At 43.8% G+C, this 576716-nt stretch overlaps 2 protein-coding genes, 1 long non-coding RNA gene and 2 other non-coding genes across 5 annotated transcripts; 2 read left to right on the top strand and 3 right to left on the bottom strand.

The window, feature by feature from the left end:
* Positions 1 to 487: 487 nt before the first annotated feature.
* LOC126162985 (ankyrin repeat and SAM domain-containing protein 4B) lies at positions 488 to 321843 on the bottom strand. The gene is made up of 9 exons (XM_049919841.1): positions 321644 to 321843; positions 219575 to 219718; positions 79671 to 79892; positions 52337 to 52516; positions 42238 to 42547; positions 17178 to 17274; positions 11461 to 11632; positions 9873 to 10039; positions 488 to 1183 (listed from the first exon to the last, which is right to left on the bottom strand). The coding sequence occupies exons 1-9, from the start codon at positions 321664 to 321666 to the stop codon at positions 933 to 935; spliced, it is 1566 nt and encodes a 521-aa protein (XP_049775798.1). The 5' UTR covers positions 321667 to 321843; the 3' UTR covers positions 488 to 932.
* Trnar-gcg (transfer RNA arginine (anticodon GCG)) lies at positions 45122 to 45196 on the top strand. The gene has a single exon. It is a non-coding gene; the product is annotated as a tRNA-Arg (tRNA).
* Positions 321844 to 442458: 120615 nt separating the features above from the next.
* On the top strand, positions 442459 to 443972 carry LOC126162990 (uncharacterized). Its single transcript, XR_007535143.1, has 2 exons — positions 442459 to 443335; positions 443565 to 443972. It is a non-coding gene; the product is annotated as an uncharacterized LOC126162990 (long non-coding RNA).
* Positions 443973 to 444249: 277 nt separating this feature from the next.
* LOC126162987 (translation initiation factor IF-2-like) lies at positions 444250 to 485814 on the bottom strand. Its single transcript, XM_049919844.1, has 5 exons — positions 485741 to 485814; positions 465086 to 465253; positions 462197 to 462379; positions 450442 to 450642; positions 444250 to 444612 (listed from the first exon to the last, which is right to left on the bottom strand). The coding sequence occupies exons 1-5, from the start codon at positions 485750 to 485752 to the stop codon at positions 444385 to 444387; spliced, it is 792 nt and encodes a 263-aa protein (XP_049775801.1). The 5' UTR covers positions 485753 to 485814; the 3' UTR covers positions 444250 to 444384.
* Positions 485815 to 518504: 32690 nt separating this feature from the next.
* Positions 518505 to 518579, bottom strand: Trnat-ugu (transfer RNA threonine (anticodon UGU)). The gene has a single exon. It is a non-coding gene; the product is annotated as a tRNA-Thr (tRNA).
* Positions 518580 to 576716: the final 58137 nt, after the last annotated feature.

Genomic DNA, 576716 nt, shown 5'->3' on the forward strand with positions numbered 1-576716 from the left:
CACACCTGCCTACCATATATAATGCCATTAGCTTTCTGCTTTTATTACCTCCTACATGATATTTTTTAAGTAATCTCCATCTTGCTTGTTACCATGTCTTCAACCATTAAGCACTCATCTGGTGCAGTCACCAATAATCAGTCTCATCCACTCATTTCATTTGGTAAGTCTCCCCTGACGTAGTGTTTTAGGCGACTTTTCACTAACTCTCCCCATTTCCTAAATCTTACCAGTCCTTTCCTTCATCCCTCTTCCTTCTGCTTTAACCCTTGTACCAGAAGAAGGACTGTGGCTCAGAAAGCTTGCATATTTCCTAAACCAATATGTGTGTTTTCTCCTGCTGCCGCTTGGTGAGTAAGTTTTTTTTGTGCAATTATTTTTATTGATAAACTATTGATTTGATACCCTCTGAAATCTATGTGCTTCCGCATCTAAAGAAAATTGTGGTTGGTAAGAGTGTCTAAACAGTACCATTGATGGACTTATACATTAGCATTTATTTTCACAAATATTTGGGTTTACAGCCATATCAAAATATTAGGCTAACAAATGCCTTTTGAAATTAGCTTATTTTATATACATATATTTTTATTTAAAAGAATACTGAGATAAACTGACAGTATTGCTGCTTCTTTTCTAACATTAGCTGGTGGCATTTGTTTCAACTGAAAAACCACCTATTTGACTCTGATCTCCAGTCTTTATATACATACAGTTAAATTTGTACATTTAGCATATTTGTATTTCTTCATATTTTTTCAATTAAGCGGTAATAATTTATGGATGTCACACACTGCTTAAATGACACTGAAATGATACTATGTTAAACGTAACTGTTTGATGTGAAATGCATATAAAATATATTCATTTTTGTGTACTCTCCCTGGTGAAGTATATAGTAGTGATATAATTTTCTCTGTTTGGACACTTATTTAAAATTTGCTATCAGACACTTCTCCTGGACTTTCTAATGCCTCTCTTCGTTTCTGTATGGCTTTTGTCAGTTTCTTTATGGGACCCATTTTAAGACCTAGTTTTTCAAAGTCATTTGCATCCAATAACATTAAAGCTTCTAGGTCTATCTTCTCCTCAACAAACAGGCTAGTATACTCAGCCAAGCCTGCTGATACTAGAAATAGGTGCAAAGATGTCCATCGTGAGTCTGTTGCTTCATCATCTTCATCTGAAAAAAATGCACATTATTATTTTAAAGAAAATAGCATATAATGTCACTGTACGAAGAATCTTTTCATTCTGAAATATCTAGAATAATTTGCTTGATTTCATTAATAAGAATCATATAATTAACTGAATATTACACTTTCATAGATAACACAGTAAAAAAAGTTTTAGCATTTATTACCACAAAATATAATCAGGCACAATACAGAAGCATACAACCTACATCTGTGCAGTGACAGATTAGTTCATTTATAAATAAATAAACACAATACAACCAGTTGTTAACATAACAAATAATAGTCTCTGTGCACCTGACGACACAAGGGACCAATAACACCTCTTTAAGCCAGAAGCCCTAAATTCTGTTAACATCTTCAGGAAAATATGTAAATGGTTGGTGTGTAAACCTAAAATATAAAGCCCTCAAAACAAATACACAATACAGGTGCACAGGACTATAAGTACGCTACATTGTTTCCTAAAGTATTTCATTTTACTAGTCTACCTAAATGCATTTGCTATCAAAGTGATAATTTTAAAACATTTCTAGAGATTTTAGAATTGTTGCTCTCCCAGGAGCAATTCTGTTAAGCTAAAAACAAGAACTGTCATTTGACAATAGATCAAAGCTCTGACATGTGTCACAATTGAAGTTTAGTGACTCATAATGGTTTTATTTATTTATAGTTTAAATATACAGGCACAGAAACCAATAAAATGTGTTTATATGTGACGATGAGAAGAAACTTTTTTTCATTTACTGTGAATGCAAAGACTTCTCTGGCTGTTAACAGTCTCTCTCTAGGAAAATGAGCAACAGATAGTATTGTTTGTGCTTGTGATGTCTTTTTCATAAATGATCATAAACAGTTGGATAATATGACAACCTTCCTGCAATGTACAGGATTTAAATTGTAGTAGTTCAAAAGAAAAATGCCTTTTGCATGCTGCACATTAAGTTTTTTTAATTAACTTGTGCACCCAGATTCGTTTCGCCTTAGTTACAAGGCATCTTCAGCACATACACGTTTATTTGCATATACAGGCTATAATTTTAAAACATTGAAGTTTCATAAGGAAATGGAAAAATACTTGTGGAGCCACATCTAATTCATTATTTGTATGTCAAGTAGCTTTCTCTCATGTAGCAAGCATTGCGGTCTGTAAGTACTGTTCCATTTTATTATGAATCTTCAATGAACAGTTTTAAATCTATAACCTGTATGTTCAAATGAAAAAAAATGTATAATATTTCAGGACACTCACTGAAGATGCCTTTAACTGAGGTGAAACATATCTGCGTGCATGAGTTAAATAAATAAATAAAAAAAGACTTAATATGCAGCATGCAAAAGTCATTTTTCTTTTGAACTGCTACAATTTATATACAGCTGCTGCAAAAATGGTCACCACAAGAAACTTGTTACAGAGGATGTAGTACTGTCAAGTCTACAAGTACTGACTCCCAGTAATAATCGTTGGATAATTTGACACTCTTCCTGCAATATAAAGGATTTATTACCATGGTGTCTACAAGTACTCACTCCCAGCAGAACCACAGAGTTATCCTCGGGAACTAAATGGGAAAATAGATACAACTGCATTTGTATGGTTGTGCACGTACAGTGTATATGAGAGAGAGAGAGAGAGAGAGAGAGAGAGAGAGAGAGAGAGAGTGAGAGAGAGAGAGAGAGAGAGAGAGAGAGAAGTAGTTCAGAACCTAATTAAGTTTCTGTGCTGCTAGCTGGCTCTGTGCTATGCATTGGTTAGTAATAAGGCTGTGGTGACCTTTCGTCAGTTTTGTTTATTTGGGTGTGACTGTTACTATAGTAACCTCAGCTCGAATGTTACTGCATTATAAGCCAACAAGATATTATTGTCACAAACTTTTCAGCTGCCAGTAGCAGCTATTTGCAGATAATACTTTTAAAACAGTTTCACTCAAATATTTATTTTTAAATGCCCATGAACAGGAAATGTGCAGCAGAATCTAATTACTGATAAGCTTCTGAAATCTGCTGCTTTGACCGATATTTGGATTTATTATGAACTAGAACAAACATGTGCAAACAGTTCATGGTTGAGCAAATGAGAGACTTCAATGGGTTAGAAGTTTTCTCAGGAGTGTAGTGCATTAGCCATGGAGACTGCATATAGGACTCTTGAGTAACGTATTCTTTACTGTTGCTCCAGTGTAGGATCCTACAGGATTTCCAGTAGGCTTACTGCCAAAAAGAAAATCTTGAAAGAATGCAAGAAATGCAGCTGAGTGTTAGTCAGTTTAGCACACATGCAAACTGAGCTTAGATACTCTAAGTTCTTAAAGAAAAAAAACAGTTTGGAGTTATATTACATTAGGAATAAGACTGCAAACAATTTTCCAATTTTTCCTTATGTCTGTACACTTTTAAATGAAATAGCGAAAGATGGCGACTAATAATGAGATGAATAACAGGGTGACAATTATAGAACTACATGAAAAATAAAATAAAATAAAATAAAACATAAATTAGTTACAAACCATGGCCTGCACACACTTTATTCAACATGTAAACATAACTACAGATATTCGGGTTTAGGTTATGACATGTTCAATATGCCTGCTATCATTGGCGATGATGTGGTGCAGATCCATTGAAGTGTCAGAACATCGATGCTGTCTATGACCTCCTGAATGGCTGTCTTCAGTTCAGCAGTGGTTTTGGGTTATTGCTGTACACCTTGTCTTTAATATAACACCACAAAAAAGAGCTGCATGTGTTCACATCTAGAGAATATGGCAGCCAGTTGAGGCCCATGCCAGTGGCCTCTGGGTACCCTATAGCCAGAATGTGGGTCCTGAACTGCTTCTCCAGGACATCAAACACTATCCTGTTGTGATGGAATCGAGCTCCATCATGCACGAACCACATCTTGTCAAATTAGGGTCACTTTGGATAAGGGGAATGAAATCAGCTTCCAAAATCTTCACATACTATTCGGAAGTCATTGTGCCCTCAAGGAATATTGTACCAATTATTCCATGACTGGACATAACACACCACACGGAAACCTATTCTGGGTGATGAGACTTCTCAGTTGCGAAATGCAGATTCTCAGGCCCCCAAATGCGCCAATTTTGCGTATTGACAAACCCACCAACATGAAAATGGCTGACAACAACAAGGCACAAGCACATACTAATTCCCATCATGTCCCACAGCCAACCATGCAGTTTGAACATCCTAAAGCAAACTGTTCAGAAGTTATGATGATTTATTTCATATATTTCAATAATTGCCACCCTGTACTTTCTACTGTGCAGTGTAAAGTGGCATGGTATATATACACTGGTCAGCCAGAAGATTATGACCACCTCTGTTCTGGTAATGAACGCAGTTTGGTACAAAACATGTAACTAATGCATGGGGTATAGTGGAGTCACTCATTTCACTCTAGGTGTGACAGTGGGGGATACTGCCATTATTAGAATTTAATGCACTTAAAGAAATGGTGAAACTGCTAATAAGTAGTGATGAAGGGGGAAGAGGAAGTAAAATATCAATGTCTCATTGAAGGAAATGGACATAAGGTACTTATTTGCCATTTGAAACAGAATAGGCAGTAATCAGACTTCCAATGGGGTGTGGAATACAATTCTGGGGGAGACAGAGCACATTGCTGCAAATAGGGCTCAGCAGTAGACAAGCAATCCATGTTCTGTATGTTCTACAGTATTAATTAATTTTGATAATGGGTTTTCAGCTTGCATGGCCACCATCAGACTTAAACTGACTATCATCAATTAAGGTGCAACCATATTCGTAAAAAAAGCACTGAAGAAGATGTTGTACTTTGAACGTGAGATACAACCATATAATAAATATCATCTTTGATGGCGTAGTGGTAATGTAATTAAAAATGTTAAACAATAAATAAATATAAAGGGAACAAACCAGAGAAAGATTAAGTGAAATCTCAAGAAGGAAGAAAAAGACAGTGCCTGTATAACAGTTTAAATTAAATTAAATAAACAATCATGATGAATTAATTTGAATACAAGACAAGAGCACTGAACTAGCTCAAAGTGGCATTATATAAGTTGTTGTTGTTGTTGTCTTCAGTCCTGAGACTGGTTTGGTGCAGCTCTCCACATCCTGTGCAAGCTTCTTCATCTCCCAATACTTACTGCAACCTACATCCTTCTGAATCTGCTTAGTGTATTCATCTCTTGGTCTCCCCTACGATTTTTACCCTCCACACTGCCCTCCAATGCTAAATTTGTGATCCCTTGATGCCTCAGAACATGTCCTACCAACCGGTCCCTTCTTCTTGTCAAGTTGTGCCACAAACTCCACTTCTCCCCAATTCTATTCAATACCTCATCATTAGTTATGTGATCTACCCATCTAATCTTCAGCATTCTTCTGTAGCACCACATTTCGAAAGCTTCTATTCTCTTCTTGTCCAAACTATTTATCGTCCATGTTTCACATCCATACATGGCTACACTCCATACAAATACTCTCAGAAACGACTTCCTGACACTTAAACAAATACTCGATGTTAACAAATTTCTCTTCTTCAGAAACGCTTTCCTTGCCATTGCCAGTCTACATTTTATATCCTCTCTACTTCGACCATCATCAGTTATTTTGCTCCCCAAATACCAAAACTCCTTTACTACTTTTAGTGTCTCATTTCCTAATCTAATTCCCTCAGCATCACCCGACTTAATTCGACTACATTCCATTATCCTCGTTTTGCTTTTGTTGATGTTCATCTTATATCCTCCTTTCAAGACACTGTCCATTCCGTTCAACTGCTCTTCCAAGTCCTTTGCTGTCTCTGACAGAATTACAATGTCATCAGCGAACCTCAATGTTTTTATTTCTTCTCCATGGGTTTTAATACCTACTCCGAATTTTTCTTTTGTTTCCTTTACTGCTTGCTCAATATAGGGATTGAATAACATCAGGGACAGGCTACAACCCTGTCTCACTCCCTTCCCAACCGATGCTTCCCTTACGTGCCCCTCAACTCTTATAACTGCCATCTGGTTTCTGTACAAATTGTAAATAGCCTTTCGCTCCCTGTATTTTATCCCAGCCACCTTTATAATTTGAAAGAGAGTATTCCAGTCAACATTGTCAAAAGCTTTCTCTTAGTCTGAAAATGCTAAAAATGTTGGTTTGCCTTTCCTGAATCTATTTTCCACGATAAGTTGTAGGGTCAGTATTGCCTCACGTGTTCCAACATTTCTGCGGAATCCAAACTGATCTTCCCCAAGGTCAGCTTCCACCAGTTTTTCCATTCGTCTGTAAAGAATTTGCCTTAGTATTTTACAGCTGTGACTTATTAAACTGATAGTTCAGTAATTTTCACATCTGTCAACACCTGCTTTCTTTGGGATTGGAATTATTATATTGTTCTTGAAGTCTGAGGGTATTTCACCTGTCTCATACATCTTGCTCACCAGGTGGTAGAGTTTTGTCAGGACTGGCTCTCCCAAGGCCGTCAGTAGTTCCAATGGAATGTTGTCTACTCCCGCGGCCTTGTTTCAACTCAGGTCTTTCAGTGCTCTGTCAAACTCTTCAAGCAGTATCGTATCTCCCATTTCACCTTCATCTACATCCTCTTCCATTTCTATAATATTGTCCTCTAGTACACCGCCCTTGTATAGACCCTCTATGTACTCCTTCCACCTTTCTGCTTTCCCTTCTTTGCTTAGAACTGGGTTTCCGTCTGAGCTCTTGATATTCATACAAGTGATTCTCTTTTCTCCAAAGGTCTCTTTAATTTTCCTGTAGACAGTATCTATCTTACCCCTAGTGAGATAAGCCTCTACATCCTTACATATGTCCTGTAGCCATCCCTGCTTAGCCATTTTACACTTCCTATTGATCTCATTTTTGAGACGTCTGTATTCCTTTTTGCCTGCTTCATTTACTGCGTTTTTATATTTTCTCCTTTCATCAATTAAATTCAATATTTCTTCTGTTACCCAAGGATTTCTACGAGCCCTCGTCTTTTTACCTACTTGATCCTCTGCTGCCTTCACTACTTCATTCCTCTACTGTATTTTCCCCCATTCCTGTCAATTGTTCCCTTATGCTCTCCCTGAAACTCTGTACAACCTCTGGTTCTTTCAGTTTGTCCAGTTCCCATCTCCTTAAATTCCCACCTTTTTGCAGTTTCTTCAGTTATAATATACAATTCATAACCAATAGATTGTGGTCAGAGTCCACATTTGCCCCTGGAAATGTCTTACAATTTAAAACCTGGTTCCTAAATCTCTGTCTTACCACTATATAATCTATCTGATACCTTCTAGTATCTCCAGGATTCTTCCATGTATACAACCTTCTTTTATAAGTAAGGCAGAATAATTTCTCTTAAAGTAGTGGAGATGTACATATTATAAAACAACAGAATAAATGTAGTACATAAATAATAAAAAAAACGAAATAAATACATGGAAAAATGGAGGAAAAGAAAGGAACAGAGAGTGTGGATACATTGGAAAACTGTGAGAAGTAAGTGAAATTTAGAAAAGGCGAAGTATTCAGCTGTGTTTGGTCATTTAATATTAAATCAGGACTGTATGGCAGATGCCTGTTGATTTCAGGGATTCCAACTGTTTAATTTTTTGGCCTTTGTTTGCTAAATGGAGGGCATGGGACAGTGCCTGGAACTGTCCCCCTCACTCAATACCTTCTGTAGAACACACACAATATTGTGCTTTTAATTTATAATTATGAAGTTGAAACTGTAATTATGAAGTTGTTCCGCTGAGAAGCAATGGAAGAATTAGTTAATGTAGTCTGTGTTCAGTTCTTGACCCACTGATATTACATATTATGATCATAGTGGTCATGGAACGAAAATAAGTTGTCCGATATGCTGAATTGTGTCCCTGCTTTGTTACATCATTTAATATGTCATGAAACATCATTTTACTGGAGATTGCCAGCTCATCACCCGCATTCTGGGCAATACACTTGCTGGCAGCAGCGTTATTAATATGGGGTTGTATTGTGTATCAAACCAGGGAGCTAGAAATGGCAGAGAAGCTTCATCCTGTTGTAGCCTCCAGTGGTTCATAACCCCACAACAGGTCACAGCAGTCCACCCACCCCGCCACTGCCCCACACCAAACCCAGGGTTATAGTGTGGTTCAGCCCCCAGTGGATCCTGCCCCCCCCCCCCACCCCCAAGAATGTCTCATACCAAACTAGTGTAACACCAAATGTTTGCGTGGTAAGATAATTATGGTGTACACGTATGTGGAGACAGTGTTTAAGCAGCAGTCACCTACATAGTGTAACTGAGGCAGAATAAGGGGAACCAGCCTGCATTTGCTGAGGCAGATGGAAAACCACCTTAAAAACCATCCACAGCTGGCTGGCACACCAGACCTTGACACTAATCTGCCGGGCAGATTCGTACCAGAGACTGGCACGCCTTCCCGCTTGGTAAGCAGTGGTTAGCGGGGCAGGCTTTGTAAGGGAGTACTTGGATGTGCAGTTCTTGCAGAAGGCAACACAGAAGCTGAGGAGTATGTCAAAATTGCTGAATGAATTTTCACTCTGCAGTGGAGTGTGTGCTGATTTAAAACTTCTGGTATATTAAAACAAGTGTGCAGGATTGGGCAAATGCTCTAGCAACTGAGCTAACCCAGCATGACTCATGACCTAACCTTACAGCTTAACTTCTGCCTGTACCTCTTTCCAAATGGAACACAAGTTCTCCTGAAAAATTGTTACAAATGGCATGCACTCTTTCAGGTTTGTTTTTTCCCAAAAGTTTATGCTGTCTTCCAGTTGAACAATTGTACCGTATAGCCAGAATCCTACTGTAATTGTTTGAGGAGCATGATGAGGAACTACAGTTGATGTCTTGGCCTGCAAATTCATTCCAAATGAACACTAAAAACATGTTTGGGATGTCTCTAAGTACCAGTTTAAAGTTCACAAATCATGACATCTTAATCTACAGGAACTGTGTGGCCTGTGTGCTGACATTTGGTGTCATCTACATCTGAGAACTTAGCAAGAAGTTTTAAAAGTCCATGCTATGTTATGTTCAAAATGTTGTACATGCTAAAAGTAAATAAACATCCTATTAAGTGGGTAGAAATGATGTTCCAGTTGACCAGTGAATATATATTTAAATGTAGATTCCATCTCTAATGTAAATATTATTTTGTCAGGGGCAGAAACCTGCTATTAGTCAAATGTCCTAACAGAATTTTAATATAATTTCCTTAACTTTTTCACAACATATACACTGTTGTTGCAAGAGGCCAATAAAGAAAGTGGCAACATGGTTATCTTCAGCCAGATTACTTTGTTTCATACTTGATATTAATCTCATCCAACTTGAGTGTTTTTTTGAAATTAGTTGATATGCACACTCCACTGAAATCTGCTCTATCTATGAGGTCTGTACTCCTCTGTGAAATGACCTCTTTAGGACTAGTAGCAGCTGGTTTAAATCACCCCCTAGTGGTTTGGAAAAGACTATTATTAAGAAGCCAAATCTCTTAAGTATTAGCCATTCCAATAGCTACGAGTCTCACTGTGAAATGTTCCACATGAAATTAACTATCTTTCCAGTGGAAAATGTTAAGCCACAAATTATTTTATTTTTTTCATGAAGTATAAGTGCATGTTATTATTGGATGACAATGAATATTGTAACATATTCACCTGAACTGAGGTCATCATCATCCCAAGGCAGGCCATTATTTCGTCTGAGACTGCCTGCACTGCCAATACTGGAAGTATCATCAGCAACACCTCTTTCACTTGGTCCCACTGCACTGTCCTGGTCTTCTTGTGTTGGCAGAGCAGTCAGTACTGCTGTTATATTGTTCCTGTTCACAAGCAAGAGCATGCTTTGAAACATACTGGGAAGGAGACAAATATTTAATATAAAGAGACAGTTAAAAACTATATGCATAACATCATGTGCAACAGGAAAAATAGTGCATAATAAATGGGCACTACAAACCTGTGAAGAAATTTTTGTTGTAGTCCTGAGGTGATACACAAGGGCTACAGCATATACTTCACATTATCAGTACTGGTTTCAATGGGATTTTAAATTTAGAAACAAAATTTCATCCTTGAAAACTACTGCAAGAATATTTTCATGGCAAATGAGATTCTTTGAGAGAAGGCAAGATGTATTTTGAAGTTACTAATAACAAATATAGCTAAGCAGGACATGTTTACTGAGTTTAGGTGGAATTACTGTACTGTAACAAACTTAGTTATCATCTATAAAAATGAAAATTATCAATTGTTGACAATATAATGTAAATGAATAGATTCAAAAATCTACTCACAAAGTGGTGGCATGAGAACGCTGACAAAATTGTTTAACTTTTATAAGCTTTCAGAGCCAGTGGCTCATTCCTTTGGCAGAAGAAATGTGATGGAACAGGACAAGAGAGTTTTTGGGAAAGGGGTACAGTTCAGAAAAATCTCATCCCATCCAGTAAGTCTCTCCTGACCCGGGGTTCTGGGTGACTTCTCTGAACTGTACCCATTTCCCTAAACCTCTACAGTCCTCTTCCTTCACTGCTCTTCCTTCCCCTTCAACTCTTCTTTCATAACAAGGAGCCACTGGCTCCAAAAGCTTGTAAAAGTTAGATCTTTTTGTATGTACGTTCTCTTGCCACCACTTGGTGAGTTGATTTTTTATCTATCTTTTTTATCTATCCATTTACTCTCTGTGACTTGCTTGATGACCTAAGTAATAAAGAATAAGTTCTATGTTTGTCACTTATATGCCTAAAAGCCAACTGTTTGACAGATTTCTTTGTGTATAACATAGAAACAAATGTGTTTAATTTAACATTAATGTTTTTATGTCTCATAACTACATTGCAGATTGTTTGCTGCTTGTAAAACATTGCTTAATCTGATCTCTCAGGTTTTCTTGGCTTGCGTGATTAATGGTGAGCTTTTGGGAAACCAGCTGAGCTTTTGTTTTCAATTTTTTTTGTTGCAATATTTTGACAACTGACCCAGTCATCTTCTTTACATGCTGTGAGTTGTGCTGTGGAAATTCAGGCAGCTAGTACACATAACAGCACAACTCACAAGCACAACTCACAACATGTCTCGAAGACAACTAGATCAGTCATCAAAATATTGTGGGGAAAAAGAAAATGGAAACAACTCAGGTGAACACCTGGAAGTTCCCCATTAATTACTTAATATATTATGGCATATTAACTAATTTTACTACATGGTAATCTGCTATAAATGTCGACTCCTAAGAACGTACCTGAATGCTACACTTCCAAAACCTGGTCTGTCAAAGATACTAGCTGGTTCTTGCAGAAGAACTTCATCTCCAAAACCACTGTCTGTGTTATGGAGGAGATCTGGTTCTGACATACAACGACTGAGGTCACCACTAGTATCAAAGACGACATCTTGAAGTCTGCCGCGTTTTCCTGTACAAAAATTTAGCTAATAAATACTTTGAATATTATTTATAACAATTCCAAATTTCTGTTGAGAAGAAATGTGATTACAAAACAGTAAAAAATTGTAAATTATTATATACAAACTAAAATGCAAAAGCCTTGAAACAGAAAAAATCCCTTGTAACAGTTAAATTCCAGTAATGTAATTCTTGATACTCCAGGAGATTTTCTACGAATTACAAATGACTGTACATGTAATCTGGGAATCGTTATAGAAAGTCATTGTGAATGCCAAAATTGTGGTGGTCTAACTTTACTCTCCCTTTTGAAGAATGGATTCATTATTTCTATTGTTAAGAAGAAACAACTTTAATCTACATTTGAAAACACTTCTGCTGTCTCTCAGACACTTTATCTCAATAGCTCAATTATCAAAGACTTTTATACCAAAGTATTGCACTCATATCTGTCTCAAAATTAGATTCACTAGAAGGAATTGCAGATCATTTTTCCTTCTTGTATTATATTGGTGAATATCACTATTACCCACAAATACAACAAATTTCATGAGTAAATGAATGTATTGTCAGACTGTGGTTAATGTTCACAATTGTTTAAACAGGTGCCTGTAAGATGTACAAGTGTGTACTCTAAATGTATAGTTCTAACACCTGTCTTTTGTGCAATTAATACTTTTTGCCTAAGTGAGGAGTTACCCAGAATTTTATCATGTACCCAACATCAGTGGATGAAAATATGCGAAATGTCTTAACTTACTTATTGGTATGTCTCTAAAGTTGATGAACTTATGTGAAAGATAAAGCAGGCAAATAGCATGCAAACAGTGCATCAGAAGCAATGAGATTAATATTAAGTTAATAATTCATTCAAGGAAGTTAGACAGGCCTAGATCATCAGCTGAGCTCAACGAATATACTTATTACCAAAGAATGTATTTGAAAGAAAGAAAAGAGGCTAAATTTATGAGAAAAATAAAACAACAGTAAATTGAAAGTAAAGACTGGGAATGCTATAACACATCTGAGATAATTTTGTTGCTAAGGAGGCAAGACCTCATAACTTATTTGAAGTACTGGTAAAAGAAGGTATTCTGCAGTGGCATGTGATTGACTTTTCTCTTTGCAATGGCTGTAAACGAATATCTTAATCAACACACGGGAAAGATGCTACTTTTGGAAAAAAAGAAAGAAAAAAAGACTGCTGCTGTTGTTGTTATAAGCCCTCTATGGGAACTTGATGGAGGAAAATGTCTACATGTACTATGTAAGTGTAGATACTAAAATCAGTATGATACTGGTAAGGAATTCTGATCACAGATCTCAGATAAATTGTATTTATGGCTAATGATATGAAGGAGCAAATTACATAAAGAGGGATGAAGGTAGAAATTAATAGAAATTTTTTATTAAATCATTGCTAGGACAGCAGATATCTCATAGTACATACATACAGGGAAACTGGTGTAAAAATGGAGGGAAGAGAAGGGGATAAGAACTAAGCAGCAAGACAAAAGATCTAAGTATGTGATCTAGAGAAATGAAACTTTTTCATATTAGTCATTGCTGATATTTCCAAATATAGATGTTAGCAATTACATTGGTCCATGCATGATGGTGCATGGTATCCATAGGTTACAAAAATTCATTGACAAAAACCTGATTGTTCAAGGGATCATATCTCTAAATCTGTTGATCATAGGGATAAGGGGTCAAGTGTTTTGGATAGCCCTTGGCCTAGCAACATTTGTACACCTATTGGAAGAATGGCATACTGTAGCTACCCTACAGAACAGGATCATAGTTTAAATATTGCACATTCTCTCGAGCTCAGGCAAATTGAGCAAATCAGTTGGTTCTTTTGCATTTGGTGTGGTCTACGGTGGATTTCTGATGGCTCATAAAAGCACCATTTGTTCATGAGTGGTCCCTGAGAAAACCCCAAAACACCATGATTTTTGGGTGCCCAAAGTACCAGTTGTGGCTATAATTTCTATCTATGGAAAACTTGAAATTTTTACCATATGTTCTTAAGATGGTGTTCTCAGAGAACCTTAAAGCTTTTTTCAATGTCATTATCCACTACTGAGATACAAAGGTTCAAAGTTACTGCACATAATATCCATTCTGAGGTGTAAATCTAGTTTCAAATGATGTAGTGAAAACATGAAAAGGGCTGTTGGGTCATCACAATGGTTCTGAGGTCACCAAACTATCTTTTTAATCGGCGTTTTTTCACCAATAAAACTTTATGATGTATTGTCTTCATATAATGGACACTTCACATCTATAGAAATACATATGTCCAAAGTGCTACTGCAGTGAGAAAAAATGGGCTAAAAAGGATCTTAACATGCCTGAAAGGAACTTAAAATTACTGGCATCCTTTGATGGTGGAAGAGAAGGGAGACAGTGCCAATGGGAGAGATAGAGAGAGAGGAGACAGTGTTGGTGAGGGAGAGAAAATGACAGGTAAAGAGAAAGAGATATATATGAAGGCAATTGCAGAGGGAGTCAAAGAGTGGGTAGATATTGATGGTCAATCAGAGACAGTAATAGTAAAAGAGAAAGAGTGACGGAGGCAGAGAGAAGCAGTTGGAGCAAAAGGGATAGGAGACAGTGGAAATTAGAAATACAGATGAATGGGAAGCATACACACACTTGGGGGATCTGGACCCTCCCAGACTGGCAAACTTTAAAAAATAGCTGTAATGAGGGTGCATCCTGGACCAAAGTTTTAAACATAGGGGTATAAGAGAAAATTTGGGCCTTCCCAGAATTTTTTTGCTGCTGAGGTATAGGTGGAGACAAAGGCAGTGGGAAAGAAAGACAAAAGGAAACAGGGTACCGTAGGTGATAGAGGAGAGAGTGATGTAATGTAAACAAATGGGAGAAAAAGGAGACACTGGGATATATATATATATATATATATATATATATATATATATATATATATATATATATATATATATATATATATATATATATATATATATAGTTATAATAGAAGGAAATGTCTGCTTGTGTCTGTATATGTGTGGATGGATATGTGTGTGTGTGCGAGTGTATACCCGTCCTTTTTTCCCCCTAAGGTAAGTCTTTCTGCTCCCGGGACTGGAATGACTCCTTACCCTCTCCCTTAAAACCCACATCCTTTCGTCTTTCCCTCTCCTTCCCTCTTTCCTGATGAGGCAACAGTTTGTTGCGAAAGCTTGAATTTTGTGTGTATGTTTGTGTTAGTTTGTGTGTCTGTCGACCTGCCAGCACTTTCGTTTGGTAAGTCACATCATCTTTGTTTTTAGGTATATATATATATATATATATATATATATATATATAAAAAGAAAGATGATGAGACTTACCAAACAAAAGCGCTGGCAGGTCGATAGACACACAAACAAACACAAACATACACACAAAATTCTAGCTTTCGCAACCAACGGTTGCCTCGTCAGGAAAGAGGGAAGGAGAGGGAAAGACAAAAGGATTTGGGTTTTAAGGGAGAGGGTAAGGAGTCATTCCAATCCCGGGAGCGGAAAGACTTACCTTAGGGGGAAAAAAGGACAGGTATACACTCGCACATCTTTCTTTTTAGATATATTTTTCCCACGTGGAATGTTTCCCTCTATTATATATATATATATATATATATATATATATATATATATATGTTTCCCTCTAGGGAAACATTCCACGTGGGAAAAATATATTTAAAAAGAAAGACGATGAGACTTACCAAACAAAAGCGCTGGCAGGTCGATAGACACACAAACAAACACAAACATACACACAAAATTCTAGCTTTCGCAACCAACAGTTGCCTCGTCAGGAAAGAGGGAAGGAGAGGGAAAGACAAAAGGATATGGGTTTTAAGGGAGAGGGTAAGGAGTCATTCCAATCCCGGGAGCGGAGCGGAAAGACTTACCTTAGGGGGAAAAAAGGACAGGTATACACTCGCACACACACACATATCCATCCGCATATACACAGACACAAGCAGACATTTGTAAACATTTGTAAAGGCAAAGAGGCATTTGCCTTTACAAATGTCTGCTTGTGTCTGTGTATATGCGGATGGATATGTGTGTGTGTGTGCGAGTGTATACCTGTCCTTTTTTCCCCCTAAGGTAAGTCTTTCCGCTCCCGGGATTGGAATGACTCCTTACCCTCTCCCTTAAAACCCATATCCTTTTGTCTTTCCCTCTCCTTCCCTCTTTCCTGACGAGGCAACCGTTGGTTGCGAAAGCTAGAATTTTGTGTGTATGTTTGTGTTTGTTTGTGTGTCTATCGACCTGCCAGCACTTTTGTTTGGTAAGTCTCATCGTCTTTCTTTTTATATATATATATGGGTAAAAGGATTGGGAATGTTCTGTGTTAATATGTTTGGATGCCAGATGTGGAATGAGGATTGAGGCAGCTGGTTCCCCACTTTTCTGTCAGAGTCTTTTAAAGAGGAATGTATTTACCTTTTCTATGCTCCAACGGGAGCATTTTTCCAATGGTTATATTTTTTATTTATTTATTTACACATCTAGTTCCATACGACCAAATTGAGGTGCACAACTCCAAGGTCATGGAACTTGTCAGTACATGAAATTACAATGTAAAAGTAATAACAGATAAAATAAAATGTTTATGGACCCAAAAAAAGTCAAGCCATAATTGTAAGTAAACAAAACATAGAAATCAGTTTAATTTTCCAAGAAACTCTTCAACAGAGTAGAAGGATTGACCCACGAGGAAACACTTCAGTTTTGATTTGAAAGTGCATGGATTACTGCTAAGATTTTTGAATTCTTGTGGTAGCTTATTGCTACACTAGTCTCTTCTCATATTGTTGAATGATCCTCACTTCTCATCAAGCTACATTTTTACCTACTACCCCAACTTTTCTGCACTTTTTGCTTCATTTCAGCTTCCATTAAGCTATACATGTACATGCACACTCCACAAACCACTGCATGATGGACAGTACCTTGTACTGACATCAGCAATGCCCTGCCCTATTCCCATTGCACATTTAGGGAGGGAAAATAAACCATCTGTGTGCCTCTGTATGCATCCTAATATTTCTTACCTCTCCAAAAAGGAACTTACATTTCCCTATAACCCTTTCATTGTTGTTCAAAGGTAAGGGAAGAATATTTTAGTACAGTACCTCATTATCACTAAAAGCACTGAAAGTGGAACACTGTTTTAGTTGAGCAAGAACAGAGAATGGAATTTGCTGCTCTTTTGTGATGGAATTGTCACACATTCATTTAAAATTGTTCGGGGATATCACAGGAAACCTAATTCAAACTGGTCAAATAAGGTTTTGTTGCTCAGTGTGTACTTTATGGCTTGTTAGCCTTGAGTAGTTCTCCTGTTTGGCAGTCACATACTTTTCATCCAACTTAATGTAGTGTGTAGGTTTCATCTTTGATGTTTGTGCCATAGATTACCAGTGAATACTTCAGCATTTCATAGGTCTGATCAGCAGTGAACTGGTATTTTATCTATAGCTTAGTATGTGAAAACTAAAACCACATCTCTTGTAGTTTCATTTACTTTACCTGTTGCTGGAGACTCAAAGGATCCTGTGTATATAATCTGTGAGTCTCTTCTGAGGCCAGTTAAACTCCTTATTGACTGTTTACCATCGGCTTCAATCTATAAAAGAACAACTGAATTAAATTCACTCAAAATAAATGAATGTAATCAACAGCATTGAAAATTAATGACAGGCTGGGAGGTGTGCGTAGATAGCTTGATCTCATTTATTGAGACAACTGCTTGCAATGATGAAGGTACAGGTGGGGGCACAGCACATTATTTTGAAAAGAACTCATCTGTAACTATAATTTAAGACAAATAATACAAAGGAGATATCAGAACTTTAATAACTAGTTATGACTTTTTATGTTTACATATCAGCTGAAATGTTAAGTCTGCTTCTGCTACCATCATCCTAACAAAACTGTGTGCTGATGTTCATGGAACTGAAGATGTTTTAGGTTGGTGACATTTGTTGATGCACTTCTAATGTGTTCTCACATTTTGCTTGGAAAATTAAAAAAACAAATTGACCAACAAACCAAATGCTGAGCTGCATGTAAATCACTGTACATTGCTTGAAGACTGACAGCACAACCACAAAATGCAACGCATAAAAATTGCTTAAAACATAGTGGCTGTTAAAAGTTCTGTTATTTTCTGTCATTAGCAAGTGTTAAGTGTATCTATTGGTACTTATGACACACATCTTATGAGCAACTTATTGAAACCAATGTAAGAATGTTTGATCTTGCTTTTGGATATGATTGTATGTAGGAAGAATTACAAACAGTGTGTATTGAAAGGAAAAAACCAAATATTAAATGACATTTGTTCTCTGATGGATGGTTAATACTGATGCAATCATGAGAACCCAGTTACAGCTTTTATGATCACACCAGGTGTTGATCCAAGAAGGCATCCTGACACATCCTCTACCCATCCCTTAAAAAAAAAAAAATGCTTTTCAAATTGTGGGTTTATCTGAACTGCAGTTTTTTGGAAGTGGTGTTAGACTCACGTACTAACCACTGATCTAATAAATTATTCTTATTATATGAAGGCATTTTAAATATTTTATTGTTTTATTACTAAAATCCTAGACAACTGTGACACATTAAAAGTCAGAGTGACAGTGAGTTTTATTTATTGGTGGGTTGAAGACAGTAACAAACTGTGACAGAACCTCCTCTACCCTACCCCCTGCCAGAACTGAACCCTGGATCCACACCTGATGCTACCGTTGTCAGTGTGACACAGTTTCTAGTTGTGTAAGCACCATCCTGTCAGTCTATCCAGATAAATATCTTAAAATTACCTGGAGCTTGCAGCTTTGTCAAGTGGTAAAAAACCACATGACAATGGCCAAGGAGCACTTGGCTGAAAGCTTGTGGGTTTTAACCATTTGCTGCAGCTGGAAGCTCAAAAGAATTTTAAAATGTTGTTTGTATGTGTCATCATGAAACCATGTACTCATGTACGAGGCTTTCATATTTATTTATTTCAGTTTTTATTGTTAATAAACATTATAATTAATGTGCAACAAATATATGGCTGTCACTTATTTTGGAGTGTCTAGAATAGATTAATCGACTTTATAATGATTTGAATGAAAATACTTGCCTCAGTTTTGTATTTTGCTGACCGTTTTCAGAAGATTTATTGGTGATAACTGAGGTGTATCCCATATCCTTAGGGCTGAAATTATGCAGACTGTAGAGCGTTCTAAAGTATGGAATTTAAGAAAAGGAAGCAATGATCAGAAGCTAATATTTCAAGCAGTATGGTGTTTTCAGTGAGGAATTTGTGTGAGACACTCTTTATGTTTCATAACAAACAACAGATTAGCTGGAGCATTTGATACCGCTTGGCCAACTTACAACCAGACTGTCACATTACACCCTGACCTATACCTTGGGCTATGCTGGTGATCAGTATGTCAAGACATCTAAGATTTTGTAATCACTTTTGTTGGCTTCACCATCTCACAATCAAAATTATTACCCTCCAGCCTAACCAATACTTTGTGCTGTGCTACAAATCAGTCTCTCACCATAGCTTAAATTCCAGAAACTAAGATGGAAGCACAAATATATTGTCAGTGTTCTGTTGTCTTCCTGTTTGCACATGTACGACTTCACATGGCGCATCATTACATTGTGGGAAAAACTGCACATCTGGCATCGTTAAGTTCAGTTGGTCCAAAACAACTGCCTGCTGCGTTGATGTTGGTAGCATCATATTGAAGAAAATATTCTGTCACCTGTGATTTAATTGCTAGTTAAGTTTCTGGACTGGTTGTTGAAGATGAAGCATTACTTGTTACATTAATTCCTAAGTTGCATTTAATGCATGATGCAGCAAGTAATCTAGGCATTGCAGCCTTTGTTGGAAAATGATGTGTCTCTCCCCCCACCCTTCCCCCCCACCACCACACACACAAACAAAGTACTTTCCCAATAACTCTTGAAGAACTGGAACTGTTGCCCAGAATGTAGCATGGATGAGCACAGAAAAGTTTGGCAACAGATTTATTTCAACTGGACTAAATAGTTTGCCTTGTAGCCTTGGACACAAACTTACAAGGAACTGGGCCATTCATGGCACAGAGAACTGGCTAAAGTTCTCAGCAGAAAAGTTTGAGGAAATGGTGTTGGATTGCGTGAGAGAAGATTCATCAATATGGATCCGTTGACTTGGTGGTCATCCCTTTCAATAGTTAAGTTGGTAAGATATAGCATAAGTTGTTTATGTCAATAAACAACTGAATATTCATTGATGATCATAAGTTCCTTCTCTCAAGGAACCCATCTTACAGTCCTTTATGATCTACACAGGTTTGACCCTGAAGGTCAGGCATACACTTTGTGCACTCCAAATTGAGCAAGGTGAAATGGTGCCAAGACACTGGACTCGTATTCAGGTGTGTGACAACATGAATTTCTGACCAACCAACTACATTGCTGTTCCTGATTGCTGTTTTCCTAGATTTCCCTGCATCACTTAAGTTGAATGCTGGGTTGGTTGCAAGGAAAAGGCCGTTTTCCTTTGGCAATATGAGTCTGTGCTCTGTCTCTTAATGACCTCATCACTGCTGATGAGATTTTGAATTCTATTCAACTGAAACAGTCTCCAAGCTAATAATTCCATATTCACACTATTGGAAATAACCATTACTGCTTTGATGAGCATAAGGCTGAAAAAAATATTTCTTTCTTGGTATTCAGAATAATCGCATTTGATCGTTACCTATCCCTTGTAACCTCTGTTGGAAAATGAATGACACTCTCCTCCCCTCATGGCACACCTCTCCCCAACCCCACCCCCCACCCTTCAACTTTCTCCAGCAACTTCCAAGGAAATGGGTCTCTCTGTGTCAAGTGATTCCACTGACCATCTATGAGCAGCTTTCTGCATTGTTTGAAGATAGTCTTGATAACAGTAAAGGAGTAGAGGAAGGAAGGAAGATTAGAGTTTAACTTCCTGTCGACAACAAGGTCAGGAGAGATGAACCACAAGCTTGTGTTAAGGAAGGTTGGGGAAGAAAATCAACCATGCCCTTTCAATGGAGCATCACGGCATTTGCCTTAAGTGACTTAGGAAAACTATTGAAATCCTAAATCTGGATGGTCAGAAGAGGATATTGATAATAGTAAAGCTTTGTATCAACATTGGTACAACGCTGGAGCTCAGTGTATTTCAGCACAGTAAAAAACTAATAGTACTACTACGAGGTGCATTCAAGTTCTAAGGCGTCCGATTTTTTTCTAATTAACTACTCACCCGAAATCGATGAAACTGGCGTTACTTCTCGACGTAATCGCCCTGCAGACGTACACATTTTTCACAACGTTGACGCCATGATTCCATGGCAGCGGTGAAAGCTTCTTTAGGAGTCTCTTTTGACCACTGGAAAATCGCTGAGGCAATAGCAGCATGGCTGGTGAATGTGCGGCCACGGAGAGTGTCTTTCATTGTTGGAAAAAGCCAAAAGTCACTAGGAGCCAGGTCAGGTGAGTAGGGAGCATGAGGAATCACTTCAAAGTTGTTATCACGAAGAAACTGTTGCATAACGTTAGCTTGATGTGCAGGTGCGTTGTCTTGGCGAAACAGCACACGTGCAGCCCTTCCCGGACGTTTTTGTTGTAGTGCAGGAAGGAATTTGTTCTTCAAAACATTTTCGTAGGATGCACCTGTTACCATAGTGCCCTTTGGAACGCAATGGGTAAGGATTACGCCCTCGCTGTCCCAGAACACGGACACCATCATTTTTTCAGCACTGGCGGTCACCCGAAATTTTTTTGGTGGCGGTGAATCTGTGTGCTTTCATTGAGCTGACTGGCGCTTTGTTTCTGGATTGAAAAATGGCATCCACATCTCATCTATTGTCACAACCGACGAAAAGAAAGTCCCATTCATGCTGTCGTTGCGCGTCAACATTGCTTGGCAACATGCCACACGGGCAGCCGTGTGGTCGTCCGTCAGCATTCGTGGCACCCACCTGGATGACACTTTTCGCATTTTCAGGTCGTCATGCAGGATTGTGTGCACAGAACCCACAGAAATGCCAACTCTGGAGGCGATCTGTTCAACAGTCATTCGGCGATCCCCCAAAACAATTCTCTCCAGTTTCTCAATCATGTGGTCAGACCAGCTTGTGCGAGCCCGAGGTTGTTTTTTTTTGTTGTCACACAATGTTCTGCCTTCATTAAACTGTTGCACCCACGAACGCACTTTCGACACATCCATAACTCCATCACCACGTGTCTCCTTCAACTGTCGATGAATTTCAATTGGTTTCACACCACGCAAATTCAGAAAACGAATGATTGCATGCTGTTAAAGTAAGGAAAACGTCGCCATTTTAAGTATTTAAAACAGTTCTCATTCTCGCCGCTGGCGGTAAAATTCCATCTGCCGTACGGTGCTGTCATCTCTGTGACGTATTGACAATGAACGCGGCCTCATTTTAAAACAATGCGCACGTTTCTATCTCTTTCCAGTCCGGAGAAAAAAAATTGGAGGCCTTAGAACTTGAATGAACCTCGTACAACCATAAAAAAGGTAAAAAAAAGAGACGTTGTGTGGCAGTGGGGCACAATTTGTAAATGCTCGATTACAAATTCAGAGGTCCAGTGTTGGGTCCCGAATCATTCTTAGAGATTTGTCGTTCAGCATTCTTGGAAAAATTCCTTTTGTCTGTATTTTGGTGCTTCGTTGGCATTGTATAAAGTCACACTTGTCGTTGCAGCACGAATACAGGTGCTCTTGGCGATGTATGGCTTGTGTCTCAAATTACACAATGTTCAGCTCTGTGGATTTAATAGGAAATGTTTATTGGCAACCAGGATTAATTCTTTTCTCTGTTCTACTATACACTGAGGCGACAAAAGTCATGGGTTACCTCCTAACATCGTGGCGGACCTCATTTTGCCTGGCATAGTGTAGCAACTAGAAGTTGCATGGACTCAACAAGTCGTTGGAAGTGCCCTGCAAAAATATTGAGCCATGCTGCCTCTACAGCCGTCCGTAATTGGGAACGTGTTGCCAGTGCAAGGTTTTGTGCACAAACTGACCTCTCGATTATGTCCCACAAATGTTCGGTGCCCAAATCATTCGCTCGAATTGTCCAGAATGTTCTTCAAACCAGTCGCAAGGAACTGTGACCTGGTGACATGGCGCATTATCAGCCATAAAAATTCCATCGTTGTTTCGGTACATGACATCCACGAAGGGCTGCAAATCGTCTCCAACTAGCCAGACATCCAAATGGCCCAGTTCACACTATTAAATACAGCCCACACCATTATGAAGGTACCACCAGCTCGTACAATGATTTGTTGAAAACTTGGGTCCATGGCTCCGTGGGGTCTGCGCCACACTTGAACCCTCCCATCAGCTCTTACCAACTGAAATGAGGACTCATCTGACCAGACCACGGTTTTCCAGTCGTCTAGGGTCCAACCAATATGGTCACGAGTCCAACGGAGGCGCTGCAGGTGATGTAGTGCTGTTAGCAAAGGCACTCGCGTCGATCGTCTGCTACCATAGCCTATTATTAACTCCAGATTTCGTCACACTACCTTAACCGATACGTCCGTTGTACGTCCCACATTGATTTATGCGGTTATTTCACGTACTGCTGCTTGTTTGCTAGTACTGCCATCTCTATGCAAACGCTGCTGTTATCGGTCGTCAAGTGAAATCTATTGGGCACTGCGTTGTCCGTGGTGAGATGTAATGCCCGAAATTTGGGTCGCGGAATACTGAATTCCCTAACGGTTTTCGAAACGGAATGTCCCATGCGTCTAGCTCCGACTACCATCCCGCGTTCAAAGTCAGTTAATTCCCATCATGCGGCTATAATCACGTCGCAAACCTTTTCACATGAATCACTTGAGTACAAATGACAGCCTCTCCAATGCACTGCCCTTTTATACCTTGCGCATGCGATACTACTGCAATCTGTACAGGGTTATTACAAATGACTGAAGCGATTTCACAGCTCCACAATAACTTTATTATTTGAGATATTTTCACAATGCTTTGCACACAAATACAAAAACTCAAAAAGTTTTTTTAGGCATTCACAAATGTTCGACATGTGCCCCTTTAGTGATTCGGCAGACATAAAGCCGATAATCAAATTCCTCCCACACTCGGCGCAGCATATCCCCATCAATGAGTTCGAAAGCATCGTTGATACGAGCTCGCAGTTCTGGCGCGTTTCTTGGTAGAGGAGGTTTAAACACTGAATCTTTCACATAATCCCACAGAAAGAAATCGCATGGGGTTAAGTCGGGAGAGCGTGGAGGCCATGACATGAATTGCTGATCATGATCTCCACCACGACCGATCCATCGGTTTTCCAATCTCCTGTTTAAGAAATGCCGAACATCATGATGGAAGTGCGGTGGAGCACCATCCTGTTGAAAGATGAAGTCGGCGCTGTCGGTCTCCAGTTGTGGAATGAGTCAATTTTCCAGCATGTCCAGATACACGTGGCCTGTAACGTTTTTTTCGCAGAAGAAAAAGGGGCCGTAAACTTTAAACCGTGAGATTGCACAAAACACGTTAACTTTTGGTGAATTGCGAATTAGCTGCACGAATGCGTGAGGATTCTCTACCGCCCAGATTCGCACATTGTGTCTGTTCACTTCACCATTAAGAAAAAAATGTTGCTTCATCACTGAAAACAAGTTTCGCACTGAACGCATCCTCTTCCATGAGCTGTTGCAACCGCGCCGAAAATTCAAAGTGTTTGACTCTGTCATCGGGTGTCAGGGCTTGTAGCAATTGTAAACGGTAAGGCTTCTGCTTTAGCCTTTTCCGTAAGATTTTCCAAACCGTCGGCTGTGGTACGTTTAGCTCCCTGCTTGCTTTATTCGTCGACTTCCGCGGGCTACGCGTGAAACTTGCCCGCACGCGTTCAACTGTTTCTTCGCTCACTGCAGGCCGACCCGTTGATTTCCCCTTACAGAGGCATCCAGAAGCTTTAAACTGCGCATACCATCGCCGAATGGAGTTAGCAGTTCGTGGATCTTTGTTGAACTTCGTCCTGAAGTGTCGTTGCACTGTTATGACTGACTGATGTGAGTGCATTTCAAGCACGACATACGCTTTCTCGGCTCCTGTCGCCATTTTGTCTCACTGCGCTCTCGAGCGCTCTGGCGGCAGAAACCTGAAGTGCGGCTTCAGCCGAACAAAACTTTATGAGTTTTTCTACGTATCTGTAGTGTGTCGTGACCATATGTCAATGAATGGAGCTACAGTAAATTTATGAAATCGCTTCAATCATTTGTAATAGCCCTGTACAAGTGCATATTGCTATGCCATGACTTTTGTCACCTAAGTGTAAATACGGCTACGTAACGGCCGCAGGTCTATCTTTACTTCTCACTACTCCCAAAACGATAATCAAAGCTCTGTAGCAATCCAACCACTTTCAGAAAGATTCCCAGACCTAACCATTGGACACCACCTTCAACTAGCTCCTAACAACGTTGAAGATAATCTCTACATAACAAAATAAGATACACACTAACGTCAATAAGGTAAAGATTCGCACAAGAACATCGCTTTTCAATTTCCACGGAAACAAATGTTACTTGTTGGCTTCAATTAAACCTTGCCAAGTGCGTCTCGTTCACTAAAACATCACCACTGAGTAATTAGGTCTGTGATCTGATATAAGGGCTCTGCAGACCAGACGTGAGCACTCTCAGTTTAAGGCAACATTCGCCTAGGAAAGTGCAGACTTTGTGGTACTGCAAAAATAACTCGACTGAACACTCTCCGTCACCAGCTTCCGGCTTCCGAAGGACACTTTAAAAAAGTACCTCCGCTCCTGAGGGCTCATGACATGAAGGCTGTTGATTGACTACCAAATTCGTGAGGTCCAGACAACTCCACAAAATTATTTAATATTCTCGCCTTCCTACTGATGTGAATCAGGAGCGGAATGTAGGCATTTTTATCGTCCATTTCCTGCTCCCACTTACGGAACTTCAGTAAGTTTCTGAATTCTGTCCGGCCTTTCGGAAGCTGCTATGCTGTTGGAAAATACCAATTGGGAAATTACGTGCCCCTGAGATCAACCAGACTGCCACTCACTCACGAGGATTATAGAAATTTTGCCCCACCCTCTTCAGGTCGAACAAAAACTCCCTTTCCTCCTGCAAAAGGGAACTAGCCCTTGCTACCACGATGGGTAACAGAAATATCACACAGGCTTGGCCAAGAAATTGAAGTATCTGATGAAAAGTGCCTGGACACCCCTACGTAATATGGAAGTGACCATTAGATAACATGAACGGTGGACCCGCCAGTATAAAAAGGAAGCGGGGAGTATTGTGCCGTCAGTAGAGAAGCGGTAGTGTGGACACGTAAAAAAAGCTGGTACTCTGTCTGCCGACTCGTCATACTGTCCAGCAACACAGTTATACTGGATGGTTATAAACTCTAAAATAAAAAGAGAACGACACACCTCGAAGGAATTATACGAATGGGACGGAAATCTGTAGTTGCAGTGCTTCTTTTCTATATATATATATATATATATATATATATATATATATATATATATTAAAAGATTGAGGGTACTCCGACCTTGGATATAATCCAGTGAAAACTACTTATAACTGAAACATGGGATACCACGAGTCTGCTTTTAGCCATGACGTCATCAACATGTCGAACTAAAAAAAAAATAAAAATAAAAAAAAAATAAATCAGACTCTTCAGTTGACTTCAGCTCAAATAAAACAGGCGATACCGAGAAACACCCAAACATACAAGAGAATGTAGTATCGAACACATCAGTTTACATCACCTCAAATGAAGCATGCGATTCCCATCAACCCTTGAACAATAAAAGAAAATGGTATCGTACAATTCAATTGACGTATAATACACCTCAAATGAAACCTAAGTCCAATCAACCCTCCGACATACAACACAATACAAGGAAATATTACCGAACACATATTTTAACCTATAAAACACCACTAAAATACACAATACAACAAAAACCATCCACACCTTCAGCCGACAACAAAAATCTTTGGTAACCTTGTTTGGCTCTCGAAATGACATAGATGATGGGTGGTATCCAGTACTTCAACGTACCTAATTTTTAATACAGCTGAAAATTTATCTAACTTTAAAACTACAGTGTAACTTACATTAATAGCATTACAACAGTTTCCAAACTGACTTTAGTTCATGGCTGCTTCTTACTTTACTCTTGCTATCAGTAGCAAGATGTCTGCTCGGCGTCTGAACGTGCGCATATGCGTTTAGCACTACCATCGCCCATTATTAGCGGGCGAGGGCACTACATACTTGTCGAACTGGCTGCCAGCGATTCAGTTGTCGAGAACGCTTGCCGCAGCTTCGAAATGTCAATGACATCGCTTTTCCCACCAAAATCTGCACTGGTATCATTCGTATCGCAATTACCAACACGAAAAAATGAAATAAAAAATTTACGTCCATGAAATAAATCTTTGGCACTCTTCCAAGTTCTCGACATCGTAAAAATATTACTTTGTCGACAAAAAAGTTTAAGGGTACGCATCCCCCAGCGTTCCCCCAGAAAAACAGCACCGGGTAGGTGAAATGTACATGTACAAAGAAACAAATGATTATACAATTTAAAACTGGAAGATTTATTCAAGAAAAAGAGCTTCACAAATTTAGCAAGTCAATAAAGCGTTTGTCCACCTCTGACCCTAATGCGAGCAGTTATTCAGCTTGGCACTGGTTGATTGAGCTGTTGGATGTCCTTCTGAGGCATATCGAGCCCAGTTATTTCCAATTGGCGCGTTAGATCGTCAAATTCCCGAGATGTTTGGAGGGCCCTGCCCATAATGCTACACTCCTGGAAATGGAAAAAAGAACACATTGACACCGGTGTGTCAGACCCACCATACTTGCTCCGGACACTGCGAGAGGGCTGTACAAGCAATGATCACACGCACGGCACAGCGGACACACCAGGAACCGCGGTGTTGGCCGTCGAATGGCGCTAGCTGCGCAGCATTTGTGCACCGCCGCCGTCAGTGTCAGCCAGTTTGCCGTGGCATACGGAGCTCCATCGCAGTCTTTAACACTGGTAGCATGCCGCGACAGCGTGGACGTGAACCGTATGTGCAGTTGACGGACTTTGAGCGAGGGCGTATAGTGGGCATGCGGGAGGCCGGGTGGACGTACCGCCGAATTGCTCAACACGTGGGGCGTGAGGTCTCCACAGTACATCGATGTTGTCGCCAGTGGTCGGCGGAAGGTGCACGTGCCCGTCGACCTGGGACCGGACCGCAGCGACGCGCGGATGCACGCCAAGACCGTAGGATCCTACGCAGTGCCGTAGGGGACCGCACCACCACTTCCCAGCAAATTAGGGACACTGTTGCTCCTGGGGTATCGGCGAGGACCATTCGCAACCGTCTCCATGAAGCTGGGCTACGGTCCCGCACACCGTTAGGCCGTCTTCCGCTCACGCCCCAACATCGTGTAGCCCGCCTCCAGTGGTGTCGCGACAGGCGTGAATGGAGGGACGAATGGAGACGTGTCGTCTTCAGCGATGAGAGTCGCTTCTGCCTTGGTGCCAATGATGATCGTATGCGTGTTTGGCGCCGTGCAGGTGAGCGCCACAATCAGGACTGCATACGACCGAGGCACACAGGGCCAACACCCGGCATCATGGTGTGGGGAGCGATCTCCTACACTGACGGTACACCACTGGTGATCGTCGAGGGGACACTGAATAGTGCACGGTTCATCCAAACCGTCATCGAACCCATCGTTCTACCATTCCTAGACCGGCAAGGGAACTTGCTGTTCCAACAGGACAATGCACGTCCGCATGTATCCCGTGCCACCCAACGTGCTCTAGAAGGTGTAAGTCAACTACCCTGGCCAGCAAGATCTCCGGATCTGTCCCCCATTGAGCATGTTTGGGACTGGATGAAGCGTCGTCTCACGCGGTCTGCACGTCCAGCACGAACGCTGGTCCAACTGAGGCGCCAGGTGGAAATGGCATGGCAAGCCGTTCCACAGGACTACATCCAGCATCTCTACGATCGTCTCCATGGGAGAATAGCAGCCTGCATTGCTGCGAAAGGTGGATATACACTGTACTAGTGCCGACATTGTGCATGCTCTGTTGCCTGTGTCTATGTGCCTGTGGTTCTGTCAGTGTGATCATGTGATGTATCTGATCGCAGGAATGTGTCAATAAAGTTTCCCCTTCCTGGGACAATGAATTCACGGTGTTCTTATTTCAATTTCCAGGAGTGTATAAATGTTCTCAGTTGGGGAGAGATCCGCTGACCTTACTGGCCAAGGTAGGGTTTGACAAGCACGAAGACAGTCAGTAGAGATTCTGGCTGTTGTGTGGGTGGAAATTATCTCGCTGAAATATAAGCCCAGGATGGTTTGCCACGAATGGTAACAAAGTGGAACGTAGAATATCGCTGGTGTACCGCTGTGCTGTAAGGCTGTCAAGGATGACAGCCAATGGGATCCTGTTATGAAATCAAATGGCAGCCCAGACCATCAGTCTTGGCGATATGGCTGGTGACAGTCAGGTTGGTGTCCTGTCGCTGTCTGGGGCGGGTCCAGACACGTCTTTACATGAAACGTATTCGCAGTTGCGAATATGGATTACCATCAGCTGTGTAATGGAATGACAATAATGAAAGTTTGTGCCGGACCGGGACTCGAACCCGGGTTTCCTGCTTTTTGCGAGCGTTCGCCTTACCACTGGGCTATCCGCGAACGACTCACGGCCAGACTGAAACTTCCATATGTCGTCAGCCATGCGTCTGCAGCCTGTATTCGTACATCCATTATGTATGTTCCCGTACAGGGGAGCCATTTTACTTGAAAGTCGCTCGCCCGGCAGATAAATACGATATTGCAGTGCCTGTATTAATTCGAATTACAATGTAAAGTTCCTTCAGATATGCATATAAAGTGTGGTCCATTGATCGTGACCGGCCCAAATATCTCACGAAATAAGCGTCAAACGAAAAAGCTACAAAGAACGAAACTGGTCTAGCTTGAAGGGGTAAACCAGATGGCACTATGGCTGGCCCGCTAGATGGCGCTGCCATAGGTCAAACGGATATCAACTGCGTTTTTTTTAAAAATAGGAACTCCCATTTTTTTATTACATATTCGTGTAGTACGTAAAAAAATATGAATGTTTTAGTTGGACCACTTCTTCGCTTTGTGATAGATGGCGCTGTAATAGACACAAACATATGGCTCACAATTTTAGACGAACAACTGGTAACAGGTAGGTTTCTTAAATTAAAATACAGAACGTAGGTACGTTTAAACATTTTATTTCGGTTGTTCCAATGTGATACATGTACCTATGTGAACTTATCATTTCTGAGAACACATGCTGTTACAGCGTGATTACCTGTAAATACCACATTAACGCAATAAATGCTCAAAATGATGTCCGTCAACTCCAATGCATTTGGCAAAACGTGTAACGACATTCCTCTCAACAGCGGGTAGTTCGCTTTCCGTAATGTTCGCACATGCATTGACAATGCGCTGACGCATGTTGTCAGGTGTTGTCGGTCGACCACGATAGCAAATATCCTTCAACTTTCCCCACAGAAAGAAATCCGGGAACGCCAGATCCGGTGAACGTGCTTCGACGACCAATCCACCTGTCATGAAATATGATATTCAATACCGCTTCAACCGCACGCGAGCTGTGTGCCGGACATCCATCATGTTAGAAGTACACCGCCATTCTGTCATGCAGTGAAACATCTTGTAGTAACATCGGTAGAACATTATGTAGGAAAACAGCACACATTTCACCATTCAGACTGCCATCGATAAAATTGGGGGCAATTATCCTTCCTCCCATAATGCCGCCAAGGTCGCTGATGTTCCACTTGTCGCAGCCTCGTGGATTTTCCGTTGCCCAATAGTGCATATTATACCGATTTACGATGCCGCTGTTGGTGAATAACGCTTCGTCGCTAAATAGAACGCGTGCAAAAAAATCTGTCATCGTCCCGTAATTTCTCTTGTGCCCAGTGGCAGGACTGTACACGACGTTCAAAGTCGTCGCCATGCAATTTCTGGTGCATAGAAATATGGTACTGGTGCAATCGATGTTGATGTAGTATTCTCAACACCGACGTTTTTAAGATTCCCGATTCTCGCGCAATTTGTCTGCTGCTGATGTGCGGATTAGCCGCGACAGCAGCTAAAACACCTACTTGGGCATCATCATTTGTTGCAGGTCGTAGCTGACGTTTCACATGTGGCTGAACACTTCCTATTTCCTTAAATAACGTAACTATCCGGCGAACGGTCCGGACACTTGGATGATGTCGTCCAGAACACCGAGCAGCATACATATCACACGCCATCAACACGATATCGACCTTTTCCGCAATTGGTAAACGGACCATTTTAACATGGGTAATGTATCACGAAGCAAATACCGTCCGCACTGACTAAATGTTACGTGGTTATACGTACTTATACGTTTGTGACTATTACAGCGCCATCTGTCACAAAGCGAAAAAAGTGGTCCAATTAAAAAATTCATATTTCTTTACCGTACTACACGAATATGTAATAAAAAAATGGGGGTTCCTATTTTAAAAAACGCAGTTTATATCCGTTAGACATATGGCAGCGCCATCTAGCGGGCCAACCATAGCGCCATCTGGTTTCCCCCTTCAAGCTAGACGAGTTTCGTTCTTTGTAGTTTTTTCGTTTGACGCTTATTTCGTGAGATATTTGGACCGGTCACTATCAATGGACCACCCTGTATATCCGAGGGCCTATACAGCTGATGGTAGTCCGCATTCGCAACTCCAAATAAATTTCAGTGTATTTCATAAAGCGTATAGTCACTGCAGAGCATATCTGAAGGAACTTCACATCGTAATTCGGATTAATGCAAGCACTATAATATCGTAGGCACATCTTTGGCCTGGAATGTCATTGACTGTCGTAGAATTGTCTTCAGCAGTGAGTCCCACTTTGAAGTGAGTCCCGATGACCAGCGAAGACGTGTCTGGAGATGCCCCGGACAGTATTGGGATACCAACTAGACTGTCGCTCACCATACGGCTGGACATCCACGAGTGACGGTATGGGGTGCATGTTTTTTTTTTTTTTTTTTTTTTTTTTTTTTTTTTTTTTATAGCAGGACGCGTTTGGTTGACATCCGTGGCACCCTTACAGCACACCGATATTCTACGCCCTGTTTTGTTGCCCTTCATGACAAACCACCCTCGGTTGACATTTCAGCAAGATAAAGCCTGCCCGCACACAGCGAGAGTTTCTGTTGCTTGTCTTGGTGCATGTCAAACCCTACCTTGTCCATCAAAGTCCCCGGATCTCTCCCCGATTGAGAACGCTTGGAGCACGATAGGCAGAGCCCTCCAACAACGCTTTACTGCTTTGCTCAATTTGTGAAGCTCTTTTTCTTGAATAAATCTTCCAAGTTTTCTGAAATTGTCATCATTTACCTGTACATGTACATCACGCCTACCGATTGTCGTCCCATTCGGAAGTTTCCTTCTAATTTCGTTGTGGTGTATACTTTTTTTTTTTTTGGCTTAGAGTGTATTTTCATATTTGTCCTTCCGGCCAATCGGAATCAGAAGCGAAGTATGGGCCTTTTCATTTTCCGTTTTCTGCTTCTGGTTACTGCGTTGCTGTAAGGTGCTGCGTCCTGCACAGCCTCTCAGAAGTTTCTTGTCATGGGTGTTGGATAACACTGACCGTCATGGGGAAATTACTTGCCTCTTGAGATCAGCCTGGTTGGCTCTGAATGACATCCCCTAAGGAGGATTTTGGAAATTTTGGTCCATCACTTCAGGCCGAACGCCGGCCGGTGTGGCCGTGCGGTTCTAAGCGCGTCAGTTTGGAACCGCGTGACCGCTACGGTCGCAGGTTCGAATCCTGCCTCGGGCAAGGATGTGTGTGATGTCCTTAGGTTAGTTAGGTTTAAGTAGTTCTAAGTTCTAGGGGACTGATGACCTCAGTAGTTAAGTCCCATAGTGCTCAGAGCCATTTGAACCATTTTTTTTTCAGGCCGAACGAAAACTCCGTTTCGTCCTTCAGAAGGAAACTAGCCCTTGTGCCCATGCCAGGGAACAGTAACAGCGCAGAGGCTTGACCAGGAAATTGGATCAAAAGTAACCGGACACCCGTATGTATTGTGAAATTGACCATTAGATATCACGAGCGGCGGATCTGCCAGCATAAAAGGAGGCTGGGAGTATTGTGTGGTCTGTAGAGAAGCAATAGTGTGGGAACATAAAGAAGGCTGGTACTCTGCACGGCGACACGTCGCACTGTCCAGCGTAGTTATTTGCGCCTGTGGGTGCACACGGAGAATGCTGGTCAACCCACTAGTTGAGGTGCCACACGCCACTTGCTGTGGCCCTCACAGCAAGTGGCGTGTGGCACACACTGCAGCTGCTCTGCAGTCTTTCTCAGACGATGTTACGGAAACTATTCAGTAAAAAAAATAATAAAATTAAAAAAAATCTTTAGAGCTTCGTTTGTCAGCTTCACGGTGAAGTGCTTGGTCATTCCGGTAATGATCATAATTATTATGATATTTCGCATTTAAGCGATGGACTGCATGAAATTCGAAGATAGGACTGGCTATGGGTTTATGTCTACATCTACATCTACAGCTATAGTCTCCAAACCACCGTGAGGTGCGAGGCAGAGGGTACGTCACATCGTACCAGTTATTAAGGTTTCTTCCCGTTCCATTCACATATGGAGTGCGCGAAGAATGATTGAATGCCTCTGTGCGTGCAGTAATTATTCTAATCGTAGCCTCACTATCCGTATGTGAGCTATACGGAGGGGAATGTAGTGTATTCCTAGATTTACCATTTAAGGCCGGTTCTTGAAACTTTGTTAATAGACTTGATCGGGATAGTTTACGCCTATCTTCAAGAGTCTTCCGTTTTAGTTCCTTCAGTATGTCTGTGACACACTCCCACGGATCAAACGAACATGTGACTATTCGCACTGCCCTTCTCTGCATACGGTCAATATCTGCTGTTACTCCTACGAGGGCTATTCGGAAAGTAAGGTCCGATCGGTCGCGAAATGGAAACCACAGCGAAAATAAAAAATGTTTTACTTGCAACAGTTAGCTACACCTTCCAGCTACTTCTCTATATAGTCGCCGCTCCGACTTTGATATAGATCGTAGCGTTGTACCAACCTTCTAATACCCTCATAATAGAAGGCAGCCACCTGATCGCTCCGCGAATTTTCTACGTTAGTCTACAGCTACAGCTGTGCCAAAATGTTGTCTCCACAGACAGCGATTCATAGGAGCATAGATGAAACTAAGGAGGAGCCAATTAAGGGATGCATTGTGGGTGGTCAAACACTTCCCACAGAAAATACTGCAGGAGAATCTGCACTGCCCCTGCAGGGAGCAGCCGAGAATTGTCATGAAAAGCGAAACGCTTAACAATTGTGTTATGTGGGCTGCATGACATCAGGCGAAATCTCTCACCGGGCCGTCATACTTGGCGCGAGAGACTGCTTTCTAGGCATGTTTTCGTGCTCACTGTGCACTCAGAACTGGAAAGAGCAATGTGACACGATGAGTGGGCATACTAGGAGACACTACCCAACACATCTATGCAAAACTTCATCGGATTTTCGCTGTGGTTTCCATTTTGGGTCCTATCGGACCTTACCTTCTGAATAGCCCTCTTATTTGGTACAGGTCTCGCATACGTGAGCAATATTCTAGAATTTTTGTGTATTTTATGTATATTAGGTATACATCACTGCATACGAAATGTAGCCAACATACTGAATTCTTCTTTACACTGTCTGCAATCTGGAGAAAATGGATTGCAAATAGCAGTTTCACTCGCACACACTAATAATACAGCGAGAATGAAATATTCATAACATCCATTGCTTCTTCCAACAGCTCAAGATATCGAACCGAATTTTTATCAAATGATAGCACGCAACGATGAGAGTACCTTGCCACAGGGTTAACTTGCAAAACTGACTTATCACCTGTGATAAATTTTTCAGTGGAATAATATGATATTTTAAATGTTATCGATATCTGGTGAAATGAAAATCATTGTAGCTTTGCAACAGCGTAAGTACAGAAAAATACGTGTTTATTTTTGTAACGAGAATGTACTTTCTCGTAACCTTTTGATGTGATTTGTCCTCAGTTCCTCGTATACTACACCATTGCCTTAGAATTTTGTGGGGGCTACAACTGCAAAGCATGTTAGTAAAGTGACGTAGCTGTATTTTAGCAACAGAAACAAATTTTAACATGTCAAGCAGAGAATGTTGATGTTACTCAAAATTCGCGACTGTTGATGCTTCTCTGAAAAAAAAAAAGAAAGGTTATCGTCAGGTGAAAATAAATCGCTGCTTTTGTTGTATATTCAGCGGAATCCTGTGAATCCTGTAGCCCAGTGTGCTTTTAATAATGAACAGCTCGTTCTGAAACTTAATGAAGTTTTTCTTTGTACACCTGAATGGTCTGAGAAACTAATAGATGACGCTGTGTAAAATGCCCAGGTACTTTTGATTATGCAGAGTGAAAGTTATTTAAACCCACAAAATATGGGAGATTGCACACCAAACAAATATTTTTCTCTAATGCCAGATTTTTCTGTAAGGATTTTTAAAATTGGCAGAGAGTTTTTCGAAACAAAATTAAACTAAGAAACCCTGGGATGTTGCATGAGAGAATGAATACACCTTCTCTAATGTGTTTTTGTGTGAGGACAAAAAGTAACGCAAACAAGATTCAATTCTTTGTTACTAAGACAAAACACAATTACTTCAGTTACAGCAGAGGTTCAAACGTGTCTCCAGTGCCTTGTGAAGAGAGGTTACACAGATGGGTCATGTTTTGTCTAACATGGTCAAAGACTGCAGGAATGTGCTTAATTCCTACTACTGCTGCTGATACTATTCAGGCAAACAGAATCTCTTCTGATTCAACAGGGGTTACTTAAATAAAGTTGCACCTTTCCCCTCACCCAAAAAAAATCCAGAGGGGTAAATCAGGGAATTGAGTAGGCCATCGTACAGGACCACCACTGCCAGTTCACTTTTCTAGAAATCGTCGGTTCAAGAATCGACACACAGCATGACTGAAAAGTGCCGGCGCCCCGTCATGCTGGAACCACATGCACTGTCTCTTAGCGAGTGGCACGTCACCCGACAACTCTGGCAATGGTATGGCCAGGAAATACAAGGTGCATTCAAGTTCTAAGGCCTCCGATTTTTTTCTCCGGACTGGAAAGAGATAGAAACATGCGCATTGTTTTAAAATGAGGCCGCGTTTATTGTCAATACGTCACAGAGATGGCAGCACCGTACAGCAGATGGAACTTTACCGCCAGCGGAGAGAATGAGAACTGTTTTAAATACCTAAAATGGCGACGGTTTCCTTACTTGAACAGCGTGCAATCATTCGTTTTCTGAATTTGCGTGGTGTGAAACCAACTGAAATTCATCGACAGTTGAAGGAGACATGTGGTGATGGAGTTATGGATGTGTCGAAAGTGCGTTCGTGGGTGCGACAGTTTAATGAAGGCAGAACATTGTGTGACAACAAACCGAAACAACCTCGGGCTCGCACAAGCCGGTGTGACGACATGATCGAGAAACTGGAGAGAATTGTTTTGGGGGATCGCCGAATGACTGTTGAACAGATCGCCTCCAGAGTTGGCATTTCTGTGGGTTCTGTGCACACAATCCTGCATGACGACCTGAAAATGCGAAAAGTGTCATCCAGGTGGGTGCCACGAATGCTGACGGACGACCAAACGGCTGCCCGTGTGGCATGTTGCCGAGCAATGTTGACGCGCAACGACAGCATGAATGGGACTTTCTTTTCGTCGGTTGTGACAATAGATGAGACGTGGATGCCATTTTTCAATCCAGAAACAAAGCGCCAGTCAGCTCAATGGAAGCACACAGATTCACCGCCACAAAAAAAATTTCGGGTAACCGCCAGTGCTGAAAAAATGATGGTGTCCGTGTTCTGGGACAGTGAGGGCGTAATCCTTACCTATTGCGTTCCAAAGGGCACTAGGGTAACAGGTGCATCCTACGAAAACGTTTTGAAGAACAAATTCCTTCCTGCACTGCAACAAAAACGTCCGGGAAGGGCTGCGCGTGTGCTGTTTCACCAAGACAACGCACCCGCACATCGAGCTAACGTTACGCAACAGTTTCTTCGTGATAACAACTTTGAAGTGATTCCTCATGCACCCTACTCACCTGACCTGGCTCCTAGTGACTTTTGGCTTTTTCCAACAATGAAAGCCACTCTCCGTGGCCGCACATTCACCAGCCGTGCTGCTATTGCCTCAGCGATTTTCCAGTGGTCAAAACAGACTCCTAAAGAAGCCTCCACCGCTGCCATGGAATCATGGCGCCAACGTTGTGAAAAATGTGTACGTCTGCAGGGCGATTACGTCGAGAAGTAACGCCAGTTTCATCGATTTCGGGTGAGTAGTTAATTAGAAAAAAAAATCGGAGGCCTTAGAACTTGAATGCACCTCGTAGTAATAATGCCTGTCTTTTAATGGAGATATGGCCCAATTAACCGGTCACCAACAACAACTGCACACACTGACGCAGAACCGCAAATGATGAGCGCGAGTAAGTGTGGCCTGTGGATTAACCTCGCTCAAAACATACCAATCGTGCATGTTGAAGACTCCGTTACGCTCGAATGTTGCTTCATCTGTAAACAGCACGAAGGATGGAAATACAGGATGCATTTGATACTGTTCTAGATACCACTACGAAAACTGTGCTCTGAGTGAATGGTCATCTGGTTCTAGGTTGTGCACATGCTGTAACTGAAATGGATGAAGGACGTTTCTTACATTCGTCTGATTCGTCCTCATGTTATGCGCAGTTGCACGAGTGATGAGAGCGATTACACTCTCTACTGGATTAAAAACTTCTCAAAGGCATTTGTGACATTAGTTAAAAATACACTCCTGGAAATTGAAATAAGAACACCGTGAATTCATTGTCCCAGGAAGGGGAAACTTTATTGACACATTCCTGGGGTCAGATACATCACATGATCACACTGACAGAACCACAGGCACATAGACACAGGCAACAGAGCATGCACAATGTCGGCACTAGTACAGTGTATATCCACCTTTCGCAGCAATGCAGGCTGCTATTCTCCCATGGAGACGATCGTAGAGATGCTGGATGTAGTCCTGTGGAACGGTTTGCCATGCCATTTCCACCTGGCGCCTCAGATGGACCAGCGTTCGTGCTGGACGTGCAGACCGCGTGAGACGACGCTTCATTCAGTCCCAAACATGCTCAATGGGGGACAGATCCGGAGATCTTGCTGGCCAGGGTAGTTGACTTACACCTTCTAGAGCACGTTGGGTGGCACGGGATACATGCGGACGTGCATTGTCCTGTTGGAACAGCAAGTTCCCTTGCCGGTCTAGGAATGGTAGAACGATGGGTTCGATGACGGTTTGGATGTACCGTGCACTATTCAGTGTCCCCTCGACGATCACCAGTGGTGTACGGCCAGTGTAGGAGATCGCTCCCCACACCATGATGCCGGGTGTTGGCCCTGTGTGCCTCGGTCGTATGCAGTCCTGATTGTGGCGCTCACCTGCACGGCGCCAAACACGCATACGACCATCATTGGCACCAAGGCAGAAGCGAGTCTCATCGCTGAAGACGACACGTCTCCATTCGTCCCTCCATTCACGCCTGTCGCGACACCACTGGAGGCGGGCTGCACGATGTTGGGGCGTGAGAGGAAGACGGCCTAACGGTGTGCGGGACCGTAGCCCAGCTTCATGGAGACGGTTGCGAATGGTCCTCGCCGATACCCCAGGAGCAACAGTGTCCCTAATTTGCTGGGAAGTGGCGGTGCGGTCCCCTACGGCACTGCGTAGGATCCTACGGTCTTGGCGTGCATCCGTGCGTCGCTGCGGTCCGGTCCCAGGTCGACGGGCACGTGCACCTTCCGCCAACCACTGGCGACAACATCGATGTACTGTGGAGACCTCACGCCCCACGTGTTGAGCAATTCGGCGGTACGTCCACCCGGCCTCCCGCATGCCCACTATACGCCCTCGCTCAAAGTCCGTCAACTGCACATACGGTTCACGCCCACGCTGCCGCGGCATGCTACCAGTGTTAAAGACTGCGATGGAGCTCCGTATGCCACGGCAAACTGGCTGACACTGACGGCGGCGGTGCACAAATGCTGCGCAGCTAGCGCCATTCGACGGCCAACACCGCGGTTCCTGGTGTGTCCGCTGTGCCGTGCGTGTGATCATTGCTTGTACAGCCCTCTCGCAGTGTCCGGAGCAAGTATGGTGGGTCTGACACACCGGTGTCAATGTGTTCTTTTTTCCATTTCCAGGAGTGTATGTCCGAAAGAACAGACACCATTTTTGAACCAGCAGTCACTATGAATTAAGACAGAAATGAATTACAGACATTGGCTGCGAGGCTGCATTGATGTAAATCAACGGGAAAAGTTGAAAATTTGTACCGGACTGGGATTCGAACCCGGGTCTCCTGCTTACTAGGCAGTTGCTCAGATCATTAAGTCATACGGACACTGGTCATTACAGCTGCACAGACTCCCCTGACATGTCTCCCATCAGACCCAAATTCCCAACTTATCCACACAGTACAAATGTGGTGCCCTTGGCCATTATCCTCGTTACTCGGGACATTTCGCCGATGCCCGTAAGAGTTCGAGCCTGGTGTGCATTTGCGTTGAAGACATCATTGGCAGTCTTCGCATATATGGTGTCTGTTCTTTTGGGCCGGCCGCTGTGATCGAGCGGTTCCCGACTCTTCAGTCCGGAACCGCACTGCTGCTACGGTCGCAGGTTCGAATCCTGCCTCGGGCATGGATGTGTGTGTTGTCCTTACGTTAGTTACGTTTAAGCAATTCTAAGTCTAGGGGACTAATGACCTCAGATGTTAAGTCCCATAGAGCTTAGAGCCATTTGAACCATTTGTTCTTTTGCACATGCGTGAAAGAACAAACACCACTTCGATCCAGCAATCACTATAAATTAAGAAACAAATGAACTACAGACGTTGGCTGAGAGTGGGCGTTGATGTGAATCAATGGAAAAAATTGAAAATTTTTGTAAGACTGAGGTTCGAACGCAGTTCTCCTGCTTACTAGGCAGTTGCTCTGACCACCTAGCCATCCATATACAGTAGTCAGTTAACTAATACATGAACTACAGGCATTGGCTGCGAATGGGCGTTGATGTAAATCAATGGGAAAATTTGAAAATTTGTGCCAAACTGTGGTTCGAACCCGAATCTCCTACTTACTAGGTTGTTGCTCTGACCACTAAGCCATCTGGATGCAGTGGTCATTGCAGCTTCATGGACTAGACGAGCACGCCTCCCATCAGACCCAAATACCCAACTTTGCACAACGGGCACTACATTTGTAGTGTGTGGATAAGTTGAGAATTGGGGTCTGACTGGGGTAGTCTGAGGGTGGTCCGTGCAGCTACAATGATGGCTTAGTGGTCAGAGCAACGGCCTCCTAAGCAGACGATCCAGGTTCGAATCTTGGTCCAGCATACATTTTCAATTTTTCCCTTTGATTTACATCAAAGCCCACTTGCAGCCAATGTCCGTAATTTCTCCGTGTCTTAGAGAAAATGTTTGTTGTGGTTCGCTGTGTAGCCTCCCAGAGTCTGTCAGTTTAACTGTATATTGGATATGTTACATCTTTTAAGCTCTGCCTACTCGTTGGAGGATGTGTAACGCCGGAAATGTATATCCTCCTATTTCCATCCATTGTACTATAATTTTTTTCTCCTTGCTTTGTTACCTCAAGATATGACATTTCTGTCTCTTTATATATTGTAATTGTTTTACTATTTATATATATATATATATTTATGCATTTATGTCGATGTATAATTGGTTTGTTTCGTAAAGATTATTTGTATTTTTACGCTGGGTCTTGCCTAGGGAAAACTGCTATCGAACGATTACATCGATAGGTCGTGTGAAGAATCAAAGTGTGTAGGATCTTTGGTAGTGTTAACTCTCTCGCGTGGAGCGTGGGCAGAGCAGAGAGAGTCTGGCTGGAGTAGCGAGTGGAGCAGGTGTGTTGTGTGAAGCTCCCGCGAGTTGCCGCGCTTTCGGGGTTTGGCGGCATGTAATTGCGCTCGACTTGCGATGATAGTTTCTGACATGGTGTCGCGGACGAAGCATTAGCTGGCGCACATCAAGAGCCCGTTTCGTCTGGTGACCGTGTCGAGAAGAAGGCGCGCCAACATCCAGCTTCTGCAACAGCGACGGCCGACAATGAGTGACTGTCGCCACCTCCTCGATCGACGGCTTCAAACCTTCAATCAACCAACAAGGAAGACTGGAAGCACGTAAAGTTTTAGAACTGTACGGAAGACCTCAGCTTTTCAAACTTTTAAAATTGTTGCATCAGAAAATTACACCTACTTAGCGTGAACCTTTGTTGCTCATTGTCCCAATTGCATTACCAAGCAGGGTCCCTTCCTTTTCCGAAATGAGCCCGAGTGTCGTTGAAATTCAAACGCCAGCATCATTTTATTTCACTGCTTTAATTTCAAAGTTCAGTTAAGGTATTCATAGCTGGCTACAATATTTAGATTGCACAAGCACAAATTAAGAGTGCGAGTTTTGTTACCGTATTTTAGCTTGCCTGTGACTGCAGCTCAGCTTGGTACGTACTAAATTTTACTATTGTTAATTGTTCAGAATCATTTAATTCAAGTTCAAAGTTAAATCTCTTATTTCTAAATTGCGTAGATTCAAGTAGCTTTTGAAATGATTGTTGAAGTAGTCCAAGACTAACCGTATTTTACTGAATTTCGATGGGCTTCAGAAAGAAAGCTCACTATTAACTTCAGTCACTAAATTAACTTTCGATTTTCCGGTTTTATTAATTCTTTTGCTAAATTAAGTCAGAGTGTAGCGAAATTTATTACTTCTGACAAACTTTCAGTTTTCACACTGCAACTGTCAACCTTCAGTTGCCACACTTCTAGTGCTAATTATATGTGTAATAACCTTTCTTTTTCAGTTACTATAGTAATTGTCCTCAGGACTGGCGACCGTAATTTCCCCCAAATCTCAAATATCTAATTACCGCTAGTTAATTGTTAACGTAACGGCCGCACATTTACTTTCTTTATTAACTTTACCCCTTTTCTAAATTAATTTCCACCAGTTTCATTTGCAATTTTCCTTTCATTTAGATGTAACCCTTTCCTTCCACTTTACCGACAGATTAACTTCGGTGACGATTGCTTTTCCCAAATTTGCATTAGGTACACGCGGTTTAATTTTTCACAGTCATTAAGGTCGATAAGTGAGGGGGAGGTTACAGATGAAAGGGGCATACGACATCAAACAGGATCGTGCCAATCGTCACTTTGACGAAAGCTTTACTTTGCTACGCACAGAGGTGTTTTGGACGTCACGTCAGATTCGCGTTCGCATTATGCTGTGCTGTGCGAGCGTGCTGACCTCCCGGATCTTGAAGTCGTCGTTGGGCGGCTGTGGCGGCGCAGCGTTGAGCGCGGTGGTGCTCTTGGCCCTCTGGCGCACCAGATGCGCGACTCCGCGGGTGCCGCCCGAGGTGCCTTTGAAGCCTGCCTTGCGCCGCAGCCCGTTGCGGCCGCCCCCGCTGCCGATACTGCCGCCGGAGATGTCGCCGCCGCCCCCGCCCGACACCAGGTCCGAGAACGTCGGGTTGACCGGCGGCGCCGTCGGCTGTTTCAGGCTGTTGCTGCGGCCCCTCCTCAGACCCTTCAGCACCTCCAGCACCGTCGAGGGCCTGAAACCACGAGATTGTGCTCTCTGAACAACACAGCCAGGGTGCTACACAGTATCATGTAAACAATAGCTCTAAACATAGAGACATACACACATCAAAAAAGTTTTGCATCACCTCGGTTCCGAGAGTTCCGGAACCTGTACAGAAAATTGGAATAGAGACCAACATACCCACCGTGGTACAACAACAAAGTTAGGAAATTACTGCGAAAGCAAAGAGAGCTTCACTCCAAATTTAAACGCAGCCAAAACCTCTCAGACAAACAGAAGCTAAACGATGTCAAAGTTAGCGTAAGGAGGGCTATGCGTGAAGCGTTTAGTGAATTCGAAAGTAAAATACTAGGTACCGACTTGACAGAAAATCCTAGGAAGTTCTGGTCTTACGTTAAATCAGTAAGTGGCTCGAAACAGCATGTCCAGACACTCCGGGATGATGATGGCATTGAAACAGAGGATGACACGCGTAAAGCTGAAATACTAAACACCTTTTTCCAAAGCTGTTTCACAGAAGGAGACCGCACTGCAGTTCTTTCTCTAAATCCTCGCACAAACGAGAAAATGGCTGACATCGAAATAAGTGTCCAAGGAATAGAAAAGCAACTGGAATCACTCAACAGAGGAAAGTCCACTGGACCTGACGGGATACCAATTCGATTCTACACAGAGTACGCGAAAGAACTTGCCCCCTTCTAACAGCCGTGTACCGCAAGTCTCTAGAGGAACGGAAGGTTCCAAATGATTGGAAAAGAGCACAGGTAGTCCCAGTCTTCAAGAAGGGTCGTCGAGCAGGTGCGCAAAACTATAGACCTATATCTCTGACGTCGATCTGTTGTAGAATTTTAGAACATGTTTTTTGCTCGAGTATCATGTCGTTTTTGGAAACTCAGAATCTACTATGTAGGAATCAACATGGATTCCGGAAACAGCGATCGTGTGAGACCCAACTCGCTCTATTTGTTCATGAGACCCAGAAAATATTAGATACAGGCTCCCAGGTAGATGCTATTTTTCTTGACTTCGGGAAGGCGTTCGATACAGTTCCGCACTGTCGCCTGATAAACAAAGTAAGAGCCTACGGAATATCAGACCAGCTGTGCGGCTGGATTGAAGAGTTTTTAGCAAACAGAACACAGCATGTTGTTATCAACGGAGAGACGTCTACAGACGTTAAAGTAACCTCTGGCGTGCCACAGGGGAGTGTTATGGGACCATTGCTTTTCACAATATATATAAATGACCTAGTAGATAGTGTCGGAAGTTCCATGCGGCTTTTCGCGGATGATGCTGTAGTATACAGAGAAGTTGCAGCATTAGAAAATTGTAGCGAAATGCAGGAAGATCTGCAGCGGATAGGCACTTGGTGCAGGGAGTGGCAACTGACCCTTAATATAGACAAATGTAATGTATTGAGAATACATAGAAAGAAGGATCCTTTATTGTATGACTATATGATAGCGGAACAAACACTGGTAGCAGTTACTTCTGTAAAATATCTGGGAGTATGCGTGCGGAATGATTTGACGTGGAATGATCATATAAAATTAATTGTTGGTGAGGCGGGTACCAGGTTGAGATTCATTGGGAGAGTCCTTAGAAAATGTAGTCCATCAACAAAGGAGGTGGCTTACAAAACACTCGTTCGACCTATACTTGAGTATTGCTCATCAGTGTGGGATCCGCACCAGATCGGGTTGACGGAGGAGATAGAGAAGATCCAAAGAAGAGCGGCGCGCTTCGTCACAGGGTTATTTGGTAACCGTGATAGCGTTACGGAGATGTTTAGCAAACTCAAGTGGCAGACTCTGCAAGAGAGGCGCTCTGCATCGCGGTGTAGCTTGCTCGCCAGGTTTCGAAAGGGTGCGTTTCTGGATGAGGTATCGAATATATTGCTTCCCCCTACTTATACCTCCCGAGGAGATCACGAATGTAAAATTAGAGAGATTAGAGCGCGCACAGAGGCTTTCAGACAGTCGTTCTTCCCGCGAACCATACGCGACTGGAACAGGAAAGGGAGGTAATGACAGTGGCACGTAAAGTGCCCTCCGCCACACACCGTTGGGTGGCTTGCGGAGTATAAATGTAGATGTAGATAAACATCATTTCCGCCCTTTTTATTGCTCATGTAAACCACACATTGCATGTTGTCCCACCATACAGCGAGATCTTCAGAGGTGTTCGTCCAGATTGCTGTACACACTGCTACCTCTAATACCCAGTACCACGTCCTCTTGCATTGATGCATGCCTGTAATCGGCGTGGCATACTATCCAAAAGTTCATCAAGGGACTGTTGGTCCAGATTTGCCCACTTCTCAACGGCAGTTCGGCGTAGACGCCCAGAGTTGTTGGTGGGTCAAGTCGTACATAAACAGCCCTTTTAAATCTATCCCAGGCATGAAACTTCCTGGCAGATTAAAACTGTGTGCCGGACCGAGACTCGAACTCGGGACCTTTGCCTTTCGCGGGCAAGCGCTCTACCAACTGAGCAACCCAAGCACGACTCACGCCCCGTCCGTTTGGAAGGTAGGAGACGAGATACAGGCAGAAGTAAAGCTGTGAGGACGGGGCGTGAGTCGTGCTTGGGTAGCTCAGTTGGTAGAGCACTTGCCCGCGAAAAGCAAAGGTCCCGAGTTCGAGTCTCGGTCCGGCAAACAGTTTTAATCTGCCAGGAAGTTTCCCATCAGCGCACACTCCGCTCCAGAGTGAAAATCTCATTCCGGAAACATCCCCCAGGCTGTGGCTAAGCCATGTCTCCGCAATATCCTTTCTTTCAGGAGTGCTAGTTATGCAGGGTTCGCAGGAGAGCTTCTGTAAAGTTTGGAAGATAGGAGACGAGATACTGGCAGAAGTAAAGGTGTGAGGACGGGGCGTGAGTCGTGCTTGGGTAGCTCAGTTGGTAGAGCACTTGCCCGCGAAAGGCAAAGGTCCCGAGTTCGAGTCTCGGTCCGTCACACAGTTTTAATCTGCCTGGAAGTTTCATATCAGCGCACACTCCGCTGCAGAGTGAAAATCTCATTCTGGAAACATCCCCCAGGCTGTGGGTAAGCCATGTCTCCGCAATATCCTTTCTTTCAGGAGTGCTAGTTATGCAGGGTTCGCAGGAGAGCTTCTGTAAAGTCTGGAAGATAGGAGACGAGATACTGGCAGAAGTAAAGGTGTGAGGACGGGGCGTGAGTCGTGCTTGGGTAGCTCAGTTGGTAGAGCACTTGCCCGCGAAAGGCAAAGGTCCCGAGTTCGAGTCTCGGTCCAGCACACAGTTTTAATCTGCCAGGAAGTTTCATATCAGCGCACACTCCGCTGCAGAGTGAAAATCTCATTCTGTACTCCAGGCATGTTCGACAGGGCTCATTCCTGGAGAACATGCTGGTCGTTATCCTGAAGGAAGTCATTCACAAGATGTGCATGATGGGGGCGCGAATTGTCGTCCTTGAAGACGCATGCCTCAACAATATGCTGCCGATATGGTTGCACTATCGATAGGAGGATGACATTCACTTATCGTGCAGCCGTTACGGCGCCTTCCATGAACACCAGCGGCGTACGTCGTCCCGACACCACCCCAAAACAGCAGGGAACCTCAACCTTGCTGCACCCTTTGGACAGTGTGTCTAAGGCGTTCAGCCTGATCGGGTTGCCTCCAAACACGTCTCCAACAATTGTATGGTTGAAGGCAAATGCGACACTCATTGGTGATGAGAACGTGATGCCAATCCTGAGCGGTCCATTTGGCATGTCTTTGGGCTCATCGTACGGATGAGCCCACGGTGTCGTGGTTGCAAAGCTGGACCTCGCCATAGACGTCGAGAGTGAAGATGCGCATCATGCAACCTTTTGTCACTGTTTGGGTCGTGACACGACGTCCTGTGGCTGTACAAAAAGCATTATTCAACATGGTGGCGTTGCTGTCAGGGTTCCTCCGAGCCAAAATCCGTAGCTAGCGGTCATCCACTGCAGTAGTAACCCTTGTGCAGCCTGGGCGAGGCATGTCATCGACAGTTCCTGTCACTCTGTATTTCCTCCATGTCCGAACGACATCGCTTTGGTTCACTCCCAGACGCCTGGACACTTTCCTTGTTGACAGCACTTCCTGGCCCGAAGTAACAATGCGGACGCGATCGAACCACGGTATTGACCGTCTAGGCATGGTTGAACTACAGACAACACGAACCATGTACCTCCTTCCTGGTGGAATGACTGGTACTGATCGGCTGTCGGACCCCCTCCGTGTAACAGGCGCTGCTCATGCATGGTTGTTTACATCTTTGGGCGCGTTTAGTGACATCTCTGAACAGTCAAAGGGACTGTGTCTGTGATACAATATCTACAGCCTGTGGTGTCACCGCCAGACACCACACTTGCTAGGTGGTAGCCTTTATTTAAATCGGCCGCGGTCCGTTAGTACACGTCGGACCCGCGTGTCGCCACTGTCAGTGATGGCAGACCGAGCGCCGCCACACGGCAGGTCTAGAGAGACTTCCTAGCACTCGCCCCAGTTGTACAGCCGACTTTGCTAGCGAAGCTACACTGACAAATACGCTCTCATTTGCCGGGATGATAGTTAGCATAGCCTTCAGCTACGTCAATTGCTACGACCTAGCAAGGCGCCATTACCAGTGTATATTGAGATTGCACTTATGTATCATCAAGAGCGATGTACACCAATTATGGATTAAAGTTAAGTATTCCAGAAGCTATGTACTATTTTTGGCTACTATAATTCCTTGTCATTTTCCAGACCTCACGCCAGCCTGCGTGAGCTTTAACGCGTTCATTTCGGCCTCCTCTAGCTATACGGTGTTGGCTCTTCTGCCAACACATCACAGTCAACGTCTATCTTCAGGAGTTCTGGGACCTGGGGTGATGCAAAACTTTTGTTGATGTATGTATGTTCTTCCACTGTCTTTGATGGAGGGGTAATAACTTTTACTGATCTCCATGTCGACACTGTGTCGCACCAGACGTCATCGCACTGTCTTGTTTTTATTCTTGTCTTGTTAGAGAGACGCCCAGTTCCTGATTCAAGAATCGTGACTACGATTTTGTACAGCCGAAGGGACGCGATAATTATCGTCTACGGGATAGTCATGTTGGGCCATTGCGAACGCACATGGGGCTGAGTGTAGCGTTGCTAATCCCACAGATTCCATTTTTGGGATAGAAAAGAAGGGCGATTAGAGTTTTACGTACCGTCAAAGACCATATCATCAGTGATGGAGCCCAAGCTCGGCTCAGAAAAGGACGGAGCAGAAAATTGGCTTATCGAGGGAACCATTTCAACATTTGCCTGGAGCAGTTTAGGGAAATCTTGGGAAATTGAAATCTGGATGGCCAGGCAGGGATTTGAACTATCGTCCTTCCCAATGCGAGACATTGTGCTAACCATTACACCGCCTCGCTCTGTTTCATATTCACATGACAGTCTTGGGATCCCAAACAAACACGAGCAGGAATACCGCAGAACCGCAAACTGCAGACTCGACAGGCCATGTTAGTAGTGCCGATGAATTCCACCACATGCTGGTAGATAATCGACCTTCTGACAGGACGTATAGTACGATCTTCTCCCAAAAGAACAAAAGTTCAGTACGATTTTTGTATGAAATTCCACCCGCCCAATGTTTCCTGATATGCAGAATGTACGCGGCGTTACTCCCACCTACACTACTGGCCATTAAAATTGCTACATCAAGAAGAAATGCACATGATAAACGGGTATTCATTGGACAAATATATTATACTAGAACTGACATGTGACTACATTTTCACGCAATTTTGGTGCATAGATCCTGAGAAATCAGTACCCAGAACAACACCTCTGGCCGTAATAACGGCCTGATACGCCTGGGCATCGAGTCAAAGAGAGCTTGGATGGCGTGTACCCATGCAGCTTCAACACGATACCACAGTTCATCAAGAGTAGTGACTGGCGTATTGCGACGAATCAGTTGCTCGGACACCATTGACCAGACGTTTTCAATTGGTGAGAGATCGGGAGAATGTGCTGGCCAGGGCAGCAGTCGAACATTTTCTGTATCCAGGCAGGCCCGTACAGGGCCTGCAACATGCGGTCGTGCATTATCCTGCTGAAATGTAGGGTTTCGCAGGGATCGAATGAAGTGTAGAGCCACGGGTCGTAACACATCTGAAATGTAACGTCCACTGTTCAAAGTGCCGTCAGTGCGAACAAGAGGTGACCGAGACGTGTAACCAGTGGCACTCCATACCATCACGCCGGGTGATACGCCAGTATGGCGATGAGGAATACACGCTTCCAATGTGCGTTCACTGCGATGTCACCAAACACGGATACGACCATCATGATGCTATAAACAGAACCTGGATTCATCCGAAAAAATGACGTTTTGCCATTCGTGCACCCAGGTTCGTCGTTGAGTACACCATCGCAGGAGCTCCTGTCTGTGATGCAGCGTCAAGGGTAACCGCAGCCACGGTCTCCGAGCTGATAGTCCATGCTGCTACAAACGTCGTCGAACTGTTCGTGTAGATGGTTGTCGTCTTGCAAAAGTCCCCATCTGTTGACTCAGGGATCGAGACGTGGCTGCACGATCCGTTACAGCCATGCAGATAAGATGCCTGTCATCTCGACTGCTAGTGATACGAGGCCGTTGGGATCCAGCACGGTGTTCCGTATCACCCTCCTGAACCCACCGATTCCATATTCTGCTAACAGTTATTGGATCTCGACCAACGCGAGCAGCAATGTCGCGATACGATAAATCGCAATCACGATAGGCTACAATCCGACCTTTATCAAAGACGGAAACGTGATGGTACGCATTTCTCCTCCTTACACGAGGCATTATAACAATGTTTCACGAGGCATTATAACAATGTTTCACTAGGGAACTCCGGTCAATTGCTGTTTGTGTATGAGAAATCGGTTGGAAACTTTCCTCATGTCAGCACGTTGTAGGTGCCGCCACCGGCGCCAACCTTGTGTGAATGCTCTGAAAAGCTCATCATTTGCATGTCACAGCATCTTCTTCCTGTTGGTTAAATTTCGCGTCTGTAGCACGTCATCTTCGTGGTGTAGCAATTTTAATGGCCAGAAGTGTACTTTCGTGTCACCCCTCTGAAATCTTACTCATTTGTGTATCCATACATCTAGTACAACCAATGCCAATCTCACTTCACAGTGTTGCAATTTTAATGGCCACTGTTGTACAATGGTACGATGGTTTTAATTTAAACGGTTATAACATCCCTCCTGAATTACTACCGTGTCCACGGCACTGGCCTCTTTTGTGCTGGTACTGCATGTGGGAGTCGCAGCTGGATCTTAACGGGTCGGAAAATGTCGGAAAGTTCCTTAAATTACGCTGACCTAGTGCCTTCACTTGTTAGTAACAACATGACAATACATAATTTTTCTTACGTTTTAAACGTTACTGTCAGATTATTTTCATTAGTACTTTCTAATGACTACAATGATGAGAGACCTCCTGTACTTGTACAGATAGATATTTGACGCTTTATTTAAAAATAATAAGTAATGAGGTTATAAGTTTTGGTGGGCATGCTTCACCTCGGCAGCCAATGAGCACCAACCACACAAACCAGCATGGATTCCGAAAACATCGATAATGTGAAACTCATCTCACACTTTCCTCACGTGACATCCTGAAAGCCATGGATCAAGGCAGCCAGGTAGATGCAGTGTTTCTGGATTTCCAAAAAGCATTTGCCCTAGGACCACACCTGTACATATTATTGGACAGATGATTGTATGGAATACCAAGCGAAATTTATGATTGGACTGAGGATTTTTTGGTAGGGAGGACGCAACGAGTTATCTAGGATGGAGAGCCATAGACAGATGTAGAACTAACTTCAGAGGTGCCCCAGGGAAGCAGACAATTCAGTTGTCTGTGATGAAGTATCGTCCGGAAAAACCCTCACAACTATTCATCTGGTTCTTGATACTGTTTCAAAGTGGTGCAAAGATTGGAAACTTGCTATAAATATTCAGCAATGTAAAATGATAATCTTCACAAAACGAAAATACTTAGCATCCTATGACTAAAATATCGAGTCCCGATTGGAGTCAGTCAATGCACATAAATACCTGGGTGTAGTAATTTGTAGCGTTATGAAATGCAACGAACACATAGGCTCAGTTACAGGTAAAGTGGCTAGCAGATTTCGGTTCATTGATAGAATACTAGGGAAATGCAATCATTCTACAAAGGAGACTTCTTATGTGACACTTGTGAGACCCATCCTAGAATACATCTCAAGTGTGTGGGACCCACAACAAACAGGACTAACAGACTAACAGGGGATATTGGATCTACACAGAGAAGTGCAGCACAAATTTTTATAGGTTTGTTTGATCTACAGGAGAATGTCATGGTTTCAAATGGCTCTGAGCACCATGGGACGTAATAGCTGAGGTCATCAGTCCCGTAGAACTTAGAACTACTTAAACCTAACTCACATAAGGACATCACACACATCCATGTCCGAGGTAGGATACGAACCTGCGACCGTAGCGGTCGCGCGGTTCCAGACTGAAGCGCCTAGAACCGCTCGGCCAGGAGAATGTCATGGGGATGCCAAACATCAGAAATGGCAGATGCTTGAAGATACATGCAAACCGTGCCATTTAAATCTACTTACAAAGCTTAAAAGACCCAGCTTTAAGTGCTGAATCTAGGAATATAGTACAATCACCTACGTATCACACTTGTAGGGGTTGCAAAGATAAGATTAGAGCAGGGATTCCCAAACTTTTCCTCTAATGGAACACTTTGAGAATACTGGTAGTTTGATGGAACAACCTGTTTATTTTGAAGGTTAATAGAATTAATAATATTTTTAAAAATTAAAAAAAACTGGTTTCATTCAGTCATTAATTTAATTTTAAATCATAAATAATAACACAGAAAGAAAGCCATGTTATTAATAGTTTCTCACAGAGCACCTTTTTGCTTCCCGTGGGACACCAGTGTTCCACAGAACTCAGTTTGGGAAACCTAGGAGTAGACTACTTCCAGCACATACAGAGGCGTTTAAATAATCATTATCCCTGTGCTCTGCACGTGAATTGGACGGGAAGAAGCCTTAATAACTGGTAGAATGTAAGTACACACTGCTATGCTCTTCAATGTAGTTTGCAGAGTGTGGATGTACATTATCACTCCACAAGTACCACATCAGCTAAATAGTGGCACCTATGAATCTATGGTGCCTTATGCAAATGACGTAAGCTGTGTTCCCTGTGCAGCATAGACCAGTCAGTACTTTATAATGACAGCTGCCTGCTGCTGTACATAATTAACTAACTCTAAAGTAATGATAGCTACTAGAGCGAGGAATGTTACAATGGAAGTTCGTAATGTGGTCAGCAGTTGGTGTATTGGACAGGGTGGGGATGTGTCCATTGTTGGGACTCCCTGTACAGGTGAAGGCTTCACGCAGCTACTGAAGTGAGGTGGGAATATCTCCATTGTTGGCACTCCCAGAGACAGTGGGAGCTTTGTGCAGCTACAGCAATGAAGTGGGAAGGTCTCCACCGTTGGCACCACTTGTGGCAATGGGGGCTTCTGTGTGACATTGGGTTCAGCAGTGAGGTGGGGATGTCTCCTTTGTTGGCACTTCCTGTGATAATGGGAGCTTTGTAGAGCTACAGCAGTGAGGTGGGAATGTCTTCATTGTTGGTGCTCATTGTGGGGGCTTCACACAGCTATAGCAGTGAGGTGGGAATGTGTCCATTGTTGGCACTCGCATGAGACAGTGGGGGGTTTGCGAAGCGGCAGTGGTGAGCTCACCTGTGTGGCATATTTGACACGATGGGGACGCCGTTCTCTTGCATGCGCTTCCTCTCTTTGGCGAGGCGCTGCTGCTCCTTCTCAGCCTGCTTGCGGGTTTTCTCCTGCAGCTTCGTGTAGCTGCGGGCCAGCTTGTCCGCTGCCTTCTGGGCCTTCTTCTTCTTCGTCTCCACCAATTTCCTGAACACAAACAAATTCATTATTGTACACAAACAATGCACCACTTAATAAAACTCGAGAGACATTCTTCAAAACACAGTTCATGCAGGGGGTGTACAAAAATATGGAAACACCAAAAACACAACACATTATCATGCCTAATAAGGTGTAGGAAGATTGTTGGCATTCAAAACAGTTTCCAGGCACCTCGAAACAGATAAATACAGGTCCTGAATGGTTTTCAAGAGACTCTTACACAGTTTTTCCTGCAAAACAGTGGCAAGTTAAGGTGACGATGATCGAAGTGGATAGCGATCAGGCACCGTTCTCTCCAAACCACAACAGCCCAATAATATTGAGATATAGCGACTGTGGTGCCCAATGGAGATGCGAAACTTCATCCTTTGTCTCACAAAACCGGCCCTGGGCGATGCGAGCTGTATGAACATGACCCCTTTCGTCATGCAACACAGCATCGCCATTAGGGAGCAAATACTACAAATATTGCACCATGGGATGGACCTGCTCAGCCAAAACAGTCACTTAATCCTTGGAAATAATGTGACCTTGGAACGTAACCGTGGTGGTTATGAAATACTATGATCTGGCTGCCCAAATCATCGCCGAAGCGTCCCCATGATTCACTCCTGGGACGTAAACTCGGCCAGAAGTTGGAAACAGTGTGAAACAAGACTCATCCGACCAAATGGCTTTCACCCATTGCTCCAAAGTTCAAGTTTTACTGGACTGGACGGGTATTTGGATCACAGGTAAGTGGTCTTGGAATTCAAGCTCCCCCTGCAGTTCCCTACTTATAGTGCTCCTTTGTTATGGTTTTGAATGGGTTAGTGAGTGCGACATTCAGTTCTTCAGTAACTTTGGCAGCTGTTGACATCATATTTTTCAAAAATGGTTCAAATGGCTCTGAGCACTATGGGACTTAACATCTGAGGTCATCAGTCCCCTAGAACTTAGAACTACTTAAACCTAACTAACCTAAGGATATCACACACACCCATGCCCGAGGCAGGATTCGAACCTGCGATCGTAGCGGTCGCGCGGTTCCAGACTGTAGCGCCTAGAATCGCTCGGCCACCCCGGCCGGCCCCGAGGCAGGATTCGAACCTGCGACCATAGCAGCAGCGCGGTTCTGGACAGAAGCGCTTAGAGCCGCTCGGCCACAACGGCCGGCCTCATATTTTTCGTCACAATCCCCTTCAATAACCGTTTGTCACGGTCACTCAACACACACTTTTGTCCACTTTGTGACTTAGCGGATGATGTTTGTCCGCTTTTCCTGTATGCAGTATAAATCATCGTAATGGTGCCTCTTAAAACACCAAATACTTAGGCTCCCGTGGTTACAGAAGCACCCACCATACCAGTACCAACAATTTGTCTTCGTTCGAAGTCACTTAGCTATGACGTCATGCACTCACAACTACACAGAACAATTCTTGCAACATATTGGGGCACAGGTGTCGATGGTCCTCAAATACAACAGCGCAACCTGCAGGCTTCGCTCGCATCTGCATTTACACTCCTGGAAATGGAAAAAAGTACACATTGACACCGGTGTGTCAGACCCACCATACTTGCTCCGGACACTGCGAGAGGGCTGTACAAGCAATGATCACACGCACGGCACAGCGGACACACCAGGAACCGCGGTGTTGGCCGTCGAATGGCGCTAGCTGCGCAGCATTTATGCACCGCCGCCGTCAGTGTCAGCCAGTTTGCCGTGGCATACGGAGCTCCATCGCAATCTTTAACACTGGTAGCATGCCGCGACAGCGTGGACGTGAACCGTATGTGCAGTTGACGGACTTTGAGCGAGGGCGTATAGTGGGCATGCGGGAGGCCGGGTGGACGTACCGCCGAATTGCTCAACACGTGGGGCGTGAGGTCTCCACAGTACATCGATGTTGTCGCCAGTGGTCGGCGGAAGGTGCACGTGTCCGTCGACCTGGGACCGGACCGCAGCGACGCACGGATGCACGCCAAGACCGTAGGATCCTACGCAGTGCCGTAGGGGACCGCACCGCCACTTCCCAGCAAATTAGGGACACTGTTGCTCCTGGGGTATCGGCGAGGACCATTCGCAACCGTCTCCATGAAGCTGGGCTACGGTCCCGCACACCGTTAGGCTGTCTTCCGCTCACGCCCCAACATCGTGCAGCCCGCCTCCAGTGGTGTCGCGACAGGCGTGAATGGAGGGACGAATGGAGACGTGTCGTCTTCAGCGATGAGAGTCGCTTCTGCCTTGGTGCCAATGATGGTCGTATGCGTGTTTGGCGCCGTGCAGGTGAGCGCCACAATCAGGACTGCATACGACCGAGGCACACAGGGCCAACACCCGGCATCATGGTGTGGGGAGCGATCTCCTATACTGGCCGTACACCACTGGTGATCGTCGAGGGGACACTGAATAGTGCACGGTACATCCAAACCGTCATCGAACCCATCGTTCTACCATTCCTAGACCGGCAAGGGAACTTGCTGTTCCAACAGGACAATGCACGTCCGCATGTATCCCGTGCCACCCAACGTGCTCTAGAAGGTGTAAGTCAACTACCCTTGCCAGCAAGATCTCCGGATCTGTCGCCCATTGAGCATGTTTGGGACTGGATGAAGCGTCGTCTCACGCGGTCTGCACGTCCAGCACGAACGCTGGTCCAACTGAGGCGCCAGGTGGAAATAGCATGGCAAGCCGTTCCACAGGACTACATCCAGCATCTCTACGATCGTCTCCATGGGAGAATAGCAGCCTGCATTGCTGCGAAAGGTGGATATACACTGTACTAGTGCCGACATTGTGCATGCTCTGTTGCCTGTGTCTATGTGCCTGTGGTTCTGTCAGTGTGATCATGTGATGTATCTGACCCCAGGAATGTGTCAATAAAGTTTCCCCTTCCTGGGACAATGAATTCACGGTGTTCTTATTTCAATTTCCAGGAGTGTATGTTCACTCATGTATTTCTCGCGATGTATCTGTACTTTTGTACAACCCCTGTAGGTGTTCTGTTAAGAAGCGTTCAACAGTGTACGATAGTGCAAGATGTTCGAGATTCTCAAGGAAATAGATGTAAGGTTTAGAGAAAGATGGGTAAAATACGACATGTACAAGAACGAAGAGGGGAAAAGTACGAATGGAAGACCAAGAAAGAAGAGCATTTGACTCAGTACGACACCTATGTTTATTGTTATTAAATGTCATGTGCTACTTTTGCTGCAGTATTAAGACATTTTTGAAGACTATTAATCTTCCCTCCCGTGATCAAAATGGATTCTGAAAATGAAAATCTTTAGAAAATCAATTCGCTGTGCTTGTCCATGAGATACTAAAGAAAGCAGATACGGCGCCCTTCATTTCGGAAATTCATTAGGTATAATTCCGTATTGATGCTTAGCGAGCAGAACGCTAGATTACGGAAACTCGAACCAGCTTTTGACTAAGTATATGTTGTTGTGGTCATCAATCTGAAGAATGGTCTGATGCAAATCTCCATGTTGTACAAGCCTAATCTTTTTCTTCTTTTTCTTTAGCATTTGTCCCACTTGGTGACATGGTCCTATGAGTGGATTCACCGTCTCCATTTTGTTCGATCTTGGACCACATCTGGATGAATATTTACAGCCTTCAGATCGTTGTGCAAAGTGTTGGCCCATCGCTGTCTAGGTTGCCCCTTAGGTCTCTTTCCCGTGACATCCATTGTGCATGCCGCCTTTGTAATGGAATCGCCCTCTGCGCGTCAAAGCTGATAGTCCTAACTTCTCGAGGATCTGATATCATGACTCGGTCGTTCCATTCTTGTGTTAGATGCTGGAGATCAAACTTGTTCTCTGCAGCCTGCATGACATCTTCGGCATACAGAAGTGTCCATGGTAGCGGCATGTGCAGGTCTGATGTGACGGTATTCAACACAACAATAAACAGCAGTGGTGATAAGAGAAGCCTTGGTGGACTCCGACTGTGACTCGAAACTCATTTGACGCTCCTGCAGCTGCTTGGATATAGCTCCTGGGTTCTACGTAGAAACGTCATACTCAGTTAACAAGGTACTCTGGTGAACATAGTCTCGAAGCGCCAGCCAGATTGGGTCATTTGGTAGCTGATCGAAAGCCTTTTCGATGTCTAGAAAAGCAGGATGCAGAGGATTGTTCTTTTGGCGGTATTTTTCAACCAGCAGCAGAGCAGCATGGATTGCACCAGTTGTGCCACGATTTTTCACAAATCCGCCTTGGTTTCATGTGATTTGAGCTTCCTCGCGAGTCCTTTTGTCGAGGATGTGTTCACCGATCGGACGTAAATAGAATACTCAGCAGGGCTTCCTGTCTTTTTGAACATTGGTGAAGTGATGCTTCACTGCCAGTCTGTTGATATTCTACCTTCTCTAATGATCTAATTGAAAATACGTGTTAGCCAACCTGCCGTTTTCCACTGTTCGAAAAACCATCACTCTGCTGGGAGGTCATTGGGGTCAGTGACTTTCCCCTCTCTTCATTTCTTTATTCGGAGATGATGGGGCTTTTTGTGCAAGCCTCATCATCTTCTAATAACTATCTCAATCTACTCCTATGTAAGTAGGCTGTTTATGTTTTCTTATTGGCAACGTTACGTAGCGCTCTGTATGAAAATCACTGGCTGTGCTGTGTGCAGTCTGTGGCTAGTTTGCATTGTTGTCTGCCATTGTAGTGTTGGGCAGCTGGATGTGAACAGCGCGTAGCGTTGCGCAGTTGGAGGTGAGCCGCCAGCAGTGGTGGATGTGGGGAGAGAGATGGCGGAGTTTCGAAGTTTGTAATACTGGATATCATATATTATGACTATTAAGGTAAATACATTGTTTGTTCTCTATTAAAATCTTTCATTTGCTAACTATCCCTATCAGTAGTTAGTGCCTTCAGTAGTTTGAATCTTTTATTTAGCTGGCAGTAGTGGAGCTCGCTGTATTGCAGTAGTTCCAGTAATGAAGATTTTTGTGAGGTAAGTGATTTGTGAAAGGTATAGGTTAATGTTAGTCAGGGCCATTCTTTTGTAGGGATTTTGATAGTCAGATAGCGTTGCGCTAAATAATATTGTATGTCAGTTTAAGCACAGTCGTGTATAAATTTTTCTAAGGGGACGTTACACCTATTTGAACTTGCTTATTATATGTATCCCTTACTCTCTTTAAAAATTCCCGTCTCAAAATTTGTCCTCGTTTTCCTTTACTGCTTGCTCAGTGTACAGACTGAATAACATTAGGGATAGACTACAACTTGCCTTACTCCCTTCTCGATCACTGTTTCCCTTTGATGTTCTTTGACTGTCATAACTGCAGTTTTGTTTCCGCACATACTATAAATAACCGTTCACTCCCTTTATTTTATCCCAGATACTATCAATATATACACACTGGTATGCAAGACTTAAGGATGATGATTGTGGGGCGCTCAACTGCGCGGTTATCAGCGTCTGTACAAATTCCCAACTTTTGCTCAGTCCAATCTCGTCACTTGCATGAAGGATGATGAAATGAAGAGGACAACACAAACACCCAGTCATTTCGAGGCAGGTGAAAATCCCTACAGCCGCCGGGAATCGAATCCGGGACCCCGTGCTCGGGAAGCGAGAACGCGACCGCGAGACCACGAGCTGCGGACACTTAAGGGCGAAAGTAACTTTCACATGATGTCTCACTGCAACTAACAACAAAGCTCGGTTTCACTCGGACCATGCATAGAAAGAACTGGTACAGCATAGCGCAGAAGATAACTGAAAGAAATGCGCAATGAGACGAACAGAAATGACATTATTATTTAAAGACAATAATTTCACTGAAGTCACCGTGATTCATAGTGGTCCCCTGTGTCATTACAAAAGGCGGGAAACGGTTCTGAATAGGGTGCGTGGTCACCAAATACGGCAATGGATGTTCTGCAACCTGCTCCCATGCTGGCCACATGGTTGATAAGGAGTCCTTATGATAGGGCGTTCAATACCTCCAATAGCGCGACTGACAATTTCTGGATGGTCGCTGGTGCATGTGGACTTACTGCATTACGTTTCTCCAACGTAAGTCGGGGGAACTGCGAGATCAGTCCGTTCGCCGATTATCCTCTAGTTCCAAGTGCTCCACCACCTGCGCTGTCAGATGCGGTGGCGCATTGTCGTCCACAAAAACATGCACACATGGAAGGAGTACAGCGTCACAATACCGTTGACCAGTGAGTGTGCCGTGTTCAAAGATTTGGAGGTCAGTACGCCAACGCAACAATATGCTTCACCACACCGAAACAACTGTACCAGCAGGACGATCGTGTTCGACAGTGGTGGATGTACTCTCATATGGTGGGAGGTGAGAACACTTAAGGGGCTCCGAAAAGGCTCAAAATCATGAAAAGTTCAATTTTTACTTTTTTGCGTTTTCTGAATCTGCAGACTATTACCTTTTAATAGATATATAATTTATTCAATTCCGAAGACTACAACTATTTTTAAATTTTTTTTGAAATGTGTTCTACATGGGCATGACCCACTGTGGCGCTGTTAAACTGCTGTCAAATGGTGTTATTATTAACGTCCGTGTTCATCAGGTACATTTTAGTGATGTGAGATAAAGTATGTGTTGTGGCTAACCTGTGATGGTTCAATATATATCGCTGGTGTGATTGTCGATTGTTTCATGTTTATTTACTCTGTCGTTATCTCGAAAATATTCGTAATTAATTCTGTTTCTTGAGTCTCTGTTTCGTTGAAGTATAATAATGAGTAAAAGTAAAGTTATTAGAAATCCTCTGAAGGCTTTTAAGAAAAGGAGAAACGTTGGAAAGCCAAAGGTATGTGTTATTATGGGAATGAAGATAGGTTCTAACATGGTACGAGCGATGCTTGCTTTAGACAAGGAACGCCTTCGGGCTGCAGACAGGGCTGTAAAGAGTCTAGAAATACAAGCAAGAGTAAACAGGAGGAGGAACAAGAGGAAGCTGGAGGAGGAGTTTGCAGAGAATGAAGATAATCCATCCTATGGACCTGGAATGCACTAAAAAGTTAATCCAATCTTTGTCGCTCGATTCCCAAAACTTTTATTTTCTCATACTAACTAATTACATGTTTTCTAAGGATCTTCCAAACATATTTGTTTCAAACTTTCAGTAAATGTTACACAGTGCCTTCTGCATAATTTAACACAGCCTTTTTCCAAAAAACTGTATATTTTTGAATATATAAATAAAAAATTGCAAAAAAATGTGAATTTTCATTACAATTGAAAAAAAATCATCTTTAATAACTGAACTAAAATTTTGTAAAATCCCTGTGTTAAGTTGTAGCCCATATTCCAATAAATAATCTGTAAAAAGTTCAACTTCCTACCTCAAATACTTTGTGAGGAAAGATGTAATTTATAAGCGTTATTTTAACATTGCAAGTATAGGGCGTTCCGGAGCCCCTTAATGCACTCGGGAACACTGTCGAACATGTTCGGTTTCTTGGTCCAAGTGTGACGGTGTGGACAGGCACAATGCTGCATGGGCGGACCGACCGCCAAATCTTTCAACAAGGTACACTACTGGTCAACGTTATTGAGACACTATTCCTTCCCAACGTGCGTTTTTCTGGGGTGCACTCGGTCCTGAGTTCAAATTTATGGATGACGAGGCGCGATCGCATCCAACAGCGCTGGTGAAGGAACTCTTGGAACGAGAGGATATTCGGCGAATGGATTGGCCTTTCCGTTTCCCAGACTTAAATCACATCCAGCGCGTGTGGGATGCGCTGGGGATAATTATGGCGGCACGTCCACATGCTCCAACGGCCATCCAGCAGTTGTTGTCCGCGCTGGTGCAAGAATGGGACGTACTACCGCAAGAGCCCTTATCAACCCTGTGGCCAGCATCGTAGCACATTGCAGAGCGTGCATCGCCGTCTGTGGTGATCACCCTATTATGAACCATTTCCCGCCATTTGTGATGTCCAGGGCACCATCATGAATCGCGATGGCATCAGTGCAGTTATTATCTTTGAATGAAAGTGCCATTTCTGTTTGTCTCATTGCGTATTCCATTCAGTTACCTTCTGCACTGTATTTTACTGTACTGTACAAGTTCTTTCTAAAAGTATACAGGGTGGTCCATTGATAGCGACCAGGCCAAATATCTCACGAAATAAGCACCAAACGAAAAATACTACAAAGAACGAAACTCGTCTAGCTTGAAGGAGGAAGCCAGATGGCGCTATGGTTGGCCCGCTAGATGGCGTTGCCATAGGTGAAACGGATATCAACTGCGTTTTTTAAAATAGGAACCCCCATTTTTTATTACATATTCGTGTAGCACGTAAAGAAATATGAATGTTTTAGTTGGACCACTTTTTTCGTTTTGTGATAGATGGAGCTGTAATAGACACAAACGTATAAGTACGTGGTATCACGTAACATTCCGCCAGTGCGGACGGTATTTGCTTCGTGATACATTACCCGTGTTAAAATGGACCGTTTACCAATTGCGGAAAAGGTCGATATAGTGTTGATGTAAGACTATTGTGATCAAAATGCCCAACGGGGGTGTGCTATGTATACTGCTCGGTATCCTGGACGACATCTTCCAAGTGTCCGGACCGTTCGCCTGATAGTTACGTTATTTAATGAAACGGGAAGTGTTCAGCCACATGTGAAGCGTCAACCACGACCTGCAACAAATGATGATGCCCAAGTAGGTGTTTAACCTCCTGTCGCGGCTAATCCGCACATCAGTAGTAGACAAATTGCGCGAGAATCGGGAATCTCAAAAACGTCGGTGTCGAGAATGCTACATCAACATCGACTGCACCCGTACCATATTTCTATGAACCAGGAATTGCATGGCGACGACTTTGAACGTCGTGTACAGTTCTGCCACTGGGCACTAGAGAAATTACGGGACGATGACAGATATTTTGCACGCACTCTATTTAGCGACTAAGCGTCATTCACCAACAACGGTAACGTAAACCGGCATAATATGCAGTATTGGGCAACAGAAAATCCACGATGGTTGCGACAAGTGGAACGTCAGCGACCTTGGCGGGTTAATGTATGACAGAATGGCGATGTACTTCCGACGTGTTGGATGTCCGGCACATAGCTCGCGTGCGGTTGAAGCGGTACTGAATAGCATATTTCCTGACAGGTGGATTGGTCGTCGAAGCACCATACAATGGCCCGAACGTTCACCGGATCTGACGTCCCCGGATTTCTTTCTGTGGGGAAAGTTGAAGGATATTTGCTATCGTGATCCACCCACAACGCCTGACGACATGCGTCAGCGCATTGTCAATGCATGTGCGAACGTTAGGGAGGGTGAACTACTCGCTGTTGAAAGGAATGTCGTTACATGTTTTTCCAAATGCATTGAGGTTGACGGACATCATTTTGAGCATTTACTGCATTAATGTGGTATCTACAGGTAATCACGCTGTAACAGCATGCATTCTCAGAAATAATAAGTTCACAAAGGTACATGTATCACATTGAAACAACCGAAATAAAATGTTCAAACGTGCCTACGTTCTGTATTTTAATTTTAAAAACCTACCTGTTACCAACTGTTCCTCTAAAATTGTGAGCCACATGTTTGTGTCTATTACAGCGCCAACTATCCCAAAGCGAAAAAAGTAGTCCCACTAAAACATTAATATTTCTTTACGTACTACACGAACATGTAAAAAAAATGGAGGTTGCTATTAAAAAAAATAACGCAGTTGATATCCGTTTGACCTATGGCAGCACCATCTAGCGGGCCAACCATACCGCCATCTGGATTCCCCCTTCAAGCTAGACAAGTTTCGTTCTTTGTAGTTTTTTCGTTTGACGCTTATTTCGTGAGATATTTGGCCCGGTCACGATCAGAGGACCACCCTATATACAGGGAATACGCAAAATAATGCCGAGGCAGGATTCGAACCTGCGACTGTAGCGGTCGCGCGGTTCCAGACTGAAGCGCCTAGAACCGTTCGGCCACCAAAGACCGGCAGACCTGCATGATACTGTGTTGCTATCCACTACACTACTCCCACACACCTCTCTCAAATCGTTGGAAACTACCTTTGGGTTCTTCCCACGAAGGGATTCGATTTTGATCTAGAAACGCTTGTCACTACTTGTAATCCGATCTACCTCGGTTTCAGATTCCATTTTAAACTGAGGTGACAAAAGGATTGGGATAGCTCTCAATACCGTGTCCGACGTCCTTTTTTCCGGCTTAGCGCAACAGTTCTACGTGGCATGTACTCAACAAGTCGATGGAAGTCCCCTACAGAAATACTGAACCATGCCGCCTCTGCAGCAGTCCATAATTGCGAGAGTGTTGCCGGTGCAGGCTTTTGTGCACGAACTGACCTCTCGATTGTGTTCCGTAAATGTTCGATAGTATCCAAGTTTAGCAAAGGCACTCGCGTCGGTCGTCCGCTGCCACAGCGTACTAACGCCAAATTTCGCCGCACTGTTCTAAGGGAGACGTTCGGCGTACGACCCACATTGATTTCTAAGGTTATTTCACGCAGTGTTGCTTGTCTGTTAGCACTGACATCTCTACGCAAACGCCGCTGCTCTCGGTCGTTACGTGAAGGCCACCGCATTGTCCGTGGAGAGAGGTAATGTCTGAAATGTGGTATTCTGTGCTCACTCTTGACATTGTGGATTTCGGAATACTGAACTCCCAAACGGTATCCGAAATGGAATGTCCCATGCATCTGTCTCCAACTACCATCCCGCGTTGGAAGTCTGTTATTCCTGACGTGCAGCCGTAATCACCTTTTCACCTGAATCACCTCAGTACAAACGACAGCTTCTCCAACGCGCCGCCCTTTTTATACTTTGTGTACGCTATACGACGACGTCTGTATCGCTATCACATGACCGTTTGTATCCTCAGTGTAAATGCGTTGAGCAGTACGGCGCGTAATTTGTCTCGCCCGTTGCACATCGCCGAAAGTACGTGAAGTGTGATTTCGAGCGAAGCCACAGAAGGTCCGAGGCGCGGACGAAACGAACGTTTCAGTGTGTCTCGATAATGCCGAATATATATACGATACAAACTGTAGTCGATATTTTCACAGCCCTACTCAAGAGGCTGTTTTTGCAAAGACCCTCAGCCGTTAGTAGGCACACTGTCCAGTCCAGAGTTCCAGAGAAAGACGCGCAACAAACAAGCACGAAGTGAGCGCGCACACCGCCGGAAAAAGGACCTCGCGAGATTAATTAAAGCAGGAGTCGAGAGCGGAGTGCGTAGACCAGGGGCGGGCAGGAATCCTGCACGTGTGCGGTGCACTTGCACGCGTGCAGTTAACAGGTGTTCTGCGTGCACACAGGGGCAAGCTGGCCACCCGCTTACCTCCACTCCCCACCATACCTTCTGTCCATTCCTTCCTCTGTAATGCGTTTTGTTTTTCTAGCTTGCTTTATTGAATGATGGAATAAGGTTAGCAGGAGTGCTTGAAATAAATCATGGTTTGAAAGAGTACCTATTTACTACGATACGTTTTATTTAATTATCACAGGTGGAATTTACAATACGTTTAATATCTGGAACAAAATTTCTGCATACAGACAAATGCAAACAGTTACGTAAATTTTCATCACTTATGTTTGCTCTTAACCGAGGCTTATTAATTCAGCAAATGGTTTTCCAGCTCTCACTATATTAAGCGCAATTTTAAAGCTTGCACGTACCGCTGAGCTATTATTGTTGTGGTCCTGAAAAATTGCAAACAGTGCTCCATAAAATGTTAAATCAGTTAGATGAGAGACATGACGAGAGAAAGTCGCAGATCTCTCGTGACAACGGCAACTAGGACAGATGCATCTAATATCGTCAGGTCGCTCTTCTTAAGCTCAGTCAGTTTCCCCATCCGCTCGGAATCCGTCAATAAACTGTACTCGTCCTTGTGAAATTTATTATAATGGCCTTCAGTACTAAACTTCCGCTGACCAGCGAGAATACTGCCACATATTAAACATTTCTAATTTTCACGTCTTTGCACAAAGAAGAAATGATTCTCCCATTACTTTTTAAAAGATAGCAAATCTCCACGTCTCCTTTTCCTTGATTCACTGTGCATTTTCCTGTTCTTGAAATACAACGTTCACTACGTAGTGGTCGCTTCGCATCAACGTCCGCGGCTTAAGCCTTGTACTACACTGCCGCAACCTGCCGGCTGTCGCCACTGCCCCATTCGACGATTGCACGCGAGCAGCACACGTGCAGCGCTGTGCGCTCACGAGCCGCGTGCAACGTTTGCCCGCCCCTGGCGTAGACTAAACACAATTTGTGGCGCGCGAGGCGCAAACGACGGAAAACGCAAACGAGCTGCCCGCGCCCACCCCCACACGGAGATGCTGGAGAAACGCTCCCATCGCAGCTCCACTGTGCGCCGCACTCGCTTTCCCCGTCGGGCGCACGCGGTGGGACGGCCAAAGCCGCGCGCCAAGCCGATAGAGTTGTTTGTTTCTTCAGCATATTAATTTTTTTCTGGTCATCCTTGTTCCTTGACTTCCGTATGGCATTCGATGCAGTTCCGCCCTGCCGCCTAATGAGCAATATTCGAGCGAAGGGGCTATCAGATCAACTGTGTTATTGTGCTGTAGAGGTTCTAGCAAACAGAACACAGCATGTCAGTGAAGAGCCAAAGAAACTGGTGCAATTGCCTAATGTAGTGTAGAGCCCCCGCGAGCGCGCGCAAGTGCCGCGGCACGACGCGGCATGGACCACCACCACCTAAAGAGAAGGCCGCGGCGCGCTCTTGTGACGTCACGCAAAGCGGGCCAGGGTTGGCTTGGCGCTACGCTTAAAGAAACGAGACGCACGGCCTGCAAATCTTTGTCAAACGGTTTTACAGAACCTATTCCGTAAAAAATAATTAATTTCTGAAATGCTTTTAGCTTTATATGGCAGCTTCATGATGAATTGCCAATCATTTCGATAATGGTCATAACAATTGTGGTATTTCACAGATAAGTATCAAATTTGAGAACGTTGCCATCAAAAATAGGGGTCGCTATGAATTTGTGTTTGATGCATATTACGCATTCTATTGCTGAGTATGAAATACAGATGAGGATTTGAAATTTTCGTAAAACTTTGGATCAATATCTGCTTCCAATCTCGAAAAAATTGAGCATCTGCAGTAACTTCACTTCCGATCGCAACGCGCGGGAATGAAATATTCATAACGCCTGTCATATCTCGTAAACCGCTGGAGATAACGAAACGAGATCTTGGCAAATGATACTACGCAAAGAGGAGAGTACTTTGCCGAATGGTTAAAATAAGTAACTTTATCAATCGCGATATAGCAGAAACTATAGTTTATAATTCTTTTTTACCGGTAATGTAATTGCATAAGACTTATCAATAGCCAGTGAAAACGTACGAGTGCGGGATGTAAATAATATTGCGATATACATGATAAAACAAGGTACATTTGTGGAAAATGCAATGTGATAAAGTACATTCTTTCTGCACCAGACAACTATTATTTACACTCACTTGAAAAATTCTGCACTAATACAGTGTATAATATTAAATTCCTCTGCCTTTAGTATCCTAAATAAATATTGTGTAGCTGTTTATAGAGCTCCCTCAGGAAAGCTGAGTACATTCCCCAAGCAAACAATCACTTTTAACTCACCTCACAAAAACAATTATGCGTTGTTATTGTAATGTAAATTTTCTTTCCTGTAAAAATATGGCAGATTTTGAGCATAAGTCAACAGTGAAAATCTACAAACCTTCAGCAGACATTTGCAACAGTTGGAATGAGACAATGTGTCAAGCTAAAAACGTCAATAATAAATTTAACCTATTTCTAGATTAATTTGTTCCATTGTTTGACACATCGAAAAATAAAACAGATATGCTTCATACAGAGAGATCGCTTTTTAAATATGAAAACAGCAGTTTCAACATTCGTTAGCACTCATGCTAACTAATGCTAGAGTGAAAAACAACACCCACTCACAAATACAGAATAAAACGTATCGGTAATGCGTAACAAAATACGAACTGCAGAGAAATTTAAACACGAATAAAAAGTAACACGAACCACAAATTTATATTTCGTTTTCAAAATCAAAATAAAGCCACTTGATAACGAATACTAGGCCTATTTACTGCGAACTTTTGCTCACAATTTTAGTCAAATGTATCCAAAATGCAAAATATTCCACCAGAAAAAAATAATAATTGTACTAGGTATATAGTTTTTACATACCTTCGTGTGCTCAGTGGGTTGGAAATTGACCCGATGAATCGCTGAAAGACATTTCCAATGCAGATTCGCATCTTTCGGAAAGGAAAACAACATTACTTTCAGTCGAGTTCCGTAATTCCCACGACACCTTGGCACACAGCAGTTGTGAACCATGTTTACAGTAGCTTCACTACACGCAAACACTGTAATCGCTAGTTTTAAGCACGAATATAGCACTCGATCCAACAAACGTGTAGATAAACAAACGCTTCGAAACACAACATGGTAGCCCGCTTGGAGTGACGTCACGACCTGCTATGAATTTCGCGCCGCGGCCTTGTCTCTAGGTGGTGGTGCATGGACTCGACTAATGTCTGAAGTAGTAGTGCTGGAGGGAACTGACACCTTAAATCCTGCAGGCCTGTCCATAAATCCGTAAGAGTACCAGATTTCTTCTGAACAGCACGTTGCAAGGCATCCCAGATGTGCTCAATAATGTTCATGTCTGGGGAGTTTGGTGGCCAGCGGAAGTGTTTAAACTGAGACAAGTGTTCCCGGAGCCACTCTGTAGCAATTCTGGACGTGTGGGGTGTCGCATTGTCCTGCTTGAATTGCCCAAATCCGTCGGAATGCATACTGAACATGAATGGATGCAGGTGATCAGGCAAGTTGCTTATGTACGTATCACCTGTCAGAGTCGTATCTAGACGTATCACGGGTCCCATATCACTCCAACTGCACATGCCCAACACCATTACAGAGCTTTCACCAGCTTGAATAGTCCTGTCATGCAGGGTCCATGGATTCATGAGGTTGTCTCCATATCCGTACATGTCCATCCGCTCGGTACCATTTGAAACGAGACTCGTCCGACCAGGAAACATGTTTCCAGTCATCAACAGTCCAATGTAGTTGTTGACAAGCCCAGGAGAGGTGTAAAACTATGTGTCTTGCCGTCATCAAGGGTACGCGAGTGGGTCTTCGGCTCCGAAAGCCCACATCGATGATGTTCCGTTGAATGGTTCGCACGCTGACCCTTGTTGATGGCCCAGCATTGAAATTTGCAGCAATTTTCGGAAGGGTTTAACTTCTGTCACGCTGAACGATTCTCTTCAGCCGTTGTTGGTCCCGTTCTTGCAGGATCTTTTTCCGGCCGCAGCGATGTCGGAGATTTGATGTTTTATCGCTTTCCTGATATTCACAGTTCACTAGCGAAATGATCGTAAGGGAAAAATCCCCACTTCATCGCTACCTCGGAGGTGCAGTGTCCCATCGCTCGTGAGCCGACTATAACACCGCGCTCAAACTCACTTAAATCTTGATAACCTGCCATTGTAGCAGCAGTAACAGATCTAACAACTGCGCCAGACATTTGTCTTATATAGACGTTGCCGACCGCAGCTCCGTATCCTGCCTGTTTGCATTTCTCTGTATTTGAATATGCATGCCTCGGGCATGGATGTATGTGGTGTCCTTAGGTTAGTTAGGTTTAAGTAGTTCTAAGTTCTAGGAGACTGATGACCTCAGATGTTAAGTCCCACAGTGCTCTGGGCCATTTGAACCATTTTTTTTGAACATCAACTAGAAACCTAAACATTCTCCTCCACTGACAAATACCGACGCTTTCCCCACGAAGGGTGGTAGATGCATTCACCACTCTCAAATCGTGCAGTGTCCATCATAACATCAAGTCCGATGCGAGAACTATACTCTGCATGAAAATCTTTTCTTCGTTGCGTGCCCCTGTACCATCGCAGCATACGCCACGTGGGGAAACGCATAGTTTGTGCTTCTCACGAGAAAAAATTATTACGGTGGTGAAAGGATGTTGATACAACTGGATTAAGGTAATTAGTGATAGGAAAATTTCGATGAATCAGGATAAGTCTCTCAATGTTCTTACATGGAAATCGAAACCTGTCTTCAGGCTTCTCACTTTGCGTATATGGACACTGCGCCAAATTTTCACTGCATTATGAAATGGCAAATCGTTGATGAAGATGTGCTTAGGAAAGACGAAACTTCTAGGTACCATCAGATCGTTTTGGAAGTCCGTCAGGTCGAACCCTCATGTCCTAGTCGGTCTTGATGCGACTAATAATGCTATAGTCTTCAAATGAAGGTTAGAGTTTAACTTTCTGTCGACGTCACGGTCATTAGAGCAGAAAAACAGCTCAGTCGCTCTAAATCAATGAAATCATCCGTGGCCTTACTAAAGGAACCATACACGCATTCGCCACAAGATAATTTTGGATTACCACAGGAAACCTAAAACGATCATCATCTCCTCTTTGGCAGTTGCGCGCATTTGCGAAAGCTAGTGCTCGAAGCGCTGTAGGCTTTTGTGACGTACGCGATCCGGCTACGCGACTTAATTGCTGCGATTTCGGTAGAGAATCTCTTAATCGGCGAAACCTGATCTGCACTACTATATTAGTGAACTGTTTTCGTCGACGCTCCCCAAGCTCGCTTCGATCCTACTGACCACTAACTCGCACCAGTATAATTGCATTCAGATCAAGTGCAAGATCAGACGACTGGACTAGAAGCATACACCTCCGACAGTCTCCGGTTAGATTATAGTGGCACTTTCAAATGTCCTCAACAAATTCGGTAAATCAAAGGTGTCGGGGTGGATTTTCGAAAATATTAGGGTCAGGAAGTCATACCAAAATAGAACACTTCGACTGTTACAGAAAGAATATTGTTTACTCGTTTTCCCACGTTAATAACCTGTGCCAAATCCGTTGCTCCCAGCAGCGCCTCTTCCATCGAACTACACTCCTGGAAATTGAAATAAGAACACCGTGAATTCATTGTCCCAGGAAGGGGAAACTTTATTGACACATTCCTGGGGTCAGATACATCACATGATCACACTGACAGAACCACAGGCACATAGACACAGGCAACAGAGCATGCACAATGTCGGCACTAGTACAGTGTATATCCACCTTTCGCAGCAATGCAGGCTGCTATTCTCCCATGGAGACGATCGTAGAGATGCTGGATGTAGTCCTGTGGAACGGCTTGCCATGCCATTTCCACCTCGCGCCTCAGTTGGACCAGCGTTCGTGCTGGACGTGCAGACCGCGTGAGACGACGCTTCATCCAGTCCCAAACATGCTCAATGGGGGACAGATCCGGAGATCTTGCTGGCCAGGGTAGTTGACTTACTCCTTCTAGAGCACGTTGGGTGGCACGGGATACATGCGGACGTGCATTGTCCTGTTGGAACAGCAAGTTCCCTTGCCGGTCTAGGAATGGTAGAACGATGGGTTCGATGACGGTTTGGATGTACCGTGCACTATTCAGTGTCCCCTCGACGATCACCAGTGGTGTACGGCCAGTGTAGGAGATCGCTCCCCACACCATGATGCCGGGTGTTGGCCCTGTGTGCCTCGGTCGTATGCAGTCCTGATTGTGGCGCTCACCTGCACGGCGCCAAACACGCATACGACCATCATTGGCACCAAGGCAGAAGCGACTCTCATCGCTGCAGACGACACGTCTCCATTCGTCCCTCCATTCACGCCTGTCGCGACACCACTGGAGGCGGGCTGCACGATGTTGGGGCGTGAGCGGAAGACGGCCTAACGGTGTGCGGGACCGCAGCCCAGCTTCATGGAGACGGTCCTCGCCGATACCCCAGGAGCAACAGTGTCCCTAATTTGCTGGGAAGTGGCGGTGCGGTCCCCTACGGCACTGCGTAGGATCCTACGGTCTTGGCGTGCATCCGTGCGTCGCTGCGGTCCGGTCTCAGGTCGACGGGCACGTGCACCTTCCGCCGACCACTGGCGACAACATCGATGTACTGTGGAGACCTCACGCCCCACGTGTTGAGCAATTCGGCGGTACGTCCACCCGGCCTCCCGCATGCCCACTATACGCCCTCGCTCAAAGTCCGTCAACTGCACATACGGTTCACGTCCACGCTGTCGCGGCATGCTACCAGTGTTAAAGACTGCGATGGAGCTCCGTATGCCACGGCAAACTGGCTGACACTGACGGCGGCGGTGCACAAATGCTGCGCAGCTAGCGCCATTCGACGGCCAACACCGCGGTTCCTGGTGTGTCCGCTGTGCCGTGCGTGTGATCATTGCTTGTACAGCCCTCTCGCAGTGTCCGGAGCAAGTATGGTGGGTCTGACACACCGGTGTCAATGTGTTCTTTTTTCCATTTCCAGGAGTGTATAAAAAAGGGGAAACATAATGGAAGAGACCAGACAAAAAGGGGGCGACTGTAAAATGGAGATAAAAACCTTAAAAAAGTATTGTGCACAAAAAACCTCACACTGGGACAATTAAAAGAACATAAGGCGAAGTCACAACCAGTCCCTACCAACTTGGAAAAGGTAAACTTCAAACTTAAGTGTGACTGGGCGGGTAGAAATTTTGACCCTATTCCTCGTGAATGCTAGCCCAACATATCAACGAGTTTGACATCTCTTTCTTCGGTACCCGGTTTCTGCCGAATATAAAAACATACATACATATACACAGGATGAACGTTAATAAAACGTACAAACTGCAGGGACGGATTGCTGACTGAAAATGGAGGAAAGAAAGGTCTCGTGAACATGTGTCCGGAAATGCATCATCGTCGCGGTAGATAGCGCTGACGTATGACTGTTCCCCTGACCACGTGCCGTCTGTTCCTTGTGTGTTGCAGGCTGTGTGATTGACACAGTGTAGTGTAAGCAGCGGAATGGTCCGATATCGATATTCATGTCGGGAACAAGCCGAGATGTTGTTTGTGTTCGGCCAAGCAGATGGAAACGGTCGAGAGGCGACACGGCTATACCAAAACAACTACATCACAGGCACCAACCAATCACAGAACATTTCAAGCCCTTTATGGGCTTTTGTGTAATGATGTTTCCTTTCAGACAGACCGTGTACACCAGATTTGGAGGACCGGGTTTTACTGAATACTGAGGCGAACCTTAGTACAAGCTCCAGGCATGTGCCTCGCCAGTATGGTGTAAGCCAATGTACGATAATTTGTATCCTGCATGACAACTGCTAGTATCCCTATCACCACAGATGCCGCTCTGAATATCTGTTGTGACGTAGGTGCGATGCAGCTCTGTAATGTGTTCCGGGACGATTTGCTGTCGTCACACGTACACCATCCATTTCAGCATACACGTTCTTCTTTCTTCTTCTTCTTCTTTTGCTTGTGCCTTTTTCCTGCAATGACGCAGGGTCGGCGAGGTTAGTCGGATTTGGCAAGATTAATGGAAAGGGTGGCCGGATGTCCTTCCTGCCGCCACCCCTTACCCCCGGGACGGAATTAGTGTACCACAACTGTCTGTGACTAGTGTAATCCATGGAATAGTGCGAATGTGTTCAGATGTCTGCGAGCAGTGTAACTGAGGCGGAACATGAGGACCAGCCCGGTATTCTCCTAGAGGGATGCGGAAAACCGCCTAAAAACCACATCCAGGCTGGCCGGCACACCGGCCTCCGTCGTTAAGCCGGGGTCGGCGCGCCTTCCCGAGTCCAGGAAGCAGTGCATTAGCGCTCTCGGCTAACCTGGCTCCGCATACACGTTCATAGGACCATTTTCCCTCGATTTCCAGTCAGGAATCCGGCCCTAAAGTTTTTCGCTTTCATTAATGTTACCCTGTGTACTTGAATGTCCTGATTACTGTTGTGGTTTACAATCTGATGACTGGTATGAAGCAGCTCTCACTGATAGTCTGTCCTGTGCAAGCATCTTCATCCTCGAATAACTACCGCAACCTACAGCCATTTGATACCACTTGTATTCATGCCCTGTACAGTTTTTACCTCAAACACTTTACCATTATCATATTGAAGACTTCCTGAGCCATCAGGATTTTTCTTATCAACCGATTCATTCTTATGGTCAATTTCTTTTCTCCCCAATTCCATTCTGTTATATCCTAGCCAGTAATGCCAACCGAGCCCGCTGCCAAAAGGTTGGCAGCATCAAAGTCCGGACGCCGTCCGCAGCAGCGCCAGCGAGACAGGAAATCGCCGCAAGTCTGCGCGCGCCACCGCTGGCTTCTGGCTTCTTAAGCGCTGGAGTCGCGAGCGCTAGGACAGTTCTGTATTCGCCGCTCAGTTGTATACTCGCCACCGAGTTGTGTACTTGCTAGTCAGTTGTGTGTTCATCGCAGCAGAGTTGTTGTTTGTCGTCAGCCGACGCTGACCTAGCCGCTCCGACTCGAACTAGACAGATTTCTGTAGACACGGAGTTCACTACTGTGTTTCTGTATCTTCGTTAATAAAGATAAGTACCGACTTTTATTTAATCAGAGTGTTTGGGTTTTCATCTTTCTGTTCACTGTTCCAGCGGACCGGTCGGCCCGCTATTAAAAGTGTGGCGGTGACTTCGTAAGCCGTTTCTACAGCGAAGTGTTTGTCGCTACGAACGCCGCCACAAAACATTCAGTACCACTTCATTAGTTATTCGACCTACCCGTCTAATTTTCAACATTTTCCTTAACTCCACGTATCAAAAGCTTCTGTTCTTTTCTTGTCTGAAGTGCTTATCGTCCAGACAAATACCTTCGGGAAATACTACCTAACACTTAAACTTGTCTTAGATGTTAACAAATCCTCTTTTTCAGAAACGCTTTTCTTGCTATAACCAGTCTGCATTTTATACCTTTTTGCGTCGGCCATCACAAGTTATTTTGCTGGCCACATAACAGTACTCCACTACATTTAATGCCTCATTTCCTAATCTAATTCCCTCAGCAGTACCCGATTTAATTCGACTACTTTCCATTACTCTTGTGTAGTAAGCAGTAAACATTCTCTGCTACTGACCTTCTACGTTCTTTGCTATCTCTGACAGAAGTACTATGTCAATGAGCAAACTCCCTTTACTTTGATTCTCTTTCCAAATTTCTCCTTTGCTCCCCTTACTGCTTGCTCAATGTGTAGACTGAATAACATCGGGGATGGGTTACAGCCCTGTCCTACTCCCTTCTCAACCACTGCTTTCAAGTCCTTACACTCTTACAACTGCAGTCTGTCTCATGTGCAAGTCCTAAATAACCTCTCGCTCCCTGTATCTTATCCTTGCTATATTCAGAGTGTATTCGATTCAACATTGTCAAAATGACCTGTAACATGCACTTAGAGCGTCACAAGATGTTAAGATATATTCATTTTCCACTACAGACAATGAATCTCAAGTGAAACATACAACTTGTATTCGAGCAGAGTTGCTTTCGCTGGAAAAGCATTGAAAAATTTTAGAATTGGAGCTTTCTTTATTTAATCAAGTTTTGAAACTGTTACACAACGTCTTCAAAATGTCTTCCGCCGTGATAGCACAAGACACTACTTGAACCGTCTGTTGGTTGCGGATGTTATGTTCCAAGACGCTGTTAGCACTATTCAGGAAGAGTAAGCTGCACGCTAAGAACGGCACTTCATTTCACTCATTTCAGAAATCACACCTAACCATACAATAAAACACAATACAGCAGAAGTGCTGAGCGCACTTATTCATGCGGTACCCCTCCGCGACTGAGAAGGAGCAGCGATAAGCGCAATGGATTCGCAGTCGGGAGGACGACGGTTCAAATCTGCTCCGGCCATTTAGATTTTGGTTTTCCGTGATTTCGCTAAATCGCTCCAGGCAATGGCTTCCTTGAAAGGGCACGGGTTATTTCCTTACCCATCCTTGGCACAATCGTAACTTGTGCTCAGTCTCTAATGACGTCGATGTCGACGGGTCTCTTCCTTCCTTCCTTCCTTTCATGAGTGATACATCATTGCAAGACTCGGAATGACAATATTAACACACAATCCCTGCAACCGACACAGTTGCTCAATAAGTGAAATCCCACGTTGTCATAACAAATAATGAAGGAAATAAAGTCGTATGGCACTGTTGGCTGGAGACAACGAAGGGCAAGCTAAATCGCCTAACTGGATAATTTTTTGTCTCCTTAGCGCACAATGGCACCTTCCGCTCGCGAAGTGTGAGAGTTGTGTGTTTAAGTGTATCTAGGAGGTGCGGCTAGAAAAAAACCGGACTGATGCTAGAAAAAACATTTATTTACAATTATTTACAATTTCATGTTATCTCCTTCAATGTACTCTCCTCCTTGGTCTCTACACCGCTCCATACGAATTTTCCAGTGTTCATAGCAATGCTGCAGATCATTTTCGGTAAGTCCATACATTACTTCTGTCGCTTTTTCTTTTACTGCTTCAACAGTCTCAAATCTAGTTCCTTTCAAAGCTGACTTGACTTTAGGGAAAAGAAAAAAGTCACAGGGGGCCAAATCAGGTGAGTAGGGTGGATGATCTAAGATGGGAATGTTGTGTTTTGCCAAAAACGTCTTCACTGACAACGCACTGTGAGCTGGGGCATTGTCTTGGTGAAGGATCCATGACTTTTTTCTCCACAAATCGTTCCGTTTTCTCCGTACTCGCTCACGTAGGGTAGCCAGGACGCTAATGTAGTAATGCTGATTCACTGTTTGTCCCTCTGGTACCCAATCAATGTTCACAATCCCTTTGATGTCAAAAAAAAAAACAATCATCATTGCCTTGAATTTCGATTTTGACATTCGTGCTTTTTTTTGTCGTGGAGAACCAGGAGTTTTCCAATGCATCGATTGGCGTTTAGTTTCGGGATCGTAAGTAAAAAACCGCGATTCATTACAAACGTTTCACTTGCAGATTTTCCTAGTTTGAAACAAAATTTGATGTTAACACGCTGTTCTTTCTGTACACTCAACATTTTCCGACGCACAGACAAAACGTCAACTACTTAAAACAGACGCCACGGGCAGACTGAGTGCAGGAGGCAGATGAAACGCGAGCAGTAGGCGGAGCGAGAGTCACGTGACAGGCCACGCGACTTTCAGCCTTATTGCAATCGTTTTATTGTTTCACCAGTACTAGTCCGGTTTTTTTTCTAGCCACACCTCGTTGTAAGTGTAGGTGCCTCTAATGGTGTGTGTGTGTGTGTGTGTGTGTGTGTGTGTGTGTGTTGGATGAGGGTGAGAGAAGCGAGAGGGTGCCCGCATGTGTAACGTCTCTCTTTTACATAATCACAAAACCTGGTGTTTTCACACCACGCCCTCCACAGCCTGCTTGCTCAGGACGAATAATCCTATCGTTTTTCACAGGCACAGCTGAGGGCATAGCCTCACAAAAACATTTTTTTCAGGGGTTCTTAACCTATGGCAAGCTCAGACGAAGCACACTGACAACGAAATATCGGTGAGCCCAGCATTTCAGCAAATCTGACTGGCAACGCCAGGTTGCGCTTACACAGCCTACCCACCCGACTACGAGAAAGAAAGTTGAACACACATACACATACACAACGGCAAACAAAACATTCGCAGCATTCTACAGTGCCGATTTTATGGTGAAATTGACCTCTCTGATGACGACCTTTGTTTGTTACAGGAACGATGACGCTGTAACTGATCCAGGAAACATTGTCAGTCGCCACCAACTACCCAATGGTAACATACCTTTAACATCTATTCATGAAACTGTGGCAGCTGGCAAAACAAATTCGCCAGTAGCCGTACAAACCGTGCAGACCGTGACAGGGTTTTCTTTTTTTTTCGACGCCGCTTGTCGTGGCACTTTCATCCCTCTGTCGTATAACTGCTATTCTTCAACCACTTTTTGTCTGTAATATCATGTATGGGGCGATCTTAGTGGATGATCGCATCTAGATCTACAGACAACATGAGAATCTCCCGTCCTCTGACTCCTCGGCAGAAATACAAATCCTTTCATAGAGGTGACAGCAGAACATTTTTTGATGGTCACCGTGCAAGTGCGGGCACGAGTGGCCACAGTGCTTCTTAGCCAATCGGAAACAGCTGCATGATCCAGGCATTTTCATTAGCTATTTCGTGCCCTCGCTGATACCTCTTCAGTATGGTGCTGCTTCCTCCAGGACTTTCAGAAGTTTCTTTCCAACGAATGTTGGAAAACGGTAAAATATTGGGCCAAGGTAAATACAATTACTATTAAAACAGACGAGAGCGTTGATGTTTACCCGTTGCCGCCCGGGTTTGAGAGACAGGCTTAATCTTCACTATCAGGAAATTCTATGGAGCAATCAGGTCAAGCACCTGCTGCTCTCATCTGTTGCTTTCCCCTCTTTGGGAAAGTGTGAGGGGGAGTCTGTAGCCTTTCGGCTTTTACTCCCCTGTGAACGTGTGTGTGTGATTTTTCTATAGTTTTTGGTGTCTGTGATTTGTGATGATTGTTGTGAGTGTGTCTGGTAATTGCCTGAGGTAGGCGAGAAGTTTAGTGTTATATGGGAAGGAACAGGATGATGGATTGGGTGTTGGGATTTTCTCTTCGTCTTAGTCGTCGAAGATCGTCATAGGGCGCTTGTGCTTATCGCGGGACATGTCATACCGACCTAGGGAGTGGATGAGTGCGTTTCCGGATCTGGAAGAACCCTCATAGAAGGCCCTTGCCAGATCCTGGAAACGCTCTTTCAGGAGTGGGATTTCGGCTGCGGCGTGCAGGTCATCTGTGGGGAATCCAAGGGGTAGACGCAGTGCCCTTCTGAGGGCGCGGTTCTGCAGCCTCTGGAGTTTGTCCAGGTGCTGCTTCGCCGCGTATCCCCAGACAGGGCACGCATACTCCATTACTGGCCGGATCAGGGCCTGGTATACATTTACTGCTACTGGGCAGGGAAGGGAGCTGGTTGTGTTCAGGATAGGGTATAGGAGGGACATTCTGGCGCAGACCTTCCTGTGGACCTCGTCTATGTGGGGTTTCCACGTAAGACGAGAGTCCAAGGTTACGCCAAGGTACTTGGCGGTTCTGCGCCAGGGGAGTTGGTTTCCGTTTAGGTAAAGATGGAGGGGGGGGGGGGGCGTCAGGCACCTTGGAGCCACATTCAAGATACTTTTCAAACTGTGTGTAGAGGTTGGCGAATGAGTTGTAAAACTCATCCTCCAACTATACAGTCTACTGGCCAGCTAGTAGATGAGGGTCAATACGAAGGCCTTTACCCCCCCCCCCCCCCGCAGCTGTTTTATATGGTTGTTCCATGTGGAGGACAACCAGACCCTCTAATTTGAAAACCATCCAGACTTGGCAAAATCGGTATCGTCGACTCATTATTGCGGCACCAAAGTGGGCAAGAATAGGCGAACTTCATGGAGACCTTAAAAAACCACCCAGTAAAACATCATCCGACGCAAATACCAGCTCATGGAAAAAGTAGACGCCCTGTGACCCACATCGCGTCATCTAGAACATGTTGGATCAATAGCTCCTGTGCGTTGGCACCGGGTCCAGGTGCCTCGAGCGACCATCGGAGTCCCACAGTGGCTATCCATCTGAACTTTCACGTACAAAATTGTAAGGATCAAAGGACACAAGGCCCAGTGCCCTTATCAAGATCGCATTTAAGATAAAGTTACATCTTGGCCGTCCACAAAAAGAAGGATGTTGGGACACACCTGTCTTTATTGGAAAATTATTCGGCCCTCGTCAACAAAGCATGCCCAGACCATCAGCCATTTAGGAGGACTCCTGACCACAAAATATTACTGCAGAAGTTGGAACATTATGGAGTAAGGGGAGTAGCTTACAACTGGTTCGCCTCTTACTTTAAGAACAGAAAGCAGAAGGTAATTCTCCGCAATATTGAGAGTGGTAATGATGTTCAGTCCCAATGGGGCACTGTTAAATGGGGCGTTCCCCAAGGATCGGTGCTGGGGCCATTGCTGTTTCTTATTTATATAAATGATATGCCTTCTAGTATTACAGGTGATTCAAAAATATTTCTGTTTGCTGATGACACCAGCTTGGTAGTGAAGGATCTTGTGTGTAATATTGAAACATTATCAAATAATGTAGTTCATGAAATAAGTTCGTGGCTTGTGTGGAAAATAATTTGATGCTAAATCACAGTAAGACTCAGTTTTTACAGTTTCTAACTCACAATTCAACGAGAACTGATATTTTAATCAGACAGAATGGGCGTGTTATAAGCGAGACGGAACAGTTCAAGTTCCTAGGCGTACGGATAGATAGTAAGCTGTTGTGGAAAGCCCATGTTCAGGATCTTGTTCAGAAACTAAATGCCGCTTTATTTACCATTAGAACAGTATCTGAAATAAGTGACATTTCAACACGAAAAGTAGTCTACTTCGCATATTTTCATACGCTTATGTCATATGGTATTATTTTTTGGGGTAATTCTTCTGATTCAAAAAGGGTATTTTTGGCTCAAAAACGGGCTGTTCGAGCTATGTGTGGTGTAAGTTCTAGAACCTCTTGTCGACCCCTATTCAATAGTCTGGAAATTCTGACATTGCCCTCACAGTATATATTTTCTTTAATGTCGTTTGCTGTTAGCAATATTAGCTTATTCCCAAGAGTTAGCAGCTTTCACTCAGTTAATACTAGGCAGAAATCAAATCTGCATGTGGAATGCAGTTCCTTGACTCTTGTGCAGAAAGGAGTGCAGTATTCTGCTGCATCCATTTTCAATAAGCTACCACAAGAACTCAAAAATCTTAGCAGTAGCCCAAACGCTTTTAAGTCTAAACTGAAGAGTTTCCTCATGGCTCACTCCTTCTATTCTGTTGAGGAACTCCTCGAAGAGCTAAAAAATTAAGCACATTCCAGTGTTACATTCTTGATTTTCTTTATTTAAACTAATGACGTGTCGCCTGAATATGTTTCTTATATTTCATTTTATCTGTTTCTACAATCGTGTTATAATTTCATGTATTGACTCGTTCCATGACCATGGAGACTTCTCCTTAATGTGGTCCCACGGAACAATAAATAAATAAATAAACTAGCCCATGATCCCTAAGATAGATAAAGCCCCCTTCCCCTGACAACCGGAAGTTGGCCCCGATATCCAAACAGCGTACAGGAACAGCATACAGGCACAGCCGGGAAATGATATGTTACAGGATGACCGAGTAGAATTCTTCAGTGGGTCGGTCAGGTGGCTGGTTAGACTCACGTGTTGGACTCCTCCTCCTTGGCCGTGGCACTGTCCAGCAACCGCACGATGTCGTCGCGGTTGTTCATGGCGGCCAGCTCCATTGGCGTGTGGAAGTCGATGTCCATGGCCCAGAGGTTGGCGCCCCAGTTGATGAGGAAGGTGACGCACGCCTTGTGGCCGCGCGCGGCCGCGAAGTGCAGCGCCGTGTTGCCGAAGTTGTCGCAGCGGTCCACGTCGCCCCTGACAACAGGTAAACAACTCATCAGCGTCCGACTCGAAAGGATCGTCCGGAGGACGGAGGCAGCGGAGGAAATCCGGCGCTGGGACTGCAAAGCATTTGGTTGCTCTGAAAATATCTTTGGGTCGCCACCGCTAGATTTGTTTTCCATTCTCGCTGGAGTCTACAGACCTTATCTGAAGCAAGGCATCCGCAGGGGACGACATTCCCTCAAAAGTATTGAAATCCTTGGGAGGAAATACTGTGCCAACTGGTACACAAGATACATGGCACAGACGAAATAGACTTAGAATTTAGTAATCCCATTTCCACTAAAGGCAAGAGCTGAGAAGTGTGAACACTGCGAAATCATCAATTTAATAAATCATGACTGCAAAATACCACAGCGATTAATTACAGATCAGTGGAAAAACTGGTAGGAGCCGACCTCGGGGGAAGGTCAGTTTGGGTTTTGGAGAAATGTAGGAACACATGAGGCAATACTGACCTTTCGAATTATCTTGGAACGACAAATGTTAATTTACAGCAGTTACAGACTTATAGAAACATGTCGACAATGTTTACTGCAATGCACTCTTTGCAATTCTCAAGGTAGCAGGGAAAAAAATACGGAGACTAAATTTTAAATACAATTTGTAAATGAACCAATCTGCACGCGTAAGAGCTGATGGACATAATGGGAAGGTAGTGATTGAGAAGCATAGTAGCATATATTCCACATTGTTCAGTCTGTATAAGGGACAAACAGTAAAGAAAACCACGAAGGAATTTGGAAAGGGAATTACAGTTCAGGGAGAAGATATAAAACATTTTTCTGATTTGCCAATGACACTGTAATTTTGTTAGACACGACAAGGAACTTCAAAAAGCAGTTGAAAATGAGATATAAGATGAATATCAACAAAACCAAAACAAGGGCGTTGGAATCTAATCGAATTAAATCAGGCGATGTTCTGGCAATTGGTAAGGAAATGAGACGCTAAAATTAGTCGATGTGTTTTGGTGTTTGGAGAGCAAAGTAACTGACGGTGGTCGAAGCAGAGTAAAATGTACACTAGGAATAGTTGGAAACTTGTTTCTGGAAAGTAGAAATTTGTTGACTTCTAATCTGATCATAGGTCTCATATAAAGAAAACTAATGTCTGCATAAAGATTTCAAATTTCCCTCACTGAGAAGGTTGTAAGACCTTGCGATTAGCAGGACCAGTATTGGTAAAATTGAAGCCTTATCAAATTATACTTTAATCTGTAATAACTTCATAGTAGTTTTGTATAAAGCAATGAATACCACATTGTCCAGTGATGTAAATCATTTATTGTCTAACATCTAAGTATACTTCTGGTCCACTGTGCGACACTGAAGAATACAGATGCACAATTAATCAAGGGATCCCAGGAACTTCAGACAAACCTAACATCTGCACAGAACTTAGCAAGAGGCCGACACTGGACAAAACATGCGGAGCCCGTATGTGAATACGTTCAATTTGACGCTAGTGTGGCCTATTCTGGTCGGGCGTTCGGATCCACAGCATGTCGGATTGACGGAAAATAATGAAGCAGTTCAGAGGCGGGCTGATAGATTTGTTACTGGTAGGTTCGGACAACACGCAAGTACACTCGTGGAAATGGAAAAAAGAACACATTGACACCGGTGTGTCAGACCCACCATACTTGCTCCGGACACTGCGAGAGGGCTGTACAAGCAATGATCACACGCACGGCACAGCGGACACACCAGGAACCGCGGTGTTGGCCGTCGAATGGCGCTAGCTGCGCAGCATTTGTGCACCGCCGCCGTCAGTGTCAGCCAGTTTGCCGTGGCTTACGGAGCTCCATCGCAGTCTTTAACACTGGTAGCATGCCGCGACAGCGTGGACGTGAACCGTATGTGCAGTTGACGGACTTTGAGCGAGGGCGTATAGTGGGCATGCGGGAGGCCGGGTGGACGTACCGCCGAATTGCTCAACACGTGGGGAATGAGGTCTCCACAGTACATCGATGTTGTCGCCAGTGGTCGGCGGAAGGTGCACGTGCCCGTCGACCTGGGACCGGACCGCAGCGACGCACGGATGCACGCCAAGACCGTAGGATCCTACGCAGTGCCGTAGGGGACCGCACCGCCACTTCCCAGCAAATTAGGGACACTGTTGCTCCTGGGGTATCGGCGAGGACCATTCGCAACCGTCTCCATGAAGCTGGGCTACGGTCCCGCACACCGTTAGGCCGTCTTCCGCTCACGCCCCAACATCGTGCAGCCCGCCTCCAGTGGTGTCGCGACAGGCGTGAAAGGAGGGACGAATGGAGACGTGTCGTCTTCAGCGATGAGAGTCGCTTCTGCCTTGGTGCCAATGATGGTCGTATGCGTGTTTGGCGCCGTGCAGGTGAGCGCCACAATCAGGACTGCATACGACCGAGGCACACAGGGCCAACACCCGGCATCATGGTGTGGGGAGCGATCTCCTACACTGGCCGTACACCACTGGTGATCGTCGAGGGGACAGTGAATAGTGCACGGTACATCCAAACCGTCATCGAACCCATCGTTCTACCATTCCTAGACCGGCAAGGGAACTTGCTGTTCCAACAGGACAATGCACGTCCGCATGTATCCCGTGCCACCCAACGTGCTCTAGAAGGTGTAAGTCAACTACCCTGGCCAGCAAGATCTCCGGATCTGTCCCCCATTGAGCATGTTTGGGACTGGATGAAGCGTCGTCTCACGCGGTCTGCACGTCCAGCACGAACGCTGGTCCAACTGAGGCGCCAGGTGGAAATGGCATGGCAAGCCGTTCCACAGGACTACATCCAGCATCTCTACGATCGTCTCCATGGGAGAATAGCAGCCCGCATTGCTGCGAAAGGTGGATATACACTGTACTAGTGCCGACATTGTGCATGCTCTGTTGCCTGTGTCTATGTGCCTGTGGTTCTGTCAGTGTGATCATGTAATGTATCTGACCCCAGGAATGTGTCAATAAAGTTTCCCCTTCCTGGGACAATGAATTCACGGTGTTCTTATTTCAATTTCCAGAAGTGTGTTTCGGCGATGCTTCGGGAAATTAAATAGCTGTACCTGGAGGGAAGGCACGTTCTTTTCGAGGAACACTATGGAGAACATTTTGAGAACCGGTATCTGAAGCTGGCTGCAGAACTATTCTATTGCCGCCAACAATCATTTCGCGTAAGGACCACAAAGATAAGATATGAGAAATTGGGGCCATGTGGAGGCATTAGACAATCTTTTCCCCAGCTCCATTGTGAGTGGAACAGGAAAGAAAATGACTAATAGTGGTACAGGGTACCGTCCGGCTTGCGGAGTATTTACAGGGTGACAATTATTGAACCATATGAAAAAAAACGTAAATTAGTTACAAAATATTGCGTTCACACCCTTTATTCGGCTTGTAAACGTCACTACAGATATTCGGATTTAGGTTATGACATGTTCGATATGTCTGCCATCATTGGCGATGACCGTGCGAGGTAGCGCAGTGGTTAGTGTAGTGGACTGACAAGACAGCCAGTCCACGGTGACGGGTAATCGAAAGGCACGCGTTTACACACGTCGGCTGGCGTTAGGTCTGAAACAGGATACGTAATGAATGCTATAAAGAAAAGTACGTAGCTGCTGGAATACTTAACTTTAATCCATCATTTGTATACAGCATTCTTGATGATACAAGTGAGACTCTCTCTAGAAATGGTTAATGGCGCCTTGCTAGGTCGTAGCCATGGACTTAGCTGAAGGCTATTCTAACTATCTCTCGGCAAATGAGAGAAAGGCTTCGTCAGTGTAGTCGCTAGCAAAGTCGTCGTACAACTGGGGCGAGTGGTAGTAAGTCTCTCTAGACCTGCCGTGTGATGGCGCTCGGTCTGCAATTACTGACAGTGGCGACACGCGGGTCCGACATGTACTAATGGACCGCGGCCGATTTAAAGCTACCACCTAGCAAGTGTGGTGTCTGGCGGTGACACCACAGTTAGCACACTGGACTCGCATTCGGGAGGACGACGGTTCAGTCCCGCGTCCGGCCATCCTGATTTAGGTTTTCCGTGATTTCCCTAAATCGCTCCAGGCAAATGCCGGGATGATTCCTTTGAAAGGGCACGGTCGACTTCTCTCCCCGTCCTTACCTAATCCGATGAGACCGATGACCTCGCTGTCTGGTCTCCTCCCCCACAACAACTTAACAGTTGGCGATGATGTAACGCTGACGAATAGCGAAATTCTGCGTGACGCGCTGAAGTGTCGCAACATCGATGCTGTCGATGACCTCCTGAATGGCTGTTTTCAGCTCAGCAATGGTTTTGGGACTATTTCTGTACACCTTGTCTTTAATATAGCACCGCAAAAAGGAGTCGCATGTGTTCAGATCTGGAGAATATGGCAGTCAACCTAGGTCCAAGGCCTCTGGGTACCACGGAGCCAGCATGCGGTCCCCAAAGTGCTCCTCTAGGACATAAAACACTTTCCTGCTTCGATGGGGTCGAGCTTCGTCTAAGATGAACCCCATCTTGTCGCACTTTGGATAATGGGGATCAAATCATCTTTTAAAAACGTCACGTCCCGTTCGGTAGTCACCGTCAATCAAGGAATATCGTACCGATTATTCCGTGACTGGACATTGCTCCTCTTAAAATGTTCTTTATTGGTAGCCAAGTCCGCAGCTCGTGGTCGTGCGGTAGCGTTCTCGCTTCCCACGCCGGGTTCCCGGGTTCGATTCCCGGCGGGGTCAGGGATTTTCTCTACCTCGTGATGACTGGGTGTTGTGTGCTGTCCTTAGGTTAGTTAGGTTTAAGTAGTTCTAAGTTCTAGGGGACTGATGACCATAGATGTTAAGTCCCATAGTGCTCAGAGCGAACAGGTAGCCAAAATTTTTAACGTTGCTGGAAAACTATTTAAAATACATGTTCTTGAAAAATGAACATCTTCTACCACGCATATAGACGAGTTAAAGTATTTATGAAGAACTTATTTCTAGTACTGTTTCCATGAACCGGACTGTTAGTTTGAAAGCGAGAAGGCAGTAACTAGTATATCCAACTCATTAATCGGGGTTCTGTGGGACATTCTTGAATGCAGTCCAAAAATATTCATATTATACGCTTTTGGATCCGTAAAACTTCAGCTTGGGCTGATGAGCTACAGCAAAATACGACACCGCATAACGTTGTGGAGTTACAATAAGCACAGTGTGTCTGTTTTTATTTTTATTTTTGTATCAATTATATCCGACAATATTTGTTCTACACACTAGAATTTGGTTCAGCATTTCCGTAGTAACGGTATAGGCTACTCATCATCATCATCATCATCATCATCATCATCATCATCATCGTTTTCCAACTCCAATTTCCCGGGTGTGGTGTACAAGCGCTCGCCATCTCGTTCTGTCTTAAGGGGCTCCGGAACGGCTCAAAATCATGAAAAGTTCAATTTTTACTTTCTTTGCGTTTTCTGAATCTGCAGACTATTACCTTTTAATAGATATATAATTTATTCAATTCCGAAGACTACAACTATTTTTAAATTTTTTTTAAATGTATTCTACATGGGCGTGACCCACTGTGGCGCTGTTAAACTGCTGTCAAATGGTGTTATTATTAACGTCCGTGTTCATCAGGTACATTTTAGTGATGTGAGATAAAGTATGTGTTGTGGCTAACCTGTGATGGTTCAATATATATCGCTGGTGTGATTGTCGATTGTTTCATGTTTATTTACTCTGTCGTTATCTCGAAAATATTCGTAATTAATTCTGTTTCTTGAGTCTCTGTTTTGTTGAAGTATAATAATGAGTAAAAGTAAAGTTGCTGTTGCGACTTTCAATGATGGCAACATTGTAAGGTGCAAGGTATTTAGAAATATGGGAATGAAGATAGGTTCTAACATGGTACGGGCGATGCTTGCTTTAGTCAAGGAACGCCTTCGGGCTCCAGACAGGGCTGTAAAGAGTCTAGAAATACAAGCAAGAGTAAACAGGAGGAGGAACAAGAGGAAGCTGGAGGAGGAGTTTGCAGAGGATGAAGATAATCCATCCTATGGACCTGGAATGCCCTAAAAAGTTAATCCAATCTTTGTCGCTCGATTCCCAAAACTTTTATTTTCTCATACTAATTACATGTTTTCTAAGGATCTTCCAAACATATTTGTTTAAAACTTTCAGTAAATGTTACACAGTACCTTCTGCATAATTTAACACAGCCTTTTTCCAAAAAACTGTATATTTTTGAATATATAAATAAAAAATTGCAAGAAAATGTTGTGAATTTTCATTACAATTGAAAAAAAAATCATCTTCAATAACTGAACTAAAATTTTGTAAAATCCCTGTGTTAAGTTGTAGCCCATATTCCAATAAATAATCTGTAAAAAGTTCAACTTCCTACCTCAAATACTTTGTGAGGAAAGATGTAATTTATAAGCGTTATTTTAACATTGCAAGTATAGGGCGTTCCGGAGCCCCTTAATACATCTTCTGTTCCAGGACAGCTTCCCGTTTGTGTCCTTTCTCCTCCACATCTGACCTTACAGTCTCTATCCAGCATTTTCTTGGTCTTCCCCGTGGTCTTCTTCCTACGATGCTCAGGTTGAAATCCTTTTGGCAGGTCTCTGGCTGTTCATTCTCATTACGTGCCCATACCACTGAAGCCCGAGTGTCTTTATGACACTGGTTAACAGGAACCTCAATACCAGCTACTTTTCTGTTCACCTCATTCCTGGTTTTGTCCTTTCTAGTTGTTTGATTCATAGTTCTAATGAATGTCATTTCCGTTGCCTGAATTCTGCTGAGGTCTTTGTTTAGTAGGGTACAGGTTCCTAAACCATGTGTTAAGATTGGCACAAAATAGGTGTGGTACATTGTCGCTTTTGCTTTTCGTGGCATTTTACCATCCCAGAGATTTCTGATTTGACTGTAAAAATTGGATGCTTTCTGCGTCCCGCTGAGTATTTCCTGCTTAAAGGTGTTATCTTTCGAGATCATGCTTCCTATACTCCATTCACGGAAACAAGAGACGTACTGTAAACACGGCAAGGCGCATGAGCACAGCGCTGCCGTCGAGGGGTGTACAAGGCAGGGGCGTCAGAAATTAAAAAATGGAAGTTGTGTTTTTTATAATTTGGCACCTGAACATGATAAAGAGATCCGAGAACTACCTTCCGGCACGTTTACTTACATTACATTAAAATTTATTGTCACTCAAAAAGAGAAATATTTAAGCTTTCAGGAAAAGTTGTTTTTTCGCGTTACTCTATATTTATCACGCCATATCTCCTAAACTGTGTGTCACACAGCAAAATAATTTTATAATTGCCTTCAGTACTATATGCCGATGACGTCTGCAAATTTTCTGCTCAATAGAGTCAGTAATAGTGAAGCAATGAATTAAAATCTCACGTCTGATATAGAACTGTTACCAAATCATCGTCCGAAATATAGTAAGCGACAAACTTTTTCCCTTTACATTCTTTTGTGGGGCTGTAAGCGAGAAAAGTTTCAGAAAGGTTTGAATTTAATTTTGTAGTTTGTTCTAATGCGATGGGTGGAACCGTTTGTCCTTTACGAGCGATGCATTGTGCGGTTCGCAGGCGCGGCGCTCAGTCAGTGTGGCCGCCTCAGTTGCAGGTGTGAGCTCGTTAGTGGGTGTTGTACAGCAGGTATTTCACGATATCTTAAGTTCATCTGTAAAGACGCTTGAAGGACTAGTTGTTGATTATTAGAGTAAGTATATGTGTTTGTAGTCACGCTGAGCATTCACTGTTTATGTGCACATCCAATAGCATCACATGGTTTCTTATTTTATATATTCACTTATTTCATTAGCATCACATACGGCTGTCCTCATTATGTCATCCACGGATTCAGCGAGCGAGGTCGACGTATCAGTTCTGAGTCTTAATGTGTATAAAACGGAACTTTTACATGCAGAGCAGTCGATGAGTGACATTGTTTCGAAAACAGCTGCAGCTACAGGTGTGGGACGTTCTTCAGTGCATCGTGTGATAAGTGAGTACAAGGCCACACACTCTTTGAAGTCTCCCAAGAAGACTGCTGCCTTGCCGTCACCACGCTGCAGTGTGTGGTTGTGGGAACTTACTGAACTCAGTTTAACATTATTTTAACATTGTTGTTAAATGTATTTCGTACATTGTTGCCTAGGTTTATCACAGTCCGCTGTGACAGCTCGGCAGCCAGCCGAACGCCGCCAGCTGCAAAGCGTGCGCCAAGGATTTTCCACACCCCTACGTATCACGTGAACACCGAATGCCTTCTCTGGGAACGAGCGTAGTCGCTCACGTGACACTTTTTATGTTTCGTCCCAGCTCTCGGTGAATAGACTGTAGCTACTTGAAATGTGAAACAGATTCTACTCTGACTCCTCAAATATATTTCAGGGTGTTCATTGCCTGTTGATGGTCATTTCTACTGTCTTTGTTTTACTTATTTTTAGTCCGAAATTTCTGAATGTGTTGTTCCAGTCATTAAGTTTCTTCTGTGCTTCAGCTTCTGTCTCTCTCCATACTATCAAATCATCAGCAAAAACCAGGGCATTCGGTTCGTTGTCGCCCTTGATTGTGGCATCACACACAACCATCAACCTGGCGCAAGGGAGATAGGGCACCTTCCCTCACCTTCCCTATCAACTGCTCGAGTAATTCTTGCCTGGCGCATCCACGCTGCGGGAGTGGGAATCCTCCACTTCAGTAGGCCAGTGTGAAAGGATGGCTACGTTCAGGCAGGGACCCAGCTCCACGGGGTACAACGTGGAGCCCCTGACCAGGGTTACGGACGAAGACCTAAACGACACTTTCGGCAGAAACGGAGACCTTCGGAATGGCGGAGATGCCGGATCAGGCAACCCATCCTCCCTGGGGATAATTAGAAGAGGACACCACTGCCTTATGGAGAAGAGGGATCTTCAAAGGCTAAGGGAGTAAACCCTAACCTGTGATAGGCCTAGCAAGTCAGCAGCTGAGCAAATATATACTGCTTTCAAACCTAAACCTATATGCTACTCCCAAACGAATTTATTGTCAAGTTCTACGCCTAAGAATTTGGCTTTTAATTTTATTACTAAAATGGACGTACGTTTAAAACAGACAACCTATCGTGCATCCGGATTTAGGCCCCTGAACTCCAGCTAACAAGGAAGTAACACAACCTTAAGATGAAACACTTAGTGACCCTTAAAAAAAATTAGCCGCTACATAGACCAGGTCCGCCTACGGAGCAACTGAGTTCCGGATTTGGGCATCTCCTGCTTGACGCATCATAATATACCGTGTTGATCGTCACGTTTGACTGGTTTCGACACGCTGCCATATGCTAGTTCAACAGCGGCGAACCTCATATCTTGGCAGATAATTTGCTCCGCTTTGACAAAAAGAGCGTTATTAACAGACATCCCGATATCTTATCTCGAAAAATGATAACGGCGTCATGCTTTAGCATACTGTAAGTCTAGCGCCCCAGTGCTGCCGTTAGTTAAAACCTTAAACGAGCATAATTAATTCAACTAAATATTCTCTTGGCTTGAAGCGAAATTAAACATTAGGTGACCGATAATCCAGGAAGTTTGCTTGCAATTTATTTCTGGGAGATACATTTAAATAACGGAGCGAGGTAAGTCTTTTGTGTCTGTCTCTGCATCTACATTCTATACTCTGCAAACCACTGTGAAGTGAATGGCAGAGGTTACGTCCCACTGTACCAGTTACTAGTGTTTCTTACCGTTCCTTTTGTCTTTGGAGAGCGTGAAGAACGATTGTTTAAACGCCTTCGTGCACGCTGTAATTAATCTCGTCCTCACTATCGCTACGGGAGGGATATGTAGGGGGTTGTAGTAAATCCCCAGAGTCATCATTTAAAGCCAGTTCTTAAAACTTTGTAAGTAGGTTTTCTCGGAACAGTTTACGACTACGTTCAAGAGCTACAAGTTAAGATTCTTAAGCCCCTCTGTAACACTCCCTCATGGCTCAAACGAACCTGTGACCATTCTGCTTGCCCTTCTCTGGAAAAGTTCAGTATCCCCTGCTAGCACTATTTGTTATGGGTCCCATATTGTAGGATGGCTCGCACGAGTGATTTGTAAGAAATCCCCTTTGTTAACGGATTGCTTTTCCCCAGTATACTACCAATAATTGTATTCACTCTACGAGTAAGTCTATGTAATCATGCTACGTATTACACCCAGGTATTTCTATGAATTATCCGGTTACAGCTGTGATTCTTTGATATTTCAGTGATAGGACAGCTTGTTTCCTTCCTTTTGTGACATGCACAACTATACATTTCTGAACATTTAAGGCCAGTTGCCAATCTCTGTACCACTTTGAAATCTTATCAAGATCTGACTGATCTGACGATCGCTGAGTCAACAACAGATGCGATCATACGACGAATATTCACAGAAGAATATCTGACTAATAGGTCCAGTCCCGTTAATCTTCATTAGTCCTTATATAGAATACACGTTACATCCAACTTTTATCTTTTTTCCAGATCAATGAATAAACTAAACTCAGTGTGCCTGATTGTGATGTTACTTTCCATCATCTGTTTTCTGTGCATCATTTGTTTCTATTTCTGCAAGACCACGGTAGGTGGCAGCATCTGCATGAAGAAAGCTGTTAATCGCAGTGTCATGTCTTCGAGAAATAAAGGAAATTACTGTTTATTTTTAGTAATTTTGAACGATAATGCGCTTTTAGTATGCCCTACACTATCGAATAAGCGATAAACAATCACTTTCATCACAGCTTTCACCATCAGTTTTGTCACGACAATATAACGATATATACTTTTCGATGTAGTCCTCACTGTTATCTGCATTCGGCAACGACCTTCACTTTCGTACACCAGAGCAAACATTTTCATAATTTTTAGGTGTCTGATATTGAGTTTACTGACTACTTCAGTTATTTTCTAACACAAGTAGTATTCACTCTGAAGGTGTTTTAAGATTTTGCCGAGTCACACCAATTTTTGAAATTAGTATTTTAGTCTTATTTTGTCCCTGAACAATGCATTTACCACTAATATAATCTTTTCATTCATAAAATCTAAGCTCAGTTTCATACTAGATGGCGAATGTTTAAGAACCGAAAGTGACATCGGGTGTGTCCCATGCAAGCGTAGTAAGACCTCTAATGTTTTCAGTGTACCAAAAAAAGAAATTATCAGATAAGGTTAACAATACCAACATATTGTTCGCTGCCACTGTCGGTGTCTGTGGGAAAGTATTGTAGTTGGACGACCATACGGAAGTGCAGAAACACTTGGATAAAATTTCTGCTTGATGTGTTGAACGGAAGCTCTGTTATAACATGGATAAATGCAACATAATACCCAAAAAATGGGAAAACACTACATGGTAACCGAGTTCAGTAGTAGTAGCAAACCTTTGGAGTGTGTTTATAAATAATCTTAAATACCAAGTGTCTCACGTAAGGTCGTCAGGTGCATTTTCTCACGTGTTTCCACAGATATTTGCAATTTTTCTTCCAATGTGTATCTGGAGTCAGCCCAAACAAATGATGCTCATCAAATCTTTCGTGAGAGGCCCAGCGTCGGCTTGGTTCAAATGGCTCTGAGCACTATGGGACTTAACATCGGAGGTCATCAGTCCCCTAGTACTTAGAACTACTTAAACCTATCTAACCTAAGGACATCACACACATCCATGTCCGAGGCAGGATTCGAACCTGCGACCGTAGCAGTCGCGCGGTTCCGGACTGAAGCGCCTAGAACCGCTCGGCCACCGCGGCCGTCGCGTCGGCTTGTTTCCCGTTACAAACGAAAGAAATTTGCAGCATCACCGGGAGCACGGTATTGGAAGGTCAAAAACGAGGCAATTAAGCGACCGCGTCGTTCCGAAAGGACTCAGCCCAGAGTTTGCGTTAATATCTTCAAGGAAAACAGGGAAATCTTGAAACTGGATGACCAGTCAGAGATTTAAATCCTGCTGCTGCAGAATGCAGGTCCATTGCTTTAATAACTGCACCAATGTGTTGTTTGGGTAACATTTGAAAGCAGATGTGGATCTTAAGTTTGGGTGACTTCATGGTGCTATCGAAAACAAAAATTAGACTTCCTTCCAGCATTCTATTTCCAGGACGGTAATGGTTACAGAACTATAAAATCGTAGACACAACAGTAAATCACACAAGTATTCATCACAATCACACGGCACTGATACACGCTTGACACATTACTCCGAGCCCGCGAGAGGAGTCGTAACTCACTACTCCCGAATAACCCGTGGACACGCAAGGTAACGGGTTACAGCGTTCGACTTCGAAATAATGTCTAGGCATCGTCTGTTAGCTGAGGAAGGAACTGCGGTTCGCTTCCCACAGAGTTATTCTTCTATAAAAGTCATTGACAGCGGCGTGAAGTGACGAAGCATGTACTGAGCACGAACAAATGACAAACAGTCACCTCCGGTCGTATTCATGACTCCGTAACTTTTTGTCTCGTCACGAGTCCGGCGTGTAGTTACAAAGGGGGCGGAAGAAATAGATTCTACACGTTCACGCTGAGGACGTACAGCGAAATGAAGAGATGTGACGCTTGTTTTGCACTCTGCATGAACGCCAATTTTCTTTGATTAAACTCTCAAATCCTCTGTCTTACATGTTGCAGAAAAATGGTTCAAATGGCCCTGAGCACTATGGGACTCAACTGCTGAGGTCGTTAGTCCCCTAGAACTTAGAACTAGTTAAACCTAACTAACCTAAGGACATCACAAACATCCATGCCCGAGGCAGGATTCGAACCTGCGACCGTAGCGGTCTTGCGGTTCCAGACTGCAGCGCCTTTAACCGCACGGCCACTTCGGCCGGCTTACATGTTGCATTTTTGGTCATCTACAGGAAGGTACTTTTCCTTATATTTAATGGTAGCGTATAGATTCACACAACGAAAAGAGGTACATACTACGCCTGTCGACTGAGTAGTTCGTATTTCTGTCTGGGACAAATTGTGCCAGAAACAACTACGAAGCAGTTCCAATTCCCAGGTTCAGGCCACGGTTTTAGGAAGATTGTCTTTGCTTGTACGGAAAATGTTGCAATTGGAAATCCCTACCCAGGTATTTTCTAATGGAGATCTGTCAGCCTCGCAGCTCTTACACACCATTCTAAGTACTGAATAGCGTACCGATTTTATCGGACTTCTGTCAGAGGACATTGTCAACTCGTCTAGTTCGTCCTCGGCTAAAACCAAGCTACCACGGACCGAGATGTCCGTCACGCTATGACCACAGCCTGACTATGGAGGCATAGATTCGTGCGCTTTGCCGGAGACGAGCAGCTGCGATGTACGTTTAACACCCCAGTCTGCCTTCGGCAGCGGAGCAGCTCGGACTTGTTTACGTTCGCGGAAGAAGCGATGTTTACACCGTCGTTACTCGCGTGTGTTACTGTCTGAATCGAACGCAATGGCGCACAATTTTCGAAAACCCACGATACAGTTCACGTTCTGTAACGAGTATGCAAGACGAAGGCTTTCGAAATCGAACGTTTCTTGAGGGACGAAGTGCATCTTAATTACACGGAGATTATTGGAACTGACTTATCAATCGCGAGCAGCACTCCTTACGTAAAGATGATTGACGACGCAGGCATGTGATAGAATTATTGAAGCCGCCAAACGAGAATTCGAGTTCTGGCACTCCGATGGTCATATTGGCGAAGTTTTAGTAGTTCATTCTGGCCTGGGCGTGCGTACGATCTGAATCTTCGAACTGCCTTTCGAGGTACCCGAATCATTGGTCACTGAATCACTCCAGCCATACGGCAGAGTTATCAGTCGTACGTCCGAACGTTGGGCAAGTTTTAGCACGTATCCAGTGCTCAGTGGTGTCCGACAGGTGCGGATTGCCCTCACGAAACATGTGCCATCGTACATAAACATCGGTGGCTGTAGAACTATTGTCAGCTATGATGGACAGCCCCGGACATGAGCCGGGTGTGGTGGTGAAGGACATCTTCGATCTGCGTGTATGCAGAGGCGACTTGTGCAACTCCCCAGCGGAGACTTCCAGAATCCGGCTACACCAACGTCACTGCCGCTCACTTACGAGCTTCGCGGGGAGGTGACGCCGAGGTCGGAGCGCACTATCGAACCAACGCCGCCGTTGATTGAGGCGTCTTATGGCCCCACTGAAGAAGGAATGGCTCCAACCAACCTTCAATCCCAGACACTTCAGGTGGTGGAGAAAGAGGATGATAGCATCACGCAAGGCATGAAAGCTGAAGTGGAACTGCCCCAGGGCGTTGTGGCAGTGGCGAGACAACAGGGGATACAAGATTCGCTGACACCAGAGGCCGAGGTTAGGGCCCGCAAACAACGCTCGCCGAAGCGCCGCAAGAAGCGCCGACTAAACTCTGCGGAGGCGCTCCCTTCTCTTCTTGGGAGTCCAGATGAGTCTAACACTGTGGACCTGTCTGACTTGGAACCACAAGCTTCGGATGTCGCTGACCATATGAATTCGGACAGTGAAAAGATGTCATGTCGTTCAGACGATGCATCCGTTCAGGGACCCGACACCCATTCTGCGGCCGAGTCTAAAGCTGCGAAAGATCCACAGATGCCACACATCAGCACAGCACAGGGCAGTTTGGAGCACCCCAATAATATCAGCTGGGACGCGCAGGACGAAGAAATCACCGATACGGACCCTTCCATTGGTGGGGACTCGCATCCGCATTTCAAGAAACCTAATGCCGCAGGGAGACGTCCGTCGGGCGACCCTCTGCAGATGTGCAAAGGAACTATCGATACGGTGAATTTTCGTCATTTTAACATTACGCGGAGATGACAGCTACTCGAACCTAGGCATACAGAATAGGGACAGTGAATGTAAATACCATTAGATCGCCCATGAAACAGCAGTTGTTTAGGGACATGATATACGCGTCGGATGTGGATATACTGATGGTGCAGGAACTGTACATTCCTGAGTTTCAGGAAATACATGGATACATCTCCTACACCTCGCCTCACTCAGACAACGACAGCGGAACGGCGATATTGGTCCGGAACTGGATTCCGGTTCGCGACCTGGCTTATCTGCCTTCGGCACGAGGACTGGCAATAACTGTTAATGGAATTCGTCTTCTCAATGTTTATGCCCCTTCCGGCACATACAACAGACGGCCGCGTGCGAGATATTATTCGGAAGAGATTGTGCCCTTATTTATCGGCAGATTCGATCATTTTATTATAAGTGGTGACTTCAATTGTGTTTTAGCCAAAAAAGACCAGACTCCACATTACAATACCTGTCGTGAACCGCAAGTGCTATTCCTGGACCTGGAGTTATGCGACACCTGAGACAGGATTCATAGGAACCGTGAGGGATACACTTTTTTTACCAGTCACTCGGCGAGAAGACTTATCGAATATATGTTTCGGTTGGCCTGTGGGATAATGTGGTCGACGCGGAACGATGACCTGCGGCATTTACTGATCATCTGGCTTATATTTGTAGCACAAAACTCCTTCGGCAAAGTGTGTGGCGAAGCCGCGGGGCATGGAATCTCAATTCGTCACTTTTTACGGACCCCGAATGTCGTCAGAGAGTCGAGGAGGTATGGGTCACATGTCAACGCCGTCTACCAACATATGCCTCAGTGCTTCAATGGTGGCTCGAATATACTAAGTCAGCAATAAGAAGAGCTCTCATACAGTATGTTCGGGATAAGACGAGATGGCAAACAGACACTCTTGATTATTATTACGCCATGCTTCGTGAGCTGTCTTTCCAGGTGCCGTCTGCAGAACCTCATGCAGAAGTTCATCGTGTCAAGGCACAAATCCTACCGATCACGCGACGACGACAGGATGGCATTCCGATACGCGTAAGATGTCTCGACACCATCACTGGGGAACGTACCTCGATGCACCATGAGTCGCGGGAACAAAAACGTTACCGCCGGACATCGGTCACAGTACTCCACGGTTTAGATGGCTATCAACCGACGACACAACAGGACATTGCCAATGAATTTTTGGAGCATTTCCGCCACCTATATGCCAGAACACCGACGGACCGACTAGTGGGGGAAGACATATTGCAACCTCTGCAAACGACATTGACAGAGACGGAGAAGGCAGCACTTACGGAGCCACTCACAGAAGACGATATAAAGGTGGAACTCAAAAAAGGAGCAGTCCATAAATCACCGGGCCCAGATGGGATTACGTTAGAGTTTTATCGAGAATTCACGGACGTGATGACGCCACAGTGGGTGTCGATGTACAATGAGACGATGCGTCCTGACATGCGCCTACCGTCGGATTTTGTGACGGGCTTTCTTTTTCCCATCCCGAAGATGGCGGGGAGTCGCAGTGTTAATCAATATCGGCCTCTCACTATGCTAAACACCGACTATAAAATCTTTGCACGACTACTAGCGTCTCGTCTCAAACTGGCGATATTCAGGACAATATCCCCTGATCAGGCTTGCCTAGGGGTGCGAAGCAACATCTCCTCGGCGTTAAGTGAATACCGTGACGTTACCGCCCTTGCGGAAACGTGTAGGATGCGAGCAGCGATGATATCTGTGGACTTCGATTGTGCGTTCGACAGGACAAACCATGACTTCTTGGCGTTAATCATTAGCCGAATGGCGGTTCCACCTGTTTTCATCTTCGTAGTTATGAGGCTAATACGAGGGGCTACGCTTCCCGAGCACGGGGTCCCGGGTTCGATTCCCGGCGGGGTCAAGGATTTTCACCTGCCTCGAGATGACTGGGTGTTTGTGTTGTCCTCATCATTTCATCCTCATCCAGGAAAGTGGCGAAACTGGACTGAACAAAGATTGGGTAATTGTACGGGCGCTGATAACCCCGCAGTTGAGCGCCCCACAAACCAAACATCATCATCATCATCATCATCACGAGGGGCTATATCGACGGTGATTGTAAGCGGTCGGGAAGCGGGCCCGTTTCGACAAAGGTGCCCACTCTCCATGATCCTACTTGCGATAGCACTCGAGCCGGACGACCTGATCCTTCTTGTCAGATCAGGACATGAAGTGCGTCAGGCTGTAGAACATCTATACTCTTACGGGATAGCGGCAGGCAGTGTCGTTAACATGACGAAATCCTACATCATGCACACTAGACGAGGTCTGAAAGACGTACCGGGACCGTTTCAGACGGTGGAATCGCTGAGATATCTGGGGATCACATTTACCCGTTCACTATGGCGGTCAGCGGCGGCGAGTTCTCGGCGGCTTCTGCAGAATGTTTGTCTGACGATACGCAACAACTCACTGAAAGCCTTTGACTTGATCCAACATGTGGCTTACACCAACGTTCACACAGCGTCAAGACTGCCCCATTTCGTGCAGATCCTACCAATACCAAAGTACTGGGATGTTATTTAAGATCAAATAATACACGTTAACCCTACGGATCCGGAACGGTGGCCTCAACCTCCCAAACGTGCGAAAGAAAGCTTTGGCGCTTTACATGCGAGCGATGATACGAAATTGGCAACAACGAAAGCATACCATAACACCAGCTCTGATAGAAGTACTTGTTCCGCCTTCACTTGAACCCCCGATAGCGGTGAGCAGCATTTCGCCTTCTCTTGCGCACATTGCCTCGTTTCGTGTTGATTATACACTCCTGGAAATTGAAATAAGAACACCGTGAATTCATTGTCCCAGGAAGGGGAAACTTTATTGACACATTCCTGGGGTCAGATACATCACATGATCACACTGACAGAACCACAGGCACATAGACACAGGCAACAGAGCATGCACAATGTCGGCACTAGTACAGTGTATATCCACCTTTCGCAGCAATGCAGGCTGCTATTCTCCCATGGAGACGATCGTAGAGATGCTGGATGTAGTCCTGTGGAACGGCTTGCCATGCCATTTCCACCTGGCGCCTCAGTTGGACCAGCGTTCGTGCTGGACGTGCAGACCGCGTGAGACGACGCTTCATCCAGTCCCAAACATGCTCAATGGGGGACAGATCCGGAGATCTTGCTGGCCAGGGTAGTTGACTTACACCTTCTAGAGCACGTTGGGTGGCACGGGATACATGCGGACGTGCATTGTCCTGTTGGAACAGCAAGTTCCCTTGCCGGTCTAGGAATGGTAGAACGATGGGTTCGATGACGGTTTGGATGTACCGTGCACTATTCAGTGTCCCCTCGACGATCACCAGTGGTGTACGGCCAGTGTAGGAGATCGCTCCCCACATCATGATGCCGGGTGTTGGCCCTGTGTGCCTCGGTCGTATGCAGTCCTGATTGTGGCGCTCACCTGCACGGCGCCAAACACGCATACGACCATCATTGGCACCAAGGCAGAAGCGACTCTCATCGCTGAAGACGACACGTCTCCATTCGTCCCTCCATTCACGCCTGTCGCGACACCACTGGAGGCGGGCTGCACGATGTTGGGGCGTGAGCGGAAGACGGCCTAACGGTGTGCGGGACCGTAGCCCAGCTTCATGGAGACGGTTGCGAATGGTCCTCGCCGATACCCCAGGAGCAACAGTGTCCCTAATTTGCTGGGAAGTGGCGGTGCGGTCCCCTACGGCACTGCGTAGGATCCTACGGTCTTGGCGTGCATCCGTGCGTCGCTGCGGTCCGGTCCCAGGTCGACGGGCACGTGCACCTTCCGCCGACCACTGGCGACAACATCGATGTACTGTGGAGACCTCACGCCCCACGTGTTGAGCAATTCGGCGGTACGTCCACCCGGCCTCCCGCATGCCCACTATACACCCTCGCTCAAAATCCGTCAACTGCACATACGGTTCACGTCCACGCTGTCGCGGCATGCTACCAGTGTTAAAGACTGCGATGGAGTTCCGTCTGCCACGGCAAACTGGCTGACACTGACGGCGGCGGTGCACAAATGCTGCGCAGCTAGCGCCATTCGACGGCCAACACCGCGGTTCCTGGTGTGTCCGCTGTGCCGTGCGTGTGATCATTGCTTGTACAGCCCTCTCGCAGTGTCCGGAGCAAGTATGGTGGGTCTGACACACCGGTGTCAATGTGTTCTTTTTTCCATTTCCAGGAGTGTAGTTATGTTCGTCTGAAAGTACCTTCGGCGAGAATACCCACGACTAGGGAGATCTATCGGTGCTTGATGGGTCACCATGGCCGCAACATAATGGAATTCAAATACCTAACGAGAACTTGGAAGCACATTTGGTGTGCAGTGCATACTCCGTTACTGTCAACAGCAGCGAGATCGATGTGGTATATTGTTATAAACCGTAAACTTGTGACCAGGAGTCGATTACATACAATTCATATGGTCAATTCTCCTCTTTGCACAAACTGTGGACCGTTAGCAACGGAAGAACATGGTTTAGTGTGTGGCGCAGCGAGGGACGTCTGGATGCCGACGCGTCGAATACCGGCCTTCCTTCGGCGCACTAACTACACAGAAATCACATCGGATGTACTTTTTCTACCGGACAAGGCTTTTTTTACCCAAACAAGAGACGTATGCGGTCAATCGGATCGCTGGACATGCGACAAAATATTTGTTTTCGTGCGATATTAAGTCAGTGATGGATTATTGGATATAGTTACAAGAAAAACACGAGCTCATACGGAGTCATACGAAATACAGGACTTACTTTTCCAATTTTTAACGAATTGTTTTTCACAACCTGCCCGACACCTGGGGTGTCCCAGAAATGAGAAGACTCCTGCAGCAAAACGACTGTAGACGGTACTTCACGGTTCAAATATATTGACATATTGCACACTGAGAAGACAACTGGCCCCCACCTGCTGGTTGGTTGGTTGGTTTGGGGAAGGAGGCCAGACAGCGTGGTCATCGGTCTCATCGGATTAGGGAAGGATTGGGAAGGAAGTCGGCCGTGCCCTTTCAGAGGAACCATCCCGGCATTTGCCTGGAGTAATTTAGGGAAATCACGGAAAACCTAAATCAGGATGGCCGGACGCGGGATTGAACCGTCGTCCTCCCGAGTGCGAGTCCAGTGTCTAACCACTGCGCCACCCCGCTCGGTCCACCTGCTGGCCCAGAACTGACTGGATTATGTTAAACTGTCAATGGCAGGTAATGGTGAAGATTATATGGCTGGATGCCAGATTCATGATGCGACACCGCGTGCTGCAGGGATTGTGATGCAAATGATAACTTCGTTTTCACTCCCGCCTGTGACTAAAAAATGGTTCAAATGGCTCTCAGCACTATGGGACTTAGCATCTTAGGTCATCAGTCCCCTAGAACTTAGAACTACTTAAACCTAACTAACCTAAGGACATCACACACATCCATGCCCGAGGCAGGATTCGAACCTGCGACCGTAGCGGTCCCGCGGTTCCGGACTGCAGCGCCAGAGCCGCACAGCCACCGCGGCCGGCCCTGTGACTAAGATTGTCATTTGCTTTCTTGATGTAAAAAGAAAAAGGCGGCCTTTACGTTGATTTTATGGTTTCAAAATTGTTTTTGCTGTCTCGATACTTTTCTTATCCATACGACAGCACAATTATACGAATAAAGATTGTTTGTTTACCCTGCCTTCCTGTTCCACGAAAAAAAGGCTCGCTCGGGTAAAAAAAACACGCGGAAGGTCCCCAGTTCGGAAAGATAAAAAAATAAAAAAAACACCCCGTATTTTTCATCCCGCTTCTCCGTTTTCCGCACGTCATTTTAAGCGTCTTAACTGCCTGAAGAAACTCGTATCTCTAAATCTTTTGTTTACCCCCATAAATAACACTTACTATACGTGTATATGCTGTACATTAAGTCCTTATAGCGTTAATTTAGTATTAGTTTAGTATGTGTGGATCGGATAAGTCAACAAGGAAGCATGTGTTCTTTGGAGTCAACCAGTGACCATTGCTTTTCTGACTCAATAACTGATATTTCATCTATGCTTCGTTCTTGTAACTACCACTTACATGCTGAAGACATCTAGTTTTATTTAAGCGCCAGCCCAAAGAACGTCGCTGTTGCCATATCGGGTATGAATGAGGACCTTCGTTCATTATCACAATATTCTCAAAACCTCGAACACAAAATAAATCCTAAGAAGTTACAGGTCATCTTCATGTCATGTCGAGAGAAGTCAGCGGATGTTATCGTGAAACGGTTCGTCCAATAGAATTGTATTTTTAAACGGGCGTTGTTGCGTTACGTGATGCAAATTTGATTGTGAGACAAGATGAATTTCTAATGTTATAGTTTGGTAATGTAATTAACCATGAAAAACTGGGAACTGATGCCTTTTGAAAAAACACATATAAAAGATACTGAAATCGCACATTCCTTTTTATTCACATTAACATTTTCTTGATTGCATACAATATAATACGTACAGTTCTACACTTCACAATGCTAATGCATCATTATATTACAATATTCAGTTTTGACACTCTAGCTGAATTTTGGGGAATTTCCCAAACTTGGGTGGAAACAACAGAAATCTGCTGGGAGTTTGATCTTTACTGTGAGATGAGTACTTGTCGGTGTACTCTGGTGGTATTGGCTTAGAAGCAGCCATTGTATTACAAATAATCCCTGAACACTAATGCCAACGTCCAATGTTACGCATGTTTAACTGCCTAGATAACAATATACACTACTGGTGATGCTATCTAGGACTGGCAGTAGAAAGTATTAAATAATATGCAGCATTGTCAGAGCTGCTTTATTTTCGAAGGGACGTGAGTCTAATAACCGATGTCTCTTTACTTTTAAAAGCGGCTGAGTCACTGAGTGATGCCCCTACAAAAACAACATTGTTTTTCCGAATCCTATAGAATGTACACTAACTGACAGACTGATGTCCCTTTAATGAAAGTTTGAGACGTTGCAACTGTAGTATCTGAAGCAATAGCAAACTCAAAATCACCGAATTAAGGACTGATGCCCTTTTAAAAATACACGGTTCATATACTTCTTTACAGTACCCAACTAACGCGTCAAAAACGTAAAGATTTCGACACAATCTTGGACAGGCATCCACATTGGGAAGAACAAACTGTTGTGGCATTGCATCCAAAAATTTAGAAAAATCTTTTCACCTCAAATGAAAAATTGCTCCAATCTTTCGACGTCCCAAATCTTTTCTACCGCGGTGTGGTCCAATATGGCACAAACGGCGCAATCTTCTGACGATTCGAGCTAGTTACGAATGGTTACTTAATATATATGTTTGTGTAACATTCATTTGTTTGGTCACTTCAATCCTCCTTATGCCAAGTTATACGGTGTATGTGACCAGATAGATGGCGTGATTTTCACACGCTCTTTACGTCGTCAGTTTGTTACTCACACGTGTCCTCATTACCTCTCATCACACATCAGGTATCTATCATCATTCCATAATTGCAGTACCAGCTCGAGTAAGTTCAGCATGTTAGCTGTACCTTTATATGACACTAAATCTTTCTCCATTCCCTTCTCCGTTATAATCACACGACTTTTGAACAAGCCAGTTGTTTTTTCAACAAACTTTCAAAATTCACACAACAGAACTCTTTTCCATTATCTGTTATTACTGTTTTGATTAACCTTTCTTGCTGATTCTCCTCCATTTTCGGAAATTACTGAAATTTTTCTGAAGTCTCATTCTTTGTCTTAAGAAAATACACAAATCCCATTCGGGTGTAATCATTTTTCAAAATGAGAAAATACTTTGCACCACCTAATGACATAATTTTCATTGGTCCACACAGGTCTGCATGAACTTCTTCACGTGGTTTAGAGACTCCACTGCCTCCAAGTGGAAAAGGATACCTTGTTTGTTTGCTTTCATTGCATACTACCCAGTTTTGCTTGCTTATGTTATTGTCTTCACATACCATTTCTTCTACAGAACCATTTTTCATTTTAATAAGATCCTTTGCATTTAAGTGACCTAATCAGATGCTGTAATCATTCCCAAAAAATAACTTCTTCTGTCAATGTTTAGCTTGTACACACCATTAATCACATCTGCAGTTGCGACTAGTTCATTAAGCTTGTTATAAATATTGCTCTGATCACTATTAAATTCAACAAAACTTCCTTGTTCAATCAACATGCTTTACAGAAAAAAGTTTTAGTTAGTTCTAGAGCACACACAAAATTTTTACAGTAATATCAAAACAGTTCTTTCCGACTAGTATTGCTAAATCAACTTCTCCAGAGCACAATAATGGGCTTTCTGTCTGATTTGCAACCATCATTTTATGTATGTTAACATCATTTACTTTGTTTTTCATCCATTCTTCATTTGCTGTGGGCTGCACTCTAGCACCTGAATCAACATACCAGTCACGTCTGTCAAACGAGCCACTTATGAACACTGCACTGCAAACATTTGAAGTTGTATCATTGTCACTGTTATGGCACTTACGTTCAAAATGTCCTGGTTTCTTGCATTTATAGCGAGCAACGTCCTTCCTGTTTTGGTTACCTACTGTATTTCCATTTCAGTGAGAAAACTGCCTGGGTGAGATTAAGATATGTGAACACAAAATAAGCAGTCTTGCATATGCGGATGACTTAGTTGTGATGGCAGATTCGATTGAAAGTTTGCAAAGTAATATTTCAGAGCTAGATCAGAAATGTAAGGACTATGGTATCAAGATTAGCATCTCCAAAACGAAAGTAATGTCAGTGGGAAAGAAATATGAACGGATTGAGTGCCAAATAGGAGGAACAAAATTAGAACAGGTGGACGGTTTCAAGTACTTAGGATGCATATTCTCACAGGATGGCAACATAGTGAAAGAACTGGAAGCGAGGTGTAGCAAAGCTAATGCAGTGAGCGCTCAACTACGATCTACTCTCTTCTGCAAGAAGGAAGTCAGCACCAAGACTAAGTTATCTGTGCACCGTTCAATCTTTCGACCAACTTTGTTGTATGGGAGCGAAAGCTGGGTGGATTCAGGTTACCTTATCAACAAGGTTGAGGTTACGGATATGAAAGTAGCTAGGATGATTGCAGGTACTAGTAGATGGGAACAAATGGCAGGAGGGTGTCCACAATGAGGAAATCAAAGAAAAACTGGGAATTAACTCTATAGATGTAGCAGTCAGGGCGAACAGGCTTAGATGATGGGGTCATGTTACACGCATGGGAGAAGCAAGGTTACCCAAGAGACTCATGGATTCAGCAGTAGAGGGTAGGAGGAGTCGGGGCAGACCGAGGAGAAGGTACCTGGATTCGGTTAAGAATGATTTTGAAGTAATAGGTATAACATCAGAAGAGGCACCAATGTTAGCACTGAATAGGGGATCATGGAGGAACTGTATAGTGGGGGTTATGCTCCAGACTGAACGCTGAAAGGCATAATCAGTCTTAAATGATGATGATGAGAAAACTTTGGTTTGCTTTGCCAACTTTTGGCCCTAAAAACACCACCAGTCGTGGTGACCTCTTGTACCATGTCAAGAAGCTTACTTTTGATTGCGTTCGTTGTGACTGGAGTTCCTGAACGCTCAGTTGCCATTATCACCGGAGAATATTTTTCTGGAAATCCTACGAGCAATAACTAACCAATCCATTTATCATTAATAGCAAAACATGTTCCACTTAATTTCTGACCATTATCTACTATCTGGTTCACATAGCTCGTCAGTGAATCACATTTTTCTAGATGTGTTGACATTAGTGTTCTCAATAAATTTATTCTTCTCGCAAAACCAGAGTCGACAAACATTGATTTCAATTTCTTCAAAAATGGTTCAAATGGCTCTGAGCACTATGCGACTTAACTTCTGGGGTCATCAGTCGCCTAGAACGTAGAACTAATTAAACCTAACTAATCTAAGGACATCACACACATCCATGCCCGAGGCAGGATTCGAACCTGCGACCTTAGCCGTCGCTCGGTTCCAGACTGTAGCGCCTAGAACCGCACGGCCACTCCGGCCGGCTCAATTTCTTCCACAAGTCCACTCTTGTTTTTGCTTCTCTTACGTGCACATATAAAAATGGATCAATCGTAAGAATTATCTTCGCTTTGGCCTTCGAATCTTTCGATGAAATTACTTCTGAGACGCATTTCGCTATTCCTTCGTGAATAAGCACATTTTCGATAGCGAACGCCCGATCTCCGTAGTTCTCATGTCCTTTCAGCTTCGGCACATTAATTAGATAATTCGTCGACTCGAACAATTCTTCTTTGTGAAAAGAAACACACACTGGACTTTGAATCACGAGACATGGGTTTTTGATCAGCGATTCCTGATACTGTTAACGATCGGATATCTATATACCTGGGCCCATAACCTGTTGAAGTTCCGTGGATATTGAGAACATGATAAAGATGTACACTTTCGGTGATTTATTATAATATTTCACATTGGCACACTTTACGACATGTTAGCACAAGCACAATCAATATGAATAAACCGGAACAGAACAGAACAGCGTGTAGGAACAAAGATGTAAAAACAGTCAAAAGTAATACACACATAGCTTACCACATATCAATATCATTTAAATGGATTTGACCAGCTTAAAGATGGAGGAGCGGCCTGAAGACCGTACTTATGCTAGACGAAATAATTAAATAAATTTTGTGCATCGTATTCTGACGTGACATCACGAATTTTTCTCAGTTTCACGCAGAGAAGGACCAGGAAGTAAATAAACGCCACTGCCTGCTTTGTTGTTAGCCTGTCCGTGCGTCAGGTCGCATCCATAAATCGCGTCGCCTTAACACTTGTTGTGCCAGCGAAAGCCTACGCTTGCGCGGCGTTAGTAAACAAACACCGGCAGAACGCGGCACAGTCAGCAAACTGCATCCCCCCCTTCTCACAGCACGGCTCCCAAGCAAACAGCGCTCAGCCATGCAGCCACGCCAGGGTCGCGGCTAGAAATGCTGACGTGGGAACCGAGGATCTCCATAGCGTGCTATGTCGTAATCACACAGGTCTACAAATTTACTCATTGAAAAACCTTTTTAGTCTTTTTAGGTGAGTTTTGGGGGCAGCATTAGGCATCGATTGACTAGAACAGGGGAAAGGGATACAGTAGAAGATGAATGGGTAGTTCTGAAAGATGAAATAGTGTAATCAGCAGAGGATCAAATAAGTAAAAAAGGCAAATCCAAACACAAATCCTTGGATATCACACAAAACATTGCATTTAACTAATGAAAGGAGAATATGTAAAAATGCAGCAAATGTAGCAAGCGAAAGGGAATTCAAACGTCTAAAAAATGAAATTGGCAAGAAGTGCAAAACGGCTAAGAAGAAATGACTAGAGGAAAAATGTAAGGATTTAGAATCACATTTCCCCAGGGGGAAGACAGCGGCCGCCTACAGAAAAATTAAAGAGACCTTCAGAGAAAAGAGAAGAAGCTGTATGAATATCAAGAGCGCAGATGTAAAACCAGTCCTAAACAAAGAAGGAAAAGCTGGAAGGTGAAGGAGTATACACAGCGTCTGTACAAGGGAGATGAACTGGTAGGCAATGTTATAGAATGGGAAGAGGAAGTAGATGAGGATGAGATGGGAGATGTAACACTGCGAGAAGAGTTTGACAGAGCGCTGAAAGACCGAATTCGAAACAAGGCCACAGGAGTAGACGACATTCTGTCAGAACTACTGATAGCCTTGTGAGAGCCAGCCACGATAAAATTGTTCCATCTCGTGAGCAAGCTGTATGAGACAGGCGAAACACCCTCACTCAGACTTCAAGGAGAATGCAATTCCAAGGAAAACATGTGCTGGCAGGTGTGAATATTACCGAACTATCTGTTTAATAAGTCAGGGTTGCAAAATATTAACACGAATTTTTTACAGAAGAATGAAAAACTCGTAGAAGGCGACCTCGTGGAAGATCAGTTTTGATACCAGTGAAATGTAGGAACATGGGAGTCATCACTGATCCTACGACTTCTCTTAGAAGATAGGTTAAGCAAAGGGAGACCTACATTTATAGCATTTACAGACTTAGATGCGACTAGATCACATTAATGCTTATTCCATAGATCATGAATACGACACTTCATAACGATGTGGAATGTGTCAGTTTAACAAAAGGTTTCTCCACATGCCACAATTAAAGTTTTTTCCTTTTTTTTTTAGTTTTATGTTCACTAATTTATATCTAAAAATTCATCTGTTGAGTAGAAATAGTTCTCATTCGTAAATTCTTTTAGTTTGTTTTTAAATGTTGGTTAGATATCTGTCATACTTTTGATGCTATTTGGTAAGTGACCAAAAATTTTTGTCACAACATAGTTCACCACTTTCTGTGCCAAAGTTAAATTAGTGAAGATCAGTCTTTCTCCTAGTGTTGTAGATACGCACATTGCCATTTCTTTTGAATTGAGATGAGTTATTAATAACAAATTTCATAAGTGAGTATATGTATTGCGAAGCTACTGTGAATATCCCTAGTTTCTTAAATAAATGTCTGCAAGGTGATCTTTGCGGGGCTCCAGCTACTATTCTGATTACAAGCTTTCGTGCAATGAATACTTTTATACGTTAATGATGAATTACCCAACAATATGATGTCATACGAAAGCAGTGAACGAAAATAGTTATAGTAAACTAATTTACTTATATGTTTATCGCCAAAGTCTGCAATAACCCTATAGCCTAAGCAATTGAACTCATACGTTGCAGCAGATCATCAATATGTTTTTTTTCCAGTTAAATCTCTCACCAATGCACATTCACAAAAATTTGGAATATTCTGTCTTAGGCCGGCCGAAGTGGCCGTGCGGTTAAAGGCGCTGCAGTCTGGAACCGCAAGACCTCTACGGTCGCAGGTTCGAATCCTGCCTCGGGCATGGATGTTTGTGATGTCCTTAGGTTAGTTAGGTTAAACTAGTTCTAAGTTCTAGGGGACTAATGACCTCAGCAGTTGAGTCCCATAGTGCACAGCATCCAGCAATAGACAGCCGTCACGCTGACGTCCCATCGGCCGTGGTCCCTCCGTTCCATTTCTTTAATCTCTTGAGGGAACCTTTCTCCCTGTTCCTCACTCACAGCACCAAGATTTTCTGGAAAACAGCTGACATTGAAATCCAGGAAGTGCAGCTTCAAGCTCTTTGAGGCAACCAATACCTTGGAGTTATCCAGCATGTTTCTTACTACATTCTTGTAATTAGGATCTTCGTAGCTGACCAGATACTTTTTGACAACTTCTGTAATGGACATCAATCTGCTCTTTCAGTGCCTATCATTCTGTCTTCATATGTTTGGTCTTTCATTAGTTTCCAAATGTCGGTGCCGACAAAAAACTCCTACTTCCAAGCTGGTCTCTACTAACCAAGGGAACGTGTTTGCCACATTCTTGAAAGTGTCACCATCTTTTGGTAGGGCTTTGTTTTATAATTTCAAGTTTTATATGAAGTGGAGGCTGGTGAATTTTTTTGGGTCTACCTAAAAATCGAATATATACATTTTTCCCTCCGTAGTTTGGCGTTTTACTTGGTCAGATTTTCAGAGTCCAGCGGTCGTCTTTTGCGTGACTATCCGTTAGAGAGGTAGATGTGTTGTAACTATGAAATAAAACAACTTTTTTGTTGCAGACTAGATAGCAAAATATCACAAAACAATACTAGCATTTTTGTAACGCTACATTTTGCATAGCTTACAGAAATATTCCATTTTTGTCAAAGCTACATCTGAATGAACATTTTAAGCACTTCACCTGCAATTTGCAGCCAGAAAATGATTTAGTTAAAAAAATTCACTTCTCCACCACAGTTACCGATATACGAACGGGTATCAGAATAACGGAAGGATAAAGACTGGATGGCCTACAGGATACTGAGCACCTTAATGAAGGCTGCCTGCAAATGCAGTCGAAAACTCTGTATTTTTATCGCATATGGCGTGACCACAAAACCCGAAAAATTTTGTTGAAAAAAAAATCTCCAAGAATGGTACCCTGCTGATGAGCGATATTGGATCAGGGGAGCTCTTTAACGGCTTCTCGTAGAGTTCATGTCCTACACATCGCCGTCGTCATCACCGCGAGAGGAGTTGCTACACGTTACAAGGTCACTGTCTAATTCATTTGCTCACGAATGTTTATCTGTAGCGGAAGAAAATCCCACAGGTTTACAACCACTTCGCTTGCTTAAAACAGACATATACTGGTGCTGACGTTGTGCTAGATAACGGAAGCGAGACTTAAGAAAAGCCAAGACACGCTCATAGGATTTGTCGGAAGAGGAAAAATATTCCATAGTGTAAAGTGGTGCAAGATGGACGAAACTCTCAGAAAAATAGGTGTAACCTATTGGGAAAGAAGGATAATAAAAAATATGTACGGGGACCAAAAGGGAGCAAGGAGGATGGAATGTTGTTGTTGTTGTGGTCTTCAGTCCTGAGACTGGTTTGATGCAGCTCTCCATGCTACTCTATCCTGTGCAAGCTTCTTCATCTCCCAGTACCTAATGCAACCTACATCCTTCTGAATCTGCTTAGTGTATTCATCTCTTGGTCTCCCCCTACGATTTTTACCCTCCACGCTGCCCTCCAATACTAAATTGGTGATCCCTTGACGCCTCAGAACATGTCCTATCAACCGATCCCTTCTTCTGGTCAAGTTGTGCCACAAACTTCTCTTCTCCCCAATCCTATTCAATACTTCCTCATTAGTTATGTGATCTACCCATCTAATCTTCAGCATTCTTCTGTAGCACCACATTTCGAAAGCTTGAATGCTCGGATTAAAAATAGTGTAAAGAAGGGATGCAGTCTTTCGACCCTACTGTTCGATCCATACATCGGATAAGCAATTACGGAAATGAAAGAAAAGCTCAAGAATGGGAGTAAATTCAGTCTGAAGCGATATAAATAATAAGACTCACTGACGACACTGCTATTATCAGAAAGACATAAACTTAAAAGCACATAAACTACATGTGCTGCAACCACACGCAGACGCAGATCGTTTCTGCTCCTTCTATTAGAGATATGGTGGTGATGCCTATTCAAAGCGTGATGACCCTATGTTCCAGAGGGGTCTGAAGATGGTGAATGGTGTCACCGAATTCGGTTACCATTTAAAAAGAATAATATACATGGCTGATGTGTTATTGTTGCTACACATAAAAACTTTCAGGTTTGCCGCTCTCGTTGCAGTACTGTAAGGGACGACAAAGGTCTTGGAATATAGGTTGAACTGAATAAATAGTGTCTTGAAATGAGGTTGTAAGATGAATATCAAGAAAAGTAAAACGAGTTTAATGAAATGCAGTAAACCTGAGTCAGGTGATGTTGAGGGAATTAGATTAGGAAACGAGATAGTACAAGTAGTAGATGAGCTTTGAGATCTGGGCAGCAAAATAATTGATGATGGCCAAAGTAGAAAGGAAATTAAATGCAGACTGGCAATAGCAAGAAAAGCATTTCGGAAGAAGAGAAATTTATCAACATCGAGTACAAATTTGTATTGTGCGGAAGTGAAACGTTGACGATAAATGCCCCAGACAAGAAGAGAGGCTTTTGAAATGTCTTGCTACCGAAGAATTATGAGAATTACACAGGTAGATCGAAATACTAATCAGGAGGTAGGAAACTGAATTGGGGAGAAGAGAAATTTATGACGCAGCCTGACGTAAATAGGTGAGCGGTTGACAGGGCACACCTTGAGGCATCAAGGAATTGCCAGTATGGTAATGAAAGGGAGTGTGAAGGGAAAGATTGTAGAGGGAGGCCAAAGGTCGAATACAGTAAACAGGTTCACCCAGGTATTGGTCGCAGTGGTTAGGGAGAGATGAAGAGACTCGTACAAGACAGACTATCCTGGAGAGGCATCAAACCAATCTTCGGACTGAAGACAACAACAACATTTTGTACTAGCTTGAAGCTACAAAAGGAACATCCTTGGTACGATGATACGTGAAAAAAAAAAAACCATTGCATGGCATGTTAGTAAATGGTGTCCCTCTATAAATTACTTGAATATCTTCATCTTGTCTAGGAGATGATATGATTCACAGAATGAAAATCCATACGTAAACCATTAAAAATTCGACTACAACAACACAATTAAATGGAAAAATAACAAAACATTCCTCATCGCCGTGTAAGTAGTTTCCCCAGGGGGCAGTCGTTTGAAACCAAAGTTGCGAATGGTCAACAAATTTGTAATTATAGGCATCAGCATGGCAGCCTTTGAAATTCCTAATTGCATTACATGTTGTTTTGCTTGTCTACTTAAATCTGATGACTGGAAAGTTTGGTGTTATTAATATTTCCAACGCACAACTTTTTTTATTACGCGAAGTTTTAGTTTGCCACCAACACTCTTGGTTATATATGATGAGAAATTAACATATAAAACATTAAAAATGCAGAATCCTTAATAGTAGGAGAATAAAGGATAAAGACGATTGAGTATGCGAGATAATTAATTGGCATTAGCAAAATCGAAGGAGGAACTGCAATTCAAGATGGAGAGAGCTGTAAAAGTGGGTAAAGTGTTATGAAATGAAGATAAATGTGAGAAAAAAACAATATGATAACAAGAAACAAACATGAACGTTTCATCAAAGTATAACCGGAAGGAAAACTCTTGGAACAAATAAAATATTTAGGTACATAATAATTTTGATGACAGCATACGGAAGCTGTGCTGAAGAAATAAGAAACAGAATATCTGCAATTAAAGAGAAGGTAAATGGTAAAATGAAACGTTTGTCGACAGCTGAGGAAATCGAATAGAACCCACTAAAAAAAGTGTTCTATCGGAAATGTATTTTTATTTAGCAATGAATGATGAGGAGCTGAAAAGAACAAAAGAAAAGTACTTAGGAAGTTTCAAAATTTGTTTAGAGAGAAAAATACCTAAAAAGAAATGGATTTATACAATGAGGAGTGGAGAAATTCTTCAAAACATAACACATGAAAGAAAACTATAGAAATGTAAAAAATATAGAAACATGTTGGCTGTGACAAACATTGCGAAGAAATTGTATGCTTTGAAGAGTCGTCGAAGGAAAGATTGTAATGAAGTGAGCGAGAGCGATGAAGAGGCCTTGGATTGCTGTATGAGATAAAAAAGACCAAAGTTACCAGCAGATTAAAAGAACAGCAGAGGTCAGAAGAATGGAGACAGCGTTCAGTCACACCTGTCGTAAGACAGATATATGAAAGAAGTGACATTTATTTTTGTTTGCCTCCCAATGCTCACTTATATGAGTACCGTTACGTCAGGGAGTGCATTAACATTCCTGATGATATCAGCGGATGGCGACTTTGCGCTGCCGTAGATCGTTTCTGTTAAAGCACTGGTTGACAGATAAAACCCCAACGTCACTTTACTGGTTAACCGCCAAATGGAAAACAGCGCCCGTTTAGTATTACCACCGGGTATCAAAGTAGCTACGCAATAACCTCTGAATATGGTGTGTGAAAAATTGTGCATTATATCTGAAAGCTCAATAAATATTACTTCGCGACTCGAGAGATGACGGAATTCTGTTCTCTACCAACGAAATAAGAGTAGAACACAGAGACTGCGATTCAGGAGAGATGAAATCAGGAACACTACGATAAAGCGGCGGTGAACATTCATAGAGAGACAATGCACTGGGGATTGGCAGATGACACAGCAGCATTAGCAGAATGTGAGCAATCAGCTGAAAGACGTGAGAGTCATGACGCAGACAATGCAAAAGTAAACACAGCATAAGGCCAAACGAAGTCAAAAGGAAAACCAAACCTTAAGCCGTGAGTGAAACTGGTGTTGTGTTCAGTGGGAAACCTTCAAATTTATTTACGTGTTAGGAAGCAAGACACATATGACGGCAGGAGGAAGAGGGCCATTGTAATAAGCAGAATTAAATAACCAGAGGAAACATTTACTAGTAGATTAGCTACAGGCCGGTCGGTGTGGCCGTGCGGTTCTAGGCGCTTCAGTTTGGAACCGCGTGACCGCTACGGTCGCAGGTTCGAATCCTGCCTCGGGAATGGATGTGTGTGATGTCCTTAGGTTAGTTAGGTTTAAGTAGTTCTAAGTTCTAGGGAACTAATGACCACAGATGTTAAGTCCCATAGTGCTCAGAGCCATTTGAACCATTAGCTACAACGGGGTAACTACTGAAGACACTTGTACAGAGCGTGCTGTTGTTTAAGAGTGCGACCTGGGCTCAGTCATGACCGGAGAGGAGTAGAATAACAGCCTTCGGAACCAAACGCTGTCGTCGAATGCTGAAGACATCTTGTATCGAAAGTACCAAATGATAGTGTGCTGCGATGTATGCGAATGAAACCAGATCTGTGGAATACAATATGAAGCAGGCGAGTAACTCGGGTCTGATTCCAAGGCATGAAAGTATGGGGAAAAAAATACTGGAAGTTACAGTAGAGGTAAAGAACAGCAGAGTAAGACCCATTTAGCGATACATTTGATATGAAAATAGAAGTAATAAACTTCAGAACGCCACGATCGCCTTAGCAGAGCATTTATTTAGATTATCGGTTTCGACAAACTATGTTGCCATCTTTGGATCGTGAAAGAGATTCTTTGAAGTGTAGTGTATAAGATCCGAAGACGACAACATAGTTTGCCGAAAACAGTAATCTGAATAAATGCTCTACTAAAGCGATAGTAGCATTTTCAAATTTATTACTTCTGTTTTCATACCAATCTAGATCGCCACCAAAGTGGAATAATTTCAAGCATATACGAGGGTCGTTCAATAAGTAATGCCCCACATTTTTCTCAGAATATATTTCTTGTTAAGAGTCAGAATTTGGTGACAATATACATCAACATGTCTTGTTCATGTCCTATTTTTCTACGTAGTCTCCATCACGTTCTATGGCCGTACAGCAGCGTTGTGGAGGAGCATACATTCCCTGCTGGTAAAAGCTCTTGTTCTGTAGGCGTAGCCATGTTTTCTCTGCATGAGTGACACTCTCGTCATCTTCAAAGTGTGTTCCCTGTAGAGAATCTTTAAGTGGCCCAAAGAGATTGAAGTCCAAGGGTGCCAGGTCTGTACTGTAGGGTGGATGAGGCAATGTTGTCCAACTCAATTTCGCGATGTGTTTCCGGGTTTCCAGACTTGTGTGTGGGCGTGGATTATCATGTTGGAGCAAGATTTCTGCTGGATTCTAGAACGAGAAACGAGATTCGAAGGCAAAGTATAGCATTTGTTATCCACGCAATACCAGTGTGTGGCGTGCAGTCAGCTCACAGAGCAGACTGCAGGCGCGCGTAATATTGGCGATCTTAACAGCTGCGTGCATCTTCTCTCGTAGCAAGACTGGATTCTCTGGACTCTGGACTCTAAACACAACTGTCTCCAAACTAATGAAGACCAATGCGTTTTAAGCGAAGATGGTGACATCTCACGTGAGAGTTCTTAGAAGCAGTTTCAAAATCAGACTGCAACAATGAGAAACTGTTTGACAGTGGGGTCTGAAAGGCCAGCAAAAAGTTCCTCCTGCAGCCGACTTTACCTGGGAGGGTGGGCTGAACCCTCCTGCGACTTTTTGGGCGGTATTGCGCCGCAGGGGGAGACTCCTTGGCTCTTAAGCCTGGTTTCCACAGGCAATAAAAGTTACGCCACTTGGCCGACACTTGACCGGCGTTACCGAAGTTGGGTTCGAAAGACCCAAATTGCTGTGGCACCTCTCCTGTGACTCTTAGCCGTGCCACAAAAGTTAAATTAAAGTCCTTTTAACTTTGTGACGCCACTTTCCTTCCCGCCCACCACTGATTACCTTCTTTCGGCAGCCAAGTCGTAACTGAATTCCGAAGCACCATCGCAACGTTTTGGTTTCCGTGTCAACAGTTTTCCCGTGTGTGTTTCTTACTACTTAAAACCGTCAAAAAACGTGGTTGTTGGCAACAACTATACTGTCTAATGAACTATACGAAGAGCGACCTTGTTTAGGAAAGACGAAAACAAATGCTACAAATATAGAATGCTTGGGAATTGCTTGAAATTGTAGATCGTGTATGGGAACACATCCCCCATTGTGATTTATTTATTGCAAAACCTAAAATAAGCATTTGCAATCCCTATATTAGTGACATGAAAAAGCTTTAAAATCTTCCAAGAACAGTGCGTCTTCGTGTTCATCTGGCATCCAAAAAGATTATTTTTGAAAGTAAGTAACAAATGTATAATCATAAAGAAAATAAATTACAGTAATAAACTTGTCACTTTCTTTTATATACCTTTTAAAAATTTCCTGCGCTTCATTTAATTTACAAGTGATATAGATTGTGAAAGTTGGATGAAAATAATTTTATTACTGCACTATGTCAATGCAAAAAAAAAAAAAAAAAAAAAAAAGTTCAAATGGCTCTGAGCACTATGGGACTTAACATCAGAGGTCATCAGACCCCTAGAACTTAGAACTACTTAAACCTAAGTAACTTAAGGACATCACACACATCCATGCCCGAGGCAGGATTCGAACCTACGACCGTAGCGGTCGCGCGGTTCCAGACTGAAGCGCCTAGAACCGCTCGGCCGTCAATGCAAAACAAATGATTATTTTATGCAGTATGATAAGCGTACAGCAATAATGAAAGCAAAATGATGTGACATAAGACCTCGTTTAATCTGGTGAGAATTAACAGCATAATGTGTCTGTTTTTTTTGTAAATGATATGTGGCCAGATCGACGACAATATGGTGTGTACTTTTAACAGGGATGTAACATCACCTTTCTACATTCTAGATTGCTGGTGGCTAAATGTTTTGCCCATGGTATTATCAGCACAAAATGGCGCATTTATGTGGTGAAAGTATATGAGATTTCTGTTATCTGACAGATGGATAAAATCTGTATGTGAGTAAGCAAGCATTATTCAGTAATTAGAAAGGTGATTTGTAATTTAACAGCAGTTTACGTAATTCCTCAAATGGTGAATTGTAATGAAATTCCAGTCAGTATATTCAGATTCTGACAATTTCAATGCTCTTAAACACTTACCCAGAAGATTTGAGAAAGGAAGTAACAAGGTTTCTGGTAGCAGTGTAATTTCAGCTCGAGTGTAGCTTTTGGTAGAGGAAGATAAATATCCGATCGCCAACTATATTACAGTGTTTTCTCGTGTCCTTGCAGAAAGCATAATTCCAAAGTTCGGTGTAGAGTAGTTTTAATATTTCGTCTTGTTTAAGTAATGTCGGGTGCAGCACTGAATATATTAGCTTGCTACTGAGCCGTCAGGGTTCAGGATCCAACACATCACACGAGAAAGTCGCCATTGTACATTTGGGAACGCGGTATAGATATCGGAGATTTGAGAGACGGTGGCCAGACTTCAAATATCGAAGTGTCACTTGTAGCTTCACGTAAGCTGTTACAGCATCTCCAATGTCAGTAGAGGATTTTTTAACAGAGCTCGATACGCAGCTCAACAAGTGGCCAAGACTGATTTTATTGTCCGAAAATGGTCTCTAATGGATTTCCGTTTACAAGTGTTACTTCGCTTGTAACTGTGTTTGACCCCCTGTGTTATTTCTGGGCATGACACACTCCCGGTTCCAAAATTTATGTTTTCTCTTCTTCGTATTGGATTCTTGGCTCAATTCTAATACCATGACCTGAATGACGGCACCAGTGTCTGTCCGAGAACTCTCTGTTGACGCCATATAGAAAATAGCACTGCAAGAATTTTGACAGAAGCGTGTGGGAACAGCAGCGCACGGCACCACTGCCGTGTCAGCCGTCTTGGCAGTTCCTGTGGCGTCACTTTAATAGTACGTGGAAACCCCGCTTTATGATGGCCATTCTGCAGCGGCGCCATTGAGTCATCGCCGTTCATGACAGCATGTCTGCGAATTTGAACAAAATGCATCTTTTCCTCAACGGCTTACTTCGTCTTGGGACTTTCTTGAACAATATGATTGGTGGGTATTAAAATTACTTTGACCTTACCTTCGTTGGACCTGCATCTAAGCAATGCATTGAACGGATCAAGAATACTGAGAAAATTTGGTATTATAGTCGAAATTTGCATATTAATTTTTCTGGTATTAAATATTCATGCATTCGACCTGTGATAGCTGTCACATTTGTAATTTCCCCATATGTATGAATCTGTGGTTGGAATTAATATTAATCGAAAAAATAGGAACAATTCTTTTTAAGAAGTGCAGGAAAAATCTAGGAAAAATCTCAGACACGGGAGAGACATTGGTGCAAGCTTTGACGACACAAACAACACCACAGCTTGGAAGTAGCTCAAGATTTTGTTTCGAAGTGAAATGACACTCAGTGGGGGTAATTTGCCACTATGAGAGGTTTGGAAGTAAGAAAGCAGTCGGACGACGCGTTCTGCGCAGAGACAGATGTAGAATAGTTTGCAGCGTGGCCAGTGTGATATCTGGCTATCCCAGTAAATGGCAACACTGGCTTCTGATTCTCCCAAGATAAAAATCTATATGCTCGGAAAACTATCTGTGTCGCTTGTTAACGTGATACCTGTCACGTTTGCTTTATTCTACCCATGATGAACACTACAGTGACTAAGTACCTTCAACGTACCTAAACTGACACGAACCCTGAAGTGCATGCTCTAGACAGATGCAGATTAACGAAATTTTTGGCTGGTACATCACGCGATACAGCGGACCTTGCCACTGTGCATCGTCCCATCACCCGCGTTCTTAGGCGCACTAACTTTAATGCCAATAGTGCACGCTTGGCTATGCCACACTACAAACAAAGTATGCTGTCTCATGCAGCTGCCGGTAAATGACTTGCACTGCTGCACTTCCATGAAATTCTGCCAGCCATTGCTCCGTCTGTCTCTAAATTACCGCTACTAAAAACTCTGGTGATGACGCTGAAAGATTTTTATTAGTGTGATGGCTATATTAGTATTTTATCATTTTAATCTTAGCGTTTGATGTATGTTAATTGTTTTATAATACTGATCTTACAGGGTAAACGAAATTAATAGTCATCTTCCTAATACATTTTGTGAAATAAATGTTTGTTATGTATCTGTTTACATTCCTGCAGTTAGTGCACCCATCCCACTCATATGTTATAAAGTAAAAGAACCATTCCAAAGTGCAATTAAATTATAGTTAATACACTAATAAACTTAACCTAACCTAAATAAAACTCATCATTACATAATTGACACTCAGTGTGGAACCCAATAAAATTCATCACTACAAGCCGAAAATAAAGGGCTCCAATATCCATAGCTGTGATAATAGTGTGTTAGGAGACTTAAGTCATAATTAATTGTTGATTTATGAATCAAGTACATAAACAAAAAATTATTTCTTAATCTCAAAAATTTTGAAGATACTGTTCACCAAAGAAATAGTGTCAGTGCCAGTATCTTCAGATACAATGTGAGCATTGTTTTTTTACATTATATCGGAAAGTAACACATACCTCAAACAGAAGACCAACATTTATTCTAATTTATTTTATAAAACATTCTTGTGTAATTGTCGATAATGCATTGGTTTAATAAGACATGTTACCTTACCATTGTTGTAAAATAATTCTATACAGTGTTTAAATGGATCGCAATTTGATTTTTTCCATTGTGTATATCTGTTCATATGTAATATATCTTATTTTAATTCATAATTTTAATTTGGAATTTACTTCATGTGTTATTTTTCAATTTTTGGTGTCCCACTTTCGTTCGCATATAACTGTGAAACTGGCCACCACAAGGAGCGTAATATACAGTTTATGGTTGTATATTTTCCGAAATGGGCTAAACCAAAAACATGATCCCAGATAGAGAAAGAAATTTACAGTGCAGTTGTTGATGTCTAGAATAACGGTATTACAAGAGTTACTTATGAATAAACATCACAATTTTATACTTACCCTACTACTTGCGCTAATTTTATGAATAGCTAATATTATTATATATGTGTTGCGCCGTCTGTTATCTGCTGAACATTGTTACTAAACCCAATAGCATTCCAATTTTGTGTTCTACATAGAGATTTGGTCGCACTGAGTACCTTCTGCTAAACAGCTGTCAATAATCCTGTTACCCAGGCTGCCTTACATTTCAACTGTTATCTGGTTTCTCGAGTTCTACTTGGCAGCCGATCAACTCCAAGTCATCTCTGACAGATTTTCTGATATCCCGACTTGTCAGCAGTGAAGAGTGAGGGCATTTGAATGTCTCAATTAAACAATATTCCGTAACTCACTCTGTGATTTGCTGTATCCAGAAAGTTGCAGATATGAAGCGATAATTTTTATGTTGTACTTTGTTATGGAATGTGTTCCAGGAAGAAATGTCAGTATTTCGTGGAGCGGGAATTGCGGGGGGGGGGGGGGGGGGGAGGGGGGGGAGGAATGATGATCTGAAGCAAAACAGTTCTTATAGACAAATCCTCTACAGAGATGATTTCCCAGATAGAACACGATTCATTTGGGCCTACATTTTCAAAGCTTAACACGATTACATAAATGTTTATATGTTTTTTGAAGAAGAGAGATTTGTACATAAGAAAGGTGGACACGCAAGATGATATGTTGTCCTTACAAAGGATCGTAGATGTAAGTAAGACAAGCAATGCGACATCTCTTCCTGTCGAAATAATAACGCAAAGAAAATGACAGTGAAACCCTTCGAAGTTTATTCTGAGTTTTTGAAAACGTAATTGCAATTTTTGCAGTTTGTAACCCGATATGTTTTATTGTTTGGTTTTATCAACAATCGTATTCCACCACAATCAACTGTTATGAAAACTTTTATTATTGCTACCAGCTTCGATTGTTATTATTTGCATCCATACGTCACATTCCATTCCACTCTACATAGCGCCGGAAAGACGAACTGAACAACATAACTCAACATACAAAATTTAAAGATTCTTCAGAAGACCCTAGCGGTCAGCCTCTAGAAATTTGTAAACTGTTTGTATTTTTGACGCTATGTAAAGGGCTATGGAACCTCACATATGTGTCTGCATAGATACTGAAATTTAAAAGTTTCTTGCAGCTGTAGATGATTAGTACCCATCGAAACTGATAACAATAATAAAGACTTTCATAAGAGCTGATGGTGCACAGTATTATTCTTTATAAATTTATAACAACGACACCTAGCAATACAGAGTATAGGCAAAATAATGTGAACAGTGGTAGTAACGGGATGGTTGTTTTTGACAGTCAACAATGCAGGTAAGGCACGTGTCGCGCTGGACTGTGCCGGTTTAGTACGGACTGGATATTAGAGATGGGCAAACTGAAACACGTAACTGTTTCGAAACAAATGAAACAGTACAATGTAATGTTTCGATACGCTGTTTCGAAACAGTGAAACAGTTTGTAATCTAATAAACCTACACATTTTATCATCTTGACTGTCTACTGTATAAGTATGTCCACATAAACACAAATGAGTTGCGAGAGCGCTAATCATATCGCAGAAAGTATGAAACTATCACTTAGGCCTCTTGGCAGTTTCGTATTTCTGCAGCAAATGCGCTGCTTTCGTGTCGTGTGACTTTCATACTTTTCAATTGGCTGAGGACAGCCGTAGCTGAAGACAGAAAGGCCACCACGAACGGAACTGGAGGTGGGAGCAAACTGCAGAAACAACGGATATGCTACTGGAATTCCCACATTCCGTTAGTATGGGTAATATACCCATCCTGCTAATTTCCATGCACACAAAGGGAATCATTGAGGATAATAGGCACAGTGACTATAGACTCACAAATAACGCCAAATAATTCGAATAAATAACAAAATATAACAGAAAAAAATTTTGTCATTCAAGATGTTTCGAACCGTTACTATAAATTCACCATGCTTCCTAGTCCTTCCCGTTCACCATTACACTATCAGTGATATGTCAAACAGATTGCTTGCAATTATACCTACACCGAATTAATGTATATGTCTAATAACTGTCACTCTACACCTTTTTTTATTCAAAATGTTGTAGGCTTACTTACGTTTCTTAATATGATTACTGTGCATGAACAGAGAAGCGTATGTTATCAAAAAGTGTAATTTAACTGAATGATTTTCACATATTTATTATTTTGAATGTGAATAGTATGCGTTGTTTTATTGCTTGGTTAGTGTTTATAAAGCAGATGTTACGCCATTTCGGAATATGACAGTCAGCTAGAAACGAAGCTTTATTTTCGGATATCTTAAGCTTCATGCTATTGCTTGTCAAAAAGATTTTGACACTCTTGAAAGTGTTTCATGAAGTGGTATGTTAAATGTGTTTCAGTACTTGTGCCGAGCCCGAATCTCGTCCGACACAGAGGGGAATGAAACATCACTGTTTCGATACAATTAGTCCGTTCCAAGCACTGGTGGACTGAAACAGCCTTATTTTGAAACAATGATACGGTTTCTGTGTCTGGCTCGAGACCGAATCTGGTCCAGTTATCCGAGACAGGGGTGGAATGAAACACCACTGTTTCGAAACAGTGAACCGTAGCCGTTCCGAAACACTGAAACAGTTCCACGTATCGATACACTGTATCGAAACATAGAAACAGTGGCCAAGTCTACTAGATATCAGTGCAGGTTGTTAACGAGTAGTGCACACTTCGTACACGCATTCAGTGGCCGAGGTCGACTTGCAACGAAAGACCTAACAGAGATCCAAAGAGGGCAGATTGTGGGGGCCCGATTAGCTGGAGCATCAGAAACCAAGACAGTCAACTTATTGAATCTTCAACTTTTGTAGTCCTGTCTTCCACAGTTGCGTGTGATATTGCGGTATTGATAATTTTTACTCTTTGGACCATCTGGCTACAACTGAATGAAACACAATTTCCGTGCCTTACGCGTTTCGCCTTTGTTCTCTGCAAGGCATCTTCAGTGACCTGGAATACGTACTGTACATATTTCTACTATTTAGTTTACATTTTGGGATAATGTACCTGTGTTATATCCTAGCCAGTAATGCCAACCGAGCCCGTTGCCAAAAGGTTGGCAGCATCAAAGTCCGGACGCCGTCCGCATAAGCAGCGCCAGCGATACAGGAAATCGCCGCAAGTCTGCGCGCGCCACCGCTGGCTTCGGGCTTCTTAAGCGCTGGAGTCGCGAGCGCTAGGACAGTTCTGTATTCGCCGCTCAGTTGTATACTCGCCACCGATTTGTGTACTTGCTAGTCAGTTGTGTGTTCATCGCAGCAGAGTTGTTGTTTGTCGTCAGCCGACGCTGACCTAGCCGCTCCGACTCGAACTAGACAGATTTCTGTAGACACGGAGTTCACTACTGTGTTTCTGTATCTTCGTTAATAAAAATAAGTACCGACTTTTATTTAATCAGAGTGTTTGGGTTTTCATCTTTCTGTTCACTGTTCCAGCGGACCGGTCGGCCCGCTATTAAAAGTGTGGCGGTGACTTCGTAAGCCGTTTCTACAGCGAAGTGTTTGTCGCTACGAACGCCGCCGCAAAAACCTGTAGATTATAAACAGCTCTGGTTGTTGGTTTTTGTTATGATGTAGTAATATTTTAAATTCTACTTACAGGTTGTGTGGACGATTTTGGATATGCTTCTGTTCCATTTTTGGTGCCGCTCCTCTTCTTGCCCCAAAATGTAAAGTAAATAGCAAAAATATGTACATATTCCAGGCCACTGAAGATGCCTTGCAGAGAATAAAGCCGAAACGCGTATGGCATGAAAATCGTGTTTCATTCAGTTGTAGACAGACGGTGCAAAAAGCAAAAATTATCAGTATACCGTAAAACGTACTGAATGTTTCAAGAGGAACTGTTTCAACAGTCATGACAGCCTACACAAAACATGGAAAGACATCATCGTGTTAACGTAATAGAGGGCGCAGATCAAAACCAAGTGACAGAGATCGTCGTACGCTAACACAGATTGTTTCAAAATAACACCAAACAACGGCGGCTAAAGTGGCTGCAGGACTCAATACCCATCTTCCAGACCCGTATCTATCGACACTACCCGCTGAGAACTCCATAAAGCGTATACTCATGGACAAGCTGCTATACCGAAACCATTAGTGATGACAACCAACGCAAAGATCAGTGGAAACACGTCATATGGTCCGACGAGTCAACATTTTCGTTATTTCCAACATCGGCCCGGGTTTACGTCTAGAGAACGCCATAAGAAGCCTACAATCCTGACTGATTACAACGGTTAAGCATGGAGGTGGAAGTGTGGTAGTGTGGGTAGCCATATCATTGTATTCTGCTGGTCCCATCATTACTCTCAAAGGCCATGTTACAGCCCATGATTATGTGAACATTTTAGGTGATCAGATGCACGCCATGGTTCAAACGTTGTTTCCCAACAATGATGCCATGTTTCCGGACGACAATGTACCCATTCACACAGCCAGGACAGTACAATCGTGGTATGAGAAGCATGAAACTGAACTGTGGCGCCCTGCCTGACCAGCACAGCCCCCCGATTTGAACATTATCGAACCATTGTGGGCGGAATTGAAGCGCAGACTCCAGAGCAGATTTCCGCCTCCCTCATCACTACAGGAGTTAGAAGAGATTCTGATCGAAGAGTGGCATAACATTCCGCTGGAGACTATACAATCATTATGTGCCAGTATTCCAAAAAGAATCGCAGCTATATTACGTGCAAATGAGGAAGCAACCCCTTATTAATAAACCATTCCCAAGTAAGTACAGGTGTTCACATTATTTTACCCATCCCCTGTATGTAATAAGATAAAACCATTTAATGAAATTTTTGTGCATTTACTAACGTCTTTCTCGGAAACCATATGTTCAGCTGAAATTTTTTGCTTCAAATTAGCATTTCTGTCACCTCACGGGGATAAATAGAAATCCCGAATGGTAGCAGCAAATGTTTCTGCGTTGGAAACCGAACGAGATTAGATAGCTGTGGCAGCTGACTAATTCCCAGATTAGTTATAGAGCGGGAACAATGTGATTAATTGTCAATGGAATGTAGGCTCAAGATAGCGGGCTTCATTTCATTGGAGTATGACGCAGGAAAATTCATACTAAAATGTCGAAACCGATTGTCACTTGGACAGGCCCTATCTGTGTCTCGATATGAGTCTATGGTTATACGTGAAATGTGATGGATGTTATCGTTAGCTTGAAAGAAAACCATGGAGACTGCAGTAGGTTGTGGGATCGTGACAGATCGTAAGCATGTACCGGACTGGGTTTTGAAACCAAACATATGAGGAGTGCTCCTCCAACTGAGTGACGGCGTTTTTCTCAAAATATATAACGACGAGAATAGCGAGGAACTCGATCATGAGTGGACGTTTCTGATCTGCTGAGTGTAAGCAGATCAGAACCGTTGTCAAACCTTTCCTGGTCCTCTTAGTCTGTTGACATCTTTACCATTCAGTTGTAACTGCTTCTGTTCACATCCTTGTCACATTTGCCATACGGATGTCCATATGGATGTTCTAGGCATGCGTCTGCAATTTATAGCAACGTTTTCCCTTCAAAGAATTTCCTTATAAATTTGCTGTAGCGAATTAGGCAGCCAACTAAAATCAGGTTTTGTTTTTTGTATGTCATTGTTCAATATCATTTTTATGTTTTTTTTCTTCCCTTTCTATTTTCTTTTAACCCGGGATATTTTTGTAAGACTTTTCTACATCGGCGACATTCTGTCTTCAAAATTTTTCCTTTCCTATTTCGGAGTCCACCCTTCACAATCATAGCTTAAAACCCTCTCACTCAATTTACTAATAAGTTTCGCACTTGTTTCTGTATTAAGGTGATCGTTTGTTCATAAATTACTTCTTTTTCTAAAGGCTTGTTTTTGTTTTAATACTCTTCACACTTCTGTTACCCGGTTACTGTACTACCAAAGAAGCGGAATTCGCTTGTTTGCTATAAAACGACAGTTAAAAAGTACCTATTAACCCGAAAATTCTGTACATTGAAGGATTACTTAGGTAACACAAAGTAGAGGCTTGGTAAAAAAAAAGTAACAGAAATAATAATAATGGTAATAAAACGTCTAACATTCCGCATAACACTTAGACATTATATTTTTTCCTTCTTTTTTTTCCTTTTCTGGAAAAACTTGCACCCAAAGCTGAGCAATATGTATTACACTTTATTATCTTTTTAAGCTCAGCATCTCACTCGTTATAGGGGGATGCTGAATCAGATTTTCAGGTTAACAAATGGGACGTAGTGGTACACAAAACGGTCCTGACACCAACTGGTAGTATGTGTTGTATTATTCTTTCTTTGTCGTGTGGCTAGGGCCTCCCGCGGGTAGACCGTTCGCCTGGTGCAGGTCTTTCGATTTGACGCCACTTCCGCGACCTGCGCGTCGATGGGGATGAAATGATGATGATTAGGACAACACAACACCCAGTCCCTGAGCGGAGAAAATCTCCGACCCAGCCGGGAATCGAACCCGGGCCCTTAGGATTGACAGTCTGTCACGCTGACCACTCAGCTACCGGGGCGGACTGTTGTATTATGAAACAATGTGTGTACAGTGTGCGCAGCGTGTATAGTGACTGGCAGTGAAAACTGAATAAACAGTTTAGCATTAGCCTGTTATCACTATTAAATAACTCATTTGTAAAACAGTATTGTACACTAGGGGTATGCCGAATTGGTAGCACTGTTTTAAACAGAATGGCCTAGTATTCTGTAGGGTCGAGGCTCGAAAATTCATCCAGCCTTCCTGCTTTAGGTTTTCCGTGGTTTTCCTAAATTGTTTTAGGCAAATGCCGGGATGTTCCTACTATAAGGCCACAGGCGACTACCCGCCCAATCCTTGTCTTCTATAGTTGTATATCTGTAAATGTATGTATATGTGAATTACTTTATTTTTGTTGTTCTTAAATCGTAATGCAAAGACATGTCCAACATCCTTGTAAAAGAGATCTGCTACTACTAGAATTGAAAGTCTATCTTAATAAACCCTATTAAACTGAAGAAACTGCAAAAAGGTAGCAATTTAAGGAGATAGGACCTGGATAAACTGACTAAATCAGAGGTTGTACAGAGTGTCAGGGAAAGCATAAGGGAACAATTGACAAGAATGGGGGAACGAAATACAGTAGAAAAAAATGGGTAGCTTTAAGGGATGAAGTAGTGAAGGCAGCAGAAGATCAATTCGGTAAAAAGACGAGGGCTAGTAGAAATCCTTGGGTAACAGAAGAAATGTTAAATTTAATTGATGAAAGGAGAAAATATAAAAATGCAGTAAATGAACCAGGCAAAAAGGAATACAAACGTCTCAAAAATGAGATCGACAGGAAGGGCAAAATGGCTAAGCAGGGATGGATAGAGGACAAATGTAAGGATGTAGAGGCTTATCTCACTAGGGTAAGGTAGATACTGCCTACAGGAAAATTAAAGATACCTTCGGAGAAAAGAGAACCATTTGTACAAATATCAAGAGCTCAGATGGAAACCCAATTCTAAGCACAGAAGGGAAAGCAGAAAGGTGGAAGGAGTATATAGAGGGTCTATACAAGGGCGATGTACTTGAAGGCAATATTATGGAAATGGAAGAGGATATAGATGAAGATGACATGAAAGATATGATACTGCGTGAAGAGTTTGACAGAGCACTGAAAGACCTAAGTCGAAAAAAGGCCCCGGGAGTAGACAACATTCCATTAGAACTACTGACAGCCTTGGGAGAGCCAGTCCTGGCAAATCTCTACCATCTGGTGAGCAAAATGTATGAGCCAGCCGAAATACCCTCAGACTTCAAGAAGAATATAATAATTCCTACCCCAAAGAAAGCAGGTGTTGACAGATGTGAAAATTACTGAACTATCAGTTTAATAAGCCACGGCTGCAAAATACTAACGCGAATTCTTTACATACGAATGAAAAAACTGGTAGAAGCCGACCTCGGGGAAGATCAGTTTGGAGTCTGTAGAAATGTTGGAACACGTGAGGCAATACTGACCCTACGGCTTATCTTAGAAGCTAAATTAAGAAAAGGCAAACCTACGTTTCTAGCATTGACAATGTTGACTGGAATACTATGTTTCAAATTCTGAAGGTGGCAGGGGTAAAATACAGGGAGCGAAAGGCTTTTACAATTTGTACAGAAACGAGATGGCAGTTATAAGAGTCGAGGGACATGAAAGAGAAGCAGTGGTTGGGAAGGGAGTGAGACAGGGGTGTAGCCTCTCCCCGATGTTATTCAATCTGTATATTGAGCAAGCAGTAAAGGAAAAAAAAGAAAATTTCGGAGTAGGTATTAAAATCCATGGAGAAGAAATAAAAACTTTGAGGTTCGCCGATGACATTGTAATTCTGTCACAGACAGCAAAGGACTTGGAACAGCAGTTGAACAGAATGGACAGTGTCTTGAAAGGAGGATATAAGATGAACATCAACAAAAGCAAAACGAGGAAATGGAATTAAGTCGGGTGATGCTGAGGGAATTAGATTAGGAAATGAGACACTTAAAGTAGTAAAGGAGTTTTGCTATTTGGGGAGCAAAATAACTGACGATGGTCGAAGTAGAGAGGATATAAAATGTAGACTGGCAATGGCAAGGAAAGCGTTTCTGAAGAAGAGGAATTTATTAACGTCGAGTATAGATTTAAGTGTCAGGAAGTCGTTTCTGAAAGTATTTGTATGGAGTGTAGCCATGTATGGAAGTGAAACATGGACGATAAATAATTTGGACAACAAGAGAATAGAAACTTTTGAAATATGGTGCTACAGAAGAATGCTGAAGATCAGATGGATAGATCACATAACTAATGAGGAGGTACTGAATAGAATTGGGGACAAGGGGAGTTTCTGGCACAACTTGACTAGAAGAAGGGATCGGTTGGTAGGACATGTTCTGAGGCATCAAGAGATCACCAATTTCGTATTGGAGGACAGCGTGGAGGGTAAAAATCGTAGAGGGAGACCAAGAGATGAATACACTAAGCAGGTTCAGAAGGATGTAGGCTGCAGTACGTACTGGGAGATGAAGCAGCTTGCACAGGATAGAGTAGCATGGAGAGCTGCATCAAACCAGTCTCAGGACTGAAGACCACAACAACAACAACTCGCCTGTTTATTTTCTCTCTCCCCATTGATTTAATCTGTTTTGTGTTTATCCTGCTGTCCGAGCCATTTGCCATAAATAAAATAACAAAAAGACCGAGAGCTAAAAATATGTGTCCAAACTGTAATTTAGTTCAAGCACAGAAGACGCGACTGTCTCTGACGATTAGACGGATAACGTTGGGAACATATTACTGTAAGCAAGTTGAGTTCTCGAGGTGGCATGCGTCGTTAGTCGCTGACACGATACCACGGACAACAGAGACTTGCGTGGTGTACGGCATGAATCGCTTGGGACATTGAATGACGTTCTGTGACGTTCAGCGATGAGTTTTGCTTCTGTTTGTGGTGATCAAATCTATGCCAACGTGTCCGTAAACGAACCAATGAAGGTCAAAGAAAACTGTGACTCCCGAGAGCCGTGCGTCTACAACTCCAGAATTCACGCAGTGGGAGCCACCGGCTATGACAACAGGACTGAATAGGTAATTACTGGAGAGAGGCTTAACGCTTGCCAATCTGAGGCAAAAATGGCAAACCCAATTGTCATACGCGTCATGACCAGTGTACCAAGTGGAATGCTTGAGCAGATAAGGCTAGATCCCGTACAGCGATTCAGGACACAAACGCGTTGAGATATGTACGGTTTTTCGACTAGCCTATCCGGCCCCTCGATGTGTTACCCAGGGGGAACGTCTGGGATGCGGTTGGAAGACGTATATCGTCATAGCACCCTCCAGCCAGAAATCTTCACGAACTGACACAAACTGTTTCTCCAGCATGTCAAGAAATTTTGAATCTGCTTGCTTTCATGCTGCGATGAATAGAAGAGCGCTTCGAGCCCATGGGGTCCTAGTGCATAATGATATCGATGGATGGACACCAGTTTCGAGTGAAATGGAAGTTCAGTCATTTCATGTGATGAACATCCCATAAAATTTGATAAATATTGGATGGAACTTATACGGAGGACTGTTTGAGGCTTCCAGAGTTAACTCAAGGCTATGGGCGAAGTTATGCAGTCCGTACAAACTCGATTATTCACCCCTGTATAATCACACAGTGAAGTCCCTTACAGAGTCATTGATCACAGACTTTCTTCTATCTACTCGTCGACACATGCATCACTGTCACAGTATCAAGATCGGTGCGAGCGGAGGTGCCAGTATGATAAACCCGTCTCGCGGAGACTGATCATTTTGTTCTTTCGAAGTCACGTGTCGATATTACACGCTTTTCGTCAACAAGGTCTGCTGATAGTTGCTCTCATGTTTCCGCTTCATATGAAGGGTTGGTTGACTTTGGTACCTCACAGCCCTTTACAATAACTATGTACATTGCTACGTGAACACTGTCTGTCTGGAATCTTATAGAATTACTGCTAGTATGTATTTGTACAATCGACTGAGCATGGATTCGATTTGTTTAGTTTCTGGATGTTGCCATGTTCATTAGCATAGTAGTAACAAACGTAGTAGTACTTTTAGTGGTAATATATCCAGTATTACTGAGGTTATACTTACGAGAACGTTGTGCGGCCGGTCTGTAATGAAGAACTAAGAAGATGGAGAGGAAAAATATTATCTTTGAAAACGAGCTGTTACGAACATTTTTGGATCCGTGTTTGAGAATGAAAGTTTCAGTCGTAGAAGAAGAAGAAGAAGAAGAATAAGAAGAAGTACAGAAATCCATGTACTGTATAATGCCCAGATGTGACAGAAGTAATAATAAGCAGGAGAATTGAAAGTTTGTGTCTTGTACTGAGAACAGAAGATAGGATAATAACAAGATGCTAAAAGGTAAGTGACAAACAAGAGCCCGCTGCAGTCGTGGACTGTGCGGCTGTTCCCGGCGGAGGTTCGAGTCCTCCCTCGGGCATGTGTGTGTGTGTGTTTGTCCATAGGATAATTTCGGTTAAGTAGTGTGTAAGCTTAGGTACTGATGACCTTAGCAGTTAAGTCCCATAAGATTTCACAGACATTTGAACAGTTTTTTGACAAACAAGAAAGGACACATCCTGACAGATTAGAGCAGAGATGGCAGGATGTAGCTCACGAGAACGTGGTCGGAGGCAGACCACAATGGAAGAGGCTTACGAGGAAGGCAACAAACGGCTTCGGTTCGTGTGGCTATCCTGAATTTAATTAGTGTGGGCGTCTAGGTAAGGTAAGTAACATAGTTTCAATGTTCGGTATAGTTTTCATACGAACTTTAGGACACATCGCTGCCTAGACGGACGCAGGGTCTAAATCCCACAGCTACCTTCATTACGTAAAAGAACCTTATCCGACCCATGTCACCTAAGCAAACGACAAAAAAAAAATGGCTCTGAGCACTATGGGACTCAACTGCTGAGCTCATTAGTCCCCGAGAACTTAGAACTAGTTAAACCTAACTAACCTAAGGACATCACAAACATCCATGCCCGAGGCATGATTCGAACCTACGACCGTAGCGGTCTTGCGGTTCCAGACTGCAGCGCCTTTAACCGCACGGCCACTTCGGCCGGCTAGCAAACGACACCTAGATCGCCGATTCCCCTTGTTATACCACTGCTAACATATTCTGGAATTATATACACCTCCGTTTCCATATCTACCTCCTCCTACTTGTATGCTAAAGTTCCTACACTGAGAACACCTCCGTCTGTCCTGGATTTATAGTGAAGTCCAGTCCCAACGTCCTATTTTCCCCGCCATCCCCAAGAATTCTGGACTACACCCCTTGTCTCCTTCTCCTGCAACAGTCAACAAAAGATTTTCACTTTATGAAAACATGTTTCCGGCCACAGCGACCGAGCGGTTCTAGGCACTTCAGTCCGGAACCGCGCGACTGCTACGGTCTCAGGTTCGAATTCTGCCTCGGGCATGGATGTGTGTGATGTTTTTAGGTTAGTTAGGTTTAAGTAGTTCTAAGTTCTAGGGGACTGATGACCTCAGATGTTAAGTCCCATAGTGCTCAGAGCCATGTGAACCATTCTTTGAAAACATGTTACATACACAAAGCATCAGACCCTATTGCATTTCTTGAGGTTTTACCTCCATTTATAGCTTGATAATCTAACATGCAGCGAGTAAAAATCCTTTCCCACAGTTACTTCAATCATTCCCTTTCCTGCACCATAAAAGCATCTCCTATATCGACTTTCTTAACAGCGATAACCCACCCTTCTATTTCCATCCCATATGAAGGCGCCAACCCATTCTGTCTCCGTCAAGCTGAAATCCTGTGCACCTCCCAGTATGTACATCCGATCCATTAGCTCTGTCTCGTATACAAATATCCAAAATTCTTCCTATAAAATTCTCCACAAACACACATCTTTACTCACCCTTCGCGATTACTACTACCAGGATCCGCCAGCCACTATGTCTCCATAAAACAGAAAGCATTCACATCGTCAACATCGCGTCATTCACTTAATCTTCATTTTTTAGGGTTCCTACCTCAATCGGTAAAAATGCACGCCTTAAAATGTCACTTTGTTGTCGGTATGTCTGTCTGTTTGTCGGTCAGACTGTTAAAAACACGTTTCCTCAGAAAAGGACATACATATCAAGTTGAAACTGATGTCAGATATTAAGGTCTACCCCCTTGGTTTTGTACAAAGTGGAAGCTTCCATGTCAATGCAGTCAGAGCGCACGGCCATTTGTGTCACATACTTTCATACTCGCAAACATACCCATCAAAATCTATGGGCTACAATCATGAGCTTTGGAAAGAAGCAAAGACTCACGATACAAGTAAAGGATAATAGCTGAAAATTTTGAATTTGTAATTATATCAAACGAAAAAGACTTGTCATTTGTTATCAGACTGTCTGTCTGTCCTTCAGTCTGTTGAGACCTCTTGTTTAGGTTTTTATGTTGGTAACGTCACGTAGCGCTCTGAATGAAAATCACTGACTGTGCTGTGTGCAGTCTGTGGCTGGTTTGCATTGTTGGAATTTTCTATTGTACTGTCGGGCAGTTGGCTGTTAACAGCGCGTAGCGTTGCGTAGTTGGAGATGAGCCGCCAGCAGTGGTGGATGTGGGGAGAGAGATGGCAGAATTTTGAGAGCGGGCGATTTGGACGAGTGTCCATCAGAAAGAGTAAATTTATAATACTGGATATCATGAACTCTTATTAAGGTAAATACATTGTTTGTTCTCTATCAAAATCTTTCATTTACTAACTATGCCTATCAGCAGTTAGTGCCTTCAGTAGAAGATTTTTGTGAGGTTAGTGATTCATGAAAGGTATAGGTTATTGTTAGTCAGGGCCATTCTTTTGTAGGGATTATTGAAAGTCAGATTGCGTTGCGCTAAAAATATTGTGTGTCAGTTTAGTGATGATCAGGATAAGTAAAGAGAGAAATGTCTGAGTACGTTCAGTTTTGCTCAGCTGTTTGAAAATCAAATAACGTAAGGGGTTTACCAGCACAGTAATTCATTAATTTTTCTGAAGGGACGTTTCACTCTTTTTCTCATCAACAGGTTGGCGTGTCAAGTGAAAATCTCTGTCGCGGTCTAACGTCTATAGTACCTCGGCGGTGTAAAAACCTTAAGCTTCTAAGTCACTGCAGTCAAAAGAAACGGCTATTTATGTAACATATTTTGATACTCGCAGACTTGCTCATCAAATCCCATTGGCCTAGTATCAGGAAATGCGGCAAGACGCAAGGTTTAACAGTACAAGTAAAGGAAAATGTGTATTTTATCACAAGAAAAATATTTTTTGTCGTTTGTTTTCCAGTTTCAAACTTTAAAATTAAAACATTCTCGAAAATTCTGGAATTTCCGGGACCGATATCTTACCAGTATCATTGTCGATAACAGGCAAAAACGGTCGTGATTCCCGATTCCTGGAACGGATGAACTGTCTTTATATATAAACAAGTTTTTTCGGTACCCTCAGAGTGCGATTTCTATTCGCACCTGGCCAGTTTTTTATCTAGCAAAACTTATATTTGCTTTCTAACCATTAAGCCAAGATATGACCAGCGGCAGAAAGACCGCTGCCAATACGTCCCATTATGGGAGAATATAAATGAAGAGGTCATAGAAAGTGAAGCACATCAAGATGTAAATGTAAGGGAGGGCACGAAGGCCCCATCTTTCACAGTAAAAATTGATGCATCTAACGAGAAAAACATTTCACTTTGTTATGTAATGATCTAGTAGATAGTGTCGGAAGTTCCATGCGGCTTATCGCGGATGATGCTGTAGTATACAGAGAAGTTGCAGCATTAGAAAATTGTAGCGAAATGCAGGAAGATCTGCAGCGGATAGGCACTTGGTGCAGGGAGTGGCAACTGACCCTTAACATAGACAAATGTAATGTATTGCGAATACATAGAAAGAAGGATCCTTTATTGTATGATTATATGATAGCGGAACAAACACTGGTAGCAGTTACTTCTGTAAAATATCTGGGAGTATGCGTGCGGAACGATTTGAAGTGGAATCATCATATAAAATTAATTGTTGGTAAGGCGAGTACCAGGTTGAGATTCATTGGGAGAGTCCTTAGAAAAGGTAGTCCATCAACAAAGGAGGTGGCTTACAAAACACTCGTTCGACCTATACTTGAGTATTGCTCATCAGTGTGGGATCCGTACCAGATCGGGTTGACGGAGGAGATAGAGAAGATCCAAAGAAGAGCGGCGCGTTTCGTCACAGGGTTATTTGGTAACCGTGATAGCGTTACGGAGATGTTTAACAAACTCAAGTGGCAGACTCTGCAAGAGAGGCGCTCTGCATCGCGGTGTAGCTTGCTCGCCAGGTTTCGAGAGGGTGCGTTTCTGGATGAGGTATCGAATATATTGCTTCCCCCTACTTATACCTCCCGAGGAGATCACGAATGTAAAATTAGAGAGATTAGAGCGCGCACGGAGGCTTTCAGACAGTCGTTCTTCCCGCGAACCATACGCGACTGGAACAGGAAAGGGAGGTAATGACAGTGGCACGTAAAGTGCCCTCCGCCACACACCGTTGGGTGGCTTGCGGAGTATAAATGTAGATGTAGATGTAGTGGATCTTCCAGAGCGTCCCTGGGAATCAGATTCCACTTACTGGTCGTGAGCAGGTTTACTGTTTACTTCGTTAAAATCTCGCTGCACGCAGGAGTGTGTTGGATGAGGAGGTAACGGCTGGTCGTGAAGCACACGCAACCGCCATTAAGACTTATCGCTGAAAGAGCGCGTCAGCTGCCGCGTTGCGTGTAGCGTTGCGGAACCGCGTTCCACTCACTAACACATCGCCCCAGAAGCACAGTTAGTTTGCAATTCTGAACGTAAACATGCGGCCCGTCTTTATCGATATCTCTAATTTGAACAGTAAGTGATTTTTCGTTGGCTCACTGTGTGAGTTCTAGTTACGGATGGAGCTAATGAAAATGTAGAAGGAGATCAGCGGCCTGCCCTAACGGTACTTGCTGCCGGGTGCGAGGCATACCGAGTGGCTCCTGAAAGATCAATGCATTGCACAGAGGCGCTGAACTGGTGCAGGCATCAGGAACATACAACTGCAAACCAATCAATACCTCATTTGGTGATCTTCCCAGAGATGTTAATGCAACAAGATTATGACAATATATTGAACATTAACACATAAATCGTTAACTTAGTACACACGTTCCATTTTATAAAAGCCTAGTTAACATGAGATGTCATAGTTGTGTGACATGAACCTTTTTCAGAACGAAGACTTTTATTTACAAGAGGACTCAGGTCGCTGTTTCTGCCAAAATTCTATTGACCACTAGGCGGACAGGGAAACAAGAGAGGCTTCATTTGATTTTTACGCCTTTAGGCAGATTTTCAGTTCAAGAAAAATTTCAGTTGTCAGAGTCTTTCAATGAGCAGAAAAGATTTCAATTTCAGTGATAAATTTAAGCTGAATTGACTCAGTTTTTCAGGAACAACGATGCCACAAAGATGCATTTTCAAGAACATCCAGCCATTGGGTTACAACTGGCTGAATTTGAAGAGAATTTCGATACTTTAGCAGATTTTAGTTTCAGGATGAATGTTCGTTTCCAATATTTTAGCTAACAGGGAGAATTACTGCGAACACTGAATAAATTTTGAACTGCCAGGTTGGCTAAAATCATTTATTCATACAGATTACGATTTTCTGTTACCATCTTCGGATCTATGTTTACATCATTAAGACTGAAGGAAAAGATTGCATAATGATGTAAACATGTTGTTATTGTTGTGGTCTTCAGTCCTGAGACTGGTTTGATGCAGCTCTCCATGCTACTCTATCCTGTGCAAGCTGCTTCATTTCCCAGTACGTACTGCAGCCTACATCCTTCTGAACCTGCTTAGTGTATTCATCTCTTGGCCTCCCTCTACGATTTTTACCCTCCACGCTGCCCTCCAATACTAAATTGGTGATCCCTTGATGCCTCAGAACATGTCCTACCAACCGATCCCTTCTTTTAGTCAAGTTGTGCCACAAACTCCTCCCCAGTTCTATTCAATACCTTCTCATTAGTTATGTGATCTACCCATCTAATCTTCAGCATTCTTCTGTAGCACCACATTTCGAAAGCTTCTATTCTATTCTTGTCCAAACTAATTATCGTCCATGTTTCACTTCCATACATGGCTACACTCCATACAAATACTTTCAGAAAAAACTTCCTAACACTTACATCTATACTCGATGTTAACAAATTTTTCTTCTTCAGAAAAGCTTTCCTTGCCATTGCCAGTCTACATTTTATATCCTCTCTACTTCGACCATCATGAGTTATTTTGCTCCCCAAATACCAAAACTCTTCTACCACTTTAAGTGTCTCATTTCCTAATCTGATTCCCTCAGCATCACCCGAGTTCACTCGACTGCATTCCATTAGCCTCGTTTTGCTTTTGTTGATGTTCATCTTATATCCTCCTATTAATGTCCATTCCGTTCAACGGCTCTTCCAAGCCCTTTGTTGTCTTTGACAGAATTACAATGTCATCGGTGAACCGTAAAGTTTTAATTTCTTCTCCATTAGATCCGAAGACAGCAACAGAGAATTGCCCAAACCGGTAATCTACATGAATAAACGCTTTTAGCGATTTTGGCAGTTGAAAATTTATTCAGTGTTCACAATACCATCTATCGCCCCCACGCTGACAATATTAGAAGTACATAAGAATTATTATGAGAACATTCAAAATTTTAGTTTTCACGAGATTTTGAGTTTAAATTATCAAGAGGAGTTCAGTTATCCTTCGCGTTTCGCAGCAACAAACCTTCAGAACCGAAGAACCTGTTATTGTAGTTCAGCTCTTTTTGTTGTTTTCATTTCCATGGAAAAAACCCTTTAATGGTTTCAAATGGCTCTAAGCAGTATGGGACTGAACATCTGAGGTCATCAGTCCCCTAGACTTAGGCAGGATTCAAACTTGCGACCGTAGCAGTAACGCGGTTCCGGACTGAAGCGCCTAGAACCGCTCGGCCACAACGGCCGGCCAACCCTTTAATGGGCTGAGGTGTAGGACAAAGAGTGGCTGTCACTAATGGCAGTTATAGTGAGAAAACAAAGGAACTGAATAGTCAGTCCTACGTTTTTAACCTGTCACTTATCACTTCTAACATACACTACTGGCCATTAAAATTGCTGCACCACGAAGATGACGTGCTACAGATGCGAAATTTCACCGACAGGAAGAAGATGCTGTGATATGCAAATGATTAGCTTTTCAGAGCATTCACACAAGGTTGGCGTCGGTGGCGACACATACAACGTGCTGACATGAGGAAAGTTTCCAACCGATTTCTCATACACAAACAGCAGTTGACCGGCGTTGCCTAGTGAAACATTGTTATAATGCCTCGTGTAAGGAGGAGAAATGCGTACCATCACGTTTCCGTCTTTGATAAAGGTCGGATTGTAGCCTATCGCGATTGCGGTTTATCGTATCGCGACATTGCTACTCGTGTTGGTCGAGATCCAATGACTGTTAGCAGAATATGGAATCGGTGGCTTTAGGAGGGTAATACGGAACGCAGTGCTGGATCCCAATGGCCTCGTATCACTAGCAGTCGAGATGACAGGCATCTTATCCGCATGGCTGTAATGGATCGTGCAGCCACGTCTCGATCCCTGAGTCAACAAATGGGGACATTTGCAAGACAACAACTATCTGCACGAACAGTTCGACGACGTTTGCAGCAGCAAGGACTATCAGCTCGGAGACCATGGCTGCGGTTACCCTTGACGCTGCATCACAGACTGGAGCGCCTGCGATGGTGTACTCAACGACGAACCTGGGTGCACGAATGGCAAAACGTTATTTTTTCGGATGAATCCAGGTTCTGTTTACAGCATCATGATGGTCGCATCCGTGTTTGGCGACATCGCGGTGAACGTACATTGGAAGCGTGTATTCGTCATCGCCATACTGGCGTATCACCCGGCGTGATGGTCTGAGGTGCCACTGATTATACGTCTCGGTCACCTCTTGTTCGCATTGGCGGCACTTTGAACAGTGGACGTTACATTTCAGATGTGTTACGACCCGTGGCTCTACCCTTCATTCGATCCCTGTGAAACCCTACATTTCAGCAGGATAATGCACGACCGCATGTTGCAGGTCCCGTACGGGCCTTTCTGTATACAGAAAATGTTCGATTGCTGCCCTGGCCAGCACATTCTCCAGATCTCTCACCAATTGAAAACGTCTGGTCAATGGTGGCCGAGCAACTGGCTCGTCACAATACACCAGTCACTACTCTTGATGGACTGTGGTATCGTGTTGAAGCTGCATGAGCAGCTGTACCTGTACACGCTATCCAAGCTCTGTTTGACTCAATTCCGAGGCGTATCAAGGCTGTTATCACGGCCAGAAGTGGTTGTTCTGGGTACTGATTTCTCAGTATCTATGCACCCAAATTGCGTGAAAATGTAATCACATGTCAGTTCTAGTATAATATATTTGTCCAATGAATACCCGTTTATTATCTGCATTTCTTCTTGGTGTAGCAATTTTAATGGCCAGTAGTGTATCTGGCAATGTTACTTGATGTGAAAAATGCTGAGTTGCACTGTGATTCAGAATCGACGTTAAACGTGGAGTCATCCTGTACCTGGCTAGGTCTCAGACAATTCGAAAATCGGAGGAAGTCAAGGGCATATCACTTCCAGTAACACCTTGCCTAGTAAAGCGCCGTGGTGTTCAAACCAACCTTGTTATTTATTACATTGCGATAAAAGAGCTATAACCACAATGAATCTTCGCTGCTGCATCTTTGGCTGTGAAATTTGCAAACATGTACATCCGCAAGCGTCCTTAGAAATTTATCAGGGGCGGGGAATGGATGAGGGGGGGGGGGGGGGGGACTAGAATCTAAAACAATCATTTTTACCAGTTTCGGGACGTGTCATGCCACCCATCGAAAAGCCGACTTGCTGGTCTTTCTAGGCTCAGTAGCTCGAAACATCGTGAATTCTTACCATCTTTAACCCTAAATGGTACAAATACCTGCTTCTGACCTTTTACAAACAATCTAGGAGTAATAATGGATGAAAACATAAGTTGGATTGAATACGTAACTGCAGTTTGGAAATAGGCAACAGCATCTCCCCACGCCCCAAAAAATGTAAAAAAGCTCTTTTCTCTTGACCTTTAAAATACATTTGTCCAAACACTCCCAGTTATTGATTATAGCGATGTTCTCCTGAAATCTTTTTCTCAGGAAATCTCACAATGCCTGGAACTTGTTGTGAATGCTTGTGTTCGTTATGTGTGTAATGTTCAGATCTCTGATCACATTTCGCCATCATTAACACAGCTATCCTGGCTGGGTGCATATTTAAATAGCCTCTCTCTTCTCTACTGTCCTATCAATGGACACTGTCCCACATGTGTCTTCTCGAATATAACGCTCTTGTCTGAAAAACCTATCAGAAACTCCAGTTATTTGTCATACTAAAGTAGTTATGTTTCAGGGTAACTAAGATGTAAGAAAGTAACTGTATGTGTGAAACACTGGTCAAACGTAAGAGAGCGCGCCATGGTCCTAAGCAGATCACGTGAAATAAATAAATAAAATAATTTTTATAGGTGGCACGAAAAAATTATCGTATCTCAGGGAACTGGTGGTTGTCGACTCTTTTCTAGAACTGTATGAGAATTCTGTAATGAATAAAAACTCCATTTGGGAATAATGTATTTATGTGGCAAGATAAAATAGCGATAGGATAAAGAACAAAAATTTTTAATTCATTTTATGTCTATTTGGTTGTCCATCTTCCGCAGCAGCTGTTTATTCTTATATTTTTCCTCTCGCTTGCGCCTGCTGCAGTTCAAAAGTGTAACACAGCAGATGCGCTTCGCTTTTACCGACAAAACGCCGTCAATGGTGGTTCTGTAACCATTGCTAATAGAGTTCAAAGCAGTTTTGCGTATGAATAGGACTATCACATTACTTACAGCGTTTATTGCTCCTTTTTCTATATTTTAAGGGCAACAGGTTTTCCCTCTTTGCTAGTTAGAGGACTGATTTCGTTGCCGCTATTTATCTTGATTTCAGATTCGAGGAACCCCCTTTACCTTTTTTAACATTGGGTTTCACTGCACTTTACTTTTATTAAACATCGTACACATTATCTTCACAATTTTTTTCTGTGGAGTCGCGTATTTCGTATACAGTACTGGTGTTTTGTGTGTTCATTTGTAGACGGTACCGAATTATATTGTGGACCACGAAGTAGACGAAGTGAAGGAATTCTGCTACCTTGGAAGAAAATAACACATGACGTATGAAGCAACAACATAAAAAGCACACTAGCACAGGCAAAGAGTGCATTCCGAACCAAAAAAAAAATCTGCTTGTATCAAACATTAGCCTTATTTGAGCGAGAAATTTGTGGGATACATGTTTGGAGCAAAGAATTGTATGAAGGACGAAGGAAGATTAAAGAGTTAACATACCGTCGACGGCAAGGTCATTAGAGATGAAGGTCAAGCCCGGATAACGGAACGATGCGGAAGGAAATGGGCCGTCTTCTTTTCAAAGGAAACATAGCGGTTCAGGAAAATCACGCAAAAACCGTAAGATGAGAAATGAGAAAGTCCTCCGCAGAATCGCTGAGGCGAGAAACGCATATTAGACATTGACAAGAAGAAGGGACACGATGACAGGACATCTGTTGGATCACGGAATAACTGCCATTTAACTTCAGGGAGCTGCAGAGGCTACAAATTGTAGGGGAATATGAGACTGATTATATCCTACAAATAGCTGAGCACGCTGGATGGAAGTGTGATGATGATGATGTTTGGTTTGTGGGGCGCTCAACTGCGTGGTTATCAGCGCCCGTACAATTACCCAATCTTTGCTCAGTCCAATTTCGCCACTTTCCGGGATGATGATGAAATGATGAGGACAACACAAACACCCAGTCATCTCGAGGCAGGTGAAAATCCCTGACCCCGCCGGGAATCGAACCCGGGACCCCGTGCTCGGGAAGCGAGAACGCTACCGCGAGACCACGAGCGGCGGACGGATGGAAGTGTGACTCTCCGTTGAAGAGGCTGCCACAGGCCGTAACAAACCTTTCAGAAAATTGATAAAAAAATAGACTCAATGGAAAACAAGTAAAGTCAAAGAAAAATTAGCAAGAATGTAAATTGTATGAAGTTTCGGGTACAGTCTGTTAAGTAAGAGTGTGGTCCGCATTATACACACATGGTAAAAGCTATCGCCTTAGTTCTTTCACAGCCAAATAGAAGGAACTTTTGCCCTTCATGCAGTGTCCATAAAACATTGATTTACTTTGAATTCTTGACTGAGATACACAAGAAGAGACACGAATGTAGCCAGCTTACGCGTCGCGTTTTGAAGCTGTGGTTCTCTGCAGCCGCTGTGTCTAAATATTTGGGGAAATTACATTTGTACAAAAATGGGCAACACGCTACAAATCGGTTAAAAACGTGGATGACTTTGACAATGCGCTGCTCTCACGTCTCTTTTTGTGTATCTCAGTCAAGAATTCAAAGTAAACTAATGCCTTATGGACATATCATGAAGGTTCCCTCTATTGGGTTGTGAAATAACTAATGCGATATCTTTTACCATATGTGTGTAATGAAGACCACGTTTTTACTTAAAAGACTGTAACTCCAGTGAAGTGGAAAAAAAGAAAAAAAAACATTGACAGCGGAATCAAGCTTTTCTCCACTGTTGTCTTCAAAGAGCTGTTGTCTTCAAAGTATCTAAAAAGGGCCAATAAACGTTGTAAGTAACGTAAGGGCCAATAAACGTTGTAGGTAATGTGTGTATCTCGTTCACAGGTAAAACTAGGGACAGGGTGACTAAAAAAAGAAAGAACAGATTTCAGCTGTTAATTACGGAAAACCCATGGAAGACAGAAATACATTGTGCATGTCACTGGACAGAGTAAGGCCCAAAGTTTTATGTCCGCACAGACACTATAACATACACTCAAAGTGAGAACACATGAATCAACAGGTCCCTTTTTATTGAATCGACAGCTTCAACAATTGGATTTCTCAGCTGTTGAAGAGTAGCCGCCATAGGTGGGACAAAGATTCTGTCTTTTCTGTACCCCCACAAAAAAAAATCGCGAGGTTCGATGTTTGGTGACCTGGGAGGCTAAAAGCAATGAACAAGACCTTGCTGTCCACCACCTCCAGTCCAACGATTTGGAATGCTGTTGTTAAGATAACCTGAAGGTGAAAGTGAGGAGGGCGCCGTCACGCATAAAAATGAAATCATTGGAATTTCCATGAAGTTTAGGAAACAACCAATTTTGAAACATGTCCAGGCATGACACTCCTGTCACAGTTTCCTCCGCAAAAGAGAAAGGTCCATAAACTTTGTGAACAGAAACGGCACAAAACACATTCAGTTTCGGTGAGTCTCTTCCAAGTTCGGCGACAACGCCAGGATTTTGCAATCCCCATCTTCTTACATTACGGCGGTTTACTTTAGGCGGTAGAAGAGACATCGATTCGACCGAAGAGATGAGTCGTTCGGAGAGTGTCCTCTGCCATATCCTGGAGAATGAAATGCAAAATCGGTACTTTCTGTTATGGTCGCCAGGACGCAACTGCAGCATTAACTGCAACTTGTAAAGCTTCATATGCAGGCGTCGATTCAGAAGACGCCACACCGTTGTTTGAGGAAATACACTCCTGGAAATGGAAAAAAGAACACATTGACACCGGTGTGTCAGACCCACCATACTTGCTCCGGACACTGCGAGAGGGCTGTACAAGCAATGATCACATGCACGGCACAGCGGACACACCAGGAACCGCGGTGTTGGCCGTCGAATGGCGCTAGCTGCGCAGCATTTGTGCACCGCCGCCGTCAGTGTCAGCCAGTTTGCCGAGGCATACGGAGCTCCATCGCAGTCTTTAACACGGTAGCATGCCGCGACAGCGTGGACGTGAACCGTATGTGCAGTTGACGGACTTTGGGCGAGGGCGTATAGTGGGCATGCGGGAGGCCGGGTGGACGTACCGCCGAATTGCTCAACACGTGGGGCGTGAGGTCTCCACAGTACATCGATATTGTCGCCAGTGGTCGGCGGAGGGTGCACGTGCCCGTCGACCTGGGACCGGACCGCAGCGACGCACGGATGCACGCCAAGACCGTAGGATCCTACGCAGTGCCGTAGGGGACCGCACCGCCACTTCCCAGCAAATTAGGGACACTGTTGCTCCTGGGGTGTCGGCGAGGACCATTCGCAACCGTCTCCATGAAGCTGGGCTACGGTCCCGCACACCGTTAGGCCGTCTTCCGCTCACGCCCCAACATCGTGCAGCCCGCCTCCAGTGGTGTCGCGACAGGCGTGAATAGAGGGACGAATGGAGACGTGTCGTCTTCAGCGATGAGAGTCGCTTCTGCCTTGGTGCCAATGATGGTCGTATGCGTGTTTGGCGCCGTGCAGGTGAGCGCCACAATCAGGACTGCATACGACCGAGGCACACAGGGCCAACACCCGGCATCATGGTGTGGGGAGCGATCTCCTACACTGGCCGTACACCACTGGTGATCGTCGAGGGGACACTGAATAGTGCACGGTACATCCAAACCGTCATCGAACCCATCGTTCTACCATTCCTAGACCGGCAAGGGAACTTGCTGTTCCAACAGGACAATGCATGTCCGCATGTATCCCGTGCCACCCAACGTGCTCTGGCCAGCAAGATCACCGGATCTGTCCCCCATTGAGCATGTTTGGGACTGGATGAAGCGTCGTCTCACGCGGTCTGCACGTCCAGCACGAACGCTGGTCCAACTGAGGTGCCAGGTGGAAATGGCATGGCAAGCCGTTCCACAGGACTACATCCAGCATCTCTACGATCGTCTCCATGGGAGAATAGCAGCCTGCATTGCTGCGAAAGGTGGATATACACTGTACTAGTGCCGACATTGTGCATGCTCTGTTGCCTGTGTCTATGTGCCTGTGGTTCTGTCAGTGTGATCATGTGATGTATCTGACCCCAGGAATGTGTCTATTAAAGTTTCCCCTTCCTGGGACAATGAATTCACGGTGTTCTTATTTCAATTTCCAGGAGTGTAGTTCTTTGCCTGCCCTTCTTGTGGACTTCCGGGGACTCCGTGTGAACGCATCTCGGATAGGCCCTGCATTTTTATCACACGTGCGTGACCGACCAGTGCTCTTCCCTTTGCACATGCAACCAATTTCCAAGAATTTTGTAAGCCAGTCGTAAACCTAGTTGTGCAGAGGCTGCTTCTTGCTGAATGGACGGCGGTACACACGCTGTAATTGGGCAATGGATAGACTTCGCGCAAATTCCAACGCACAAAATGATTTATCTTGTGATGTAGTCACCGCGCCGCTACAAACAACAGCGCAGCTGTGTCAAAACTTTGAACCTCCCTCTTTCCAGTAAGTTGCGCAATGTGTTTCTATCTTTTATGGTTTGTCTGTAATATACAAGAGAAATCTGTTCTTTTTTTTATCACTCGGTATTTTTAGCACTATAAGAATCACTTTCTGAATATAGCAGGTGAACTAAATAGAAACCTAGTCCCAACAGGGAATCATATAACGCTCTTAGAAAAAAGTGTTCCGAGACTGTTACCTGAAATGCTCCTCCATGATACTGACAAGAGGGAGACTGAGTTAATTATTAAATCACTAAAGACCAAGAACTCTCATGGATATGACGGGGTATCTAGCAGAATACTGAAGTATTGTTCTATGTATGTTAGCCCAGTTCTCAGCCATATCTGTAACTTTACCTTTAGGAGTGGTCGGTTTCCTGACCGATTAAAGTACTCGGTAGTGAAGCCACTTTATAAAAAGGGAGACATTGATAATGTTGACAATTTTAGACCTATTTCTATGCCATCGGTGTTTGCTAAAGTTATCGAGAAGGTTGTATATACAAGGTTACTGGAGCATATAAATTCACATAATTTGCTGTCAAATGTTCAGTTTGGCTTTAGAAATGGTTTAACAACTGAAAATGCTATATTCTCTTTTCTCGGTGAGGTTTTGGACGGATTAAATAAAAGGTTGCGAACGCTACGTGTTTTCTTTGATTTAACGAAGGCTTTTGACTGTGTTGACCACAAAATATTACTGCAGAAGTTGGACCATTATGGAGTAAGGGGAGTAGGTTACAATTGGTTCGCCTCTTACTTTAAGAACAGAAAGCAGAGGGTAATTCTCCGCAATATTGAGAGTGGTAGTGATGTTCAGTCCCAATGGGGCACTGTTAAGTGGGGCGTTCCCCAAGGGTCGGTGCTGGGGCCACTGCTGTTTCTTATTTATATGAATGATATGCCTTCTAATATTACAGGTGATTCAAACATATTTCTTTTTGCTGATGACACCAGCTTGATAGTGAAGGATCTTGTGTGTAATATTGAAACAGTAACAAATAATGTAGTTCATGAAATAAGTTCGTGGCTTGTGGAAAATAATTTGATGCTAAATCACAGTAAGACTCAGTTTTTACAGTTTCTAACTCACAATTCAACAAGAACCGATATTTTGATCAGACAGAATGGGCATATTATAAGCGAGACGGAACAGTTCAAATTCCTAGGCGTTCGGATAGATAGCAAGCTGTTGTGGAAAGCCCAGGTCCAGGATCTTGTTCAGAAACTAAATGCTTCTTTATTTACCATTAGAACAGTATCTGAAATAAGTGACACTTCAACACGAAAAGTAGTCTACTTCGCATATTTTCATACGCTTATGTCGTATGGTATTATTTTTTGGGGTAATTCTTCTGATTCAAAAAGGGTATTTTTGGCTAAAAAACGGGCTGTTCGAGCTATATGTGGTGTAAGTTCGAGAACCTCTTGTCGACCCCTATTCAAAAATCTGGGAATTCTGACATTGCCCTCACAGTATATATTTTCTTTAATGTCGTTCGATGTTAGCAATATTAGCCTATTCCCAAGAGTTAGCAGCTTTCACTCAGTTAATACTAGGCAGAAATCAAATGTGCATGTAGAATGCACTTCCTTGACTCTTGTGCAGAAAGGAGTGCAGTATTCTGCTGCATCCATTTTCAATAAGCTACCACAAGAACTCAAAAATCTTAGCAGTAGGCCAAACTCTTTTAAGTCTAAACTGAAGAGTTTCCTCATGGCTCACTCCTTCTATTCTGTCGAGGAGCTCCTGGAAGAGCTAAAAAATTAAGCAAATTCCAGTGTTACAGTGTTGATTGTCTTCATTTTAACTTACGACTTGTCACCTGAATATGTTTTTTTTTTATATTTCATTTTATCTGTTTCTAATATCGTGTTATAACTTCATGTATTGACTCGTTCCATGACCATGGAGACTTCTCCTTAATTTGGTCCCACGGAACAATAAATAAATAAATAAATAAAATAAAATAAAATAAATAAAAATGACAAAATGGGTTATGTAAGCAATATTTACGCTATCACCACTGATGACGCTTTGTCAATAAAAGCGAAACGCGTCTGGTACCGCACTCTTGATATGCTTAAAAAAATAATTATTCTCATTTTTCTTTAATTCAGGTAGTAATACATCATCATAAATCAGTTGTTTGAAGTCAGTGGCTGGACAGCAATTTTATAAGAAAAGCGAGAAATCATTGTTGAGATAGAACCAGTGTTGCCGGTCACGGACGGGAGCCAGTGGTCTGTGAATGTTCCCGCTGCCATTTGGTGTACAGCCGGTCTCAACGAGTGGCTGTGGCTGGCATTACATCTGCGTTCATTGGCCTGCGAAGAAGTTCACGACGATGTAGGCGTCTCTACAATTACTGGTGGTGCGTGGGCTTGATTGGTCGTGCGAAGCACCAAGCCCCAGGCTGCTATACCTGCAGCACGTCCAGACCGGTATGGAAGGTATTGCTACGGCCACGTATTACAATGTGCAAGTCAGACAGAAGATAGCGAAACAAAATATAAGGGTTCATCCACGGTCAAGAATAAGCGCGAAAGACCTGCGAACTGCAATTAAATATTGCCATTAACCAAAAGTAAATTGTCTTCAACGTTTGTTCGAATCCGGCATGAAAACACCCATTACCGATGTTACAGGGAACCGCAAACTACTGTTTTGTGGTGAGCCGAGGAGAATGGAGAAAGGTAAAACGGTAAGCAAATACACTGAAAAATAATTATCACGTAAACGATCAAGATTATGACGAAGGAAATTGTGGTAACATACAGTGAAATCAGTGTTTGACCAAAGAAGCTGGGGAAATACTGAACCTGCCAACACCACTCAATTTGCTGTCACACATTACATCATCAAAATGCCGGACATAACCCACTCAATTGAAATTTAATAAGCGTCGAATACAAGCCACATCCAGCGCCAACACACTCAGGTGACAAAACTCACGGATAACGATAGGCAATAAACAGATGGCGGCAGTATCGCGTACACCGGGTACAAAGAGCAGTGCATCGGCCGAGCTGTCATTTGTACTCAGGTGATTCACGGAAAAAGGTTCCCGACATGATTATGGTCACACAACGGGAATTAATAGACTGTGAACGCGGAATGGTAGTTGCAGCAAGAACCATTACATTTCGGAAATCTTTAATGAATTCAGTATTCCGAGATCCACAGTGTCAGCAATGTGCCGAGAATACCGAATTTCAACGCAGTGGCCGGCGGCCAGCGCGTAACGACAAAGAACAGTGGCGCTTGCTTGCGTTAAGGTATGTTTACACTGGGATACATGTATCGCGACATGTATGAGCGACATGTCAATTTGACATGTCGCGATACATCACCTCATACAAAAATTCACGGAACTTGTATGCGGATCCTCGAGCTCATACATGTCGCGTATACATTTTGTATATCGCTTTTTGGCCATATACGCGACATGTATGAGCGACATTTGAACTCGCGCATGCGCAGTACTATCATTTCCTGTCGTCTTGTCGCCTGCCGCTTATTTTGACGATTAGCGCATGCGTAGTACCAGGCTCTTTGGCGGATGTTTGAGTTTTGGAGGTGCCGACTATCGTTTCGACGTTAATGTATCTGCATAGAACATCAAAAAGTGCAATATGCAACATTATTCTTCGTGTTTGCGAGGCCATTGTGCAAGTTTTATTCCAAGAAGTGAAGGTATAAGTTTTATATACACTCCTGGAAATTGAAATAAGAACACCGTGAATTCATTGTCCCAGGAAGGGGAAACTTTATTGACACATTCCTGGGGTCAGATACATCACATGATCACACTGACAGAACCACAGGCACATAGACACAGGCAACAGAGCATGCACAATGTCGGCACTAGTACAGCGTACATCCACCTTTCGCAGCAATGCAGGCTGCTATTCTCCCATGGAGACGATCGTAGAGATGCTGGATGTAGTCCTGTGGAACGGCTTGCCATGCCATTTCCACCTGGCGCCTCAGTTGGACCAGCGTTCGTGCTGGACGTGTAGACCGCGTGAGACGACGCTTCATCCAGTCCCAAACATGCTCAATGGGGGACAGATCCGGAGATCTTGCTGGCCAGGGTAGTTGACTTACACCTTCTAGAGCACGTTGGGTGGCACGGGATACATGCGGACGTGCATTGTCCTGTTGGAACAGCAAGTTCCCTTGCCGGTCTAGGAATGGTAGAACGATGGGTTCGATGACGGTTTGGATGTACCGTGCACTATTCAGTGTCCCCTCGACGATCACCAGTGGTGTACGGCCAGTGTAGGAGATCGCTCCCCACACCATGATGCCGGGTGTTGGCCCTGTGTGCCTCGGTCGTATGCAGTCCTGATTGTGGCGCTCACCTGCACGGCGCCAAACACGCATACGACCATCATTGGCACCAAGGCAGAAGCGACTCTCATCGCTGAAGACGACACGTCTCCATTCGTCCCTCCATTCACGCCTGTCGCGACACCACTGGAGGCGGGCTGCACGATGTTGGGGCGTGAGCGGAAGACGGCCTAACGGCGTGCGGGACCGTAGCCCAGCTTCATGGAGATGGTTGCGAATGGTCCTCGCCGATACCCCAGGAGCAACAGTGTCCCTAATTTGCTGGGAAGTGGCGGTGCGGTCCCCTACGGCACTGCGTAGGATCCTACGGTCTTGGCGTGCATCCGTGCGTCGCTGCGGTCCGGTCCCAGGTCGACGGGCACGTGCACCTTCCGCCGACCACTGGCGACAACATCGATGTACTGTGGAGACCTCACGCCCCACGTGTTGAGCAATTCGGCGGTACGTCCACCCGGCCTCCCGCATGCCCACTATACGCCCTCGCTCAAAGTCCGTCAACTGCACATACGGTTCACGTCCACGCTGTCGCGGCATGCTACCAGTGTTAAAGACTGCGATGGAGCTCCGTATGCCACGGCAAACTGGCTGACACTGACGGCGGCGGTGCACAAATGCTGCGCAGCTAGCGCCATTCGACGGCCAACACCGCGGTTCCTGGTGTGTCCGCTGTGCCGTGCGTGTGATCATTGCTTGTACAGCCCTCTCGCAGTGTCCGGAGCAAGTATGGTGGGTCTGACTCACCGGTGTCAATGTGTTCTTTTTTCCATTTCCAGGAGTGTATATCAGAGTATGTAATACAATCTATAATTTTTTCATGCATCCGGCACGTGTATCAATTTTTTGCTATTATTCCGGCGGCCTCGCGTGATAATGTTGACAACGGATGCCGACAATCGTGTGTGAGACGTTGGCATTAGCAATCGCGCGACAATGCAAATGTTTTTCAATGAAATCTTCGTTTCAAGAGGAATCCCCAGTGGCCAAAAAACGGAGTGTTACTGCCAACTGATCCTCTGGTGGAATCGCTTCCCGAAAGTTTGTGTTGGTTTTGGACACAAGAGGAGCCACAAATGATAAACCGCGGAAATCCTCCATGCTCATCCTAACATAATTTCTAAAATGTGCGCCATCCTTTAGCGTTAATTCGCGAGAAACTCTCTCTGTCACCATCTACGCTTCCTCCGCCTTTTCTTCCTATCATCTTCCAAAAGAGCAAGTGTACCAGCACATAAAAATGTGAAATCTTCCAAATCGTCGTCGAAAGCTATCGCACAGTGATACATATCAACCAGTGTAAACGCACGCTCTTACATGTATGAGGTTGATACTTGTCAACTCATACAAGTCGCGATACATGTCGCAAAGTCGCATATACATGTATCTCATACATGTGCCGATACAAATGGCAGTGTAAACGCACCTTTAGATTGTCAGAACTACCAGTTACGCAACACTGCGTGAAATAACCGCAGAAATCAATGTAGGACGTACGACCAACGTATCCCTTGGGACAGTGAGGCGAAATTTCGTGTTAATGGTCTATGGCAGCAGACGACCTACCCGAGTGCCTTTGCTAACAGCACGACATCGCCTGCGACGCATCTCCTGGGCTCGTGACTATGTCGGTTGGCCGCCAACCGACTGTAACATTGTGGCCTGGTCAGATAAGTCCCGATTTCAGTTGGTGAGAGCTGATGGTATGGCGCAGAACCCACGAAGGCCACGGACCTAACTTGTCAACAAAGCACTGTGCAACCTGATGGTAGCTCCATAATGGTGTACGCTGTGTTTAAATGGAATGGACTGGGTCCTCGAGTCTGTTCAGCTACTAGGAGACCGTTTGCAGCCATTCGTAGACTTCATGTTCCCAAACACCGGTGGAACTTGTATAGATGCCAATGCGCGATATCACTGGGCCACAGTTGTTGACGATTGGTTTGAAGAACATTTTGGACAATTCTAGCAAGTGATTTGGCTAACCAGATCGTCGGGCATGAAACCCATCGAGAATTAATGAGGCATAATCGAGAGGCCAGTTTATACAATTGTGGACGGCTGTAAAGGCAGCATGGGTCAATATTTCTCCAGGGGAGTAGAGATGGGTCGAACTCGTTCATTCCAGTGAACTACTTCATTCATTTCACTCTTTGCCGTGAAGCGTTCAAATGAAGTAGTTCATTCGTGAAGTACGGAAGTCTGTCGAAGTTGCCCAGTTCGCCGCTCAGCCGCGGCTACGCTCGCTTGGCCTCGCTCGTACAATGAAGCTTCGTAATACTTTATAATTTTACCAACAGATGGCCGAACTATGCAGTAACGTGCACGCAACGTTTTACGCTCTTACAGCGTCTGAGTTAACTTAAATAGAGCATGGTCGAAGGGGACAAAGGAAAGATAAACAGAGAATATAAAGAAGGTATTACATTTAATCTTGCTCGAAATTTTCTCATGAAGCGTCCAAAAAAGTCTTTATCTGCCAAATGAAATATTATTTGTTGTATTCATGAACTGAAAAATAGGGCTACCAACGAAATGCAGTCCAATTTTATGTTCCTTGTAAAATTTAATCCAAAATAGAATGAGTATGTTTACCACTGTCACAGTCTATATACCTACGTTAAGTAATTATTCACAAGTTTTCCTGTAGATTTTATTTTTGTTGAGAATAATAACCCTCCAGATTCAAAACGTAAACTGTCACCTGTAGTCATTGGTACGATTTCAGGTAAAATCCCTCTTTCAGTGTTATTAACAAACCTTTTATTTTCATGTTGGCTGTGCGTGCTCACACAGCCAGCCCCTTCGTTTATATCTTTAATATTCATTTGTCTGCAAGCGCTGCCAACGTTAGGCTACCCGTAGACGCGAAGTATAAATACACAAATAGTCACGAGTAATGTCAGCACTGCACTTAGCAGCTGACGCCGCCTTCCCCTCACCCCTCACCTCACCAACCCCTCGTAAATCTATCTTTCCCCACAAACCCCGCGCGATTCGTCAACAGGCAGCAGAGGGAGGACTGAAGTGAAGGGAGAATGAGTGACGTAGCGCCGATGTAGTGGGAGAGGGAGAGGAGAAGAGAGTGAGTGAACTAGAAAAAAGTCTGGAGTGTGCTATCTGTGAAGAGTTTGAAGTACCAGTTCATTGAAATTGAGTGGTTAGTTCACACTTCACTGAAGTGAAGCGTTCATTTGAACGACTCATTCACGAGCTCCCCATCACTACATGGGAGTACTTACGCCGACTTTTTGAGTCCATACTACGTGGAGATGCTGCACCACTTCGGGAAAAAGGAGGTCCCACACGATATCATGAGGTATCCCACAAGTTTCGTCACCTGTGTGTACTTGTGTGTGAAATCTTTTGGGACGTAACTGCTAAGGTCACCAGTCCCTAAGCTTACACACTACTTAACCTAAATTATCCTAAGGACAAACACACACACCCATGCCCGAGGGAGGACTCGAACCTGCGCCGGGACCAGCCGCACAGTCCATGACTGCAGCGGCTGAGACCGCTCGGCTAATCCCCGCGACTGTGTGTACTTAGTCTCATGATATGACAAATGGGGCTACGCTACAGATCACTATGTAACCACAACTAGGTGTCCATATTCACATTCGTAAGGTTCCGTCAACTCACTACAAGACTGTCACCTTTAAACCTAACCTAAACCTTGTGCTACGCAAATAATTTCTCTTGCCGTAATCTACAATTCAAAAATAAATATACAAGCAAAATAATCATATCAGTGAGCTCCTCGACCTCTTTTTGTGCACGTATGACAAGTAATATTGTGGTGTCACCGCCAGACACCACACTTGCTAGGTGGTAGCTTTTAAATCGGCCGCGGTCCGCTAGTATACGACGGACCCGCGTGTCGCCACTGTCAGTAATTGCAGACCGAGCGCCACCACACGGCAGGTCTAGAGAGACGTACTAGCACTCGCCCCAGTTGTACAGCCGACGTTGCTAGCCATGGTTCACTGAGAATTACGCTCTCATTTGCCGAGACGATAGTTAGCATAGCCTTCAGCTACTTTTGCTACGACCTAGCAAGGCGCCATTACCAATTGATATTGTGATTATAAAGCCTGTAAAGTAACGGGAGATGTTCTACAAATGTGGATTAAAGTTAAGTATTCCAGAAGCTACGTACTTTTCTTTATAGCATTCATTACGTATCCTGTTTCAGACCTCACGCCAGCCTGCGTGAGCTTATAGCGTGCATTTCGGTCTCCTCCAACAAAACAGTGTTGGCACGTCTGCCGACACATCAAACATATCATCGTTATGTCACAGGTTAAAGTTCAAGTCCGGTATCGGTAGGGTCAACTCATCTGAAGGAGGGTGTCGTAAAAATATGTAAACACCACTCCAGCATTAGGCCTTAAGAGCTATTACGACTGGCCGCATACTGCCTACAACGCAGTTGATCGTAGGACACGTGATCAGCATGTCACCAACCCTTCCAACTGTTCAAGCAGCTCCTCATTTGGCCTCATGAGGCTGCGTGGACCCTGAGCCAGATCTCCCTACCTCAGAAAATAATCTGAGAAGATACCGGGGTAGAACCCGGGTCCTTTGCACTGAAGGTAGCGACGCTAACAATTCGGCTACGGAGGCGAGAAAATGTCACGCTGCAAAAATTGTAAGATGGCCGTAAGAAATTGGATACCACTTGTCCATGACGCCATGAAAAACGGAGGCGGAAAATGCTGATGGGAGAAGTCGCTCTAGCCGCACATCGCCTAGAACGCTTGGGCGACGACAGTTGTCGTTTCTTCTTCGACTACAAAGACGAATGCGACGTTTAAAGATAATTAACGAAACAAGATATGGGAATGTTACTCCTATAAAGGCTCAGGACAAAGCCATCGCGCCGGCCGGAGTGGCCGAGCGGTTCTAGGCGTTACAGTTTGGAACCGCGCGACCGCTACGGTCGCAGGTTAGAATCCTGCCTCGGGCATGGATGTGTGTGATGTCCTTAGGTTAGTTAGGTTTAAGTAGTTCTAAGTTCTAGGGGACTGATGACCTCAGCTGTTAAGTTCCATAGTGCTCAGAGCCATTTTTGATTAATATCGGGTGAACTAAGGGGCCAGCCAAATTGCAATGAGATACTAGAATGTTGATTAAACCAACAACGTTTATCGCTGTTTTGGAAGATTGGAGTGTCCACAGCATACGTACCACGTAGATGTAGAAGTAAGGGCAACACAAGGCCACCGAGAACGTTGAAGTAGATATCATGGTTTACGTTTACAGTAACCTGGATAAAGTCAGCCCAAGTCATAGCTCGAAACACGAACCCAAAACATCACAGAATCATCTCAGCCCAGAGCTACGCCCTCCACAAGCTGTGGGTTAAACACCCCATTGGGCCCTCGATGCACTGTATACCTTCCATTATTTGGCAAAAACACGGCGAAATCGTGACTCATTGGGCCACACTAGGTCTTAAGTCAGCTATCATCCAGTTCTTGTGTTGTCTGGGCCACTGAAGACATGAAGCTCTATGCGTCGACTGCACGTACTTCCCTTCTAGATGTTCGTTCGAAAACTGGTTGAGATGGACCTCGATTAAATGAGAGCAGCAGTTTCTGCTGTATTTGAAACCGATTGTCAACGAAAAGGCAGGACAATCGTCTGCTGCCCCTGTCGCCAGCCCGGTTAGCCGTGCGGTCTAATGCACGGCTTTCCGGACTGGAAAGGAGTGCCTAGTCCCCAGCATGAATCCGCCCGGAGGACTTGAGTCGAGGTCCGGTGAGCTGCCCAGTCTGTGGATGGTTTTTAGGCGGTTTTCCATCTGCCTCGGCGAATGCAGGCTGATTCCCCTTATTCCGCCTCATCTACACTATGTCAGCGATTGCTGCGCAAACAAGTTCTCCACGTACACGTACACCACCGTTACTCTACCACGCAAACATAGGGGTTACACTCGTCTGGTGTGCGACGTTCTCTGGGGGGATCCACCGGGAGCCGAACCGCACAAAACCCTGACCGAATGGTTCGGTGTGGGGCGGCGGAGGGGTGAAGTGGACTGCGGTTGTCATGTGGGGTTATGGGCCACTGCGGCTGCGGCGGGGACGGAGCCTCTCCGTCGTTTCTAGGCCCCCAGTTGACATACAGTACAATACAATGCAATACTGTCCCTGTCCGTTACAATATTTTTATAAGCATTTTACGTGACTGGGAGTGGTACACCATTTATTGTAGAGGCGTCGGATAATCCGTGTAATTGATAAATAAATTGGGCTACTGCATGCGAACGCCCAATTCATAAATCTGTAGAGAAGTATGTCTCGTAATTTGTCTCGCACACTAAACGTCGCTAAAGAGATCCCGGGTTCAGGACAGTGGAAGGGAACGGGAGTCCGCCCCCGCGACCAGAAACTGCCAGTAAACTACACTCCTGGAAATGGAAGAAAGAACACATTGACACCGGTGTGTCAGACCCACCATACTTGCTCCGGACACTGCGAGAGGGCTGTACAAGCAATGATCACACGCACGGCACAGCGGACACACCAGGAACCGCGGTGTTGGCCCTCGAATGGCGCTAGCTGCGCAGCATTTGTGCACCGCCGCCGTCAGTGTCAGCCAGTTTGCCGTGGCATACGGAGCTCCATCGCAGTCTTTAACACTGGTAGCATGCCGCAGTACATCGATGTTGTCGCCAGTGGTCGGCGGAAGGTGCACGTGCCCGTCGACCTGGGACCGGACCGCAGCGACGCACGGATGCACGCCAAGACCGTAGGATCCTACGCAGTGCCGTAGGGGACCGCACCGCCACTTCCCAGCAAATTAGGGACACTGTTGCTCCTGGGGTATCGGCGAGGACCATTCGCAACCGTCTCCATGAAGCTGGGCTACGGTCCCGCACACCGTTAGGCCGTCTTCCGCTCACGCCCCAACATCGTGCAGCCCGCCTCCAGTGGTGTCGCGACAGGCGTGAATGGAGGGACGAATGCAGACGTGTCGTCTTCAGCGATGAGAGTCGCTTCTGCCTTGGTGCCAATGATGGTCGTATGCGTGTTTGGCGCCGTGCAGATGAGCGCCACAATCAGGACTGCATACGACCGAGGCACACAGGGCCAACACCCGGCATCATGGTGTGGGGAGCGATCTCCTACACTGGCCGTACACCACTGGTGATCGTCGAGGGGACACTGAATAGTGCACGGTACATCCAAACCGTCATCGAACCAATCGTTCTACCATTCCTAGACCGGCAAGGGAACTTGCTGTTCCAACAGGACAATGCACGTCCGCATGTATCCCGTGCCACCCAACGTGCTCTAGAAGGTGTAAGTCAACTACCCTGGCCAGCAAGATCTCCGGATCTGTCCCCCATTGAGCATGTTTGGGACTGGATGAAGCGTCGTCTCACGCGGTCTGCACGTCCAGCACGAACGCTGGTCCAACTGAGGCGCCAGGTGGAAATGGCATGGCAAGCCGTTCCACAGGACTACATCCAGCATCTCTACGATCGTCTCCATGGGAGAATAGCAGCCTGCATTGCTGCGAAAGGTGGATATACACTGTACTAGTGCCGACATTGTGCATGCTCTGTTGCCTGTGCCTATGTGCCTGTGGTTCTGTCAGTGTGATCATGTGATGTATCTGACCCCAGGAATGTGTCAATAAAGTTTCCCCTTCCTGGGACAATGAATTCACGGTGTTCTTATTTCAATTTCCAGGAGTGTATATGAGAAACGTTTCAGTCTCAGGAGCACTAGACGAAAAACAGAATGCGTGTCTGGTCCCCCAGGTCACCTGACCTCAATTCCACGACACCGCAGAGCAAGATCTACATCTACGTAGATACATCGCAAGTCACCGTACGGTGCGAGTCAGGGGGTGTCCTGTACCGCTACAAGTCATTTCCTTTCGTTTTCCAGCCGCAAGTAGAACGAGCGAAAAACGAATGTGTATATGCCTCGCTATGAGCCCAAATGTCTCGTATCTTATCTTCGTGCTCCCTACACGCAATGTATTTGGCGGCAGTAGAATCGTTCGGCAGTCAGCTTCAAATGCCTATTCCCTAAATTTTCTCAATAGTGTTCCTCGAAAAGAACGTCGCCTTCTCTCCAGGGATTCGCGTTTGAGTTCCTGAAGCATCTCCGCAACGCTTACCTGTTGTTCGAACCTACCAGTAACAAATCTAGCGGCCCGCCTCTGAATTGCTTTGATGTCTTCCTTCAATCCGAGCTGGTACGTATCCCAAACACTTGAGCAACAGTCAAGAATAGGTCGCACTAGGGTCCTACATGCAGTCTCCTTTACAGGTGGGTCACTCTTTCCTAAAATCCTCCCAATAAACCGAAGTCCGACCATTCTCCTTCCCTAACACAGTTCTCACATACTCTTTCCATTTCATATCACTTTGCAACGTTACGCCCAGATATTTAAACGACTTGATGTGTACACTTTTTTCCGTGAGTTGTGAGCTGACGTTGAGCGTTTATGGTTCACGACTCTCGAAACTTTCGGTGACTCCTGGAATCCGTGCAGGAAGTGTTACAGCCTTTCAGGGTGGAAGGAGGTGCAACACTATCCTAGGTGCGTGTCTCTAATCTGCACTGCCTGACGAAAAACGTGCAGCACCCAGAAGGCATGGTCGGATGTCAGTATAATTCCGTAGAAGTACATACCACCGGCGGGTATGTAAGTGACTAGAGCGGCCAACAGAGTGCATTAGCGTTGTCTTCGTTAGTGATATTACCATCTTTGCTAGGGCCTATGAGAGGTGACGACTTCGACAGCCGTCGAGTGATCACTGTGAAGGATATAGACATGCCGCGTACTCGTTCGAGATAGCATTATCATCACTTGACTGTTTGAGAATGTGAATGCAGGCTTTTTCGGCGTCAAAGGTGCCGTTCGACCAAGTCAGACTACTGCACGGGAGGATGCCGACATCGTAACCCCTTCAGATCTGCGCCTACCATCTGTGAACATGTAGTGGACCGCTGAACACTCTGTGTCGTCCAGCTCCATTAGTCGGAGACTTAGCAGTAGCCGCACTAGGGAATTACTGTCCCATGCGTAGGATGCCATTAACATCTACATCTACACAGTACAGCGCAAGCTACCTAACAGTGTGTGGCGGAGGGTACTTTTCGTACCACTAACTGAGCCCTCCAACCCTGTTCCACTCCCGAATAGCGCGTGGGGGAATAATTGTCAGTAAGCCTCTGTATTGGTTCTAGTTTCTCCAATTTTCTCCTCGTGGTTACTATGCGAGACATGTGTATTGGTTCTAGTTTCTCGAATTTGCTCCTCGTGGTTATTACGCGAGACATATGTGGGGGAAAGTAATACACTCCTGGAAATGGAAAAAAGAACACATTGACACCGGTGTGTCAGACCCACCATACTTGCTCCGGACACTGCGAGAGGGCTGTACAAGCAATGATCACACGCACGGCACAGCGGACACACCAGGAACCGCGGTGTTGGCCGTCGAATGGCGCTAGCTGTGCACCGCCGCCGTCAGTGTCAGCCAGTTTGCCGTGGCATACGGAGCTCCATCGCAGTCTTTAACACTGGTAGCATGCCGCGACAGCGTGGACGTGAACCGTATGTGCAGTTGACGGACTTTGAGCGAGGGCGTATAGTGGGCATGCGGGAGGCCGGGTGGACGTACCGCCGAATTGCTCAACACGTGGGGCGTGAGGTCTCCACAGTACATCGATGTTGTCGCCAGTGGTCGGCGGAAGGTGCACGTGCCCGTCGACCTGGGACCGGACCGCAGCGACGCACGGATGCACGCCAAGACCGTAGGATCCTACGCAGTGCCGTAGGGGACCGCACCGCCACTTCCCAGCAAATTAGGGACACTGTTGGTCCTGGGGTATCGGCGAGGACCATTCGCAACCGTCTCCATGAAGCTGGGCTACGGTCCCGCACACCGTTAGGCCGTCTTCCGCTCACGCCCCAACATCGTGCAGCCCGCCTCCAGTGGTGTCGCGACAGGCGTGAATGGAGGGACGAATGCAGACGTGTCGTCTTCAGCGATGAGAGTCGCTTCTGCCTTGGTGCCAATGATGGTCGTATGCGTGTTTGGCGCCGTGCAGGTGAGCGCCACAATCAGGACTGCATACGACCGAGGCACACAGGGCCAACACCCGGCATCATGGTGTGGGGAGCGATCTCCTACACTGGCCGTACACCACTGGTGATCGTCGAGGGGACACTGAATAGTGCACGGTACATCCAAACCGTCATCGAACCCATCGTTCTACCATTCCTAGACCGGCAAGGGAACTTGCTGTTCCAACAGGACAATGCACGTCCGCATGTATCCCGTGCCACCCAACGTGCTCTAGAAGGTGTAAGTCAACTACCCTGGCCAGCAAGATCTCCGGATCTGTCCCTCATTGAGCATGTTTGGGACTGGATGAAGCGTCGTCTCACGCGGTCTGCACGTCCAGCACGAACGCTGGTCCAACTGAGGCGCCAGGTGGAAATGGCATGGCAAGCCGTTCCACAGGACTACATCCAGCATCTCTACGATCGTCTCCATGGGAGAATAGCAGCCTGCATTGCTGCGAAAGGTGGATATACACTGTACTAGTGCCGACATTGTGCATGCTCTGTTGCCTGTGTCTATGTGCCTGTGGTTCTGTCAGTGTGATCATGTGATGTATCTGACCCCAGGAATGTGTCAATAAAGTTTCCCCTTCCTGGGACAATGAATTCACGGTGTTCTTATTTCAATTTCCAGGAGTGCATATTGCCCGACTCTTCCCAGTCGTGCTCTCTCGAAATTTCAATAGTAAATATCTCCGTGCTGCATAACGCCTCTCTTGTAACGTCTGTCAACAGAGTTTGTTGAGCATCTTTGTAACGCTCTCGTGCCGACTAAACGATGCCGTGACGAAAAGCGCCGCTCTTCCTTGGATCTTCTCTACTTCTTCTATCAGTCCCACCTGGCAGGGATCCCAAATTTATGAACAATAAACAAGAATCGGTCGAACAAGCGCCTTATAAACCAGTTCTATCTTGGAAGTGTTACATTTCCTTAAGATTCTTCCTATGAATCTGAGTCTGGCATCTGCTTGTGTGGTCGTTCCTCTTAAGGTCGCTCTGGATAGTTACTCCTAGATATTTTACGGCAGATACCGTTTCCAGTGGTTTGTCATCAATAGTGTAGCCGTACAGTAGTGTATGCACAATATTTTACATTTATTTACGTTCAGGGTCAACTGCCGCCAGAGCCTGCACCATTCATCAATTCTGGTTACTATCTTCTAGCGTTGCTACTTTGTTCTAGATAACTGCATTATCTGCGAACAGCTGTAAACACAAAACAAATGGCTGCATTTGGGGTAGTGCCGTAACCGTGAAGTTGATGAAAGTCGTCACATTGTGTTCGGCGATGAATCGCGGTTCTGCGTTACCCTGGATGACCATCGTCGCTGAGGATGGCGGCGACGTCGGGAGACGTTCCATTGTTTGGAGAGGGATAGCGATGTTACCCCTGGCGTGCGGAGTCATCGGGTGTGGCTTCAGTTCGCAGTTGGTAATGAGTTTTGGAACTCTGGCGCCATAGTGATACGTCTCGTAGTTCCTGCGTCCACTTGTGTTACATTTCATGCGGCGGTATCTTGGTGCCATTTATGAACAGGACAGTGCTCATCCACGCAATGCATGTGTGTCTGTGAACTGTGTGCGTGATGTTGAGCTACTGCTGTGTCCAGCAAGATCCCAGATCTGTTCCCGACAGAACGTCAAGTGTGTCCAGCTCGGACGTCAACACCGTTCCAGTGTCAGTAAGCAGGATATCAACAGTTCTGGGCCAGCTTGACTCACGAGAGTGTACAGTAGCTACATTACACCCTTCTCAACCTCAATGCAAACATCCAGGCCAGAGGGGATACGACGTCCTACTGATAAATAGGCGCATACTGTCTAGTTCAGTGGTTCCCAACTTCTCTTAGACCATTACCCCTGAGTACAGTCAGACATTAGCTAGTGCTCCCCCCCTTCTCCCCGCCCTCCTCTGCCGTCCGTTGATCCCTCCCCCGTCCCCCACATTGTCATCAACTTTAGCGTCTAATTAAACTGTTGAACGAAAGACTTTCCTTGGAGCACTTTTATTTTTAAAATGATGAAAGATGAATTATATTCCGTTTTTGTATGTGTCGTGGTGGGAGAGGGGGAGGAGGGAGAGGGGGGCTGTTAGAATCAAGAAGGAATTCGTGGTGCAGCGCAAGTGCTGCCCACAACTCCTTCTGACAAGGGAACCTTCCCATCGCACCCCCCTCAGATTTAGATATAAGTTGGCACACTGGATAGACCTTGAAAAACTGAACACAGATCAATCGAGAAAACAGGAAGAAGTTGTGTGGAACTGCGAAAAAATTAGCAAAATATACAAACTGAGTAGTCCATGCGTAAGATAGGCAACATCAAGGGTGACGTGAGCTCAGGAGCGCCGTGGTCCCGTGGTTAGCGTGAGGAGCTGCGGAACGAGAGGTCCTTCGTTCAAGTCTTCCCTCGGGTGAAAAGTTTAATTTCTTTATTTTCGCAAAGTTATGATCTGTCCGTTCGTTCATTGACGTCTCTGTTCACTTTAATAAGTTTAGTGTCTGTGTTTTGCGACCGCACCGGTAAACCGTGCGATTAGTAGACGAAAGGACGTGCCTCTCCAATGGGAACCGAAAACACTTGATCGCAAGGTCATAGGTCAACCGATTCCTCCACATGAAAACACGTCTGATATATTCAACACGACCCTGGTGACGGCATGTGCGTCACATGACAGGAATATGTTGTCGACCCACCTAACTTGTACACTTGGCGAATGGGTAAAAAGATTCTTCTACCTTACCCGATTTCGGTTTTCTTGTGGGTGTGATAATCACTCCCAAAAAAGTGATGAAAACATAAGAGTTTGTCACATAAACTGAAAATAAAAAATTAAACTTTTCACTGGAGAGAAGACTTGAACCAAGGACCTCTCGTTCCGCAGCTGCCCACGCTAACCACGGGACGACGTCGCTCCTAAGCTTACATCAGCCTTGATGTTGCCTATCTTGCGCATGGACTACTCAGTTTGTATATTTTGCTTATTTTTTCGTAGTTCCACACAACTTCTTCCTGTTTTCTCGATTGATCTGTGTTCAGTTTTTCAAGGCCTATCCACTGTGCCAACTTATAACTGAATCTGAGGGGGACGCGATGGGGAGGTTCCCTTGTGAGATAAGAAAGCTAACTATTCTCAGTGAGGGTAGACACTTGTTGCGAAACGTGCTTCCTTTGCATTGCTCCTCTCTATTGCGGCACTTGCTTGACCTGCACACTGCAACCCTAAGTTGAGACGGGCGCACTATACCTCCTGTTCGTAAATAATTTGATTGGCCGGCCGCTGTGCCCGAGCGGTTCTAGGCCTTTCAGTCCGGAACCGCGCTGTTGCTACGGTCGCATGTTCGAATTCTGCCTCGTACATGGATCTGTGAGATGTCCTTAGGCTAGTTAGGTTTAAGTAGTTCTAAGTCTAGGGGACTGATGACCTCAGATGTTAAGTCCTATAGTGCTTAGAGCCATTTGAACCATTTCACCTGATTGCTGCACCCGTTATTTCTGAACTGGCAGCATTCAGGCTGTTAATGCTTTGTGTCTAACCACTCTAATAATAATAATAATAATAATAATAATAATAATAGTAATACAAATAGAAACAGTAGATCACATCACAAGCGGATGTACAATACTAGCAAATACAGAATACCCCAGAAGACATGACAATGTAGCAAAAATAATACATCAACAACTTGCCATAAAACATAAACTAATAAAACAACACATTCCCACATACAAGTACACACCACAAAATGTACTGGAGAATGATGAATACAAATTATACTGGAACAGAACGATTATAACAGATAAAACAACACCACATAACAAGCCTGACATCATACTCACCAATAAAAAGAAGAAATTAACACAACTAATTGAAATATCCATACCCAACACAACAAATATACAGAAGAAAACAGGAGAAAAAATTGAAAAATACATCCAACTGGCTGAGGAAGTCAAGGACATGTGGCATCAGGATAAAGTCGACATTATCCCAATTATACTATCAACTACAGGAGTCATACCTCACAATATCCACCAGTACATCAATGCAATACAGCTACACCCAAACATATATATACAACTACAAAAATCTGTAATTATTGATACATGTTCAATTACCCGAAAGTTCCTAAATGCAATATAACATATACCATACAGTTACAAGGAAGTCACGCTTGACTGAGGTCCGCGTCACGTTCCATTTTTAACCAGACTTAAGTCTGAGAAAAAAAAAGTCAAAAATAGTAATAATACTGTGTACAGCACTATAATAGCCCTTATGTAGTTACTGCTGTGTCGTTCTGTCAGATAATTCATTTATCTTTCGAAGAGAGTAATGAAGCAATTTATGCACTACTGCAGGTACTATCTAAAACATGAAGAAGACATTTTCTTGAGACATTAGCATTTGTTACGTACGCTGAGCGCCAAAGAAACTGGTGTAGGCATGAGTATTAAAATACAGAGATATGCTAAACAGGGAGAATATGGCGCTGCGGTCGGCAACGCCTATATGAGACAACAAGTGTCTGGCGCAGATGTCAGATCGGTTACTGCTGCTACACTGGCACGATGTCAAGATTTAAGTAGGTTTGAACGTGGTGTTACAGCCGGAGACACTGCACCTCCGAGGTAGCGATGAAGTGAGTATTTTCCAGTATGACCATTTCACGAGTGTACTGTCAGTATCAGGAGTCCGGTAAAAAATCAAATCTCCGACATCGCTGCGGACGGAAAAAGATGCTGCAAGAATGGGACCAACGACCACTGAAGATCAGAATGGTTCAGATAGATCTAAGCACTATGGAAATTAACATCTGAGGTCATGAGTCCCCTGGACGTAGGACTACTTAAACCGAGCTAACCTAAGGACATCACACACATCCATGCCCGAGGCAGGATTCCAACCTGCGACAGTAGCAGCAGCGCGGTTCCGGACTGAAGCGACTAGAACCGCTATGCCACAGCGGCCGGCACGACTGAAGAGAATCGTTCAACATGACAGAAGTACAGCCTTTCCGCGAATTGCTGATGGCAGTGCTGGGCCATTAACAAGTGTCAGCGTGCGAACCATTCAACGAAACTTCATTCGTATGGGCTTTCGGAGCTGAAGGCCCACGCGTGTACCCTTTATGACTGCACAACACAAAGCTATTCGGCTCGCCTGGGGCCTTGAACACCGACACTGGACTGTTGATGACTGGAAACACGTTGCCTCGTCGGACGAGTCTCGCTTCAAATTGTATCGAGCGGATGACCGTGTACGGGTATGGAGACAACCTCATGAATCCATGGAGCCTGCATGTCAGCAGGGGACTGTTCAAGCTGGTGGACGCTCTGTAATGGTGTGGGACGTGTGCAGCTGGAGTGATATGGGACCCATGATACATCTAGATACGTCTATGACAGGTGACACGTACGTAACTATCTTGTCTGATCACGTGCATCCATTCATGTCCATTGTACAATTCCAGCAGGACAATGCGACACCCCGTACGTCCAGAATTGCTATAGAGTAGTTCTAGGAACACTGTTCTGAGTTTAAAGACGTCTACTGGCCCCTAAGTACAGCAGACACGAACATTATTGAGCATATCTGGCAGGCCTTGCAAGGTGATGTTCGGAAGAGATCTCCACCCTGTAGTACTCTTACGGATGTAGGACATCCCTGGAGGATTCATGGTGTCAGTTTCCTCCAGCACTACTTCAGACATCAGTTGAGTCCATACCACGTCGTGTTGCGGCATTTCTGCGTGCTCGCGGGGTCCGTACACGATATTGGGCAGGTGTATCAGTTTCTATGGCTGTTCAGTGAATACGTCTCACTTTTATCATCAGTGATATACGGGACCAAGCACAACATATGTGTGTAGCGGATGGTCTGTATGAGAAACCAGTAACTTCCAACGCATTAATGTTACTAAAGGAGAAAAAGCATTTACTGATAACCTATATAATCAGTATTAGAGTCTTGCAAAATTGTGATAATAGTAATGATCTTTTGAGTTTCTGACTGAAATAGAATCGAATCGTTTAGCTTTTACCCATGAGAAAGCTTCATTTGGCCCTCAGGGGGTAATTACCCCCAGGTTGGGAACCATTGGTCTAATTCTTTGTAAATACGACTCGATATTGTAATCACTAAAACATGCCACATCCATTCTGAACATGTGGCGGTACATTGTAATCACCAAAATAATATCACATACATTCTCAACCTATGAAATTTCATTTCTTCTCCTCCTTCCCTTCCTGGTGCTTCACCCTTTTTTGCGAGGCAGTGTAGTTAGCCATGAGTGTACAATATTTGGTGAGTGGTATTTGTGGTGTCACCGCCAGACACCACACTTGCTAGGTGGTAGCTTTAAATCGGCCGCGCTCCATTAGTACATGTCGGACCCGCGTGTCGCCACTGTCAGTAATTGTAGACCGAGCGCCACCACACGGCAGGTCTAGAGAGACGTACTAGGACTCGCCCCAGTTGTACGACGACTTTGCTAGCGACTACACTGACGACGCCTTTCTCTCATTAGCCGAGAGATAGTTAGAATAGCCTTCAGCTAAGTCCATGGCTACGACCTAGCAAGGCGCCATTAACCATTTCTAGAGAGAGTCTCACTTGTATCATCAAGAATGCTGTATACAAATGATGGATTAAAGTTAAGTATTCCAGCAGCTATGTACTTTTCTTTATAGCATTCATTACGTATCCTGTTTCAGACTTAAGCAAGCCTGCGTGAATTAAACGCGTGCCTTTCGGTCACACGTCACTGTGGACTGGCTGTCTTGTCAGTCCACTACAGTATTTTATTCGCTCTTGCGGTCAGCGTTGTACAGAAGGCTCGGACGTGGGCGAGGTGTCGTTATCCCAGATGGCTGTCCACCGGAGCGCGGTTCCTCGACGCTACGCGACCCTCCACTCAGCCACCGCGTGGTCGCTGCACAGTGGCCACCCCCGTTTCCGCTGCCGATCGCAGCGGGGCGCCGGACGCGAGTTCTGCGGTCCGCTGCCCTCACAGCTAACCGCAGTCCGCAAACTGCACCCACTGCATCAGCAAGACTGCTTATGGCGCTTTTGCCGTGTCTTGTTTGGCACACTCGATAACCAAACTTCGCGGTCCATCTACAGTCGACGTCGTCGTGCAATAATCGCTCACAGACGAGTGGTGGCAGTGAGAGCGGCGGAGGGTATATAAAGCGTATCGGGTGGTATAACGATATGTTTACGTAATGTGTATACATAAACATACAGTTATAAACGTCCCCGTTCGTAGTCGCTAATTATAACAATATGTTACTTTTGTGCTGTAACATATAGCTATAATCAGCGGTGGAAACATATTTGCGAATGCCGACTGTGTGCGGCTGTTTCTTGTTGGATCGTCTGATCAGTCGGAAGTTGCATTGCAGAGGAGAGTAAATGCCTATTCAAAATATAATTATTTTGGATAGCTCAACATGAATTTCCTAAGGGACCGTAGTTTATCATGCATTTACCAGTAGAATATGGCGCGGTGAAAATATTTCGCCGCATGCAACTTCCGTCCGAACTCGACGAAAGAATTCGTGAGTGTGAACTCTCTATTTGGCAGAAACATATAGAAAATTAAATAATTTCATGAAGAAGTGAGACATAGATTCTATAGTAAATGAATAGTCCATACACCAGTTCCATTTAACTTTGAATTAATGGCAATTAATAGACGAACTTACACTGCAATGAAGGATTTAACATGGATGCCGTTTTGACTGGCACTTCTCTTAATGAAAACAATTCCTTTGACGTTTTCACATACACGTCGCACAATAAATCTACTGCTAGGTACTTTTAGTATTACACATTTACTTTACACTAGAACAATATTATTTTTAACAATAATAATACGGCGGCAAGACATGCGCGTCCGACACAAGTTACAGGAGACAAGAGAAGAATGAGTAACTGTTCATCGAGAATATCTCGTACATAAAAAAAAAAAATGTGTAAAACTGTTCTTCTTCTGTCCGTTTTTCGCGCCGCAGTTTTCAAAGTCAATAACTCACTGCATCTCTGACGGCGCTTCGACAATAAACAAGTTACGTCACAGGTCGTTCACCTTTTACATTCTCGCAACATTATTTGCTAACTGTAGCTGTTGCCGAGCGACTGCTCGATTAGTGAATGATTTAAAATGATGAGGCAATCACATAATGTTACAGTGGACGCTGAAACCAGTGCATCCTTGTCGCAATGTGGAAACGGAGCTATTTATCTGACTTCGAAAAGGGTGGGATTATTGACTTTCGGGTCAAGGGTGGAAGGAATTCCTAAACGACTACGTTTGTAAACTATTTGCGTGTCGCCGTGGTTAAAGTATACCGTGCGTGGCGAAATGGCGCTATCCAAAACCAGCACCGAGTCAATTGTGGTTCACCACGTCCCGTAGATGACAGGGTTTAGGGACAGGTGAAAGGTCTCTGTTGGATTCCTTTCGTGTTAATTTCTTAAATCTGTTGTCATTTACGGCATAAATTCCTCTTCTAAATTTACTGTGGCGTTTCTGACTATCTGGGAGGAGACTGAGTAGTGGAACGTGTTACTTTTACACATAAACAAGAACGATCTGTCACACTACTACACTTTAAAACACAGTTTATATGTAATTCATGTCACACAGTCTCATACGGAACCTACATCCGCTTTCTTTTATATACTGTGTATGATAAGATACTGTCATCCCCCTTCCCTTCTGTGTGAGAGAATGAATGAGCAAATGTATTTCTAGTTGCATGCTTGAGGGTAACAGACAAGCCTGTCTGCTAGAGAACAGTAGGACCAACGTCGGAACAGGTGGCTACGCTTTCTAAAAGCAAATAGGTGTCTATCCTTAGTATGGTCCTGTCCGTCGCTTGTCATGTTGGTATAGGAAGCTGCCCCTCTGGCCACTTCCGTTTGTATTTGTGAGCCCCTCTCAGGAAGGGACCAGGTCAGTCTGTCCGTGGCGACCGTCTGAAGTGGTAAGATCTCCGGCTAAGCGCATGTCTGCTAAGTCCGTAGGACAATGGATTTCTTAAGATCAGCCTAACTGAAAATTTAATCACCTTTATTTCAGGTCTAGCTCTAAAAATCTAATATTATCTTAAATTGCAACGCAGTGTAATTCGAGTGTGAAGTTCAGAATATATTCTGGTAGTTGCTTTGTCACTACTTTGTGAGTAAAGTGGAACCACGTGTTCATCAGTAACTCTAACTAAGATCATCAATCTTAAATGCGAATGTGCGTGAGATTATAACGTCTCGTCTTGACAATATTTTTCAATATAGCAACTTTTCTTTATGTTCAACCCACGTGGGGTGTACTTTGTGAGACCAGTACCACGTGCTTATACAATTGTTTGACCCATCAGGTTAATAGTAAGACGTTAGTAACCAGTTAGAGGTTTTTCTTTTGTAAATTGCTTTTCGATCTAATTTATTTTAATTATCAAAATTATTGTGGAGTTACACTCTTTGTGTAAACCAAGTTGACCACGTGAAGCATGTGGTGTAATCATCATAGTAGCCCTCAGCTATTCTTTTCGGGAAGATTTCACAGAGAGTTAGTATGAATTTAGTATACCAGGGTGTGGTAATTACATGACGGACAGGATTGCGCTACGAACGTAACTTCTTTGGATGAAAATTGAATCGGTTGGTTGTGGTTAATTTCCTCTTGCATATGTTTCAACCTTCTTCGTGTGTTATTTTATGAATGCAGTGTTGTATGCAGTCTTCCAATCTTGGCTCCATATTTGATGTGTTCCGTAAGATTAAAATCTCACATTTTCACAATCCTAAATAAAGCACCAGTTTAGTTATGAATCAAGTTTAATATGCTGAAATTTCAATGATCAATGTTAAAATAAATTTCCAACTATAAAAATTAATGTTAGTCTGGTTGGGAATTTGGCAAGCTAGACTGGATACCTGGTGAAACAATTGCGCAGTAATGCAAGGATAACTTCCTCAGATAGCTCACAGCTTTTAACCCACTTATATGGTCTTGAACATCAGCACCGCTTGCAGAATACAATAATGCAACAACGTTACACAGGTTATCAAATCAAACCCTTTCAGCCGTCTAGTTTCCAAACATATTTTATTTGGCTACCAGTTTCGGCGATTTACTACGCCATCTTCAGGCCCCTGACCGACGTGTAGGAAGATTCCACCACGGTTCTGGTCAAAACAGGGGCCAGCAATACTGGTATTACCAGTACGGTCAGGGGCCTGAAGATGGCGTAGTAAATCGCCGAAACTGGTAGCCAAATAAAATAAGCTCGGAAACCAGACGGCTGAAATGGTTTGGTTTGACATCTTGTATCGAACAGCCGAGTCCCCCAACTATCTCTGAAAAAAATGGACATACGGAGGATTGAAGCACGGCTGTGGAGATGAGCGCGGGCGAACAGACGTGCAACTGCTGAGCAACTTGCCGCCAGATAAACCAACGGTTGTCCAGCGAACTTTGCTGCGTATGGCCTCCGCAGCAGCCATGTTAATTATTGTTCATCGGCGACGAAGGCTGGAAGTCGCACGCTAATACTGTAACCGGACTTCCATTGAGTGGCAATGGGAGGCCTTTTCAGGTGAGTCATGTTTTACGCTCCATCGGACAGATGGCCGTTGGCGTGTGAGGCGTGAAACATCTGAAAGCAAACACTCTGCAACCGTCGTAGGGAGGGTTCACGACGGAGGTCATTCCCTGGGTAATCTTGTCATTCTGGAAGCCACAGTGGATCAGTTGAAGTATGCATATACACTCCTGGAAATTGAATTAAGAACACCGTGAATTCATTGTCCCAGGAAGGGGAAACTTTATTGACACATTCCTGGGGTCAGATACATCACATGATCACACTGACAGAACCACAGGCACATAGACACAGGCAACAGAGCATGCGCAATGTCGGCACTAGTACAGTGTATATCCACCTTTCGCAGCAATGCAGGCTGCTATTCTCCCATGGACACGATCGTAGAGATGCTGGATGTAGTCCTGTGGAACGGCTTGCCATGCCATTTCCACCTGGCGCCTCAGTTGGACCAGCGTTCGTGCTGGACGTGCAGACCGCGTGAGACGACGCTTCATCCAGTCCCAAACATGCTCAATGGGGGACAGATCCGGAGATCTTGCTGGCCAGGGTAGTTGACTTACACCTTCTAGAGCACGTTGGGTGGCACAGGATACATGCGGACGTGCATTGTCCTGTTGGAACAGCAAGTTCCCTTGCCGGTCTAGGAATGGTAGAACGATGGGTTCGATGACGGTTTGGATGTACCGTGCACTATTCAGTGTCCCCTCGACGATCACCAGTGGTGTACGGCCAGTGTAGGAGATCGCTCCCCACACCATGATGCCGGGTGTTGGCCCTGTGTGCCTCGGTCGTATGCAGTCCTGATTGTGGCGCTCACCTGCACGGCGCCAAACACGCATACGACCATCATTGGCACCAAGGCAGAAGCGACTCTCATCGCTGAAGACGACACGTCTCCATTCGTCCCTCCATTCACGCCTGTCGCGACACCACTGGAGGCGGGCTGCACGATGTTGGGGCGTGAGCGGAAGACGGCCTAACGGTGTGCGGGACCGTAGCCCAGCTTCATGGAGACGGTTGCGAATGGTCCTCGCCGATACCCCAGAAGCAACAGTGTCCCTAATTTGCTGGGAAGTGGCGGTGCGGTCCCCTACGGCATTGCGTAGGATCCTACGGTCTTGGCGTGCATCCGTGCGTCGCTGCGGTCCGGTCCCAGGTCGACGGGCACGTTCACCTTCCGCCGACCACTGGCGACAACATCGATGTACTGTGGAGACCTCACGCCCCACGTGTTGAGCATTTCGGCAGTACGTCCACCCGGCCTCCCGCATGCCCACTATACGCCCTCGCTCAAAGTCCGTCAACTGCACATACGGTTCACGTCCACGCTGTCGCGGCATGCTACCAGTGTTAAAGACTGCGATGGAGCTCCGTATGCCACAGCAAACTGGCTGACACTGACGGCGGCGGTGCACAAATGCTGCGCAGCTAGCGCCATTCGACGGCCAACACCGCGGTTCCTGGTGTGTCCGCAGTGCCGTGCGTGTGATCATTGCTTGTACAGCCCTCTCGCAGTGTCCGGAGCAAGTATGGTGGGTCTGACACACCGGTGTCAATGTGTTCTTTTTTCCATTTCCAGGAGTGTATCTTTGGGGATCATGACCAGTCATGTCATGTGCAGTTCGTTCTTTCTCGGCACGATGGCAACAACCAGCATGACAATGCAGCGTGTCACACAACTCGCACTATATGTTTGTGGTTCGAAGAGCACTAGAATGAGTTTACTGTACTCCCCTGGCCACCAAACTCCCCGGATTTAAATCCAATCGAGAATCTGTGGGACCACCTCGATCTGACTGTTAGTGCCATGGAGCCTCAATCGAGAAACCAAGAGCAACGGGTCACAGTTATTCAGGCTTTCGACAGGTGGCCTCATTAAAGTGACTGGACAATGTATAACGAACGCCCTGGCAGTTCACTGGACAAAATATTAATTATCCCCTTAAAAAATATCATTGGGCCCTTTGGTTCAAATGGCTCTGAACACTATGGAACTTAACATCTGAGGTCATCAGTCCCCTAGAACTTAAAACTGCTTAAACCTAACTAACCTAAGGACATCATACACATCCATGCCCGAGGCAGGATTCGAACCTGCGACCGTAGCGGAAGCGCGGTTCCATTCTGAAGCGCCTAGAACCGCTCGGCCACGCCGGCCGGAACTGGGCTCTTTAGTGCGCTGTAGATTGTGTTCAGAAGAATGCAAAAGAAAACTGAGTGTCTGTTAGATGAGAGTAGTTTGGCTACCGGAAAGGTAAAGGCAGTTCTAGGGTTGCGATTCGTACTGGAAGGACATCCGTAGGAATTGTCGACCTAGAAAAAGCGTTCGACCAGGTAAAATGGTGCAAGATGTTCGAAATTCTGGGAAATATAGTAGTAAGCAATAGGGAAAGGCTGATAAGGTGCTGTATTTTGTGCAAGAACGGAGAGAGAAGAATAAGAACGGAAGACCAAGGACGAACCGTCGGTTTAAAGTGGGTGTAAGACAGGGATAAGTCTTTCGCCGCTATTGTTCAACCTTTACATCAAAGCAGCGATGACGGAAATGAAATAAAGGTTAAAGAGTGAGATTAAATTTCAGGCTGAAAGGATATAAGTGATAAGGTTCATTTAAGACATTGCTGTCGTCATCAAGGGCGACCATAAGACAATTTTTAGGGACGAGCCTAGACGTGGGGGGTATGGAGTACTTTTCATATTTTGGAAGACGAATGGAGACTTGTAAGTAGCCATAAAAAGATTCTGATATTGTAAAAAACCGACTTCTAAATCATTTTATTGAAAGGAAAAACGCCTGACTATAAGATGGTTTATTCCTTTCCCTGAGAGCTAAGTGGGTGGAGGGGGGGAGGGGGAGCTTGCCCCCTTGTATGACCAAACTTGGTTCTCACTGAAAGTGAAGAAGAATTAAAGGACGTGTTGAATGGAGTAAACAGTCGAATAGTCGAATGAGTACAGAATATGCATTGAGAGTATACTGAAGAAAGTTGAAAGTAATGAGGAGAAGAAGAAACTGGATCAGCGATAAACTTAAAACCATATTAGGAACCACAGACTAGACGAAGTTAGGGAATTCTACTAACATGGAAACAAAATAACATAATGGCGGGAGAAGCAAGCAGGATACAAAAACGAAGGTTTGCACAGGCAGAGAGGTCGTTCCTGGCTAAAACTACTTACTAGTATCAAACACTGGCCTTAATCCAATAAAGAAATTTCTAAGAATGTTTGTTTGGAACAAAGCATTGTATGATAGCGAAACACAGACTGTAGGAAAACCGGAAAAAAGAGAATCGAAGCGTTTGAGACGTGGTGCTATAGAAGCATGCTGAAAATTAGGTACGGAATGAGGAGATTCTTCACAGAATCGGCGGGGAAAGGAACATTTGGAAAACTGACAAGAAGAAAGAACAGGTTGATAGGATATCAGGTAAAGCATCAGGGAATAACCTCCGTAGAAGCAGAGGGTCTGTAGAAGGGAAAAACTGTCGGGGGAAACAAAGAATGGAATACACTCAACAAATAATTTTAGGATGTAAGGTGCAAGTGCTATTCTGAGATATAGAAGAGGAATTCGTGGCAAGCCTCATCGAACCAGTCAGAAGACTGATGACTCAAAAAAAAATTAAATAAATAAATAATTGTACAATCGGTACCAAAAGTTGTGTGAGCCTCCATGTTATCGTAGTGAAGAGGTGTGTACGAGGTCTGTTCAAAAAATTCCGGAACATTCGTACTTTCGCGCCAAAGATGTGTTGGAGCGAAATGCCGTTGGCATCCCTGCACACTAGACTTGGCCACTGTTTCTATGTTTCGATACAGTGTATCGATACGTGGAACTGTTTCAGTGTTTCGGAACGGCTACGGTTCACTGTTTCGAAACAGTGGTGTTTCATTCCACTCCTGTCTCGGATAACTGGACCAGATTCGGTCTCGAGCCAGACACAGAAACTGTATCATTGTTTCAAAATAAGGCTGTTTCAGTCCACCAGTGCTTGCAACGGACTAATTGTATCGAAACAGTGATGTTTCATTCCCCTCTTGTGTCGGACGAGATTCGGGCTCGGCGCAGGTACTGAAACACATTTAACATACCACTTCATGAAACACTTTCAAGAGTGTCAAAATCTTTTTGACAAGCAATAGCATGAAGCTTAACATATCCGAAAATAAAGCTTCGTTTCTAGCTGACTGTCATATTCCGAAATGGCGTAACATCTGCTTTATAAACACTAACCAAGCAATAAAACAACGCATACTATTCACATTCAAAATAATAAATATGTGAAAATCACTCAGTTAAATTACACTTTTTGATAACATACGCTTCTCTGTTCATGGTCAGTAATCATATTAAGAAACGTAAGTAAGCGTACAACATTTTGAATAAAAAAAAAACGTAGAGTGACAGTTATTAGACATATACATAAATTTGATGTAGGTATAATTGCAAGCAATCTGTTTGACATATCACTGATAGTGTAATGGTGAACGGGAAGGACTAGGAAGCATGGTGAATTTGTAGTAACGGTTCGAAACACCTTGAAAGACAAAATTTTTTTCTGTTATATTTTGTTATTTATTCGAATTATTTGGCGTTATTTGTGAGTTTATAGTCACTGTGCCTATTATCCGAAATGATTCCCTTTGTGTGCATGGAAATTAGCAGGATGGGTAAATTACCCATACTAACGGAATGTGGGAATTCCAGTAGCATATCCGTTGTTCCTGCAGATTGCTCCCACCTCCAGTTCCGTTCGTGGTGGCCTTTCTGTCTTCAGCTATGGCTGTCCTCAGCCAATTGAAAAGTATGAAAGTCACCGACACGAAAGCAGCGCATTTGCTGCAGAAATACGAAACTGCCAAGACGCCTAAGTGATAATTTCATACTTTCTGCGATATGATTAGCGCTCTCTTGTGTTTATGTGGACATACTTATACAGTAGACAGTCAAGATGATAAAATGTGTAGGTTTATTAGATTACAAAACACAAACTGTTTCACTGTTTCGAAACAGCGTATCGAAACATTACATTGTACTGTTTCATTTGTTTCGAAACAGTTATGTGTTTCAGTTTGCCCATCTCTACTGCACACGGCTCTTTTTAACGTGTACTGCCGGAAGTTTCATTGTTGTCTGTCTGCTAATAATTGTTCAGTGTTGCATTGAGTAGAACGTTGTGTCACACGGTTTGCGAATTTCCATATAACAGCGATAGAGGAGCAACGCGTCTGCATTAAATTTTGCGTGAAACTCAAGAAAACATTTACAGACACACCAATTGATGCAAGATGCTTGCGGTGATGAGTGCTTAAGCTGTACTCCGTGTTACGAAAGGTTCACACGGTTTAAAAATGGCCAGACTAAAGTTAAAGATGACCGTCGTTCAGGACACTCAAATAATGGTTCAAATGGCTCTAAGCACTATGGGGCTTAAGATCTGAGGTCATCAGTCCCCTAGGCTTAGAACTTCTTAAACCTAACTAACCTAAGGACATCACTCACATCCATGCCCGAGGCAGGATTCGAACCTGCGACCGTAGCAGCAGCGTGGTTCCGGACTGAAGTTCCTAGAACCGCTCGGCCACAGCGGCCGGCGTTCAGGACGCCCTCCGGCGTCTACTGACGATGCTAATGTCAGGAACGTCAACGAAATTCGTGCCACAGGAGCAAACTGCCAATCGATGGCAACAATTGGTACGTCATGAAACATCTGAGAGAAAATGTGGGAAGGTAACGGCCTGAAAAGTGTCGAGACAATCATGGCTCTTGCATCACGATAACGCACCCGCACGTTCATTCCTGTTGTTGCGTGACTATTACACAAAAAGCGAAATCACTGTGCTGCTTCATCCTCCATACTCTCCAGACGAGGCCCCTGCGGACATTTTTCTTTTATTTCGAAAGCTGAAAACCCCGTTGAAAGGACGAAGATTTGCAACCATAGACGAGATAAAAGAAAATTCGCAGACGGCGGCTCGGGCGATCCAGCAAGAGGCTTACCAAGACTGCTTTCGGAAGTGGAAACGGCGTTGGGAGCGGTGCATCAGTTGCGGAGGAGAGTACTTCGAAGGAGACTAAGCACAATAAGTTGAGATATGAGCGTAGAAAAACTTCGTGGACAAACTTACTTGTTTACGCCCATCGTATGTATGGCGCTAACGCACGCATCAAGATGGATCGACGCAGAGATGTGACAAAATGGCGGTAAGGAGTTATCGTGAAACTTCCTGGCAGATTAAAACTGTGTGCCCGACCGAGACTCGAACTCGGGACCTTTGCCTTTCGCGGGCAAGTGCTCTACCATCAGAGCTACCGAAGCACAAGTCACGCCCGGTACTCACAGCTTTACTTCTGCCAATATCTCGTCTCCTACCTTCCAAACTTTACAGAAGCTCTCCTGCGAAACTTGCAGAACTAGCACTCCTGAAAGAAAGGATATAGCGGAGACATGGCTTAGCCACAGCCTGGGGGATGTTTCCAGAATGAGACTTTCACTCTGCAGCGGAGTGTGCGCTGATATGAAACTTCCTGGCAGATTAAAACTGTGTGCCCGACCGAGACTCGAACTCGGGACCAGTAGCTCCGATGGTAGAGCACTTGCCCGCGAAAGGCAAAGGTCCCGAGTTCGAGTCTCGGCCGGGCACACAGTTTTAATCTGCCAGGAAGTTTCATATCAGCGCACACTCCGCTGCAGAGTGAAAGTCTCATTCTGGAAACATCCCCCAGGCTGTGGCTAAGCCATGTCTCCGCTGTATCCTTTCTTTCAGGAGTGCTAGTTCTGCAAGTTTCGCAGGAGAGCTTCTGTAAAGTTTGGAAGGTAGGAGACGAGATACTGGCAGAAGTAAAGCTGTGAGTACCGGGCGTGAGTCGTGCTTCGGTAGCCCCGATGGCAGAGCACTTGCCCGCGAAAGGCAAAGGTCCCGAGTTCGAGTCTCGATCGGGCACACAGTTTTAATCTGCCAGGAAGTTTCATATCAGCGCACATTCCGCTGCAGAGTGAAAGTCTCATTCGAGGAGTTATCGTGTATTGACATTCGTCATGACTACACCGTGAGAGGAGTAATCAAATCTGCGTACCAAAATGGACTATACAACGTGTGTACTAGGAACACGTATCACTCGCATCCATGTAACTTGGCCTAAGAAAAGTGGTTGTAGAACGATCCTATACGGAGATGAGAGTGCCACCTTGTCACTGACGGTCGGTTTCCAAAACAGACAGTGATAGCTGCTGTCAGGAATGCGAAGCCATCACAGCCAGCTCCCGAGGCAACTCTGAGAAGGAAGCTGCTCGTCGTGGACATTAGGAATCGGGTGGCTCGCAAAAGACCACTGTTCACAGTGACAAATAAATGGTTTTGAGATTTCTCGACATATGGCCCTGGGTGCACTTGCTGTTTGAAAATATGCATTACGTGCTCTGGCTCTCTTCAAAGTGATACTGGACTGTTGCATAAAATTTCGGGCATGGAGCCGCATAAATTTCACTTTCTCTTCTAACATTTCAGCTGTATGCCGTCCAACCATCTTCGGAGTTTGCAGGGTGACGAAGCTCCAACACTTGCTCTGTCCTTTTAAACCCGCGGACAGCGCCACAGCGAACGCGGCCACAGATAAGAAAAAGAAATTGGACATAGAGAGACGCAAACCTTCTTCCAGTCCACCGTCTCTTCGGGATCGTAGCGCCTCAACCAACTACGCTATTCTGAAAGTCAGCTTCAGTCGGCCTTCTGTTTCATCTTGCAGTGTTCTAAAGACTTTAATTGCCGAAATGTTACCAACATTTGACCATAACAAGTCCTAACACGAACGAAACATCTTCGTGAATGTTCTATGGGTTATTGCCTTAAAGGGCTCCGGAAAGGCTCAAAATCATGAAAAGTTCAATTTTTACTTTTTTGCGTTTTCTGAATCTGCAGACTATTACCTTTTAATAGATATATAATTTATTCAATTCCGAAGACTACAACTATTTTTGAATTTTTTTTGAAATGTGTTCTACATGGGCGTGACCCACTGTGGCGCTGTTAAACTGCTGTCAAATGGTGTTATTATTAACGTCCGTGTTCATCAGGTACATTTTAGTGATGTGAGATAAAGTATGTGTTGTGGCTAACCTGTGTGTATTGGACACATACAGAAGCGAATGGGAACAAGACTTCGGCGACTGAAAGCTTCGTACAAAAAACAAAAACTCAGTGATGGTAAAGGGTTGGATGGGAAGGGAAGGTTAACTGACAGTGTAATTGACAAAATACAGAACTATTATGGAATGGCTATTAGGCAAAATACACAAAGTGTCGACGAAATGAAGAAGGCTGTTTGGGCTCTTTTTTTTTCATACTTCTTCAACCGATGAAAATCCCCAACATAGCTTGTGTCCCAAAGAAGAAGACAGTTGGTGTAAATGTAACAAAGGATTGCTAACTGGTGAAGTGTACACTCATAAGCATAGTCTGCCTCATGCAATAATGGAGGTGATAAAACCTATTTTCAGAGACTTAGCAGCAACTGAACTGTTGAAAAAGTGTATTCACGGAAAAACTCAAAACCGCAATGAAAGTGTAAATAGTGTTATATGGTCGAGAATCCCCAAGACTGTATTTGTTGGAATAGAAACACTTCACTTTGGTGTGTATGATGCTGTTGCGACTTTCAATGATGGCAACATTGTAAGGTGCAAGGTATTTAGAAATATGGGAATGAAGATAGGTTCTAACATGGTACGAGCGATGCTTGCTTTAGACAAGGAACGCCTTCGGGCTGCAGACAGGGCTGTAAAGAGTCTAGAAATACAAGCAAGAGTAAACAGGAGGAGGAACAAGAGGAAGCTGGAGGAGGAGTTTGCAGAGGATGAAGATAATCCATCCTATGGACCTGGAATGCACTAAAAAGTTAATCCAATCTTTGTCGCTCGATTCCCAAAACTTTTATTTTCTCAAACTAATTACATGTTTTCTAAGGATCTTCCAAACATATTTGTTTCAAACTTTCAGTAAATGTTACACAGTACCTTCTGCATAATTTAACACAGCCTTTTTCCAAAAAACTGTATATTTTTGAATATATAAATAAAAAATTGCAAAAAAATGTGGTGAATTTTCATTACAATTGAAAAAAAATCATCTTTAATAACTGAACTAAAATTTTGTAAAATCCCTGTGTTAAGTTGTAGCCCATATTCCAATAAATAATCTGTAAAAAGTTAAACTTCCTACCTCAAATACTTTGTGAGGAAAGATGTAATTTCTAAGCGTTATTTTAACATTGCAAGTATAGGGCGTTCCGGAGCCCCTTAAAACGGCTTACTGTCGTAATACGTGAAAAAGGCTAAATCCGAGAATTCCTTAACCACGAATGTTGTTCTGGCGTGACCACAAACGCCGGAACGAAGATGCGAAACGAAAGACCAGAGAAGGCAGTGAAGAAACGGAAGCCAATGGTGAGCGGAATCAGACCACGCAGCGCCACGCACGCCCCCTACAACAGCTGCATATAAACGCTGCTCCTACTAGCCTCGGCTGAGCAAAATGGTTCAAATGGCTCTGAGCACTATGGGACTTAGCTGCTGAGGTCATCAGTCCCCTAGAACGTAGAACTACATAAACCTAACTAACCTAAGGACATCACACACATCCCTGCCCGAGGCAGGATTCGAACCTGCGACCGTAGCGGTCGCGCGGTTCCAGACCGTAGCGCCTAGAACCGCTCGGCCTCGGCTGCACATTATCGACCCCAGTCTGCGACGTGATCAGTGCTACGCTCTCAGTATCAAGTGTTGCCTTGGACTCTGTGTGTAGCAAGAACTGTTATGTTTTCACGTCGCCTCTCGCTAGCGACATTTGCTGTAGTAAAGTTAAGTATTGTCAATTTGTTTTTCTGGAAATAAAATACTAATGTTTTTTGTTTGAAACTGTTTTATAGCATTCCGAAAACGCTGCATCCCGAAGGCGATGAGTGGGCAAGACCCCTCAAATGTGACGTATCCCGTCATTTAAGTGCTACAAATCGTACGAATAACGATTCTCTCAAGACATTCAATAACCTGGTGCTTATACAGGGTGTTTAAAAAATGACCGGTATATTTGAAACGGCAATAAAAACTACACGAGCAGCGATAGAAATACACCGTTTGTTGCAATATGCTTGGGACACCAGTACATTTTCAGGCGGACAAACTTTCGAAATTACAGTAGTTACAATTTTCAACAACAGATGGCACTGCGGTCTGGGAAACTCTATAGTACGATATTTTCCACATATCCACCATGCGTAGCAATAATATGGCGTAGTCTCTGAATGAAATTACCCGAAACCTTTGACAACGTGTCTGGCGGAATGGCTTCACATGCAGATGAGATGTACTGCTTCAGCTGTTCAATTGTTTCTGGATTCTGGCGGTACACCTGGTCTTTCAAGTGTCCCCACAGAAAGAAGTCACAGGGGTTCATGTCTGGCGAATAGGGAGGCCAATCCACGCCGCCTCCTGTATGTTTCGGATAGCCCAAAGCAATCACACGATCATCGAAATATTCATTCAGGAAATTAAAGACGTCGGCCGTGCGATGTGGCCGGGCACCATCTTGCATAAACCACGAGGTGTTCGCAGTGTCGTCTAAGGCAGTTTGTACCGCCACAAATTCACGAAGAATGTCCAGATAGCGTGATGCAGTAACCGTTTCGGATCTGAAAAATGGGCCAATGATTCCTTTGGAAGAAATGGTGGCCCAGACCAGTACTTTATGAGGATGCAGGGACGATGGGACTGCAACATGGGGCTTTTCGGTTCCCCATATGCGCCAGTTCTGTTTATTGACGAAGCCGTCCAGGTAAAAATAAGCTTCGTCAGTAAACCAAATGCTGCCCACATGCATATCGCCGTAATCAATCCTGTGCACTATATCGTTAGCGAATGTCTCTCGTGCAGCAATGGTAGCGGCGCTGAGGGGTTGCCGCGTTTGAATTTTGTATGGATAGAGGTGTAAACTCTGGCGCATGAGATGATACGTGGACGTTGGCGTCATTTGGACCGCAGCTGCAACACGGCGAACGGAAACCCGAGGCCGCTGTCGGATCACCTGCTGCACTAGCTGCGCGTTGCCCTCTGTGGTTGCCGTACGCGGTCGCCCTACCTTTCCAGCACGTTCATCCGTCACGTTCCCAGTCCGTTGAAATTTTTCAAACAGATCCTTTATTGTATCGCTTTTCGGTCCTTTGGTTACATTAAACCTCCGTTGAAAACTTCGTCTTGTTGCAACAACACTGTGTTCTAGGCGGTGGAATTCCAACACCAGAAAAATCCTCTGTTCTAAGGAATAAACCATGTTGTCTACAGCACACTTGCACGTTGTGGACAGCACACGCTTACAGCAGAAAGACGACGTACAGAATGGCGCACCCACAGACTGCGTTGTCTTCTATATCTTTCACATCACTTGCAGCGCCATCTGTTGTTGAAAATTGTAACTACTGTAATTTCGAAAGTTTGTCCGCCTGAAAATGTACTGTTGTCCCAAGCATATTGCAACAAACGGTGTATTTCTATCGCTGCTTGTTTAGTTTTTATTGCCGTTTCAAATATACCGGTCATTTTTGAAACACCCTGTAAACACCATCTATTCATAGAGTGTCAGGTATAAAATAAAATCCACCGAATATGGGCCTCTATTGAACACGACAAATACAGTGTGGTGTCTTGCTTTCTGCTTGTGACGTAGGGAACGTTCTTGCTTCCTACTGGTTGTACTAATGTGGTACCTTGCCGAAATATCGCATAACTTATTTTGCGTTTCACGTGCCGAAATGGCTCCTCAGCGTGAAACAGCAGGAAGTGACGTCACAAAACTAGTGGATCACTTCGTCAACGTTAGTTAACTCGTCCCGTGTGCCGATGGCTTCCGCTGCTTGCGGAGTTTAGTTACAGACCTGACTTTGGTATCTTGCAATTTGCAGTAGCAGTGTGAGGGTAGCAAGTTTAGGCGGTCTGTGCAACTTCGTGGACTCTACGTGTAGATGGGCATTTTTTAAGGCATCACTTCTACTTGCGGCTCCCCGGTGTGCACCCTCTGTTCGGAAGATAGCGCGTCGTTACGTAACTTGGAGCTGTCACAACAAAGGCCACAGCAGCCGCCGGGTTGGCCCTAGCCGCAGCCGGAAGCCGCGTCAGCTGGAGCGTGCTGCTGCTTCCGGAACCACACGGCCACTGCTGCTGCACGCGAGGGGGTGGAGGGGTGGAGGTACATGGTGGGGGAGAGCTGGAGGCCCTGCCCGCATCACGCGTCTGGCGCCGCTGACCAGCACAGCTGCCAGATGACGCAGCGGTCAGCTAAACCTCTGCGACAGTGGCGCTGCGGCGGAGCCTTGAGAAGGCTGCGCCGCATACTCCGTTGATCATACCGCGTCACTGTTAAAGTAGGCGAGAGAGCAGATGCGTTACGGTAACCGGAAGTACCGTATTTTACGGGATCGTCCCTTATGTAGCTTCTTGTTGTTGTTGTTGTTGTGGTCTTCAGCCCAGAGACTGGTTTTATGTAGCTCTCCATGCTACTCTATCCTGTGCAAGCTTCTTCATCTCCGAGTAACTACTGCAACCTACATCCTTCTGAATCTATTTAGTGTATTCATGCCTTGGTCTCCCTCTACCACTTTTACCCTCCGCGGTTTCCTCCAACACTAAATTGATGATCCCGTGATGCCTCATAAAATGTCCTACCAACCGATCCCTTCTTCTAGTCAAGTTGTGCCACAAATTCCTCTTCTCCCCAATTCTATTCAGTACCTCCTCATTAGTTACGTGATCTACCCATCTAAACTTCAGCATTCTTCTGTAGCACCACATTTCGAAAGCTTCTATTCTCTTCTTGACTAAACTATTTATCGTCCATGTTTCACTTCCATACATGGCTACACTCCATACAAATACTTACAGAAAAGACTTCCTGACACTTAAATCTATACTCGATGTTAACCAATTTCTCCTCTTCAGAAACGCTCTCCTTTCCATTGCCAATCTACATTTTATATCCTCTCTACTTGCACCATCATCAGTTATTTTGCTCCCCAAATAGCAAAACTCATCTACTACTTTAAGTGTCTCATTTCCTAATCTAATTCCCTCAGCATCACCTGACTTAATTCGACTAAATTCCATTATCCTCCTTTTCCTTTTGTTGATGTTCATCTTATATCCTGCTTTCATGACACTGTCCATTTCGTTCAGCTGCTCTTCCAGGTCCTTTGCTGTCTCTGACAGAATTACAATGTCATCGGCGAATCTCGAAGTTTTTATTTCTTCTCCATGGATTTTAATTCCTACTCCAAATTTATCTTCTGTTTCCTTTACTGCTTGCTCAATATACAGATTGAATAACATTGGAGATAGGCTACAACCCTGTCTCACTCCCTTCCCAACCACTGCTTCCCTGTCGTGCCCTCGACTCTTATAACTGCCATCTGGTTTCTGTACAAATTGTAAACTGCCTTTCGCTCCCTGTATTTTACCCCTGCCACCTTCAGAATATGAAAGAGAGTATTCCAATCAACATTGTCAAAAGCTTTCTCTAAGTCTACATATGCTAGAAACGTAGGTTTGCCTTTCCTTAATCTTTCTTCTAAGATAAGTGGTAGGGTCAGTATTGCCTCACGTGTTCCAACATTTCTACGGAATCCAAACTGATCTTCGCCGAGGTCGGCTTGTACCATTTTTTCCATTCGTCTGTAAAGAATCCGTGTCAGTATTTTGCAGCCGTGATTTATTAATTTATTTCGCCTGTCTAATACATCTTGCTCACCAGATGGTAGATTTTTGTCAGGGCTCTTTCTCCCAAGGCTATCAGTATTTCTAATGGAATGTTATCTACTCCTGGGGCCTTGTTTCGACTTAGGTCTTTCTGTGCTCTGTCACATTCTTCACGCAGTATCGTATCTCCCATCTCATCTTCATCTACGTCCTCTTCCATTTTAACAATATTGCCCTCAAGTACATCGCCGTTGTATAGACCCTATATACACTCCTTACACCTTTCTGCCTTCCAGCTGGTTTCCATGTGAGCTCTTGATATTCATACAAGTGGTTCTCTTTCCTCCGAAGGTCTCTTTAATTTTCCTACAGGCAGTATCTTACCCCTAGTGATATATGCCTCTACATCCTTACGTTTGTCCTCTAGCCATCCCTGCTTAGCCATTCTAAACTTCCTGTCGATCTCATGTTTTACACGTTTGTATTCCTTTTTGACTGCTTCATTTACTGCATTTTTGTATTTTCTCTTTTCATCAATTAAATTCAATGTCTCTCTTGTTATCCAAGGATTTCTAATAGCCCTCATCTTTTTATACAGTACTGGCCATTAAACTTGATACACCAAGAAGAAAAGCAGATAATAAACGGGTATTCATTGGACAAATATATTATACTAGAACTGACACGTGATTACTTTTTCACGCAACTTGGGTGTATAGATCCTGAGAAAGCAATACCCAAAACAACCACCTCTGGCCGTAATAAAGGCCTTGATACACCTGGGCATTGAGTCAAACAGAGATTGGATGGCGTGTACAGGTACAGCTTCAACACGATACCACAGTTCATCAAGAGTAGTGACTGGCGCATTGTGACGAGCCAGTTGCTCGGCCACCACTGACCATACATTTTCAATTGGTGAGAGATCTGGAGAATGTGATGGCCAAGGCAGCAGTCGAACAAGTTCTGTATCCAGAAAGGCCCGTACAGGACCTGCAACATGCGGTCGTGCATTATCCTGCTGAAATATGGGGTTTCGCAGGGATTGAATGAAGGGTAGAGCCACGGGTCGTAACACATCTGAAATGTAACGTCCACTGTTCAAAGTGCCGTCAATGCGAACAAGAGGTGACCGAGACGTGTAACCAATGACACCCCACACCATCACGCCAGGTGATGCGCCAGTATGGCGATGACGAATACACGCTTCCAATGTGCGGTCACCTCGATGTCGACAAACACGGATGCGACCATCATGATGCTGTAAACAGAACCTGGATTCATCCGAAAAAATGACGTTTTGCCATTCGTGCACCCAGGTTAGTCGTTGAGTACACCATCGCAGGAGCTCCTGTCTGTGATGCAGCGTCAAGGGTAACTGCAGCCACGGTCTCCGAGCTGATAGTCCATGCTGGTGCAAACGTCGTCGAACTGTTCGTCCAGATCATTGTTGCCTTGCAAACGTCCCCAACTGTTGATTCAGGGATCGAGACGTGGCTGTACGATCCGTTACAGCCATGCGGGTAAGATGCCTGTCATCTCGACTGCTAGTGATACGAGGCCATTGGGATCCAGCACGGCGTTCTGTATTGCCCTCCTGAACCCACCGATTCCATATTCTGCTAACAGTAATTGGATCTCGACCAATGCGAGCAGCAATGTCGCGATACGATAAACCACAATGGCGATAGGCTACAATCCGACCTTTATCAAAGTCGGAAACGTGATGGTACGCATTTCTCCTCCTTACACGAGGCATCACAACAACATTTCACCAGGCAACGCCAGTCAACTGTTGTTTTGTGTATGAAAAATCAGTTGGAAACTTTCCTCATGTCAGCACATTGCAGGTGTCGCCACCGGCGCCAACGTTGTGTGAATGCTCTGAAAAGCTAATCATTTGCATATCACGGCATCTTCTTTCCGTCGGTTAAATTTCGTGTCTGTAACACGTCATCTTCGCGGTGTAGCAATTTTAATGGCCAGTAGTGTATAATTTGTGCACACGGCAGACATGATATCCAAAAGAAATTCAGCGACTGTGCACCTCACAGAAACATACGCCAACTACACTCCTGGAAATTGAAATAAGAACACCGTAAATTCATTGTCCCAGGAAGGGGAAACTTTGTTGACACATTCCTGGGGTCAGATACATCACATGATCACACTGAAAGAACCACAGGCACATAGACACAGGCAACAGAGCATGCACAATGTCGGCACTAGTACAGTGTATATCAACCTTTCGCAGCAATGCAGGCTGCTATTCTCCCATCGAGACGATCGTAGAGATGCTGGATGTAGTCCTGTGGAACGGCTTGCCATGCCATTTCCACCTGGCGCCTCAGTTGGACCAGCGTTCGTGCTGGACGTGCAGACCGCGTGAGACGACGCTTCATCCAGTCCCAAACATGCTCAATGGGGGACAGATCCGGAGATCTTGCTGGCCAGGGTAGTTGACTTACACCTTCTAGAGCACGTTGGGTGGCACGGGATACATGCGGACGTGCATTGTCCTGTTGGAACAGCAAGTTCCCTTGCCGGTCTAGGAATGGTAGAACGATGGGTTCGATGAGGGTTTGGATGTACCGTGCACTATTCAGTGTCCCCTCGACGATCACCAGTGGTGTACAGCCAGTGTAGGAGATCGCTCCCCACACCATGATGCCGGGTGTTGGCCCTGTGTGCCTCGGTCGTATGCAGTCCTGATTGTGGCGCTCACCTGCACGGCGCCAAACACGCATACGACCATCATTGGCACCAAGGCAGAAGCGACTCTCATCGCTGAAGACGACACGTCTCCATTCGTCCCTCCATTCACGCCTGTCGCGACACCATTGGAGGCGAGCTGCACGATGTTGGGGCGTGAGCGGAAGACGGCCTAACGGTGTGCGGGACCGTAGCCCAGCTTCATGGAGACGGTTGCGAATGCTCCTCGCCGATACCCCAGGAGCAACAGTGTCCCTAATTTGCTGGGAAGTGGCGGTGCGGTCCCCTACGGCACTGTGTAGGATCCTACGGTCTTGGCGTGCATCCGTGCGTCGCTGCGGTCCGGTCCCAGGTCGACGGGCACGTGCACCTTCCGCCAACCACTGGCGACAACATCCATGTACTGTGGAGACCTCACGCCCCACGTGTTGAGCAATTTGGCGGTACGTCCACCCGGCCTCCCGCATGCCCACTATACGCCCTCGCTCAAAGGCCGTCAACTGCACATACGGTTCACGTCCACGCTGTCGCGGCATGCTACCAGTGTTAAAGACTGCGATGGAGCTCCGTATGCCACGGCAAACTGGCTGAGACTGACGGCGGCGGTGCACAAATGCTGCGCAGCTAGCGCCATTCGACGTCCAACACCGCGGTTCCTGGTGTGTCCGCTGTGCCGTGCGTGTGATCATTGCTTGTACAGCCCTCTCGCAGTGTCCGGAGCAAGTATGGTGGGTCTGACACACCGGTGTCAATGTGTTCTTTTTTCCATTTCCAGGAGTGTATTTCCCTTTCTGAACAACTGCAGAATGACCACACAGAATACGGCGGCTAGTAATACGGTGTGACAACGCAAGGAGCGCTAAGTAACGTGCCACCGTCTCTGTGAATTCTTGTGCTGCACATCCTCCGGAGCTGGCCCCTTAGGCGGACGCGGGGACTGCCGGAAGGGAACACGAGACTTACGGCGCCCTCTCCCGTCTGCGCTACTTCCCAGGGAAACAAGGCGGCAGGTAGCCGGTCCAAGGTCGCCGCGCAGTCGAGGCGCTGCGTCTCTTCTTTTCAGAGTCGAGAGTGCTGCGCTCCGGGAGGAGTGGCCGTCAACAAACACGGCGAGTCGGAGCCTAACTTCCCCACTATTGCTGTTGTTTCATTCAGCCCTAAGACTTTTACAACGCGACGCTCCCCGCTAGGTTTAAATAGAACAGGTTATTGCGTTAGTCACTTGGTCGTTGTTTCGATGTTTCACGCCAACATCTTGAGGTGAGCAATTGAGCATTTACAGGGTGTTTCAAAAATGACCGGTATATTTGAAACGGCAATAAAAACTAAACGAGCAGCGATAGAAATACACCGTTTGTTGCAATATGCTTGGGACAACAGTGCACTTTCAGGCAGACAAACTTTCGAAATTACAGTAGTTACAATTTTCAACAACAGATGGCGCTGCGGTCTGGGAAACTCTATAGTACGATATTTTCCACATATCCACCATGCGTAGCCATAATATGGCGTAGTCTCTGAATGAAATTACCCGAAACCTTTGACAACGTGTCTGGCGGAATGGCTTCACATGCAGATGACATGTACTGCTTCAGCTGTTCAATTGTTTCTGGATTCTGGCGGTACACCTGGTCTTTCAAGTGTCCCCACAGAAAGAAGTCACAGGGGTTCATGTCTGGCGAATAGGGAGGCCAATCCACGCCGCCTCCTGTATGTTTCGGATAGCCCAAAGCAATCACACGATCATCGAAATATTCATTCAGGAAATTAAAGACGTCGGCCGTGCGATGTGGCCGGGCACCATCTTGCATAAACCACGAGGTGTTCGCAGTGTCGTCTAAGGCAGTTTGTACCGCCACAAGTTCACGAAGAATGTCCAGATAGCGTGATGCAGTAATCGTTTCGGATCTGAAAAATGGGCCAATGATTCCTTTGGAAGAAATGGCGACCCAGACCAGTACGTTTTGAGGATGCAGGGACGATGGGACTGCAACATGGGGCTTTTCGGTTCCCCATATGCGCCAGTTCTGTTTATTGACGAAGCCGTCCAGGTAAAAATAAGCTTCGTCAGTAAACCAAATGCTGCCCACATGCATATCGCCGTCATCAATCCTGTGCACTATATCGTTAGCGAATGTCTCTCGTGCAGCAATGGTAGCGGCGCTGAGGGGTTGCCGCGTTTGGATTTTGTATGGATAGAGGTGTAAACTCTGGCGCAGACTGCGTTGTCTTCTATATCTTTCACATCACTTGCAGCGCCATCTGTTGTTGAAAATTGTAACTATTGTAATTTCGAAAGTTTGTCCGCCTGAAAATGTACTGTTGTCCCAAGCATATTGCAACAAACGGTGTATTTCTATCGCTGCTCGTTTAGTTTTTATTGCCGTTTCAAATATACCGGTCATTTTTGGACACCCTGTACATTCTTCGTCTCAGTGCAGTGCCTTTTTACAGCAGTATGTTAAGTGCAAAATACGTTATGTTTCTTCTTTTGAGTCAAAGTAAAATCAAAAGATAGCGCATTCTACTGTACAAGGTGACATACTGTTACTTAACAAAGTTATTTCGCCAGAAAAGACAAAGTTTACCCCTTTTCACACGGAAACTGATGCTGTAAAAAGACGTCTATGCTCTGCACTAACACTTTCTTCTTCTTCAGCGTCTGCCTCTCCAGGCTTAGGCCTAGGACCTGTTCTCACCAACTCATCTTCGGTCTTCGCACACTTTTGCCCCATGGTTTAAAATAAATTCCTGGGTTAGGACGTCCTCGTGGTGAAATATGAAGCCCGCCGCAGTGGCCGAGCGGTTCTAGGCGCTACAGTCTGGAACCGCGCGACCGCTACGGTCGCAGGTTCGAATCCTGCCTCGGGCATGGATGTGTTAGTTAGGTTTAAGTAGTTCTAAGTTCTAGGGGACTGATGACCTCAGAAGTTAAGGCCCATAGTGCTCAGAGCCATCTGAACCACTTTTTTGAAATATGAAGTACATGTTCTCTCCATTTTTCTTTGTATTAGGTTGTCTGTTGGATTCCTAATTCTTCCCTTATCACTTTGTTTCTAATTTTGTCTTTCCTAGTTCAGCCTTTCACAGATCTTAGAAATTTCATTTCTGATGCTTCTGGTTGCAGTAAAGCTTTACTTCTTAGCGTCCAACTTGCTCTCCCATATAATAAAGTACTAATAGACACGACTTTACAAAATTTCAGTTGTGTCTCTTTCCTTGGTTTACTTTTAAAAATATAAAGACTTTGGTGTGCAGAACTTAAGGAGGAAAGTAACATACAGGATGGTCAGGAATTCCCGTTACAGACTCCTAGGACTTGTAGAGGGCGGTGAGTAAACCGCATTTTGAATAGGAACTCGTGTCCGGAAATGTCATCTAACGAGACAACAGAGCGTCAAAGTTATAGGCGCGGGCGTCTGTAAATGTACTTATACACGGGATGATTCCGTGATGATGTTACAGACTTTCTACGACGATGGAGAACGATAAATGTATTAATTTGAAGTAAGGATCCCTGTACCGGAAACGAACGAGTCGGAAGTTATAAACGAAAACCGTTCTGATACCTCTGACAGTTCAAAAATGGCTCTGAGCACTATGGGACTTAACATCTGAGGTCATCAGTCCCCTAGAACTTAGAACTACTTAAACCTAACTAACCTAAGGACATCACACACTTCCATGCCCGAGGCATTATTCGAACCTGCGACCGTAGCGCCTCTGACAGTTGACTACATGTATCGGTTTTTGTCTTGCGAAGAGTGTAGGGCTGATAACTTATTGGTAGTGTGGACAAAAACGAGAAAAAATGCCTAATAAGCGTTGGCTCTAAATTGCATACCTGAGGAGCTATTCATTCATCTTCGCTAATGTGAAACACATCTCCTTTACTGAGGAAGCGTTCATAGTTGTTAAGGTACGCACTTTAGAGCCCTACAATCTTCGCAACACAAGAACCGGTACATGTATTCAACTGTCAGAGGTATCAGAACGGTTTTCGTTTATAACTTCCGACTCGTTCGTTTCCGGTACAGGGATCCTTACTTCAAATTAATTCATTTATCGTTCTCCATCGTCCTAGAAAGTCTCTAACATCATTACGGAATCACGCCGTGTGTACGTACATTTACAGACGCACGCGCCTCTAACTTTGACGCTCTGTAGTCTCGCTGGATGACGTTACCGGACATGGGTTCCTATTCAAAATACGATGTAGTCACTCTCCTCTACAAGTCCTAGAAGTCTGCAACAGGAATTTCCGACCACCCTGTATAACAGAAAGAACTACTACAGTACAGAACAGAAGATAACTGAGAAAAATACGCAGTGAAGCGAACAGAAATAACAGTCTTATTCAAAGACAATAATTACACTGATGCCACCGCGATTTATTATGATCCCCTGGACAGTAGAAAAGGCGGGACATGGCTCTTGACAGGATGGGTGATCACCACAGACGGCAATGCGTGCCCTCCAACGCGCTCCCATACTGGCCACAAAGTTAGTAAGTATTTCTTGTCGTGGGGTGTTCCATTCATTCACCAGCACGGTTGACAAGTGCACGACGGTCGTTGGTGCATGTGGATGTGCTGAACTACGACTTCCCACTGCTTCTCACACTTGCTCTATAGAGTGTAAGTCAGGGGAACAGGCTGGGGAACATACACCGAATATTCTCTCGTTCCAAAAGCTCCTCCAGCTCCACTGTTCTATGTGGACGCGCATAGTGCATAAATATTCATCAGAGCCTCTGAAAAGAAAAACACTGGGAAGCATCACAGCAGTACAGTATCACAGTCACCTTGACAGGTAAGTGTACCGTGTTCAAAGATTTAGAGGTCAGTACGCCCATGCAACATTATGTCTCCCCGCGTCATGGTACGTGGACCACCGACACAGGTTTCCTGAATACACTACGTGTTCCCAGCTCACGTCATATGAAGGTGCGTCCAGAATGACTGCTTATCCGAGAAGAGCACTGAAAAGGTACGAGGCACAGAAAAAGACTAATCGCCGTCCATTAGAAGGAATGTAAGTGTACATAAGTCTTTCACATTATGTCTTACCAAATGCAGGAACATTAGCATTTTTTGCTACACATACGAGGGGCGTTTGAAAAGTCCGCACAAAAATAAAAACTACTTACGTGTATTTTTCGACATAGTCTGTCTTTAGACTTACACACACTTCGTCCAATGCTGTTCTAATTTGGTGATCCCTTCCGAATAATAGGAATTGTCTAAGCCTGCAAAGTAGCTATTAGTTGCTGCAATCACCTCCTCATTTGAATAAAATCTTTATCCCGCCAGCCATTTCTTGAAATTGGGGAACAAACAGTAGTCCGAGGGAGTCAAGTCTGGAGAATAGGGGGGATGTGAAACGAGTTGGAATCCTATTTCCAATAATTTTGCGACTACAACTGAAGGGACGTCGAACAGATGTGCAGAACTATAGACCTATATCTCTAACGTCGATCAGTTGTAGAATTTTGGAACACGTATTGTGTTCGAGTATAATGACTTTTCTGGAGACTAGAAATCTACTCTGTAGGAATCAGCATGGGTTTCGAAAAAGACGGTCATGTGAAACCCAGCTCGCGCTATTCGTCCACGAGACTCAGAGGGCCATGGACACGGGTTCACAGGTAGATGCCGTGTTTCTTGACTTCCGCAAGGCGTTCGATACAGTTCCCCACAGTCGTTTAATGAACAAAGTAAGAGCATATGGACTATCAGACCAATTGTGTGATTGGATTGAGGAGTTCCTAGACAACAGGACGCAGCATGTCATTCTCATTGGAGAGAAGTCTTCCGAAGTAAGAGTGATTTCAGGTGTGCCGCAGGGGAGTGTCATAGGACCGTTGCTATTCACAATATACATAAATGACCTGGTGGATGACATCGGAAGTTCTCTGAGGCTTTTTGCCGATGATGCTGTGGTGTACCGAGAGGTTGTAACAATGGAAAATTGTACTGAAATGCAGGAGGATCTGCAGCGAATTGAAGCATAGTGCAGGGAATGGCGATTGAATCTCAATGTAGACAAGTGTAATGTGCTGCGAATACACAGAAAGATAGATCCTTTATCATTTAGCTACAAAATAGCAGGTCAGCAACTGGAAGCAGTTAATACCATAAATTATCTGGGAGTACGCATTAGGAGTGATTTAAAATGGAATGATCATATAATGTTGATCGTCGGTAAAGCAGATGCCAGACTGAGATTCATTGGAAGAATCCTAAGGAAATGCAATCCGAAAACAAAGGAAGTAGGTTACAGTACGCTTGTTCGCCCGCTGCTTGAATATTGCTCAGCAGTGTGGGATTCGTACCAGATAGGGTTGATAGAAGATATAGAGAAGATCCAACGGAGAGCAGCGCGCTTCGTTACAGGATCATTTAGTAATCGCGAAAGCGTTACGGAGATGATAGATAAACTCCAGTGGAAGACTCTGCAGGAGAGACGCTCAGTAGCTCGGTACGGGCTTTTGTCAAAGTTTCGAGAACATACCTTCACCGAAGAGTCAAGCAGTATATTGCTCCCTCCTACGTATATCTCGCGAAGAGACTATGAGGATAAAATCAGAGAGATTAGAGCCCACACAGAGGCATACCGACAATCCTTCTTTCCACGAACAATACGAGACTGGAATAGAAGGGAGAACCGATAGAGATACTCAAGGTGCCCTCCGCCACACACCGTCAGGTGGCTTGCGGAGTATGGATGTAGATGTAGATGATGGGGTATGTGCTGGTGCATTGTCGTCATGGAAAAGGACTTTTTTTGAGGTCCAATCGCCGGCGTTTTTCTTGCAGCACGGTTTTCAAACGGCCCAATAACGATGAATAATATGCACCTGTAATAGTTTTACCCTTTTCCAGATAGCCGATGAGGATTATCCCTTGCGAATCCCAAAAGACAGTCGCCGTAACCTTTCCAGCCGAAGGAATGATCTTCGCCATTTTCGGTGCGGATTCTCCGTTAGTAACCCATTGTTTAGAGTGTTGTTTGGTCTCAGGAGTATAGTAATGTATCCATGTTTCATTCACAGTGATGAAACGACGCTTAAACTCCTGTGGATTCTTCCTGAACAGCTGCAAACCATCCTTGCAACACTTCACACGATTCCGTTTTTGGTCAAGCGTGAGCAATCGCGGAACCCGTCCTGCAGATAGCTTTCTCATGTCCAAGTGCTCATGCAAAATATTATGTACCCGTTCATTCGAGATGCCCACAGCACTAGCAATCTCACGCACCTTAACTCTTCTGTCATCCGTCTACATATCATCGATTTTATCAATGATTTCTGGAGTCGTAACCTCCACAAGGCGTCCAGAACGTTCAGCATCATTTGTGCCCATGAGGCCACTCCGAAAATTTTGAAACCACTTATAAACTGTTCTAATCGAAGGTGCAGAGTCACCGTAATGTTTATCAAGCTTTTCTATAGTCTCCTGAGGCGTTTTGCCTTTCATAAAGTAATGTTTAATCACCACACGAAGTTCTTATTCGTCCACTTTTGACAATCACTCGACTTCCTTGATTTACACGAATCCAAACACAAAGAAATAGACCAATATGGCTGAAACTTGGTGTGCGCTCTTTCTAAAGATGCTACTAACTAAACATGACCTCGATACGCGCCGGTGGTGCCATCTCTCGGACTTTGCCCGGACTTTTCAAACGCCCCTCGTACGGCATGTACAGGGGCGCTCGCCAAACACTCATTCTTTTGCAATGGAGGAGCAGACCGGCATGTGCTGACGAATACATTAATATAACTAGACATCTTAGGATGCGCTCGATAGCTTTAAATCGATAATCGTACTAAAATAAACCTTTATCAGAGTTATATGTGACTGGTTGCATTCTACTCTATATCCAGTAAAACAAAAGACACGCGCTGATAAAACATTTGCCAGCAGTTACAACACAGGACCCACACAAATATTCAGCCGTGCATTAGTTGTCAACTAATACAGGCGATTGCCTGTAAAGATCTTCCAGGTTCTGACCAGGACTACTTGTGAGTGGCGGAAGGCGAAAGTTGGCGTCGCTTGGGAGCTGTCTCAGTGTTGAAGGAGTGCAGACACAGCAACCTCTCACGTTTCCTCCTGATTATCTGTCAGCATTCGAGACACGCCACGCTTGCAAGGTTTTCCGCTCCTTACGAAACCGTTACGAGAACAACGATTCATACTCGGCAAGATTAGGAGCTGATACCACCATTGTCTGCCAACTCTTCAAGTGCAGCCGAAACGATAGTTCTGTCAATGCCAAGATTTTGAACTCACGTACGATAATATGTATGTCCATCTATACTGACTTGGACAGCCCTACAGATTTCCTTAAAGAGCTAAAAAAATCACTTATTTACACACTACGAGATGGCGCAGTAGTCAACTCGTTTTCGAGCGCGTCCTTGAAGAATCTGCGCCTCCTGACAAGCTACATCATTAATTATACGATTGTCGGTGGAACCTCTAAAACCGTAAAAAAACGACTGAAGTTACTACCAGTGAAATTTCAACTGAGACTGTTTTCATGTATACTACCAAAAACATTATTAAGCTTCCCCTAGTTTCGACAATTTATGGTGCAAATGGCTCTGAGCACTATGAGACTTAACTTCTGAGGTCATCAGTCCCCTAGACCTTAGAACTACTGAAACGTAATTAACCTAAGGACATCACACACATCCATGCCCGAGGCAGGATTCGAACCTGCGACCGTAGCGGTCGCGCGGTTCCAGACTGTAGCGCCTAGAACCGCTCGGCCACTCTGGCGGGCTCGACAATTTACTTCTCCATCTAAAGGCCATGGGCAGAATACATAAGGGCATACAGTTTTACGAAAGATGGGATATTTGCCGTTTAAAATGATGGATACCAATTCTCCATAATTTTGTTGCTTCCACATTGTTAACTAGATACGTGAATGGCGGAAAAAGTGGCAACTGACTCTAAATAATGAAAAGTGTGAAGTTGTCCTCATGAGTACTAAAAGAAATGCGCTACATTTTGTTACACGATAAATCATGCAAATCTTAAGACTGGCAACTCAACTAAATACTTACAGGTTACAATTACGAATAACTTAAACTGGAACGATCACATAGATAATGTGGCGGGGATTGCAAACCAAAGACTGCGATTTATTGGCAGAACACTTACAACGTGCAACAGGTTCTGGAGTACTGCCATGCGGTGCAATAGATGAGACTGGGGGAGGACACCGGAAAAGCTCAAAGAAAGGACGCTCAGTTCTTATAACTGCGAAATACGGGAGACAGTACCACGGACATGATACACGAATTGGGGTGGCAGTCACTAAAACAAAGCCGTATACGTTGTGGCAGGGCCTTCTCATGAAATTTCATTCACCAAATTTCTCCTTCGATTGCGACCATATCTGGCGCCCGCCTACATGGGGAGAAGTGATCATCACAATAAAATAAGAGAAATCAGAGCTCGGACGGAAATATTTAAGTGTCTTTTTCCAGCGTGCTGTTGAGAGTGGAACGGTAGAGATATAGTTTGAAGATGGTTCTAATTCCGTCCGATATGCGTACTTTTGCCGTCTTGCTAACGGGACGATGTGGTCCTAGCAGCCCGTGGAGGCTAGCAGTTTACCTGTTAGCGAGACGGTGGAAGTACGAATGTTCAAATGTGTGTGAATTCCTAAGGGCCAAACTGCTGAGGTCATCGGCCCCTAGTCTTACACACTACTTAAACTAACTTATGCTAAGAACAACACATACACCCATGCCCGAGGGAGGACTCGAACCTCCGGCGGGAGGGGCGCTAGTACGAACATCACACGGGATTTTAGGTATCATTTATATAGGTATTTTACAGCTGGTGTCCACCGGATCTTACAATATATCCATCGGGATGTTATCCAGTCTCGGTCATTCAACAGTCATGCTTCCATTCTGGAGGACGGCGGTTCAAATCCGCGTCCGGCCATCCTAGTTTTTCCGTGATTTCACTAAATCGCTTAAGGCTAATGCCGGAATGGTGCATTTTGGAAGGGCAGGGCCAACTTCTTACCCCATCGTTCCCTAATCCATTGGGACGGATGACCTTGTTGTTTGGTCCTCTCTTCCAAAACAACCAACCAACCATCAGTCATGCTTTGTACATTTTGACAAACATCTTTTGGGTGTACAGTTTTATCAAGACAACCCTCACATGTGGCTTGACTTAGCGAGGACTTCTTGAAAGCTGGGATTCCATAACTTCTCATCTACAGTATAGAGATGTAACCCTTATACACCTGAAGATGTGTCTATACTAACGTGTAAGCGGTAGTTGCTAATAAAGTACATTCATACAGCTATGCGCCTTTTGAAAACACTTAGTCATTTATGACCTTTTAACTGTTATAATTTTTATGCTAATTTGAATGGTTATTGAGTGTTGAATGTTGTTATTGTTATTCATAACGTGTCTGAGCTGTGACTGCTCTCTCTAGAAATTTGTTTGTACAAAGACTATAGTTTCTTCTGAAGGACTTAACTTCAGAAGAAACGGAATTATATCTCTTTCTTAGGGTTGAAACGTCCCCTTAGAAAAATTATACAGTGACTGTGCTTAAACTGACACACAATATTTTTTAGCGCAACGCAATCTGACTTTCAATAATCCCAACAAAAGAATGGCCCTGACTAACATTAACCTATACCTTTCACAAATCACTTACCTCACAAAATCCTCGTTGCTCTAACTACTGAAATATAGCGAGCGCCACTACTGCCAGCTAAATAAAAGATTCAAACTACTGAAGGCACTAACTACTGATAGGCATAGTTAGCAAATGAAAGATTTTGATAGAGAACAGACAATGTATTTACCTTACTAGTGTTCAAAAGTCATAATATGTATAGCAGTTCATGACATCCATTCTTACAAATGTACTGTTTCTGTTGGACACACGTCCAGATCATCCGCTCTCAAAAATCCGCCATCTCACTTCCCCACATCCACCACTGCTGGCGGCTCACCTCTATCTGCGCAACGCTACGCGCTGTTAGCAGCCAACAGCCCAACACTACAATAGCGAATATTACAACAATGCAAACCAGCCACAGACTGCACACAGCACAGCCAGTGCTTTTCATACAGAGCGCTACGTGGCGTTACCAATATAAAAACCTAGATAGTCTACTTACAGGGTGTAGTTAAATTAATAATAGATTTAAAACTTAATTCATGTGGATCACATTTCTTTTTCACTCCTTCTCTGGACGTGGACCACTTAATGAAGGATTTGAAGTTTTTGCTTTCTATGGATGACATTTTTGACGCAAATAATACAAATTTTTCTTCCTAAAGAAAATAAGAAATCAGATACTAGGTTTTTCTTTTTTTCGACATGTCTTGAATTTATCGTCGTAGTCCGTTTGTTCTAATAAAGCGGTTCCTAATTTGGGGTAATTACCTACTGAGGGGTAAAACGTAATTTTCTGAGGGGTAAAAGCAAAAGTGTTCAATTGTTATTCAGTAACGAGACTAAATTATTTTTAAAAGATCATTACTGTTATCACTATTTCATAAGTCACCAACAATTATATTCATTTTTCGAATACTGGTATTAATGCGTGACACAATGTGGTAGAGGTTACAACTTGTGAAACGAATTTATGAGCAACACCTTCCTCACATTGTCTACCAACTCACACGTACTCTGTACCATGCATCTGACAGTAAAACTGAGACATATACATCTTGTATGCTTAAGAATCCCATGAAAATACCTTTTTCGAGCTGTAGGTAGACCAGGAATTTCTTCGTTATTCACTCCGCAACAATAAACGAACTAATCGACAGCACATCACAACGGTAGCTATGTAATCGCTACTACAGTGCCGTAGGGCCTGCACTGTATTATTATTATTATTATCAGTGGTGATGGTCAGACCCAAAGCACTGACATTCTGAAGTCTTCCGGTTTATGTATGTTCAAAAGTGAGGAGTCCAGCAATCAAGTAGTTTACAATCAGTAGTGTTAGGGAGAGGAGCGTTGCAGAGGGAGCATGTTTTGCCACAAGTTTTTCTATCCTCAGTGTGAATAGTTAGCTTTCGTTTCTGAGAAGACGCTGCAGGTACCATTCGCGATGCACTAAGAATTACTTCACCATACTATAAGAAGAAACGTTGTTAGAAATAAACATCACCAATTGTTTCATTGATTCATTAGTTAGTAGTTTAATAAAAGACCTACAAAAAATAAATATCATTTATCTTTCTTCTTTTTAAACACGAAAGTATCCTAAGAAAATTATTTTTCATTTTATTGTTTAGTCAGGCTCTACCTCTGATAATGGGGAACTGTACTAGCTAATATGTAATCGCACTCAGGAATAATGGTCTCAGAAAGGTTTGGAATCAATGCTGTAATACTTAAAAGGGTAGATAAGATTATAAGTAAAACATACATTGGAAGTGATTTGCTTATCGCTCTTCCAGTGCTGATCTATTTAGTACACGGTGCCACAGAAAAACAGGAACATTTCCACAATCCAATAAAACTAAAGGTGATGAAGGAAAGAACTTGCATTCATGGTAAATGAAACACTGATGGCATTTATCATTTTTAATAAATTACGTCCTTTAGATGGCGTCCTCAAGTACGAATACATTCGTGAAATCTGCTGTTGAGATTCCTCATCGACCGCTGCAACATCTCAGCTGGGATACAGTGAATTTCATCCCGAATTTTCTGTTTCAACTCATCCAGGGTTCTTGGTCGAGTCGTGTAGACTTTGCTCTTGACATAGCCCCACAAGAAAAAATCACAAACTTGGACCAAACATAGAACTCCTACAGCATTGCACAAAATAAGTGAAAGAAATACGCAATAAGATGAACAGAAACGACACTTTTTTCCAAAGACTATAATTACGCTGTAGTTACCGCGATTTATGATTTGTCCGCTGGATATTACAAACTGCGGGACATGGTTCTGAAATGGGGAGTGTGATGACACTGGACGGCAGTACGTGTTCTGCAACGTGCTCCCATGCTGCCCAGTAGGTCGGTAAGGAGTTCTTGTGGTAGGGCTGTTCACTCCTCGACTAGTGCGGTTGACAACTGTTGGATGGTCGCTGAAGAGTTTGAACGTGCTGCAGTACGTTTCCCGAACGCATCTCGCACGTACTCGGTGGGGTTTAAGTCAGGGAACGAGCAGGCCAATCTATCCGCCGAATATCCTCTCGTTCCAAGCACTGCTCCACCTGCGCTATTCGATACAGTCCGCATTGTCATGCATAAAAATGAATCCAAGACCGAATGCATCTATGAAAAGACGCACGTGATGGAGGCATACACTGTCACAGTAATGTTGAGGACTGAGTGTACCGTGTTCAAAGATTTGGACACCAGTATACCCATGAAACATTATACCTTCCCATACCATAACACAAAGACCACCAAAACGATCATATTCACCAGCGCTCCTGCGTGGATTATATGGTCCCACCTCTCTCCACGTAATGCACCCAGGATTATTGTCGAACATGGGTGTTCGGTGAGCAGTAATGTAGCATGAGGATACTGACCTCCAAATATTTGACCCTGGTACACTCACCGATAAACGTCATTGCGATACTGTATCCTTTCCTCATGTGCGTGGTTTCAGCGGTGCATTCCGCCCTAACTATACACTGATGGGCCAACACGTTATGACCACCATCTTAGTAGCTTCTTTGTCCGTCTTTGGAATGAAATACATCAATGATTCTGCGTATTAGGGATCCGACAGTTTGATGGTGGGTTTGTGGAGGTATGTGGCGATAGATGTCTACGCACAGCTCACGTAACTCGCCTAAATAGCGGGCCACTGATATGCGTACAGCGGTGATGGCGCCCGATAGCGACCATATTTACATCAGGCGAATTTGGTCCCCGAGAGATCGACGTGAGCTCACTATAATGTCCGTCAAACCACTGTAGCACGATTCTGGCTCCGAGACTCGGTCAGTTATACTCTTGAAAGATGACATCGTCGTCGGGGAAGACATCAAGCATGGAAGGATACACGTGGTTTGCAGCTGTCAGCGTGTCTTCGATTACCACCACAGGTCCCATGTACAATAATGCTCCCACCAGCCTGCACCCGTGGTGTGCTGCACGTTTCGAGCCGCCACTCATCTCGATGACGGTGTTTGTCGAAACAAACATCGACCTAGTGTAGTAAAAGAGAGATTCACCCGAAGAGCCGACAGATTCCTATCGATCTACGGTCGAATCTCGATGGTCCCGTGGCCACTGACGATATCGTTGGGTCAATGTGTGAACACCTAGATGTGGCCTGTTGCGGAGCTCGAGTTCAACAACGTAAGATGAACGCTGTACTCTGAAATACTTGTGCCTGCACCAGCATTGTGCTCTTTGGGTGGACATGTCGCAGATCATCATCTATCTGACTTTACAGAGCAGACAAGCCCCCGAACCCCACGTTATGTGAAGAGTCGTGGATGTCCAACCATTTAGCACCTATTGGTAGTTTTTTTCCTTTTATCTCATTCCGTAGACGCTCACGACAGTAGTACGTGAACATTCGACCAGCTTCGCCGTTTTCTAGTTGCTCCTTCACTGGCTCTGCGTACTAATAATCTGCCCTTTGTCAAAGTCGCTTATCTCAATGGATTTCCCAATGTGCAGTCCATATCTTCGGTAGGGTGATTCCCCCTCCGTGTCTGTTCCGCTTACACACTTTTGTTACCATGTCACGTGCCCGGAACGCCACCAGGTGACATCAATCGTCGCTATGGCCAGTGGTCATAATGTTCTGGCTTACCAGTGTATACTTATGTACGACGATGCGCGACTGTATTGAAAGCGCAGGCGGAGGAGCTCTAGAACGGGAGGATATTCGGCGAATGGACTGGCCCGTCGCACAGCATTTATTGGTGTCTGCGGTGATAACACAACCCGTTAAGAACAGGGTGCGTGTCCAGGGAACCATCATGAATCGCAGTGAGTTCAGTGTACTTATTGTCTCTCACTAAAAGTCTCACTTCCGTTCATCTCTTAGGATATTTCTTTCAGTTACCGTGTGTACCACACTGTAGCATTTCTTTCTATGTATGGTCCAGATTTCATCCAGGTATAATACACTACTGGCCATTAAAATTGCTACACCACGAAGATGACGTGCTTCTACGCACAGTTTGGTCTGAGAAACTAATCCCTGTTGCTGTTGAGAAGTCGTTTCCAATATTTCTGGCAACTGATGTTGGGCACCTGCGAGCCGATTGTTGGAGGAAACGATGCTTCGTTGGTGTTGTCATTCGAGGATGACCGCTGCGATATCTGTCGTTCACATTTGCCGTCCCTCTGTACTTTCTCCACACCTTAGACACACCACTTTGAGTGACAGGTAACCGATTGGCAATATCTTGCTGTGCATGTCCTGCTGAAATAAAGGGACTATCCTGAGTCTACCAAAGTCTTGTATGCCTCTACGTGGCATGTTACTGCACTGCTGAACACAAAGTGAATGAAGCTGTAGTTACTGGACTGCTCGCGGTGTGTCGCTGCTGCAGCGGTATGTTTACATGATTGGGAAGCGGCTACAGAGCATGCCAGTAGTGAACACCGTCCAGTATATGGGCTCTAACTGTATAATACACTACTGGCTATTAAAATTGCTACACCACGAGGATGACGTGCTACAGACGCGAAATTTAACCGACAGGAAGAAGATGCTGTGATATGCAAATGATTAGTTTTTCAGAGCATTCACACAAGGTTGGCGCCGGTGGCGACACCTACGACGTGCTGACATGAGGAAAGTTTCTAACCGATTTCTCATACACAAACAGCAGTTGACCGGCGTTGCCTGGTGAAACGTTGTTGTGATGCCTCGTGTAAGGAGGAGAAATGCGTACCATCACGTTTCCGACTTTGATAAAGGTCTAATTGTAGCCTATCGTGATTGCGGTTTATCGTATCGCACCGTTGCTGCTCGCGCTGGTCGAGATCCAATGACTGTTAGCAGAATATGGAATGGGTGGGTTCAGGAGGGTAATACGGAACGCCGTGCTGGATCCCAAAGGCCTCGTATCACTAGTAGTCGAGATGACAGGCATCTTATCCGCATGGCTGTAACGGATCGTGCGGCCACGTCTCCATCCCTGAGTCAACAGATGGGAACGTTTGCAAGACAACAACCATTTGCACGAACAGTTCGACGACATTTGCAGCAGCATGGACTTTCAGCTCGCAGACCGTGGCTGCGGTTATCCTTGACGCTGCATCACTGACAGGAGCGCCTGCGATGGTGTACTCAACGACGAACCTGGGTGCACGAATGGCAAAACATCATTTTTTCGGATGAATCCAGGTTCTGTTTACAGCATCATGATGGTCGCATCCATGTTTGGCGACATCGCGGTGAACGCACATTGGAAGCGTGTATTCGTCATCGCCATACTGGCGTATCACGCGGCGTGATGGTATGGGTTGCCATTAGTTATACGCCTCGGTCACCTCTTGTTCGCAGTGACGGCACTTTGAACAGTGGACGTTACATTTCAGGTGTGCTACGACCCGTGGCTCTACCCTTCATTCGATCCCTGCGAAAACCTACATGTCAGCAGGACAATGCATGACCGCATGTCCCAGGTCCTGTACGGACGTTTCTGGATGCAGACAGTGTTCGACTGCTGCCCTGGCCAGCACATTCTCTAGATCTCTCACCAACTGAAAACGTCTGGCCAATGGTGGCCGAACAACTGGCTCGTCACAATACGCCAGTCACTACTCTTGATGAACTGTAGTATCGTGTTGAAGCTGCATGGGCAGCCGTACCTGTACACGCCATCCAAGCTCTGTTTGTCTCAATGCTCAGGCGTGTCAAGGGCTATTACGGCCAGTGGTGGTTGTTCTGGGTACTGATTTCTCAGGATCTATGCACCCAAATTGCGTGAAAATGTACTCACATGTCAGTTCTAGTATAATATATTTGTCCAATGAATACCCGTTTATCATCTGCATTTCTTCTTGGTGTAGCAATTTTAATGGCCATTAGTGTATTTGACAAGTGACACCTCACACAAAAGTTACTTTCATCCTTAGTTTTGCATACAGGTGAACATGCATGGTAGTAACGCGGTAGAGCGATAACGGAAATGCGTGTCAAGAGCGCCAGGGCGGTTGCGTTGCGAAAGAATTGTCCGCCTGTTGCTTTGTCCGTGGCACGCTCCGCGCCCCTCCACTGGTGTTGACCAATCTGCTCTCGGTGGGCCGTGACAGCTGTCAACACGCCTTGCTTCCGGCGTTTGCAGGCATGCGGCGACACAACGCAAAACAACACGCGCTTTTCCGTAAACTACAGTGTGATTCAGGAGCAAACGATTACGCGATTTGATAGCGCAAATCACTGAGAACCGAACACATAATACGAGTTTAGTTTTTGTGGCAGTTTGAAATGTGTGCTGCAATAGAAAACCCCGCCAAATGTGAAGTGCGTGCTGTCATAAGGTTTTTTACAGCCAAAGGATATTCTGCAGCAGCTATTCATCGTGAGCTTTGTGCCGTGTACGGACCAAGAGTTATGAGTGAAGGAGTTGTCCGTGAATGGGTACGTTTATTTAAAAGTGGACGAGAAAACGTTCATGATGAAGAGAGGAGTGGTAGACCATCATTGGTGACTGACGAACTCGTTCAGACAGTTGATGCAAAAGTTCGTGAAAATCGACGTTTCTCAATGTCGGAGTTGTCTACTGGTTTTCCACAGATTTCTAAGACTCTCTTGTACGAGATAGTGACAGCAAGACTGGGTTACCGTAAGTTCTGTGCACGATGGGTGCCCAAAATTCTTACCGACCACCACAAAACTCAAAGAATGGCCTCTGCATTAGACTTTCTGTCACGTTATGAGGACGAAGGAGAACCATTGTTAAACAGAATCGTGACCGGTGACGAAACCTGGATTAAGTACGTGGACCCTGAGACAAAAGAACAATCAAAGATGTGGGCACATTCAAATTCGCCTACCAAACCAAGAAAAGCCTCGCAAGATTTTTCTGCCAGAAAACTGATGGCAACGGTGTTTTGGGATGCCAAAGGGGTGTTGTTGGTTGAATTCATGGAACGTGGTACGACCATTAATCAAGACGTGTACTGTGAAACAATAAAAAAGTTACGACGGGCTATACAGAACAAACGCCGTGGTATGCTGACTTCCGGTATCGTTTTTTTGCACGATAACGCCCGTCCTCACTCTGCTCGCAGAACAACGGCCCTTCTTGAGTCCTTCAAGTGGGACGTTATCAACCATCCACCTTACAGCCCAGACCTGGCGCCAAGTGATAATCACCTCTTCATGCATTTGAAGAAATGGCTCGGGTCACAGCGGTTTGATGACGACGAAGAGCTCAAAGATGCGGTCACAGGCTGGCTCCAGGCACAAGCGGGTGATTTTTATGCAGAAGGAATTTCAAAGCCTGTGAAGAGATACGATAAGTGCCTCAATCGCTATGGAGACTATGTAGAAAAATTTGTGCAAAGATGTAGTTGTAAGATGTATATATTAAAATATTTTTATTTAATTTCGTGTATTTTTTTAAATCAACAGGAGGTTACTTTCTGAACGGCCCTCGTATAAACCCAAGCTCCATATTCGATCTGTTCAATAATCTTAGAACATATTCCGAACTCAAACATAAGGAGATATAGAGGTTCTCCACATCCTTCCCAAGACTAAATAATGTTCAGTTTCCAGACTGAATGCCACAACTTTGATTCTCTACACATTTCTCTGGATTCACTTGTGAATTATGTTCAGTACAGAACGTAGATGAATCGCTCAATACAGTGCCCCAAAATAACTTTCCCAACATTCTTAAATATGTTGGCAGATTGGACCGCATTTCTGATTTCAGTGATGATAATACAGCATATACCAGGAGGAATGGTTAGTATTCATGGATATGACAGGACCTCTCATTTGAAGCAATAAACTTCAAATGGAAATATGCCCTATTCCGAATGATTTCCGAGATAGAACACTTTTATTATACATTTTGTCATATTTCTAGCTTTACCGACATTATTTTCAGCTCTTCTTCGAGTAATTAAGAAAGCAGCAGTGGAAAGATGACGCAATATGGTGTGAGGTACCGATGACAGAGGGTTTGTTAGGTACAGGTATCGTGAGAAAGACTGCCTACATTGTGGTCCTTCTCCGGGATTGGCTTCTGCGTTCGGAAGTTGCGCGCCAAAATGATAATCTTCTGTGATTAACATTAGAAAACTAAACAGTGAATTTACTGGTATTTCACATGAAAGCATCTCTGAACAGCAGGTTGTCATTCCATTATTTCAAAAGCGTTAATTACCAGCAGAATAGTAAATATTGCTAAACGAAAAGGCAGACGAAGCTCTTCGGCGATTTTCGGATTGCGCCTAACTTGGATAGCGAGCGAAGTGGTTCGGCTGTAAGATCAGAGCTGGTTCGGCAGCCTTGGAGGACAGACATGTTGTCTGCCACGGTCGGTGTCAGTTAAGACTTTATCTGCAATTTCTGGTTATGTGGACATGCATTTGAGACAAGTTTGATAGTAATTACGCAAATAATTAGTTCATTGTTTTGTTTTATGAAAATGTGATGACTGATCTAACTTGGAATGAAGTGGAAGAAGCCATAAAGAGGATGAAAGGGGGCAAGGCACCAGGTTGGGACGAAGTAACAGTGGATATGATACGAGCAGCAGGAGAAGTAGGAACCCAGTGGCTATACAGAGTGCTGAGGGTGGTGTGGAAGGAGAACAGAATTCCTGAGGATTGGAAGAAAGGAATTATAGTCCCGATCTTCAAGAAAGGGGATAAAAGGAGATGTGAGAACTACAGAGGAATCACCCTGCTATGCCACTGTGGAAAAATCTATGAAAAGATCCTGGAGAAAAGAATAAGAAGCAGTATTGAAAGTAGACTGCAAGAGGAGCAGTATGGTTTCAGACCGGGAAGATCAACAACGGACCTCATATTTGCGGTAAGGCAACTGCAGGAAAGGCACTATGAGTACGGGAAGGACTTAATCATGGCCTTTTTAGATATTGAGAAGGCGTATGACAGTATCTGTAGGGACAAGCTCTGGGATGTGCTGAACGCAAAAGGGATAGATGAAGAGATAACACGAAAAGTCAGAAAAATGTATGAGGGAAGTGAGAGTTGTGTGAAAGTGGGGAGGGAATGTACTGCATGGTTCAAGCTGGAAAATGGGCTGCGACAGGGAAGTGCACTTTCGCCTTTATTGTTTATTATTGTTATGGATGAAATCCTACAGCAAGTGTCAGATGCAATTGGAGATCATAAAATGAAAGCAGTGCTTTTTGCCGATGACCTGATGTTATGGGGAAATTGCGAGAAGGAGGTGCAAGAGCAGTTAGATGCATGGGAGGCAACGGCAGCACAATATGGAATGCATTTCTCTGCAAAGAAAAGTGAAATAATTGTCACAACAAGGAAGACGAATAGGCCAAATGTGGATATAACTTGTGGAGGGGAAAAACTACAAGTGGTAGAGAACTTCAAGTACCTGGGAAGCGTGATTGAAAGTAAGGGGGGAAACGCAATGGAAATAAATGAAAGGTGCAGAAAAGCAGGGCAGTTCTACAAATGCATTAGGGGGCTTATTTGGAGCAAGGAGGTGCCACAGAAATCCAAGGGAATTATATACCGAACCTACTTTGTCCCCATATTGGCATACGGAAGTGAGACATGGGTAATGCACAAAAGCGACAAAAGTAGAATACAGGCTAGCGAAATGAAGTTCCAGAGGAGCAGGTTGGGTGTAACAAGACAAGACAGATTGCGAAATGTGTATGTGAGGGAAAGACTAAAGGAGGAACCAGTACAGGACAGGATAGAAAAATCAAGACTGCAGTGGTATGGACACATGAAGAGAATGGATGAGGGAAGAATTCCAAAGAGGATGTTTGATCTGCAACTGGAGGGGAAGAGGCCCAGAGGAAGACCAAGAGATAGATGGGTGAAGGGAGTGAAGGAATGTGTGACGAGAAGAGGAGAGAACTGGACGAAGGTGGAAGAGGGGGAATGGTGGAAAGACAGAACACGATGGAGAGGCTTGTGTTCCCGACAGACCCAGCCAGTGGCTGGAAACTGTCCAAGATGATGATGATGATGATGACTGGAGATTATTTGTGATTTACAAAGTGGGATATAATTGTGCAGTTTCTCGTATTTTGCTAATAAAACGCGAGTGGCATCCCGTACAAACAAACAAATTGGAAATTTAATTATTTATAAAATGTCTGTTCATCGCTAAAAATTTATTACAACCTCAAGATAATGGATTCACGACCTACGTGCTGTTTTCTACGCAGGGACAACAGCTATAGAAGACTACAGGTTGGTAAACATTATTTAGAACTCATGCATTCCACTCAGGACGGTGGAAGCAAATAGGCACCTCGCGTGTACTTGTACTGCAATGTTAGTACAAATGCGATCAATGACACTTCTTGTGTGGTAACACAGAGGAGGTATGAAGGAGAGAAATTTTCGAGGGAAGGAGTTTATCCTAAGCATGTATACATCACCCTCCCGCTCTCAATCTTCCCCTCTCTTTTTCAGCTTGCTGTAATTTTACCAGACGTATGAAGGAACATCATAGCAGCACGTATTCTAAACGCTGGACTGACCATGGTAGTGCAATTAAATGGCCACCAAGATCGGCAGACTTTACACCATTATATTTTTGTTTATGGGTTACGTGAAGTCGGAGACGTATAAAACGTAAACGGGAACGTAAAGAGACACCCAGGAAAGCAACACATGTTCGCCAAAGACCGCAAAAATGCACAGAAGTTGACGGTGGAATATTCGAACATTTATTATGAACTGTACAACAGCTGTAATGTGACGTGCGCAATAACGCTTAGAGGTGAATGTGTTAAAAATACGTATTTATCAATTGATATCTTATGAAATGGATGTTGTAATATTTACTAACTGTTGTACATGTGTAAAAATCAAAATTTATTGAGTAATGCAGAAAATAAATAACAATGTCACATTAAATGTGTTCTATTTCGGGAACCATTCGGAATAGAGCATATGTTCATATGAAGTTTATTTTTGCTTAAGGGGCTCCGGAACGCCCTATACTTGCGATGTTAAAATAACGCTTATAAATTACATCTTTCCTCACAAAGTATTTGAGGTAGAAAGTTGAATTTTTTACAGATTATTTATTGGAATATGGGATACAACTTAACACAGGGATTTTACAAAATTTTAGTTCAGTTATTAAAGATGATTTTTTTTTCAATTGTAATGAAAATTCACAACATTTTTTTGCATTTTTATTATTTATATATTGAAAAATATACAGTTTTTTGGAAAAAGGCTGTGTTAAATTATGCAGGAGGTACTGTGTAACATTTACTGAAAGTTTGAAACAAATATGTTTGGAAGATCCTTAGAAAACATGTAATTAGTATGAGAAAATAAAAGTTTTGGGAATCGAGCGACAAAGATTGGATTAACTTTTTAGTGCATTCCAGATCCATAGGATGGATTATCTTCATCCTCTGCAAACTCCTCCTCCAGCTTCCTCTTGTTCCTCCTCCTGTTTACTCTTGCTTGTATTTCTAGACTCTTTACAGCCCTGTCTGCAGCCCGAAGGCGTTCCTTGTCTAAAGCAAGCATCGCTCGTACCGTGTTAGAATGTTATTATTTACAGTAATAACACATACCTTTGGCTTTCCAACATTTCTCCTTTGCTTAAAAGCCTTCAGAGGATTTCTAATAACTTTACTTTTACTCATTATTATACTTCAACAAAACAGAGACTCAAGAAACAGAATTAATTACGAATATTTTCGAGATAACGACAGAGTAAATAAACATGAAACAGTCGACAATCACACCAGCGATATATATTGAACCATCACAGGTTAGCCACAACACATACTTTATCTCACATCACTAAAATGTACCTGATGAACACGGACGTTAATGATAACACCATTTGACAGCAGTTTAACAGCGCCACAGTGGGTCACGCCCATGTAGAACACATTTAAAAAAAAATGGCATGTTTTAAAGTGCGTGTTTAAAAATAATGTTGATTTTTGAGAGATTTTAAACGTTTTTCCACAGCTTATATTTGTACATTTCTCAAACCCTACTCATCCGTATAGCACAAAATTTTAGATTAGTTTCTTGACCCTCCTAGCTATCACCCAACAAATCAGCTTTGTAATGCAAAAAAATTGAACAACTGAAATTGAAAATTACAAATTTTCGAACTGTTTCTGGAGTCACAAAATTAAAAGTACTGAAGTGTAACAATTTTGTTTCATTAGTTTGTGCCCTAGGCAATTTAATGAGTAAATAATAAGTTTCAACCTTCTGATTTTAAAACTTTTTTTCGGGAAAGTTACGTATAGAAATTCGACTATAGTAGTGAAACTGCTCTGCTGACATTTAGCACTCCTGAGTTGATAACACTGCAATATTTTGGACCTAATTGTTGTTGTTAATGATATTCTTATGTGTAAAGCGACGGAGTTAAATTCTAGAGAAAACGGTAAGGAAGTTCATAACGCAATGAGCATTTAAGGTCTTGGAGCAATTCCGATCAAAACTACAATAATCCGCGACATCATAAATATGGGGTGAACATTAATAAAACCGAAAAATTGCAGGGACTGATTCTTGACTGCAAAAGGAGGAAAAAAGGTCCTGTGAACAAGTGTCCCGAAATGCATCGTTGCCTCGGTAGATGGCGCTGTCGAATGAAAGTTCCTCTGACCGTGTGCCGTGTGTTCCTTGTGTGTTACAGGTTGTGTGATTGAAGGAGCGTACTGTAAGCAGCAGATTGGTCTGGCATTCATGTCGGGAACAAGCCGAGATGACGTTTGTGTACAGGCAAGCAGATGGAAGCGGTCGAGAGGCAGAACGGCTATACCAAAAACAAGTACCCTCACAAACACCAAACACATTACATAACTGAAACTTGCTGGCAGATTAAAACTGTGTGCCCGACCGAGACTCGAACTCGGGACCTTTGCCTTTCGCGGGCAAGTGCTCTACCATCTGAGCTACCGAAGCACGACTCACGCCCGGTACTCACAGCTTTACTTCTGCCAGTACCTCGTCTCCTACCTTCCAAACTTTACAGAAGCTCTCCTGCGAAACTTGCAGAACTAGCACTCCTGAAAGAAAGGATATTGCGGAGACATGGCTTAGCCACACCCTGGTGGATGTTTCCAGAATGAGATTTTCACTCTGCAGCGGAGTGTGCGCTGATATGAAACTTCCTGGCAGATTAAAACTGTGTGCCCGACTGAGACTCGAACTCGGGACCTTTGCCTTTCGCGGGCAAGTTTGGAAGGTAGGAGACGAGATACTGGCAGAAGTGAAGCTGTGAGGACCGGGCGTGAATCGTGCTTCGGTAGCTCAGATGGTAGAGCACTTGCCCGCGAAAGGCAAAGGTCCCGAGTTCGAGTCTCGGTCGGGCACACAGTTTTAATCTGCCAGGAAGTTTCATATCAGCGCACACTCCGCTGCAGAGTGAAAATCTCATTCTGGAAACATCCCCCAGGCTGTGCCTAAGCCATGTCTCCGCTATATCCTTTCTTTCAGGAGTGCTAGTTCTGCAAGGTTCGCAGGAGAGCTTCTGTAAAGTTTGGAAGGTAGGAGACGAGATACTGGCAGAAGTGAAGCTGTGAGGACCGGGCGTGAATCGTGCTTCGGTAGCTCAGATGGTAGAGCACTTGCCCGCGAAAGGCAAAGGTCCCGAGTTCGAGTCTCGGTCGGGCACACAGTTTTAATCTGCCAGGAAGTTTCATATCAGCGCACACTCCGCTGCAGAGTGAAAATCTCATTCTGGAAACATCCCCCAGGCTGTGGCTAAGCCATGTCTCCGCTATATCATTTCTTTCAGGAGTGCTAGTTCTGCAAGGTTCGCAGGAGAGCTTCTGTAAAGTTTGGAAGGTAGGAGACGAGATACTGGCAGAAGTAAAGCTGTGAGTACCGGGCGTGAGTCGTGCTTCGGTAGCTCAGATGGTAGAGCACTTGCCCGCGAAAGGCAAAGGTCCCCAGTTCGAGTCTCGGTCGGGCACACAGTTTTAATCTGCCAGGAAGTTTCATATCAGCGCACACTCCGCTGCAGAGTGAAAATCTCATTCTGGAAACATCCCCCAGGCTGTGGCTAAGCCATGTCTCCGCTATATCCTTTCTTTCAGGAGTGCTAGTTCTGCAAGGTTCGCAGGAGAGCTTCTGTAAAGTTTGGAAGGTAGGAGACGAGATACTGGCAGAAGTAAAGCTGTGAGGACCGGGCGTGAATCGTGCTTCGGTAGCTCAGATGGTAGAGCACTTGCCCGCGAAAGGCAAAGGTCCCGAGTTCGAGTCTCGGTCGGGCACACAGTTTTAATCTGCCAGGAAGTTTCATATCAGCGCACACTCCGCTGCAGAGTGAAAATCTCATTCTGGAAACATCCCCCAGGCTGTGGCTAAGCCATGTCTCCGCTATATCCTTTCTTTCAGGAGTGCTAGTTCTGCAAGGTTCGCAGGAGAGCTTCTGTAAAGTTTGGAAGGTAGGAGACGAGATACTGGCAGAAGTACAGCTGTGAGTACCGGGCGTGAGTCGTGCTTCGGTAGTTCTGATGGTAGAGCACTTGCCCGCGAAAGGCAAAGGTCCCGAGTTCGAGTCTCGGTCGGGCACACAATTTTAATCTGCCAGGAAGTTTCATATCAGCGCACACTCCGCTGCAGAGTGAAAATCTCATTCTGGAAACATCCCCCAGGCTGTGGCTAAGCCATGTCTCCGCTACATCCTTTCTTTCAGGAGTGCTAGTTCTGCAAGGTTCGCAGGAGAGCTTCTGTAAAGTTTGGAAGGTAGGAGACGAGATACTGGCAGAAGTAAAGCTGTGAGTACCGGGCGTGAGTCGTGCTTCGGTAGCTCAGATGGTAGAGCACTTGCCCGCGAAAGACAAAGGTCCCGAGTTCGAGTCTCGGTCGGGCACCCAGTTTTAATCTGCCAGGAAGTTTCATGTCAGCGCACACTCCGCTGCAGAGTGAAAATCTCATTCTGGAAACATTACATAACTGTTTTTTTCTTTATTGTTATTTTGAAACCTGTATTACAGGCAGGCCATGCAGCAGCAGACGACGCCGCTCTTTAGCCGCAGAGAACACAAATATACAAATGAAGACATTTAAAGAAAAAACATGGTGGACATATAAATGGAGACAAACACTGTTTAAAATACAAGGTGCCGTTCGCGGGCGTAGAGTCCAAGATAAAATTGTTCAGACACTTCGACACAGACGGAGACGAAAATTGTCACACGTGAACGTAGGGGCACAAAACGAATAACACTGAATCACTGAAGCACAAAACGACGGCACAAAACGACGGCACACACAGAACACGAGGCGTTGATCTCCGGCGCGCGAATGTTCACTATCCGTGTACGAGTCCGGGGACCTGTCAAGAGAGGAGGAGGGTGCGGGGGGTGTTACACACTACATAACATTTCAAGCTCTTTTTGGGCATTTGTCTGATCATGGATCCTTTCAGACAAAAGAGCGTGCAGGGAGGATATTACTGCCTCTCGACCATTTCCATCTGCTTGGCCGTACAGAGACAGCATTTCGGCTTGTTCCCAACATTAATACCAGACCATTCTCCTGCTTATACAGTACGCTGCGTCAATCTCACAGCCTGCAACACACAGGGAACACACGGCACGTGGTCGGAGGAAGTTTCATTCGCCAGCGCCATCTACCGCAAGAACGAAGCGTTTCCCGACACATGTTCACAGGACCTTTTCTCCTCCATTTACAGTCAGGAATCCGTCCCTGCAATTTGTCGGTTTTATTGACTTTCATCCTGTCTAGCTGTTTGCAATGTCAGAATTTTGTTAACATAAGAAGTGACATGGCTGCAACAAAAATAGAAAACTTTGTTGAGAATAGTATTTACGACAACGCACAGGGAGTGGTGTGAGGCAGATATCAGAAAAATGTGACAGCGCTCTGTATGAAGTCAGACTTGTAGACAACCTGCTAACGTAGCGGCGATGCTGCAATGGATAGGTCAAGAAACGCTAAGGCGAGTAGCAGACGCTGGAGAACAGCCAGAATGTTCGAGAACCTCTGGAAGAATCTTATGGAAGTCTTTCGGATGACTCAGGGAAAGGATCTCCACGGGAGGAAATCGCACAAAAGGCCTGAAAACCACTACACAAACCGCCAGTGCAGGATGGTCAAGATAGTCATTGCCAGGAATCTGAAGAAGCGGTACCAGAAAACGATTCAAATGGCTCTGAGCACTATGGCACTTAACATTTAAGGTCATCAGTCCCCTACACTTAGAACTACTTAAACCTAACTAACCTAAGGATATCACACACATCCATGCCCGAGGCAGGATTCGACCCTGCGACCGTAGCAGCAGCGCGGTTCCGGACTGAAGCGCCTAGAACCGCTCGGCCACATTGGCCGGCGCGGTACCAGAGCCGAGCCTCGGAATCACTATATAGTGATACGCTCATGCCGATACAGTGAAAGCTACGAGAAGTCCGCACACATTCGAGGGAGGGCAACTGAGTTTCCTATACGTATCCGACAACAATTTGAGTTTTCTGACTGTTAGTAAAAGTCGAACTCTGTACAGTCTCAATGAATAATAGTTGATATTTTTCATGTGTCAGTAAATAAAAAGGAACAAGCGCTGTCTCGCACTTGTCTGCCACTGTGGTTAAGGTATTTACTTGTGTGTTTTCGGAAGGGTGTTGCAAATAGCGCACTTGTCTCTGATGGCGAAATGGAGAACTCGAGAACCGGGATTTGGTGCAAGGACTAACACACAGAGTCGTAGGATGTAATCATTCATTTGCAAAGATGTAAGGCCACTGAAAGACACCTCTACGAATAAGGTTGAACAATTGGGAAATAAATGGTTCACTCTTATTCACTTCCTACGAAGCCAGACACCTTCTCTCCGTTCCAAAATCAGTTGGGCTAAGCATTCTAGCAGACTTCCTCTCTACTACTCCGTTAAGGGGCTCCGGAACGCCCTATACTTGCAATGTTAAAATAACGCTTATAAATTACATCTTTCCTCACAAAGTATTTGAGGTAGGAAGTTGAACTTTTTACAGATTATTTATTGGAATATGGGCTACAACTTAACACAGGGATTTTACAAAATTTTGGTTCAGTTATTAAAGATGATTTTTTTTCAATTGTAATGAAAATTCACAACATTTTTTTGCAATTTTTTATTTATATATTCAAAAACATACAGTTTTTTTGCAAAAAGGCTGTGTTAAATTATGCAGAAGGTACTGTGTAATATTTACTGAAAGTTTGAAACAAATATGTTTGGAAGATCCTTAGAAAACATGTAATTAGTTTGAGAAAATAAAAGTTTTGGGAATCGAGCGACAAAGATTGGATTAACTTTTTAGTGCATTCCAGGTCCATAGGATGGATTATCTTCATCCTCTGCAAACTCCTCCTCCAGCTTCCTCTTGTTCCTCCTCCTGTTTACTCTTGCTTGTATTTCTAGACTCTTTACAGCCCTGTCTGCAGCCCGAAGGCGTTCCTTGTCTAAAGCAAGCATCGCTCCTACCATGTTAGAATGTTATTATTTACTGTAATAACACATACCTTCGGCTTTCCAACATTTCTGCTTTTCTTAAAAACCTTCAGAGGATTTCTAATAACTTTACTTTTACTCATTACTATACTTCAACAAAACAGAGACTCAAGAAACAGAATTAATTACGAATATTTTCGAATTAACGACAGAGTAAATAAACATGAAACAATCGACAATCACACCAGCGATATATATTGAACCATCACAGGTTAGCCACAACACATACTTTATCTCACATCACTAAAATGTACCTGATGAACACGGACGTTAATAATAACACCATTTGACAGCAGTTTAACAGCGCCCATGTAGAACACATTTCAAAAAAAATTTAAAAATAGTTGTAGTCTTCGGAATTGAATACATTATATATCTACTAAAAGGTAATAGTCTGCAGATTCAGAAAACGCAAAAAAGTAAAAATTGAACTTTTCATGATTTTGAGCCTTTCCGGAGCCCCTTAAAGGTAGGTTAGTAGACTTCAGTCCACACTGTCGTCAACGTCCTGATTGCGTCACCAAAGCTGGTGAAGGACCTAGGCCGTGACGCGACAACACGCAGTTCTTCGGACATTCGCGGAAGTCTGCATGTCTGTATGCTCCCACCGAACACGAGAGGGTCTCTGCCAGCTGTGCGACCCGCTTTTCGCACCACGGAAACGCCCGCTTCCTCTCGTGTTCGTCGGCCGCACCCAGAGTGCAGCAAGCGTGAACACGCACGCAATGCAGATAAAGCCTAACGGCTCCACGTCTCGCGCTCCTAACCGTACGTGTAATGTCATTTGAGTTGTAAACGACGATCGATGATATAATTAACGCTTTAGTACAGTAACCGAAACAAGTATTCAAAACTGGTTCAAATGGCTCTGAGCACTATGGGATTCAACATCGGAGGTCATCAGTCCCCTAGGACTTAGAGCTACTTAAACGTAACTAACCTAAGGACATCACACACATGTTCCGGACTGCAGCGCCTAGAACCTCTCGGCCACCGCGGCCGGCAACCAAGTATTCCTCACCCTTTCCACTTATTTTTATTTGAACCACACTTAACTCAAAGAGGCAAAAATCCTGTAAGGTTCGAACAGGTTGTTACCGGTGTGCTGCTTGACGTAGTCACATCGACAAAAAAAAAGTGTAGTAACGTTGCAAAGCACCGTGAAATGGAACGAGCACGAATGGTCAATTGTAGAAATAACACATATTGAGATGGGTCATCTTTGAACAGAAAAAGCAACTACAATCGCTTAGTAGTGGAGAGGCATTGGGACCATATGAGATATCTGTAAGATTCTGCAGAGCTTGTGCGGAAGTAGTTGCTCCCATTCTAGCAGTAGTTAATCGTAGGTCGCTGGAGCAACGAAGGGTACCCAGAAACCGGAAAAGAGCGCAGGTCATCCCAGTTCTCAAGAAATGTCGTAGGACAGAAGCACATAATCACAGGCTAACATCGCTGACGGCAATCTGAGCTAGATTTATGGAATACATTTTATGCTCGCCTACTATGACGTATTTGAAGACGAAACGCCGCTCTACAGAAATCAAGATTGATTCCGAAAGTAGAGATCTCGTGAAACTCAGCTAGCTCTGTTCCTCCGTAAGATCGATAACGCTGTAGACAATGTCTGAAGTAGAACTGGAGGGAATTGACCGCCATGAATCCTGCAAGACTGTCCATAAATCCGTAAGAATACGAGGGGTTGGAGATCTCTGCTGAACAGCACGTTGCAAGGCATTCTAGATATGCTCAGTAATGTTCATGTCTGGGAACTTGGGTGGCCAGCAGTAGTGTATAAATTCAGAAGAATGTTCCTGGAGCAACTCTGTAGCAATTCTGGACGTGTGGGATGTCGCATTGTCCTGCTGGAATTGCCCAAGTCCGTCGGAATGCACAATGGATATGAATGGATGCAGTTGATCGGACAGGATGCTTACGCACTTGTGACCTGTAAGAGTCGTATACAGACGCATCACGGATCCCATATGACTCCAACTGCACACGCCTCACACCGTTACAGAGTCTCCACCAGCTTCAACAGTCTCCTGCTGACATGCAGGCTTCATGGAGTCATGGGGTCGTCTCCGTGCCCGTACACGTTCATCCGCTTGATACAATCTGAAATGAGACTCGTCCGAGCATGCCACATGTTTCCAGTCATCAGCAGTCCAATGTCGGTGTTGACGGGCCCAGGCGAGGAGTAAAGCTTTGTGTCGTGAAGTAATCAAGGGTACAAGAGTGGGCCTTCGGCTCCGAAAGCCCACATCGATGGTGTTTCGTTGAATACAGGGCTATTACAAATGATTGAAGCGATTTCATAAATTCACTGTAGCTCCATTCATTGACATATGGTCACGACACACTACAGATACGTAGAAAAACTCATAAAGTTTTGTTCGACTGAAGCCGCACTTCAGGTTTCTGCCGCCAGAGCGCTCGAGAGCGCAGTGGGACAAAATGGCGTCAGGAGCCGAGAAAACCTATGTCGTGCTTGAAATGCACTCACATCAGTCAGTCATAACAGTGCATCGGCACTTCAGGACGAAGTTCAACAAAGATCCACCAACTGCTAACTCCATTCGGCGATGGTATGCTCAGTTTAAAGCTTCTGGATGCCTCTGTAAGGGGAAATCAACGGGTCGGCCTGCAGTGAGCGAAGAAACGGTTGAACGCGTGCGGGCAAGTTTCACGCGTAGCCCGCGGAAAATTGGCTCATGCCACAACTGGAGACCGACAGCGCCGACTTCATCTTTCAACAGGATGGTGCTCCACCGCACTTCCATCATGATGTTCGGCATTTCTTAAACAGGAGATTGGAAAACCGATGGATCGGTCGTGGTGGAGATGCGTGATCAGCAATTCATGTCATGGTCTCCACGCTCTCCCGACTTAACCCCATGAGTGTGCGAGGAACTTGATTATCGGCTTGATGTCTGCCGAATCACTAAAGGGGCACATATCGAACATTTGTGAATGCCTAAAAAAACTTTTTTTGAGTTTTTGTATGTGTGTGCAAAGCATTGTGAAAATATCTCAAATAATAAAGTTATTGTAGAGCTGTGAAATCGCTTCAATCATTTGTAATAACCCTGTAGTTCGCATGCTGACACTTGTTGATGGCCCAGCAATTTGCGGAAGGGTTGCACTTTTCTCTTGCTGAAAGATTCTCTCCAGTCGTCATTGGTCCCGTTCTTGCAGGATCTTTTTAAGGTCGCAGCGATGTCGGAGATTTGATGTTTTACCGGATTCCTGATATTCGCGATACACTCGTGAAATGGTCTACGGGAAAATCCCCACTTCATTGCTACCTCAGGGATACTGTGTCCCATCGCTCGTCCGCCGACTATAACACGACATTGAAACTCACTCAAATCTTGATAACCTGCCATTGTAGCAGCCGTAACCGACCTAATAACTGCACCAGACATTTACTGTCTTATATAGGCATTGCAACCGCAGCGCCGTGTTCTGCCTGTTTACATACCTCTGTATTTGAACATGCTTGCCTACACCAGTTTCTTTGTGCTGTGTGTTGGTACATGAGAAACAGCGTGCTGTAATTGAGATTCAAATTCCAAGAGTTCGTCCACACATGGAGCACCTTCTCCTTCAGCGTTACAACGCCGCAGTACACACGAATGCTGCGACATCTGCAACAGTCCAAGTTCTTAGGTTCACTGTCATCCATATAGTATGACTTCGCCCCATCGGGTTTTCAGCTCCTTCCAAAACTTAACCCTTTAACTGCTCTGGACGTGTTAACGCGGGCGCCTTTGTACCTGTCCCTGTGTACCTTGAACGTGTTTATGCGCACCACCAATCCTGCTACCTGGTACTCTGAATGTGTCAGCGTAGAAGGACTGGTGGCGCGCGTAAACACGTTCAAGGCACACAGGGACAGGTACAAAGGCGCGCGCGTTAACACGTCCAGAGCAGTTAAAGGGTTAAAGAACACCTCCGATGACTTCTCATTATTAGAGATGAAGCGGTGTAAGCTAGAGATGGGGCATCCGCTCCTGAACTGATTCATAGAGTTGAATCTTTCAAAGGAGTGAACAATCAGTGATTCAGAAAAAAAGAACGGTAGCTCCAAACGTTTCCCACAGCAGAGAGAGAGAGAGAGAGAGAGAGAGAGAGAGAGAGAAAGCGCCGGCCTCTGCCCTGCTTCTACCTTGGCTGCCTGCATTGTGCAGTGCCCCATTGGATTTTGTGTTTGTTTCACATGTGCCGTGCCATCACTGTGCTTCCTCTGCCGCGTGCAGTGTCTGGCACAGCTTAACTTAGCATCGCACTCCGTCGGCGATCGTTTCAGTCGCACGTCCTGCCCTCTGGGCAGTTGATGCGAGCACCAGGACAGAGAGCATCCTAGCGGAGTACATAAGAACTACTTGCAACAACCTGCTCGCAAGAGAACGGACGATTTGTCTCGGAGCGGGTGAATGGTGGCCGTTCACCGCTCCCCCCACCCTCGGAACTCGCCCGCTCAACGCTCATCCCACCGTTCTCGACTCTAGCCAGAGTGTTGAGCAAAGCAACTCAGGTGTCACTCTGGTCTCTGCGGTCTTGGCTCACACAGTAATACAGCTCACAGCTCGACCTGCTTGACTCAGCGCCTCTGGATCGGAGTTCGTCTCTACTGGATATTGTTCTTCGTAGTAATACCGCTATGTATTTTACATTATTATGTTATGTACATATCATTTGTTTTTATTTTATTTTTATTTGTTTAAACTGATCTGATTAGGTTCCTGACGACTCCTCTTACTATAGGATTTTTAATATGGACACTCGAATTTACGCTTTAATTACGAGCGAACCGATAAACGTATCGCAAAATGTGATACACCAATATTTTCCTTGTTTTATTCTGCGTAAGGCTATATGCAGCACTTTAGTCTTACAGTCAAATTTATATATTTTTTTCTTATTCTGGTACGGATTTTGCGATTTTAGGCGTCTTCGGAAGGAAACGTTCGCTTTAAAAATATATGGCTTGCAATGTATTTGTATGAGGTTAATGAAATTTTAATACATTATAGCCAAATACATTGCTAATGTAAATCTCAAGTTACAAATTTTCCGATCACCCAAAAAACCACGACAGTGCAAAATAAATCAATAATCAAAAACTTTGCCATATCGGGGAAATTTCAATAAACAATACAAAATTCTTACTCATTATCTGTGTTACAAAATAGGATCAAATAAGATCAAAATACAGGTATAGTACTGGAATAAACCAAGTTTAAAGGGCAATGTGCCTTACATTTATTTTCTATTGTGAATGAGTGGTGAGTCATGAAAAAGAGCTAGTTCATTTCAGGGAGTGAACAGTTCTGATCTGATCTCTGAAAAGAACAGTTTTGCCCGTCTCTAGTGTAAGCAGAGGTGAGGTTGTGGCTCTGTGATTAAACGTTCTGCAGTAACGGTATCAAAATAATGGTCTCTCGCTTGGGGGAACGTGTTCGCTGCCACGGTAACCGAGTTGAGAAATAAATCCGAACACGAGAACAAAAGTGTAGAATGTTAATAACGTTTGTTGTTTTTAAAAAGCTGTAAGAGTTCTCACGTAAAAAATCCGGAGGCATTACTTATCAGCATGCTCTCGTAAACATATGTAAATCTCGTGTTGAGCTGAATTATTTGAAAACTGCTGAAAGCGCCTAGCGGTAAGCTAGTGCACGTTAGTTGAATGTGACGTCCCATGTAGCAGGCAGGTGAGTAAGGTATGTAGCAGGTGGTGTGGAGGACTCACCCGCGTCCGACGAGCAGGCTGAGCGCGTTGAGGTGACCCTCGAAGGCGGCCCACAGCGTCGGCGTCATGCCGTCTTCATCCCTGGCGTTGCACTGGGTGGATGTCGCTTCCTTCAGGATGTCCAGGTTCCCATCCCTGGCTGCCCTACAACACGACAAGCGAGGCTGGTCAGGAAGACAAGACGACAATTCCGGCAGCTTTGTGTGTAGGAGGGCTATTTTTTTCCACCAAGGTCTAACTGGTCGCGAAACGGAAACCATAGTGAAAATCAGACGGGTTTTTTGAAAATTTCTCGGGTATTCAGGCGGGTAGCGTCGTCCAAAAGGTCCGATATTTCGGAAAGCCGACTTCCGCCATCTTCACGCCTGAAAATGGCAAAAGTCGGCTTCAGGATGTCCAGGTTTCCGTCCCTGGCTGCCCTACAACACGACAAGCGAGGCTGGTCAGGAAGACAAGACGACAATTCCGGCAGCTTTGTGTGTAGGAGGGCTATTTTTTTCCACCAAGGTCTAATTGGTCGCGAAACGGAAACCATAGTGAAAATCAGACGGGTTTTTTGAAAATTTCTCGGGTATTCAGCCGGGTAGCGTCGTCCAAAAGGTCCGATATTTCGGAAAGCCGACTTCCGCCATCTTCACGACTGAAAATGGCAAAAGTCGGCTTCAGGATGTCCAGGTTTCCGTCCCTGGCTGCCCTACAACACGACAAGCGAGGCTGGTCAGGAAGACAAGACGACAATTCCGGCAGCTTTGTGTGTAGGAGGGCTATTTTTTTCCACCAAGGTCTAATTGGTCGCGAAACGGAAACCATAGTGAAAATCAGACGGGTTTTTTGAAAATTTCTCGGGTATTCAGCCGGGTAGCGTCGTCCAAAAGGTCCGATATTTCGGCAAGCCGACTTCCGCCATCTTCACGCCTGAAAATGGCAAAAGTCGGCTTCAGGATGTCCAGGTTTCCGTCCCTGGCTGCCCTACAACACGACAAGCGAGGCTGGTCAGGAAGACAAGACGACAATTCCGGCAGCTTTGTGTGTAGGAGGGCTATTTTTTTCCACCAAGGTCTAATTGGTCGCGAAACGGAAACCATAGTGAAAATCAGACGGGTTTTTTGAAAATTTCTCGGGTATTCAGCCGGGTAGCGTCGTCCAAAAGGTCCGATATTTCGGCAAGCCGACTTCTTGCCATCTTCACGCCTGAAAATGGCAAAAGTCGGCTTCAGGATGTCCAGGTTCCCGTCCCTGGCTGCCCTACAACACGACAGGCGAGGCTGGTCAGGAAGACAAGACGACAATTCCGGCAGCTTTGTGTGTAGGAGGGCTATTTTTTTCCACCAAGGTCTAATTGATCGCGAAACGGAAACCATAGTGAAAATCAGACGGGTTTTTTGAAAATTTCGCGGCTATTCAGCCGGGTAGCGTCGTCCAAAAGGTCCGATATTTCGGCAAGCCGACTTCTTGCCATCTTCACGCCTGAAAATGGCAAAAGTCGGCTTCAGGCTGCCCTACAACACGACAAGCGAGGCTGGTCAGGAAGACAAGACGACAATTCCGGCAGCTTTGTGTGTAGGAGGGCTATTTTTTTCCACCAAGGTCTAATTGGTCGCGAAACGGAAACCATAGTGAAAATCAGACGGGTTTTTTGAAAATTTCGCGGCTATTCAGCCGGGTAGCGTCGTCCAAAAGGTCCGATATTTTGGCAAGCCGACTTCTTGCCATCTTCACGCCTGAAAATGGCAAAAGTCGGCTTCAGGCTGCCCTACAACACGACAAGCGAGGCTGGTCAGGAAGACAAGACGACAATTCCGGCAGCTTTGTGTGTAGGAGGGCTATTTTTTTCCACCGAGGTCTAATTGGTCGCGAAACGGAAACCATAGTGAAAATCAGACGGGTTTTTTGAAAATTTCTCGGGTATTCAGCCGGGTAGCGTCGTCCAAAAGGTCCGATATTTCGGCAAGCCGACTTCTTGTCATCTTCATGCCTGAAGATGGCAAAAGTCGGCTTGCCGAAATATCGCACCTTTTGGACGACGCTATCCGGCTGAATACCCGAGAAATTTTCAAGATTTCTGTACGCCAGGATAACCTCAGATCACACACACGGGTTTTATTTGCTACGTTTAGCTACACCTACCAGCTACAGGGTGTTTAAAAAATGACCGGTATATTTGAAACGGCAATAAAAACTAAACGAGCAGCGATAGAAATACACCGTTTGCTGCAATATGCTTGTGACAACAGTACATTTTCAGGCGGACAAACTTTCGAAATTACAGTAGTTACAATTTTCAACAAAGATGGCGGTGCAAGTGATGTGAAAGATATAGAAGACAACGCAGTCTGTGGGTGCGCCATTCTGTACGTCGTCTTTCTGCTGTAAGCGTGTGCTGTTCACAACGTGCAAGTGTGCTGTGGACAACATGGTTTATTCCTTAGAACAGAGGATTTTTCTGGTGTTGGAATTCCACCGCCTAGAACACAGTGTTGTTGCAACAAGACGAAGTTTTCAACGGAGGTTTAATGTAACCAAAGGACCGAAAAGCGATACAATAAAGGCCCTGTTTGAAAAATTTCAACAGACTGGGAACGTGACGGATGAACGTGCTGGAAAGGTAGGGCGACCGCGTACGGCAACCACAGAGGGCAACGCGCAGCTAGTGCAGCAGGTGATCCGACAGCGGCCTCGGGTTTCCGTTCGCCGTGTTGCAGCTGCGGTCCAAATGACGCCAACGTCCACGTATCGTCTCATGCGCCAGAGTTTACACCTCTATCCATACAAAAATCAAACGCGGCAACCCCTCAGCGCTGCTACCATTGCTGCACGAGAGACATTCGCTAACGATATAGTGCACAGGATTGATGACGGCGATATGCATGTGGGCAGCATTTGGTTTACTGACGAAGCTTATTTTTACCTGGACGGCTTCGTCAATAAACAGAACTGGTGCATATGGGGAACCGAAAAGCCCCATGTTGCAGTCCCATCGTCCCTGCATCCTCAAAAAGTACTGGTCTGGGCCGCCATTTCTTCCAAAGGAATCATTGGCCCATTTTTCAGATCCGAAACGATTACTGCATCTCGCTATCTGGACATTCTTCGTGAATTTGTGGCGGTACAAACTGCCTTAGACGACACTGCGAACACCTCGTGGTTTATGCAAGATGGTGCTCGGCCACATCGCACGGCCGACGTCTTTAATTTCCTGAATGAATATTTCGATGATCGTGTGATTGCTTTGGGCTATCCGAAACATACAGGAGGCGGCGTGGATTGGCCTCCCTATTCGCCAGACATGAACCCCTGTGACTTCTTTCTGTGGGGACACGTGAAAGACCAGGTGTACCGCCAGAATCCAGAAACAATTGAACAGCTGAAGCAGTACATCTCATCTGCATGTGAAGCCATTCCGCCAGACACGTTGTCAAAGGTTTCGGGTAATTTCATTCAGAGACTACGCCATGTTATTGCTACGCATGGTGGATATGTGGAAAATATCGTACTATAGAGTTTCCCAGACCGCAGCGGCATCTGTTGTTGACAATTGTAACTACTGTAATTTCGAAAGTTTGTCTACCTGAAAATGTACTGTTGTCCCAAGCATATTGCAACAAACGGTTTATTTCTATCTGTGCTCGTTTAGTTTGTATTGCCGTTTCAAATATACCGGTCATTTTTGAAACACCCTGTACTTCTCTACATAGTCGGCGATTCGACTTAGACATTGTAAGACGTGTGTATTTCTATTGTCTATTGTCAAATCACAATTTATGAAAGATGTTTACATTTTATTAATAGCATTAAGTAGGAATAATTAATATTTGTCATGTTGGAAATAATTGTGGTAGCAAGGAATGTCTGCACCAAAGTATTGTTGATATATCTTTAAAAAGGGCGGGAGAAACCGCGTACGGATACATTTTAAGAAAAGAGCGGGAAAGACCGCGCATTGATACATATTGTAATGGTAGCAGGGATTGTCTGCACCTGAAAGCACTGTTGGCAGGAGAGACCGCACTTTAGCATTCGTAGGAAGTCAGTAGTAAGCGAGATGTGAAGCGAGTTGGTAGCAGGTCTGAAGCGAGAGGTTGAGAGGATTAGTGTGCCTGCCAGCCACCAGCTATGATTTACAAGAGATTATAAACGGATGTACAGAGACATCAACTAACTATTATCATAAGAGGAACTAATATTATTGAATTATTTTCTTTGCGAAACTCAAGACTACTCAAGGTATGTTTGCGCAAAGCTAGTTGTAAGATTATTGTAAAAAGTATGTCCCATGTGAACGTTTGTAAAATCATTTCATTACCAACAGTAAATATTTGAAGCGTTTTCGGAATACAATTAAATTTTGCCAGCAATGTTGCATTACTGATTATAATCCATCCCAAAAACCATCAACATAAAACTTTGCAAAAATTTTATTGTTGTCAAGAAAAAGTGTAACTATGAATTACGTAACTTCAGACAAATTAATTAAAGAATAACGTCAGCGTTGCTAATAAAGAATAACGTCAGCTTTGCTAATAAATACAGCCACTTACTATGACAGACCACCAGCAGCTAATAGAGTACAGTAAAACATAGTAAGTATATTCATGTCGCAGTTCGATGTAGCAGTCACATGGCGATCCAGTAACAGTAAAAAAAGGTAAGCAGCAGTTTTGGGTTATTGCAGATAACGACTGAGGGCCACGACGACGACACACTCTATGTTTTGTCGAAATAATCAGAAAATCACTTTTAATAAGCAGCAATTAAATTTGTATGCGAAGATTGAGAAAGATTTCGAAGGGAAGATTTCATTTGTTATTATTAAGCAAGAGATAGAAATCCTAAGGGAAAGTTACATAGTTTATTGTAAAAGGGAAGGTTATCAATAACACAAAAGGTATAGAGGAGACGGGAAGGTTTCAACATTTATCATAACGTTGTATGAAGTTTCCAGTGCCCTCGCCACTGAAGGCAGCAGCCAATTCTCTCCACTGGCCTGCAGATCGTCGTGTGTGCCAAACCTATCATCATAGCCAGCAGTTCATGTGAGCAACGAGATGAAAATCAGAGGGAGCCAAGTGCAGGCTGAATGGTGCGTGATTAAACACTTTCCACAGAAAACGCTGCAGGAACGTCTTTATTGCAGCTGCTATGTGCGGCACGAGTTTCGTTATGAAGAAGATCAATGACAGACGACAACATTTCTTATCGTTTGTTCTGAATTGCCCATCATATACGATTTTCTCGAATCGCCTGATTCACTCACTGGACAAGATCATCGGTTGATATGCAGGGTGGCTCACTTAAACGTTTGCCGGCCGGAGTGGCCGAGCGGTTCTAGGCGCTACAGACTGGAGCCGCGCGACCGCTACGGTAGCAGGATCGAATCCAGCCTCGGGCATGGATGTGTGTGATGTCCTTTGGTTAGTTAGGTTTAAGTAGTTTTAAGTTCTAGGGGACTGATGACCTCAGAAGTTAAGTCCTATAGTGCTCAGGGCCATTTTCACTTAAACGTTTCGGTGCAGATATCTCTGGAACAATATTAGATATTGAAAAACGACTTTCGCGCGTGTGAATTTAAGGGAGGGGCTATGAGACATTCTAAAATGTAAGCAAATATTATTTTCAAGACAAACTTACGTCTTTTTTTAATGGACACCCCCTGTTAATTTTTACACAGTTAATGTTTTGGAAACTCACAAAAAGGATGGCGTTGGTTACGTAGCTGTACGTCAGGGACATCCGGAGAAATTGCAAAGCTAAGTTGGTGCTTGAAATAAACGAAACGCGGTGCTATTGCAGATCGCGAGATGCAAGCGTGAACCCTACGTTGCTCATAATCGCGATGTGATTGACGTACGTAATCTTACTTTCACTGTTATCACGAGGGCGGAAAGTAATACTAGAGTTTCCTAACTCAGGCATTGATACGTACGTAACGGTTTCCTCTTGCATGTGGTATTTATCTCCGTACACACTACGGAACAGTATCGGTCAGTGTACTACACCAACAATTCCTAAATCGATGGATTTCTGTAACCGTTTCACCTTGTGGAAAAGTTCAATTGTAATGCAATCGTCAAAAATGTTCAGTGACATGTCTTGTATGTATCATGTAAAATTATGTAACTGGCGTACATGTACGTACGAGGGTGAGTCAAATGAAAACCTTAAATTTGTAATAACAAATCGAAATTTCGCGCCGTTATCCTGTAAGTTGGTAAGCGTGCTACAAACAGCGTGCAGAATGGCCTGTAGGTGGCAGCATAGTGCAGATGCACACATACCGTCGCAGTATCAGTATAAAGATGGCCGCCCCACTTGCGACTTGCACCAGGGAAGAACAGCGTTCTCTTTTCGGTTTCCGCGTAGTGAAGGTGTGAAACCTTTTGAAATTCATCGACGAATGAAGGTTCAGTACGGTGATGCGTGTTTGTCACAGCAGCAAGTCTACGAATGGAGTAGGAAGTTTCGCAAATGGTGTGACTTCAGTGGAAGATGCTCCTTGTCCAGGTCAGGCACAACGAGTTGTGACTCCACATAAAATTGCAGCAGTTGAAGCCATAGTGAAGGAAAACTGCCGAGTGACATTGAATGACATTGCAGCATGTTTACAGATTAGTCATGGGTCAGCACACCACATTGTGCATGATGTGCTTCAGTTTCACAAAGTGTCTGCAAGATGGGTGCCACGGCAGCTGACTCCTGAAATGAGAGAACGACTTGTTGATGCTTGTGAAGAACTTCTTCGGAACTTTGAATGAGAAGGTGATGGCTTCCTTGCAAGAATCGTTACTGGGGACGAAACCTGGGTTCACTTCCACCAACCGGAAACGAAGAGAGCGAGCAAGGAATGGCGCCATTCCTCATCACCAAAACCAAAGAAGTTTCGAACAGAACCATCAGCAGGGAAGGTTATGGTGGCTCTCTTTTGGGACGAAAAAGGCGTTGTTTTGGAGCATTACATGTCTAGAGGGACCACTGTCCCCAGTGCATCATACACAGATCTCCTAAAAAGTCGTCTGTGACCTGCAATGAAATCAAAGCGACGTGGATTGCTGTCAGCAGGTGTCCTTTTGCAACATGACAATGCAAGGCTCCACACTGCCCATACAACAGCTCCAACAATCACAGACCTGCATTTCGAGTGTCTTCCTCATCCACCATACTTACCAGACCTTGCCCCAAGTGATTTCCATATGTTTGGACCAATGGAAGGAAAGAAGTTCCGTTCTCATGAAGAGGTACGCCACGCGGTGCATGAATGGTTTACCAAAAGAATTTTTTCGAAAGGAATTTATGCACTTTGTAAGCGCTGGAGGACTTGCATTGAGCACTGACCGATACTGTTCCGTAGTGTGTACGTAGATAAATACCACATGCAAGAGGAAACCGTTATGTACGTATCAATGCCTGTGTTAGGAAACTCTAGTATTACTTTCCGCCCTCGTGATAACAGTGAAAGTAAGATTACGTACGTCAATCACATCGCGATTATGAGCAACGTAGGGTTCACGCTTGCATCTCGCGATCTGCAGTAGCACCGCGTTTCGTTTATTTCAAGCACCAACTTAGCTTTGCAATTTCTCCGGATGTCCCTGACGTACAGCTACGTAACCAACGCCATCCTTTTTGTGAGTTTCCAAAACATTAACTGTGTAAAAATTAACAGGGGGTGTCCATTAAAAAAAAAGTAAGTTTGTCTTGAAAATAATATTTGCTTACATTTTAGAATGTCTCATAGCCCCTCCCTTAAATTCACACGAGCGAAAGTCGTTTTTCAATATCTAATATTGTTCCAGAGATATCTGCACCGAAACGTTTAAGTGAAAATGGCCCTGAGCACTATAGGACTTAACTTCTGAGGTCATCAGTCCCCTAGAGCTTAGAACTACTTAAACCTAACTAACCAAAGGACATCACACACATCCATGCCCGAGGCTGGATTCGATCCTGCTACCGTAGCGGTCGCGCGGCTCCAGTCTGTAGCGCCTAGAACCGCTCGGCCACTCCGGCCGGCAAACGTTTAAGTGAGGCACCCTGCATATCAACCGATGATCTTGTCCAGTGAGTGAATCAGGCGATTAGAGAAAATCGTATATGATGGGCAATTCAGAACAAACTATAAGAAATGTTGTCGTCTGTCATTGATCTTCTTCATAACGAAACTCGGCCGCACATAGCAGCTGCAATAAAGACGTTCCTGCAGCGTTTTCTGTGGGAAGTGTTTAATCACGCACCATTCAGCCTGCACTTGGCTCCCTCTCATTTTCATCTCGTTGCACACATGAACTGCTGGCTATGATGATAGGTTTGGCACACACGACGAGCTGTAGGCCAGTGGAGAGAAATGGCTGCTGCCTTCAGTGGCGAGGGCGCTGGAAACTTCATACAACGTTATGATAAATGTTGAAACCTTCCCGTCTCCTCTATACCTTTTGTGTTATTGATAACCTTCCCTTTTACAATAGACTATGTAACTTTCCCTTAGGATTTCTATCTCTTGCTTAATAATAACAAATGAAATCTTCCCTTCGAAATCTTTCTCAATCTTCGCATACAAATTTAATTGCTGCTTATTAAAAGTGATTTTCTGATTATTTCGACAAAACATAGAGTGTGTCGTCGTCGTGGCCCTCAGTCGTTATCTGCAATAACCCAAAACTGTTCCTTGCCTTTTTTTACTGTTACTGGATCGCCATGTGACTGCTACATCGAACTGCGACATGAATATACTTACTATGTTTTACTGTACTCTATTAGCTGCTGGTGGGCTGTCATAGTAAGTGGCTGTATTTATTAGCGATGCTGACGTTATTCTTTATTAGCAACGCTGACGTTATTCTTTAATTAATTTGTCTGAAGTTACGTAATTCATAGTTACACTTTTTCTTGACAACAATAAAATTTTTGCAAAGTTTTATGTTGATGGTTTTTGGGATGGATTATAATCAGTAATGCAACATTGCTGGCAAAATTTAATTGTATTCCGAAAACGCTTCAAATATTTACTGTTGGTAATGAAATGATTTTACAAACGATCAAATGGTACTTACTTTTTACAATAATCTTACAACTAGCATTGCGCAAACATACCTTCAGTAGTCTTGAGTTTCGCAAAGAAAATAATTCAATAATATTAGTTCCTCTTATGATAATACACTCCTGGAAATGGAAAAAAGAACACATTGACACCGGTGTGTCAGACCCACCATACTTGCTCCGGACACTGCGAGAGGGCTGTACAAGCAATGATCACACGCACGGCACAGCGGACACACCAGGAACCGCGGTGTTGGCCGTCGAATGGCGCTAGCTGCGCAGCATTTGTGCACCGCCGCCGTCAGTGTCAGCCAGTTTGCCGTGGCATACGGAGCTCCATCGCAGTCTTTAAGACTGGTAGCATGCCGCGACAGCGTGGACGTGAACCGTATGTGCAGTTGACGGACTTTGAGCGAGGGCGTATAGTGGGCATGCGGGAGGCCGGGTGGACGTACCGCCGAATTGCTCAACACGTGGGGCGTGAGGTCTCCACAGTACATCGATGTTGTCGCCAGTGGTCGGCGGAAGGTGCACGTGCCCGTCGACCTGGGACCGGACCGCAGCGACGCACGGATGCACGCCAAGACCGTAGGATCCTACGTAGTGCCGTAGGGGACCGCACCGCCACTTCCCAGCAAATTACGGACACTGTTGGTCCTGGGGTATCGGCGAGGACCATTCGCAACCGTCTCCATGAAGCTGGGCTACGGTCCCGCACACCGTTAGGCCGTCTTTCGCTCACGCCCCAACATCGTGCAGCCCGCCTCCAGTGGTGTCGCGACAGGCGTGAATGGAGGGACGAATGGAGACGTGTCGTCTTCAGCGATGAGAGTCGCTTCTGCCTTGGTGCCAATGATGGTCGTATGCGTGTTTGGCGCCGTGCAGGTGAGCGCCACAATCAGGACTGCATACGACCGACGCACACAGGGCCAACACCCGGCATCATGGTGTGGGGAGCGATCTCCTACACTGGCCGTACACCACTGGTGATCGTCGAGGGGACACTGAATAGTGCACGGTACATCCAAACCGTCATCGAACCCATCGTTCTACCATTCCTAGACCGGCAAGGGAACTTGCTGTTCCAACAGGACAATGCACGTCCACATGTATCCCGTGTCACCCAACGTGCTCTAGAAGGTGTAAGTCAACTACCCTGGCCAGCAAGATCTCCGGATCTGTCCCCCATTGAGCATGTTTGGGACTGGATGAAGCGTCGTCTCACGCGGTCTGCACGTCCAGCACGAACGCTGGTCCAACTGAGGCGCCAGGTGGAAATGGCATGGCAAGCCGTTCCACAGGACTACATCCAGCATCTCTACGATCGTCTCCATGGGAGAATAGCAGCCTGCATTGCTGCGAAAGGTGGATATACACTGTACTAGTGCCGACATTGTGCATGCTCTGTTGCCTATGTCTATGTGCCTGTGGTTCTGTCAGTGTGATCATGTGATGTATCTGACCCCAGGAATGTGTCAATAAAGTTTCCCCTTCCTGGGACAATGAATTCACGGTGTTCTTATTTCAATTTCCAGGAGTGTATATCGATATTGCACTTACTTGAAAAAAAATCTTACATGGAGATCCATATGTTCATAACTAACATGCCCAGACAACTAAATCACAGCTCATTGTCGTCCAGGAACTACCAGCAGACATACAGTACTGCCAAGTGCGAGAGCGAAAAATGGGCAAGTTTTTAATTTTTCTGACGTGAAGTACTTAGATGAAAGTTATTTATTTTACATTTACAGGCATTATAGCAGTTAGTTGAACCTACGGGTGCAACAATAAAGGCTAAAAGCTCCATTGCTTACGTAGAAATAAGTAAAATATACGCGTCCCAAAAAAGGGACAATAGCCAGTAATGGGTTAAAGGATCTGGAAGAAGTGAACGGTGATGTATATCTAGAATCTCTGATCAATAACACAGGAAAGTATGATACGTAATTAAAACGATGGATCGTCCTTGGCCGGGCCACAATGGTCAAACTCACTAAGATCTGGCAGAACCGGAAAATATACAAAGATCCGAGTGATGGAATTGGTGTTCCCAGTGTTCTTGAACGTCTGCGGGACATGGACCGTAAGAGCTATTGTCAAGAGCCGAAATAATGCTGTCGAGATGTGGTGTTGGCGAAAGATGTTCCACTACCGTGGGCAGAAAGAAGAACCACTGCTTCCTTATACAAGAACTTAGAATCTCTGGGGCTTATTTTCCCGTGTCAGTCACAAATACTTCCAGAAGAGAAGGGGATAATGGAGGAAGCATGGTTTTGCAACGTTAAATCGGGCAGAAGACCGAGAGGAACAGCAGCAAGTAGAGACTTGGATCAGGTGAAGAAACTTACCGATCTATCTCTTCGCATTACATGAAGGAGAGCTGAAGTACGCTGTGGATGGATATGTCTAATCAAGAATTCAATTACTTAAGAAATGAATACAAGATGAGGTCGTGACACTTAGCAATGAGCAGTAATCGACTAATGATATCGATGAACGTACATTTTGGCAGCTTAAAAACACACACACAGTATTTAGGTGCACTTAGTTTCATACCAGTCACACCACCGTCTGGCCATCATCAAATGCAGGGGCCAGGGCTTTAAAAATAAATAATCGTAAAATAAAATCCGTACCAACATTTAAAAAAGCCACTGGTTGCATACTATACCAACATGCTTGGCCAATTTACATCTATAGTCGGCTCGGAGACAGAGAGGAAGAGACTAAGGACTTCTGAGAAGGGGTGTGTTTGAACACGACTCTAACTTCCGAACAGTTTACTTCATCATCATCATCATCATCATCATCATCATCATTTAAGACTGATTATGCCTTTCAGCGTTCAGTCTGGAGCATAGCCCCCCTTATACAGTTCCTCCATGATCCCCTATTCAGTGCTAACATTGGTGCCTCTTCTGATGTTAAACCTATTACTTCAAAATCATTCTTAACCGAATCCAGGTACCTTCTCCTCGGTCTGCCCCGACTCCTCCTACCCTCTACTGCTGCATCCATGAGTCTCTTGGGTAACCTTGCTTCTCCCGTGCGTGTAACATGACCCCACCATCTAAGCCTGTTCGCCCTGACTGCTACATCTATAGAGTTCATTCCCAGTTTTTCTTTGATTTCCTCATTGTGGACACCCTCCTGCCATTGTTCCCATCTACTAGTACCTGCAATCATCCTAGCTACTTTCATATCCGTAACCTCAACCTTGTTGATAAGGTAACCTCTATCCACCCAGCTTTCGCTCCCATACAACAAAGTTGGTCGAAAGATTGAGCCAACATGCTTGGCCAATTTACATCTATAGTCGGCTCGGAGCCAGAGAGGAAGAGACTAAGGACTTCTGAGAAAGGGTGTGTTTGAATACATCTCTAACTTCCGAACAGTTTACTTCACAGTTCGGAAAATTTCGGGTTGTATCCGATCTCTTGATCGGATTGCGATCTAATGAGTTTTGTCGGTACTGTCACAACGACCTGTCTTAGCGTTTTTAATGCATTGTGGATTTTAATAATAAAAAAAATTGAAACACGGACTGAAATACCTTCTAGGGTGGAGATCATGCGTAATAACGACAACTAATAAACAAATAAAGGATTGCAATTACGATTCTGTCCAATTATCGTCCTTCCGCTCGTCCTCGTGATCTAGTTACGTCTGATGTTGCCATCTCCAAGACGGGTCTTAACGCTGTAATTCTTTCTCGCGGTAAACATTACAGTCACTTTATTGCGATATAATTCGTTTCTTCGGCACTTAATTCTTGATTAATTGTCTTGATTGTTTCATCTGAATGTTGCCGTCAAACAGATTATAATGTGGTAACGTTTTTGCCTGTATTTTAATATGTGAACAGGGACATAATTGCTACACTCCTGGAAATGGAAAAAAGAACACATTGACACCGGTGTGTCAGACCCACCATACTTGCTCCGGACACTGCCAGAGGGCTGTACAAGCAATGATCACACGCACGGCACAGCGGACACACCAGGAACCGCGGTGTTGGCCGTCGAATGGCGCTAGCTGCGCAGCATTTGTGCACCGCCGCCGTCAGTGTCAGCCAGTTTGCCGTGGCATACGGAGCTCCATCGCAGTCTTTAAGACTGGTAGCATGCCGCGACAGCGTGGACGTGAACCGTATGTGCAGTTGACGGACTTTGAGCGAGGGCGTATAGTGGGCATGCGGGAGGCCGGGTGGACGTACCGCCGAATTGCTCAACACGTGGGGCGTGAGGTCTCCACAGTACATCGATGTTGTCGCCAGTGGTCAGCGAAAGGTGCACGTGCCCGTCGACCTGGGACCGGACCGCAGCGACGCACAGATGCACGCCAAGACCGTAGGATCCTACGCAGTGCCGTAGGGGACCGCACCGCCACTTCCCAGCAAATTAGGGACACTGTTGGTCCTGGGGTATCGGCGAGGACCATTCGCAACCGTCTCCATGAAGCTGGGCTACGGTCCCGCACACCGTTAGGCCGTCTTCCGCTCACGCCCCAACATCGTGCAGCCCGCCTCCAGTGGTGTCGCGACAGGCGTGAATGGAGGGACGAATGGAGACGTGTCGTCTTCAGCGATGAGAGTCGCTTCTGCCTTGGTGCCAATGATGGTCGTATGCGTGTTTGGCGCCGTGCAGGTGAGCGCCACAATCAGAACTGCATACGGCGGAGACACACAGGGCCAACACCCGGCATCATGGTGTGGGGAGCGATCTCCTACACTGGCCGTACACCACTGGTGATCGTCGAGGGGACACTGAATAGTGCACGGTACATCCAAACCGTCATCGAACCCATCGTTCTACCATTCCTAGACCGGCAAGGGAACTTGCTGTTCCAACAGGACAATGCACGTCCGCATGTATCCCGTGCCACCCAACGTGCTCTAGAAGGTGTAAGTCAACTACCCTGGCCAGCAAGATCTCCGGATCTGTCCCCCATTGAGCATGTTTGGGACTGGATGAAGCGTCGTCTCACGCGGTCTGCACGTCCAGCACGAACGCTGGTCCAACTGAGGCGCCAGGTGGAAATGGCATGGCAAGCCGTTCCACAGGACTACATCCAGCATCTCTACGATCGTCTCCATGGGAGAATAGCAGCCTGCATTGCTGCGAAAGGTGGATATACACTGTACTAGTGCCGACATTGTGCATGCTCTGTTGCCTGTGTCTATGTGCCTGTGGTTCTGTCAGTGTGATCATGTGATGTATTTGACCCCAGGAATGTGTCAATAAAGTTTCCCCTTCCTGGGACAATGAATTCACGGTGTTCTTATTTCAATTTCCAGGAGTGTATTTTCCTGCCTACTTTAAAAATTATTAACGCTTCCCATAAACAAATAAAATATTATACTGGGTTCAGTCAAGTGGTATTTTTTAGAGGACAACGTTTTCGTTTTTGTCTGTTCCCTTTACTTAAGAATCAGCAAAAATTTTTGTGTGTCATATATACCGGTACTCTATGAGAACGCGTATTGTAAAGTTGTTCATACACAACAGGAGTTTGCGCAGTGATGGTGTTTAATGCTATTTCGTCCTGCGATTCACGAAACTGTAAAATTTTATGCAGAGCCATAGCTTATTGTTGTGTCTATTTCGTACTTACTTGCGTATCCTTGCGTATCCCTTGCATTCCCGCCGCGCGAGCCAAATGTCACTATGGTTCGAACAAACTCGATGCTGTATCGATTTGCAGAGTATTGGGAAGTTTCGAGCCTGTTCGTACGTATCATTTGCCCAGCCCTACATCTGAGGCATCGTCCTGGCGAAAAGACCTGAAGATCTCATGGACGGAGAGAATGACCACTGAGAGGTCTTCAACAACATGGGAGAGAAAAGATCGCTGTGAAAGACTATCAAGGAACGGAAGGAACGATAGGCTGAATGCCTATCAGACATTGCCTCTTCGTTTTGAAGTTAATAGAAGGAAAAGTACCTGGGAAGAGCGTACGCGGAAGACCAAAGCTTCAGTACATCGGCAGATAAAACAAAATCTGAAACTGATGACTTACTTACTCGTAAAACTGAAGAGACTTGCGGAAGACAGGGAAAAATGGAAAACGGGAACTGCTGTCATCTACATCTACATCTACATGGATACTCTGCAAATCACATATAAGTGCCTGCCAGAGGCTTCATCGAACCACCTTCACATTTCTCTATTATTCCAATCTCGTATAGCGCGCGGGAAGAATGAACACCTATATCTTTCCGTACGAGCTCTGATTTCCCTTATTTTATCTTGGTGATCGTTCCTCCCTACGTAGGTCGGTGTCAACAAAATATTTTCGCATTCGGAGGAGAAAGTTGGTGATTGGAATTTCGTGAGAAGATTCCGTCGCAACGAAAAGCGCCTTTTATTTTAATGATGTCCAGCCCAAATCCTGTATCATTTCTGTGACACTCTCTCCCATATTTCACGATAATAAAAAACGTGCTGCCTTTCTTTGAACTTTTTCGATGTACTCCGTCAGTCCCATCTGGTAAGGATCGCACACCGCGCAGCGGTATTCTAAAAAGAGGACGGACAAGCGTAGTGTTTCTATGTGTTCCTTCCAATTTAAGTTGTTCGTAATTGTAATACATAGGTATTTAGTTGAATTTACGGCTTTTAGATTTGACTGATTTATCGTGTAAGCGAAGTTTAAGGAGTTCCTTTTAGCACTCATGTGGATGACCTCACACTTTTCATTATTTAGGGTCAACTGCCACTTTCACACCATTCAGATATATTTTCTAAATTGTTTTGCAGTTTGTTTTGATCTTCTGATGACTTTATTAGTCGATAAACGACAGCGTCATCTGCAAACAACCGAAGACGGCTGCTCAGATTGTCTCCCAAATCGTTTATATAGATAAGGAACAGCAAAGGACCTGTAACACTAACTTGAGGAACGCCAGAGATCACTTCTGTTCTACTCGATTACTTTCCGTCAGTTACTACGAACTGTAACCTCTCTGACAGGAAAATCACAAATCCAGTCACATAACTGAGACGATATTCCATAAGCACGCAATTTCACTACGAGCCGCTTGTGTGGTAAGTGTCAGAAGCCTTCCGGAAATCTAGAAATACGGAATCGATCTGAAATCCCTTGTCGATAGCACTCTACACTTCATGTGAATAAAGAACTAGTTGTGTTTCACAGGAACGATGTTTTGTGAACCCATGTTGACTGTGTGTCAATAGACCGTTTTCTTCGAGGTAATTCATAATGTTCGAACACAATATATGTTCCAGAATCCTGCTGCATATCGAAGTTAACGATATGGGCCTGTAATTTAATGGATTACTCCTACTACATTTCTTGAATATTGGTGTGATCTGTGCAACTTTCCAGTCTTTAGGTAAGGATCTTTCGTCGAGCGAACGGTTGTGTATGATTGTTAAGTATGGAGCTAATGCATCAGCATGCTCCGAAAGGAACCTAATTGGTATACAGTCTGGACCAGAGGACTTCTTTTATTAAATGATGTAAGTTGCTTCACTACTCCGAGGATATTTACTTCTACGTTACTCATGTTGGCAGCTGTTCTCGATTCGAATTCTGGAATATTTAATTAGTTTCCTTTTGTGAAGGCATTTCGGAAGGTTGTGTTTAGTAACTCTGCTTTCGCAGCACTGTCTTCGATAGTATCTCCATTGCTATCGGGCAGAGAAGGCATTGATTATTTCTTGGCGCTGATATACTTCAGATACGACCAGAATCTCTTTGGATTTTCTGCGAGGTTTCGAGACAAAGTTTCGTTGTGGAAACTGTTATAAGCATCTCGCATTGAAGTCCGCGCTAAATTTCGAGCTTCTGTAAAATGTCGCCAATCTTTGGGATTTTGCGTCTGTTTAAATTTGGCATGTTTGTTCCGTTGTTTCTGCAACAGTGTTCTAACCCGTTTTGTGTGCCAAGGAGGATCAGCTCCGTCGTTTGTTAATTTATTTGGTATATCTACGGATTGTGAAGAAAAGAAGAAGACGAAGAACGTACGGATATCTGCTAGTGACCTCATCGTCATTCGTCGAATTTTTAAGTACGCTAATGACGGCAGGATTCGATGGTCGCGTGAACATCGCCATCTCCGCGGCTGTCAGTTCCAGCTGCTGCGTCAGCACAATTTAGCCGTTGGCAGTGTCGCTAATATCAACAGCTTGCCACGTACTCTGCGCAAAGATACGAACGAAAGGTTTCCTGTACCTCAGCCACCTGCTATGAACCTATCAGACCGCGTCCCGTGCTCTCCAAGTAATCTCCACATACTCCCTTCCGCGATAGATAATTGGTGAAGATGTTCTGGCTATCCAGCGCATGTAGCTAAAACAGTACCGCCAGATGTTTCGCAATAAGTCAATTAGTTTTCCGACAGCAGGAAAAATAGCAGATATGTCCTGTTATAACGTAATGACGAAATTCTGCTGTGGCGTCATCGAATCCAAGCTCAGCGACAACAATTCAGTAAACAAGGAATAAGCTGGCATTAGTATAATCGTCTAATGCACAGCTGCTATATACGACTCTGACGAGGATTACATTTATCTTATCCGACACAAAGCTGACGTACGGCAATTCTGGCTACTTCACAAGATAGAGATAACTCGCTACCCAATTTTTTACGGTAAACGCACGTCATGATTTGCGAGTATAGCCGAGTGAATTTTAAATGCTTTGTCTCCAAGAGTAGAATGAATTAACACTAACGTTTGTGAAATTTGCCACACCCAGACAGAATGGCTCCAATTAATCCAAACATTGTGAAGGGTCGACTATGTCGGCCGTACAGGCGCCTTTTTTGTTTCTTCCCGCAAGGTGATAAGGCTAGGGCAACGCAAGAAAAAATATTTGCTGACTGATGGAATTCGGGTACAATTGGGAGATAATGCTTGTATCAATACGTCTGTAAAACTGATTCAAGTGCATGGGCCGCCACGCAGTACTTCAACCAGACAGGGAAAAAGAGTACCAACATGTACGATGGTGGCAACTTGACAATGGCCAACGAGAAGGTTCGGCCCGAAGCGGATTAATGAAGAAATGAATTATACTGCAATGCGTCAGTCATCACACTGCATTCTTTGAGAATGACGTGATGCTGTTGGTTGTGCAGGCGAGAACAATTGACTGAAATTATTATTGTTACAAAATAAAATATGTAAACGATACTTAGAGGTACGAGATGCATAGCATTACGTGTCTTTCAGGATATAGAGAATGCTCCAGTAAACAATTTGAGGTAGGGAACCCGGGGTCGGAGAAGCCAGCTTACGGAGATATGGAAGTAAATTTGTCTTCCGCTTTGTCTAGCATTATTGTTTTCCAGCTTATTTACAACTAACATGCTGTTTATTTACATGTACATTCTTCATTTCCTGCAACGAAACGAGGAGGACGAGCCTGATTAATAGGAAGTATTTCCTGGTTGCTGGATTGGAAGGGGAGGTGCTATTCCAAGGCCTGCGAGGTCACCTGGCCTGAATCCCCGTTAGCATTTCCTACAGAGATATCTAAAGTCGCTTGTACAGGGCTATTCATAAATTCACTGTAGCTCCATTCATTGACATATGGTCACGACACACTACAGATACGTAGAAAAACTCATGAAGTTTTGTTTGGCTGAGGCCGCACTTCAGGTTTCTGCCGCCAGAGCGCTCGAGAGCGCAGTGAGACAAAATGGCGACAGGAGCCGAGAAAGCGCATGTTGTGCTTGAAATGCACTCACATCAGTCAGTCATAACAGTGCAACGACGCTTCAGGACGAAGTTCAACAAAGATCCACCAACTGCTAACTCCATTCGGCGATGGTATGCGCAGTTTAAAGCTTCTGGATGCCTCTGTAAGGGGAAATCAACGGGTCGGCCTGCAGTGAGCGAAGAAACGGTTGAACGCGTGCGGGCAAGTTTCACGCGTAGCCCGCGGAAGTCGACGAATAAAGCAAGCAGGGAGCTAAACGTACCACAGCCGACGGTTTGGAAAATCTTACGGAAAAGGCTAAAGCAGAAGCCTTACTGTTTACAATTGCTACAAGCCCTGACACCCGATGACAAAGTCAAACGCTTTGAATTTTCGGCGCGGTTGCAATAGCTCATGGAAGAGGATGCGTTCAGTGCGAAACTTGTTCTCAGTGGTGAAGCAACATTTTTTCTTAATGGTGAAGTGAACAGACACAATGTGCGAATCTGGGCGGTAGAGAATCCTCACACATTCGTGCAGCAAATTCGCAATTCACCAAAAGTTAACGTGTTTTGTGCAATCTCACGGTTTAAAGTTTACGGCCTCTTTTTCTTCTGCGAAAAAAACGTTACAGGACACGTGAATCTGGACATGCTGGAAAATTGGCTCATGCCACAACTGGAGACCGACAGCGCCGACTTCATCTTTCAACAGGATGGTGCTCCACCGCACTTCCATCATGATGTTCGGCATTTCTTAAACAGGAGATTGGAAATCCGATGGATCGGTCGTGGTGGAGATCATGATCAGCAATTCATGTCATGGCCTCCACGCTCTCCCGACTTAACCCCATGTGATTTCTTTCTGTGGGGTTATGTGAAAGATTCAGTGTTTAAACCTCCTCTACCAAGAAACGTGTCAGAACTGCGAGCTCGCATCAACGATGCTTTCGAACTCATTGATGGGGACATGCTGCGCCGAGTGTGGGAGGAACTTGATTATCGGCTTGATGTCTGCCGAATCACTGAAGGGAAACATATCGAACATTTGCGAATGCCTAAAAAAAACTTTTTGAGTTTTTGTATGTGTGTGCAAAGCATTGTGAAAATATCTCAAATAATAAAGTTATTGTAGAGCTGTGAAATCGCTTCAATCATTTGTAATAACCCTGTATATGAGACCCCAGTGGATGCGTAAACGGAATTACTTTCCAGAATAGTAGGTGCCCGTGATTTGATTCGAAACGCACCCCCGGGTTCCCGGGTTCGATTCCCGGCGGGGTCAGGGATTTTCTCTGCCTCGTGATGGCTGGGTGTTGTGTGCTGTCCTTAGGTTAGTTAGGTTTCAGTAGTTCTAAGTTCTAGGGGACTGATGACCATAGATGTTAAGTCCCATAGTGCTCAGAGCCATTTTTCGAAACGCACCACGGATATTTGTCAGGGTGCGTCAGAATCTTGTTCGCCGATGTCATGCTTGCATTGAGGAATAAGGCCGTCATTTCTAGCACATTTTGTAAGGTGCAGTACAAATGGTACATTCATTGTGTCAGTGATGGTATTTGCAGTTAACTGTAACTAATGTAAATTAAAAAGTACACAAAAATGGTCGAAATGGCTCTAAGCACTATGGGACTTAAGATCTGAGGTCATCAGTCCCCTAGACTTAGAAACTACTTAAACGTAACTAACTTAAGGACAGCACACACATCCATGCCCGAGGGAGGATTCGAACCTGCGACCGCAACAGGCGCGCGGTTCCGGACTGAAGCGCCTAGAACTGCTCGGCCACATCGGCCGGCAAAAAGTACACACTACTGTGATTTAATTCCTATTATCTCCTTAAGCCGGCATCTCTGACCCCAGGTTCCTACGTCAAATTTTTCAGTGGAGCATCCTCTATGTCTTGCTAAGTTTTTCACGCTCTTACGGAAACACCCTGTATGCCTTTATGACGAATGAATTTCACATCCAGTTAATTTTCCGCTCGTTTTGCATTTTATATGGCTTTACGACGGATGGATTACATATCCAGTTACTTTTACACAATCTGATGATGCCTCAAAACGGTGAAAAGTGTCACTGGTACTAAATAAATCCGCACCAATACTATTTACATTCTGAAATAATTCTAAATTGGTTGCTGTAGCACCCCGCCACAATAGAGTGGAAACATGTTTTTTTCTGAATAGTTAATTCGTAATTTAATGCACTTTCATTGAAAAACACGTCCGCCCCGATAGCTGAGTGGTCAGCGTGACGGATTGCCGTCCTACGGGCCCGGGTTCGAGTCCCGGCTGGGTCGGAGATTTTCTCCGCTCAGACACTGGGTGTTGTGCTGCCTTCTTCATCTTTTCATCCCCATCCGGCACGCAGGTCGCCAAATATGATGTCGAATGTACTAAGACCTGCACCAAGGCGGCCGGACCTGCCTCGCAAGGGGCCTCCCGGCCAATGACACCAAACCCAAGATTAATTTGGGGACAGGGGTGAATGATTCTACGAGGGCGCCCAGTGGAAATATCTTCATTTCGATACCGTCGACGATGGAATCGTTCGTGAGGCAGATAGCAAGGAACAATAACGCTCAAAATCTCGTCGACAACTAGATCTTTATTGACGAAGCGTAAACGCAGATTGGGAAAGGATGGGGAAGTAACTCAGTTGTTGTCTTTAAAAAGGAACCATCCCACTATTCGCTTTAAGCCATTAAGGGAACTCGCAGAAAACGTAAATTTAGATGGCTGGAGGAGATCTGAACCGTCATATTTCTGAGTAAGAGTCCGCCTCACGTAGTACACTACTGGCCGTTAAAAGAGCTACACCAAGAAGAAGTGCACATGATAAACGGGTATTCAATGCACAAATACATTATACTAGAACTGACATGTGAATACATTTTCACGCAATTTGGGTACATAGGCCCTGAGAAATCAGTACCCAGAACAACCACCTCTCGCCGTAATAATGGACTTGATACGCCTGGGCATTGAGTCAAAAAGAGCTTGGATGGCGGTACAGGTACAGCTGCCCATACAGCTTCAACGCGATACCACAGTTCATCAAGAGTAGTGACTGGCGTATTGGGACGAGCCAGTTGCTCGGCCACCGTTGACCAGACGTTTTCAGTTGGTGAGAGACCTGGAGAATGTGCTGGCCAGGGCAGCAGTCGAACATTTTCTGTATCCAGAAAGGCCCGTACAGGACCTGCAATACGAGGTCGTGCATTATCCTGCTGAAATGTAGGGTTTCGCAGGTATCGAATGAAGGGTAGAGCCACGCGTCGCAACACATCTGAAATGTAGCGTCCACTGTTCAAAGTGCCGTCAATGCGAAAACAAGAGGTGACCGAGACGTGTAACCAATAGCACCCCATACCATCACGCCGGGTGATACGTCAGTAAGGCAATGACGAATACACGCTTCCAATGTACGTTCACCGCGATGTCGACAAACACGAATGCGACCATCATGTTGCTGTAAACAGAACCTGGATTCATCCGAAAACATGACGTTTTGCCATTCGTGTACCCAGGTTCGTCGTTGAGTACACCACCGCAGGTGCACCTGTCTGTGATGCAGCGTCAAGGGTAACCGCAGCCGTGGTATCCGAGCTGATAGTCCATGCTGCTGCAAACGATCCGTTACAGCCATGCGGATAAGATGCGTGTCATCTCGACTGCTAGTGATACGAGGCCGTTGGGATCCAGCACGGAGTTCCGTATTACCCTCCTGAACCCACCGATTCCATATTCTGCTAACAGTCATTGGATCTCGACCAACGCGAGCAGCAATGTCGTGATACGACAAACCGCAATCGCGATAGGCTACAATCCGGCATTTATCAAAGTCGGAAACGTGATGGTACGCATTGCTCCTCCTTACACGAGGCATCACAACAACGTTTCACGAGGCAACGCCGGTGAAATGCTGTTTCAACATCATCATCATCATCATCATTTAAGACTGATTATGCCTTTCAGCGTTCAGTCTGGAGCATAGCCCCCCTTATAAAATTCCTCCATGATCCCCTATTCAGTGCTAACATTGGTGCCTCTTCTGATGTTAAACCTATTACTTCAAAATCATTCTTAACCGAATCCAGGTACCTTCTCCTTGGTCTGCCCCGACTCCTCCTACCCTCTACTGCTGAACCCATGAGTCTCTTGGGTAACCTTGCTTCTTCCATGCGTGTAACATGACCCCACCAACTAAGCCTGTTCGCCCTGACTGCTACATCTATAGAGTTCATTCCCAGTTTTTCTTTGATTTCATCATTGTGGACACCCTCCTGCCATTGTTCCCATCTACTAGTACCTGCAATCATCCTAGCTACTTTCATATCCGTAACCTCAACCTTGTTGATAAGGTAACCTGAATCCGCCCAGCTTTCGCTCCCATACAACAAGGTTGGTCGAAAGATTGAACGGTGCACAGATAACTTAGTGTTGGTACTGACTTCCTTCTTGCAGAAGAGAGTAGATCGTAGCTGAGCGCTCACTGCATTAGCTTTGCTACACCTCGCTTCCAGTTCTTTCACTGTGTTGCCATCCTGTGAGAATATGCATCCTAAGTACTTGAAACCGTCCACCTGTTCTAACTTTGTTCCTCCTATTTGGCACTCAATCCGTTTATATTTCTTTCCCACTGACATTACTTTCGTTTTGGAGATGCTAATCTTCATACCATAGTCCTTACATTTCTGATCTAGCTCTGAAATATTACTTTGCAAACTTACAATCGAATCTGCCATCACAACTAAGTCATCCGCATATGCAAGACTGCTTATTTTGTGTTCACATATCTTAATCTCACCCAGCCAATCTATTGTTTTCAACATATGGTCCATAAATAATATCAACAACAGTGGAGACAGGTTGCAGCCTTGTCTTACCCCTGAAACTGCTCTGAACCATGAACTCAATTTACCGTCAACTCTAACTGCTGCCTGACTATCCATGTAAAGACCTTTAATTGCTTGCAAAAGTTTGCCTCCTATTCCATAATCTCGTAGAACAGACAATAACTTCCTCCTAGGAACCCGGTCATACGCCTTTTCTAGATCTATAAAGCATAGACACAATTCCCTGTTCCACTCGTAACACTTCTCCATTATTTGCCGTAAGCTAAAGATCTGGTCCTGACAACCTCTAAGAGGCCTAAACCCACACTGATTTTCATCCAATTTATCCTCAACTAATGCTCGCACTTTCCTTTCAACAATACCTGAGAAGATTTTACCCACAACGCTGATTAAAGAGATACCTCTGCAGTTGTTACAATCTTTTCTGTTTCCATGTTTAAAGATTGGTGTGATTACTGCTTTTGTCCAGTCTGATGGAACTTGTCCCGACTCCCAGGCCAATTCAATTATCCTGTGTAGCCATTTAAGACCTGACATTTCACTGTATTTGATGAGTTCCGACTTAATTTCATCCACCCCAGCTGCTTTATTGCACTGCAATCTATTGACCATTTTTTCCACTTTCTCAAATGTGATCCTATTTCCATCATCATTCCTATCCCATTCTACCTCGAAATCTGAAACATTACTCATCGTATTTTCACCTACATTGAGCAACTCTTCAAAATATTCCCTCCATCAGCCCAAGGCATCCACAGGATTCACCAGCAGTTTTCCTGACCTGTCCAAAATACTTGTCATTTCCTTCTTACCTCCATTTCGAAGACTGCTAATTACATTCCAGAATGGTTTTCCAGCAGCTTGACCCATAGTCTCCAACCTGTTTCCAAAGTCTTCCCAAGATTTCTTCTTGGATGCTGCAATTATCTGTTTGGCTTTGTTTCTTTCTTCAACCTAACTTTCTCTATCTACCTGAGTTCTAGTATGTAGCCATTTTCGATACGCCTTCTTTTTCCTTTTACAGGCTGCCTTGACACTGTCATTCCACCAAGCTGTTTGCTTCATCGTACTTTTACACACTACTGTTCCAAGGCATTCTTTAGCCACTTCTAGTACTGCGTCCCTGTACCTTGTCCATTCCTTTTCCAATGACTGTAATTGACTACATTCAACTAACTGGTACCTTTCTGAGATCGCTGTTATATACTTGTGCCTGATTTCCTTATCCTGAAGTTTCTCCACTCTTATCCTCCTACATATGGACCTGACCTCCTGCACTTTCGGCCTCACAATCCCAATTTCACTGCAGATTAAATAATGACCAGTGTCATCAAAGAATCTCCTGAATACACGTGTGTCCCTCACAGTGTTCCTGAATTCCTGATCTGTTATTATATAGTCAATGACAGATCTGGTTCCTCTGCCTTCCCAAGTATACCGGTGAATGTTCTTATGTTTAAAAAAGGAGTTTGTGATCACTAAGCCCATACTGGCACAGAAATCCAAGAATTGTTTCCCGTTCCTGTTGGCCTCCACATCCTCTCCAAATTTACCCATAACCTTTTCATACCCTTCTGTTCGATTTCCAATCCTGGCGTTAAAATCACCCATGAGCAGAACACTGTCCTTGTCCTTTACTCTAACAACTACATCACTGAGTGCCTCATAAAAACTATCCATCTTGTCTTGATCTGTCCCTTCACAATGCGAATATACTGACACAATCCTAATTTTCTTGCTAGACACTGTCAAATTTATCCACATCAGTCATTCGTTTACATACCTTATTGCAACTACACTGGGTTCCATTTCTTTCCTGATGTAAAGCCCTACACCCCATTGTGCTATTCCTGCTTTGACTCCTGACAGGTAGACCTTGTATTCTCCTACTTCCTCTTCTTTCTCACCCCTTACCCGAATGTCACTAACAGCTAAAACGTCCAGCCCCATCTTACTTGCAGCCTCTGCCAGCTCTACCTTCTTCTCAGAGTAGCCCCCATTGATATTAATAGCTCCCCATCTCATTACCATTTGTTTGCCAAGTCGTATCTTAGGAGTCCCTGGTTTGTCAGTTAGAGGTGGGACTCCGTCACCTCCAAAGGTCCGAGACATTTTGCTCTGATTGTTGCCAGCATCATATTTAAAGTACCAGGGGAGCAGGTTGCTAGCCTTACTTGCCCCGAGTCCCATTGGGTTTTACCCGTAACGGCTGAGGGACTAACCGGTGGATTTGGTAGTCTTTGCCGTATGAGCACAAAGGTGACCATGACTCAGAATATGTCCGAGATGCCCAGCCTTATTCCAAAGTAACTGGTATCCCGACTGTCGGGACCACTTACTTGGCCACTCATACGTTGCCCGTGGTTCATGAACTAGGACATGACTACAGGAACCCACACCATGAACCACCACGAACTGCTGTTTGTGAATGAAAAATCGGGTGGAAACTTTCCCCATGTCAGCACGTTGTAGGTGTCGCCAACGGCGCCAACCTTGTGTGAATGCTCTGAAAAGCTAATCATTTACATATCACAGCATCTTCTTCCTGTCGGTTAAATTTCGCGTCTGTAGCACGTCATCTTCGTGGTGTAACAATTTTAATGGCCAGTAGTGTATTAATAATGCGCCACTGGTTCAAATTGAGAAACATAACCTTGGTCGGAGGGTTCCTTGAAGTGAACCTCGTAAAAGCGGGTTAAGCATGCAGGGAACAGATTTTAAGCTGCGAGCTTACCAAATACGGACATAGTCCTTCAACACTGGACTAGCGCAGTTTTTGATTGGCCAAAGAAAGACTCATTAGGGAACTGTGAAAGCTGGTGTCGCCACCACTTCGTCACATAGCAGAAAGAGTCGTCAAGATGGGAGTGCGCGATATACGTATAGGCAGCACACGGAACCACTGTACGCACATAGCGTTTCGGCAAGAGAGTACAAAAACGCCAACAACAAAAGCGGTAGCACGCACCCAGGTGGGACAGTGCTGGAAACGGCGCCCCGACACAGCAAAACGCACAGGCGGCGGGCGAAAGTGCGCGTGTGGATTCTGCGGTGGCGAGCGGGTGCGGGCAAGATGCGACGCGCCGCACAATGGCCGGCGCTAATTGGGCGTCGCTTCCCAGCGGGGAAAGTGCGCTCCTCGCCGGCGTAATGGGTGCCGGCCCGGGCGTCCCGCAAGGATGAATACTGGAGCCCTCGCAACTCGCTACAGAAGGAAAAGCAACAGAGTCTGTGGTGGCGGGTGTCTCTCATGGACCAGACGTTGAGGACAAGGTTCAAGCGGAGTCCCGATCGGCATCTACACTCCTGGAAATGGAAAAAAGAACACATTGACACCGGTGTGTCAGACCCACCATACTTGCTCCGGACACTGCGAGAGGGCTGTACAAGCAATGATCACACGCACGGCACAGCGGACACACCAGGAACCGCGGTGTTGGCCGTCGAATGGCGCTAGCTGCGCAGCATTTGTGCACCGCCGCCGTCAGTGTCAGCCAGTTTGCCGTGGCATACGGAGCTCCATCGCAGTCTTTAACACTGGTAGCATGCCGCGACAGCGTGGACGTGAACCGTATGTGCAGTTGACGGACTTTGAGCGAGGGCGTATAGTGGGCATGCGGGAGGCCGGGTGGACGTACCGCCGAATTGCTCAACACGTGGGGCGTGAGGTCTCCACAGTACATCGATGTTGTCGCCAGTGGTCGGCGGAAGGTGCACGTGCCCGTCGACCTGGGACCGGACCGCAGCGACGCACGGATGCACGCCAAGACCGTAGGATCCTACGCAGTGCCGTAGGGGACCGCACCGCCACTTCCCAGCAAATTAGGGACACTGTTGCTCCTGGGGTATCGGCGAGGACCATTCGCAACCGTCTCCATGAAGCTGGGCTACGGTCCCGCACACCGTTAGGCCGTCTTCCGCTCACGCCCCAACATCGTGCAGCCCGCCTCCAGTGGTGTCGCGACAGGCGTGAATGGAGGGACGAATGGAGACGTGCCGTCTTCAGCGATGAGAGTCGCTTCTGCCTTGGTGCCAATGATGGTCGTATGCGTGTTTGGCGCCGTGCAGGTGAGCGCCACAATCAGGACTGCACACGACCGAGGCACACAGGGCCAACACCCGGCATCATGGTGTGGGGAGCGATCTCCTACACTGGCCGTACACCACTGGTGATCGTCGAGGGGACACTGAATAGTGCACGGTACATCCAAACCGTCATCGAACCCATCGTTCTACCATTCCTAGACCGGCAAGGGAACTTGCTGTTCCAACAGGACAATGCACGTCCGCATGTATCCCGTGCCACCCAACGTGCTCTAGAAGGTGTAAGTCAACTACCCTGGCCAGCAAGATCTCCGGATCTGTCCCCCATTGAGCATGTTTGGGACTGGATGAAGCGTCGTCTCACGCGGTCTGCACGTCCAGCACGAACGCTGGTCCAACTGAGGCGCCAGGTGGAAATGGCATGTCAAGCCGTTCCACAGGACTACATCCAGCATCTCTACGATCGTCTCCATGGGAGAATAGCAGCCTGCATTGCTGCGAAAGGTGGATATACACTGTACTAGTGCCGACATTGTGCATGCTCTGTTGCCTGTGTCTATGTGCCTGTGGTTCTGTCAGTGTGATCATGTGATGTATCTGACCCCAGGAATGTGTCAATAAAGTTTCCCCTTCCTGGGACAATGAATTCACGGTGTTCTTATTTCAATTTCCAGGAGTGTATTTATCACTGTACGAGGAGTGTCGTAATCAAAAAAAGACAACAAACACGGATGATAGTGTGTGATTGCAGAAGCAAAAACGTTCCAGCTAAGCAAGAACCCACACACGAGCAGTTTGCGGGATAACTGCAATTGGTTGGTTACCAGCTGTCATTTATCTCAGTATGGAATAAGAGAAGATCCAAAGAAGAGCGGCACGTTTCGTCACAGGGTTATCTGGTAATCGTGATAGCGTTACGGAGATGTTTAGCAAACTCAAGTGGCAGACTCTGCAAGAGAGGCGCTCTGCACCGCGGTGTACTTGCTGTCCAGGTTTCGAGAGGGTGCGTTTCTGGATGAGGTATCGAATATATTGCTTCCCCCTACTTATACCTCCCGAGGAGATCACGAATGTAAAATTCGGGAGATTCGAGCGCGCACGGAGGCTTTCCGGCAGTCGTTCTTCCCGCGAACCATACGCGATTCGAACAGGAAAGGGAGGTAATGACAGTGGCACGTAAAGTGCCCTCTGCCACACACCGTTGGGTGGCTTGCGGAGTATAAATGTAGATGTATATTATTAACATGGGCAACGGCCTTGCTGCAGTGGATACACCGGTTCCCGTGAGATCACCGAAGTTAAGCGTTGTCGGGCGTGGTCGGCACTTGGGTGGGTGACCATCCCGGCCGCCATGCGCTGCTGCCATTTTTCGGGGTGCACTCAGCCTCGTGATGCCAATTGAGAAGCTACTCGACCGAATAGTAGCGGCTTCGGTCAAGAATACCATCGTAACGACTGGGAGAGCGCTGTGCTGACCCCACGCCCCTCTCCTATGCGCATCCTCCACTGAGGATGACACGGCGGTCGGATGGTCCCGGTATGCCACTCGTGGCCTGAAGGCGGAGTGCTTTATTATAAACATAAGAGGAATGTAAACTTCGCGATTAAGTCGAATTCGGCTACATTTGCATCTAAAAAAATGTTCAAATGTTTGTGAAATCTTATGGGACTCAACTGCTAAGGTCATCAGTCCCTAAGCTTACACACTACTTAACCTAAATTATCCTAGGGACAAACACACACACCCATGCCGGAGGGAGGACTCGAACCTTTGCCAGGACCAGCCGCACAGTCCTTGACTGCAGCGCCTTAGACCGCTCGGCTAATCAAATGGTTCAAATGGCTCTGAGCACTATGGGGCTTAACTTCTGAGGTCATCAGTCCCCTAGAACTTAGAACAACTTAAATCTAACTAACCTAAGGACATCACACACATCCATGGCCGAGGCAGGATTCGAACCTGTGACCGTAGCGGTCGCGCAGTTCCAGGCTGTAGCGCCTAGAACCGCTCGGCTAATCCCGCGTGGCATTTACATCTACATGATTAATCTGAAATTGACAGTACGTGCCTGGCAGAGGGTTCATCGAACCAAATTGAAGCTACGAGAGTAATCCCAAAAGTAAGGTCTCCTATTTTTTTATAAGTACATAGACCTGTTTATTTCTACAATGGTTTACATCAGTTTACAGCTTGAACATTTAGCTATTTTCCGACATAATCACCATTTCTGTCGATGTATTTTTGTAGGCGCTCTGGCAGTTTTTGTATGCTCATGCCATACCAGCTCGCCGCCATACTGTTCATAAAGTTCTTTCACCTCGTCGTCGGAGTTCAATCGCTTTTCGGACAAATGTTCTTTTAACCTAGGAACAGGTGATAGTCACTGGGTGCCAAGTCAGGACTACAGGGAGGGTGCGTGATTATGTTCCACTGAAACTGTTGCAGGAGAGCAACGGTTTGCCGAGCGATGTGTGGGCGAGCGTTGTCATGGGGAATGTGTACGCCCTTGCTCAACATCCCTCTTCTCCGGTTCTGAATCGCCCGTTTGAGTTTTTTCAGAGTCTCACAGTACCCGTCAGCGTTAATTGTGCCCCAGTGGGCATAAAGTCGATCAACAATACCCTTTTCCAATCCAAAAAATTGTTGTCATGACTTTACCAGTATACTGTGTTTGTTTGATTTTCCACGGCTTTGGCGAAGAAGAATACCGCCACTGGCGTGATTGTTGCTTGGTCTCAGGTGTAAAGTGGTATGCCCAGGTTCGTCACCCGTGACAGTTGAGTCCAGAAAGTTTCCCGTTCGGCTGCAAGGCGGTGAAGAAATGCGCGGGAAGCATCAACTCGTTGCCGTATGTGGTCCTCAGTCAGCATGAGTGGCACCCATCTTGCGCACACCTTCCGGTAGTTCAATGTTTCCGTTAAGATTCTGTGAGCGGTGCTTCGGGAAACCTCAGGAACCAACGTGCAGAGATCATCCAGGGTGATCCACCGATCTTCACGCATGCTTTGCTCAACCTTCAACACTGTCCCCTCAAAAATTGACGGTCTCTCGCTCCTTTGTTCGTCGTGAATTTCGGTCCGACCAGCTGCAAACTCTCTACACGAACATTTTTGACATCCATGCACGACTCACCATACACTTCCGTCAATTGGCGATGGATTTCAATCGGCACAGTGCCCTTTGCGTTCAAAAACCGAATAACTGCGCGCAATTCGCACTTGGCGGTAACATCCAACGGGAGCTCCATTCTCAACGGCTACCAAGCCAAGACTGAGCGCCTCAGCGCGGCGTGAGCATATTTACACACATGAAGCACTCTTCATAGCAGTGTGACCAACTGCCACACAAACAGAGTTCTGTACTTATAAAAAAATAGGAGAACTTACTTTTGGGATTACCCTCGTATTGCTCAACCCTTCCACCCTCGAACTGCGCGAGGGAAAAACGAGCATTCAGATCTTTTTGTGTGAACCCTGATTTCTCTTATTTTGTCGTTGTGGTCATTTCTGTCTATGTAGATGGAAGCTAACAGAACATTTTTGCAACCAGAGGGGAAAGTTGGTGACTGAAATTTCACGAGGAGATCCTGCCGCAAAGAAAAACGCCTTTTTACTGATTGCCACCCCAACTCTCTTATCATGTCCGTGGCAATCTCCCCCATTTCGCGATAATACAAAACGAGCTGCTCTTCTTTGAACTTTTTCGATGTCCTCTGCCAGTCCCATCTGATGCGCATCCCACACCGCACAGCAGTATCCCAGAAGAGGGCGGACAAGTGTGGTGTGAGTAGCCTCTTCAGTACAGCCGTTGCGCTTTCTAAGTGTTCGACCAAAATACACTCCTGGAAATGGAAAAAAGAACACATTGACACCGGTGTGTCAGACCCACCATACTTGCTCCTGACACTGCGAGAGGGCTGTACAAGCAATGATCACACGCACGGCACAGCGGACACACCAGGAACCACGGTGTTGGCCGTCGAATGGCGCTAGCTGCGCAGCATTTGTGCACCGCCGCCGTCAGTGTCAGCCAGTTTGCCGTGGCATACGGAGCTCCATCGCAGTCTTTAACACTGGTAGCATGCCGCGACAGCGTGGACGTGAACCGTATGTGCAGTTGACGGACTTTGAGCGAGGGCGTATAGTGGGCATGCGGGAGGCCGGGTGGACGTACCGCCGAATTGCTCAACACGTGGGGCGTGAGGTCTCCACAGTACATCGATGTTGTCGCCAGTGGTCGGCGGAAGGTGCACGTGCCCGTCGACCTGGGACCGGACCGCAGCGACGCACGGATGCACGCCAAGACCGTAGGATCCTACGCAGTGCCGTAGGCGACCGCACCGCCACTTCTCAGCAAATTAGGGACACTGTTGCTCCTGGGGTATCGGCGAGGACCATTCGCAACCGTCTCCATGAAGCTGGGCTACGGTCCCGCACACCGTTAGGCCGTCTTCGGCTCACGCCCCAACATCGTGCAGCCCGCCTCCAGTGGTGTCGCGACAGGCGTGAATGGAGGGACGAATGGAGACGTGTCGTCTTCAGCGATGAGAGTCGCTTCTGCCTTGGTGCCAATGATGGTCGTAAGCGTGTTTGGCGCCGTGCAGGTGAGCGCCACAATCAGGACTGCATACGACCGAGGCACACAGGGCCAACACCCGGCATCATGGTGTGGGGAGCGATCTCCTACACTGGCCGTACACCACTGGTGATCGTCGAGGGGACACTGAATAGTGCACGGTACATCCAAACCGTCATCGAACCCATCGTTCTACCATTCCTAGACCGGCAAGGGAACTTGCTGTTCCAACAGGACAATGCACGTCCGCATGTATCCTGTGCCACCCAACGTGCTCTAGAAGGTGTAAGGCAACTACCCTGGCCAGCAAGATCTCCGGATCTGTCCCCCATTGAGCATGTTTGGGACTGGATGAAGCGTCGTCTCACGCGGTCTGCACGTCCAGCACGAACGCTGGTCCAACTGAGGCGCCAGGTGGAAATGGCATGGCAAGCCGTTCCACAGGACTACATCCAGCATCTCTACGATCGTCTCCATGGGAGAATAGCAGCCTGCATTGCTGCGAAAGGTGGATATACACTGTACTAGTGCCGACATTGTGCATGCTCTGTTGCCTGTGTCTATGTGCCTGTGGTTCTGTCAGTGTGATCATGTGATGTATCTGACCCCAGGAATGTGTCAATAAAGTTTCCCCTTCCTGGGACAATGAATTCACGGTGTTCTTATTTCAGTCTCCAGGAGTGTATTATCTATGTGACTGTTCCAGTTTAAGTTATTCGTAATTTTAAGTCCTAAGTGTTTAGTTGAATTTACAGCTTTAGATTTGTGTGATTTATCGTGTAAATCTAAATATTACAGATTCCTTTTAGTACTCATGTGGATGATTTCACACTTTTCATTATTTAGAATCAACTTCTACTTTTCGCACCATACAGGTTTCTTGTCTAAATTGTTTTGCAATTTGTTTTGATCAACTGATGACTTTGTCGGACGGTAAATGACAGCATCACCTGCAAACAATCTAATGGGGTTGCTCAGTTTGTATGGATCAGGAGCAGCAGAGGGCCTACAACGCTTCCTTGGGGACGCAAAACATTACTTATGTTTTTCTTGGTGAGTTTCCGTCAGTTACTGTTACCTGTAACCCTTCTGATAGGAAACTACGAATCCAGTTGCACAAATGACACGATACTCCGTAGGCACGCAACTTGATTAGAAGTCACTTGTGAGGAACGGTAGAAAAAAAAGTCTTCTTGATATCTAAAGTATGGAATGAATTTGTCATCCCTTGTCGACAGCACTCATTACTTTGCGAGAATAAAGACAGAGTTGTGTTTCACAAAAATGATGTTTTCTGGCTGTGTTTGCTGCTTGTCAATATATCGTTTTTTTCGAGGTAATTCGTAATTTTCGGACACAGTATGTGTTCCGAAATCCTACTGCGAATCGGGTCAGCGATACGGGTCTGCAATTTAACGGATCTCTCCTATTTCCTTTCCTGGGTATTGATGTGACTTGTGCAACTTTTCAGTCTTTTGGTATGGATATTTCGTCGAGCTAGCGGTTGTACATGACTGCTACGTATGGAGCTATTGTAGCAGCATACTCTGAGAGGAACCTGGCTGGTATACAATCTGGACCGGAGGCCTAACCTCCATTAAGTGATATAAGCTGCTTCGCTATGCCGAGGACTTCTAAGTTACCCACTTTGGCAGTTGTTTTAGATTCGAATTCTAGAGCACTGACTTAGTCCTCTTTTGTGACGGAATTTCGGAAGACTTCGTTTAGGAACTCTGTTTTAGTGGCACAGTCATCAGTAATATCACCGTTGTTATTGCGCAATGAAGATATTGATTGCGTCTTTCCACTGGTGCACTTTACGTATGACCATGGTTGTGGAATCTGGTACATGCTTGATGGGGCACCAGCATATTTTGCCACTGTGGTGTCACCGCCAGACACCACACTTGCTAGGTGGTAGCTTTTAAATCGGCCGCGGTCCGCTAGTATACGACGGACCCGCGTGTCGCCACTGTCAGTAATTGCAGACCGAGCGCCACCACACGGCAGGTCTATTGAGACGTACTAGCACTCAGCCCCAGTTGTACAGCCGACGTTGCTAGCGACTACACTGACGAAGCCTTTCTCTCATTTGCCGAGACGATAGTTAGCATAGCCTTCAGCTACATTTGCTACGACCTAGCAAGGCGCCATTACCAGTATAGATATTGAGATTATATTAATGTATCATCAAGAGCGATGTTCTACAAATGTGGATTAACGTTAAGTATTCCAGAAGCTACGTACTATTCTTTATAGCATTCATTACGTATCCTGTTTGAGACCTCACGCCAGCCTGCGTGAGTTTAAGCGCGTGCCTTTCGGCTTCCCCTCATTGTGTCTAGGCTGTCTTGTCTAGACACAACAGCCACTAATGTAACAAGAAAGATAACGATACAATAAGGTTCGAAACGGGTACCTCGAACACGGCCAATACCTAAACCTCCTAGATCATATGACTCTCAATGCTCTGAATTATTTTTTTTTTTGCTTGAAATTATCTCAAAACTGAAATGTACAGCACTCCCGTTGATACGGTTGAAAAACTGGAGCTGCAGACTGTAGAGTCTTATCGAGATTGGCGAGGTGCTCCGGGATTGTTTGAAAGAATTCGTAACTCACTGCAGATACTCCTGTAGCGTTGCGTCAAAATGCGAAGACTACACGTGTAGCTGGCCGGGGTGGCCGAGCGGATCTAGGCGCCATAGTCTGGAACCGCGGGACCGCTACGGTCGCAGGTTCGAATCCTGCCTCGGGCATGGATGTGTGTGATGTCCTTAGGTCAGTTAGGTTCAAGTAGTTCTAAGTTCTAGGGGACTGATGACCTCAGAAGTTAAGTCCCATAGTGCTCAGAGCCATTTGAACCATTTGAACTACACGTGTAACACCTCCATTAACATGTACGAGTAAACAGCAAATTTTATGAACGTGCTGATTACCCGCCAAGAGCCGCTGATAGATTTTCTTAACTGAACAGCCAGTTTTGGCCTCCGGAGCGTCATTGCAGTTTACGTTTCAAATACATTTTCCAAACTGGGCAATATTTTATTCTCTTGTCAGCAGCACCTCGCGGCAACGCTTGGAAGACGCTCAACAAACTCGAGTGGTAGACACTACAAGAGAGGCGTTGCGCATCACGAACAGGTTTACTGTTGAATTTTCGGGACTGTGCCTTCCAAGAAGTGCAGCGCAAAATATTATTCTTCTCACATACGTCTCGCGACATAGCAGCGACGGGAAAATCAGAGGAATCAGAACCCATGAGAAGACTTGTCGACAGTGTTCTTCTCACGCACCAATCACGAATGGGATAAATAATAGTAATACAAGTACCCTCCGCCAGACACCGTAAGATGACTTGCGGGGTATATATGTAGATACCAACTCTGTATCTGCTGACTAGACAAGCGATTGACAGTAACAGAAACGAAACTTCCTGACAGATTAAACCTGTGTCAGAGATTTGAACCTGCTTACTGTATTCATCCCTTTGTCTCAAAAATGGTTGAAATGGTTCAAATGGCTCTGAGCACTATGTGACTTAACTGCTGAGGTCATCGGTCCCCTAGAACTTAGAACTACTTAAACCTAACTAACCTAAGGACAACACACACATCCATGCCCGAGGCAGGATTCGAACCTGCGACCGTAGCAGTAGTGAGGTTCCGGACTGAAGCACCTAGAACCGCTCGGCCACAACGGCAGGCCCTTTTGTCTCCCTCTACAATTTATACCCCCCTCCCTCCCGCCCACTTCCTTCCATTACCAGATCAGGCCATAAATTTTTCTCCGCAATTCGATTCAGTCTCATTAATTATTCGATCTACCCATATCGTTTTTATCATTCCTCTGTTGCACTATATCTCAAAAGTATCAATTCCCTTCTTGTCTGAACAGGCCTATCATTCACGTTTCATCTCCGTACAAGTCTACCCATACAAATAATGACTCCCTAAAACATACCTAAAGTTAATAAAGTCCTCCTTTTAATTGCCGCTTTTCTTGCTATTGCCGGTCTATATTTTACATCCCCTCTACTTCATCCGCCATCAGTCATTTTGCGGTCTATACAGCAAAACGCATATGCTCCTTTAAGCGTTTTATCTCCTAATCCATTTCCATGAGCATCGCCGGTTTAATTCGACTATATTCGATTACAATTGCTTTACTTTTGTTGGTAAACATCTTATAACTTCTTTTAAAGGCACCATACATTCCGCTCAACTGATCTTCCACGTCCTTTGCCGTCTCTAACAGAATTACAATGTCTTCAAAGCTTGTATTTCTCCTCCCTGAACTTCAGTCCCTTTCCAAATGCCTTCTTCTTGTCGTATGTTGCTTGCTCAAAGTACAGATCTAACAATATCGAGACCAGCCTACAATCCTGTCTCACTCCATTTCCACCCACTATTTCCCTGTCACGTCCTCCGACTCTTATAATTGTAGTGTAGTTTCTGTACAAGTTGTGAACAACTTTTCGCTCCCTGTATTTAATCTCGTAATCCTCGCTTCCTTCATAATTTCAGAGAATTCATTCCAGTCAAAACTGTCAAAACATTTCTTTGAATCTACAAATGCTACAAAGGTAGATTTGCCTTTCCCTTGCGGTTACTACATTTCTCTGGAACTCATATTGATCTTCCTCCAAGGTCGACTTCTACCACTTTTTCCTTTCTTCTGTAAATAATTCATGTCAGTATCACGCAACAACCATGACATATAAATCTGGTGGTTCAGTAGTACCCACACCTATTAAAATCGGCGTTCTTCTAGAGGTCTGAGGGTATTTCGACCATCTGATATGTCTTGCATACTAGGTGAAAGAGTTTTATCATGTCTGACTCTCCCAAGTATCCCTATAATTCTGAGGAAACATTGTCTACTCCAGGGGACTTATTCCGACTTAGGCTTTTCAGAGCTCTATTAATTTATTCTCCCGGTAACGTATCTCCCATCTCAGTTTCATTTTCTACACATCTCTTTCTATGAAGTTGGTACATAAATCAGTGGCGTTTTTGTTTTACATCTTGGCATTCAGGTTGGTATGGATTTATTTATCAATTGCCATTTTTTATTTGTAATTCACTGTTACTACTTGAGTTTACAAGTTGTCATTTTTTTCATTTGGACTTAGGGAGTGCAGCCGTGGACGCTAGAAATCGGAGCGCCAAGTGGAGAGAACGGAACATTTCCGACGTAATCTCCTGTTTGAGTTTAATGGAAGTGCACAGCAGCGGAGGCAAACGGAAACATTTGCACCGTGTATGGGGATAACGGCGTTGGACAGAGCACGGCAAAAACGTGGATTTCCCGTTTTAAGGACGGTCGTTTTGACATTAGTGATTCTCCACGTTCAGATGATGATGATGATGTTTTGGTTTGTGGGGCGCTCAACTGCGTGGTTATCAGCGCCCGTACAATTACCCAATCTTTGCTCAGTCCAATTTCGCCACTGTCCTGGATGATGATGAAAGGATGAGGACAACACAAACACCCAGTCATCTCGAGGCAGGTGAAAATCCCTGACCCCGCCGGGAATCGAATCCACGTTCAGGAAGGCAAGTGCTGGACATCTCTGCTTTATGTTTCTAAATATTTTAATGATGGCAAATCCTTTATAACGAGTTATTTGTATCCACTTCACATCCTGTGCGTGAGGTCAGCGAAAAATTAACATGTTTTACAACAAAAGATTTTAAGACCTGAATATGACAGAGTAGTCTGTTGAAACCGGTTGTATTCAATAAAAAAAATATTTTATGCGATCTTGGCGTTGATTGGTTTTTAACAATTAAACAGATTGCCTTTCAGTTCTCGCAAAATAAGGAAATTCAAGTTACTGAACTATAGGTATGTGAAGGTCACAGCCGGGTGCTGTTATTTAAAAGATAATTATGTTTGCATAAGGGAATCACCGCGCAACACTAGGTGTATGAATTGTCTGTAGCATCACCAGGTTTCTTTTTTATTTGATTCACGGCAGTTTTGTCACTGCTGCTAATCGATACAGCACGAAACTAGATCTCGTACTTGCCTTTGCCTAGCGTAGCAAAGCACGACACGTGAAGTGTAGTCCGCCAGGGATTCGTCGTGGGGCCGCTAAAAAGCTACGCTTAGCAGCCAACGGAGTAACTGGAACTGGAGCCATGATCGGTTAGTCACGGCCTGCTGCGAGTCGGTTCGACATGCGCCAGGCATCTGAGCGTCCGCGATACTCACGCAGAGTAGATGGCAGTGGTGTGTACACAGGAATTCACGATATTTCTGCTATTTTAAAACCCCTGTCATCATTTGCTTTTTGCAACGACATTTTCATGCTACAAATTTTGAATTCACCTCCAAAGAGCACCCCACCGCTTGAACCCACAAACCCATAAACTACGAGTATATGCAGTGAACATACATCAAACCGCAATTGTTATATGGTTTTCGAATTATGTTGTTTGTTTACATTTTGAGCTAAGGCCGATTCTTTAACATTACGCGTATTTACACTGTTTTACACATTTATTTATTATTAACAGCAATGCTAAACGGCTGTTGCTGCTATGAATGTAAATCGGAATACGTAAAAGAGGAAAAAGCAACTTTGCGTATGTTAGTACCGCGAAGGTCTGATTGCTGTTACCAAACCAGTAAGGCCCGCTTTGTCTGTTGCTGCTATGAATGTAAATCGGAATACGTAAAAGAGGAAAAAGCAACTTTGCGTATGTTAGTACCGCAAAGGTCTGATTGCTGTTACCAGCAAGCGCCGCTTTGTCTGTTGATTAATGTGGAGACACGGTATCATAAAGACTATCATAAGAGTAAAATCGTAGGGATAATTTAAGTGTGACTGCATGGTGAAATATTTATGAAACAAGCACTAGACAAATTCGGTTATGTGGCAGTGTGCTACAGGTCAATCCGTTGAATGTATCCACATCTCGAGGCATGTTCATGTGCAGATGTTGAAGCAATTTTTGAAAACATTTCTAGTGGAGAACAGCGGTTTTTCTTAGTACTTTAATGTCAACATGGACAGTCTCGAACGTAAGAAACCTTTATTTTTGTGGTTGCCGGTTTCGATCACTTACTGACCTCATCATGGTAGGCGGTGGCGTAGAACGGAGCAGGCGTTACGAACCGGAGTTGACGTTCGTGAAGTTCGTAAGGCGAGCTCCGTTCTCCGTCACCGCTTACCATCATGACATGAGGTCTGAAGATGGTCAGTAACTGATCGAAACCAGTAACCACTAAAACAAAGGTTTCTCGTGGTCGAGACTGTTTATATTCATTTTAAAGAAGTTGAAGTAGTTGCATAGATACCACGTCGCTGTAAACAACGGTCGGAGCGATCGTCCAATCATTCAGTTCCTCGATGAGAGAAATCTGCTCTCTGGTCACGGAGCAACATCCCTGTTATCGAATCCCATGCCCCCCCCCCCCTTCCAGACGACCACCACCCGCATCTGTGCGGCCTTGGTCGTAACCATTTCGTTACGAATGGACGCGATACTGCATTTGGGCCATACACCGCCAGAATCTTATGGTGAAACTGTGTGGAATGCAGATGTATTGTCCAAGAGAATCGTACTGTACCGCGTACTTCAACTGTGGAATACGCTTCTGTCTGCCGTGCTATTTCACCCGCACACTGTGATCCATCCGTAATCCGTACTGTGTCTGCAGAAAATCTGGAACGCGCTGTTCCCGTTGCGCAGGGGTCTTAGCGTGGGATGAATGTGTAACTTACTTTCTGAGCTCCCTAAGTACCTCAGTAATGAGAGTTATTATACCTGAAAACATTTTAGTTTTCCTGAGGATGAACGATGATAAAAAATTGCTACTAGAAAACAAAAACGGAAGAATTTCGTACTTAAAAAAATTTCTAACCGCACTACAAACAACTTGCAGAAGAATTTTTTATAGGGAGAAGTTTACAAGAGTGTGCGTGTGTGTGTGTGTGTGTGTGTGTGTGTGTGTGAGAGAGAGAGAGAGAGAGAGAGAGAGAGAGAGAGAGAAAGCTGAAGCTGTTGTAGATTTATCCAATTCTTTTCAATCTTCCTACTCAATATTTATTCTGTAATGCAACAGACAGAAGCGGGCCTATATCAAATGCACCAAGAAACAAAGAAACACGTAAAATATTAGTGTGTGTTCCCCTATTCTAAACAGAAAAATGAATAAAGAAAAACCGAAAAAAATAATGGATCATTACAAACTGATAATTTGTTGCATGTCATATTTCCAAATTCGATGCTCTTCGGGACACTTTAATATTGACGCACTACGAGGCCATTTCGCAAAGCCATCGCAGCATAAGTTATTAAAATAGACTCTCGACACACAATAAAATGTAGCTCGAAAGCTTCAATTTCATTAGCAAAAACCGTAACATATGAGCTTATCGCAAACACGTGAAATGTCCTTGCATTTATCTTTTCAGATATCGCATCAGATTGTTAAAAGACCTATGGAATTCGTGTAGAAAATCCACCCCATTTTTGAACGGTAACTGTCTGTGTTAGTGAAAATCGTAGAGCACTTACGGATAAACATTACGCTGTAACAAAGTCACGTGATCGGGCAGGCTACTTAATGTCGACGACCAATATCCTGTTCGTCTCAGCGCTCACACCATAAATATTCGTAAGCTTTGTTTCAACATAGTGCCGACTCACATAAAAATGAACAGTACATAAAGATAGCTGAAATGAAATTCTTGCGAGAAAGTTAAAGGTTGCAGTCTACTAGATCAATTCATGAATACAGACATACGTCCGGAATTGAATACAAAGGCTTTAACTGATAAAATGCAGTAACGCCGTCAAAATGAGAAAAAATATTAGAAAAGCATATACGACTAGCGAAGCTAGAGACGTACTACAGAGTGGCAAAGTCAAACTGGCCCGTAAAAAATGTAATGCGCTTTATTTTATGGTTGAAGTGGTGTAATCCTAATTATGTTAGTTTTATTAGTTTCGGATTATTCACCTAGTCGACTAACGAAAAATGTTTTACATGGATTACGTCAAATAATTAACACATTATCTTATCTGTGAAGTAATTAGACATTTGGAGTTGGTTTTACATCTGAGAATTCAATTCTTCAAGCAGTGGTGGGTGGGTGATTTCTGATTACTACCAAGTCTTTATTTCAACGCGCTTTGTCTTTTTTTTCGCAGTTTTAAGAGTCGCCTGTCATCAAAGCCTCTTGGAAATTGTATTTTGGCCGGCCGTTGTGGCCGAGCGGTTCTAGGCGCTTCAGTCTGGAACCTCGCGACCGCTACGTTCGCAGGTTCGAATCCTGCCTCGGGCATGGATGTGTGTGATGTCCTTAGGTTAGTTAGGTTTAATTAGTTCTAAGTTCTAGGGGACTGATCACCACAGATGTTAAGTCCCATAGTGCTCAGAGCCAGAGCCAAATTGTATTTTGTCTATTTGTGGACTGTATCAGAAATGTTCCATCGGACTCCCAGTAATTATAAAAATCTCTCAATTTGTGTGTCGGGTCCTAGGTTATACTTACAGAAGGCATCTTCCGTTCTCTCGAAGTGCAGTGGATGAACATGACTCCATTATGTCAGGAACAAACAAGTACCCTGTAAATGAAACTACTATACTTTTTTCTCTTCTATTTAATTTATGCGGGTTGTCTCTCTCCTTGAAGCACAACGACAGTCAATATATTATTGCCTGCTTGCCTGCTAAGGGGTTTCCAAAGGTCAGTCGATACGTTGAGCTGATATCTAACTTTAACTGTAGGATCGAAAAAAAGGCACTCTTATTTACTTTTTTGTCTATAAAGTTCACTGTGCCTTCAGCTGATCAAGTGTCCAGTAAAATTCTATAGCAGTATCACCAATTCAAAACATCCACTTGAGACATCCATATTTTCCGGCGAAACAAAGGAACCGATTGGAGCCCTATCGTACTGTAACTGTACTCGAAATGTGTGCAATTGAGTACACTTATCAGGTAATTATGGTCTCATATCACACACTGATATCTTTTAAGCGGAGATCTGTACAGTAGCAAGGACTTCATAGAATGAGGTGAATATGGCGCCAGTTCTTAAATCCTTTGTGACAGGCTCCCTATTGCACTCTAAGCACGAATTTGTTGGAGAAACTACAAAAATTAGAGCGAGTTCTTTAAACTTGCTTCACAGACATGATACAGCACAGAGAGCACGAATTTGCTGGAGCACGCTAGGTTCAGAAGGAGAGTTGGTATCTTAATGGCTCATATACAGCTTCTCAATACGTACCATAGCTATAGATATTACAAGCAGATCTTCTCCATCACGTGAACAAATTGTTGTCTCTGCATGACTATTCAGACAAAAGAGCATTATTTTTATAAGTGAGCCTATAAATCTTTTCATTTGTCTTGTGCCGCTCCGGGAACACTTTATGAGGTCATCGTGATATTTACAGTAGTCTATGTTGTTTCACTGGAAATCACTTGAAGATTCTGGCGTCTCAGTTAATGGTTCAAATGACTCTGAGCACTATGGGACTTAACATCTGAGATCATCAGTATCCTAGACTTAGAACTACTTAAACCTAACTAACCTAAGGACATCACACACATCCATGCCCGATGCAGGATTCGAACCTGCGACCGTAGCGGTCACTTGGTTCCAGACTGAAGCGCCTAGAACCGCTCCGCCACACCGGCCGGCGTCTCAGTTAATGAAAACAGTTCCAGTATTGAAGGTTTGTCTGCACAGAGGCAGCTCCAGTTTGGCAAGTTACCAATAAACTGAAAAGAAAAGCTTTTCGAATGTCGCAGTTCTGGGTAGTGTGAAAACTTTCGTTCTGACCAAGTTCCGAAATGGGTGTTAAATATCAGGACAGTATTTCCACTCAACGTCTCATAACAAGACGTCAAAGATGTGAAAGTCACAACAGTCACAACAAAATCTGTTCCCGTCGGGGGTTCGAGTCCTCCCTCGGGCATGAGTGTGTCTGTTGTCCTTAGGGTAAGTTAGTTCAAGTTAGATTAAATAGTGTGCAAGCTTAGGGACCGATGACCTCAGCAGTTTGGTCCCATAAGACCTTACCACAAATTTTCAAAATTTCCTTTCAATGCGACGGCCTTACGCAACCTTACTGGGAAGGCCTCATATGCCCAAATGATGCCACTCTACTGGTCGACGTCGGTGCCAACGTCTTGCTGCATCAGTAACCTCACCATAATCCATGCACTGCTTCCCGTGGAGTGCGTCCTTCATTGGGCCAAACAGACGGAAGTTGGAAGGTGCGAGACCTGGGCTGTAGGGTGGATGAGGAAGAGCAGTCCAATGGAGTTTTGAGAACTCCTTCAGGGCGCGCAGACTTATGTGAGACCTTGCATTGTCATAGAAAAGGAGAAGTTCGTTTGCATTTTTGTGGCGACGAACATCCTGAAGTCGTTTCGTCAGTTCCTTGAGGGTAGCACAATAGACTCCCCTCGTAATCGTTGCCAAATGAGGGAGGACATCAAACAAATACCCCTTCAGAGTCCTAGTAGATTGGTGCCACGACTTTACAGAGTGAGGGTGCGGCTTTGAAATTTTTCTGCGGAGGAGAGGTGATGCGGCGCCACTCCATGGATTACCGTTTTTTTCCCCGTTCGAATTGATGAACCCATGTTTCATCGCCTGTGATGATGTTCGACAAAAAACCGCCACGATCAGCCTCGTAGCGCCCGAGCAATACCGCACAATTGGCCCTTCGTTCTCTTTATGGTCTCCTGTTGGGCGGCGAGGAACACAGGGGCACACAACTTTGCTTAGCTCGTGGGCGAGTGTGTCAGCGCAACTAAAGGAGACGTCCAGTTCAGCAGCGAGGCGATTTTGGTTCGGCGATCACCTCGAATGAGAGTGTCCGCACATTTCAGCACTGAAAAAGTCACAGTTGTGTGCTGCCGGTCGACACGCGGGAGATCGAACAGGTTTGCGCGATGCTGTTGCGATGATGACAGACGCCTCGCCCAACGACTCACCGTGCTTTTGTTCACCGCCAGGTCTTTGTTGACATTCTGCAAGCGCCTATGAATATCTTCTGCGATGCTCTGGTTTTCCTCCGAAAGAAACTCAATCACAGCGTCTGCTTGGGACGCACGTCCGTTACAGACACCATTTTTGAAGGCTACGTGTATGGCGCCGCCACCTGTCGGAACTTCACGAAACTATAAGGACTGAAGTGGGATTATCCCACGATGTCCCACAACCAATACTGCATTTTTCCAGACGACACTGGACGAGAAAAAAGTGTTGCATTACGTATATAAATCCCCTCGAATGTTAACATATTTTTCTTTCTTCAGAAAACTATCTTTTTCTATTGGCAACCCGAGTTTTCTGTCGTCGCCTATTTTGCTGCCCAAAAAATGAAACTCGTCTATTGTTTTCCGTGTTTCATTTCCTGACCCAACTGCCTCAATATTACACGTCTCTATTCGAGTACACTCCATTACTGTTATTGAGTCACCTTATAACCTGTTTACAAGACGCCGTCCATTCTATTCAACTAAGAAACGCATGCGAATAAATTATAGTTTTCTCATAAGTGATCAGGTGCACCGCCTTATAATAACAATGATATCGTAACACTACTTGTGCCGTGCGGGATTAGCCGAGCGGTCTGAGGCGCTGCAGTCATGGACTGTGAGGCTCGTCCCGGCGGAGGTTCACGTCCTCCCTCGGGCATGGGTGTGTTTGTGTTTGTCCTTAGGATAATTTAGGTTAAGTAGTGTGTAAGCTTAGGGACTGATCACCCTAGTAGTTAAGTCCCATAAGATTTCACACACATTAAAAAAAAACACTATTTGTGAGTCGCTTACAGTTAATGAAGGAATAAGCAACAAGTAACCATGTGCCATTATGTTAAGAAAGACGGTGCCCCAAGTCAAAAAATATGCAGCAGGTCGTTAGAGCGATATCGATAAGATTCGATCGGATGACAAATTCCTCGAATCTGGATGTAGTTTATCTCCGCGATAGATAAGTGCGAACGGAAAGTGTTTTCTTTGCTTCGACTGTCTGAGAACTCTTATCTGCGTCTCTGAAACGTCATTGTCGCCTCTATTACTTAACTACCCTCAAATCCTAGTTCGTGGAAAAACTTGTCACGGCGATTTCTACTGTTAATTGAAATTTCGTTCAGTTATTATTTTTTTTAGACTGAAATGCATATCGTAAGTGTTATTAAGCTGGCATTCGAAACGGAACTATCAGCATCATCGCCAGAAAATTATGGACAGGTCTTCGGTCAAAATATTGCGAAGTTTCAGCAACACCGCCGGCCGTTGTGGCCGAGCGGTTCTAGGCGCTTCAGTCCGGAACCGCGCTGCTGCTACGGTCGCAGGTTAGAATTGTGCCTCGGGCAGGTTTAAGTAGTTCTAAGTCTAGGGGACTGATGGCCTCAGATGTTAAGTCCCATAGTGCTTAGAGCCATTTGAACCATTTCAGCGACACCATCCTACATAACACCAACAACTAAATAGTGCTTACGGGTCTCGACTGTCTTCCGACACAGGGAACAGAGGAAGTTTATACTGATTTTAAAAGGTGAGATGGGCGGCATGATGATCGGACGGCGATCCCTCTGAACCCACCTACACCTCCTACCAACTGATATCGGCACTCATCGGGCCAGGTCACGGTTTTCCAGTTGTCTAGGGTTCAGCCGATATCGTCACCAGCCGCGAGGGGCGCTGCAGGCGATGTCGTGTTGTTAGGCCGGTATTACACTATCAAATTTCTTTGTCAAAGATTTGATCGAAGATGTGATCAAATATTCCGTCAAATATATTTGACAAAGATCTTTGACGTAGCGCTAGAAGGGGTATTACACTGTCATCAAATTTTTCGTCATAGTTCAAGATGGCTGACAACACTTTTTGTTACTAACCGCAGCAGTTGCACGAACCGCAATTGCATTGTGTGCACATGCGGAAAAGAAGTGGGGAAAAAGGGGAACCATACATACGAGGTTGACAGTCTTAAATTCCTGGGATTACGACTTGATAATAAATTCAGTTGGGGGGAGCACACCACAGAACTGCAGAAACACCTTAACAAATCTGTATTTGCAATTCGAGTGTTAGCAGACGTAGGCAACATAAAAATGAAAAAGCTTGCATACTTTCATTCCATAATGTCATATGGTATAATATTTTGGGGTAACTCTAAGTCAAACGAAAGTTTTCAGAGTCCAAAAACGTGTAATACGTATTATTTGTGGAGTAAATTCACGGACGTCCTGCAGAAACCTCTTCAAAGAACTGGGTATACTAACTTCTGCCTCTCAGTATATTTACTCCTTAATGAAATTTGTCCTAAATAATATATCTCTTTTTCTAACAAATAACTCAGTTCATACATACAATACCAGGAACAAAAATGATCTGCAGAAGGACTTAAAAGCACTTGCTTTAGTTCAAAAAGGGGTCCGCTACTCAGGAACACTCATCTTCAATAATTTGCCAGCAAACATAAAAAATTTAGTTACAGATAAAGATCAGTTTAAAAGGAGCCTGAAAGACTTACTAGTGGCCAACTCCTTCTACTCCATTGACGAAATTTTTAATAGAAACAAATGATGTTTGTATTTATTCATACTATTAGTATTGTTATTGTTATTTCAGCTTTAAAAAATTGACATATTCCACATCCACGAGGATCTCCTCAGCACGTATCTATGAAACGAAAAACTAATCTAATCTGGGTGAAGCCGTGGGTTTTACGACGACACGATAAAAGCATTCAACAAAACTTGTTGCGTGAGCTTACAGTGGAAGACGTCAAGTCGTACAACAATTACTTAAGAATGGATGAGCATACATTTCTGTATGTGCTCAGTGAAGTGTATCCTCATATCACAAAGCACAATATTCACTTAAGAACTGCTACATCTTCAGAAGACAGCCTCACTGTAACACTCCGATTCCTTGCTACAGGAGAGGGTTATGTTAGGTTAGGCCACGTCAGGTCTCCAATCTTCTTAATCTATTTTTGTATTCAGGGTGCCTCACGTTGTAAAGCGCCTAATCAGCTTCATACATCTCTATTAATTTTGTAGTTGTCGCCACACACCAACTGTATTTACCCGCAATGTTTAAAAAAACACTACAGACGACAGAACGCTGCACCTATGCTAGCGCTCCATGTGGACTGGTAACATGTCACACTGCAGTGAACAGAAGACAAGCGATTTCTTTGATCAAATCTACAGCGAGGCTCTAGATTTGATCAAATATTGGACGACATTTGACAAAGATCCTATTACACCATCAAATTTATTTGACAAAGATTTTTGACAAAGATATTTGACAAAGAAATTTGATAGTGTAATACCAGCCTTACCAAATCCACTCGGATAGGTCGTCTGCTTCCATAGCGCATTAATACCATATATCACCACACTGCCCTACAGGATACGTTCTTCGTACGTCCCACTTTGATTTCTGCGATCATTTCACGCAACGTTGACTGCCTGTTAGCACTGACAACTCTGCTCAGACGCCACTGCTCTCGGTCGGTAAGTGAAGGCCGTCGGACACAGCGTTGTCCGTGGTGAGAGGTAATGCCTGAAATGCAGTGGACTCGACACACTTTTGACACAGTAGATCGTGGAATGTGAATTCACAAATAATTTCCGGAATGGAATGTCCAATGTTTCTAACTCCAACTACCAGTCCGTGTTCAGAGCCTTTTAATTCCCGTCGTGCGGTCGGAAATCTTTTCACATGAATCGTTTGAGTGCAAATAACAGCTCCGCCAATGCACTGCCCGTTTATACCTCATGTACGCGATACTACCGAAATATGGCTAGGTTGGCTCTGAGCACTATGGGACTCAACATCTTAGGTCATAAGTCCCCTAGAACTTAGAACTACTTAAACCTAACTAACCTAAGGACATCACACACACCCATGCCCGAAGCAGGATTCGAACCTGCGACCGTAGCGGTCCCGCGGTTCCAGACTGCAGCGCCAGAACCGCTAGACCACCGCGGCCGGCTAATATGGCTAGGTGCATATCGCTATTCTATGACTTCTGTCACCTCAGTGCATGTACTGGTACTGTTGTTGCTAAGATTGTAATGTAGTCAACTTTCGGAGGTGGTGGTATGGACCAAAACAAGGAAAAAATCTAGTAAACCTGGGCTCTAAAATGCATACCTTAAGAACTATGTGCATTTGTTCATCTTCGGTAATGTGCAACACATCTCTTCTCATGCAAGCTCTTTGGTATCCATATTTCTGGACGGATAGTACGGACCAAAACAAGATAAAGATGTCCAGTAAATATGGTCTCTAAAGTACATACCCTAAAAGCTATGGTCACATGTTCAGTAGAAGAAATCTGTTTCACAGAAGCGAAGATGAACAAGTGCTCACAATGCTTACGGTATGTAACTTCATGCCTATGTTGAATAAACGTTTGCTTCTTCTTCCGGTCTATTTTTCTACCTTTGAAAGTCGCCTACCCTGTAATGTTAGCAACAACAGTACAGATACGTGCATTCCATTGCCAGAAGTATCAGAACTTTCGAGTCATTTCCAGACCAATGATCCGTACCTAAAATACATTTACTCTTCTCCATCATCCCTGAAAGTTTGTAACATCGTCACGGAATCACCCTGTAGATGCGTTAACAAAGTTGTATAACTTGTAAACAGCGGGTGTGTTTCTCTCTGGTGCTGCAGGAATGGCGGCCTTTGTTCGTTGGACCTCTCCACGCACGCTGTTTACGTGTCTACCTGCAATGGCTCGTAAAGTACCGGCCACCGATAAGATAGTGTAGCCTGCGCGTGGCCACTGCCTGTAGTGCTGGGGCGGCAATGTATGGAAGGCGTCCCTACACTATGGTGACTTCTATGTGGTCATAGTAATACTAAAAATAAAAATCTTCTTCATTCAAGTGATTTACAAACAACTAGGCTGAATTATATTTAACAAACAAAAATCAAAGAGCTGTGCTGAGTAATTCATACAATGTTGGAAATAGAGAATATTTTTTTCAGTGGGGAGAAGTCGCACGGGAAGTCCCACAGGGTTCAATTTTGGGACCAGTCCTGTTTCTTATACAGGGGGCGTCAAAAAAAAATGTTTACACACTTTGAACCGTCATAGACAATTTATTTCCCAGAATGAGATTTTCACTCTGCAGCGGAGTGTGCGCTGATATGAAACTTCCTGGCAGATTAAAACTGTGTGCCCGACCGAGACTCGAACTCGGGACCTTTGCCTTTCGCCCGCGAAAGGCAAAGGTCCCGAGTTCGAGTCTCGGTCGGGCACACAGTTTTAATCTGCCAGGAAGTTTCAATTTATTTCCCGTTTTACAACGTTAAATATTTGTGAGAAAGTAATTTTATGTTTCTTCAACAGTTGGCAGCAGTGGCAAGGAAGTAACTGCAACATGGCGGACGTGCGTTTGAGCTTTGAAGAGCGGAAGCAGATAATTAAGTGATACTGGAAGTTTGAGAATGTAGCTGCGGTTCGAAGACAGTGGAGAAGCGAGTATGGTACTGAACCACCTTCAAGGTTAACAATTACACGTCTACGAGACAAATTCAAAATTCATGGAACAGTGTGTGATGTGCATAATGGTCGATCAGGGCGACCTCGTACAGCTACAAGTGATGATTCCACAACTGCGGTCTTGGAACTGTTTCAGCGTTCGCCTCAAAAATCTACAAGGCAAGCGGCACGTGAGATTAATGTAAGTGCTAGTAGTGTGCTACGCATTCTGAAGAAAGGCAAGTTTCGTGTGTACACTCCAAGGCTGGTGCAACAGCTAAGTGACGACGATACAGATCGAAGGTTAGAATTTTGTGAATGGGTTCAGGAGATGGTGAGACGTGAACCCGGATTTATGGGTAGCATAATTTGGTCGGATGAAGCCCAATTCAAACTCAATGGAGCTGTCAATAGGCACAATTGTGTATACTGGGCTGAAGATAATCCTCACATTACAGTTGAAAAGGCTGTGAATTTGACTGGTGTAAATTTGTGGTGTTGTTTGTCTGCAAGAGGACTCATTGGGCCTTTCCGCTTTGAATGTACTGTTACTGGAGAAACGTACTTAACAATGCTTGCTGACTCCATATTCCCTGCCATTAGTGCATTATACGGTGATGATGAGTTTTATTTCCAACAAGATGGCGCCCCGCCGCACTATCATAGGGACGTACGAGCGTACCAGGATCACAATGTTCCAGGCCAGTGGATAGGTCGCAGGGGACCAATCGTGTTTCCTGCACGCTCTCCAGATTTCTTCTTATGGGGCACAGTAAAAAATGAGGTGTACAAACGTAAACCTCGTAACCTGGACACACTTTGGAATGAGATTCAGGTGGTGTGTGCAGAAATCACATTGGACACTTTGGTACGATGTACGGAATCATTGGTGACTCGTAATGAGAAATGTATTGATGCTGAAGGCCACCAGTTTGAACATTAATCACATTTACAAAGTACATTTATTTTTCCAATTTGACTTTAAGCTTTCCCTTACCAGAAATTTAACATTGTAGAACGGGAAATATATTTTCTATGACGCTTCAAAGTGTGTGTACATTTTTTGACGCACCCTGTATATGTGAAACAGGGAAATTTCTCGGACTCTGTGATTTGAAATTGCCACTTTACTGAAAATCACAGATTTCGATGAACTTAACAATTTAATAATAATGAATTAATTATAACATTATGCATATCTGTGGCTGCCTGGCCACTACAGCCTCTTGTCTATACTTAATATGGAGCATGTCATTTTAGGGGAGTATAACGTCAAAAAATGTGTGTTCAAATGGGAAAGGTGGCGTATGTCATTTTTTATGCTTAAAATTACTGTGCAGGATATTTCTTGGGTAGTGGTAGGCGGGCATTAGCTATGTAGAAACTATTATTATTACTGCTTAATGGTGTTTTTGTGCCAGTAGGTACTGATTCTGCTATGTGAGGTGGTTTGCAAATATGGTGTATGTGTTTCCACTTTTCAATGCTTTAGGTGTTCAGAGTAACTTATTCTAAAATTTACTTTTACCGTTCACATATACGCTGAACGACAGTCACTGATGGTTAACTGACTTGTCTGTTTTGCTGAATTTATTTGAAGTTGTGCTGAGTGTTTTTAATCTTGTTTTTCAATGTCACAACGGATCATGTCGTGGATGTAACGGAACTTTTTTTTTTATCAGCTCATATACACGTAAAACTTCTCTGGTTATTCCAGTAACTGAGGCAAGAGTGTCCAGTACTCACCATGTTTTTTTTTGAGACGGATATAGCTCTTTCACGCGCATCCGGCGTCGTTTTAATAGCAAAAGCCGACTCTAACCTTCTTAATAGAATACATTCTAAACTCCGTGACCCTGACAAAAACTGGCAAACGTTGACCAAGCTGTCGGCCGATATTCGACCTCTGGGGGTGCTGTTTAGCAATCGTTGTGGGCCCGTGACCGAAGTCTAAGGTAATGGCAAAAAGCACTACACAAAATCGTCCGCCTTGTTTCGCAGATCTTTTTACCAGATGTAGTCCGTTAGTTTACCATAGATCGAGCACGTGACTTCCGTGTTATTAGCCAGCTAAGCTAACCACTACAGCACGATCACATAGTGCGTACACGTAAATGTATCCTCGGGGCAGAATTAACGCAATATCGGAAGTACCAGTACAAGGTAGCGAGTGGCTTAAGTTACGTCTGGAACAAATTGAGGAGGAAGAGAAGGGGCATTAGGTTGCGGATGGGAGAACAAAGGGAGCTTTCTTTCTGCTCGTGTTACGCCATGGGTTTCCGGAACGGCGCTTAACGTGAGAAAATGCCACGGCTTAAGAAGCTGCCTTTGATTTCCCGCTGTCCCCGGGGAGGGTGTCACTGTTACAGCTTAGTTAATACGCCAGCGAAAGCATGACGTCTCGTTGCTCCTGTTGATTCGCGATTCGTGGCATAGCTTGGCTGCACCTGCGCCTTTCCTGCTGACTGCGCATTAACATTTTTCACATTTCCCCGGCTATTTCTGAGAATTTTCCTCGCTGCAACATTAACCCGGATCGTACCAATACGCTGGTGTAACAAAGAGCTACATATGCTAATAAACAAGATATTTTTTGTGTCTGTGTTATCTTTGGACGGAATAATTGTTTGTCTGGGAAGTTGGGAAAATAAAACGGCTTTCGATACGTTTGTGGAATTAAGCCAAAACTCATTTTTACAAATACGGAATAATGTCTGCAGTTAACTTACAAAGGTGTGTTTAAAGTTTACGATAAAGATCTTCCGATCGAAGAACTAAACTGTCCATTTTTTATGTCTGTTTTAAAACGTTTACGGAATTTATGAAAAGAAAAGTAATTTTATTCAGTTTTCGTAAATATTTTAAAACAGGCAATGATATTTCGTAGGTTCTTAAAAGAAATTATTTTCTTGCGTAGATTATTCATTTATTCTAAAATAAACACTTTACTCAATTATTTAAGGATTTGCTGATTTCCCTTGCCCATATCAAGCTACATCACACCAAAAAATTATGGAATCCTCTCCTGTGCACATCATTTGTTTTATGTGCCTGTGTATTTTTTTCTTTACTGGATTTCACATCATCATCATCAAAATGGTTAAAATGGCTCTGAGCACTATGGGACTTAACATCTGTGGTCATCAGACCCCTAGAACTTAGAACTACACTCCTGGAAATGGAAAAAAGAACACATTGACACTGGTGTGTCAGACCCACCATACTTGCTCCGGACACTGCGAGAGGGCTGTACAAGCAATGGTCACACGCACGGCACAGCGGACACACCAGGAACCGCGGTGTTGGCCGTCGAATGGCGCTAGCTGCGCAGCATTTGTGCACCGCCGCCGTCAGTGTCAGCCAGTTTGCCGTGGCATACGGAGCTCCATCGCAGTCTTTAACACTGGTAGCATGCCGCGACAGCGTGCACGTGAACCGTATGTGCAGTTGACGGACTTTGAGCGAGGGCGTATAGTGGGCATGCGGGAGGCCGGGTGGACGTACCGCCGAATTGCTCAACACGTGGGGCGTGAGGTCTCCACAGTACATCGATGTTGTCGCCAGTGGTCGGCGGAAGGTGCACGTGCCCGTCGACCTGGGACCGGACCGCAGCGACGCACGGATGCACGCCACTTCCCAGCAAATTAGGGACACTGTTGCTCCTGGGGTATCGGCGAGGACCATTCGCAACCGTCTCCATGAAGCTGGGCTACGGTCCCGCACACCGTTAGGCCGTCTTCCGCTCACGCCCCAACATCGTGCAGCCCGCCTCCAGTGGTGTCGCGACAGGCGTGAATGGAGGGACGAATGGAGACGTGTCGTCTTCAGCGATGAGAGTCGCTTCTGCCTTGGTGCCAATGATGGTCGTATGCGTGTTTGGCGCCGTGCAGGTGAGCGCCACAATCAGGACTGCATACGACCGAGGCACACAGGGCCAACACCCGGTATCATGGTGTGGGGAGCGATCTCCTACACTGGCCGTACACCACTGGTGATCGTCGAGGGGACACTGAATAGTGCACGGTACATCCAAACCGTCATCGAACCCATCGTTCTACCATTCCTAGACCGGCAAGGGAACTTGCTGTTCCAACAGGACAATGCACGTCCGCATGTATCCCGTGCCACCCAACGTGCTCTAGAAGGTGTAAGTCAACTACCCTGGCCAGCAAGATCTCCGGATCTGTCCCCCATTGAGCATGTTTGGGACTGGATGAAGCGTCGCCTCACGCGGTCTGCACGTCCAGCACGAACGCTGGTCCAACTGAGGCGCCAGGTGGAAATGGCATGGCAAGCCGTTCCACAGGACTACATCCAGCATCTCTACGATCGTCTCCATGGGAGAATAGCAGCCTGCATTGCTGCGAAAGGTGGATATACACTGTACTAGTGCCGACATTGTGCATGCTCTGTTGCCTGTGTCTATGTGCCTGTGGTTCTGTCAGTGTGATCATGTGATGTATCTGACCCCAGGAATGTGTCAATAAAGTTTCCGCTTCCTGGGACAATGAATTCACGGCGTTCTTATTTCAATTTCCAGGAGTGTACTTAAACCTAACTAACCTAAGGACATCACACACATCCATGCCCGAGGCAGGATTCGAACCTGCGGTCACTCGGTTCCAGACTGAAGCGCCTAGAACCGCTCGGCCACACCGGCCGGCTCATCATCATCATCACCACCATTATCATTATCATGACAATCCAGTAACTGAGTCTAAAAATATGTATGAAGACATCCAAAAACAACTTTATTTTTACTGAATTTTCTACTTTTTGAGTTTCTACTAAATTTCCGTTCCCACATCAATTTTTAGCGGTATAAAATTCATTTAATTTATGCGCAGCGCTTTTTTACTTTATCGTGCAAGGGCGATAATGACCGTATTCTCTTGTATCCCATCCTAGCACCACGACTAGTACACTCATTTGAACCCGTCACAGGCAGGGCCTCTAAAAGACTCAATCTGTCCCCTTTAACAGTCGAAAGAAGCTTTAGAAACTTGTAGTGGCGGCACTAAACCCCTTACTAGCAGATTTGCTACTGTATACCTCGTCTGCATATGACGAGATAATATATGGTTTATTAAATGCAGACCGCTGAATACGAGAGACAACTAACACGCTCAATGAGTACCGCGGTCTTTCATTTGGCTTCACACCTAAGGGTGGTGTTACGTAATTAAAAAAAAAAAAAAAGGTTCTCCACAGTGACAAATTTCTACTGTAAATCGAGAAGACTGCTCTGACATGTCTTGATCTGCAACATCATGTTTTTCAATTAGTGCCGTTGCCACTCGTAAGGAACGAATTACTGGCAGTGACTACATACACATATTAGTGACTCAGTTACAACCGAAGGAACAGACGTTCTTCTGTAATAAGGATACATTGTGCGGAAATGGCCTTAGGAACAAAATAGCCAAATTTAGAATCCATCATGTCCAAGGCGATTACATGACTGGTAAATCTAGGCCAATAACTGGGATCTACCGATAAAACTTAGCAAGTCACTGGCCAGGGACTGTTATAAGGAAAGAAATTTCTGTTTTGAAGATTGCGATAGAAGTGCTGGCTTTCGCTGCTTCTCAGGGAAGTGAAATGAAGCGGCTTGCACTGGATAAAATCTTACGTAACCTTCCCACAATATATCGGAATTTAAGGTACCTCTTCATCCTTCACTCGTGGTTGGGCTATGAAATGTTGGCTTGTCTGCGCTCGCTCGACGCCTCCTCTAGCTTAGGGTTGGTAAAAGTACCCATTCTTCTTCATTTTTCGGTAGCGCTACAGCCCTTCGTGCCTTGGCTTCTTCAACGATTTTTCTCTACTCTTCTCGGTTGTTTGCTGCTCTTTTCCACCGCCAGACTCCCATGCTGACGAGATCCACTATTACGTCGTCAATCCATCTTGGCCGGCCGCGGTGGTCTAGCGGTTCTGGCGCTGCAGTCAGGAACCGCGGGACTGCTACGATCGCAGGTTCGAATCCTGCCTCGGGCATGGGTGTGTGTGATGTCCATAGGTTAGTTAGATTTAAGTAGTTCTAAGTTCTAGGGGACTTATGACCTAAGATGTTGAGTCCCATAGTGCTCAGAGCCATTTGAACCATTTTTTTTTTCAATCCATCTTGTTCTAGGTTTCCCTTTTTGACTAACTGAATGGATCACAACTTTCATCATTTTCTTCGGAATCCTATCCTCTGCTATTCTCTCGGTCCGCAGCTCGAGGTCATACGGTAGCGTTCTCGCTTCCCACGCCCGGGTTCCCGGATTCGATTCCCAGCGGGGTCAGGGATTTTTCTCTGCCTCGTGATGACTGGGTGTTGGTGTGATGTCCTTAGGTTAGTTAGGTTTAAGTAGTTCTAAGTTCTAGGGGACTGATGACCATAGATGTTAAGTCCCATAGTACTCAGAGCCATTTGAACCATTTTGCTATTCTCTCCACGTGTCCTAGCTGTGGCGTCGCAACTAGTGCGCGTTCGCCCATTTGTATATTAAAAGCTTTACTTCAGAATGTATGTTGGCTGCAATGTAAGCCGGTAGAGTATTATACGGTCAGTAACGGGCGAGTTGTGTGCTGCAGACTGACGTCACGACCATCTGTTGCAGCTGCGCGTGTGAAAGCAGTGGAGTAGCGCTGGCACGCCACTTACATTATACGAAACTAAAAATATTAATAACTAATAAAGGAATAACCTGAGGAACGTCATATTTGATGTACAACCTTCTGTTGTGAAAACAAACAATATGTCAAAGTCTGAGATCAAAAATAGTTGTATTTTGGAAGTTAGTAAAATTCCAAAAAAGAAAAAAAAACGTAATTTTCCGACAGTCAAGAATTTAAATAAATACAGTGATGTAATAGTTCACCTTCAGTGACTATGTACGATGATCTGATAACAGCCGGCCGCGGTGGTCTAGCGGTTCTAGGCGCGCAGTCCGGAACCGCGCGACTGCTACGGTTGCAGGTTCGAATCCTGCCTCGGGCATGGATGTGTGTGATGTCCTTAGGTTAGTTAGGTTTAAGTAGTTCCAAGTTCTAGGGGACTGATGACCACAGATGTTAAGTCCCATAGTGCTCAGAGCCATTTGGACCATTCTGATAACACTTTCAGTGTTCATATATCAATTTGGAAAGTTTTTAGTTTCAGAAAACCTCTGTGACTTTTCTATAATAATAATTTCAAGAATTCTAAGTAAATATGTGTATTGTGTGTTAAGGTGCGTGTAAATGAGAATGCGTGCGTGAGAGTATGTGGGATGTTCGGCATTATTAAAAATCGTTCATGTAATTCTCTACAGGAACTGGCAAGTGTTCCAACTCTGTAACGTGGGAACGAATCCACTAGTGGTTCCCCTACTAGTGAATGTCGGATATCCAAGTATGTATGCTTATGTATAAGACAGCCAGAACATTCGCGACTACATAATAAATTTCCAGATGTAGAGTAAAGCTTATAGTTGATTTTGTTTTGTTTATTTAATTAGAGAGTTTTTTTTACTTAATTTGATGACGTCAATGAGCCTAGAGAAGTGGTTGGTGCTTGCTAGATTTTGGCGCGAGCCGCGCCCTAGAAGTGAGTTCTCATTGGTCGTAAGTGCTGACAGCCAATGAGAAGCGAGACGGTTGGCCGCCTAGCGAGGAGATATAGTTTTGAGTTTGGGAGAGTGAGAAGTAGAGATGGGCAAACTGAAACACTTAACTGTTTCGAAACAAATGAAACAGTACAATGTAATGTTTCGATACGTTGTTTCGAAACAGTTGGTGTTTTGTAATCTAATAAACCTACACATTTTATCATCTTGAATGTCTACTGTATAAGTATGTCCATATAAACACAAATGAGGTGCGAGAGCGCTAATCATTTCGCAGAAAGTATGAAACTATCACCTGGGCGTCCTGGCAGTTTCGTATTTCCTGCAGCAAACGCGCTGCTTTCGTGTTGTGTGACTTTCATACTTTTCAATTGGCTGAGGACAGCCATAGCTGAAGACAGAAGAACCACCACGAACGGAACTGGAGGTGGGAGCAAACTGCAGAAACAACGGATATGCTACTGGGATTCCCACATTCCGTTAGTATGGGTAATATACCCATCCTGCTAATTTCCATGCACACAAAGGGAATCATTGTGGATAATAGGCACAGTGAGTATAGACTCACAAATAACGCCAAATAATTCGAATAAATAACAAAATATAACAGAAAAAAATTTCGTCTTTCAAGGTGTTTCGAACCGTTACTATAAATTCACCATGCTTCCTAGTCATCCCGTTCACCATTACACTATCAGTGATATGTCAAACATATTGCTTGCAATTATACCTACATCAAATTTATGTATATGTCTAATAACTGTCACTCTAAGCCTTTTTTTTATTCAAAATGTCGTAGGCTTACTTGCGTTTCTTAATACGATTACTGTACATGAAAAGAGAAGCGTATGTTATAAAAAAGTGTAATTTAATCGAATGATTTTCACATATTTATTATTTTGGATGGGAATAGTATGCGTTGTTTCATTGTTTGGTTAGTGTTTATAAAGCAGATGTTACGCCATTTCGTAATAGGACAGTCAGCTAGAAACGAAGCTTTATTTTCGGATATCTTAAGCATCATTCTATTGCTTGTCAAAAAGAATTCGACATTCTTGAAAGTGTTTCATGAAGTGTTATGTTGTGTTTCAGTATCTGTGCCGAGCCCGAATCTCGCACGACACAGAGCGGAATGAAACATCACTGTTTCGATACAATTAGTCCGTTCCAAGCACAGGTGGACTGAAACAGCCTTATTTTGAAACAACGATACAGTTTCTGTGTCTGGCTTGAGATCGAATCTGGTGCGGTTATCCGAAACAGGGGCGGAATGAAACACCACTGTTTCGAAACAGTGAACCACACCCGTTCCGAAACACTGAAACAGTTCCACGTATCGATACACTGTATCGAAACATAGAAACAGTGGCCAAGTCTAGTGAGAAGAGAGTCGCGAGCTAGCTTTGATTGGAGGCGGTTGTGCTGGATGTGACTTTTCGCATTATGTGTAAGATGAAGTCTTGGGATGACTTCCGCCTTATTGTCCAGTGTTAATGGTATCTGGTTATGATCAGAAACTGTTTATGGAAACTTTAGAGTGTTGTGATAATTCGTTCCGACGAAAATCGCGAGTGAACTTTGAATTATATAGCGTGGCGGTACTGAGTATATTATTACTGAGTATTTTATGGCGAGCATAAACTTTAACTAAAGACAACCACTGAATACCGTGTGCAGAAGTAATTGGCCGATCATTGACTGTGTTGCAAGTAATTGGTTTCGGAATTTGGGAAGGTGAAAGTTCTGGCTGTTTTAGGTATGGTGATAACTGTGAGCAGAAACTTTAGTAATTTTCGTAAATGTGGGCTGATGATCTTGCTTAACGGCAATAAAGATCTATTGAAGGTTTAAATTTGAACTTCATGTTTAAAGTACGAGTGACATCCCCTTTCCGAATCATTTCTTTAAAGTACATAGACAATTTTCAGCAAATTTTACTTATAGCGGCCTCCGGCGTGTAGCTATGAGGTTAGAGTTTCCTCAGCACTGCCTTTCTGTGATCTCGTAAGTAGCTGCAGTCAGGAGTTTACGTGCAAAGATCTACCGCTGTAAAGAGGTAGGTGAACAAAAATTATAAAAGAAATTGCATAGCAGCAGCAGCAACGTACAGGGTTATTACAAATGATTGAAGCGATTTCACAGCTCTACAATAACTTTATTATTTGAGATATTTTCACAATGCTTTGCACACACATACAAAAACTCAAAAAGTTTTTTTAGGCATTCACAAATGTTCGATATGTGCCCCTTTAGTGATTCGGCAGACATCAAGCCGACAATCAAGTTCCTCCCACACTCGGCGCAGCATGTCCCCATCAATGAGATCGAAAGCATCGTTGATGCGAGCTCGCAGTTCTGGCACGTTTGTTGGTAGAGGAGGTTTAAACACTGAATCTTTCACATAACCCCACAGAAAGAAATCGCCTGGGGTTAAGTCGGGAGAGCGTGGAGGCCATGACATGAATTGCTGATCATGATCTCCACCACGACCGATCCATCGGTTTTCCAATCTCCTGTTTAAGAAATGCCGAACATCATGATGGAAGTGCGGTGGAGCACCATCCTGTTGAAAGATGAAGTCGGCGCTGTCGGTCTCCAGTTGTGGCATGAGCCAATTTATTCGTCGACTTCCGCGGGCTACGCGTGAAACTTGCCCGCACGCGTTCAACCGTTTCTTCGCTCACTGCAGGCCGACCCGTTGATTACCCTTACAGAGGCATCCAGAAGCTTTAAACTGCGCATACCATCTCCGAATGGAGTTAGCAGTTGGTGGATCTTTGTTGAACTTCGTCCTGAAGTGTCGTTGCACTGTTATGACTGACTGATGTGAGTGCATTTCAAGCACGACATACGCTTTCTCGGCTCCTGTCGCCATTTTGTCTCACTGCGCTCTCGAGCGCTCTGGCGGCAGAAACCTGAAGTGCGGCTTCAGCCGAACAAAACTTTATGAGTATTTCTACGTATCTGTAGTGTGTCGTGACCATATGTCAATGAATGGAGCTACAGTGAATTTATGAAATCGCTTCAATCATTTGTAATAGCCCTGTATAATTCGTCGCAATTGGTGCATCGCACGCACACACGTAAAAAATCCGTCGCAATTGGTGCATCGGCCGGGAAACGCACGTAAAAAATCCGTCGCACTAGCCATCGTATTCGTTGTGATTCCACAAATTTTACTGTGTTCCTACCTTGTATTAATACTTGTAATTTGTTGCAGAACGAATATTGCAGTCCGCAGCGAAGTGTCCACTTCTTGATAGTTCCTTGAGGGTGCTGGACCGGGACGTGAACCCATAACCTTGTAGTTTGCGGGTAATGCTTTTACTGACTTTTGTGTCTTCCTTTATTTACTTTTTTTACCTATTTCCTCCGCTACAGACCTTCCTTTCCCTCATCATTTTTTCCTTTTTTGTCTGACTCCGTTTACCTTCTTCTTACGTGTTTGGAAGACCAGGCACGGTGGTCTAGCGGTAAAGCGCGTGCTTGTTAACCGAGAGATCGCGGGATCGAATTCCGGTCAGATCACGGCTGTTTTCAGTCTGCCTTGAATCTAGCCTTCCTCTGTCAACTTTGTGGAGAGTCTTCCGAAACGACACGTAATTCGGATTCCACTTTAGACTGTAGGTCCCCTTTCCCCAGTTTGATAACTGGGTTAGATTAGTGACAAGCAAGTCGCCGAAGTCGAGTCCATTTGGAACACTTGTAGCCGGCCTTAGAGCCACACGAAATGTGCTTGGAAATTAGCGTTTTTGAAACTAAACTTATGCCAACCGCCTTGCCGCAGTGGTAACACAGGTTCCCGTCAGATCACAAAAGTTAAGCACTGTCGAGCGTGGCTAACACATGGATGGGTCACCGTCTTGGTTTGCCGAGTGCTGTTGGCAAGTGAGGTGCACTCACCCCTTGTGAGACGAACTGAGGAGATACTTGATTAAGAAAACTGACACTGGGCGGGAGAGCGGTGTGCTGACCACATGCCCCTCCGTATCGGCATCCGGTGACGCCTAAGGGCTAAGGATGACATGGCGACCGGTCGATATCATTAGGCCTTCAAGACGTGTTTTTTTAACTCATCTTATACTTAGATGAAAGTAAATTTCATCTTCAGTTTTAAGAAAAAGTAAAGTTAAAAAAATTGAAACCAAAAAAATTAATTTTTTAACTGAAAGAAGTTAACTCCTGCGAAAATAAAAGTTTTCTTCTCAAAAAGAGTTATCCTTCGAACAAAAACGAAAGGAAGAAAAATGCATCGACGATTGGCCGTTTTGGCAGCCACCGTTAAGGCATTGATGCGGAAAGAAACGCACAAAAATCCAAATTCAAAAGGGCTACTGCACTAATCGTGACATGAAATAAGACGATGCATCTAAGCTTAGGGCTGAAAATAAAGTTTCTTCACAAAACCGACCATCTTATGGTCAAGGGCAGCTCTGTTTTGAACGTGACTGAGGTTGTAAGTAGGCTGTTTAGGTTTTTGTATTGGTAACGCCACGTAGTGCTCTGAATGAAAATCACTGTCTGTGCTGTGTACAGTCTGTGGTTGGTTTGCATTGTTGTTGGCTATTGCAGTGTTGGGCTGTTGGCTGTTAACAGCGCGTAGCGTTGCGCAGTTGGAGGTGAGCCGCCAGTAGTGGTGGATGTGGGGAAGTGAGATGGCGCATTTTTGAGAGCGGATGATCTGGACGTGTGTCCATCAGAAACAGTACATTTGTAAGAATGGATGTCATGAACTGCTGTATATATATTATCATTTTTGAACACTATTAAGGTAAATACATTGTTTGTTCTCAATCAAAATCTTTCATTTGCTAACTACGTCTATCAGCGGTTAGTGCCTTCAGTAGTTCGAATCTTTTATTTAGCTGGCAGTAGTAGCGCTCGCTGTATTGCAGTAGTTCGAGTAACGAAGATTTTTGTGAGGTAAGTCATTTGTGAAACGTATAGGTTAATGTTAGTCAGGGCTATTCTTTTGTAGGGATTACTGAAAGTCAGATTGCGTTGCGCCAAAAATATTGTGTGTCAGTTTAAGCAGTCTTGTACAATTTTTCTAAGGGGACGTTTCATATGTCGACCCTTAGCCGAGGATACCTCACTGGAATCTACTGATTTTTTCTTGTATTTTGTGTAATTAGTGTAGCTATTGTTTATTGCTAGCACGTAATTATAGAGAGAATTTCCTTTGTAGTTGTAGTTTTTCATTGTTGTACAGTAAAACACTTGTGGCATGCGTGTAGATTTGCACCAAGTATTTCGCAGCTGCGCTTCCAATTAACTAGATATTATTTTCAGTGCTATGTTAATGTGTTTTCTTATTTTGCTCTTCAAATTGTGCTTTTCTGTGTTGTCGTGTGAAATATTGTGACAATAATGGCGTGTGAAAAACGTAATATTAGGCTCCAAAGTAAACTGAGAAATGACAGTGAAGACGAAAGCAGTGTGTTAGCGCCACCATGTAATGAATTAACTAATGTTCAAACTAGTAATTTGGTAATTGGGCATAGGGAAATGGAGCGGATGGCAAATAATGGCGTAGACAGTGAAACAAGTAGTGAACAGGGAAGCATTATCGATCGATCGGTCGGCAACAGCTCCCCTCAGGAATCCGAAATGACAGGACACAATATTGCAAATACTGTAGACTCAGGTTTTGTGTCCTCACCGTTTTCTCAAATAAGTCAAGACACATTTTCTGCTCGTCAAAATGTGAATGTTGCCGGTGCAAATGCACTGCCGAAAAGCATAGAGGAACAGATTCCAGACACTAATACATTATTATTGCAATTAATGCAGCAAATGAAACAAAATCAGAGACAAACACAGCAACAGTTAGACACAATGGAACAAAATCTTCAAAAGCTAGACACAATGGAACAAAATCAGAGACAAACACAGCAAAAGCTTCAAAAGTTAGACACAATGGAACAAAATCTTCGGAAGTTAGACGCCACGCTTGAACAAACACGTGAATATTTAACTACTGAGTTACATAAAATCGAAGCGAAATGTCAAAAAGTCTGTAATGACGTAAAAACACTATTTTGTGAGCATTTCCAACCTATTTTTTCGCGTCATGAAAATGCATTACAGAATCACGAAGCAGCCATAAAGGAACTGCAAACTATCGTTCATGAAAATCACGACACCTTGCAAGCTAAAATTGACTCAGTTGCATCTACCGATTCGGTTACGCAACTTGCAAAAACTCAGGAAAACTTAAAGGACACAGTAGATACTCTGAAAATTGGTTCAGAAAGACACATGGATGAAATTAGTTCATTATCAGAGAAAGTAGTTGAACTTTCGGATCAGCTAAATAATTTATCTACGAAGGTAGATGATAATCTGAATAACATAAAACCGGTAGTCTTTAATAATACAGAAGAGTGCGAACAAATTAGGAAGTTCAAACAAAATCAGAATCAAATTAATACGCAACACCAAAGACAAATCCGGTAAGTACAAGATCAGTTAACACAGGTAATACAAGAATTACATATTTTAGAGGACACACGCGCTCCAATGCGGGAAGAGGGACACAGAAATACGGAACAGCCACTAAATAATAACACAGCGCATTTCGGAAATTATGAAAGAAATTGGTAAGGTGCACCGAATTTCGAAATGGAACCGCCGAAACGACGTAACAATGACCCACATGCGACTCGCCGACACGATGATTTTGACTATAAGCTGTTCATTACCACACGCAAATTCAAAACATTTAAGAATTCTGGCAACGACATTCATCCACTAGCGTAGCTTCAACAATTCTCTCATTGTTTTCCTCCCAACTGGTCATTAAAGCACAGATTAGAATTTATTATTTAGAGAATGAACCAGCTGTAAGAATGCGATCGGTCATTCACGACTGTCACAGTGAAGGAGAATTTTATCATGCCTTCTCTCAGCATATTGGTTTCAAGCTACACAAGACCGAGTAAAACATAGCATCATAATGATAAGAGATTTCGAACAATCTGAATTCTCCAGTCTTGTGAAATATTTTGAAGACATGTTGCACAAGAATCAGTACCTGTCAAACCCATACAGCCCCTCAGAACTCATCCGCATTTGCTTGATCAAATTACCTGAACATTTACGACATATTATTTTGGCAGGACGTTGCAAAGACGACATTGAAGCTTTTCAGGGACTCTTACAAGAATTAGAAATTGACACTGACAATCGCGGAACGCGAAAACAGGAACACAACAATTACAGGTCACATCCGTCGCAATTTCGCGATGAAAGAAATAATAACTGGACACGACAAGGCTATTCTCACAGCACAAATCGTGACCAAAACAGACACCACCCGTATGACAACCATTGGCAGAATAATAGTTACAGAGAAAGATCGCACTTCCGTAGTAATCAATATGACAGAGATAACCATAGAAACAGACAATATGGGAACCAAAATAATTATTATCAAGGGAGACAGAATAACTTTAGACGCAACGGTCCAGCGCGCATTTACGATTCAGGGAGAAATTCTCCACCACATGACCGACAAGAAAGAAACTATGGAATCTACCGACATGACGACAGACGATATAATCATAACGACAGGCCTAAATTTCATCAGAACTGGCGAGATTCAAACAGGGCAGAGGCCTCTCGACAAGGTGGATTTGTAGAAGTTAGGTCCCCTTATGCCAATAACGACGCGCGCCAACAAAGAGACAGACAATGACTCGCCGCAGGCAGCCACATGCGCCGGCTGGCTGGGAGAAAAATGACATAGCTAACCTTGAGAAAAATTCCAGTATTCTTTACCGACGTATACCGCATGATAATTGCGTTCAAGTTGAAACTCTGAGTACTATGAAGAGTAAAGGATTGCACCACATTTCACATATAAAACCGTTTATTGAGAGATAATCTGTTTTTTAACTTAGTCTTTGCTATAAAATTTTTCACTTCACATTTCTAGTATGCTTTGACAGACTTAAGAAACTGTTACCATGCAACAATGTTTGAAGTTAAATATCCAGTCAAGAACCAAGAGAACCTATTTAAACAGAAATTACGAATGCATTGTTATAGTGAACAGACAACACAGTGTTGTTATTTGTACATTCTTGCTTGTTAGTTGCACAATTATGTAACGACTATCAGGCTTACATACTTAGAACATATACTGCTAATGAGATTTTAATGCAACATTTTCGTTTACTTGAAAATACATTCTGGATTTAAAGTATGTTCTGAGAGATATCAGATGACACAGTGGTTAGTTTATTTGACAGCTACACGATTATATCATGACGCTACTAATGAGTCACACAATTTATATTATTGCCTTTGCGCTGTATCTGTTTTATATCTGCACAGTTTTTCTGTATTATTCTGGAAAGTAAAACATGTTTTAGTAGTAACTTTTGTGGTATAGCTACAATGAGACAGCCTTTTTCGTAGCAAACAATACGTTACATTATAGTACTTTCTTGATCACGGTAAGGTACGTAATAACTACGATATCTATACGCAAAGCATTTCACTTTCGTTTATGATGAGGTAAGTACATTGACTTCAGCAGAATTTTGCTTACAGAGGACGAGAACTACGACAGTTCCACAGAATTATCTTACAGCAAGACACACATTTAGCGCTACAGGACATGCATTTGAGTGATTAATTTTGTACTTGAACCATTTATTTTTCAAGATTTTTGAATTACAAGGAAAGTCTTCCGTGATATATTTCATTCCATTGCTGTTATCTGTGACACCTGAGGGTATAATTACATTAATCCTCAGGGGGGTACACGCTTACTTTGTGTACCACGTGTTTGACAAGCACAAGGAGCCCTAGCTAATATGGTATTTGCTTACACAACTTTACACATCGGTACCATATTTCTATAACACAGAATTACACAGCTATCTGATTATTTAACAGAGAAACAAACATTTATTTTACTACATCAGTGACAGATGCTTACGCAATTACACAGTTGGATAACTTCGCACTTATGAAACTGTATTTTGTATGTACTTTGTGAACTCTTCATATTTTTTCAGAACCATTGTGATACTATGAGAGCTTTGAATGATGTATTTGGTATGAGATCATGATTTTTAAAGTACATTTGAGGTAGATGACACTATTGAAATGAGCAGAGAAATTTTTAGGTTTTGAAATTATTGCAGAATGCTACAAGGTTTTTGAGATTTGGCTGAGGTGTTATGGTGTTATTATTACGACGACAATGTGTATTATGCTTTTGAGGTATGTTTATGATCAATGAGATGATGCTATATGAGGAATTTGATTATGCTATGTATTTATTATGATGAAATATTGAAGTGTCGCCGCAAGATTGACATGTCGACGAATATGTACATGTGTAATAAGGTAAGGAATAAGGAGTAGTGGTTAGGGACTCTGATTTGTGGAAAAGGATGTTGGAAACCAAAAATCGTACTTTAGATTTATGAAATGTGTGTACATGTGTGAATGTATCACAATGCCACTGAAAATTTTTTGGACACTGTTGTATTTATAGGATTTTGTTTCTACACATTTGTAACGCAAATTCTCGACCTGTGAAATTTTTTATATGAGACTGTCACCGTAGCGCAAACTTCTGTCATAAATATTTTGGTAGGAAAGTTAAGTGACCTTCACGTAATGCGTGGTGTGCACCCAGCTGAGAAATAGTCATCTGACAAAAGAAAGCCATTGGGTGGAGAAAAAAAAAGAAAGAAAGAGGCCATTATCCTCGCTATTGACATTTCTTTGTCGAAAGCATCGCAAATACGACACGCTCAAACTTGAAAACATATGATTACACTGTGGAGCTCTTAATTTATGATATTTACTAGAATGCCTAACGAAATGATGGGAAACATTTTACATCTATTGTCTTTCTAGTTGAGATTGCTCATTTTGATTAATATCTGGTTTCCAGCTGTCTTGCAGCATTGGTTTTATATAATAAAATAAAGTGCATTTGCTAATGTGAACACTTTCTGCCAACAGATCTATTAAATAATAATTTTATGATCCATGTTCTTCGAAAAAGGAGCTCTTGGAATGGAAAGAACAATAAGAAGGGATTAATAACAGTAACTGCATACATAATTTTCTTTTCAACTACTTGGTAATTTTTTTGGTAGAGTAAGTTATCGTGATGCATCACTCTAGTGTTAAGATGTGACATAGGTATTAAACATGGCCATTTTTACTGTAATATTTTTTCTGCTTCAGCTTTGTCATGTTTAGATATAAGTTATTGCATTTGCTGCTGCTGTTTGCCAGGCATAGTGCTACTAAATTTCACTTTATATTACTCTGTTAAGCCAGTTTTACTACTGATTTATTTTTCTTGTTGCTGTACATTGGCTCATATTAGTTGTAATGTTGCATTTGCTTGGTAATATAGATTTACTGTAGCTTGCTTTGCCAATTTCCATTTTTTTGTGATTGCTATTTGTGTTGTTTTTTGTGCTGCTGCATTGCCTCATCCCTTAGTTTAGCATCTGAGCTCAGTAGATTTAAGTTAGCTTAAGATGGGGTAGGCTGTATGTGAGAACGAGTTGGGATGAATTGGAAGAAATGCATTGAGAAGCTATAAGAAAATGGTTTGGCCAAAAAGTATTTTGAAAGAGGATATGAACAAAAAAAGTAGGGTTTAGGGACAACAGGTTTAAGTAGGATTTTCTTGGAAATAAATGATGAGGTTAGATAATGGAAAATAAATAATGAGGTAAGAAATATGTGAACATATAAATACAGAAAGCATGCTTGGATAGGATTTTTTTGGTGGAAACAAATGTTGAAATAAGACGAAAGTTCTATGGAATGAAGTTTTGGGTTGGACTGCAGTACCAAATGTCACACTGAAAACAAACCCTGTCTTTCCTCCTGTGTTATTCTGCTATGTGTTTGTGTACTCTTGTGTATTTGTGTTTTACCTGTCTTTATGTGTTTAGCTAATACGATTTATGTTGTAGAATTTTTCTAGTACTAAGCTACATTCACTATGATGAGGAATACTGTTATCCTCAAATATAATTTGCATTAATAATATGTTATTTACATTGTAAAGATGTTTAGACATTATTAATTCTGTTCTGTTTTAATGCTTGTGTGTTAAGTTGATGTTTCAAAAGCTATTCTGATCTTTTATGTATTTACTTATATCATAATTCCTGTAACACTGATGTATATGTCTATTTCTATTCTTTTGTAAAGCCTGTATTACTACAAATGTTATCTGTACTATTATGTTCTTTAATGATGTATTTTGTACCTTTGTAATTGTATTCTTATGTTGTAAATTTATAATTGTACAGACACCAGTTCTTCAAATTAAGTTACATTTCACTGCACACGTTTCTGTTGGTCATAGTAATGCACAATATTTGAGAAGTTGGGACTGTTAGTGCTCCCACGTGTGTTGATAATTCAGCAAGGGACTGGTTAACAGCACTGCTGATTCTAAGGACAATTCCAAAAACTTTGTGAGTGCACAAGTGGTGGTTTATGGACTTGCTATATTCTCCGTAAGACTCTTCGATGGTGATTGTGCACCTGCACAGACGCAACGGATGGCTGCTAGTCATCTCTACAAGGACTACAGTGGGTCTACACCTTTGATGACTCACCAATACCATTATTTCTACAAGGACTGCACTGGGTCTGCACCTCTGGTGGCCCACCAATACCATAATCTCTACCAGGACTACAGTGGGTCTACTCTGTGATGACCTACCTACCAATATTCTTCAAAACTTCGACTGACTCTGCTGTGGGTTTGCTCTGTTGTGGCCCATTACCTGTCTGCATGTCAAGAGTCAACACTGTCTTTCCGTTGGAAGGACAACAGTGCTTCTTCAAGACTGCATGGAAATCCACTACTTCCGTGTGCATTTTCTTTTACTGCTCAGACTTTGCGAAAGACACTGCTATTTTACTGTGATGGATGATCAGGACTGTCTTTATGGACTTTGAGAAAATTTTAGCTTTTGACCAACATTGTATCAATAAGTGTGTGCATTTGATTTATTTGTTATTGTAATTATGAAAAATTTTTTCAAATCTGTATTGGCCACTGCCCAAAACAATTTGTAAAATTTTTTTGTGGGGAGCATGGGGGCTATGTAAGTAGGCTGTTTAGGTTTTTATATTGGTAACGCCACGTAGCGCTCTGAATGAAAATCACTGGCCGTGCTGTGTGCAGTCTGTGGCTGGTTTGCATTGTTGTTGGCTATTGCAGTGTTGGGCTGTTGGCTGTTAACAGCGCGTAGCGTTGCGCAGTTGGAGGTGAGCCGCCAGTAGTGGTGGATGTGGGGAAGTGAGATGGCGCATTTTTGAGAGCGGATGATCTGGACGTGTGTCCATCAGAAACAGTACATTTGTAAGAATGGATGTCATGAACTGCTGTATATATATTATCATTTTTGAACACTATTGAGGTAAATACATTGTTTGTTCTCTATCAAAATCTTTCATTTGCTAACTATGTCTATCAGCAGTTAGTGCCTTCAATAGTTCGAATCTTTTATTTAGCTGGCAGTAGTGGCGCTCGCTGAATTGCAGTAGTTCGAGGAACGAAGATTTTTGTGAGTAAGTCATTTGTGAAACATATAGGTTAATGTTAGTCAGGGCCATTCTTTTGTAGGGATCACTGAAAGTCAGATCGCGTTGCGCCAAAAATATTGTGTGTCAGTTTAAGCACAGTCTTGTACAATTTTTCTAAGGGGACGTTTCAAGGTATTCAGGCATAGCTCACGACCCACCATCATGGCTTCAGTTATGCCTACACCTTCCCTAATTTCCAAATTTCACAGAAGTTCTTCTGCATAGTTTTGATGACTAATAGTCTTGGAAAGAAAGTTATTGCGGAAAAACAATTTTGCCATAACCAAGGCCAAAGATCCTTTCACTCTGCAGTGGAACAAAAATCAGAATTACCAGTTCATTCAGAACTTTCATTAGCAGAACACCAGCGATTGTGGACTGGAAATCCATTGTGGCGTACAGTAACCAGTCTGCAAAACTAGTCATTTCAACATACAATATGTCTGAAAAAATCAATGGCAAGAGCAATCTTCCATGAAGCATCCAAACTCCCTGGGATCGACTACCAGGGTTTTATGTACCCCGACGACACTGGTATATAGTGAATCGGATCAGAACTGATCAGGGCAGATGTGGAGCATTGCTCCAGGAAAGAGGTCGGAAGTTCTTCCCTGAATGTGGCTGCGACGAAGAGCAGCGATCTGTATATCATATAATATTTGGATGTTCCCTCAGAGCATTCAAAGCGACAACGGAAGAGCTTCATAATTTGTTTACAAATGCTTCTGACTGGATTTGAATCCTAGAGTTAAACCCTCTATGAATTTGAGATTGTGTATCTCTGTATGGGAATATATATATTTGTTAAAAATAGTTTTCTTGTATTTTCTACTGTCATCATACGATAAATAAACACTCTGAAGTGCACAATGTGTTCTTTCGAAACTTTCTGGAAAATTAAAAGTCTGTGCCGGACCAGAACTCGAACTCGGTACCTTAGAGATTACAATTTTAATATGACTGGAAGTTTCAAGAGAAGTTTTGTCACAGGAACAAGATGTGAGAGCTCTTGCTTTTGAACTGTCTGTTTCCCGAATTGTGTCCAGGCTTTTCAGTTCAATTCCGATATCATCGCTTTTAAGTTTATCTTTCCGAGTCACTCCAAAAGTATGTCGTAAAAATATCATGTCCGATGTCTCTATTCTGCTCTTATCTTACCGTCTTAATATGGATGTCTCACAGCCATAAAACTTAGTAGGCAACGAGATAGTTCGTGCAGTCAGATTTTAAAGTCTTTCCTCACGTGTTTGTTCTCTCCCTTCATTTGCAACACAAATCCGATCCTACACTACATCTTATGTACTCAACTCAGTCACCTACACGAGACAGTTAAGTCACCTGACAGGCACACTGAATGGCGTCATCTAGCATGGATTGCAACAAACAGGCCTTAAGTCATATGAGTAAATAAACTAAGCTTATTACGAGATTTAATTTTACAACAAGAAATCCAAAAGTACGCAGTCTTGTCATTGCTTTGATCACCAAGACATTCATATTACTTCTCAGGAGATCTGAGTAAGTCGGGCAAAGTCATGGTGCGAAAAACATACCCAAACACTACAGAACCACCTCCGGCCTGAAATGCACCTTCTGCACACTGTGCACTAAACGCCTAATTTGACCGTCGGTGCAGTGGACTTTTGCATCACTTGAAAATAGCCCAAATCGCTACTCTTCGAACCACACTACATGTCTCTCGCCAGCTATCGTCTACTTTGCGCGCTGCTCGGCCACTGAAGATGTACAGACTACCCGATTCCAGATCTTCCTTGCATGAACCTGTCTTCGCAATGTTCACTCGGAAACTGGTTGAGATAGACTAGCTTTCATTTATATTAGCAACTGCTGTCGAGTTTGAAACCGACTGCTGTTTTTTAGGCGTGACACTTGTCGACGGTCTCTGTCGGTTAGGATCTTTTTACAACCGCGGTTCTGGAGCAGGATTTTGTCCACGCCGGCCGGGTTGGCCGAGCGGGTTCTAGGCGCTTCAGTCTGGAACCGCGCGACCGCTACGGTCGCAGGTTCGAATCATGCCTCGGGTATGGATGTGTGTGATGTCCTTAGGTTAGTTAGGTTCAAGTAGTTCTAAGTTCTAGGGGGACTGATGACCTCAGAAGTTAAGTCCCATAGTGCTCAGAGCCATTTTTTGTCTTTGAATAAGGAAAAGTGTCAGGTCATTTGCATGAGTACCAAAAGAATCCGCTAAATTTCGGTTACACGATACATCGCACAAATCTAAACAGTCTAAATTAGTTAAATACCTAGGAATAACTTAAATTGGAACGATTATATAGATAATGTTGTCGGGAAGGCAAACCAAAGATTGCATTTTAGCGGCAGAAAACTTAACAGATGCAGAAGGTGCACTAAAGAGACTGCCTACCTAGGCTTGTCCCCCCACTGCCAGAGTATTGTTATGCTGTGCGGGAACCTTAACTGATAGGATTGACGGAGGACATCGGAGAAGTCCAAAGAAGGGCAGCTTTTGTATTATCGCGAAATAGGGGAGAGAGGGTCACGGATACCATAATCGTTGCGACGAGATCTCTTCACGAAATTTCGATCACCAAATTTCTCCTCTGAACGCGAAAAAATATTTTTATTGTCACCAATCTACAATAAGAGCTCGTACGGAAAGGTTTAATGAGTGTTCATTTTTCCCAGGCACTGTTCGGGAGTGGAATGGTAGAGCAATAGCTTGTAGATGGTTTGAAGAACCCACTGGCAGGTATTTAATTGTGAACTGCTCACAAGGGAACCTCCCCATCGCACCCCCCTCAGATTTAGTTATAAGTTGGCATAGTGGATAGGCCTTGAAAAACTCAACACAAATCAATCGAGAAAACAGGAAGAAGTTGTGTGGAACTACGAAAAAAATAAGCAAAATATACAAACTGAGTAGTCCATGCAGAAGATAGGCAGCATCAAGGATAGCATTACATCAGGAGCGCCGTCGTCCCGTGGTTAGCGTGAGCAGCTCCGGTACGAAAGGTCCGTGGTTCAAGTCTTCCCTCGAGCGAAAAGTTTAATTATTTTTATTTTCAGACAATTCATTTGTTCCAGTTTATGTGGCAAACTTTTATGTTTTCATCACTTTTTGGGGAGTGACTATCACATCCACAAGAAAACCTAAATCGGGCAAGGTAGAAGAATCTTTTTACTCATTCGCCAAGTGTACAAGTTAGGTGGGTCGACAACATATTCCTGTCATGTGACGCACATGTCGTATAGTATATATCAGACGTGTTTTCCTGTGAAGGAATCGGTTGACCTATGACCTTGCGATCAAATGTTTTCGGTTCCCATTGGAGAGGCACGTCCTTTCGTCTACTAATCGCACGGTTTTGCGGTGCGGTCGCAAAACACAGACACTAAACTTATTACGGTGAACAGAGACGTCAATGAACGAACGGACAGATCATAACTTTGCGAAAATAAAGAAAGAAAACTTTTCACTCGAGGGAAGACTTGAACCAAGGACCTCTCGTTCTGCAGCGGCTCACGCTAACCACGGGACCACGGCGCTCCTTAGCTCAGATTCTCCTTGATGCTGCCTATCTTGCACATGGACTACTCAGTTTGTATATTTTGCTAATTTTTTTCATAGTTCCACACGACTTCTTCCTGTTTTCTCGATTGATCTGTGTTCAGTTTTTCAAGGCCTATCCACTGTGCGAACTTACAACTAAATCTGAAGGGGGTGCGATTGGGAGGTTCCCTTGTCAGTAGCCATTTAGATGGAGGCATAGATGTAGATGTAAAGTAATTAATGCTGTTTATCTTTTGGATAAGAATAAGTGTTATCTATGTTTTGCAACTGAAATTTATTGACACACAAGTTATACCTAATTGTATGAGGCATCTTCACTGGTACTTTTTGTTGCATTTGAAATCGTTTATTGCGCTCTCGAATTGGATGAGGGTTTTCTTGTATGTGCTTAGAGGCTTAAGAGAGTAAGTTGCACACGTCGTCCCCCGCTCGCGCAACAAGAATGGCGCATTGTCAGAAGAGAGTAAATGTCCGGCTTTCCTGCGGACACTGTTCTGCTGCGGTAAAGCCAAAAGGTTCATTATAGACCAATATTACACTTCCATATTTCTTTGTCAAAGTTGATACGTCAAATATTTAAGTCAAGGAAATCTGATAGTATAATAGGGAACTTCGTCAAATCTTGACTTTCTTCAGAGAAATATCTAGGGCCTCGCCGTAGATTTTATCATAAAGTCGTGTCTTCTGTTCACTCCAATATGAAATGTAACAGCTTGGAGCGCTGGCATCGCTACAACTATCTGACGTATGTACTGTATATGTGAACGTGTCTACAAAGAAGTTTAATTGGTGTGTTTCTTTGAGTCTCTTTAATAAACTTGCTTCGACTGGTTTGATGGGGGGGGGGGGGGGGGGGGGAGGTTGAGCAAGGGACACAATGCATGGTCTTAATCGTGTGCTGATGGGCAGATGGGATGTGTTGCAGGCGACTTCAAATCCGCAATTTCGACGACAGCCATCTACCGCTACATCTGGAAACATCCAGGCGGCTTTTAAGCAAGCCGGAATACAGGAGCAGTACACACTCTAAAATAAGAAAAAAGCTTCTCTTAGCTCTCCATTCTACTTTGTCTTTTCTTGAACTCTGGATGCCACAAGTTAAAAGTTTCGTACTTTTCATTAATTTTATTGGTGTTGGAACACTATTTCTACTAATTAAATTATTCAAAAATGAAAATAGTTCTTAATTCCAGTATGGTGTACTAAACATTTATTTCCTTCAGATATTCCCCCTTCAGTGCTTTATAAATCGGTTCACACGTGTGTGGAATTTCTCGATTACTGTGCACTGCGGTTTTCGAGTTCTGTATCGTGAGCTGGAGAATCTCTGTCCTGCGTTAAGAAATCGCAGTGTTTTGATGAACCGGTCCTCTGCAAATACAGCATTACCCAAGCGAGTATTCTGCTTTGTAATGATCACAACGAAAAGATCCGAGAAATTAGAGCAAATACGGAGACTTACAAGCAGTCGTTCTTCCCACGCACAATTCGTGAATGGAACAGGGAAGGGGGGATCAGATAGTGGTACAATAAGTACCCTCCGCCACACACCGTAAGGTGGCTCGCGGAGTATAGATGTAGATGTAGATGTAGATGTAGATGTAATATGAGGAGCCACTTCACTAAGCAAGTACTGAAATGCACTCCCATCCCTTCGTAAGTAATTTATACAAGCCTTGACATCCTTCATCCACTTGCTGGTCTCGTAGCAAATTTACTATCTCGACGTCAAACCCACGACTTCACCCAAGTGTGAAGTATGTTCCCTTTTTTTCAGCTGCTTCTCTTCCAAATGAACACACAATGCAACTGTGGTACAAGCAAATGAAGTGCATAATAAGTTGTGGTTGTGCATCATCTTTAACTTTGAAGAAGAATGTGATGGCAGTGTAACACCCCGTTTTAGCGCCGTGTCAAAGATCTTCGTCGAAGAAGTTTGACGAATGTCTGATAATGTCTCTTTGTCAAAGATGGTGTAATACCGACCATAGTGTATGACTGAAATGGCGTGGCAAATGAGGACGTACTTAAAGTTGAAGTACGCGCAACAGTGCGATCCTAGTGGGCAAAACGTGTAAATGCTACAGAGGTTCACCGTGAAATTTTGACGGTGTATAAACATAACGCAATGTCGCGTCTAGCCGTAGAAAAATGGTGCCAACAATTTGACCAAGACCACACAGACGTCGGTAACGCTGATAGGGAAGTTCAGATCTTGCGCTGTGCGACACTCGTCTTATTGGCAAGCTGAAATAACATCTTGGGAGAGGGATATCTATCGTGTCGAGGAAATGAATGACTGATAGAAAGTTCCGACCATTTCTTACAGAGACTTGGTGACTATGTTAAAAAATAGTGTCATGTACCAGTGACACTTTGAAGTGTAGTACAGTATTAAAAAAATGTTACTTTTGCTGCTATAATCTCTATATATATAAAAGGCAATGTCCTGACTCACTCACTCATCATCGCCCAGCCAAACAGCTGGGGATAGAAACTTGAAGTTTGGAGAAGGTGTGGGTCTTACACTGTAGGCATTGTTTAAGAAGGGATTGTCGGAAATTGCACTGCTAAAAGGGTGAAGTAGGGGATGAAAGGATTTTTGAGAGCACGTCGCTATTAAGGGAATTTTGAAGCTAGAACTACGAAAAGTAGTATTTTGTTTCTCAGTCAGAAAATAAAAATTCGTGCTTCAGCATTTTTGGAAATTCAACTCGCCAAGGGGGTAAAATTTTGTGTGAAAGTTTTTTTGAAAATACATTATTACGAACGAACTACTATAGGATTTTAAGGCTACATTTATGGCAACTCGTATTTTATTTCTCGGTTAGAAATAAAAAAAAAAGGAAGTGCAGTAGGGGATGAAAGATTCTAAGAAAATATTTAGTTACATTAAACATTTTTTTAAAAGAAAATCGGTATTTCAGTCCTCGGTTAGATATAAAGAAATATTTGTTAGGGGGCGACAGTTGCTATAGAAATGTCTCCACAAGAACTCAAAAGGCATGATTAACAAAAACTTTGGACTCCAGCTAGCAGAATCGCTTTCTGGTCAGAAGTACAATAGGAAAAGAACATGCTTATAGGACCTTAGAAGGTGTAGCAGTTTGTGAACAACATAAAAATTCGATTAAACGAAAACAAAATAATCTCTGCTCGCCATACAGTCTACTAGAGCGAAGCAGCGGACGCTAAGCTAGAAATGTGTAATTTACTCTCTGAAGTCTCATCGTGTTATAGGTTTGCAAAAGAAATGCTTGACAGACAGTAATTATAATGTTGATATTTAGAGCCATTCTTTCTCAGTCGATTCTTGAATGCTGTTTACCTTGTACAACAGCAATATGTGATAAACAGCATCGTAGCCAGTGTTAACAATACAAAAGTAACGAATAATGATGTATCGTCTTCAGTCAATGTAAAATTTATTTTTCTTATGTTACCTGATACTTAACTCGAGTCTCCGTGAAAAGTATCTCAATACGCACCTAAACTTTTCTTCATTTCACTTTTGGTAACGATGGGCGCACACGTGGGCAGCGGGCATATATTTTGTTTGTATTTGACATTCAGAGTGTAAGCTTTTCAAATACTAATTTTCGTCGCTTCAGGCAAATAATGTATAATGTACGATGAAAGTACTTCTCAAAGTTCGCAAATATTTCGTCACATCTGCCACGGGATTCCATTTTGTATCCAGTGGTGGTAAAAACTGCAATTATGGTGCTTCAGTAACTTCCACGTGAAATACGAGGGCTATTCGAAAGTAGGGTTCGATTGGTCGCAAGATGGAAACCACAGTGAAAATCATCATCATCATCATCATCATCATTTAAGACTGATTATGCCTTTCAGCGTTCAGTCTGGAGCATAGCCCCCCTTATACAGTTCCTCCATGATCCCCTATTCAGTGCTAACATTGGTGCCTCTTCTGATGTTAAACCTATTACTTGAAAATCATTCTTAACCGAATCCAGGTACCTTCTCCTCGGTCTGCCCCGACTCCTCCTACCCTCTACTGCTGAACCCATGAGTCTCTTGGGCAACCTTGCTTCTCCCATGCGTGTAACATGACCCCACCATCTAAGCCTGTTCGCCCTGACTGCTACATCTATAGAGTTCATTCCCAGTTTTTCTTTGATTTCCTCATTGTGGACACCCTCCTGCCATTGTTCCCATCTACTAGTACCTGCAATCATCCTAGCTACTTTCATATCCGTAAACTCAACCTTGTTGATAAGGTAATCTGAATCCACACAGCTTTCGCTCCCATACAACAAAGTTGGTCGAAAGATTGAACGGTGCACAGATAACTTAGTCTTGGTACTGACTTCCTTCTTGTAAAAGAGAGTAGATCGTAGCTGAGCGCTCACTGCATTAGCTTTGCTACACCTCGCTTCCAGTTCTTTCACTATGTTGCCATCCTGTGAGAATATGCATCCTAAGTACTTGAAACCGCCCACCTGTTCTAACTTTGTTCCTCCTATTTGGCACTCAATCCGTTTATATTTCTTTCCCACTGACATTACTTTCGTTTTGGAGATGCTAATCTTCATACCATAGTCCTTACATTTCTGATCTAGCTCTGAAATATTACTTTGGAAAGTTTCGATCGAATCTGCCATCACAACTAAGTCATCCGCATATGCAAGACTGCTTATTTTGCGTTCACATATCTTAATCTCACCCTGCCAGTCTATTGTTTTCAACATATGATCCATAAATAATATGAACAACAGTGGAGACAGGTTGCAGCCTTGTCTTACCCCTGAAACTCAAAAATGTTTTATTTGCAACGGTTAGCGACAGCTTCCGGCTACTTCTCTATACAGTTGCCGCTCCAACTAAGACATACACAGGTATGTCGAAGCATTGTGCCAGCTTTCCAATACCCTCCTCATAGACGTCAGCCGCTTGCGCATTCTGCCAATTCTCTAAGATGATCTGCAGCTTTTTGTCTGTGCCAAAATGTTGGCTTTGCAACAAGCACTTCATGTGAATAGAGACGGAATTCAGAGAAAGCCAAGCCTGGCCTTCATGGTGGACAATCAAACACTTCCCGTCGAAAACGCTGCAGGAGCCTCCTTGCCCCTGCAGAGTACGTCCGAGAATTGTCGTGAAGAAGGAAATGCATAACAGTTACGTTATGTGGGCTGCATGACATCAGGCGGAGTTACTGGCACGCATACTTGGCGGGAGACTCTTGTTTTCTAGGCATCTTTATGTGCTCACTGTGCGCTCGGAACTGAAACAGCGGCGCGATCGAAGGACATACTAGAGGCAGCGTCCAACACATCTATACAAGGCTTCATCAGATTTTTACTGTGGGTTCCATTTCGTGATATATCACACCTTATTTTCCGAATAGCGTCACTAGAAAAAAGTGACGAGTCCACTATGATTACTAAGGAATTACACTCCTGGAAATGGAAAAAAGAACACATTGACACCGGTGTGTCAGACCCACCATACTTGCTCCGGACACTGCGAGAGGGCTGTACAAGCAATGATCACACGCACGGCACAGCGGACACACCAGGAACCGCGATGTTGGCCGTCGAATGGCGCTAGCTGCGCAGCATTTGTGCACCGCCGCCGTCAGTGTCAGCCAGGTTGCCGTGGCATACGGAGCTCCATCGCAGTCTTTAACACTGGTAGCATGCCGCGACAGCGTGGACGTGAACCGTATGTGCAGTTGACGGACTTTGAGCGAGGGCGTATAGTGGGCATGCGGGAGGCCGGGTGGACGTACCGCCGAATTGGTCAACACGTGGGGCGTGAGGTCTCCACAGTACATCGATGTTGTCGCCAGTGGTCGGCGGAAGGTGCACGTGCCCGTCGACCTGGGACCGGACCGCAGCGACGCACGGATGCACGCCAAGACCGTAGGATCCTACGCAGTGCCGTAGGGGACCGCACCGCCACTTCCCAGCAAATTAGGGACACTGTTGCTCCTGGGGTATCGGCGAGGATCATTCGCAACCGTCTCCATGAAGCTGGGCTACGGTCCCGCACACCGTTAGGCCGTCTTCCGCTCACGCCCCAACATCGTGCAGCCCGCCTCCAGTGGTGTCGCGACAGGCGTGAATGGAGAGACGAATGGAGACGTGTCGTCTTCAGCGATGAGAGTCGCTTCTGCCTTGGTGCCAATGATGGTCGTATGCGTGTTTGGCGCCGTGCAGGTGAGCGCCACAATCAGGACTGCATACGACCCAGGCACACAGGGCCAACACCCGGCCTCATGGTGTGGGGAGCGATCTCCTACACTGGCCGTACACCACTGGTGATCGTCGAGGGGACACTGAATAGTGCACGGTACATCCAAACCGTTATCGAACCCATCGTTCTACCATTCCTAGACCGGCAAGGGAACTTGCTGTTCCAACAGGACAATGCACGTCCGCATGTATCCCGTGCCACCCAACGTGCTCTAGAAGGTGTAAGTCAACTACCCTGGCCAGCAAGATCTCCGGATCTGTCCCCCATTGAGCATGTTTGGGACTGGATGAAGCGTCGTCTCACGCGGTCTGCACGTCCAGCACGAACGCTGGTCCAACTGAGGCGCCAGGTGGAAATGGCATGGCAAGCCGTTCCACAGGACTACATCCAGCATCTCTACGATCGTCTCCATGGGAGAATAGCAGCCTGCATTGCTGCGAAAGGTGGATATACACTGTGCCGACATTGTGCATGCTCTGTTGCCTGTGTCTATGTGCCTGTGGTTCTGTCAGTGTGACCATGTGATGTATCTGACCCCAGGAATGTGTCAATAAAGTTTCCCCTTCCTGGGACAATGAATTCACGGTGTTCTTATTTCAATTTCCAGGAGTGTATTTATCGTGGCGTATTAGTGAAAGACTGTTTCTCGACCCTCAACTACGTCTTTAGCTCCTGACAAGTTTCGTCAGAACTGACATCTCAGAGGCAGTGAACATGCAATTTGCAACAGAGGCATTCTCGCACTCTGCTGGAAGTACAACATGGCGGATCTTCTGCGAAACATCACTGCAAACGACATGCAGAAACGAAACTTTCTGGTAGATTAATACTTTGCGTCGGACCGTGACTCAAACAAGAGACCTTGCCTTCCGCGAGTAGTGCTCTTAACGAATGAGCTAGTCAAGCACGACTCCATGATTCCGTCACAGCTTCACTCCCGCCATTGGCTCTCTTCCATTTTCCAAACTTCACAGACGCTCTTCTGTTTCAAAACAGCACGTACTCTTCTGCAGGGTGAAAGATTTATGCCTGCCGCTGTGGCTGAGCGGTTCTAGACGCTTCAGTCCGGAACTGCGCTGCTGCTACGGTTGCAGGTTCGAATCCTGCCTCGGGCATGGATGTGTGAGATGTCCTTGGGTTAGTTAGGTGAAAGTAGCTCAGTAGTTCTAAGTCTAGGGGACTGATGATCTCAGATGTTAAGTCCCATAGTGCTTAGAGCCATCTGAACCATTTTTGAAAGATTTATTCTGTAAACAGGCCCCTAGGCTGCAGCAAAGCCGTTTCCTATCTCGGAGGAAGTTTTTTTCATTAATTTATTTTAGTTTATTTGTGGTCTTCGATACATGAAATGTCACAAATTATAGTGACTAACACTCGTTTTAGTTACTGAGACATTTAATTACCCATGACTCGTATTTCAGCATATGATAAAATACACTCCTGGAAATTGAAATAAGAACACCGTGAATTCATTGTCCCAGGAAGGGGAAACTTTATTGACACATTCCTGGGGTCAGATACATCACATGATCACACTAACAGAACCACAGGCACATAGACACAGGCAACAGAGCATGCACAATGTCGGCACTAGTACAGTGTATATCCACCTTTCGCAGCAATGCAGGCTGCTATTCTCCCATGGAGACGATCGTAGAGATGCTGGATGTAATCCTGTGGAACGGCTTGCCATGCCATTTCCACCTGGCGCCTCAGTTGGACCAGCGTTCGTGCTGGACGTGCAGACCGCGTGAGACGACGCTTCATCCAGTCCCAAACATGCTCAATGGGGGACAGATCCGGAGATCTTGCTGGCCAGGGTAGTTGACTTACACCTTCTAGAGCACGTTGGGTGGCACGGGATACATGCGGACGTGCATTGTCCTGTTGGAACAGCAAGTTCCCTTGCCGGTCTAGGAATGGTAGAACGATGGGTTCGATGACGGTTTGGATGTACCGTGCACTATTCAGTGTCCCCTCGACGATCACCAGTGGTGTACGGCCAGTGTAGGAGATCGCTCCCCACACCATGATGCCGGGTGTTGGCCCTGTGTGTCTCCGCCGTATGCAGTTCTGATTGTGGCGCTCACCTGCACGGCGCCAAACACGCATACGACCATCATTGGCACCAAGGCAGAAGCGACTCTCATCGCTGAAGACGACACGTCTCCATTCGTCCCTCCACTCACGCCTGTCGCGACACCACTGGAGGCGGGCTGCACGATGTTGGGGCGTGAGCGGAAGACGGCCTAACGGTGTGCGGGACCGTAGCCCAGCTTCATGGAGACGGTTGCGAATGGTCCTCGCCGATACCCCAGGACCAACAGTGTCCCTAATTTGCTGGGAAGTGGCGGTGCGGTCCCCTACGGCACTGCGTAGGATCCTACGGTCTTGGCGTGCGGTCCGGTCCCAGGTCGACGGGCACGTGCACCTTCCGCCGACCACTGGCGACAACATCGATGTACTGTGAAGACCTCACGCCCCACGTGTTGAGCAATTCGGCGGTACGTCCACCCGGCCTCCCGCATGCCCACTATACGCCCTCGCTCAAAGTCCGTCAACTGCACATACGGTTCACGTCCACGCTGTCGCGGCATGCTACCAGTGTTAAAGACTGCGATGGAGCTCCGTATGCCACGGCAAACTGGCTGACACTGACGTCGGCGGTGCACAAATGCTGCGCAGCTAGCGCCATTCGACGGCCAACACCGCGGTTCCTGGTGTGTCCGCTGTGCCGTGCGTGTGATCATTGCTTGTACAGCCCTCTCGCAGCGTCCGGAGCAAGTATGGTGGGTCTGACACACCGGTGTCAATGTGTTCTTTTTTCCATTTCCAGGAGTGTATTTACGTTAGGTTGTAAACATGTTAATTTAATTATATGAGAGGCGTTCCATAGAGACTTACTCTTCGTTTATTCTTCCTCCCCCCCCCCCACGGGTCACTCATGGTGCGGTTCTTCAGCTCCTGTACGTCTCCCTCGAAACACTTCTCTGAAGTCTGTCGCACTCACTGCAGGACAGCTGCTGGCGTTTCATGGAAATCTGAGAAGTGATGTCCACGCAGAGGTTTCTTCCTAGCCTCGAAAAGGTGATAACCACAAGGGGCCTAGCCAAGAGAATACTGTGGTATGGCAGTATCTACAACACAATTTCAGCGACGGTAGCTGTGGTTTTCCGACTCGTATGGGGACGAGAGCTGTCGTGATGCAAGAGCGCTTTTCATTACGGCGCACACTCTCCAAACAACACTGGCACCAATCATCTGTGAATATTCGCAGTGTTTACGCCCTCATTCCACAGAAACTGCGTCGTGCAATACTCATGTTGTTCACTCAAGTAACGACAGCAGGTGGGAAAATGGCCTCTGCTGTGGAGGTATTACACTTTTAGTGATTGTCCTGCCACCTACGGTTAGACCAGAGTGCTACATACTTACAACTGTAATGATGAAACTAATGGCACACCATGAATGACGGGAAGAAATAAAGTTAAGTCAATATGGAAAGCTCCTCGTAATTTGATTAGCCGCTACAACGTTATACACAACGTTTAAAAAACTCCGTACATAATATTTTAGTAGACACAAAGAAATACTTTTTATGTAACAAAAATATCATAGGTGCGACGTTTCCCCGCTAGGAGCTCATCTACATCTACATCTACATCTACATCCATACTCCGCAAGCCACCTGACGGTGTGTGGCGGAGGGTACCTTCAGTACCTCTATCGGTTCTCCCTTCTATTCCAGTCTCGTATTGTTCGTGGAAAGAAGGATTGTCGGTATGCCTCTGTGTGGGCTCTAATCTCTCTGATTTTATCCTCATGGTCTCTTCGCGAGATATACGTAGGAGGGAGCAATATACTGCTTGACTCTTCGGTGAAGGTATGTTCTCGAAACTTTGACAAAAGCCCGTACCGAGCTACTGAGCGTCTCTCCTGCAGAGTCTTCCACTGGAGTTTATCTATCATCTCCGTAACGCTTTCGCGATTACTAAATGATCCTGTAACGAAGCGCGCTGCTCTCCGTTGGATCTTCTCTATCTCTTCTATCAACCCTATCTGGTACGGATCCCACACCGCTGAGCAACATTCAAGCAGTGGGCGAACAAGCGTACTGTAACCTACTTCCTTTGTTTTCGGATTGCATTTCCTTAGGATTCTTCCAATGAATCTCAGTCTGGCATCTGCTTTACCGACGATCAACATTATATGATCATTCCATTTTAAATCACTCCTAATGCGTACTCCCAGATAATTTATGGTATTAACTGCTTCCAGTTGCTGACGTGCTATTTTGTAGCTAAATGATAAAGGATCTATCTTTCTGTATATTCGCAGTACATTACACTTGTCTACATTGAGATTCCATTGCCATTCCCTGCACCATGCGTCAATTCGCTGCAGATCCTCCTGCATTTCAGTACAATTTTCCATTTTTACAACCTCTCGGTACACCACAGCATCATCTGCAAAAAGCCTCAGTGAACTTCCGATGTCATCCACCAGGTCATTTATGTATATTGTGAATAGCAACGGTCCTATGACACTCCCCTGCGGCACACCTGAAATCACTCTTACTTCGGAAGATTTCTCTCCATTGAGAATAACATGCTGCGTTCTGTTACCTAGGAACTCTTCAATCCAATCACAAAATTGGTCTGATAGTCCATATGTTCTTACTTTGTTCATTAAACGACTGTGGGGAACTGTATCGAACGCCTTGCGGAAGTCAAGAAACACGGCATCTACCTGTGAACCCTTGTCTATGGGCCTCTGAGTCTCGTGGACGAATAGCGCGAGCTGGGTTTCACATGACCGTCTTTTTCGAAACCCATGCTGATTCCTACAGAGTAGATTTCTAGTCTCCAGAAAAGTCATTATACTCGAACACAATACGTGTTCCAAAATTCTGCAACTGATCGACGTTAGAGATATAGGTCTATAGTTCTGCACATCTGTTCGACGTCCCTTCTTGAAAACGGGGATGACCTGTGCCCTTTTCCAATCCTTTGGAACGCTACGCTCTTCTAGAGACCTACGGTACACCGCTGCAAGAAGGGGGGCAAGTTCCTTCGCGTACTCTGTGTAAAATTGAACTGGTATCCCATCAGGTCCAGAGGCCTTTCCTCTTTTGAGCGATTTTAATTGTTTCTCTATCCCTCTGTCGTCTATTTCGATAAAGGGTTCATGAAGGGTTTGATATTCCCTTAAGCCAACGTTCACAGTTATTTTGACTGTTGGGAGGTGGAAAATCCTAAGGCAACGTACGTGTTCCGCCATCAATGAACATTTACCGTAAATGTACCGGCTGGTGTTGTTAACGAATGCCTGACTGGGCCATATCTTCTGCCTAATACACTTCCGCCTATGAGCAATTCCTTCTTTGATGACTACTGACTTGGCACCTGATCTCTTGATGTTTGTGCGTCTGACTGTTCTCATTAATGTGACATGTATTCAGGCGTTAACTACTGCCACACACATTTTGGAGGTCTTGCGTTTGGCAGCACAGCTCGCTTCGTTCCACTCAACTGGAGTCAATCGATAAATAAGAATGGGGGCCCGCACACCCAGGGTGAATCACACTGAACGGGTGGCGAGCTGTGTTCTTTTCAAAAGACTTAAATGTGCTCTTTGACGACCGTTGTTGTGTTAATGCGACACAATGGAACGTTCGTGTTATTATCTGCCCTGAGAAAACGCGTCAGCCAGGCGGATATTACGATAAACTCCTCTTAGCAAGTGGCGGGTTTCAAAACTAACGACTCTAATAAGAGAGCCTCTTTACCTGCCCTCAGATAACTACTATCTTTCCTGCTTGCGCGTGTCTTGTCTTACTTAATGATAAGCTAGGGCATGACGACAGATAGTGTCTGAGTAAAAGAAATAAATGTGCGAAATACACACAGTTTTTATTTTTGAATAATGCACTGCGTATTCCTGTTCGGGCGATTAGTGACTGAAATACGCAGGGTGTAATTGTGATTGCGACACATACATTCAGGGAAGATGTAGAAAGACAAATATGTCAAGTAGAGGTAGATAGATTTGATCCGGAGAATTGATGGAACACGTGAGACAATACTGTTCCTACAACCAACCATACACGACAGGTTCAAGAAACACAATCCTACTTGTATATCATCTGTATATTTAAAGAAAGCTTTTGACAGTGTTGACTGGAATGTACTCTCTGAAATTGTGAGGGTAAGAGGCATAAAATGTAGGAATCGAAAGATTAGCTACAACTTGCATAGAAACCAGACTGTACTTACGAGATTCGACGGAGATAAATGAAAGGCAGTAGTTGAGAAATGGAGTGTAATTGAATTAAATCATGCAATGCTGAGGAATTAGATTAGGAAATGAGACACTGAGAGTAGTAGAACGCATTTCGTTATTTGGGCAGAAAAGTAAGTGGCTGGCAATACTAGGAAAATGTTTTCGGAAAAAAGAGCGACATGTTCATGTTTGCACAGATTTATGATTATAAACGAAAATCACAATACTGTGTATGTTCTACAGTATTAATTCATTTTATTAACCGGTTTTCGGCTTACAAGGACATCATAATGGTCAACCAGGCAGAGCAGTGAGGTTGGCTGAAAATGAACGCTGCTGGAGGTTGCATAATTATTACTCAGCATTCACTGAACATGCAATGAGTGACGGCTACGGCTGCCAGTAACAATACCGTGTCCTCTATTTAGCAAACAAAGGCCAAAAATTTAAACTGCCGTAAGTCATGGAAATCAACAAACATCTGGTCCACATTCCTTATTTAATATTAAATGACCTAACACAGCTGAATACTTCCCTTCCTCTAAACTTCACTTGATCTCCACAGTTTTGCAATGCTTCCCACACTGTCTCTTCCATTCTGTTACTCCACTGTTCATGTATTTAGTTATTTTATTGTAATTGTCTATTTATTCCCTATTGCCTATAGTTATAATTGTCGGTTATGTATCACCTTCCATACATAAGCTATTCTTCAGTACAATTGTCACTTACTATTACTGGGACTGTTAGTTTAAGTGGTATACAGGCACTGTCTTCTTTAGTTTGGTGTTAATTTCTTTCTGATTTCTTCTTTTTACATATTGACGGAATAAAGTCGCAATACCAAAAAATGATTAATGTAGAGTAATGTAATTTTGGGAACACATTTATCTAGGTAACATACAGGGTGTTTCAAAAATGACCGGTATATTTGAAACGGCAATAAAAACTAAACGAGCAGCGATAGAAATACACCGTTTGTTGCAATATGCTTGGGACAACAGTACATTTTCAGGCAGACAAACTTTCGAAATTACAGTAGTTACAATTTTCAACAACAGATGGCGCTGCGGTCTGGGAAACTCTATAGTACGATATTTTCCACATATCCACCATGCGTAGCAATAATATGGCGTAGTCTCTGAATGAAATTACCCGAAACCTTTGACAACGTGTCTGGCGGAATGGCTTCACATGCAGATGAGATGTACTGCTTCAGCTGTTCAATTGTTTCTGGATTCTGGCGGTACACCTGGTCTTTCAAGTGTCCCCACAGAAAGAAGTCACAGGGGTTCATGTCTGGCGAATAGGGAGGCCAATCCACGCCGCCTCCTGTGTGTTTCGGATAGCCCAAAGCAATCACACGATCATCGAAATATTCCTTCAGGAAATTAAAGACGTCGGCCGTGCGATGTGGCCGGGCACCATCTTGCATAAACCACGAGGTGTTCGCAGTGTCGTCTAAGGCAGTTTGTACCGCCACAAATTCACGAAGAATGTCCAGATAGCGTGATGCAGTAATCGTTTCGGGTCTGAAAAATGGGCCAATGATTCCTTTGGAAGAAATGGCGGCCCAGACCAGTACTTTTTGAGGATGCAGGGACGATGGGACTGCAACATGGGGCTTTTCGGTTCCCCATATGCGCCAGTTCTGTTTATTGACGAAGCCGTCCAGGTAAAAATAAGCTTCGTCAGTAAACCAAATGCTGCCCACATGCATATCGCCGTCATCAATCCTGTGCACTATATCGTTAGCGAATGTCTCTCGTGCAGCAATGGTAGCGGCGCTGAGGGGTTGCCGCGTTTGAATTTTGTATGGATAGAGGTGTAAACTCTGGCGCATGAGACGATACGTGGACGTTGGCGTCATTTGGACCGCAGCTGCAACACGGCGAATGGAAACCCGAGGCGGCTGTCGGATCACCTGCTGCACTAGCTGCGCGTTGCCCTCTGTGGTTGCCGTACGCGGTCGCCCTACCTTTCCAGCACGTTCATCCGTCACGTTCCCAGTCCGTTGAAATTTTTCAAACAGATCCTTTATTGTATCGCTTTTCGGTCCTTTGGTTACATTAAACCTCTGTTGAAAACTTCGTCTTGTTGCAACAACACTGTGTTCTAGGCGGTGGAAATCCAACACCAGAAAAATCCTCTGTTCTAAGGAATAAACCATGTTGTCCACAGCACACTTGCACGTTGTGAACAGCACACGCTTACAGCAGAAAGACGACGTACAGAATGGCGCACCCACAGACTGCGTTGTCTTCTATATCTTTCACATCACTTGCAGCGCCATCTGTTGTTGAAAAGTGTAACTACTGTAATTTCGAAAGTATGTCCGCCTGAAAATGTACAGTTTTCCCAAGCATATTGCAACAAACGGTGTATTTCTATCGCTGCTCGTTTAGTTTTTATTGCCGTTTCAAATATACCGGTCATTTTTGAAACACCCTGTATGTAAGTAATTAACATTGCGAGATCACAGGTTTTAATGAAGGGCGAGATAAACCATTGCAAATGTGAAATGCTCGTACGTTAACAACCAGCATAACCGCCATAATATTGAAAACAAACATGTGAGCATGGGAGCATTGTGTTGTACAGGGCCGCGCGGGATTAGCCGAGCGGTCTGCGACGCTGCACTCATGGACTGTGCGGCTGATCCCGGCGGAGTTTAGAGCTCTCCCTCGGGCACGGGTGTGTGTGTTTGTCCTTAGGATAATTTAGGTTAAGCAGTGTGTAAGCTTAGGGACTGATGACCCTAGCAGTTAAGTCCCATAAGATTTCACACACATTTGAACATTTTTTCGTTGTACAGGTGGCGGATGTCAGTTTGTGGACTGGAGTTCCATGTCTCCTGCACTTGGTCGGTCAACACAGGGACGGTTAATGGTGTTCGTGGATGACGCAGGAGCTGCCGTCCGATGATGCCGCATGTATGCTCGCTTGGAGACAGGTCTGGTGATCGAGCAGACCAAGGCGACATGTCGACACTCTTAGAGCATGTTGGGCTACAACAGCGGTATGTGGGCGAGGATTATGCTACTGAAAAACAGTCCCTGAAGTGCTGTTCATGTATGCTAGCACAACTGGTCGAATCGCCAGACTGACGCACAAATTTGCAATCAGGATGCGTGGGATAACCACGAGAGTGCCCCTCCTATCACTCTAAATCGCACCGCAGACCTTAGCCTCTGGTGTGGGTTCAGTGTGTCAGCACGCAGACAGATTGGTTGCAGGTCCTCAACCGGCTTCCTTCTAATCACTGGCACCGAGGAAGAACCAGTTTTCGTCAGAAAGCACAACAGACTTCAATCCTGCACTCCAATGAGCTCTCGCTTTACACCACTGACGTCGCCAAAGGCGGTGGTTTGGGGTCAGCGGAATGGACGCAACAGGACGTCTGGCTTGGAGCTGTCCTTGAAGTAACCGATTTGTACCAGTTCGTTGTGTCACTGTGGGGCCAACTGCTGCTCATATTGCTGCTGCAGATGCAGGATGATGCGCCAGAGCCCAATGCCTAACACGATGACCTTTCGTCTAAGTAGCACCACGAGGCCATCCGGAGTCCGGTCTTCTCGCAAACCGTACATTCTCGCAACCACCGCTGCCAACAACCGTGTACAGTGGCTTACATTCCTGCCAAGTCTTCCTGCAACGTTGCAGAAGGGACATCTAGCTTCTCGTAGCCCTATTGGTTCAAATGGCTCTGAGCACTGTGGGACTTAACAGCTGAGGTCATCACTCCACTAGAACTTAGAACTACACTCCTGGAAATTGAAATAAGAACACCGTGAATTCATTGTCCCAGGAAGGGGAAACTTTATTGACACATTCCTGGGGTCAGATACATCACATGATCACACTGACAGAACCACAGGCACATAGACACAGGCAACAGAGCATGCACAATGTCGGCACTAGTACAGTGTATATCCACCTTTCGCAGTAATGCAGGCTGCTATTCTCCCATGGAGACGATCGTAGAGATGCTGGATGTAGTCCTGTGGAACGGCTTGCCATGCCATTTCCACCTGGCGCCTCAGTTGGACCAGCGTTCGTGCTGGACGTGCAGACCGCGTGAGACGACGCTTCATCCAGTCCCAAACATGCTCAATGGGGGACAGATCCGGAGATCTTGCTGGCCAGGGTAGTTGACTTACACCTTCTAGAGCACGTTGGGTGGCACGGGATACATGCGGACGTGCATTGTCCTGTTGGAACAGCAAGTTCCCTTGCCGGTCTAGGAATGGTAGAACGATGGGTTCGATGACGGTTTGGATGTACCGTGCACTATTCAGTGTCCCCTCGACGATCACCAGTGGTGTACGACCAGTGTAGGAGATCGCTCCCCACACCATGATGCCGGGTGTTGGCCCTGTGTGCCTCGGTCGTATGCAGTCCTGATTGTGGCGCTCACCTGCACGGCGCCAAACACGCATACGACCATCATTGGCACCAAGGCAGAAGCGACTCTCATCGCTGAAGACGACACGTCTCCATTCGTCCCTCCATTCACGCCTGTCGCGACACCACTGGAGGCGGGCTGCACGATGTTGGGGCGTGAGCGGAAGACGGCCTAACGGTGTGCGGGACCGTAGCCCAGCTTCATGGAGACGGTTGCGAATGGTCCTCGCCGATACCCCAGGAGCAACAGTGTCCCTAATTTGCTGGGAAGTGGCGGTGCGGTCCCCTACGGCACTGCGTAGGATCCTACGGTCTTGGCGTGCATCCGTGCGTCGCTGCGGTCCGGTCCCAGGTCGACGGGCACGTGCACCTTCCGCCGACCACTGGCGACAACATCGATGTACTGTGGACACCTCACGCCCCACGTGTTGAGCAATTCGGCGGTACGTCCACCCGGCCTCCCGCATGCCCACTATACGCCCTCGCTCAAAGTCCGTCAACTGCACATACGGTTCACGTCCACGCTGTCGCGGCATGCTACCAGTGTTAAAGACTGCAATGGAGCTCCGTATGCCACGGCAAACTGGCTGACACTGACGGCGGCGGTGCACAAATGCTGCGCAGCTAGCGCCATTCGACGGCCAACACCGCGGTTCCTGGTGTGTCCGCTGTGCCGTGCGTGTGATCATTGCTTGTACAGCCCTCTCACAGTGTCCGGAGCAAGTATGGTGGGTGTTTCCCATTTCCAGGAGTGTATTTCTCTGTGTCAAGTGATACGTTAAAGTTCAGAGACTCACGGCATTCCTGCGGAAATGGATTGTACAAAGTTAAGCAGTTCTTCTTATCTATGTTGTAATAAAGTGAACTAACATTTTACATGTAATGGTATCCACTCGGTTCTCCTCTTAAAGCTAACCAAAGAACTCACAATTGTACTGGCTAGTGACCTTTCGTCCGGTACAACAGACATTTTCACTCTCTGTGATGGACTGTGCGCTGATGTGAAACTTCCTGGCAGATTAAAACTGTGTGCCGAACCGGGAACCTCACCTCGGACCTTTGCCTCCAAAGAGACGAGGTACTGGCGGAAGTAAAGCTGCGAGTTCGGGTAGTCAGTCGTGCTCGGATATCTCGGTTGGGAGAGCACTTACCCGCGAAAGGAAAAGGTGCCGGGTTCGTTTTGCGGCCCGGTTCACAGTTTTATTCGGCCAGAAAGTTTCACATCAGCGCACACTCTGCTGCAGAGAGTGAATATTTCATTCTGGGACTCTTCATGTCTTTCTGACCGATGGGCCTATGTGTAAGCTCTTGATTCCCTTCGAAATGCGCACTATGTCACTCAAGCGGTCAGGCGTACAGGCTAATGTAGAAATTGGACAGCGATGTATCTTGCCGTTTTTCCCACACACAAGACACAGGAAGAGGTGAACATCGGAATAAATGTCACAAAAAGGGAAGGGAAAAATAACTTGGTCCGCCTCGAAATGAATCCCAAATCTTACCCACTAATCCACAGCGGATATAACACAGGCAATTAGGTCCACTAGTTTCTAGGATAATACCACCGTCTACTGCCCGCGGAGTCATCGATATTAATGAGAGCGCCGTTAACTCAGCGAGAACTCGTCGGCGGAAAAGGCTAATGCAGCGTATAGCTGACATTCGAGAACATCTGCCCACGGAGATCTGGCGTAATTTCCTACCTCGTTCAAAAGTGAACCTCTTTTTGGTGGCCTCTGTGGATTCCGAGTACATTTATCGTGCGAAACCAGATCACTGGCTACAGATGTTTTATAATCGTATGTAAACAACCGTACAGAATTAAATCTCGATTAAATAAAGCTCAATCATTCACTACTTGTACCATTTATTTATTTGATTACTAACACCGCAGTGACTTCGAACGCTCTTGGCTCACTTTGAATGGTTTAATGTAGGTGCATTCTGTTGCTTCCATTATTTTCTGCTGTGTGTCCAATAGTTGATTTCACACCGATACAGTGTGAACGGAACTATGGTGCTTCTTTAGCACAGCAACTGTCATGAGGCGACTTTATGAATGAAGAAGTGCTACGATAATATGCTCGAATACTTGAAATGTGGAACTCTGTGAAATGACTGGGGTAGAATTACGCAGTGTCCTTCTCATCTCGATCATTTTAAGTCAGCATTATGTACCCGTGTTTGAATCTTGCTCATTATACTTACACTTATTATTAACATCATTGCAGTTACACTAATAATCGTAAGATTTGCAGCTGACCAAACACAAATGTTTACAACAAGTTCATATCAAAGCAGTTGTGTCAAAGTATGAGTACATAAGAGGTAATGCTATTCGACCTCAAAAGTCAAAGCTTATTGTAAAAAAGTAGTGCAGATTTTAGGAGGTGGTAGAATGGGCCAAAACAAGAAGAAATGCCCAGTAAAGACAGGATCGAAAATGCATATCTTAAGAGCTGTGAGCGTTTGTCCATCTTCGCTACTGTGAAACCGATCCGTTCTGTCACAACACGAAATGGCGAGACGGTAGTGAACCTGTTGTTGTTGTTATGGTCTTCAGTCCGAAGATTGGTTTGATGCAGCTTCCCACGCTACTCTATCCTGCGCAAGCACTTTCGTCGCTGCATAATTACAGTAGCATACATCCATTTGAAGCTGCTCCCTGTGATTAAGCCTTGGTCTCTTTCCACATTCCCTCTACCCCTCGCCCAGCCATCACCGGTCCGCCGCTCGTGGTCTCGCGGTAGCGTTCTCGCTTCCCGAGCACGGGGTCCCGGGTTCGATTCCCGGCGGGGTCAGGGATTTTCACCTGCCTCGAGATGACTGGGTGTTTGTGTTGTCCTCATCATTTCATCATCATCCAGGAAAGTGGCGAAATTGGACTGAGCAAAGATTGGGTAATTGTACGGGCGCTGATAACCACGCAGTTGAGCGCCCCACAAATCAAACATCATCAACTCCAGCCATCACCCCCCTCACAATACGTCACATGACTGTGCATTGTTCTTTTTTTTCTTTTTTTTTTGGGTTCGTCAGTCTTCTGATGGTTTGATGCGGCCCGCCACGAGTTTCTCTCCTTTTCTAACACCTTCATCTCAGAGCAGCACTTGCGACCTACGTCCTCAATTATTTGCAGGATATATTCCAATCTCTGTCTTCCTCTACAGTTTTTGCTCTCTACAGTTCTCTCTAGTACCATGTAAGTCATTCCCTCATATCTTAACAGATGTCCTATCATCCTGACCCTTCTCCTTCTCACTGTTTACCACATATTCCTTTCCTCTCCGATTCTGCGCAGAACCTCCTCGACCCTTACCTTATCAGTCCATCTGATTATCAACATTTGTCTGTAGCATCACATCTTAAATGCTTCGATTCCCTCCCGTTCCGGTTTTCCCACAGTCCATGTTTCACTATCATACAATGCTGTTCTCCAGACGCCGTTCTGAGAAATTTCTTCCTCAAACTAAGGCCTATGTTTGATACCAGCAGTCTTCTCTTGGCTGGGAATGCCCTTTTTGCCATTGCTAGTCTGCTTTTGATATCCTCCTTGCTCCGACGGTCATTGGTTATTTTACTGCCAAGGTAGCTGAATACTTAATTTCATCTACTCGTACTTTGTGACCATCAAACCTGATGTTAAGTTTCTCGGTGCTCTTATTTCTGATACTTCTCATTACTTTTGTCTTTCTTCCATTTACTCTCGATCCGTATTCTGTACTCATTAGATTGTTCATTCCGTTCAGCAGATCATGTAATTCTTCTTCACTTTCACTCAGGATAGCAATGTCATCAGTGAATCGTATCATTGACATCCTTTCACCTTGAATTTCAAATCTACTCCTGAACCTTTCTTTTATTTCCATCATTGCTTCTTCTTTGTACAGGTTGAACAGTAGGGGGGGGGGGGGGAAGATTCTAAATCCCCGTCTTACACCCTTTTTTATCCGAACACTTCGTTCTTGGTCGTTCACTCTTATTATTTCCTCTTGGCTCTTGTACATATTGTATATTACCCCTCTCTCCCTATAGCTTACCCCTGTCTTTCACAGAATTTCGAACATCTTGCGCCATTTGACATTGTCGAAGGCTTTTTCCAGGTCGACAAATCCTATGAACCTGTCTTGATTTTTCTTTAGTCTTGCTTCCATTATCCACCGCAACGTCAGAATTGCCTCTCTCGTTCCTTTACGTTAGGGAGTTAAAAAGAATGGAGAACTATGATCGTTTGTGGAGCACCTCCATACTAGCAAGAAATTTCTGTAGTCGATCTAAGCGACATTTTAGGTGGTGTAAAATGCAATGCCACTGGGCATTGGATAACTGGAGAGGAGTGTTTTGGAGTGATGAATCACACATACCGTGTGACAACTGGATGTAAGGGTTTGGTTCTGGCAAAATTCGTGGAGAGCTTTACCTGCCATCATGTGAGGTGACAACAGTGAAATACAGAGCAAGCAGTGTTACGGCATTGTGGTGTTTTTCGTGGTTAGGGTGTGGTTTCCTTACTGCACTTAAGATAACGCTAAATGCAGAGCGATATGAGCACAATTTCAAATTCTAAAGGTGGCAGGGGTAAAATACAGGGATCGAAAGGCTATTTACATTTTGAACAGAAACCAAATGGCAGAGTCGAGGAGGATGAAAGGGAAGCAGTGGTTGGGAAGGGAGTGAGACAGGGTTGTAGCCTTTTCCCGATGGGAAGGGAGTGAGACAGGGTTGTAGCCTTTTCCCGATGTTATTCAATCTGTATATTGAGCAAGTAGTAAAGGAAACAAAAGAAAAATTGGGAGTAGGTATTAAAATCCATGGAGAAGAAATAAAAACTTTGAGGTTCGCCGATGACATTGTAATTCTGTCAGAGACAGCAAAGGACTTGGAAGAGCAGTTGAACGGAATGGACAGTGTCATGAAAGGAGGATATAAGATGAACATCAACAAAAGCAAAACGAGGATAATGGAATGTAGTCGAATGAAGTCGGGTGATACTGAGGGAATTAGATTAGGAAATGAGACACTTAAAGTAGTAAAGGAGTTTTGCTATTTGGGGAGCAAAATAACTGATGGTCGAAGTAGAGAGGATATAAAATGTAGACTGACAATGGCAAGGAAAGCGTTTCTGAAGGAGAGAAATTTGTTAATATCGAGTATAGATTTAAGTGTCAGAAAGTCGTTTCTGAAAGTACTTGTATGGAGTGTAGCCATGTATGTAAGTGGAACGTGGACGACAAACAGTTTGGACAAAAAAGGAATAGGTGGATCACGTAACTAATGAGGAGGTATTGAATAGAATTGGGGAGAAGAGGAGTTTGTGGCACAACTTGACAACGTGTTCTGAGGCGTCAAGGGATCACAAATTTAACATTGGAGGGCAGCGTGGAGGGTAAAAATCGTAGAGGGAGACCAAGAGATGAATACACTAAGCAGATTCAGAAGCATGTAGGTTGCAGTAAGTACTGGGAGATGAAGAAGCTTGCACAGGATACAGTAGTATGGAGAGCTGCATCAAACCAGTCTCAGGACTGAAGACCACAACATCAACAACAATGAGCACAATTTAGAGCACTGTGTACTGTGTACAGTTGAGGAACAGTTCGGAGACGATGATTGTTAGCAATCTCCTAGATAAACTAAGGTTTTATGGAATTGATGGTTTATTAACCAATGGATAATGTCATATCTAACCAAATAATGCAGGAAGTTATACTTAGTTAACAGGGGAGTTTCTTCTGACTGGGGAGGAATCATTTGTGGGGTCTCCTAAGGCTCAATGTAGGGCCCACTATTGTTCCCCATGTATGTAAACGACCTTCCGTGTTACATACAACAGTCAGAATTTGCGGATGTCACATGTATTGTTATCAGTCCAAGCATACATAAACAACCAAGGAAATGGTATGAAATGATAATTAAATCAAGTCCCTAAGCTGTCGACAGGCGTTGATATACATCAACGGGGACAGTTGAAAATGTGTGCCCAAATCGGGACTCGAACCCGGGATCTCCTGCTTACATGGCAGACTCTCTATCCATCTGAGCCACCGAGGGCACAGAGGACAGTGCGACTGCAGGGATTTATCCCTTGCGCGCTCCCCGTGAGACCCACATTCCCAACTTAATGTCCACACACTACATTCGTAGTGCCCCCGCCCATTACACCCATTACTAGCGGCATACAATCTTACCGAGTCCCGTAAGAGTTCGGGCAATGCGTATGCATCCAGCACAGAAGAAGAAGGTCAATGGCCGGTTAGCCTTAACTATATGAAAATAGTATTGTTCTTTCGGACATGTCTGAAAGAACAGATACCATCTTCATATATTCGTAGAGGAAATAGTAAGTAATGTTCTTACAAGTACTAGTGAGTGGTTTCCTGCAAATGGTCACACTCTCAGCAATATTTTTTTCTTCGAGGAAAGCATCTCGAGCAGCGGTGAGTCGTTATCAGTCTGCCACTTCTGGATTAACCGCTGGTGAAGTAGAAAATATTCGAAAATCTTCACTTAAGAGAGCAAAGGAGTTTTCAGAAACCTTTCTTATTTGTGAGAGGTAAAAATGACATTTTTATGTTGACGTAAGCATCGTTTCTTGATAACACGTGTGATAAGACAAGATTGTCCCTCACGCGTAAAACCGGTCACTTTGAATTATCTTCCCGATATTAGATACTTCAATGATAACATGGTCACTTTCCTTTTTTTGTTAAAAAATCTCTGGCATTACAAATATGGATTCAATGTTTACGAAAACAAGAAAGGTTACAGAACAAAAATATATTTAGTCGAAATATACAGAGCCACTTCTTCCAAACTGACAGACTCTTCAGAAGATGTTTCATTCTAGCAATATTTCGAGATCCTCTTTAGTTAGATCAGGATCAATTTTTTAACTGCGTCAGCCCAGTTAATTAGTCTTCATCCTCAAGAAGATAACGATATCTGCAGACAGTAGCCGCCATGACAGTCACTGAAGGATTCGAAGTACCAGAAGACCACTCGGAACGTGCGACTGAAATCGTTTAAGTCGTCGCATTAAAATCTCACTACGAAACTTCCTCGAGATTGAACGCAGCCTTCAGAGAGTGGGCAGTCTTCTCCATTCACGACAGGCATTTCGTTTTGTCAGAGACGCACTATCGAGTGTCGACGAAAGAAATGTTTTGTTATAATTGCTCTTCCACATCAGTCTTTCACTACGGCAAACTGATCAGCAGCTGCGGGTGTGTAAAAGTGGGCAAGTCTACAGACGATGCAACAAAATACTGCAAAACGTTCCTACTCTCATTTGTAAATTCAGGGGCATCTAAAGCAGTGGTGCCAACCTTTCTGAGACTACTATCCCTGAGTGTAATAAGATATTAGCAGTTAGTACACCCTTACCCTCCACTGACATCAATACTAGTGACTAACCAAACTCGCAGGGACCCTACACGATATTAGGTAGGTGTACCAGTTTCGTTGGCTCTTCAATGTAACTTTCTCTAAGTTCGATGTCAACTAGCTGCTCCATAAATGTATTGAAGATGCCGGTATAACCCGTCGTGTCGACAGTCGTATCAAAGAAAATGTGGCGAACAATCCTGGAAGCTGACACCGCACACCAGACTCCAACCTTTTCGTCGCGCGGTGGTATTTCATGTATGATATAGGAGGTTTACATCAGCCCAGTATCTGCACTTTTGTGTGTTGATGTAACCTGACGAGTGGAACCATACCTCATCTGCAAACCACGTTAGGGAGAGAATGTCTGGATGTTGAATAAGAAACCCTTAAAACCATCGACAGCAACGCATTCATTTCTTATGATCTGCTTCTTGCAATGCTTGTTTGCATCATGTACACCCTGTACGGTCGCAATGCCGATTTCAGATGTCTGACACCTACCATGGAAACTCCACAATCCTGCTTCAACCGACGCAACGATTTTCTCGGAGAGCTCTCAAGTGTCTTCGAATGTAATCAATAGCGTCTGCATTTAGTGATGATCTGTGTTTACCACTGCCACTGCTTAGTACACCGGTTGTCTCCAGCTTCCTTAACAGTCGATAAAGCCGGCCGGAGTGGCCGAGCGGTTCTAGGCGCTACAGTCTGGAGCCGCGCGACCGCTACGGTCGCAGGTTCGAATCCTGCCTCGGTGCCTCGGGCATGGAAGTGTGTGATGTCCTTAGGTTAGTTAGGTTTTAGTAGTTTTAAGTTCTAGGGGACTGATGACCTCAGAAGTTAAGTCCCATATTGCTCAGAGCCATTTGAACCATTTGAACAGTCGATAAAATTGTTGCCTTTGTTGGAACATCGCGCACGTTGAATTCTCTGCGCAATTCCCATTGTGTTGTAACCGATGATGCCGCCTTCCAATATGTTTTCACAATAAAAACCCGCTCTCGAAGTGTGTACTGCATGTTTCTGCCAGCTAAACGCAGCAAACGCATCACGTATTTGCTCGTTATTGTGACGCGGCCTGAACTACACAATCACAGAGTCCACAGACCGCGACCGACGACGCTACGAACGAACTAAGACTAGACGAGCAAGCGCGGCTCTACACCGGGGAAAGGGCCTCGGGTGCAGAAACAGCAATAAACTTGCCAACAATGGGCGCTACTTCTGATTTCCCAGAGCTTCTGAGAGCAACAAAACAACTTTCCCGTTACGAGCCTTCTGAGGGAAATTATAATTAACTGAAGTAGTTCATGTTTATATGGATCGGCCTGTCTAATCAGAATACAAAACAAGTTTGAAGAGTGAATCACTTTCGAATCTCCCACTTCACGGTAGGCAAGCAGCGAAGGCGGTACGTTGCGACCTGTGTGCTCTACAGGAGTCCATGGTGTGGGCAATGTTTCGAGTACTCGTCATGGGGTTCTCTTCTACGTGACGAAGCATGACGTCGTTTTCCCCATCGCACCCCCCTCAGATTTAGTTATAAGTTGGCACAGTGGATAGGCCTTGAAAAACTGAACACAGATCAATCGAGAAAACAGGAAGAAATTGTGTGGAACTATGAAAAAATAAGCAAAGTATACAAACTGAGTAGTCCATGCGCAAGATAGGCAGCATCAAGGAGAATGTGTGCTTAGGAGCGCCGTGGTCCCGTGGTTAGCATAAGCAACTACGGAACGAGAGATCCTTGGTTCAAGTCTTCCCTCCACTAAAAAGTTTTAATTTTTATTTTCAGACAATTCTAAGAGTTCAGGCACTCACATATAATCAATTTCGCTCTCCAAAATTCCAGGACGTGTTCAGATTTGCTTGGACATGTGCAGGATTTGACGGTCTACACAGGGAAAAATTTGAAAACTTTAAAAACATAAGTTTCGACAGAGCACAGAGAAAACTGTGCGACTGTGAAACTGTTGCATTAATTTGTTGCAGTTTATGTGACAAACGCTTATGTTTTCATCACTTTTTTGGGAGTGATTATCACATCCACAAGAAAACCTAAATCGGGCAAGGTAGAAGAATCTTTTTACCCATTCGCCAAGTGTGCAAGTTAGGTGGGTCGACAATATATTCCTGTCATGTGACGCACATACCGTCGCGTGTTGTATAGAATATATCAGACGTGTTTTCCTGGATAAAATGTTTTCGGTTCCCATTGGATATGCACGTCTTTTCGTCTACTAATCGAACGGTTTTGCGGTGCGGTCGCAAAACACAGGCCCTAAACTTATTACAGTGAATAGAGACGTCAATGAACGAACGGACAGATCATAATTTGCAAAAACAAAGTAAGTAAACTTTTCGCTCAAGGGTAGACTTGAACCAATGACCTTTCACTCCGCAGCTGCTCACGCTAACCATGGGACCACGGCGCTCCTGTGCCCAGATGTGCCTTGATGGTGCGTATGTTGTCCATGGACTATTCAGTTAGTATATTTTGCTTATTTTTTCATAGTTCTACACGACTTCTTCCTGTTTTCTCGACTGATCTGTGTACAGTTTTTCAAGGCCTATCCACTGTGCCAAATTATAACTAAATCTGAGGGGGCTGCGATTGGGAGGTTCCCTTGTCAGTTTGTGTCCATACCACGAGATTTGAAAGAGATCCGATTTTCAAGCTTATTCTACATCCAAACGGTACGTTTCCGGCCTTAGGTTCCTTATCAATATCCTCTTTACGATCCCTAGAAGGCTGTAACAGAAATTTTGAAAGAACCTGCACGTATGTATAATCACCTACCACATACTTTTCATAATTTATACAGTATAGCAAAAGCCCGAGATATACATGCGTCTAATGCAGAAAATTCACTTTGGGCTATTAAAAAACAATGGTTACTAGCGTGTAGGTCACTTCGACTCAGCATCAATGGCAACAGAGCACAAGATGGGTTCTCCAAGGATAGTCGTATCAAAGATCAAAGAAACCATCACAGCTTTCAAATAGAGCAAATCACGAAAAAAACAATATCATATGTCGTGGCAACGATAATATTACGCCTCTGACTGAACACCTTTTGTTGATTCAGTCAGTATCTAGAAAAACGTTAAAAATTTTTGACTCCGTGCACGCACTTGTACGCCTCGTTTGTGTAGGTCTTCATATTTACATGCCTTAGGCACAATCCCAGCATCATGAATCCACAATGAAGCCAAACTAAGCCAGGACTCTGTAGCACTATTTCTGCATGTATCAGCATCTCACTGAGATGAGTTCCCTTCTATACGCTCTCCACACTATCTTGATGCTTTATCAAATAAATCCAGCTGTCTATAATTGTTTACTAATATACCTGTAATCATTTCATAACTTCAACACCACTTCAGGTATGTTCAGCGTCTTGGATGTACGTCTGCACAACACTAGCTCTTTCTTCGTCTCCTCCTCAATTTCAGGCATGGGATTCCGGAACAAACTACCCTCCAACCTGCGGCTTACCCAAAACCACCCTGTATCCCAGAGGACATTGTTATCATAAGCGTAACTACCCTCGCGGAATATCCCAGCTGCTTTCGGTCTGTCCAATACTGAACCAGTATCTCTGTCGGACTGTGACCACAACTAATGATTTTCTCATCCGTACCTCTTTCTTCCTTACTTCTGCATCTCCTAGCCTTGCTCTATTATTCTCATTCTTCCTCTAATCAATACTGCGCATGTTCTCTTGTCGATTCACTAAGCATTTCTTGGTATAAGTAAGAGAGGCACCGAATGCCTTAATCTTGCCATGTGAGACAAATGCATAAATAAAAAATAATGTATATAAAAAAGCTAAGAACACTAGTTTAGGCAACATGGTGCTATCTTCGGGTGCCATTTCCTTGCTTTATTTAAATGTTGTCCGTCACTCCCATGATGAGAAATGAGGAAGAAGCTTTCCGAAGCGTGTCGAAAGGTATCCTCATCTCAGTAACGAAGAGCTGCTGACAGAATTAGCCCTGTAAAGCCGCTCAGCGGAGAAAACAAAACAAGTGCCCCGGACTCACTTCTGAAACCCAGTTCATCAAAGAGCACAGTAGAAAAAGAAATTTTCTCCGCACTAGCAACGATAACTTAGGATGTCTGTGGCTATATTTTCAGACCCTGATCTTGGCAGGTGAAATAAATATGTGTATAAAAATAAAAAAATAAAGAAAACGATGAGTTTCGGCAACATGGTGCTCATCTGCAGGTGCCACTTTCTTGCATAACTTAAACATTATGAGAAGTGAGATAGAATCCTTCTGAAGCGTTTTCAGAGGGCCGCAGAATTAGCGCTGTAGGACCGCTGGTCAGGAAAAACAAAACAGGTGCGTCTTACTCACTTGTGAAACCTGTCGGACGACATGGTGACGCTCCGGCTCGGCGCCTGACACTGTCACAGATTAGACTGACACGCTATCTCTCGCGCACCCACACACACACATGCACACGCACGTAAGGACGCGACGGCTGGGCGATAGCGGCGCGCATGCCCACCACATCCACTTCTCGTAGGCCGCCCCGGCACTGCCGTGCGCCGTCCGTCACGCCGACTCACCTGGCGGGTGCGCGGAGGCGCTGACCTCTGGCGGCCGCCGCCCGAGGCAGCGTGGCCGGCCGGCCGCGGCGGTTACCTGGCAACCGGACATGCCGCCTAGCCGGCGCTGGCACCTAGCACCGCCGCCGCCGCTGCTGCTGACGCGTCAGCCAGAACAAAACTCTGCGCTGCTCTCGCTGACCGGTCGTCTAGGGGCCCACTTGACACAGAAGCAAACGGTTCTCTCAGGTGTAAACACTAGCAGCGCTTAACCAAGCGGCTCTCGGTCCTACGCGGTGTGCATTCGCTTGTTGTCGCCGGTTTTCCTCATATGGTTGGTATTTTAGTGAACCATTAAAGGAAGTTCGAGTCTTCACCATTTCGGTGCTAGCAGTACCGACATCTTCCGTCTACTATCTTGTCTGCTTTTACTGTTGCTTACATGAGCTGCGTGAGTGACAGAGTACTCCGAAGACACTACTGGTCATTAAAATTGCTACGCCACGAAGATGACGTGCTACAGACGCGGAACTTAACCGACAGGAAGAAGATGCTGTGATATGCAAATGATTAGCTTTTCAGAGCATTCACTCAATGTTGGCGCCGGTGGCGACACCTACAACGTGCTGACATGAGGAAAGTTTCCAACCTATTTCTCATACTCAAACCTCAAACAGCAGTTGACCGGCGTTGCCTGGTGAAACGTTGTTGTGATGCCTCGTGTAAGGAGGAGAAATGCGTACCATCACGTTTCCCACTTTGATAAAGGTCGGATTGTAGCCTGTCGCGATTGCGGTTTATCGTATCGCGACGTTGCTGCTCGCGTTGGTCGAGAGCCAATGACTGTTAGCAGAACATGGAACCATTGGATTCAGGAGGGTAATACGGAACGCCGTGATGGATCCCAACGGCCTCCTATCACTAGCAGTCGAGATGACAGGCATCTTATCCGCATGGCTGTAACGGATCGTGCAGCCACGGTTCGATCCCCGAGTCAACAGATGGGGAAGTTTGCAAGACATTAACCACCTGGACGAACAGTTCGACGACGTTTGCAGCAGCATGGACTATCAGCTCGGAGACCGTGGCTACGGTTACCCTTGACGCTGCATCACAGACAGGAGCGCCTGCGATGGTGTACTCGACGACGAATCTGGGTGCACGAATGGCAAAACGTCATTTTTTCGGATGAATTCAGGTTCTGTTTACAGCATCTCGATGGTCGCATCCGTGTTTGGCGACATCGCGGTGAACGCACATTGGAAGCGTGTATTCGTCATCGCCATATTGGCGTATCATCCGGCGTGATGGTATGGGGTGCCATTGGTTACACGTCTCGGTCACCTCTTGTTCGCATTGACGGCACTTTGAACAGTGGACGTTACATTTCAGATGCTCTACCCTTCATTCTGTCTCTGCGAAACCCTAATTTCATCAGGATAATGCACGACCGCATGTTGCAGGCCCTGTACGGGCCTTTCTGGATACAGAAAATGTTCGACTGCTGCCCTGGCCAGCACATTCTCCAGATCTCTCACCAACTGAAAACGTCTGGTCAATGGTGGCCGAGCAACTGGCTCGTCATAATATGCCAGTCACTACTCGTGATGAACTGTGGTATCGTGTTGAAGCTGTATGGGCAGCTGTACCTGTACACGCCATCCAAGCTCTGTTTGACTCAATGCCCAGGCGCATCAAGGCCGTTATTACTGCCAGAGGTGGTTGTTCCGGGTACTGATTTCTCAGGATCTATGCACCCAAATTGCGTGGAAATGTAATCACATGTCAGTTCTAGTATAAAATATTTGTCCAATGAATACCCGTTTATCATCTGTACTTCTTCTTGGTGTAGCAATTTTAATGGCCAGTAGTGTAATTACCATTCTTTTCGTCTCTAGGACAGTTCAATAGTTATTTACGAATTCAACATAATAGAATACCATACAATATCTACAATATGTACGTTAGACTTTGCACATGTAAAATTTGATTTTGAGGCCCAAAATTCGGCTGTCTTGATTGCTGGGACATTTGCTGAAACCAGGTGCACCAGTGTGCAGATTTCAGGCAACTTCTGACAGATCAAGACGTACTCACTGTCTTACAGTTCTCCACATTCACAAGTTGCGTCTCCAGTAATGTTAATCCCACTGCTTCAATTTTTCAATACTTGATGTAGAAATACTTCAAAAGTAGATACATGTAGCCATTCAAATTTGGAACAACTTTGAAATATACAAAGGTCTTGGTAGCGCAATTCTTTATTAAGCGTTACGTGTTTCAAAATTTTATCATCAGACTGAAGCTGTGGAATGAAGTGTACAAGAAATTAATGTTAGAAAGTATACATGAGTGTGCATCGTATAGTATAGAGGAACTTCAAATAGTATCGTACTTACATAAAAATCAAACTGTAGCACAAAGCTCACGAAAGTGAGCACATAGATTGAATACAATACAAATCTCATCTCGTGTTAGCGCATTTGACAGTGCCGTCGTCTATTCCAATAGAGCCAGGGCCAAACTGAGTGTGACGATTGAACTATCAAAGATGTAAACGAAGGCTAGTAGGTAGCGTTAGCATTGACCGTAGAAAGCAAGCCAAAGAGTAACTTGACAAACTTCTATACGCTGCGATTAAGAACAAGTCACCACCTCGTGAACAAATTTGACAAAAATATTTCTCGTGTTTTTATGGAAGAGAACTCATACTAACGGCATGAAAAGTACGTCGTTAGGTAACATCGTAAAGACCGTTACAGAGTGAGTCTTTGGTAGATAATCAAAACTGAAGACGATTGCAACCAATAACTGGTGTGGTACAAGATAAACATAAAACCGATGTGAGTAACGTGTAAAACTTATGTGTGTGAAGGAATAAGTTGACAACCATCACAAAATGAAATATACGTAAGCATCACATAATGTAGTCAAATTGCAATAGACGGACATGTAATAAATGCTATAACAAAATCATTTAGGTGAGCCCAGATTGGTGGCACCAACTTGAGATAAAAGAACTGTTATACGATAGATACTGCGTACTGCATATAGGAAAATTAAAGAGACCTTTGGAGAAAGGAGAACCACTTGCATGAATATCAAGAGCTTTGATGGAAACCCAGTTCTAGGCAAAGAAGAGAAAGCAGGAAGGTGGAAGCAGTATATAGAGGGTCTATACAAGGGCGATGTACTTGAGGACAATATTATGGAAATGGAAGAGGATGTAGATGAATATGAAATGGGAGATATGATATTGCGTGAAGAGTTTGACAGAGCACTGAAAGACCTGAGTCGAAACAAGGCCCCCGGAGTAGACAACATTCCATTAGAACTACTGACCGCCTTGGGAGAGCCAGTCCTGACAAAACTCTACCATCTGGTGAGCAAGATGTATGAAACAGGCGAAATACCCTCAGACTTCAAGAAGAATATAACAATTCCAATCCCAAAGGAAGCAGGTGTTGACAGATGTGAAAATTACCGAACTATCAGTTTAATAAGTCACAGCTGCAAAATACTAACGCGAATTCTTTACAGACGAATGGAAAAACTGGTAGAAGCCGACCTCGGCGAAGATCAGTTTGGATTCCGTAGAAATGTTGGAACACGTGAGGCAATACTGACCCTACGACTTATCTTAGAAGAAAGATTAAGGAAAGGCGAACCTACGTTTCTAGCATTTGTAGACTTAGAGAAAGCTTTTGACAATGTTGATTGGAATACTCTCTTTCAAATTCTGAAGGTGGCAGGGGTAAAATACAGGAAGCGAAAGGTTGTTTACAATTTGTACAGAAACCAGATGGCAGTTATAAGAGTCGAGGGGTATGAAAGGGAAGCAGTGGTTGGGAAGGAGTGAGACAGGGTTGTAGCCTATCTCCGATGTTATTCAATCTGTATATTGAGCAGGCAGTAAAGGAAACAAAAGAAAAGTTCGGAGTAGGAATTAAAATCCATGGGGAAGAAATAAAAACTTTGAGGTTCGCCGATGACATCGTAATTCTGTCAGAGACAGCAAAGGACTTGGAAGAGCAGTTGAACGGAATGGACAGTGTCTTGAAAGGAGGGTATAAGATGAACATCAACAAAAGCAAAACTAGGATAATGGAATGTAGTCGAATGAAGTCGGGTGATGCTGAGGAAATTAGATTAGGAAATGAGACACGTAAAGTAGTAAAGGAGTTTTGTTATTTGGGGAGCAAAATAACTGATGATGGTCGAAGTAGAGAGGATATAAAATGTAGACTGGCAATGGCAAGGAAAGCGTTTCTGAAGAAGAAAAAGTTGCTAACATCGAGTATAGATTTAAGTGTTAGGAAGTCGTTTCTGAAAGTATTTGTATGGAGTGTAGCCATGTATGGAGGTGAAACATGGACGATAAATAGTTTAGACAAGAAGAGAATAGAAGCTTTCGAAATATGGTGCTTCAGAAGGATGCTGAACATTAGATGGGTAGACCACATAACTAATGAGGAGGTATTGAATAGAATTGGGGAGGAGAGGAGCTTGTGGCGCAACTTGACTAGAAGAAGGGATCGGTTGGTAGGACATGTTCTGAGACATCGAGGGATCACCAATTTAGTATTGGAGGGCAGCGTGGAGGGTAAAAATCGTAGAGGGAGACCGAGAGATGAATACCCTAAGCAGATTCAGAAGGATGTAGGCTGCAGTAGGTACTGGGAGATGAAGAAGCTTGCACAGGATAGAGTAGCACGGAGAGCTGCATCAAACCAGTCTCAGGACTGAAGACCACAACAACAACAAACGATAGAAGGGGCTTTTTTCCTCTTTTTTTTCTTTGATTCTCTTTAAGTGTTATCAGTTTACAGCCATCACAAAAAGAAGTGTTACAAGAGTATGGCCAACTGTAATCATTAGATTAATCGAACAAACAATGGATGACGTACAACATAACCATTTCCGTAAGCCTAGACGTGCGTTAACAATTTGAAATAAAATATTACAATTTTTCTTTATTTTATATTAAAACGTAAAGATATAATATCAGAACTGTGTACAACTCTCTTGAAGTAGATGCGTGGGGACATCGGACATGCACGTACACATGCTCAAGCACAAGCACTTTTGCAATGCATTCCGCATAAGTCCGAACGGAATCCATTAACTCCGAAACAGTATGACCGCTATTTCAGCATTACGACTGCCGAGGCATCAGTTTTTTTTTTTTTGTCAACTGATGATCCTAACCTTGTATTCTTAGAACGTTTTTGGATGTCCTCACGCATCTACTTCAAGAGAGTTGTCATACAGTTCTGATATTGTACTTTTACGTTTTTATATAAAATAAAGAAAAATTTTAATATTTTATTTCAAAATGTTGACACTCATCTAGGCTTACCTTAATGGTTATATTGTGTGTCATCCATTGTTTGTTTGGTTAGTGTAATGATTACAGTTGGTCATACTCATGTAACATTTCTTTTTATGATGATTGTAAACTGTTAACAGCTTGATCTAACACCAAGTTAAAGAGTACGAAAGGAAAAAAAAGAGAGAAAATGCCCCTTTATCGTATAACAGTTCTTTTATTTCAAGTTGTTGCCACCAGTCTGGCTACTCCACATGTATTAATATTTCAAAGTGCGTCCATCTATTTCTACATCTACACTTTTCAAATAAACCATCAGAGCTTTCAAATAGAGCAAAATAGAAAAAAATATCATATGTCGTGGCAACGATAATATTATATCTCTGATTGAATAAAACACTTTTTGTTGATTCAGTCAGTATTTAGAAAATCGTTAAAATTTTTTAAATGCATGCAGGCACTTGTACGCCACGTTTGTGTAGGTCTTCGTATTTACATGCCTTATACACAATCCCAGCATCGTGAATCCACAACGTAGACAAACAAAGCCAGGACTCTGTAGCACCTTTTCTGCATGTATCAGTATCTCATTGAGATGAGTTCCCTTCTATACGCTCTCCACGCTATCTTGATGCTTTATCAAATAAATCCAGCTGTCTATCATTATTTACTAATATACCTGTCATCACTTCATAACTTCAACACCATATGAGGCATGTTCAGCACCTTGAATGTACCTCTGCACAGCACTCGCTCTTTCTTCGCCTCCTCCTCAATTTCAGGCATGGGATTCCGGAACACACTACCTTCCAACCTGCGGCTTACCCAAAACCACCCTGTATTCCAGAGGACACTGTTATCATAAGCGTAACTACCCTCGCGGAATATCCCAGCTGCTTTCGGTCTGTCCAATACTGAACCAGTATCTCTGTCGGACTGTGAACACAACTCACGATTTTCTTATTCGTACCTGTTTCTTCCTTCCTTCTGCATCTCCTAGCCTTGCTCTATTATTTCTCATTCTTCCTCTAATCAACAGTAAGCTTGTTCTCTTCTCGATTCACTAAGCACACCTTATGGTGTGTGGCAGAAGGTACTTTTTGTATCACTGTCATCTCTCTCCTTTCCTGTCCCAGTCATGAGTATAGCGCGGGAAACGAAGTTACTGAAAAGCCACCATGGAGCTCAAATCTCTCTGATGTTGGTTCAGGGACTTTTCGTGAAATGTACTTAGCAGAAAGCACTGTATTGGCAGACCCTTCTAGGAATGCACGCTTTCGGAATTTTTACAGTAAACCACACCATGACACAGAGGGCACTTGTTGCAGCGTCTCCCTCTGGAGTTGTCTGAGCATATCCATGATGTTCTCGTGCACTGCTCTTCTTTGGATCTTCTCTGTTTCCTCTCTCAGCCGTATTTGATAAGAGTCTCTGACTGATGAGCAACACTGGAGTAGGCCTAACGTTAGAGTGAGGGCTTTGTGTGTACCAAATTTTCCAAGATTCGATCAGTGAAACTCAGTTTGAGATCTACCTTATCTGCAAGTAGTTCCATGTGGCCGTTTCACCTTAAATTGCTCTGCAGGTGTAGTTCCAGATATTTAATAGCAGTGATTCCTTCCAGCGACAGTTCGCCAATCGTATAACCATAAAACAAAAGGTGTTTCTGCCTATTTAAACGGAATACGTTAATTTGTTTATGTTGAGGGTGGCTACCAACCTATGCAGCACCAAGCGCCGATCCTTTTCTGCTTTTCATGCATTTCGCTACAATTTTCTAGCGCTGGAACTTCTCTGTACAGAACATCATTGAGCCGTGGCGAGCTGGTGCAGGCTTATTTTGTTCATGTATCGTTGAGATCGATTGTGGTTGAATGGTTCAAACGGCTCTGAGCACTATGGGTGTTAACATCTGAGGTCATCAGTCCCCTAGAACCTAGAACTACTGAAACCTAACTAACCTAAGGACATCACTCACGTCCATTCCCGAGGCAGGATTCGAACCTGCGATCGTAGCAATCGCTCGGTTCCGGACTGTAGCGCCTAGAACCACTCGTCCACAGCGGTCGGCGATTGTGGTTGATAAAGGTACGTTTACACTGGGATACATGTATCGCGACATGTATGAGCGACATGTCAATTTGACATATCGCGATACATCACCTCATACAAAAATTCACGGAACTTGTATGCGGACCCTCGAGCTCATACATGTCGCGTATACATTTTGTATATCGCTTTTTGGCCATATACGCGACATGTATGAGCGACATTTGAACTCGTGCATGCGCAGTACTATCATTTCCTGTCGTCTTGTCGCCTGCCGCGTATTTTGACGATTAGCGCATGCGTAGTACCAGGCTCTTTGGCGGATGTTTGAGTTTTGGAGGTGCCGACTATCGTTTCGACGTTAATGTATCTGCATAGAACATCAAAAAGTGCCATATGGAACATTATTCTTCGTGTTTGCGAGGCTGCAAGTTTTATTCCAAGAAGTGAAGGTATAAGTTTTATATATATCAGAGTATGTAATACATTCTATAATTTTTTCATGCATCTGGCACGTATATCAATTTTTTGCTATTATTCCGGCGGCCTCGCGTGATAATGTTGACAACGGATGCCGACAATCGTGTGTGAGACGTTGGCATTAGCAATCGCGCGACAATGCAAATGTTTTGCAATGAAATCTTCGTTTCAAGAGGAATCCCCAGTGGCCAAAAAACGGAGTGTTACTGCCAACTGATCCTCTGGTGGAATCGGTTCCCGAAAGTTTGTGTTGGTTTTGGACCCAAGAGGAGCCACAAGTGATAACAAACCGCGGAAATCCTCCATACTCATCCTAACATAATTTCTAAAATATGCGCCATCCTTTAGCGTTAATTCGCGAGAAACTCTCTCTGCCACCATCTACGCTTCCTCCGCCTTTTCTTCCTATCATCTTCCAAAAGAGCAAGTGTACCAGCACATAAAAATGTGAAATCTTCCAAATCGTCGTCGAAAGCTATCGCACAGTGATACATATCAACCAGTGTAAACGCACGCTCTTACATGTATGAGGTTGATACTTGTCAACTCATACAAGTCGCGATACATGTCGCAAAGTCGCATATACATGTATCTCATACATGTGCCGATACAAATGGCAGTGTAAACGCACCTTAAGCTATCTTTGCTTTTCGCGTGTCTTATCTTGCGGCTTTGCAGGCGAAGCGAATTGATTGTTAGCCTTCGACAGGTAACCCACGAGATCTCGTGTCATTCGCGGGGGAGACGAGTATCAACGGCTGCAGAACGAGCGTGATGACCGTCACACGTTGTGGTGTGAAATTGGTTGTGCGTTTTGCCGACATGGGCAGCTTGGGGATATAAGTTCTGTGACTTCGCCGGGAACAAAATTTGAAGGAAGGTGGTGTTTTTTTGCACAGACGCACTCAGAGCTTATAACTTTATTATTATGGTGAGACTTTCTTGGCCTGGTTAAATGGTGGTCGTTATTTGAAAATTTTCTCAGAAGTTTTACTAGTGGTTTGTGTCTCTCGCAATCAAATGAATTTGTGTTTTTTTTTTTAAAGCCTGCACTCTATTAATACAGTTGTCCATGTGTAAGTGAGTCAAAGGTTCTGCCCAGTTCTCCTATGTTTCAGAGTTATTGGAATGTCTTCGTGATCCGGGCAGAAACTTTTGGTTGTGCCAGTGCCTTGGCGGGGAGTGAAATGTCATCCGAGGTGTAGGCCTGGCAGTGTTTAAGATCCTGGCCACTACCGGAGTTCTTCACATATCGCCTTCCAAAGTTTAATATTTATCTTCCTTCCGTCAAGGCGGGTTAAGCTGGTAGATATATATATATTGTATGTAACCTGTTTGTATATGAACTTGTTTTCTTAAATATTAGGGATTGGCAACTGGCTAAACCTTAAACTGCATAGCATCTGCTGAGTTCCTTGTACAGCTTTTTCTAGTAATTTTTTTTACTAACACGTCTGAGCACGTAAACATTTATTTTTTTAAGATCAGTGTTTTTCTCGTAGTTTTTGTAATTAAGTGAGTCTATCATGTTATGTAATGGCTTCTTAGTTTGACACTAGTGTTCAAGTGTTCATTAAGTCACCCTTTACATGTGATTGTTTCATTATATCTATTTTGAGGGAAGTCCTATATGGGAGTTTGAAGTTCTCAAGTTTGTCAGTTACCCCCCTTTCTTAAATTGGAATTGTTTGTTAGAGTACCGAGTACGTTGGGTTTCTAATTGTTTTGCAAAGTTTTATCTAGTGGCATGTCCACAATTTGTAATTGCCAACTTTTTTTTTTTTTGTAAATGTTGGTTAGAGTAATGAGTACGTTGGGTTCCTAGTTGTATAGGGTGATTCAAAAAGAATACCACAACTTTAAAAATGTGTATTTAATGAAAGAAACATAATATAACCTTCTGTTATACATCATTACAAAGAGTATTTAAAAAGGTTTTTTTTCACTCAAAAACAAGTTCAGAGATGTTCAATATGGCCCCCTCCAGACACTCGAGCAATATCAACCCGATACTCCAACTGTAGCATATCAGGCGTAACAGTTTGGATAGCTGCTGTTATTTCTCGTTTCAAATCATCAATGGTGGCTGGGAGAGGTGGCCGAAACACCATATCCTTAACATACCCCCATAAGAAAAAATCGCAGGGGGTAAGATCAGGGCTTCTTGGAGGCCAGCTTTCTGTTGAGCGGTCGCCATCTTAGCATCAACTGACGCTGACGCCTAGTCAACAGCGCCTCAAGCGAACAAATGTACAACTAAATGAAACTTTATAGCTCCCTTAATTCGCCGACAGATAGTGCTTAGCTCTGCCTTTTGTCGTTGCAGAGTTTTAAATTCCTAAAGTTGTGGTATTCTTTTTGAATCACCCTGTATTTGCAAAGTTTTATCTAATGGCTCGGCCACAATTTGTAATTGTCAATTTTGTTTTAAAGGGGTAATGTCAATAAACTGTCTTAATTATAAATTGTGACTACCAACCATGATTCCATCCCGCTTCCTCTTTTATGGTATTTAAGATGTGGTACGATTAAGGAATCACGTATCAGTCAACATCCACGAAAAGCCTCCTGAAGCTTCCAAAGTTGTCTGCTAGGTCATTTGTATAGTGTGCAGTCGCATTAATGGGACGTTCTGTCAGATGCCTGAATAACCGTCTTTTGCAGCGTGAGACGTGTAGGAAGAACGTCAGTGGCGTTCTGGGACGTACCGCTATGAGGAGTGGACCCATGCCGACCAGAGTGCTTTAGCCAGCTAATAAGAGATGGGGCCCCTCCACGCCCGCACCAACATGTGACCAAACCAAAAGTTCTACTGTCACCTCCGTAAACATGTTAGTTATCTAGTAGGTGGATCACAGGATGCTGGGTTGTGATGTTGTCCGTGCGTCTGGGTAAGGCTACGCATTAACACGGTCCATCAGGTGATAGATAGTGGACGAAACGCGAGTGAGGGTAGCGATTTGAAGAGCAGAGGGAAAAAAGTGCCATGGCTCGTGCCGTGGGAAAAAAACCTCTGCGACAGTGGGATGGGTAGTAAGAGCAGTAGTGGCTTACTAGCTGCGATAGCTCATGCAAGGTTGGATTTGTTAGTATAGGTATCATGCATCATTACCGTGACAGGCGATGGCGATGTGTCCCAGTTGCTGCGGCTGCTACTTTCCTGGAACAATCAATATCGTTATACAGTAGTGGGAGATCGGCCATAGATCATCTCACTGTGTGGGGGACGTGTGGGGCTTGTTTGCATGCAGTGTACGGTACGGCTTGCCTGTGTGGTGCCAGTTATTCGGCAGTGTATTTCAGCTGAATATCCAGCAAATGCGTCTGATTAACAGGGGCTCGCCTGTGCCGTTATGTTTGCGTAAGCTTGGCCATAGATGTTATGTCCTTGCAAGTATGTCTTTTGGTCTTTTATGTTTCCATCTATGGTTGTGGTCGTAGTTCCCCAGATTCAGAATAAACGGGTTCTGCGAATGTCTGGAGTTTCTGTATAGTCTTGTGGTGAGTTTGTGGATTACCTCCGTGAGAGTCTCAAGTCGGTATTCCCGGTGTAGGTCCGCGATGCGTGTGTATCGTGGAGCATTGCTTATGATTTTGAGTACCTTGTTTTGTATGAGCTGCAGACGGCGCAGGCGTGTAGGCGCAGCGTATCCGCAGACGGGAGCTGCGTACGTCATCAGGGGTCGGATAAGTGTCATGTACATGGACCTCGACACCCTTCTGTTCAGTGTGCTACGCCTGTTGAGCATAGGATAGAGCTGTTTGAGCCTCGCGCTAGCTCGGTTGGTCATGTGTTGTATGTGGTCCCCCCAGAGTAATTTCCGGTCCAGCCAGACACCGAGGTATTTGACTTTCTCACGGAAACGTATTGGACGTGCATGTAGAGTTATTGGTCTGCAGTAACGGTGTTTGCGCAGTTGCTTCGGTCTTCTCGTGAACAGAACGGCTTCGCACTTGTCGACGTTTACTCTAACACGCCATTTCTCCAACCAAGGCTCGGCCACTCTGAGTGCAGTCTGTAGGCGTGACGTAATGTTTGATGGTTTCTAATCTTGCGCAAGGATGGCTGTGTCATCCGCGTAGATTGCCATCATTGTGTTGTGTGTGGTTGGGAGATCGTTTATGTAGAGGTTAAACAGTAGGGGCCCTAGGATGCTTCCCTGGGGTACTCCCGCGTGTATACCGTGTCGTGTTGACTGTTTTCCCTGCACGTCAGTGTTGAAACTCCTGCTGCGCTACGTTTCTTGGCTGGGGATAAATGGCGCGAACAGCCCGGTCGACTTGGTCCCACAGATTCTCAATTGGGTTTAAATCCGGGGAGGCTGGTGGCCAGAAGAGTACGGCAAACTCATGCCGGTGCTTTTCGAACCACACACGTACACTACGAGCTGTATGACACGTTCTGTTGTCCTATTGGTAGATGCCATCGTGCCGAGGAGAAACAAACTGCATGTAGCGGTGGACATGGTCACCTGGGATAGATGCATACGTTTGTTGATTCACTGTGTCTTCCAGAGTGACCAGATCCCTACGGAATGCTTGACTTACGGAGGGCGTTCGATACAGTTCCGCACTGTCGCCTGATAAACAAAGTAAGAGCCTATGGAATATCGGACCAGCTGTGTGGCTGGATTGAAGAGTTTTTAGCAAACAGAACACAGCATGTTGTTCTCAATGGAGAGACGTCTACAGACGTTAAAGTAACCTCTGGCGTACCACAGGGGAGTGTTATGGGACCATTGCTTTTCACAATATATATAATGACTTAGTAGATAGTGTCGGAAGTTCCATGCGGCTTTTCGCGGATGATGCTGTAGTATACAGAGAAGTTGCAGCATTAGAAATTTGTAGAAGTGCAGCGGATAGGCACTTGGTGCAGGAAGTGCCAACTGACCCTTAACATAGAAAAAAGTAATGTACTGCGAATACATAGAAAGAATGATCCTTTATTGTATGATTATATGATAGCGGAACAAACACTGGTAGCAGTTACTTCTGTAAAATATCTGGGAGTATGCGCACGGAACGATTTGAATTGGAATGATCATATAAACTTAACTGTTGGTAAGGCGGGTGCCAGGTTGAGATTCATTGGGAGAGTCCTTAGAAAATGTAGTCCATCAACAAAGGAGGAGGCTTACAAAACACTCGTTCGACCTATACTTGAGTATTGCTCATCAGTGTGGGATCCGTACCAGGTCGGGTTGACAGAGGAGATAGAGAAGATCCAAAGAAGAGCGGCGCGTTTAGTCACAGGGTTATTTGGTAAGCATGATAGCGTTACGCAGATGTTTAGCAGACTCAAGTGGCAGACTCTGCAAGAGAGGCGCTCTGCATCGCGGTGTAGCTTGCTGTCCAGGTTTCAAGAGGGTATGTTTCTGGATGAGGTATCGAATATATTGCTTCCCCCTACTTATACCTCCCGAGGAGATCACGAATGTAAAATTAGAGAGATTCGAGCGCACGCGGAGGCGTTCCGGTAGTCGTTCTTCCCGCGAGGCATACGCGACTGGAACAGGAAAGGGAGGTAATGACAGTGGCACGTAAGGTGCCCTCCACCACACACCGTTGGGTGGCTTGCGGAGTATAAATGTAGATGTAGATGTAGATGTAGAAAACATTCCCCAGACCTTAACCCTGCAGTAGGCGCGTGCTCTATAGTTACGGGGTTAGGAGCTTGGGGGACTCCTGTCCCCCATTTGTGTTTCTTAATTACTCATTGAAATGATTATCAGATGTTCTTTAGTTGCTTTTTCTATGTCTGTATATGTATAGGGATGGAAATAAAACACAAATTTCCAAAATAATATTTCAATAATTTATTTCAGAGACACACATGCGGTATGCAAATGAGGCAATCACATCCACCTATTACATTTATGGTACCATTTTCCAGTTGACTTGCCTTTCTGCATTACACACTCGTAGCAACGTCCTTTGGAACCTTCCCTGCGATTGTCTTGTAATGTAACTGTTGAATTTATGCCCAGTAGAACATGTGCGCACCTCCGTAATTCAATGGGAATCTGATGGACAGCAGATCTGTACTGAATCTGGGGTTTTATCATTTCTATGCCAACCTTTGCAGAAACTCCGTTCTTTTCAATGATTTAGGTGTTCTAGAATTTGCTCGGTATATACAGAGCGCGTTCATGACAGAAACATTAAGCAAATTATAGAGAGCAACCATAAGCCACCTATGAGTGTTTCGCGACACATCATTTTTTTTGAATTAGTTGATCAAGTAAATCAACTCCAATCTTTGTCATATTGTAATAAGTTACTATTTCTGCTTTCAGTGAATCTCTTGTATCTTTATCAATGGTATCATCATGATGTAATGTAGATATCAAGAGAACAGCTCGATTTACTTTAGGGCAGTATGAAACTAGCGTACAGTTCTCTTGGAAGGCAAACAAAGAAGAATATTGAGGTCTTTACTTATTGGGTAAAAACCCCTTGGAGATTTTTTCTCGTTTTTCCGGAGCATTCCAATGTATGTCAGTCCCTTGTCTTCTAGTAGCTTCTTAGCCAGTGGCATACTGCTGAACCAATTGTCATCAGTAATGTTACAGTGAGTCCCGCTGACAGGTTCCACTAATCTCATTACTACATCTGTAGCAGATGAGTTATTATCTTCTCTAACCTTGTTCTCATGTTTCTTTCAGGAAAAGACTTAGACCATTTTGTTTTACTGTCCTTTCCAAGATAATAGGAGAATCTACACTCACGATTCTTACTATCGCATTCATCTGCAGATTGTTCAGATTCAGTATCATGACCGCTATCCATTAGTTGATCATCTTCATTTGAATCAGATTCTTCAGAATCAAATACGTCGTTTTCATCACTCTCTGCATCTTCTTCGAGTCACCTCCTCCACACTTCAGGGTTGGAAGACACATCCGCTCTTCTTCTCTTCGGATCTGACATCACTCAAATTAAAACATATTTATGAGTATCATTTTCTGTAAATTATACTATATGTTGAAGACCTCATAAGTAAACACTTTAGTTAACATGCTTGTTTTATTCAGATTAATAAAAATTTTAAACATTGTACTTACAACGAATTTAGTATGAAGAATGTTTAAAAAAGAAAACACCTACCTTAAGAAATTGTCACGTAGATAGGCGCTTGGTGGACAGTTGTACCCTAACTTACTTCAACGTCCTGCTGCTGTTTAGTTGTCCAACTAACGTTAGCTGTAAACGGCTCTTCAACAATGCACCCATTTAAAAGGTACAGAGAGTGGGAACACTGCAACTTTAAACATAACGGAAATAATCACAATGTAAAACCTCTGGGTGACAGGTGAACCCCAGGCGCCCACTCGACGGTCAACGCTCCGACGATTGTTGCAGCGTGTTTGCTGTGTCAGAACTCTCCATCACATTGAAAACAATATAGCCAATTTAACGCTATTATTTGAATTGTGTAAGCACTCATATATCGATAGTAACAATCTGAGGCCGAAAAATGGGAGCGCGATTTTAAGCATTGTTGTGAGACGAGGTCTGTCTGCGAGAGTGAAAGTTGTGGTTTCGGTCGAGAGCTCTGAGACAGAAGACGTGTCACGCTGGGATGGCAGGTCTTATCACACTCAAGGCCTGATTTCATTTTTACAGCCAGGAGAGATTTAGAAGGGTTAACTACGCTTGAAGATGGAATTCAAGGTAAAATTCGCAAGCAAAGCGCAAAACCAATTGCAGGGTTAGGCTCGTGATTGTTAGTCCGTCTTTGCAATAATCCCATGTTTCTCTTGTCAGTTAAAGAAGCTTTCGTATCCTCCAAATAACAATAATTATTCTCCACATCTAATTAATAAATAAATGCTGTGGTTATTAAATGTTAATGTAACTTGGGAACTGAAATAATTTCTTAATCTGGCACTCAGCCATTATTGACACCTATGTCATTGTCGTGATTATTCTGAAGTTTTAGATAGACTTAATTTTTGAAATCCCTTCTTACAAGTTATTTAGTAGTTAACAGGACCGAAGCAAACTCCTTTTTATTAAATTCATTCTTACAAGGGAACCTCCCCATCGCACCCCCGTCAGATTTAATTATAAGTTGGTACAGTCGATAGGCCTTGAAAAACTGAACACAGATCAATCGAGAAAAGAGGAAGAAGTTGTGTGGAACTATGAAAAAAATTAGTAAAATATACAAACTGAGTAGTCCACGCGAAGATAGGCAACATCAAGGAGAATTGGACTCAAGGAGCGCCGTGGTCCCGTGGTTAGCGAGTGCAGCTACGGAACAGGTTCGAATCTTCCATCGCGTGAAAAGTTTAATTTTTTATTTTCAGTATATGTGACAAACTCTTATGTTTTCATCACTTTTTTGGGAGTGATTATCACATCCACAAGAAAACCTAAATCGGGCAAGGTAGAAGAATCTTTTTACCCATTCGCTAAGTGTACAAGTTAGGTGGGTCCACAACATTTTCCTGTTATGTGACGCACATGCCGTCACCAGTGTCGTATAGAATATATCAGACGTGTTTTCCTGTGGAGGAATCGGTTGACCTATGACGTTGCGATCAAATGTTTTCGGTTCCCATTGGAGAGGCGAGTCCTTTCGTCTACTAATCGCACGGTTTTGCGGTGCGGTCGCAAAACACAGACACTAAACTTATTACAGTGAACAGAGACGTCAATAAACGAACGGACAGATCATAACTTTGCGAAAATAAAGAAAGAAAACTTTTCACTCGAGGGAAGACTTGAACCAAGGACCTCTCGTTCTGCAGCTGCTCACGCTAACCACGGGACCACGGCGCTCCTTAGCTTAAATTCTCCTTGATGCTGCCTATCTTGCACATGGACTACTAAGTTTGTATATTTTGCTAATTTTTTTCATAGTTCCACACAACTTCTTCCTGTTTTCTTCATTGATCTGTGTTCAGTTTTTCAAGGCCTATCCACTGTGCCAACTTATAACTAAATCTGAGGGGGGTGCGATGGGGAGGTTCCCTTGTTAGTAACAATAAGTTTTAGCCGCTGCTGCTGCATGCTGCTGCGTATTGCTGTAAACCACATGGAAAAAGGCAGTTATCTAAAAAGGTGAGTGCAAAACTTAGGGCCAAAACAGAGACACTGACACACCTCATCAAGCCATGTACTCTAATCCAGTAAATCCCGTTGCACAAGTCAGATTCTGTATCACTTGTGAATTCTTATTCAAATACGCAGTCAGATAGCTTATACAAATGTCAGTTTTAAGTCTTTCATGTAACGATCTGTTGAGGTCTTAAAGGACAGTGGAACTGACACTCATACAACACGCGCTCAGTGTTATGGAGGTTAGATTCCGTTTACTGACAGCTCGGGTTGCTTTTCGAGTCCATTTTCACAGACGAGCATAGGGAATATTTGCTGCATATACGTTACATTGCTTTCAAACTTTTCATGCCATACACGCCAACAGGTATCTGTCCGATGGAACAGAAAACGTGATTCATCTGAAAAGGCCACTCACGAGTTGCGGTACTGACACGCAAAAGCCAGCTTTCGTCGTCAATCAACAGCCGTCAGCAAGACTGCATGAACCAGGCGCCTGATATGGAGGCCCATACGCAGCAACGTTCGGAGACACAGTTGGTAGCCATTTGGTTCATCTAGGCGGTCAGTTATTCAACCGTTGCACGCCTCTTCGTCCGTACACTTCTCCACAGTCTTTGTTCACTCCTGTCATCTGAAGCCCATGGCGCCTTGGCGCTGTTTTGGATAGCAAAGTTTTGTCATGTACGGTATACTTTAACCAAGGCGACACGCGAACAGATTACAAACTTAGCCCTTTCGGAAAGGCTTCCACACGGAGGCATGAACCTGGGTGCCGGTATCTACCGCCTTGTGGGTCTCGTGTTGTTGTTTGCGGGATCCGTGATGATTCTCACAAATGAGATTTTCGGTCTCCAGAAAGGTCACAGTACGCAGACATACAATACGTTCCAGAATACTACAGCTGTTTGACGTCAGTCATATAAGCCAGTAGTTATCTTTGTCTGTTCGACGATCTTCCTTGGGAACTGGAATTACAGCGCATTTTTCTAATCACCAGGTAAACGTCGCTCCTTCAGCGATCCACCGTTCACTTCTACCAGAAGACGCATAAGTTCTTTTGAATAATCTATGTAGAATCATATAGGTATCGCATCGTCTTTCCTCTGTTAAGTGGTTTTAGTTAATTTTCGGTCACTTATTTCGATATCTTTCCTGTAGGCGTTCGTGCGACGATTTGAAGGAGGGAACTCGGTTCAGAGTTTTTCAGCCAAACAATTTGGGAAACAGGAGTTTAGTAATTCGGCCTTGTCTCTGTCATCCTCTCTTCTGAAGCCATTACGGTCACTGATTTTACATGAGACTAAAACTTCTTAGTATTTTCTGTCAAAGTAGTCTATAAAATTGCATTAAAAAGCTAGAAACTAATTAGCGTATTTTAAGTTTCAGACGCTATGCATCTTTGACGAGAAGTTACATTACGTAAAAATAGGACGAATGTATGCCAATAAGTTTACAGCATTTACTTTTCAAAAACCATTAAAACTTCATACTGAGTGAAAAAAATTTTTTGCAGGAGAATTAGTATTGAAAATATGGCATCTGTTTCTCTAGACAGGGCATTAGAAGCCGAATTTAAATGGAAATTATCAGTACTTTTGGATACTAAACGTGATGTTATAATTATAAAAGAAATAATAAAAAATTTGTGGTAAAGTATTCCAGAAAATTATAGAGTCCGCTTGTAGCTGCTAATCCTCGTTTATTGTGGAATCAAGATACAATCGGTTTTGCGGTAACGAATCGTGTTTTCATGTTAGCTTTGCAACAATATACTCACGAATCAGAGGCCTTTAATTGAAAAAATTAATAGTGCCTACTATGAAAGAGATAGAAAAATTCTCACTTGGCTGGATTACATTAAGCCACTAAACCAACACGATCTCCCATCGTTCTACACTGAAGCGTCAAAGAAACTGATATAGGCACGCGTATTCAAATACAGAGATATATAAAGAGGCAGAATACCCCTATACAAGACAACAAGGATCTGGCGCAGTTGTTAGTTACTGCTGCTACAATGGTAGGTTATCAAGCAAGATTTATGCGAGTTTGAGCGTGCCGTTATAATCGGCGCACGAACGATCGGACACAGCAACTCCTAGGTAGCGATGAAGAGGGGATTTTCCCGTACGACCATTTCACGAGTGTACCGTGAATATCAGGAATCCGGTAAATCATCAAATCTACGACATCGCTGCGGCCGAAAAGGAACCTGCAAGAACGGGGCCAGCCGGCCGGTGTGGCCGTGCGGTTTAGACGCTTCAGTCTGGAACCGCGTGACCGCTACGACCGTAGGTTCGAATCCTGCCTCGGGCATGGATGTGTGTGATGTCCTTAGGTTAGTTAGGTTTAATTAGTTCTAAGTTCTAGGCGACTGGTGACCTCAGAAGTTAAGTCGCATAGTGCTCAGAACCATTTGAACCATTTTTGAAGAACGGGGCCAACGACGACTGAACAGAATGACTTAACGAGACAGAAGAGCAGCCTTTTCGCAAATTGCCGCAGATTTCAATGCTGGGCCATCAACAAATGTCAGCGTGCCAACCATTCAACGAAACATCATCGGTATAGGCTTTCGGAACTGAAGGCCCGCTCGTGTACCCCTGATGACTGCACGACACAAAACTTTACGCCTCGCCTGGGCCCATAAACACCGACATTGGACGTTGATGACTGGAAACGTAACGCTTGGTCAGACGAGTCTCGTTTCAAATTGTATCAAGCGGATGGACGTGTACGGGTATGGAGACAACGTCATGAATCTATGGATCTTGCATGTCAGCAGGGGACTGTTCAAGCTGGTGGAGGCTCTGTAATGATGTGGGACGTGTGCAGCTGGAGTGAGATGGGACCCCTGATACGTCTACATACGACTATGACAGGTGACACGTACGTAAGCGTCCTGTCTGATCACCTGCATCCATTCATGTCCATTGTGCATTCCGACGGACTTGGTAAATTCAAGCAGGACAAAGCGACATGCCACACGTCCAGAATTGCTACAGAGTGGGTGCACAAATACTCTTCTGAGTTTAAACACTTCCCGCTGGCCACCAAACTCCCCAGCATATCTGGAACGCCTTGTGACGTGCTGTTCAGAAGAGATCTCCAACCCCTGGTATTCTTACGGATTTATGGATAGCCCTGCAGGATCAATGGCGTCAATTTCCTCCAGCGCTACTTCAAACACTAGTAGAGTCCATGCCACGTCATGTTGAGGCACTTCTGCGTGCTCGCGGGTGCCCTCCACGATGTTGGGCATCTGTACCAGTTTATTTCGCTCCTAAGTGTATAAGGCACATATTCTGGCATCATTAGCTGGAGTGGATATTGGAAGAGCCATCAGTAATCTTAGATTTTTATCGGCTGTCACTGAGTGTTGTGAACTACTTCGCAAGGAGAGGTGGGCTACGAAGTGATGATGATGATGATGTTTGGTTTGTGGGGCGCTCAACAGCGTGGTTATCAGCGCCCGTACAATTACCCAATCTTTGCTCAGTCCAATTGCGCCACTTTCCTGGATGATGATGAAATGATGAGGACAACACAAACACCCAGTCATCTCGAGGCAGGTGAAAATCTCTGACCCCGCCGGGAATCGAACCCGGGACCCCGTGCTCGGGAAGCGAGAACGCTACCGCGAGACCACGAGCGGCGGACCGGGCTACGAAGTGGTGCAGCAGCTCACGTCATAGGGAAGCTAGACAGCAGCAGGAGTTTTACTTGACTTGTAGCTCTCTCCAAGCGTTGCAAAGAATTTTACAAAGGAACAAGCAAGAAAAAAAGTCCAGCTATTTCAAGAAGCAAACTAAGAGTATCGTGCAGTGCGAGGCCTGTGTTACTGATACACGAGCAAACTGTGACAGACTGACAGACTGCAAACTGTCGAAGACTGCGACCCACATTGCACCAGTAGCGGCCGCTGGATATCCTACGTCGAGGCGGCATAGGGCGCTCGTAGTCGGAGCCGCTGAAGACTTGGTCCAGTAGAGATGGGTCGAACTCGTTCATTCCCGTGAACTACTTCATTCATTTCACTCTTTGCCGTGAAGCGTTCAAATGAAGTAGTTCATTCATGAAGTACGGAAGCCTGGCGAAGTTGTCGAGTTCGCCGCTCAGCTGCGGCTACCCTCGCTTCGCCTCGCTCGTACAATAAAGCTTCGTAATACTTCATAATTTTACCAACAGATGGCCGAACTATGCAGTAACGTGCACGCAACGTTTTGCGCTCTTGTAGCGTTTGAGTTAAATAGAGCATGGTCGAAGGGGACAAAGGAAAGATAAACAGAGAAGCCTGTCACATATAAAGAAAGTATTACATTTAATTTTGCTCGACATTTTCTCAGGAAGCGCCCAAGAAAGTCTTTATCTGCCAAATGAAACATTATTTGTTGTATTCATGGACTGAAAACTAGGACTACCAACGAAATGCAGTCCAATTTTATGTTCCTTTTAAAATTTAATCCAAAATAGAATGAGTATGTTTACCACTGTCATAAAGTCTATATACCTACGTTAAGTAATTATTCAGAAGTTTTCCTTTAGATTTTATTTTTGTTGAGAATAATAACCCTCCAGATTCAAAACGTAAACTGTCACCTGTAGTCATTGAACACGATTTCAGGTAAAATCCCTCTTTCAGTGTTATTAACAAACAGCCAGCCTCTTCGTTTGTATCTTTAATATTAATTTGTCTGCAAGCGCTGCCAACGGTAGGCTACCCGTAGACGCGCCGATGTAATGGGTGAGGGAGAGGGGAAGAGAGTGAGTGAACTAGAAAAAAGTGTGGAGTGTGCTATCTGTGAAGAGTTTGAAGTACCAGTTCATTGAAAATGAGTGGTTAGTTCACACTTCACTGGAATGAAGCGTTCATTTGAACGACTCATTCACGAGCTCCCCATCACTATGGTCCAGTTGCTATGCGTCATTGGATCCGCCAGGTTCCCCTGCGACCACTAGCGACGTTTGTCTAAAACTTGCGTTTCCGTTGCCAACTGTGAGACGCCAGTGGGTTTGGCTTCGAATTATGATACCACGCTGAGGGACATTCTTATTTGGGCCTGAAAAATAGGGCGGATAAGCACAAGAACACGAAACTGTAGCATCAGAATCCCGTAAATATGGTACCCGCAGTGTTGAACTTCTGATGTTACTTAGAAAAACATCTGTCTCGGCTGCAATGAAGAAATGATTACATAGAGTGTAAATGCAGCCGCTATTAAGTCATAGCGGACACTAAAACGGCAAATGGCCGTACTTACCGCACAATTGCCTGTAAATGCAGGTAGAAGTTTTCGAAGGTTGGGAGCCGTTTTACAAATGAAATTGACAACTGAAGATGCATTGTACAATAACAATAGTGTTGCTTGTTGTTGGTAATATTACTAAGACTTTTAATACAGTGGAAAAATTCTGGGCAGTGTGCTTAATTTTTAGTTTAGAAATCTCATTAATTAAAACCTAAAACTGATTAAAATATGAGTTATTAAAATTGGCTTTTGGTCCCAGGAACAACTACGTTAAATTAGATCAATGATTATAATTGCAGGGTTAATTAGGAAAACAGCAAAAATTGACAGGGGTATCACGCTACTGAAGAATGTATAGTGAAACTGTGTGAATGAGAACAAAAAGGGAAGTTGCTGTGACTATGATATACTGCAGTCGTTATTGTAAAGGGGCTACTCATAAAAGGAAACATGAACAATCGAAATTCGAGATAGTCTCTCTGTGTCTCAGATCCAGCTGACCGTTCAGGATTTTTAAAATGTTTTCTATGGTGCTGAGCTACAGTCATACAGTATTTTTTGAAAGAATAAATCGCCATTTGGCTGTTTATTACTGTATTTATCTTCTGTACTATCCAGATTTGGGTTTTTCTGTCATTACCGAGCACAATACTAAACGTTCTTGGACCATTAACCGGCGTATCTGTCAAATCAGCCAAAAGCAAAGAAAAGTTCGGCGTTTGGTTTGGATGTAGCCTTAGGGAGTGAGTGAAATGGATTTCTTCGAGAATATTGTGTGTACTGCCTCTGCTTCCGTTACATAAGATCTGTAAGCTGGTCGCCGGATAGGTAACTGTATGTCCGGTATCAAGCAAATGGTTGGAAAGTGCGGATTTGGAATCAGTCACGTTCAGATGTTCTTCGTAAGGGATACGTAAATTTCGCCCCATTTGCCCAATATAAACAATGTGCACAGTCACTGCAATATACGTAATATATACCCGTAGAAACAAATTTGTTATACTTCATTCGTTCTCTGCGGCGGATCGGAAAGCCGATGTGAGTAGTCTTATCTTATGTGTGTGTTACTGTAAATAAAAGCCTGGGAATGTGAACTGACAACTTCAATGTGCTACTGATCTCAAAGTCACATTACTTACATGAGACTGAAAAGAATCCTATGTGTGTGAAAACTGATCTCATTCATAAGCAAATAAATAAGCAAACTAATAATTTCACGCACAGTAGACTTGGTCAAAGCGAACTGTGTGGAAAAAATGTAACTGTATAAAAAAACACTCCAGACTGTAATATTGACCTGTATATAATGTAATCTGGAACACACGAAAATTTCTGCACTGACATATGGCCTTGGTAAAATAAACAAACTCACACAACCTACATTGTGCAAAGGAAACGAAACAATCACATATTATGAATCTCACCTGCTAAATGAAGTACTGACAGAAACAGAAACACAGCAAGACTTCACAACAGCTAAAAAAATACTGCTAAAAACTAACTACAGTTAGTCCAAGGAAATCGGGTTGATACTCTTGACACCGAATGCCAATGGAACACATTACTCAACCTTTAAGTTCTGAATTTTCAGTTAGGAAGGAACTTATATAAAAAAGACAATTATAGACTCTAATACGAAAATTAATTTAATCTTATAGTAAATTAACTCTAATAGTAAATTAAGTCAGAAGATCAATCAATAGAATAACTATCGAAAACTCGACTGTGACGGGGGTGAAGTGGACAAACAGTACGAGAGTGAAAAATAAAATTAAACTTTTTACCTCATCAAATAATACCTAGTTCCTTAATTCAAACCTTTTTTTATGTCCTTATGTTACCCAACCTTTTATTCTGACAAGGGAACCTCCCTATCGCACCCCCCTCAGATTCAGTTATAAGTTGGCACAGTGGATAGATCGTGAAAAACTGAACACAGATCAATCGAGAAAACAGGAAGAAGTAGTGTGGAACTATGAAAAAAATAAGCAAAATATACAAACTGAGTAACGCATGTGCAAGATAAACAACATCAAGGATAGTGCGAGGTTAGGAGCGCCATAGTCCCGTGGTTAGCGTGAGCAGCTGCGGAGTGAGACGTCCTTGGTTCTAGTCTTCCCTCGACTGAAAATTTTACTTTTTTTATTTTCGCAAAGTTATGATCTGTCCGTTCGTTCATCAACGTCTCTGTTCACTGTAATAAGTTTAGTGTCTGTGTTTTGCGACCGCACCGCAAAACCGTGCGATTAGTAGACGAAAGGACGTGCCTCTCCAATGGGAACCGAAAACATTTGATCGCAAGGTCGTAGGTCAACCGATCCCTCACAGGAAAACACGTCTGATGTATTCTATTCGACACTGGTGACGGCATGTGCGTCACATGACAGGAATATGTTGTCGACCCACCTAACTTGTACACTTGGCGAATGGGTAAAAAGACTCTTCTACCTTGCCTGATTTAGGTTTTCTTGTGGATGTGATAATCACTCCCAAAAAAAGTGATCGCATCGAACGGACAGATAATAATTGTCTGAAAATAAAAAATTAAACTTTTCACTAGATGGAAGACTTGAAGCAAGGACCTCTCATTCCCCAGTTCTTCACGCTAACCACGGGACCACGGCGCTCCTGACCTCACATGAACCTTGATGTTGCCTCTCCTGACCATGGGCTACTCAGTTTGTATATATTTTTTTTTCATAGTTCCTGTTTTCTCGATTGATCTGTGTTTAGTTTTTCAGGGCCTGTCCACTGTGCCAACTTATGACTAAATCTGAGGGGGGTGCGATGGGGAGGTTCCCTTGTGAGTCACCATTCCTCCTCATAATAAATCTGCAACTCACGTAGTTCCAAAAGTGCGTCCATGCATTACAATGTACACTCAACGAATCCCGCTTGCTGCACACCGCAGCTATCCACGACAGTACTGCCATCGCAGCCTAACAACTGTTTCCCTCACTACAGGTCTTCAAATATGTCATTTTCCTTTACGGGTATTAACACATCCAATAACATCATCAAAAAATACCTATCTTACATCGGAATAAGAAACCACCTTTATCATTAATATTTTTTTCCTATTTTGGTGGAAATTCTACCGTAATATGGTATCCTATGGAAATGAGCGTTTGGCGTCATTGGCCGGGAGGGTTCTTACGGGGCAGGTCCGGCCACCTTGGTGCAGATCTTATTACATTCGACGCCACATTGGGTGACCTCTGCGCCGGATGGGGGTTGAAATGATGATGAAGACAACACTACACCCAGTCCCTGAACGGAGAAAATCCCCGATCCAGCCGGGAATCGAAGCCGGGCCCGTAGGACGGCAATCCGTCATGCTGACCACTCAGCTATCGGGGTGGACATGGTATCCTATAAGATACACCGACATCGGTTCTACTCAAGTCGCCATTACTGTCTCACAGAGGTTTGGCATGGCCTCCTGGGTGCGCGCGGTCTCTGACTTCAGTGATGTTCAAATAGCGGCGTGCATGGTGGGAATAGTGTAACCTCCCCCTCACTTATCGACCTTAATGACAGTGAAAAATTAAACCGCGTGTACCTAATGGAAATTTGGGAAAAGCAATCGTCACCGAGGTTAATTTGTCGGTAAAGAGGGAGGAAAGGGTTACATCTAAATGAAAGGCAAAATGCTAATGAAACTGGTGGAAATTAATTTTGAAATAGGGGTAAAGTTAATAAAGAAAGTAAATGTGCGGCCGTTACGTTAACAATCAACTAGCGGTAATTAGATATTTGAGATTTGGGGAAATTACGGTCGCCAGTCCTAAGGACAATCACTATAGTAACTGAAAAAGAAAGATTATTACGCATATAATTAGCACTAGAAGCGTGGCAACTGAAGGTTGACAAGTGTAGTGTGAAAACTGAAAGTTTGTCAGAAGTAATAAATTTCGCTACACTCTGACTTAATTTACCAAAAAATTAATAAAACAGGAAAATCGAAAGTTAATTTAGTGACTGAAGTTAATAGTGAGCTTTCTTTCTGAAGCACATCGAAATTCAGTAAAATACGGTTGGTCTTGGACTACCTCAACAATCATTTCAAAAGCTACTTGAATCTACGCAATTTAGAAATAAGAGATTTAACTTTGAACTTGAATTAAATGATTCTGAACAATTAACAATATTAAAATTTAGTACGTACCAAGCTGAGCTGCAGACACAAGTAAGCTAAAATACGGTAACAAAACTCGCACTCTTAATTTGTGCTTGTGTAATCTGAATATTGTAGCCAGCTATGAATACCTTAACTGAACTTTGAAATTAAAGCAGTGAAATATTATTATTTTAATGCTGGCGTTTGAATTTCAACGACACTCGGGTTCATTCCGGAAAAGGAAGGGACCCTGCTTGGTAATGCGATTGGGACAATGAGCAACAAAGGTTCATGCTAAGTTGCTGTAATTTTGTGATGCAACAATTTTAAAAGTTTGAAAAGCTGAGGTCTGCCATACAGTTCTAAAACTTTACGTGCTTCCAGTCTTCCTTGTTGGTTGATTGAAGGTTTGAAGCCGTCGATCGAGGATGTGGCGACAGTCACTCATTGTCGGCCGTCGCTGTTGCAGAAGCTGGATGTTGGCGCGCCTTCTTCTCGACACGGTCACCAGACGAAACGGGCTCTTGATGTGCGCCAGCTAATGCTTCCCGTCCGCGACACAGTGTCAGAAACTGTCATAGCAAGTCGAGCGCAATTACATGCTGCCAAACCCCGAAAGCGCGGCAACTCGCGGGAGCTTCACACAGCACACCTGCTCCACTCGCTACTCCAGCCAGACTCTCTCTCTGCCCACGCTCCACGCGACAGAGTTAACACTACCAAAGATCCTACACACTTTGATTCTTCACACGACCTATCGATGTAATCGTTCGATAGTAGTTTTCCCTAGGCAAGACCCAGCGTAAAAATACAAATAATATTTACGAAACAAACCAATTATACATCGACATAAATGCATAAATATATATATATATATACAAACAGTAAAACAATTACAATATGTAAAGACACAGAAATGTCATATATTCAGGTAACAAAAATAAGGAAAACAAATTTATAGTACACTAGATGGAAATAGGAGGATATGCATTTCCGGCGTTACAATAGGATGACCATGTCTAACCTATATTGCGGAAAGGCCGATAGTGAGCCATACAAGTGAAGGCTCCTGACATGATTGTGCGTCGGTGTTGTGGGCTTGGGCTGTGGAAGGCTCTGTGGCGCAAGTACGGATCCTGCGGTGTGCCATAGGGGAGTTCGCCCAGCTGCTGAATTGGGTCTGTATAGCCGTATCGTACGCTACGTTTGGCCGGACTTCCCTGCTGTCAGACTTTTGGTGAGCTCGCTCTATCCGGTTTAATGATAACAGTGAGGAGCGGTTAAGTTTACTCCTGCTGGTTGTTCAAGTGTCGAGTTCGGCACTGGTAGTGTGAACGTCATACTCGAGATGTGTTTACTCACGTACGCATGTGAATTAAAAATCTGTTGGGACACGTCCGGCAGTTCTATTTGAAGCTTTGTAAAACTTGTTGATTTCAAGGGATTATGAGTCCGCTGTACCAAGGTACTTGCTGCTAAACGATTTGTTACGTAATATTGCCTGTGTCAATACCATGTGTTTTTTAAAACTTGTTGGATGTGAGGTCCGACAGTTATGCAAAACACCGTTTTTTCTCAGTACCCAAACATGTTTCGGCACCACTGCGCCATCATCGGTGGGTTTTCGTTTTTATTTAGTCTGCAATGTGAACATTTTTGTTAAATGATTATAAAATTATGCGCATCTTTAGTTCAAACAACAGATCGTTTCTTTTGTAAATACCTTTACATTTGGAGTGAATGAATTTTCTGGATTCCTTGTGTGATAATTACTACAGGTAGCTTGTCATCTGCAGCCAAACGATGCTGATGAGGAAGTTTTGCTGGGAGTTAACCTATCTTCTAGAATGTAGTTTAGTTTGTCGCGATGGTGTCGCGCCTATATTCGTTTTTACTTACGTTTTCGTGTGTCAAGCACTTCCATTCTTCGCATCATGCTGAGGTGTTCTGATGCACACGTAACTATAACAAGTATTTTCCACAAATAACGTAGTAAAACACTTTTCATTTCACCAAAGCACAGTGTGATTGTGGTTTGTTGTGTGTCCCAGCCCAGTCAGTGTTCATTTGTTCACCAGAGAGTTCGGCACCAAATTTGAAATTAGTTTTCATTTTATCTTTGTGTGTGTGTGTGTGTGTGTGTGTGTGTGTGTTTTCTGTGAGCTTCTTAACTGTGTGTGTTGTCTTTTATATGGTATTCCTTTTGTGTGTAGATGGAGCGTCTTGGCACATTTTAGTGCATCTATTTTCGTGTGCGTGCGTGTGTGTGTGTGTGTGTGTGTGTGTGTGTGTGTGTGTGTGTGTGTGTGTGTGTTTGTGTGTGTGTGTGTGTGTGTGTGTGTGTGTCTGTGTGTAGAATTTATCTGTTTGTGCTGTTTTTATTTGTAAAGTTCCTTTAATGTGATAAATAGTGTGTTAAATGTATAGTGTATTCGTTTAAGACCTGTTTTCCTTCTGTTGTTGCCTTCTGTATATGGAAGTTTTCCTTAATGGTCAGTTTGTTGTATAGGCTGTGGCAGGGTTTTAGTATTCTTGAGTCTAAATTTGTAAATTTGTTGGCGAAATCTAAATGTGTTTGGTAAAGTTCAGTGTTGAGCGACTGCTTTTTACCGTATAATTCCCTAATATCCTGCTTTAGCCACAAAATCTCCACTTTATTTGGTGCAGATGACTTTCTAGATCTCACCATACGTAAAACAAACAAGACACACAACTTCACAATATTCAGGAAATCGACAACCACAAGCACCACCATTCACAACCTATCAAACCACCCATTGACGCATAAGCATGCTAACTTCAAATTCATGCTCCAAAGATTAAACTGAACACCCATGAACAATCAGAACTACACACAATGAAACAAATAGCAGTAGAGAATGGTATACTACCCATATGGAAGACAAGTTGAATCTAAAAATGTACAAACAGTACAAAAATGAACATACCACACACACACAAATCCTTACCCACCACAGAACAACACAAAACACAAACAATGACCACACACGAGACACAACACAGCAGCAACACACACACTATACGAAATGGCACATATTCACCTACAAGAACAAGATTGTTCACAGAATAGGCAACATATTAAACAAACAGAGACTCCAAAACGGATACAGGATGGAGAACACAACACAGATAATGATCAGAACGCAAGATACACCCATGTATAAATTTAACAGATCAGGAATATATGAACTCACATGCAACACTTGCCAGTCAATGTACATAGGACAAACATGTAGTAACTTCAAAACAAGATACTCAGAACATCTCAGAGCTTTAAAAAGCAACAGCTCCCATAGCACATTTGCTGACCACCTTGTAACCAACAATCGCCACCCAACCACAATAGAAACAGACTTAAGAGTACTAAAACCCAGCCACAGCCTATACAGCAAAATGACCATTGAGAAAAACTTCCATATACAGAAGGCAATAGGAGAAGGAAAACAGGTCTTAAACGAATACACTACACATTTAACACACTATTTAACACATTAAAGTAACTTTATAAATAAAAGCAGCACAAACAGATAAAGTCTACGCACACACACACACACACACACACACACACACGAAAATAGATATACTAAAATCTGCAAAGACGCTCCATTTACACACAAAAGGAATACCATATAAAAGACAACACACACAGCTAAGAAGCTCACAGAAAACACACACACACACACACACACACACACACACACAAAGATAAAATACAGACTAATTTCAAATTTGGTGCCGAACTCTCTGGTGAACAAATGATCACTGACTGGGCTGGGACACACAACAAAACACAATCACACTGTGCTTTGGTGAAGTGAAAAGTGTTTTACTACGTTATTTGTGGAAAATACTTATTATAGTTGCGTGTGCATCACAACACCTCAGCATGAAGCAAGGAATGGAAGTGCTTGACACACGAAAACGTAAGTAAAAACGAATATACGCGCGAAAACATCGCGACAAACTAAACTACATTCTAGAAGATAGGTTAACTCCCAGCAAAACTTTCTCATCAGCATCGTTTGGCTGCAGATGACAAGCTACCTGTAGTAATTATCACACAAGGAATCTAGAAAATTCATTCACTCCAAATGTAACGGTATTTACAAAAGAAACGATCTGTTGTTTGAACTAAAAAGATGCACATAATTTTATAATCATTTAAAAAAAATGTTCACATTGCAGAATAAATAAAAACGAAAACCCACGATGATGACACAGTGGTGCCGAAACATGTTTGGGTACTGAGAAAAAACGGTGTTTTGCATAACTGGCGGACCTCACATCCAACAATTTTTAACTGCAAACACGGCAAACACAAGGAGCTGCAAATCAAAATTATGAACAAGTGTTTTTCCTGTTGTAGAACCTTGTAATCTGTCATTTACATCTGGAAGGTTCGGGTATGCCTAAGGCAGTAATTACTGTCAGGTCTGACGGACCGAAACAGGCGCCCCAGTCAGATACGTTAATTGGTATTCTAGTAATAGTATTTTCCCGTTTTCATTCAGTTACTGTGATGCTCAGCACTGTAAATCGTAAGATTTCGGTTTCTTTGAATGTGCAGAGAGCTTATTTATACCGCCCTGCGAATAATTAAAATTACCTAATTTTCCTTGCTTGCCTGCTTGTTGTTTATCTAATGGTTTAGGTTTAAAATTTTGTGCATTCATTTTTAATTTTAATTGGTCCTGAATACATAGAGCTATCTCTGTTCTGTCGTGAAGGCTTTAACGTTAAAACTTTTTCGTTGTCTAGTCAAGTGCTGTTACCTGACGTCTAAGGACGTGTCTTGTATATTTGATTCATCTTGTTGCCTTTGTGCGTTGACAGGTGAGATTTGCGTGAATTGCCTACTTCAAATTGAAGCTTAATAGAATAGACAGTTGAATTGTGCGTTTATCTTTTAATGTATCTGCTGTTTAATTAAAGGCAATAATATTTTCCTCTTTCTGAATTTTTTAAACTAAAATTTCTAGTGTAGTTCTGAATACAAACAGCTCTGATTATTTCTTGCTATTTAATAATAACAATAATAATTTTTTTTAGTTTCTATTTGATTTATTTGCTTGTATGAGCAGCGTCATTTATTACTAACTGGAAGATATTTACTGAAGTTGTAGTAAGTTCGGTTGCGTCTGTCAGTGGATGCCAGGTGCGAATAAATCTGTGTAAAGGTCCTATGCTCGTGGATTGTTTATGATCTGATCCGATAAAACAAATAATTATTTGTTTAACTGTGGTTCACCTTGTTGTATCTTGTAGTGTATCGTGTGTCAGCTTTTGTTAAAAAATTGAAGAAACACCTATGTCGAAATTGTCCAAGTTGTTGTTTAACAGATTGTTTAATAAATTGTTTAAATCTACTCAAAGGTTTTCGCATCACCTATCCTCAAATTCCGTACCAATATGGTAATATGGTTTGTTGGTAATTTGGTTCGTTAGTATAGGGTTATTTGTTGTTGTGCAAGCGGAAGGGCAGGCAACATTTTCTTCTGGATCGACCTGTTAGTGTTATAAACAAAATCGGCATTGTAGCCATTAACATGAGCAATATATCTGACTATGTTCATTTCTCGATTGAAAGCTGCCTGAAGGCGGAACCATATGCAGTCTATGCAGGAACACTCCGCTGTTTTTTCTTTCTTTTTTTTCTTTTTCCTTTTCTTTTTAAATAGCTAATTGGATGATTCGATGGCTGGTGAATCACCACGTCTGTGGTAGCCGGCTTCCTGCAGATATCATAGGAAATCTTTAACTCGTTGATCGTTAGTAACAAATCCAAATATGGAAGGGAGCCGTGTTCACTACATTGAACAGTGAAATGCATGTTCGTACTTAAGCTCTTAAGTTCTTTTGAGAGGGCCCCACATTCATCTTTTGATCCGTTGTAGAGTACTACAATGTCGTCGACATAGCGATCTCATTTTCTAAGTTGGTAACGAAAATATTTGCTAGATAAGATAAGGGGCAATCCACGGCTAAGCCCTAGCTCTCTAACAACAAATTGTCCCCAGACCTGAAATAAATGTATTTGACAATTACGTCAAGCAAATGGATTACCTCATTTATTTCTTCGGTAGGGCCATTATCAAAAGAACATAAGTTGTTGTTTACAATAGTCCGAACCTCATCCGTCGATACTGAGGTGTACATACCAGTAACATCCAAGGAATCTAAATCTCTTCCTTGTGATAATGTTAACATGGATAAGTTTTATTAAGATGTTCCCTCTATAGAATATTTAGATTTAGCGGGTGTGTGAAATTTTCATTTAGGTACGAAGTTACAAGCTTTGCGGTACTGGACGGATAGGAGACTGTTTTCGTGCAGCTTAATTTTGGCACTTAGTTTTGGGGCAAATCAAGGATATCTTTTCTGCTGGTTCTGGGAAAACTATGAAATCCTTTTTTTTTAAACTTGCTAAACATTTTGATGTTAAGACATTTCTGCATTTGACCGTCAGGTTCTCGGTAAAAAATTTTGGACCTTACTTCATGTTGCTCTTTCGTAAGTATAGCCAACGTAATTCCTTTTCCGTTGCGTATAATTATAGAGCTATTGATTTCTAGTTTCTGATTAATACTCTTTATGATGTGGACTGTACAATTGTTTAGACAATTGTACAACAAAAAATTAAAAAAATAACTATGTATAGACTGATTTCGGTTGCCAACATAGAAAAATTATACGTAAATGACTGGTGTCTGTTGATAACTGAGATACGTATACAAGGTGACAGGTAAGTGAGTTCAGGAATGGTGTTGCTAATGCTTGTCATTTTTCTGCAGGATATAAGCACGAAATATTCCTGGAGCATTAAATTTTCTTTTAGTATTTGCTAGAACAAAACCCGAAGAGTGATTTAACTGTCATAGAAAGAGCCCAACTTTATTATTAATTTTACGCGTAATACGAGGGCAGACGAGAGATACTAAGTAGCTGGCGATGATACATAAGTGTAGAGGTATTATGACACAATTTTCGAGGACCGTTATTCCATTTCATTAAGAAGTTAGTAATTTTCACCAAGATGTCTCTTTCTGTTAAAAGTAATCTCTTGTGGGAAACTGAACGGTGCCGCATATATACACCAGAGAGACAACTTCAGCAGTTCCAAAACGTCTGGGTCTGGTAACCTCACATGTCTGAGCACCTTTCCCCAAGTTGTTAAAATGAACGGAGGTTGACCATAAAAAGTTGCACTTCTCTGTACAACCGACTGCTACCTTTGAGTGCCATTGCTTTCAATAGAACCCAAAGCTAGGTGTCGGTCCCATCTTGTACAGGCAATACACATCTTCCATTGGTAGTGCAGTCAGCTTCCAGGCCATGTGGACCTTTAGTTCAGGTGCCATGTTGCAGTTTATTTGAGTGTCTAATTCTAGAAGTTTGACCACAAACGCGGTTTACCATCTTGTTGCTCATTAGTCATGACAAGTATATACTTGCAGTTTACGATCACATACAGACCACAGACGACTTTACACTTTAATCATGGTTGGCCATCAGTAGGATAAGATTCTGAGATCTACCTGGTTAGCCGCACACATTGGTGTGCTGGCCAGCCCCGATGCGGTTTTTAGGCGGTTTCCCACATCTTACTATGTGAATACTGGGCTACCACCAGTTCATAAACATTTAGAAAAAGTTCGCCCACTTTCACATGAGATACTACTGGACGCAGATAGTTTGGGCACACAAATTTCGTCTCTCCTCGTGGTTGGCTCTCATTACATACCACAGTAGAGACCATCATGGGTGGGACTTGTGACTTCCGTGGTCGATGATGGCGTTCGACACAGAAAGGCATGAAAGTCACCAAGCAACACCTGCTGAGTTATTCTTTACCTTCGAGGTTACTACTCCGCTGAGTAACTTATGGTCCCTTGTGGACCCGTTTGTGGCGGAAGCATTATCATAGCAATTGGTTACTCAGTGGAGAAAGGCCAAGAATAATATTTAGCCAGCTCGTAGGCATAAGATGGAAAATACAACAGGGGGCAACAGCCAACTTCTTGCCAACTGGGAGACAAGGTAATGGTTAAGAATTTCGCGGCCATCAGTAAAGCAGTGGACAAAATTATCAAAGAAAGTCTACCCTGTTTTACCGATCCCTGGGAGGTAATAGCATTCCTTTTTTTCCCTTTACTGTTATTTCATCCCCATCACCGCAAGTGGAAGATGGGCTGTCGGCAGTACAATATTCAGTTGTTTGGCAATTAAATTAAAAAATATAAAGAGAGAGAAAAAATAGAGCCTTTTTTCTATTTTAAATTAAAAATCAAGGAAAACAGCTAAAAAACTAAAATAAACACATTTTAAAAATACATCACAGAATGGTGACATTCTTCTGAGGAAACACTGAAAATTGGAAGGAGCTGCATTGGGTATGAAGTATTTCAGGAAGAGAGAATACATTCCATAGGGTCGAGGGGTGTGGATAGAAAAAATAGGGATCTGTAGGTAGGAAAACTATGCAGATGAAGATAGGGGTTGTTGTGGTTACTAGGAATACAGAAGGTGAGAAAGACAGAGGGTAAAGTGTAGTTTGGTGTGGGTAGGGAAGTAGTAACAAGACAAAATGGATGGAAATGTATGGAGACAGAAAGGAAGAGAGGAGCCCTAATGTTGAGTAGGACAGGTGGGAAGAGTTCAAGCTGGTAGAAGGGACAAATATTGGGGCAGATCTCATTGTGTGGGAGAGGGAACTGGTTGAAATTTCTCTAGGATAGGGTATGGAGTGTATAGGTGTAGGGATAGTGGGATGTGTTTGTAAAGGTACAGCAGCACACCAAGATTGGTGATCCGAGAGCAGACAATGAAATTAGTGTAATCTAGTCTGTGGATGTTACAGGAGATACGGAGGTGTTCGACGTGGGTGAGGAGGGTGAGAAGTTGATGAGATGGTAGAGGATCCATGTGGAGGAAGGTAAACGAATCCAGAAAGTGGGACAGAGTGCATGGTGTCCAAGGATTTGGAGGGACGTTCCTTACCCCAGTTACCTTGCTCTCATTCGATCCTAAGAGCAAACGTACTATGAGCGTTCATCTTTCCCAGATGAAAATGGTAAGCAATGGCCTGGTTGATTAATGTGTCTTCTGTTGTTTTTCTAAAGGGACTTGCTGGTGAGTCAAGAGCGAGGTAGTACGGCGAACACCCCTAATGTGGGCCATGAGTTGCTGAGACACTAACAAGAAAAGTGTGTTGTACTCGACCTGAGATACGGCCTAGTGGCTTGGCTGCGGAACTATGTTGTATTGTAGTTGGCATTCCTGATTACTATTGACAGTTCTGGAAAGAACTACCTGACGGCAGTGGACTCAGTCACAGCTAAACTTCCTGGAAGGGAGCTACACGAACTGTGAAATTAATGGTAGTTTCTTCTAAACCTGAAACGTCAGCTGGGCTAAGTTGTGTGTCGTGTGTCAGCGCTCTCCACTCGCTTGGTAACTGCAGTGAGGGTATTTGAGATGTATGACTAATCCAGCTTATTTTAAACGACTATGGTACTGTGCTCACAGGTGGCACCTCCGTCTAGACCTTGTGCAGCTTGTGTAATTAGTAGTCGCTGGCCCTTGCTTTTTGTGTACATTTTCCCAAGTGCAAGTAAAATTACGTGCATTGGCCAAGATTAATGTATCATCTATTTATATAAGTGAGCTAAGGCTCACTGACTTTATAGGCAATTACTGTCAAAGCGCTTGTCTAATATGATTGGTTGGTGGTCCTCCGGATTGTCGAAACTTGACTGCTTAGTGTGAATTGAGTAATACACTCCTCGAAATGGAAAAAAGAACACATTGACACCGGTGTGTCAGACCCACCATACTTGCTCCGGACACTGCGAGAGGGCTGTACAAGCAATGATCACACGCACGGCACAGCGGACACACCAGGAACCGCGGTGTTGGCCGTCGAATGGCGCTAGCTGCGCAGCATTTGTGCACCGCCGCCATCAGTGTCAGCCAGTTTGCCGTGGCATACGGAGCTCCATCGCAGTCTTTAACACTGGTAGCATGCCGCGACAGCGTGGACGTGAACCGTATGTGCAGTTGACGGACTTTAAGCGAGGGCGTATAGTGGGCATGCGGGAGGTCGGGTGGACGTACCGCCGAATTGCTCAACACGTGGGGCGTGAGGTCTCCACAGTACATCGATGTTGTCGCCAGTGGTCGGCGGAAGGTGCACGTGCCCGTCGACCTGGGACCGGACCGCAGCGACGCACGGATGCACGCCAAGACCGAAGGATCCTACGCAGTGCCGTAGGGGACCGCACCGCCACTTCCCAGCAAATTAGGGACACTGTTGCTCCTGGGGTATCGGCGAGGACCATTCGCAACCGTCTCCATGAAGCTGGGCTACGGTCCCGCACACCGTTAGGCCGTCTTCCGCTCACGCCCCAAAATCGTGCAGCCCGCCTCCAGTGGTGTCGCGACAGGCGTGAATGGAGCGACGAATGGAGACGTGTCGTCTTCAGCGATGAGAGTCGCTTTTGCCTTGGTGCCAATGATGGTCGTATGCGTGTTTGGCGCCGTGCAGGTGAGCGCCACAATCAGGACTGCATACGACCGAGGCACACAGGGCCAACACCCGGCTTCATGGTGTGGGGAGCGATCTCCTACACTGGCCGTACACCACTGGTGATCGTCGAGGGGACACTGATTAGTGCACGGTACATCCAAACGGTCATCGAACCCATCGTTCTACCATTCCTACACCGGCAAGGGAACTTGCTGTTCCAACAGGACAATGCACGTCCGCATGTATCCCGTGCCACCCAACGTGCTCTAGAAGGTGTAAGTCAACTACCCTGGCCAGCAAGATCTCCGGATCTGTCCCCCATTGAGCATGTTTGGGACTGGATGAAGCGTCGTCTCACGCGGTCTGCACGTCCAGCACGAACGCTGGTCCAACTGAGGCGCCAGGTGGAAATGGCATGGCAAGCCGTTCCACAGGACTACATCCAGCATCTCTACGATCGTCTCCATGGGAGAATAGCAGCCTGCATTGCTGCGAAAGGTGGATATACACTGTACTAGTGCCGACATTGTGCATGCTCTGTTGCCTGTGTCTATGTGCCTGTGGTCCTGTCAGTGTGATCATGTGATGTATCTGACCCAAGGAATGTGTCAATAAAGTTTCCCCTTCCTGGGACAATGAATTCACGGTGTTCTTATTTCAATTTCCAGGAGTGTATATACTGCAGATTCCGATAATCCACGAGAAGTTAAACGAACTTCGCCTTTTGCCATTTAAAACTGTTGTCTTCTGTGGATGTATTATTGCTAAGCAGTGCGAGCCTTTCATGGTAAATATAATAAATGTATCCCAGATTGGTGCGGTAAAATTACAACGATTATTGGTGAGCACTAACTAAGATTTCTTTGCAGATTATCTCAGCTCTTGTATTGTGCACAGCGTTGTGTTGCTGTAGCAGTTGCACAATGAAATATATCCTATGGTGCATTCCAGTGTGTAATTTTACGTGACAGTGGAATGGCTAACCACATGTACACTCCACTGATGGAGTAAAACAGTCTGGTTGCAGGAATTTATTTCTCAGTCAGTTGTATTTCGTAGTTGTCAAATTTAATCCAGATGTTTTAGCACTGTTAGTTAAACTATTAGTTGTCTTTTATTAAACAGTAGTGTGTTGTGTTTGATTTAACTGTAAATCATTAATTGCAAATTACTTTTAAATTCAAGCTACTATTTCATATTACAGTTCATTTTTAACTACTTGTGTTTTGGGTTGTAGTAAAGTAATAAGCTGACACGTGACCACATTTAAATTTAGTATAAATTAGTGGATGTTGAAGTAAATTTTTATCATATTTCAGTTTTCCTTGAGTTATATCTTAACGAGGTAAATCTTTATAATGGTTTCAAGTTTTTTTTTAAATGATATCTTGTCGAGTTGTGTAGTTGATTGATCAAGAGCTTGACTCGGAATGTGAGCACATGCTCTTCACTTTAAGAGAGTTATCTCTTGTTTTAGAGTATATGTTATTAGTAATAAATGTATCAAATTGTCCTTCTGCACATTATTCACCCAGATCTCTCTCCACATCCCCATGTGATACATATATGTGATGTATATGCACAGAGAAACAAATGATTACGATCTGAGAGAAATTGGATGATTTGCTCACGACAAAGAGCTTCGGAAATTGAGCAATTCAATAACGCGTTGGTCCACTTCTGGCCCTTATGCAAACAGTTATTCGGCTTGGAATTCATTGACAGGGACATCCTGTGGGATGTCGTGCCAAATTCTATCCAATTTTCGAGTTAGATAGTCAAAATCCCGAGCTGGTTGGAGGGATCTACCAATAATGCTTCAAGTGTTCTCAACTGGGGAGAGATCAGACGTCCTGCTGGTCAAGACAGGGTCTGGCAAGCGGTAGAAACACTCACCGTGTGCGGGCGGGCATTAGCTTGCTGAAATGTAGGCCCAGGATGGCTTGCCATCAAGAGCAACAAAATGGGGAGTCCCCAAACACGTCTTCGTTGGTCATCGGGGCTCAGTTCGAAGCGGCACTTATAACTGAAGACAACGCTACTCCAGTTGATGAGATTCCAGGCCGAAGATGTGTGGAGACGCCCCGGTCAACAGTGGGATGCCAGCCTTGACTGACGGCCGCCGTACGGCCCGACAACCGGGAGTGATCGTCTGGGGCGGCATTACATTTCGCCTCAGGACGCCTTTGGTTACTGTCCGCGGAATCCTTACAGCACGGCGATACGTCGACGATTTTCTAAATCTCGTGATGTTGCCCTTCACGGTAAGCCATTCTCTGCTGTCAGGTGTGTCTCTGGAATTCCTTCGTGGTGCGTCTGTAGTAGCAGACTGGTGTGACAGGAAGACCCGGAGGCAGGAAGGGTATCCGGTTACCCACAACCACACATGCCGATCCTACGGAGATACAGAGTAAATGCCAGAAATATGGAGTAACAGGATAAGAGCCTGATGCTTTGGAGCCCATTTACACGTTCCAGGAAACGCACTACAAAGCATGCGCTAAAGCGAACAGGAAACGTCTCTTAGGATTAGATTCGCCGCAGAGAGCACTTCCCACGCTCGGGTTCCCGGGTTCGATTCCCGGCGGGGTCAGGTATTTTCTCTGCCTCGTGATGACTGGGTCTTGTGTGGTGTCCTTAGGTTAGTTAGGTTTAAGTAGTTCTAAGTTCTAGGGGACTGATGACCATAGATGTTAAGTTCCATATTGCCCAGAGCCATTTAAACTTTAGAGAGCACTTCAGCACTGAGTGTGCAGCCAGAAAAATATGACAGCATCGAGTGCTAAACAGAAATGAGCAATTCTCTCTTTCCCTGTGGCCCCGTATTGTGTGTCGAGGCAACCAACAGCACGAAAAGAAGAAAACGGACGTTGTGGGTGAAAACGGGATAACCAGACTGGAGGAGAGGGCAATTCTGACACTTCTTCAAAAATAACTTGTTTTAGAGGACGTGGCAGTTGCTTTGTTATACAGGAAGGTTGTTGTATTTGAAAGTGCTTCATTGTTCAGGTCCTGAGCGTGCAGAAAAATTGAAGTTAGGGCCGGAACCGAGGTTGTGAATTTCTAAATATTTAGCATGCAGCCATATCACTATACAGGGTGAGTCACCTAACATTACCGCTGGATATATTTCGTAAACCACATCAAATACTGACGAATCGATTCCACAGACCGAACGTGAGGAGAGGGGCTAGTGTAATTGGTTAATACAAACCATAAAAAAATGCACGGAAGTATGTTTTTTAACACAAACCTACGTTTTTTTAAATGGAACCCCGTTAGTTTTGTTAGCGCATCTGAACATATAAACAAATACGTAATCAGTGCCGTTTGTTGCATTGTAAAATGTTAATTACATCCGGAGATATTGTAACCTAAAGTTGACGCTTGAGTACCACTCCTCCGCTGTTCGATCGTGTGTATCGGAGAGCACCGAATTACGTAGGGATCCAAAGGGAATCGTGATGGACCTTAGGTACAGAAGAGACTGGAACAGCACATTACGTCCACATGCTAACATCTTTTTATTGGTCTTTTTCACTGACGCACATGTACATTACCATGAGGGGTGAGGTACACGTTCGACGTGCGTTTCATAGGACGTGGAGGTCGCATAAATTGGCCAGCCCGTTCTCCTGATCTTACACCTCTGGACTTCTTTCTGTGGGGTACGTTAAAGGAGAATGTATACCGTGATGTGCCTACAACCCCAGAGGATATGAAACAACGTATTGTGGCAACCTGCAGCGACATTACACCAGATGTACTGCGGCGTGTACGACATTCATTACGCCAGAGATTGAAATTGTGTGCAGCAAATGATGGCCACCACATTGAACATCTATTGGCCTGACATGTCGGGACACACTCTATTCCACTCCGTAATTGAAAACGGAAACCACGTGTGTACATGTACCTCACCCCTCATGGTAATGTACATGTGCGTCAGTGAAAAAGACCAATAAAAATATGTTAGCATGTGGACGTAATGTGTTGTTCCAGTCTCTTCTGTACCTAAGGTCCATCAACGTTCCCTTTGGATCCCTACGTAATTCGGTGCTCTCCGATACACACAATCGAACAGCGGAGTAGTGATACTCAAGCGTCAACTTTAGGTTACAATATCTCCGGATGTAATTAACATTTTACAATGCAACAAACGGCACTGATTACGTATTTGTTTATATGTTCAGATGCGCTAACAAAACTAACGGGGTTCTATTTAAAAAAACGTAGGTTTGTGTTAAAAAACGTACTTCCGTGCGTTTTTTTATGGTTTGTATTAACCAATTACACTAGCCCCTCTCCTCACGTTCGGTCTGTGGAATCGATTCGTCAGTATTTGATGTGGTTTACGAAATATATCCAACGGTAACGTTAGGTGACTCACCCTGTATACAGATATCTGAAAAATGGGAGTGACAGGAAGCGTAAAATGACTAGGTAGAAATGGCTAAGGTGATGTGTCAAAAGGACAAATGTAAGGCTGTAGAAGCGTCCATGACTATGGAAACATAGATGCTGCCTATAGGAAAATGAAAGATGCCTTTAGAGAAAAGAGAAGCACATGTATGGATTTTAAGAGCTCAGATGGCAAGTCCATTCTAGTTAAATAAAAGACGTTTGAAAAATGGAAGAAATACTTAGAGAGTGTGCATAAAGGGAGCAAAGTTGAAGACAAATGTTACACCCTGTCCAGTCACATTAAGGTGAGCAAGTGTCAAAAGCGTGAATAGCCATCTTCTGGAGCGTGAGAGGTGCAGAAAGAGAGTCAGTGATGTTCTGGAAGGTACCGACTCCAGCGCTGTGGGCGCTGTGGCCAGCTGCACTAAGTGTGTAAGTAGGCTGTTTAGGTTTTCCTATTGGCAACGTTACGTAGCGCTCTACACAAGGACTACAGTGGGTCTGCATCTTTGATGACCCACCAATACCATTATTTCTACAAGGACTACAGTGGGTCTACACCTTTGCTGACTCACCAGTACCATTATTCCTACAAGGACTGCAGTGGGTCTGCGCCTCTGGTGGTCCACCAATACCGTAATCTCTACCAGGACTACAGTGGGTCTGCTCTGTGATGACCTACCTACCAATATTCTTCAAAACTTCGACTGACTCTGCTGTGGGTCTGCTCTGTTGTGGCCCATTACCTGTCAGCATGTCAAGAGTCAACACTGTCTTTCCGTTGGAAGGACAACACTACTTCTTCAAGACTGCATGGAAATCCACTACTTCCGTGTGCATTTTCTTTTACTGCTCAGACTTTGAGAAAAACACTGCAATTTTACTGCGATGAACAATCTGGACTGTCTTTATGGATTGTGAGAAAATTTTAGCTTTTGACCAACATTGTATCAATAAGTGTGTGCATTTGATATCTTTGTTACTGTAATTATGAAAAATTTTATCAAATCATTATTGGCCACTGCCCAAAACAATTTGTAAAATTTTTTGTGGGGAGCATGGGGGCTGTGTAAGTAGGCTGTTTAGGTTTTCTTATTGGCAACGTTACGTAGCGCTCTATATGAAAATCACTGGCTGTGTTGTGTGCAGTCTGTGGCTAGTTTGCATTGTTGACTGCCATTGTAGTGTTGGGCAGCGGCAGCTGGATGTGAACAGCGCGTAGCGTTGCGCAGTTGGAGGTGAGCCGCCAGCAGTGGTGGATGTGGGGAGAGAGATGGCGGAGTTTTGAAATTTGTTATACTGGATATTATGAACTGCTATGTACACTCCTGGAAATGGAAAAAAGAACACATTGACACTGGTGTGTCAGACCCACCATACTTGCTCCGGACACTGCGAGAGGGCTGTACAAGCAATGATCACACGCACGGCACAGCGGACACACCAGGAACCGCGGTGTTGGCCGTCGAATGGCGCTAGCTGCGCAGCATTTGTGCACCGCCGCCGTCAGTGTCAGCCAGTTTGCCGTGGCATACGGAGCTCCATCGCAGTCTTTAACACTAGTAGCATGCCGCGACAGCGTGGACGTGAACCGTATGTGCAGTTGACGGACTTTGAGCGAGGGCGTATAGTGGGCATGCGGGAGGCCGGGTGGACGTACCGCCGAATTGCTCAACACGTGGGGCGTGAGTACATCGATGTTGTCGCCAGTGGTCGGCGGAAGGTGCACGTGCCCGTCGACCTGGGACCGGACCGCAGCGACGCACGGATGCACGCCAAGACCGTAGGATCCTACGCAGTGCCGTAGGGGACCGCACCGCCACTTCCCAGCAAATTAGGGACACTGTTGTTCCTGGGGTATCGGCGAGGACCATTCGCAACCATCTCCATGAAGCTGGGCTACGGTCCCGCACACCGTTAGGCCGTCTTCCGCTCACGCCCCAACATCGTGCAGCCCGCCTCCAGTGGTGTCGCGACAGGCGTGAATGGAGCGACGAATGGAGACGTGTCGTCTTCAGCGATGAGAGTCGCTTCTGCCTTGGTGCCAATGATGGTCGTATGCGTGTTTGGCGCCGTGCAGGTGAGCGCCACAATCAGGACTGCATACGACCGAGGCACACAAGGCCAACACCCGGCATCATGGTGTGGGGAGCGATCTCCTACACTGGCCGTACACCACTGGTGATCGTCGAGGCGACACTGAATAGTGCACGGTACACCCAAACCGTCATCGAACCCATCATTCTACCATTCCTAGACCGGCAAGGGAACTTGCTGTTCCAACAGGACAATGCACGTCCGCATGTATCCCGTGCCACCCAACATGCTCTAGAAGGTGTAAGTCAACTACCCTGGCCAGCAAGATCTCCGGATCTGTCCCCCATTGAGCATGTTTGGGACTGGATGAAGCGTCGTCTCACGCGGTCTGCACGTCCAGCACGAACGCTGGTCTAACTGAGGCGCCAGGTGGAAATGGCATGGCAAGCCGTTCCACAGGACTACATCCAGCATCTCTACGATCGTCTCCATGGGAGAATAGCAGCCTGCATTGCTGCGAAAGGTGGATATACACTGTACTAGTGCCGACATTGTGCATGCTCTGTTGCCTGTGTCTATGTGCCTGTGGTTCTGTCAGTGTGATCATGTGATGTATCTGACCCCAGGAATGTGTCAATAAAGTTTCCCCTTCCTGGGACAATGAATTCACGGTGTTCTTATTTCAATTTCCAGGAGTGTATATTATGGTTTTCAACACTATTAAGGTAAATACATTGTTTGTTGTCTATTAAAATCTTTCATTTGCTAACTATGCCTACTAGTAGTTAGTGCCTTCCGTAGTTTGAATCTGTTATTTAGCTGGCAGTAGTGGCGCTCGCTGTGTTGCTGTAGCTCGAGTAACGAAGATCTTTGTGAGGTAAGTGATTTGTGAAAGGTACAGGTTAATGTTAGTCAGGGCCACTCCTTTGTAGGGATTTTTGAAAGTCAGATTGCGTTGCGCTAAAAATATTGTGTGTCACTTTAGTGAATGTTTGAGTACGTTCAGTTTTGCTCAGCTGTTTGAAAAGCAAATAGTGTAAGAGGTTTATCAGCACAGTAATTCAGAAATTGTTCTAAGGGGACGTTTCAAGTGTCTCGGCTGAGGCTCTATCACACGAACAACCCGATCGAGAGGGCCCCACAGATTCTCGATCTGGTGTAAACTCAGGATGTTTTGCAGACAAACAAAAATTACGCGAAGCGAAATGTAGTGTGAAGAGAGCTATGCGAGAGGCGTTCAATGAATTCGAAAGTAAAATTCTATGTACTGACTTGGCAGAAAATCCTAAGAAATTTTGGTCTTATGTCAAAGCGGTAGGTGGATCAAAACAAAATGTCCAGACACTCTGTGACCAAAATGGTACTGAAACAGAGGATGACAGACTAAAGGCCGAGATACTAAATGTCTTTTTCCAAAGTTGTTTCACAGAGGAAGATTGCACTGTAGTTCCTTCTCTAGATTGTCGCACAGATGACAAAATGGTAGATATCGAAATAGACGACAGAGGGATAGAGAAACATTTAAAATCGCTCAAAAGTGGAAAGGCCTCTGGACCTGATGGGATACCAGTTCAATTTTACACAGAGTACGCGAAGGAACTTGCCCCCATTCTTGCAGCGGTGTACCGTAGGTCTCTAGAAGAGCGTAGCGTTCCAAAGGATTGGAAAAGGGCACAGGTCATCCCCGTTTTCAAGAAGGGACGTCGAACAGATGTGCAGAACTATAGACCTATATCTCTAACGTCGATCAGTTGTAGAATTTAAGAACACGTATTGTGTTTGAGTATAATGACTTTTCTGGAGACTAGAAATCTACTCTGTAGGAATCAGCATGGGTTTCGAAAAAGACGGTCATGTGAAACCCAGCTCGCGCTATTCGTCCACGAGATTCAGAGGGCCATAGACACGGGTTCACAGGTAGATGCCGTGTTTCTTGACTTCCGCAAGGCGTTCGATACAGTTCCCCACAGTCGTTTATTGAACAAAGTAAGAGCATATGGACTATCAGACCAATTGTGTGATTGGATTGAGGAGTTCCTAGATAACAGGACGCAGCATGTTATTCTCAATGGAGAGAAGTCTTCCGAAGTAAGAGTAATTTCAGGTGTGCCGCAGGGGAGTGTCATAGGACCGTTGCTATTCACAATATACATAAATGACCTGGTGGATGACATCGGAAGTTCACTGAGGCTTTTTGCAGATGATGCTGTGGTGTATCGAGAGGTTGTAACAATGGAAAATTGTACTGAAATGCAGGAGGATCTGCAGCGAATTGACGCATGGTGCAGGGAATGGCAACTGAATCTCAATGTAGACAAGTGTAATGTGCTGCGAATACACAGAAAGATAGATCCTTTATCATTTAGCTACAAAATAGCAGGTCAGCAACTGGAAGCAGTTAATACCATAAATTATCTGGGAGTACGCATTAGGAGTGATTTAAAATGGAATGATCATATAATGTTGATCGTCGGTAAAGCAGATGCCAGACTGAGATTCATTGGAAGAATCCTAAGGAAATGCAATCCGAAAACAAAGGAAGTAGGTTACAGTACGCTTGTTCGCCCACTGCTTGAATACTGCTCAGCAGTGTGGGATCCGTACCAGATAGGGTTGATACAAGACATAGAGAAGATCCAACGGAGAGCAGCGCGCTTCGTTACAGGATCATTTAGTAATCGCGAAAGCGTTACGGAGATGATAGATAAACTCCAGTGGAAGACTCTGCAGGAGAGACGCTCAGTAGCTCGGTACGGGCTTTTGTCAAAGTTTCGAGAACATACCTTCACCGAAGAGTCAAGCAGTATATTGCTCCCTCCTACGTATATCTCGCGAAGAGACCATGAGGATAAAATCAGAGAGATTAGAGCCCACACAGAGGCATACCGACAATCCTTCTTTCCACGAACAATACGAGACTGGAATAGAAGGGAGAACCGATAGAGGTACTGAAGGTACCCTCCGCCACACACCGTCAGGTGGCTTGCGGAGTATGGATGTAGATGTAGATGTAGACCATCCGAGTAAGGCAAACTCATCCTGGTGCTCTTCGAACCTCGCTTGTACACTGTGAGCTGCGTGACACGTTGCATTGTCCTCCTGGTAGATGTCATCGTGCAGAGGAAAAGCAGATTTCTTGTAGGTGTGGAATGGTCCACAAGGATAGATACTCACTTGTTTTAATTCATTGTACCTTCCAGAAAGGAAGGGATGACTCGTGGGATGCCACGAAAAATTCCCCGGACCATAAAGCATGTGCCGGCCGGAGTGGCCGTGCGGTTCTAGGCGCTGCAGTCCGGAACCGAGCGACCGCTACGGTCGCAGGTTCGAATCCTGCCTCGGGCATGGATGTGTGTGATGTCCTTAGGTTAGTTAGGTTTAATTAGTTCTAAGTTCTAGGGGACTGATGACCACAGATGTTAAGTCCCATAGTGCTCAGAGCCATTTGAACCATTTAGCCATAAAGCATGTACGGTTTTGCTTTCAGACTTTTTAAGCTGTACATGCAGTGGCCATCTGTTCGACGGAGTCTAAAGCGTAATTCATCTGAAAAGGTCACCTATCGCAACTCAGTGGACGTCCAGCTGCCTCAGTCAGTATGGGTGTATGAACTAGACGCCTGCTGTGGAGACACACACACAGAAACGTTCGCTGAATGGTCGTTCAGCAGACACTGCGGGCAGCCCCTTTGTTCATCTGGTCCGTCAGTTACTCAGTAGCTGCACATCTATTCGTCCATATACATTTCCGTAGCAGTCGTTCAAACCTGTCATCTTTGAAACTTCCTGGCAGATTAAAACTGTGTGCCGGACCGAGAATCGAACTCGGGACCTTTGCCTTTCGCGGGCAAGTGCTCTCCTTTCTTTCAGGAGTGCTAGTTCTGCAAGGTTCGCAGGAGAGCTTCTGCAAAGTTTGGAAGGTAGGAGGCGAGGTACTGGCATAAGTAAAGCTGTGAGGACGGGGCGTGAGTCGTGCTTGGGTAGCTCAGCTGGTAGAGTACTTGCCTGCGAAAGGCAAAGGTCCCGAGCTCGAGTCTCGGTCCGCCACACAGTTTTAATCTGCCAGGAAGTTTCATATCAGCGCACACTCCACTGCAGAGTCTCATTCTGTCATCTATGGCCTGTGGTGCCCCCCAGTTGTCTCGGCGCCGGTTTTGGATAGCGCCATTTCGCCGCCGATGTTATACTTTAATCACAACGGCACGCATATAATTTACAAGCTTAGCTGTTTCGGAAATTCTTCCTCGCTTGGCCCGAAAACAAATGATCATGCCTTTTGGATGCCAGGTAAATCGCTCAGTTTCTGCATTATGATAAAGACTGCTCTCTTTTCTGTATCGCCGCCACACGCTTTATACAGGTGTAAATTTTAAGTTGGCAAACCAGAATAACTCGAAAAATAAGCTTCACACGAAAAATGTGTAGAATCCAAAATTGATCATTTTCGAGTTTTACCACGAAACAAACAAAACTTATCCGAATCTGCGGGAAAAAATTAATACTTGGGTCAACATTTGTAAAACTCTAAATCCCCTCTCTCAAACCTCACACTATGGGGAGAGAGGGAGAGTTTTAGATTTAGCGAATCACAATTTACGAAGTAAATAAGTATTTTTTATTTATCCGTAACCTTTTTCCACACAAAAATGAGAACATGGATTTTCTCGAATTACAGCGCCAACTACCAAGAATCAAAACAAGTGTTTAAGACAAAATATACGTAGTTTTTTATGTGGAATTTGATTCTGCAATAAAAATGTGGGTTCCCATTTGAAATTTTAAAGTTGCCTCCCGCCCCACCCTCAGGTGACTGGGGTGGCGGGCTACTTCCAGCTATTCCACCTGGGTTGCAAAAAATATTACATAGGCTAATTCATACGAAGCACCTTTAGACATGAAGTAGAATGTAACGACTCTTATTCCGAAGAAGACATATGCTGACAGGTGTGAATATCGCTGAACCATCAGTTTAGTAAGTGACAGCTGCAAAATACTCTCACGAATTATTTACAAGACAATGGAAAGAGTAGTTGAATTAAACATTGTCGAAGATTAATGTGGCTTCTGCAAAAGTGTCGGAACACGTGAGGCAATTCTTCCCCTGCGACGTATCTTAGAAAATGTTGTTGTTGTGGTCTTCAGTCCAGAGACTGGTTTGATGCAGCTCTCCATGCTACTCTATCCTGTGCAAGCTTCTTCATCTCCCAGTACCTACTGCAACCTACATCCTTCTGAATCTGCTAAATGTATTCATCTCCTGGTCTCCCTCTACGATATTTACCCTCCACGCTGCCTTCCAATACTAAATTGGTGATCCCTGGATGCCTCAGAACATGTCCTACCAACCGATCCCTTCTTCTAGTGAAGTTGTGCTCCAAATTTCTCTTCTCCCCAATTCTATTTGATATCTCCTCATTAGTTATGTGATCTACCCATCTAATCTTCAGCATTCTTCTGTAGCACCACATTTCGAAAGCTTCTATTCTCTTCTTGTCCAAACTATTTATCGCCCACGTTTCACTTCCATACATGGTACATTCCATACAAATACTTTCAGAAACGACTTCCTGACACTTAAATCTATACTCGATGTTAACAAATTTCTCTTCTTCGGAAACGCTTTCCTTGCCATGGCCAGTCTGCATTTTATATCCTCTCTACTTCGACCATCATCAGTTATTTTGCTCCCCAAATAGCAAACCTCATTTACTACTTTAAGTGTCTCATTTCCTAATCTAATTCCCTCAGCATCACCCGATTTAATTCGATTACCTTCCATTACCCTCGTTTTGCTTTTGTTGACGTTCATCTTATACCCTCCTTTCAAGCCACTGTCCTTTCCGTTCAACTGCTTTTCCAGGTCTCTGACAGAAGTACGATGTCATCGGCGAACCTCAAATTTTTTATTTCTTCTCCATGGATTTTAATACCTAATCCGAATTTTTCTTTTGTTTCGTATACTACTTGCACAATATACAGATCGAATAACATCGGGGATAGGCTACAACCCTGTCTCACTCCCTTCCCAACCACTGTTTCCATTTCGTGCTCTTCGACTCTTAGAAGATAAGTTATAGAAAAGCAAACGTATATTTACTGCATTTGTAGATTTAGAGAAAAATTTTGACAGTGTTGATTGGAAAGCATTCTTTTAAATTCGAAGGTAGCAGGGATAAAATACAGGGAGGAAAACTTTTACAGAAATCAGCCAGCAATTGTGAGAGTTGAAAGACGTGAAAAGGAAACAGTGGTTTGTAACACCACAGCTCTTATGCTGTATGAATTTATTTTGCTTTTCCTTTATTTAATGTTACGTTGTTGATTTTCTGTAAGTGTGATTGAATCGATAACATAAAATTGTGTACTCTTTTCTTTGTCAAACCTTTGATGTCATGATTTGATTCTATGCAAAGTAGTGTATCTGTAATTTAAAGTTCTTTGTCCCATTTGGAGGGAACAGAACTTATTATATGTAATTGTAATTTTGTGTGAATAATTTTTTGTTGAAGTGTCAATATATGAAAATGTTCTGTTTTATTTAATGTATTTGTTTGCTGTTATGTAAATTGCTGATCCTCACTTAGGGCTCTTAGTTATTCTGTATGTAAAAGGTGTAGTGGTTCCCCTCGGGAACGGAAATGTGCAGAGCGCGCAAATTGTGGTTGGCATAGGTGGAAAAGGTGGAAGTGATAGTCAGTCGGAGACGAGCCACCAGTCGGAAAGGAGCTACCAGTCTGTGCACTGTCATTGTAAAGGTGCATATCGTGCTGATTCAGAGAGAGGCTTTTCCTGCTTCTTTCCAATACCTCGGATGGGTGGATAAATAGCTGGATCTATTCTGGAATTTGTATGAATCATCGCCATGAAGATACGATAAAGTCCGGCAATTCTACCTGTAATTCCACCTACCAACATGCAGTTGCCACCACATTGCGCAATCACTGTAACGTAATACTATATTGATGTACAGTGAAGGATCAGCCTAATGGATGTGTTAGTGTGCTGAAATATAAGGTAATTCATAATGGAATTTATTTACCTACCTTGATTTACTCCTCATCATAACACCTCTCAGGGTCCTCTCCGTTTGAAGTAAAGTGATTACCGAGTGTCCTTACTGAAAGTACGTTGAAGCCTAGAGCTTTGTTAAATAATGCCTTTTGAACTTATTAAAAAGATAGTTAAAGCTAATGTGGTAACAGAGTGAGTTAAAGCAAATGTTATTTGTCCAATAATAATTTTCCTATTGAAACTGTTATTTAAAGTGCTGTTACCAACTTCAAACTTTAGGCTGAGTCTTATAAAGTAAATAATCACGTAGTTGTCTGTAGTAAATTCTAAAAAGGAGAGTCAGTTTCTTGCAATTTTGTCAACATTGTGTTTCGTTGTAGTAAAAGTGGGAAAGCTGCAGTTGTGAAACGTTACATTCTCATGTATGCCAAGTGTTTATCTCTCTTGTGTGCATATTAACAGTATAAAGACCACTCAGTTTGTGTAAACCCTGAAAGTGATAGTGTTTTTCTGTACCTGTTATAATTTTGAAAATAGTTCCTGCTGCTCTAACTGTTAGCTTCAATCTTAAAACATATGTGTGTTAGAGTTCATTGCACTCGCGTGTTGCTAAGTCTAGGTTGTGTGTGTTGTGTTGTCCATTATAGTTACTTATACCTACTTTCATAAACGAGAATGTTAATCTTTCTCTTGCCTAATTAGGCTGGCGACCGTTTCCCTTATTCTATGAACAGTATAGCTAGGCAAAATTTTGTTTGTCACTAGTCCAATATTAACGTAATTCTGACTTTCATTTCCGATAAGCCACTTCCATTAGGAACAATACGGTCAACTTAACAAAATTCCTCTCAGAGGGTAACACTGCTCTGTTGCTTTGTGCCATAGTTACTTTTACAAAATTGTTTTATGTTACAACCTGCTTCTGGCATTGAGGTTATGGTACAGTAGAAGCAGAGAGGGAGTGTTATACGTGGCGCCGCGTGACAGGACGTTGTTCAGTTTGCACCTACAGACGGAAAAAATTATAAGTAGTTAGCATTTTACAAACATTGAGTGAACATAAAACGTCCAGCGGCACGAACCTGTACATTAGTTGATAGAACTAGTAGTGAAAGTTCAGTTTAAATTAAAAATAAAAGGTATCAGTACTTAATAATAGATAAAATGGACAGGAAATTAGAAATAAATCTACACGCGCGAGAGCAGAATGCAACCGAGAGCAGTTCAGGCAGCACACCAGCAGATGGCACGACGCCCGAGTTAAATTACGTACATTATCACGCAGACGTTAATAAACAGATCGAAGCTATGTGTGTAGCGCGTACTAAGCAAGACAATGTAGGCGATGTTATCGAAGACAGTGGCTATGCTGATGAATCAAGGGATATGTTTGAATCACCAAAACCAGAAAGGGGTGTAGGATCTGAACACGAAAAGGCAGTAGAATCTCAAAGTGAAAAGACACCAGATGTGACTGATTTGTTAAAAATGTTGTCTGCACAAATTACAGCACTGGGGCAACAAAATGTAGAACAAAGACAGCTAATTACAGCACTGGGGCAACAAAATGTAGAACAAAGACAGCTAATTGCAGCACAGGGGCAACAAAACGCTGCACAAAATGACAATATTAATGCACAAATTGCAGCACAGGGGCAGTTAATTACAACACAGAGTAGTGATATTAGTAAACAAATGCAAGAGCAGGGTACCAGACTTAGTAAACAAATTGAAGAAGTCAACTCAAGGGTAGGAACAGTGAGTAATGAAATCAAAAATATTAAAAGCGAAATTACTGTCATCAATGGCAATATTGCCAATGTACAAGGACAAATTGATGACATTAACGAAAGATTTGACACTGAAGTAATTAAAATTCAAGATCAAATAGAACCCTTAGTCGTCACTAAAGTAGACGAAAAGGTATTCGGTATTAAATCCGAAATACAAACAGAATGTAACCTGGAATTTGCACAGATCAAACAATCTGTAGCAGAAACAAGTAGAGAATTAACCAAACAGATTGTTACTTGCGAAAAGAAGTGTGAACATAACACTTCACAAATCCAAGGCAAAGTGTATGACTTGGAAAGAAAAATACAAACCGGACCTACACATTTTACTGAAAGAATGCCTCTCAGTAAAATATTAGAGGGCGAAGAGAAATTCGACCCTGCAAAGAGGCATAACGGATGGCACCCCCTAGACTTTGTAAAGAACTGCGAAAGAAATTTTCCTGAATATTTGTCTGATCAGGAAAAAATTAATGTTGTAATTAGTGCACTAACGGGAGAAGCAAAAAGATGGGGTTTGAATCTGGATACTAACCAGATGTATTTTGAAACGTTTAAACAAAAATTTATTGACGAATACTGGTCAGAACAAAAACAAGACCAGTTGTGGCGTGAGTTTTTAATGGCCAGGTTGTATGACATCAGGGGTAGGCAAACCATGAAAGAATTCTGCGAATCATGGTATAGAAAACTGATACATTTGAAGGCTAGAAGAACTGAAGCTGAGATCGTTTGGGTTCTTTGGCAGAAACTGCCTGAGGATTCGAAACGATATGTTGGGAGCACACACAGTAGTTTTTCTGCGTTCTTGGAAAGGGTAGAGGATGAAGATCACTGGCGAAGAAATCGCGAATCTCGTCCCCACAATAACAACAATTATTTGCGAGAAAGTAATGACCAAAATGAACGACCTGAAAACGAAAGATATCGTGTAAACGCGATTCAAAGAGGTCGTGCGAGAGGCAGGGGAAATTATACGACGCGCGGCAGAGGATACATAGCACGTAATTCCCAAACTAGAGACGAAATGGAAAACTAAAAACCGCGTGTGTTACGGGCCGGATTCACGCGGAAACCGGTTTTGGGCCCAAAGAAAAGATGCCAAATATTAGATTCGAGAAGGAAAGATGTAAACTATGGGGCAGGAAGGTTAAGGGCGCGCCTATAGCAGACGGGCGCGGAGTGATACATAGGGGCGTTCCCAGTGCGAAGTCACGTGACCGTTCGTGCACGGGCCAGCCGTTGCCGAAGCAGCGCACATTGCACTTGGCAGCAGACACAAATGGCAGACGTCAGAACAAGATGGCTGCCGTAGAGAGAGACAGAAGAGGCGGGATCGGACACTTCCGATGGCCGGTTTCAGTAGTAGATGAATGTAGAAATGAAAATAAAGTTAAAATGTCATATGATAAAGATAACTCGGTATCGGAATCGTGCGAAAAAACTTTATTAAAAAATAAAAGGGAGCCAGAAAAGGCGAGTGAAAAGGGAAATATTGGCACTGTTAATGATGTGTATGAAGTAAAAGACATAGATGTGGGGGAGGTTGTGATGAATAAAGAGGAAAGGAATATAGAATATGCCACGCAAAGGACGTGTGCACAATTAATAATGGGTAAAAATGAGGTAGAGGAGGACGTTAGTAATCATGACATTATAAGCAGTGCAGACGAAATTGTTGTTAATGGAAAGGTGTTCTGTGATTATAATGCAGAAAAGTCTAGTAAGAATTTCGCACAATTACCTGAAAATGACAGCATGGAAGAAAATGAAATGAAAATTATTGAAGTATGTGACGATTATACTAAGTATGAAGTTAAGGCTGAAATCGTTCAAAGTGATATAGCAGAAGTGCCTGACTGTCCAAACGATGTGCATTGTGTAGAAAATGAGTCGGAAAACGAAGTGACTGAAACATCTAGTGATAATCTGCCTCACTGTCTAAAAGTTGCTTTCCTGCTCGAATCTGATAACGAAATAGAACCTAGTGATAGCTCAGACGAAGGAGAGACGACAGATTCAGATACAGATGAGTTTTCGGAGGTCGACAAACATAATTATACCTTTACAGAAAGAGGTTACGAAAAAATTAACGACATCTTTTCGAAACAAAATCCGGAATGTGTAACTGAAACAAAACCGAAAGAGCCGCCGGATGATTCTATATTAGGGCGGGCTTTACTAAATGAAATGACAGAAATAGATTTACAGAAACCTAAAGAATGTTCAGAGATAAATGTAGTAGACCATGAACTGTTAAAGATCTGTAAAGATGTAGAGGTCCACAAACCCAAAAAGCCACCTGACATACAACTGAAATCAGTAGGTAATATTTCCTGGAAAGACATTATGGTTGAGCAGGATTTATTATGGGAAGAACAGGAGGAAAAGGAACAGAAAAATATTAAACAAACTATAATACCTGTAAATGTTTGTAACACTGAACTGCAAGTACTTTTAGACACAGGATCCCAAATCAGTGCCATATCAGAATCTTTCTTTAATCATATTTCATGTAATCCAGGGTTAGTAATAATGTCTGTTAGTGGAGTGAAAATTATAGGAGCTACTGGTAGATCCAGCAAGCCCATTCAAAAACAAGTATTGATGGACTTTGAAATAGGAAGCCAAAAATTTGAACATGATTTTTTAGTGGTCCCTGAACTAAGTGCTGAAATGATCCTAGGTATTGATTGGCTAGACAAGGAAAAAGTAATTTTAGATTGTGGTAGTGGAACTGTTAAGATTAATAGGGAAACCGAAACAATAGAAATTAAATTTGAAGGTAACAACCAGGTCCAAGCTGTGAATGTGGAATCCATTTTATTAAAAATAGAATCTGAAAATGATGGTTTATCCCAACTATATGAAATATACCATGTGAGAGGTTTATTGCAGGATGATCAAGAAACTGACAGTCTAAGGGAAATTGTTGGTGTTATCCAAGGAATATCATGTGAACAGAAAGATGATTTATTTGATATTTTGAATAGTAATAAGAAAGTGTTCTCTGATAAACCAGGTGTCGTAAATAACTTTGAATACCGTATGGATATCCTGGAACATGAGCCATTCTTTGTCAGACCATATCCAATAACTATAGCTAAGAAAGAGGCAGTACAAGCTGAAATTGATAAAATGTTGGAATGGGGGGTAATAGAAAGAAGCAATAGTGAATACAATAGTCCACTTATTATAGTCAACAAAAAAGATGGAGGTGTAAGAGTAGTCATTGATGCACGAACATTGAATAAAATTGTCAGGAGAGAAGTAGACAGGCCTGAAAATTTAGATGATTTATTACAAAAGTTCCATAATGTGAAATATCTAACCAGTTTAGACCTTACTGCTGGATATTGGCAGATCCCATTACACAAAGATTCTAGAAAATACACAGCTTTTTTGTTTGCAGGAAAATGTTACCAATACAAAGTTGTACCATTTGGTTTGAATACTTCTGTTTCTGTTTTCATTAGGGCTTTGGATTCTGTGTTGGGAAAAGAACTTTGTGCTAGATTGACTGTATATGTGGATGACTTATTGATTGCTACTGAGAACTGGGAAGAACATTGTGACCTGTTAAAGAAAACCCTTATTGCTCTTCAAGCAGGGTGCATGACTTTAAAGTTAAAAAAGTGTGAATTTGTGAGACAAGAAATTAAGTTTTTAGGACACATAATAACCACATCTGGGATTAGCAAGGACCCAGAAAAGCTTAATGCTATTGAAAATTGCCCTCCTCCAAAGAACAGGAAACAGTTGAAAGCGTTTTTAGGTCTTTGTGGGTTTTACCGCAAATTTGTGAAAGGGCAAGCTTTTAACAGCCCACATTTGAATGGCTTGTTAAAGAAAAATAGTGTATATATTTGGACATCTGAATGTCAGAAAGATTTTGAAAATTTGAAAACCGAGTTAGTAAGGGAAAACATTTTACATCATCCAGTTTTAAGTGAGCCATTCCACATGATTACAGACAGTAGTGCTTATGGTATTGGTGTTGAAATATTTCAGGAAAACGCAGAATCTGGGGAAACTGAACATAATACCATTGCTTTTGCTAGTAGAACTTTAACTAAATATGAGAAAAACTATACTATTTCAGAGAAGGAGGCTCTAGCAATCATTTGGGGATTAAAGAAATTTAGGAATTATTTATGGGGACATAAAACTATAATTCATACAGACCACAAGGCATTAACCTTTTTAAAAAACTGTCGACTGTTTACCGGCAGGTTGAGTCGATGGGCTTTGTACTTACAACAGTTTGATCATGAGATATTATACATTAAAGGTAGTGACAATTATGTAGCTGATGCTTTATCACGGTTGCCTGAGGGTATGAACAACTTACCAAGGGAAGATAATGAAGATGGCAAATTCCATGTAAGATATATTAAGCAGGTTCCAGGTAGGAAAAGAATTGAGCAAATTTGTAAAAGTATAAGGTTCCACCAGAATGAGGATGAAATTTGGAAATCAGTGAAAGTTAATTTTAGTAACCCAAATTACCCACAAATCTGTAGATTTTACAAGATATTTAATGGAATTTTATACAGGAGAAAGAATACCAGCACTGAAGAATGGAAGGTGTGTTGGCCTAGGCAATTTGAGACTGAAGTAATTGATTATTTTCATCTTGCCTTAGGGCATTGTGGTCCCAAGAAATGCATTGAAAAGTTAAATGATGTTGTTGCAATTAATGTAGGTGTTACTAAGAAAATTACTGAGAGACTAAGATCTTGTGATGTATGTCAGAGGGCAAAAGTAACAAACAAACAAAATCAAGGTTTCATGCAGAATACCGTACCAGAGGACACATTAGAATTACTGTCAGTGGATTTGTATGGTCCTTTACCTAAAACCTCAGGTAATTGGTCTTACATTGTTGTAGTATTGGAAGTGTTCTCCAAATTTATTAAATTATATCCAATCAGGAAAGCCACTGCTAAAGCAGTCTTCAGTAAGATGACTGAGTATTTTAACACCATTGGTAAACCTAAAGCAGTTTTGTCTGATAATGGACCACAGTTTATCTCAAAAATCTGGAAGGAAGGTATGAAGCAACATGGTGTTCAAGTTAAATATATTTCAGCTTACCACCCGGCTAGTAACCCTGTTGAAAGATATATGCGTGAATTAGGAAGGTTAGGTAGAACCTACTGTCACCATAACCATAAGGCTTGGGGCAGATTTGTAAATGACTTTGAAAAGACCATGAACACCTTATACCATGAAACCACAGGTTTTACCCCTGAAGAAATTTTGTTGGACCGTAAAAGAAAAAGTATTATTGAAGAGGTCTTGCAATTCCCCCCTAGTGTAGGAATTAACCTGCATGAGAAAAAAGAGTTAGTGAAGAAAAGGATGAAAGAGAAAGCGGCCGCTAGATCTAAAAGGCATGATAATAACCTCAAAACAACTAAATTTAAACTTGGAGATTATGTTTTAGTGAAGACCCATGAAAAATCTAGTGAAATTAATAATGAAATTTCTAAATTCAAATACATTTACAATGGGCCTTTTGAAGTGCAAGGAACTCCACATGCAAATGCTTATTTTCTTGTGTACCCTAGGTCAAGGAAGCCTTTAGGAGTTAGAAATATAGTTGACCTGAAAAAGTATGTCCACAGAAACCAATGATGAATGAAATGTACACCCTCAGGGGGCAATGCACTCTTTGCATTGTCAGGTGCCTGACGAGCACCAGGGACCCGAGTTGTTGCTAGCACTACTTCCATTTCTTTTCGTGCTGCCAACCTTCCTCTTCATCATTCAGAACTTTTACTATCTTCTTTCCTTCTTCTCTATCAGAGTGTATTGAATAGTGTGGCAATGATGTAAGATATTGTGTATTGTTTGTGGATAAGTAAATAAATAATTAAATTGGGTACACAAGAAAATGACTAAGAATAATGAAAGTATAGTGGGTATTGTAAAAGAGAAAATGTAATGGAAAAGCAATTGGAAAGAAAAATATGGATAAGAAAAGGTAAGACTACTGAAAACAAGGTAAATTAATATTATAATATAATTATATGTAAATGTTTTTGAAGAAAGGGGCAAATATGGTGTTGAAAAACAGTATATGTATTTAAAACTGAGGAGATGAACCTGGCTAAGGTATGTGAAATAGGTGTGTGAGGTATGTGTCTAGTGCCAGCAAAAGGGTTGGCAGAAATCACTTGCAATAGGATATGAAATTATTGTCCTGATCTTGATGTATGTAATGACCTAACTGTGTGTGGAAAAGCAATGATAAAGGAGTAGTAAGAAATACTTTATCCTAACTTGATCCTGAATATGACATTTAATTTTTTTCTCGATTAATGTATATGTTACCTGATTGTGTCATTTGAAAAGAAATGGTTTTGTCACCAGTGTCTAATTACTGTTTCAAAGTTGCAGGTTTTAATGTATTATACCATTAATGCAAATTTTACCAAAGATGTGACAGAATGATGAAAAACTTGGAAATGATGACAATAAACTGCTCAAAAATGTGTTGATGGGCAGTAAAACAAGACAAAATAATAAAAATGCTGTGGTCCTGAAGTTGAGGACTACAAAATATACTATGTGAGCAGTAGAAAAAGGACTTGCCATTGTGGGGCAAGAAGCTGATAAGTGGTCATGAACTGCCAAACCTAGAGGATGGGGGCAGTGTGTCAATTTAAAAATGTGTTTTTTTTATTGTTCTTTATCTAAATTGCGTTTTTGTGTCTAAATGTATATGTAAAGACTGCCAAACCAATAATGGGCAGAATGTGTAACATGGACTGCTAGTGCTGAGGCAAGCAGTGAATTAAGTTAGGTTTTTTGAGTAATATGTTATGAACTGACTATTCTTATTGCAGTCAGTGAAAAGTTATTATAAAATATATATGCATCTTATTTAAATGGATGTAGATGTTTTTGATTCTAGGTTTTTTTAAATAACTTAAAGTTTTGGACTGCCTTGTTTTAAAACACAGCAGTGATGATTAAAGATAGGTTCTGAATGGGTTAGTGTGTTTATGTGCAACAAATATTTTGGACTGCTATTAATGAAGAGCAGCTTTAAAGTTAATTATTTTGAAACAACCTTGCAAAGTTACTTTGGTATTTAAAGAGTCAGTTGGAAAAAGGTTCTCATAGTTGTTTGTGTAAATATTTGTGCATATGTGGATGCAAACTGATATTTTCAATATTTCATTAATTGCTGAACCTTGTAAAATGTACTGTGATCATTAATATGCTTGTGTGTCTGTGAAATTTTACATTGTTTTAAAATTATTGAGAGACAAAATTCTGTTTTGCTAACTTAGAATGTTCTGTGTTGTTGTATATGTGTTTATTCTTTTATTTTATGTTGAAGGCTATACCTTTGCTACTAATATGCAGATTTATTTTGTGTACTGATTGCCTATTAATTGAACTGTGTGTGTATGAAATGAACATGCTTAAAAGTATCTTGTGTAATGTTGAAAATTAGTTTCCTTAAACTAGTGTGAATATGAAAATTTATGTAAATGTCTTATTTTGAAAATCTTTTGGAAGAAATGTATGCAATTTCTTAGTGTATATACTGTATGTTTGTAATATGTTTTTTTTTTCCAACTGAAGTTGGATGGAATAATTTTTTTTTGCAGCCAGCACCACTTAGGTGTTATAGATGTTTCCTTGAAGTATACCTTACAGGAAACTTCAACGAAACATGGGGCATGTGTAACACCACAGCTCTTATGCTGTATGAATTTATTTTGCTTTTCCTTTATTTAATGTTACGTTGTTGATTTTCTGTAAGTGTGATTGAATCGATAACATAAAATTGTGTACTCTTTTCTTTGTCAAACCTTTGATGTCATGATTTGATTCTATGCAAAGTAGTGTATCTGTAATTTAAAGTTCTTTGTCCCATTTGGAGGGAACAGAACTTATTATATGTAATTGTAATTTTGTGTGAATAATTTTTTGTTGAAGTGTCAATATATGAAAATGTTCTGTTTTATTTAATGTATTTGTTTGCTGTTATGTAAATTGCTGATCCTCACTTAGGGCTCTTAGTTATTCTGTATGTAAAAGGTGTAGTGGTTCCCCTCGGGAACGGAAATGTGCAGAGCGCGCAAATTGTGGTTGGCATAGGTGGAAAAGGTGGAAGTGATAGTCAGTCGGAGACGAGCCACCAGTCGGAAAGGAGCTACCAGTCTGTGCACTGTCATTGTAAAGGTGCATATCGTGCTGATTCAGAGAGAGGCTTTTCCTGCTTCTTTCCAATACCTCGGATGGGTGGATAAATAGCTGGATCTATTCTGGAATTTGTATGAATCATCGCCATGAAGATACGATAAAGTCCGGCAATTCTACCTGTAATTCCACCTACCAACATGCAGTTGCCACCACATTGCGCAATCACTGTAACGTAATACTATATTGATGTACAGTGAAGGATCAGCCTAATGGATGTGTTAGTGTGCTGAAATATAAGGTAATTCATAATGGAATTTATTTACCTACCTTGATTTACTCCTCATCATAACACCTCTCAGGGTCCTCTCCGTTTGAAGTAAAGTGATTACCGAGTGTCCTTACTGAAAGTACGTTGAAGCCTAGAGCTTTGTTAAATAATGCCTTTTGAACTTATTAAAAAGATAGTTAAAGCTAATGTGGTAACAGAGTGAGTTAAAGCAAATGTTATTTGTCCAATAATAATTTTCCTATTGAAACTGTTATTTAAAGTGCTGTTACCAACTTCAAACTTTAGGCTGAGTCTTATAAAGTAAATAATCACGTAGTTGTCTGTAGTAAATTCTAAAAAGGAGAGTCAGTTTCTTGCAATTTTGTCAACATTGTGTTTCGTTGTAGTAAAAGTGGGAAAGCTGCAGTTGTGAAACGTTACATTCTCATGTATGCCAAGTGTTTATCTCTCTTGTGTGCATATTAACAGTATAAAGACCACTCAGTTTGTGTAAACCCTGAAAGTGATAGTGTTTTTCTGTACCTGTTATAATTTTGAAAATAGTTCCTGCTGCTCTAACTGTTAGCTTCAATCTTAAAACATATGTGTGTTAGAGTTCATTGCACTCGCGTGTTGCTAAGTCTAGGTTGTGTGTGTTGTGTTGTCCATTATAGTTACTTATACCTACTTTCATAAACGAGAATGTTAATCTTTCTCTTGCCTAATTAGGCTGGCGACCGTTTCCCTTATTCTATGAACAGTATAGCTAGGCAAAATTTTGTTTGTCACTAGTCCAATATTAACGTAATTCTGACTTTCATTTCCGATAAGCCACTTCCATTAGGAACAATACGGTCAACTTAACAAAATTCCTCTCAGAGGGTAACACTGCTCTGTTGCTTTGTGCCATAGTTACTTTTACAAAATTGTTTTATGTTACAACCTGCTTCTGGCATTGAGGTTATGGTACAGTAGAAGCAGAGAGGGAGTGTTATAGGTTGAGAAGAGAGTGAAACTGGTTTCATAGCTATCCTCGACATTATACACTACTGGCCATTAAAATTCCTATACCACGAAGATGACGTGCTACAGACGCGAAATTTAACCGACAGGAAGAAGATGCTGTGATATGCAAATGACTAGCGTTTCAGAGCATTCACAGAAGGTTGGCGCCGGTAGCGACAGCGACACCCACAACGTGCTGACACGAGGAAAGTTTCCAACCGATTTCTCATACACAAAGAGCAGTTGACCGGCGTTGCCTGGTGAAACGTTGTTGTGATGCCTCGTGTAAGGAGGAGAAATGCTCACCATCACGTTTCCGACTTTGATAAAGGTCGGATTGTAGTCGATCGCGATTGCGGTTTATCGTATCGCGACATTGCTGCTCGCGTTGGTCGAGATCGAATGACTGTTAGCAGAATATGGAATCGGTGGGTTCAGGAGGGTAAGACGGAACGCCGTGCTGGATCCCAACGGCCTCGTATCACTAGCAGTCGAGATGAAAGGCATTTTATCCGCATGGCTGTAACGGATCGTGCAGCCACGTCTCGATCCCTGAGTAAACAGATGGGGACGTTTGCAAGACAACAACCATCTGCACGAAAAGTTCGACGACGTTTGCTGCAGCATGGACTATCAGCTCGGAGACCACGGCTGCGGTTACCCTTGACGCTGCATCACAGATAGGAGCGCCTGCGATGGTGTACTCAACGACGAACCGGGGTGCACGAATGGCAAAACGTCATTTTTTCGGATGAATCCAGGTTCTGTTTACAGCATAATGATAGTCGCATCCGTGTTTGGCGATATCACGGTGAACGCACATTGGAAGCGTGTATTCGTCATCGCTATACTGGTGTATTACCCGGCGTGATGGTATGGGGTGCCATTGGTTACAAGTCTCGGTCACCTCTTGTTCGCAATGACAGCACTTTGAACAGTGGACTTTATATTTCAGATGTGTTACGCCCCGTGGCTCTACCCTTCATTCAATCCCTGCGGAACCCTACATTTGAGCAGAATAATGAACGACCGCATGTTGCAGGTCCTGTACGGGCCTTTCTGGATACAGAAAATGTTCGACTGCTGGCCTGGCCAGCACATTCTCCAGATCTCTCACTAATTGAAAACGTCTGGTCAATGGTGGCCGAGCAACTGGCTCGTCACAATACGCCAGTCACTACTCTTGATGAACTGTGGTATCGTGTTGAAGCTGTATGGGCAGCTGTACATATACACGCCATCCAAGCTCTGTTTCACTCAATGCCCAGGCGTATCAAGGCCGTTATTACGGCCAGAGGTGGTTGTTCTGGGTACTGATTTCTCAGGACCTATGCACCCAAACTGCGTGAAAATGTAATCACAGGTCGGTTCTAGTGTAATATATTTGTCCAATGAATACCCGTTTATCATCTGCATTTCTTCTAGGTGTAGCAGTTTTAATGGCCAGTTGTGTACAACCCATAAACTGAGCAAACAGTAGAGGAAAAGCTGGTGAAATTTGGAATGGGAATGAAAGTTCAGGGAGGAGAAATAATGAGTTTGAGATTTGCTGATGACGCTGTAATGTTGTCAGAGACGGCAAAGGACTTGGAAGAGTAGTGAGCCACGGCTGCCGCGCCGTGTGGCTGGGTGGTGCTCCGGGGTCGGGAGGTGAGTCAAACGAGGGAGAACTGGAGTAGTGGCAGCCACTGCCATTTATGTTGAAGTGTGCGCTATTGGGCTTGCTGCATGCCGGTGCTAGCTTCGCGAGCTGTGGGCATGGCAGCATTCTGCAGCGCTCCCCATCCTGCTGGTCGTGCCGTATTTTGGTTGCACATTGACTGATGGCCAGAACTGATATTTGGCGGCTTCAGTTTGTCCGACAAAGAAGCTGTTCTTGATGTATATAAATGACCTGGGTGACAATCTGAGCAGTTCTCTTTGGTTGTTCGCAGATGATGTTGTAATTTACCGTCTAGTAAGGTCATCCGAAGACCAGTATCAGTTGCAAAGCGATTTAGAAAAGATTGCTGTATGGTGTGGCAGGTGGCAGTTGACGCTAAATAACGAAAAGTGTGAGGTGATCCACATGAGTTCCAAAAGAAATCAGTTGGAATTCGATTACTCGATAAATAGTACAATTCTCAAGGCTGTCAATTCAACTAAGGACCTGGGTGTTACAATTACGAACAACTTCAGTTGGAAAGATCACATAGATAATATTGTGGGGAAGGCGAGCCAAAGGGTGCGTTTCATTGGCAGGACACTTAGAAGATTCAACAAGTCAACTAAAGAGACAGCTCACACTACACTCGTTCGTCCTCTGTTAGAATATTGCTGCGCGGGTTGGGAGCCTTACCAGGTGGGATTGACGGAGGACATCGAAAGGGTGCAAATAAGGGCAGCTCGTTTTTTATTATCACGTAATAGGGGAGAGAGTGTGGCAGATATGATACGCGAGTTGGGATGGAAGTTATTAAAGCAAAGACGTTTTTCGTCGCGGCGAGATCTATTTACGAAATTTCAGTCACCAACTTTCTCTTCCGAATGCGAAAATATTTTGTTTAGCCCAACCTACATAGGTAGGAATGATCATCAAAATAAAATAAGAGAAATCACAGCTCGAACAGAAAGGTTTAGGTGTTCTTTTTTCCCGCGCGCTGTTCGGGAGTGGAATGGTAGGGAGATAGTATGATTGTGGTTCGATGAACCCTCTGCCAAGCACTTAAATGTGAATTGCAGAGTAATCATGTAGATGTAGATGTAGATTTGCGGAGAACGAAGCTGATCTTCTTGAAGCGAAGGTACTACTGTTCCAAACTCTGGGTCCAACCATTGTAATTGCTTCCTTCTGCTTTTGTATTGCAAGCGTGGCTGAGAGGTGGTTTGAGATTGTGTTTTAAATGACTACCTTCACCTACTTTGGCTCCGAACTAACCTAAGGACATCACACATATCCATGCCCGAGGCAGGATTCGAACCTGCGACCGTAGCGGTCGTGCGGTTCCAGACTGTAGTGCCTTTAACCGCTCGGCCACTCCGGCCGGCTCTGGAGGCTGCAAATTCAACTAAATACTTTTGGATTACAATTACAAATAACCTAAATTGGAACCATCTCATAGATAATGTTGTAGGTAGAGCAAGCCGAAGACAACGATTCATTGGCAGAACACTTAGAAGGTTCTTACACTACACTTGTCCGCCCTATTCTGTAGTACTGCTGTGCGGTGTGGGATCCGTATCAGGTGGGACTGACGTATGATATTGCAAAAGTTCAAAGAAGATCCACTCGTTTCGTATTATCACCAAACAGGGGATGTAGTGTCATAGACACGATACGTGAATTGGAGTGGCAATCATTAAAACAAATGCGTTTTCTTTGCAACTGGATCTTCTGATGAAATTTCAATTACCAGTTTCCTCCTCCGATTGTGAAAATATTCTGTTGGCACCCACCTACAAATGGAGAAATGATCATCATGATAAAATAAAAGAAATCAGGGCTCGCACAGAAAAAATTAAGTGCTCGTTTTTCCCGCGCGCCGTTCGAGAGTGGAACGGTGGAAAGACAGCTTGAAGGTGGTTTATTCAACCCTCTGCCAGGCACTTAATTGTGAACAGCAGAGTAATCACGTAGATGTAAATGCATTTATTTGTATTTAAAACTGATGGAAAACTTGGTGTATTCAAATATTGCCCACGTGGACTGCTAAGCTTAAGCTGCGATTGCATCAGTGGAGGTCTTGACAATGTAAATTTGTGACCTAGCTGTTGTTTTATTGCAATTTATATATTTAGGATTTCTGGAAATTTCTTGTGCTGTGCAATCAGCAGGTTAATTGCATTGTATCGTTTTCGTAATGCTGTTCATATTATTGAGGTTTCAAGGTAGTAAGGCCAGTTACTTCAGGCGACTGCTTAAATTTGTGTCAGTTCCAAACACAGTGGCCCAGTGCAAGCTTTTGCTAAAGAAATTTTAATATTCATACTGTCGTTCAAATTTCGCCTACCCCTCTGTGCAGATAACACGAGCTTTCTCTACTGTATCTCGACTGATAAGTTTGTGCATCCTAGGTCTGCCTCCCATCCTAATTGTTAATGTACTTGCTGAGTGAGGCTACATTGCTTCCGTTAATCGTCCACGCTTAGGTCAGTGAGAAGGTCGCGTTGGCGATCCGGAAAGAACACTTAGACACTGGACGACATACCTTGTTGTAACCGTTCCAAAGGGAGACCGCTGACAGTGGTGAGGTACTAACCTGATTGCTGGCACCCATACAGTCCGACAACCAGGAGTCGTGGTCTGGGGTTCCATTTGTTTTCATAGCAGGACTCCACTGGTTGTCATCCGCGGTGGTAAGCTACCTTGGCCTTACAGTTCGGCAAGGTAATTTCCGGCCGCACACGGCGAAAGTTTCTACCACTTGTCTTCCTGCTTGGCAGAACCTACCTCGGCCAGCAAGGGCGCCGGATCTCTACCAAACCGACATCATTTGGAGATTTATGGGCAAGGCCTTGCAACAAACTCGGGATTTTGACGATCTAACACAACAATTGTACAGAATCTGACACTATATCCGTCAGGAGGACATCCAACAATTCTGTCAATCAATGCCAAGCGGAATAAATGCTTGCATAAGGGCCAGACGTGGAACAACGCGCTACTGACTTGTTCAATTTGTGAAACTCTGTCTCTAGAATAAATCATCAAATTTTTTTGAAATTGTGATCTTATGTTAGTCAGTATATGTACATCACAACTACCGATTTCGTCCCATTTGAATAATTCATTCGTGGTGTGGTTTTTTTTTTTTTTTTTTTTGTCTTAGAGTATACTTGTGCGATGGTTCAAATGGCTCTAAGCACTATGGGGCTTAACATCTGAGGTCATCAGTCCCCTAACTAACCTAAGGACATCACACACATCCATGTTCGAGGCAGGATTCGAACCTGCGACCGTAGCAGAAGCGCGGCTCCGCACTGAAGCGCCTAGAACCGCTCGGCTACAGCGGCCGGCATATTTGTGCGGAATGTACTGTTGCACAGAGGTGAAAAGTGGACGATAAACAGTGCAGAGAATAAGAGAACAGATTTTGAAATGAAAGGTATTTTGGGGCACAGAGTGACTAAAAGAAGGGATGGGTTGACAGGACACATTCTGAGTCATCAAGGAACTGTCGATTTGGTAATGGAAGGAAGTGTCAAGAGTAAAAATTATAGAGGGAGACCAAGTCTTGACCACAGGGTGTTTCACTATTATATATACAGACGAAAGATGCGAGTAGAACACAATGAAACAAGCATATATTCTTAAGAAATATCATTATGGGGACCAATGATTTCTCTGATACGGCCATATTTCCCAACTGGCTGTTCTACTGGTCTACATCTACATCTACATTTATACTCCGCAAGCCACCCAATGGTGTGTGGCGGAGGGCACTTCACGTGCCACTGTCATTACCTCCCTTTCCTGTTCCAGTCGCGTATGGTTCGCGGGAAGAACGACTGTCTGAAAGCCTCCGTGCGCGCTCTAATCTCTCTAATTTTACATTCGTGATCTCCTCGGGAGGTATAAGTAGGGGGAAGCAACATATTCGATACCTCATCCAGAAACGCACCCTCTCGAAACCTGACGAGCAAGCTACACCGCGATGCAGGGCGCCTCTCTTGCAGAGTCTGCCACTTGAGTTTGTTAAACATCTCCGTAACGCTATCACGGTTACCAAATAACACTGTGACGAAACGCGCCGCTCTTCTTTGGATCTTCTCCATCTCCTCCGTCAACCCGATCTGGTACGGATCCCACACTGATGAGCAATACTCAAGGATAGGTCGAACGAATGTTTTGTAAGCCACCTCCTTTGTTGATGGACTACATTTTCTAAGGACTCTCCCAATGAATCTCAACCTGGTACCCGCCTTACCAACAATTAATTTTATATGATCATTCCACTTCAAATCGTTACGCACGCATACTCCCAGATATTTTACAGAAGTAACTGCTACCAGTGTTTGTTCCGCTATCATATAATCATACAATAAAGGATCCTTCTTTCTATGTATTCGCAATACATTACATTTGTCTGTGTTAAGGGTCAGTTGCCACTCCCTGCACCAAGTGCCTATCCGCTGCAGATCTTCCTGCATTTCGCTACATTTTTCTAATGCTGCAACTTCTCTGTATACTACAGCATCATCCGCAAAAAGCCGCATGGAAATTCCGACACTATCTACTAGGTCATTTATATATATTGTGAAAAGCAATGGTCCCATAACACCCCCTGTGGCACGCCAGAGGTTACTTTAACGTCTGTAGACGTCTCTCTATTGATAACAACATGCTGTGTTCTGTTTGCTAAAAACTCTTCAATCCAGCCACACAGCTGGTCTGATATTCCGTAGGCTCTTATTTTGTTTATCAGGCGACAGTGCGGAACTGTATCGAATGCCTTCTGGAAGTCAAGAAAAATAGCATCTACCTGGGAGCCTGTATCTAATATTTTCTGGGTCTCATGAACAAATAAAGCGAGTTGGGTCTCACACGATCGCTGTTTCCGGAATCCATGTTGATTCGTACATAGTAGATTCTGGGTTTCCAAAAACGACATGATACTCGAGCAGAAAACATGTTCTAAAATTCTACAACAGATCGACGTCAGAGATATAGGTCTATAGTTTTGCGCATCTGCTCGACGACCCTTCCTGAAGACTGGGACTACCTGTGCTCCTTTCCAATCATTTGGAACCTTCCGTTCCTCTAGAGACTTGCGGTACACGGCTGTTAGAAGGGGGGCAAGTTCTTTCGCGTACTCTGTGTAGAATCGAATTGGTATCCCGTCGACGGCCGAAGTGGCCGTGTGGTTAAAGGCGCTGCAGTCTGGAACCGCAAGACCGCTACGGTCGCAGGTTCGAATCCTGCCTCGGGCATGGATGTTTGTGATGTCCTTAGGTTAGTTAGGTTTAACTAGTTCTAAGTTCTAGGGGACTAATGACCTCAGCAGTTGAGTCCCATAGTGCTCAGAGCCATTTGAACCATTTTTGGTATCCCGTCAGGTCCAGTGGACTTTCCTCTGTTGAGTGATTCCAGTTGCTTTTCTATTCCTTGGACACTTATTTCGATGTCAGCCATTTTTTCGTTTGTGCGAGGATCTAGAGAAGGAACTGCAGTGCGGTCTTCCTCTGTAAAACAGCTTTGCAAAAATGTGTTTAGTATTTCAGCTTTCCGCGTGTCATCCTCTGTTTCAATGCCTTCATCATCCCGGAGTGTCTGGATATGCTGTTTCGAGCCACTTACTGATTTAACGTAAGACCAGAACTTCCTAGGATTTTCTGTCAAGTCGGTACATAGAATTTTACTTTCGAATTCACTGAACGCTTCACGCATAGCCCTCCTTACGCTAACTTTGACATCGTTTAGCTTCTGTTTGTCTGAGAGGTTTTGGCTGCGTTTAAACTTGGAGTGAAGCTCTCTTTGCTTTCGCAGTAGTTTCCTAACTTTGTTGTTGTACCACGGTGGGTTTTTCCCGTCCCTCACAGTTTTACTCGGCACGTACCTGTCTAAAACGCATTTTACGATTGCCTTGAACTTTTTCCATAAACACTCAACATTGTCAGTGTCGGAACACAAATTTTCGGTTTGAACTGTTAGGTAGTCTGAAATCTGCCTTCTATTACTCTTGCTAAACAGATAAACCTTCCTCCCTTTTTTTATATTCCTATTAACTTCCATATTCAGGGATGCTGCAACGGCCTTATGATCACTGATTCCCTGTTCTGCACATACAGAGTCGAAAAGTTCGGGTCTGTTTGTTATCAGTAGGTCCAAGATGTTATCTCCACGAGTCGGTTCTCTGTTTAATTGCTCGAGGTAATTTTCGGATAGTGCACTCAGTATAATGTTACTCGATGCTCTGTCCCTACCACCCGTCCTAAACATCTGAGTGTCCCAGTCTATATCTGGTAAATTGAAATCTCCACCTAAGACTATAACATGCTGAGAGAATTTATGTGAGATGGATTCCAAATTTTCTCTCAGTTGTTCTGCCACTAATGCTGCTGAGTCGGGAGGTCGGTAAAAGGAGCCAATTATTAACCTAGCTCCGTTGTTGAGTGTAACCTCCACCCATAACAATTCACAGGAACTATCCACTTCTACTTCACTACAGGATAAACTACTACTAACAGCGACGAACACTCCACCACCGGTTGCATGCAATCTATCCTTTCTAATCACCGTCTGTACCTTTGTAGACGTTGCCGATCGCAGCGCCGTATTTTGCCTGTTTACATATCTCTGTGTTTGAATATGCAAGCGTGTACCAGTTTCTTTGGCGCATCACTGTAGAACCTATGATTGTTTGGGTTATTTGCTTGTTTGATTGTCCCTTATTCGCTCATATCGTTTGTACCCATAACAGGGAAACACCTTGTGCAGTAAGGAGGTTCAAATGGAGCTAGGTTGCAGTAATGACGCAGAAAGGAAGAGGTTTCCACAGGATAGCCTAGCGTGGAGACTTGTCAGGACAGCCCAACGTGGAGTGTTGCATCAAACCAGACTTCACAGTGAAGACAGCATCAAACAAAAATTTTCAGTTAGGGCAGTTCAATAGACAGAGAAACGAAAGACCTGAGCTAACGAACTTAACTCACACCAGGCCAAATATTAAATTCTGTTTCTTCTTTCTCTCCCAAGATCGCTTAGGTGACCTCATCTGTTCTCAGTGTGGCTGATTGTTTCCCGAGATAATGTGAGATGATGTGATTAATCGAAAGTATGACAGCCTATGATTTAAACTGACTGTCAGTGAACTGGCGATGTTAAACCTCATATGCAGTTCTACTGTTGTCCTGTCGACGGGCAGCATTAGACTCTCTCATGTCTTGCTGGGGTTCCAGCATTCAACTGATGATGCTGGAACCACAGACCTAGGAAAAACAAACAGATATGGTAAAATGTTGCGTATATTGTCTCAGAAGAACATATTGATGAGAGGTAGCCTGTTACAAGTGAATAACGGTTTCTGCACACAAGTTACGCTAAGAAACTGGGCGGAACTAGTCTTGCTGCCAGTCTAGAACAACAGCTAACCGGAAACGAATTACAGATATTGTGATGGACAGTCTAACTCTGAAAGAGTTCGCTGAGATATACGAGGTGCATTCAAGTTCCACGGCCTCCGATTTTTTTTCTAATTAACTACTCACCCGAAATCGATGAAACTGGCGTTACTTCTCGACGTAATCGCCCTGCACACGTACACATTTTTCACAACGCTGACGCCATGATTCCATGGCAGCGGCGAAGGCTTCTTTAGGAGTCTGTTTTGACCACTGGAAAATCGCTGAGGCAATAGCAGCACGGCTGGCGAATGTGCGGCCACGGAGAGTGTCTTTCATTGTTGGAAAAAGCCAAAAGTGACTAGGAGCCAGGTCAGGTGAGTAGGGAGCGTGAGGAATCACTTCAAAGTTGTTATCACGAAGAAATTGTTGCGTAACGTGAGCTCGATGTGCGGGTGCGTTGTCTCGGTGAAACAGCACACGCGCAGCCCTTCCCGGACGTTTTTGTTGCAGTGCAGGAAGGAATTTGTTCTTGAAAACATTTTTGTAGGATGCACCTGTTACCGTAGTGCCCTTTGGAACGCAATGGGTAAGGATTACGCCCTCGCTGTCCCAGAACATGGACACCATCATTTTTTCAGCACTGGCGGTTACCCGAAATTTTTTTGGTGGCGGTGAATCTGTGTGCTTCCATTGAGCTGACTGGCGCTTTGTTTCTGGATTGAAAAATGGCATCCACGTCTCATCCATTGTCACAACCGACGAAAAGAAAGTCCCATTCAAGCTGTCATTGCGCGTCAACATTGCTCGGCAACATGCCACACGGGCAGCCATGTGGTTGTCTGTCAGCATTCGTGGCACCCACCTGGATGACACTTTACGCATTTTCAGGTCGTCATGCAGGATTGTGTGCACAGAACCCACAGAAATGCCAACTCTGGAGGCAAAGTGTTCAACAGTCATTCGGCGATCCCCCAAAACAATTCTCTCCACTTTCTCGATCATGTTGTCAGACCGGCTTGTGCGAGCCCGAGGTTGTTTCGGTTTGTTGTCACACGATTTTCTGCCTTCATTAAACTGTCGCACCCACGAACACACTTTCGACACATCCATAACTCCATTACCACATGTCTCCTTCAACTGTCGATGAATTTCAATTGGTTTCACACCACGCAAATTCAGAAAACGAATGATTGCACACTGTTCAAGTAAGGAAAACGTCGCCATTTTAAGTATTTAAAACAGTTCTCATTCTCGCCGCTGGCGGTAAAATTCCATCTGCCGTACGGTGCTGCCATCTCTAGGACGTATTGACAATGAACGCGGCCTCATTTTAAAACAATGCGCATGTTTCTATGTCTTTAGAGTCCGGAGAAAAAAAATCGGAGGCCTTAGAACTTGAATGCACCTCGTACTTAAATGCTAACAGTCATGAGTCATGAGAATTGAGAAGACTGGCCTGGTCAGGGGTGATTTACATTGCTATTCCGGAAACATGATGCGATCATCGCTCCTACAGTAGGGTGCAAGTATTACTACCGATTAGCGCGTGTAAGCGGATTACTGATCTTACTGTAATGTGACGTGCGATCAATGGCTGCTATCAATGTGATAAGCACGCACACCCGAGCATAATGGCGACAATCATAATAGTCAAGAATCTGCTCCAACTAAGAACAGGCTTCAACTGGAGCGTCGGTGGCATCTCTCGTCACCTTTGTGTACGAAGACCAAACAACACTGTACAATATGCCGGCCAAAAGACGAACCTCGTGATCAACCTAACAGATGCTGCTCTTGCGAATTTGTTCCGGTCTGGTGAAGACAGTGTCTGCAGCCCATAGTTTGGGAGACCTGGAATAGCGAGTCTTCTGCGGAAACGGAAGGCGGAGTGTGCCAATCGCTGTTGAAGAAAGGCGGAAATTCGGGCTAAACGGCTACCTTGACCTTCCAGAAATACGCCATAGTGTACGATTTCTGTACTAAGTAAACCAGTTGTCAGAAAAATATGATCTCTTCACCAGCCAGGAGTCCTCAGGTTAGGCTAACTTGCGGAGATCCCTTAGTGCCGGAGAAAATTCATTTGATATGATTTATTTGGCAATTAATTGAATCGACATTTAAATACTGAGCCAATTAGCCCGTGACCTATATCGTTCGACTCGCAACTGGAAGACAAATCTGAATCTGCAGTCAAAAGTATGAATTAAATACTATTTGGGCACTCTCCCCTTGTCACAGGGCTGGGCTTTCTACTACCGTGCTTCCAGGTGCTTTGTGACTAGGTAGCGCAATAGAGGGTTTTTTCCTCCGTGTAAAAACCCTAGGTACTGGTCGGTGAGAGGATACGGATCAAGAAAGATCTAGTGAGCTTATGTCCGGAAATGCATGGTTTCCGTGCTAGAGACTATTTATTCAATCATACATTGTTACAGGTCTGCGGTCTAACAGGCGCTGTACCATGCACCCACAGTTACAGTACGTGTTGAAAATAGTTTCCATGTTGCTCAACGCACGCGTGTAAGCGCCGAAGCATGTTCTGTCTCACACGTTCACATCGGCCAGGCTGTATCCGAACAGTGTCAAAGACAGCATGAATACACTGGTCCGTTGTCTACGCATCTGGTATGGGTCCTACGTACACGATACTTTTGAGATGGCCCCATAACCAGAAATCGCACGGGTTGAGTTCTGGTGAACGAGCAGGCCATGCAACTGGACCCACTCGGCCGATCCCTCGACCAAGGAAGACATGATTGAGATGAGTCCGGACGTTAATGGCGAAGTGGGCCGGAGCACCATCATGTAGCAGCCACGTAACCCTTCGAATCATCAATGGCACTTCTTCCAGCAGAGGAGCCGAAGTCACTGGTAAGAAACACCGATAGTTCCGGCCTGTTATGCGACGTGGAAGGAAGACTGGTCCCAAAATACGGTCGCCAATTATCCCGACCCACACATTCCGGCCGCACCGATGCTGATGATTCGCTGTCACCATACCACGGGGATTCTGCATACTATCCCAATGACGACTGCTATTAAAGTTGAAGATACCCCTCAGCGTAAAGGTGCCCTCATCTGTGAAAGTGATGGATGACATGAATCCGGGAATCATGGTTGCCTGGTGAAGAAATAAGTGACGAAACTGCTCCCGATGTGGAAAGTCTGTCGCTAGTAAGTCCTGAACACACTCTAAATCAGGGGCGGGCAAACGTTGCACGCGGCTCATGAGCACACGGCGCTGCACGTGTGCTGCTCGCGTGCAGTCGTCAAACGGGGCAGTGACGACAGCCGGCAGGTTGCGGCAGTGTAGTACCAGGCTAAGCTGCGGACGTTGAAGCGAAGCGACCACTACGAAGTGAACGTTGTATTTCAAGAACCGGAAAATGCAGAGTGAATCAAGGAAACGGAGAAGTGGAGATTTGCTGTCTTTTAAAAAGAAATGGGGAATCATTTCTTCTTCGTGCAAAAACGTGAAAATTCGAAATGTACAATATGTGACAGTATTCTCGTTGGTCACCGGAAGTTTAATATTGAACGCCATTATAATAAATTTCAATATGTTCCCGTACTTAGTGCAATAAAAGAGGAATTTCTCAAGCGATTTGGTGATATATCACACTTATCCCAAGGTTTTGAATAGTTCTCGACACAATTTGCTGTTTCTGTAGATGATATTCATCCCAGTTTGCAAATAAAATTAATAGATCTGCACTGTAGATTCTACAGCATAATTCTCGTCTGAGAGACAAGTTCCTTTTGGCAAGACGTGTAATAGATTTTTATCACGACTTTCCACAGCAAGAGTTTCCTCGTCTCCATCGTGAAGTCGCGAAGATAATGTCAAAGTTTGGCTCGACATACGTTTGTGAGAGACTTTTTCTGTAATGAAAATTAATAAGTCTCGGTTAAGAGCAAACATCAGTAATGAATATTTACGTAACTGTTTGCGTTTGTCTGTAAGTAGAAATTTTGTTCCAGACATTAAATGTATTGTAAACTCCACCTGTGATAATTAAATAAAACGTATCGTAGGTAATAGGTACTCTTTCAAACCACGATTTCTTTCAAGCACTCCTACTAACCTTATTCCTTCATTCAATAAAGCAGGCCAGGAAACAAAACGCATTACAGAGGAAGAAGCGGAGAGACGGTATGATGGGGAGTGGAGAGAAGCGGGTGGCCAGCTTGCACCTGTGTGCACGCACAACACCTGTTAACTGCTCGCGTGCAAGTGCATCGCACACGTGCAGGATTCCTGCCCGCCCCTGCTCTAAATGATAAGAGTAGTAACAAATGTCATGGAGAATGTTACGATGCAGTGGCGGCTCAATAACGTAATGACACGGTGGTCGCCTTCCACAGTGTTATTCACATTTCCCTCCAAGTCTGGTGTCCGAACATTTCGGATACACCCTTCATGATTTCCCGCTTCCTGAAATGACCCTGTCTCAGACAAACGGCGAAACACTGTTGGAAACATTGAATACTGTGGTTGTTGTCTACAGGGATAGGCCTCCTGGTACAACCTTGCTGCCCGCCGCCCATCGCCATTTGCCGTTCCGTAAGCAAACACCATGTCGGAAAGCTCTCGATTCGAATACGGAAACATTATTGTCTACAAAGCTGTGTCGCATCCACTACAAGGTGAGTCAGCAAGAGAAGTGAATGGGACATAATTTACCAGGTGAGGGCGCTAGGACATGACGTATGAGGAATAGTACCTCCCTCTAGGAGGAAACCATGCATACTGCAACTGTGGTTGCATGGAACAGCGCGAATTGGAACACAGTCTCTATAATAAAGTATGATTGAATGAATGGTTCCTAGCATGTAAACCATGCATTTTCGGACATAAGTTCATTAGAAGTTTTTTGTTTTCGTATCCTCTCATCGATCAATCCTTAGAGTTTTTTCACGGTGGAAAAAACACCCTTTATATCAGTAATACACTAAGGTCCAGTCATCTCTTCCGTGGTCGGGTTTGTAGTCAAGAGCTTGGTTCAAATGATTCAAATGGCTCCAAGCACTATGGGACTTAACATCTGAGGTCATCAGTCCCCTAGGCTTAGAACTACTTAACCTAACTAACCTAAGGACACCACACATGTCCATGCCCAATGCAGGATTCGAACTTGCGACCGTAGCAGCAGTGCGGTTCCGGACTGAAGCGCCTAGAACCGCTCGGCCACAGCGGCCGGCTGTCAAGAGCTTGTTTTGGAACTCTGTTTTCAGGCATTTTATCTACATGTTCCCACTATCTGTTTCTATCTAGAGCTATTTCTTGTACAGTGACGCAGCTTGTAATTCATTCATAATGTCTTCACTTCTTAAGCGATCTTTCTCTGGTGGTCCGTTTAACGCTAGGGAGAAATTTCATTTCCGCAGCCTGGATGCTGTTTATATGCTTTTGCGCTGTAACACAGATTTCAGGTCCATAGAGCATTGTAGGTACTACCATAACTTTGTAAAACATATACATCTTTTTCGTGGCTTGCTTTTGTAGCGTATTTGTGATGTTCTATAGATTACGTTAAATTTTTAGGGTGTTGTTGTCAATTTCATGGTCGAAATTTTGTCCTATGGCACAGCACAGCTACTGAAAATGACTTAACTTTTGCAGTTTTACATTATTTACTACAGTTTTAGATCTCATAGGCAACTTTGCGCTGAATTGCTTTATTAGTGTTTAATTTAAAAGGCAATAAACTAAGATGATAAACGGCTCTTTGATGGTTATCTTCATTTTTCTTGCATTATTCCTTCATCTTCAGCGTATAGTACGGTACTAAAAATTTCTCTTCGTTTATCTTTTGTCTCCAAGCCCTGACTAGGTCATCTATGTACATGATGAAAAAAGTTGAAAACAGGCCACATCCTTGTCTAACTCCCTGTGAAGATTTTAGACAAATTATCTCTATCTTCATTATAATTTTTCACTCTTTGTAGGAGTGCTGGAAAGCCTCTTCCTCCCATAATCTGCCACAACATCTATCTACCGACTTTGTCAAAAGCTTTTTCATACTCTGCAAACTCTAGGTCCGTCTCTACCAGTCTTTTTATACTATAAATACCATCAGTGCCGGATTGTCCTTTTCTAAAACCTATTTGTTCTTCTAACTAAATTATATCAGAGACAAGGCGCGGTCTGTCAATCAGGCTAATTCCTCCAAAGTTGTCTGCGTCGCTTCTGTTCCCTTTCTTCAAAGCCGGTCGTTGTGACCGAGAGATTCTAGGCGCTTCAGTCCGGAACCGCGCGACCGCTACGGTTGCAGGTTCGAATCCTGCCTTGGGCATGGATGTGTGTGATGTCCTTGTGTTAGTAAGGTTTAAGTAGTTCTAAGTTCTAGGGGACTGATGACCTCAGAAGTTAAGTCCCATAGTGCTCAGAGCCATTTGAACCATTTGAACCAGCATGCGTTCCTTCGGTGAAAGAGTGAAAGACCTATTCTGTCTTCCCTGTTGCTGTCCTGTTCTCCAGTTTTCATGCCGCTGCATCTGATCCATTCATTTTGATGAGTTCTATGTTTCTGCTGATTGGGCATTCTCACACTATTCCTTCGCGCCTGTATTCCATCGTTCTACAGTTACTATATTTATTTGTCTTTATGTATTTATTTGTATTTATGTGTCTTTCACTTTTTGATTCATCTGTATCATTACAAGCATATAATATATACCTATAATCAAACTCTCTCTCAAGAACATCTCCAGATACATCACAGGAAAAGAACAGGAGTCATGGAACCGTTTCATTAACGAAACTGTACATGACATTCATGGACGACATTCAAGAGCATAATTAAAAAAGCAGTAAAAATTACAGGCTCACCAGGAAAAGATATAACAAACAACATGCGTATCCTGGGACACAAAATTAAGACGCTACTATACAGTAACCAAACCGTAAGCATTACATGCTTTGGATAGCTTCAAAACTGAAAGCAGATCACCAATTTCAAATGTAAGAAAGCGAGAAATAAAAACGCTCAAGAAAATTTATTGAGTAAGCCTGATTACGTTCTTTGCGCGGAAAACAAAATCTGAGGAATTAAATCAGGGTACTGAGGCAGTATGCAAGACTCACAGGAAAAGACAATGAGTAGTTTACGGTCATGTTCTTATAATAAATGTTGAAAGGATAAACAAACAAGAAGGGAGTAGAATATTTTGAAACGTTATGCTGCAGAAGAATACTGAAGGTTGTATCGGTAGACCGGTACTGCATTGAATTTGGTAGGTGTAAATGTGTGGCAAAGGTTGACTGAAAGTATGGACAGGTTGATAAGAAAAGTCAGTTTGGCTATGGAGGAAACTTTTGGGGAAGACCAAGACTTTACTATGTTAAATAGTTACGCAAAGGTGGTAGTATCGGCACAGGATAGGTACGTGCAGAGCTGCATGAACAACCCAACAACGTCAGATCATCTTTACTGACGAACGGATCGAGTCCACTCAGACAGAAGCTACACTTCTATGCTGACCGCTGTACTCTCCCGAGTTCCTTCAGTCGTTCAAATATCCTGCCTGGCGAAAAGTAAACATCCCAGCGCTATACCTGTGCGACTCACCATACGGGTCCAGCAAACTTAACGTACTGAGAGTTCAGAAATTCACCGTTAGATGCCACTACGTATCGGCGCTGGCGAACGCCTTATTTTGCTTCGCGCTACAAGGTGGCAGCTCCACAGTCATAGTAGTTCATCGTCTTGACAGAAGAGTGCAGCAGCTGACATTCACAGAAAATTGGTTGCCACTTAGCAAGTTTTTGCTACAATACAGAAAAACAATTCCAACTGCTTAACTAGTCGCAATAACTAACAACTAATGCGTAAGAGAATGTAAAAACTTGTGTAAACACCAAGTGTAATTTAATGAATAGTAACAGCATGTCTGTATAACCTAACGTTGGAGGCCAAATAGAAAAATTTAACGTACTGTCTGCTGTAGAATACTGCACCCAATTAACATCAACCTCGTACCTGTCTGCTTATAGCGTGTTTTTATTAGCATCGACACTCCTTTGTTTTATACTTTAACTTCCGCAAATTTCAGCCGTTCTACAATTTAAAAAGTCACCGTTTTTATCGTCTGCTTTTATTATTTATTATCTTATTATCAAGTTTTTTTAAAAAATTCTGTAGGCTGAAGAGCGGCGTACAAAGCTGCTGCCAGTCCGCCCCCTTCAGGGGGAATCGAAACCCAATAAAGAAGAAGAAAAAAAAATCAACAAATGAAGGTCAACAACATAAGTGATACTTATGTAATCAGCGATTCAACAACAAAGAAAAGGCAATAAATTTATGAACCGGGTCGTCACTAACAGTATGGGAAGCTTGTAAGAGTGTTAACAGGGGAGGTTGTGCTGTGAATTGATAGTTCAGAGAAAAATCCGACACGTTGCACCGTTTCCGAGCTGTTTACCATTGAAGTTAGCCAATAAGGTCGTTGCTCGCGCAAATTCAAGCACTTCGAAATGCGGTAATGCACAAACATCTACGGGTCCGCGAGTTACCACTTATTCGGATGCTCTTTACTAGTTAGCATGTGCTTATTTGGAAGTGATAAGTTTAAGCTAGGTTATCCGAGGCGACGGTTGTTCGGTTTGAGGAAACCAAACGAAAGACACGTCTGTGGACGTCGCCTCTGGCATGCTGCTTGAATGTGATTATTGTTTTCATGTATTTTTAGCTGCCTGCTGCTTGTTGGTACTGCTGTATTTTTTGTTCGGACGTATTTTCCAGTTTCGTTCCGATTGGTTAGCTGGATCAGGCTTTATTTATTCAACATTTTTTTTCAATAGAGTGTCTTCTCTTTTATTCATATAATCCTTTTTATGCATGAGGACACCATTGTTGCTTTTGTACTTATAGCCCTCTTTCCTGAGGATTTTAGGATTCTGTATCTCAGTACATAAAAACGGAACCCTCACAGGTGCACCTGAAGCCGGATTGTCTGTCTGTCTGCTCGTTTGTTAAAGACGCTTTTTTTTTCTCAGGAACGGGTAGAGGCATCAAGTAGAAATTGATGTGAAGTACTAAGAACCACGGTCTCTTGGCTGTATAAGAAAATTAAGCTTCTAAGACTCTAAGTCAATGCAATCAAAAGATACGGACGTCCGTTAAATCTCCTTTTTTTCGGGAACAGACAGAGTTATCAAGTTGAAATTTACGTCAAACACCAATGTCTACGATCTCTTGGCGGCGTAAGAGATTTGACCTTCTGTGTAAAGGCAATCAAAAGATACGGCCATATATGACACATATTTTGATTGTTAAAAAACATTCAAGAGCCAAGAACGTACAAAATATTTTTTATTCGAGACAACCGGTTTCGACAGTCTTAGCTGTCATCTTCTGGTCTTAAACATCTTTTTGAGGTAAAACATGTTCGTTTTGCGTTGAACCTCATGCACAAGATGTCAAGTGGGTAAAAGTTGTGCACGAGCTTCAGCGTAAAAGTACAGGGTTATTACAAATGATTGAAGCGATTTCACAGCTCTACAATAACTTTATTATTTGAGATATTTTCACAATGCTTTGCACACACATACAAAAACTCAAAAAGTTTTTTTAGGCATTCACAAATGTTCGATATGTTCCCCTTTAGTGATTCGGCAGACATCAAGCCGATAATCAAGTTCCTCCCACACTCGGTGCAGCATGTCCCCATAAATGAGTTCGAAAGCATCGTTGATGCGAGCTCGCAGTTCTGGCACGTTTCTTGGTAGAGGAGGTTTAAACACTGAATCTTTCACATAACCCCACAGAAAGAAATCGCACGGGGTTAAGTCGCGAGAGCGTGGAGGCCATGACATGAATTGCTGGTCATGCATCTCCACCACGACCGATCCATCGGTTTTCCGATCTCCTGTTTAAGAAATGCCGAACATCATGATGGAGGTGCGGTGGAGCACCATCCTGTTGAAAGATGAAGTCGGCGCTGTCGGTCTCCAGTTGTGGCATGAGCCAATATTCCAGCATGTCCAGATACACTTTTCCTGTAACGTTTTTTTTCGCAGAAGAAAAAGGGGCCGTAAACTTTAAACCGTGAGACTGCACAAAACACGTTAACTTTTGATGAATTGCGAATTTGCTGCACGAATGCCTGAGGATTCTCTACCGCCCAGATTCGCACATTGTGTCTGTTCACTTCACCATTAAGAAAAAATATTGCTTCATCACTGAAAACAAGTTTCGCACTGAACGCATCCGCTTCCATGAGCTGTTGCAACCGCGCCGAAAATTCAAAGCGTTTGACTTTGTCATCGGGTGTCAGGGCTTGTAGCAATTGTAAACGGTAAGGCTTCTGCTTTAGCCTTTTCCGTAAGATTTTCCAAACCGTCGGCTGTGGTACGCTTAGCTCCCTGCTTGCTTTATTCGTCGACTTCCGCGCGCTACGCGTGAAACTTGCCCGCACGCGTTCAACCGTTTCTTCGCTCACTGCAGGCCGACCCGTTGATTTCCCCTTACAGAGGCATCCAGAAGCTTTAAACTGCGCGTACCATCGCCGAATGGAGTTAGCAGTTGGTGGATCTTTGTTGGACTTCGTCCTGAAGTGTCGTTGCACTGTTATGACTGACTGATGTGAGTGCATTTCAAGCACGACATGCGCTTTCTCGGCTCCTGTCGCCATTTTGTCTCACTGCGCTCTGGCGGCAGAAACCTGAAGTGCGGCTTCAGCCGAACAAAACTTTATGAGTTTTTCTATGTATCTGTAGTGTGTCGTGACCATATGTCAATGAATGGGGCTACAGTGAATTTATGAAATCGCTTCAATCATTTGTAATAGCCCCGTACATGTTTTACCACAGAGAAGTGTTTAAGACCTGAAGGTGACAGCTAAGACTGTTAAAACAGGTTCTCTTGAATAAAAAATATTTTGTGCGATATTGGCTTTTGAATGATTTTTAACAATTAAAACGGGTCGCCCTTCAATACCGTCATAATGAAGAAATTTACACGCAGCGTCGATAATTGCCTGGCACCTCCGAGGCATACTTGAAACCAAGTTTTTCACTAATTCACGTGGAAGAGATGTCCAAATGCGTCAAATCTGCGTTGACAGCTGTGTCAAAATGAAGATCTTTTTTCCTGATAACTTCTTTTTGATGTAAGACCATGTTGTTGTTGTTGTTGTGGTCTTCAGTCCTGAGACTGGTTTGATGCAGTTCTCCATGCTACTCTATCCTGTGCAAACTGCTTCATCTCCCAGTACGTACTGCAGCCTACATCCTTCTGAACCTGCTTAGTGTATTCATCTCTTGGTCTCCCTCTACGATTTTTACCCTCCACGCTGCCCTCCAATACTAAATTGGTGATCCCTCGATGTCTCAGAACATGTCCTACCAACCGATCCCTTCTTCTAGTGAAGTTGCGCCACAAACTTCTCTTCTCCCCAATCCTATTCAATACCTCCTCATTAGTTACGTGATCTACCCACCTTATCTTCAGCATTCTTCTGTAGCACCACATTTCAAAAGCTTCTATTCTCTTCTTGTCCAAACTAGTTATCGTCCATGTTTCACTTCCATACATGGCTACACTCCATACAAATACTTTCAGAAACGACTTCCTGACACTTAAATCTATACTCGATGTTAACAAATTCCTCTTCTTGAGAAACGCTTTCCTTGCCATTGCCAGTCTACATTTTATATTCTCTCTACTTCGACCATCATCGGTTATTTTACTCCCTAAATAGCAAAACTCCTTTACTACTTTAAGTGTCTCATTTCCTAATCTAATTCCCTCAGCATCACCCGACTTAATTTGACTACATTCCATTATCCTCGTTTTGCTTTTGTTGATGTTCATCTTATATCATCCTTTCAAGACACTGTCCATTCCGTTCAACTGCTCTTCCAAGTCCTTTGCTGTCTCTGACAGAATTACAATGTCATCGGCGAACCTCAAAGTTTTTACTTCTTCTCCATGAATTTTAATACCTACTCCGAATTTTTCTTTTATTTCCTTTACTGCTTGCTCAATATACAGATTGAATAACATCGGGGAGAGGCTACAACCCTGTCTTACTCCTTTCCCAACCACTGCTTCCCTTTCATGCCCCTCGACTCTTATAATTGCCATCTGGTTTCTGTACAAACTGTAAATAGCCTTTCGTTCCCTGTATTTTACCCCTGCCACCTTCAGAATTTGAAAGAGAGTATTCCAGTTAACATTGTCAAAAGCTTTCTCTAAGTCTACAAATGCTAGAAACGTAGGTTTGCCTTTTCTTAATCTTTCTTCCAAGATAAGTCGTAAGGTCAGTATTGCCTCACGTGTTCCAACATTTCTACGGAATCCAAACTGATCTTCCCCGAGGTCGGCTTCTACCAGTTTTTCCATTCGTCTGTAAAGAATTCGCGTTAGTAATTTTCAGCTCTGACTTATTAAACTGATAGTTCGGTAATTTTCACATCTGTCAACACCTGCTTTCTTTGGGATTGGAATTATTATATTCTTCTTGAAGTCTGAGGGTATTTCGCCTGTCTCATACATCGTGCTCACCAGATGGTAGAGTTTTGTCATGACTGGCTCTCCCGAGGCCATCAGTAGTTCAAATGGAATGTTGTCTACTCCCGGGGCCTTGTTTCGACTCAGGTCTTTCAGTGCTCTGTCAAACTCTTCACGCAGTATCTTATCTCCCATTTCGTCTTCATCTACATCCTCTTCCATTTCCATAATATTGTCCTCAAGTACATCGCCCTTGTATAAACCCTCTATATACTCCTTCCACCTTTCTGCCTTCCCTTCTTTGCTTAGAACTGGGTTGCCATCTGAGCTCTTGATATTCATACAAGTGGTTCTCTTCTCTCCAAAGGTCTCTTTAATTTTCCTGTAGGCAGTATCTATCTTACCCCTAGTGAGACAAGCCTCTACATCCTTACATTTGTCCTCTAGCCATCCCTGCTTAGCCATTTTGCACTTCCTGTCGATATCATTTTTGAGACGTTTGTATTCCTTTTTGCCTGCTTCATTTACTGCATTTTTATATTTTCTCCTTTCATCAATTAAATTCAATATTTCTTCTGTTACCCAAGGATTTCTATTAGCCCTCGTCTTTTTACCCACTTGATCCTCTGCTGCCTTCACTACTTCATCCTTCAGAGCTACCCATTCTTCTTCTACTGTATTTCTTTCCCCCATTTGTGACAATTGTTCCCTTATGCTCTCCCTGAAACTCTCTACAACCTCTGGTTCTTTCAGTTTATCCAGGGCCCATCTCCTTAAATTCCCACCTTTTTGCAGTTTCTTCAGTTTCAATCTGCAGTTCATAACCAATAGATTGTGGTCAGAATCCACATCTGCCCCAGGAAATGTCTTACAATTTAAAACCTGGTTCCTAAATCTCTGTTTTACCATTATATAATCTATCTGATACCTTTTAGTATCTCCAGGATTCTTCCAGGTATACAACCTTCTTTTATGATTCTTGAACCAAGTGTTGGCTAAGATTAAGTTATGCTCTGTGCAAAATTCTACAAGGCGGCTTCCTCTTTCATTCCTTCCCCCCAATCCATATTCACCTACTATGTTTCCTTCTCTCCCTTTTCCTACTGACGAATTCCAGTCACCCATGACTATTAAATTTTCGTCTCCCTTCACTACCTGAATAATTTCTTTTATCTCGTCATACATTTCATCTATTTCTTCATCATCTGCAGAGGTAGTTGGCATATAAACTTGTACTACTGTAGTAGGCATGGGCTTTGTGTCTATCTTGGCCACAATAATGCGTTCACTATGCTGTTTGTAGTAGCTAACCCGCACTCCTATTTTTTTATTCATTATTAAACCTACTCCTGCATTACCCCTATTTGATTTTGTATTTATAACCCTGTAATCACCTGACCAAAAGTCTTGTTCCTCCTGCCACCGAACTTCACTAATTCCCACAATATCTAACTTTAACCTATCCATTTCCCTTTTTAAATTTTCTAACCTACCTGCCCGATTAAGGGATCTGACACTCCACGCTCCGATCCGTAGAACGCCAGTTTTCTTTCTCCTGATAACGACGTCCTCCTGAGTAGTCCCCGCCCGGAGATCCGAATGGGGGACTATTTTACCTCCGGAATATTTTACCCAAGAGGACGCCATCATCATTTAATCGTACAGTAGAGCTGCATGTAAGACCATACATTCGCAATAGGATTAGCGCCAGGCGACTTTGAGGGCCTGCATAACCTTCTTCCCTTGTGTATCCCAGCCAAGAATTCAAAGTTAACTAATGCTTTATGGACATTGCATGAAGGAGAAAGGCTCCCTTTATTGGGCTGTGAAAGAGCTAAGGCGATATCTTTTACCATCTGCGTGTAATGCCAACTGCATGTACTTAACAGTCTGTACGTATGTAATTAAGTTTGAATGGAACACTCAGAGAGCGATTACCGCTCGCACATGTGCGGTATTTTTTATTTATTGAGGTAATGTTTAGTGTTTTTACGTTATCTTCCTGTTCGTTCCTATGGATTTTCTTGTTTTTCTCTAAATATCCTGATTAGCCCTGTTGTTATACAATTGTTTTCGTTTCTCCCTTATTGTGTCGTGACAGGTTCTGTTTCTGTCCCTAACGTCTGCATGTGCTAATTTGTTCTTTTTAATTTTACATTTAGGGCCTTTCCCCAACAGTTTTGTTTCCAATTCACACATCAGTGCGAGGTCTGTTCAAAAAATCCCGGAACATTCGTAATTTCGCACCAATGGTGTGTTGGAGCGAAATGTGGTAGGCATCCCTGCACACGCCCGTGTTTAATACACTACTGGCCATTAAAATTGCTGCACCACGAAGACGACGTGCTACAGACGCGAAGTTCAACCGACAAGAAGAAGATGCTGTGATATGCAAATGATAAGCTTTTCAGAGCATTCACACAAGGTTGGCGCCGGTGGCGACACCTACAACGTGCTGACATGAGGAAAGTTTCAAACCGATTTCTCATACACAAACAGCAGTTGACCGGCGTTGCCTGGTGAAACGTTGTAAGGAGGGGAAATGCGTACCATCACGTTTCCGACTTTGATAGAGGTCGGATTGTAGCCTATCGCGATTGTGGTTTATCGTATCGCGACACTGCTGCTCGCGTTGGTCGACATCCAATAACTGTTAGCAGAATAAGGAGTCGGTGGGTTCAGGAAGGTAATACTGAATGCCGTGTTGGATCCTAACGGCCTCGTATCACTAGCAGTCGAGATGACAGGCATCTTATCCGCATGGCTGTAACGGATCGTGCAGCCACGTCTCGATCCCTGAGTCAACAGATGGGGACGTTTGCAAGACAACAACCATCTGCACGAACAGTTCGACGACGTTTGCAGCAGCACGGACCATCAGCTCGGAGACCATGGCTGCGGTTATCCTTGACGCTGCATCACAGACAAGAGCGCCTTCGATGGTGTAATCAACGACGAACCTGGGTGCACGAATAGCAAAACGTCATTTTTTCGGATGAATCCAAGTTCTGTTTACAGCATCATGTTGGTCGCATCCGTGTTTGGCGACATCGCGGTGAACGCACATTGGTAGCGTGTATTCGTCATCGCCTTACTGGTGTATCACCCGGCGTGATGGTATGGGGTGCCATTGGTTACACGTCTCGGTCACCTCTTGTTCGCATTGACGGTACTTTGAACAGTGGACGTTACATTTCAGACGTGCTACGACCCGTGGCTCTGCCCTTCATTCGATCCCTCCGAAACGCTACATTTCAGCAGGATAACGCATGACCGCATGTTGCAGATGCTGTTCGGGCCTTTCTGGGTACAGAAAATGTTGGACTGCTGCCCTGGCGAGCACATTCTCTAGATCTCTCACCAATTGAAAACGTCTGGTCAATGGTGCCCGAGCTACTGGTTCGTCACAATACGCCAGTCACTACTCTTGATGAACTGTGGTACCGTGTTGAAGCTGCATGGGCAATTGTACCTGTATACGCCATCCAAGCTCTGTTTGACTCAATGCCCAGGCGTATCAAGGCCGTTATTACGGCCAGAGGTGGTTGTTCTGGGTACTGATTTGTCAGGATCTATGCACCAAAATTGCGTGGAAATGTAATCACATGTCAGTTCTAGTATGATACATTTGTCCAATGAATACCCGTTTATCATCTGCATTTCTTCTTGGTATAGCAGTTTTAATGGCCAGTACTGTATGTAACTGCCGGAAGTTTCATTGTTTTATATATCTTATTGTTCAGTGCTGTATTGAGTAGAACGTTTTGTCGCTCAGTTTGCGAATTTCGAGATGCCGAGTTAGAAGAACAACGCGTCTACATTAAATTTTGCGTGAAACGTAAGAAAAGCTTTACAGAGACTCACCAAACGAGGGAGGAAACCTACAGTGATGAGTGCTTATGCCGTACTCGGTGTTACGAATGGTTCACACGGTTTAAAAATGGCCGGACGGAAGGTAAAGATAACCCTCGTTCAGGATGCCCTCCTAGTCTACCGGCGACGCTCATGTCAGATACGTCAACGAATTTGTGCGTGCCAATAGAAGATTGACTATCCGAGAGGCTGGAAAAGAATGTAACATTTTTGTTGGATCATGTCATGAAATCCTGACACAGCTTCTTGGAATGCACCGTGTTGCCGCCAAGTTCGTTCCATGGCTCCTGCGTCAGGACCAGGAAGACGTTGCCTTCGCAATCTGTGAAGAGCTTTTGGATCGCGCAAATGAAAACGAGATGTTCCTTAAGGGGCTCCGGAAAGGCTCAAAATCATGAAAAGTTCAATTTTTACTTTTTTGCGTTTTCTGAATCTGCAGACTATTACCTTTTAATAGATATATAATTTATTCAATTCCGAAGACTACAACTATTTTTAAATTTTTTTTGAAATGTGTTCTACATGGGCGTGACCCACTGTGGCGCTGTTAAACTGCCGTCAAATGGTGTTATTATTAACGTCCGTGTTCATCAGGTACATTTTAGTGATGTGAGATAAAGTATGTGTTGTGGCTAACCTGTGATGGTTCAATATATATCGCTGGTGTGATTGTCGATTGTTTCATGTTTATTTACTCTGTCGTTATCTCGAAAATATTCGTAATTAATTCTGTTTCTTGAGTCTCTGTTTTGTTGAAGTATAATAATGAGTAAAAGTAAAGTTGCTGTTGCGACTTTCAATGATGGCAACATTGGAAGGTGCAAGGTATTTAGAAATATGGGAATGAAGATAGGTTTTAACATGGTACGAGCGATGCTTGCTTTAGACAAGGAACGCCTTCGGGCTGCAGACAGGGCTGTAAAGAGTCTAGAAATACAAGCAAGAGTAAACAGGAGGAGGAACAAGAGGAAGCTGGGGGAGGAGTTTGCAGAGGATGAAGATAATCCATCCTATGGACCTGGAATGCACTAAAAAGTTAATCCAATCTTTGTCGCTCGTTTCCCAATACTTTTATTTTCTCATACTAATTACATGTTTTCTAAGGATCTTCCAAACATATTTGTTTCAAACTTTCAGTAAATGTTACACAGTACCTTCTGCATAATTTAACACAGCCTTTTTCCAAAAAACTGTATATTTTTGAATATATAAATAAAAAATTGCAAAAAAATGTTGTGAATTTTCATTACAAGTGAAAAAAAAATCATCTTTAATAACTGAACTAAAATTTTGTAAAATCCCTTTGTTAAGTTGTAGCCCATATTCCAATAAATAATCTGTAAAAAGTTCAACTTCCTACCTCAAATACTTTGTGAGGAAAGATGTAATTTATAAGCGTTATTTTAACATTGCAAGTATAGGGCGTTCCGGGGCCCCTTAAGAGAATCGTAACTGGTGACAAGGCGTGGATATACGGTTGTGATGCTGAGACGTCGAAAGGCCGAAGGTTTGCAAAGATAAACGAGATAATAATAATAAAAAAAACGCAGGCGACGCTTCGCGCGATCCAGCAAGAGACGTACCAAGACTGCTTTGGAAGTGGAAACGGGTTTGGCAGCCGTGTATGTTTTGGAGGAGAGTATTTCGAAGGAGACCACGCACAATAAGTAAAAGGTAAGCGTGGAAAAATTCGGTGGACAAAGTTACGAACTTTTTGAACAGACCTCGTATGTCCGAGAGTCACATTATTCTTGCGTGAAACGTATGTGCCAGAAGACTTGACTATTTGAATGTCAGTGAGTTCTCCTACAATCGTTTTCTAATGAGAATATCTTATTTCTTTTTTTGTGTTTTTTGTTCTGTTCTGTTGATGTGTTCTTAGATTTGCCATCTGTCATAGGATTGTACATTTGTTCGGGAAAGACGCTACCTAGAGGGGCAAATTGTACATTTTTTTGGTTTAGAGCAAGGCTTTTGTGCTTTCTGTTGCTTAATTTTGCTGTTTAACCAAGATCTCCGTGCTCCTAAGTTTACTTTGTGTAATGCTTGAGTATCATTACTTATCCTTACAAATGCAATTTGCAATAAAATGATACCAATTAAAGTTTTTATTAAATTTCAAATTGTTTCTTGGGCTGTGTAGTTGGGTGAGGGTATTGTTTTATGCGTTGTAGATCTCCGATGTAAATGCTAGACAGGCAGTAAAATCTGCAGCCATTCTTCTTCATTTGATACCTCAGTTCCGTTTATCTTGCAGATTAGAAGAAATTTTATCTGTCTCAGTGGAACATAACCTCCAGTAGGCCCAAAAACTGATACTAATGAAAATCTGTATTACCCATACAACAACAACAATTATATTTTCCTATTACAGAACGTTGTACATTATCGTCTTCTTCCTAAAATGGTGGTTGATAGAGTGCAGCATTCTTGAAAAAATTTTGAAAAGGTCACGTTATGACACTTCGATTTTTGCATCCACCATTCCTTGAACAATATTTGCCGGGTGAGACGGTGCCCACATTGCAGACAACGCAGTCAACAAAATTCAGCACATTTTTCTTGGAGTATAGTACCTTAGTAACACAAAACTGTAATTCTGTACACATGGCGAGTCACCTAAAACCTGCACTGTAGATTTGCGGAAATGGAGTTTTTCGCAGAATGGCTTTGTGGTCAGGGGCTCGTATTGTTAGCCAATCAATAAACCGTAATAATACTTATAAAGTATTTATTTATGCAACCATACACTTTTTTAAATTGAACGATGGCTATTAACATCAACTGACTAAAAGTAGGGTAAATTAGAATTTGGGTGGTGTTTGTTGCAGGATTCTAGTCCGAGGCTTTTACGAGATATCATATTTTGAAAAGTTCCCTCACCAACACTTGTATAATATAAGTGGTAATACACATTAAAGAACATTACATTACATCATTTATCGTTTTCCATGGATCCCTTGGAGATAAGTCCCTGGGATGTGGAAAGAGTCAAAGGTTTTTTTTCCTCAGATACATGGATATTGTACAATTCTAATGCAGACAGAGTTATGAGCTATAATCCTTGTGAAGATATTCATCGATGAAGGAGTTGACCAACAGGAAGTTCTTTAGTTCACTATGAAACCGATATTTATCACTTAGAAGACCTTTGATATGCTCTGGTAACTTATTGAATATATGAGTACACATGTGTTTGACTCCTTTTTGTACTAATTTTAAGCTTTTATAGTCCTTATACAGATTGTTTTAGGTTCTGGTATTATAATCATGTTTTGCACTATTTTGTGTAAAAAGAGACATGTTGGAAATGACAAAGGACATCAATGCGTATATGTACTGAGAAGTAGTAGTTAGAATACCAAGGTTCTTAAAGAGGTCTCTGCATGATAATCTAGGACTGACAACAGATATAATTTTAATGACTCGTTTCTGAATTTTGAAATTGTTCTCTTTGTGAGAGGAGTTTCCCCAAAAGATGATTCTATAACTCATTAGTGAATGGAACTAGGCCGAATAAACTAATTTCTACATTTTTAAATCACCTGTTTCTGCTATCATGCGTACTGCAAATGTAGCTGTACTAAGGCGTTTCATTAAGTCTAGAGTGTGAGTTTTTCAATTTAGGTTGTGGTCAATTTGTAGCCCTAAAAATATCACACTGTCTACAGCTTTAATTTCCTTGTTTTAATACTTTATACTTATAGGGTCAGGTACTAAACTGTATGTACTTGGTCTTGTCAAAATTCAGTGACAATCCATTTGCTGTGAACCACCCACTGATACTTACAAATATTTCATTAGCTGATTGCTCAGTGAGATCACGGGTACTGTTTTTTATACTAATACTTGTATCATCTGAAAATAAGACAAAATTTACGTTCTGTGACACTGGTTCAAATGGCTCTGAGCACTATGGGACTTAACATCTATGGTCAACAGTCCTCTAGAACTTAGAACTACTTAAACCTAACTAACCTAAGCACAGCACACAACACCCAGCCATCACGAGGCAGAGAAAATCCCTGACCCCGCCGGGAATCGAACCCGGGAACCCGGGCGTGGGAAGCGAGAACGCTACCGCACGACCACGAGATGCGGGCTTCTGTGGCACTGTATATGGAAGGTCATTAATATACTGGGTGATCAAAAAGTCATTATAAATTTGAAAACTTAATAAACCATGGAATAATGTAGATAGAGAGGTAAAAATTGACACACATACTTGGAATGACATGGGGTTTTATTAGAACCACCCCATATTGCTAGATGCGTGAAAGATCTCTTGAGCTCGTCGTTCGGTGATGATCGTGTGTTCAGCCGCCACTTTCGTCATGCTTGACCGCACAGGTCCCCAGACCTCAGTCCGTGTGCTTATTGGCTTTGGGGTTACATGAAGTCGTGAGTGTATCGTGATCGACCTACATCTTTAGGGATGCTGAAAGACAACATCAGACGCCAATGCCTGACCATAACTCTGGACATGCTTAACAGTGCTGCTCACAAGATTATCCTCGACTACAGCTATTGTTGAGGAATGATGGTGGAGGTATTGAGCATTTCCTGTAAAGAACATCATCTTGCTTTGTCTTACTTTGTTATGCTAATTATTGCTATTCTGATCAGATGAAACGCCACCTGTCGGACATTTTTTGAGCTTTTGTATTTTTTTGGTTGTAATAAAACCCCATGTCATTCCAAGCATGTGTGTCAATTTGTACCTCTCTATCTACATTATTCCGTGATTTATTCAGTTTTCAAATTTATACTGACTTTTTGATCACCCGGTATAATAGGAACAACAAGGGACCTAAAATAGAGCCCTGGGGCACCCCTTGTTATGTGGATTCTGACCAGTAACGAGACAACTTTCCACCACAAGTTGTGTTCAAAATGATCACCGGCATCGGAAATACACGCTTCCAGTCTGGAATGGAACCATTGCTGAACATGTTCTAGCATTTCAGCGGAGATGTCCGAGCAGGCTGCAGTACGTCATTGCATATCATCGGGTGTAGCTGGTGTGTCCTTGAAGACAGCGTCTTTCAAATTTCCGCACAGGAAAATGCCTACAGGCGTCAAGTCCGGGAACATGCCGGGAACATGCCAGTCCAACGATCTGGAAACAATTCGTGAAGTCATACTGTAGCACATCGTGCACTATGTGCTGGACAGACATCCTGCTTCAGAAGACGGAAATTTGTATGTGGCACAGGTGTTTGACGCATATGAAACTGTTTCGGCCACCCACCACAATTTCCTCCTAGTCTGCAGAGGAGCGTCTGCTAGCATTAGTGTAAGATGGCCTGCTAGGAGGTTGCCATACTTGTGCGCGTTCAGTGTACCATCTATAAAACACGGGCCTATGAGCTGATGCTTCACTACCTAAACCACACTTTTACGAGGTACGACAATAAAGTAATGAGACTGATTTTCTTTGCAAGATGTGGCAACCTTGCAGGCTTGCGTAGACACAATATCTTTGACCTTGTCTATAAGCTGCTTCTAGTCCAAGCGGCACACTGATGCAACTGCTGAGTCGTGATTGTGCTGTAATAAGTTAACACGTGTTTGTGTCTCTCGTCACAGAAACGGAACCGCGTAATATTGCGCAATGGTATGCCATTTCTTTTTGCGTTAAATTGGCTGAAAAAGCGACGACAGCTTACGGTAAGCTTCAGAAGGCTTTTGGAAAGAAGGTTATGTCAAGAGCTCAAGTTTTTCGTTGGCATGAAATGTTTAGTGAAGACAGAACGAATATTGAAGATGAAGATCGCAGTGAACTACCATCAACCTCATGGACGGATGTCAACTTGGCAGGGTGTGTGAACTCGTACTATCTGACTGAAGATTATCCGTGAAAATGATTGCAGAAGAACTGAACATCAATCGAGAAACGGTTCGTCTGATAATAACTGAAGATCTTGGTATGAGAAAGATTGTGCAAAAATGGTCCCCAAAAATCTCACACCACAACAGCGAGAAACACGGAAAAATGTGGCAGCCGATCTGTTAGAGCAAACGGAAGTCAATCCCGAGTTGTTGAGCCGTGTTATCACTGGTGATGAAAGTTGGTTTTTTCAGTAGGATCCAGAGACAAAACGCTAAAGTTCGCAATGGTGCTCAAAGGGATCACCAAGACCAAAAAAATTGGTGTATCCAATGGGGCATGGCCGTTGCCGAGTGTTATGTAACGGTGAAACAAAACTAGTTTGGCTGCAGAGAACGAGGAAAATCATGTTCCGTAAGTCTTTAGCTATTGCTATTGTCGCCTGTGGTCGGAATTCGACCATTTTCGTCAGAGGACCTGATCTCTGATAGCAAATGTCATGTATCTTAAAGTGTCTGAAATTTTAGACGTAGAACTGATCCTTAGCAAATGCTGCGTTGTAGCTATCTGTATTCTTGAAATAACCCTTTGATTTGTCTTTAAATGTTCGAGCATTTAATGGGAGCCTTTGATATATACTGCGCTGAAAAAGAAATTTTGTGTTAATGGCGGCAAAGTAACGTTTCCCTTATGACGACATGATGTAAATGCCGTTGTATAGCGTCAAGTCACCTCAGACGCGAAGTGACCTGCGTTACAAACTCTTCTCTGTGAATTCGTCAAACCGCAGTTACAGTTCTCAAAATTATTTGGAGTTTTGTTCAGTGCACATTTAAATACAGGATATTTCAAATAGAATATACAGGGCTATTATAAATGATTGAAGCGATTTCATAAATTCACTGTAGCTCCATTCATTGACATATGATCACGAAACACTACAGATACGTAGAAAAACTCATATAGTTTTGTTCGGCTGAAGCCGCACTTCAGGTTTCTGCCGTCAGAGCGCTCGAGAGCGCAGTGAGACAAAATGGCGACAGGAGCCGAGAAAGCGTATGTCGTGCTTGAAATGCACTCACATCAGTCAGTCATAACAGTGCAACGACACTTCAGGACGAAGTTCAACAAAGATCCACCAACTGCTAACTTCGGCGATGGTATGCGCAGTTTAAAGCTTCTGGATGCCTCTGTAAGGGGAAATCAACGGGTCGGCCTGCAGTGAGCGAAGAAACGGTTGAACGCGTGCGGGCAAGTTTCATGCGTAGCCCGCGGAAAATTGGCTCTAACTGGAGACCGACAGCGCCGATTTCATCTTTCAACAGGATGGTGCTCCACCACACTTCCATCATGATGTTCGGCATTTTCTAAACAGGAGATAGGCAAACCGATGGATCGGTCGTGGTGGAGATCATGATCAGCAATTCATGTCATGGCCTCCACGCTTTCCCGACTTAACCCAATGCGATTTCTTTCTGTGGGGTTATGTGAATGATTCAGTGTTTAAACCTCCTCTACCAAGAAACGTGCCAGAACAGCGAGCTCGAATAAACTTTGCTTTCGAACTCATTGATGGGGACATGCTGCGCTGAGTGTGGGAGGAACTTGATTATCGGCTTGATGTCTGCCGAATCACTAAAGGGGCACATATCGAACATTTGTGAATGCCTAAAAAAACTTTTTGAGTTTTTGTATGTGTGTGCAAAGCATTTTGAAAATATCTCAAATAATAAAGTTATTGTAGAGCTGTGAAATCGCTTCAATCATTTGTAATAACCCTGTACGTATTTCGAATGCATATGTTTATTAAACTTTAAGACATACGAATATGATACTTTACACACATATTTACGAACCTCTCAAGTTCAAATTACAGATGTTCAATACGTCCTCCATCAGCGACACGAACAATATCACATCGATACTCAAATTCCTCCCATACTCGTGCAAGCACATCCTTCGACACTGGTGTTATGGCAGTACGGATCCGGTTCTTCAGCTCTTCCAGGTTCTGTGGGAGTGGTGGTACGTAAACGTTGCCTTTAACGAAACCCCACAGGAAGAAGTGAGAGGGTAAATCCGGTGACCGTGGAGCCCAGCTGAGACATGCTAAGTCGCCAGCTCCTCCACGACCAATCCAACGGTTCGGTAGAGTTTCATTCAGATATTCACGCACTTTGCGATTCCAGTGAGAGGGTGCTCCCTCCTGTTGAGAAATGAAGTTGTCTTCGTGCAGCCTCCGAAACAACCAGTTTGGTAACATAGCGAGATACTGCTGACATTTAACCGCGTTTCCATCAAAGAAGAATGGGCCGTAGACAAATGATCGGGATATCGCACAAAACACATTGGCTTTGGGCGAATCTCGTACATGTTCAATGGCTGCGTGTGGGTTCTGTAGGCCCCAGATTCGAACATTGTTCTATGCAAAGTCGCTTCATCGCTGAACACGATGCGTTGGGCAAAAGTGTTATCATTGTCAATAGCACCAAGGATCTCGTTACAAAATGCCACACGTCTGCGTTTGTCATCAGGACGCAGAGCTTGTAACAGCTATAACTTGTACGGCTTAATAACCAACCGACGTCTCTAAAAACTCCAAATTGTTGTTGAAGGCAGCTGTATCTCCCGACTGGCACGACGAGTTGATCTTGAAGCACTAAGTTGGAAAGCAGTTTGAATTCGTGCAACATTTTCTCCAGGAACACGAGGGCGGCCAGGACTCTTTCCTTTACATACACATCCTGTATCTAGAAACTGTCGATACCATCTGCGAATGTTCCACCCATTCGGAGGATCAATTTGATACCTCAACCTGAAACGTCTTTGCACTGTAATCACGGAACTGCACTTGGAAAACTCGGGCGGTGTAGCCATTTCAAACATAAGACGGATACCAAGCAAACCAGAAGAGAAATGACATCTAGCGGCTATTAATATAAACTAGGTTATGTATTCATTTCTCCAGTAGCCGAGCCGGAGCGCAGCGATCGATAGTTTGGACAAAATAATAATTTGTTATACGTATATTCTTTTTGAAACACCCTGTATATCTTTCAGTACGACAATGGAACTACCGTTATCAACATCTGCATCATTCCTATTATTTTCTCTACACAAAAATTGTGTCTCCTAGTTCTTCGTCTTTCAGTCCAACCCGTTAATGTTCTTCTTTGAGGTAAAGCCTAGAACATATATAGTTTCTTTATAATAAGGGACATTGTAGCTACCCAAAAAGAAGATACGGAAAATTAGGAACACACTAAATTCTGTGGCGACGGTGGCAAAAGCACACAGCGGTAGTTCATTTACTCTTAGACCAACGTAAGTGAGACAACGACGCTAATAAACATTTGGTTACCCCGACGGTTCCGTTACTACGTTAAAAAAAAAAAAAAAGGCTCTGAGCACTATGCGACTTAACTTCTGAGGTCATCAGTCCCCCAGAACGTAGAACTAATTAAACCTAACTAACCTAAGGACATCACACACATCCATGCCCGAGGTAGGATTCGAACCTGCGACCGTAGCGGTCGCTCGGTTCCAGACTGCAGCGCTTAGAGCCGCACGGCCACTCCGGCCGGCTACTACGTTTCGTTTTGCACTGTCGACATCAACGACGTAGCAGTTACGGCATTGCAGCTGTCCTTTATGAGTGTGTTACTGCAAATGAACTATCTGCAACATTTAAACACGAGCGTCCCTAGAATGAAACTTCACGAAACATTGTTACTTTCGTGTGTAGCAGAAGTTGGTAGCAATGTCAGAGACAAAGGAAAACTTTTCTCAAGGTTGTGTCTACTTCCTTTTACCTCTCCTAATGGCTATGTGTACACATACCACATCTGCGGCAAAGTTCCTTTCGAATTATGTAAGTTTCATTGGACTCCTCGTATAATTAATTTTAAAAATTGGAACATCAGTTTTCGATGGCCACTATTAATACTATGATCTTTAAATAAAACAAATGCATTATCATTATGAATGTCCACAATGCTATGACTTTCTCTACGCAAAAGTTATCTATCCTGCTCTGCGTCTCTCGCTCTGATCCATTAGCATTCTTCTTCTAGGCACACCCTAAAAAAAAGGACTATATAGTTTCAACATAATAAGGGAAGTTGGAAGTCGTAGTTATTCAGAGTGAAGAAATTAAAAATTTGGAATTTAATTCAAATTTTGAGCAATGGCAGCAAATGACCACACACTCTTACAGAAAGGTAAGCGAGATAACGACGCCAATATACAACGTTATTTACAGACTTCATTACTACGATACGTTAATTTTTCACTGCTGATAACATGATCGACCTAGCAGTAGTCGCATCGCAGCTGTTCGATATGGATGTTTCACTGCTCGCAGAAGGCAAAGGTCCCGAGTTCGAGTCTCGGTCCGGCACACAATTTAAACCTTCCAGGAAGTTTCATATCAGCGCACACTCCGCTGCAGACTGAAAATTTCATTGTATATAAGGATCGTTGGCCTCCTTGTATAATTAATGTTAAACATCAGTACTTCAATTTTGGTGTTCAAGTATTAATATCGTGATATGCATTGTGTTTATTGTAACTATGAATCTATTCAGGCACATGTCCTTTTGTAGCTCCTATTGGGGATGCTTTCTAGTAAGACCTCCGGAAAAATTCTAACAATCATTTTAAAACGGAAAAAGAAACACATGGATAAATAAAGAATTTTGGACATAGTGTCATAAAAATATTTTATTTATAGTCAGTGACCGACTGGGCCGGAGAAAGTGTGCGTGGTGGGGGTAGGCAAGATTTGGGCATATTTAGGGAGCGATCAACCAGATGAAATTCCTCATTGTTACGGCTTTGTGCTCGGTAACATTTCTGGCTCTTGTAGTCACGTTCCTTTCTTTTGCCAATCACAGCAAACTACATGCTACAGCAGCCACCTGGCGCCATGAGAATGTGCTAATTAGTATATGCGACCAAGGAATGCAACATGTGTGGTTTTCCACATGGCATCTTCGGTTGGTGGGAACTTTTAATTATGGTCCGATTAAAATTATTTGGTAACTAACGTCTGCACTTGCATCTACAGTGTTGTCTCATCTGCTGCCGCGCTCGCTTACAATTGACACACAAACACGGCGGGCCGCCGGCCGAAGTGGCCGTGCGGTTCTAGGCGCTGCAGTCTGGAACCGCGAGACCGCTACGGTCGCAGGTTCGAATCCTGCCTCGGGCATGGATGTGTGTGATGTCCTTAGGTTAGTTAGGTTTAAGTAGTTCTAAGTTCTAGGGGACTAATGACCTCAGAAGTTAAGTCCCATAGTGCTCAGAGCCATTTGAACCATTTGAACGGCGGGCCGCATCACAAATGCTGTTAATATGTAGCGCGGACAAATGTTGGACGCGTCAGCCACAAGCTATGACGTAAATGGGAAATGCTTCGTCGACAGCTGATTTTGAGTGACCAATGACTGAACTGCGCCAGGAGGTGGACATTGTAGCTCTGAATTCAATGTAATGTCTAAACCTAACCGCAGTTTCGTGATGTGCAGTGTATCCGAGAAAACGGCGATCAACAATCTGCAGCTGAACTAAAATCACGATCGCTTTGTTCACGGCGTTTAAGGCTAACCTCTAAGAGCAGACTCAAGACAGAAAAATTTCATAATATGTTTCTTTGAATAGTCGTCTTCCGCAGCAAAATTTCACTTTTAGCGGTAAAAACAAACTGTAATTTCTCGCTTTCATTGGTTACTTGAAACTATTCCCACACGAGCTACACGGGATGCTGCGTTACCAACAGATGAAGTCTTGGTTGGCACTTCGTTGTAGATTGTAGGCGACACAAGCATAATCCAAACCAAAAAAGAGGGATCATCATCATCATCATCATCATCATTTAAGACTGAATTATGCCTTTCAGCGTTCAGTCTGGAGCATAGCCCCCCTTATACAGTTCCTCCATGATCCCCTATTCAGTGCTAACGTTGGTGCCTCTTCTGATGTTAAACCTATTACTTCAAAATCATTCTTAACCGAAACCAGGTACCTTCTCCTCGGTCTGCCCCGACTCCTCCTACCCTCTACTGCTGAATCCATGAGTCTCTTGGGTAACCTTGCTTCTCCCATGCGTGTAACATGACCCCACCATCTAAGCCTGTTCGCCCTGACCGCTACATCTATAGAGTTCATTCCCAGTTTTTCTTTGATTTCCTCATTGTGGACACCCTCCTGCCATTGTTCCCATCTACTAGTACCTGAAATCATCCTAGCTACTTCCATATCCGTAACCTCAACCTTGTTGATAAGGTAACCTGAATCCACCCAGCTTTCGCTCCCATACAACAAAGTTGGTCGAAAGATTGAACGGTGCACAGATAACTTAGTCTACCAAAAAAGAGGGATAGGGAGAAAATGAAGAGCAAATAAAAATGTCAATAGGATGATGAAAAAGACACAGTGAAGTATTAAAAATAGAAAAAAATTACATTTAAATCAATCAACTGCATAGAAATGGTAATCAAAGGCTTTCGATTACATTTAGAAAAATGAAAAATTTCGTTGCATTTGATGAGATTCGTACATTCAATCTTCGATACATCAAGTTTGTGCGCCGGCCACTGCGCTGTGCCATTAAATTGCTGTATGCAGTTGATTTTATGGATCTGATGTCCCAGTCGCAACGGTTAATTGACTGCCTTCAAAATTCGGCTTGACGCAATCTCATGCGAACCTTATGGAATGTAAGCCGATCTCTGTGATAATAATAACTGTATAAATGACGCTGAATCGCGTCATGTGCGGAAGGATCCAGTAATCTGTGTGTGTGTTTCAGAGTTGCTTTTTTTGTGATTGCCATGTATTATCAAATACACTATGTGATCAAAAGTATCCGGACACCCCTAGAGACATACGTTTTTCATATTAGGTGCATTGTGCTGCTACCTACGGCCGGGTACTCCATATCAGCTACCTCAGTAGTCATTAGACATCGTGAGAGAGCAGAATAGGGCTCTCGGCGGAACTCACAGACTTCGAAAGTGGTGTGCTGATTGAGTGTCACTTTTGTCATACGTCTGTAAGCGAGATTTCCACACTCCTAAACATCGCTGCGTCCACTGCTTCCGATGTGATGGTGAAGTGGAAACGTGAAGGAACACGTACAGCACAAAAGCGTACTGGCCAATTTCATCTGTTGACTGACAGAGACCGCCGACAGCTGAAGAGGGTCGTAATGTGTAATAGGCAGACATATATCCAGACCATCATCCAGGAGTTCCAGACTCCATCAGGATCCACTGCAAGTACTATGCCAGTTAGGCGGGAGGTGAGGAAACTTGGATTTAATGGTCTAGTGGCTGCTCATAAGCCGCACACCACGCCGGTATATGCCAAACGACGCCTCGCTTGGTGTAAGGAGCGTCAACATTGGACGATTGAACAGAGGAAAAACGTTGTGTGGAAGGAGTGACAAACCACGGTACACAAGGTGGCGATCCATGGCAGGGTGTGACTATAGCGATTTCCCGGTGAATGTCATCTGCCAGTGTGTAGTGCCAACAATAAAATTCTGAGACGGTGGTGTAATGGTGTGGTCGTGTTTTTCATGGAGGGGGCTTGCACCCTTTGTTGTTTTGCGTGGCACTATCACAGCACAGGCCCACATTGATGTTTTAAGCACCTTCTTGCTTCCCACTGTTGAAGAGCAATTCGGGGATGGCGATTGCATCTTTCAACACGATTGAGCATCTGTTCATAATGCACGGCCTGTGGCGCGGTGGTTACACGACAATAACATCCCTGTAATGGACTGGCCTGCACAGAGTCCTGAGATGAATCCTATAGAACACCTTTGGGATGTTTTGGAACGCCGACTTCGTGCCAGGCCTCACCGACCGACATCGATACGTCTCCTCAGTGCAGCACTCCGTGAAGAATGGGCTGCCATTCCCCAAGAAACCTTCCAGCACCTGACTGAACGCAAGCCTGCGAGAGTGGAAGCTGTCATCAAGGCTAAGAGTGGGCCAACACCGTATTTAATTCCAGCATTACCGATGGAGGGCGCCACGAACTTGGAAGTCATTTTCAGCTAGGTGTCCGGATACTTTTGATCACATAGTGTAGCAATAAAAGGGCCAAACTCAGGATTCGGGATCCAAACATATCAAGAATGAAAGCCGTATAAGGCATCGGAGCATCGGAACTTAACTAATTGTTGTGGCATGAAAGTCTTTTCGGGTTTGCTGCCGGATCCTAAAATCAACTTGACTCGATATTTCGGCGATCCAACTGGTCGCCTTCTTCAGGAAAATGCTGTTTCTGCTGATGAGTCCCTCTGAGTTCTCGCTTGGTCGGCGGATTAAGCGTCACTTGCGACTGGACGTTCTCTTCTTGCGCTTGCTGCTGTAGTACAGACGCTTTGTCTTGCGGAAATAAAATGAGCACATTGAAGCGAATTCGTTCTGGTTTATAATGGGGTAGTTTCTGGCTCGCATACCTGTAAACTGGAAATTTGTGATAAGATCTTATGGGACCAAACTGCTGAGGTCATCGGTCCCTAAGTTTAAGCACTACTTTATCGAACTTAAACTAACTTACGCTAAGGACAACACACACACCCATGCTCGAGGGAGGACTCGAACCTCCGATGGGGGGAGTCGCGCGAACAGTGACAAGACGCCTGAGACCGCGCAGCTATCCTGCATAGCTGTGCTGCATTTATACTGTTGTTCGTAGGGTGTAATTCTTCAAATTAGGAAACATTATATTTCTTTGCACGAGAAAGTATGCAGCCGTATCTTTGTTCGAGCTCACATCTTTCTTGGAATTCGTGGGAATAAATATTCAACTTTTATTCAGTCATCTTAGTTTGCATGTTAGTTATCTCATTGCTCTTCCACTCATCAAATAATATTTAAGGCGTTAATGTAAGTATGTGATTTTGTTTTTGTCTGTTGTACATGGATGGTAATATAAAGACACGTGGTGCGTTGAGTGGGATTTGTGTATGAAACAGTTAATGAACAGTATATTAAGAGTGTATAATTTATGGGCGCTTACGAACTTACGTTTCACTCCTTTTGTCTTTGTTCAAGTTAACCTTTCAAATGTTCCACATCTCCAGATGTGTTCACTTAAGAACTTCGTCCTCGAGCGTACTACATTCGCTTTAGCGGCATTTAAAGCCAAAAGGGAAAAAATTGCCTTCAGCTGCGACGAGATTTTTATTTTAAATGAAATTTTCAGCTCTGCAGGTAAGTTCATGTTGCCGTTGGACTTCAAGACACGTACTTGTAGAGACGGAAGCTTCGAGATAAAATTCTGCCACCATACTAGATCTGACCTTTTCGTTGTATTAGGTGCAGTAGGAATGCTTCGCATGCGTTACATTTAGAAGGTGCGATTCATACACCTGGTTATTGAGAAACTGGATAAAGTCTGTGTAAGGGGTTTGTTTTCAGTTTTTTCCAGATTTAACACTTGTTACCATCCAGTTTAATTACTCCTTTACACTATCTGAAATTTTTTGCCACTACAAAACTTAAAAAAAAAAACAAATGGGTTATTCCAGTAATTTTCGGGTTTGCAGCCGGACCCCATCAACATTCTGCCACGATATTTCGGCCCAGAGACGTCCGGCCATCCTCAGGTGAGTAGACGAAGTAATGAAGAGACCTGATTTTTTTTCCTTTCTTGTAAATCCCTTTGATACAAAGGGGTGCCGGCAGCGTCTTACAGACGCCGCTCTTCGGCCTATAGAATAACAGAAATCGTACAGGAAGACAGAAAAAACAGATAGACAAGAATGTTAAAAACAGTAGGTATACATAGGAATGTGATGGTGGCGTTCGGTGGACAGCACATCACACATAAGCAAAGTCGACAGAGCTCACAAACGAAGGCAGTCAGTTGTCCACTGAACGAAGGAGTACACTGAAGAGAACGCCGATGCACACTAACGAAAAACATTGTCGCACAAAACACTGGCGATGATCTTCAACGTTGAGAACACTGAACACAAGGGGGGGGGGGCTGCCAGTTTGGGGAGGAGACAGGCAGGGGGGAAGGAGGGGGGAAGAAGCCAGTGGGAGAAAGAGAGGGTGAGGAGAGTGGAGAGGGTAGGGTTGGCTGTGGAAGCCCAGGGAGGGAGGAGGGGGAGGGAGTGGGAAACTGGGAGAGAGAAGAGGGGAGGGAGAAAGGGAGGTGATGAAGGAGAGAGGGAGCCCTGGAGGAGAAGGGGGAAGGAAGAGAAGGGGAGGATTAGATCTGATAGGAGGGGTATATGGAGGGAACGAGGACATCATCAGGAACGCAAGAGTGCAGGCACGGCAGTGGGTTGGGGTGGGAGAGGATGGGAGAGACAAGTGGGTGGGAAGGATCGAGCTTGCGGGAGGTGTAATGGATCCATATCCGTTTGAGGAAAAGGAGGAGGTGCGGGAAAGGAATCAAGTCGTAAAGGATCCACGTGGGGGATGGGAGATGGATGCGATAGGCGAGGCGGAACACAAGGCATTCAAGGATTTGAAGGGACTTATAGTCGGTGGGAGGGGTGGATATCCAGGAGAGGTGGCCATAACAAAGTATGGAGTGGCTGAGGGACTTATAAGTGTGGAGGATAGTGGAGGGGTCCAAACCCCACATTTGGCCGGAGAGGAGTGAAGAGACCTGATGCAATCATGGTATTAGCGAATTCTGCACATGCGAATCGTACTGGCGGTTTTCGCTGGCTCTTTTCTATTTGCTTTGTTTTATTATTACTCGCGTAAGAACTAATATATGAGGTAAAACATGTTGTTACGAAAAGAGCCCCGAAATACCTGTTAGTGATGCTGTGCTGTGGCTTTCTTTGGATCTTTAATTTTCAACAAAACAAAATAGATTATGTTCTTATTGTTCTGGATCTGGCTTTCTATTAAAGGAACATTTTTTCGTTACTGTAACTCGCCATAAAGCTCAACATATCTTCCTTACTTTACAGTTATTGAAAAGGTTAATGAAAATTACTTCGTTATCAATACTGATGTTACAGTACGCAATGATTGTTCAACATCAAAATTTTGCAGTGGATTTTTGTTAACAGTAAAACACCAATAAGTACCACGACTAACACGAGAACATGAGACTATTGTCATAGAAAAAGATGTTTTTACTATAAGGTTTGCCAGACCAGAACTACGCACAGCAAGATTTCTTTTATGTTATGAAGGTAAATTATCTTTTTGCACTGTTAGTATTATCAGCAGCCCGCGTCAACCTGTAAAACACATCATAAAATCTGCTGCTCTGCTCTGCAATTCCGAAAGCTGAAAGAAAAAATTATAGTTCGCTATTACCTGCCCGATTCTTTGCGGTATGATTGGTTTCATTTAATGCAGTTTGAATGCGCCACGGCAGCGGCTCGTTCGTTAGTAGCGGAGCTCTGCCTCACGAATAGTATTTAAATAACTGAAAATGTCTTAAAGGGATGGGATAAAATACCGAGCAAGCTTATTACAAATCATAATGCAAGGTTTCACTAAGTAACTCTATTCAAAACATTTAAACAAATCAAGTTATTACACACCTTTCCAAAGCTATGTCTAATGGCGTCCCTCTCACAATCTTGACAAAAGAATGCTACGCAAGCGTACAATATAACGTCACAGGCTCTTCCTACTCACGTAACTACAAGAAGACGACAGATAAATTAATGTTCGTTCTGTACTATTTATACTAGTCACATATTCTCATCTTTGTTTGATATTTAATAAGTATCGTCTGTGGCGGTTTCAGTACTCGCCGACACAGGTATTATCTAAATAAAAAAAACAGTACATAATTCTATACAAGAACAAAAGATGACACATAATGCTTTCTCTTTATTACATAATATGTCTTTTGCTAAGAGACGTTACACAGTTTACGGAGCATGCTTTAGGAAGTGACATGCAGGAGGCAGCCAAGTTGTGTGTGCTGCCCTCAGTGGTGAAGTAAGAACAAACTAATCGCTAAGTATCGACTGATCATGTCGATTCCGTTGTAACCGCATGATTTTAATAATTGGATTGGAATCCAGCTGAAGGCCGTTATCACGATTCATTAAATTATCAACAAGACATATTTCCACTGATTATTTAATTACAGAGGCCAGAAGTTGGAAACTGGTGCTAAAATTTTGGTATTATTGTATTCCATTTTTTTTATTTTATTTACATCAGAAGATGGCAGCAAGATGCTCCTCCATTAGCTGGGATTGGATTGATGGTGCAACTTGGGCCAAGGCAGACTGGGCCCACAGGAATAGTACAAACAGACAGAGGACTAAGTTTAATCGTCTCGCAACACGTAAAGCCCCTTCTGAACGATCCGTTGTGAATCTCACTGAGAAATCGTTTGACGATGCGACGTTGTCAGTGCTTGCGAAAGGTATAAGCATTGCTCCTACACCTTCTTCACCTTCTTTAATGGATTTCATCAGTTCTATTGAGGAGGATATTAGACCTCTTCCCGTGGATTTTGCAGTCGAAGTTCGTAGGGAATCGTTTCGTACCTTTACTGAAATGTGCGCCGCAACAGAGTAACATCTCTACAGCGGAAACAGCTGCTCTTCGCAAACTCCGTGAAGATATTGGTACGGTCGTACTCCCTGATGATAAGGGTAAAGCTACAGTCTTTTTGACAAGGAAAGCCTACAAACGATAAGATATATAATCAACTAAGTGATTCTATGTACCGCAAAATCGATAAGGACCCAACGAGTCGTATATCCATAAAAACTGCTACTCTTCTGATTGACGTTTCTTTACCTGAACAAGTTATCAAGAGGCTGACACCACACAATGCTATTCCACCAAGACTGTATGGGCTGCTCAAGATTCACAAGGATGGCGTTCCACTACGATTGATAGTGAGTAATATTGGTGCTTCTACTTATTCAACTGCAAAGCGGCCTCCATACTCAAGCCGTATGTGGGCAAGTACTGCCACCATATACGTAATTCCAAGGATTTTATCAATCGTTAAGCTGAGCAGCTCGGATGATACTTCCGCTGTATGGCCCCATGGCAGACAAGAACTGGAAAAATTACATGAAAACATCAAGTTTACTGTGGAGATTGAGAAACATGGGACTTTACCCTTTCTAGACGAGTTAGTACGCCGTAACAATGACACGTCTTTGGGACATTCGGTGTACAGAAAACGCACACATACAGATCTATATCTTCAGCAGTCCAGCTGCTATCACCCCAGACAAACCGCCGGTGTTCTTAGTACTTTAATTCGTCGGGCGCGTGTAATATCGAATGCATCTGGAGGAGGTTTTGAAAGAGAATAGCTATACTTCGCGTCAAATACGACAGGCCATGCACAATTATTATAACAAGAAGCAACACTCTGAGGAGACTGATAATTATAAATCAACTGCGTTCCTTCCATATGCCGGGAACGTGTCTTCTAAAATAGGCAGATAGCTTAGGAAGAATAATATTAATCTCATCTTCCATCCACCAGCAAAGAGCAGGGCCTTAAACGGATCCATTAAAGACGATTTACAATTGAGGAAGGCGGGTGGTTATGAAATTCCCTTTGAGTGTGGCTCTGCATATATACGTCAGACGAACCGAGCGAGGTGGCGCAGTGGTTAGACACTGGACTCGTATTCGGGAGGACGACGGTTCAATCCCGCGTCCGGCCAACCTGATTTAGGTTTTCCGTGATTTCCCTAAATCACTCCAGGCAAATGCCGGGATGGTTCCTCTGAAAGGGCACGGCCGACATCCTTCCCCATCCTTCCCTAATCCGATGAGACCGATGACCACGCTGTCTGGTCTCCTTCCCCCAAACAACCAACGTCAGACGACACGAAAGTTCCAGGAACGATGTGTAGAACACGAAAGAAACACCCGTCTGCGTCAACCTTGAAAATCAGCAGTCCCAGAACATTGCGTTTCCATGAGACGTTCAATGGAATACAATAATACTAAAATTTAAGCATCGGTTTCCAGCTTCTGGGATTCTGTAATTAAAGAGTCCGTGGAAATACATCGTGCTGATAATTTAATGAATTGTGATAACGCCTTCAGCTGGATAAAAATTGGAATCCAATTATTAAAATTTTGTGGCCACTACGGAATCGACATGCTCAGTCGATACTTAGCGATTAGTTTGTTCTTACTTCACCACTGAGGGCAGCACACACAACTTTGCTGCCTTGTGCATGTCACCTCCTAAAGCATGTGCCATAAACTGCCAGTATGATTCGCATGTGCAGAATTCACTATAAATACCATGATTGCATCGGGTCTCTTCACCTCCTGCAGCCTTGATCCTCGTCATCCCCTGGTTACTCCTCTCCTCTCCAACCCCGCCTTCACCATTGTGTCCCCCCTACCCTCCACCTCTACACCCTTCCTCTCCTTTCCCAAGGTGGCTTCTGTCGACTCCCCCTCCCAGATGATGCCCTCTCTCCTCCTTTTATCCCTCCTATCAACTCTGATCCTCACCTATCCCTCCTTTCCTCTGTCTTTTTCCCGGGCTCCCACTCCCCCCTTCCATCCTGGTTTTTTCCCACCTACCCTCTCTCTGCCTCCCTTCTTTACCCTGAGTCCTTTTGCTCTCCCCTCCACAGCCTTTCCCACTCCTTCTCGCGTCCACCCAGCCCCCCCTTTTTTTTCTATGTCCCCTCCCTCCATCGGCTCCCCTCTTTTTTTCCTTTCCTCCCACCCCTTTATCCCTTTCATCGGTCATCCCCCCCCCCCCCCCCCATCTGCTGCCCTGTCGCCTCTACGGCGCTGTTTTAAGTGAGTGTTCAGTGTTGTGCGTCCCCTGTCAGTGTTGCAAACAGCCACCATACTGTCGCTGGTTGTCGTTTTTATCTCATGTGAACAGAAACCAGACTGTCGCCGTGTTTTTTATTGTGCATGTCTCCTTCCTGTGTGTCTTCATCCGCATCGTCAACGCCATGTTTTTGTATTTTAAGTTCTGCAACTTTCGACATTTTACTGTTATTAACAAAGTCACCATTTCATTGCCTTTTTATATTGTTTGTTCTCTCACCATTATTTGTTTAACTTCTCTCTCGGCTGTAGAGCAGCGTATTAAGCTGCTGTCAGCCCGCCTCTCCCCTGGTGGGGGGGGGGGGGGGGGGGGCGGGGGAGGATCGAAAATCAATAAAGGAAAAAAAACAGGTCTCTTCAGTATTTCGTCTATTCACCTGAGGATGTCCGGACGTCTCTGGGCCGAAATATCGTGGCAGAACGTTGATGGGGTCTGGCTGCAAAACCGAAAATTTCTGGAAGAAGAAATATGCAAGGAAAATTTCAAAAGTCACACATTGAGTTACATTCTACATAAAGGGATAACATTTCAGGGCATACAGCTGGGATCATATTCTCTTTTGGACCCAAAGGCTAAAGTATGAAGTAGTGGGAAGGTTTTCACAGTCTGCCTGACCCTGAATATCGGAGTCCAGTGTAGCACCAATCCATTTCAGTCAACAGTACCTGATCAAGGACCGACGTCTCGCCTTTCACTTCTCTGTGTCAAATCTACATCTACATCTATATCACTACTCTGCGATTCAGGCTTAACTGCGTGACAGAGGGTTCATCGAATCACTTTCATGCTGTTTCTCTACCGTTCCACACCAGAACACTGTGCGGGAAAGACCAACGCTTAAATCTTTCCGAGTGAGCTCTAATTTGATTTCTGTTATTTTATTTCTACGACCATTTCTTCCCAAGAACGTGCCTTTCAACAAAATATTGTCGTATTCGAGGGAGAAATTTGGAGACTGATATTTTGTGGAAAGTTTTCGTCGCAACGAAAAACACCTTTGTTATAATGATCGCCACCTCAATTCGCGAATCTTACCCGCTACACTCTCTCCCGTATTTCGTAACAATACAAAAAGAGTAGCCTTTCTTTGGAGTTTTTCGATGTCCTCCGTCAATCGTATCTGGTAAGGACCCCATAACGCCCAGCAATACTCTAGCAGAGGACGGACAAACGTAGGGTAGGCATTCTCTTTAGTGTATTTGTTGCATCCTCTACGTGTTCTGCGGCTCGCCTTCCTCACATAATTTTCTATGTGATCGTTCTAGCTGAAATTTTTCTTGGTTGTAATCCTTCGGTATGTAGAGTTGACAACATTTAGATTTGTGCGCTTTTTTTGTGTAACCGAAATTCAGCTGATTCCCTTTAGTGTTCATGTGGATGACCTGGCACTTTTCATCATTTACAGTCAGTGGGAGTGGAGCACCAGTTTGCAGAACTTCGCTATCTTTACCGATGTAGTAAGATGCAATTGCGACCATCAAAGGAACTGCAGTTTCAGTACAAGTAAGACCAGTACCATGGTCGCGGTGGTAACATTTGTAGCAGGAAGGTTGTACAAAAATAACAAGTAACACAGTCGTAGCGCCCAGAATGATTTGCAAGACAGCCAGCCTTAGCAGGAGCCAGAAATGTAACCTTGTCATTTGGGACCCAGTCTACAAAGGAGTTAGGCTCTAAACAGGCGTCAGTGCAAGAGAGAGCTTATGGCTTGGAGTCGATGCGCTTAGGCGACTGACGTGTCAACTCGGCGTTCCCTTTTCGTGTTCGTTACTGACGAGTTCGTGGCGGTCAGATTTTCAGCAGCGTAAGTTTCACAGAGTTGGTAGTTGGTGGTTGCAGATAAAACATCTCTTTTACTGTATTCTGCGGAATCCAGTTCATAGATGGCCACTGATGGGATTGTGTATACGACTGGAGACTGGAGTTCACTCCCTCAGCGCCAGTTAAGGCCTGAAGATGCTGTACTGAGTCACCGAAATTGGCTACTATACAATAAAATAACTTCGAAAGAACAGCTGCAGGTTTTTCATTTTATTACACAAGTGAACGGCCATGAGTCACAAAGATGGACATAAAAACCCTCTTCTGAGGCTACAGTCTTAACTGACACATGGAGCACAATGCATCGTAATTAAACACTGTTTTTGTTTTGATGTTTAGTTCAAAGACTGGTTTGATGCATCTCTCCACACGTCTGTCCTGCACAAGACGCTTCATCTCTGCATAACTAGCGCAGCCTACATCCATTTGAATCTGTTCCTTCCTGTGGCGAAGCTTTGGTCTCCTTCTACAATTTTACACGCCCCCTTCTCCCCCATTCACACTTTCTTCTGTTACTGACGATTCCATGATGCTTCAGGACGCTACCTATCGCTTCCTTTATTCAAGTTACGCGATAAATTATTTTCTCCCTTATTAATTATACGATCTACCCATCCAGTCTTCATCATTATTTTTGGTATCACATTTCAAAAGCTTCTACTCTCTTCTCTGCAGTTCTTCATACAAGCTTACTAACATTTAAATTTATAATCGAGATCCTTGAATCATGGACCTATGCCGTCGATGGGGTAACTTACATGCCTCAACGATACAGATAGCCGTACCGTAGGTGCAACCACGACGGAGGGGTATCTGTTGAGTGGCCAAACAAACGTGTGGTTCCTGAAGAGGGGCAGCAGCCTTTTCAGTCGTTGTAGGGGCAGCAGTCTGGATTATTGACTGAATTGGCCCTTTAAATCAACCAAAACGGTATTACTGTGCTGATGCTGCGAACGGCCGAAAGCAAGGGGAAACTACAGCCGTAATTTTTCCTTAGAGCATGCAGCTCTATTGTATAGTTAAATGATGATGGCGTCCCATGGGTCATCTATTCTGGAGCAGTATGTCATCATCAGGAGAAACAAAACTAACGTTGTACGGATCGGGGAGCAGAATGTTACATCCCTTAATTTGGCAGGAACGTTAGAAAATTTAAAAAGGGAAATAGACAGGTTGAAGTTAGATATAATGGGAATTGGTGAAGTTCGGTGGCAGGAGAAACAGGACTTCTGGTCAACTGAATACAGGACTATAAATACAAAATTAAGTAGGCGTAATGCAGGGGTGGATTTAATAGTATGTAAGAAAATAGTATTGCAGGCAAGCCACTATGAACAACATTGTGAGCGCGTTATCGTAGCCAAGGTGGACACGAAGCCCACGCCTACCACAGTAGTACAAGTTTACAAGCCAACTAGCTCCCCACATGATGAGGAGATTGAAGAAATGTATGCCGCGCGGAGTGGCCGTGCGGTTTGAGGCGCCATGTCACGGACTGCGTGGCCCCTCCCGCCGGAGTTTCGAGTCCTCCCTCGGGCATGGGTGTGTGTGTTGTTCTTAGCATAAGTTAGTTTAAGTCTAGGGACCGATGACCTCTGCAGTTTGGTCCCTTAGGATTTCACACATATTTGAACATTTTAAGAAATGTATGCTGAGATAAAATATATTATTGAATAGTTAAAGGAGACGAAAATTTTTTAGTGATGGCTTACTGGAACTCGATAATAGGAAAAGTAAGAAAAGGAAAAATAGTAGGTGAATATGGATTCGGGAAAATGAATGAAAGAGGAAGACACCTGGTACAATTTTGCGCAGAGTACGATTTAATTATCGCTAACGCTTGCTTTAAGAATCATAAAAGAAGGTTGTAAGACACTTACAGGAGCAAATGTGAATTCTGACCACAATTTTTTGGTTATGAACTGTACATTAAAACTGAAGAAACAGCAAAAAAAGCAATTTAAGAGATGGTACCTGGATAAACTGAAAGAACGACAGGTTGTAGAGAGTTCCAGAGGGAGTGTTACACAACGGTTGACTATAACAGGGGAAAGCAATACAGTAGAAGAAGAAAGGGTAGTTTTAAGAGATGAAATAGTGAAGGCAGTAGATGATCAAATAGCTAAAAAGAGAAGGCCTAATAAAAAGTCATGGGTAACACAAAAGATATTGAATTTAATTTCGCAGGTTCGGATCCTGCCTCGGGCATGGATGTGTGTGATGTCCTTAGGTTAGTTAGGTTTAAGTAGTTCTAAGTTGTAGGGGACTGATGACTTCAGAAGTTAAGTCCCATAGTGCTCAGAGCCATTTGAACCATTTTTGAATTTAATTGATGAAAGGAGAAAATATAAAAATACACCAAATGAGGCAGGTGAAAAGGAATACAAGTGTTTGAAAATGAGATTGACAGGAAGTGCAAAATGACTAAGCAGGAATGGCTAGAGGACAAATGTAAGGATTTAGAAGCATATTTCTCTAAGTGAAATGTAGACACCGCCTGCAGGAAAATTAAGGAGGCCTTTCGGGAAAGGAGAAGCAGCTGAATGAAAATCAAGAGCTCACATGGGAAACAAGTATTAACAAAAGAAGGGAAAGCTGAGAGGTGGAAGGAGTATATAGAGAGTCTATACAGGGAGATAAAGTAGAAGGCAAGATTGTAGAAAGGCAAATGGACGCAGATGAGGATGAGATGGAAGATATGATATCGATAGAAGAATTTGATAGAGCTCTCAAAGATCTAAGTCGGAACAAGGCCCAGGGAGTAGACGATATTCCGTCAGAACTACTGATAGCCTTGGGAGAGCGAGCAGCGACAAAGCTCTTCCATCTAGTGTGCAAGATGTATGAAACAGACGAAACACCGTCAGAGTTCAAGGAGAATATAATAATTCCAATTACTAAGAAAGCAGTTGCTGACAGGTGTGAAAATTACTGACCTATCAGTTTGAGAAGTCATGGTTGCAAAATACTAACACGAACTCTTTACAGAAGAATGGAAAAAGTGGTAGAAGCCGACTTCGGAGGAAATCAGCTTGGATTCCCAAACACACGGAGCAATACTGAGCTATGACTTCTCATAGAAGATAGATTAAGGAAAGGCAAATCTACGTTTGTAGCGTTTGTAGGCTTAGAGAAAACTTTTGAGTGCTGGCTGGAATACTCTCTTTGAAGTTCTGAAATTAGCAGCGGTAAAATACAGGGCGAGGAAGGCTATTTACAACATGTATAGAAACCAGACGGCAGTTATAAGAGTTGAGGAGCACGAAAGGTAAGCATAGGTTGAGAAGCGAGAGAGACTGGGTTGTGGCCTACCCCCGATGTTATTCATTCACGTACATTGAACTAGCAATAAAATAGACCAAAGAAAAATTTGGAGAAAGAATTTATGTTTAGGGAGAAGAAAGGTGGAAGGAGTATATAGAGAGTCTATACAAGGGCGATGTACTTGAGGGCAATATTATGGAAATGGAAGAGGACGTAAATGAAGACGAAATATGAGATATGATACTGCGTGAAGAATTTGATAGAGCACTGAAAGACCTAAGTCGAAACAAGGCCTCGGGAGTGGACAACATTCCGTTAGAACTACTGATAGCCTTGGGAGAGCCAGCCATAACAAACTCTTCCATATGGTGAGCAGGATGTATGAGACAGGCGAAATAGCTTCATACTTCAAGAAGGGTGTAATAATTCCAACCCAAAGAAAGCAAATTTTGTCAGGTGTGAAAATTACCGAACTAGTAGTTTAATAAGTCACGGTTGCAAAATACTAACACGAATTCTTTACAGAAACTGGTAGAAGCCAATCTCGGGGAAGATCACTTCGCATTTCGTAGAAATTTTGGAACACACGCGGCAATGCTGGCTCTACGACGTATGTTAGAAAATAGATTAAGGGAAGGCAAATCTACGTTCCTAGCATTTGTAGACTTAGAGAAAGCTTTTGACAATGTAGACTGGAATACTCTCAGATTCTGAAGGTGGCAAAGGTAAAACACAGGGAGCGAAAGGCTATTTACAATTTGTACAGAAACCTGATGGCAGTTATAAGAATCGAGGGACATGAAAGGGAAGCAGTGATTGAGAAGGGAGTGAGACAGGTTTCTAGCCTATCCCCGATGTTATTCGATTTATACGAGGGTTGGATCTTTAATAGTGGCAACTATTGATTTACAGCTCGTACAAAATAGATACGTCTTTCAAAGTTTTACCTTCAAAGTAGTCACCAGAATTGTGTAAAACCCATTGCCAGCGATGTGGAAGTCGTAGGATACTCTTAGCAGTGCCAGTTGAGTCGACAGTTAGAGCGGCGCTGCCTATTGCCCGACGAATTGTAGCAGTTCTGAATCGAATGCCGTGAAGTGTTTCCTTCAATTTAGAAACAGAGTTGAACTTACGAGAGCTTAATTTAGGGGAGAGCAGTAGGTGGTATAGCACTTAGCAGCCCCGTCAGTCAAACAAATCAGTAACAGCTTGCACTGTACGTGCTTTAGCATTGTCCTGCAAAACGATGGTCAGGTCCTGCGGAAAGTGTCATCACTTCTGTCTCTGAGCTGGCCGTAGGTTGTGTTCCAAAAATGAACAGCACAGAGACAGAATTAATGACACTTTCTGATTTGTTTAACTGATGGGGCTGCTAAGTGCTACACCACCTGCTACACTCCACTGATTTAAGCCCTCGTAAGTTCAACTCTGTTTCTAAATTGAAGGAAACACTTCACGGCATTTGCTTCAGAACGGCTACAAATTCGTCGGGCAATAGACCGCGCAGCTCGAACTGTCAACACAACTGGCACTGCTAAGAGTATCCTGCAAATTCCACATCCCTGGCAACGGGTTATACACAATGCTGGTGACTACTTTGAAGGTCAGTAAAACTTTGAAACACGTATCTATTTTGTACGAGTTGTAAAGCAAATAGTTGCCACTATTAAAGTTCCAACCCTCGTATATTGAGCAAGCAGTAAAGGAAACAAAAGAAAAAATTGGAGTAGGAATTAAAATCCATGGAGAAGAAATAAAAACTTTGAGGTTTGCCGATAGCGTCTTTCTTCTGTCAGAGACAGCAAACGACTTCGAAGAACAGTTGAACGGAATGGACAGTGTGTTGAAAGGAGCAGATAAGCTGAACATCAACAAAGGCAAACAAGGATAATGGAATTTAGTTGAATTGAATCAAGTGACGCTATGGGAATCAGATTAGGAAACGACACGAGTTTTCGTATTTGGGCAGCCAAATGACTGATGATGGCAAGAAAAGCATTTTTGAAAAGAAGAAACTTGTTGACATTAATTATTTATTTAAATGTAAGGTCTCTTTTTTGATAGTATTTGTATGGAGTGTAGTCATGTATGGAAGTGAAAAGTGGACGATAATCAGTTTGGACAAAAAGTGAACAGAAGCTTTTGGAATGTAGTGCTGCAGAAGAATGCTGAAGATTAGATGGGTAGATCATGCATCTAACGAGGAGGTGCTGAATAGAACTGGGAAGACAAGAAATTTGTGGCATAATTTGATCAAAAGAAGGGATCGGTTGGCAGGATACATTCTGAGACATCAAGGGGTCACCAGTTTAGTATTGGAGAGAAGCATGGAGGGTAAAAATCGTAGAGGGAGACCAAGAGAAGACTACAGTAAGCAGATTCAGAAGGATATAGGTTGCAGCAGTTATTCGGAGATGAAGAACCCGGCACAGGATAGAGTAGCATGGAGAGCTGCATCAAACCAGTCTTAGGTCTAAATATCAGAACAACAACAATCAGCGTTAAATAAATTCTCTTTTTCAGAAATGCTTTGCTTTCTATTCCTCGTTTAAATTATCTGTGTAAAGTTCGAGTTATATATGTTATTTTGTTCCCTGTAAAAATATTAATTTCAATTATAAGCGTGGGAGGTTATTAATTTCGAATTGTTCCTGAGTGAGAAAGGGTGGCAACTTGGAAAAAATGTTTGGTTATGTTCGTCGAAAAAGATCTGTTTCGTATGAAAGTTACTTTTCTGTTGGTTATATTGTGAATTAATGCCAGTGTATGACCAACTTATACTGTAGGGTAATTAAACTCAGCTCTCCCTCAGTAATAAAACCAAGTCGTAGTACTACAAGACGAGCGAGTGCAATGTTAGTTGGTTCACAGAATGACAAGTGAAACGCGACTGCAATGTTCGTTGCTTTCACAAAATAGTAAGTACAGGGCTATTAAAAATGATGGAAGCGATTTCATAAATTCACTGTAGCTCCATTCATTGACATATGGTCACGACACACTACAGATACGTAGAAAAACTCATAAAGTTTTGTTCCGCTGAAGCCGCACTTCAGGTTTCTGCCGTCAGAGCGCTCGAGAGCGCAGTGAGACAAAACGGCGACAGGAGCCGAGAAAGCATATGTCGTGCTTGAAATGCACTCACATCAGTCAGTCATAACAGTGCAACGACACTTCAGGACGAAGTTCAACAAAGATCCACCAACTGCTAACTCCATTCGGCGATGGTATGCGCAGTTTAAAGCTTCTGGATGCCTTTGTAAGGGGAAATCAACGGGTCGGCCTGCAGTGAGCGAAGAAACGATTGAACGCGTGCGGGCAAGTTTCACGCGTAGCCCGCGGAAAATTGGCTCATGCCACAACTGGAGACCGACAGCGCCGACTTCATCTTTCAACAGGATGGTGCTCCACCGCACTTCCATCATGATGTTCGGCATTTCTTAAACAGGAGATTGGAAAACCGATGGATCGGTCGTGGTGGAGATCATGATCAGCAATTCATGTCATGGCCTCCACGCTCTCCCGACTTAACCCCATGCGATTTCTTTGTGTGGGGTTATGTGAAAGATTCAGTGTTTAAACCTCCTCTACCAAGAAACGTGCCAGAACTGCGAGCTCGCATCAACGATGCTTTCGAACTCGTTGATGGGGACATGTTGTGCCGAGTGTGGGAGGAACTTGATTATCGGCTTGATGTCTGCCGAATCACTAAAGGGGCACATATCGAACATTTGTGAATGCCTATAAAACCTTTTGAGTTTTTGTATGTGTGTGCAAAGCATTTTGAAAATATCTCAAATAATAAAGTTATTGTAGAGCTGTGAAATCGCTTCAATCATTTGTAATAACCCTGTACATTATCCTTTAATTTGGCCACTGTGCACAAGGGTAACGCCAGCACAGTGGAGTTAAGCAGTTTGGTATACAACGGGTTATATTTGTTTTTCATGGTTCTCCTAATCTGAAAAAGTTCTACGACAAATGAAAAGATCTTAAAGTTTAAGTCAAGTCTGAGTATAGCAGGAGTTTATTTGTTCTATATGTTTCATGAAAGTAACAACAAACTGAGAGAGAACAAAGTTATCTAAATATCCAGCTAAACTCCCGAATGGCGCTAAACTGTGGGAGGCACTAACATTTACGAGGAAGACTGTACGAAGAACAAAGCAACAAGTTACTTATCTGTGCAGCGCGCGTATTCAGAGTTAAAGAATCAAAAATTACAGTTTACAGTAAATCAAATCAGCAACACAAGAATAGCGAAGTATGCTGACAACACCTCAAAATTACTTCTCCAGGTGATAGCTGCCATTTTTTCTCTTTCCTGCTCGTTGCCAACTCCCCATTTCCAGAACCATTACCTGGAGGGGAAGACTCTCTGCCGTTCCAACGTGTCGGCTGAGAACAGTTGATAATTCATGAAAAAGCTGGGGAAAGCGCAGGTAACTTCCCTTCTTTTGTATACGAGACCCACATTTTTAAAGACGAAGTTGGTACTAGGCCAATGCAGTCTCTCCTTGGTTGGTCAGCCTTACGTTCCAAGAACAAAGTCTAGAACGAAACAGTCCTATTGGCTGAATCAGAGTTTTAGAGCGGACGCAATTGACTCTCCAACGCCGGTCAGATGTTGCCCTGGAGTCTTGCTCTTTGGGTGTTCATGCAGAAAGCCTAAAATGTCCTCATTTATTCTTTGGGGACTGTAGGGTGTCCGCTGCTGTAACTGACCATAGGATTGTGCAAGCGTCAGCCCGGCTTTCAAAAGTCGCAGAGCGGGTTGCTATCCATCTTCCGCAAAAACTGACCTTATGCCATGAAAAGGCGTTCTTCCCCTAATAAGACCCACAGACTGCCTTCTGCCAAGAACATAGGCCATAGATATGTTTCCAGAGACACGTGACCCCAACATGGAGGGCGCAAAGCTGTCAAAGCGTGTAAGTAGGCTGTTTACCTTTTTATATTGGTAATGCCACGTAGCGCTCTGTATGAAAATCACTGGCTGTGCTGTGTGCAGCCTGTGGCTAGTTTGCATTGTTGTCTGCCATTGTTGTCATGAACTGCTATAGCTGGATGTGAACAGCGCGTAGCGTTGCGCAGTTACAGGTGAACCGCCAGCAGTGGTGGATGTGAGGAGAGAGATGGCGGAGTTTTGAAATTACATATATTATGACTTGTGATGATATTAAGGTAAATACATTGTTTGTTCTCTATTAATATCTTTCATTTGCTAACTATCTCTATCAGTAGTTAGTGCCTTCCGTAGTTTGAATCTTTTATTTAGCTGGCAGTAGTGGCGCTCGCTGTATTGCAGTAGTTCGAGTAACGAAGATTTTTGTGAGGTAAGTGATTTCTGAAAGGTATAGTTTAATGTTACTCAGGGCCATTCTTTTGCAGGGATCTTTGATAGTCAGATTGCGTTGCGCTAAAAATATTGTGTGTCAGTTTAAGCACAGTTTTGTATAAATTGGTCTAAGGGGACGTTTCAAGCGGACAGTTTCAGCATTCACAGTTTCAGCATTCACAACAAAATATCCACGAAACAGCGCCAAAAATGAGTTAACATACCGTAGCGATATGTAACACTAATGTCACAATACTGTCATCAAAGAGCTTCCGAGCCAGCAGACAGCTTTGAGTTCTGGGGAATGCTATACATGGATGATGTGAAAGTGATAAAGGCGGAGAATAATCACTTAAAGAGGCGGCATCACAAGCTGCCATTGCAGCAAAGAAATAAGATGTCATTTGGATTATGTTTTCGTTAGACTTAGATTTGTATCTATTTTGGTTTGACGCGTATACTGGTGCGCCACTCTAGGATTACTGCAGCTAATATTGATTAATTTCTGTTTAATGACAGCAACCAATATTACGATATGAAGTGCTTGTAGTAATATATCTTTTTATTTGCTCTTAATATTGTTTTACGAAGTAAAACAAAATGAAAGTGAGATTACTTTACTCTCTATTGAGTGCAGTGTGGAGTTTCTAATCAGTAATTAAGTTGTGGAGTTATGATATTGTCTATTCTATTTTTTTAAGAGGTCATATTAGTTGTGGTTTAGCGTTTCCACTAGTAGCGGAGCATTATTAGTCAGACGCATATTCTAGAGCTCCAGTTATGATCTTTATGCTGGTTAATTACTATTTCCAGGACATTTTACTGTTTTTCAGGCCTCTGATAGCTACAGCTTATCAGAATGAAAGTTTAATTATAAAAACTGTAATCTTAAAATTTCATCTCGGGATCTAAACTTTATTTCATACTTATTGGAAAAGAGAGCCGCTACATCTGCACCCAGTTAACACAAGTCACCTACTATTTTAAGTGTCCCGTTTCCTAATGCAATAGTCTCAGCATTGCCTGATTTGTTTCGCATACACCCAATAACCATTGTTTTTTTCTTTCGTTGATGTTTATCCTTTGACTTGTTTCAAGTTCTTAGCCATCTTCGACGGATTTACAATGATACTGGCAAACTTGAAACATTAATTTCTTTTCAAAATTTTTCCCATAGTTGCCTTCACAGCTAGCTCAATGTACATATTGAATAAGATTGGAGACAGCCCAAAGAAAAAATGTTGCAACAAAAAATCCGAGATAATAATTTGTGTGACTGGGAAGCTGTAGTGTTCCCACTTGTGAGGTAACGGGTGAGTTGTGGCGCCCTGGAAATATTCTATGTTCGGAGTTGGGGCAGCTGCACCGCATGCTCGTCAAAGCCGCGACCCGGCAGCAGCCATGCGGTGCCGAACGTTAGCTGAGCATGGGGAGAGCCCCAGCGCGTGGTCCGTTGAGCACGTGGTTGGGAATTCCTTGGTGACGCTGTGTCGATGAAAGAGACTTGTGCGCCGGGAGAAGATGGCGGACTTTGTGAAACCTTAATGGCAGACATTTCACAGTTCATACAGAAATTAATAGTAGCCAGATGAATCACGATACCTCAAAAAGAAACATGTACATTACTATAATTTGGACCACGATTCTGATAGTGTAATCAGATTTTCAATATCTTTATTAGTTTAAGGTTTAATATCTGACAGTAAATTGTACAAGTAACACCCAGCAACGAATTTCCAAAATATAAACGCTTCATCCGATTTTGTCGATCGCCGTGTCTTTAGAAAGCTATTAGTGTAAACCTATATTGGTATGAATTACAGGCATGTAACTTGAATGGTACATGAGTTATTGGATGTCAAAATGGCCAATTACTATGATTGCGTCAGGCCATAAGTACTCCACAGTTACACGAAAAAACAGTAGCAGCATGCTATATGTCTTTGTTTATATCCCATATATACTACTCTTGAGGAATTGGTTAAATATTTACTGTGTGTTAGAAAGCACAGAGGCATTAGGCTCCTGGCCTATCTTTTGCTTCTTTTCTTTTGATATATGTTTATTTAATTGTTTATGTATTTAGTACAACATAGTGAAAGAACTGGAAGCGAGGTGTAGCAAAGCTAATGCAGTGAGCGCTCAGCTACGATCTACTCTCTTCTGCAAGAAGGAAGTCAGTACCAAGACTAAGTTATCTGTGCACCGTTCAATCTTTCGACCAACTTTGTTGTATGGGAGCGAAAGCTGGGTGGATTCAGGTTACCTTATCAACAAGGTTGAGGTTACAGATATGAAAGTAGCTAGGATGATTGCAGGTACTAGTAGATGGGAACAATGGCAGGAGGGTGTCCACAATGAGGAAATCAAAGAAAAACTGGGAATGAACTCTATAGATGTAGCAGTTAGGGCGAACGGGCTTAGATGGTGGGGTCATGTTACACGCATGGGAGAAGCAAGGTTACCCAAGAGACTCATGGATTCAGCAGTAGAGGGTAAGAGGAGTCGGGGCAGACCGAGGAGAAGGTACCTGGATTCGGTTAAGAATGATTTTGAAGTAATAGGTTTAACATCAGAAGAGGCACCAATGTTAGCACTGAATAGGGGATCATGGAGGAACTGTATAAGGGGGGCTATGCTCCAGACTGAACGCTGAAAGGCATAATCAGTCTTAAATGATGATGATGATAATGATGATGATGATGATGATGTATTTAGTAATGTGTGTTAGAGCGTGTTTATGGTCCAGCCGTAGGAATTTATTTAATTTCAAGTATTTAAATGCAAATCCAGTATTTCGTATGTGCTCAAATATGTGTGTGGGTGCGTTGGTTTGAAGACATGGCGCGAGCGAGCTAGCCAATCACAGCGCTCGTGAACGGGGAGACTGGATGGCAGCATCGTTTCCAGACTGGAAATGGGTAGTCCTGAGCAGGGCGGCAGTTCTGAGGGTCGACACAGCACACAGGAAGGACTTGGACAGTAGAGGAGTTTGCGGGTGGTCGCGGAGGAATAGAAATATTTCGGAGTGCCGACCTGTGCTCTTGTGTGATTTCCGTGGCTTCTGCAGTGAAGTCGTAGTCTGCGTTCAGAAGTGAATATCTCGTGATCTATGTTGTTGTTCATAACCAACTACGTGAAGTACGAATCTATTGTTTCCCTGTTATTCAAATTATATTTTATTTAATTGCTGGACCATCGACACCAATAAGTTTTTTGCAGAAATGTACGGCAGTCTCAAAAGTACTTCTGCTATCGTACTCATCATTTAAAGTCGTTAAAATAGTACCTGCAAATTTTATTTAATCGCAATCTTTCGTTTATAAATGTGTATGTCACGTTCAAAATTTGCAATTGCCGAGTGATAGCAACCTTCGACCATTCGATTCATGTGCATATTCATATTGTATACTGTAGACTCAGCAGTATTTGGCTTGTAAAGCGGCAACTACGTATCCCAGCCACTAGACATTGAAACTAGCCGACTGATGGTTTCAGTAGTTAAGTCGCATAGTGCTCAGAGCCAAAACTGTCAATATTACAACACTGAGTCGGAGGTTACGTAAAAAAATGGTTCAAATGGCTCTGAGCACTATGGGACTCAACTGCTGTGGTCATAAGTCCCCTAGAACTTAGAACTACTTAAACCTAACTAACCTAAGGACAGCACACAACACCCAGCAATCACGAGGCAGAGAAAATCCCTGACCCCGCCGGGAATCGAACCCGGGAGCCCGGGCGTGGGAAGCGAGAACGCTACCGCACGACCACGAGATGCGGGCGGAGGTTACGTAGTTGAGGGCCACCTACACCACATCATCTCATTCTTTTATGAAAGCCCGCACAGTAAGCGTAGATACATCAGTTTCTGTCGTATAACAGTGTTTATTTAGAAGGTACTTTGTTATTATAATGAAGGTGGTGTGATCTAGGTGATACAGGAATTTGAAAAAAACAATGGACACGTAATTAAAAATGAGATGCTTTATTGTCAATTCAGAAACTTCCTCGACAACCGACGAATTCCCAGAAGTATTTATGGGAAAGCTTAAATATCGAACGCAACAAACGAAATAGCAATTTTTCTTCCAGGGTTAGTAAACAGTCTTGTCAAAGTAATGAAGTGATGATATTTAGTTTTCCCAAGTCAGATGCCAGTTCATAACTGATACACAACTGAGAACTTTCACTCGACGTGTGTCGTGTTCCGGAACGTTTTCCGGCTGTATCTTCTGGCGAGATCAGCAAAAGGTGTGTTATAGCTCGGGGCTAGTCGAGTTCGTCTGTGTGCGCCGCAACCAGTCGTCCAGATCTGGTACACCGGTATGCAGAGCTGGGTCTGTCGGGTTTCGAGCGTCACCAGTAACGTTGTGAATGGAGCGATGGCCGCAGAAGCTTCTGAAGAAGCCAGAAGGTGTACTGCAGCTCATCCACGAACAGTGCAACCGGCCGTCCAGATCTGGTCCACTGAGACGCAGAGTTGGGTCAGTCGGGTTCCGAGCTGTCGCCGATGACGTCGTGACTGGGTCGGTGGTCGCGGAGGCCTCTGAGGGAGTGGTGGGTGGCTGTGATGTGGTTAGCAGGTGGGGCTGAGTGCGAGGCGCGCTCAAAGCACGACGAAGCGCGCGGCGGGCAGCGGCAGCAGGGGCACCAGCTCCGCCTCCTTCTCTTTGACCTCCAGCTTGCGGGTGGCGGCGGGCACGGCGGCGTCCACCGCCTCCAGCTGGTGCACCTTGGCCTTGGGGGCGGCGGGCACCGCCGGCACGGCGTAGGCCAGCGGCAGGGGCACGGGGGCGGCCGCCAGCACCTCCTCCTCCTTCTCCTTCAGCTCGACCTGGAAAGGGGTGCCAATAGCTGCAGAGCACAGTGAAACACTCTACTGCAGTGTAATCCAACGCACTGGAGCAAAGGTTGGGGAAATGTAGATTCTAAGACGTTACAGTGAATCGCGTTACCGATTGTTGCAACGGAAAGGCTAGTTTTTTGGTGGGCCCAGTAGCGGAAACAACCTAATAAATGGATATAAACAGAAGTGTACCGATTTTACTCATTAATATGAACACTATAACAAGTAGTTGGGTAGTTGGTTATGGGGTCTACAGTAGCTTCGTCGTGGTAGACAGTAGTTTTCCCTCCTTGTTTCTTTCTTGTGATATTAGCTTTTTTGTAGTGCTGCCGTTCTATTTTATATATATATATATATATATATATATATATATATATATATATATATTCAAAAATTACACACACGCACACACACACACACGCACACACACACACACACACACACAAACACACACATACACACACACACACACATATATATATATATATATATATATATATATATATATATAAAACCTAACCCCATATGTATATATATATATATATATATATATATATATATATATATATAAATGTGTGTAATTGTTTATATATATATATATATATATATATATATATATATATATATTGTGTGTGAAATTTTTAATAGTCACAAAAACATGAGTCGTCTGGCCTACGTCAGAGTTACGGATAATCGGCTATAATTGTGGAGAATGAATAACTAAATAACAGTGAGTGAATTGGTTCTTGTAGGAATAAGTTGAAAGGCGGACTGGACATTTATTTGCGCATAGTTTTAGAATGAGTGGAAATTTCATGTTACGAGAGCGAAGCAGTCGCGCTTAACATCTGGACTAGTCGACCTACGGCAGTGAAAATAGTGTCTCTGAACTCGTGTGCCTTTCGTTCACTTGTAGAGCGGAGAGTAGTCGAGTACTGGACATGGGGTAGCCGGCCGCTGTGGCCGAGCGGTTCTAGGCGCTTCAGTCTGGAACCGCGCTGCTGCAACGGTCGCAGGTTCGAATCCTGGATGTGTGTGATGTCCTTAGGTTAGTTAGGTTTAAGTAGTTCTAAGTCTAGGGGACTGGTGACCTCAGATGTAAGTCCCACAGTGCTCAGAGACATTTCAAACATTTTTTTGACATGGGGTAAGCTGGCAGAACTTTTAGCGTAGTCCATACTGGAGGAGGATTTTGCTGAAGAAAATTGGCAGGAATTATTAACCCGATGGCAGGACTTACAGACGCAGAATTTATGGGAATGGATTTGCATTTTGGATATGTTTTTAAGATAATGATTTTTACTGGCGTGTACTGATAATGTTAGCGATTATTGCAACAGAACAGCCCATCGCCCCACCTCAGTTTAGGTCATTTCAGTTTAATTAATTGCGGTTTGGAAAATTGAAAAGCCGCGCGGTCTGAGGCGTCATGTCATGGTCCGTGCGACTCCCCCCGTCGGAGGTTCGAGTCCTCCCTCCGGCATGAGTGTGTGTGTTGTCCATAGCGTAAGTTAGTTTAAGTTAGATTAAGTAGTGTGCCGACTTAGGGACCGATGACCTAAGTAGTTTGGTCCTATAAGACCCTACCACAAATTTCCAAATTTTACAAAATTGGAAAAGCATTGCCTTGTAGGACTTTTGTAAAGAAAGTAAAGTTTCTGCTTTTCTGTGAGTTGTATGTTTTTCAGAATAAGAGATTATTTTTAGTATGAGAAAATCATCTCCCCAGTAGTTTGGTGGATAATTAACAAAGAACTAACTGATATTTGTTTTGGGTCCGCAGTCTCTTTCAATTTTTTGATCGACGACATTTTCGTCATGAAATGCACTATTTACTAAAATTTCCACAATAGAAATTTTGACTTTTAGGTCAGTTTCAAATAATTTAAACATCTCTAATCACTTAACTGTGACTTAAAAGACGAAAATTCGATCTGTAAGTTGTAATAAATAGTGCCCTCCACGGTAAAAATAGTGTTATTCAGGTATCAATAAAGTAGCGCCACACACACCCCGAACACAAATTCAATACTTCAACTTCAAAAGAAACTGTCATGAAAATTGTCTTTTCCCGCGTCTGGCTTGTCTGTTCATCCACGCTTTATCGATGTGACAGGTGTCCTACCGTAGAAAGTACTGACTTGGAACCCCTCGCTTTTCGAGCAATAATAGTCCATTAAACCTCAAATTCTTCTACCTCTAATCAGAGGAGCACTACCAATCAATTTCAGAATAAACTGCCAATTTACAATGCATATAATGCTACGGAAATGCATTAGCTGTAATAGTGTTTAACTGTTTCTCAGCACCCTAATCATTCGCCAGATCGACTTTGTCTCCTTTGCTCCAAGTGGACCTTCCTCTGCCAGTTGCGATGCTGGACCACGGTATGGGGTTAGTTTTATAACCAGCCATGATGGAATTTCGGCATAAGACAAATATCATTTAGTGCTTTATTAATTATCCATTAGTTGCAAGTGTATGGTGGACTATGCAAGTTTTATAACCAGCCATGATGGAATTTCGGTATGTCCATCCTTGTTACGTAGGAGAAGAGGTTCAAATGGCTCTGAGCACTATGGTACTTAACTTCTGAGGTCATCTCCCCTAGAACTTAGAACTACTTAAACCAAACTAACCGAAGGACATCACACACATCCATGCCCGAGGCAGGATTCGAACCTGCGACCGTAGCGGCCGCGCGGTTCCAGATTGTAGCGCCTACAACCGCTCGGCCACCCTGGTCGGCTAGGAGAAGAGGACCACAACCAAAACGAATATTACAATTTTCAACATAACCGTCAGCTGTAATTTCATTATCAATTTATTGGCAACCGGTTTCGAAGATACACTTCGTCATCGGGCCTTCTAAATACATAACGACTAAATTTTCCCGAAAGACATCATTAAGAAAGTCCCACTTGAAAATGACCAGTATGCGCTGTTTGTGGTCTCACTGTGTGGTTGCTTACTACCACAGCTGACGTAAATATCGGTTGTCTTGACGTGGGACTTTCTGACTGGTGTTTTTCTGGAAAATACTGCCACTATGTGTTCGGTAGTGTTGAAAATTGTAATAGTGATGATTGTGTCTAAGAAATCTTCTTTCTTAAAGGCCTAATTGAATATTTGCAGTAACTGAATCGTTGCAACAGTGTGGATCTCACGTCACTGATTTGTCAATGGAGCATCTGATATGCATTAAATTGTGCCTTGTTAAGCAGGCAGAAGGCTGAACAACACTATTATTAATTTAGCAAAAATAGCGAGATTTTCTCAGTTTCAAAAAAATTCAGAAAATTCTCAGAAGATAACTGAAATTCCGACTGATTATAGTACTTGTACGATCTGCACAGACATAAAAAAATGAAGAAACCTTTATAGGACTTGTCGACGTAGAAAAGACGTTCATCAAAGTAAAATTGTGGTGCCATGGAGCCATGTCGAACGAAGTAAGGGTATAAGAAACAGACCAGTATAGGCAACAAGGATATACCTGGCTAAAAGAAGACTACTAGTATCAAACATGGGTATTAATTCGAGGAAGAAATTTCTAAGAATGTTCGTCTGTAGCACAACATGGTAAGCAAGTGAATCAAGGAATGTTGAAAGGCAGGAAAAAGGAAGAATAGAAATGTTGCAAATGTAGCGTTACAGAAGGATGCTGAAAATTTTGTAGAGTGATAAGAAATGAGGAAGTTCACAGGATTGGCAAAGAAAAGAATATGTGGAAACCTCTAGAAGAAGCAGTAGGACAATAGGAGATACAGATTGTAACGGGTATAAGTGCAAATATTTTTATGTGTGCTACCTTAATATGTACACAAAGAGTGTCGATTGCTTTTTCTTGCATCTAACAGTCTTATCACAAACATGTCCGCCCCCAGTAGCTGAGGGGTCAGCACGACAGAATGTCAATCCTAAGGGCACGGGATCGATTCCCGGCTGGGTCAGAGATTTTCTCCGCTCAGGGACTGGGTGTTGTGTTGCAGTATTCATCATCATTTCATCCCCATCGACGCGCAAGTCGCCGAAGTGGCGTCAAATCGAAAGGCTTGCACCTGGCGAATGGTGTAACCCAGGGGTCTCCAAACTTTTTAGTCCGCGGGCCACATTGACTCCTCCACGAAGCCATAAGGGCCAAGATATACCTAGTGGGATTAAAGCACCCTAGCACTCCACGATTACCGTAATGTAAGGCTAAAGGAAAGATGAAATCGCAAAAATCTAAGGTTGTGGGAATAGCTAGCACTGAAACGAATTACGATTTTTATTTAATTACATGATTTTGATTGATGGACGTACCTGACCGAAATTCTGGCGTATTTTACTCTGGCGAATTTCACAGACAAAAAAGTATGTCACTGCACATTCTTCACGAAAGCGTCCTGCAAAGTTAACGAAATCTCAAAATCATTGTTAGCAACACTATTACTGCAAGACGTAACAGAGGTAGAGTATGTCAACGCATTGTTATTGCAAGCGGCGCAACAATAAGTTTAGTTATGCAGTCTTGTAGCGAGTAGCACAGCCAATGTCGCGGTGTATTGGTCGCGATAGACCTCGAAACTCAATTGTTCGCAGTATAGGTTCCACCTCAAATATTTGGCGGGCCGCATAAGGGGGAATGTCCAGCTAGCTAAGGCGGGCCAGTTTGCCGGCTCTCGCGGGCCGGTCTCGGCCCGCAGGCTGTAGTTTGGAGACCCCTGGTCTAACCGCCAAGTAGACTACACCTGTCAGTATAGGCTAACCGTTTTGCATCCATGCGTCAACACTTTAGCACCTCACCCGCTGCCCAAGGGAAAATATGCATCAATGGCTTGCTCTTGCCCCACGTACTTGGAGGTACTAACCAACCTAAAAACATAATACTCGTAACAGCTATAGCTGTTTGCCTGCAAGTGACTGATGTTATGCTGTGCAGAACACTGTCCGCAGTCACCAACAGAAATATCTCCAGCAGAGACTGTGTAAGTAGGCTGTTTATGTTTTCTTATTGGCAACGTTACATAGCGCTCTGTATGAAAATCACTGGCTGTGCTGTATGCAGTCTGTGGCTAGTTTGCATTGTTGTCTGCCATTGTAGTGTTGGGCAGCGGCAGCTGGATGTGAACAGCGCGTAGCGTTGCGCAGTTGGAGGTGAGCCGCCAGCAGTGGTGGGTGTGGGGAGAGAGATGGCAGAGTTTTGAAATTTGTTATACTGGATATTATGAACTGCTATGTATATTATGATGTTTCAACACTATTAAGGTAAATACATTGTTTGTTCTCTATCAAAATCTTTCATTTGCTAACTATGCCTATCAGTGGTTAGTGCCTTCCGTAGTTTGAATCTTTTATTTAGCTGGCAGTAGTGGCGCTCGCTGTATTGCAGTAGTTCGAGTAACGAAGATTTTTGGTGAGGTAAGTGATTTGTGATAGGTACAGGTTAATGTTAGTCAGGGCAATTTCTTTGTAGGGATTTCTGAAAGTCAGATTGCGTTGCGCTAAAAAATATTGTGTGTCAGTTTAAGCACAGTCTTGTACAATTGTTCTAAGGGGACGTTTCATAACTGTAATATATCCGACAAATAATCGTAGGCTTAAGGTGCGAGATGGAGTAGGTGACACTGGAGAGGAAGTCGTGGTGGACCACACCAAACCAGCCTCAAGACTAATGGCAAAAACATTTGCAAAGTGGGCTATAGCTGATGGTTTGCCATAATATAGAGATTGAGAGGACCCAAAATCAACCCTTGAGGGACAGCACTAGAAATTTGGAGCAGTTGGGAATATTGGAAAGCTTCGAGCTAGTGCTGTGTAGGTGATGTGCGGTACCTTGCGGGTGGAGGCGGGCACGGCGGCGTCGACGGGCTCGTATCTGGCGACCTTGACGGTGGTCCTGGCCGCGGGCAGCAGCACGGGCACGGGCAGCACCGCCTGGCGCCGGCGCCGGCTCAGCGTCTGCTCGGGCGACGCCTCCGCGGCGCGCGCCGCCTCCTCGTACTGCTTCTGGAAGAGCGCGCGCGCCGCCACCACCTGCAGACACACACACAAAGGCCAGGTCGTCAGTCGCGCTGAGTATGACTAGCTGAAGTGGATGTCCGAGGCGAGGAAACAGGTCTGCACCAGAAGAGTTGGAAACAAGTAATTTTGTATTGTACGAGGGCAGTTCAATAAGTAATGCAACACATTTTTTTTCTCGGCCAATTTTGGTTGAAAAAGCCGGAAATTTCTTGTGGAATATTTTCAAACATTCCCGCTTCGTCTCGTATAGTTTCATTGACTTCCGACAGGTGGCAGCGCTGTACGGAGCTGTTAAAATGGCGTCTGTAACGGATGTGCGTTGCAAACAACGGGCAGTGATCGAGTTTCTTTTGGCGGAAAACCAGAGCATCTCAGATATTCATAGGCGCTTGCAGAATGTCTACGGTGATCTGGCAGTGGACAAAAGCACGGTGAGTCGTTGGGCAAATCGTGTGTCATCATCGCCGCAAGGTCAAGCAAGACTGTCTGATCTCCCGCGTGCGGGCCGGCCGTGCACAGCTGTGACTCCTGCAATGGCGGAGCGTGCGAACACACTCGTTCGAGATGATCGACGGATCACCATCAAACAACTCAGTGCTCAACTTGACATCTCTGTTGGTAGTGCTGTCACAATTGTTCACCAGTTGGGATATTCAAAGGTTTGTTCCCGCTGGGTCCCTCGTTGTCTAACCGAACACCATAAAGAGCAAAGGAGAACCATCTGTGCGGAATTGCTTGCTCGTCATGTGGCTGAGGGTGACAATTTCTTGTCAAAGATTGTTACAGGCGATGAAACATGGGTTCATCACTTCGAACCTGAAACAAAACGGCAATCAATGGAGTGGCGCCACACCCACTCCCCTACCAAGAAAAAGTTTAAAGCCATACCCTCAGCCGGTAAAGTCATGGTTACAGTCTTCTGTTCGATGTCCTTCCCCATGGTCAAACGATCAACTCTGAAGTGTATTGTGCTACTCTTCAGAAATTGAAGAAACGACTTCAGCGTGTTCGTAGGCACAAAAATCTGAACGAACTTCTCCTTCTTCATGACAACGCAAGACCTCACACAAGTCTTCGCACCCGAGAGGAGCTCACAAAACTTCAGTGGACTGTTCTTCCTCATGCACCCTACAGCCCCGATCTCGCACCGTCGGATTTCCATATGTTTGGCCCAATGAAGGACGCAATCCGTGGGAGGCACTACGCGGATGATGAAGAAGTTATTGATGCAGTACGACGTTGGCTCCGACATCGACCAGTGGAATGGTACCGTGCAGGCATACAGGCCCTCATTTCAAGGTGGCGTAAGGCCGTAGCATTGAATGGAGATTACGTTGAAAAATAGTGTTGTGTAGCTAAAAGATTGGGGAATAACCTGGTGTATTTCAATGCTGAATAAAACAACCCCTGTTTCAGAAAAATAATGTGTTGCATTACTTATTGAACTGCCCTCGCATTATGTTAACCGGAGACCTAGAAACGACGGAGAGGCTCCGTCTCCGCCACAGCTGCAGTGGTCGACAACCCAACGACGACTACCGCAGTCCACTTCACCCCTCCGACGCCCCACACCGAAGCCAGTGTATTGTGCGCTTCGGCCTCCGGTGGACCCCCCCCCCCCCCCCCAAGAGAACGTCTCACACCACACGAGTGTAACCCCTATGTTTGCGTGGTAGAGTAACGGTGGTATACGCGTACGTGGAGAACTTGTTTGCGCAGCAATCGCCGACATAGTGTAGCTGAGGCGGCATAAGGGGAACTAGCCCGCATTCGCCGAGGCAGATGGAAAACCGCCTAAAAACCATCCACAGACTGACCGGCTCACCGGACCTCGACACAAGTCCGCCAGGCGGATTCGTGCCGGGGACCAGGCGCTCCTTCCCGCTCCGGAAAGTCTTGCGTTACACCGCTCGGCTAACCGGACGGACTTGGAAACAAGTAAGTCGCCAGATCCGGATGGAATCCCACTGCGGTTTTACAAACAGTGCTCTACGGCATTGGCTCCTTTCTTAGATTGCATTTATTGCGAATCTCTCGCCGATTTAAAGTTCCAAGCGACTGGAAAAAAAGCGCAGTTGAAACTTGCGTATAAGATGCTTAAAAGAATGTACTCGTAAAATTGCAGACCAATATCCTTAACATCGGTTGTCTGCGGAATTCTTGAACATATTCTGAGTTCGAATATCATAAATTTCCTTGATCCCAAAAAGCTTACGTCCACGAATCAGTACGGTTTTAGAAAGAATGGCTCGTGCGGAACTCAGCTTGCCCCGTTCTCACATGATACGCTGCGAACTATGGACGAAGGGCAACAGGCAGATTCCATATCCCTAGATTTCCGAAAAGCATTTGATACAGTGTTGCCATGTGGAATAAGTGCACAGGTATGTGTGTAGCTCGACGAGCCAGTACACTGGCTCGACGGTAAGTGTTCATCAGAGACAAGGGTATCCTCAGGAGTGCCCCAGGGAAGTGTGATAAGGACCGCTATTATTATCTATACATATAAATGAGTTGGCAGACAGGGTGGGCAGCAGTCAGCGGTTGTTTGCTGATGGTGCTGTGGTGTACGGTAAGATGTCGAAGTTGGGTGACTGTAGGATGATGCAAGATGACTAAGACAAAATTTCTGCTTGCTGTGAAGAACGGCACTAGCTCTAAAAAAAAAAAAAAAAAAAAAAGGTAAGTTGATGCAGATGGGTAGGAAAAACAAACCAGTAACGTTGGAATACAGCATCAGTAGTGCCTTGCTTGATACAGCCACTTTTCTTATAAATATCTGAGCGATATGAAATGGAATGAGCATGTGACGAATGTGGTAGGGAGGGAGCCGTCGACTTCCTTTATTGGGAGAATTTTAGGAAAGTGCGTTTCATCTGCAAAGGAGACCGCGTATGGGATGCTAGTGCCACCTATTCTTAAGTATTGATCGGATGTTTGGGATCAGCACCAGGTCGGATTAAAGGAAGATATTGGAGCAATTCAGAGGCGGACTGCTAGGTTTTGTTACCTGTAGGTTCGAACAACACGCAACTATTACGGAGATGCTTCGGGAACACAAACGGGAATTCCTGGAGAGATTTTCTTTCGAGAAACACTTTCGAGAACTTAGAGAACAGGCATTTGAAGCCGATTGCAGAACATTCTACTACCGCCAGCATAAATTTGGCGTGAGGACCACGAAGATAAGATACGAGAAATTAGGGCTCATAAGGAGGCACGTATGCTATCGTTTTTCCCTCGCTCTATCTGCGAGGGGAACATGAAAGGAAACGACTACATCTACATCTACATCTACATCTACAACTACATCGACAGGGATACTCTGCAAATCACATTTAAGTGCCTGGCAGAGGGTTCATCGAACCACGTTCACAATTTGTGTTGTAGTACAGGGTACCCTCCGCCACGCACGTCATAGTTTACCTGCAAGAGCTTATCTACATACATCTAGATCCACATGGATACTCTGAAAATGACACTTAAGTGCCTGATGGAGTGTTCACCGAAACACCTTCGCAATAACTCTCCATTATTCCACTCTCCACAGCGCGCGGAAAAAACGAACACCTATATCCCTCAGTGCGAGCTCTGATTTCCCCTATTTTATTATGATGATCGTTTCTCCCTATGTAGGTTGGCGTCCACGAAATATTTTCGCATTCCGAGGAGAATGTTGGTGATTAAAATTTCGTGAGAAGATTCCGCCGCAGCGAAAAACGACTTTGTTTTAATAGCGTCCATCCCAAATCCTGTATAATGTCAGTGACACTCTCTCCTGTATTTGTCGATAATACAGAACGCGCTACTCTTCTTTGAACTTTTTCGGTGTTCTCCGTTAATCCTATGTGGTAAGGATCTCTCGCTGTGCATCAGTACTCCAAAAAGAGGTCGGACAAGCGTAGTGTAGGCAGTCTCTGTAGTGGATCCGTTGCACCTTCTAAATGTTCTGCAAATAAAACGAAGTCTTTTGTTCGCCTTCCCCACAACACATGTATTTGTTTTTTGCAATTTAAGTTGTTCATAATTGTAATTCCTAGGAATTTAGTTGAGAGTAAACACTTCTTTACTACAACTCGTTTCCGTCCGTTGACCATATCTGAAGACGTTTAAAACAACTTGCATGACACACCAAACCTATGGTATCAAACTGCATAAAATCCTTAATAAGTCACTATCACCAAGTACGGATAATGTAATTTCTGTAAAGAAAAAAAGGGAGGTAGTTTGGTTGTTTGTGTGATTTTAGGGATGACAACATTTTCTTTCTGGTCCGTACGAAATGGATTTCTTTACGAATGTGATTTCGGTTATTGTTTCACTCTGAGTACAGAACAGTACAGTACAATAAAGTATTTCAATGCGTCGTGCCTTTTAAGAGAACACTGTCGTCCTGTCATCCATGTTTACATATTCCTTGCGAATAATAAGTCATTTATAGAAGAGGACGTAGAACACACTCAAATGTCCCACCTGGCGAACGCACTGTGTAAATTCTGTGCGAAGATGACATGGATTCAGTAGCAATTATTACGTGAAGTGCTACGTTCTTCTGTACAACTGACGAAAAGTGCTGTCTTATTATACGCGTGGAATATTTAAACATGAATGATACGACGACAATGTCCTCTTGAAAGGAACAATGCACTGGCGCAGTTCATAATGAGCAATCACTTGAAAATGGTCAAAATATCGGTAGTGGTGAATAAATAAATTTAATAACTAACCAGGCGGAAAATGTACGGTCCTCATGTACACAAATTGTAATGCTACAAACAATGCCTGATAAAAATGTGAAGCATCAAGAAGAGCAGGATAAAACGAAATGATTCTTCACCGGTTGAGAGGGTATTTTAAAGATATTTCAGTGATTACAAAACACAGTCAAAAGTTCAAAGAACTTGGCATTATCAGCTCACTTGTGAGTATGGCGAGGCACCCTCTCTAGTCTGGGTGCTTGCACTGATTCGATAGGGAAGGGTGTCATAAAGCCACTTTATCTTCTCATGAGGCAAGCGGGCCCACAGCTGTTGTAATTCCTACTTGACGTCTTCGATACGGTCACTGGGTCAGAGTTGATGTCCGAACTGGTATCCCGAACACATTCTATGGGTTACGTGAGACTAACCCAATAGCTGAATACCTGCATTTTAAATAAAAACCACTCAGTAACAGTCCAGGCAAAAAATAATGTCTTTTCTAAAATACTGCAGGACTGTGGACGCAACTAAACGGAGAATAATTGTTTATGTAATGATAATACAAACATGCTTTTCTTGAAACTTCCTGGCAGATTAAAACTGTGTGCCCGACCGAGACTCGAACTCGGGACCTTTGCCTTTCGCGGGCAAGTGCTCTACCGTCTGAGCTACCGAAGCACGACTCACGCCCGGTCCTCACAGCTTCACTTCTGCCAGTATCTCGTCTCCTACCTTCCAAACTTTACAGAAGCTCTCCTGCGAACCTTGCAGAACTAGCACTCCTGAAAGAAAGGATACTGCGGAGACATGGCTTAGCCACAGCCTGGGGGATATTTCCAGAATGAGATTTTCACTCTGCAGCGGAGTGTTTCACTCCACGCCTCTTGTGGGATATTGCGGGCTGATGATGATGATGATGTTTGGTTTGTGGGGCGCTCAACTGCGTGGTTATCAGCGCCCATACAATTTCCCAACTTTTGCTCAGTCCAATTTCGCCACTTTCCTGGAATATTGCGGGCTGTCAGTGGTACAAACATGCCACTCTGCGGTCTGTTTTAAAATATACAAAGCCAATACAAAATAACTGAAATCTGAAACATTTACACAGCTTTCTTCTTTTATAATTATTAAAAAATAATTTTCTTTGACAGCATACAAAAATATCTGTTATTTATTTAGTTTAAATGTACAATTCTTATTTTCCCTTTCTGTGCTGCCTTTTAAAGAAAAATATTAATTTATAAAGTGTAAATAAATAATATAAATAAAATAATAATAAAATATTCATTTATTTATTTTAAATAAATAAATGAATACTTCTTTTTAAAAAAAGGTAGCACAGAAATGGAAAATAGCAACTGTACATTGGTTGAAACTGGAAGGACCTGCGCCGCGCCTTCACGTTACATCTCGCTGGAAGAGATACAATTGACGGAAACGTTAGATGTTAGTGGCGTGGTACGGTACGACTGTAAACAAATGGGTTGTAATATGGGCTGAAGGCTGATGTGTGTGTGTGTGTGTGTGTGTGTGTGTGGGAAGGGGTCGAGGGGATTGACGGTCTTTGGAAAGAGAAATAGAGTAGGGGTCTCGGAGACTGGGGTCAGCTTGGCCGTGGTATGGAGAGGAGTGTCGAAAAGAGGGAGGTTGGGAGTCATGTAATGGTGTTGGAAGACTTAGAACTCTACAGACGGAAATATATCGGGCCGAATTTCATTGTCAGAGAGAGAGTGTGCGAATAATAGCGTTAAGTGATGTTGAAAGAATACCAGACTGTAGGTATCCGCGAATAAAGCGTAAATACAATGACACAAGGAAGTGTAGAACTTGCGTGCAGAAGAATACGGGTTCAAACCCCGGCCCAGCCAGTCCGATTTTGTTTCTGCGTGGCTCCCCTAAGGCGCTTAAGGAAAATACCGAAATGTTTCTTTTGAAGAGCACATGATAGGGTTTCTTTCCCATCCCCTCGCAGTCCTAGCTCGTTCTCAGTCCTCGATGAGGACTTTAAACCAAAATGTCCCTTCCTTTTTGTGAATACCTTAGCACATACGTCATTCTCCAGCTCCACGCTGTAGTGACGTCGCTCTGTGGCCACCTCACAGAACTGGCCTACTGCCAAACAGGAACAACAGCCAGAGGGACGATAATTGTGTGCAAATGCGCCTCAGCTATTGTGTGGTAACCTTGGAGACCATGGACGCCCCATTTGTGGTTCTGCCAAATGGAACTGTAATGGCCGGTGTCACAATGCAGTAGGCCAGAACAAATAGCGGCGCTCTACTTTCAGTAAGACTACCAGTAACGTTTTTAAAACGACTGTCACTACTAAGTTACACGCCTCCCTTCGCGGAGGTAGCAAAACACATGGTGGCGGTGTGTCTCCTGATCAGACGGGCACTTTTCGATCACCAATGCGAAACATGTACTGCCGGAATTCGTTCTGCGGAAGGATGAATGATTGTTCCGCACAATTCCTGTTTATTATATTGAACTCTTAAGTCCTGGATTTAACTTCAAACTGAAATGTTGCTTACATCCGTCTTCGGGGTTTCCGTTGCGTCACGCGAAGTCCCAGTAGACAGACGCGGTCGAAATCGTCACAACCTTTGCGAAGCTCGAGACAGGTCACGTGACGTATTACTCCACCGATTTACGCAGACACTTTTACTGGGCGGACCCAGAGCAATTATCTGGACTTGTAAACTGTTATATAAATCTAAATGAGGGTCGTCAGCCTCTCCTGGAGTCACGAGGTAAGCTTGGGATCGTCAAACTCCTACGTACAAAACAGCTGAAAATGTGTTATTAGTTATAAGTGAGTTCTTGTGTTAGATATCTGATGTTAAAAATGTAAACTTTTTGTGATTGTAGCTGAATAACTTCAGTTTTCATGGTTTTATGAAGATGGTGCTACTGCGCATACAGCTAACATTGCTATGCGTTTTATGGTGAGTTTTTTTTTGGGGAACGTCTTATCTTCAAAAAACCTATGGCGCTCTATCTCGCCAGACTTTAAACCAGCAGATCAAAATCAGCAGTCGCCCAAGCACGCCTTCAAAATTGAAGTATTTTATTGTATGGAACTGGGGACCTAGAAGCGAGCCACGCGGGATTAGCCGAGCGGTCTATGGGCGCTGCAGTCATGGACTGTGCGGCTGATCTCGGCGGAGGTTCGAGTCCTCCCTCGGGCATGGATGTGTGTGTTTGTCCTCAGGATAATTTAGGTTAAGTAGTGTGTAAGCTTAGGGACTGATGATCTTCGCAGTTAAGTCCCATAAGATTTCACACACATTTGAACATTTGAACCTAGAAGCGACGGAGAGGCTTCGTCCCCGCCGTAGCCCTCAGTGGTTCACAACCCCACAACAGGCTACAGCAGTCCACTCACCCCACCGCGCCCCACACTGAACCCAGGGTTACTGTGCTGTTCGGCTCCCAGTGGAACCCTCGGGAACGTCACACCAGACAAGTGTAACCCCAATGTTTGCGTGGTAGAGTAATTATTATGGTGTACGCGTGCGTGGAGACAGTGTTTGCGCAGCAATCGCTGACATAGTGAAATTGAGACGGAATAAGGGGAACCAGCCCGCATTCGCAGAGGCAAATGGAAAACCGCCTTAAAAACCATCCACAGATTGGCCGGCACACCAGACCTAAACACTAATCCGCCGGGCGGATTCGTGCCGGTTAACTGCTGTGGTCATCAGTCCCCTAGAACTTAGAACTACTTAAACCTAACAAACCTAAGGACATCACACACATCCATGCCCGAGGCAGGATTCGAACCTGCGACCGCAGCGGTCACGCGGTTCCAGACTGTAGCGCCTAGAAACGCACGGCCACTCCGGCCGGCTCCGTTAGGAAACCAGTGCGTTAGACCGCACGGTTAACCGAGCGGGCAAATTGAAGTATCTGCGACCGTGAGAAGGATATCACAACCAATAAAATTAAACGAGTTCAGACTTGGGTAACCGCCCGTCTCTTGTAACACATATTGTAACGGCACAGTAACTTTCTCAACACTCTGTGTCACCCCTGGACGTTTGATGCAAAGACCCTCAAATACCCCATGGATATGGCGAAACTAATTGTGGAACGAAGAGGAAGATGAAATGAATTACAGCCTAAGAGGAAAAGTGGCGCGTTCGTGTAATAAGTTAATGGTAAAAAACTTTCTGCAGCAAAGGTCACCTAAATAACTGGTTTGACAGGTTGCCTGTCATCTTCAGGTCTTCAAAAAGTTACTCTTACAAGAATTGTTCATACTAAGTTGTCCTATTAGTGGATAAAACGTAGTGCTTTGTGCAAACGCTTTTCAGGAAAACGTTTCCGCTTACGTCACAAATTAACAGCCCTTTCCGCACTCACAACAAGTGAAGGAGCTGACATCCCTTGAGATTTAACTTTGTTAATAAACTAAGGTACAAAAGCATCTGAGCTTCTCGTAATACACCACAAACATGAAAGAAAAGATAGCAAACGGCAATGTCACACGGGTTCTAATTCACATAGTCAACTGTTATAGAGGCAGTAACAGTTGTAAAATAAGATGCTGATATAGTAAAAAACAGTAATAACAATCCATGACTACTGGTTTTTGTCTAAAGGCGAGCAATGTACAAGCAGAAATCTGCAACAGTTAACATGCTATATTGTATTATACACCATTTCTTTCAGATTACCAGTAGAAATAACCTGTAGAAATAATCTTTGTATAATGTGCTACGTTTTATCCACTAATATGACAACTTGGCATGAAGTTCCAACGCACAATGAATACCTCTTGTAACAACTTTTTGAAGTCTAGAAGATGACAGCAAAGCCTGTCGAAACCGGTTGTCAAAAAAGATAAGTATTTGGGTCACGTTGGCTATAGTACATTTTTTTACCAAGTAAAACAAGTTACTCCTTCTCATTTCTGAACGTGAGGAATTTCAGTTAATAATTTGACGGCTGTGATACAGTGAAGAACTACGCAACGAAAACATCGCAAATTCTGATTAATGCGACGCACAAAATTTCAGAACTCCCGTTGCTTTTTTTTTTTTAATGCGCCTCGTATTTTGAAACAAAATACATTGTTTTACTTGGAGTGCGAGTAGAGTTAAGGTATGGAGTCTTTTCATACTGTAAGCTCATAACCAGAAACGTATGTAACGCCGGAAATGCATATCGTCCTATTTCCATCAATTGTACTATTATTTTTTTCCTTGTTTTGTTACTTCAAGATATGACATTTCTGTCTCTTTATATATTGTAATTGTTTTACTGTTTGTATATATATATATTTATGCACTTATGTCGATGTATAATTGGTTGTTTTGTAAATATTATTTGTATTTTTACGCTGGGTCTTGCCTAGGGAAAACTATGTTATCGAACGAATACGTCGATAGGTCGTGTGGATAACCAGAGTGTTTAGGATCTCTGGTAGTGTTAACTCTGCCGCGTGGAGGGCGGGCTGAGCAGGGAGAGTCTGGCTGGAGTAGCGAGTGGAGCAGGTGTGTTGTGTGACGCTCCCGCGAGTTGCCGCGCTTTCGGGGTTTGGCAGCATGTAATTGCGCTCGACTTGCGATGATAGTTTCTGACATGGTGTCGCGGACGGGAAGCATTATCTGGCGCACATCAAGAGCCCGTTTCGTCTGGTGACCGTGTCGAGAAGAAGGCGCGCCAACATCCAGCTTCTGCAACAGCGACGGCCGACAATGAGTGACTGTCGCCACATCCTCGATCGACGGCTTCAAACCTTCAATCAACCAACAAGGAAGACTGGAAGCACGTGAAGTTTTAGAACAGTATGGCAGACCTCAGCTTTTCAAACTTTTAAAATTGTTGCATCACAAAATTACAGCAACTTAGCACGAACCCTTGTTGCTCGTTGTCCCAATTGCATTGCCAAGCAGGGTCCCTTCCTTTTCCGAAATGAACCCGAGTGTCGTTGAAATTCAAACGCCAGCATTAAAGTAATATAATACAATTTCGCTGCTTTAATTTCAAAGTTCAGTTAAAGTATTCATAGCTGGCTACAATAGTTAGATTACACTAGCACAAATTAAGAGTGCGAGTTTTGTTACCGTATTTTAGCTTACCTGTGACTACAGCTCAGCTTGGTACGTACTAAATTTTACTATTGTTAATTGTTCAGAATCATTTAATTCAAGTTCAAAGTTAAATCTCTTATTTCTAAATTGCGTAGATTCAAGTAGCTTTTGAAATGATTGTTGAGATAGTCCAAGACTAACCGTGTTTTACTGAATTTCGATGTGCTTCAGAAAGAAAGCTCACTATTAACTTCAGTCACTAAATTAACTTTCGATTTTCCGGTTTTATTAATTCTTTTGCTAAATTAAGTCAGAGTGTAGCGAAATTTATTACTTCTGACAAACTTTCAGTTTTCACACTACACGTGTCAACCTTCAGTTGCCACGCTCCTAGTGCTAATTATATGTGTAATAACCTTTCTTTTTCAGTTACTATAGTAATTGTCCTTAGGACTGGCGACCGTAATTTCCCCCAAATCTCAAATATCTAATTACCGCTAGTTGATTGTTAACGTAACGGCCGCACATTTACTTTCTTTATTAACTTTACCCCTATTTCAAAATTAATTTCCACCAGTTTCATTAGCATTTTTCCTTTCATTTAGATGTAACCCTTTCCTCCCTCTTTACCGAAATATTAACCTCGGTGACGATTGCTTTTCCCAAATTTCCATTAGGTACACGCAGTTTAATTTTTCACTGTCATTAAGGTCGATAAGTGAGGGGGAGGTTACACGTACGATAGCAGGAGTCAGCGGTGTGCAGGTGAGTGCTGTTTGTACTGAGAGGGCAGAGAAGGGGGGAGGGTGGAGGTGAGCTGCCTACCTCCGGGGTGTCGCTGACGGGCGCCGGGGCGCTGGAGCGCGCCTCGGGCAGGTTGTTGGCGCCCACCACGCGGAAGCCGTTGTCGTCGGCGACGTACTGCACGTTCACCAGTTTGCCCGTGGGGTCGACGTAGCTGTAGGCACCTCGCACAGCGCCGTCCAGCGACTTGCTCTCCACGCGGCCCTGGAAGCAAACCACGGCGTCCGTCAGTCTCTGGCTGGTCTCACAGAGGCGGCTGGCAGTACCACACGGTCCAAAAACAGCATGTTTACTGACTTACGTCTTCATGAACACATCGAGAATGGGAACACAACTAACAGTCCACTTGCCACATCGCAGTTTTGATGCCAAAAGGACTGCTTGACTGAGAATGCTCTTTATAAATACACTCACAAAACATTACAAGCTTTAAATTACAAAATATCGACCACTACTGTTTGTCTCTGATCTGTGCAAGGCGTCTTATTGCGTACATCGTGTTACTCTCCTAGAAGAAAGTTTATGGGATTGATGGCTTTACAAACAACTAGTTTGTCACATTTCATAAACAGACTGGAAGAAGACGTGCTGAATAGACTCAAACAATATTGGAAGGAAAGAAACTTTTCGTGACTGGGCAGAAATCACGAAGGGAGCTCCACAGGGGTCGATTCTGGGCTCACTCCTGTTCCTTACGTACGTGAATGAGCGTCCAGTTAGCATTCATAAAGCAGTATTAGTACATTTTGCAGAAGATACTAGTTTTATAATTAATCCCTTTAGAGAGAAACCAATAGAACAAATTCTTAATAATGTTTTTCAATGTATTATTATTTGGTTCTCTAAAAATGGATTCTCTTTAATTTGGAGAGAATACACTATATTTCGTTCTGTACAACAAATACAGTCGTAGCAAGAAGTGATCTAACATATGAAGAGAAGTCAGAGAAGCATCATACTGTGCGACACAGACTGCTAAGTTCAACTACATTTCCCGTTTCTTTAATTGCAAGTGTTCTAAAGAAACAGATCAATCCCCGAACATATTTCGCATATGTCTTACTGAATACTTTTTGGGGGACGCAACTCACCATGCAGAACGTACTGATTGAACAAAAGCGTGCACTATCAATAATATCTGCTGTTCACCCGTGGTCGTCATGTAGCTAGCTCTTCAATTAGTTAGGCATTTTAACTGTACCTTTATAACATATGCATTCGTTAGTGAAATCTATTATAAATAATGCATCACAGTTTGCGAAGATTAGCGACATACACACCTGCTACACTAGAAGAAAAAATGACGTTTATTACTCATTATTAAAGCTGTCAGTGGAACAGGAATTGCTTTAGTGTGCATCAATAAAAAATATCGATAATTTTTCCAATAACATAAAATGTCTGACAGGTAGTGAAGCTAATTTTAGGTCTAATCGAAAATTATTTATTCCGGACAACTCCTTCAATCCCATAGACGAACTGTTGTTTAAAAAACGGTAGCCTGATAAACATAAAGTGTAGTTTCAATTGTAGTTGCATGGGTAGGAGGCAAATTACTGTGCAATACTTCACTAATGTTAAATTTACGGCAGTGCTCTATTTAGCATATGATTGGTGGCCAACATGTAACCTTCCCCTAAAACTAAGCTGTAGAGGGTAAAAACTGTATCAGACAGAGATTGGAATTAGGTTCAAACATGGTTCAAATGGCTCTGGGCACTATGGGACTTAACTTCTGTGGTCATCAGTCCCCTAGAACTTAGAACTACTAAAACCTAACTAAGCTAAGGATATCAAACACATCCATGCCCGAGGCAGGATTCGAACCTGCGACCGGAGCGGTCGCGCGGTTCCAGACTGAAGCGCCTAGAACCGCTCGGCCACACCGGCCGGATTGGAAGTAGGGCTTTTGATGTAATATCGATTAGCCTCCAAGGTATCGATATGTATCGGCGATTTATTCTTCATCGATATTTCGATACTGAAATGGCAATATCGGGTGCCGATACTTTTATTTCATATTATATTTTTGTCGCCATTTTCGGGAAATATTTGAAATTGCAGTAGAACGTTATTTTACTTTCACAGTGTGAAGGTGTCTTACAGCTTCTTGAGATTTCGTCATGTCCAGTCTCTCTCTCTGACTTTGTGAAACAAGCATGGGTGGCACAAAGAAGTCCGATTGCACTGGGGTGCGGCGGTTTGAATAGAATAACAAGAACAATTTTTTAACGCCACTAGTGTTCTTTTTATTCAAATCCCGTTCTTCAGAAAAAATTGCAAACATAATTAACAAAAATATAAATGACAAGATTGGTCTTTGCGGTGGGCGGAGACGTGTGAGGGGAAATGCTGGGGTAATCGGCACTCGGTGTTAGCAACAGAAACTTGAACGTTTAACTTCACCACGCAATTTTCACACTACAACTGCTAGGTCACTGTCGTTTGCAGAAATGAAAAAAAAGAGGGAACTCGACATGAAGTGTTCCAGACAAATCCGATATGTGACGAAGCCGAACGACGGACCCATCGGACACCTTTCTTTGTGCCACTTACCTGAAGTTACCATTGTTAACAAAGTGGTTATCGTCAGGCTTGAACGTGATTCGTTTTTCTTTCAGTTCTTTCTCTAATGGCTTTAAGCTGGCTGCTAGCTTGTCGATGTACAGAACATCTAGTACCAAGTCAATAGTTAAATGTACAGCTCTAAAACTGCCAATATATTTACAACGTGCAGCCGAAATTTTTTTGGCCAGCACGTCGGTATTTTTTACGTGCATATATCGACAACTTTTTCGATATATCGAGCTCGGGCTAGGACAATCTTTTAAATATTGATGCATCGGATTCACGATATTTTTTAAAAATATCAGCAGTCCTAACGGCAGCTGCGTGCTAGGCGTGCCTCACCTGGTTGTCTCCGGCCGTGGCGAACGTGAACTGGCCCAGCTCGTCCTGAGCGCGGAACTGCGTCGAGATGGGAGCGACCAGCGGCGCCAGGTGGTTGTAGCGCAGCAGCGGGGCAGGGTACAGCAGCACCTGGCCGGCGCAAGCGGCCACCACACTGCACAGCACGACCTGCAACCCACACACTCTTGATGCTCCGTGTTTTTGTTTATTTTATTTAACTGCTGCCACCTGCACGTGACTAGCTGCTTAAGCAATTCAGCAAGTCAAGGTACATCCACAGTATCTGATCAAAAGCATCCGGACATCCCTACGTAATGCGGAATTGACTACTAGATGTCACGGCAGGCGGACCAGCCAGTATAAAAGGAGGCGGAGAGTATTGTGTTGTTATCAGTAGTGATGGGCTAAACTGCGATTTTCCGACATCAGTGATTTCTGTGAATGCTACTTTTCAGTATCTGTTATTCTTAACTGTCATTTGTCGCAGTCAAGAGTCGCAGTTAAGGAACATAGGTCGTGTATCCCTCCGCCACTGCTATTTCTGCGATTTCTGCTACTTCCGCGATTTCTGCTACTTCTGCGATTTCTGTGACTTCCGCTACTTCTGCGATTTCTGTGACTTACCACCGTATGAAAAAGTTACATCTGTCAACACAGAAAATTGCATCTCAACAAACCTGTCATTGGCAAATATGTTTTACGTTTTTTCTTCCGTTGGCTTTAATTTTGTATTAAAGAAACAACTGTGAAAATATTAATAGTGTAATTAATATGTAAGTAGCCGTACAGTACCGTAATAGTTCGTATTTAGAAAATGAATTCTAACATATTGTTATGTTCACAGGTACCTGAACTACATTTCAGTCACTCAGTAAAGTGATAACTCAAAATATCATTGTCAACAGATCTGAAGAAATTGCCACTGCGTCTTTAGACCGTTTTCGTCAGACGAGAGGTTAGTTTCTAAGCGTTTCGATGGACTTAATTACTTCAGTGAGATCGTTCTTGCAAATGTGATATTCATTATAGCAAATATCAGCAATTTACTCTGTCAATTATATTGCTAGTAAGTAATGACAGCAAAAATTGTTTAATAATCCTTGTGTTTTTGCAGATACAGTTCTGACTTTGATTACTGGTTGCTGTACGTATCTATCCACATCAAGGCTGTTTTTGAGAGAGACTCGTGAAGATTCAAGACAGCTCTTAGAGGATTTGCAGTCTAAAAGTGAAATAATTGTGAAATAAGTGTGTGAATGATTAAACTGTGTTTTATTGAAGTTGTTGTGCGATTTTAAAGGAATAATAAATGTCAAATACAGTGAGTGAATAATAAAAATCTCATTTTCCACATGTTTAAGCCGTCCAATACCCATAATTTTCCGCCACTTACTTATTGGTAAACACTTGTTGGAGAGTGACATGCCGCGCCCCCCCCCCCCCCCCCCCCCCCACTTTCTCCACAACCTTGGTGTGACACTGACCTGTAACATATCCCGAAGTCTACAATATGCATTTTGAGGCTGTTAATATGAAAGTGGGAAGTACAGATCTTCAGATCTTCCAGTTAAATCAGGATTAGTTTAAGTGCATTACTTGAAAGTAACACAGGATAAGCTTACTTATGTAGGTGGTAGTAGTGTCGGCAAAAAGTTCTTGTGTGTGGAGTTGCCATGTAGAACACCAGGTGTAACACTTTTCTCCCTAGTCTTGAACTGTGTCGGAACAAAAGTGAGGCATTCATATGACTGTTTTCATTTCTCTACACTTATACAGATGTCTGAGTTCTGCTGTGTTAACATTGCAAAGTCCTGTAGGCATGTGGAGTATTAACCAAAACTGTCATTTTGGAAGCAGAATCAAACACATTCGTTACGTTACTTGATATTTTCAGGAGAAAAAGGCAATGTTGCTTCTTATTAATATAATACATTCAGAGTCACAGCAGTATTTGACCAACCATAACTGATGCTGAATGTGCATGTCGCCATATAATATGAAGGGCTTATTTCAATAGTGGTACAAGTTCATTACCTCCACTTTTCTGTCTATAATGCTTCTGAAATTAGTGATCCAAACAAACATAAATAAAGGTTCATCTCTAGCAAGAAGCCATATGCTTGAATATTTCTGGTATCTCAAATGCAGATTTGTCAGCGCTCATTTAATTTTTTTTTTTTTTTACTTTATTGTAATTTTGAAACCTGAACAAACAGGTAGGCTGGCAGCAGCACAATACGCCGCTCTTCAGCCGAAGAGAGTACATGGAGATAAACAAAGAAGAGACATTACATAGAAAAACGGCGGGAAAAAACAGGAGACACAAGAATATAAAAGCACAAGAAGCCGTTCACACTTGATGACAATCCACACTAGGAACTGGAGACCCGACGCACAAACACTGAAGAAGACGATGTCACTGGTGAACAATGGAGCGTGACGGCGAAAAGGAACACTAAACATGACGGCACACACGATACACTGATGGCGGTGATCTCCGGCGCGCGAATGTCCACTTAGCGTGTGCGAGTCCGGGGACCTGCCAAGAGGGCAACAGGGATGAGGAAGGGGAGAGGGGAGGAAAAGAGGATGCCACGGCTGAGCAGACGGGGACAGGAGGATAGGGACAGGGGAGGGGGGGGCCCGGGGGACGAGGGACGAGAAAAGGAGGAGGGAGGGAAAAGGGAGAGAAGGGAGGGAGGGTGCCCTGAGGAGCAAGCACAGGAGGAGGGCGGGAGGATCAAAGTTGGTAGGAGGGGTAGATGGAGGGGAGGAGGGCATCATCAGGGAGGGGGAGCTGGCGGAAGCCACCTTGGGAGAGGGTAAGGAGGGTGGAGAGATGGAGACCGGGTGGGACATGGGAGTACAGGCGCGGCAGCGGGCGGGGTTGGGAGAGGATCGGGGAGACGAGCGGGTGAGGAGGATCGAGTTTACGGGAGGTGTATAGGATTCGTATCCTTTCGAGGAAGAGGAGGAGGTGGGGGAAGGGGATAAGGTCATACAGGATCCGCGTGGGGGAAGGGAGACGGATGCGATAGGCAAGGCGGAGAGCATGGCGTTCAAGGAGTTGGAGGGATTTATAAAAGGAAGGGGGGGCGGAGATCCAGGCTGGATGGGCGTAACAGAGGATAGGGCGGATGAGGGACTTATAGGTGTGGAGGATGGTGGAGGGGTCCAGACCCCACGTTCGGCCGGAAAGGAGCTTGAGGAGACGGAGTCGGGAACGTGCCTTGGCTTGGATTGTCTGGAGATGGGGAGTCCAGGAGAGGCGACGGTCGAGGGTGACGCCAAGGTACTTAAGGGTGGGGGTGAGAGCGATGGGACGGCCATAAACGGTGAGATAGAAATCAAGGAGGCGGAAGGAGGGAGTGGTTTTGCCTACAATGATCGCCTGGGTTTTGGAAGGATTGACCTTGAGCAACCACTGGTTGCACCAAGCGGTGAACCGGTCAAGATGGGATTGGAGCGCTCATTTAACTTTACGACTCTGTATCTCAAAATGAACAAAAATGGACTTGTACCACTATTGAAATAAGCCCTTCATATGCACACACAGCACATCGATCTCGTGAGGCACAAGGCTCTCATAACGAAGTACGTACGTTGGTCAACAGATGACACTAGGAAAAGTATGTTAACTGCGCTTTTTAGTTGCTACTTGCTACTCTTAGTTGCGATTTGTCACAGAAATCGCAGTTTGACTCGGTAGCGAATAGTGTAGTATGAACTTTGCTCAACAGATGGCAGTGCTAACTGCGCTTTTTAGTTGCTACTTGCGACTCTTAGTTGCGACTTGTCACGGAAATCGCAGTTGGACTCAATAGTGTATCGCAGAGATGGGCGTAGTACGAACTTTGACCCACAGATGGCACTGTTAATCGCGCTTTCTAGTTGCTACTTGCGACTCTTAGTTGCGACTTGTCACGGAAATCGCAGTTGGACTCAATAGTGTATCGCAGAGATGGGCGTAGTACGAACTTTGACCCACAGATGGTACTGTTAATCGCGCTTTCTAGTTGCTACTTGCGACTCTTAAGCCGTCGGCACACGGACCGTGCATCCGAACGTTGAGCGTTGAGCGTGCCGAGTTTGTGACGTCATAGCGTGGAATAGCACGCTCGGGAGTCTTTCCGAACGTGCAGAGCAGTATCTACCATGTCAGATATTCTGAGCGTGCGTGTGAGCGTTGACCAATGAGATGGCACAACGCCACCTACGTCACAAGCACTCCGTCTCCCTTCAGTATAGAGTTGTGAGGCGCCATATTGGCATTCATTTCAAGCCTATTTGTATGTATGCCGTTTCTGAGCACCAGCAAATTGAGAATCACAGGAAAACCCGTTGTTAACTGTGTAATTCGTTACAATAAAATAATGAGAAACATCATATTCGTGGTAAAAGAATTATTGTAACTTGCGTCTTGTGAGAGTAGGCTATTTGAAGGCAGCGACACACTGAAGATCGACCCCAAACGTATTTTTCTTGGTACAATTTGTTATAATTAAATTTCAGTTGTAACATATCTACGATTAAGTATTTCAGCAACGGGTAACATAACCTGATTAGGTGATAACGGTGTGATATTGGTTTAGCGTAATGAGTAGAGTCTCTGACCACTAAGGACTTTTATAACAAGGCTGTAGTTCGCGCCTTCACTCTTCCACAATTTTTTTCCTAACATTCGTGTTTTTATTAGGTTCTGATACTTTATTATTAGTTTAATATAAGCATATATTATAATATTTAATGTTATGTAAATATAAGTTCACCTTGTTTTTTAGGGGTGACTTTGTTGGATTGGTTTAATCTACAGGACAGCTTGCGCTACTTCTACGAAGATATTTTGTTCCTTTTTCTTTTACGCCTCGTAGTTCACATGTTGCAAAGTTCCTGCTACTGCGTAGGAACAGTGATCAAGTAAGACTGACCTTGGGGTTTTTACTAAAATGTGGGAATGATGAAATCTTATGCGGAGAAGTATTCCAAATTTGTAATGCACTGTTTGTAATGGAACTTCCATAAGCCTGTGTCCTTATTAATTGGACATGGTACTTTCCTTTTCGTGGACGATGGAGGAAATGTGCGTTTTAATAGAGCTAGCGTGGGAATTTTGCGCGCTCCCGTTGAGTAAACAGTGTGATTACGAACTAGAAGCATCCCTCAACTGCCGCTGGAGTGCGTTGCGATCGCGTATACCACGTTGGGGCTCACGTACCGTATGCACAAGTCGCATCGTTCCTGAGCGTTGAGCAGCACGTTGAACTTGCCACGCTCCACGTTAACGTTCAACACCACGGTCCGTGTGCCGATGGCTTTAGTTGCGACTTGTCACGGAAATCGCAGTTAGACTCGATACCGTATCGCAGAGATGGACGTAGTACGAACTTTGGCCAACAGATGCCACTGTTAACCGCGCTTTTTAGTTGCTACTTGCGACTCTTAGTTGCGACTTGTCACTGAAATCGCAGAAAGCAGTGCTAAATTCGACCAATAGATGGCTCACGTCTTTGAATATGAAATACTACTTGCGACTGCTAACTGTGACTGAAATCGCAGTTAGATTCTGTAAAGTTGCTACTGTGATATCTGTGACTTCTCAGTCATTGTGATTTCTAACAGATACGCGATTTCCTGCCCACCACTAGTTGTTATCAGAGAAGCAGTAACAGCGCAATGGATCGGTCAGGAGAGCTCAGTAACTTCAAACATCGACCACTGGGTGTCACCTGAGTAACAAATCTATCAGTAATATTTGAACCATTGTAAAGCTGCCCATCTCGACAGTTGATGATTTGACTGTAAAGTGGAAAAACGCGAAGGGACATTCGCAACTAAATCAAGACCAGGCAGAGCTCATGCACTAATGAGGCCGTCGACCATTGCGGTAGGTGTATGTAAAAAATCGAACGAAATCAGTGGAAGGAATTTGTTATGTCGTGTTCCCCGACATTGTCCTCGGGACAGTTTTCAGTTTATTACGCGGAATTGTTTCCTACCCTGAGGCCAGTGGAGCAGATGACACGGCGTTGTGACAAGAAATTCATCTGTTATGATTCTCGAAGTGCCCTTCTTGCTACTAGACAGATGTATCCAGCAGATCGGATGGTGCAACAAGTGCAGGAAGCTCTTTTTCTCTTACAAAGGCAGGGCAAAGAAATCGTTTTCCTGTGGGTTCCAGAGCTCATAGGGATTCAGCGAAACGAACATTCTTAGGCGGCTGGCAAGGAGGTTTGCTCCCTTCCTCGCCGTGCTCGGTGTTCAAGCCCTGTGCAGGCTGTCACTTCATTTGCGACCAGGAAGGCCATGTGTTGATGGGAGGCGCAGTGGCTGAAGTGAGGAATGACAAGTTACGTTCCATACAAACTCCAGTGCGACCGTATTTTACCTCCATCCGCCCGCTACGGTCTCAAGAAGTAGCCCTTCCACGGTTTGTAGTGGGACATCGCCCACTGACACATGGCTTCCTCTGACGTCAGGTGGAGCCCCCAGTATGTCAGAGATGCTGGACACAGTTGTTAATACTACATATTTTAAGTGAGTGTGTTTTAATTGACGACCTGAGGGTTGAACTGGGTCTCCCACAGGATCTGCCCTCTGTTTTAACTGATAACGAAGCGAGTGTTGTCCGTGTTTTAAGATTTTGTGTGGTTCAAAAATGGCTCTAAGCACTATGGGACTTAATATCTGAGGTCATCACTAAAAAAAATTGTTCAAATGGCTATGAGCACTATGGCACTTAACATCGGAGGTCATCAGTCCCCTAGAACTTAGAACTACTTAAACCTAACTAACCTCAGGACATCACACACATCCATGCCCGAGGCAGGATTCGAACCTGCGACTGCAGCAGCAGCGCGGTTCTGGACTGAAGCGCCTAGAACCGTCCGGCCACATCGGCCTGCATTTTGTGTGGTATCCGGAATTCTTCCCACGATATTGGGTAGGAGGCAGTTTTCTGTCCCTTTTTTAACGGTGTCTTCACAGGTATTTTATCCATGATTTTATCTAGTTATTCTGCTGTGTGTCGTTGGCATTTTATTCCGGGGTGTTATGAAGCTCACATTATTGTGGTTGCCTTACGTTTCTTGTGGAGGGGGGGGGGGTCGGGGGGGGGGATGATTCTTGGTTTTTCGTTTTATTGACCTTTTCCCACAGATTTTCATCACGTTCATCGGTTTATCATTAATGCAAGGGCGCTGATGACCGTACTGTTTACCGTCCTCAGCCGTAAGTCATCATCATCATCATCTTTCGAAGTGCTAACAGCGATCCAGCTAGACCCTTAACGGGGCACAGAGAGTTAAAAAGAATGGGGTACAATTCTCGAGCAGCCTCTCATAAGCCACACGTTTTTGTAGCCAATGCTAAGCTGGGGAATGCGAGATACAGGAGGCAAATGCTCGACTTCGGTTTATTGGGAAAATGTTAGGAAAGTGTGGTTCACCTGTAAAGAAGACCGTATATACAACAGTAGTGTGATCTACTTTTGAATACTGCTAGAGCGTTTCGGATCCCCAGCAGATTAAAGGAAGCAGAGACAGGCTGCTAGATTTGTTGCCGTTAGGTTCAATCAGCATGCAAGCATCACGGAGATGCTGGAAATGGAAATAGTTGGAGGGAAGGCGACGTGCTTTTAAAGGAACACTATTGGGAAAATTTAGAAAATCGGCATTTGAAGCTGACTGCGTAACGATTCTACTGCCGCCAACCTACACTCCTGGAAATGGAAAAAAGAACACATTGACACCGGTGTGTCAGACCCACCATACTTGCTCCGGACACTGCGAGAGGGCTGTACAAGCAATGATCACACGCACGGCACAGCGGACACACCAGGAACCGCGGTGTTGGCCGTCGAATGGCGCTAGCTGCGCAGTATTTGTGCACCGCCGCCGTCAGTGTCAGCCAGTTTCCCGTGGCATACGGAGCTCCATCGCAGTCTTTAACACTGGTAGCATGCCGCGACAGCGTGGACGTGAACCGTATGTGCAGCTGACGGACTTTGAGCGAGGGCGTATAGTGGGCATGCGGGAGGCCGGGTGGACGTACCACCGAATTGTTCAACACGTGGGGCGTGAGGTCTCCACACTACATCGATGTTGTCGCCAGTGGTCGGCGGAAGGTGCACGTGCCCGTCGACCTGGGACCGGACCGCAGCGACGCACGGATGCACGCCAAGACCGTAGGATCCTACGCAGTGCCGTAGGGGACCGCACCGCCACTTCCCAGCAAATTAGGGACACTGTTGCTCCTGGGGTATCGGCGAGGACCATTCGCAACCGTCTCCATGAAGCTGGGCTACGGTCCCGCACACCGTTAGGCCGTCTTCCGCTCACGCCCCAACATCGTGCAGTCCGCCTCTAGTGGTGTCGCGACAGGCGTGAATGGAGGGACGAATGGAGACGTGTCGTCTTCAGCGATGAGAGTCGCTTCTGCCTTGGTGCCAATGATGGTCGTATGCGTGTTTGGCGCCGTGCAGGTGAGCGCCACAATCAGGACTGCATACGACCGAGGCACACAGGGCCAACACCCGGCATCATGGTGTGGGGAGCGATCTCCTACACTGGCCGTACACCACTGGTGATCGTCGAGGGGACACTGAATAGTGCACGGTACATCGAAACCGTCATCGAACCCATCGTTCTACCATTCCTAGACCGGCAAGGGAACTTGCTGTTCCAACAGGACAATGCACGTCCACATGTATCCCGTGCCACCCGACGTGCTCTAGAAGGTGCAAGTCAACTACCCTGGCCAGCAAGATCTCCGGATCTGTCCCCCATTGAGCATGTTTGGGACTGGATGAAGCGTCGTCTCACGCGGTCTGCACGTCCAGCACGAACGTTGGTCCAACTGAGACGCCAGGTGGAAATGGCATGGCAAGCCGTTCCACAGGACTACATCCAGCATCTCTCCGATCGTCTCCATGGGAGAATAGCAGCCTGCATTGCTGCGAAAGGTGGATATACACTGTACTAGTGCCGACATTGTGCATGCTCTGTTGCCTGTGTCTATGTGCCTGTGGTTCTGTCAGTGTGATCATGTGATGTATCTGACCCCAGGAATGTGTCAATAAAGTTTCCCCTTCCTGGGACAATGAATTCACGGTGTTCTTATTTCAATTTCCACGAGTGTATTTAGACGCAGATGTAGATGTAAGCGACGCTTGATGTGGTGTGAAGAGCAATACCACTGTGCAATGGTGACCTAGAAACAAGTGATTCGGAGTGACGAATCACGGTATAACCTGTTGTAATCCGATGGAAGGATTTAGGTATGGCGAATGGTTGGAGTACGTTACCTGCTATCACGTGTAGTTCCGACAGTGAATTAGGGAGGAGCTGGTGTTACAGCATGGGGGGTGTTTTCCTTGGCTAGGTGGTGGTCCTCTTATTTAAGAAGACTCCAAATGAATACGTATACGAACAAATTTTATGGCATTGTGTACTGCGTACAGTAGAGGACTCGATGATTCTTTGTATCAGCACGACAGAAAGCATAAAAGTTGCCATAAGGCAACGCCTGTGAGGAAATGTTTTGTGGCCAGTAACATTCCTGACTGGTCTGCCCAGAGTTCTGAATTTAATGAATGAGTTACAAAGTGAACTTTACTCCAGACCCCAAAGTCCGACATGACTATCTTCACTGGTTTCAACTATTGAGGAAGAATGGATTGCCAAACATCTAGAGACATCCAGGCGCCTCACGGAGCCCCCAGCAGAGTTCAGTCTATCAGAAAGGCAAATGCTGGATACACCTCATATTGATGTCCACTGGTAAGTGTATGGGTACTTTTTGCAGTTTATTATTAAAATCTATAATGTAATGTGTACTAGCGGACAAATCCAGCATTGTTTGGGTGTCCATTTTTCCAATTTTCTGTTAGAAACGTATAGGTTCTGTACGCTGGGAGCAGCTGCTTCACGTGTGTACAACGCGATCTTGCAAAACTTCTCTAGAGCAAAGCCTCTAGACAGCTCTATTGACGGCTATAGTTTTCGCCCAGAGCCGTTTGCGCTTCGCACTTGCAAGCTATCAAAAGTGTTGCCAGGTATCAGCAGTTTCCTTAGATTGACTCAACTGCAGGAATATCTTAGTATTACAGAATAAACGTATTAAAACTTAATGCAACATACGGCATTTTTTCACGCACCTCAGTGCTTATGATGTCATATCTCCAGACCTCTCTACCATACAATGATATAATTTTGTAGGTACATTTAGCAGCATATGTGGATACTGTCTGCAAAAAGCGTTGCGAATAGAATTAGTAGCAAAGAAGTGACAAATGTAAACGTCATGCACACTGCGGCACTTTCTCACGCATCTCAGTCTTTATGACGTATCTCATGAACTATGTGTGATACCATGATACAATTTTTAGGTGCATTTACCGGCACATGTGGGTACTATCTGCGAAATTTATTGCCAATAGATTTGGTAGCACAGAATAAATAAATTTAAACGTCACGCATCATGCGCTATTTTTTCATGTATCTAATTGTTTTGTTTATGAGGGCATATCTCCTGAACACACACACACATTTTATAATATGTGTGGACGTATTCTGCTCAACAACTATTCAGCTGTTTATTTATTTACTTATCAGATTCCGTAGGACCATGCGAGCTACAACTACACGATTGTGGAAGGAGTCGGTTTATAGTCAACAGAACGCTGATTCGAAAATTGATAAACGAAATTACAGAAAATAAAAAGATAGGAGGAATATATGAATAGCTAAAATTTTATAGAGAAACGTTCTCGCGTAGTGCGAGGAATTCTTCTGCAGGATAGGAGTAGTGTCACAAGGAAAGCTATCAACTTGGGTTTTGCCACTTTCTCCATTTCTGCTGCAGGCGTACCGAAAATGAAACCTGCTGAACAATGCAGACCTTTCTGTACAATGGTTAAGAAAATGGTATTCAAGTTGATATTAATTTTCTGTGTGGTTTTCACTGAATTCTTCTGAATGGGTTAGTATCGTCAACAATAAACCCCGTGATGGGGCACTTGAACAACGGCTCGCAAACCTACATCGTAGGTCAGTGTGACTCCCCTTTTCTGAGCAAAGAATGTTCTTTGTGAGTGCACACGGTTGCCTCAAAATACAACACCGTACGAGATAATACAGTGAAAAAGTAAGCAAAGTCAACAAGGTTTCGCGTTTCCGAGTCAGAGACACTCGAGATCATTCTCATAGCGAAGATAGCAGCATCCAGTTTCTGCGCAAGACTTTGAACGTGATACTTCCTAGGAAGTCTTCCATCTCTTCCATCTACCCTCTGTCCTAAGGATTTAAAACGGTTGACTTCGCTGAATACCTGACTTGCATGCGAGAGTAAAATTTCGTTTTAATGATTGATATACATCTACAAAAGCAACGTACAGCGAACAGAACCCTTTTATACATCAAACCCTCCACCCCGCCCTCACCCTTACCGCTCTCTATCAAACCTCTTTGTTTAGAGGAGAAGTTTTCAAACTGTTATACTTTCCAAGTACGAACTTAAACAAATGTAACTGATTTTGTCGGTCATGCAGGACTTAGTTATAAGCTGAAACATTAGGGGAAAAGCTGAACAACTTGTAATGCCATTTAAATTACAGAAAATACCTACTATATAATGTTAATGTGTTACTAAACGCCTGATAGCACCCCAGATGTGCTCCACCGCGTTCAGAAGAGGCGAATTTGGAGGCCAAGACATCAACATTAGATCGCTGCCACACTCCCAAACTACTAAGATTCTGGCCTTTTGACAGGGGCAGTGATCCTGCTGATATGTCCCATCGCCTTTAGGGAAGACATCAAGCCTGAAGGAATGCAGCTGGTCAGCAGTAATGTTCCCGTAATGCTCATCTAGAAGCTCAGGCTAACATTTCCCCATAATATAATATTGCATCCGTCATCCTGCGTCCGTGGCTCGAAGCAAGTTTGGAGTAGCCGTTGACCTGGATGACGGCATATCTGGACTGGATCATCGACATCGTGAAGAAGAAACGTGATTCATCCGACCAAGCAACACCTTTTCAGTGTTCCACGGTCCAATCCTACGGTCCAATCCCGATAATCTCTTCCAACTGTGATTGTAACTGACGATGTCGGTGAGTCAGATTGTTCGAAGGGTTATAAATCACGTAGAGGATTCTAGTGCGACCAATTATATATCATTTCAGCCTTTAACAAGTAGGCATGAAAGAGAACAAATTCAGAGACGCACTACTCGGATCGTAACGCGTCCGTATAGCCCATACGGAAGTGCAACACAAATGCTCGGGAACGTCAAAGAGGGATACTTGGAAGAAAGACAAGGTATTTCTCGCGAAAAACTGTTGGGTAAAGTCAAAGAACTTGTATCTGAAGAAGACTGCGAGACCATTACGCTGTCGCCAACGTCAATCCCGAGAATAAGACAAGAGAGAATAGAGTGCGAACTGACGCACACAGTCACTCTTTTTTTCCCTCACTCAATAAGCCAATAGAATATGAAAGAAAATTGTTGGTATGGTTACGATGTAGCGTCCCACGCAGTATACAATGCGTTGCGGAGACTGTGCAGGAAAAATGATACAAACTTTCAGGGATAATGGGGAAGGGAAAATGTATCAGTTTTAGGTAAGGATAGCGTCCGAGTCGGAAGTTATAAGCGAAAATCGTTCTGATACCTCTGACACTGGAGTACATGTACCGATACTGTTGTTGCTAAGATTGTAGGCTGGCTCTAAGCACTATGGGACTTAACATCTGAGGTCATCAGTCCCCTAGACTTAGAACTACGTAAACTTAACTAACCTAAGGACATCACACACAACCATGCCCGAGGCAGGATTCGAACCTGCGACCGTAGCAGCCACGTGGTTCCGCACTGAAGCGCCTAGAACCGCTCGGCCACAGCGGCCGGCTAAGATTGTAGGGTAGACAACTTTCAGACATGGCATTATAGACCAAAACTCTTGTAAATATGAGCTCTAACTGCATATCTTAAGAGCTATGAGCACTTATTCATCTACGGTACTATGAAACACTTCTCTTCCACTGAACAAGTGCCCATAACTGTTAAGGTACGCATTAGTTTGCCTACTTTTACTAGATATTTTTTTCTTGTTTTGGTCCATACCATCTCCTACAAAAAATGTAGAAACCAAAGAGCTTGCAGTAGAAGAGATATTTTTCACAGTGTCAAAGATAAACAAATGCTTATTCCTCTTAATTTATGCATTTTAGAGTCCACATTTACTAATTTTTTTTCTTGTTTTGGTCCGTAACACTGCCTCTGAATGTTCTCTAGACTGCAGTACCGGTGCATGTTCGCTCATAACTTGAGACCCGCTCTTTTTTCGACTGGGGTCCTTCACCTCAAAATGATACATTGCACTTTCCCACTATCCCATAAAGTCTGTAACGTCACCACTGAATCGCCCTGTATGCAGACGTAGATGCAGAATAAAATTTTTATAATGACAGAGTGAAGTTGACAAAAAATACAGCTAAAACACCAATCACTTGTGTGGCTGTATACACTCCTGGAAATGGAAAAAAGAACACATTGACACCGGTGTGTCAGACCCACCATACTTGCTCCGGACACTACGAGAGGGCTGTACAAGCAATGATCACACGCACGGCACAGCGGACACACCAGGAACCGCGGTGTTGGCTGTCGAATGGCGCTAGCTGCGCAGCATTTGTGCACCGCCTCCGTCAGTGTCAGCCAGTTTGCCGTGGCATACGGAGCTCCATCGCAGTCTTTAACACTGGTAGCATGCCGCGACAGCGTGGACGTGAACCGTATGTGCAGTTGACGGACTTTGAGCGAGGGCGTATAGTGGGCATGCGGGAGGCCGGGTGGACGTACCGCCGAATTGCTCAACACGTGGGGCGTGAGGTCTCCACAGTACATCGATGTTGTCGCCAGTGGTCGGCGGAAGGTGCACGTGCCCGTCGACCTGGGACCGGACCGCAGCGACGCACGGATGCACGCCAAGACCGTGGGATCCTACGCAGTGCTGTAGGGGACCGCACCGCCACTTCCCAGCAAATTAGGGACACTGTTGCTCCTGGGGTATCGGCGAGGACCATTCGCAACCGTCTCCATGAAGCTGGGCTACGGTCCCGCACACTGTTAGGCCGTCTTCCGCTCACGCCCCAACATCGTGCAGCCCGCCTCCAGTGGTGTCGCGACAGGCGTGAATGGAGGGACGAATGGAGACGTGTCGTCTTCAGAGATGAGAGTCGATTCTGCCTTGGTGCCAATGATGGTCGTATGCGTGTTTGGCGCCGTGCAGGTGAGCGCCACAATCAGGACGGCATACGACCGAGGCCCACAGGGCCAACACCCGGCATCATGGTGTGGGGAGCGATCTCCTACACTGGCCGTACACCACTGGTGATCGTCGAGGTGACACTGAACAGTGCACGGTACACCCAAACCGTCATCGAACCCATCGTTCTACCATTCCTAGACCGGCAAGGGAACTTGCTGTTCCAACGGGACAATGCACGTCCGCATGTATCCCGTGCCACCCAACGTGCTCTAGAAGGTGTAAGTCAACTACCCTGGCCAGCAAGGTCTCCGGATCTGTCCCCCTTTGAGCATGTTTGGGACTGGATGAAGCGTCGTCTCACGAAGTCTGCACGTCCAGCACGAACGCTGGTCCAACTGAGGCGCAAGGTGGAAATGGCATGGCAAGCCGTTCCACAGGACTACATCCAGAATCTCTACGATCGTCTCCATGGGAGAATAGCAGCCTGCATTGCTGCGAAAGGTGGATATACACTGTATTAGTGCCGACATTTTGCATGCTCTGTTGCCTGTGTCTATGTGCCTGTGGTTCTGTCAGTGTGATCATGTGATGTATCTGACCCCAGGAATGTGTCAATAAAGTTTCCCCTTCCTGGGACAATGAATTCACGGTGTTCTTATTTCAATTTCCAGGAGTGTATTAAAATTAGTTACTTAGCTGAAGTCGACATCACGTGGAGTTAATAAACGTTCCAAACGAATGCAACTGATGTTGCATGACTACAACTTGTAGTAAAAGTACAATATTAGAAACTACTGATTACAGTAGTTTTGCGTCAGGTCCCATTCTAAAATTCTTTCGTGAGATCGATGCCGTTAATACGGCGGGATACGGGCATTCGCTGGAGTACCTTATTCGTAAGGATCCAGATATCTTCAGGAGCCACAAATTAAGTTTTCCTGACGATTACTGCCGATCCTCAGGAGAGCTAATGCTTTTAGATGCCTGAAAAAATTAGTTTCTGTCTTGGGGCTTATTAAGGAGAGCTGACTAAAAACAGAGGAAAGCGAAATATCCTCCGGTATAGTTGGAAATAGCTCCTAAGCTAGAAACACTTCGCAGTTCGGAACGTACTAATTCTCAGCACGTAGGTGAAATACACTGAGGTGATACGCACATATAATTAACAGACTTTGAACGCATAATGGTAATTAGAGCTAGACGCATGGAACATTCCATTTCGGAAATCGTTAGGGAGTTCAGTATTCCGAGATACACAGTGCAAAGAGCGCGCCAAAAACACGAAATTTCAGGGATTACCTCTCACCACGGACAGCCCAGTAACCGACGGGCTTCGCTTAACGATCGGGGGCAGCGGCGTTTCCGTAGAGTTGTCAGTGCTAACAGACAAGGAACACTGCATGAAATAACCGCAGAAGTCGGTGTGGGACATACGACGAATGCATCCATTAGCACAGTGCGGCAAAATCTGGCGTTAATGCGATATGGCAGCAGAAGACAGACGCGAGTGCCTTTGCTAACACCACGACTTGGACTGCAGCGACTCTCTTGGATTCGTGAGCGTATCGGTTGCCCCTAGAGGACTGGAAAACCGTGCCCTGGCCAGATGAACCCCGATTTCAGTGGTAAGAGCTGATGGTAGGGTTCGAATGTGGCGCAGACCCCACGAAGCCATCGACCCAAGGCACTGTGCGAGCTGGTGGCGGCTTCACAATGGTGTGGGCTGTATTTACATGGAATGGAGTGGGTTCTCTGGATGTTAGAGTACTTGGAAGTCATTTGCGGTCATTCATGGACGTCACATTCCCGAACAATGTTGGATTTTTTTTTATGGCTGATAATGTGCCCTGTCAATGGGCCACAATTGTCCGCGACTGATTTGAAGGATGTTCTGGGCAATTCGAACGAATGGCTTGGCCACCCAGATTGCCCTAAAGGAATCTCATCGAACATTTATGGGACATAATTGAGAGGTCAGTTCGTTCACAGAATCCTGCACTGGTAACAACTTCACAATTGTGGACGGCTATAGGGGCAGCATGGCTCAATATTCCTGCGTAGGACGTCCAACGACTTGTTGAGTCCATAACAAGTCGAGTTGTTGTGCTACGCCGGGCACAAGGATGTCCGACACAATAGTATGAGATATCTCATAGCTTTTAGGACTGAAGTGTATGAGAAAAGACCGAAGTGCAATACCTTCACTTGACTCTCATCCCATTCTCGTTTCAATGTGGCACTATCTCCTCCAGTACAAAGGTGGATACATCTTATATGAATGAAATGCGAAACTTTGTTAATAAGTTCAGTTTTGAGCGGAAACATTATTAAATAGCGCCAGCTGGAATTACGCGGACCTACCACTGTAATTAAATATATACAGGGTGTTTCAAAAATGACCGGTATATTTGAAACGGCAATAAAAACTAAACGAGCAGCGATAGAAATACACCGTTTGTTGCAATATGCTTGGGACAACAGTACATTTTCAGGCGGACAAACTTTCGAAATTACAGTAGTTACAATTTTCAACAACAGATGGCGCTGCAAGTGAAGTGAAAGATATAGAAGACAACGCAGTCTGTGGGTGCGCCATTCTGTACGTCGTCTTTCTGCTGTAAGCGTGTGCTGTTCACAACGTGCAAGTGTGCTGTAGACAACATGGTTTATTCCTTAGAACAGAGGGTTTTTCTGGTGTTGGAATTCCACCGCCTAGAACGCAGTGTTGTTGCAACAAGACGAAGTTTTCAACGGAGATTTAATGTAACCAAAGGACCGAAAAGCGATACAATAAAGGATCTGTTTGAATTCAACGGACTGGGAAAGTGACGGATGAACGTGCTGGAAAGGTAGGGCAACCGCGTACGGCAACCACAGAGGGCAACACGCAGCTAGTGCAGCAGGTGATCCAACAGCGGCCTCGGGTTTCCGTTCGCCGTGTTGCAGCTGCGGTCCAAATGACGCCAACGTCCACGTATCGTCTCATGCGCCAGAGTTTACACCTCTATCCATACAAAATTCAAATGCGGCAACCCCTCAGCGCCGCTACCATTGCTGCACGAGAGACATTCGCTAACGATATAGTGCACAGGATTGATGACGGCGATATGCATGTGGGCAGCATTTGGTTTACTGACGAAGCTTATTTTTACCTGGACGGCTTCGTCAATAAACAGAACTGGCGCATATGGGGAACCGAAAAGCCCCATGTTGCAGTCCCATCGTCCCTGCATCCTCAAAAAGTACTGGTCTGGGCCGCCATTTCTTCCAAAGGAATCATTGGCCCAGTTTTCAGATCCGAAACGATTACTGCATCACGCTATCTGGACATTCTTCGTGAATTTGTGGCGGTACAAACTGCCTTAGACGACACTGGGAACACCTCGTGGTTTATGCAAGATGGTGCCCGGCCACATCGCACGGCCGACGTCTTTAATTTCCTGAATGAATATTTCGATGATCGTGTGATTGCTTTGGGCTATCCGAAACATACAGGAGGCGGCGTGGATTGGCCTCCCTATTCGCCAGACATGAACCCCTGTGACTTCTTTCTGTGGGGACACTTGAAAGACCAGATGTACCGCCAGATTCCAGAAACAATTGAACAGCTGAAGCAGTACATCTCATCTGCATGTGAAGCCATTCCGCCAGACACGTTGTCAAAGGTTTCGGGTAATTTCATTCAGAGACTACGCCATATTATTGCTACGCATGGTGGATATGTGGAAAATATCGTACTATAGAGTTTCCCAGACCGCAGCGCCATCTGTTGTTGAAAATTGTAACTACTGTAATTTCGAAAGTTTGTCTGCCTGAAAATGTACTGTTGTCCCAAGCATATTGCAACAAACGGTGTATTTCTATCGCTGCTCGTTTAGTTTGTATTGCCGTTTCAAATATACCGGTCATTTTTGAAACACCCTGTAGCTGGACTAGAGACGAATGTGGAAATCGTCTAGTGACGATACGGGCCACGAATCGGGACATCAACTCGCATAGCTTGTTATGGCCGGCCAGTGTGTCAGAAATGACGAAGCTGGTCAGTTCTCCCTGTGGTTCTGTTGTGAACATCTGTGGAAACTGGACGTAGGACTGTGTAGATACCGTTTGCTACTGGTGATTGAATTTTTATCTCCATTTCGAGTATTTCGTTTCTGCTTCGACCGGGTTTTTCCACGGTTTTAGTGTTGTCTAAGTTGACTGCCACCACCGCTTCTAATTCTGACTACTGCGGCCTCCACTGCCTTTTTAGGTTTATCTGATGGTGCACCAAGAGCGCGACACGCGTTTTTAATCAACAAACATTGCAACAGGGAATGTCTTGTACTGGGAATAGGCCAAAGAGGTTTCAAGGATAGAACTGGACGGTTGTTCAGTTTCTGTAATCGGCGCAACATCTCTAACAGAAAAAGCTGCGAGGAAGGTGTGGTGTCACCGCCAGGCACCACACTTGCTAGGTGGTAGCTTTAAATTGGCCGCGGTCCATTAGTACATGTTGGACCCGCGTGTCGCCACTGTCAGTAATTGCAGACCGAGCGCCACCACACGGCAGGTCTAGAGAGACGTACTAGCACTCGGCCCAGTTGTACGACGACTTTGCTAGCGACTACACTGACGAAGCCTTTCTCTCATTTGCCGAGAGATAGTTAGAATAGCCTTCAGCTAAGTCCATGGCTACGACCTAGCAAGGCGCCATTAACCATATCTATAGAGAGTCTCACTTGTATCATCAAGAATGCTGTATACAAATGATGGATTAAAAGTTAAGTATCCCAGCAGCTACGTACTTTTCTTTATAGCATTCATTACGTATCCTGTTCCAGACTTCACGCCCGTCTGCGTTAGATTATAGCGTGCATTTCGGCCTCCTCTATCTACAAGGTGTTGGCACATTTGCCAACACATCAGAAGGTTTAATTGCAGACGTTGCAAGTGGTGAACCATTCCATACAGAATTAAAGCCCGTGTAAGAAGACTTAAATCTGTCTTTGGCACAGCTCTACTACGGACATGAAAGTGGCAGTACACAGGCCAATAGAGAAGGCACGTCATCTCGTTCTTATTTAACCTCTACATGCATTAGATGTAACGTCCCTTACTAAAAATGGAGACAATTATTTTACAAAATACCAGTAACCCTCTCACCCCCAAGTTTTTTAAGAATCGAATTGCCATGTGCAAGCCGACCGTTGTGGCTGTGCGGTTCTAGGCGCTTCAATCTGGAACCGCGGGACCGCTACGGTCGCAGGTTCGAATCCTGCTTCGGGCATGGATGTCTGTGATGTCCTTAGGTTAGTTAGGTTTACGTAGTTCTAAGTTCTAGGGGACTGATGACCTCAGAAGTTAACTCCCATAGTGCTTAGAGCCATTTTTGAACCCATGTGTAAAGCAGCTTCAAACGTTGGTTCAAAATGGCTCTGAGCACTATGGGACTTAACATCTGAGGTCATCAGTCCTCTAGACTTAGAACTACTGGAACATAACTAAGGACATCACATACACCCATGCCCGTGGCAGGATTCGAACCTGCAACCGTAGCAGCAGCGCGGTTTCGGACTGAAGCGCCTAGAACCTGTCGGTCACAACGTCCGGCTCAAACGTTGGATTATTTAATAAATGAGTTAATGTGCTATTATTTGACGTTACTCATGAACAGCAAATATGCAGTAAGCGATAAACTTTTTCCTCCTTCTTTTTTTTTTTGGGGGGGGGGGGTATCAGCGAGAAAAGGTTGTTGGAATTCGCTAAATACTCTCATATTCAAAAACTGGATTTTCAGGCTAAGTTACTCTGCTTCAAGACATATAGACATTTTCTAATTGCAATACTATGCTTACTGTGTTTAATTGCCGCGCGGGATTAGCCGAGCGGTCTGAGGCGTTGCAGTCATGGACTCTGCGGCTGGTCCCGGCGGAGGTTCGAGTCCTCCCTCGGGCATGGGTGTGAGTGTTTGTCCTTAGGACACTTTAGGTTAAGTAGTGTGTAAGCTTAGGGACTGATGACCTTAGCTGTTAAGTCCCATAAGATTTCACACACATGTGTGTGAACTGTGTTTAACCTTTACGTTAGGTTACAACTTTTAGCGAATAGATTATGACAGCCAATTATTATATGAAATACTGGCAGCTGAATACTTGTTACCTCTGGCAGCCAGAAGCCAGCCGACGGGTAAATGGTCACCGGGTGACCACTTAAGCCATTTAATAATGTGAATTTCTATAATTCGGACGGGGTCTAGCTGTGATTAGTGTGAATTAATGAGGTTTCACCGCACTGAAGTTCCAACCGTCGTATAACAACTCGTGCAGTGGTGCAGCAGCAGCAGCCGTTTACGCGTGTTCCACCAGAGTATCGAAGCAGAGGCGTCACAGAGCGCAGCCACTTACCAGGAGCTTCATTGCGGACGAAGGACGACAGACAGCGGACAGCGGCGGTAGCGGTCTGCAGAGTGGCGAGGGAAGCAGCGCCGGCGGCTTTATACGCTGGCGGCGGCGGCCGCGGCCTTGGCGGCGGCGGCGGCGGCGGCGGCGGCGACGGCGGACCGCGCGGGGGTCGGACACCCGCTCCACCGGCTCCAGACCGGTCCCCGTTACGCCCAAAATACGAGCGCTCCTGCCGCTGCACAACGAACGGGCACTGTGGCTCAGGTCCAATTGTGAATCAACTCCACTTCTCTGCTCTGCATAATAGATTGATTACCCGTACGAAGACGATAACTCACGACCACTCCTCAAGCCACTCTACAGTAGTTGACTAAAACAACCGATTTTCGGTGAAATTGGTTTTTCTCCACACTAATTTAAGGGGCTCCGGAAAGGCTCAAAATCATGAAAAGTTCAATTTTTACTTTTTTGCGTTTTCTGAATCTGCAGACTATTACCTTTTAATAGATATATAATTTATTCAAATCCGAAGACAACAACTGTTTTAAATTTTTTTTGAAATGTGTTCTACATGGGCGTGACCCACTGTGGCGCTGTTAAACTGCTGTCAAATGGTGTTATTATTAACGTCCGTGTTGATCAGGTACATTTTAGTGATGTGAGATAAAGTATGTGTTGTGGCTAACCTGTGATGGTTCAGTATATATCGCTGGTGTGATTGTCGATTGTTTCATGTTTATTTACTCTGTCGTTATCTCGAAAATATTCGTAATTAATTCTGTTTCTTGAGTCTCTGTTTTGTTGAAGTATAATAATGAGTAAAAGTAAAGTTATTAGAAATCCTCTGAAGGCTTTTAAGAAAAGGAGAAATGTTGGAAAGCCAAAGGTATTTAGAAATATGGGAATGAATATAGGTTCTAACATGGTACGAGCGATGCTTGCTTTAGACAAGGAACGCCTTCGGGCTGCAGACAGGGCTGTAAAGAGTCTAGAAATACAAGAAAGAGTAAACAGGAGGAGGATCAAGAGGAAGCTGGAGGAGGAGTTTGCAGATGATGAAGATAATCCATCCTATGGACCTGGAATGCACTAAAAAGTTAATCCAATCTTTGTCGCTCGATTCCCAAAACTTTTATTTTCTCATACTAATTACATGTTTTCTAAGGATCTTCCAAACATATTTGTTTCAAACTTTCAGTAAATGTTACACAGTACCTTCTGCATAATTTAACACAGCCTTTTTCCAAAAAACTGTATATTTTTGAATATATAAATAAAAAATTGCAAAACAATGTTGTGAATTTTCATTACAATTGAAAAAAAATCATCTTTAATAACTGAACTAAAATTTTGTAAAATCCCTATGTTAAGTTGTAGCCCATATTCCAATAAAAAATCTGTAAAAAGTTCAACTTCCTACCTCAAATACTTTGTGAGGAAAGATGTAATTTATAAGCGTTATTTTAACATTGCAAGTATAGGGCGTTCCGGAGCCCCTTAACCTGAGTGTGAAAACTGCTCAAAATAAACGGTTTCTGAAATAACGGATTTTCGATTTTTTTATTCCCATTGGTTCCTGTAATAAACGTAGAAATCTAGACTGAAAAATATTGACTCACTCAGCTCCAGGATACGTAGACTCAAAATACTAAATTAAATAGGCAAATATAGGAAACTTAATCCGTCCACCGTTAGCTGCTATTCTCGGAAAGTGACAAGTGTTGTAAACTGCAAAAAAGTCATCTGTATTCTTCTTTTGATTCTAATTTTTGAAACTCTGCTGGAAAATTATGTGGTAATCGTGGAATTGTACGACTATGTGGGTATTCCGAACAGTCAGTACTAAAGGGTGAAAACTGAGGCTGAATAACTCTGTTTTTCGTGTTAATTTGTCCGTTTTCAACGGCTACAAGCAGTTAGTTGTATTATGTAGACACGAACAACATGTCAGCTACTTTCTATTTTTCTTGTATACTATAAATGAACTGTTATGTTTCTCTTTTAATACTGTTACCATAATTTCGTTCCTCTTTTATTATCTCATAGAAACGGCAGATAAAAAAATGTTCAAATGTGTGTGAAATCTTATGGGACTTAACTGCTAAGGTCATCAGTTCCTAAGCTTACACACTACTTAAATTATCCTAAGGACAAACACACACACCCACGCCTGAGGGAGGACTCGAACCTCCGCCGGGACCAGCCGCACAAATGGCAGACTATTTATTCTATAAAGCAAATGAAGTATCGTACTTTACTGACATATGACTTCGTAAAACTATTTCAACACCAGAGTTGGTGCCATTCTGCAACGCAACGGATGTCCGACAACGACAGGGAGAAAATGCCGTATAGACCAGGGTAGGGGGAAGCCTTGCACACTGCAAATACACGTGTTCCTTACGCCACGACATGCGGCAACAGGGACATTATCGTCTCAGTAATGCTGTACCAATTCTCACGCCAGGTGTCTGTTGCTCGTTTTTGTTAGCAAAATGCTTCAAATGGCTCTGAGCGCTATGGGACTTCCCCCTAGAACTTAGAACTACTTAAACCTAACTAACCTAAGGACATCACACACACCCATGCCCGAGGCAGGATTCGAACCTGCGACCGTAGCAGTCCCGCGGTTCCGGACTGCAGCGCCTAGACCGCACGGCCACCGCGGCCGGCCAGACGGCGGTGGGAGACGAAACTGACTGTCGCCCGGGACTGATGCTCTGGGTTGCCATTTCCTTTCATAGCAGCTCAGGGTTTTGGCGATCTGACGCGCCAAACGGACAGAATTTGGCACGACGTCCCTAAGGGGGACATCGAAAAACTCTGTCAATGAATGCCAAGTGGAGTAACTTCTTTCATTAGGTCACAGATGGACCGACGCGTTATTGACTTGCACAATTTGTGCAGCTCTTTCTCTTGAATAAATCATGAAATTTACCTGAGGTTGTAAAGATGTTTGTCTGTACATGTACATCACATTTAACTATTTCCACTTCATTCGGATAATTCCTTCGTGATGCATCCTTTTTTGTTTTAAGGTGTATTTTACTTATAAACTGAAATTCTCTGCGTACACTACTCGCAATTACAATTGCTACGCCAAGAAGAAATGCAGATGATAAACGCGTATTCATTGGACAAATATACTATACTAGAACTGACATGTGATTACATTTTCACGCAATTTTGGTGCATAGATCCTGAGAAATCAGAACCCAGAACAACCACCTCTGGCCGTAATAACGACCTTGATACGCCTGGAAATTGAGTCAAACAGAGATTGGATGGCGTGTACAGATACAGCTGCCCATGCAGCTTCATTACCACAGTTCATCAAGAGTAGTGACTGGCGTATTGTGACGGGCCAGTTGCTCGGGCACCGTTGACCACAACTTTTCAATTGATGAGAGATCTGGAGAATGTGCTGCCCAGGGCAGAAGTCGAATAATTTCTGTATCCAGAGAGGCCCGTACAGGACCTGCAACATGCGGTCGTGCATTATCCTGCTGAAATGTAGGGTTTCGCAGGGATCGAATGAAGGGTACAGCCACGGGTCGTAACACATCTGAAATGTAACGTCCACTGTTCAATGTGCCGTCAATGCGAACAAGAGGTGACCGAGACGTGTAACCAATGGCACCCCATACCATCACGCTGGGTGATACGCCAGTACGGCGATGACGAATACACGCTTCCAGTGTGCGTTCACCGCGATGTCGCCAAACACGGGTGCGACGATCATGATGCTGTAAACAGAACGTGGATTCATCCGAAAAAATGACGTTTTGCCATTCGTGCATCCAGGTTGGTCGTTGAGCACACCATCGCAGGCGCTCCTGTCTGTGATGCAGCGTCAAGGACAACCGCAGCCATGGCCTCCGAGCTGATAGTCCATGTTGCTGCAAACGTCGTCGAACTGTTCGTGCAGATGGTTGTTGTCTTGCAAACGTCCCCGTCTGTTGGCTCAGGGATCGAGACGTGACTGCACGATCCGTTACAGCCATGCGGATAAGATGCCTGTCATCTCGACTGCTAGTGATACGAGGCCGTTGGGATCCAGCACGGCGTTCCGTATTACCCTCCTGAACCCACCGATTCCATATTCTGCTAACAGTCATTGGATCTCGACCAAAGCGAGCAGCAATGACGCGATACGATAAACCGCAATCGCGATATGCTACAATCCTACCTTTGTCAAATTCGGAAACGTGATGGTATGCGTTTCTCCTCCTTACACGAGGCATCACAACAACGTTTCACCAGGCAACGCCGGTCAACTGCTGTTTCTGTATGAGAAATCGGTTGGAAACTTTCCTCATGTCAGCACGTTGTAGGTGTCGCCACCGGCGCCAGCCTTGTGTGAATGCTCTGAAAAGCTAATCATTTACATATCACAGCATCTTCTTGCTGTCGGTTAAATTTCGCGTCTATAGCACGTCATCTTCGTGGTGTAGCAATTTTAATGGCCAGTTGTGTATATATATATATATATAGAAAAGCAGTTTTTCCATTTTTGTAATAGAAAGTAAATAAAAAAGCCTACTGAAGACGCTATATGAGCCGTGCGTGGCTCGTGTTCGTGCCATCTCTTATTTATCATCCTGGTTTTTTTTTTTTTTTTTTTTGCCGTACTGCCACCTCGTTATGTTAGTTTCAATTACTTGTGTCACTGAGTTCCTACTTTGCCGCCAGTGAGCGGCAGCAGCAGCGCTTATCGATATAAGCCCTGCTGTATTATCTTTGCTGGATCCCTCCCTCTCTCCATCTCCACACCCTCCATCTCCTTTCCCAACACAACTTCCACCGTCTACCCCTCCCGGATGATGAGCTTCGCCCTGACATCTACCCTTCCTACCAACTCTAACCCCCTCTTCCTGCCTCCTCCTCAGGGCTCCCTCTCCCCCCTTCCTCCTTCTGAGCGGATTTCCCCTCCTACTCCCCCTCCATCTCTTGTGCCTTCTTTCAGTGTCTCTGCGCTCCCTCCTGCCCTGTCTTCCCTTTTCCTCTCCCGCCCCATGTGTCTCCTGCCTCTTCGTGAACCCACGGTTGCCCCTCCTCTCTTCATCCCGCCGCTTCCCCAGCTGCCCCATGCTCTCCCCTCCTTTTCCATTCTCTCTGACCTTTCCCTCGGCAGGTCCCACCTGGTAGTTTTATTCTTCGCCGTGTATGCTCCAAGTGGGTTTTAAGTGTGTTGTTTCGGAGTGTTTTTAACACTGTGGCCAACTTTTAACCTGTGCGTGCGCATCCAGTGTCTTCTCTGTGTTTTACGAATCGCCTACTGTGTTTTTTAACTTTCTGGTGACTTTTTTAACTGTCCCCAATGAACGTCTACGTGTCAGTGTATTTTTACCTCCATTTTCTCCCCTTACTCTGTTTTATGTCCCCCTTTTTTATCTCCTTATATATGTATTATTTTATTCTTGTTATAGTTGTCATGTCACTCGGCAGAAGAGCGGCGGGTTGTGTTGCTGACAGCCCTCCCTTGCCCATGTGGGGCAGGGGAGTGAAATCACAATAAAGAAAAAAAAAATCTTTGCTGGACTGCTATTACTTACCGATCGTCGAGTGTCGACAAGTTAGTTGGAATGCGCCAGCAGTGGAGTTCGGACTTTGCAGTCAGACAGTTGCGACGCGGCAAAAGTTTGGTCGGGCTGGAGCGGCAGTGAGGTTCGTACAGCCACGACTCGCCTCACCGTTGCCGGCACACATGGCTGCGGACGGTCTTGGTTGATCGTCGGTTGGTCGTCTTACCGGACGACGTGTATTTGCTCGCTGATCGCTTATGGGTTCACGGTGTGTGTCTCAACTCGTGGTTCGTCCTGGTGATTGCACAGTCACTGCTTTTAGCATTGGTCGCGTTCTTCGTCCAAGTGTTTGTGAAATTGTGTGTAGCCTTGTGATCTTCACTGCCCAGTTATTTTAGTGCTGTCTCCGTGCTGACGTGTAGCAGTCGGTCGGTTGGTGTGGATCGGCCAGGAAATCTCCCCGCAGCGCAGTGGGCCGGGCCCGCTGGCGGTCTCTACGCAGTGGCGGAGTGTGTGGGAGCTGCTCCGACTGCTACGAGGTTCGTGGCTCACCGACCCAGGACATCAAAGTTGAGTGGTGATTTAATTACCGAAGCCAGTCTGTTCACATTGTGCCGTTGGTTTTCATGGTTGGCTGTTGGGGGTATTCCCGTGAGCAACAGCGAGTGTTCCGAGTTGGCGAAATTTTGGCCATCATCCGGTGGAGTTTAACTCTAGTTCGGTAATTTGAAGTCCAAGTGCACCAGCGGAATTTTCTGCCTTGTGGCCATTAGCGTTCCGGTTACCTACCCTGGCCGCTGTCGTAAAATTCAGGCAGTGTACTTTCCTCTCCGTGTTGTCGTAGTTTTGACAGCTTATGTGTAATTGGTTGTGGGCGGCTACGCCTTTTACGTTTTGCCTTTGGAATTCCTTGCGTACTGGTCTGATGGAAAGCAAGTCGTCTTGTTGGTGGATCCGTTGACTGTGTTTTGGTTGGGTTGCCGGCGGATCGGATATAGTTGGGCCGACTGCCTGTCTCCCCTAAGCGAACGTTAATATTTTAAGTGCAGACCGACCCCCGGAAACTTAAGAGCGCCGCTGCCTGTACTGCCTTTTCTTATTGGTGTTTGATTGTGTATTTTAATGGCTCATAGCCGTTGGTTTGAATTTGTATGCTTTTAGTTGAGTTTTAAATAATGAGCCTTCAGCCGTTTTAAAATTGAAAGCTCCTTACTTGTCAAGTCTTGCATAATGTTTGGGCTTTCAGCCTCATTTAAAATATATTTGGATAAAACTTTGGGCCTCCTGCCTTTTGGAAATTTATTGTAGTTGTGTTTTAAATCATGGGCCTTCAGCCGTTTTAAAATTAAAATTCGCTACTTGTCAAGTCTTAAATTGTTTGGGCCTTCAACCTCATTTGAAATATTATTGAAGGTAAAAAACCTTGCGCTTTCTGCCTTTTGAAAATTTATTGTAGTTGTGTTTTAAATCATGCGCCTTCAGCCGTTTTAAAAATTAAATAGGTTGTGCCCTTAAGCCATAAGATTGTGTGACATATTGAGTCGATAGTTAAGCTCAGAAATTTGCACTGTACTGTTTGGGCAACTAAATAAATTTATATGTGTTCTAGTGCAACTGACAGCCGCTCAATTTTGGCTCCTTTCTACAATTCCAACTACCTGTTCTGTCCTGCGAATTTAACCAGGCGTTTCACTGTAACTTGGGTGAAACATGTCTGAGTAAAAAAAAAGGTAATAATTGTGTTTACCAGAGGTGGAACCAACCTAAAAACAAACTGAAAGATGTATATTTTGACGAATCCCAGAAATCCATTAATAATGAAGCTGATAGCACTGTACGGGGCACTGAAATACGTAGTAAACGTGCCTACATTGGAAACAGTAATTACTGGACTGGTAGGCAATTCTTGGTCAGTCAAGAAAATCCGCACACCAATGTAATCAGAAGACACGTACAAGGTGATTAAATGTAATATGTAGCTGGGGGCGAACGAGAGAGTTACTAAAGGTAGCATATGGCAGCAGAACGATACACATCACATTAGCGGCGGCACAGATGCGTCGGTGGTCCGATGCCATCGATTTTACGAGTTGCCATCGTAATTAGCGATGGCACTTTTCGCAACTAGCGAGCAACACGATCATTAAGTGTTTCTCCAAGTAAATGGCAACATTCTACCGACTTTCTGGAACCTTTGAAGCTCACGTAAACTGTCCCATTCCGGCGCCTAAGCGGTAGGGCCATGCAGGCTGTCTGTATCAGGTGCGGAACGCATCTTGAAGGCAGAAAAACTCGGTCCCCTTTGAAGCTGAGCTCTTGCTATAGGGGAGGGGGGGGGAGGGGGAGGGGGAGGGGGAGGGGGGAAGACGAGCTGTAGGGGGTGGGTAGGGGGAGGATTATCCGGGGAGGTGGGGCATCCGAATGCACAGAGGGCTTTGCTTTTTATAATCAGCCTAACTGTACTCATCTGTACAGTTTTGTGCAGACTCATAAAGTTACTAGGTTCCCAAACACTGACGTCTTCTAACGGCTAGAACCGTTTCTTTTGTGCTTCTCTGATTGTTTGATGCGCTGAGAGTTATTAGAACTTAGCACCAACGTTTCCTTGGCAACGGGAAACGCGATATAGGGAAAATTATTAGTTTTCGATTTAACTGCAAATTACGACTAAACAAAAGTTATGGAAATCCCTTGTACTGGGGCATCAATTAGCGTTTGTCTGGTATCTCTCGTCAACCCCTCGCAACACACTAAAGTAGTGAATCAGTATGTAGTCAGAATAAATTAAAATAGTATTATAGTTTGCCTGGGTATACTCCGGACACCACACTGTGTTTTAGAACACGATGTAAGGATTTGAAAGGAAAAGTCCGCGGCAGAAAAAAAAATCCTTAGAAAGCTTTGACACAAAACCCCAGTTTCTCCAGTCAACTGTTTTGGCACTCTTTTTTTCCTGTGGGTGAGTACGGACCACCAGTCTGAGGATCATCGGTCCACACCAGGCATGTGCACATATCCTTAAACGAGCCATTTCTCTTAGTTACTGGTGTGGTATCACGAAACAATACCACCCCATACGCGTCGCGAAGTTGACAAAGAAACTGCAAGTTTCCATTGGACGCCGATAGTGGTCGCGAGAGTTCTGGCCGACCCAGTGGTGTGCGTGTACTAAACTAACCACGCCTCCAGTGCCATGAGCGACTTCTGCCACCATGATGTAGGACAGCCGGCGGCAGCCATTCAACCCACTCATGCGTGGAGCCTCTTCCTTGTGACATTGAGAGCTAAGCTCTATTTCTTGGTGCAAGTCTTCGTTTGCTTGGAGAAATAAAATTTGATTAAATCTTCTGATTACTGTGTTAACTTGTTTGATAATCGTTTCTGCCCTGTCCAGCTTTCCAATGACGACAGCTGACACATCACTTTGCAGCTCATTTCTCCTTACCGTTGTTTACAAAGTCGTACACAAGAACGAGGTACCTCAGGGCAGCTCCAGCCCCAAAGATGTACCCCTCGGTCCAAATTGCAGCTCCACACGTAGCACGCTGAGTGCCGAGAGAAGTACACTCCTGGAAATTGAAATAAGAACACCGTGAATTAATTGTCCCAGGAAGGGAAAACTTTATTGACACATTCCTGGGGTCAGATACATCACATGATCACACTGACAGAACCACAGGCACATAGACACAGGCAACAGAGCATGCACAATGTCGGCACTAGTACAGTGTATATCCACCTTTCGCAGCAATGCAGGCTGCTATTCTCCCATGGAGACGATCGTAGAGATGTTGGATGTAGTCCTGTGGAACGGCTTGCCATGCCATTTCCACCTGGCGCCTCAGTTGGACCAGCGTTCGTGCTGGACGTGCAGACCGCGTGAGACGACGCTTCATCCAGTCCCAAACATGCTCAATGGGGGACAGATCCGGAGATCTTGCTGGCCAGGGTAGTTGACTTACACCTTCTAGAGCACGTTGGGTGGCACGGGATACATGCGGACGTGCATTGTCCTGTTGGAACAGCAAGTTCCCTTGCCGGTCTAGGAATGGTAGAACGATGGGTTCGATGACGGTTTGGATGTACCGTGCACTATTCAGTGTCCCCTCGACGATCACCAGTGGTGTACGGCCAGTGTAGGAGATCGCTCCCCACACCATGATGCCGGGTGTTGGCCCTGTGTGCCTCGGTCGTATGCAGTCCTGCACGGCGCCAAACACGCATACGACCATCATTGGCACCAAGGCAGAAGCGACTCTCATCGCTGAAGACGACACGTCTCCATTCGTCCCTCCATTCACGCCTGTCGCCACACCACTGGAGGCGGGCTGCACGATGTTGGGGCGTGAGCGGAAGACGGCCTAACGGTGTGCGGGACCGTAGCCCAGCTTCATGGAGACGGTTGCGAATGGTCCTCGCCGATACCCCAGGAGCAACAGTGTCCCTAATTTGCTGGGAAGTGGCGGTGCGGTCCCCTACGGCACTGCGTAGGATCCTACGGTCTTGGCGTGCATCCGTGCGTCGCTGCGGTCCGGTCCCAGGTCGACGGGCACGTGCACCTTCCGCCGACCACTGGCGACAACATCGATGTACTGTGGAGACCTCACGCCCCACGTGTTGAGCAATTCGGCGGTACGTCCACCCGGCCTCCCGCATGCCCACTATACGCCCTCGCTCAAAGTCCGTCAACTGCACATACGGTTCACGTCCACGCTGTCGCGGCATGCTACCAGTGTTAAAGACTGCGATGGAGCTCCGCATGCCACGGCAAACTGGCTGACACTGACGGCGGCGGTGCACAAATGCTGCGCAGCTAGCGCCATTCGACGGCCAACACCGCGGTTCCTGGTGTGTCCGCTGTGCCGTGCGTGTGATCATTGCTTGTACAGCCCTCTCGCAGTGTCCGGAGCAAGTATGGTCGGTCTGACACACCGGTGTCAATGTGTTCTTTTTTCCATTTCCAGGTGTGTAGAACGGAAGAAGCAGACAGTAAACACAGAACAGATTTACAACTAAACAACTGCAACAAGTCGCCTTGGGTACATTTTTACAGTGATCAGCAACCCAGATATTAGAGGCGTTTTCCTGTAGTCAGAAAGTGTTCCTAAGCAAGAGGGCTTCATTACAAGGGAAGAAAAGCCGCGCGAGGTAGTCGCGCCGTCTATGGCGCCTTGCCACGGTTCGCGCTGTCCCCCCCCCTCCCCCTCGTAGGAAGTTAGATTATAGTAGTGAGTAAGCCTAGGGACCGATGACCTCAGCAGTTCGGTCCCATAGGAACTTACCACCACCAAGGGAATAAATTAGTCGTGGATGCCACCTACACTACACTACTTGGAGAGCTCTTAATAGATTTAGAAGCGAACTACCAAGGCACAGAACAAATTTAGTCACATAGGGTGTAGGGAGGACTTTATGTGCAACTGCAGAGCAATCCAAGCACCTACACTGAAGTCTTGGGATAGCGATATGCACAAAAACAAATGGCGATGGTATCTCGTACACAAGGCCTAAAAGGACAGTGAAATGGCAGTGCTGTCATTTATATACAGGTGAGTCATGTGAAAAGGTTTGCAACCTGATTATGGCAGCACGACGGGAATTAACAGACTTTGAACGTGGAGTGGTAGTTGCAGCAGTAATTGTCTACATAGAATCACATACCAGAGTTCTGTATTTTGCAACTGTGGTCAGTGTTTTAAATAGGTATATATTGGAGCTAGGGGAGACGGAAGAAGAGAAAATGGAGTGAGGCTGATTGGGGAATGGGAAAGGAAGCAGGAAATGAGTGGTGGGGATGCTATGAGTTTAACAAGAGCGGTCGTACTAAAATTTATAGAATGTTTAATTATGTAAAACTTCTCACTGAAACACTAACAGCATAGGACAATGGGTAAGTAATATGTAAAAGGAATAAAATGGTGAAATTATAAAATTGAAGGAGGGGGACGGCGGGTGGGCAAAGAGGGCAAGGGAAAAGGGGGAGTGTGAGGGAGAGTGGCGGGGATGTTACGGGTTTAACAAGAGAGGGTCCCTTCGTAAAACTAACCTTCTGTTAAAAGTATCAGGATAGACGCGTAAAACTGTAAAATGATGATAAAGTAGAAGATTATAAAATTGGAAAATGAATTAGTATCTTAAGATATTTAAAGGGTGAAATTTTGAAAGTATTAAGACATAAGGTCTTACTCTGAAAGCATAAAAATTGAGTGCTATTCACCCAAAATTTAGATTCACAGTTGAGCACGAAAATAAAGAGCCATCAACTATCTCGAATTTACGGTTACTAGAGAGGCGGGTAAACACTGTTTCATGGTGTACGAAAAACCGACCTCTGCAGACATGATTATTGACTTTAAATCTTAGCATCCTGAAGGAATCAAGACAGCATATTTATGATCCATGATGAACAGGTTATTAAAACTGCCGTTAAGCGAGCATGAAAGGAATAAAGAAGTAGCTATTATAAAACGAACAGCAGTAAGCAACGGTTGTCGTGTCTCAACAGTACCTAAGTTACTACAGAAAATTCACAAGCAATAACAGGATAAAAATAATAACAGCACTCTAACAGGTGAACAGGAACACAAAAATGTCGTGTACATGCTCATGAGTTATACAGGATGGGTTTCAGAAGTTATTCCTAGACAGTTTCGCAATGTAAATTTGCGTATTGGGTTTAGGACTAATGACATTATTCGCTTCAGACTGACGCAGAGTGTGAACAGTAAAGTCTCGAAATTCACATCAGCAGCTGTATGTAAAGTGTGGAAACTGTCCAAAAATTTACATAGGTCAAACAGGCAGGACGTTCGAAATACGTTTCAAAGAACGTCGATCAGTTGTAGAATTTTGGAACACGTATTGTGTTCGAGTATAATGACTTTTCTGGAGACTACAAATCTACTCTGTAGGAATCAGCATGGGTTTCGAAAAAGACGGTCATGTGAAACCCAGCTCGTGCTATTCGTCCACGAGACTCAGAGGGCCATAGACACGGGTTCACAGGTAGATGCCGTGTTTCTTAACTTCCGCAAGGCGCTCGATACAGTTCCCCACAGTCGTCTAATGAACAAAGTAAGAGCATATGGACTATCAGACCAATTGTGTGATTGGATTGAGGAGTTCCTAGATAACAGGACGCAGCATGTCATTCTCAATGGAGAGAAGTCTTCCGAAGTAAGAGTGATTTCAGGTGTGCCGCAGGGGAGTGTCATAGGACCGCTGCTATTCACAATATACATAAATGACCTGGTGGATGACATCGGAAGTTCACTGAGGCTTTTTGCAGATGATGCTGTCGTGTATCGAGAGGTTGTAACAATGGAAAATTGTACTGAAATGCAGGAGGATCTGCAGCGAATTGACGCATGGTGCAGGGAATGGCAATTGAATCTCAATGTGGACAAGTGTAATGTGCTGCGAATACACAGAAAGATAGATCCTTTATCATTTAGCTACAAAACAGCAGGTCAGCAACTGGAAGCAGTTAATACCATAAATTATCTGGGAGTACGCATTAGGAGTGATTTAAAATGGAATGATCATATAATGTTGATCGTCGGTAAAGCAGATGCCAGACTGAGATTCATTGGAAGAATCCTAAGGAAATGCAATCCGAAAACAAAGGAAGTAGGTTACAGTACGCTTGTTCGCCCACTGCTTGAATACTGCTCAGCAGTGTGGGATCCGTACCAGATAGGGTTGATAGAAGATATAGAGAAGATCCAACGGAGAGCAGCGCGCTTCGTTACAGGGTCATTTAGTAATCGCGAAAGCGTTACGGAGATGATAGATAAACTCCAGTGGAAGACTCTGCAGGAGAGACGCTCAGTAGCTCGGTACGGGCTTTTGTCAAAGTTTCGAGAACATACCTTCACCGAAGAGTCAAGCAGTATATTGCTCCCTCCTACGTATATCTCGCGAAGAGGCCATGAGGATAAAATCAGAGAGATTAGAGCCCACACAGAGGCATACCGACAATCCTTCTTTCCTCGAACAATACGAGACTGGAATAGGAGGGAGAACCGATAGAGGTACTCAAGGTACCCTCCGCCACACACCGTCAGGTGGCTTGCGGAGTATGGATGTAGATGTAGATGGAGATGTTCAGTTCATAGCAATAAAAAAGCGCTTGGTGAGCATCTTCTATGGTGGAACTACTGACACGCATTCGGAAGCGCTGCATAATGAACCTAAGGGACACCTTGCGACCGCGCGGTTCCTTTCGTCCATTACCTGCACCTACCTGTGAACTCGTTCCAGCAGATCGCCGGTAGGAAAGCCGAGCAGAGACCTACCGTACTGCAACTCGCACTAGGCTGCACACAACGTCACTATTCAAAGAATTGGGAATAGGTCTTAATTTTGAATGAAAGATGTAAAAATTGGCAAAACTTCGGTATATTCTGAACCTTGATAATGTACACGTTTACTGCCAAACCCGTGCTAATTTAACACAGTCATGCACAAACCCTTTCATTCACGTTCGCAAGTTCATGGTTACGTATTTCCTGAAATCTGAACAGCTACTAAGCACAGATTGTTCTTAAATGAAAGTGCTCGCCATACTATTATGTTTATCGTTGTCTAATGCACTTAAGTTTTTAGTTACCGATCTGCTCAGTATGCCACGTGGAATTACTGTCTTTTCCCATACATGAAATTACTTAAAAAATCCGTACTTTCTAAAGAAACGCACCGGAACAAATACGTTTTAACTTTAAAACACGTTTGAAACAGGTACCATTAAACTGGGCTCCGACTTCGTTAGACTGCTGTAAGCATTCTATATCTGCAAGAGAAAAGACTCACAAAGGATGCTCCGTTCCGATTGATCAGTTTTCTTTAAGGCCAATAGAAAAACTTTATTCTCCCGCGTTAGTCCGCGCTTTTAATGCCTAACCAATAAATAACACACTTTCGAACTGTACTTTTTCCCGCAATAAATATTTAACATTCTGATATTTTGCTTATACGTTACCTTATTAACTATTTTCATTTGCACTCGAATTAGCTGTCCTTTTCCCATAAACTTACTTAACATATTATGATACAAAATTTCCCGTCGTCTGCATTCACACTGTTTTAAAACTTCCTCTCTCTAGTTCGTACAGCGTTCATCAGTATAACAATGATCTACATATTTACTTTACATGACATTCACGCATCATTCACACTACTAAAAACATATAGAAAACTGTAGAAATATAAACAAACGAAAAAGCCTTCAAGAAATAAACAGAAAAATTCACAAAAATGTTCTCTTGGCCTGTTCCTTGAATGTCTCTGTGCATTAGTGGACTCTAGCAGATGAAAATTAGAACTACGTACTCGACTGAACCCACTTCAGACCATATGTCATTGTGCACGCATGAGTCATTCTCCTGATACACAGGCTCTAGACAGGAGCGATATAAGGCGCCATGTCTCACACCCCCCCTAAGATTATAAAGTTTTTTTCAAAAATTTTAGAATTATACAAATTATCGATCCTGGCTTCAAATTTTAAATCTTTCAAAAAATTCTCATCCTTATAAAATAAAATTAGAAATTTTTTACTCCAGACTTGGCAGTCTACAACTATTCTAGCCTAATTTTTAATTTCTTTATTAAAAAGTCATTTCTTATTTGATATAATTGATGCAAATTTTCAAAACAAATTTTCGACAGTTTAATAACTTTTCAACATTTTTAAATTCGTACTCGTTCACTTTTTTATTTAAAGGCACTGTGATTTGTGTCCCTCCATTTAATAATGGTATTTTATCTTACCTTAACACCAGCAAATCACTATCATCTTTTTTATCACATACATTTCTCTGGTTTTTGATTACAGCAACTTTGCGTTGTAGGGTCCATAACGTTCCTCCATTCTCCACATATCTGCCATCTGTCCTTCCAGGGTTTACATGCAATGTTGTCCCTGAAACCATACTTCCATGTAAGACTACTTTCTTTACATACATCCTAATACACAATCATTCATCTTTACAAGAAATTATTTACAAATTTTATATTTCTTTTAACTTGACTTCAAATGAAAGTAAATTAACAGAGTGTTGCTTCCTTTTGTTACTTTAATCAGCAAGATCAAATCTACTTGAAATTTTTTTCAAGTATTTATTTCCTTTAGAAGACTTAATGAGTTTTTTTAAAAAAACTTGTTGCTATTGAAAGCAAAATTTAAACTTTTTCTTTACTTAAACTCAACTTGAGAAAATTTAATTGTGAAAAACATATTTCTCAAAAAGCAATTATTTACAAACATATTGAATACATAGTTACCACTTTTATGAAGTGTCTCTTTGCAACACTTCTTCATATTTTTTACACTGTTGAACAGAAATCAAAAATTTTTATTTACTATATATATATATATATATATATATATATATATATATATATATATATATATATATATATATATATATAAAATCTCCTCATTCATTCATATTCCTTTCATAATAAATATTCTTCAGCTTTATCTAGGAATATTTTTTCGTCACGTTAGTTAAACTTCCTTCAACTGTGTGACCTCTATACGGCTCTTTTCGTAATCACAACACACCTTTTCCTGGCTACTATACTTATAATATAGTGTTCCTCATCAAAATCTCCTTTATTAACTGCACTTGTCACATCTGATATTTTCATTTCCCTACATTTCACTCAGCCTCCAATTTATTTTTACGTATTCGAACAGGATATTCCTTACTATTTGCCATTAATGTAACTGATGCATTAGTGGTTTTTGCACTCCCTCATACCATGGAATAACTTCTCATATTACTAAAGTCAATCCTTACTGTCAGCTTTCAGCAGGAAAATGCACTCTTTTTTCCACTTTCCCTTTACATCATCACCTCCGTACCTTAATTATTATCCTATGTAAACATACTTATGTCGTCACTTCACTCTATTACAATTTGACCCCCATTTCTCTCACCATAAAACTTATTTCGTCACAAGACCCCATAACGCCCTTTGAGGCTCTGAAACACTTTACCTTCAGTGATGGACATGAAATGAAGTCCCATTCTTCTTGACAGAGCGTAGTGGAATGACGCGGGAGACCCGCACCGCCGTACTAGGTAAGGTCCTACTGGAGGTGGTTTGCCGTTGCCTTACTCTGACCGTAATGAGGATGAATGATGATGATAAATACGACACAACAATAACCTTCACTGATAGAGAAGAAAATTAAAGATAATAGATTCAGCTCAGAATGACGGAAGAGGAAGATTGACAATATGAAAAGAAACAGAAATAGCGTTGTCAATAACTCAAGCACCTGTGTTCATCAAACACCTGACATTACACAGGTTGCAACGCCCTCTGAGGCCTCCAAGCTTAGCTCGTAGCTAACTCTGGACTAATGTATCTTTTCAACTCTAAATCTGGCACTTTTACTTTTTGTTCTATTTTTTCTTAGTCAGGGTCCATAGCCACATCATCAGCATGCTCATTTTAGCCCTCTAAATCTTCCATCTTTCTACACTACCTAATTTGTATAGTGGCTACTACTTCTTTGATCAAATAATTTTTTCGAAAAAATGGTACAACAATACCTTTCCCATTTATTTAAAAAATTACTACATTTTTATTATAATTTAATCTTCCTTTTTACTGGTTAAAGAAATCTACGCCAGTTGGCATTTTTATACATAAATCAGGGATTATAAGGAAGTTATGGAGTACTTGCACACCATTTATTTTCACTGGCAACAGAACTTCGTGTTTAAGAGTTTTTTTTTTTTTTTACTTCTCCTGCTACAATCATCTGCACCCCCATTACTGGCATTATTACAAGTTCATTTCTATTTGGCAACGATTCTAGCCAACTTTTACTCACAGCACATAAATCACTGCCAGTATCTGCTCAACACTCTACATCTTCGTTACACACTCTAATTCAGGCTCGTCCAAACTGTGCCCCTGGGGCGCTAGCGCCCGCGATCGCCCGCGCCCAGCGTCCCGGGCGAATTCGTATGTTGCTGCAGTGGCCGAGCCGTGTTGCTTAGCTGGCGGTGCAGACTGCCCGCCGAGCCTCGCCATGCCGCTGTACGCAAATATTGCAATAGATAAAAATTTATTTTGCAACCACACATCGCTGTCCGTTTCAGCGGAACCGGGCGAAAACGTATCTAAAACCAATCTTATTTGTTAGTTTTTTATTTGAGTTTCAATTAATGAAAAAGTTAATTGTTAAAGTGATGAAAGTGTTTTAAAAACAGGATTGTACAAAATTAATTGTATGTTCTCTTTGCGCGTGGTACGAGCAGGAAACAGGTGGGCAAAGTTTGTGCGCAAGTTACAAATGATCGCTGAGAATTGGGAAAGCAGGGAAACCCTTTGCTGTTGGGAATCTCATCAAGGATTGCCTGGTCGACTCGGCGGCTTGTATTTGTCCACCAGCGTCACGGAAAAATTTGAAAAAAAAAATAACTCTTCCGTCTCAAACTGTTGCTCACAGAGTCGAAGATGTGGTCTCAGATATGGAGCAGCAATTAATGGAGAGAGCGGCAAACTTCATTTCACTTTCTATCGTTCTTGAAGAGTCCGTGGACGTTGCGGACATATCTCAGCTCGTCATATTCATTCGAGGTGTCAGCGACAATCTGCGTGTCACCGAAGAATTTCTCGATCTTATACCATTAAAAGACATAACCACGGGTTTTGATATTTTTCTAGCCGTGGAAAAAGTGTTTGAGTTCAAAAATGGTTCAAAAGGCTCTGAGCACTATGCGACTTAACTTCTGGGGTCATCAGTCGCCTAGAACTTAGAACTAATTAAACCTAACTAACCTAAGGACATCACACACATCCAAGCCCGAGGCAGGATTCGAACCTGCGACCGTAGCGGTCGCTCGGCTCCAGACTGTAGCGCCTAGAACCGCACGGCCACTCCGGCCGGCGTGTTTGAGTCAATGGGTTTAAAATGGGAACGCCTGACCAGTGTAACAAGGGATGGAGCCCCTGTGCTACAAGGGATACGCACTGGATTTCTGAGTTACGTGAGGCCAAAAACGGCTGAAGTTGGCTGTTCCTTATTCGCGACTGTCCATTGTCTGATACACCAGGAGGCACTTCGTGCGAAGATTGTCAACATAAAAAATGTTATGGATACAGTTCTCCTAACCGTTAATTATCTTCGCTCGCATGGACTCACACATCGCCAATTTAAAGAATTTCTGGCCGATATTGCAGCGGAATACCCGGACATCCCCTACCACGTCGAAGTAAGATGGCTGAGCAGAGGCAAGGTGCTTCATCAGTTTTTCTCCTTGAGGGGCGAAATAAATACCTTTTTGGAAATGAAAGGACGTCCAGAAGAATTACTTAGTGATCCTAAGTGGGTGGCGAATTTGGCTTTTTTGAGCGACCGTACTGGTCATTTAAATACTTTGAACATTTCACTCCAACGTGTGAAAAACAATTGCGCGAGAAGAACTGTGGACACTTTCCTGCACTAGGCAGCGTTAAAAAAATGGTTCTGAGCACTATGGGACTTAACATCTGTGGTCATCAGTCCCCAAGAACTTAGAACTACTTAAACCTAACTAACCTAAGGACATCACCCACATCCATGCCCGAGGCAGGATTCGAACCTGCGACCGTAGCAATCGCGCGGTTCCGGACTGAGCGCCTAGAACCGCTAGACCACCGCGGTCGGCAGACAGCGTTAAAGAAGATGTGGATTTGTCAGATTATGTTGCAATCATTTGCGAATTACAAGAACGGTTTGACAACAGATTTTTGGAGATAAGTGAGCTTCAATCGGCTTTAGATATATTTGTTCGCCCGTTTCCCTTCGGCATAGGATGTCTCACAAGTGCTTCAACTAGAGCTGATTGACCTGCAGTGTGATATCCGCCTGAAGGACCGCTTTCTCATGTGTAAAACTTTGGATGACTTTTACAGCTGTCTTCCACAAGAGAAATATCCTCTTTTGCACAAGCATGCGGCCTAAGTTCTCTCAATGTTTGGTTCCACGCATATCTGTGAGCGCTTTTCCTCTCTTTTAAAGCTTGCTAAAACTAAGAACCGTTCATTACTTGGCGATAAATATTTGACTAATTCCTTGAGGTTATCAGTCTCAGGGAATATTGTACCAAACATTGACAAAACCGTTTCCTCTAAAAAGAAAAAAGTGTAAAATGTTAATTGTCTTCTTTAACAATGTTGACTGTAAGAATTAAAGAGCTTTATAAGCTTAATTCTATTTTTTAATAAGTTTTCAAACTTGGTCGGTTAAAATTATTATGTACAAAACAGTAAAATTAAGGATCCGATTTCTAAACTCTGAAAAGGGATACAGAGAGATGTAGCCCGACGTATAACAAAAAAATGTTTACTAGTAACTACTAACAGTAAGAATGAGACTCTGTATCCCTTACATGAAGTTATTTCTAAAATAGAATATTTATGACTCTAGTTCAAATAAGAAACTGATATATTGTTCAGAAGACGCCTATTGTGCATATGACGAGTGCGCATGTGCAGTTTGTCTAAAGCTTTGCGCAGTAATTCTTCCACATGAACACTAGTTGTTACCTAAACGGTAAATGGTTTGCTTGTTTCACGGCTCATCGGCCTCTTTGCAGAGGTGCGCTTCCTCGGTTCTTTTGTTTGCGTTGGATCTGACCGCGTAACAGTCCAGCGCAGAGCAGCGGTGTGCAGTCTCACTCCCTCCGCAGCTCTCTCTCTCTCGCCCCTATGGCGACACTAGCGACACACGGTCGCGGACGTGGCGGTGAACTACACTACCTGGCGCAATTCTTGGATGAGCCTGGTCTAATTACTAGCTGACTTTCATTGCCTCCTCCAACCAGTTTTCGATTCTGGGAATTTGGAGGGGTGGGTTGAGTAGGGGAAGGATTGGTGGATCGCACCCTAAAAGGATAGGTCCCTATCTTCGATACCTATCGAGTTACATCAGTTCAAAGGCAACCTTCGTCAAGAGCACACGCATCGCTGTGGCAAATTTACGTTAGTGAGTGGATATGTACGTAGTGAAGAGAAGAAATTCAATTCTACAAGATGGAAACGATTGCTACAGGGATGTAGAACCTATTCATACACTAACACAATCTAAACTCATGATTATCCTATTTATATTATATCTCTCTCGGTGCTTGTACAAAACGACCATGATTTACTGAACTTGCATTTTCAATGGGAGCAAAAGAAGCATATGCTGCAATATACCGCGGAATTACAGCTCCCAGACTATAGATTGACCAGTTATCTGATGGAATGGACAAGAATCAGCTGCCTAAATCTGCCTTTTCTCTTGTATAATGAACGTTTGCTTTGCCCTGTGCATCCCACATATCGTATCACAAAATGGCGCCGTGCAGCGGTCGAAATAGCGCGTGGCGCTGTAGGCTTCAGAACTATATTTCCCGTGCAACACGCTTACGATTTTTGGCTATTTGTCTGTACTTAATTTGTAGCTAATTCTAATGTAATATTTTTCACACTGTTTCGAATGATGAATACGTGAAGTTCAGTCGGCATGAAATAATCAACATCGTTAAACACCGGTTGAAAGATGGCCTACCTGCCATAATCCCTTACCTGGAGGAACAACTTTCCCGAAAAACCTGGTCGACCGTTACAGGTACCGAAGGATATGGAAGTCTCTCTCCTCATTGTTTGGTAAACTGAGAACAAGATGGCAAAACGCTAACAGTACAGAGGGTCCCGTCTTGAAACAAAACAATGAATGGCTTAATGCACCCGTTTTATTTCCGAGACCTATTGTTAGTGGCAAGTATCAAGCTGACGGTGATCTACCATCGACTAGTAAATGCAGTTGCCAATCTTCTGGGGAGCAAGAGGTCGAAACGTAGAACAACCCAATCAGTTTGTGAAACCTTGACGCCACAAGATTTAGCTTATGCTAATCAAATGAGCCTGCACTCAGCAGGTCAGTTGGATGCTGCAAAGGCTGGTTATGAGACAACAATGAACAAGTCGATCGAGAGCGTCCAAATATCGACAGGCCTTTGAGTCGATCGCATCAACCAAGAAAACTTTGTCCGCCGAACCCACACTTTCACTATACGTTGAATACAAATTCACAAAGAGTCAATATCAGGAATTCCGAACGAGAAGTAAGGAGGATAACTGTAAAATGTATCCTCGCTGTAAGAAATTGGAGGAAGCAAAAAAACGTTACTATCCACCGAATACTGTTATCACCGCCACAGAAAACATGGCTGAAGTCCAGCTACAAGTATTATTGGATCATTCAGCCGACCGTATTTTATTATGTCAGGAGGGTACCATTCGTAGTGTGGATCAAGCGAATGTTAGCCACATGCAATTCATTTGCAAATGGGGGTTGTGACGGAAGTTGTGGGCGAAGTGAATATAAAAAAAACATTTTAGGATGAGCGCGTATGAGATGCGAATGTATTTTTTACATCGGTGCCAACCTTACAACTTATTTCTGTGGATCCACAGTCAGAGGTAGCAGTAGCGATTTGGAAGACTCCTAAACCTTCGTCTCTGTAATTCTGTAGACCATTGAGATTACACTTTTTGCACGACAGCACAAAAACTATTGTACAGCAGACAGAGTCACTTGTTCCCTTTGAAAATATAAAGCATGGAGAAGAAATCACGGTTTCGTTCAATATGACGCTCACAATGATTGATGGCAGAGTATGCAACGCACTCGCATCCATAAACTCTTCGCTACGATGCTATTTATGTGGGAGTTCGACGAATAGTAAAGATTTCAATAACATCGATGATGTTTCACAAAAAGAAATCAACGAACAGAATCTAAGGTTTGGTTTATCACTATTACATGCCTGGATCAGGTTCTTCGAATGCTGCTTGCATTTATCATACAAATGTGGGATTAAAATTGGCGTGCACGTGTGCACAAGAAAAAGAAATGGTAGAAACGTGCAAGAAGATCATTCAAAAGGAATTCAGGGATTGGGACTTATTGCTGGTCGTCTGAAACTTGGCTACCGAAGTACCAACGATGGAAACACAGCTTGACCCTTTTTTTTTCAAAATTCGAAAACATCTGCTCTCGTAACATCATTGGACATAGATTTGATGGAACGGTTTCACCTCATCTTACAAGTCATTTCGAGTGGACGCGAAATCACAACCGATAAGTTCCACAATTATACGCCGACAACTGCGAGAAACTTCCTGGCAGATTAAAACTGTGTGCCCGACCGAGACTCGAACTCGGGACCTTTGCCTTTCGCGGGCAAGTGCTCTACCAACTGAGCTACCGAAGCACGACTCACGCCCGGTCTCACAGCTTTACTTCTGCCAGTATCTCGTCTCCTACCTTCCAAACTTTACAGAAGCTCTTCTGCGAACCTTGCAGAACTAGCACTCCTGAAAGAAAGGATATAGCGGAGACATGGTTTAGCCACAGCCTGGGGGATGTTTCCAGAATGAGATTTTCACTCTGCAGCGGAGTGTGCGCTGATATGAAACTTCCTGGCAGATTAAAACTGTGTGCCCGACCGAGACTCGAACTCGGGACCTTTGCCTTTCCGGGCAAGTGCTCTACCAACTGAGCTACCGAAGCACGACTCACGCCCGGTCTCACAGCTTTACTTCTGCCAGTATCTCGTCTCCTACCTTCCAAACTTTACAGAAGCTCTTCTGCGAACCTTGCAGAACTAGCACTCCTGAAAGAAAGGATATTGCGGAGACATGGCTTAGCCACAGCCTGGGGGATGTTTCCAGAATGAGATTTTCACTCTGCAGCGGAGTGTGCGCTGATATGGCAAAGGTCCCGAGTTCGAGTGCCGCGTTCAGTGTCGATTTTCGCTGCACGACGACCACGTTACCTCGGTCTCTAGGATTCATTGAGTGCGCAGACCAGTACCTGAGTATAGGGATGGGGAAAACCGACAGGTTAAAACCGATGCAGGTATTTTAGTTCTCAAAAACTGGTATTTTTCGGTATTTCTTTGGTCTCGGTTATAACACGTGTTTTTCCTTTTTTCCTAATAACCAAGTAAAAGACCGGATTACCAATTAGCTGTAATAGCAGTGCTAAAGTTTTTTCGTTTTTAAGTAAACATTTTTTTTTAAAAATGGCGTAATTTTTATTCGTAAAATTTGCATTGGTTTTAAGTATTGTGTTACTATAGAAAATGTATAAAACGATCAGTGCTATTTTAAGAACAAAACAGACAAAAACGAGCAACAAACGCGTACTGTAAGAATTGGTACTGCATTGCCGAGACAATAAAATCTCTGTTGCAGTCTATCGTGGCTCAAGGTACGCGTGCACCTTTACTGTGCAAGACTTGTCCGCGCCTGGTTAATAAATGGCTCTGAGCACTATGGGACTTGACATATTAGGTCATCAGTTCCCTAGACTTAGACTACTTAAACTTAACTAACCCAAGGACATCACGCACATCCATGCGCGAGGCAGGATTTGCACGTGCGACCGTAGCGGCAGCGCGGTTCCGGACTGAAGCGCCTAGAACCGCTTGGCCACAGAGGCCGGCCGCGCCTGGTCTATAAGATTGTTTGTAGCTGTTGTCGCCAGACATCCGTTGTATTGCACAATGGCACCAACGCTAATCTGGAAATATTTTTACGAAGTGGTGTAGCCATGAAGCACTATATTTGATCTGCTTTAAAAAATTAAAAATTTGTCTGTCATTTCCATGAAATGATAAAAGAGGGAGAAAATTATGGTAACAGAAATAAATTAAAAACTTAACACTTCAACGACAGCATACAATAAAAAAAGAAATTAACTGATCGGCTGCTTGTGTCTACATGATATGCCTTAACTGCTTTTGGCCCTTGAAAACGGACAAATAAATACGAAAAATAGAGTTATTCAGTGTCAGTTTTCACTATTTTGTACAGACTATTCGTAATCCCCAAACCGTGATATGATCCCCGATTGCAACAAGATTTTTTTGGCATAGTTTTGAAAAATTAGAATACTGATGATTTTTTGTTGTATTCAACCACTTATTACTTTTCGAGGAAAAACAGCGAACGGTGAATGGACTAAGTGCCCTTTTATTTGCCTATTTAGTAGAGTAGCATGGAGAGTTACAACAACCAGTCTTTGGACTGAAGATAACAATAACAAAACAACAACAAAAAACAACTCTTTAGTATTTTGAGTCTATGTATCTTGAAAGTGAGAGAGACAAAAGATTTCAATCTTTCTTCGATTTCTACGTTTCTTAAAGGAAATAGCAGGAATAAAAAAATCGAAAATCGGTTATTTCGGAAACCGGTTATTCTGAGCGGTCGTAAGAGTCAGGTGAAACTAGCGTGGGAAAAAACCGATATAACCGAAGCCTGATTGTTTCAGCGATAACGGCCGAACTTACCTCAGTGTCACTATTGTTCCGTTAGTGCAGTGAGAACGTACTGGCTCAAGAAATAATAGGGGGAAGGTTCCCATGTACAGACTAACACATAATACAGAGCGAATTTTAAAAGGCTGCTAAGTAAAAACACTTCGTTAAAAAAAAATTTTATTTCATAATCTTAAAATACATGAAAAAGCATATCTGCAATTTAAGATAGCTCCGGTGAGATGGCGTCCATTTGGACGCACACATTCCTCCAGTCGGACCTTGAATGACTCATCCCAATGCGCGGCATTGCCGGTGAGATTTGATCAACTTCCTGTCGGATCCACACTTTAGGGCTCCAATTGTTCGAGGAGGGTTTTGTTGGTAAACTTTGCTTTTCAGATGACCCCGCGAGAAAAGGTCTCATCTTGTGAGGCCCAGTGAACGAGAGGGCCATGAAATATCCCCATTTCGGGAGATCACTTCATTTGGAAACAAACAATTGACAATATTCATGCTTAGTCGAGCAATGTGGGAGATTGCTCCGTCTTGCTGTAAAATCGTCTCATCGTTCACTTCGTAGTGTGCAAGCTGTGGAGTAAAAAAGTTTTCAGCCGGCCGAGGTGGCCGAGCGGTTCTAGGCGCTTCAGTCTGCAACCGCGCGATCGCTACGGTCGCAGGTTCGAATCCTGCCTCGGGCATGAATGTGTGTGATGTCTTTAGGTTAGTTAGGTTTAAGTAGATCTAAGTCTAGGGGACTTATGACCTCAGATGTTAAGTCCCATAGTGCTCAGAGCCATTTGAACCACTTTTGAAAAAAGTTTTCCATGTCTGCGTATTTCTACAAAGTCACTGTTACAGCATGCTCAAGCCATCTTCAAAGAAGTGTGGCCCTGTGATCCCTAACGACGACATGCCGCACCACCCAGTAACTTTTGTGGAGTGCAGTGGTTACTGATGCAGTTCTCTAGGATTAACGTCATTCCAAAATGGAAAGCTCTGCTTGCTCACATGACCGGAGAAATGGAAGTGAACTTCATCGCTCATCCACAAACGGTGTACAACGTTCTCGTATTGATTAATCATGTCTACATATTCTAAGCAGAACCGTCTTGGGCTCACATAATCTGTTCCCTTAAGGATCTGAACCATATGGATTTTTTACGGGTGAAAGTGCAAATCTTGGTGTCAAATTCTTCTTACCGTTCTGTTTGAAATCGCAAGTGTAGCGCTGTGCCGGCGAGCTGAGTGTCGAAGGCTTCTCTTAATGGCAGCTCTCACACGTTCGATGTTTTCAGGTGTGCGCATAGTTTTTGGCCTCCCAGTTCTCTTCTTTGTCGTCGACGCCGTCTCCTTACAGTTCTCAACCCACTTTTTAATCGCACAGGCAAATGGCACTGCCCGATTCCGAATTATGTTGAAGTGGTTTCGTAATGCACGACGTGCTACATTGTACGAACTACCGTTTTGATAAAATGCTTTGACAGCGTACGCACGATGCTGTGGGGTCCAGCGCTCCATTATGACTAAATGCTATTTCGCGCCAAACATAACTGACGCAATCCCCTTTACCTCTCTCCGACGCAGCGTGATTCGCGCACTTTTTAAAATCGCTCTGTATTATGCCTCACTGCGTCAGCAATGATGCCGAGGGATCTGCCAGTTTGACAACTGGTGCGAGATCTTCTTAACATCTGGAATTTTTTGCCGCGTTAGTTGTCATAGCCTAGCAGTAGCCACGTCTACATACTGGGGGCATAGAGCTAGATAGTGCGCTCTGGAATACCGTCTTCTCTGCAGGCAGAATCTTTCGTTTCTCTTTGATTCGGGGTAAGTGCGCAGCATATGGATCGATGTCCGCCAGATAGGGGGCAGCCCTCTGGAGGAGTGCATGGTGTCACAATCCAAGCATTTTTTTGACGTTTGGGAAGAAGTTGTAGGTTCGTCTTCCTTTTCCGGGGACATCAGCATTCCTGCCAAAGGTATAAGATGTAAAATGGTTCAAATTGCTCTGAGCACTATGGGACTTAACATCTGAGGTTATCAGTCCCCTAGAACGTAGAACTACTTAAAACTAACTAACCTAAGGACATCACACACATCCATGTCCGAGGCAGGATTCGAACCTGCGACCGTAGCGGTCGCGCGGTTCCAGACTGAAGCGCCTAGAACAGCTCGACCACACCGGCAGGCCTGTAAGATGTAACTTCTTAGTTGTTTTCGGTTTGCGGCCTGCACTCCTAGGAGTTTGTGAGGTAGGTGGTAGTAATTTCGATTCGGCCTGTACGTAATTAACAGCGAAAAGTGAGATAGGCGAAAACACACGTTGTTGTTGTTGTTGTTGTTGCTTCTGTGGTCTTCAGCCGAAGACTGGTTTGGTGCAGCTCCCCATTCTACCCTACACTGTGCAAGCCTCTTCATCTCCGAATTACTGCGGCAACCTACGTCTTTCTGAATCTGCTTACTGTCTTCATCGTTTGGTCTCCATCTACAATTCTTATCCACTACGCTTCCTTCCAGTACTTCATTTGTGATCTCTACCAACCAACCCCCTCTCTTAGTCAAGCTGTGCCACAAATTTCTTTTCTCCCTAGTTCTATAATGAGCGAGGTAGCGCACACTGGACTCGCATTCGGGAGGACGACGGCTCTTCAGGCAAATGCCTGGACGGTTCCTTTGAGAGGGCACGGCCGACTTCCTTCCCCATCCTTCCCTAATCCGATGAGACCGATGGCCTCGCTGTCTGGTGTCCTCCCCCAAATCCACCAACCAACCAATTCTATACCTCCTCCTTTTCTTAGTCAAGTTGTGCCACTTATTTCTTTTCTCCCCAAGTGTATTCACCTCCTCACTGGTTACATGATATAACAATCAAATTTTCAGCACTCTTCTGTACCACCACTTTTCAAAAGTTTCTATTCTCTTCTTGTCTGAACTGTTTCTCGTCAACATTTCGCCTTCTTACACGGCTACACTCCACACAAATACTTTTAGAAAAGACTTCCTAAAACTTAAATGTATAATCGACGTTAACAAAATTACCTTCTCCGTTCATCGACTGGAAAAATGCATATGAGAAGTAATGGCTATGGTGCAATCATAATTTCAAATTGTCTTAGTTACACTGTTTATTGATTGGAACTGCCTTATGCGTTTCGATTATACATCCTTTTGGGCATATATAAATGCCTCCAAATTTAAATACTTCTCATATACTAGGGCTGTTCGGAAAGTAAGTTCCGATTGATCGCGAAATGGAAACCACTTTGAAAATCAGAAATATTTTATCTGAACAGTTAGCTACAGCTTCCAGCCACTGCTCTACATAGTCACCACTCCGGCTTAGAAATTTGTCGTAGCTTTCTACCAACTTTCCAATACCCTCGTCGTAGAAGGCAGCCACCTGTGCTTCCCATCAATTCTCTACGCTCATCTATAGCTCGTTGTCTGTGCGAAAATATTGTTTTCATTGCCAGTAGTTAATGTGAGCAGAGATGAAACACAGAGGGAGCCAATTATGGGCTTTAGTGCGCGTGATCAAACAATTCCCATCGAAAACGCTGCAGGAGCATTTTCATTGCCCCTGCAGATAGCGACCGAGAATTGACACGAAGTAGGAACCGTATGACAGTTGTGTAATGTGGGCTGCATAACATCAGGCGAAATCTCTCAACAGGACCTCATACTTGGCGGGAGACACTATTTTCTACGCATCTTTATACACTCATCATGCGCTTAGAACTGAAAAGAGCGAAGTGATGTAACCAACAGGCATACTAGAGACACTGTAGAACACAAATGTACAAAGATTTATTAGATTTTCACAGTGGTTTCCATTTCTTGACCGATCGGAACTTACTTTACGAATATCCCTCCTACTAAACATAGCAGTACATGTACCTTGACAACTGTTGTGAGCAACAGCCAATTGAAAACTAAGAAGCGCTTTAGTTTTCATTGCCAGTAAACATTTTCTAACCACTGTACTTGAGACTTCATCATTTATTTTGCTACTGAAACAGCAAAACTCATCTACTACTTTTAGTGTCTAATTTCATATCTAATTCCTTCTGCATCACCTGATTTAATTAAACTACATTCCATTATCTTGGTTTTGGTTTTGTTGATGTTCATATTATATCCTGCTTTCAAGACGCTGTCTATTCAATTCAACTGCTCTTCAGTATCAGTTCCAATCTCTGACAGAACGACAATGCCATCGGACAACTTCAAGGTCTTTATCTCTTCCCCCTGATCTTTAATTCTTTCTCCAAAAGTTTCTGTGGTTTCCGTTACTGCATGTTCATTGAACGGATTGAATAACATCGGGCGTAGGTTACAAACCTGTCTTACACTTTCCTCAACCACTGCTTGTCTTTCATGCACCTCGACTTTTATAACTGCCGTCTTTTTTCTGTAGAAGTTGCAAATGGCCTTCCTGATATCTTCAGAATTTCAAAGTGTGTGTTCCAGTTAACATTGCCAACAGCTTTATCTAATAGGGGGTGTTCGGAAATTCCTGTTAAAACCTTCAAGAACTTGTCGAGGGGAATTAGTACATAATATTCTGAATAGGAGCCCATGTCACGGTTGCATTTCAGATGTGTAATGCGTCCACGTTTGATGAGAGAAATGTCTCACGGTTGCTTCTCCTGGTGTCTAATAGCGTAGAAATAGCGTAGAGAGGATGACGTGCATTACGTCACACTGTCACCTGTGACACTTAACGTCTGCCTTGCTGCGAGACCTGTCAATGCCTGTGCGTCTCAGGTACAGTAAACATGGTTCGGTATACGTTCCAAATACAGACACATGCTCCTTGTGGATGCCGAAGTTCCAGGTAACGGAAGAGCTGCTAGTTGGCTGTATCACGAACGTTTCCTGCAACGTAGCACGGCATGCCACAAACTTTTTGCCCAAGTTTCTCAGCGGCACTGAGAAACAGACCGAATCTTTAACTGGAGACCGAATCTTTAGCTGAAGATTCTGCTAGAAATATATTTGTTCGGAACAACTACTGTTGGTCGTCGAAGCCTCTTCCAACGATGGCCAATGACTTTATTGTTTCGCATGGCGGACATAAGTGGGGTGAATCCGTTTGTCCTCCACAATTCCTACAAAGGCAATACTCAGGTGAACCGCTTTAATTGTTGAAGAAGCTTGTAAACTCGTTGGTGACACCAGAGAAAAAAAGTGAATTAGATAGTATCACATACGCCGTGAACTTCATGCAAGGTTCACTGTGTTTTGCGTGTAGCAGAACCAAGAGTACAAGTCGTTGTAGAACTATTGTAAAACAGCAAAACATGCTCTACCTTCGACCCAAAAAAGAAGACATCTTATACACTCCTGGAAACTGAAATAAGAACACCGTGAATTCATTGTCCCAGGAAGGGGAAACTTTATTGACACATTCCTGGGGTCAGATACATCACATGATCACACTGACAGAACCACAGGCACATAGACACAGGCAACAGAGCATGCACAATGTCGGCACTAGTACAGTGTAAATCCACCTTTCGCAGCAATGCAGGCTGCTATTCTCCCATGGAGACGATCGTAGAGATGCTGGATGTAGTCCTGTGGAACGGCTTGCCATGCCATTTCCACCTGGCGCCTCAGTTGGACCAGCGTTCGTGCTGGACGGGCAGACCGCGTGAGACGACGCTTCATCCAGTCCCAAACATGCTCATTGGGGGACAGATCCGGAGATCTTGCTGGCCAGGGTAGGTGACTTACACCTTCTAGAGCACGTTGGGTGGCACGGGATACATGCGGACGTGCATTGTCCTGTTGGAACAGCAAGTTCCCTTGCCGGTCTAGGAATGGTAGAACGATGGGTTCGATGACGGTTTGGATGTACCGTGCACTATTCAGTGTCCCCTCGACGATCACCAGTGGTGTACGGCCAGTGTAGGAGATCGCTCCCCACACCATGATGCCGGGTGTTGGCCCTGTGTGCCTCGGTCGTATGCAGTCCTGATTGTGGCGCTCACCTGCACGGCGCCAAACACGCATACGACCATCATTGGCACCAAGGCAGAAGCGACTCTCATCGCTGAAGACGACACGTCTCCATTCGTCCCTCCATTCACGCCTGTCGCGACACCACTGGAGGCGGGCTGCACGATGTTGGGGCGTGAGCGGAAGACGGCCTAACGGTGTGCGGGACCGTAGCCCAGCTTCATGGAGACGGTTGCGAATGGTCCTCGCCGATACCCCAGGAGCAACAGTGTCCCTAATTTGCTGGGAAGTGGCGGTGCGGTCCCCTACGGCACTGCGTAGGATCCTACGGTCTTGGCGTGCATCCGAGCGTCGCTGCGGTCCGGTCCCAGGTCGACGGGCACGTGCACCTTCCGCCGACCACTGGCGACAACATCGATGTACTGTGGAGACCTCACGCCCCACGTGTTGAGCAATTCGGCGGTACGTCCACCCGGCCTCCCGCATGCCCACTATACGCCCTCGCTCAAAGTCCGTCAACTGCACATACGGTTCACGTCCACGCTGTCGCGGCATGCTACCAGTGTTAAAGACTGCGATGGAGCTCCGTATGCCACGGCAAACTGGCTGACACTGACGGCGGCGGTGCACAAATGCTGCGCATCTAGCGCCATTCGACGGCCAACCCCGCGGTTCCTGGTGTGTCCGCTGTGCCGTGCGTGTGATCATTGCTTGTACAGCCCTCTCGCAGTGTCCGGAGCAAGTATGGTGGGTCTGACACACCGGTGTCAATGTGTTCTTTTTTCCATTTCCAGGAGTGTATTTACCATAGCTGCAAGAAGCCAATCTGACGTGAAATCTGTATAAAAATTTCTAAAGAGTCGAAGGAAAGCCTCTGAGAAGGAAACTAAACATCTAAAAACTACCAGTGGAATTTTCATTTTTTAAATATCTTGTGGGAGTTTTTTATGTCTTTATTATTACATGAATAATAAACAATAAAAATATATCAAAAGGTACAATTTCGAGTGAAAGGTATTTGACTTTTCTTAGCATTAAGATTATCATGTAACATTATGTTCATTTTGCAGAGTTTTCGGTTTAAATGCGTATTTTCGTAAAAATTAACGTTAAAATTTATTTGAATACTTTTTTGTGTGGTATTGATGCAACCTTTAACATAAAGTCTCAACTGTTCTACTGAAATTGCTGCCGGCCGAAGTGGCCGTGCGGTTAAAGGCGCTGCAGTCTGGAACCGCAAGACCGCTACGGTCGCAGGTTCGAATCCTGCCTCGGGCATGGATGTTTGTGATGTCCTTAGGTTAGTTAGGTTTAACTAGTTCTAAGTTCTAGGGGACTAATGACCTCAGCAGTTGAGTCCCATAGTGCTCAGAGCCATTTGAACTGAAATTGCTGAGTGCAATTCTTGTGACTATTTGAATATAGCCGTCAGTCAGATCGCGCCTGGGACATGTGTGACAGAAATATGACCTCGGAAGCTAAGGTTTAGTACGGGGACAGCGAATGACTTCTTCAGTGCGGATGCACACCAGGCTTGAACTCTTCCAGGAATGGGCGAAATTCCACGAGTACCGGGAATAATGGCGAAGGGGCACCATGTTAATAGTGTGTGGATGAACTGAAAACTTGGATCCGAGTGGAGGCGCGCTGAGGCAGTCCGCGCAGTTGTGAAGATCCCTGTGTCCCGGCCGGCGTAGTGTCAGCACATCTGACTAGCAGAAGACCCACGTTCGACTCCTCGTCCGGAACAATTTTTCAACTTTTCCCATTGATTTTAATCAGTGCTCACTAGGAGCTAACGTCTGTAATTGCTTTGTGTCTTAAGTAAATCTTCTGTTTGTTGTGTTACCTTGTTCTCTAACCATTTCTGCTCCTGATGAAATAACAATGAAATCACGACCCTAAGCTGTCGACAGGCGTTGATATACATCAACGGGGACAGTTGAAAATGTGTGCCCCGACCGGGACTCGAACCCGGGATCTCCTGCTTACATGGCAGACGCTCTGTCCATGTGAGCCACCGAGGGCACAGAGGATAGTGCGGCTCTAGGAATTTATGCCTTGTACGTTCCCCGTGATACCCACATTCCCAATTTAGTGTCCACACACTGCATTCGTAATGCCCCTGTCCATTACGCTCATTACTCGCGGCAGACAATCTTACCGAGTCCGGTAAGAGTTCGGGCAATGGTTGTGCATCCATCTGACTTCCTGGAGCCATCTGCGATAGAAGGGGCTAAACATCTTGACACTGACATGTCATTTCTTTTATGTTTATGAAATTGCTAATACTCTTACATATTTGTGTAGTTTTGTGTCTGTTATGTCTATAGCCCCATTTGCACGTAATGCAGTACGCTAAATAAATAAAATAAATCTAGGTTTTTTTCTTGTTCTTGTTAAGTGGACTTGACTGTTGACGAACCTGATGTAAAGGTCTGTTGAGAAATTTTTTTTTCTTTATTGAATTTCATTGAATTTCAATTCCCCCCGAAGGGGGCGGGCTGGCAGCAGCTTAGTATGCCGCTCTTCAGCCTACAGATTTTGTGAGAAAGTTCAAGAGAATAAATAATGAAAAACAGGCGATAAAATCGGAGACTTAAAGAGTAACATAGCGAAAAGAAATCGTGGAACTTAAAACAAACAACAGAGGGATGATGATGCTAATAAAATACATACGAAGCAGAAGGGGAAAACAATAGACAGACAATTAAAAAACACGGCGACAGTCTGGATTCTGTTCACAAAAGACATAAAATTCACACCTAGCGACAGCATGGTTTCTGTTCGCAACACGAGAAAGACAAACAACACTGAATAGTCACTGGAACACTGCACTAAAAAGTTGGCAAATGTGACATATCACAGTCGAGAGCAGGTGGGGGGAAACTGGACAGAAGATGGGAAAACAAAAAAGGGGGGAAAGGAGAGTAAAAGCGAAGGGGGGAACTGGGAAAGGAGCTGATGGAGGATGAGGACCCATAAGAGGGGTGGGGGGCAGACGCGACAGGGAGTGGGGTAGGCAGAGGAGGGGAATACAAAAGGACTTGGGGGGGGGAGAAGGGAGGTAGGGAGAGGTTTAGTGGGGAGAAAACAGGACGGAAGGGGGGGAAGAGGGAGCCCAGGGAAAGGACAGAGGAAAGGAGGGGGAGTGAGGATCAGAGTTGATAGGAAGGATAAATGGAGGGAGAGAGGGCATCGTCCGGGAGGGGGAGTTGACGGAAGCCACCTTGGGAAAGGAGATGGAGGGTGTAGAGATGGAGAGTAGGGGGGACACAACGGTGAAGACGTGGCAGGGGGCGTGGATGGGAGAGGAGAGGAGCAACCAGGGGGTGAGGGGGTTCAAGACGGCGGGAGGTGTAGAGGATGCGGATATGTTCGAGAAATAGGAGCAGATGGGAGAAAGGAATGAGATCATAGAGGATCCGCGTGGGGGACGGGAGGTGGATACGGAAGGCGAGGCGGAGTGCATGACGCTCAAGGATCTGGAGGGACTAATAGAATTTGGGGGGGGGGGGGGCAGATACCCAGGCAGGACTGGCATAAGTTGAGAAATTCTGCGTGATGAATCTTTGTATAAAAATTACTGTTACAGCCTACGAGGAACATAGGCATAAACCTTTAACAATATGGCATCTAGGAGTTTTTCCCAGATGCCAGTGCAATTCTTCCGATAAATGATTCTTCTTATCTCTGTGTGTCTCTTTCTCAGAGTTTCAAATGCCACCCTAGCCTCAAAGCATCAATCCTCTGCAATATCCAGGTGGCATGAATACACTGAGGTGAAAAGTCGTGGGATAGCAATATGCACATACACAGATGGCGGTAGTATCGCATGCACAGGTATGAGAGGGCACTGCGTTGGCGGAGCTGTCTTGTGTAATCAGGTGATTCGTGTGAAATGGCTTTGGACGTGATTGTGGCCACATACATTTAACGCGGAATGTTAGTTGGAGCTAGCCGCATGGAACATTCCATTTCGGAAATCTTTAGGAAATTCGGTATACCGAGATGCACAGTGTCAGGAGTGCGTCGAGAATACCAAATTTCAGGCATTACCCCTCACCACGGACATCGCAATTGCCGACAGCCTTCACTTAACGACCGAGAGCAACGGCGTTTGCGTAAAGCTGTCAGGGCTAACAGACAGACGACAATGCGTGAAAAACAGCAGAAATCAATGTGGGAGGTACGACTAACGTATCCGTCAGGACAGTGCGGCGAAATTTGGCGTTAACGGACTGTGGAAACAGACGACCGACGCGAATGCCTTTGTTAGCAATCATCACGATGTCGCCTGCAACGCCTGTCTGGGGCTCGTGACCATTTTGAATGGACCCCAGGTTACTAGAAAACAGTACCCTAGTCACATGAGTTCCGATTTCAGTTGGTAAGAGCTGATAATAGGATTCGAGTGTGTTGCAGATCCTATGAAGACATGGATCCAAGTTATCAACAAGGCGTCCGCAGCTCGTGGTCGTGCGGTAGCGTTCTCGCTTCCCGCGCCCGGGTTCCCGGGTTCGATTCCCGGCGGGGTCAGGGATTTTCTCTGCCTCGTGATGACTGGGTGTTAGTTAGGTTAGTTAGGTTTAAGTAGTTCTAAGTTCTAGGGGACTGATGACCATAGATGTTAAGTCCCATAGTGCTCAGAGCCATTTGAACCATTTATCAACAACGCACTGTGGCTCCATAATGGTGTGGGCTCTGTTTACAAGGAATGGATTGGCTTCGCTGATTGAAATGAACCGATCGTTGACTGGAAATAGTTATATTGGGCTATTTGTAGACCACTTGGCAGCCATTCAGCGATAGAATTTTTATGAAATACCACGCGCCATTTCTCCGGGCCACAGTTATTCGCGATTGGTTTGAAGAACATTCTGGACAATACGAACGAATGTTTTCGTCACTCTGATCGCCCTACATGAATCCAATCGAACATTCATGGGATATAATCGAGAGGTCAACTCGTGCACAAAATCCTACACCGGCAACATTTTCGCAATTACGGGCGTTTATAGAGGGAACAGGCTCAATATTTCTGCAGTGAACTCGGGCCGGGAAAAAGGAGGTCTGATACGATTTTAGCAGGTACCCCATGACTTTTGTCATCTCAGTGTGTATCGCAGCGTCGGACGGCTTGCACGTGTTATTTTATCCCAGACCTTCCGTGGTAATAGCTTATCCAACTGTCATGTTTTAACTTTCTGTAGCAATTCTAATTTTTCCTTAATTTATGGGATCAACCTAGGTGTGTCAATTGTTTCCAAACAAGAGAAGTGATGAAAAGTTTTAAGTCCTACGATGAGACTGAGATTTAATTGGTTAACGTTCCATTGCTGACGGCTTCGCTGCTTCACGGACAAGCCGCAGAATTCGCCGTACGTAAGACAACAGCCCGCAAGTCGACGAGGATAACTGGTGAACCTCGAAACCCGACCCTCGCGAGTCGACGTCCGCTCGGCCTTCTAACGGCAGCGCGGATTACACCATCGCCCGCCGACGTTCTGCTCACCTGGCGCCGGAGGAAAACGTCCCATTCTGCACGCGCAAACAGTTAAAGACAACTTGTGTTTGCGTATGGAACATGAGGAGGGAACGGTTTAGTTAGGAAGTGGAGCGTGCTGGTCGATTTGCCCACCCAAAATAACATTTCTTTCAAAACACTTTTTTATTTTCCAAGAAGCTCTAACAGCGTTTCACAGTTTGCACAGTTGCAAGTAAGGCTTCTCACAACGCAGATTATCTTTACAAATACAAAATTTCGTACAGGTGGCTTTGTTACATTTCTAATACGTAATAACAATTACTGGATACCTTGAATGAAATTTTCATTCTGCAGCAGAGTGTGCACTGATATGAAACTTCCTGGAAGATTAAAACTGTGTGCCGGACCGACACTCGATCTCGGGACCTTTGCCTTTCGCGCGCAATTAATGCTGGGAGGACGGGGCATGAGTCGTGCTTGGGTAGCTCAGTCGGTAAAGCACTTGCCTGCGAAAGGCAAAGGTCCCGAGTTCGAGTCTCGGTTCGGCACACAGTTTTAATCTGCCAGGAAGTTTCATATCAGCGCACACTCCGCTGCAGAGTGAAAATTTCATTCTGGAAACATGCCCTAGGCTGTGGCTAAGCCATGTCTCCGCAATATCCTTTCTTCCAGGAGTGCTAGTTCTGCTAGTTGTGCAGGAGAGCTTCTGCGAAGTTTGGAAGGTAGGAGACGAGGTACTGGCGGAATTAAGCCGTGAGGACGGGGCGTGAGTCGTGCTTGGGGTACCTCAGTCGGTAGAGCAGTTGCCCGCGAAAGGCAAAGGTCCCGAGTTCGAGTCTCGGTCCCGCACACAGTTTTAATCTGCCAGGAAGTTCACTGGATACCTTGTTCCTTAAACCCCGCAGACCCATTTAACACTTAGAACCTAATTAAAACATCACAGCGTTAAGATTGTAAACAAATAGCTTCCTTTCAAATTTCTCTAAAAGGTAGTTGCTCTGAACACATCTTTAAATATTAAATTAATGAGTGACAAAACTCACCGGCCTATCATCGTGCCTTTGAAAGAGAAACTTCCAGATTACACTGCTGGCAACTTCCATCAGTAATGGAACTGGTCAATGGCCCATTTTCGCTACGTATTGTACTTCTCGATACGCTTAAATAAATGGATAACTCGATGCGCAGGCATCCTTCAGAAATCATAAAAATATTGGTACTTTGATTATAATTAAACCTACTGTCTGATTTTACTTACTTACAAATATTAAAAAAAGTGCAACGAGGAATTATTTTTTAAAACGTTATGGTAAACAGAGTTGTCCAAATTTCGAAAGAACGTTTCAAATTGTTATTATTATTGTTACCTTTGTAAAGTAAATTGTGATTCACATACGACTTCCTCTAAACGTATCTGAATGTATCTTAGTACTGCGGGATTCACATCTTCGATTGTCTTTGTCTAACGTTTGGCGATTGTTAGCGGAGTTGTGCTGGAGAAGTGATGTACTATATTACCAGTTTCGTTTTGTTATATGTTTGAGTGTGATGTCCACAGATTTTCCGGCTTAATCAACATATAATAAAGATGAAAATAGCTCCACGAAGTTTTATTATACAACATAAAATGGAAAAAAATCTCTTCTTGTAAGGTAGAAATTTAGACAAAATATGTAAAGTAAGAATTTAGTCAAAATATTCTGTTAGCACCGACCCGCACAGGGAGAAATGATCGTCATGATAAAGTAAGAGATATCAGAGCTAGTACAAAAAGATTTAAGAGCTGATTTTTCCCGCGCGCATTTCGAGAGTGGAACGGTAGAGAAATAGCCTGAAGATGTCAGATGAACCCTTTGACAGGCAGTTAATTATAAAGAGCAGAGTAATCATGTAGATGTAGATGTAACTGTAGAAAGTTTAGTAGAACATAGTGCTGCTTCCAAAGTAGTGGTTTTGTTGTATTTCATTTTATTTATTGATTCTTTTTCATTACTACCCTACCGTATTAGTCCAGAAGGTGGTGTGGCCAACGTTGAGTGAACCGGCACTAGTCTTAATGCCCACCTTTCTGGTGTTTGCATTTACGGACTAACAGTCTGTTGGCAGAACACCGTTGTAATTTCTCCATATCTTTCTTTCATTCGCGGCACAACAGCCAGTCGATGCAGTTCTCGCGTTGGGTGTGAGTGTTGGCAGCATTGCCCGAAGCAACTGCTGCGTATTCGAGTAGTGGTCTGCGAGGTACTTGTAGATAGCAAGACCGGCGTGGTAGGGCAGCGCAGAGGGTGAGCTGAAAACTGGATACAGGTCCGTGAGTTGTGCAAGGACCCTGCCACATATTTCTTCGATACAGGGTGTCCCACAAAAACACCGGCAAATCTTAGGGACAGGCAGGCTCCTTATACAGAAATAAGTAAACAAAATGTCTAGTAAACAAGGGCTGTCTTAAGAGGTATGAGCACTTGTTCATCTTCTATACTGTGAAACAAATCTCTCTTATTGTGATGCTTTTTCTTTCCATATTTTGGGAGGATAAAGTATTGATTAAAACAAGAAAAAATGTCCGGGAAACATGGGGCCTAAAATGCATACTTTAAGAGTTATAATCATTTGTATATCTTCGCTAGTGTGAAACAAATCTCTTACACTGAACAAGTGCTCATAGCTCTTAAGGTATGCATTTTAGAGCCGGTATTTATCAGGCTTTTTTTCTTGTGTTGGTCCATACTACCTGCTCCCAAAATATGAAAAGCAAAGAGCTTGCAGTACAAGAGACGTGTTTCATAGTATCGAAGATGAACAAGTGCTTATATCTCTTACGGAATGCCCTTTAGAGCCCTAGTTTACTAGACGTTTCTTTCTTGTTCTCATGTAAAGGACCTGCTCTAAAGTTTGTCGGATTTTTTTGGACACCCTTTATGATGGGCTGCATTATACGTGTACAGTAATGCGAAGGTATCGGGTAGATGATCCCAGTTTACGGCTGTTGCTCTGACGATGACGGATGACAGAGCTGTTGGCACCACCCTCTTTGTAGTGATGACGGTCTCCGTCTTCTTTGGGTTGAAAGCTAGCCGCCATTTTGTCGCCTAGTCGCCGAGTTGATTTATCGTCGTCTGAAGCCTCCATTGCAGTACACGTGCATTAAGATTCTTGGCGCAAGGCTGTGTCATCAACGTATAAGGCCAGTTTCCACCTTGGTGTTGTGGGAAAGTCTACTGAGTACAACGATTTTTGGGTAGGGGCAAACACTGACCCTTGCGGTACACTGGCGATGATGACTTTCGTCGGCAGCATGTACGTGGAAGGTTCGTCCATCCAAGTTCTTGCGTAGTAGTCTCATGTGTGATGACGGGACTCTCTGTGTTAGCAACTTATACAGTCGAATGCTCTGGTGACATCGAGTGGTAAGGTTTTAGAGTTCTCATGCTGGTCGAAGGCCTCCACCGAACCCTCTTCCAAGAGCAGTACACAGTGGGCTGTAGAACGTTTTTTCCGGGATCGGAACTGGGTTTTCGGCCTCCACATGGTCGAGGAGGTGGTGCAGCAAGGTATTCTCGATTGTACTGGATGCACCTGTCGATAGCTTTGCAAAGAGCAGGCACTTTTCCCAGGTTTGGGGATGACTATGACCTCTGCGTGCGTCCATACTGCAGGGAAGTTGCGTGGGCGCTGAAACGGGCCACCAAGTGGTCAATAGCCAGCGGTGGCAAGTGCAGAAGTGGACGCTGTTGTAGATGAAGTCCGTCCCTCCAGCCTCACTTGGTGCTAGGCGGTGAAGCCGTCAGCGTCCCTCTTCAGCAGTAATTGTTTCTTTCTTCGTCTACATGTGGTTGCAAGAATCTTTCGCTCTTCCTAAAGGACAGGATCATGCTGTGTATAGCCCTGGAACCATCGTAAATGCAAAGAGTAGAAAAATACAACAGTATATCTAGTGAACTCCGTCTTCAAATATAAATACGTGGGCTTCCGCGACTTGTCAGCAACATTAAATTCCTTCAGCGTGTGCAGCCATGTCGTCTTATAAAATACTAAAATCCGACGTTACGGCCTTGTAGCTGATGCATTCCTAAGTCTATTACCTGTGAAAGGCCGTGTAACGCGACAGAGGCGTCGGATGTTTGTATTTTATCATTTTAGTATTTTATAAAACGACATGGAGGTACACACGTTACCATGATCATCGTTAAATGATCTGCCTATTGGCCGCTTCCTGACACCATTACTGTCTCCATCTGATCCTGTTCCAGGCGAACCGTTTCGTAATCTGAACGCTTTCTCTTTTCAGTTAAATCATCATTTTTGTTCTTCTGCTTCCTATTTTCTTCTGTCCTTCCACTGTACCTTGGATTGCCGTTATTAGTATTCCTTTTCCTCGCAGTGTATGTTCTACCCAGTCTGCTTTCCTTTTCCTAATCATGTTTAGCTGAGTTATTTGTTCCCTTACCCTTTCCATAACTTTACTGTTACTAAATTTATCCACCCATTTTATTTTCTCCATTCTCCTTCAATCCTTCATTTCAATGTTCTAATTTCTTTTTTTTTCTCTCTCTCTCTTCTTTTGTACCCAGCTTCTACAGCTGTACAGCAAAGCACTCCACTCGAAGCATTTAGCCAACCCTATTCTTAACTCAGATCCGACATTGTTGCATATTAAGCGTTTCTCTGACTGGAATGCTTGCTGTTCCATTGCAGTTCTTGGTCTTATTTCTTTTCACTCGTCCAGTTATAAGATAACATGCTCTCCAAACGTCTGTACTTTTCATTCTGTTCACTCTGATTTTCTGTTGTTTTCACTTTCTTATCTTTTTATGTACTCTCATCACCTTAGTTTTCTTTGTACTGATTTTCATTCCGTACTCCTGCAATCGTTCGTCAAGTCTAGATAGCGTTCTTGTAGTGCATTCAGAAGGATTTCAAAGAGGACCGTCTCCAAGGAATACTGCACCAGTACCATTGTAAAAATGACTGCTATAGATACCGGAGTCAGCAGTATTGAAATCTCTACTATTCAACGTGGTCCCGATGTCAGTTGGAATCTCTGTCAGATACTCTCGTTTCCCTTAAAGACACAGGACAGGGCAGTCAGGCAGATGCAATACGTATATGATTGAGTGCCACATCAACGCTTCTTAACGAAAGTACGAAAATATGGCGTATCAAACAGAATTTGTGACTGGATTGAGAATTTCTTCGTTGTGTGGATGCAGCAACTTGTTTCTCCGGAAAGTCGTCGAAAGATGTATGCAAACGAGAAAATATGTATCAGTGCAGTGTAGTTAAAAATCAAATGCTTGTATGTAGAACACATGTAAATAATGCAGGCGTTAGGAAAAGTGAGTAAAATAAAAAATATTAACCCTTAGAACTATTTTTGGTATAATTAAACTGATTTTTAAACAAAACGGCAATTGTGACAGTTACCACTGAAGATTCTTTAAATACAGTGAAACGCCTTCTGCTCCAAGTAAGACTTTATGCAGTAGCAACAGATGGCATGACATGGATATAACATGAATTTTCACACTGCAATGGAGTGTGTGCAGATCTGAAACTCCGTGGCAGACTAAAACTGTGTGCCGGACTGGGATTCGAACCCAGGACCTTTGGTTTTCCCGGGTAAGTAAGGCCCACTCTACCAAACGAGCTATCCGAGCATGACAAGCGACCCTTGACCCAGTTTCGATTCCCAGTGCAGCTCACATTTTCAGTACGCCAATAAGTTTCAGATCATGTAATAGTTATTGACTAGTAGCTAGTGCATCCAGAGTCATTTGCCGTGAAATCCAAAAGATATTATGTTATTCACTGTAAAATTAACTAAAAGTTCTCTTTTTCGCAGTTCTCTCTACATTTTCTATATAACAGATTACATTTGCTACTACACGTCGTTTCTCGCAGTACGAGAGATATTCAACATGCAAATAAACATGTACCGAATGTCCTTCGAAAGAGTGATCAGGCGCTACAAAGGTGTTACAAAGAAAATGATTCTGAAGGCGGAATTTTAAGTGTCCATGCTTTCTTTATAGCTCTAACAAATTAGTCTGTTGTGATATTAATTTTATCGGTATGTATTAACAGGAGCAGTAAAACACTAATAATAACGAGTACTCCACCAGTCACTGAGCAGCACTGCTGCATAGTGGAAGAACTTCAGCCCGGAACCACGCGACTGCTACGGTCGCAGGTTCGAATCCTGCTTCGGGTATGATGTGTGTGATGTCCTCAGGTTAGTTAGGTTTACGTATCTCTACGCTCTAGGGGACTGATGACCTCAGATGTTAAGTCCCATAGTGCTCAGAGCCATTTGAACCATTTTGAACCATGGTGGAAGCAGTCAGCGTAGGACAGGGCGGTGCTGTCCTGCTGGAGTACTGGAGTACTGGTTATTCTTTCAGTTTTCCTATCCCTGTTAATACATACTGATAAAATTAATATCACAACAGACTAATTGGAAACTACTCTGTCGAATGGGTGACATGTAAAATTCCTTTTCAAAAATCACCAGAGACAATGCACCTGATAATGCATCTGATCACTCTTTGGATGGACACCCGGTTTAGTGAAGGAAACGTCTAATCCAGGGAGTGGGAACTTCTGTTAGTATTACGGTAGTTGGCGACCTTGTTCGATTAACGTACACATTAAAGTAATTCGTAAGGCGTGTCCGTTAGAAGAAAGTACTTTTGAAGACTGACGTTCTGTGATCCGATTTTTGTTTTCGAAAAATTTTTAGAACCTTCAGCAACATTTTTCGCATGGACAAAGAGCACGGCAGAAGTTGCATGAACCGTGCGAGTTTCTCCGCGCGGGTGAAGAAGTTTATAAGGGACAGCAAACTGAACTACCGTAAGACTTGCTCAAGGTGGATTCCCTGAGAGCTTCATGGTCATCACAAAGAACAGGATTTTCGCATTTCATCACAAAGAACAGGGTTTTCGCATTTGCAGCGAGTTGAAAAATCGTTGCCGGCCGAAGTGGCCGTGCGGTTAAAGGCGCTGCAGTCTGGAACCGCAAGACCGCTACGGTCGCAGGTTCGAATCCTGCCTCGGGCATGGATGTTTGTGATGTCCTTACGTTAGTTAGGTTTAACTAGTTCTAAGTTCTAGGGGACTAATGACCTCAGCAGTTGAGTCCCATAGTGCTCAGAGCCATTTGAGCCATTTTGAAAAATCGTTCCACTGGATAAAGTGATTCATTTCAGCACAGCATTATAGCCTGTGGTGAAACTTGGATACATCATTTTGAGCATGCTTGCACAGCATTATAACCTGTGATGAAACTTGGATACATCATTTTGAGCATGCTACGAAAATTCTCTGAATTACCTACGCGTACGTAATTCAAAAGCGCAACCATCGGCTCTTAACGTTATCTTTTGTAGTGCTCCTTTTCTTACTTTTTGTGCTCTGCCAACGGCCTGTACTACTACGACATGATACACAACAAAATCAAAATCAAGTCCGAACTGCAGAGGAAAGGCGTGTTCGAAGACAACGCGCGACCTAATACGGCACAGTTGACACAGGGAAATATTCGCAAAGTGGGTTGGTAGCTCCTAGCTCATCCTCCTTACAACCCTTCGGATTTTTAAACATTTGGCCCGATGAAAGGATCACAGCATGTTATCAAGTTCAACGGAATCGAAGACGTAAAGAAGAAAGAAAAAAATTGGCTTCGAAGCCAGTGTGGGGAATCGTTCGCTGGGAGGATAAGAAGACTAGTAAGAATATGGGACAAATGCGTAAAACTTGGTGCTGATTAAGTGGAAAAATACGGAAAATATTGAACCAGATCTGCCTTAAGCTATTTGCTTAATTATTGAAAGACTCCATCATCGTCTGTTCCATGGGGAATGACAGCGCCCCACAACCGGAAAGTAATCCACCTCAGAAAGAAGGTCAGCATCGGTCCTAATGTAATCTGTCTTTTTTTTTATTGTATTGCACATCTGGAGTTCAACTGACAGTGTACCGAGCAAGGTGGCGCAGTGGCTACCACACTGGACCCGCATTCGGGAGGACGACGGTTCAAACCCGCGTCCGGCCATCCTGATTTAGGTCTTCCATGATTTTCCTAAATCGCTCCAGGCAAATGCCGGGATGGTTGCTTTGAGAGGGCGCGGCCGACTTCCTCCCCCGTCCTTCCGTAATCCGATGAGAACGATGACCTCGCTGACTGGTCTCCTCCCAAACAATCCAATCCAATCCAATCCAAACCAACTGACAGTGCAGATACCGTCAGTGCGTTGTAAGTAATCATGTAGAATGATCATAATTATCTCCGGTCGCAGGTTCGAATCCCGCCTCGGGCATGGATGTGTGTGATGTCTTTACGTTAGTTAGGTTTAAGTAGTTCTAAGTTCTAGGGGACTGATGACCTCAGAAGTTAAGTCCCATAGTGCTCAGAGCCATTTGAACTATTTGATCATAATTATAACGAAACATATTCCAATGTAACTCAGGCATGTGCTCAAACTATCCATCACATTGAGTGCAGATTTAGTCACACTGCCATAAAGTGATGAAAGTGATGAGCCTGTCCCGCTTGTGCATACAGTGTTTAGCAAACAGTTCTACATCTACTTATACATCTGTAAGATTACACTTAGTGTTTGGCTGCGTGTTCATTGAACCACTTTCGGACTGATTCTTGAATGTTCCACTCTCGAACTGCGCGTTGGAAAAATGATCATTTCTACCTATGTAGGTGGGAATCAACAAAATAATTTTACCTGAATAAAACTTTCTCCTTTTATATCTTGTTACTTTGAATAAAGGACATGAGCTTTCGATGGTTGTCTTCAGCATCGTCATTAGGTGTAAGAAACCACTGACTGCAGGGTGTAACCTCCCCCTCACTTATCGACCTTAATGACGGTGAAAAATTAAACCGCGTGTACCTAATGGAAATTTGGGAAAAGCAATCGTCACCGAAGTTAATTTGTCGGTAAAGAGGGAGTAAAGGGTTACATCTAAATGAAAGGAAAAATGCTAATGAAACAGGTGGAAACTAATTTTGAAAAGGGGTAAAGTTAATAAAGAAAGTAAATGTGCGGCCGTTACGTTAACAATTAACTAGCGGTAATTAGATATTTGAGATTTGGGGGAAATTACGGTCCCAGTCCTAAGGACAATTACTATAGTAACTGAAAAAGAAAGGTTATTACACATATAATTAGCACTAGAAGCGTGGCAACTGAAGGTTGACACGTGTAGTGTGAAAACTGATAGTTCGTCAGAAGTAATAAATTTCGCTACACTCTGACTTAATTTAGCAAAAGAATTAATAAAACCGGAAAATCGAAAGTTAATTTAGTGACTGAAGTTAAGAGTGAGCTTTCTTTCTGAAGCACATCGAAATTCAGTAAAATACGGTTAGTCTTGGACTACCTCAACAATCATTTCAAAAGCTACTTGAATCTACGCAATTTAGAAATAAGAGATTTAACTTTGAACTTGAATTAAATGATTCTGAACAATTAACAATAGTAAAATTTAGTACGTACCAAGCTGAGCTGCAGTCACAGGTAAGCTAAAATACGGTAACAAAACTCGCACTCTTAATTTGTGCTTGTGTAATCTAAATATTGTAGCCAGCTATGAATACCTTAACTGAACTTTGAAATTAAAGCAGTGAAATAGAATGATGCTGGCGTTTGAATTTCAACGACACTCGGGTTCATTCCGGAAAAGGAAGGGACCCTACTTGGTAATGCAATTGGGACAATGAGCAACAAACGTTCATGCTAAGTTGCTGTAATTTTGTAATGCAACAATTTTAAAAGTTTGAAAAGCTGAGGTCTGCCATACAGTTCTAAAAATTTACGTGCTTCCAGCCTTCCTTGTTGGTTGACAGAAGGTTTGAAGCCGTCGATCGAGGAGGTGGCGACAGTCACTCACTGTCGGCCGTCGCTGTTGCAGAAGCTGGATGTTGGCGCGCCTTCTTCTCGACACGGGCACCAGGCGAAACGGGCTCTTGATGTGCGCCAGCTAATGCTTCCCGTCCGCGACACCATGTCAGAAACTATCATCGCAAGTCGAGCGCAATTACATGCTGCCAAACCCCGAAAGCGCGGCAACTCGCGGGAGCTTCACACAACACACCTGCTCCACTGCTCTCCTCCAGCCAGACTCCCTCTGCCCGCGCTCCACGCGGCAGAGTTAACACTACCAAAGATCCTAAACACTTTCGTTCTTCACACGACCTATCGATGTAATCGTTCGATAGCAGTTTTCCCTAGGCAAGACCCAGCGTAAAAATACAAATAATATTTACGAAACAAACCAATTATACATCGACATAAATGCATAAATATATATATACAAATAGTAAAACAATTACAATATGTGAAGACACAGAAATGTCATATATTCAGGTAACAAAAATAAGGAAAACAAATTTATAGTACAATAAATGGAAATAGGAAGATACGCATTTCCGGTGTTACAAGGGGTTGGCACAGTGTTCCGCTTGTACAGGCGCGACTGCAGCATCTGGAACCTTCCAGAGAGGGTCGAAGTGACGCATGTGCTGGACGGCGAGTTGAACAGATACGGTCCGCCACGGGACCGATAACGCCAAATGCTGCGAGCGGCGGCCGACAGCACATTTGAAACTGACGCTCCCGCGTCCTGACGAAAGCTAAGCATCCGTATTTGCTTTCTACTCCTGATGACGATGGCTGAGACAGCCGTTGAAAGCTCGATTGTTTTATTCGAAGTTACATGGATTGTAAGGGGCGGGGGAGTTCCGACTGTGCTCCTGCAGTGTCACGTAGCTTGCATTCCCACATAACATACCGTGTGCGCGGTGTGTTCAGTCACCAATCGATCAAATAAATGAGGATATAGTTGCGGCCCTCGGGACTTGGTTTTGTTGAGGAGAAAACAAGAGTGGGGAAAGAAAGGAATGTCGTTGCTGGGTTCACCCTCTATTCAGAGCTGAAGAAAAGGAGGGAGAATTCCACACGAAATTTAATAGGATCGTTTATGATCCTGTGAAATTCGTAAAGTAAATTAGAATGCGTTTCACTAATTTCAAAAATTTGTTGCAATCCCTTCTTCGTGGAGTTCAGGAAAAACACACAAACAGGAGGAAGCGTATTTCAGCTGAGGAAAGACTGGCTGTAACACTAGTGTAGAGCTTTCAACTGCACCCACCATTAATTCAGTACATAATTACGTGTCATTTATTTAAACATTTAGCCGGACGCTGCGACCGAGCGGTTCTAGGCGCTTCAGTAGTGAACCAGGCGACCGCTACGGTCGCAGCTTCGAATCCTGCGTAGGGCATGGATGTGTGTGATGTCCTTAGGCTAGTCAGGTTTAAGTATTTCTAAGTTCTAGGGGACTGATGACCTCAGATGTTAAGTCCCATAGTGCTCAGAGCCATTTAAACATTTACCATTGATTGCTTATTGTTTTGTTCGTTCTGTTCATTCGTTTCTGATTATTGTTCTGTAGATATCTTGCTAGTGGAATTCTCAAATTTCTATGAGCTTCAGATACAGAGTATCCCCTGCATGAATTAATAGAATCATCATTTCCACCTGTAGGCTGATCTGCAAGCTTCTGTCGCCTATTGAAATGCCGCAAACAACTGAGGCAGCGGGGAAGAAGATTGCTGAGGACTTCAGCGAGATGTGGCCGTTTCGTACCTCTAAAGGTGTCATCGACGGAAAATCTTTATGCGACAAATCGTAGCGTTCTGGATGCTGCTCAACAAGTATTACAAACGTCTCCCCCACACCGAACGACCAGCAACAGCCGACGTAGCTTCGCCTTGATATAGTTTCTACGTGACGTTCTATGTTCCTGTTGTGCTCGTGCTGTCTACCATGGAATCCCTACAGCACGACAGGCGTAGGCATGGACACAGCAGCGACACAGCAGGCTAAGTGGAAACAAGGTACTTGACGCCTATGCAAAGTGAACAGGACGAGTTCAGTTGCGATTGCCTGCTTCATGACGCAGTCGGAGGACAGTCGAAACACAGTCAGAACACGGTACCCTGTGTGGAACCAGGCACTAAACCGAGAAGATATACTCCTGGAAATGGGAAAAAGAACACATTGACACCGGTGTGTCAGACCCACCATACTTGCTCCGGACACTGCGAGAGGGCTGTACAAGCAATGATCACACGCACGGCACAGCGGACACACCAGGAACCGCGGTGTTGGCCGTCGAATGGCGCTAGCTGCGCAGCATTTGTGCACCGCCGCCGCCAGTGTCAGCCAGTTTGCCGTGGCATACGGAGCTCCATTGCAGTCTTTAACACTGGTAGCATGCCGCGACAGCGTGGACGTGAACCGTATGTGCAGTTGACGGACTTTGAGCGAGGGCGTATAGTGGGCATGCGGGAGGCCGGGTGGACGTACCGCCGAATTGCTCAACACGTGGGGCGTGAGGTCTCCACAGTACATCGATGTTGTCGCCAGTGCTCGGCGGAAGGTGCACGTGCCCGTCGACCTGGGACCGGACCGCAGCGACGCACGGATGCACGCCAAGACCGTAGGATCCTACGCAGTGCCGTAGGGGACCGCACCGCCACTTCCCAGCAAATTAGGGACACTGTTGCTCCTGGGGTATCGGCGAGGACCATTCGCAACCGTCTCCATGAAGCTGGGCTACGGTCCCGCACACCGTTAGGCCGTCTTCCGCTCACGCCCCAACATCGTGCAGCCCGCCTCCAGTGGTGTCGCGACAGGCGTGAATGGAGGGACGAATGGAGACGTGTCGTCTTCAGCGATGAGAGTCGCTTCTGCCTTGGTGCCAATGATGGTCGTATGCGTGTTTGGCGCCGTGCAGGTGAGCGCCACAATCAGGACTGCATACGACCGAGGCACACAGGGCCAACACCCGGCATCATGGTGTGGGGAGCGATCTCCTACACTGGCCGTACACCACTGGTGATCGTCGAGGGGACACTGAATAGTGCACGGTACATCCAAACCGTCATCGAACCCATCGTTCTACCATTCCTAGACCGGCAAGGGAACTTGCTGTTCCAACAGGACAATGCACGTCCCCATGTATCCCGTGCCACCCAACGTGCTCTAGAAGTCAACTACCCTGGCCAGCAAGATCTCCGGATCTGTCCCCCATTGAGCATGTTTGGGACTGGATGAAGCGTCGTCTCACGCGGTCTGCACGTCCAGCACGAACGCTGGTCCAACTGAGGCGCCAGGTGGAAATGGCATGGCAAGCCGTTCCACAGGACTACATCCAGCATCTCTACGATCGTCTCCATGGGAGAATAGCAGCCTGCATTGCTGCGAAAGGTGGATATACACTGTACTAGTGCCGACATTGTGCATGCTCTGTTGCCTGTGTCTGTGTGCCTGTGGTTCTGTCAGTGTGATCATGTGATGTATCTGACCCCAGGAATGTGTCAATAAAGTTTCCCCTTCCTGGGACAATGAATTCACGGTGTTCTTATTTCAATTTCCAGGAGTATATATATATATATATATATATATATATATATATATATATATATATATATATATATATATATATAGACTATGTTGTTGTGTGACTTATGGATATGTGTGCTCGCAGTATGTAACAGCGTCACCAATGTATTTAATAGTAATGACAACGACATATAAATGTGTCAGCTCATTTTAGGTTGTAGCCTACTAGCCATAACATCTTCACTTGATAATGGCCTAAGACCGAAATTGCAATCGTGAAATAAAGAATGTGTTAAGTCACTGGCGTAAATATGGTGTCTTTTATAAAGATTTCATTTGGGCATAGCACTGCGAAACACTTCAAACACAAAATATTTGTGCTTGTAGAGCACAAAGTTGATGATTGTAATTTTGTCAGAAGATCTCGCCACAACTGCATTAATGATTGCCAGCACAACTTTTTTATCATAGTCCGCAGTTCTTGGTCTAGTGGCTAGCGTTGCTGCCTCTGGATCACTGGGTCCCGGGTTCGATCCCCGGTCGGATTGGGATTTTTCTCTGCCGGGGGACTGGGTGTTTGTCGTCATCATCATCATCATCATCATCATACGTGACAGTAGCTAGACTGATTGTGTAAAAATTGCGACTTTGTACGGAAGCTGATGACCGCGCAGTTTTGAGCCCCACAAATCAAACATCATCATCAGCTCTTATCGTAACCGTTACACTGTCTCCCCTACTTCGCGATAATACAAAACGACCTGCCCTTCTTTTAACTTTATTTAGATGTCGTCTGTCAATCCTCTCTGGTGAGAATCCCATACCATGCAGCAGTATTTCAGAAAAGGACGGGCAAGCTTAATGAAGGTAGCCTCTTCAGTAGATTTATTGCAGCTTCAATGTGTTCTGCCTATACAACGCAGTCTTTGCTTCGCCTTCCCCAGGACAGATTTTATGTAATACGTCCGATTTAAAATGTTCGTAATTGTAATCCCTCGGTATTTACCTGGATCGAAAACGTTTAAATTCATGTAATTCATCGTGGTAGCGGAAATTTAACGGATGTTTTTACCATTCGAGTTGAGAACCACACGATTTCTATTATTTAGGGAACTGCTACTTTTCACATTCTGGAAATATCTTATTTAATTGATTTTGCAATACGTTTGGATCTTCTGATGTCGTTAGTAGAAGGTAAATGTCAGTAACGTCTGTAAAGTAACTCAAAGGGATGCCGTTTGTCTACTAAGTCGTTTATACAGATTAAGAACAGCAGGGCCTAAATCACTTTCTTTGGGAGCCCCATGTGTCACTTCAGTTTCACTATACATGACTACCCATCAATTAATACGAACTGTGACCATTCCCATAGGAAAGCACGAACTGGGTCGCACAACTGAGATGATACTCCGTAGGCACGCAACTTGTTTAGAAGTTGCTGACAAGGAACTGTGTCAAAAGCCTTCTGAAAATCTACAACTATGCAGTCCCCAGTCGATAGCACTCATTACTTCATGCAAATAAAGAGGCAGTTGTGTTTCACAAGAACGATATTGCCTGAATCCGTGTTGGTAAGGAGTCAATACATCGTTTTCGTTTTCGATATTTCGTAACGCTGGAACACAGTACAGGTTCAAAAATTCAACAAAAGATCAATGTCAATGACGAGTGTCTCTAATTCAACAAATTCTTTCTGTTTCCTTGCTTGTGTATTGGTGTGACACGTGCGACTTTCCATTCTGCATTAAGCGACCGGTTGTATATGAACGATAACAAAGAAGCTATTTTATCAATTTGCTTCAAAAAAGCTGATTGGTGTGCAGTGCAGACCGAAAGACTTGCCTGTATTTAGTGTCTTGAGTTGCTTAAGGTCACAGGAATCGCCACTCATTCCAGTCAGCTTGAGGAACGAGAAGATACAGCTCTGATATTGTTACAGGGTTACTTGTCTGCAAAAAGTGTACGTTCTGTAATCTCATATTTAAATTATTATACAGGGTGATTCAAAAAGAATACCACAACTTTAGGAATTTAAAACTCTGCAACGACAAAAGGCAGAGCTAAGCACTATCTGTCGGTGAATTAAGGGAGCTGTAAAGTTTCATTTAGTTGTACATTTGCTCGCTTGAGGCGCTGTTGACTAGGCGTCAGTGTCAGTTGATGCTAAGATGGCGACCGCTCAACAGAAAGCTTTTTGTGTTATTGAGTACGGCAGAAGTGAATCGACGACAGTTGTTCAGCGCGCATTTCTAACGAAGTATGGTGTTAAACCTCCTGATAGGTGGTGTATTAAACGTTGGTATAAACAGTTTACAGAGAATGGGTGTTTGTGCAAAGGGAAAAGTACTGGACGGCCGAGAACGAGTGATGAAAATGTAGCACGCATCCAGCAAGCATTTGTTCGCAGCCCAGGAAAATCGACTCGCAGAGCTAGCAGAGAGCTGCAAATTCCGCAATCAACTGTATGGAGAGTCCTACGAAAAAGGTTAGTTATGAAACCTTATCGTCTGAAATTGGTTCAAGCACCTGAACGTCAACTACCCGAGGCGATGGATCGGCCGCCAGGCAGCCCGTGACAGAGCACTTCATCACTGGCCTCCAAGAAGCCCTGATCTTACCCCCTGCGATTTTTTCTTATGGGGGTATGTTAAGGATATGGTGTTTTGGCCACCTCTCCCAGCCACCATTGATGATTTGAAACGAGAAATAACAGCAGCTATCCAAACTGTTACGCCTGATATGCTACAGAGGGTGTGGAACGAGTTGGAGTATCGGGTTGATATTGCTCGAGTGTCTGGAGGGGGCCATATTGAACATCTCTGAACTTGTTTTTGAGTGAAAAAAAACTTTTTAAATACTCTTTGTAATGATGTATAACAGAAGGTTATATTATGTTTCTTTCATTAAATACACATTTTTAAAGTTGTGGTATTCTTTTTGAATCACCCTGTAGTTCTTTCCGTGGAATCTACATCTACATCCAGACAATATTTTCATATTGTTGATTTTTCTCTTTTTCTGTTCCTTTGATCTGCGCATTGTGAATACATCATGAAAGCACGCATGGTGACAAGGACATAAAGATAAAAAAAATTCCCGTCCGTTGTATAACGTACGCCGTCGCTTGCCGTAAAGGGACAGCGATGACATACAGGAAGTTGTGGTAATTTAATGTTGTTCCAGGTTTCTCCCACAGCAAAATTTTGCCGCGAGACTCTGGCAATGCATGTTGTCCAGATTAGCAACTCAGCGAATTCTCTGCTCCTCGTCCAAGTGATTCCCGGTACGAGCTCACGCTATTCTATGGATCCCCTCGAGGGAAGGTGTATGCATATAAGAGATGTAATTGGCAAAGTTTTAATGTGATTTCCTTTCGTTCCATTTGTGCTATATTCTAGAATGTCTCTGAGGGTGGAAATGCACACATCGAGACAAACGTGGCCTCTGTAATAATTATGGAAGCCACGTTTGTTTAGACGTTCGAATTTTTTGCACACTTGAAGTCTGTTTTCCGTGTTTGCTCTGTCAACGAAGACAACAGCTTCTATGCGCAAAACTCTGTATCCTTGAGGATACCCTTTTTCTGAGGTGATTTTTTGGCGTAGAACAGCATGTTCACGGGACATGTTCAGACTAGCGAGGCTGTAAGTTCAGAAGCACATCTTTGTCCACCTACACATAGAACATGATTTTGTACATCTAAAGTATTAAAACATTACAGCTTATTTGACAAGATCGCAAGGAATGATACAACAGTTACAACTTTCTACCAGTTATATCGCCATTTTCAGATCGCATAATGGAAAGCAGTGTCTATATTGCTTATTAAAGCGAGACGCTTTGTCACAACTGCAAGCTGAAAACTGTTGTTAATACAATTTTTGAGTTTGGAATTATAAACATGGTTGTGACGAAGCTTCTATCTTTAGTAACCGATGTAGACACTGCTTTCTATTATGTGATCTGAAGATGGTCATTCAACTGTTTGAAACTAATAACTGTTGTATGCTTCCTTGCGATCTTGTCAGATAAAAAGATTTCCAAAAGAAGATCGCAACATTATATTTAAAGATCGCGTCCTGCAACACTGACAGTGTCAGATAATTGTACTAAAACGCAGAAGTATTTATGTAAATCAAGTATTTAGCCATGATTTACTAAATATAGTACACTTTTGGGCTTCCGCACCCGAAGCGGTGAAAACGGAATCGTTATAGGATCACTTTGTTGTTCACCGATCTAGGTGTCTGTCTGTTCAGACCCCTTTTTCTCAGGAACGGACAGAGACAGCAAGTTGTAACTTCTTTTAAATACTGAGGTAGATGATCTCTTGGCTGTGTAAAAAATTCAAGTGTCTAAGTCAATACAATCAAAAGGTATGGCCATTTATATCACATGTTTCGATGCTCGCAAATCAACCCCTCAAAAAGGATAGATGCTCTGTCTGTAGACGTGATTAAGTTTGTACGCTACCCTTAAGGCGTGAGCTCTACTCATGCTTGTCCGCTTTTTATTTGTTTGCAGGTGTGTGCAAGCTTAGACTTTTAATCAGGCTTTGTTTCATTAAACAACAGTTTACAGCAACAGAGCGTAAATGAATACAACAAGCCCTTGCACTAACCTCTTGCAATAATCAACTTCAGATAAAAAATCACATAATGAATCAAAAGAGTTATTTGAGTCACTGTAATAATATAACCTGATGTCCGAAGTGGGCAACAATAATACACAGTAAAACTTATAACATTTGTGTGTACATTATAAAGATGAAAGAATGTTGCTCCTTCCCGAAAATGACGTTACAAGAGGGCACAAAAATAAGATAACAACAAGGAAAATGGTTCACTAGAATGCTGTTTACAAAGGTTATGTTTCTGGTTTAGGTGAAGAGTACTATCAACTAATAACAGCGTAAACTTGGAAGCATCTTTCGACTTGTGTTCCACATTTCGCTTTTGTCGTCTAAGTAACGTATGCAGTTCTGCATATTCTTTTCAGAACTCGAATGAGAGTCGAGGATGTACTCTAGCATTCATTAAGTATCACTCTTCAGTTCCATTACGTTATAGTGGATCGACTACTCAAATTTCGCTTTTTTATTCACATAGCTGACTTATAACGACCTAACGTTTTTCTCTACACACATGTTGTTTTCTGACCCCGCTTTTACGTCACGCTCCTTACTCATAATAAGCATTCAAGAGAACGAAAATAGAGAATAATTTTTAGCATCAGAACAGGAGGCAATAAAAATTATAATTAGAATAAATAAAAAAAAACATGTTCTCTCACTTGCTCGCAATGACCAGTACCTGTTATAAACTCTGTCGAGATTAGCGGGTACAAGTTATAGGATGTAACGATGCTGGCTAGTACACAAATCAATGAGAAGACATGATACACCTACAGCAGTGAAAAACAGGTTGACAGAGCTGGCCAACCGGCTCGTTTAACTCGCAAATCAATCCTAAAATTGTCGCGCGTTCTCAAAACGACCTTGCACGACGTCTTCTGAAATCCAGCTTGTTTATCTCGCGTGTTCTGCTACTGCCCTGCCTTTGGAAGTTGGCACGGTGTACGAGAAACTGTTGTCCACACCGACTTACCGCCAAGATCTTTTTTAAGTCCCTCCCTGTCCAATAACGGCAAAATAATTCGCCCAGGCGCAAATTTTAATTAGGCTGACTCACTGGGTTTAGCAGAGGTCATCAAAAATTTAGCTTCTAGTCACGCAGGATGGATATACAGGGTGAAGAAAAAATACAGCACTTGGAGGTCGGCATGCGATTCTTCAATCAGATTCGAGACAAGAGTTCATCTAGCAAAATCAGATCGGGTGCTTTTGGAGATACTTGTATGAAAACGAGGAGCTGGCAACACTGTCAGATCGAAGACCGGAATTTAGACGGAAATTTTTACACCTCTCCATAGCTATTCCAGCCGTCGTAGCTCACTCACTAGACTGCTGGAACGTGAAACTAGCATCCACCGAGGAGCTATTGTTCGAATCCTCGTAAAGTTTATTTATTAATTTTTGGGTGTGAGTCCCCTAGTTCTCTTCGTTTGTAAGAAAGAAATCGTTTTGCCACATGACAATAGCCTGTCACATGGCAGTGAGATCCATTAAGGGGCTCCGGAAAGGCTCAAAATCATGAAAAGTTCAATTTTTACTTTTTTGCGTTTTCTGAATCTGCAGACTATTACCTTTTAATAGATATATAATTTATTCAATTCTTAAGACTACAACTATTTTTAAATTTTTTTTTGAAATGTGTTCTACATGGGCGTGACCCACTGTGGCGCTGTGCGATATGTTAATTACCTTGGTGACGGTGATTCTAAAAGTTTCAAACATGTTCAAGGACTGAAGCCCTATGGTGATGATGTTGTAGTGCAGAAATTTGAGTGTATTGGACACGTACAGAAGCGAATGGGAACAAGACTTCGGCGACTGAAAGCTTCGTACAAAAAACAAAAACTCAGTGATGGTAAAGGGTTGGATGGGAAGGGAAGGTTAACTGACAGTGTAATTGACAAAATACAGAACTATTATGGAATGGCTATTAGGCAAAATACACAAAGTGTCGACGAAATGAAGAAGGCTGTTTGGGCTCTTTTTTTTTCATACTTCTTCAACCGATGAAAATCCCCAACATAGCTTGTGTCCCAAAGAAGAAGACAGTTGGTGTAAATATAACAAAGGATTGCTAACTGGTGAAGTGTACACTCATAAGCATAGTCTGCCTCATGCAATAATGGAGGTGATAAAACCTATTTTCAGAGACTTAGCAGCACCTGAACTGTTGAAAAAGTGTATTCACGGAAAAACTCAAAACCCCAATGAAAGTGTAAATAGTGTTATATGGTCGAGAATCCCCAAGACTGTATTTCTTGGAATAGAAACACTTCACTTTGGTGTGTATGATGCTGTTGCGACTTTCAATGAGGCAACATTGTAAGGTGCAAGGTATTTAGAAATATGGGAATGAAGATAGGTTCTAACATGGTACGAGCGATGCTTGCTTTAGACAAGGAACGCCTTCGGGCTGCAGACAGGGCTGTAAAGAGTCTAGAAATACAAGCAAGAGTAAACAGGAGGAGGAACAAGAGGACGCTGGAGGAGAAGTTTGCAGAGGATGAAGATAATCCATCCTATGGACCTGGAATGCACTAAAAAGTTAATCCAATCTTTGTCGCTCGATTCCCAAAACTTTTATTTTCTCATGCTAATTACATGTTTTCTAAGGATCTTCCAAACATATTTGTTTCAAACTTTCAGTAAATGTTACACAGTACCTTCTGCATAATTTAACACAGCCTTTTTCCAAAAAACTGTATATTTTTGAATATATAAATAAAAAATTGCAAAAAAATGTTGTGAATTTTCATTACAATTGAAAAAAAATCATCTTTAATAACTGAACTAAAATTTTGTAAAATCCCTGTGTTAAGTTGTAGCCCATATTCCAATAAATAATCTGTAAAAAGTTCAACTTCCTACCTCAAATACTTTGTGAGGAAAGATGTAATTTTTAAGCGTTATTTTAACATTGCAAGTATAGGGCGTTCCGGAGCCCCTTAAACTGCTTGCACGCGTCTACTAATTGCGTGGTGCACAACCATAGCCGATCTTGTCAGGTTCATTTCGGGCAGCTTCCCGACGGAGTTCGCAAACGATGAATACGTCGATACGCTTCTTGTGCTGGTTACATCCGATAACCAAGCTGCTGCTGCTGCTGCTTGTGCGTTTGTAGCACGGTAGCCTCGAAGGCGTCATCCAGATAAGCATGTTTTTCGTCGCCTGGAGCAACATTTTCGGGAAACCGTTAATCTTCTTCCACAAGTAATGGATAGAGGTTGTTCAAGGACTAGACGTACTCCACAAACAGAGAACGTGATTCTTGAACCCGATCACCGGTCATCTAAGCGAAGGTCCCGTGATATTGCAAGGCAGTTCTAAATACCTCAAAGACTGGTTGTTAAAGAACTGCACGTTGAAGAACTGCGTTAACTCAATACCAGCGGCCAAAAAACCGCGTTCGATGAGTACAGTTTCGTGAATGGCTTTCGCACCAAGTGGGAGATTAAGAACATTTTATAAATAACGTAATATGGACTGAAGAATCAATATGGACTGAAGAATCAATGGTGAAGATATTTTCAACCTCCACATCAGCCCGATGCATTAGAAACGTTTCAGTTGGTGTTCGGCGATAGCCATGGTTTCAGCATGATGCTGCACCGCCACACTCCAGAATGGATGTGCGTAACTATTCAAATGAACAGTTTCTGGGGAAACTGATTGGCCGCGAAGGTCTAATGTTCTTGCCTCCGCGTTCCTCGAACCTTAATCCACTAATTTTTATTTGTGGGGACACGAAAAGAAACGGCTTTATAGTGCTCCACCCAAGGATGTACATGGCCTAACAGTTGCGTGCTTGTTGACTGGGCAACGGTGGATGCAGGTGTGTTGCGTAGGATCCAGAAAGTATGAGCCAGCTAGTGGCGAAGTGTTTGACAATGCACGGTGGTCGCTTTGAACTTCTTCTCTAGAGTGAACGTTGCTCGTAAGTGTATCTACAGGCTCTATGAAGATAAGCCTAGATGTCAAACATGTTGTTCTTGTTGTGGTCTTCAGTCCTGAGACTGGTTTGATGCAGCTCTCCATGCTACTCTATCCTGTGCAAGCTTCTTCATCTCCCAGTACCTACTGCAACCTACATCCTTCTGATCTCTTGGTCTCCCCCTACGATTTTTACTCTCCACGCTGCCCTCCAGTACTAAATTGGTGATCCCTTGATGCCTCAGAACATGTCCTACCAACCGATCCCTTCTTCTGGTCAAGTTGTGCCACAAACTTCTCTTCTCCCCAATCCTATTCAATACTTCCTCATTAGTTATGTGATCTACCCATCTAATCTTCAGCATTCTTCTGTAGCACCAGATTTCGAAAGCTTCTATTCTCTTCTTGTCCAAACTATTTACCGTCCATGTTTCACATCCATACATGGCTACACTCCATACAAATACTTTCAGAAATGACTTCCTGACACTTAAATCTATACTCGATGTTAACAAATTTCTCTTCTTCAGAAACGCTTTCCTTGCCATTGCCAGTCTACATTTTATATCCTCTCTACTTCGACCATCATCAGTTATTTTGCTCCCCAAATAGCAAAACTCCTTTACTACTTTAAGTGTCTCATTTCCTAATCTAATTCCCTCAGCATCACCCGACTTAATTCGACTACATTCCATTATCCTCGTTTTGCTTTTGTTGATGTTCATCTTATATCTTCAGCATTCTTCTGTAGCACCACATTTCGAAAGCTTCTATTCTCTTCTTGTCCAAACTATTTACCGTCCATGTTTCACATCCATACATGGCTACACTCCATACAAATACTTTCAGAAATGACTTCCTGACACTTAAATCTATACTCGATGTTAACAAATTTCTCTTCTTCAGAAACGCTTTCCTTGCCATTGCCAGTCTACATTTTATATCCTCTCTACTTCGACCATCATCAGTTATTTTGCTCCCCAAATAGCAAAACTCCTTTACTACTTTAAGTGTCTCATTTCCTAATCTAATTCCCTCAGCATCACCCGACTTAATTCGACTACATTCCATTATCCTCGTTTTGCTTTTGTTGATGTTCATCTTATATCCTCCTTTCAAGACACCATCCATTCCATTCAACTGCTCTTCCAAGTCCTTTGCTGTCTCTGACAGAATTACAGTGTCATAGGCGAACCTCAAAGTTTTTATTTCTTCTCCATGGATTTTAATACCTACTCCGAATATTTCTTTTGTTTCCTTTACTGCTTGCTCAATATACAGATTGAATAACATCGGGGATAGGCTACAACCCTGTCTTACTCCCTTCCCAACCACTGCTTCCCTTTCATGTCCCTTGACTCTTATAACATACAGAATGGAATTATAGTGCATAGCATAATATGCAACCTAGTGCAGCCTACCTACTGTGTAACTCTGTGCCTCATTGGATACAGACGATGTTACTGTATGCACTATTATTTTCTATTGTTTTTTTTTGTATCATGTATGAAACAAAGCGGTCGGTTACGTCTGTAAGAAGCTCATGTTACGTCTTAAAGCATAAATAAAGGTAACAGTAACAGAAAGAAATACACACTGTAGAGGTTTACACTGGATACAAGCGCATGCGTGACTCTAACACAAGCGACTGTGTACATCCGTTCGCCATAGCCTCGTCTTAGCTCTGGCACAGTGCAGAGTTCATGGTAGCTGTCCTTGGCCACGCTGCACACAGTTACAGCGCTGCAAGAGCCTAGGTTTTTAAAAATAGCGTTTCTATTAAGGCTATTGGCGGGCCTAGGTTTTACTAGATACGCTTTTATCTTGAATGAGGATGAGAGAACTTGTATGCCAAATGCGACATTTTTTTTTCTTCACCCCGTATATCAACTTTTTCGGAGGTAGGCATGTCGACCAATGGTTTTCTAAGAGTTCAGCTGCCTCGGTCATCTTTGAACCCGTCTCTGTGGTGAATGTCACCAAATTCTGACGACATGGAGTTGTTCGATTCTAATGTTTCCATCATCAGATTCCGCCATTGAGACAAGACATTGGGATGCACAATGGCGACCATCAAATCTTGCCCCAAAAAAGTCCTGTCATAATTTCTAAACATTCCATAGTGAATGTATGAGATTGGCTAGAGCTGTGTGCTCCGTTGTCTTCTGAAACGGGACTTGTTTTGGGTAAAACACCCGTCCTGCTAACTGAGGTTTCTCATGGTTTTCAAAATGGTTCAAATGGCTCTGAGCACTATGGGACTTAACATCTGTGGTCATCAGTCCCCTAGAACTTAGAACTACTTAAACCTAACTAACCTAAGGACATCACACACATCCATGCCCGAGGCAGGATTCGAACCTGCGACCGTAGCGGTCACGCGGTTCTTGACTGAAGCGCCTTTAGCCGCACGGTCACACCGGCCGGCCTCATGGTTTTCCTTAGCAACTGTCACTGCTCCGTCAGTGTCAGGATCCACTGATTCGCCAGGTCTCTTCATCTGAATAGTGGTTTATTTCTATTGACTTCCTCGTCGACAGTAGTTTAAATCGAAAACCTTGGACGCATCATAATGCGACATGAAGCTTATCCCACATATTTAGAGAGTAAGAAATTCAGAGAGGAACATGCCAATGCCAAGAAATGAGAAAAGTCAAGCATCTAATCATAAAATACACTGTACACATAAGTGACAAGCGGAAACTACGTGTAGGGCTCTGGACACTTCTTTAAGAGACCACACAACCTACACAGAAGTGGATAACACTGAAATTAGGATCTCCAACACCTTAATTAGAGCATAGTGGGAGACTCATCTTAAAAGACATGGCATTGATTCTGAAAGAATAAGGAGCAGTCACTGTAAACGGTTAGGAAAATGACTCAGACGCTCACTACCATACGACGAATGCTACAGAATAATACAGAAACAATTCAAACTGTTTATAAAATGTAAGCAGGCTATAATAATCTGATATTATAGGTTTTTTTTTCAGTCTAACTTGAATGTCCTAAGGCACTGCAGTCATGGACTGTGTGGCTGGTGTAGTGTAACGACGTAAGTTCTTTATAAATGATTTTCTTTCGACATATGACCATGTGCAGACTTCGTCACCTACGTCAGTTACAGCCCACTTCAAAATTATTTATATTCTTTTTTAATTGTCTCAGAATGGTTCTTGAACGAAACTGTAAAACATCATTTGAGTCGTATGCATAGAATTACGTCACTCGGGCCAATTGGTTTGCGTGAACTTTTTCAATTTTAGATGTCGTTTGTTTCTCCTCAGAAATTATATTGATACACGTTATCTGATTTAATCGACATTAGAACCAAATTGAATAAACTTTTTAAGATTCAAAGTTGCGATGAACGCTGTCAAAATTCAATAATCTTGTCAAATATATTATTAATTCATTCACATAATTCTTCATAAATAAATCCTCAGAACACGTATTTCAACTTTAGTAGCACCCACTAGTTTATTATCTTCCTACATACAGACGTGAACCTGAGCCTTGACGAGACAAAACTAACATTTTCAATAAGATTAAACTTCCTATGATATCATTGTTGTACAAAAATATTACATATTTTCATTTATCAATTTTTAGAAGCACGACGCAACAACTCGGTTCCAGGATCTTCTGTTGCTCTTTGGCTGTCGACCCGCGACGTATAGTGGCCAGCAATTTTCTCTCTGGTCGCGGCAGCGAAGATGCTGTCTCCGTTCGTTGCGCCGCCCTCTTCGTACATGAAACATAAAAAATACAAACTTTAGGCAATTCACAACCATTAAAAAATATTACAAAAATACATAAACAAAAACTAAATTAAACTTATATTCACCTGCAAACTGGGCTGACACTGGTGGATGGCTGACGCTTCAATTTCGTCCCACTACACTGGTCCCGGCGGAGGTTCGAGTCCTCCCTCGGGCATGGGTATGTGTGTTTGTCCTTAGGATAATTTAGGTTAAGTAGTGTGTAAGCTTAGGGACTGATGACCTTAGCAGTTAAGTCCCATAAGATTTCACACACATTTGAACATTTTGAACTGGAATGTATTTGTGTGTTATATACGACAAGCATGTACGTAAAACTATACTTGGATACATAATGTTTAGCAGCGAACTGCCCAGATTGTCAGAGGGGACTTCTGGGAATATTGTGTACCAGCAGTTCTTTAGACTCGAAGTTCACCACGTATTTCTTCTGCTGTAGTTCAAACATTAAGCAGTTGTGTGTTGCGATGCCCACCTTCTTCGAGATATTCAGTGACTTCTTCCGCTTTTAGCTTTATATCTTGTAATTTTGAGAGCCAGATTTTTACTACCTACTCGTTACTATGTTCACTCCAGCTTGATCTGTTTTCTTAGATTTCACTTTGCCTGAATTCTCTTCCCTTGTTTATTTGTGTCACATGATTCACGTTCACACAGTAAATCAGGAACAGTTACGATTTTACAAAGTTTCAACCGTCCCTCTTCCCATGTTTTGTTTTTCATGTTCCATTTTTTGTTTTAGTTTATTGCGTATTCTCTCATCGTATTCATACGCACTGTCATAATCTGTCATAATATTTAACGTGTTCTATGTATTATTATTATTATTATTATTACTAAGAAATCTTTGAAAATTTTCTTGTGAATTGAAAGTGCCGGATGGATCAGGACTCGAACCTGGTACATTTGTCATTCGCAAGCAAATGATTTACCTACTGGACTATCCAAACCATAGCTCACGACCAGCCATCATTGTCTGAAAATTCAGGTTCATTGTGGAATGAATTTGCTACGGTGTGGGTATGCGACGCCTCCGCAACATCTTTCTTCCAGTTGTGCTAGTCACGTAAGGTGTTTGCAATGCAGGAGAAGTTACGTAAACGTTTAAGGTAGGAGAAGACGTACTGGCGGAAGTAAAGAGGTTCGTGAGTCGAGTTTCGATAGTTCAGTTGGTAGAGTACTTGCCCACAAAAGGCAGAGATCACAGGATCAAGTTCCGGTCTGACACACAATTTTAATGTGAAAGGAAGTTTCGATCAGCCCACATTCCGCAGTGAAAATTCTGTTGGGGAACAGGTCTTTTTATCATAAGATGTCTTTCCATTTAAGATCAACATTTTCAGTTTCTGCTCCCAACAGGGTGGTCAGAAACAGTCTAGAAATCTTGTAGAGGTGTCGCAGGGGAGGTTGTGATGGGAAGTAACTGTTAAGAAAAAAATTCTATACTTTTCGCCGTTTCGAGTTATTCAGCATTGAAGTCGTCCCGCGCACAAATTCGGCGGTGTCGCAAGACGTGTTCTTCGTTTGGTTTCCTTAAACCGAACAAATGTAGCTTTTACTCACCTAGCTTAAATTTACGACTTCCTAGAAAGGCACGTTTTATCTGGTAATGACCATTTCAACGAGGAGTAAGTCATGGATCCACTGATTTCTGTGTACTCCCGCTTTTTAGCACGTACAGGTGCTTGAATTTGCTCGCGCAGTGGCCTGATTGGCTAACCTCAATGCAAATGGCTTGGAAATGGTGCAATGTATCGAACTTCTTCTAAACAATTATTTCTCAGCACAACCTCCCCTGCAACACCCATACAAGCTTTTCAGACTGTTTCTGACCACCCTGTATATCTTTAGTTTGTATTATTTACATTTTCTGCTCAGCATTTAATTTCGTTTTTGTTGATCATTCTCTCTCTGTTTCTTTCCATTTACAAGAAAGCGATAAATTTTGTGTGTTTACTGTTGTGTACGACTATGTTTAGGAGAAGTAGGCTACAGAGTGGCTTAACACAGCGAACGGAAGATTTACTGAACTTGTATTTCTGCAACTATTCGGAGACTTATTACAAATAATGCAGCAAGAAATGGAGTCCATCTCATACAATAGCAACAAGGATGAGACTGAACTAAAGCATGAACGATGGTGTCGGAGCTGTAACTTGGCAGCGTCTGTGTAGCGTCACGCAGTGAAGAGCCTCCGCCGGCCGGAGTGGCCGAGCGGTTCTAGGCGCTACAATCTGGAGCCGCGCGACCGCTACGGTCGCAGGTTCGAATCCTGCCTCGGGCATGGATGTGTGTGATGTCCTTAGCTTAGTTAGGTTTAAGTAGTTCTAAGTTCTAGGGGACTGATGACCTCAGAAGTTAAGTCCCATAGTGCTCAGAGCCATTTGAACCATTTTTTGTGGCAATGCAAGGGAATGGTTTGGGTATGGCGAATGCCTGGAGAACCGTACCTACCATCAAGTGTAGCGCCGACAGTGAAGGACCGAAGAGGTTGTCTTACGCTATGGTGGTGTTTCTCGTGCTTACGGTATCGTCCCCTTGCTATTACTGAAACGCTAAAGGAACACACTTAACAGCATTGGTACTGTTTACAGTAGAGAAACAGCTCGAATACGATGATTGATTGTATCAGCATGACAACGTGAAGCGTACTGCCTTACATTGTCCCTAATGAGATCGAACATAACAGCAGCGAACAGGCGGTTAGTATGAGTCAAGCGCAGGACAGGTGGCGTCACAATGCCTGATAGTATGTAGTTTCTATGAGGTCTGGCGCACGTCACTAGCTTGACGGATACTGTTTGAGCTGTAGTCAAAATACTGCCATTGTCTTTTGCAGTTCTGTCTGTTTAATTTTCCAATTATTTATTAATTACTATTATAGTTGTGCTTAATTATGAGAGTGTATGAAGGTGTGAGTGAGAAATAATGTTTTATGTGTAGTTTTTATACTGTACATTGAAGTAACTGGTCCCGTGAGGAATGTTCGAAATGACGTGTGTGTGTTAGGCATACGTATCGGGGAATTCGTTATTAACTACACTCCTGGAAATGGAAAAAAGAACACATTGACACCGGTGTGTCAGACCCACCATACTTGCTCCGGACACTGCGAGAGGGCTGTACAAGCAATGATCACACGCACGGCACAGCGGACACACCAGGAACCGCGGTGTTGGCCGTCGAATGGCGCTAGCTGCGCAGCATTTGTGCACCGCCGCCGTCAGTGTCAGCCAGTTTGCCGTGGCATACGGAGCTCCATCGCAGTCTTTAACACTGGTAGCATGCCGCGACAGCGTGGACGTGAACCGTATGTGCAGTTGACGGACTTTGAGCGAGGGCGTATAGTGGGCATGCGGGAGGCCGGGTGGACGTACCGCCGAATTGCTCAACACGTGGGGCTTGAGGTCTCCACAGTACATCGATGTTGTCGCCAGTGGTCGGCGGAAGGTGCACGTGCCCGTCGACCTGGGACCGGACCGCAGCGACGCACGGATACACGCCAGGACCGTAGGATCCTACGCAGTGCCGTAGGGGACCGCACCGCCACTTCCCAGCAAATTAGGGACACTGTTGCTCCTGGGGTATCGGCGAGGACCATTCGCAACCGTCTCCATGAAGCTGGGCTACGGTCCCGCACACCGTTAGGCCGTCTTCCGCTCACGCCCCAACATCGTGCAGCCCGCCTCCAGTGGTGTCGCGACAGGCGTGAATGGAGGGATGAATGGAGACGTGTCGTCTTCAGCGATGAGAGTCGCTTCTGCCTTGGTGCCAATGATGGTCGTATGCGTGTTTGGCGTCGTGCAGGTGAGCGCCACAATCAGGACTGCATACGAACGAGGCACACAGGGCCAACACCCGGCATCATGGTGTGGGGAGCGATCTCCTACACTGGCCGTACACCACTGGTGATCGTCGAGGGGACACTGAATAGTGCACGGTACATCCAAACCGTCATCGAACCCACCGTTCTACCATTCCTAGAGCGGCAAGGGAACTTGCTGTTCCAACAGGACAATGCACGTCCGCATGTATCCTGTGCCACCCAACGTGCTCTAGAAGGTGTAAGTCAACTACCCTGGCCAGCAAGATCTCCGGATCTGTCCCCCATTGAGCATGTTTGGGACTGGATGAAGCGTCGTCTCACGCGGTCTGCACGTCCAGCACGAACGCTGGTCCAACTGAGGCGCCAGGTGGAAATGGCATGGCAAGCCGTTCCACAGGACTACATCCAGCATCTGTACGATCGTCTCCATGGGAGAATAGCAGCCTGCATTGCTGCGAAAGGTGGATATACACTGTACTAGTGCCGACATTGTGCATGCTCTGTTGCCTGTGTCTATGTGCCTGTGGTTCTGTCAGTGTGATCATGTGATGTATCTGACCCCAGGAATGTGTCAATAAAGTTTCCCCTTCCTGGGACAATGAATTCACGGTGTTCTTATTTCAATTTCCAGGAGTGTATTTCGTCAGTTTATGGGGCTGGGGAAATGGGTTTCTGATTTCGGTAAAGTAGTTTTTTTAAGAGGCAGTTAATTTCATATTTTCGGGTTTTCAAAATCTATTTTGTTAATTTACAGTTACGATTCAGTGACAAATTTTGATTGGTTCTGCACGCTGTGATGTTTCAGAAGTTCAGTAGTTAGCATATTAGCGCGTATTCTGGGAACTAGAAACTTCTTTTGTGTAGAGAGATGAGTAGATGACGGGGCTTGGATCTCTTAATGATAGGGCCTATTGATAGGTGCTCCGATGAAAATTATTAATATTGTGATATTTCGGTAACAAAATGTTTGAGAAGTTCTGTCAAGTGTGGAAGAGAGTTCGATTTAATGTTCGGTTTAATGCACGGTGTGAAATTCAGAAACTTTGATGACATTTTAAATAATTAAATTTCTCTTGGCGTGTTGCTTACTCGCGAACGTGAACATCTTATTACGTGAGACTGATGATAGCAACATTTGAGCGACCTATTCTAATAGAAATAATCCGTTTGTATACTTCCTGTGAAGGATAAGTAATAATTACCGTAAACTGGCTACGGTTATGGCTGATGTGTGCCTGTAGACATTTTACACTTGTATAGCTTAGCGAAATTTTACGCACATAAATACTTTCATCTAGCTGTTATGAACCTTTCGGGCTGAGAACTACATTTCAGTAACTTCGAGGAGGTGTGCGTGAGAGAAGAGATTCACCTCAAGGTGAGTGGAACTTTATTCACAGCCTTAAATGTACTCTGTCGTAAAATAGCATCTGCGAGGCAATGCTTTGTGTACGGTATCATTCCTCAAATGGACTGGCATGCCCAGAATCCCTCTCTGAATCAAATGTAACGCCTTTGGGATGAGTTAGAACATCAGCTTCGCTCCAGGCCTCAGCGTCCGACGTCACGACCTTCTCTTTTTTAGGGTCTAGTGGAAGAATGGCCTGTCACTTCTTCAGAGACATTCACATAACTCATTTAAAGTGTCCCAGCCGAGTTCAAGCCACAATGAAGACCAAGAATGGAAACCGCCCATATTACACTAAAGCGCCAAAGAAATTGGTATAGACAGTCGGCCGGAGTGGCCGAGCGTTCTAGGCGCTACAGTCTGGAACCGCGCGACCGCTACGGTCGCAGGTTCGAATCCTGCCTCGGGCATGGATGTGTGTGATGTCCGTAGGTTAGTTGGGTTTGAGTAGTTCTAAGTTCTAGGGGACTGATGACCTCAGAAGTTAAGTCCCATAGTGCTCAGAGCCATTTGAGCCAAGCTGGTATAGACATCATCGATGTCGGCTTTCGGAGCCGAAGGCCCACTCGTGTACCCTTGTTGACAGCACGACACGAAGGTTTACTCCTCGCCTGGGACCGTCAACACCGACTTTGGACTGTAGTGACTGGAAACATGTTGCCTGATCGGACGACTCTAGTTTCAAATTGTACCGAGTGGATGGGTATGATCCATGGATCCATGGACACTGCATGTCAGCAGGCGACTGTTCAAGCTGGTGGAGTCTCTGAAATGGTGTGGAGCATGTGATGTTGGAGTGATATAGGACTCCTGATGCGTCTAAATACGACTCTGACACGTGACACGTACGTAAGCATCCCGTCTGATCACCAGCATCCTTTCATGTCCATTGTACTTTCCGACGGACTTGGGCAATACCAGCAGGACCCCACAGTCCAGAATTGCTGCAGGTTGACTCCAGGAACACTCTTCTGAGATTAAACATTTCCACTGGCCACCAAACTCCCCAGACATGAACATTATTGAGCATACGAGGTGTGGCTAGAAAAAAACCGGACTAGTACTGGTGAAACAATAAAACGAATGCAATAAGGCTGAAAGTCGCGTAGCCTGTCACGTGACTCTCGCTCCGCCTACTGCTCGAGGTTCATCTGCCTCCTGCACTCAGTCTGCCCGTGGCGTCTGTTTTAAGTAGTTGACGTTTTGTCTGTGTGTCGGAAAACGTTGAGTGTACAGAAAGAACAGCGTGTTAACATCAAATTTTGTTTCAAACTAGGAAAATCTGCAAGTGAAACGTTTGTAATGTTACAACAAGTGTACGGCGATGATTGTTTATCGCGAACACAAGTGTTTGAGTGGTTTAAACGATTTAAAGATGGCCGCGAAGACACCAGTGATGACACTCGCACAGGCAGACCATTGTCAGCAAAAACTGATGCAAAAATTGAAAAAATCGGTAAACTTGTTCGACAAGATCGCCGTTTAACAATCAGATCAGAGCAGCGATCTTGTCGAACAAGTTTACCGATTTTTTCAATGTTTGCATCAGTTTTTGCTGACAATGGTCTGCCAGTGCGAGTGTCATCACTGGTGTCTTCGCGGCCATCTTTAAATCGTTTAAACCACTCAAACACTTGTGTTCGCGATAAATAATCATCGCCGTACACTTGTTGTAACATTACAAACGTTTCACTTGCAGATTTTCCTAGTTTGAAACAAAATTTGATGTTAACACGCTGTTCTTTCTGTACACTCAACGTTTTCCGACGCACAGACAAAACGTCAACTACTTAAAACAGACGCCACGGGCAGACTGAGTGCAGGAGGCAGATGAAACTCGAGGAGTAGGCGGAGCGAGAGTCACGTGACAGGCCACGCGACTTTCAGCCTTATTGCATTCGTTTTCTAGCCACACCTCGTATATGTGATGCCTTGCAATGCGCTGTTCAGAAGGGAGCTCCAACCCCATGTACTCTCACGGATTTGTGGACAGCCGTGCAGGGTTCGTGATGTCAATTCCATTCAGCCATTAGTCGAGTCCAGGCGACGTCGTGTTACGGCAGTTCTGCATGCTCTCTGGGGCCCTACACGATATTAGACAGGTAAACCAGTTTCTTTGCCTCTTCAGTGTGGTATCCACTAATAGATGTTCAGATACTTATGATGAGATAGTGTCGTGCCAGAGAACCCACACTGTACGTCGTGACAAAGAAGTCTGGCATTTCGACTATTGGAGCGCCGCCGTAGGCTTGCCCGTCACTGTTCGTGTTGAGCGCCGCCGTCTTGGCGGAGAACGGTGCGTCGCCCTCGCCTTCTCGGGTGCGTGTCAGTGCGTGAGGCGGGCCGGCCGGCGGCGACTGCGCACAAGGACAGCGGCGGCAGCGGCCGCGGCCACGCCCGGAACGCACGGCGGAGTCCGGGTTCAAGGCCAGGGGCGGTCTGGCAGGTCACGTCGCCTTCTGGAGCGGTCCACTCCGCCTAGGCGGCATCTGCTCCCCTAGTCGCGAGCGATCAGAGGTTAAGGTGACTCACTGCCGTCATTCTGGGGCCACCCATCTCCACTGTAGGAGATGAATATTCAGGCCCGGAGAAGGGCGCCGGCGAGATCGAGTTAATCAGCTGCCGTAATAATACGCTCGAGATTCAACTAAATGTGAACCGACCAAAAAACGACAGATAATAGTAACGTTACGAACCATGTGGTTACCTCTTTGTAAGAGGTGCTGGAAGTGATGACCGTGGGAATTGAGGTATTGCTGACTTCGTGTGATGACGTTACCAACAACGCGCTGTAATTCTGCAATCGTGATGTTTTTAATTTCTCTAATAAAGTTCTGTTTAAGATCGCCTATTGTGCGAGGATCGTCGGCGTTGTTGTTGTTGTTGTTGTGGTCTTCAGTCCTGAGACTGGTTTGAGGCAGCTCTTCATGCTACTCTATCCTGTGCAAGCTTTTTCATCTCCCAGTACTTACTGCAACCTACATCCTTCTGAACCTGTTTAGTGTATTCATCTATTGGTCTCCCTCTACAATTTTTACCCTCCACCCTGCCCTCCAATGCTAAATTTGTGATGCCTTGATGCCTCAGAACATGTCCTACCAACCGGTCCCTTCTTCTAGTCAAGTTGTGCCACAAACTCCTCTTCTCCCCAATTCTATTCAATACCTCCTCATTAGTTACACTCCTGGAAATCGAAATAAGAACACCGTGAATTGATTGTCCCAGGAAGGGGAAACTTTATTGACACATTCCTGGGGTCAGATACATCACATGATCACACTGACAGAACCACAGGCACATAGACACAGGCAACAGAGCATGCACAATGTCGGCACTAGTACAGTGTATATCCACCTTTCGCAGCAATGCAGGCTGCTATTCTCCCATGGAGACGATCGTACAGATGCTGGATGTAGTCCTGTGGAACGGCTTGCCATGCCATTTCCACCTGGCGCCTCAGTTGGACCAGCGTTCGTGGTGGACGTGCAGACCGCGTGAGACGACGCTTCATCCAGTCCCAAACATGCTCAATGGGGGACAAATCCGGAGATCTTGCTGGCCAGGGTAGTTGACTTACACCTTCTAGAGCACGTTGGGTGGCACGGGATACATGCGGACGTGCATTGTCCTGTTGGAACAGCAAGTTCCCTTGCCGTTCTAGGAATGGTAGAACGATGGGTTCGATGACGGTTTGGATGTACCGTGCACTATTCAGTGTCCCCTCGACGATCGCCAGTGGTGTACGGTTAGTGTAGGAGATCGCTCCCCACACCATGATGCCGGGTGTTGGCCCTGTGTGCCTCGGTCGTATGCAGTCCTGATTGTGGCGCTCACCTGCACGGCGCCAAACACGCATACGACCATCATTGGCACCAAAGCAGAAGCGACTCTCATCGCTGAAGACGACACGTCTCCATTCGTCCCTCCATTCACGCCTGTCGCGACACCACTGGAGGCGGGCTGCACGATGTTGGGGCGTGAGCGGAAGACGGCCTAACGGTGTGCGGGACCGTAGCCCAGCTTCATGGAGACGGTTGCGAATGGTCCTCGCCGATACCCCGGGAGCAACCGTGTCCCTAATTTTCTGGGAAGTGGCGGTGCGGTCCCCTACGGCACTGCGTAGTATCCTACGGTCTTGGCGTGCATCCGTGCATCGCTGCGGTCCGGTCCCAGGTCGACGGGCACGTGCACCTTCCGCCGACCACTGGCGACAACATCGATGTACTGTGGAGACCTCACGCCCCACGTGTTGAGCAATTCGGCGGTACGTCCACCCGGCCTCCCGCATGCCCACTATACGCCCTCGCTCAAAGTCCGTCAACTGCACATACGGTTCACGTCCGCGCTGTCGCGGAATGCTACCAGTGTTAAAGACTGCGATGGAGCTCCGTATGCCACGGCAAACTGGCTGACACTGACGGCGGCGGTGCACAAATGCTGCGCAGCTAGCGCCATTCGACGGCCAACACCGCGGTTCCTGGTGTGTCCGCTGTGCCGTGCGTGTGATCATTGCTTGTACAGCCCTCTCGCAGTGTCCGGAGCAAGTATGGTGGGTCTGACACACCGGTGTCAAAGTGTTCTTTTTTCCATTTTCAGGAGTGTATGTGATCTACCCATTTAATCTTCAGCATTCTTCTGTAGCACCACATTTCGAAAGCTTCTATTCTCTTCTTGTCCAAACTATTTATCGTCCACGTTTCACTTCCATACATGGCCACACTTCATACAAATACTTTCAGAAACGACTTCCTGACACTTAAATCTATAATCGAGGTTAACAAATTTCTCTTCTTCAGAAAGGCTTTCCTTGCCATTGCCAGTCTACATTTTATATCCTCTCTACTTCAACCATCATCAGTTATTTTGCTCCCCAAATAGCAAAACTCCTTTACTACTTTAAGTGTCTCATTTCCTAATCTAATTCCCTCAGCATCACCCGACTTAATTCGACTACATTCCAATATCCTCGTTTTGCTTTTGTTGATGTTCATCTTATATCCTCCTTTCAAGACACTGTCCATTCCGTTCAACTGCTCTTCCAAGTCCTTTGCTCTCTGACAGAATTACAGTGTCATCGGCGAACCTCAACGTTTTTATTTCTTCTCCATGGACTTTAACACCTACTCCAAATTTTTCTTTTGTTTCCTTTACTGCTTGCTCAATATACAGATTGAATAACATCGGGGACAGGCTACAACCCTGTCTCACTCCCTTCCCAACCGCTGCTTCCCTTTCATGCCCCTCGACTCTTATAACTGCCATCTGGTTTCTGTACAAATTGTAAATAGCCTTTCGCTCCCTGTATTTTACCCCTGCCACCTTTAGAATTTGAAAGAGAGTATTCCAGTCAACATTGTCAAAAGCTTTCTCTAAGTCTACAAATGCTAGAAATGTAGGTTTGCCTTTCCTTAATCTATTTTCTAAGATAAGTCGTAGGGCCAGTATTGCCTCACGTGTTCCAACATTTCTGTGGAATCCAAACGGATCTTCCCCAAGGTCAGCTTCTACCAGTTTTTCCATTCGTCTGTAAAGAATTTGCCTTAGTATTTTGCAGCTGTGACTTATTAAACTGATAGTTCAGTAATTTTCACATCTGTGAACACCTGCTTTCTTTGGGATTGCAATTATTATATTCTTCTTGAAGTCTGAGGGAATTTCGCCTGTCTCATACACCTTGCTCACCAGATGCTAGAGTTTTGTCAGGACTGGTTCTCCCAAGGCCATCAGTAGTTCTAATGTAATGTTGTCTACTCCCAGGGCCTTGTTTCGACTTAGGTCTTTCAGTGCTCTGTCAAACTCTTCATGCAGTATCGTATCTCCCATTTCAGCTTCATCTATATCCTCTTCCATTTCCATAATATTGTCCTCAAGTACATCGCCCTTGTATAGACCCTCTACATACTCCTTCCAGCTTTCTGTGTTCCCTTCTTTGCTTAGAACTGGGTTTCCGTCTGAGCTCTTGATATTGATACAAGTGGTTCTCTTTTCTCCAAAGGTCTCTTTAATTTTCCTGTAGGCAGTATCTATCTTACCCCTAGTGAGATAAACCTCTTCATCCTTACATTTGTCCTCTATCATCTCTGCTTAGCCATTTTGCACTTCCTGTGAATCTCATTTTTGAGACGTTTGTATTGCTTTTTGCCTGCTTCATTTACTGCATTTTTATATTTTCTCCTTTCATCAATTAAATTCAATATTTCTTCTGTTATCCAAGGATTTCTATTAGCCCTCGTCTTTTAGATACTTCGTTTTTTAGTGCACCTCATAAATAAAAATCACACGACGTTAAGTCTGGGGACCTAGGGGGCAAGAGGCATCAACTGATAAGTCTGTCTTCAGGGAACACGGTGGTGATGTGGGCCATACTTTTGTTGGATGTATAAGCGGTTGCCCCATATTGTTCGAATATTGCACACAGCTTCTCCGCATTGTTAAGTGTGTGTATAAAAAGTCAAAGATTTCTAGGTATCTGGCACGGTTTAAGGTGTAACTGAAAACATTGAACCAATAATTCATATGCCGGACAAAGCACACCAAACACCTATGAGTGGAGAGGTTCTACATGCAGAGTATGTATGTTGTCCTGCGAAAAGTATCTGCAATTATGGGAGTTTATGTAACCTCACAAATGAAACCAGGGCTCATCTGACATGAAGGGGTCCAAGTAACCGTTAGAAATTGATGTCAATAGTCAATCACAGTAATGAACTCTTCATTCATGATCCTCACATTTCCTGTCTTGCACCACACTCACACAATGGGTTTTTAACTTAATATCTTTGAGCACACGATGACACAAGGTACTAGATACTGCTGCGATAACGTCCTTACCAACTTACGGGGGCTTCTCGTATTGTCCATGCGAATTCTGGCTGCAGCTTGACGGGGCCTCACTGTCGGTCTCCTTTTCGTCTGGAGATTCTGAACGGATTCTAAAGCCCACCATTTCTGGTAAAGAACTTGAGTAGTGCTGGTCGTGGGGAGTGCCCCACCAGGAGACTTCGCTTGAAACAATTCTTTGCTTTTCTGGTTAGAGCTTGTCTTTATGTAATGCTACACAATATCATTTCGTTGTTCTAATGCAAACTGCCCCATTACTGTATCAACTCAGAAATACGGGCTTCTCACAAGTGATGCACGAACACACAGCTGCCCTCAGCTATCATATATATTTGCAGTGTAGCCAATTTTAGAGAGTGTTGCTACTCCGCAAGTGGTTCGACTAGAGATAATAAATCGGTACCTGAGGTACACCGGTTTTATGTGGGATACCCGTTACTAAAAATAGTAATAATAATAATAACAGCAATAATAATAACAGCAATAATAAGAATAGGCCTCCGCTATGTTCTGCCAGTCGTAAAAGGCGACGAAAAGAACAAACCACTAATAGGGCTAACCCCCCTTTTAGTGTGATTACTTGGTTCAGGACAGAACTAAAGAAGCCTCGGACAAGCGCCGTCATGGTCGGGGACGACGCTTGAACCCTATGCCCGCCCACAATGGTAACGACACTGCTAGCCAACTGGAAAATGATTTAAATCCAAATAGAGGTGTTTTGCAGGATATGCTTCCTGCAACCACCCTAGAAGGAAAACAAAGACAGAGGATGAGATGGTCAGATGAAGTTAATCGACACCTCATATTCTGTTATTACCAAGCAACAAACCTAGGAACTAACACAACTGGATACAGATCACAAGTATACACAACATTTATTACCAGATACCAGAATTAAAATTTTTAACAGAACAACAACTAGCTGATCAGATCCGTGTAATAATCAAAAATAACAGGATACCCCAGTCAGAATTAGAAAACATCAAACAACAAGTACAACAAATACTGGAACAAAATAATGTGCAATCAGAAGAAGAAGAAAATACAGTAATGGACTCAAACATCCCAGAGCAAACAAACAAAGAACAACACGCATCAATTAAACAATCAGAGCAAAACGAAATCTTAAGACAGCCACCAGAACAAGCACAAATAGAACACGAAGTTACACACATGTTAGATATAGAAGAAAAATTTCAGCTGACATCTATAGAATACAAAGACACAAAAACAGACATTAGACCATTCTTGCATAGACCGCCAAATAACCCACAAGTCGAAACAACAATAAAATCTATCAACACAATCATACACAACAAAATAAATGAAAACACAACTATGGAAGAGTTACAACTACTGGTTTATATAGGAGCACTCACTACACTAAATATACACACTAGGCAGATATCAGAACCAACCAAGACACAGAAGAAACCCACAAAACCAGCATGGCAACACAGGCTACAGATCGGAATAGAAAAACTGAGAAAAGACATCGGACAGCTAACACAATTTATAGGAAATGAAATGTCAGAAAAAAACGATAAAGTTTAGATAAAATCTCACAACAAGAAGCGATAGAGCAATTAGATGAAAAGAAGCAGAAATTACAAGCATTGGCCAAACGACTTAGAAGATACAAAGAAAGTGAAAATAGAAGGAAACAAAACCAAACATTCAACACAAACCAAAAGATTTTTTTACCAGACAATAGATAACACACACATTAAAATAGACAATCCACCAAACATAACAGACATGGAACACTTCTGGAGCAACATATGGTCAAACCCTGTACAACATAACAGGCATGCACGGTGGATACAAGCAGAAACAGACACATACAAGATGATACCGCAGATGCTTGAAGTGATGATTTTTCAACATGAAGTCACCCGAGCAATTAATTCTACTCACAATTGGAAAGCCCCTGGAAAAGATAAAATAGCAAATTTCTGGCTAAAGAAGTTCACCTCAACACATTCACATCTAACTAAATTATTTAACAGTTACATTGCAGACCCATACACATTCCCTGACACACTTACACATGGAATAACTTATCAGAAACCTAAAGATCAAGCAGACACAGCATATCGCCCCATAACATGCCTACCAACAATATACAAAATATTAACTTCAGTCATTACACAGAAATTAATGACACATACAACACAGATCAAAATTATAAATGAAGAGCAAAAAGGCTGCTACAAAGGAACACGAGGATGTTAAGAGCAGCTGAGAATAGATGCAGAGGTGACATATCAAGCTAAAACTAAACAAAGGTCGCTACACTACACATTCATTGATTACCAAAAAGCTTTTGATAGTGTACCCCACTCATGGTTACTACAAATATTGGAAATAGACAAAGTAGAACCTAAATTGATACAGTTCCTAAACATAGTAAAGAAAAATTGGAAAACCACACTTAATATCCAAACAAATTCAAATAATGTCACATGACAGCCAATACAGATTAAGTGTGGAATATACCAAGGAGATTCATTAAGTCCTTTCTGGTTCTGGCTTGCTCTGAACCCACTATCCAACATGCTAAACAATACAAATTATAGATACAATATTACTGGAACATACCAACACAAAATCACACATTTGCTATACATGGATGATCTAACACTACTGGCAGCAACAAATCAACAACTCAACCAATTACTAAAGGTAACAGAAGTATTCAGCAATGATATAAATATGGCTTTTGGAACAGACAAATGTAAGAAAAATAGCATAGTCAAGGGAAAACACACTAAACAAGAAGATTACATATTGAATAACCACAGCGACTGCATAGAAGCGATGGAAAAAACAGATGCCTATAAATATCTAGGATACAGACAAAAATAGGGATAGATAATACAAATATTAAAGAAGAACTAAAAGAAAAATATAGATAAAGACTAACAAATATACTGAAAACAGAATTGACATCAAGAAACAAGACAAAAGCTATAAATACCTATGCTATACCAATATTGACCTACTCATTTGGAGTAGTGAAATGGAGTAACACAGACCTAGAAGCACTCAGTACACTTACACGATCACAATGCCACAAATATAGAAAACATCACATACATTCAGCAACAGAAAGATTCACATTAAGCAGAAAGGAAGGAGGAAGGGGATTTATCGACATAAAAAACCTACATTATGGACAGGTAGACAATTTAAGAAAATTCTTTCTAGAACGAGCAGAAACTAGCAAAATACACAAAGCAATCACTCATATAAATACATCGGTTACACCAGTACAATTTCATAAACACCTCTACAATCCTTTAGATCACATAACATCAACAGATACGAAGGAAGTAAATTGGAAAAAGAAAACACTACATGGCAAGCACCCGTATCATCTATCACAGCCACACATCGGTCAAGATGCATCCAACACATGGCTAAGAAAAGGCAATATATACAGTGAGACGGAAGGATTCATGATTGCAATACAGGATCAAACAATAAACATCGGATATTACAGCAAGCATATTATTAAAGATCCCAATACCACAACAGATAAATGAACCTTTGCAAACAACAAATAGAAACTGTAGATCACATCACAAGCGGATGTACAATACTAGCAAATACAGAATACCCCAGAAGACATGACAATGTAGCAAAAATAATACATCAACAACTTGCCATACAACATAAACTAGTAAAACAACACATACAACATACAAGTATGCACCACAAAATGTACTGGAGAATGATGAATACAAATTATACTGGAACAGAACCATTATAACAGATAAAACAACACCACTTAACAAACCTGACATCATACTCACCAATAAAAAGAAGAAATTAACACAACTAATCGAAATATCCATACCCAATACAACAAATATATTGAAGAAAACAGGAGAAAATAATTGAAAAATACATCCAAGTGGCTGAGGAAACCAACGACATGTGGCATCAGGATAAAGTTGACATTATACCAATTATACTATCAACTACAGGAGTCATACCACACAATATCCACCAGTAAATCAACGCAGTACAGCTACATCCAAACTTATATATACAACTACAGAAATCTGTAATTATTGATACTTGTTCAATTACCCGAAAATTCCTAAATGCAATGTAACATATACCGTACAGTTAAAAGGAAGTCACGCTTGATCAAGGTCCTCGTCACTTTCCATTTTTAACCGGACATAACGTCTGAGATAGGAAAGAATAATAATAATAATAATAATAATAATGTATGATTCAGTGACGTGTTGCAAGTCTTTCAATTGGGCGCCATTTCGGCGACTTGCTTGTCCCTGAACAGACGGCACCCGGAATTCCCAGACGGTCACCTATCCAAGCTCTAGCTGGGCCACACCTTGCTTAACTTCTGCAGACGGATGAGAACCTGTGGTTTGCGTGGCGATGTCTTCATGATATGAAAATGATGATGATCATCATAATCTATTCCCTATGGTAGACCTCGGGGCATGGTCACGAGCTGTCAGTCCAGCACTTCCCTGCTCTTCCCGAAACATTTTTTATGTTTTGTAGCTACTGTGGTCTGCTGCAACTCTTCACGCTAATGTACCCTGCGAAAGGCTCTAATATCTCTGCATAAGTACTGAAGTCAACATCAATTTGAACTGTATGTACATCTTTCCTCTCGTGGATATTGGGACAACAGCTGTTACGTCTGCTATATGTAATAAGCATAACACCATCAGGATATTTACTCGTTTTATAGATGCACAACCTGTTTCTGCGTTACAGTACACTACCTTCAGGCTCCTCTACGGCTATGGACGATCAGGTTGATACCGGGAATCGCTATTATACGAGGAAAGATCGGAAAATAACGCACAATCGTTTTACTTCTAGAAAGTTTAATAGATAACAAACAAAATCAACTTAAATCATTTACCTAATTTTCTACATAGCCCCTAACGATCTCAAAACAGTTTTCCCATCGTGGCACCAGTTTCAATATGCCCTTTTCGTAGAAGCCCGTTTGGTTGGAGAATAGCCATTTGCGGACTGCTGATTTCACTTCTGCAACTGTCGCAAAGCGTCGACCAGCCAAGGGAGTTCATCGTGGCACCAGACAGTTGAAAGTACGACGTTGCAAGATCCGGAATGTATGGTGGATACTGGAGCATCTCCGATCCAAATTTGGCCATTTTCTCATTTATGTCCTTCGGCCCGCAAATATTCGAACTACACCTTGTTGCTCTTCACAAGTTGACACAGTAACATGCGAGCCATGTTTGTTTCCTATTTCAGGCTTCTCTCGCTAGGGCTGCACATGAAAACAAAATACCCTCTGTACCGCAAACTGCAAACTATACCGAGAGTGAAATTTCAACATTCCAGCTGCAATACCAGGGGAGAAAAATGATTATTGTGTGTTACTTTCCGCACATCCCTCTTACTTTCTGTAGAAAGTGCAAATTATCGTCATCCGCTTAACTGAAATTTCTTATCCTCGAGATTTTCTGGGCGGCAAAAGGTTAGAGTAGTGGATATTATAACCAATGAAAAGTATCTGCGTCACTCTGGGAACTCAGCAGATGTCAGGTCCGAACTAACTCCTCCCGAAGAGGCCATGAAGGTATAAAGGTACCGACCGGCCGCCGTGTCCTCCTCAACTCACAGGCATCACTGGATGCGGATATGAAGGGGCATGTGGTCAGCACACCGCTCTCCCGGCCGTATGTCAGTTTCCGAGACTGGAGCCGCTTCTTCTCAATCAACTGGCTCCTCAGTTTGCCTCACAAGGGCTGAGTGCACCCCGCTTTTCCAACTGCGCTCGGCAGACCATATGGACTCCCATCCAAGTGCTAGCCCAGCCCGACAGTGCTCAACTTCGGTGATCTGACGAGAAGCTGCGTTACCATTGCAGCAAGGCCGTTCGGGTCCGAACTAAATTACTAATAAAATGCAAAGGAGAATATGTAGCGTGGAGAAATATACAAAACTAGTTTAGCGCCTACTGTTTCGCTCGAGTAGGCATGCAGAGATGTTTTTGTTTTTATTTAATCGAATTTTTCATGTTGTTCACAAACTGCATCACCTTGTAAGCTTTTCGCGCTAATTAAGGCCGTACAAGCATGGTCTATTCCGAATGTACCTCTGACCATAAAAACTATTCTGGTAGCCGGAGTCAAAAATTTTTGTAAATAGCGCTTTTTGCGTTCTTGTGCAGAAATCTCCGACAAATATTTCTTTAGATCTAACCGAAAAGAGAAAGACCGATTTTCATAAATTTAGCTTTAAAATCCTTTTATTGTAATCAAATATTTTCTTAAAAATTTTCAGCCCCTTGCAGTCTCTTAGGGGATTATATTACCAGAAGCACGTATTTTTTGAATCTCTAACCGAGAAGTCAAATACCAATTGTCATAGAAGCAGCCTTAAAAATCCTTCAGTAATTTTTTAGTAATTATTTATTTTGGAAAAAACTCTTACCCAATATTTTACCCCCTTGATGGTTGAATGTCCAAAAATGCTGAAACACGTATTTTTTATTTTCTGACTGAGGACCAAATACCAGTTTTTGTAGCTCTAGCATCAAAATTCCCTTGATAGCGACACACTTTCAAAAAGCCTTTCGACCCCTATTACACTCCCTTAGGAGTGGAACTTCGGACAATCTCTTCTTAAACGATCCCTACAGTATAAGATTCACACCCTCTACAAACTTCAGGTTCCTATCCTTAGCGATTTGGGCTGGGCGATAAGGACTCAGTGAATCATTCTGACTCTATTTCAAAAACAGTGAAACACGAGTTTTTTTTCATCTCCAACCGAGAAGCCAAACAGCAATTTTCAAAGATTTACCTTTAAAAATGCTGTCGCAATGAAATGTTTTCATAAAAAGTTTCACCACCTATTTCCCTTCCTTAGGGGTTAATTTCCAAAAGCAGCGACAATCATATGTTTTGTTTCTAACAGAGAAGAAAAAATATAAATTTTCATATGGTGGATTTAGCTTCAAAATGCTTGCACAATGAAATATTTCCATAAAAACGTTCATCTCCCAATTCACCCAGATAGTGGTTGAATTTCCAAAAACTATGAGACACATATTTTTTTAACTGAGAAGTCAACTATAAATTTTCAGAGATTGCCTTTAAAAGTGCTTCCACAATAAAATATTTCATAAAAAAATTTCATGCATGCCCTGTTTCATCCTCTTCTGGGTTCAATTACCAAACACACTGAAACACTTTTTTTTATAGCAGAGAAGGCAAATAGCAATGTTCATAAATGCACTTTAAAAATGCCGTACTAGTTCTTTTATAATGATATATTTAAAAAAAAATTCACCCATTATTTCACCCCCATAGCGTTAAATTTAGAAAAATGCTGAAACACCTATTTCTTTATTTCTGTCCCAGAAACCAAATATCAGTTTTCGTAGGTCTAACTTCTAAATTCACTTAATAGCGATATTTGTCAAAAAACCCTTTATCCCCCGTTGCACCCCCTTAGGGTTGGAATTTCGAAAAATCCCTTCTTAAATGACTCTTACATTATAAGATCCACATCTTCTCCAAATTTCAAGTTTCTATCGTAAGCAGTTTTGGCTGGGCGATGGTGAGTTAGTCAATGAGTCAGTCAGGGCATTGCCTTTCATGTATAGAGAAATAGTTTAGTCATGCTGAGGGTGATGTCTTTGGACTTTGGGGAGTCCATTAAGGAAGAGCCACGTCTCATGAAACCGCACTCACACAAGATGAGGCCGACATTGCATAACCAGCTGCCAAGGCCGGATTGCGGCCAGGGTATTCGGTTGCTCCGATCCGCCTCCTCCAGAGCTATAAATTTTCGGTCTGGCTTGTTAGCCAAAACCCGTGGAACTTCGTTAGCGGGCCAAGAGCTCTGGAACCGTTATAGTAGGGGCGCGGCCAACTAAAAAATACGACGCCCGTGTTTGTACGAAACGTCTGGAGCTGATTACGTCAGCACCCTGCGTCCAGGATATATAATTCAGTGAAGATTTGCCACCAACAAGTAATGTATCTCGTCAGCGTTTGGTTTTGTAGCGCTGGCAGCAGCCATGTTTGCAGATTAAATTATCGATATTTTGTTCACCTCCTGTGGGAACACGTTTCTTTATAGAGCATAAGATGGTTTCTGCACATGTGTGCCGACCGCGGTGGCCCAGCGGTTCTAGGCGCTTCAGTCCGGGATGCTGCTACAGTCACAGGTTCGAATCCTGCCTCGGGCATGGATGTGTGTGATGTCCTTAGGTTAGTTAGGTTTAAGTAGTTCTAAGTTCTAGGGGACTGATGACCTCACATGTTAAATCCCATAGTGCTGAGAGCCATTTGAACCATTTGTGCCATCATCAATGGGTACTTTACAAACCCCGAAACTATTACCCCAATTTACTTCTCGCTCCATGATAACAATGAGTGTCATATGGAACAAATTTGCAGGACCCGATGGAATCGCCGTTATAATTCTATACCGAATTTGCGGCTGAGTTAGTCCCTCATTTAACGACAATGAAACCGAGCGAGGTGGCGCAGTGGTTAGACACTGGACTCGCATTCGGGAGGACGACGGTTCAATCCCGCGTCCGGCCATCCGGATTTAGGTTTTCCGTGATTTCCCTAAATCACTCCAGGCCAATGCCGGGATGGTTCCTCTGAAAGGGCACGGCCGACTTCCTTCCCCATCCTTCCCTAATCCGATGAGACCGATGACCACGCTGTCTGGTCTCCTTCCCCAAACCAACCAACCAACCAACGACAATTAACCGCGCATCCATCGAACATAAAACCGTGTTCAGTTGTTGCAAAGAAGCACAAACCACATGCATCTATAAGAAGAGTACCAGTAGTGATACACATAACTGTCGTCCAACATCTATGACAGCCATTTGTTGTACAATCTTAAAAAATGTTCTGAGCTCAAACGTGGTAATGTGTCTTGAACACAACGACCTGCTCCGTGCCAGCCATCATGGATCCTAAAAACACCGGTCGTGTGAAATCCAGCTCACTTTTTTCTCACAAGACGTCCTTAGAGCCGTGGATCAAGGCAGTCAAACAGATGCAGAATTTCTTGATTTCTGGAAACGGTTTTCAATTCCACGTCTACGCTTATTATCGGAAGTACCATCGTATGGAGTGCTCAGATTGAAAATGGTGCTCGGATTAAAACGGGTGTAAGACAGGGATGCAATCTAGACATCGTAAAAACAATGACGGAAATAAAAGGTTCAAGAATGGGTTTAAAATTCAAGGTGAAACGATATCAGTGATAAAATTTTCAGAGGTCATTGCTATCCTCAGTGAAAGCGAAGAAGAATTACAGACAATGTTGAATGGAATGAACAGTCTAATGAGTACAGAATATGGATTGAAAATAAACCGAAGCAAGGAAAAAGTAATGAGGCGTAGAAGAAATGAGTGAAGCAATATAATTAACACCAAAATTGGTGGTCAAGAAGTAGATGAAGTTGAGGAATTCTGTTTCGTAGCCAGGAACATAATCCATAACGGATGGAGCAAGGAGGACATAAAAACCAGGCTAGCACAGGGAAAAAGTGCATTCCTGACCAAGAGAAGTCCGCTAGTTTCAGCACAGGCCTTAATTTTAGGAAGAAATTTCTGAGAATGTACGTATGGAGCACAGTATTGTACGGTAGTGGAACATGATTTGTGGAAAACCGGAACGAAAGAGAATCGAAGCATTTGAAATGTGGTGATACAGAAGAATACAGTATTGTACGGTAGTGGAACATGATTTGTGGAAAACCGGAACGAAAGAGAATCGAAGCATTTGAAATGTGGTGATACAGAAGAATATTGAAAGTTAGCTGGAATGCTAAGGTAAGGAGTGAGGAGGTTGTAAGTAGGCTGTTTATGTTTTCTTATTGGCAACGTTACGTAGCGCTCTGTATGAAAATCACTGGCTGTGCTGTGTGCAGTCTGTGGCTAGTTTGCATTGTTGTCTGCCATTGTAGTGTTGGGCAGCTGGACGTGAACAGCGCGTAGCGTTGCGCAGTTAGAGGTGAGCCGCCAGCAGTGGTGGATGTGTGGAAGGAAATGGCGGAGTTTTGAAATTACATATATTATGACTTTTGATGATATTAAGGTAAATACATTGTTTGTTCTCTATTAAAATCTTTCATTTGCTAACTATCCCTATCAGTAGTTAGTGCCTTCCGTAGTTTGAATCTGTTATTTAGCTGGCAGTAGTGGCGCTCGCTGTATTGCAGTAGTTCGAGTAACGAAGATTTTTGTGAGGTAAGTGATTTGTGAAAGGTACAGGTTAATGTTAGTCAGAGCCATTCCTTTGTAGGGATTTCTGAAAGTCAGATTGCGTTGCGCTAAAAAATATTGTGTGTCAGTTTAAGCACAGTCGTGTATAATTGTTCTAAGGGGACGTTTCAAGGTTCTCCCAGAAGGCAAGGAAAGGAATATATGAAATGCACTGACAAGAACGTACAGGACGATAGGACGTGTGTTAGGACATCAGGGAACTTCCATGGTAATGGAGGGACCTGTAGAGGGTAAAAACTGTAGAAGAAGGCCGAGATTTGAATATATCTTGCAAATAATTGAGCACATGGGTTAGAAGTGCTGCTCTGAGAGAAAAGGTTGGCGCAGGAATTCGTGGCGGTCGCAACAAACCAGTCAAAAGTCTGGACTGATGGAATGAAGATATTTTGTTAGAGAGGACTCTTCATGTTGTCTTAGACGGAGAGTCATCGTCGAAAGCAGACGTAGCTTGAAGTGTAACGCAGGGACGTGTGTTGTGACCCTTACAGTTAATCTGGTATATTAATGTCCTTGCAAACGTATTACACATTTCGCAGACGACAAGTTTATTTAGAACGAAGTTCTGTGAAATAAAAGAAAAGGCCAAGTGTGATATGGCTGCAATATCAGTGTGTAACAATGTGGAGCGGTCAACCCATACAAATACCTGGGTGCAACAATTTGTAGGGATATGAAATGGAATGATCACAAAGATTCAGTCACAAGAAAAGCAGATGACATACTTCGATTCTTTGGTTGGATACGGGGGAAACGCATTCTCTCTGCAAAGGAAATTGCTTAAACCTCGTGCGATCGATCCTAAAATATTGTTGAATGTGTGGGACCCATATAAAATAGGACTAACAGGGGATGCCCCCCCCCCCCCATGAACCATGGACCTTGCCGTTGGTGGGGAGGCTTGCGTGCCTCAGCGATACAGATAGCCGTACCGTAGGTACAACCACAACGGAGGGGTATCTGTTGAGAGGCCAGACAAACGTGTGGTTCCTGAAGAGGGGCAGCAGCCTTTTCAGTAGTTGCAAGGGCAACAGTCTGGATGATTGACTGATCTGGCCTTGTAACAATAACCAAAACGGCCTTGCTGTGCTGGTACTGCGAACGGCTGAAAGCAAGGGGAAACTACGGCCGTAATTTTTCCTGAGGGCATGCAGCTTTACTGTATGATTAAATGATGATGGCGTCCTCTTGGGTAAAATATTCCGGAGGTAAAATAGTCCCCCATTCGGATCTCCGGGCGGGGACTACTCAAGAGGATGTCGTTATCAGCAGAAAGAAAACTGGCGTTCTACGGATCGGAGCGTGGAATGTCAGATCCCTTAATCGGGCAGGTAGGTTAGAAAATTTAAAAAGGGAAATGGATAGGTTAAAGTTAGATATAGTGGGAATTAGTGAAGTTCGGTGGCAGGAGGAACAAGACTTCTGGTCAGGTGACTACAGGGTTATAAACACAAAGTCAAATAGGGGTAATGCAGGAGTAGCTTTAATAATGAATAGGAAAATAGGAATGCGGGTAAGCTACTACAAACAGCATAGTGAACGCATTATTGTGGCCAAGGTAGATACGAAGCCCACACCTACTACAGTAGTACAAGTTTATATGCCAACTAGCTCTGCAGATGACGAAGAAATTGAAGAAATGTATGATGAAATAAAAGAAATTATTCAGACAGTGAAGGGAGACGAAAATCTAATAGTCATTGGTGACTGGAATTCGAGTGTAGGAAAAGGGAGAGAAGGAAACGTAGTAGGTGAATATGGATTGGGACTAAGAAATGAAAGAGGAAGCCGCCTGGTAGAATTTTGCACAGAGCACAACTTAATCATAGCTAACACTTGGTTTAAGAATCATGATAGAAGGTTGTATACATGGAAGAACCCTGGAGACACTAAAAGGTATCAGATAGATTATATAATGGTAAGACAGAGATTTAGGAACCAGGTTTTAAATTGTAAGACATTTCAAGGGGCAGATGTGGACTCTGACCACAATCTATTGGTTATGACCTGTAGATTAAAACTGAAGAAACTGCAAATAGGTGGGAATTTAAGGAGATGGGACCTGGATAAACTGAAAGAACCAGAGGTTGTACAGAGTTTCAGGGAGAGCATAAGGGAACAATTGACAGGAATGGGGGAAAGAAATACAGTAGAAGAAGAATGGGTAGCTTTGAGGGATGAAGTAGTGAAGGCAGCAGAGGATCAAGTAGGTAAAAAGACGAGGGCTGGTAGAAATCCTTGGGTAACAGAAGAAATATTGAATTTAATTGATGAAAGGAGAAAATATAAAAATGCAGTAAATGAAGCAGGCAAAAAGCAATACAAACGTCTCAAAAATGAGATTCACAGGAAGTGCAAAATGGCTAAGCAGGGATGATAGAGGACAAATGTAAGGATGTAGAGGCGTATCTCACTAGGGGTAAGATAGATATTGCCTACAGGAAAATTAAAGAGACTTTTGGAGATAAGAGAACCACTTGTATGAACATCAAGAGCTCAGATGGAAACCCAGTTCTAAGCAAAGAAGGGAAAGCAGAAAGGTGGAAGGAGTATATATAGGGTTTATACAAGGGCGATGCACTTGAGGACAATATTATGGAAATGGAAGAGGATGTAGATGAAGATGAAATGGGAGATACGATACTGCGTGAAGAGTTTGACAGAGCACTGAAAGCCCTGAGTCGAAACAAGGCCCCCGGAGTAGACAACATTCCATTGGAACTACTGACGGCCTTGGGAGACCCAGTCCTGACAAAACTCTACCATCTGGTGAGCAAGATGTATGAAACAGGCGAAATACCCTGAGACTTCAAGAAGAATATAATAATTCCAATCCCAAAGAAAGCAGGTGTTGACAGATGTGAAAATTACCGTACAATCAACTTAATAAGCCACAGCTGCAAAATACTAACACGAATTCTTTACAGACGAATGGAAAAACTAGTAGAAGCCGACCTCGGGGAAGATCAGTTTGGATTCCGTAGAAATACTGGAACACATGAGGCAATACTGACCTTACGACTTATCTTAGAAGAAAGATTAAGGAAAGGCAAACCTACGTTACTAGCATTTGTAGACTTAGAGAAAGCTTTTGACAATGTTGACTGGAATACTCTCTTTCAAATTCTAAAGGTGGCAGGGGTAAAATACAGGGAGCGAAAGGCTATTTACAATTTGTACAGAAACCAGATGGCAGTCATAAGAGTCGAGGGACATGAAAGGGAAGCAGTGGTTGGGAAGGGAGTGAGACAGGGTTGTAGCATATCTCCAATGTTATTCAATCTGTATATTGAGCAAGCAGTAAAGGAGACAAAAGAAAAATTCGGGGTAGGTATTAAAATCCATGGAGAAGAAATAAAAACTTTGAGGTTCACCGATGACATTGTAATTCTTTCAGAGACAGCAAAGGACTTGGAAGAGCAGTTGAACGGAATGGATGGTGTCTTGAAGGGAGGATATAAGATGAACATCAACAAAAACAAAACGAGAATAATGGAATGTAGTCGAATTAAGTCGGGTGATGTTGAGGGTATTAGATTAGGAAATGAGACACTTAAAGTAGTAAAGGAGTTTTGCTATTTGGGGAGCAAAATAACTGATGATGGTCGCAGTAGAGAGGATATAAAATGCCGACTGGCAATGGCAAGGAAAGCGTTTCTGAAGAAGAGAAATTTGTTAACATCGAGTATAGATTTAAGTGTCAGGAAGTCATTTCTGAAAGTATTTGTATGGAGTGTAGCCATGTATGGAAGTGAAACATGGACGATAAATAGTTTGGACAAGAAGAGAATAGAAGGTTTCGAAATGTGGTGCTACAGAAGAATGCTGAAGATTAGATGGGTAGATCACATAACTAATGAGGAAGTATTGAATAGGATTGGGGAGAAGAGAAGTTTGTGGCACAACTTGATCAGAAGAAGGGATCGGTTGGTAGGACATGTTCTGAGGCATCAAGGGATCACCAATTTAGTATTGGAGGGCAGCGTGGAGGGTAAAAATCGTAGGTGGAGACCAAGAGATGAATACACTAAGCAGATTCAGAAGGATGTAGGTTGCAGTAGGTACTGGGGGATGAAGAAGCTTGCACAGGATAGAGTAGCATGGAGAGCTGCATCAAACCAGTCTGTGGACTGAAGACCACAACAACAACAACAACAGGGGATGCTGAATGTTTACAGCACGACTAGTCACAGACTTTTTGACTTACAGGAGAGTGTCGCGGAGATGCTAAAAAAGGAACTGACACATGGAGGTAAAGGCAAACCATTCTGAGAAAATCTACTTACACAGTTTCAAAAGCTAGTTTTAAATGACTAATCTAGGAATGTACTACAACCCCCTACGTATCGCTCTTGCTTGAATCGCGAGGACAATATTAATTACAGCGTGGGCAGTGACTAGCAGAGTACAGATGGTAGGTGAAGCCTATATTAAAATTCTTATCTACTTCTTATGGAAACGAGAATAATTTTTTGTAGCCAAACATGTTGCAGCACTTTTTTGATATCGCCAGTTGGTACTTTAATGTGCAAATTTTACTGTCTAGAATAGGCACGGGCAACGTTTGGCGACCCACGGGCCTGATTGACGTAAATACTCAAGCGCCACCTCGTCATGTAGATCATAAAGTGAAAACTAAAACTTCCGTGCCGTTAGTGGCTACGAGGTAAAGCAGCTATAAGAATAGCATCCCATTCCCAACATGCCACGCCAACAATTTGTGCCTCAAAACATGCGTTTTTGACAGTACGCCATTTTATGTTTATCTCAGCTTCTAATGTTTATATTTCTTGAACATTTTTGCTTTACTTGCGACGTTTTGCAATATCTACCTCAAAAATTTCCGTTGCAAAATTTTGCTGCACTTCACTCTCTCTCACAAGAATTTCTTCTGCGGACCAGATTGTCTCCCGTGGTCTAGAATGTTAGGTTCTGTATGACCCTTTTGGCACTGTCATCTGTCCTGCCTGCTCGTCTGTTGTACAAGTATATTCAGAAATGTTATACATATTGTTGTAGGGTCACTCTTCGGATATGTACTTCGAAATTCGCAAAACACCACAACAATATGAACTTTGTGCTTTGTGAAGTTCCAGGTTGTAGCTTTGCCAGTGTGTGTAATGATTCTGTGTATATTTATGCAACAGATGAGAACGCAGATGAAGGCAAGTACCAGGAAGGGAGCTATAACAAGCTGTATAAGACGGCAATCTTCATAACAATGCAAAAAAAGATCCTTCAGTACCTCACACGTAAATTGTATAACGATGTAAGCAGTTGGTGAATTCTGCTGTTTAGGTTCAAAAATGGCTCTGAGCACTATGGGACTTAACATCTATGGTCATCAGTCCCCTAGAACTTAGAACTACTTAAACCTAACTAACCTAATGACAGCACACAACACCCAGCCATCACGAGGCAGAGAAAACCCTGACCCCGCCGGGAATCGAACCCGGGAACCCGGGCGTGGGAAGCGAGAACGCGACCGCACGACCACGAGATGCGGGCCTCTGCTGTTTAGGCAGCAAAATAAATGACGATGGGAGAAGTAGAAAGGACACAAAGTGATAATTAGCGACAGCAAGAAAAGCGCTTCTGCAAAAGAGGGATTTGTTAACATTGGATATAAATTTAAGTGTTAGAAGGGTGTCGTCTGAAGATTTTTATGAAGTGTAGTCTTGTGTGGAAGCGAAACGTGGACGATAAACAGTCCGGGCAAGAAAAGAAACGTATCTTTTGAAATGTGGTGCTACAGAAGACTGCTGAAGATTAGTTGGACAGATCTAACAACTAACGAAAAGCCAGTGAACCAAAACTGGGAGAAAATAAAAGCTGTGGTACAATTTGACTAAAAGAAGCTATCGGTTGATAAGAAAGAAAGATCCTTAGGCGTCAAGGAACGGTCAATTTAGTTACGAAACAAAGTTTGCGGAAATGAAGACCAAATCTGAGAACTGTAAACAGATTCAAATAGACATAAGTTGCAGCAGTGAAAGAGAGGTGAGGCTTGCACAGAGTAGACTAGCGTGGGGTATTGTATCAAGCCAGTCTTCCGACTGAAGATCTCAACGACAAACGTCATACAGAACCCAACATTCTAGGGAATAAATAATTGTTGCCTGTTGCCTGTAATAGGCGAAAACGAATTTCCGTAATAAAGTATCGCGTCTGCTATTTAGACACTGTGCAGTGAAGCTGAATAGAATGCGTGTGTGTATAGGGCATTGGGAACAGACAGACTAGTTAATAATAGCCTAAAATTACTTAATATAAATATATGAACTTGTGAACAAAAGAATTATGTATAATTACTGTGTTAAAGAGAGAGAGAGAGAGAGAGAGAGAGAGCTTCTGTTACCACAGGGGAACGGAGTTTTTTTTTCTTTCTTTATTGTGATTTCATTCCCCTGCTCCATATGGGCAGGGGAGGGCTGTCAGCGGCACAATCCGCCGCTCTTCAGCCGAGTGACATGACATCTAAAACAAGAATAAAATAATACATACATAAGGAGATAAAAAAGGGGAACATAAAACAGAGTAAGGGGAGAA

The sequence above is a fragment of the Schistocerca cancellata genome, chromosome 2 (assembly GCF_023864275.1).
Source record: "Schistocerca cancellata isolate TAMUIC-IGC-003103 chromosome 2, iqSchCanc2.1, whole genome shotgun sequence".
Taxonomy (NCBI): domain Eukaryota; kingdom Metazoa; phylum Arthropoda; class Insecta; order Orthoptera; family Acrididae; genus Schistocerca; species Schistocerca cancellata.

What these genes read in the sequence shown, in the direction of transcription:
- LOC126162985 (XM_049919841.1), bottom strand. Translation starts at nt 321,666, where the DNA reads ATGTCGTCCGACAGGTTTCACAA. An exon ending in TCGTCCGACAGGTTTCACAA is followed by an intron (nt 219,719 to 321,643) that starts GTGAGTAAGACG and finishes GTCGTGTTGTAG; the next exon opens with GGCAGCCAGGGATGGGAACC. An exon ending in TGATGATGACCTCAGTTCAG is followed by an intron (nt 1,184 to 9,872) that starts GTGAATATGTTA and finishes CATTTTTTTCAG; the next exon opens with ATGAAGATGATGAAGCAACA.
- LOC126162987 (XM_049919844.1), bottom strand. An exon ending in CCGTCAGCGACACCCCGGAG is followed by an intron (nt 450,643 to 462,196) that starts GTAGGCAGCTCA and finishes GTGTGTCTGCAG; the next exon opens with GTGGTGGCGGCGCGCGCGCT. An exon ending in TGCCCGCCTCCACCCGCAAG is followed by an intron (nt 444,613 to 450,441) that starts GTACCGCACATC and finishes ACCCCTTTCCAG; the next exon opens with GTCGAGCTGAAGGAGAAGGA.